This window comes from Sus scrofa, chromosome 10 (assembly GCF_000003025.6).
Source record: "Sus scrofa isolate TJ Tabasco breed Duroc chromosome 10, Sscrofa11.1, whole genome shotgun sequence".
Classification (NCBI taxonomy): domain Eukaryota; kingdom Metazoa; phylum Chordata; class Mammalia; order Artiodactyla; family Suidae; genus Sus; species Sus scrofa.
Window position 1 is genome coordinate 54,189,966 of NC_010452.4, and position 487,587 is coordinate 54,677,552.

General features: G+C 38.9%; 1 protein-coding gene and 1 pseudogene across 3 annotated transcripts; both read right to left on the reverse strand.

Moving 5' to 3' along the window:
* On the reverse strand, positions 12,105 to 14,113 carry LOC110255604 (annotated as a pseudogene).
* Positions 70,335 to 487,268, reverse strand: PLXDC2 (plexin domain containing 2). 3 transcript variants are annotated; one of them, XM_021064961.1, is made up of 15 exons: positions 487,125 to 487,268; positions 485,563 to 486,342; positions 314,117 to 314,328; positions 277,830 to 277,976; positions 259,381 to 259,450; positions 200,780 to 200,902; positions 194,675 to 194,793; positions 180,473 to 180,572; positions 169,693 to 169,788; positions 169,422 to 169,503; positions 141,712 to 141,772; positions 133,740 to 133,890; positions 131,988 to 132,026; positions 108,517 to 108,677; positions 70,335 to 80,478 (listed from the first exon to the last, which is right to left on the reverse strand). In XM_021064961.1, the coding sequence occupies exons 2-15, from the start codon at positions 485,672 to 485,674 to the stop codon at positions 80,362 to 80,364; spliced, it is 1,590 nt and encodes a 529-aa protein (XP_020920620.1). In that variant the 5' UTR covers positions 485,675 to 486,342; positions 487,125 to 487,268; the 3' UTR covers positions 70,335 to 80,361. The 3 variants fall into 3 exon arrangements, with proteins under 3 accessions (XP_020920620.1, XP_020920621.1, XP_020920622.1); XM_021064962.1 differs by lacking the exon at positions 487,125 to 487,268 and adding an exon at positions 486,662 to 486,792; XM_021064963.1 differs by lacking the exon at positions 487,125 to 487,268 and adding an exon at positions 486,630 to 486,644.

Genomic DNA, 487,587 nt, shown 5'->3' on the forward strand with positions numbered 1-487,587 from the left:
CTGTGGTGTAGGTCACAGACGCGGCTCAGATCGGCATTGCTGTGGCTCTGGCGTAGGCCGGCAGCTGCAGCTCCGATTGGACCCCTATCCTGGGAACCTCCATATTGCTGCAGGTGCAGCTCCAGAAAAGAACAAAAAGACAAAAAAAAAAAAAAAAAAAAAAGGAATATGAAAAGACAACCAATAGAAAAAAGGAAAATATTTGCAAATCATATATCTGATAAGGAACTTGCATTTTGAAAATATAAAGTTATACAACTCAATAATCAATAATTAAAAGGACAAATAACCCCATTTTAAAAAAGCAAAGTGTCTGAACAGAGATTGCTCCAAAAAGATAGAAATGGCTAACAGACATGTGAAGAGATATTTGATCTCATTAGTCATTAAGAAAATGCAAATCAAAACTAGGGTAAGCTACTACTACACACTGACGAGTATGGCTATAATCAAAAAGACAGAAAATAGCAAGTGTTGGTAAGGACGTAGAGCAATTCAAACGCTCAGACATGGCAGGTAAGGGTGTAAAATGGTGCAGGATCTTAAGAAAGCCAGCTTGGCCATTCTTCAAAATGTTAAACATGAAGTTACCACATGACCCAGCAATCCCACTTTTAGGAGTGAACCTGAGCCACAGCAGTGACTCGAGCTCCTGCAGTAACAACACTGGGTCCTTTACCCACTGAGCCACAGGGGAACTCCCAGGAAAACACCTTTTTTAATGCAGTGGTAGATAACTGATGCATTATCTCCATAATGGTTTTAATCTTTTTCTTTTTTCGCCTCTCTTTTTTTTTTTTACACTAATTTATCTTAACCTCTAGCCTTTAAAGCGTAAAAAAAAAAATCCTCTACCTATTTCTTCATGCATCCACCTTATAATTAGTCATAAGTGAAAGTGAGTTAATGAGATGGGTGCTGATAACACAATGTTGTATTTCACAGTCTTTGTTCTCATAAGTTTCACATTTTGAAAAGGCCTTCCTCCTACTCCTGGGATTTATGTTTTTTCAAAAGTTCATCAGTGCACCTGTGAATATACCATTTATTCTGCTTAAAATGACTTTCTCAGATACTCCTATACTTTCTTACTACTGACTCCTTCTTACCACTGACTTCATAACAGCTCAACTGTTACCTCCTCAAAGGACTTCCTTATCTGCCCTTATCACAGAGCTTCCATCCCAAATGCACTCTTCCAGCAAACGGCATTTAATCCTCAGTGGAAATGCTGCAGAATGTCTGTGATCTATAGATTCGAGAACATGGCAACATTTTATTTGGTCTATGTCATGGTAGAAAGAAAGCTTCTCAGAAACATGAAGCCCAAGAAAAATGGTTGACATCACACACTCTAGTTTGCTGCCATTCCTGTCTTTTGAAGCACAAATTATTTGTGTTCTGTCCCAAAGATGGAGGGCAAATCCGATACTACAATTTACTTAAGAGTCAGTTCACACCCTGCACGGTTTCACTCAGAAAGAATATTCACCTTAACACACAGAAAGGGCATCATCATAAATAATAATCAAGTAATATCAAGCCTTTAAAAAGTGAGTAGTTAATTGCCAAAGCGAATACCACTCTAAATCACAGCAACAAGTGCTCAAGGAACCCTCCAAAAGCAAAACAGTAACTACAGAAATTGGCTTCCTCTATTTATTCACAGGGGGTGTATTTGACTGCTTAAATATTGCCAATATCTGTACATAGCGATTTACTCCTGAGTCTTCAGATCATTATCTGCAATTCTGTATCATTTACCTTGTTCATGTCCCAAAACACCACATTGTGGGAAAATAACTTTTCTTCAGATTTCACAAAGATGTCAGGAATCATTTCAACACAAAATTGTGGTTCTGTTATTTTATTTTTTGTAGCATATAACACATTAAATATTAATCTATGATGATGATTCCCTGAGAACATTTAATTAAATTAGGTTGGCCCATCTCCTGGATTCTTAATTACTATAATATCAACCAGAGTTGAATAGGAATACTGCATATGCCAAAACAGACAAATGAGTTTTTGGAATACTGAGCATAACCGTGTAATCCTGAGGTCCTGATGGGGTTTGGCTGTGAAAGCAATGTGAGATTGAATCCGCCTGAACTGTTTATCTTGAGTTTGCTGTTTCTGTTTCTACATTTAAAAATCATAGTTCCAGGAGTTCCCATTGTGGCTCAGCAGGTTAAGAACCTGATTAGTATCTATGAGGACGTGGGTTCGATCCCTGGCCTCATGCAGTGGGTTAAGTTTCCAGCATTGCTGCAAGCAGCAGCATAGTTCACAAATGAGGCTCAGTTCCGACGTTGCTGTGGCTGTGGCTTAGGCTGGCAGCTGCAGCTCCCATTCAACCCCAGTCCTGGGAACTTCCATATGCTGCAAGTGCAGTCCTAAAACAGTAACAACAACAACAACAAACCACAAACACACAGAAAAACAAAAACAAACAAAAAATAAAAATCATAGTTCCATTGAAAAACATTTAAATTCTACTGAGTCTTCACTTTTTAGTTTCTTGTTTTAGAATTTCTTCTAAAGGGTAGGCTTTTACTTTTTTTTTTTTTTTTCCATTTTGGGGGTATTTTTACGTGGCTTTGTTTCAGGAATTGCTTTGCTCTTTCCTTTAAAAATTAATGTACTTTATATTTTTAGAGTAGTTTTAGGTTTGCAAAAAAAAATGAGTAGAGACTAAAGAGTTCCCATATATCCTATTGCTCCTGCCGGATGGTCTTCCATCTAAGAGGCTGTACCACTTTGCATTTTCACCAGCAACGAATACAAGTTCCTGTTGTGTAACCTTCTTATGGTATCTGGCACTAACGATGTTTTGGGTTTTGACCATTCTAATAGCTGTGTGGTGGTATCCCACTGCTGTTTTAATTCACAGTTCCCTTAAGGCGTAGGATGCTGAGTATCTTTTCATATGCTTCTTTGCCATCTGCCTGTTTTCTTCGGTAAGTTTCTATCAGGAACTTTCAAGAGTTCGTGGCATATTTTGGATACAAGACCTTTGCTGGATATGTGTTTTGCAAATATTTTCTCCAACTCTATGTCTTGTCTTCCCATTCTCTTCACATTATTTTTCAGAGGGCAGGACTGTTTAATTCTAATGCAGTCCTACTTATCAATTTTTGGGTTTGATGTTGCATCTAAAAGGTCATCATTAACCCCAAGATCGCCTAGATTCTCTCATCTGTTTTCTTCCAGGAATTTTGTAGCTTCACATTTTACATTTATGTCTGTGATCCATTTTGAGTTAATTTTTGTGAAAGGCATAAGGTCTGCATCTAGATTCTTTTTTGGGGAGGGGGGGATGTGGCGCTCCAATTGTTCCAGCCCCATTTGTTGAAAAGAATATTCTTTCTCCATCGAGTTGCCTTTGTTCCTTTGTGAAAGCTCAGTTGACTATATTTGTGCAAGTCTATTTCTGGGCTGTCTATTTATTTTATTGATCTATTTGTCTATTCCTTTGTCGATACTGTACTGTCTTGGTTACACTAGCTTTATAGGAAGCCTTGAAAGTGGCTAGTGTCAGTACTCCGATTTTGTTCTTCTTAAGTATTGTGCTGGCTAAAATGTCTTTTACCTTCCATATATACTGTAAAATCAGTTTGTTGCTAATCCACAAAATAGCTTGCTGGAATTTTCAGTGGGTACTCTCTTTTAATTTTCTAGTCCTTGTGATTCAAATTACTTCTTCTTTTCACGCCTATCATCATGATAAGAAATCCACTTTTTTCTCTCTTCCCTGCATTGCTCCATCGAAACAGGAAATTAGCATACACCCCCCTTTTCTAAGATATTTACAGCTTGTTTCATTGTTTCAGAAATGAGTTTTGAAGGCTCCTTCCTACCTTGTTCAGGTAGATGGTGCATTCTTTCCTGGCTTCACTTTTTATTCTCTATCAATGATTCACTTATGCCAAATAGCTAAGAAATCTGTAAACCTGACAGGACTCAAAAGTAGCTGCTTATCAACATGAGAAAATATTGACGACTTTACCATGTTTTTTACCATTTTTGTGGGAAACGCTCACACACAGATTTCTTTTCACCTATCTTGTGCCTGTGTCCGTGTACAGGACATGACCATAGGTTTCCATGAACACAGCTAAATGTCAAGGTCTTTGGGTCCCGCCAGGTGTAGCTGACACTGCAGGACATCTTTTCCGAAGAGTGACCTGCCTCCCTGCCTGATCAGAAGCAGGTAGAGCTGTCATCAGTAAAATATTCACCAGGAAAGTATTTTAAATTGGAAATTCAGGGTTTATGTGCAGCCTGATGTCAAGAGCATATTCATGGCAGAGCATGAAGCAGCATGCATAAATCTTATCTGCTGTGTGCGATGGCAAAATCAAACATGACCTTTAAAAATAAAACTCTTGTTAAGTCAGTATCTGTACAGGCTCTGTGTGTGTGTGTGTGTGTGTGTGTATTTGTGTGGGGGTTCACCGGTGTGCAGACACACCTGGGCAGTCTTAGTTCTGCTGCCAGCTTCCAAGAGCAGAGACCGAATTTTTCCTGTTTGCCATCTATGAATGAATAAATAAATGAATGAATGGATAGATGAATGAATGAATGAATGAACAGCTCATGTATGAATGAACAGTGGCACAAAGAAAAGAGTTCTCTTCCTTTTCTATTTTAATACTCATCATTAGGTGCTTGTTGGGAAAATACTGGTTTTCCCCATTATTCTGATAGTCTCTTGAGGGCAAGGGCTGTGTGGTCCCAATCTCTACGCCTCCAGCTCCTAGGACAGGGCCTGGCACACAGCACTTAATAAATCCTTTTGAAATTAAGAAATAAATAAATGGGAGGTGGCCTCAATGGGAAATGTATTTATCCGGGACTACTTAAAACAGCTAGAATTGAAACTTTAAAGGAGAACTGCAATAAAGACACATTCCTAATGCGTCCCATGCACACATCTGTGGCTGCCTGTTTTGCTTCATCCACCCTCAGTGTTGACGAAATGTTGTGAAAGTTATGCATTAAATTGTATATTTTATGATACCAAAATGAGAGAAGTAGAGGCAGGAAGATATTTGGCATAGAGAAGAGGCCAGTGAAGGAGATAATATGAGATAGGCAAGCGAGTGGAACCAAGAGGAAGATGCCTTTAATTAAGTTAAGACCGGAATTTTGAAATCATACCACTGTGAAGTCATTTAGGGTGTTTTCTGTAAAATAAACGTGATCCTGGAAAAGCGCCAAAGAATAGGAAACCCTTCAGAGGAGTCAGAAGTCATTGCCCTGTCGGCCCCAGAAACTCCACATCAGGTGAGGATGCATGGTCCTGAGAAGGCAAACAGCCGTAGCTGATAACGCCTCTCGGTTGAAAAGATCTTAAAAAATTCTTTCAAGGAGTTCCCTTTGTGGCTCGGTGGATTAAGAACCTTATTAATACCCATGAGGATGCAGGTTTGATCCCTGACTCTCACTCAGTGGGTTAAGGACCTGGTGTTGCTGTGGCTGCAGCATAGGTTGCAGATCCAGCTCTGATTATCCCAGCCCGGGAACCTCCATATGCACCGGGTGCGGCCCTAAAAAAGAAAAAAAAAAAAAAAATTCTTTCAAGATGGCTATTTAATGCAGTGTCGCCTGAAAATATTTCCAGCATCTTGTTGAATTTCAGAGCAGAGCTTTGAAAATGCCTTTTAACGTTAGCAAGACCATTAAACAACTCCTCTTCTTCCCAATAGCCGTAACATGAAGAGTAATCCTAAATTTCCACTCAATAGAATCTTGGCACAACAAAGGAAATCCTCTCCCATCAGCCAAGGCCAAAACAACCAGAAATGAGTTCTGCGAATGTTTGGAGACGTTTATCTTAAAACGTAAAGCACAACTTTGCCAATAACCTGTTATCCAACTACATTTCAATGTTTACAATGGAAGAGACCCTTTTAAAGATATATTGTGTTAAGGGTGCTTCCTGTGTACTCTCATTGCCAAATCTAATTAGAATGAGTATGTCCTGGAGATATGCGCCCTCAGACGTGTGTGTGCCTGTAATGAGTTGGTACCCTCTTTGGGATTATCTCCATCCTGTCATCATCCTTAATCCTTTCTTTCTATTATTATCCAAATTTTAACTTTTTTTCATGTCATTCCTCTACCTATTATACTATTGGCAGAATTTTGTTCAGAGAACAGATTCTCTAGCCAGAATTATTTTAACTTTAAAACTCTTTTTTTTTTTTTTTTTTTTTTTTTTTTGTCTTCTGAGGACCACACCTGCTACATATGGAGGTTCCCAGGCTGGAGGTCTAATGCGAGCTATGGCTGTGGGCCTACACCACAACCACAGCAACGCCAGATCCAAGCCACGTCTGCAACCTACACCACAGCTTACAGCAACGCAGGATCCTTAATCCACTGATCGAGGCCAGGGATTGAACTGCAACCTCATGGTTCCTAGTCGGATTTGTTTCCACTGTGCCACAACAGGAACTCTGAACTTTAAAAAAAATTATGTGACTACTTTTATTTTTTAAAAAATTTTTTATTAAAGTATAGTTTATTTACAATGTTGTGCCAATTTCTGCTGTATAGCAAAGTGACTCAGTAACACACACATATAAATATATATATAGATATAAATATATGTGTGTATATATATAAATGTAAATATATATACATTCTTTTTTATATTCTTTTTCATCATGGACTATCCCAGGATATTTTAACTTTAAAATCTAGTTTTTAAGTAGTTGTAGAGAATGTTGGTATATATTGTCCATTACTCTAAAATTTCTATAGTACTTAATATTATTTGTCATCATCTCTCAATTGAATCCATTTGTTTACATGGATCAGTATAACAGAACAAATGCATAATGTTTTTGGCTTCCAAAGCAATAAACCCATTCAAAATTTAAAAAACCCAATTATACAAATAAACGTTTTTCTTTTTCTTTGCTTTTCAGGGCCGCACCTGTGGCATATGGAAGTTCCCAGGCTAGGGGTCGAATCAGAGCTACCGCTGCTGACCTACACCACAGACGCTGCAACGCAGGATCCGAGCCTCGTCTGCAACCTACACCACAGCTCACGTCAACGCCGGATCCTTAACCCACTGAGAGAGGCCAGGGATTGAATTCACATCCTCATGGATACTAGTCGGGTTCCTTATCACTGAGCCATGATGGGGACTCCAATATTTTATTCTTATAGAAGACTTTATCCTAAATAAAATCAGATATATTTGTTTCCAGTTTTGAATAGATCCTGTGAAATCAGTAATAACATGCATTTAACTGCTTCTCTTCTTTTTGCTTTGTCTGTTTATCAATTTCTTTCTGTAGTCTGTACCCTAAATATAGAGTTTTAGAATTTTAATATAAAAAGTCATATCTGCAGAATTTGGGGATTTGAGTATGAGAGAAGGTAGGAGGTTTCAATACTTAAGCCACTTGAGCCTCTGCAGGTTATTTCTGATTGATGTTCACCTCCCATCCTTCCTTATCTATTTCCTCTGTTTTCTACTTCAAATTTATTTGATTAGAATTTCAACTAATCCATGTCTTTTCTTGAGAAATCTATAATTTACTTTAGATTGTAAAGCTTGTTGAAGCTTGTGGCTTGTTGAATTTATTAAATTATTTATATATTCAACCTATTTGGCTAATGCATTCTCTTATGTATTCAGTTCTCAAGAGTTAGCCTGCATCCTTCTATAGCCTGTGGCAATGTCCCGAACTAGCTAGCCAGCATTTCACATTTTCTAGCTAGAAACTTAGCAGTGAACAACTGGAATACTTGAGATCAATTTTTGCAACAGTATATATTTCATTTCAAAGTCCAATCACCTCAACACTCCACAGAAAAAGTAATGAAATCCTTCAGCTGTAGAAACCCAAGGCAAATCTCTTGACCTTTCAAAAGTATCACTGTCATTCCATTTGACACTAAGTGTTTGAAAGTAGAAAACAACTTTCATTCTTTATATGCAAAGTTTATTGGGGGAAAAAGGTGATTTTTGTTAACTTGAAGGCATTTCTCTGTATTTGGGTGACCTTATTTGGTTTACACATGGTCTTTTGAAAGTGTGGTCTGATTTTGTAAATTCAAGATAGGAACTCCATGCTGCATAATCCAGGCAGACTTAGAAGCAGTTCCTGAGTGAAAAGATGGCACTTTTCAGAACACAATGATGCAGAATTTCAGTGGCTCTCTCAGAGTATCTGCAGAATACACCCAAGTGTTACAATTGATGGGTTAAATAATAATTGCTTAACTGCTCTCCTAAGCGTAATCTTCAGACCACCAGGAGCAGCCTGTTTTGGGAGCTTGTCAAAAATGCAGGTTCTCAAGGCCCACACAAGATTTACTGAATTACAGCTTAATTTTGAGAAGCAGTAGCTTCATCAACTACCTGGTTTGAAAGGCGAAACTTCAGGAAAATCAAACAGTGGATTTTGTGTAGGATTAAAAACATGACATTAAAACAATTTAATGAAAGCCACCATTTGTTGCTGAAGTCAAACCAGTTTATGGAGTTAAATCATTTGTGAGAGAAAATAGGAAAGTTTAGTTTTATGTAACGGTGGTCTTAGAAGCAAGTGTAATTTAAGGCACATGTTGGTCTGTGCATTGCTAGGCCATGCAAAGGAGAAAGGAAAGAATCTGACAAGTAGTGCAGAGATGCTCAATTCAGACAACTGGTCCACCTTCAAGAACTTTGGTGATTTGATTTGAACAAATTTTCATTATTTTTGTCCTACTGATACAGCTTAAACTTGGTCCTTTGCTCCCTTACAGAATTCTCCAGATGACACAGGGTTTATAAATCAATTACCACACTGTACATCTGTGGAACCGGGGGTGGAGTGAAATGGAGCTCTTTTCTCCTGTTGTAGATTTCCTGACACTCAGGGCTTTTGGACTGTGAGCAGACGGTGTTCCCACACGATCCGGGTGTTAAGCTGTTGAATAATGGATTTTGTGGTGGTGCTTTATGATACAGCACTTCAACTGAAGCATAGTTAGCATTTTTCACCAATGCATTATTTCAAAAAAAAGAAAAAAAGTAGTTGAAAGTTGTGCCTAGAGGAGAGAGACATTGATTTTACTTTTAAATTTTCTTACTGGAGGGAAGAATGAGTTCTGATCCTAGTTCCATAATTGAAAGCACCTAGTGCCTCTGCTCCTGAGCAGATAAAGGACAATAGTTTCTGAATTGAATTAAGTCAACCATTATTTTATCACTAAATTACTGGAATCGCCTGTTTACCCTTCTAGCTCCAGCTGGAACATTTTAGGATTAGAGGTGACTTCCTGATAAAGGAAAGAGTTATCTTTATTTTACTGACCTAATTTGTTTATTGTCCTGATAAAATCCTGGCTTATTTCCCCTGTTTTAGTTGCAGTTATTGGAACTTTAATGAAAGCAGGTGAATTCTGATCCAAATTATGTATGAACTAATTAATATCTATTTTACCACATTCACCTATTTTTACTGAGACTTTTCCTCAACTTGGATTTTACTTTAATTTTGGGGGGAAAAAAAAAAGGATCTTACAAATGGCAAGATCTATAGCCCAGCTCATTTCATAGACAAGCCAAGTTGTGAAAAATTATATACATATGATGATTTTAACCATAACACTTTAATAATAAAGATGCATTTTAAGATTCATCAATAGTTTTCCAGAAAGAAAATATTACTTTCTTTTCCAGCAACTTTGGAAGTGATGGTGTCACATGTATGTATTTGCAGAATCTGCATGGTTTCAGAATCTTCTTCCCATTGTTTCTCTGTCTAAAATGTGTCGATCTCCTTTTTGTCTGGGGGCTCACTGTCTACTGCCAGGCATGGCGCCAGGCTCTCAGAAAGAAAGTTCCTACCCTTCTAGAATATGGATTCTGCTTAATTTCTCTGTAGAGCATCTCAACTCTAGAGCTTTCCTTAAACATAAGAGCCCAAGAATGAAGGGTGGATGGGGCTCATTTACCTCCGACTCAGCAGAGATGTGTTTCTGGAAGACAGCTGGATTGGACTACGTAGTCATCTGCTATAAAAGTAAGGAAAATCCTACCATCTACTTACTGTCCTCTTACTTTAGAACATGTTCATTTTTGAGTGGACATGAATCATTTTTTTTTTCCTCTTCGTGTTTAGACTCTGTAATACTCGCTCACCTTGCACTGTGAAGAGTCAGTTATATCCCTGACGTTAACCTTAAACCTTCTTCCCTAAAGATTGAAGTGCTTTCCTTCCTGTGGTCACATCCCAGCATTTGATGAACTAGCTGACGTTCTTCCCAGCTTTGTCTTTTGCCATTTTTAACATTAAAAATAGCCTCACTCAGTCTTTACCTTTCCAAACGCAATTCTAAATTTTTCATGTGTCTTTCTTGACACCCCTCACCACAATTCTGATCATTTTACTTGTCTTCTCTGCATCTTTTCCAGGTCAGTTATATTGAACACATTGCAAATAGATAAAATTTGTGTTTGTGAGCAGAAAAAATAGAGCTGGGCATGTAACAAGCCCCATGGTTAATATAGACCTGTGTTTATTTTGTAGAGTAAACTTTTAAAGTTTGGCATTGGTATTCTGATGTGTTCAAATTCCCTTTTCATTTAATGATGTTTTCATATTATTTTATACTATTTCTACAATTAGGTAACTCAGACTTTACCACCTGGTAATAAGTTGGAGGCTGTTGACAGTGAAAATAACATGTGTTAAAAGCTAAACAGCTGTTTCTCATCATTCTGTTAATTTTGATGTGTTTTTTCCCTGAGTTTTCTTGTGAAATTTTTTTAAACATAATTTAACCAAAGTATTTTAATGGTTCATATCTTGCATAAATGTGAATCTAGGGGTTGCTTTAAAAAAAATTTCTGATGCTTTTAGTAGTAAGATTTGTATTATAAAGTTGATGTTTTCAATGAAATGGACCTTTTGAAACTGTAGGAATATATATATCCTATAATTCGATAATTTTAAACACCTAATCCAGGACCAGGTATGACTGTTCCAAGACTGTGATTCGGGTAGGAGATGTTTCCTGGCTTGCTGCCTGTTATTGTCTAATACCATATTTTGAGGTCACGTGTGTTCAATATAATAATTTTGGTCTGGGGAAAACATATTTAGTCACTTATCCTGGGTCATATTTTATGGAACGTAATTGATATGTTAAAATCCATTTTTAGAATGGATTTGTATTATATTATTGTTATTCAATGCTCCGTTGGAATATATTAGTCATTTTTTGCTGTTATTGTTGAGTCACCAAGCATGAATTCATCTGTGGCTTTCCTTCCCAGAAGAATTTATTGGCATATGCAAACTTGGCGATTTCCTCATATACGGTCTCCACCACCGCATGGAAAATATGCTTAAAATAGACCTGATCTGATTTGCTCAAGAATTCCATTGTTGACATTTTTTTCTTAGACCAGTGTGACCCTTTATGCCATACACATCTTGTTTGATTCTTCATACTTCCTTTCCTGTTGGGTTGTGAATTGGGGGGGACTATGCCTTCCTTTGTATTGTCCATAGTTCCTAACTGAGCACATAAGAAATATCCATCCAATTAAACTTCAATTTTCTATAATGGTAAAACAGTTTCCTCCTATTTCCAATTCTCGGGAGTGATTTCCTTAAACATAACCGGCTTGCTGCAAACCGTTTTCCAAGACATTCTGAAAGTTTAAACAAGCCATATTCTCCGTGTCTGTTTTTCCACATAAATATGTATCACCTCCAAGAAGTCTATTTGATTAGTCAGGCATGATTTATGTTTAAGAGAACCACATTACTGTTTTTTTTCCAAATAGATTATGTTAGGAAAAATATTTTGCCATTTATTTTATATATATATGCAATTCATTCCAACCAGTCTTCAGTGATGCTGGGCTCTGGGAGGCCCACCTGGGATGCCTGTCTTTAGAACATCTACAGTGGCAAATTATTCCAAATGTGTGTGTTGCTGATTCCCAAGTACATTCCCGTTGAAATGTCATTCGGTTGACAGTTTTTTTTTTTTCCTGAGTAGTTGGGAGAATTTATTTCTCACCACAACTCCCCTCTGCCTTCCTGAGGCATCCCATGGCCACAGGCATTAGGAGGGGCTCAATCTTCCATCTTCTCGGCCCCCACATCTGGACCGTTGGTCTGCAGCTTGTTGACCTGGGACTTAGCAAGAATCATCATTCCTTGGCCTCCTCCAGCTCATGCTGGACCCTCCAGCACCTGGACAGCTGTGTGTTGGCCGGCTCCTCAGCCTCCTCCACCTGCTTCTTGTAGGCCTTCACTTGTCCACCAAGTCCTGGAGCCTGAGGATGTTTTGGCAGTCTTCCTCAGCTTGGAAGGTCATTTCCTTGACCTTGACCTTGTCTTCGTACCTGTGAGCACCCTTCAAAGCCCCAACTCCCCTCTTCTGCACAGTTTCAAGCTCACTTTCCAACTCCTGCACCCTGCTCTCCAGCTTCTGGATGTGCTTCTTCCCACCCTTCAAGGCCAGATAATGGAAAGGTGGCCAAAAGGTGGAAAGAACCCAAGTGACCATCACCAGATGAATGGATAAGCAAATGCCATATATACAGGCAAGGAAATATTATTTAGCCGTAAAAAGGAATGCAGTTCTGTCACATGCTACAGTATGTATGAACCAGAAAAACACTATGATAGGTGAAATAAACCATACAGAAAAGGGCAAATATTGTGTAATTCCTTTTATAGGAATTATCTAGAATGGGTAAATTCATAAATAGAAAGTAGATTAGAGGTTACCAAGGGCTCATGAGAGGGGGCAGTGGGGAGGTTTTGCTTGTTGGTTATAAAATTTCTGTTCAGGGTGATGAAAATCTTTTGCAAAGATCATGATAATGTTTGCACAACATTGTGAATGTAATTGATAATGGCAGTGAACTGTACATTTATGAAGAGACAAAATAGCAAATTATATATACATCTTACCACAATTTAACTAAATGAATAATTTAATATAGTAAACCATGCTTGTACACTTTAAATAGGTGAATTATATTGTATATGAGTTATATCTCAATCAAGCTATTTTTTCAAGTTAATGTTTGGAGGGAGGAAGCATGTAACCCTTTAGTGCCCTTGTTATCTTTTTCTTATAATATGGAAAAAATTATAAAATGACAAGAAAAGTGTGTACCCTCACTATGAAATGCATGGAATCTGAGCTCATTCTGGGAAATGTGTAGAAATCAATACAGATGGCATTCTGTAATGCCCAATCATCATTTATGCATCTAAAAACTTTCAAAATAAGGCTTCCATTGGAAAGATTTGTTAAATACATTCTTTTCACTCTCAATCTTGGCAGAGTTGGTCATATTTCCAGAATGCCTTGAGGTGCCTGCAATGGATGATTTCTTTCTTTTTTTTCCCTTTCATCTAGGAACTTTGCAAACTGCAAGAATTGCTTTGCAGTCTGGAGGGCCCCTGAGTCCATGAGCTGCTTGACTTTGCCAAGATTGCCAGCCTGCCAAATTCTCAGCTGCCAAAAGACTAGCCAGGGCTTCCTCATATAATGAAAATACAAAAAAGGCCATGTGCTTGGCAGACTTGCCCAATTCCCTCTGCTTCGTAGAAAAAAATCTCTGAAAAAGTCCAAGAGAGAGCTACCATCTGGTCACACTCTTGGCTTTGTCAATATGGCACCCAACACTCATCGCCAAGTGTCAGAAGGGCTTCCCATGTTGGTGGGAGGCAGGCTGCAGAGAATATGCTGAAATCAGTTGGGAGCCTATTGAGGTAGGCCTTGGCAGACCGGTTTCGACCTGCAGTCTCATCATTGCTTCTGGCATATTCACAGAAGGGTCAACTTTTCAGCAATAAAAATTGGAGCAATTTAATAGCTGGCCCTGTAGTTGCTGATATCTGCTAATTTCTTGAAGAATCCACAACCCATCCAAGCAAAAATCCACCCAATAACTCCAACACTGTGCATCCCAGATGACTCGAAGGCAATACCATTGGAAAAAGCTGCAGAACTGTTTTCATAGTCCTGACACTTTGCAGTTACTTTGGCCCACTTTCTGCATGCTTAGATCTTCAATTCTAAAAACCAAAGCCTCAGAGTTCCCACTGTGGCTCAGTGAGTTACAAACCAGACTGATATCCATGAGCTTGTGGGTTTGATCCCTGGCCTTGATCAGTGGGCTAAGGATCCAATGTTGCCATGAACTGTGGTGTAGGTCACAGACGAGGCTCGGATCTCACATTGCTGTGGCTGTGGTGTGGGCTGGCAGCTGCAGCTCTGATTCAACCCTAGCCTGGGAACTTCAAATATATGCCGCAGGAGTGGCCCTAAAAAGGCAAAGAATAAAATAAAAACCAAAGCCAATTTTTCTTTTGTGCAGAATAATTCATACTGCAAAAATTCACTCCTTATAAAAAACCTTTATTTTATGGTAAATAGTCACATGAAACTTGTGTGTTTACTATGTCATTATGCTGGCCTTAGTGATCTGCTTGGTTTAAACATTAATCATGTTTATCATTGGATTTTTGCCTTTCACATCTGAAGTTGGTGGTATTTAGTAAGGTCAAAGTATTAAGCTATACTCCTATTTCTGATTTTTTTGAGGATTAGAAGTCACTGATGGGGTATGCACATTTTGAGCTGGAAAGATCAGTATCACTTTTGGGGTGTCCTCGAGAGAACTATTTTTATTATTGTCTTTTAGATTTATAAGGCAAGCTGGTACATTCATATTTTTCTTCTGCAATTAAAGACTCTGGTTCTCCAGGCCAGCAACATCTCTATATGCCCTTGTCTTCCAGGCAAACGGAGCTTCAGGATCACATCATACGCAAGCTCTTTCCCTGAGCAAGGTTCTAATGTTGTGCCTTCAAACTCAACATTTTCAAACTTCCTCACTTCCTCCCCTCCACCCTCCTCATTCCTACTATTCCTCACACCCCCTCAAGCCTGGCCATCCTCTAAGACATTCCTCTCCCCTTGTGCATCTCTTCAGACAGCAGGTCCTATGGATTTTGCCCGTCTCTTCCTTCCCACTGAAGGTGTTCAGAACGTGCAGCCCCAAAACACTGCCCCAAACCCTCTGCTGATTCTTTCCAGCAGAAGGCACTTGAGAAACGTCAGGTGCAGGATGAGTTCTCTGCCATCTTCCTTTCTACATAAAAGCAAATCGTTAAGCTCTTCCGTGAGAAGCATGCCCTCCCTGCACCAGGAAGAGTACGTTCTCATCACTAGAGACCTGAGGTCGCCACCGGCATGGGTACACACCAACCAGCCTGACGGTGCTGATCTTCCATTGGTTGCCCCCACGTAGTCTCTGGTCACTGTCCCACATGTCACCGCCCCAGCCCACACCTCTTTGTCTTGTCCCTTTACATAGTTCTTATTTCTCTGTTCAAAACGTACAAAAGCCCTTGGTCCTACCTGCTTCTTCAGATTTTCATTTTCTTTATGAAGACTTGTGAGCACAGGTAAAAATACAGTTGACTCTTGAACACCCCAGGGGTTGGTGCGCCTCCCCTCCGCGCAGCTGAAAATCCTCTGACAACCTGCAGTCCTCCCTGCCCTCCAAATCTGCAGTTCCACATCTGCAGAGCCAGCTAACACAGAACCTAGAGTGCTGTAGTATCTACCATTGAAAAAACAAGTCCGGGCGTTCCCGTCGTGGCGCAACGGAAACGAACCCAGCTAGGAACCATGAGGTGGTGGGTTCGATCCCTGATCTCGCTCAGTGGGTTAAGGATCCAGCGTTGCCTTGAGCTGTGATGTAGGTCACAGACGCAGCTTGGATCTGGTGTTCCTGTGGCTCTGGCATAGGCCGGCAGCAATAACTCCGATTGGACCCCTAGCCTGGGAACCTCCGCATGCCGAGGGTGCGGCCCTAAAAAGACAAAAGACAAAAAAAAAAAAAAAAAATCCGCATGTAGGTGGACCTCTGCAGTTCAGACCTGCGTGACTTAAGAGTGAACCGTTTCAATTAAAAACAGTATGCTTTCTCCCATTCGTCTTGTCTTAGGCCAGTTTAATTCTTGTGCCCAGCTGCAGAACCTAAAGGGGCAGAAGGAAGTTTTTCCTCCCTAAACACTGTTCCTGTTACTCTTCTTACACCTTGTGGTTGGTTAAAAAAAAAAAAAAAAAAAAAAAAAAAGGAGGGGGGGGAGTTCCCGTCGTGGTGCAGTGGTTAACGAATCCGACTAGGAACCATGAGGTTGCGGGTTCGGTCCCTGCCCTTGCTCAGTGGGTTAACGATCCGGCGTTGCCGTGAGCTGTGGTGTAGGTTGCAGACACGGCTCAGATCCCGCGATGCTGTGGCTCTGGCGTAGGCAGGTGGCTACAGCTCCGTTTAGACCCCTAGCCTGGGAACCTCCATGTGCCGTGGGAGCGGCCCAAGAAATGGCAAAAAGACAAAAAAAAAAAAAAGAAAGAAAAATAGACTGCTTCTCTTCACATTTTTTACTTCTATGTGTTGTCATGTTAAAAGTTCCCAAACGTTTTGAGTTTGGTAGGACTACATCTGGTTAAAAAAAAAGTTGTAAAAAAGAAACCAAAGAATGCGATATTCCATATCCTATGGAATAAAGTGAAAACATGAAGACGTGGCCCTATAATCCATGATGCGTGAGCCTTTTCACCATGGCCAGGCGGTCCCTCTTCACGGAACCAGGTGGCTTCTTCTCTCTGGTTCCTAGGTTGTCCAAGCCACAGTCCTTGCTCCCCCAAATCCTTGTAAACGTCCTTGGAAATCTAGCTTTTTAAAAAATGCATGACACACTTGACTGTACTTTATTTGATCTTAATATTGTTTGTATTTATATTGCTATGTCCTGCAAGCCAGCTAGACAGTGAACTCCCTGAGAAGGCTTCTAGAGCTCGGCATACCCAGTGGCTACCCCGCTGCCCTGCATTTATTCACAGTTACCCAAATTTGTATCAAATCTGGGATGAGCTGGCTATTATGCTAGGCCTGAGTGTGTGGCTGGTGAATGAAACATTCTCTACCCTCCGGGAAGTTATAGTTTATTAAAAAAGAAAGGAAGGGGTAATTAAATCTGCAGGATGTGGATTAAAAGAAAGCGATAGTGCTATGCATGTGTACATTACCAGGTGACCAGACATAGGCAGGATAGTCCTTTCTGTGGGAAAGTGACATTTAAGCTGAGCCCTGAAGGGTAAGCAGTCAAGGCTTAAGAATGGATAATACCCCTCTAAAAATGAAACTGCAGAACCAACTTTAAAGAACAGACAAAAGATCACTGGGGGATTTAGAGATGCAACCAATTCAATTTTGGCAACTTCAACTTACATAAAGGACAATTAGTAAAAGAAATGGCATTTTATTTTATTTCCAACTTATCTAAAATCTTCTCAAGAACAAGAGACAAATGGTGGGAGACCCCATGGCTAAGCTTCCAGTCTTGTCCTTGGAACCAGGCTGGCTGGTGATGCAGGTAACTAACCAACTGATGGTTAAAAGGTAAGACAGGGGATTCTTGGAATCATCTGATTTAAAAACCAGTTCTCTTCAGTTTAGCCGTTTCCTTTTCTAACGTAAAAATTATATTCATACAAAGTGGTTGTTAATATTAATGAATTCATCAACACGAAAGCTCTTGGAGAAACCAAGGTCTCCAGGGATAAATGTTACTTTCATTCATCGCCTTTCTTTGTGTAATACAATAGAAGAAGCTTTCTTTTTACAGGGAATATTAAAGAGCAATGGTTAAGCATGTCCTTGGGTACCACCAGCATATACAAATACATACCTACTGATATTGTATGAAGGGCTCATAAAGGCTCGTAAATATGAGGAAGAAAATGCACTTGCAAAATCTGTCCCTACACCTCCGGGATGCCCATCAGTGTTGGTGGCAACATTGTTTTCTTGGTGCTTAGCAAAAATGCACAGAGGAATGAGGGGTGCGCTTATGTGCAGACACTAACGGAAAAGGTAATGATATGTTTTCTCCAGTAACCAGTTTGACTCTTACAACACTTCTGCCATTAAACAACTTGGCTCAAGAAAGATACAAACTGAGTGGCTGCTGGCAGGTCACTGAGCATCCGCTATAGACACACACAGACACACACACACACAGAGGTGCAGCTAATTAAAAATAGAAGATTGTAAATAGATGTATATGGATAGACCTGCAAAGTAAGCCTTCCTCAGACTCAATGAAAAACATCTCAGAGACTGTTGTCATTGTCTTCTATTTTCTGAGCTGGTTATAAGGCAATGCTTAGAAAGAACTGAAAAATGGAAGAACCTCGTTTTCAAATGAGATGGTATACAGAACTCTCACATAAAGACAGATAAAATGAAAAGTGAGGGCGTTCCCATCGTGGCTCAGTGGAAAGGAATCTGACCAGCATCCATGAGGATGCAGGTTTGATCCCTGGCCCCACACTGTGGGTTAAGGATCCAGCGTTGCTGTGAGCTGTGGTATAGGTTGCAGGCACAGTTCAGATCTGGTGCGGCTGTGGGTAGGCCAGCAGCTACAGCTCTGATTTGACCCCTAGCCTGGGAACCTCCATATGTCAAGGGTGTGGCCCTAAAAAGTCAAAAAGAAAGAAAGGAAGGAAGGAAAGAAAGGAAGAAAGAAAGGAAGAAAGAAAGAAAAGAAAGGTGATCTGAAAGTGGTGATAAAAGCCAGTAGCTCTGCTTGGCCAGTATCTGTGATGATGCCTTGACTCCTAGAATCCCCTTCCAGCAAACAAGAAATTCCCCAGGATGGCAAAGCCAGGTCGGTCTACATCTTCCTGGAAGTCAGGGTATGTTGTAAAGCCTGGGTTGCATGTCCACGGTCTGTGGGGGATAAAAACTAAGGAAGTACAAAAGAAAGCATTGTCACAGAGAGGCAAAGTTGGAGTAGCGGTCCCACGACACCTGTGCATACAGAGCGGTCAAAACAGACCGCAGAATTGCTTTTGGTAAAAGGTGGACAGTGCAAGGTGGGACCAGGTATATAACTTCAACTCAAACCAGCGAGCAAGGTGTTTGACTCTGGAGCAAAATTGAATTATAATTTACTGAGATTCACGAGTACATTTGTATGTCCATGTTTTCTTGTTCAACTTCTGAAATAACTTCATTTTGTATATGTTTTGTTGTTGTTCACATCATAATATTCCCAGACATAGGATGGGTATTCAGAATTCAGTAGGAAGACATAGAAATGTATCAGAATTCAAATTAAATTTTGTAGCAATATTTATCCAATGACTATGAAAAACTCAACATGGAAAAAGAAAAGATAAAACTTTCATGTGTTAGGAATTTATTTTTAATGAGAAGCATTTTCTGTCTATTCAAATGAACTCGTATGAATCAGCTGGTCATAAATTATGAATGTCGATATTTGAAACATGAGAGTGTAAACTAGATCACTAGATGCTGTCCTTTCATTCTGCAAAACAAAGCATCATCACAGCAGCATAGTTCGGTGTGGGGGGAAAAATCACTAACAATCACTTTTGTCTCTGGCATTCTAATCAGTCTGGAAATAGGGATCCGAGTGGACACTATTTTATTCATTAATTTTTTTCTGTCTGCTATAGATGGCTCAGATGCTTATGACTCCCTCCATGGAAATTAGAATTTTAGGTCACAAAATGAGTGTGGTTCTCTTCATTTATTGTTTTGGTATTTTTCACAGGCCTGGGTTAGCTCTGGGCTTGGTATAACCATGTCTGTTATACTTTATCACCCAAACCTATTTGTTATTCAGCCTTGTGACATGTAGCTCTTTCATCCATTGCCCAAAAGTGTGTCATAGCTTGAGGATAGTGGAGGAGCAATTTATTGGCTATGGGGATGTCGTATGCACCCTCCATCCTTCCATTCCCCCCCCCCCATTGCCCCCAACAAAAGACTGATGTGGTACATACATGGTTACAGGCATTTTTATACCTCAAACCCCAAGCCTCCAGGGAGTCCTTACAGAACCATCCTGGTAACATTTGAAACATTCACACAGGGCTTCGCTGCTCTCTGCAGGATTTTCTGAGATCAGGGGTTGTCTCCAGAGTAAACCTACATGGTGTGGATCTGAATCTAACCCTTGGAGACTGAGCTGGTACCAAGATCAGACAAGCCACAGCCTGAAGCTGAGCTGCCCAGCCAAGCTCACCCTGCATCAACAGAACCACAGCCAGCCTGCAGATTTCTGAGCATGGGAACAACAGCAGGTTGCTCTAAGCCACTGGGCTCTTGGAGTGGTTGTTTTCCAGTCTTATTGTGGCAATACCTGGTCATCGTAGAACTTTAACCCATTTGACTCCAAGTCTTCCTTCAAAGAAGGTCTGAAAGAGAGAGTGTTCAATCGAAAAGTACTTGGGTTCAAACATGCAGAAAAAGAGGTTGCAGTTACATCACTGAAGAGGGCATCAACCATCCTAATGGTGGTACTTAAAGCCGAAAGGAACTCATCACACAATCTAACAAGACTTTGCTGCTCATAAAATGCAGGCTCAGGATGTTCATTGAAAAGCCATAGGTGAAGTAACTAATGAAATACATCCTTAGGAGAGGATGCAAATCTAACCCCCGATGGTGGCCAGAGTTTGTATATTTTGTCTCTTTAGAGGGAGAGGTTAATCCCACATCCTGGCAGGATTGTTAACATCCTGTCTGTGTTCTGCCTGGGTTACTATTCTTCTTGTTCAGTTGGTAGAAAATGTATGGCTTTTGGAGTTCCCATTGTGGTGCAGTGGAGATGAATCCGACTAGTAACCCTAAGGTTGTGGGTTCAATCCCTGGCCTTGCTCAGTGGGTTAAGGATCTGGCATTGCTGTGGCTGTGGTGTAGGCTGGTGGCTACAGCTCCGATTCGACCCCAAGCCTGGGAATCTCCATATGCTGTGGGTGTGGCCCTAAAAAGGAAAAAAAAAAAAAGAAGAAGGAAAAAAAGAAAATGTATAGCTTTCACTGCCATCTGAAGACATTTTACTAGTGAAATGAGAAATTGCCGACAGAGTGTTATAGATTAAAAGGGGAAAAAATAGGCAGAAATCTTAGGTTCATGCCCCATTTCTGCTGTTTCTGGGTTTGGGGGCTTGAGTGAGACACTCTCGTCTCTCTGCTTTTTGTGCGTTCACGTCTAGAAGAGAAATGAGATCTTCTGCACCCACATCGCAGAGCTGCTGTGAGAACCCATGTGCTGATGCTATGAAGCTGCTAAGAGCTCTACACATATTACTATGCAAGACCGATGTCAGGAGGCAACATAATATAACACTGAAGTCACACAAACCTGGGTCTCGACTCCAACGCTGCCATCTCCTAGATGTATGAACTTGAGAAGGTTATTTACTACCCTGAGCTTCAGGTTTTCCTGGAAAAGTGGGGTGGCGGCACCTGCTGCAGCGTAGTGAGGACAAAAAGAGATAAGGAATGTGAGACATGGAATAGAATGCATGGCCCAGAGAGAGGCTCCAAACTCTGGCAGATGGATGAAGGACTACACATGGATTCTTTAGCGATTGTTGGCACCGTGGTAACTGATACAGGCATGGAACCTCCACAGTCACACCATCCTTGGCTCCAGGGAGAAAGTCCAGAAGTCTGCCCATCTTTTTGGCCTTTGGCGGCAGCGTTGCCGAAGATCTGTGTTCTCCTTCGCCTCACTTTCTGCTATTGATGTGGATGCTGCTTGCAGTTGAATGTATCTTCTCTCACACCTCCTCCACGGCTCACTCTACACCATAACATCAGGATTAAACTGAGTCCAGGAAGTTCACCCTTGCCTGTCCCCTGACCACTGTCCCAGATCTAACCCTGTATAACTCATTACCCTGCAATTTGGTATCTCTATGAGCCAGGACATAGCGATGGTTGATTCACATTAAAGAAAACAAATCTCTAACTCTGGGTCAAGTTTTCAGCTTGTAAGATAAAGAAAAAAAATCATATTATTGATTGGTATATGAAAATTGAGAAAGCTCGTACTCCACACATATTGGAGATAAGGGAGATAAAGGTTTCTCTGTTCTCTATCAATAAATAAACATTTCCAGGAGGAATAGAGAATTAAAAATTCACGTGTAAATTCTAGCTGCTTGTTAAGCTAAGGGGTTCACTTTATGAAGACTTTGGCATCCAGTTACAAGGGAGGTAACATTTCAGTAGAATTAAAAAAAAAAAATTGTCTTATCTCAAACACCATTCCACATTCCCATCACAGATTTTTTTTTTTTTTTTTTTTCTTTTTAGGGCTGAACCCAGGCTAGGGGTTGAATTGGAGCTGCAGATCCACAGCAATGCAGGATATGAGCCATGTCTGTGATCTATACCATAGCTCATGGCAATGCCAGATCCTTAACCTACTGAGCCAGGCCAGGGATCAAACCTGCTTCCTCCTGGATCCTAGTTGGGCTCCTTGCCACCGAGCCACAATGGGAACTCACACATTGTAGAAAATTTAGAAAAAGGAAGAGAAATTGGAAGAATCAAAAGACACATAGTCCTCCACCAACAAATGGGACCTCTTTTTATTTTGCTATATTTTGTTCCAATCATTTTTGCTGTGGACAGTTTTAACTAGATCATTTCTAAGTGAAATATTTTTTATGCTCTTCTGATCAAAGGCTGGATTTCAGTAAAGACATGCCAGTGTCACTAAGTTAGGTCTCTTTCAGACTCACAGTGGTTATTTAGCATCTTTGACTTCGGGCATTTCCAAGTTCCCCAAATCTGGGCTGTTCTATCAAGGGGTTGGATTGCTTAAAGCATGATGCCAACAAACATTTGCTGTCTTAATAATGTGTATCTAAACCTCAGCTATTTAGCTGCAAAATTAAGAGGCAAGTGGCAGCAAATTGAATTGTGCAGTGTTAGTCTCAGTCCTGCTAAAAAGAGAATAATAAATTTCAGTTGACAACAGCAGAGGTACCTTATTTGGATTTGTTTTTCTGGGTATCTTCCACTTGGGATTTACAAAATCTACAAAGCTCTGAAAAAGCTGCAATTTCCTGTCTATTAAGCCCCAAATGGAAAAATAACAAATACAATGAAAAACAGCAACCTAGTTGACAGACGAATATATATTAATCCCATCACCATGGTTGAGAGATGGAAAATTATTATTGAATAAGACTCTTTCACCAGACCAAATATTTCCTAATGCTCCCAAATACATATCTGGCACTGCTTCAGGTTTACACATCTGCTTCTGTCTTTGAACTCTGATATTAATCTGAAGGTGGCATGCAGCTGCATGGTTCTAAGATAATTAGTTCTTTCCATTATATATTACGACTGATAGGGCAGACCTCAAAAACATTCAGAACTTGGATTTGCATAAACTCAGAGCAGTTAAAAGACTTTTCCAAAATTCACATCAATCTTCTGGGGAAAAAAAAAAACAAAAACTTGTACAGTTTCCCAGGGCCTTCTGGAATATTTTACATTTCACCTCTCTCTGAATTTTTCTTTTCTTTTCTTTTTTTTTTTTTTTTTTTTTTTGAGCCATTTTCTCTGCCTTTTTATACTTAATTGCTGTCAGGACTTTACGATCCTTCTTGGAATATTTCAGAGACAGCCAACCTGAAGGAGGTGGTATCTACCCTGAGAGGTACAGTAGCCAAGCTTTGGGTTAGCTTTTTATATAAAACATGGAGGATTTTATGTTGGCTGCATTTTCTCCAGAGCGTCAGGAATCTGGAAACATCCAAATAAAAGTGGTTTTATGGTTACCTCCCCACAAAAGAGTTACCCCACATCCCCAAGAATGCTGATGAAACCGTGCATGTGATGTATTGTAATTTCCTTCCACAGCCGGAAATCATCCATAGACAGGGTTCCAAGGCCTCTTAAAGAGCAAAGATCTTAGGAGTTCCCATTATGGCTCAGTGGTTAACGAATCCAACTAGGAACTATGAGATGGCAGGTTCGATCCCTGGCCTTGCTCAGTGGGTTGAGGATCCGGCGTTGCCATGAGCTGTGGTGTACGTTGCAGATGCGGCTCAGATCCCATTGCTGTGGCTCTGGCGTAGGCCGGCGGCTACAGCTCTGATTCAACCCCTAGCCTGAGAGCCTCCATATGCCACAGGAGCTGCCCAAGAAATGGTAAAAAAAGACAAAAAAAAAAAAAAAAAAGGCAAAAATCTTAGATGGTCTTGTTTTATGTCTGATGATTTGTGTTCATTGAAAGAGAGGAGGCCAGGAAGGAGGTGGGTGAAGTCTTGGCATCTCAAGTGGACAGGAGCTGGACCGAGGTAGTAAGACATCCTAGGGTGGAAGAATATTTTAAGCAAATTGCAGTGTTCACTTCCAATAAATGCAAGCCAGCTTGTACTTGTCCTGAAACACCACGCAGGTGGCCATGGCTTACAAAACTCACTTTCATGAACAGTGTTTGAAAAGGAAATTTCTACTTGTCAACAGCATTCTCACTTGATTTATGCTTAGTGAAAAGATATATCATATCTTGGTTCTTCATTTTCCCAGAAGACTGTCCTTCTTTAAAACAAGTGGGTGAAATGGCAAAACATCAGATTCTTGTGTACAGGGACAGTTTGCCGGCACGCTGTTGGTTTTGTGCTGCTTTTTCTCTTCCCTGCATATTGTTTCTATTACGAATATATTCTGTTCAGCCTCTAAGAGTCGTGGCTGTCACATTTTTGGGCTTTTAAGATTTTTTTTTTCCCCTAAAAATTCACATTACTTAAATATTTCCTTACTTGTATAAAAACAAAGTTCAGAGTCTGGCCAAAACCCTGCTGGTAATTTTGACCCAGTAGGAAAGTATGTTGTTATTTGTTTTAGAATGTGGTCCATTCACAGTCAGTTGAGCTGGCAGGAAGCCCGAGGAGGAAAAACATGCATGTCCTGTGAGCACTTTTTCTTTCTTTCTTCCCTGACTTCCATAAACACCGCAGGGGCCTGAGTTTCGTCCCGTCCTTCTGACCACTCTCCCTCGGTCTACACCATGAACTGCTCCACTGTCTAAACTTGGATTTCTCAGCCATTAGCCCTGAGTCTTCTCCTCTTCTTGCTCTACACTGTCTTTGGGGGAACAGTGTTCATTTTCATAGTTTCCAGATTTACCCGCCAAACTCAAAGCTCTCTTCGGGGGTCTAGAGTCATATCCAAGTGTCTATTTGAATTTTTTTTAATTGAAGTATAGTTGATTTACAATATTGTGTTAGCTTCAGGTGTACAGCAAAGTGATCCAGGTCTATATTGTATATAGGTATATATCTGTATTTTCCGATGTTATTTTCCATTACAGATTATTACAAGATAGTGAAGGCAGCAAATCTTTGGTTTTTAGCTATTTTATATAAAGTGGTATTCATCTGTTAATCCCACACTCCCAATCTAACCCTTCCTCATCCCCCTTCCCCTTTGGTAGGCATAAGGGCAGTCTGTTTCAGTTTTGGAAATAAGTTCATTTGTACTATTTTTAGATTCTATGTATAAGTGATATCATATGATATTTGTCTTTGGCCTGCCTTCGCTTATTATAATCTCTAGGTCCGTCCATGTCACTGCCTCTATTTGAAATATTAACTGACCTCTCGCAATTTCAGCATGCAGAACTGAACTTTCGTCTTCAAACCTGCTCCTCCTTCATGCTTCCTCATCTGTGGTAGGTTAAAAATGCCTCCAATTGATTTGACACTAATCCCATCTTTGTAAACTCCCCTTCAATCTGGGGAACCTTGATCAGAGAGATGTTGTACAGTTTCTGGATCCAGACTTTAAGAGCCTGGAAGCTCCCACATTCAATCTCTCGGCGCATTTGTTGTGTATCTGGAACAGAAGTTGTTACCTAGAGGTAGGATGCAGCCATAACCAAACACCAAAACATGTCGCATGAGCACTGGACCAGGTAGCAGGTGGAAGCCATCGTGCCTCAGGAGACAACTGGGAAGATTTAAAGGACAGTGAGGAAAATGCTGGAGAGAATATGACCAGTGTTACACAGTGGTGAAAAATACAGAACAGCCATCATAGGTAGAATGTGGAAAACAGAACATGTACCTAATGAACTTGTGGATCTAGATAAGGAAATTACAGCTATAGCGTCCAAAGACCCATGCAGTTCCTTTATCAACATATGATAACATATGCAAAGAAGGAAATGAGCTTTAAAAAGGAACAGTTAAATTTTAACCTGAGTTTAGTAGAACCATAAAGAAGCCAGGACTTTGGGTGGGGGCGGGGGGTTCAAAAATAAACTGTTCTCACCCCCATTCTTACCCAGGAAAATATTCTCAAAGTAAATAGCATTCAAGCAAAGACCAAATTTAGGGCTCTACCAGGAAAACGTGGTCTCTGGGACAAGTCCCAAGAGTTTTGGCTTTAAGATCCTTTGTTAAGACTTCAGAAAGATTTAAGGCTGTACCTAGAAGAAGCTTTTTGACAGAAGACAGAAACTGGCTCCCTCAGAAATCAAGGTTAGAGGTTTCTGACCCCTGTTTATCCTTAACTCATCATTTCTAACCACATGTTCCCATCAAATTTCCTCATATTGTAAAGATTTCTCAGCCAGTCTCCCTGGCTCCAGTCTTTGCATGTTTGGATCCATCGCATGTGAATCCACGAGATAATATGTCTAAAGCACTGGAGTTCCTGCTGTGGTCCAAAGGGGTTAAGAATCCGACTGCAATGGCTTGGGTCGCTGCAGGAGTGAAGGTTGGATCCCCACCCCAGTGCAGTGGGTTAATATCTGGTGCTGCCACAGCTGCAGCTCAGATTTAATCCCTGTCCCTGGAACCTCCGTATGCCATGGGTATGGCCATAAAATTTAAAAAATATATGTATTTCTGAAGGACTACCTTGATTATTACTGCACACAATTTCTGAGTGTCCATTATGGCTGGTCTTTAAACTTGACACTGAAAGGACAATAAGAACAGGACAAACAGGGAGTTCCCGTTGTGGCGCAGTGGTTAACGAATCTGACTAGGAACCATGAGGTTGCGGGTTCAGTCCCTGCCCTTACTCAGTGGGTTAATGATCCGGCGTTGCCGTGAGCTGTGGTGTAGGCTGGCAGCGACAGCTCCGATTCGACCTCTAGCCTGGGAACCTCCCTATGCCTTGGGAGCGGCCCAAGAAATAGCAAAAAGACAAAACAACAACAACAAAAAAAACAGGACAAACATCCTGCATTTAGGGAGCTCCCTGTGTAGACTGGGTCAAAGAAAAGTGCCAACAATCATTACAATAAAATATACCATAAATAGAGGTAATAATAGATACTATGCAATGTTTGAATCGATGCCTAGGGGCTTCAACGTCTTTGATGCAATACACCTGTGCAGTAAATATTATTATCAGACTAAAATAAATATTGTTTTAATGGTAAATATATTATTATACCAATGAGGAAACTAAATCTCAAAGGGTTGTGGTAACACGGCAAGTACACGGCAGAACTGCTTGTGAACCCACTTGAATGATAAAGCAGATAACCAGCTGTGATGCTTTCCACCTTCGTACTTGTACTCTGTTCCTCTGTCCTCATCGAGACTGCTGGACTCGAAGTCTAAGGATGAGAGGCAGGATTTCAAGCTCCGCCTTCAGGCTCACATGCCCCCAGGAGATTGTTTCCATCGCTGAGACTGGAATTATGGAGCATTTCCCAGACATTACTTAGCGTAAGTGTTACAGGCACCATTTTCCTCCCTCAGAGCCCCCGCATCCGGGGTCCACACATTAAGTAGAAGAGGAAAGCTTTCAGGCTAATGCACTGGAGTTTGAGTCTCTGTCTTTATAAACCTGGAATCCAAGCCACTCATCCATTTAATTAATTATGGAGTTGCCAAGAGAGTAAATCATAAAAGTTCTCATCGCAGGGGGAAAAAAGTAATGGTAACTATGTGAGGTTATGGATGTTAACAAAATTTATCAGTGGCCATCGTTTGCAACATATGCATATATCAAATCATTATGTTGTATGGGTAAAACTAATACAATGTTACAGTCAATTATATTACAATAAAATCAGAAACACAAAGTGCAAGAGACTGCCACCACTGTGGAAAATCATGACACACAGAATGTAAGGCAGAGGGACCACAAAGATTATGAAGTTTACATTTAATAAAGAAAATGTGGCAAAAAGAAGTTGAATGACTTATCCAAGGCAAAACGGTTAAATAATTGATGGAACCAAGGTTTGAGCTTGTATCTGGCAAATCGGGTACTAGTTGAAATTAAACTAAAGGGTTTTTTGTTTGTTTTGTTTTGTTTTTTTTTAAAGGGAATTTCCTTGTGGCATAGAGAGTTAAGAATCTGGCATTAAGGAGTTCCCATCGTGGTGCAGCAGAAACAAATCTGACTAGGAACCATGAGGTTGCGGGTTCAATCCCTGGCCTCACTCAGTGGGTTAAGGATCCGGCATTGCCATGAGCTGTGGTGTAGATCTCAGATGTGGCTCGAATCTAGTATTGCTGTGGCTGTAGCGTAGGCTGGCAGTAACAGCTCCAATTAGACCCTTAGCCTGGGAACCTCCATGTGCCATGGGTATAGCCCTAAAAAGACAAAAGACAGAAAAAAAAAAAAAGAACCTGGCATTGTCACAGCTGTAGTGCCGTCCGCTACTCTGGCATGGGTTCAGTTCTGGCCCAGGAACTTCCACATGCTACAGGCATAGCCAAAAAAAAAAAGAAAAGAAAAGAAAGAAAAAAAAGCATTTTGAAATGTGCTATCATTTATGAGAAAATAATAATATATTTTTCAATGGTGAGCTACATTTAAATGAAAATTATAAAAATAATAATGGCAATGATAAATGCAAATCTGGAATAATAGTCACCTCTAGGAAAGGAAGTTGGAGAATGGGATAGAGAGGGCTTTAAAATACTGCTTAATATTTTATTGCTTAAAATAATCTGATATGGGTGATAAAATTATCAAGAATGTATAAATGTGCAAGAGACTTCTTTAAATTAGCCTCTGTATTACTTGCCTATATATCTGAAGTATTTTAATTATTTTTAAAGTTATTAAAGACATTAACTGTGATCTTATTTTGTTGCTATGAATTGCAAAGATCCAGGAGACTGAGTTACAACTGGGAAATACAATTGGGAAATAATAAGAAAATTAGCTAGGTTGTCTGATTTTCTTTTTGAATTAGTGACAAACCTTAGTGCAAACAATGTAGCTTTTATATTTGAACTTTTCTCTGATCAAAGTCAGGTAATCATTTATAAATGCTTTAGGCAAAAAAAATTTGAATTAAGCAAATTAAAACTATTAAACTAATCTGGATTATTGAGTGACAAGGTGGATAATTATTCTTTATTAATCCTGCCAGTATCCTGCCCCATCCAATCCTACCTAAGATGCAGAAGTTACTTTTCTTTGGAAAATTGAACAATTTCTCTCTCTCTCTCTTTTTTTTTTTTTTCTTTTTAGGGCAGCACCTGTGGCCTATGGAACTTCCCAGGCTACGGATGGAATCAGAGCTACAGCCGTTGGCCTGTACCACAGCCACAGCAACTCAGGATCCCAGCAGCATCTGCAACCTACATCACAGCTCATGGCCACGCTGGATCCTTAACCCACTGATCCTGGGATGGAACCCACGTCCTCATGGATCCTAGTTGTGTTCGTTAACTGCTGAGCCACAAAGGGAACTCCTCAACAATTTCTTTTGATGTGATTTTTTTTAATATATATAATACAGTAGGTGAGGGTACCATGACTTTATTTTTAAAAGTGCATAAGCACGAAAATGAAAAAAATTAATAGTTGTGTGCCTTTCCACAAAACTCCCACCTCTCAGATAGAGCCCAAGAGATTTAAATAATTTTCTCCTCTTTGAAGTGAGAAAAGCTGGTCAACATTTTCTATAAAATAATAGCGATTTTTTAAATTACATAAATAACAATTAACAGTTCTCCCCATAGTTTCTCCTTTACCTTCCAAGTTAACGTGTTTGATCTTTTAATTATCCCTGTGACTTGAACACACAGCAAATATATTACGTTATCACATTAGCGACAAACTTTAGTCAGCATTTTTTTCAAACAATATTCAACAATAAACCTGAGGTATCTATGTCTTACATTTTGCGTCTTACAAAAATATCTGTGCAGTAAATATCATGCTTCTTCCAGTTGATTCGATAGCCTTCCTACCATCTCTTGTTTGCTCTATGACACCCAAATAAATTACCCTTACCTCTTTTTAGAATTATATATTATTTTTATTATCAAATATCTCCAGTGTCACAATGTTGTATGATCACATCAGAAAGCTCCTCTAACAAAAACTCTCTAAGGGTGTTATTATTCCAATTGTCAGATGAGCAAATTGGGGTTTGGAAGTGTTAAACTTCAGCTTCCAGCCCTGATGGCTCCCCAGATTACTTGGAGACCTTTCAAATGACACCACTTCCTAGGATAGAGATTCACAAGTGGAAGCATTTTTTTAGGCAGTGCCCTGGGAACCATCCCCATAAGGAGAAGGGGAAGCAGGATGGGACAGCAGGAGAGCATGAACTGTGACGATGCCACTGCAGAAGGGGCCACCACTGACAACCCCACCCCCTACCCCAAAGTCCTCAGATTGGAAGACTTTTCAAAGTCATCCCCAATGGAGGCAAGGAGCAGGGCCTTCATCCTGGCACAAGAGCTGATCCCTAGAAGCAGGTTGCTCCAGGGAAGGTGGCCTCCTTCTGATGTAAGCAATTCCTGGAGAGGGACTCAGCTCTGGGCTGCTGGCAGGGGAGCCACACTCACAGCCGATGGGGCAGCGAGCGCCTAGGTGCACACCGCACACAAGTGTTTCCGTGGCATCCCGCACATACGTATTTCTTTTAATTCCAATCCACAGATAGATGATGGCAAAATAACTGAGCCTCCGCATCATGACTTGCCTCTTTGACATTACTGTTAGCCAGGGACCCAGAGCACCATGCCTGCCTGTGTGCTCAGAGGGAAAGGGACCAAGGTGAAATACTGACCCCATAGCAGAATGACCTTGCTTTTCCATCGTATGTGACAGGTTACTGCAAGCTCTTTCATTATTTAAGACTCAGAACAACCCTCTGGGCTGGGGTCAGGGGGTGGAGGGGTGGTCCAGTTTTACTGGCCAGCACATCAAGACTTTGGTCTGTTAAGTGTCCAAGTCACACACCCACAAGGTTCTTGGGTTAACTCCACAGCCAATTCTCAGTTCATTTGGCCCCGGTTGACTCGTGTGTTTCAACCTCGCATCCATAATGCTGGGGTGTTAATAAAAGCTCAACGTCCCTTCATCTCTCATTTCTGACAACCCTTTTAAACTTTCCTACAAAGTAGAAGCCTAGCCCTTCCAATGACTTTAAATGTTGAAGAAAACACAAAAACCGTACATCACTGCATAAATGTCTGCTTTATAAGTCACCCTTCATAACAGAGTCTATTAAATTTTGCATTTTAGCAGAGATAAACCTATTAGTCCTGACAACCACTACATCTTGCTTATCCACATGTTGTACTGGAAACAGATGAAATGTCATAGAATGAACATATCTAAGGAAACTTTTTGTGCTTCGTGTCTCAAGATACAATGTAACAGACCAGTTTAAAGCACTATGCTATGTCAATGGAGAAAAAAAAATTATAGCAAAAAACACAAAAACCTCTGGCTACTTTTATGTTCTTCTAACCATCCACATTTTCCCTAAAATCTGAAGCATCTGCATTGAGGTAGCGCTCGGAAGGGTTGTGGAGAACCACAGGCAGACACAAAGTTGAAGAGGTTGTGTGGATAGATGTGGTACATGTCAGGACTTTCTGTAAAGATGAACAATGACTGTATCAAGTTCTTTATAGCACTGCGGGGATTTCTTTACCTCAGTAGCAGGAACACTAGTCCAACAATAATTTTACAGGGAAAACACGCAAACCCAGCTGTTTTCTGAGTTAGGGTGCAGGGTATGGCGATCCTACCACAGTATTTTTGACTCTGAGAAGATGTTTTAACTCCAGCAGCTCTGTGTTTTACAACGAGAAGTCCTCTCTTTGGAAATTGGCTGTATTCAGATATTAAATGTCTCACCTCCTATTGGAAGAGGCCACTTGTTTCTGTGGGAAAGGCCATGATGGGGTGAGGCGCGCGTGGGAAGAGGGGCGCTTCTGGAAGAAGGACACAGGATCTTTGACAAGAAATGTCGTCTGGAAAGTTTCCAGCTGCCAACATCTGCAGCCTGGCCTTCACCCGGAGGCTGAAAAGAGAGGTTCCAGACTTTCCTGGAGCTGGGAGCCAAAGGTCTGGAAGAGGGGTAGAGCCGAGAGCTCATGGAAGCATTCCAGAACCTCTTTGGAGGATGGCAGAAACTGTAGACCCAGATCCCTCACTCTAAGAGCTCAGTGAACTTGGCCTCAGTTGATTATCTGCTTCTCTGTAAAAATTAGAAAGAAAAATTAAAAAAAAAAATTTTTTTAGGCCACACCCACAGCAGGTGGATCTTCCCAGGCCAGGGATCCAACCTGTGTCACAGCAGTGATCCGAGCCACAGCAGTGACAGCATGGGATCCTTTAAGAGCTAGGTCACCAGGGAACTCCTAGAGAGAAAAACCTTAAAATCAGAGCCTGGGGGGAGGAACTGAGTGTGTGTGGAGGCTGGGTTCTGCGCCTCAGTATGCTGCAGGGTGTGGCTGGAAAACATGGGGTGACAGAGAGACGCTGGGTCTGGAAGAAAGCGTGGTTCTCTGCAGAAGCCTGGGAGGAAGTGGGGCCAAGTGCTTGGGGATGACTCAGAGCAGAAAGGAAGAGGGAGCATCACCCTGGGTCTGAACACCCAAGGGCTCCCGGCACCAAGCAGCAGAACCTCCTACGTGCAGATCAATAACACCCAAACCTCCACCTGCATCTTGTCTGCCCCTCCTCCCGTCTGACTTCCCGGTTCAGTCCCCCGTGTCTGCTGGACCTCTTCCCATTCAGAGCTCACCAGGCAGGCTCTCCTGCTGTGTGTAGTCCTCACAGCGGCACCACCATTGCCCCTTCTCTTCCTACATTCAGATCTGCATGGGTCTCTTTATTTCTTTTCACTTGGATTATGAAACAGCCCATAATAAACACTTGTCCTAGTACTTTTTGGCTGCACTTTTTTTTGTAATTTCCCTCCTCATCAAACTTTGAGTGATTGTTGTCAACCTAACAATATGCACCTGCTTGGACTGGCGACCTCAAGTGTTTGCCAGCCGGGCGTTTGCCTCCATAGACTGTGCCAGCTGGGGGAGATGGTACTTACTTCTTCCTTCAAGGACAGCCTGTCTCATCTCCCTCTGTGCCTTTTCTTGCATGACGTCCTCTTTTCTGGAAAGTCATTCCATCTCTGCCTGTCCAAAGGAAATCTCTCTCCAAGGCATCTCAACTATTTCATGAGCTAGGGCATCTTCCGAGCCACTCTCAGCTTTAAACTTCCGTGGAACTTTAAAAAAAAATCAAACTGACAGTTTATTAATAGTCATAGCAGAACGCCTGCCTTCCAGTTACAACTAGTTGTGGAGCCACTGTCGAAGGCCATTACTTTCCCAAGACGCTAGTGCTGAGGAAGCTGGATTGAAAATTGTAATGCTGTTTGTGCAGATAGGTGTGTGTGTCTGTGTGCTGATGGCTATTTGTCTCGGGCTGGAGGGAAGCCTAATTAAATTTTGTTCCCCTGCAAAAAAGAATTTCTCTTGTGACCAGATGTCTTTTTCTCCCAGCTGATGTCTCTCTGCTCTAAACAAAAGATCGAATCCATGGACTGGAAGGGGCAAACTTTTTATCACAATGGTCACTTCATCCTTCTCTATTTCACACCAACTTTGTATTTCTTCCCCCGGTTTAACAGAAGTACCTAGATGTACCAATGAAAGGGAACCGTTTAAAAAGGTCCTGGTCTGAGGCTGTGGAGTGAGGCATGTGCATTAATGATGTAAGGACCCCAGCTCAGCTGTTTAAAACAAACCAGTAAAGAAAGCTCAGATATGATATTAAGAAATTCAGTTGTTTCTCTTTGCCATTCAAATTGGCTGCATTACCTTAATAAAAACCTCATAAAACCTTAATAAAGTGTTCCCAAACCAGATATTTTTCTTGAGGTACTGAGAACCAGTGGTTTTTCATAAGTTATAAAGAGTAGGGATTCTGCTTGCTGGAAGATACCCTTCTAAAGGTGTTGGTACATGGGGCCTGGCATCTTAATGAGATCATTGGCTAGGCCTGCTCCAAAAATAGTTGTAATCAGCAGTGCATCTGCATGAAGAAACATGCTGTGCAAGATTTTCTAAGAGCAGTCTTTATCCTGGCATTCGAAACGTTCATGCATTTTTCTTTTGGTGATTTATTGAGTACTCCTATCACTGGGCACATTTTTTTCCCCCAGAAAAGTAGCTGGCAGTATTTGATGAAAGAATTACCATTGGGACCTTCAGTCTTTAACGTCTGCAATAGAATAACAGTCATATTCCCACCAGCAGCACCTGAAGACAGCTGCCACAACCCTGTCGTCACCATGTTGACCCGAATGTGATAGAAACGTTTGCAAATTCTGGTGTTTGAATAATCTGAGGCACTGTTAGGAAATGCCTAGTCCTAGGCCACATTCCCCGAGGATTAATGCTGCTGACCCATGGGGGACCATTCTTCAGCATACCAGGTTGTTCTAAAGAAAGTGGTCTGCAGATTCTGTTAGAACAAAGAGCTCTAAAGAGCTATGTGAAGCTGTGCTATCAATTATAATTTCTTAAATACAAAAATAACCAATTGTTTCATAACCTAATGGCACACAACATGTATCTTTCATGTTCATTGGTATTTCTCATGCTACTTCTCAACCAGAAGGTGATTTTTTTTTTTTCTGGAACATATAATTGCGAATAATGCACAAAACCCGTTTCCATTAAAACCGCAATTTGGGGCTATTTTTGTGTTTGGATCACTGGAAGGGCCAACTTTAAGAGCTGAAATAGTCCATGTGTCAAGTTTTGTTTAGGAAGAGATGTTGGCATATGCGCAAAGGAAAAGTTAAATACTCTGGTTGACAAACAATGGCAAAAAAATGGCCTTCGAATATGAAAAACATGTAATTTTGTGTTGTAGAATCATTGACTTAAAATTAGCTGCGGCTTCTCCCTAATATTTCTTTTTTTTTTTTTTTTTTTTTTTTTTTTTTCGTCTTTTCTAGGGCCTCACCTGCGGCATATGGAGGTTTCAAGGCTAGAGGTCGAATCGTAGCTGTAGCCACTGGCCTACACCACAGCCACAGCAACGCCAGATCCTCAACCCACTGAGCAAGGCCCAGGATCAAACCTGTGTCCTCATGGATACTAGTCAGGTTCGTTAACTACTGAGCCATGATGGAACTCCTCTCCCTAATATTTCTTTGTAGAATTGGGTGCTTCCTTGGAGGATAATTAAATTTCTCTTCTTTGCCTTTCTTTTGATTATGTTTACAGACTTATTAAAAATATATTATTTTCAATAGTTAATTTGTGATTTTAAACATTCGGCTCTATAGTTTTTCTCCTTTTGTATTTTCTTCTTAGCTGCTTCGTCCTCTCTTTGAGTAGCCCACTTTGTGTTTAGTTTTTTAAAAACTACAAAATATCCTTTGTGAAAAGATCTGATGGTAGTATTAATTACGATATTGAAAATTGAAAATAATAGAAATGTCCAAATAGAAGAGAAAGTTTTAATAGTCATCTGAAGAAATACTATGAAAAACTTAGGAGACATGTAAAGATTACTTAGTGTTATAGACAAAAAGATTACATTATGTTATTAAATGGAAAAGCAAGAAACAAATTATCTCTTTTTATTTTGAAATATATCAAACACGTAGAAAATAGCATATAGTATATAACATATTGAACAATGCTATTAAGTCTAAACATAATGGTCTAATTTTGTAAGGTTTTTTAAAACTCAAAAATGACATTTTAAATATGGAGGCCCTGGTATCAGCTTCTTGAATCTATGTTCTTCCTTCAATCTTCAGAGTTAAATATTAGTTTATTATGTTTAATAAGTGCTTATTGGTACCCCTTAACATTTCATCCTTGGTTTCATAATTACGATACTTATTTTTATATATGTAATCATTGCTTAGTATTTTGGTGCATTCTTGTAAACTTTACGTAAGTTTAATAAACGTGTATGTTCTATAACTTGCTCCCCCCAATGTATTGTTTCTGTTTTTAAATATATTTACTTATTTATACAACCTGATATATTTTGAATTTGCTAGTGCCAAACTTACAGATTTGATTTATTCAAAATAACAGATGTGATTAATCAGGTGTTATGAATTAGGCTGCTATAAACTTTTGCATGCTAGTCTTTTGTGGATGCATGTATAGTCCTAGAAATATGACTGGTTGTCTGACAAGGGTATGTAAAAGTTATAAAAAGCTGTGAACCTTTTGTCAAAGTGGCTGCACCGTTTTGCATTCCCACCAGCAAGATGTGGAGTAGCAATTGCTCATCACACAAACACTTGAATATATGTATATGTATATTTTAAGAAGTGTAGTGATATATCCTTGTGGTTTTAATAGGCATTTCCCTGTAACTAATGAAGTTAAGCATGCTTTATTACGCACTTATTTTCTATTTGTATCTTTTTCATTTATATGTCTGTTGAACTTTACCTAATTTTTAATTGGGTTGTCTTATTATTAAATTATAAAGAGTTCCTGAAATATTCTGGATACAAGTCCAGATGTGTGTTTTGCAAAGGCTTTAGACTTTTTCAACTTTTAATGAATGCTGAATTTTATTAAGTACTTTTATCTTTTAGAACCATCATATAATTTTCTTATTTAATCTGTTCCTACAGCTGATTGTATAAAAATATTTCCTAATAATTGAGTTGTCTTTAAATTTCTGGAATATTAATTGGTTATGCTATTTTTAATATTTTCTTATATCTATTCACCATTCTGTTCTATCAAATTTTCGCAACCGTATTCCTAGATTATTTAATCTATGATTTTTTTTTGTCCTTGTGCATTCCTTATATCAATGGCAGATATGAGATGGTTAATTTGTCTTCATATTAATTTTCTGAAATAGACTATATAACAGTAGCTACATCTCACACCGTGGAACATAACTAGGTCACAAGTCATTTCCTATTATTATTATTATTATTATTATTATTTAGCCTTGCAGATATATCTCCAAGCGTGTAAATTCCTCATTTTCTAGTCTGGACTGGGTGCACTTTTAGCTTTCTTCACAGTTTTTCTTTTTTTTTTTTTAACATTGTCATAGGAATTCTTTTCCTTCTTTTTATACATTTCTCTCCCTTTCTCCTTTCTCACCTCTCTCTCTCTTTCCTTTTCTTCCTCCCTTTGTTGGAACATATCGTCCCCAAACCTGAACAGGGATCCATAGGGAATCCACGTTTTGAGAACTGCCTTGTCTGAAAAGGTCTAGTCAACACTTGATCTATTATTTGACTGGGAAGGAATTCTGGGTTGTAAATCATTCCATATTCATTTTGAAGGTAAAGTTCCATTTTCTTCTATCTTTGGGGGTAGCTGTTGAGAAATTTGACTCCATTCTGAGCCCTTGAGTAAGTGACCCATGTCCCAACCCTCTCTCCCCTCCTTGTAGCTGGCCAATCCCTGAAATGTCCTCATGCTGATTTTAATACATCTCTCAATTTGTTATAGACAAAATGTGGTATCTCATTATTCACTGAAGTCTTGGGGAACCTTTAGCGGAAAGGCCAGGAGTCACCTTCTGGATGCTTTTCTACATGCCGAGGAGAGAAAGCCTTCCAACACTGACGTTCTCACAAGCAGAGAAAGCCTCTCGACACTCGACACTCGTTACATGAGACCCATTTGTCAAAGAGATTGAATTCCACTCACATTTCCTCCATTTATCAAATGAGACAACTCTTCTCACTTAGATTTCGCTCTCCACTCCCGTTTACTTTATGCCGTCGAGGAAAGCAGACGGTCTGGGGCTGAGGCCGGGAAAAGATAGCATTTAGCACAGATTTCTCCTGGAACACACCAAAATCAAACATGTCAGCCAAATAATGGCATGGAAAATTAGAAACTATTGCTGGTAAAAGTGACATAACACTGAGGGCATATACATGGCTATAACTCTAAGGGAACTGGGACATATGCTCTAAAGGAATAATCTCATAAATGAATACATTTTCTTAAAGTAAATTAAAAATTACATTGACGTGAACTATGTCATAGCATGATTTGTTTTGGCAATCCATCTTAATAGGATAAAGATGTCCAAACAGGGAGCTCCCATTGTGGCTCAGTGGAAAGGAATCTGACTAGGATCCATGAGACGCAGGTTTGATCCCTGGCCTCACTCAGCGGGTTAGGGATCCAGCGTTGCCGTGAGCTGTGGTGTAGGTCACCTATGTGGCTTGGATCCCACGTTGCTGTGGCTGTGGGGTAGGCCAGCAGCTATAGCTCTGATTCTACCCCTAGCCTGGGAACCTCCATATGCTTCAGGTGCAGCCCTAAAAAAAAAAAAAAAAAAAAAAAAAAAAAAAGGAGAGAGATGTCCAAACATGAAAAAAAAAAAAAAAAAAAAAGGTCTATAAAGATTTGAAGCAGAGAGGGTTACAGATCACAATGCTCCAATAAGCCAGAGTTGCAACGACAGAATTCCCTCCCTGGAAATACCTATGCTTGTGCCCCACCCACAACTCAGGTGCCCCCACCTGGGGCTGTGTGCTTGTTCTGCAAGGCAGGCCGGTTGGGCTTCAGGTTTCCTTGCTCCCCAGGTTCTGGCTGGTTGTGTCTAATAAGAAGCACGGGTGGCAGAGCAGACCAGGAGGAAAGAGGGGCTGCTTTCCTTATTCCTCACTGTGACAGTGCCCTTGCTGCTGGCTCCCGGCCCGGATGTGGGGGCTGTTCCTCTACAAGCAGCTCCTCTTACACAGCTGCCCGCCACCTGCCCAGGCTTCCAGAAACAGCCTTCCTTCCCCTCAGTCCGATGGCCAGTGGGTGTTAATGGCTTCCTGCCCCGTTAGAGCTCTATGGGGCACCCCCCACGATGCTGTTCACTTATCCAGGCCCCTTATTAAGTTCTATTCCCAGAAAGCCTTTGGAGTACCCACCTTCTCCTCCTGGGCCTCCAATGACACAGCCCACTCCCTCACCTCCTCCATCACCCAGTTCTGGGAGGTACCATTTACTTCAGCCCTAAAGAACTTGCACAGATTCCCCGAAGCCTCAGGGCTTGTCTTCTCATCCGTCTTTATATCCGTCTTATATTTATTGCTGCAAACTTCCTTCCAAGTTCCCTTCCCTGGAGACCTTTGCCTGAATCTGGAATGAGACTTAAATGTCTAGAGTCCATGCCTTTTTTCGCCCTGTTACTACCGTTGGTTGTTCAGAAAATTATAAATGTACTTTCTACCTTTTTTCCCCCTACCCCTAGCTTGGACGGAAAACATCTTCTGGCAGATTTCAGGTCTTGGTCTCCTTTGACCCTCCAGCATTTAGAGTCTGTTGGCTTAGATACGTGAATGAGGAGCATGGAGGCACGAGAGCCAAATGAAGGATGACTGCAGTAGGCTGAACATGGGGGGAAAAGATCTTAGTGAAAAAAATCAAGAGGAAAAAGAGGGAGTTCCCTGGTGGCCTCGTGTTATGGGTCTGTCATTGTCACTGCGGTTAAGGTCACTCACTGCAGTGTTTTGGGTCACAGCTGTGGCTCGGGTTCAGTCCCTGGCCTGGGAACGTCCATATGCCATGGATGCAATCAAAATGAAGGAGAGAAAGAGGACAATAACCATAAGAGCTTAACATGAATAATTTTGTGAATTTGGGTGCAGCTGTTGCCAGAAGCTAGGATGTGCAGAGAGGAAAAATGGCTTAAGGGGACATTAAAGGCATCTTCTAGGAATGCAGGGACAGACGTAGCCTGAAGCCTGGGAGAAAGAATGAGCTTGGATACAAATAGGGGTATTTTTTTTTTTTTCTTTCAGGGGCTGAAGCCAACAGACTGGCTGAGATTTCAGAGGCAAATGGTCTGGCGTGAGCTATGTGAGAGCAAGGGATGTGGGGAAAAAAAATCAACAAGGCAGGACCAGTGAAGGAAAGAGAGACAAGCAGAGACAAAATACCATGTCTCAGCGCTCCTGAGAGATGGATGGAGGGAGCCCCAGGAAGACGAGTTTATGGACGAAAATGTTGCCTATCAAGTAAAAGTATCGAGTAAGGGGAGAAAAAAGTCACTGGGATTAGGAACCGACTGCGGGTCCTGGAGGCAGAAGTCAGGTGGGGGGGGGGGAGGAAAGATTCGGGGAGGATATGGCAGAGAAATTTCAACTGGCAGGATTTCTGAGGGGGTGAGAACGTGAGGAGGAAATAGGTTGAAAAGAGGATGAGAAAACTGCCTAGATTTCTTTGAAATGACTTCCCAAAGTAGACAAGGAATATCATTTTCAAAATCTCCACTTGTTGATCTGTGATGGCCTACTAACCAAAGAAAGCAATACTAACGGGAAGAGAAAACAGCCCCACTTCCTTGATTCAAAAAAGAGAAAAGGGGAGTTCCCATCGTGGCACAGTGGAAATAAATCAGACTAGGAACCATGAGGTTGCAGGTTCGATCCCTGGCCTCTCTCAGTGGGTTCAGGATCCGGTGTTGCCTTGAGCTGTGGTGTAGGTCACAGATGTGGCTCGGATCCCCGAGTTGCTGTGGCTCTGGCGTAGGCCGGCAGCTACAGCTCCAGGTTGACCCCTAGCCTGGGAACCTCCATATGCCACAAGTTCAGCCCTAAAAAGACAAAAAGATTAAAAAAAAGAAAGAAAGAAAGAAAGAAAGAAAAGGAAGTGCTTATTTCTTCCTAAGAAAGTTTTTTGCCAAGTGAAAATCACTAGGATAATTCAAAAAGATATACGGACCCCTATGTTGATTGCAGCACTATTCGCAATAGCTGTGACATGGAAACATCCTAAATGTCCATCAACGGATGAATGGGTTAAGACGATATGGTACACACATATGATGGAAATACCACTTGGCCATAAAAAAGGACAAAATAATGTCATTTGCAGCAAATGGATGCAACTAGAGATTCTCATACTAAGTGAAGCCAGAAAAAGACAAACACCATAGGATATCCCTTATATGTGGAATCTAAAATAGGATAAAAGTGAACCTATCTATGAAACAGAAACAGACTCACAGACATAGAAAACAGACTTGTGGTTGCCAAGAGGGAGGGGATTGGTGGAGGGATGGAATGCCATGTTGAGTTTAGTAGAGGCAAACCACACATTTTGAAAGGATAAGCAATGAGGTCCTACAGTATAGCCCAGGGAACAGCTCCAATCTCCTGGGCTAGACCATGATGGAACATATTATGAGAAAAAGAATGACGTGTGTATATATATATATAAATGATGATATATATATATATATATGACTGGGTCATTATGCTGTACAGCAGAAATTGGCACAACACTGTAAATCAACTATACTTTAATAGAAAAATAAAGAAAGAGAAAAAAAAAAGCCACTAGGATTTTCATTGCCCTAGTTGTAATGAAAGATTACTCCAAAGCTTCCTTTATAGGACTGAGTAATCACCTCTTAATTCCCTGCAGGAAAAGCCGGAAAAGGTGATCACAGACACGGCTGTCCTTCCCCAGAAAACAGAAAGTTTCGAGCGAGCAAGCCGATGAGACCCAGGATGAAATAAACCCTGAGACGAGCCGCACGTGACAGCCACAGCCCCAAAGGCAGAAGATGCAGCACGACTGTTATTTCCCTTAAAGGAAGGAAAGAAAATGGGATTCGAAAATTAAAAAAAAGAAGCAGCTGGGGGCTAATAGTCACTGCTGAAATTGAAGCATTTGGCACCTTGCAAAAGGTGTGTAGAGAGAACAAACCCAGCGGGGGAGTGTAAGAAAAGATCTTGAAGGGGTGTAGGCGTGTGAATTTTTTTCTTTTTTTTTCTCATCTTGGTGTTTAAAGACCGATTCTTCGTTGGAAGCACAGAATCATTTGTCTTCTTGCTGTGAAAATAACAATGCCTAGTGCACCTCAGCTCTGTGATCCAATGGACACAAACCCTAGAAATTCAATTATTGGAGTCCCTGATTTGGTGCTAGAGATGAAATGAAGAGCACAGCTTGCATTGTTAATGGAGTGAGCAAACTCCTAAATCTTGGTAGATGTCACATGACATTTCTAAGCCCAGAGACACTAGTTTCAAAGCACCATATGTTGCTTTTAGATGCAGATAAATAAATGAGGGCTACTTTCTTTCCTTTAAGAACTTAGGAGAGGTGGGAGACCTTGAAGTGGTGGAGTCTCCTTAGAAGTTTACTTTTTTTTTTTTTTTTTTTTTTTTTGTCTTTTTGCTATTTCTTTGGGCCGCTTCCGCGGCATATGGAGGTTCCCAGGCTAGGGGTTGAATCGGAGCAGGAGCCACCGGCCTACGCCAGAGCCACAGCAACGCGGGATCCGAGCCGCATCTGCAACCTACACCACAGCTCACGGCAATGCCAGATCGTTAACCCACTGAGCAAGCGCAGGGACCGAACCTGCAAACTCATGGTTCCTAGTCGGATTCGTTAACCACTGCGCCACGACGGGAACTCCGTCTCCTTAGAAGTTTAAAAACTGGAAGCTGGATCCTTGCTCCGTAGCAAGACTGGCCCTCAGGGTAGAGTGACCTGGAATTGTGTGAAAAAATATCTTCCAACATAGCTTTGATTTTTTTGATTTTTTGAAAGCGTTTCCATCTGGCCTTCTGTACTCTAATTTTCTGACTCTAAATATTTGAATTTTGCATGTGTTCTCTCTTAAACAGCAGAGCCTCAACTCACGAAACAGAATTTTTTTTTTTTTTTTTTTTTGCTGGGGGATCCTACACTGTATTTCTTTTCAGAGCCCGGAGCTCCCAGACGCCATCTCCCCTTGAACAGCAAAGGCATGCTCCTTGCTGCTAGGAAGTTTATGATTGTTTAAGCAGGGTTCACTAAAATGATGATATAAGCTCCCTGATTAAATAACTTCCCCCAGGACTTTCAGAAATGAAGGAAACGAATGATTTACCCAGTGTAAAATACACGTGTAATGCCATGTCTTGCTGCATAATAAAAGCACTTCATGGAGTTCCCGTTGTGGCGCAGTGGTTAACAAATCGACTAGGAACCATGAAGTTGCGGGTTCGGTCCCTGCCCTTGCTCAGTGGGCTAACGATTTGGCGTTGCCGTGAGCTGTGGTGTAGATTGCAGATGCGGCTGGGATCCTGCATTGCTGTGGCTCTGGCGTAGGCCGGTGGCTACAGCTCCGATTCGACCCCTAGCCTGGGAACCTCCATATGCCGCGGAAGCGGCCCAAAGAAATAGCAAAAAGACATAAAAAAAAAAAAAAAAAAAAAGCACTTCAACAGAAGCCTCTAAGAGATCCCTTTCCACCAAGGCAGTGCCCTAGATCAAGTGTGGATTTGCTGGTGGTGAGGGCAGCGGGGGGCATAGAAGGGACCTGAAGATCAATATGTCCAGCTTCTCCCTTGAACTACGCATCTCTGAGGCTGTGAGGGAGGAGCTCAGCTTTCCCATGTGTCTCTCAGGTCTGCAGATCATGCTCCTTTGTTCATTTCAAGAAAAGGTAATTTCAACTCTGCACTGGTCCTATTGATACCTACCAACGGTGGTGGAGATTATTGTTTTTGTGGCTACTCTTCACTTCTACCTCCATTTTCCTTTGGGGAACCATCCTACCATCCCTCTCAGTCCATGTGGTTGGGGAATTATTGATAATCAGCCTAAGCTACAGAGATGTGCAAATGCCTCATGCCTGGCTAAATGGAATATGTCCTCTCAGCCAGTGATTAGTTCAGGGTGGGCTAATGTCCCAGTCAGAACCAATGTGATGGACTCTTTGGATAATTGCAGGATATGTTGAGAGAAAGATGTCTTTCTCTGTTTATGTGCCTTGAAATTTTGGGAATGCAAGCTTAGGGTTGCTGGCAGCCACTTTGTCATCATGAGGGGGTATTCACTGTGTGTGGCATCAATACATGGGACTCCAGTAGCATGATAAATGCTCATGAAAAACAAACAATTTTCAGAATAAAGTACAAATGCTAGTATGCTAACAGAGATCTGCTAATCTTGTTTTTTTTTTTTTTTTTTTTTGGTCTTTTTTCCTTTGAGGGCCACACCCACAGCATATGGAGGCTCTCAGGCTAGGGGTTAATCGGAGCTGCAGCTGCCAGCCTACACCACAGCCACAGCAACCTGGGATCCAAACTGCTTCTGCGACCTACACCACAGCTCACAGCAACACTGGATCCTTAACCCACTGAGGGAGGCCAGGGATTGAACCTGCAATCTCATAGTTCTAGTTGGATTCATTTCTGCTGCACCACGATGGGAACTCCATGCTAATCTTATTCTTAAGTTTTCATTTCTTTGCCTCTGCTGCCACTGTTGAGAGCTTATTCTCCTTTTCCATGCCTTATGGCTTCTGCTTACCCATGGCTTTTAATTACTGCTTTCTCTGTGTGTGTGTCTTGACTTCTGTACTCTTTGGTCCTGTCTCTCATATTCAACAAAATCAAGAAGGTCTGATTAGGTTATTCACCAACCGGTACAGAAGCTGTACATATATCAAATATATATATGGATGTATGTATGTATACATAAATATAAATACATATTTATCCATGTAATTTGGGAAGGAAAACCTTCTGCCCTTTAGGTTCTGTAACTGGGCCTGAAAATTAAACTAAGACAAATTAGCAAGAGAAAAGCATGTAAGTTTTATCGAATATTCTTACACAGGAGTCTTCATAAGGAAAACAAAGATCCCAAGAAGTGATTTAGGACCTAAAGCTTACACATCATCTTAGAAAAACAAACAAACAATAAATTGTGGAGATGGCCCTAGAAAAAGGGGCTTGGTAAATTGTGGGATAGTGATCAGGGAATATTGGGGGGGAAACGGATGGAAATCAGGGTTGTTTTCATTGGTTTGTACAGACGCATTTAGGGGTAAACCATGATCTCCAGCGATAAGAACATTCTTCTCTTCTTGGTGCAGGAAAGGCAGGAAATCTTCTGACTTGCCTTTAGATAGAAAGGCGGAGGCCGAGAGCCTTTCCTGCATCTGTAGTTTCTCAAGTGCCTTCTGCTCAAAATAATCAATATGCCAAGGTGGCAGTGTTGCAGGATGACAGGTTTTGAACCCCTTCAATACTTGAAAAATAATATGTAGGTAGAGTATATACTTTAAAATTATTATCAACCACCTGCTCTATGCTAGGCATTGTTTCATGCATGTTAACCCATATTCACTCCTTTTATTCTCACAAAACCCCACCAGGTAAGAACTACTATTATGTTCATGTTATGGATGAGGAAACCTTAAAATTTAAATAACTGGCCTGAGGTCACATAGCTAGTAAGCAGAAGAGCAGTATTCCAAGCATTAACTTTTCCTGATTTAACCTTTTCTCTATAACAACCCCGCTTACTCAGCATGTCACATCATAGGCGTCAGCTTCCTTCCTGCCCCATCTGTGAACAGGGCTTCTTTCTGTGTCAGGGGCCAGGGACTGGTCCCTCTGCCCAGTGTGTATAGTGGCCAGTTGCTAGGGAAGGGCTTCTGCCCTCTTTGGGCTCTTCCTCAGCCATCATGAGAAAAATGTCACTTAAGCAGTTGTTTTCTCTTTCAATAGGATACTTGGTTAAAACAGAACTTCCTCTTACAGGATTGGGGGCACGTTGCAAGCTGCTTCCCTTCCCCTCTCCCCACCCCCACCCCCCACCGTGGCCAGACCACCAGTCCTCTCTCCCTTCTCATCACATTTCTTTTCCTCATAACATTTAGCATAATGCTTACGGCTCCTCCTCCTCCTCCTTCTTATTACTGGCCTGTGTGATTATCCCTCTAAAATGTATCTCCTCTGTTTCCACGAGGATGGGACATATCATCTGTCCATCCATGCTGAATCATCAGCAGGTTCCGGCCATGGTTAGCCATCCATAAATAAGGTTTTTCTATGAATACATGAGCCAAGATGGATGAATGAATTCCTTATCTGGGTTTCTCCTTGAGAGAAAGGAAAGTCAAAAATAGAAGTGAAAGGGGAAATCCTCAAGAATGAAAGCAGTGATTTAGGAAGACAAAGAAAGCAACCCTTTAGAGTTCAGTGTCAGCTATGGCAGCCAGACCATGCTGGACCTGATCTTTGGTTAACATGTAGATGCTCTATGAATAACGTGACTCTATGGCTCTGTTTGCTCGTGACAGTCCTGCTTTGCCCCTTGACCTGGCATCCCCTCTGGCTTAGCACTTGTCTGGGTTAATGCGATTACATCTAAAAGACGGTCATTGGTGACTTGTCTCCCTTTCCCTGACTCCTTCTGGGCATGAGGTTAATGACACCTCCCCTTCAAGGAAGATACACCAGGGCTTTCTGATCACACTATGTGTGTCAGACACAGGCCCCGACCCCCAGGTTCTCCATATTGGACGGTCGTGGAAGAAGCACTCCATGTTACTGCCTCTTTTGATGGGAAAAAAAGAAAAAAAGAAAAACGATTGCTTGCTCTCTTAAAAAATAAAATAAAATAAAATTGGTGCACTAGCCAAATGTGCCACAGACCTACCATTGGTTTTAACATGTACAAAGTAGTAGTTGAAATTGGGGGGTTGGAGGGAAATAAGGGAAAATTTAGGTTAGATGAGTGTGAAAAATCTGTGAGAAATCATGCCTCCTTTCATCTTTAAAAGTATACATTGTATGGATAACTTACCTAGAAACCTCATTCATCTCTATTTTTAATTTCATTTTCCCCTTACATTTTTTTGGTGAATATTTGTGTTTCTGAAAACTCTGCTTATATATGGACTCTTAAGCATCCAAGGAGTTCCCGTTATGGCTCAGTGGAAACAAATTTGACTAGCATCCATGAGGATACAGGCTCAATCCGTGGCCTTGCTCACTGGGTTAAGGATCTGACCTTGTCGTGAGCAGTGGGGTAGGTTGCAGACGTGGCTCAGATCCTGAATTACTCTGTCAGTGGTGTAGGCCAGCGGCTACAGCTCTGATTCGACCCCTAGGGAACCTCTATATGTCAGCCCTAAAAAGACAAAAAAATAAAAAATAATTAAATGGACTCTTAAGTATCTAGGATAAGATTCCAGGGCTATAGATAGATACTGAGCTTCAACAGGCCTGGGTGGAGCCAGACTCTGCATTTTCAGTGGGTTTGCTCCAGATTTCTTGCCCTAGGGATCTACAGAACCGCCTTGGAGAAAAGCATGTGTGTCCACAGAGGGGCAGCACTTTCCAAGGGGTAGGTGTGGTGGTAGTGAGACTCCTGGGCCTGAGTTCAGATCCAGGCACCCTGAAGGAGAGGAAAGAGGTCAGCGTAGGAAGGAGGGAGCCAGGACCAGTCTTTCCAACTCCTGCTAATTCCTGTCTTGGTTCTGGAGGATCTTTGAGCAGGATAATGCTTCCATGAGCTGATATGTGGCATATACATGACTTTACTTATATCAACTCCTTGCCCAACAGCAAGCACACTTTGTGACTTTTCTTCCTGAAGCTCAGGTCACGATGATGAGACCCTGATCTGGTGAGATACCACCCATGTTCCTGACCTGGACAGTTGTGCTTTCCTCAAGCTGCTGTGGATTTGCTAAACACGGAAGAGTAGAAGTGTGTTGTGGGAGTTCCCACCGTGGCTCAGTGGGTTGAAGACCTGAAGTTGTCTCTGGGAGGACATGGGTTGGATCCATGGCCTTGCTCAGTGGGTTACGTATCCAGGGTTGTCACAAGCTGTGGTATAGTTTGCACATACAGGTCAGATCCTGTGCCTGTGGTGTAGATCTGTAGCTGCAGCTCTGATTCGACCCCTAGCCTGGGAACTTCCATATGCTGCAGGTGCAGCCATAAAATGAGGAAAAAAAGAAGAAGCATTTTGTGTGTGCGTGTGTGATGTGTGTGTGTGCAGTCACATATGCAATGGCAGCTGAAGAGAATGATATGGCCCCAAACCCCCAGCGATGATACTGACAAAGATTCTTCGCTTGACTAAACTTAAATCAAGCTCCCTAACCTTTTCCTAGGGCCATCTGTGCGCATTTTTGTAAAATCTAGTTTTAGCAAGAACCATACTAATTCAATTTAGTAAGCGTTTTCCATCCATCTTTTCTTATCACCTGTCAATATCAGATTGATTTCCTTATCCTCCACCATCCCCCAGGCCTGTGTTCAGCAACGGTCCTCTTAGCTGGGTTTATCCAGAATAGTCCTTCCTCCTGATGTTTCCTCTTAGTAATTCTCCATCTGCTGACCTCACTCTGCTCCTTGTCTGTAAATCCCTCCTTACCCCTGGTGTCTTCAGAATGGAGCTTTGTTCTGTACTGAGGTCTCTCTTCCCCTATTGCAATAGTCCTGAATAAAATCTACTTTCACGGCTCTAACCTCTGCCCAGCTCTGGTTTCTCTTTAACGATACTGATGTTTACACAGAGATAATATGGACAAGATGGATATGTTTAGTCTCAGTGGGTTGGAAATAAAAAACTTGGTTGTGTATATAAATACATAAAATTCAGTATAGATTTTCTTTTAGAAGGTACAATTTTCTCTGTGATCGGAGAACATCCTGTTTTTTAAAAAAGTCAATCCATCTGCTGAACTTGCCATGCCTAGGAGAAACTGTTCCCAGCTGGGTTCATTCTCACTAGTTTCAAGCCATTGTATGTACTGAATTGGTTTTCAACAATAACACCTACAAAAATCTACTTTGCTTCTTTCCAAAACGTCTAGCTTAGAGTCTTCCTCGAATGTTATGGTGCCCAGGTGGTACAAAAGTAAAGCAAGACACTTGGTCCCTGGATGGTGTCACTCAGTCTCTCCACCATCTCAGGTGTGTGCCATCAGCATGGCTGGCCACCCAGAAACAAGACAGGCACACACAGCTAGTGTTTGAGAATTCTGCAACATATTTCTGCATTAAAAAAAAAAAAAACAAACAGAAAGCAAACCAACCAGTAGTATTTGTTAAATGTCAGCATTGAATAAGAAAAACAAAGGCATATTTCAGGGAAACTCAAATTTCTGGCAATGGAAGTAAGTAAGATGTGGCAGAAAGAGCCCTTTACTGGAAAGAATATTGAGGTTGGAGTTTATCTCCTCCATTGACTGGGTCTGTGTCAAATATTTCAGGGGAAAAGATGAAGAATAAAATGATGTATTCTGATTAATTGTTTAATATTTCAGAGTTTTGTCTATAATGGAGAATGACCATAGCTACTGTATATTGTTGCTCCAGAGGGACAAGTTAAACCCCAAAAGGGACCGTTTTGGGGTCCCTGAGTCACTCCCAGATGGCAGAAGATGCTGTGAGGGGAGAAGAAATTTGCATGTTGAAGATGCTTAAGAATATCTTGGGTGTGGGTCTTGGGGTCTGAATTCTCGGGTTTGTATTTCCGGCTTCCCCAGTTTCTAGCTGGATGACCTTAAGCAAAGAATACAGAAACTTTGACTGGCTAAACCTCAGCATCTGCAAAATGGGGGTGTACCATGATATTTACTTCTCAAGATTGTTGAGATTTAAAAATAGTTTCTGAACATCAACACAAATGCCTGGTGTACACTGGTCTTCAGCATGTGCTGCTTTCCCCTCAGTAAACTCAAGAGGAGAGTTATCAGCCTTACATGAAATCCATTAACTAGGAACTCTTTTCAGTTGGCATATTCTGGAATTTTCTTTTGGTTTCAGAGGCTTTTAGAATTATGATCAAAATTTGGGGTTAATGGATGCAAACTATTGCCTTTGGAATGGATCAGCAATGAGATCCTGCTGTATAGCCCTGGAAACTATAACTAGTCACTCATGATGCAGCATGATAATGAGAGAAAAAAGAATGTATATGTGTATGTGTGACAGTACCGTAGAAAATTGACAGAACACTGTAAACCAGCTATAATGGAAAAAAATAAAAATCATTATACATTAAAAGAAAAGAAATGCACACTGGTGACCCCTTTTTAGATCTCTACTTTTCAATCTTTAGTTAAGAAATTACAGAGTTCCCACTGTGGCCCAACGAGATTGGCAGCATCTCAGGAGAGCTGCAACACAGGTTCGATCCTCAGAGGGGCACAGTGGGTCAAGAATCTGGCATTGCTGCAGCTGCAGTGTAGGTCACAACTCAGCTTGGGTCTGAGCCCTGGCCCAGCAACTGCATACGTCTTGGGGTGGCCAAAAAAAAAACAACAAAAAAAACGAAAGAGATGTTTCAGTTCTGTCTTAGCAGGTTAAGAATCCAACCTAGTATCTGTGAAGATGCAGGTTCGATCCCTGGCCTCACTCATCGGGCTAAGGACCTGGCATTGCTGCAAGCTGCAACATAGGTTGCAGACATGGCTCGGATCCCACATTGCTGTGGCTGTAGCGTAGGCTGGCAGCTGCAGCTCTGATTCTACCCTTAACCCCGGGAACTCCATGTGCCACAGGTGTAGCTGAAATTGGATTCAGTGAACTTCCCTTTACAGCGTATTTTCTTAAAAAAAGTTTTTCAGTGTGATTTTCCCAGAGAAACTTATTATGAGTGGGATTAAAAAAAAAAAAAAAAAAAAGGAGTGGGATGGAGTTAGGTGGGGCAGGGGTTTCCATAGCCAAATTTGGGAAGCAATTTTTTTTCTGAAAAATCTTTCAGAGGTCTTAGTTATTTCATAACTGCTTATTTAGTTCTTATTATGTGCACTTTTATAAGTGCTTTGTAAATATTAACATATTAATCATATTAGGTAGATGATATCTTCATTTCACTATAAGAAAACAAAAACCTTGGATTTCCCACTGTGGCTTGGTGGGTTAAGAACCAACATAGTGTCCATGAGGACGTGGGTTCAATTTCCTGGCCTTGCTCGGTGGGTTAAAGAATCCACTGTCGCTGTGGCTCTGGCATAGGCCCCAGCTGCAGCTCCAATTCAATCCCTAGCCTGGGAACTTCCATATGCTGCAGATGCTGCCCTAAAAAGAAAAGAAAGAAAACAGAAAAGTTAAGTACATAGCCCAACGTCTCACAGCTAAGAAAGGAAGAGCTGGCCCCTAGCCTCTGCTTTGAACCCCTTGCGCAAAGCTAGTAGACCATTTCAAGCTCCAAGAGGGAGCCTGCCCCTCAGACTCTGTAATTCTTTGTACTTATTTGACTGCAGAACCCACTTTTTTGTAGAACAGATGGGAACGGAGCTATGGGACGTGTTTTCTCCATAATTCACGAATTCACTGACCTCAATGGAGAAGGAAATTTGCATTTATTGAACAGCTGCTCTACGCCGGGGACTGTGTTGGGGTTTTCCTCCCAACAGTGATAGGCAGTTGTACACAAGCACAGCTTTAACCTGCAAATGATGGACCGTCTCTGGATTTGATTAATAAAGCCGACACGATGCACTCCAGCTAGGAAGCTCACCCTAGCTGCCGGATTTTCTTTCTTACCAGACATGCCTATTTATGCTCTCGGCCAGAATGAAATAAACTAGGTGTTGGGATCACAAACAACAATCTCAAATTAGATCACAAATCATTTCCCATAAAGCCAAGCCCCCTGTGAGAGCTGCAGGTGTTTGAATGAATATATAGCGCGGGTACCAGGCTTCTCCAGAGATCATCCAAAGGCAAGCTCAGCCCCACTCAATCACCTCAGGTCTCTTTCCACTAAAACCCTCCCACTACTTGACAAAACAATGCTGATTGTTCTCGAAGCTCCCTCTGTCTTTGTACAGAGGCCTTTTTATCTGTTAGATGGGAAAGATTATATCCGAAGCCTGAGACAGGATAAGATCAAACTTCAGAAATAAACATACGCCCTCCGCTAAATGTTTCAGAAAGTTAAAGGAAAAGACACATACAGTTTAAATTTAATGAAATGTTCTTTTGTAGCAGCCGTGGCAGCTATAAAATATGACGGCATCTCTGCACTACAGAGTTTGCTTGATTTAAGATAACCTAGGCTGCACATAGAGGCAGAAAAATGGAATAATGATCAGGGCCTCCAGCTTTTGTGATTCCTCCAAACCTTGATGACAAAAAGCCAACATTCTTCTCTAAGCAAGTAAGTTATCTTTATAACTAATTTGTATTTTGCATCTTCAGTTTCATTCAAATGTGGTTGTAAATGTCAGTGCAGAAATAGATTTCCGAATATTCCTGAATACGTGTGCTAAATATACATTTTCCTGGGCATCCTTTATTTATCTCTTTCAAACTAAAAATAATTCAGAGAGATTTTTGCTTGTTTTATATTTTTATTTTAAGTGAAAATTGCAACGTATTTATTTATTTATTTATTTTGCTTTTTAGGGCCACACCTGTATGTTCCCAGGCTAGCAGTCCAATTGGAGCTACAGCTGCAGGCCTGCGCCACAGACACAGCAATGCTGGATCCAAGCCACATCTGCAACCTACACCACAGCTCACGGCAATGCTGGATCCTTAACCCACTGAGCGAGGCCAGGGATCAAACCCACAACCTCACGGTTCCCAGTTGGATTTGTTTCCACTGTGCCATGGCAGGAGCTCCAATTGTTTTATTTTTATATCAAATGAAATAAGATGTGTCTTAAACATGATGGGATAGAACTTTAGTTTTTCTTCTACAATAGTTGGTGTTTTCACATTAATTTTAAGCTATTCCTAAGAGAATGGCTTTTTTTTTTTGGTCTTTTTGCCTTTTCTAGGGCCACACCCATGGCATATGGAGGTTCCCAGGCTAGGGGTCTGACGGGAGCTGTAGCTGCCAGACTACACCACAGCCACAGCAACGCAGGATCTGAGCTGCATCTGTGCCTACACCACAGCTCACGGCAATGCCGGATCCTTAACCCACTGAGAAAGGCCAGGGAGCGAACCCACAACCTCATGGTTCCTAGTTGGATTCGTTAACCACTGAGCCACAATGGGAACTCCTAAGAGAATGGTTAAAATAAAATTAAAAAAAAAAAAACAAATAAATCAACAACAGCAACAAGAAGCCTTAAAGATAAAAACAAAAAACCAAAAAACCCCAGAAAGCTAAAGTGTCCTAGAATATTCATTTTCTTGGAAAAATTTTCCCTTTAAGACCTACTTTGGAATGCTAATATGTCAAGAATGCATAGAGGCAAATTTTCCACAAAGCTCTGCAACTCAGGGAAAATGTTTTTATAAGAAAAAATGTTATACAGAATCACAAGGCTTTGGTATTTGATACTAAACTTGGTATTTACACTTATTTAGTTAACAGAGGCTTATTCCTCCCTTTGGAAACTCATGGCCATGCACCAGATAATTGTTTTCAGGCTGCACCTTAGCTAGTGAGAGGTGAACATCTGACCAAGCTGATAATGTATGTTTTATGAATTGATCTGTTTTTCCTTCTTTTGTCATGCTTTTTTTCCTTTCTTCTCATTCACCAAGCCTTCTGCTCTGTTCTTATTACCTCATGTCACAGGTGCAGCAGAGCAGAAAGCTAAAGAAGTAAAATACTTCCCCCTCCACCTTTTTTTCTTGCAGAAGCAGTAGGGGCATTTAGAGGATTTCGCAGAGATAAAGAGAACAGAAATCTAGAGTGTAGATAGTCAAAGATCTTGGCCAGAAACACTAAGAAATCTTTCCACCAATCTAGAAAGAGATGCTCTGGGCTGGGAGGTGGCTAAGAGTGGGAGAGTGGGCACTTTCTAGAGGCAGGAATGATACCCGAATCTGGGTTCTTGTTCTCACGGGCAGTCGAAGAATGAACTCTGCGAACACACAGGCAGCAAGCAAGCAAAGTCTTCATTAAAGAAAATCAAATGGGTCCCAGGGCTGCTGGGAAGGGGGAGAAGAGCCCCCCTTCTCTATTGTCCTATAGGGATTTTTATCTCCTAAAGCTGGGGAGGGTACCAACACGTGGGGTCCAGAAAGATGCGGTTTTCTCCCACTGGCCTTGCTCAGTTACCTCTATCATTCCTTGTCCTATAGGGTCTTAGGGGTGGAAATGTCCCCTAAGCCTCAGAGTTTCTTTGCCCTTTTCTTCCCATAAACTGAGTCACAGGGGGTTAGGCATTAACGTCCATCTGGGCATAGGTACACTCCCTGTAGTAAACAAGGCTTGTGGGGATGTTACTCCCTGGAGCCCTTAAGCCACAATGTTCATCAATGGCCATGTCGAAGAAGGCAAAGCCCTTGCTCCTACCCTGACCACCTGCGTTCATATTCTGCCTCAGGAAGACAGGGTAAACAGCTGCCTGTTACACCCAAGACAAAGCCAACCATCCCCAAGCACATACATCAGCCTGAGGGCCACTGGCAAAACCAATCAAGACTTAAGAGTGTCCAGGAAAAGGGGCCTCCATGAGGGACACTGGAAGTGCTCAGGGCCATGAGAACAGCTCCCTCCCAGACCCCAGCCTTCCTTTGAGCAGTTGTACCCCGGCCTTGCTGCCAAAACTCTGCTCTGTCCACCAGCGCTGAATAAAAATGCAGAGACAGAGTTTTGGGTGAAGGAGAAAAAAAATTAGCTTTATTGCTTTGTCAGGCAAAGGAGGCCGAAGGCCCTAAAGACTGTGCCCTCCTTTGGGAGAGAATAGGAGGTGGTTTTCTAGTTTGGGGGTGGACCACAGGACCTCAAACAAAAATCAGGGTAGATGCAAGCGTGTATTCTTCAATACAATGGTGTTTAGTGGCCCCAGGGAGGCTCTAGCGGCCCTCCTCTCTGGCTGTCATTTGTTGGGGGTTTTAGTCCTGCAGAAGAGCAAGATATTGTTATGTGCATTCCTTGAGGAGGAACCAGGACCCTGCCCCAAGGCTGCTCCTCCCCGGATATCTGCATCCCCTCCCTTCCCTGATTAGCAACTGTTTAAACCTGCCCTTTGGAACTCAGGGAAGGTCCAGGAGGCTGAAACCCATTCCCTAAAATGAGAAATGGGGGACAGAGAAAGGCTTGTGTTCAGTATCGCCAAAGGGACCTGCTCAGTCTCAGCTTCTGCCCAGGGGCCATCCAGTGTCTGTCCTGGCCGGGCCAGTGAGGACATCTCCTCAGCAGACAGCAGCCTGCCCAGCGAAAGCCAAGCAGTACATCCATTCATTCATTCATCCATTTGAATTAATTCAACAGGCATTTATGGAATCCTGCCTATTGCTGGGCACTCTTGTAGGCCCTGGACAGAGAGAGAAAGAGTCTTTCCCCTCATGGGTCTTCTATTCTCTTGGGGAGATGAATGGGGTGAGCCACTTAATAACACAAAATGGGGCAGGTAGCTAAAAGGGCTGGGAAGAAAACTAGGGGCTGGGGATTAGAGAGAGAAGGGAGAAGGTTCTAAATATTCTAAATAAGGAGTTTGGGAAGGCAGTTGTGAGGGCGTGGCCTCGGAGCAGAGACCGGCCTGCAGAGTCCTGCAGGGCGGGACCGTTGAGGAAGAAAGCCCGGAGCAGGGAAAGGGAGTTTGTTCCTTAGCTCCCCCCGAAGATGGGACCGCAATGCTGCCCTGTAAAGACTTGAGCCTGGGCTTGGGGGCTGGTGAGGGAGCAGTGAGGAGGCCAGGGCACTGTGGGGCCTGGGAGGCTGCAGCTGCATTGGGAGAAGCCACAGGTTGGAGAGCAAAGAGATGACAAGTAACAGGCCAGTGACACTGTGACTCTTCAGGACAAGCATCTCACAGGCAATGTTTCTGATACACGTAAGGACCAGGTCGGAGGCGTGAAGCAGGCCTTGAGTCCTCCGGAGGTGGGGTTGAGCACACAGGGCCCGGTGAGGTCTGAAGGCGCTCAGTGTCTGTGTCCTTCACAGCAAGATAGTTTATCAACTACTTGGTACAATTTTGGGGGAAGGCTGTGTGCTAAAGGGTCAATTTTTTCTCCTCCTTCTAATATCTTTAAGTCTCTAAATTGCGAAACCCCAAAGTGAAGATGTAAGGACTTCCGGTCTGATTCTTTGCCTTTGAATAAATCTTTCAGGCCTTTGGAAGAGACTGAAGACCCAATTTCCTTTACTCACTTCTCGTTCCTTGAGTCCCATAGTGGAATTAATAAGCCCATTCTTTTTCAAGGCCATGGAGCATTGGTTAATTTCAGACACAGAAGATGTGGTATCAGATGGGCTTAGCCAATGTTTGAGAAGCAGTGGTAGAATTCGGGGAGCATTCGGGGCGTCCTTCCTGCCTGAGCTCAAGTTTAAAAAGAATAAAATATTTCCATTCGCAGCAACACGGATGGACCTAGAGATTATCCTATTACATGAAATAAGTCAGCTAGAGGAAGACAAATATTTTATGATATCATTTACGTGCGGCATCTAAAAAATAATGCAATAATACAAATGAATCTATATACAAAACAAAAACAGACTCATACACATGGGAAAGAAAATTTTTGCTTAACCATTTTATGTAGTTTGTATAACTAATGAGCAGTTAATCTCATAATCCTAATTTAACTTTCCCCTCCTCCCTTTCCCATTTGTTAACCATAGATTTGTTCCCGTGTTTAGATTACAGGCTTCTAGTTATAATCTCACAGGGCAGGAGGGGTGAGGGAGCTCTGTGGGGTCTTTTCTACAAAAGCATGACTCCCATTCATGAAGGTCCACCCTCATGCCCTCATGCCCTCCCAGTGGTCCACTGCCCAAAACCATCACTGTGGGGATTAGGACTTCAATATATAAATTGCAGGATGTAGGGGGAGGGGAGCATAAACATTCATTCCATAACACTGCTCTAAGTACTGTGGATCTATTTTGGGTTTAATCCTTACATCAATATTGTGAAATAGGCAGCGTTATTGTCATCCGCCCTCATTTTCTAAATGAGGACATGGAGGCAGAAGCATTTGCCCCAAGCCACACAGCCAGCGCCTCCAACCCAGGCTGTCTGTGCTCCTGACCGCTAAGTTACTGCTGTCCTGTGCTACCTGCTTCTATACTGATGCCAGAGACCCTCAAATCAAATGGGACTTTGAAGATATGTTCCCATCCACCTACTGTCTTGAGTAGTTTCCTGATGGTGAGGCTTAAGAAGTTCAATCATCTTTAATCCTCTCATCTCACCCAGTTCTTTTAGCCTTGCTCTGTATATAGATACAGTCCAGCCCCCACTGACAGCTTGCTCTTTTCTGCCTGCTCTGCAGCTTTCACGATTCTGCTTTGTTTTATAGTCTGTTGTTCTCTGCTTGGGATACTTTTCCCTTTTCTTTAGCTCCCCAGGGCATGGTCAATGCCCTCTTCTCTGTGAGGTTATCCCTCCCTATCTCTTACAGTTCTTGTTACACACTCTTTATTTATCGCCCTTATTATGGTTGTATTTTACATCTGTCTGATCTGCTTGCTTTCTCCTCTGTACAGTGAGTTATCTGGAATAGGAGCTATGGCTAAGATTTTGATCTGTTCTTCCCAAGTGTCTCCTCCAACCGTCCCCAGAGTCAGCAGAGCACCTGGCATGTAGTAGCCATAACCATCAACTGCATGATTGAATAGGTTAGGATGGAAAGGAACCAGTGTTTATCACAAGGGGAGCTCAAAAAAAGCCATGAAGCTCTTAAAGAATCTGTTTGAAAAGTGGGGGTTACTGAGCAAAAGGAGAAAAGATTGTGTTAGGAAATTAACCCCTGTCTTCTTCAAAATAAATTTTCCAAAAGTGTTTAACTCCTTCACCCTTTTATATCACCATTAATCAACTCTGCTACTGAAGGAGGAGGAGAGGATCTGGCCGGGATGGAGTGGAGAGCCAGAGTCATCCTCACCTTTATAAGTGAGTTGTTAGAACTATGAAATTGTAAGAAAATGATTTTTATGTAAAGGAGGAAACTGGAGCTTACTTGTTTGTTTTGTTGTCATTCTTAGAATTTTTCTTTGGAAAAACTCATGAACTCAAAGTTTATATTGGCTTCCATAGCAGATGGCTGAGGATTCTTATATGGGGATAGGAATGTGTGAAAGAGGCCATCAGATTTCATTTTATGTGTGTGAGGGTGTGTGTGTATGTGCATGTGTATATGGTGTGAGGTCACTTCCAAAAAAGCACTAATACAATAAAAAAATATGGTTATATCAATTAACTGTTTGAGCCTTGGCTTTCTCATGATATCTACTTGTTAGGTTTTGGGTTTTTGTTTTTGTTGTTGTTGTTTTTTGCTTCGTAGGGCCATACTTGCAGCATATGGAAGTTCCCAGGCTAGGGGTTGAATCGGAGCTGTAGCTGCCAGCCTACCCACAGCCACAGCATGCCAGATCTAAGCCATGTCTGTGACCTACACCACAATCCATGGCAACCCGCCGGATCCTTGACCCACTGGGTGAGGCTAAGGATCAAACCCACATCTTCATGGATACTAGTTGGATTCATTTCTGCAGTACCACAATGGGAACTCCAGAATTTTTAAAATGTATTTAAATTATTAGCACAATTGGAGTTCCCCTTGTGGTTCAGCAGGTTAAGAACCCCATTAGTATCCATGAGGATGTGGGTTTGATCCCTGGCCTCACCCAGTGGATTAAGGACCTGGCATTGCCACAACCTACAGCGTAGGTTGAAGATGTGGCTCAGATCTGGCATTGTTGTGGCTGTGGTATAGGCCTCAGCTGAAGCTTTGGATGGACCCCTAGTCTGGGAACTTCCATATGCCTCAGGTGCAGCCCTAAAAAAACAAACAAACAAAATGATTAGCACAATGCTTTACATTAGTAGGTACCTAGTAAGTGGTAATTCTTAGTTTTATTATTACTGCAAGAAAGGACATTGTATTATTTTCCTCCACTAATGCAGAATCATGAGGGTTCTCACATGTCATTAAATATACTTTTCATTCATCATTTTCCTGAGCTACAATATCCACTTTATTTGGGGCTCACAAATTTTTGAATAATTTTCCTTGTTCTAATGTCATTTACCTCCTCCTTAGCTGTCTGCTAATATAAATAACCCTGCCAAGAATATCTGTGAATATAAAACTTTGTCTAAGTTTCTGCTTATTTCTTCAGGGTGGATTCCTAGGAGAGGAAATGCTGAGTTTAAGTACGCAGACTTTGTAAAGAAATTGCTTGTATATAATGTGAAATTGCTTTCCCGAAAGTTCAACCCAGTTATTTTTCCAATTAGGGTGTAAAATGGTACAACCATTTCATGGATCTCTTGACAACATGAAGTATCTGTTTTTAAACTACTTCCTAATCCAGTGGTCAAAATAGCATCATATTTTCATATTAACATGTGTATGTGATTGCTGATGATTTTGAATATCAGCATCCATGAAACTCTGTCTTCCTGGGGCTCCCCAGATGCCATTCCACTGCTTTTCCTTCTGCTGTCCTATTTCCTCCCACTTTTCTTTGCTCTTTTATTATCCCCAACTTCTTCATGTTGGAATGTCCCAAGCGTCATCCAGTTTTTCTTTATCTCCATTCACTTCTTGGATGATCTCACTGGTCCCATGGTCTTAAATACCATATTTATGTCAAACGCTCTCAAATTTATATTTTCAGTCCAGACGTGTCTCTTGAGCTTCAGACCCATAAATCCATTTTTCTGTTCAACATCTTCACTTCGAGGTCCTATAAAAATAAAATAAGAAGATATTTTCAAACACAGGGTGAGCTACACTGAGCTCCAACTGTTTCCTTTCCAAACTTGTTCATCTTGCTGTTTTACTCCGCATCTTCGTCAACGGCAATTCCATTCCTTCAGACTCAGGCTCCAACCTTGGACTTCTCGCGGGCCCCTCTTGCTCTCACACCCCACATCTGCCCCATTCGCAAGCCCGATGGACTCCCTTTGAATATATCCATGATCTGACCCATTCTCGATATCTTCACTGCTTCACTGTACTGTAGTTTTTTTCCTTTTTAATGCTCTAATGACCCAGTATCGAGGCCCTGGCTGATGGCTAGTCTATTCTTTTCTAAGCAGCTGGTTAATCCACACCCCAACCATTTTCCTTACTGGGTTCTTGCACTGAACCCCTATCTACTGGTTCTAATCACCCCAGAGTCAGGTACCCAACAACCAACAACAGCCGTTATGCCCCAACCTCCCTCCCCCAGTTCTTCAAATTAGCCAGTCCTCAAGGACTCCCATGGAAATACCGCCAACTCCACCTTGCATGTCATCCTTAGGCTGTCCCCTCCAGCTCCAGCTTGCTGTCACCTTGTCCCTAGACACAGCGTCTGGTAGCCTTTTCCTTCGGAGCTGTAAGCAACAGAGCTCAGCCATTCATCACAACATCCCTGTGTTATGGCTTCCATCACAAAATAAATCTTATGGAACATCCACACGAACTCAAGCCATGTGACCTCTCACCTGGAAGACTGTGCCTGCCTCCTGACTGCTCCTTCTGTTTCTACCCCATCCCCACAAGAAGCCAAAGTCATCATCCTTCGCGGCTGGAACTCAGTATTGTCACTAGACTGCTCAGGACCCTCCCCTGGTTTCCACCTCACTTGAGATGACACTTGGCCTTGCTTTCTCTCTGATCTCCTTCTGTGGTCTCTCCCAGCCATCACTCCTACCAGCCACGCTGACACCCTCTCTGTTCTTTTTTTTTTTTTTGCTTTTTAGGGCCACATCCCAGGCATATGGAGGTTCCTAGGCTAGGGATCAAATCGGAGCTACAGCTACCGGCCTACTCCACGGCCACAGCAACACCAGATCTGAGCCGAGTCTGTGACCTACACCGCAGCTCCCGACAATGCCAGATCCTTAACCCACTGAGTGAGGCCAGGGTTTGAACCTGCAACCTCATGGTTCCTCCTCGGATTCGTTTCCACTGCGCCACGACGGAAACTCCATGCCTCTCTCTTCTCAACCACACCTGGGTTGCTTCCTCTGCTTGGCCTTTTGATCCTCTTCCCTGTGACTCTCAGGTGGTTATTCCAGTTTGCCTTTCCCGGTCTCACCCGCTTAAAATGAGGAGTCTGCTTCAGAAAAGCTCCTGACGTCCCTCCTCTGTCTCATTTGTCTGCGTAGCATCTCTTTTATAATGTGTTTCAATAGCTGTTATTTAGATAACTGTTTTATTGTCTTTCTTGCCCCATTAGAATATAAAGCCCTGGAGTTCCTGTCGCGGCTCTTGCACTGAACCCCCATCTACTGGTCCTGATCACCCCAGAGCCAGGTACCCAACAACTAACAACAGCCGCTATGCCTCAACCCCCTCCTCCAGTTCTTCAAATTAGCCAGTCCTCAAGGACCTCCTGTCCTGGCTCAGCAGAAATAAATCTCACTAGTATCCATGAGGACGCAGGTTCGATCCCTGGCCTCACTCACTGGGTAAAGGATCTGGCGTTACCATGAACTGTGGTGTAGGTTGCAGACACGGCTTGGATCTGGCTTTGCTGTGGCTGTGGCGCAGGCCAGCGGCTATGGCTTTAATTCAAATCATAGCCTGGAAACTTCCATATGCCTAGGGTGAGGGCCTAAAAAATAAAATAAAATAAAATAAAATAAAATAAAATAAAATAAAATAAAATAAAAAAGAACATAAAAACCCAAAGGCCAGGGCTTTCTGTGGCTTTATGCACTCTTTTGTTTGAAAGGCAGTCTAGAATGGTGGCCAAGAAAGAGCACCCAGCCCTCAGCTCTGCACCTGGTCTTGGCCTCTTACTTACTAAGCTACTGTGGACCAGCTGCTCAGCCACAAATTTCTTCCACTTACTCTTCTGGGATGAGGTGTCTGTGGAAACATCCTGGGTGCTTTAAGAAACAACAGAGATGTGTTTCTTACTCAGTTCTGGAGGCTGGGAAGTTCAAGATGAAGCCTCCTGCGGATTTAGTGTCCAGCAAAAACCCCGTCCTGACTCTCAGACGGTCATCTTCTCAATGTGACCTCACATGGTGGAAGGGGTGAGCGAGCTCTCTTTTTGTCTTTTTTTTTTTTTTTTTTTTGTCTTTTTAGGGCTCTACCTATGGCATATGGAAATTCCCAGGCAGGGGGTCGAATCAGAGCAACGCAGGATCTGAGCTACATCAGAGACCACACCACCACAATGCCGGGTGAGGCCTGGCATCAAACCTGCGTCCTCATGGATACTAGTTGGGTTCATTACTGCTGAGCCACCACAGGAACCCCTCTGGGGTCTCTTTCATAGGACACTAACTCCCCTTGTGGGAGAGGGCTCCACTCTCCCACCTAGTCCCTTTCAGATGCCTCTACCTCCTAATACCATTGCAGTGGAGATTAGGTTTCAACTTGGGAATTTTTTGGGCGGGGGCGTGGCGCAAAATTCAGTCTGTGGCCAGTGGAGATTGTAAGAGCAGCTGCTAACAGGATTATAAGAGAATGCAATAATTTAATAGCTGTCAAGTGCTCAGATCAGTGCCTGGGATAAGAAAAACCGTCTGTCAGTATTTGCGAAATAAAGAAATCAGTAAATTTCCAGCACACAAAACAGTTCTTGGCTCTGGGAAGATGATCAGCAAACATTCGTTGAGTGGATCTTCCACATAAAATACCCAGCCAGTGAGGATCCGGTTCTTGAACTGCAGGATCTGCTGATGAAGGTCTGCTGGCTGTCCCCAGTGAGCCTAGCGTCACATCACCGAGACCAGGGGTTTGGGTTCCTTCCTGAGCTGCGGTGGTCTCTGCGGATGAACTCTTAATGCTGTGAGAGGGGGACACACCTCACAGAGTAAAATTCTCTGGCTCCCAGAGCTGTGGGGCACAATGAGAAATACCTATTTGGGAGTTCCTGTGGCGGCTCAGCGGTAGTGAACCTGAATAGTATCCGTGAGGACACGGGTTCGATTCCTAGCCTCGCTCAGTGGGTTAAGGATCGGGCATTGCCATGAGCTGTGGTGTAGGTCAAAGAGGTGGCTCGGATCTGGCGTTGCTGTGGCTGTGGCGTAAGCTGGCAGCTTCGGCTCCAATTTGACTCCTAGCCTGGGAACCTCCATATGCCATGGATGCAGCCCTAAAAAGACAAAAAAAAAAAAAAAAAAAAAAAAAAAGAAGAAAAGAAAAGAAAAGAAAAAAATGCATATTGGGCCTTGGTCTCCAGTTCTGACACAGAGCTCCCAAACCCTTGGAGTTTTCTGAGTGATGTGAGAAACAGGAGTGTCTTTTTGTCCCAGGGAGGAGACTCTTGGTAGGTCCCGGATGGCGTCAGGATGAAGGCTGGTCACCAGTAAGGTCGTGTGAGGCTTAGAGGGCTGGTACTTTCAGTCCCACCCCAGGAATCTCCAGTGGGAAGGAAGGGGCTGGAGATTGAGTCAATCCCCAAAGGCCAATGACTTTATCAATCACGCCTATAGAATGACACCACCATAAATCACCATAAATGCCCTAAATAAATGCCCTAAATACTGGGGTTTCGGAGAGCTCCTGGGTTAGTGAACACATCAAGGTGCTAGAGGAGATGCCTCCTAGGAGGACGGGGAAGATTCATGCCCCTCACTCACCTCACCCCCTGCATCTCTTGCACTGGCTGTTTCTGACTTGCATCCTTTATAATACTTTTTTTTTTTTTTTTTTTTCGCTTTTTAGGACTGCTCCTTCAACATATGAAAGTTCTCAAGCTAGGGGTCAAATTTGGAGCTGTAGGTGCTGGCCTACAACCCAGCCACAGCAACGTGGGATTCGAACCACGTCTGCAACCTACACCACAGCTCACGGCAATGCCAGGTCCTTGACCCACTGAGCGAGGCCAGGGATCGAACCCGAGTCCTCATGGATACTAGTTAGGTTGGCTTCCGCTGTGCCACAATGGGAACTCCACTTATAATAAATTGATAAGGGTAATGAAACCATTTTGCCCCGAGTTTTATGAACAGCTTAGAAAGTTATGAAACCTGAGGAGGGAGTTGTAGGAACCCCCAGTTTACTGGATGATCAGAAGCATGGGTGGTCTAGGACTTTTGACTGGTATCTGATGTGGGAGCCAGTCCTGCAGGACTGAACCCTTAACCTATGGAGTCTGCAGTTGCTCCAGGATTAGAATTGAGTTGAATTGTAGGACACCCTGTTGGGGTCCAGAGAGCTGGGAACTGGTTGATATGAGAAAACAACCACACACAGTTGGTGTCAGAAGTATACTGTGCATAGAAACCATTCAGGACCTGGAATCAGTGACATAAGGCATCCATACAAAACATGTCTGCACAAACGTAAAACATTTTACTTCTTATCAATTATATTTAAAGTGACTTTGAGATATTTTGGAAATATTTTCCTCATTTTGCAAGCAGAGACATTTGATGCAGACATATATAAAAATAGCTTTTAAAATAGCACTCAGGGGCCTTACTTGATTTTTCTCTAAAACCACAAATACACCAATGAATAAAGTGGAAAAAAAAAAAAAAAAAGAGCAGGGATCCCTTGAGATTCTATAACCAAATGTTAGTAACATATAGCATTATTGTCATAATTTTTTATGTAATTAATTTATTTACTTTTTTTTTCTTTTTTTTTAGGGCCACACCTGTGGCATATGGAAATTCCCAGGCTAGGGGTCCAATCAGAACTGCAGCTGCTGGCCTACACCACAGCTGCAGCAACACCAGATCCAAGCAGACAGAAGCTCATGGCAATGCCTGCTCCTTAACTCACTGAGCGAGGCCAGGGATTGAACCTGCAGCCTCATGGATCCTAGTCAGGTTCATGTCTGCTGAGCCACAACTGGAACTCCCCCTATTTACAATTTTTTTCAGTTTAATTTTTTACTTTTCATCACTTAGGTTTAAAGCTCCCTCCTTTTCACTCTGACAAATCTCTCAGAATGCGGAGAGGATGAGCCTCACGTTGGTGGCAGAGAGAAAATGAGACTTGCAGAGAGAATGAAATAAGCTTTCCTCCAGTGCAGTTTCCAGCTTGAGCTGTTTATTTCCCAAATTGCTCTTGCTGTTTGCCCCTCCACGTCTTTGCCTTAAATTTATCTTCTTAAGGACTAAGACAACATTTTTGTATCCAAATCAACACATCTTTCATAGGCAACAGGATAGCATAACCGACGTTTATTGGGTGTTATGAATGAAACACAAAGCTAAATATTTTAGCTCATTTATTTGTTGCAATCATGCTAGGAAGAGGTACTATCTGAGTGTCCTTTTATAGATGAAGAAATCGGGCTTTGGGTGATGTCACAGGGTTGGTCCCATCACAGCTACCTGCATAGGTATCAGATGGCCGATAGCTCGTATTATTGGCAGAAAGAGACAAGTGGGCTCAGGAAACGGACTAGAAAACTTGGATGCCCATCTCTGAGCCCTAGATGTGGGGGTTCCCGGTCTGACATTTCTCAGAGGGGCAGAAAGCGATCGCCACTGGACCTTCCTTCCTGTTTTAGCAGGAAATGCTGTTTTTCAGTGCCTCCGAGCCATGGCTGCCAGGTCAGTTATCAGTTGTTGTTTTCTGTCAAGGAAATCAAACGGACTGCAGCCATCTGTCTGGAAGTCAATGAACTCCCACCTCAGCGCTCAATAAAGCCTCGTATCAGGAAGTGAAGTAAAACAATAGAAAATCCACACTGATGGATCCCCTCTGCCCGGCGCAGGCACTCCCCTTCTGCCACCGTTTTATTGTGTTCTGTGTGCCTGGGGAGTCTGCTGTGATATCGACACCCTCGTTTGCGCTTTTCCAACCCCGTGCTCCTTCCTTGTTTGCTGTCCTCCTGTTTAACCCGCTGAGATCTGGTCTTGTTCAAATACATACATTTCCTCGATATTAGGACATCTAATGAAATTCAGAACCACATCTTTTTACAAAAGGGATGCTTCATTTTCTGCAAGTCACCTCTCTCTTTCCTGCCCTTGTTTTTGCATGTTCAGGACCTCATTTCAAGGCATCCTGATGCGGATTTAAACATTCTAGAAAGAAATACGATGCAAGGTTCTATGGCATTTAGGATAATGTATGCAGCCCATCTTCTAGGCTTACAGCCAAACGGCAGCAGGAGAAATTCGCTTCACACTCTATCAAGGCTCACGCCACAATGAGTCCTTTTGGAAGGAAATCTAAATTGCAGTTGTACAAAGAAATCTGGAGAGAGAAATTGCCGAGTGTTATTCTGCAACCCCCAAATGTTTGTAATGTCCACTGGAAAAAATGTCAGGAGACAATCTGGGAGAAGTTCAAAGACTCTGAGTAAAGTTTGTTGCAGCCATTAAGAGGGATGTGCATTAAAAGGAGGTCAATTAACATTTATCAAGAGGCACTGGCATTTGCGAAGAGCCTTTACTCTGGTAGGCCAAGTGCAGTCCAGTGTGTCTTTAAAAAGACAGCAACTCACAGAAAATAATCAGCCCACTGCTAGGTGGAGGCTGGGGTTCCCCCGTAGCCTAGAGTTGCAGACGCAATGGGACTCTTTTTGGTTTTCTCTCTTTGACGCATTTTTGAAATATCCAAAATAATAACTGCCCTATGTTTAGATTTGGAGAAGAAGGCATGTGATGACATTTCTTAACATGCCCACTGCCTGGACCAGGGAAGCCACCATCCGCTGGGGCAGTAGTGTGCTATCTTTCCTCTACTTCCGCTCTCCCCTTTGCTCTGCCAAGATTCACGCTCTACCCCAGAAGAGCGGGGTGCACGTGTGAAAACTGGCCGTCTGCAGATGGGAAGCATAAAGAACATCACAAACTGTTGGTTTCTGTGTTTCTACAAGCACCTTACATCACCAAGGCACAAGCCTCACCTCCTCATCATGACAATGCCCTTGACCTGCAAAGCTGTGATCTGGGTCGGGTTCATGGAACCAGCTGGCCTCATGACTGGCCTCTTCCTAGTTTCCCTGAGGCCTAACTCAGGGGTTTCTCTACCTCCTGGAAGAGCTCTGAAATACTTCGGTCAACTCGCACATCATCTAGAGACAGTTTGCACGGAGATCCTCTCGAGGAAAATGAACGCCTCAAATCTCTGAGGCTTTGTCTTCAGTCCCTGTCAACCTTGACATTCCTCACCTCCCTCCTGGACCTGAGATCTCATTCTGCCCTTTCCTGGGGTGGAACTGTACCCACAGTGCTGGCTTCATCATGCCTCATGTCCCCATCTGACTGTGAAACCATTTGATCTTTCCCATTCCTCTCTTTAACTCAGATGTGCTGAACTTCATAACTATCCATACTGAACATTTACTGATTCCTGAATTCTGAGGACAAGCTGGCGGGTTAAGTGTTCACATTAAACAACAGCAAAAGACCCACTGGATCACTTACTTCAGGGACAACCCCTTTATTCTAACTGTAAATAATTTAATTAATAATTAAGTATATACGATCAGAAAGAGAGTAATGATATGTGCTATTTTCCCGTTTGTTTTTTTTTTCTCTTGATGGCCACACCCACAGCACATGGAAGTTCCCAGGCCAGCGATCACACCCAAGCACAGCTGTGACAATGCCAGCTCCTTAACCTGCTGAGCCACCAGGCAACTCCTGTCCTCGGATTTTTAGAAGATAAAAAAGAGAGCTCTTTTTGTTCAAGAAGGTTAAGAGATGAATAAACTTGGGCAGGTCTACCTGATTTCATATGAAAATCTGTCAAAGGAAAGGGAGAGGAATGAATGATTTGCTGGAAGACGTGTTTGCAGTGGTTGGGGGGGATTTCTCACACACTGAGGGGCTTGGTGTTACCATCCCAGAACCACACCGCAGCCCCTCCCTCAAATGGAAACCAAATGCCCTTATTTGGGTATTAGGCTCAATTACAAAAGAAGGAGGATGCAAAGAGACAAATAAGAACTGTTAGAGCCCAAGAGGGTGGAGGATCTGACCTCCAGTAGACCTTGAGACTCACTACACGTTCACTGTAATACATTAGCATGCTAAATGACACACCCACCTGTGCCCTGCTGGTTGATGGTTGCCATGACAATAAGCAGAAGAGCCCATTCTCTTGGCAAGTCTCATTTTCTCTCTCCTAAGTCAGTCTTTTTTTTTTTTTTTTTCCTTTTCTAGGGCCGCTCCTGTGGCATATGGAGGTTCCCAGGCTAGGGGTCCAATCAGAGCTGTAGCTGCCAGCCTATGCCAGAACCACAGCCATACAGGATCGAGCTGCGTCTGCAACCTACACCACAGCTCACAGCAATGCTGGATCCTTAACCCACTGAGCAAGGCCAGGGATCGAACCCATAACCTCATGGTTCCTAGTCAGATTCGTTAACCCCTGAGCCATGATGGAAACTCTCTAAGTCAGTCTTATCCTCTCCCCATTCTGAGAGATTTGTCACTCCTGAAATGGAGTATTGTCTCAGTTCTTGGTCCAAAACATCCCTGTTCTTAGATATGCCATGAGCATCCATCCCTCCCTCTCTTTACTCACTTCCTTCCCTTTTACCTTGACCCTCCTATATATACAGTGTCTCAGCCCAAGTCAGGGTAAGATGCTGATTTGCAAACTAAGTGTCCTTTCTCTGTTCTTTGGCCATTGAGTAACGCTTGTGCTGTTCCAGTCTCAGCTTCAGTTTTGTTATCGGTTACATGAATCCAAGTGCAAAAAGGGCCACCTTGGTGGAGAAAAAGGGGTCTCAGCCTGGGCTAGGACCCTGGCGCAGATCCAGATGACCAAGTCATTAACATAGGGTTTTGTTAGCGGAGGGTTGACTACATGGAGGCCACGATCAGAGAACTAGGAAGGACCAGTCATCATGGATCCACAGCCAGACATGCGTCGTTGTCTTCAGAATGGTCTCCAGCTTCCCCTGAAACTCACCCATTACTTTGCCTACTGGGTCCTCCTTCTAAGGCGAGTGCTTTATATGGCCCTTCTGATTCAAAACATTGAAGAGCAGCAACCGTGTAGCAGACATACTCTGAGTCCCGTGGATGCTACAAGGATTTCCCCTCCAGCCTGCTCTCCAGCCATCCTCTGCCCTGGTCAGGCCAGTCCACCTGCTCATAGCCACCCTAACCCTGGGCGGCCCTGTGTTGTCCTCTGCTGGAGCTTACTCACCTGCCAAGTTCAGATATCACTTGCTCTACGAAAGCTCCCCTGACCCCTTCCATACAGAATTGATCCCCTCTCCTCTGGAATTCCGCTGTAATGTGTAAATTATTTCTATCCCGGGACCTAACATCCTTGATCTGCCGTATTTGTTTAAATGTTTGTCTCCCCTCCGATACGCTAGACTCATTGAAAACAAGGACTTTATCTTTTTTGTTTTTGTAGCCCTGGAGTCAGGCACACTGCTTAGACATTTAATAAATGTCAGTTAAAATAAGCTGAGGGGAAAAAGATTCCTAACTGCATGTCAGAAGCTCTGGTTCTGAAAATAGGGGTTTGGAATAGAGGACCTGTGAGAAGAGCTGTATTTATAGGCGAGAGAACTACAGCTAATTTAAAAGTTTTATGATTGCCATTAGCATTTTTTCTCCCACATTTCCACTGCATTATTAAAGAAATGGCACACATTAACCGATTTTTAAAAGCACTGGCTTTAAATGGTTTTTGTACTGTTAGGGAAAGTTGCATGATTTGCGTTAATAACTTCTCCCTTTTGGCATCGTAAAACAATTTACATCATTTAAAATGGCATTTCTGAATTTACTCCATGATATCAGAGTTTAATCAACACCGTCCAAAAGATCCATATAGAGGTAGGGTTTAAAAAATCATTATTGAGTTGCACGGAGCAATTGCTCAACCAGTGCCACTGACTGGAATTCCTGGCAGCTTCTGGCACTTGCTTCTGGCCCTGAGTTCAGGTCTGCATGCACTTGGTGTTGTTAAAAAGGCAGCCCAAGAGTGATGGATCAGGAAATAGGGAAGGAGTATTTGGAATTGAAAGCATCTCCCTTCAGACAGTCTACTTAAATTACCCGAGAGAGAGGCCCAATCTCTTCTAATTTGGAAGAAGGGGATGCACCAAAAGAGAACCTGCAGCAAGTGCTCTGGAAAGTCGTGGGAGTTCGTGAACCGAGACTCGTCATAGAGTCAAGAGCTGAAGTGAAGCCCTTTGAATTATTCTAGTCCTGGGGTTTACACTGGCAGCTATAATCCCATCTGTCTGATGGCAGAGGATTCAACTTTTGGGTCCTGACCAAGTCTCCACTTAGTTACTGGGACGTTCTGGTCCCCTGGTTTTCTACAGTTCACTCCAGTGGGTGCCCATGCCATGCTGGGGCATGCTTAGAAACAAAAGGATTTTGGAGTTCCCGGCATGGTTGTGGGTTTGATCCCTGTCCTCGAACCTTCAGTGGGTTAAGGATCTGGTGTTGCTGTGAGCTGGAGTGTAGGTCAGATCTGGTGTTGCTGTGGCTGTGGCCCAGGCTGGCAGCTGTAGCTCCAATTCGACCCCTAACCTGGGAAACTCCACATGCCACTGGTGTGGCCCTCAAGAGCAAAAACAAACGAACAAACAAAAGGATTTTGTATCCTACCATTAGCCTGCTGCTCCGGACAGGCTGCACACAGATTTTCTTCCACCATAGGTAACATGTTTTGAAAACAAGTGGTGGAAAGGAAATAAAAACATGTTGAAAGACAAGGGTAAACGTATTTAAGAAATTAAAACAAAAGGATCATTTATTGTTTTTAATATGTAGTCAAATATGACAGCAGTGTTACACAAATTGCTCCCTTCGCCCCCTTCGAGAAATCCCAAATGTGTTGACTCCAATCGAAAGTGAGAAAAACATGATTTAATTCTGAAAATAGCAATTGACAGAGAGAACACACATAGCATTTGGTCACCACCAGCTTCCAGACCCTAAAAGATGAATCGTGTCACTGTGGCAGTCGATACACTGGCTTTCTTACAAAATCATCACTAGGAAAAAAACAAAAAGCAGAACACACGCTTTCCCACATACTCTAAGCAGAACCCGAAGAAATGCAGAAAAACTTGGTTGAAGAAGCTGTGTGAGGACATCTCTAATGAATTATTGCAATCCTAAGGTTCCCCAGGTAAACGATAGATGGCAAATTGATGGACTATAAGGAAATACATTCAAACTTAGGTAATTAATCTTACAGTGAAAATCAAAGAGAAGCCTGTGGAAGTCATGCAGCATCTGCATGACTGAATTTAAACAGAGGCGTCCCATAAAGGACTTTGCTATCAGACACCATTAGTGCAAAGTCAGATACAATCATTTTTACATTTGCAGGTTCAGGTATGTCAAGCATGAGGTCATCAGGAAGTAGGTGGACATTATCTTACCGTGAAAAAAATAAAATAAATGCGGTCTCCAGTGTTTCATGGACATGACCAAGGAAATAGAAATGAGACCGGAGGACTGGGGTCAATTCAACGTGCGCAGTTTTCCAGGTATTAAACCAAGTTTTGGAAAACCTCCGCCAAATTAACTTTCACCTGACAGACACGTCCTCGATGTGAAGTCCAAGGCTGTGGAAAACAGAAGCGAACTGGCAGCGGGCCGGGCTCACCCAGTCTTTCCTTTGGTTGGTTGCTGACCGGGTTTAGAGGGTCAGATTCCCCCCCGCCCCCGGTGTCCTCTTTCAGCAGCTCCACAGTGAGCTTTGTGATGCTGACAAAGGGTGCAGTTATACCCACTTGGAAATTCATTGACAAATATTCTGTGCACTGGTGCAACTGGCATAACACACAGACAGCCCCTGGGTGCCCGGCTTCTCCTCCTTTCACCCTTCAGCGTTTCAAATGACTATGAGCAGAATTACCAGAAACAGTAGTACATTCCTGGCACTGGAAGTTCCCATGATCCCAGCTGGCATGCAGAAAAAGGCTGTCTCTTTTTTCCCCCCCGGAAAATAATGTACTTCCCAGCCACCGTCCAAATGCCTCAAATGAGGCAAATGAGAGATTTGTTTTGACCAACCAATGAAAGGACTTTCCCCTTCTCAGCTAGGGACCTGAGATTTTGTTGTAATAAACACAAAATATGTATGTCTAGAGAAACTTAATTCGTTTCCCTAAAATGATTTTAACAGTTTTTGGTGGCTGACTTTGCCTGATGGTATTTTCAGAGTAGCCTAGTGGAAGACACCTAATTTGAGGTTTTATTTCCCTACTAAAAATATGACCCTCGGAATATATTTTTGTTCGATTACTTTTTAAAATGTTTGCTCAGACAGGACCACGATGTCTAGACAATAATATGGAGTCTAGGTCCCAAGGTGGTCAAACTTCACAGAGAGCCAGCTCAGGGTGAGCAGATGAAAGTACTTTCTCTTAGCCTTTCCTCAGGAAAATGATTTTTATTTTTATTGTACTTTATTGCCTGTGTGGGGCTGTCTCATGGTCTCTGGCATAAGGGAACCAAAGAACACAGTCATGCTTTGCAGGTCAGAGGGTGATAAATGAAAAGTCTCTCTTTGGTCCTTACGTGCCCAGAAGTAGCCCAATTCCCTGCAGCAAAAGCCTTAATGAGTTCAGGATTGGTGCCCTAGAAGAGGTTCAGGGGGGAGATGGCTGGGTTTTAGATTAAATGGGAACATCCTTCACTGCCTGTATGTCATATGCTTCTTAGCATAACTGGCAGGATCTGTGCCCCAGTGTCTCCAAGTCTGGATGACTTAAATTTGAGCTGATCTTCATTGAATATTTATTTGCACAGTGCTCTGAAGAAGCTGAAAATCCTGCTTGATGGCATATTTTGATCTTTATTTTTTCCCATGAATCATCCTCACCCACCCATCCCTATACTTCTTCCCACATAGCAAATGGTCTAAAATTAGTTTCATGCTATGAATCTCGTTGATAGGCACAAAAGGTTTATAGCTGCGTGATTAACAAGTGATATATTGGTCATGAAAACACATATTTCTGCAATGCTAGGGAAGAGAGAACCTGTTTTTTTTTTTTTTTTTTTTAAATCAACACTCCAGTGGTAATGAGAGAAATCACTGAGGTTTTTCAACTGGAATCAAAATGAATATATCACCATCTGCCAAGTCAAATTTTTTTTACTTTATTAAGAGACACATTTTTTTCTTAGTAATTCTCAAATGATAATAAATCCTATAGAAATTAGAAAAAGATGAGCACCAGCATATGATTTGCATAAATTTTTTTCCAGCGTTTTATTCTGGATTTAAAGTAACTGTGATTCTTTCAGTATGGACAGTGATCTGGAAATTAACAAGAAGTTACATTGAAAAGCCAGTGATGCTCTCTTCCATAAATTTGTTTGGAGAACTGATTCAGGAAAGTTGACGATTTTACTTGAACAATTATCATCTTGCTCCTCTGCGATAACTGTTGTGAGAGCAGTGGGCACTTTTAAAAGGTATGCCGGGCAATAATTAGGCAGATGTGTTGCAATTTAAGTTGAAATTAGAAGATCAACCTAATAAAAACCTTTCATATCACTATATTGTCTATGACAGTAGTAGAGAAGGAATATATATATACACACACTAAGGGACCTCCTGGGTTGGAGTTTTCTGATTTCCAAGATAGTCCTTAGAGAGGCCACTCTGGATATGCTTGTCAATATATTCTATCGCCTTAGACTTTGTAATCAAAGCTTTCAATTGTGTGTCCATATTAGCAACTTGTATTAAATAATTAAGAATGTTTCCAAAGTCTGCGTTGGTCTTTCAGCAAAGGCATGGAGGGAGACCTGATATTCTAGTTGGGGTTTGTTGTTATTTCTAGGCGTATTCATAACAGATTGTCTTTTATAACTTCTCCAACTTTTCCAATTGGTGCAGAATAGACACAAGTACAAAACATAGGGTTATTTATAGGGAATCACTGACCCTACAGGAAAACCAACATAAGGCACATCAAATCAGCAGAAACTTTGGCTTGGCAGTTTTAGATATTTCAACTCAGACATTTCCAACTTTCAACTACTTGGCACAGTTAAATTTCTTTTTTTTTCCCAAAGAGGGACAATTAAAAAAAAAAAAATCAGTATCAGAAATAGAAAGCTAAAAAAAAAAAAAAAAAAAAAAAAGGAAATAGAAAGCTCATCCAGATATCCTTAAAACTAGATGTATCAAACTTCAACTTCCATGCACATTTTGAAAGCAAAGATGGTGGAGCAAGATTTGTAGACTTGTGAAATAATCAAAACTCCTCAAGATCTCTGAGATGTTCCCCACCGAAGCAAAAATCACTGCAGCAGCTACTTCAGGGGCGAAAGGTAAACACCAAACAGCCTTACCTCTCGCCAGGGGAAGGTCAGGTCTCAGTTCCAGAGACAACTAGTCTTCTGACCTTCTCTCAATACATTTGTAAGACTGAGAAGTGGAGAAATAAATGAGGATAATGTTGGATTGTGGCTGAACTCGTGATTTTTAAAATCTCTTCTAATTCAAAGAGTTTATGATGTCAAGTCTTACTATAAATAAAAAGGCCTATGATAAAGATGAAGTGATAAGAGAAACGTTTCTTTTTTTCTCCTGATATATTTTTTTTCCACTAAATAATTCAGTATTTTCCCCAGTTTCACCCCAGGGGACATTTGGGAATGTCTGGAGACATCTTCAGTTGTCACAGCTGGGGTGCGTGTATGTGAGCTACTGTCACGTAGTCAATGGAAGCCCTGGAAGCAGCCCAACGCCCTATAATGCAAGGGGCCACTCCCAGCAGCCCATCCCCAGCTGAGAATTATGGAGCCCAAGTGTCAACAGTGCCGAGGCTCATAAATGACAAACAGCTATACACATGTAAAGTGCAAATGCTTCTTTGATCCACTGGTGCTTCCGGAAGACCTTGAGATAATGATGTTGATAATTCCTAAAGCCACAACAGAAATAGTAGGAGATGGTGAACTATTACATCTGGCCAGGAAGAACTCAAGTGACCCAGAGAGTCTTCTTGGGTCTGGGACAACTTTGGATGAGTAATTTTGCTTCTCATAAATGAAATTAACAGCTCATTTGAAACAGAGCAAGCAGCAGAGATGTGCAATGATGTATCATATTTCAGAAACATCCTTCAGGCAAATACTTGATAGTTCTCTATCTAAGTAGAATAGAAACTGGAAGTGGAAACTGGATGGAGTCATATCGATCCCAACAATTTGCAAAGCTGTGTTTGAGGATTTCACCATATTACAATGATCAGCAGACATGCCTCATCTCTCACTGTCTGTATTTCACAAGATTGAGCACAGGAACTTGGTTCCAGTAGGTGCTCAATAAATATTTAAGTGAATTGGGATGAATGAACAAATAAAGAAATGAATCAAAGTGCTCTGTAAAATATAAAGTGCTTTACAAACACAAGGAGACAGGAGTATATAAGAGGTGATTCCACGACCTCATAGTATTTGCTCAAAAAAACTTACGTTCAAATAGTTTAAAAGCAAAGGAGAATTGTGATAATTTGATAAGAAAGCCTGCTATGACCTCTTATGAAGATTATTAGTTTTTCAGGTACATTTGGAAAGAAATGAAACAAAGGCAGAACAATTGTTAAGTGGCACAAGAGAAACAGCAGAGCTAACGTAAATGGCCACAGGAAGGGGAGAGGAAAAGGAGCATGCCAAACCAAATAAGCACCCTGGAATAGCCAGAACTTGAAATTCCTGGTAGTTATAAAAATGACACTTTTTTTTTTTTTTTGGCCTTTTAGGGCTGTACCCATGGCACATGGAAGTTCCCAGGCTGGGGTTGAATCAGAGCTATAGCTGCCAGCCTATGCCACAGCCACAGTAAAGTGGGATCAAGAGCCATCTCTGCAACCTACACTGCAGCTCACAGCTATGCGCGATCCTTAACCCACTGAGCAAGGCCAGGGATCAAACTCGCATCCTCATGGATCCTAGTTGGGTTTGTTAACCGCTGAGCCACGAAGGGAACACCGAAATAACACCACATGATATGTCTTAAGACAGCCATGTGATAGAGGAAGATTGGTCCAATATTCTCTATTATAGGACAGAGCAGAGTCAGTACAACAAATCGAGTTTGATTTAGATGGACTCTGCCTTCTAAGCTGCTTGGTTAGCCTTAAATGCTGGGGAAGGGGTGTAGGCAAAGAGAATCGGAACAGAAAGGACCAGCCAGGAGTTTCAAGTTCAAAACACAGTTCTAATTCTGGGAAAACTACTATACCTCTCTGGGCCTCAATTTTCTGATCTACAAATGAAGAGTCAGATCACATGACCTCCCAGATTCTGGCGTCTTGATGTTGGTACCATAAGCTGGGGGTGGGTTGGGAAAGTGAAAGCAAGAGCAACCTTTGGGAATTCATAAAATATCTGAAAAATGTCTGAAGACATACAAAGCAAAAACTACATTTCAAAGGAGGAGGACACCATAACCACAGAATCTACTTTCCAGTTAGTTATTTAAATATTAATTTCTTATCATGGGAGTGTCTTGAATCAAGGCATGGGTTCTAGCAAAACTGTTTTTTATTATTTTAGGCAATAGACACTAAGGGCAGTACCAAATTGATATGCCCTTAAAATTAAGACATAAGATTTTTAAAAAAAGGCCTCAACTAAATAAATTATACTAATCTGAAAATATGTATGATCTGAATATTAGCAAAATTTAATTTCTTTCATATAGTCTGCATGTGCAAGTTTCTACATTTAAAATGAAGTTCCACAGATTTTGATGTTTTAAGGTGACAGCCCCTTACATTTGCATTCCAGGGATAAAATAAATCTTTGAAATTATTTGTTTGACGTACTTTCTTCCAAAGAGAAGTCTGCTGGTCAGCTCCTGGGCCTTCTCTTTGTTGTGAAGAGCACACGGGGAAATCAGTGGAAACCAGAGAGGCTCAGAGACGCTACACGACGGAGAGACGGAGAACTGAGCCAGATGAAGAATGCACACATGGGGCTTTGTCGTGGGAGAGGAAAGATAATTGGGACAGATGGCACGCCGAGGAAACAGGAAGAGAAAACGTTAATATGGGAGAAAAGGAATTTAAGCAATTTTGCTGTATGGTTTGAGTGTATCCTCCTTTGGCATGTTCTCAAGAACTGCATTGATCTGTCTTGGAAGGCTTTTAGGATGGAGGGGCTTTTTTTTCCCCCCTCAGAATGCACATTTGTGCTGGTACCAGGCCAATAGAGGTGCTTTATGTGGGTTATGTTGACATAAGGTTTTAAAAGTTTGTCCATCTATACATTTGGTCAGTCTGCATGATAATGACCTTCAAGGAATACAGGACAAAAACATTTTTCTTTTCCAAACTTGCCAATTGAGACTCACGGCAGTTATAGTGATTGTCCCACATGATAACACAGTGGAGACTTAAAGCTGAGTCAGCTGGTATTCTTTTCATTACTCCACACTGCCTCTCTGAGATCAAAAACATTGAGGCCCAAGAAATACCAAATCTATTTTTTCTCTTCTTCCATTTCTTCAAGGAGAGGGTATTTTAAAAGGAAGGACCTCTACAGCCGTGTGTAACAGAACTTTCTGCCATGACCGGGATTTTCGGTATTGTCTATTACGGTAGTAGCCACAAGCCACTTGTGACTTTTGAGTGCTTGAAATATGGCCAGTGCAACGGAAGAACTGAATTTCTATTTTATTTAACATTAATTAAATACTAAATAGCTACAGTGGACCAGTGGATAGTGTGTGGGACAGCAAAGCTCTCGAAACTTCTAAGAGAGCTGAGCAACTGCCCTGGGTGTCTCAAACTAAAATAACAATTGGGGGTAAATTATAATTTACTATTTATCTTAGTTTTCTATTTGTTAGTATATCTTGAAGTCCAAACCTTTTGTAAACAAACCAACATTGTTGGCTGCAGACCTTTTTCTTGACTTTTAATACTTGTACCTATTCACTGAATATTTTTACAAATAATTAAGATGACATAACTAACTTCCTCTCTAGCACCATTTAGCTGATTTCTCCAGAAGTGTGTATGTGCTCCTTTGCTAGTCTTAATCTGTAAAATGTTTGTTATTCTCTCTTACTGTGTTCATAGTATATTGTGATGGACAGATGCACATTTTCTAATATATACTACGTGTAAAGTCCACATCATCAGGGGCCATTCTGAATTTCCAGAAACTCTGTGTAAGTTGACCCTTCCTCCTCAGTAAATGGGCACCAAGAACAAGCCAGAAGTATAAAGCAGAGTGAGAGTTTCGTGAAAAACAACAACAACAACAACAACAACAACAAAAACAGGTTCAGTCAGCCTCTCTCCCTACCACTGAAAGAGTGACAAACAACAGAGGTTACCAACTCTAACACCTGGACTGGTTAGGATGTTTTCCCACACTTCAGCAGCCTTTTACTTCCGAAAAGTTTTCCTTATAACTTGCTGTTCCAATTCACCAAGCAATTCAGAGAGTTTAAGGTTATCTTACAGAATTGTCAATTTTTTGAATCAAAAACGGAAGAGAAGCTTTGAAAGAAATAAAGATAACATCACTACTTCACAGAACTGCAGAAGGAGTTGGATATATGTGCGTGTATATATATATGTATATATATATATATATGCAGAATTTATATAACTATCAATCACCCGCTATTGGAAGCCCACTCCTAACACAAAAGCAAGTGAAAGAAGAAGCATCATCTTATCCTACAAGGAATCGTCTGTGTGTTCCTTATGTCTTTGTAGAATACCCGTTGCACCAGTTACGTTGGCAAGTCATTTGGTTATTGCTAACTGACCAAACCTACTCCACAAGAAATAAGTTGGGTTATTTCATATAAACGGAACGTGGCTTTAGCAGAGAGATTGTCATCACGTCCTTTAATCACCTTGCTTGTCAATTTTTTTCTTTTTTTTTTTTTTTTTTTTTTTTGCAGTTACTAAGCAGGTTAGGAAAAAATTATCACCCTCATCAGGTACTTAGAAATGTAAAGTAAAATACACTTGATGGAAAATGGCACAAGTTTACACTAGATGATTGTGACGATAAAATATGACACTGTCAGTGGACTGATGTCATTCATTCTAGACACTGTGTACAGATACTAAGCTGTTAGTAAAGTGCTGCTTTCGAGACATCTCTGCTTCTTGATACCTGAATCTGCAAATGTTGTACACGGTGCCTGCGAGAACCAACAGCTTCTTGGCACAGGATGTCAGTTTCATGGGTCGAGATGTTGATGAAATTGTACACACAGTACCTGAATTTAAACTTTAGGAGCTCAGTAGATACATTAACCACATTCCTCCTCCGGGGAAGTCTTTCCTGTCTTCACTCATGGGGAAGTTTCAAAGTCTGGATTGTGATTACAGGGCAAATGACAGATCCCATCTAAGGAGCCTTTTGCATCTGCTTGATTTCACCAGGGAGGGAAGGGGTTGATATGAATGGGAGAGCGGCTCAAATAGGCAGGAAAGTGATTGGCACTGCAACTAATTGAACCTCTTTCGCTAAGGGACATAAAAATATTCTAATATTAAGGATTATTTTACAACTCTGTGGAAGTATGCAGAACTGCATCTCGCATTTGTTTTGTCTTGAGGACAAAATGCACTCTGAGATCACAAGAGCCTGCCTTGTGTTAGTCATAAACAAAAATATATTTATATATATATTTATGTAACTACTATGTGCTTTAAAGAAAATTACTGTATGATTCAGCAGGGTTCTTTCATTCTTTTTAACGGCAGGAATATGCTGACTTGACCGGCTTCTTAGAGAGGAATCGACAATGAAATGGGCCTTTCATACTGAAACAGAAAAAAGCAAAAAAAAAAAAAAAAAAAAAAGACAAACCAAAAACCCAACAACAACAAACCCATATGTTTAGAATCGCTTAACGATTTTGCCTCAAAACCGATTAAGGAACTCTTTGTATTGTTTCCTTTTGTTTCCTTCAGCCAAGAGCAACTGCGGCTTCATAGGACTTCACAGTTGGGAAGCGGAAGCAATGCTCCATGAAACAAATCAGATGTTTTATTTGGAGGCAGGAGAACCCAAAGCCTCTCTCCTTCCTACCACTTAGCTACAAGTCTGGCCAATCGTCACAGCTCATCTCTATCTAGGGTGTTTGGTAACAAGGAAGAGAGAGGCAGAGAAAAGATTTCACCCTGTAAAGTAATGAACTTGTTGGAATAGGTGGATCTAGACCAGAAAGACAAAATCCTTTAGCCACAGGTCTGGTGAAAAGACAGAAAGTCTGCTATTTTGTGTTTGTTTTGGCTCCTGCATCGGCTACTCTTCTTGGCCATCTTGAAAGAGTCGGCATTGCTCTTTGGAGTAAATGGGTTCAGGCTTTGGAACATAGTTATCAGAGAAGAATATGTGAACCAAAGGTGTAGATCTCTTGTGAACTAAAGCTTTATTATTATTTTTTTTCTCGATCCCTTTGCAACCCTGCACCTTAAGCCAACAGCACTGTAATAGTTCTGAAAAGTCCACAGGAGATGTTCTGAGTGAACTAGAGAGGTCATTCCACTAGGGAATTCTATGTTCAGTGGTAAATAGTATCCTGCATAAGATTTAGGTTTTGTTTTGTTTTGTTTTTTTACCCTTCCTGGGTTGGACTTGTCCAGAAATCTCATCTCCTTCCAGCTACAGCAGCTTAGGGCTCCTGTGTGTGTGTGTGTGTGTGTGGTGTGTGTGTGTGTGTGTGTCTTAAAGGTATAGGCAAATTTTTTAGTCTTAACACCTGTAAGCCAGCACTGGTGCTGTTCTGTTCTAGAAGTTTTAGCACTGCTCGGATACAATAAAACCTTCTTTCTCTCCAACTGGTTCAACTTCAGCATAGGCAGGATGGCCAGAACCTCTTCGAAACTTCATCGCAGGCCATCTGCTTGGGCGTCTCTGAAATAGAAAATGCCAAAATAGTGAATACCAGGGTGATGGTTGCATCATTAGAAAAATGTACCTGCCAAATATTTTAGATTAACTTCTGCATTAAATTATCTCATTACTGCCACAGTTGGAATTACACAAGCTCAAAGCACTCCACTTGCATCTCCATAATGGTATTATCGGCACCTCCCAGCTGACAGTCCGTTGTTGGCCTTTCCTGCCCCCACAGGACTGAGAGCTTCTCAAAGGCCTGGTTTATGCCTTATGCATATTTATGTTTAAAAGACTCTATAAATGTCCGAATAGGACTAGACAAAAATGAACAGTCATAAAAGACACATCTTCTTAATATATAGCCACTGACACTTCCTCTTCTCTAGAAGTTAATAATAATGTCACTTCATTTCATTTATTAATTGACTCAAAAATGTAAGGCCATACAATTTTGTACAGTTCTTAGAAGTGTGCTTTAAATTTGGTGTTAGACTTCCTAGCAAAAAGAGCCAAACAAACAGACAAAACTAGAAGAAAGATTGATCACATTAACATCTTGAGAATGCATGTATCAAGCTAAGACTTTCCCTAGGTGACTTTTTGTGCTTGAAAATTAAAATAACAGATGTCATGCCCTGAAAACTTGGGGTGTGGACAATCTCAAGCCTATGTAAGTAGCTGCACACATAGACACCAGTCCTAAAATACAGGGTATTTGTGTTGAAAAAAGGAGCATATTTCCCCCCAGCACCATGTCCATCAAACAGACCTTCTGTGATTTATAAATAGAAGCACCTAAATGAATTATTAAGTTACAACAGCAGGAGACTAAAATGCATTTCACGGCCACAGTGACACTAGAAACTATCATTCTATTTATCAGAGAGCCTGCAATTTGAGAGTAAATAAAACAATAAATATTAAAAGAAGTTTATTTCCATCTCAAGAATTTTAATGTGAAAAATGTTAGGTATCGGTATAGATATACTGACACGTGGGCTTTCTAGATTTTCCAATTACATTCCACTGTCAATGATTAATGGCTGTAAGAGAGTTTTCACATCAGGTAGGAATGAGTATTAGCTCTACCTTCTGGAAAAATACCGATCACGGTAATTGCATGCTGCCTACTAGTAATATCATGTACTGTCTATATAATATTATGTGGTCAGAATGCTTTATATTTATTAGCTGATTAAGTACCATGATGTAAGTGAAAATGAATTATCTTTAGTGCCCAAAAGAAGATAAAACTGAGAGGGCTAAATAGCAAAACACTGTGTCTTGGTTGGAACTAAAAATTATCAATGGAAATGAGTGTTTCTAGGAAGATGGTCACTGCACTGTAATTAATTTACCGTCACTCCTGTTTGTGGGAAATCGCCAAGATGCTCATTTGCTATAACCCTACTCTGGTTTGTTACTTCACGACTGGGCTTCTCAGGGCACAGTTGCCTTCATCTTTCTCTAAGTTAAGCAGCAACACTAAATCTGTTCCAAAGCACCACCTTCCAAGGCCCACATGACCTCTGGGTCTAGCAGGCAAGCACAGCCCTGTGAACCAGCATTAATTTATAACCCAGCACAGAAAGACAATGTGTTACAGGTGACCATTAAAAAGGAGGGCAGATTATCATCAAGAGACAGCAGGTGCTAGGGAGGATGTGATGAAATAGATACTGTAGGTGGGGAGGTGGATAAGTCCAGCTACTATGGGAAAAAAATCTGGAAATTCCTCAAAAAAATTAAAAATAGATGCACCACATGATTCATCAATTCCACCTCTGGGTATATTCCAAAGGAAATGAAAACAGGAGTTTGACAAGATAGATGCACTCCCATGTTTAGTGCAGCAGTATTCACAATAGCCAAGATATGGGGACAACCCAATGACCATCAATGGATGGAGGGACCAAAAAGATGTGCATATGTACACAATGGAGCATTATTCTGCCATGAGAAAGGAGGACATATTGCCATTTGTGACCACATGGGTGGACCTTGAGCACATCATGATAAACAAGATAAGTCAGAGAAAGACAAGTACTACATGATATCACTTATGCGTGGAATCTAAAAAAAGCCAAACTGAAACAAAAAACCCAAACAGTAAAACAGTGGTTACCAGGGGATGGGGACTGGGGAAATAAGATTGATGGTATTTAAGGCTATACACTCATATGAGTATTAAATAATACTGTCCTATAACTATGTAATGTGATAAATATCATTACAACAGCAACCATATTACAATATATCACTGTATCAAAGTAATATGTCATGTCTTATATTTACATATCAAATTTATCCAATAAAAAATAAGAAGGAGCACTATATATGGGAATGCTGATGAGGATGCTTGTGAAAGTTTTATTTTATTAAGCTCTTAACCACATTTCAGGCAGTTAGTAGGTGATTGACACACATGATCTAATTTAATATGCACAATTCAATCACTTACCTTTTGTACAAAACTGCTAAGCTAGTAAATGGTAGGTTCAAGATTTAAAATGAGGTGTATCTGCTTCCAAAGTTAATTCTCCCCAATCCTGAAATTAGTCTTTAAAATTCAGTGATTTGCGTATAACCCATCTGAAATATGTGAACATGGTTCTATTTTCATTTCAATCTTAAACCACAACATTAGCAACAACTTTTAGTCTGTTAGTAAGTCAGAATTACTAATAATTCTGTCTTAGAAGAAAATACTGCAGGATTATTGATAATGTTTATCATGTTCCTTGTGAACTCATCACAGAGGTCCTCAAAATAGCAAGTACAAAAATGTTGGCCAGCGATGCTTCCTCTGTCAACACAGTGCAAACTTGTTTTCTGAAATAACTGCATATCCTTAAAGAAAACATCTTTTGACTTACCACTATTCATTGTAGAAAAAAAAAAGAATATTCCAACAAGATTTAAAACCACTAGAGATCCCACACCCACACATAACGTGGTTCAACTATCAGTGTCCATCACGTTCGTGCATTTCGAAGACATGCAATTACTGCCAATACTGTTTTATTAACTCCTTTACACATTTAATTTACAATTAAATGCACCCTGAAAAAAAACATTATGACCTATCCCTCTCTAAAATTAGGATAAGTGTCTGTAGAGCCTATAACTCAATATAATTTATACAGTCAATTTGATTTTGAGTTTTTTTTCTCCAGATTTTTTAAGATTGTGGTGCAGAGGGTTAAGGATCTGGCACTGAAGCAGATGTGGTGTAGGTCACAGCTATGGCTTAGATATGCTCCTGGCCAGAGAACTTCCATATGTTGTGGGTGCAGCCAAAAAAGAAAAAAATAAATAATGTTACAGTGTATACCTTTGCTGCTCACCTAATGCGACTAGCTCTGATTCGTTCTTTTCATAAACTCTCAAAAGTGGAATTATTGGGCCAGAGAGAATGCACCCATTATTTACTCAAAGCACCTGAAATGTCTAACATGGTGCCACGCTGAAGAACATATGACCAAAAAAAAAGTGTGACACATGGTTTCTACATGGGAGATAAAAACTATTTCAGAGGAAAGGGATGCATGTTTCAAATAAGCATTCTAAAGATGAACAGAAAAGGACAGATGTAAACCAATGGCAAAATTATTCAAGATTCCTATTTTATTCGTGCAAAACTGAAAAATTTATATTTACTCCTACAGTTCTTGACTAGATGAAAGGAAAGGGCATTTCCCATAATAATACGGTAAAATTTACAATGAAACTTAACAAATGTCATGCAACTGGGGTTTTAAATACTGGGTCTGATTTTACGTTCTTTTACAATGCCTTTATATCTTAATTTTAGCTCTAAAAATGCCAAATAGAGAGTAATAACTTTACCAAAACTCTGCTTCCTTTCTAGAATGCGTTCACCTATCACAAATCAATTATATGATCTTAAATAAATCACTTGATTTCTCAGGGCCTTTGTCTCCTTATCTGTGCAATGATATCTGAGGATATGTTTTCTAAAATGGTAGTAGCATCCTTATACCTGCTTGCCTGAGATAACTGATTTTGAATATTGGAGAGGGAAAAAACAAAGATTTCAAAACTCCTCTATATTGTGGGGTTCTCCTGGTCACTGTCCACCCCCGCCTTCCTCCATTAACTTTTGGGATCCCTAAATTTAAAGGAAATCTATATAAATTAGTCCTAATTGAAGTCACTTCCCTAGGTCAATCCGCAGTTATTCAGAAATTTCCTTACAAATGAAAGCAAAGGGGGAGTACCCGTTGGGGCTCAGTGGGGTTACGAACCCAACTAGCATCCATGAGGATGCTGGGTTGATCCCTGGCCTCGCTCAGTGGGTTAAGGATCCCGCATAGCTGTGAGCTGTGGTGCAGGCCAGCAGCTGGCAGCTCCCATTCGACCCCCAGCCTGGGACCTTCCATTTGACTTCCAGAGACTGACTGAATATTTAATTCTCTTAAAACAGTCTTGAATATTGGTGCTACAATATGAGGCCTCTATGCAGTGGGCAGAGGGGGGTCTAGAAACCTGGGTATCACGTCTGCCTCTTCCATAAAATAGGATGGGTCACAGCCTAGCATTTAATACTTCCTTCTCCAGCTTTAGACATGTCCAAATCTCTGTTCTTTTGAGAATGGCTCATTCAAAGTGTTACAGAAACTGATGGGGGCCACAGGGTCACTTGCTAACAGAGCAGGATGTACGCTGAAAATTGAAAAATTCAAACCAGACTATAATGCTAATTCATTACAGAGATTCAGGATGCCGTGCCTTAAAACATGGCTGGGTATGATGTGTGGGTGATTTCTAATTTCATTTCGGAGAATTATTTATGCAATGAAGCAGAAGTAAATGTTCGCACTGATATGTCAGCACCGGGGTGGGCCTTGCAAGCAGGTATGCTCCCTAATTACTCCTTCAGAACTATTAATTGAACAGTCATCCAGAGCTGTCTCAATGGTCTGTGGCAAGATAATTAGCTGCAATATCCGCAAACAAACCTGCAGGGGACCCCCCATTAGCGGTGTACACAAACTGCAGCTGGAGACCTGTCTTCCAGCTCGGAGAGCAAAGCAGACACGGCTTTTTTATGTGCTGGGCGAACCCTTGAAAGGAAGTTACACGAGGCACGAGTGTGAAAGACACGGGGCTAATTTTGAAATTCAAGGCCAAGCTAGAAGAGACCTGTGGTGCTTGATGGCGCTTGACAAGCACTTGTTCCGAAATTTCTAGTGTTTTGTGCTGCTTTCTTCAGCAAACAATGGCATGTGGGGAGAGGCTGGGTCCTGAGGTGTGGGTGGCATCAAGTCTTAGGCCCAGCACAAGACTTGGGCACCTTCATGTGTTTTGTTTCTCAGTTTCCCCTTTTGGAAAATGAAATGAACCGGATTACTTTTTTTTTTTTTTTTTAAACCTTCTCTTTTCTTTTTTAACAACAACAGCAACAAAAAATTATTATTAAGCCACAGACCCTTTGTTCCAGGGGATTTTTACCTGGAAGCCAAACAGGATCACTCAGTCTTTTCACACGATGGAGGAACCCCTGCTCACTCACTCCCTGAGTCTTCCAGAGCATGTTTTTGGAAACCTACAGAACCAAATCTGCATTTCCCACCCTGGATACAAATCACACGGGGTCTTGTTAAAATGCAGATTCTGATTCAGCAGCTTTGGGGAGAGGCCTGGGACTCTGCATTGCGAACGAGGTCCCAGGTGCTGCTGAGGCTGCTGGTCCACACGACGCACTTTGAGTAGCAGGGGGAATGATTCTCTCCTGTCTCCTTGATCAGGAGATTTCTTTAAAAGTGGGGGGAAGAAAAAATATTGAACTCTGACTTTCCCTGACTCTCCAGCAGACCTTTGTGGAAAGTGAACTGGGTCAACCTTTCTGTGTTTAGTTTGATCTTATTTGACTGTCCAAGGGAAGGGGAGTATTTTCTTTGTCATGCTTCAAAATACAAATTATTCTCTAATCTCCTTCTTTTTTGTTGACTAGTACTTCAGCACAAGTTACATTCAGTTATAAATCTGGGTTGCCAGATTTAGCAAACAAATCTATAGGACACTGGTTAAGTTTGAATTGCAGACAAACAACGAGTAATTTTTTAAAACTATACTTCCTGGGACATAGTGACACTCAAAAAAATTCCTCATTGCGTATTTGAAATTCAGATTTATCTAAGTGTCCTATATTTTATTTGGCAACCCTATCCATAGGAAAACACTCTAATGGCTCTGGGCCCTGGCCAGCCAAACTTGCAATCTAATTAAAATGAATGACTCCTGTTTGTGGCTGCATTTCTTTACCTCGTGAATTGTAGGTCACTTTTTTTCTTAAAAAGAATAACTTAAACGGATGTGTCTATCTTCTGATACGGCCAAGAATTCTAAGCAACAACCCTTGTGTGAGGCAAAGCCTGGGTGTTTTTTTTTTGTTTTTGTTTTTTTTTTTTTTTTTTTTTTAGGGCTGCACCTATGGCACATGGAATTTCCCAGGCTAGGGGTAGAATCAGAACTACAGCTGCCAGCCTACACCACAGCCACAGCCACACCAGATCCGAGCTGCATCTGCGACCTACACCACAGCTCAGGCCAATGCCAGATCCTTAACCCAGTGAGCGAGGCCAGGGATTGAACCCGTATCCAATGGATACTAGTAGGATTCATTTCCGCTGCACCATGACTGGAACTCCCAGCCTGGGTATTTTTTGCATGTTCTCTATTCATCCTTTTGGTTATTTTTCCTCATGTGGAAGTTGCTTTATTGTCCTGCAGTTGCCTCTTTTCCAGCCTAAAATTACTACTTGCCAATGGTCTGATGCCTTCATTCTAGAACCGTGCTTTGGATAATCTTGAAGAATTAGTTAATAGTTATTACATGTCCAAGGTGAAAACTGCCCTAGAGCGTATGGAGAACTGTTGTATACTGGAAATAACAAAATTATTTTTGTTATCTACATGATTTTCTGAAAGCTAAAGTATTCTTAAAATAAAAATTAAGTGATTGTCTACTGCCTGCTAAATTAAGTACAAACTCTTTAACATGGAAGAAAGATCTTTTAACCACACATTTTGAATACTTCATGTCTATATATATATTTTTTTTCATAGCCCATTGGATTTAGGACACGATGAAAAATAACATCACCTGGGAGATTAAAAAAAAAAAAAGTGGAGTTCCCATCGTGGTGCAGTGGTTAACGAATCCGACTAGGAACCATGAGGTTGCGGGTTCGGTCCCTGCCCTTGCTCAGTGGGTTAACGATCCGGCGTTGCCGTGAGCTGTGGTGTAGGTTGCAGACGCGGCTCGGATCCCGCGTTGCTGTGGCTCTGGCGTAGGCCGGTGGCTACAGCTCCGATTCAACCCCTAACCTGGGAACCTCCATATGCCTCGGGAGCGGCCCAAGAAATAGCAAAAAAAAAAAAAAAAAAAAAAAAAAAAATATATATATATATTGACATCAAGGCCCACTTTGGCCCATGGATTGAGAATCTCTTGCTGGGGCCCCAGGCAGGTGTATTTTTTAAAAAGTTCTTCAGGTCAGTCAGATGCACTCAGAAGGTTGAGAATCAACTTCCATGTCTATATCCCAGTATTCCCTAATCTGAGCTTTTGCCTCTGGTTTTCCCCTAACCTGTATGCCACTTTCTTTACCATTTTTACTTATACAAGCACTGTCCATTTCACAGAATTTCCAGTAAAGCTTTCTGGATTCCCACCTACAGATTACTCTTCATTCTCTTGTGTGGTCTCAGACATGTCCTGATATTAATCCACATCTCTTTTCACATTTTAGCACACTTGTGGTTATTTCTGTGGTTGCATACATATACTATATATACATGTCCTTGGGGTCAAAGTCATATCTACGCAGCTCTGAAACAGCCACAGCAGTGCTGTGCTAAAGATATTTAGCACTGAAGTAGATCCTTTTGGTAACAACCGCCTCCTCTACAAGACAACGTGATTTTTCAGTAACAATCAGAAAAGGAAATGAGTAATAATAATGGCCAGAAAAGAAGCAGACTGGGAGAAAAAAAAAAAAAAAACTTCCTGTTTTGAACTTCATAGATATAATCATGCCAGCCACAATAATTACAAATAAAAAACAAAACAATACTACTGTACAAAAAGGGAAAATAGGAGCTCCCTGGTAGTTTAGTGGCTTAAGGATCTAGTATTGTTACAGCTGTGACTTAGATCATTGTGTGGCTTGGGTTCAATTCCTGGCCAGGAAACTTTCTCATACCGTGGCAAAAAATAAATAAATAAATAGAATGATAATGCATTTTTGAAAAAGAGGAAAAAGACACACGAAGGGGACTATTGCCAAATGAGTGAACACCAGAGAATGATTTGCACTTTGCAATAACAGAATGGAAGTAACTCAAGTTCTTTTTCTGTCTTTACAAACATAATGCTTTTGTTCTTTATTCTGAGTCTACTGTTTTAACACAGATGTATGCAGTATGCCCTAGGCTGGAGACCCATTGATCCTGAACTTGTACAAAGGACTCCAGAATCTTGAGGAGTAAGAGTTCATTTATTCATAAGAGTTCATCTATTCTCTATATGAATGCACATAGCTGAGTCTGCCATCAGGGGCCAAGTGTGTAACTGGGAGTTCTCTGAATTAACTTTCATGCAGAAGACAATATTGACTAAAAGAAAGGTAAGAAAACTACTCTGTCAGTAAAATAGTAACTGAATCAACTCTTGAGACCTTAGATCAGCAAAAGTGTTTAACACAATTTAGAATTTCAGGCACATAATGATAATAAAAAGCTCATCTCTGGAGTTCCCGTCGTGGTGCAGTGGTTAACGAATCGACTAGGAACCATGAGGTTGCAGGTTTGATCCCTGGCCTTGCTCAGTGGGTTAAGGATCCGGCGTTGCCGTGAGCTGTGGTGTAGGTTGCAGACGTGGCTCGGATCCTGTGTTGTTGTGGCTCTGGCGTAGGCCGGCAGCTACAGCTCCAGTTTGACCCCTAGCCTGGGAACCTCCATATGCCACAGGAGCCGCCCAAGAAATGGCAAAAAGACCAAAAAAACAAAAACAAAAACAAACAAACATCTCTTTAGTCAGTTCTACTGTGATTATACCCTTCTCTGTAGACAGTGCACCCCCTTATGACCTGCACCTGGGTCAGATTGCTCCCCAAGCCCTGCCCTTGGTTCTGCATTGATCTACCAAGTCCAGCAAAGCGCCATCACAAGGAGACTCACGGGTGTTCCTATTGACTTGAGCAGATCTTCCACAGTTTGTGCCAGTGAGAGACCCAGCATCCAGATTCTTTTTCCCTCTTTTGACTTCAGCCCATTATGGGCTATTTTGTTGCCCCAAACAAGAATGACTGGCCGCAGTGACTACTAGCATATCCCCATGGGTATACCTGCATTCAGTCAGCCAGTAAAATTGCTACTGGAGCCCCTATACGTAAAACACGACACTACACTCTAGGCATTTAAGCACACTATGGGAAAAGAAGGTATTTGCACACAAAAGCTTGAACACACTTGAAGCTAAAAACCCACTGAGAAGAGATTTGATTACTCGGTATAAAGTCAAGCATGTGCTGAAAATATTTGACAGTAAAGTTTATGAGCTTTGAGGAATGAGGCTTTCATTTGGATTTGAGTCATTAGAAATGGCCTTTCTTTTTTTTTTTTTTTTTTTTTTTTTAAGGATTTTTATTTTTTTCCGGAATGAAATTCTCAGTGCAGCCTCAAGGCTAATTGCTAGACTCATCCCAGGTCTTCAGAAAACCTCAGCCACTGGTTTTGTTTTCCCCTTCTCTACTTTATCCCCTCCAGCAAATTTAATAACTAACATTTTCTTTCTCAGGGTTCCTCTTGCATCATTTTGAAAATACGCACTTCCATCTTTTCTACACTGCTCGTTCTATCTGGAGACAGCCCTCCTCATGACCTGGCCATATGATGGCATGACACTACCTCTGATCCCTTTAGATTAAATTCTCCCACCCTTATCTTAAATCCTCATCTACATCTGTCTATTGCGGACCCTAAGCAGTCACAACAACGGCAGAAAAAAGTCGCATATTGGGGTTAACTCAGCCCAAAGAATCACACTCTTTCAATTGTGAAGTCAGTGATGAGTTCACTCTTTTCTTCTTAAATCTTTACGATACACCCCAACTCCATCCAATCCCCATCCAGTGCTGTCCTCTCTCCACCTCGCATTTCATCGCCCATTTTTACCAAGGAGCTTAGGCTATGACCCCGCGAATCCTTTTCTCCTTCTATTCAGTAATGCCTTTGTATCTACGCATCCTTCTTATCTGAAATAAAAAGATAGTTTTCCTCTGTTATATAGTTAATTTCATTCCTACTCAATCTTGTCTCTGCCATGGTACTCCATTCTTCTCTCCTTTGCAAGAACCTTAAAAAAACTCTCTTTTCATTATTTCTTTATCTTTTTTTTTTTTTTTTTCAGGGCTGTACCCATGGTATATGGAATTTCTCAGGCTAGGGGTCAAATCAAACCTACAGCACAGCTCATGGCAACACCAGGTCCTTAACCCACTGAGCAAGGCCAGGAATTGAACCCGCATCCTCATGGATACTAGTTGGGTTCGCTAGCGCTGAGCCACCATGGGAACTCCTGTTTCTTTATCTATGCCTTACACCCAACATCAGAAAAACAAAAACCACCTCTACTTAATGTCTGCCTGAATCCACAGCCTTCACATTATACAACTGCTTTTATCCCCTTAAAGCTCATGTCTGCTCCTTCCCTTGAAACTGCATCCTCACAGGTTACAAATAATCTCTTTGTCAAGTTAGTACATGTTTCTGTTCTAATTCTTTGGTGTCTTTAGACAGTGTAACTGTTGCCTACTCTTTGTTCTTATCCTCTCCCTTTTGCTGACTGTCTATGATGGTAAATTCTCTTACATCTTGTTTTATAGCTTAGTTTAGTTTTCCCCTCTTACACGCATCTGCTTTCTTGATTTATAAATGTTAAATGTTAACACGTCCTAAAAGAGCCATGAGCTCGCTGAGCTCTCTTCCCTGTAGCATTCTTTATTCTCTTGGGGTTCAATGCCCACTATTGCAACTTCCAGCTTTTCTCACCTAATTGCTCTACCTTAATTCATTCCTTCTCTTCAGTTGCTTTTTTGAAGAGGTCCAATTGTGATATGACCAATTCAAACCAAAAATGCTTAAAATCTACCCCCCTTATTTTCCCTCCCTTCTTTCCTTCCTTTCTCTCATTCTCTTTTCTGCACGATGGCCTGTGGAAGTTTCCAGACCAGTGACTGAACCTGCACCACAACAGTGACCTGAGCCGCTGCAATGACAATGCCGTATCCTTGACCCACTGTGCCACAAGAACCCCCCCCCCTTTATTTTCTTTCCTAAACTAACTTTGTCTTTTGATGTTTCTAATTCTGTGGCTAGAAAATTTAATTTCCCAGTTTCTCAGATTTTGTCCTTTGGAGTTATCTTGGCTTCTTTCTTCTTCATCCCACACATTCAATGCACAAAGAATCAGGACACTGTCCCCATCTTTACCACTAATTAGCTATAGGAATTTGGGAAGCTTAATTTCTTGGACTCTCAGTTACTTTCTCTGTAAAACAGGATAGAACAATGCCTACCTTTATGAGCATCACTGCAGAGCAGTGAGATTCAAAGATAATTCATTGAAAGCATTTTCAGACACAAAGCTTTAAGGAAATGAAAACTGCTAAATTCTATTTTCTTCCTTCATGTGGCTCTTGAAGTCGTCCCATTCTATTCCATCTATTAACACACCAATTCAGCGCCCACTTCTCACTTCACATGTGAACTACCGATACAGCCTTCTAGCTCTCCTGAGGGTCCTTCTCTCTTTGCCACCTGTCTCCAGCCCCCTTCCCCAAGGCCATTTTCAACTTGTACTTCTTTGTTACATACCCGATTCTCACTGCCTACAGAACAAAGTGCAGATGTTGTAGTTAGTTTTCAAAGCCTATCACATGTAACCTCCATCTACATTAAAGCTATTCCCAGTACTTGTCTGTAGATATTACTATACAGTTGAATAAATCAATCCAGCCTGCCCTTTCTTGACTTCATGCTTTTGCGAAATCATAACATGCCCCTTTTCCACGTGAAATGTCATCTCCCCTTCCTCTTCGGGTAGGCACAGCATGGCACTCTTTTGAGACTCTGCTCAAATACTATCTCTTTAATGAAATCCCCCCTGATTAATCTACCTCCCTCTCCTAAGAATTTTGCAGTACTTGACTGCACTACTGAGCACTGAACATAGCTTTGATGTTCTTGTAGCATTATTAAATTCCTATGTGGCTCTTTGGCCTTTAAAGCTTTTATGTTCTATACTTCCACCTATATCATAAGCTGGCAAATATGATTATACACAGGGTGACTATATGACATTGTCCAATTTAGGACATTTTGAGAGTGAATGAGAGAACTATTAACAACTATGCCAGACAACAGACATAAACTGGGATGTATGTTTCCCCTAATTATACCCCTGTGATATTAAAAGTATCTACCAGATTGCATTTCACAAATAGAAGCTTTGGTTTTGATTGATTTTCCATGATACAGATTGAGAAGATTCTGGTCTTCTTTAGCATTAGCTCACAATATCACATTGATAATGCATTTGGTAGTATCTTTTATTATTTGAACCACACTGCCACAAGTGGCTGTTTTCTACAAAAATAGAGTAATAATTTGCTATTAGACAGGCAATTTACTCTGAGGAAAAGCAATTTGCAGTGAGTGTGAAATCAGTCCAGTTCACTGGTGCCCAGTGACTTGGTTAAAAGACGAGATTATGCTGCTCTGGTCATAAATGCTCTAATAAAAGTCGAATGTGAGTTAGTGCTGCTTTGTACAACAATAGGACTGGCTGTGGTCCCCAAGAAGTTATTCTCATAAAGGAGCTTGTATCTGGAGCATCACTGTACTCTGTAAGTGAGGTCAAAGAAAAGTGGCAAGTTAAACTCTAATTAGCCATGACCTTAGGAATAGTAAGTGGCAAACCATTTCCTGTCCTAAAGGAATTGTGTGCTTTAATCGACATTTAATCACAAGATTAGGAAACAACTCAATTGAATGGTTTATGCCATCAAATCCAAGGGTGGACTCTATTCATGGGACAATTTAGTGTAATGCTTATCAACCAAATCAGGATAAAAACAGATCTGTGATATTCGATTGGTATTTCATGACATGTTTAATTTGCTCATGAAAAAATTTAAAAGGCAGATAGAAAACTTTTTACCTATTTAAGGTACTGTATTGAAAAACAGATATCCGTAATGGTATACATTTTTTAAATTTGAGAAACTTTATTTATTTTGGAATTTTGGATGAAATCACTTCAGTAATTGAAATGAAAAAATTAAAATCCTACCCATAAAATACTGAATCACTATGTTATACCACCGAAATTAATATAATACTCCAAATCAACTATGCTGCAATCTAAAAAGTCAAAAAACAATTATGATCCTGAGAAGGGGAACAATACAGCAGGAAAGTAAATATTAAGGAGTAGCTGCTGTTCAAGATCAATTGCAGAGGTATTACAGATGCATTTATAACTGTTGTCATGCAATGTTATAACCAACTAATATCAGTCTTTAATCATTCCTGACTTAGAGCCTCCAGGAATGTTTATTAGACTTTCAAAGAGTCATGTCATTTTCATAAAAGCTTAGTTGAAAGTGAAGGACATTCATCCTTTGATAAAGAAGTAATGACAACCATTCTAATGACATTATGTGAGCCAGTTAACTGTCCTGGAAGGAACTTCAATATTCCCAATGTTTTAAAAATGAAAAAAATAATAAAAAAGCAAGCTGTCTGAGACAGACCAATTAGAATCTATAAAAATGGCTCTTTTATTGCACAATCAATGGTATTATATTCAAGGATTGAGAACATGGTTTATGAATTATTTAGATCACTCTAAATCACTGTTTCCTTTCCTCGGATCATTTGGATAACTCACCAACATTTGCTTGAGAAAGGAGGGTAGGTATGAGAAATAAATGAATGCCTCTCATAAATATAAGAGAGCAGGCATGGAACATATAAGTATTTCCAATAAATTTTGGTATTTGCATAATTTTTGGCTAAAACTCATGACCGTCTTTTAAAAAATAGTGCTTTTAACATTGGGAGTCAGCAAATTTGGTTTTAATTCCTCATTTGGTTACACAGGAATTGATAAAAAGTCACAAAGTTAGTAAGTTGAATGCTAGTTCTGTGCTCTTGGCACTGCATTCTTTCTACGGCATTTAACTGGCCACTGGTTCTAACAGCTCAGGCAAATCACTTCCTGCCTCTTGTCATCCACGTTCTCATGTATAAAATGAGCAAAAGGACAAACATCGGTTTTCTATTTACTACTTCCACCTATATCATAAGCTGGCAAATATGATTACACACAGGGTGACTATATGAATGTCCAATTAGACATTTTGAGAGTGAATGAAGAACTATTAACAACTATGCCAGACAACAGACATAAACTGGGATGTATGTTTCCCCTAATTATACCCCTGTGATATTAAAAGTATCTACCAGATTGCATTACACCTGATCAATATGTGCCACTAATTTTTAAAAGGACAATATTTTTTTAATCAATGTTAATTCTATGTAATTAAAAACATGGTGACTGACAAGTAAAATATTCCAATAAGATTTGCATTAAAAATGTCTGAAAGCATCAGTGTTGCTATTTAAAGAGTCAGTATTATATTTTCAAGCGTACAAATGTTTATTCTGGAAAATAAAGTTTAATTTCTCTTTATGCGAGACACGTAATACAAAATATGAACCACTGCATTTGATTTTTCCTTAAATTTCCTGCTGCCTTCAACTTTCTGTCATTTCATGATTCTGTTTATTGAAGTTCCACTTGGATTATTTTAGATGAGACTATTTATTCAGTAAATATTTACTAAGCATTGTGCTTGTCCTGGGGATAAAAACCATGAACGAGACAGATGTACTGTCCCCTGGGGCTATTCTATTGTTATTAAAGTTCACCAAGAAATAAAATAAAATAATACTCACAATGAAAAAACCTGGTTTTATTTTAAAGTCAGTCCCTTAAAAGAATAGATCAATTAGTTTCATCTATTAACCAGAGTTAATAGAAAACAATTTTAAATCTCATAATTTCTGGTTACTTATCTGCTCCACTAAAATACCATAAATCATTTAATTTAAAAAATGAATACATACTAAGTTTTCCAATTATACTAAATATATTCTGCTAAATAGATTTTGTAGCTGAAAAATAAAAATTTAAATCCCCAAACACAATTGTTTAGTTTTTTAAAATACATTTTACTTTCCTTTTTCTGTACTCCTGTAGTTTTTTTAATAGACAATAACTTTCTTGTACCATTTTCTGTCATTATAGATTTTTCCCCAATAATTTCATTTCTTTTGCATTTTGATTTGTCACTATCAATATATTTACCACCTCAGTTTTCCTTTGAGTTGACTTTGCTCAACATCCTCAGTAGTTTTTAGTCCATCTGGTTCCTTTTTTATCTACCTCTCTTTCTACACAAATTCTAATGCAGTTACACTATTTGTCAAAACATACCCAGTCCAATGATTTTCTCCAACTTTTCATTATTCTAATGAATTTATTATGAATCTGTTATTTTCCTTTCTGATCTTTTATTTCTCTTGTCATTAGAACTGTTTTTCTGCTACTCTTTTTTTTCCTCTCATTTTCAAAATGATTTTTTTCTTTTATTTCTAGTTCTTGAGGATGTTCACTAAATTTTTTAGTTTATCTAATGCCAATCTGGTTTTTCTTTAATGTTGTGCATAATTTTCTTCATGCTTTTTAGCTAGCTTTGAAATAGAACTTTAGAGTTTTCATAGATTTTTTTTCTCTTTATTCTCTTGAAATCATAATGTGTCGCAATATTATTCTGCTCTTTACTCTCTTTAAAACATTGTATCTTTGCAGGAATTTCACCTCCAAATTTTTCTTTTGATCATTTTGTTCACATTTAGTTTCTCTGAACTTTCAGAAAGAGTACTGGCTGAAGTTAATGTCAATAGTTTCAGAGTTCCCTCCTCTTTTGTTCTTTGATTATATTAAAAACATATGTTGGCTTGTTTTCTGATATTTCCCGAACTGTTTTGCTGCCTAACTTTAATATGAACTCTCACCCACCCCCTCTCCTTAAAAAAAAAAAAAAATCTCTGTTGTCTCCTTGCTACCCAATTCTGAATCCTGTCTCTGGCTTTTCTCCTAGTGTGGATGTGGTCATGGAAGATGGCCTTGGCAGGTCAGTACTGGGGATTCCGTGGGCCAAACCACTCCAGCCCCTTAGAAACTTACACAGGTCCCCAACACTCAACTCACCAGCAACTGGGGTTGGCACAGGATCTTCCCACTTTTTGCTAATGCATTTTCCAGTCAATGCCTACTGGCTATTTTGTAACTTTTCTGTTTTCAGGCAGGATAGATACCCTGTTGTACCTTTGCTTTCTCTCACACAGATGGGACAACGTTCAGGTCGTGTATAAATTAGTTTATTATCTGATGTGTTTGAGGATTCATATTTGTATATTTAAAAAAATTTAAAGTATAGTTGACTTACAATGGTGTGTCAATTTCTGCTGTATGGCAAGGTGACCCGGTTATACACTTACGTACATTCTTTTTCTCATATTATCTTCCATCATGTTCTACCACAAGTATTTGGATATAGTTCCCTGTGCTGTACAGCAGGATCCCTCACTTATTTGTATTTTGAAAATAAGCTGTCAGGTAGTTTTAATGTAAAGATTATCCACAGGGTTTTGATTTTGATATCCAGTTGTTCTGTTTTTATCTGGCTATTTAGGAAGATAAAAAAAATTTATGCTGCTCGCATCATTAGCAACTTCCTAGAACTACCAATACTTCCCAATACTACCTAGAAACTTCCATTAGTAATAAGAATAGTATTTAGTATTGGTTAATGTCTTAGATTTCATGTTTATATTGCTTCAGGTCAAGCAAGGCTATGATTATCTTTAGTTAAAAGTATGCAAAAAAAAGAAGGAATTTATAGGAAAGTAACAACTGATATAAAGTGCCTTAAACAAGTCCTTCCCAATAAAGGGTTACTTGAAACAGAAGAAAGTAACATAAAGCCAGAGATGAAAAGTGCGATTTTTCATTTTCTTCTATAGTCCTTTAGGCAAATGAATTTCTAAAGTTTTTCTGAAGTGAAGTTGACAATTAAATATGTATGATTTCTTTAAATAGGTAGGAGAAGCAAAGCATACTTGGCACTTTCAACTTAGAAATAAACTTTTATGTGTGTATGTTTTTTCTATCTCCATCTATTTCTTTCTTCGAAGATGTAGACTATTCTGAGAGCTTTTGGTATAACATGTAAGCTCCAGCCACTTAAAAATCACTTACTTAGTTTAGTTGTTTTGTATTTTTCTCAGAAAAAAATTATACCATGTGCCATTGGTGGGAAAAGGAATCTATAATTGAATAAATTCATTATTACTGCAATGCAGTAGTTATTACAAAAATTAAAGTTTCTATTCTCTGTCTCCACAAATAGACATATTTGAATATTTATTTTAAGGAAAAACAGTTACCAAAGTCACAAGGAAGAAATACTCAACAGTTGGTACTATAAGCAGAGCAATCTTCTTTTAAAGTGGTACCAGAAAGAAAAGACCGGAATACCTGAAACATATATTATGGGCTTTAAATGATGTAATTCACGTTTATGTAAATATGTATATATAAATATAGTAAATATAAAATTTATTTCATAGCCTTATGGACTATTAAAAATAGTAAGTTAAGAAATGGTCATTAAGAAGGAATTAGAGCAGAAAGTTAAGTGAAATAATAAATGTTTTATTTGATATTTTAAATAATTCTTCCTGGTGAAGGGAAGAAAATATTTCATTACATTAAAAAACTATTTTAGTTTTAGAAATTTAAATTAAAACATGTTACTCAGAAGAGTAAATTAAAGATGAAACCTATAAAAGAAATTTTATTTTGGTAACTGCATATATAAGGGAATCAGCATAAAATTAAACTGATGTCTTAAAAACATTCAGGAACATCCATGAATAAAATTCCAGCATCTGGAGTTCCCATTGTGGCTCAGTGGTTAACAAACCGGACTAGTAACCTTAAAGACGCAAGTTCAATTCCTGGCCTTGCTCAGTGGGTAAAGGATCTGGCTTTGCCGTGAGCTGCAGTGTAGGTTGCAGAAGCTGCCTGGATTCCACGTTGCTGTGGCTGTGGTGTAGGCCAGCAGCTGCAGCTCCGATTCAACCCCCTAGCCTGGGAACCTCCGTATGCTGTGGGTATGGCCCTCAAAAGACCAAAAAAAAAAAAAAAAAAAAAAAAAATCAGCATCTTGGAATAGTAAGTGAAGAAAGAAAATCACAGTTGTACAAAGTGGCTTTACAGAAAACACAAATCACTGTCACCTTTTCCCCCCGATGTATTTCTGGAAAGTTACCACTTAATAAAACAGTTTCTTTAATGCAATGTCAAATCATTTCAGTGAGGTTTTGCCTAATCTTCCCTTCTTTGTAGGGATTTATTCAAAGTGAAAACCATCTTTTTCTCCTCTAAGAAATAAAAGCAAATATTTTCTTTCAATGAATTGTTTTTTCCTTGAGTTTTCTTTAAGACTGAGATAAGATTAAGGAATATCTTATAGGCAAAACTCAGTTATGAAAAAACATGTTTCATGGGTCTATGGCATGATTTCTCTATTTATTACATAGGTTAGTCAGTGGATGGTGTCTTCCCAACTCCCAAGTACTATTCACCCAACAGCTGCAAAGCCAGAGGCCAGACTTTGAGCAAACACTTGCTTCTTCTCCCCAGCAGCAGCCTTTGAATCCCTGCCTGGCTCCCTTCCTGGCAGCATTGTTGATTTGCCAGGAAAAGTTGAGGGCCACAGCTGCCTGGCCTTCTTTAATCATATTCTCCCCGGGTCCTTGTTATTCACAAATATTTCCTGGGGTGAGGAATCCCTTACGTGACAAACGGCTCAAAATCCATGGTCATGCTGCCTCTGCAGTCACGCAGCCCATAGTCAAGATGACACATCATCCGACACCAGCTTTCTCATGGTCCATGTGAATTGTTTCACCATCCTGGGTTTTTAATTCTACTCTGGACTTGCCTCCAACAAAGGTGTAGAAAGAACACTTCCCACTGAGGTTCCAGGAGTAGAGGGCTCTGCTGGTTTGGATTATCTGGATTTTAGAGTATCTAGGACCTGGGCAACTGGGGTGCCAGGGATGCTTGAAGTTACAGAAGAGAGAAGAATCACCTTCTGGAATGTTACTTTTGCTGGAGGATGGCAGCAGAATCATTTTTTACATCAAACCACCATGTCTGCTTTAGAAAGTATAATGCAATATTCCCACAAGTCTTTAAGACAAAACATAAAACCCCAAGGAAATGTATGTAAGACAGATACTTGGGAATGCATGCACTTTATTCTGGAAAAGTTACAGAATCTTTCTGTTGCATGCATGCTGAGGTTTCTTTTTGTTTTGAATTCTATGAGTTTGATGATAAAAATACTGAGTTAATACATGCAAATTATCCTGCTGTATAGCACTGGGAACTATATCTAGTCACTTATGATGCAGCATGATAATGTGAGAAAAAAGAATATATACATGTATGTGTGACTGGGTCACCTTGCTGTACAGTAGAAAATTGACAGAACACTGTAAATCAGCTATAATGGAAAAAATAAAAATCATTATTAAAAAAATACTGGGTGCTCCCACTAAAGGCAGATATTCTGGTCCTCTGGAAATAATAAGAACTTTAAGGCATAATATGAATAATGACTGTGAAAACCATTCTGTAACTTATAATTCAAATTAGCAGGCACAATTTAAGAATGGTGAGACTGCTTTGTCCTTCAGGAAAAATAACTGTTTTAGAGAAGAGTCTTATTACTTGTGCATGTATGTATACATGTACGTATTCATGCGTGTATTACGAAGATATATCCATAGCTGTATTAAAAACCTTAAGTGATAAAATGATTATTACCAAATTTCAAGTTTGGGCACAAGTATCAACACAAATATTATACCCTTAGTTATTTGGCTAATAATATCTTACTGCTCAAAAAAAGTGAACATTTTCTATAAGCATTTTATGAAGACTGCCTCTTTTGTAAAACTATACATTCGGCTTGAAATCCATATCTGTCTTAAAATATCCACTCACTAGAACGGAAGTTGCATGAGAGTCAGGACTGTCTCTTGTTGTCTATTTCTGTATCTTGCATAACTGGCGCATAATAGGGGCTCAACAAATTTGAGTAGATGAATGAGTGACTGGTCGACGTTATCAGATAGCTTTGTCAGCCATCTCTCTTCTCAAGCTTCTAACCTCTCTGCTATGCTGAAAATCCTTCATTTACTACTTTAAAAAGGCATGGAGTGAATTGGATTTTCTAATCCTTTCTTCTCTGCAAGATTTTCTGTATAAACCAGCATTTGTTCAGGAGAAATATTGGAGTGGGAGCCACCAATGTAATTTTATTTTATTTTATTTACTTTTTTATGGCCATACCCACAAGATATGGAAGTTCCCGGGCCAGGGATTGAATATGAGCCAAAGTTGTGACCACCACAGCTGCAGCAATGCCAGACCCTTAACTCTCTGCTCAGGGCTGGGGATCGAATCTGAGCCTCAGCAGCGACCTGAGCTGCTGCAGAGATGATGCGGGATCCTTAACCTGCTGTGCCACAGTAGGAATTTCCACCAATGTAATTTTCAAAGTGTCTAGTAGCCACATTAAAAATTAAAAATAAGTGAAATTAATTTTAATAATATATTTTGTTTAACCCATGATACCCAAAATATTTTCTTTTCACCATGTACTTAGTATAAAATTATTAAGGAGTTATTTTACATTCTATTTTTGCACTCAAACTTCAAAAACTGGTGTGTATTTTACGAGCACCTTATTCTAGCCTCGCCACACTCCAAGGGCTCAGTAGCAGCACAGGAATGGTGGCTGCCACAGGGCAGCACGGCTCTGTCCCCTGCCTTCCCCCAGTCTGCAGAGTAAGCATTACGACCAACTTACAGAAAAACTCCATTGCCACTGCACTGTCTTAGTGCCCTCCTGAAACATGAGGGACTGTGTGCCTACACATCGCTGCCTTCTTCTCTACCACCTTTATTTTATTTTTTAGTCTTTCTAGGGCTGCACCTGCTGCATATGGAGGTTCCCAGGCTAGGGGTCTAATAGGAGCTGTAGCTGCCAGCCTACGCCACAACAGCCACAGTAATGCCAGATCCAAGCTGCATCTGTGACCTACACCACAGCTCATGGCAATCCCGGATCCTTAACCCACTGAGCAAGGCCAGGGGTCAAACCTGCATCCTCAGGGATATGGTCATATTCGCTTCCCCTGAGCCACGATGGGAACTCCCTTCTCTACCATCTTTAAATGAACCCTTTGTACTGATTTCTTTCTCCCTGAGTGGGACGTTCTCAGTGCCTTACAGCATCAGCAGCAGGACAGGGTAGTCTAAGTTTTCCTTTCCCGTTATTAAAAAAAAAACAAACAAACAAACAAAAAAACTTATGGAATCTATTTGTCAAGGAATTGATCATCTTCATCATCACAGTCTTATCCATTTCTCTTCATTTAATTAATACAGAACAGTCAAATCTGCCTGTAATTGTCTAAATAGCAGCCTCTGTTTAAAATACTAAAACTTAAGGGCAGGGTTCACCATGAATTCTTTCATTAAGATTGGTAGTCAAAATTATTTTGTTTATGGTCCACAGAGAATCCTTTCATGGGAATTTTTTTTACATGGTTATCACTTTATACTATTACTTTCTTGATCTTTAATTAGATTACATTTTATGTATCTTATTTAAAACTTTTAAATCATGATATGTGATATATTCAACAGTGCAAATATTTATGTCTACAAGCTATATTCATGCAATAAAAATTTTATTGTAAATCACAGAACCAGGAGTTCCTGTCATGGCTCAGTGGTTAACAAATCCGACTAGGAACCATGAGGTTGCAGGTTCGATCCCTGGCCTCGCTCAGTGGGTTAAGGATCCGACGTTGCTTGAGCTGTGGTGTAGGTCACAGATGTGGCTCGGATCCCCGCGTTGCTGTGGCTCTAGCGTAGGCCGGCAGCTCCAGCTCCAGTTTGACCCCTAGCCTGGGAACCTCCATATGCCGCGGGAGCAGCCCTGGAAAAGGCAAAAAAAAAAAAAAAAAAAAAAAAAATCACAGAACCTATGCCTAGAAATGTTCAGCAAATGTTACATTTAATACAGAACCTAAGGCATCTTTAATTCTTCCAAAGAGAGAGTAGTTTTATCAAAATCTATTAAAAATGAAGGAACATGAGGTTATTTGAATATTTGTTCCCTGTTATTTTCTTTCAAGATAACGAACCTGATTTTTAAAAAGATTTTTAAGCATGTTATTCATTCATGTATAATATAATGGGTTTTGGTTAAAATCAAGTATCTTTCTGAAAATTCCTGAGAAAGGCCAGACAGGGAAACACAAAATGAAAGCCACCTGGTAAAAAGTCAAAAGAAAATGCTCAGTTTTAAGATCTTAAGAGGATGATGGAGGAATGTAGAAGATAAATTTGTGAAAAATGGACTATTCTTCCAGATGAATAAAGACTGAATGACTCAGGAGAATTGAACTCTTGGCCCCATCCTCTGCATTAAGGCACGCAGTATAAACACGTAATTGAATTGTTGTTTAATTACACAATAGATGGAGTGATGATTTGCTTTATCATCAAGGCCTCCTGATTCTCATCTACTTTTCTCTTGATTTTAATCATTGTATTGCCTTTGGTCACATTCACTTAGCATTCCATATAGCAATGAATTTCTGTATTTTAACTCCCATAGTATCCCATTCTCTTTCTAAAAACAAAAAGTTTAACAGCAAATAATGTATGAGGAAGAGCGTTTGCATCCACATAGTGTATAATAACTGGTGTATATTTTCTGCAAGAACAAAACACACAGATAATAGCTACTGTCATTATCTTTACTATAAAAAGATAATAGAAACAATAGCTACATAGATTGGTGTATACCCTTGGGCAGTATTTGCTAAGTGCCTTTAAACTGTTTATTCCTTTCACTTGATTCTACTTTGGGGAATCTGGTCTAAGGACACAGTGTATGCCCTTAGATATATATCTTCCTATACGTCTATGCATAGCGCATGCAACAAGTCTCTTTATGCCCAGAGGCAGCATGGCCTAGAGGTTAAGTGTATGAGCTCTGGAGATCCTGGGATTAAATCCTGACTAAATGCATGATATTGAGCAAGTAACTTAAATTCTTTCTTTCTTTCTTTTTTCTTTGCTTTTTTAGGGCTGCGCCCACAACATATGGAAGTTCCTGGGCCACAGGATCGAATCCAGAGCTGCAACTGCCGGCCTATGCCACAGCCACAGCAATGCAAGATCCCAGCCATGGCTGCAACCTACACCACAGCTCACAACAACGCTGGATCTTTAACCCACAGAGTGAGGCCAGAGAGCGAACCCGAATCCCCATGGATCCTAGTTGGGTTTGTTACCGCTGAGCCAAGACGGGAACTCTGAGTTACTTAAATTCTGTGCCTCATCTTTCTCATCTATGATATGGAGATAATTTTAGTACCTCATCGAGCCTTCGTGCTGATTAAATAAGTAATAAGTGTAAATCACTTCCACTAGTGAACTTACTAAATATTCACTGTTACCATTATTATGTTCATAATAGGGCCAAATATAATACAAAAAAAAATAATAATGGTAAGACCCCAGTGCTCCACAACACAAGACTGGCTGCACGAGCTGCGGTCTACCCACGTGAAGGCAAAGGCGTGCATTTCACCATGGCACACACTGTGTCCAGCACGGAAACCAACTCCTCCAAGTGGTTTAATGCAGTCTGATTTTGTGAAATACACAAGAAGCACACCGGAAACTGGGATGTGTCATGGTCAAGGGCATGTCATAAGCAGGAGAACGGCATCCCAAAGCAGTCCACGTCCTAACTGCAAAAACCTGTCAATGCCACCATCTAGCAAAACGGCCTTAGATACGATTAACTTAAGGATGTTGACATGGGGAGATGATCCTGGATCACAGCGTCTTGCGGAAGAAGGCAGGGGTCAGAGTTAGTAGCAGAAGATGTGATGACAGAAGCAGTTATTGGGATGAGGAGAAGAAGGGGCTGGGAGCCAAGAAAAGCATGCAGCCTCTAGCTGTTGAAAATGGCAGGGAAATGATTCTTCCCCGAAGCCTCCAGAATGAACCCGTTTTGCTGCACCATAAGCTGAGCTTAGGGAGACTAAGTTTGGATTTCTGACCTCCGGAACTGTAAGATACGAAGTGTGTGGGGATTTGAGCTACTAGATTTGTGGTCATTTGTTACAGCAGTGACAGAGACCAAACACATTGTCACACTGGGTGAAATAAAGTTCTTTTTTACTTTGAGGCAATGTTAGCGGTGTTGGCCCTCAGAGCTTTCTGAAAACCACCTGAGGGCATGAGAGACAATCAGTACAAAGCTACTGGATGAATCCCGAATGGAAGGGTAGACGGCCATCAGAATGTTTACAAAGAGTTCGTAATAAAAGAGGAAATATTATTTGAAAAATGAAGCACGTCAATTTGCGTTTCACTGCAATCACAATTATATCAAATGGGCAAATGTGAAGTTATGCATATAAGAATTCTAGAAGAAAATAAATTGAAATATTTATAGCGGTTATTTCTGCATATCGGGACTATACCTTTTGCTTTTACATTTCAACAAATTTCCTGAAATAAATAGGGACTGCTTTCATAATGGGAAAAACAGATTAAGTCCATTTAAAAAGTAGATAGCAGTATAATAAGGAATGTGCAAAGCGACTTGCATGATATGGGTAAACTCAAATATTTTTGTACCAAAACCCTAATTTAATTAGTAATTCAAACCTTCAAATTCATAGGTCTGGCATGTCAGGAACTGTGCAGTCATCAGGGATCTGCATTTTGATTTCCCAAACATGAATCCGCTTTAGTAATAGTAAAGTTATGATTATTATCTTCAAAAATCATCTGCGGACCAGCCACTGTGAGCTGCATGAGGACAGCGGGGTGTCAAAGAGGTAGTGATTTAGGCAGGATTGCTGGCAGTTGACACAATGGCAAGAAAAAACGCAAAGAGGAGAGAAGCTGGGAATGGTTCTGCTTCAGCTGAGGGTGGGAAGATGACAGTTCTTCCTAGGACTTTGGCTCTTTGACCTTGGAGAAGTCATTCCACCACTCTGAACCTCAGTCTCTTCCTTTGTGTTATGAGGGTACAGGACTTAATTCTCTCTAAGATTAATGCCCCTCCGATACCTTCACTGTTCTAGATTCTCAGTGTGTAGTCATACAAGGATTGCTGTGAACTGAGGTGAACCACGTGTCTTGTCCTGAGCAATGTACACAAGTACCGTCCCCATCAGATATTTCACAGTATCTTCTTTTTCATGGCAGAAGGTAAACTGCACAGTATATTAAAAGTGCACCCATGTGGTGCAGCAGCCTGATGCGTGGTTAGCCACTGAAGCTTCACTTCTTGCCCCTTGTCAGCTCCTGGAGCAATGCACTTACGACCGCACGGAAGTTTTCTACTGTCTTCCATGAGAACCAAGTACATTAACTTACTAACAGCTTTCCAACTAAATTGCAATGCCTGATAATCTCTCAATTATTCTAACTTTATTTTTATTTTATTTTACTTTTTTCTGGTCTTTTTAGGGCCACACCTGCAGCATATGGAGGTTCCCAGGCTAGGGGTCGAATTGCAGCTGCAGCTGCCGGCCTACACCACAGTCACAGCAACATGGGATCCAAGCCGCTTCTGCAACCTACACCACAGCTCACGGCAACGCTGGATCCTTAACCTGCTGAGCAAGGCCAGGGATGGATGCTAGTCGGGTTCGTTAACCACTGAGCCACAACGGGAACTCCATCAAGTATTCTGACTTTAAATGAGAATGCCGTTTTTGGAAGATGTCATATGTGAAACTTCAGTGGAAGTTATTTTCCCAATATTTTTTAATTGTCAAAATATTGATGGAATACCTCTTACTTGAAAGAAATTTACATTGTTTAATCCAAATCTCAAGGAACTTATAAATCTGTAGGGTAGAATAAATCACGTACATATTTAACTCTAATGTCAAACAGAAAAAAAGTAAATGCCAGAGAAAGATAGATGTATTACTGTGGACAGAATTTCTTTTTTTTTTTTTTTTTTTTTTTTTTTTTTTTGTGCTTTTTAGGGCCACGTCTGTGTCATATGGAAGTTCCCAGGGTGGGGGTCGAATCAGAGTAACAGCCACTGGCCTATGCTACAGCCACAGCAATTCGGGACCCAAGCAGCGTCTGTGACCTACACCACAGCTCACAGCAATGCTGGATCCTTAATCCACTGAGTGAGGCCAGGGACTGAACCCGCATCCTCATGGCTCCTAGTCGGGTTCAATAACCACTGAGCCATAGAGGGAACTCCCTGAATAGGATTTCAGAGAAAAGAGAGATTATGTCCAGTTGTCTAGGCAGAGAGATGGTTCTGGGAAGCTTATGGGGTACCAGGTATTGAAGGCTATTTGGACCCTGAATTCAAGAATTGAGGTGGAAGGAAAGGACTTTCTTGGTGGAAGGAATAGAATGACCAATGTCTTGGTGGCATGGAGAATTTAGGGTGCATATTGAGAAGAGCAAGGAGTGAATTTCACGGGATGGGGGAACTATGGGATAAAAATGGAAATGATAAAAGAAAGAGATAGCCATGACCTTGAAGGAAACATGAGGAGACTGCCACTATTTACTCCACTGATAGTTTAGAATCGTACAGAAATTCTGACCAATTATTTAACTGATTTGCATTCACTGCCTCTATAATAGAGGTCAGAGGTAATTTTGTAGTTTAAGGGTCTTTAGAACAAAATTCTAAGCAACTTTCTGTACAGTACTCAATGAACTGGAAAAGATCTAAACTTGACAAATTTGAAGCTCTGAGGGAGATTTCCTTTGCTGCTCTGGTATTTACACTGTATTGAAAGAGCAATGGCTCCATTAAGACATTGGAATGAAAAGCTATGAATAAAGGGGGTTCAGGAAGCCCAGTTGTTGCGGGGAAAGAAGGTGACTTGGTCACAACTTTTCCCATGGCTCCCAGGCTTCTCAGTCTCAGCCCTTCTGGACATCGGGTCTCGGCTCTGGCCCTTCGTGTACAGCCCCTGGTCTTCCCACCTGACTGCCCTTGGGCACTGGTACTCACTCTGCACTATGCACGTGAAAACACAACAATGATTCGGCACGGGGCTCTCCTTGTGTTTGAATGAGTGTGTGTGTGTGTGTGTGTGTGTGTGTGTGTGTGCACGTGCATGCGCACGCATGAGTGTGTGCATTTATATGTAGGTATACACACATCACATAAGATGGTGATGGCACATACCATCCTTATGGCTGCAATGTTGTAGTGAAATCTGTATTTTTTCCTAAATAGTTTGTAGTTTAAGAGCAGGCCCGGCCCACCATATTGTATTATAAATCCAGCCGATACTCAATTAGTATCTATTCATTAGCTGATTTAAGCGAAGTCCCTCAGTCTCCAGCATAGGGTGCATTTCCTTTCAGGATCAGAACAACAGCTGGTTAACACACTTGGTATAGTAAGACAAAAAATATGGTTTCTATTTCCTTTTAGATCCGTAAAAGGCCAGATGGCTTATTCCTTTAAAAGCTCCTGAGATAAGGCAATGGAACTCATCACATGAAAGTAATCGATCAATGTGTGTGTGTGTGTGTGTGTGTGTGTGTGTGTGTGCGCGCGCGCGCGCACGCGCGCATGCGCATGCATGTGTGAGATCAGCCAGCTCTCAACTGCAAAATGAAGGAGGCATGTGCTGAATATTACATGCAGGTGGTGTCAGCAAACGGGACGAGTTCCTCAGCTATCACGGTCTTCATGTGCTGTACCGGGCACTCACCTCAATAAAGAAGATGCTCGCCGCTGACGTTGGATGGTGATACATATAGACCGTCACGAGAATGGCTGCAGCTATAATGAGGACCAGGATGAGAATTCCAACGATGAGGCCAGCGTGAAGGGACCCCCCTTTCTTCTCGGCGGCACTGTCATCTGTAGAGGCTGGAAGAACAGCATGGCTGTCAGGACGTTGGTGTGTGTGCCCGCAGGTCTGTGTTTTCATTGGCAGGGATATTTCTATTCTTAATAAAGTACCACTGAATTTTTTTCTTTACTCTCTGTACAACTTCTCTTTCTTATAACACCAATTTTATTTTTTTATTTTTTAAAGATTTTTATTTTTTCCAGTACAGTTGATTTACCGTGTTCTGTCAATTTCCACTGCAAAGTGGCCCAGTCACACACACACACACACATATATATATTCTTTTTCTCACATTATCCTCCATCATGTTCCATCACAAGTGACTAGATAGAGTTCCCTGGGCTATGCAGCAGGATCTCATTGCTTATCCACTCCAAATGCAATAGTTTGCATCTATTATAACACCAATTTTTGAAGCTAGATGCTCTTTATTAGGGCAGATGAGAAATCCATACTATTAATGATTAAAAACACATTTATAATTACATTTTAATTTATAGTTCAATAGTCTCTAGTCTATTAAAGAAAGCAAAATGAATAGCTTTTATTCTAAAAGGACTGTGTAAAACCTAAAACTTGAATTAATTATATGATAAATTTAACTTTGACTTTTCTCATTAAACCACTGGCACTGTTACCTATGGAAAAATTGATTGCTTTTTGAACTCTCCTTCACTGTCTTTTGGAAATTTTAAATTGAAGGGTGTTAGACATCTTTTGGGGGGCTACACTGGTATTTTCAGAAAGTCTGTGCATGAGTTCAAAGGATAATTTTCAAAATCTGTTTTAAACTGAAATGCTCTCTAAAAATGTAGCAGATGGATGCTAAATGACCCTCAAATAGTTCTATCACTATCTAAAGGGAATGCATGGGATATGAAAATACTCCACTATGCCACAGACCGGTACCATTTCCTCTAACTTTCAATGAGATGCTCTCCACTGGAATATCCATTTCCAGAGAGTTAGGAAAAAGGAGAAATTAAATTTCTCAAGTAATAATTATTCAACCCCAAGTCCATCAACCAAATAAAACTAATCTCTAAAGTCTTCTCTTGTTCTAAAACTCTGTAATTTTTGATGGCTACACAGGCATATAGAGGAGATCTTAAATTATGTGCAGCAGGTAACTGTATCTTAGTACATAAAACGACTGGTATTGTCGAATCATTAGAAAATCTTTCAGACTCATAGAAATTCTAGAGCAGTGATTCCTAATCCACTCATCATCAGTTTACATCTTTGTTATTTTTAACCTTTGTTTCTACATTTTAAATATTGCTTTGGTCTATTAAACCTCATTTAATAAAGCCCTGACATTTCTTTTATTATAATTTTTGCTAATGAAGAAAACAGACACGACTGCCTATCAGAATGTGTGGTAAATACAAAATAACAGAATCACAAATAAAGCAAAGAAACGTTCTCTCTCAATTCTTACTATCCACCCTTTAAATTTTTACTGCTATTTTTTGTTTATTCTTTGCTTGAGACCTGTAACTGGCATTCAGTCATCTTTCTCCAACTCTAATAAAGCTCAGATTCCTAAAACGTTCCTGTATAGAGCAGAAATTCATTAAAGAATGTAAAATTTACAGAATGATTCATTATGTAAAAATTCATTTATAGAGAGGGTTCTGGGAAGATGGAAGAGTAGGAAGTGTCAGGAATCCATCTCCCCACATAGACAACAATTGCCCTGGAAGAGTCTATCTGACAGCCCTTTTGGAACCCGGGACTCCAGTTGAAGGCTTGCAACTTCCAGGAGGAAGGCTTGCACTGTAAGCTCATGGTTAATTTCAGCACCAACTACTTAGTAGCTACCCATCTTGCACCTTCAGCCATGTGGCAGGCAGCTTTACCACCTGTTCTCAAAGCAGCCTGAAGGAGCCAGGTAGGCGAAGTACCCTGTTCTCCAAACCTCAGGGGCCTGTGTTTGTCACTGATTGGTGCTTCTCATCACAGATGTGCAAAAATGCAGCCACTGATTTTGTACCTTCTGCCATTGCTGCCCCTCTTTCTCCCTCAAGCTAAAGTAACTTCCAAGTCATTTAAACAGCCAGTATCCTTCTTAATCTACCTCCCTTTATTTTTCTCTTTTTCCACTTTTGGCAGCCAGATATTAAAGACTAGGACATTCAAAATCTAATGCACATATGGGGAAGTGTAGCAAGAGGCTATGTCTGGAGAAGCTCAGAAGAGACTTAAAAAGGCCCCGTGATTACTCCTCATTACAAAGACAGCCTACAATAACTAAGAAAAGCAAAAACAATAAACAAAAATGATAACAAAAGGCAGCAAACCTGGGGGAGGGGAGAATCTGATTTCCAGAGTTACCACTTTTATGAAATTCAAATGTCCAGTTTTGAAGAAAAATTCACAAAGCACATTATGAAATAGGAAAGTAAGGCTCATTCAAAAGGAAAAAAATAAACAGAAACTGTCTCTGTAAAAGACTTGATGGTTGATCTATTAGACAAACATTTTAAAGCAACTGTCTTAAAGATGCTCAAAGGACTAAAGGAAGATTAGAAAAAGTCAAGAAGACAAGGTATGAACAAAATGAAAATATCAATAAAGAAACAGAAAATCTGGAAAGAAACCAAAAAGAAATTCTGAAGTTTAAAAGTATAAAGACTGAAATGAAAATGTCACTGGAGGGATCCAAAGGCAGATTTGAGAAGGCAGAAAAAAGAGAACAAATGAACTTAAACACAGGACAATGTGAATGATCAAGTCTGAAGAACAGAAACAGGAGGAATTGAAGAAAAGTGAACAGAGCCTAAAAGGCCCATGAGACACCTTTAAGGGGACCAGCATATGCATCATGGAATTATTAGAAGAAGAGGGATAAAGGGACAGGATATTTAAAGAAATAATGGCTGAAAACTTCCCAGCTTGAAGGGACATAAACTTCCCAAATTGGATAAACACCCAAGAAGCTCAAGGAACTTCGAGTAAGATGAAATGAAGGAGATAGATATGGAGACAAATTATAATCCAACTTTCAAAAGACAAAGACAAAGAGAGAATCTTGAGAGCAGCAGGAATGAAGCAATTCATCACATACATGGGTCCTTGATAAAAACATGAGAAGACTGCGCAACGGAAACTTTGGAAAACAGGAAGCAGTGGGCTGAAACATTCTATTAGGCCAGCATCACCATATTCTAAAGACAGACAAAGACACTACAAGAAAAGAAAATTATAGACCAACATTCATTACGAACATTGATTTCAAAAATCCTCAATAAAATACTAGCAAACTGAAATAAGCAGCCTATTAAAAACATTTTGGGGAAAAAAAAAGTATTATGTAACATGACCAAGTGGGATTTATTTCTGGAATGTAAGGATGTTATACAATCCATAAACCATATTAACAGAAAGATGCAGAAAAACGTGATCATCTCAATTGATACAGAAAAATAATTCAACAAGATTCAATACACTTTCACCTAGGAAAAGAAGACTACCTTAACAAGTTAAAGATCATATATGAAAAACTTACAGATATCATACTTGTGGAAGCTAAAAGATTTTCTTCTAAAATCAGGAATAAGACAAGGATGCCCATTGTTGCTACTTCTATTCAACATAGTATCAGCAATTCTAGCCAAAGCAGTTAGGCTCACACACACACACACACACACACACACACACACACACACACAAAGTAAAAAGCATCCAAATTAGAAAAGAAGAAGTAAATTTATCTCTGTTTGCAGATGATATGATATATATAGATATGGATATATATTTATATATCTATATATATGTAAAAAATCCCCAAATATTCTCAAGAAAAACTGTTGGAGCCGTTAAATGAATTCATCGATACTTCAGCAAGGTACAAAGTCATCACACAAAAATCAGTTGCATTTCTATATTTTAACACTGAACAATCTAAAAAGGAAATTATAGAAACAACTCCATTTACAATAGCATCAAAAGAATAAAACAGGAATTAACCAAGGAGGTGAAAGATTTGTTCATAAAACAATGCTGAAAGAAATGAGGAGTTCCCATCATGGCACAGCAGAAACGAATCCGACTGGGAACCATGAGGTTGCGGGTTCCATCCCTGGCCTTGATCAGTGGGTTGGGGATCTGGCGTTGCCATGAGCTATGATGTAGGTCACAGACGTAGCTCAGATCTGGTGTTGCTGTGGCTCTGGCGTAGGCCGGCAGCTACAGCTCTGATTAGACCCCTAGCCTGGGAACTTCCATATGTTGCAGGTGCAGCCCTAAAAAGCAAAAAACAAACAAACAAAAAAAATGAAAGAAGACATAAATAAATGAAAATATATAGTTTAAGATGGCAATACTAACCCAAAGCTATCAAGAGATTCAATATGAAAATTCCAATAATGTTTTTTGCATAAAAAGAAATCCTCATCTCAAAATTCATATGGAATCTCAAGTGACTGGAATAGCCAAGACAATTTTGAAAGAGAAGAACAAAGCTGAAGAACTCACATTTCCTAGATAGGAAAGGGAAGGAAAAGTCACCTGTGAGTTAGCCTTGGGCTGTCACTTCCCAAGTAGGTCAGAGACCCAGACCCTGTTGAAGAGACATCAGGCAGGGGGCAGCCCTTCTCAGGAAGGAAGAAGTGAGCCAGCAACATGTTTCATTGACTAAGTGTTCTTGTCAGTAAACTATTTTGACTTGCAGACACATTGCCCATCTTTAGAAGAAAATAATTATAGCTGGATTTATACCTTGAAATCTTACTCGCTCCTTTTGTTTAGGCATTTTACTTCCACAAGCACTGCCTATTTATATGTCTAATAATGGTTACTGATAATATCTCCCTTCACGTATTCCCCTTTGCAGTGCTAGTGAGGATGTTAAGATGACATTTCACATCGAACAAAATCTGTACAGAATCTAGCTTGTTACTAGCCAAGAAGCATTTTATAACATTTTTGGATAATGGCAATTATAATAAAATAAACACTCTTAATGGATTTTCAAAATATTACTAGCCAGTAGGCAAAATAAATATTTAGGAACCTACAAATGTGCATATGACATTATGATGTGTCATAATTGGAGGAAAGTATTTAAAGAGAAATGTAGCAAATGCAACTCCAAAATATTGCAGGGGTATCCTGGTGTCTCAAGCCAGAGCTCTTTCTAAATGCTTCAGAATAATCATCTAATGCATGTGGCAAAAGTGCACACATATTTCTGGAGAATATATTCTTCTGTTCCATTATTTAATCAAGTTTTTCTGCACCTCTGTTCTAGCTGCTTTCTCTATTAACAGATATTATGATGACACATTAGGGGCTGTTGAATCTGGAGGTGAACTCATCACCCCATGGATGTGCTTTGATTTTAAATTCTTTCACTATTTGGTTTCTGGTTTAATATCACTACTCAATTGAGTGGTATAAGGTTTGCATGCATACTTATGGGGACCTCCAAACAGGATGCAGAGAGAACCCTCTGTGTTAAAAATGACGAGCACCTCAAAAGCAAATTTGAAATTTAAAATGTTTACGCAAGTGCTAATAATTTCCATAATTGAAATTTAGTGCATTCACCTGAAGGGCAGACTGCTCAAATAAATTGATTTCATTGCTTCAAAAAAGACAATAAACAAAGATATCAACTTTGGCAATACTCATGCCTGGGGCTTGGCTGATCATTCTTAGAAACGGGCTGATAGAAGAAGGTCAAAAAAGACTTTTAACATGTTACAGATACAAACTTCTGAAGCTTATCAGAGTCTATAGGAGTTGGGGGAATATTCAAAAGGGTCAAGAGGAATCTATCTGAAAACCAAACTCTTATTTTATCCTTAGAAATATCTTATGCCCTTTCATTTATGTTCAAAAGTGAACAAAAGCCTAACAACTAGCCTTCTCTCTCACACACAGTGTCACGTAGATGACAATTCAAATCTTTCGCTTTTTCCCCTTTGTATTGTGTATTCAAATAAGATGAATTCACAATAAAGGACAATAAGACACCATCAGATGGAGCCTCAAAGCCAAAAAGGAAGTATATACACATATTTGAAAAGCTACCAAATCAAGGCCTTTTTTCTACTCTGTTGAAGACATTTGAAAACATAAATGAAGCACAGGAAATCAATAGTATCAAAGATAATACACTCTCATCTGATCCACTGAGTGACCTAGGAGTTCCTCTGAGTTCCTAGCTTTTCAGGACTTTATAAAATGCAGATCAATATTTAGACACAGAGAGGACTGTGAGAATTGTCAAATCTGTCAAAGCATTTTGCTATTATTGGATAAGTTTTAGCTACCATGATAGCAAAGAAAACAGATTTTTAAAAGGTATTAAGCACACATTGAAACTACTTCAGACCTCATGTAAATGTGTTTAATTTTCTGCACTCCGAGAAAAGTTTATGACTTATTGATAGGAGGTAAGAGGAAAGAAAGAAGAAAGTTGAAGAAAGAACATAGGAAGAAAGAAGGAAAATTTTTGACATTTTGATTCTTCAAAATGTAGCATTTAATTTTAAACCACTGCATCTCCTTGCTCTATGACTTACTTTTTTTTTTTCTTCAGTATTTCACACACGTAGCATTGATATTCTGTACTTAGAAGTAGAATTCTTTAATAAGTTAGAGCTTTTAATACATTGCCAAAATGATCTGGACCCACTTTTAAATCTTGCCAATAATTAAAGTCCAGCAGTAAAGTAAAACTAAAATAAAAATACTCCCTGTCTGAAATTTTATTCACTCTGAAGTGTAAGTTCTAAAACTAACTCTTCTCTTGGCTTTACAAAGAAACACTAAGCTCATAAATCCCACAATGTATTAATGTCTTTTGAGGGACTCAGAGGCTTTGGTCAACGTCTTGCACAAATTTGTTCAAAATTCATAAATCTTGTATAGATGATGCCAAGTGTTCTTTGTTTTAACTCTTCAGAATGAAGTTACCCTATGAAATGTTTAAAATGTTCGTATTCTACTTTTGGATTGAAGACAAACAACTTTCCCTATGGAATATTATCAAACCCATTTTTGAGCTAAAGAACGTAAGAGAAGAAAATCGAGTACAAATAAAAAAGTTTAACTACATTTTCTTTCCTTTGGAAGTCTCCTTTGCAACTGATCTCGTTATGTAGCTCATGTATTTTTCCTCATAGCTCTTTTAACTTTCTACAGCCGCGATCATGACATTGACCTCATTCAGAGTTTCTCTTGGAGTTTTATAGATTTTCTTATTTTTCGCAATTCTCTTGGTTCTTTTTCATTTTCCTAATCTTGGTGTCCCGTTGTGGATGCAATCTGCCCACTGATTCAGGTATTAGGGTTCCTCGAGACTATTAGACACGCTATATCTAATCCGTAATATGTACCACTGTGACAACACATTCATAGTTCACATTATGACGTCTCCATAGGAGGGATTGGGATAAGTACTGTGAAAAGATATTAAAATGGGTGCACAAAACACAGCTAAGTGCATTATGTGTGGTGAGAACGAGCTCTGGCAGGGCAGCCGGGCCAGCTTTTCTGCAAGCCTGTGCTACTACAGGGCAGCTGTGACATTTCATTCAGGGAAACATATAAAACATTCTGGCTTAAAGGGCTTAGGGTATGACAATCCCTCTTTAACATTAATCCATTCCATTTTATCTTAGAAAAAATAAAGCTAAATCAAATTTCCATGAAATCATATTAAAAGAAATGCTTGATTCCATCAAAATGAGGGATTTTGGGTAGCTGTCACCACCCAGCCGGCTTCTAGCCTCATTATGTGATTGGTGCTTTTGTGCATGTGTATGTGTGAGCATCTAAAAGAGGGGATTTGCAGTATTTATAGCTACTGTAACACTAAAAAAGAAACCCTTGGAATAATCCATTATAGTTTTTTCATTTCTTATTTGCATTGCTACTTTTTGTAATCATCTATCTATGCCTCTAATATTTTCAGCAATCAAGATCTCCGTAAGAGCTAATTTTTGAAGTTTCCCTAGCATCAACCTTTTATACCGAGTTGTTTGTTTTTTCATTTAAAAATATATTTTTAAATTATTTTTTAAAAAATAAAATGACGACTTCTAAAAATCATGCACAGAAATCTTAGTACTTAAATTACCTATCAAAAGAGTAAACATTTGTTAAATATATATACAAAAACATATTCACAGTGACTATGGAATACCAAAAATGAGGTTGACAAGGTGCTTCCAAGATCTAGGGGTACAGAACAGAGTGATTCTTCATGCCATTTAACCCCGTCCACTCCAGAATGAAGCCACTTCTATTAAAACAGGCCACTTTCCCATCCCACAGGTACAGGCATAAGAAACAAAACCAAACCAAACCAGGCCACTTATACATAAACGTATGAATATCACAATGAATGTTTGCTTCCCTATTAAATCCATCACTTTTCTGAACACAGAGACAGAAACTTTTAACCCTGATTTCATCAGACGTGTGCCCAAACCTCTTAAGGAATATGAGTCCTCACTATCTCCATTCCTTTTAATCATGGCTCTGCTACCAACATGAAGCCTTCTTGAAATTATTCATGGACATGGGAATCTATTCTCTCACTGAAGTTTAAGTGCCTGCTGGATGAAAGCAAGGATGCCTCAGTGAACAGTTTTTCCAGGGGAAAAGTCAAGATCGATCTCCATGCACCTGCACTGTATACCCATCCATAGAAAAAGAAGCCATCAAGGTCATTATGAGTTTAACTGTGTTCCCCTAGACCCCAGTGGGAGCTGGGGCATGGACATACTATATAGAACCTGCAGCCACTATCTCAAAAACGAAAGCCCAGCCCTTGTGGTTCAGTAGGTTAAGTAAAATCAACCTATCCATGATTATCTATAGGCAGCTTCTTTTGAAAACTGCTGAATAGTAAACCAATCTCAAGTTCTTTGGCACTTGAATGTATGCTTAAAATTAATGAGAACCTTTGTGCTTCCAAAGAAAGCATGGATTAATCTAGTTTCTGGAGACATCAGTTTGGCACTCGTGGGCACCTCAGGACTGAACCATAGCCCTCGATTTTCTTAACAACCATACAATCCTTTTGTTATCTGTTATGGTTTTGACATATGGACTCTCTCGGGAGGGTAAATGGGCAGGATTATATGTCTGTTCTATATGTCTCAAAAGGACAGCATCAGAAAGTGGAAAAACCCTTGGGTAAAGCCTCAAATTTTATTTGAATTTGTGTTACCAGAACTCATAAAATGTGCACATACATCAAGGGTAGAAAGAAAAAATTCAAAACATCGAGGACCAGTTTTGTAAGGTATTTATGGGTCACTGCTTAGCATCAATAGTCAAAACATGGCTCAGATAATGTCACTAAGAAGGACAGAGTCAGCTAGCCTGACTCTAGCGAGCTTACAAAGAAGGATACCATAAAATCTTGTATCACAGCTGTCTGCCCCTTAGGGCCTGGAATATCTAGCTTCGTGGACTATAAAGTCCCACACACTGAATGTGGGGTAGAATATGGTTAGTCCAGAGGCGAGCACTGGTCTCCGCCTAACCTTGCCCATCCAATCAGTTTTGTAAAACAGCCCCACACTATGGGTACGCGGTCCTCCTATGAGTGTTACAGTTGCAAGGGCTCTGTCTCAGAGTCGTGGGGGATGGGATCAGATGGCCTGGCAAGCTCATTCTGACTACGAACTGGCAATCGGTGCTGCTTGTATTTGCTGAGGTCTTAGATGGCTTTAATAGAGGGAGAATGGCAGGCAAATGGCTACAAAGTCAGTGTCCCTACTTTCATGCAACACGTACTTAAGTGAGAGAAGGGATCCCATTTCCAAGAATATTTTCAAGAAGACTCACACTGATCTGCTAGTACAGCCGCGATTAAGAGGAGCGCAGGTACCAAGGCTCCATCTTACCTCAGTGGCTTGGACACACATTTGTCTTTCTACTCAGAAGGTACAGGATGAAGAGGCTTCTTCCTCCATGGTCACTGCAAGGTCTGGAGCATCCCTCCCAGGCTACAGGGCAGGGCGGCAGTGGGAGTACAGCACACACACTGACAGCAGAGCACCTGGTGGTACAGCCCAGCCAGGTCCCTTACAAGCCGTTTCACCTTAAACAGATTATTTAAATACCTGTGCTTCTGACACTTCATGCATAAAATGAGACTGTAATAGTACTTTTTTCATAGCATGGTAAGGATTCAATGAGACAAACATGCAAAGCCCTTAGAAGAGTGTCTGGTATATAGTAACAGCCGAGTAAGTTCTAGATGATTTTATCATTATTGGCAACTACATGGGAAGAGTCTAAAAATAACGTAAAGCAAAACATGAACCAAATAATCAGAAACATTAAATTTTATGTCTACTAATTAGAGAAGCTCATTTGCTAAGGATAAGCTTTTTTGCACTCTTTCGTTGAGAATTTTAAGAAGCTTGGAAGAACATTCTCATGAGAATTTTTTTTAAAAAAACTAGTTTATGAGAAGCACATCAAAATTTCTTCTTTTTTTTTTCACTAAGGTAAAACTTGCATCCTTGAAATGCACAGATCCAAAGTGTACAATTCAATACATTTTGATAATTTCATATACCAAAGTAATCCTCAGCCAAGTCGAGATACAGAATATTTCCATGCCCCAAGAAAAATTCCATTTTCCCCTTTCCAGTCAATCCTTACAGCCCCCACTCTGCCCTGCCCTGAGCAACCACTGTGCTAATTTCTCTTACTGTAGTTTCATCTACCTTGAATTTCAGACAAATCAAATAGTATTGCATGTTCTCTTTCATGCCTGGCTTCGTTTGCCTAAAACGATGCTTTAAAGTTGATTCTACATCATTGCATATGTCAGTAGTTTGTTCTTTTTTTCTGCTGAATAGTAGTCCATTGTATGAAGTAGTCAATTTATTTATTCTACTGCTGAATATCTGGGTTGTGTTTAGTTATTGGCAGTTAAGATTACAGCTGCTATGAATATTCTTGATGCGTTTTCTTCTTTTTAGGGCCACACCTGCCACATAGAAGTTCCCAGGCTAGAGGTCAAAACCAAATCGGAGCTACAGCTGCTGGCCTATGCCACAGTCACAGCAACACCAGATCCTTAACTCACTATGTGAGGCCAGGGATCCAATCCGCAGCCTCATGGGTTCTAGTTGGGTTCTTAACCCACTGAGTCTCAATGGGAACTCTGCTGTGAATATTCTTGTACAATACTTTTGCAGATATGTTTTCTCTTGGATAAATACATAAACATAGAATATCTGGCTCAAAGAAAGATCTATGTTTAACTTTATAAGAAACTGCCAGTTATCCAAAGTGGCTGTACTATATATACCAAACTCTGATCAGCAAGATAGGCAAGTTCCAAGGCACCATATCCTCATCAGTGTTGGTGTCAAAACATTATCATGGGTGTGAAATGGTATCACATTGAGGCTTTCTCTTTTTATTACTAATTTGCAGGAATTCTTGATACAAGCCCTTTGTAGCATATGCATATTATAAATATTTTCTCCTGTATGTGATCTGCCTTTTGATTTTCTTTCCTTTTTCTTTTTCTTTTTTTTTTTTTTTCTTTTTTTTTGTCTTTTGTCTTTTTAGGACCACACCCATGGCATATGGAGGTTCCCAGGCTAGGGGTTGAATCAGAGGTGTGGCTGCTGGCCTATGCCACAGTCACAGCAACGCCAGATCCGAGGCACGTCTGCGACCTACACCACAGCCCAGGGCAACGCCTGATCCTTAACTCACTGAGTGAGGCCAGGGATCGAACCTGCGTCCTCATGGATGCTCTTCAGATTCGTTTCCACTGAGACATCATGAGAACTCCTGCTTTTTCATCTTCTTAACAGAGCCTTTGAAGATGAGCAAAATTTTTCAATTTTGATGAAGTCTAATTTATCAAATTTTTGATCAGTTTTCTTTAGGGGCTTTTAAATTTAACTTTTCAAAGAAACGACTTTTGATTTTATTTATATTCTTTATTGTTTGTCTATCTGCTATTTCATTTTTTTTTCTGCCATTTCCTTCTTTCTACTTATTTTTGGCTTAATTTGCTCAAATTCTTAAATTGGAGGCTTAGATCATTAATTTTAAATGTTCTTTCTTTTTCATATAAGTATTTATAACTATACATTTTCTTCTTAGAACCCTACAAATTTTGGTACGTTGTATCCTTTATCTTTCAATTGAAATACTTTCTAATTTTCCTTATGATTTCTTCTTTGAGCTCCACAGTATTTAGAAGTGGTTTTACTTTACACAAATTTGGGGATTTTTTTGGATACATATTGCTAGTGATCCTCATTTAATTCTTTTCTAGTCAGAGAACACAGTCACTAAGACTTCAATCTTTTGAAGTTTAAGACATTGTTACGGTTCAATATATGGTCTATCTTCTTTACTGATTATTTTTTTTGGACATGGCATGCAGCAGCCTGATGTGGGATCTCAGTTCCCAGACCAGGGAACATGAACCCAGGCCGTAGTGGTGAAAGTGCTAGACCACAGGGGAACTCCCTTGGTGACCACTTCTTCTATACGTGGAAACAAATCTACGTACTACAGTTGGAAACTGTGTTCTATAAATCAACCAGATCAAGATGGTTGATAGTGTATTTTTATTTCTTTATTTTTGCTTTTTTGGACTGCACCTGTGGCATATGGAAGTTCCCAGGCTAGGCGTCCAGTCGGAGCTGCAGCTGCCAGCCTACACCACAGCCACGGCAAAGAGGGATCTGAGCCGCAACTGCAACTACATCACACGACCATCACGGCCACCGAGGATCCGTAACCCACTAATCAAGGCCAGGAATTTAACCCTAAGCCTCATGGATACTAGTCAGGTTTGTAAACCTCTGAGCCACAGCAGGAACTCCCAGATAGTGCAGTTTAAATCTATAAATCTCCCCAAAACTTTTCTATTTGTTTGCCTAATTTAAAAAAATTACAATGTCTTCCTGATGAAAAACACTTTCATCTTTTTTATACTTTCCTATTTACCTCTGTTGCTATTCCTTGTCTTTAAGTCTACTTAGTTTGATATTTAGTAGCCACTCCAGTTATATTATATATATATAATATAGAACTAAAAAATATATGTTTTTCTGTTATTGAAGGATATATACTTTTTCTATTATTTTACCTTAAATCATTTTACATATTTTGCAAACAATATATAGTTGGATCTTGTTTTTTTTTTTTTTTTTTTTTTTTTTTTGTCTTGTCTATTTAGGGCCGCACCCATGGCATATGGAGGTCCCAGGCTAGGGGTCTAGTTGGAGCTACAACTGCCGGCCTACACCACAGCCACAGCAATGCTGGATCCTTAACCCACTGAGCACGGCCAGGGATCAAACCCAAAACCTCATGGTTACTAGTTGGGTTCGTTTCTGCTGCAGCACAACAGGAACACCAGGATCTTATTTTTAAAAAGTCAGTCTGATTATCTATATTTTCAATTGGGATGTTTATTCTCTTTACATTTAATATAACTATTGGTAGGGTTGGATCGGGTCTGCCATTTTGCTATTTGTTTTCTTTGTGTCTATCCATTATGTGGTCCATTTTTCCCTCTTTCTTGCCTTCTTTAGGTTAAACAGATATTTCTTAGAATTCCATTTAAATTTAGCTCTACATTTAAAATTTTTTTCTTTAGTATTTGCTGAGCATAATGTTGACACATGTTAAAATCACTATGGTTGAAATTTTATCCAATAAGTTGTTAATTTATTACTGTATCTGAAATAATAACATTTGGTCACAGTAGCCTACAGTACTGTTATGAATCAGTATTAACTCATTAACGCCTGTCCTTGCCACCCAAGATACATTTTAAATCTTGCATGGTATTATTTGAGCACTACAGAACAAAAACTAAGGCAAAAATTAGTCCTAATGGAACAGCAAGCCACTGAAAAACTAGCTGCAGAAAAATATTAAACTAAATGTACCGTCTAATGCATTTTAAAAAACTGTCTTTAAAGCTTAATGCCTTTTAAAAAGTAGCACATCTTATCTCTCCAACAAATTTTCCGTTTTTTGTTGCTATCGCTTGCTTACACTAGATCAGCATATTATATGAGCAATAAGCCATGATTTAGGACACAGGAAAACATTTAGTGATGTCATAAAACTTCAAGGATTGTCATCAAGATCAGCAGGCTCCAAATACACTTCGGCATGCCCTTACTCATTAGCAGTGGGCTCCTTTTTCTGTTCCCTTTGGCAATGTTTGTCTTTTAACCCCTAGACATTCTTCTCTGACCTCTCCTACTCAGTCTCGCCATGTTACTTTGTTTCCCACTTTAGTGAGAAGACAGCAAGCGCAGATGAACCTGCTCAACTTCTCCCTCTCACTCAGCTCCTCACCTCCCTGTGGACCGACCCACCCAAGCTTGCAGACCTATCACTTCATTCTCAGTCATCTCAACTCCTTTTCTCCATGTCTTCTTTCTCCGCAAAACCTCTACCAAGTAAATATGCTCCTAAAAGAAAACAACACTGTCAACAGCAGAAATCTATGCTTACTTTCTCATCAAGATTCTTGAAATAATAGCATGTCCTGTTTGACTTCAATTTCCTTAATGCCTATGGACTTCTCAGATTCTATGTGGGGATTGGCCAACTGTGGACTGTAGAACTGTCAGGTCAAGGTCAGCAAATGTCCACATGCTACCTAACCGAATGGGCATTTTTCTGTTATTTGTTTTTTTAACTTGTCTGTGGCATTGACATTGGTCCCTACTTCCTCTGGGACTTTTCTTCTTCTACCTTTGTGTCTGTGATACCACATTCTTGTGATTTTCTTGCCTTTGACTCTGTTTTTAGTTTTCGTCATAAAATCTCAAACGCTGTGTTCCTTCATTAGTCCTCTGCTCGCTTTATTTTTACATTATTCTTTTGGAATCTCGTTCACTCTGATAACTTCCACTATCATTTCAATTTCGAGGATGCCTAAATTTATATCATTTCCTGCATTTCTCAAGTGAATTTCAGATTTGCATAGAAAAATACCACATGGAGAGTTGGCTGTCCCACAGACACCTCAAAGTCAGTATGCTCAAAGTAAATTCATTGCCTCCACCCAAAACCTGTTCCTCTTCCTATATCCCTTCTTTACAGCACCCTAGATCACTAAACCCACGCCCAGATCACTAAACCCTCGTCCTGGGAACCACCTTAATCAGCTTCCTATCACATAAATCACACATCCAACCAGATAGTCATTGTGTAGCTTCTACTCATCAAATACTTATCTCCTGTTCATTCTGTCTTCTTTATTCCTATGATCAACAACTACCTGAGTTTAGCCTCTCACTATTTTTTCTATGGATTACTAGTATAGTCTCCCAACTAGTTTTCCTGGCCTCAATCTCACTCCTTTCCCATCTGTTACTCAGAATCCTTCGAGAACAACCTACTAAACATAGAAAGCTTTTCAGGACACTCCCCTGCCTAAATGATGTCAACGGTTCCCAGGGTCTTCAGGATAAAGTTCAAACTCCCTTGTCTAACATCAAACGCTATGAGCCCTAAAGCCCCTGCTTATCTTTCAACCTCATCCTCCTCCACTACCTGTGTGTATCTTTACCTAACCAAATGAACTGTGGCAACTCTTTCGAGTTAGCCAAACACATTTTGATGTTTCATGCTACCGACACCCTGTCTTTGCTAATCCCACCGCTGAAATGTCATCCTCCTGTCCCCTGTCTACACAAAGCTTAACCACACTTCTAAACTTAGATCAAGCATCATCTTTTCTGGGAAGCTTTCCCATAAATCCAGTTTTATTTAGGTGCCTTTTCTCTGCCCTCATTGTTTTTTCCTGAATCTATCGTTGCACTTTTCACACTATACTAAATTATTGATTCCCTCCTCTATCTCATCCCACCTGTCTACCTGCTTCCTCGGAGTTAGCATAGACCTTGTTTATCTGCATATTCCCATTTCCTACCCATGGGCATGACAGAGAGTAGTTAGGAAATGTTTCTTGAATACATGAAATCAAACTAAATCATGATCAAAATTAACCTAATCTTCTGGTGACATACACTTTATTTCTGTAGCATGAGGCAATTAATCATGATCCCTAGACAGTTCATTTTTTAAGAAAACCATAATAGTAATTTTACGCAGGTTTAGTACTCCACAAAGGGTTAAAATAAATACGGGGTCACACAAAAACCACTCCTAGGGCCCCTCATAAATCTCAGGTCCCAAAATCTAATGGTATATGGAAAAGTCTTTCTTCCAACATGAGGTTCCCAAGCCCAGGTTTTTGACAAGAGAGTCAATAGAGAATTATGTAAGAGATGAGCACAGAAAGAAAAGTAGCAATCAGTCAGTGAGAAGATATAGTGAGACGTTTTGCTGATGGCAAATGGAAAGTGTATTTAGAGCTACTTCTTGGAAGCCATGTGTGTTTCCAGAGAGGTTCTTCTATATCATTTGTTCTATGTTCTATCTGCAGTATAAACTCTACAAATCCTGTCTACAAATCAACATAAAGGAGAAAATGTATATTCCAATTGATTTTCCTTTTGCTTTCCTATGCTGGATAATAGGGTTTTTTTTTTTGTTTTTTGTTTGTTTGTTTTAATCTTTTGAGGGCCACGCCCATGACATATGGAGGTTTCCAGGCTAAGGTTTGAATTGGAGCTGTAGCGGCCAGCCTACACCACAGCCACAGCAACATATGATCCGAGCTGCGTCTGCGACATACACCACAGCTCACCGCAACGCTGGATCCTTAACCCACTGAGCGAGGCTAGGGATAGAACCTGTGTTCTCACGGATGCTGGTCAGATGCGTTTCTGCTGAGCCACGATGGAAACTCCATGGATAACAGTTTTTTTAAACAATCGGGTCGAACAATGAAATTGCAATTTTTGGGCGTTCCTGTTGTGGCGAAGCGGAAGTGAATCCGACTAGTAACCATGAGGTTGAGGGTTTAATTCCTGGCCTCGCTCAGTGGGTTAAGGATCCGGCGTTGCTGTGAGCTGTGGTGTAGGTCACAGATATGGCCTGGATCCTGTGCTGGTGTGGTTGTGGTGTAGGCCAGGGTTACAACTCTGACTTGACCCCTAGACTGGGAACTTTCATATGCTGCAGGTCCAGCCCTAAAAAGCAAAAAAAAAAAAAAAAAGCAAAAAAAAAGCAAAAAAAAAAAAAGCAAAAAAAAGGTAAAGAAATTGCAAATTTTTAGGTCAAAAATTGTAAAAAAGAAAAAAAATCAGCATTTCATGTGGTTCAACAAATACAGAAAGTGTAACTTTGACTAAAACAAATAAATTTGTAACAGCTAAAATGGACTCATTTTCACATATTACACGAAAAATGAGTTATAACAAATGCAATGCTTTTGGGTCTCTTGCCTGAGCTGAGCAAGACACATTCTCAACGTGTAGACGGGGTAATTTCTTGTTGCCACAATTAAAGGGTTGCGTTGGAAGAGTCAGGAGGCATCGGTGAGGAACAATGGGTGGATTCACTGATTTTCAATCAGAAATGCCATTCTTATTTTGGGGACTTTGGCAGAAAAAAAGTCAAGAATTCACTCAGCTCTTGATACCAGTGTGGTCTGTGAGCTGGTGGTGTCTGGATTATCTGAGAGCTTGTGAGAAGTGCACTGCCGAGATCTGGGCTCCACCTTGGAACCGCTACAGCAGAAAGTGCATTTGAACGAGACTCTCTCTTCCCCCTAAGAGTCAGATGCTTCTGAATATTTATGAAGCATTGCCTCAGACCACCCGTTTTCAATTGAACTTTACATGAGAATCACCTGGGGGCTTAAAAAGTATTGACACCTGGGTCCCAGCTCTCTGGGTTCAGATTTAATTGTTATGGAGAACAGTCTGAGCACTAGGGTTTTATAAGCGAAAATAATAAACTTAGAGGAGAACAGCCAGTGGATTTCTGGGTACAGAAGTTGAAAACCACTGCTCTGGACAAAATTTTAGGAGAGAAATTCTTAATCCTAGGGAACATTCAAAATAATAACATTCAAAATAAAATTTTCACTGTTAAGGCACATACAGACTTGGATTAGAATTAGTGCTATCATGAAAAGGAGCCAAACAAAGCAAAAGATAAAGCCAAATGCCAAGACACCTTAACAGTTTTAGAAACAGAAAGTGATAGGTATTCAATAGCCTGTCAAAAGGCAATAACAGTTTCCCTTTGCTTACAAGACTCTGATCTACCTGAAAGAAGTAGATGAAAAAAATAGCAAGGGAAAGTAGAGAAAAAAGTGAAGATATGCTACTTTGATGATTTATGTATTAAAGTCAAAAAATAATTTGATTGAATGATAAATGAAACACTAGACACTTGATCTGTCAATACAGACGAGGTTATAAAAATATAACTTTGGAAGGAGTCTAGTGAAAAAGTCAGAATAATGTTCTAACATTTTATCTTTGGATGAAAAGTCTTATATGTTGAGAAACAGGAAACTAAACTCAACAGAATCGGAGTATATTTTTTATTTAAAAAAAAATTTTTGGCCACATCTGTGGCATGTGGAGGTTCCTGGCCTGGGAATGGAACCTGTGCCACAGCATTAACAGTGCCAGATCCTTACTAACCCACAGAGCTACCAGCGAAGTCCCAGAATCAGAATTTAGACCAACTATTCCACAGTTCATCCAAAGTGTTTCTGTATTAGCTCTTTGAAATCAATCACTTTGCAGATTTGTACCCCAGAATTAACTTTATCATGCTCTGTAAACTGTTTAATGCAGCTATTTCAGCATCCTTTTGATGAAGACTCCACCTTTCAACTCAAGAATGCAGCCTCTCAGAATCCACATTTAGCATATTTCCCAGCAGTAAGAAGGAATGACACAGTACCACCTGCTTAACAGATCAATGCTGTCTGAAGTGCTCATACTTTAAATATCATTAGCAATTACAAACTTACATGCAAATATATATATGTGAAAGAAAGTTAACTATCAAAAGGAAGAACCTTTAGAGGAGCCAAGAGAGGATGCAGTTTGGGGTACTCTGATAAATCTCAGTCAACACCTTTTAAATAATAACATCAATCACAGGATTTTAGCGCTTGAAATAATTTCAACATCTGCAGTGCAGCAGAATGGCACAACTCAGTTTGCTAATTGAGCTGAATCTGGTTGAAGATTTCACTTCTCAATTACAAGACTTTGCCATTGATTTAACTGGCAAACCCTTTTCAGCCCTGGCTATAATTTTATCCAGTTTGGCATCTTGAAGACATTTATGTTTCTATTTAAGTGCTGGGTGTCATTTGGAAGCAGCCTCATTAAATGCCAAGGGAAACATTTAATGGTCGTACCTTTTAAAGTACATAGCTAGATAATTCCTTAAAAATGTTAACTCTCCTAATAAGCTTTTGCCAGAATTTGAAAACTCAAGGAAGGTGTGGTTTTAAATGCTTGTAATCAGAATCCACAGAAATACATATATTTAAAGAATACATTCTAGAAACCCCTTAATGGTGAATTAAACCTGAATTTTTAGAGAAACCAAGAAGAAAAAAGAACTTAGATTTTGAACATAAACACAGAGTAGCCCTAAAGTTTACAGAACTTATGCCAGTGCTTCCGACACAACTCAATTACACGGGAGAGTCCATGCATTGTGATTTTCAAAGAAAGGATAAAATGGAGATGAATACATAATTACACAGGGAAAGGAAATTTCATTTCCAAATACTTATAAGTACAGTGGGTTGTTATGGAAAAGGAAGAAGAATGTATCAGATGTGAGTAAAGTGGCACCTCCCATGTGAAGTCTCTGAGAGGCCTGTCCTACACCAGGGAGCAGCTACGCTGTGAGGCTGCCGAGACCCTGAATCTGCATCAACACAGCACAGAGTCACATCCCGGCTCTGCCACGTACTAGTCAGGTAACCTTACCTTTCTATACTTTCATTTCCTCGGCTATAAAATGGAAATAATGCTAGGACCAACTCACAGCTCACAGTTTATGTACATATATATTAAACACACTTTATACACAGACACACAGCAGTAAGAATGGTGCTTGGAACAGGAAACAGTAGGTGTTTTTTCCTTTCTTTTTTCTTTTCTCCTCCCCTTTGCCCTCCCCTTCGTCCTCCTACTCCTCTGCCTCTCCTGGCTTTCATATAAATAAAGAACAGATATGCTAATTATTAGACTTACGTATTGCTCGAAGCTTAATATTATAAACATGTGACTAGGGATAGTTCAGTTGGAGATAAAATGCTATCCTTATGTTGGTTCTTCTGAGATTCTGTATTCAGCCACAAAACAACTGAATCAAAGCAGTATCTTATGAAGGGCACCTGTGCTCATTAGGAATCATTCTTTATTTAGATTTTTTTTTCAGCTGCTTTTCTCCAAATTATTTTGAGCTTAGAATTTCCACTCAACCCTGAAGACTACAAAAAGTCTCCAGTCTAACAACTAGCCTGAAACTTGCCAAGGCTCTACCTAGACCTCATTTAAATGGAGCAGGAAATGCAGTGCACAGCTGAAGATTTATGGAGAGTGACTTGGCAGACTGGAGCTCGGTTTGGTTCCTGTGAATGAGAAACCCTGTTGTGTGCCTTTGGTGTCCAGATGCTCAGAAGTATTTTATGTTTTCATATCAGGGATGAAGGAGAATCTCCTGGAAAGTGAATGTATAATCATGTCAGCTGTGGATTCCACGAAGAAAATCAACTACTTTAACCCATAGAAATGTCCCAGGAAGACTCAGAGATGAGGTAAATCCAGTATCTAAAGATGATGGAGGTAAAGTCAGAGTCACTGGTATCTAGATACGTACTGACTACTTTGAAAAATGGCACCTTTTTTTTTTTTTTTCTAGAGAAATACAGACCTCTAAATTAAAACGCTTTTAAGAATTAAAGCAAGAAAGAAAATGTGCTGAATTTCTCTGCAATAATACACAGCGAGTTATAAAAATGTATGCACTTGCATTTAAAAAAATTCTCAGTAAATGTGAGAAAACATTTAAATTAGTATCCTTTTTCATTGTTACCTCAACCTTGCAAAAATGTTAAGCTGGAGGGGGAGGGGGAGAGAGATTCAGAATCCTCTTTGCAACATGTTTAATTAACTCATGAAGTTGGATTGAAATTGGCCATCCTTCCTGCATCTCCATAGTCCATAAAATAAAAAGCCATGACAGCATGTGATCTTAATAAAGTTGCTGTAAAAAGTAATGTGTTCCTTCCTGAAGGAACATTTACCTTAATCCTGGTCAGGCTGGTCTGCTCTAACTGACTTTTAGGAAAAGTGCTTTGCAAACAAGCATAGCCATGAAAAGAGTTCCGGTGTATAGACATATTTCAGTCTCATTGTGATATTTTGGAATTCTGATGGATGCCTGCTGCATATCAATGATTTAAATATCTGAGAATCCAACAGTCAACTTTTCTAGTATGAAAAAAAGGAAAAAAAGTCCTCCATTTCAATCTTGGAATTTACTTAACGTGATTTCTGAGTGCCGTAAGATAGTTCTAATGCACTGCATTAAGTTGTTATGATTCCTTACTGCATTAAACAAAACTAAAGATTTTCCTTGGGATAACTGGTAATATTCTAGAAAACTATTTCCCAAAGGGTATTCCACAAAACATTAAGTCCATGAGATGCTATTTGTAAAAAAAAAAAAAAAAAAAAAAAAAAAAAGTTCTTATGACCAAATAGTGGAGAAATGCCAGACACTAAATCTTTATTCCCACCTTGAAGTTTCTTTAGAATAAATGTGCTCTGAAAGCCGGGAGTTTGTCTAAGCCTTGTTCACTGCCGTAGCCCCAAGCAGGTAACAATGCTTTTTAATTAGCGGGCACTTGGGAAGAGTAAATGAATGAATGAACAAAGGATCAGTAATAGCTCTAAATAGTTCTCCAGCAAAGAAGTTTATTTCAATTTCTTTTACCCAGAGCATCTCATACCATTAGATCACTGGAAACTTTTGCTTTTTCAGTTAACCCATAGAATATTTTTGTGACATTAAGGAAAAAAGAAAAGGCAGCACAGAGAATAATAAAACAAACACACATGTAAGCAGTACTCATGTTAAGAGTTAAATGTAATAAATACACAGAAGTCTCTGGGGACCCTTCCTCCATCTCATTCATCTCATGCTACACACCCTCCCTCAAAAGGAGGTACCCCAACATTAGGACTTATGTTCCCGTGAAACTTACTGACATCCTGCTCTGAGAAATTTTGAACTGGGGAGTTGCTAAGGTCCCTTCAAGCACTAAGATTTATTTAGCTTATATATTTGTGGCAAATGTCATCTGTGAAGCTACCCACTTACTGCATTAATACAATCATGAGTAAGAAATGAATGAAAGAGAGCACTGTGATACAGAAGCAAGACAGTGGACAACTGATGCAATAATGATACATATGCAGAGGCAAAGCAGCTTCTCTTTTCAATGAACTGATATGACTCTAAATCTAATCTCATCTAAGAAAGCATAGAGTACTTGTTAGTTGACCTAGACCGAGTAATTTAGGAACTATTCTCTACAATTATAGAGAAAAACATCCTTAATAATGTATATATTGGATTCTGCCTTACTCAGAATATCATCTGGAGTTGCAAGAGTAAAACTGGGTCTAGATCAACGTCGTGTACCCACATTGGCATAAAAGATGCTGCTGAGAAGAGGAAACCCCCTTCCTGAGCTGAATGGACACTTGCTAGTAACACATCTCTTTCATCAAGATCTAGCATCCTGCAATAGACCCGCATACATGCGCTAATATAATTTAATTGGAAAATAATTATTTTTAAATATTTAGTCAGTATCTTTCACAGCCTTGTTTCGGTAAAATCTTTTTTCCTCAAATTTTCAAGTCCCATCACAGATATGTAATTGTCTTAGAAAACTTTAAGTATGCTATTTAACTAAATTTTTTTTTGTATGTTTAATTTTTGTTCCTTGCTTTGCATAAAAAGGCCTAGTACAGTATATTTCCATATTGCTGTGTTGCTTAAGTTTATTTTTAAAGGATGTTAAATAGTCAATGTAGTGGAAAAAACTATTGAACCCAGTATTTATGCTGTGCAGTCACATATGCAACTAATAAACCAAGGACAAGAGCAACAAGGAATAGCAAGATATGTGGATAAGTTTTCACTTTATAATTGGTCATTGCCTATAGTTTTATAGGAAAATACGAAGATGGGAATTTCATTCCACTACTGCAACAGTTTTACTTTTCAAGCCAACTGCTGAATTCTTCCCATGTTGAATACCAACAAGGATTGAAAATATAACCTCACTCTGTATTTAGAAGCCCACAACTCCTTCCTTATATTTAAATGAATGAAATAGTTTCTAAAAATACTTATAAAAGAAAAATATCAGTTCCTACCTCCATTATCTTTTAGATGTAGAGCTATCTTGGTATCATCTGGAAGAGAAAGTCAAAGTTATTATAACAAAAAATTTTAAGGTGCATAAATCTTATGATCAGTAATTGCCTACTAATGCCTTAACTATAACAGGAATAGATTTTGATATTTTTTCGAGTTAATTTCTAGTATAATGAGAGCAAATCTTAGCTTATCTAATGTAGTACTAAATTTTCTTACTGAGATGCAAGATTCAGACTTTAGTATTGTATGATTTTCTTAAGAGCTGTGAGACAAGTATAGTTATAACTTTAATTTAAAGTACATTTACTTTTAATTTTCTAAAATGACATTGTAATTAGACTCTAGTCTTTATTCATTTAAAAAATGATAATTAAGAAAATTCCAAGTTAATTAGAATAGCAAAGATTTGTCAATATTTACAAATTTAACTTCAGAAGTTAAATGCTTATTCATTGCTAACACATATGACCAAAATCATATACAAAAAGATCTTGTCCTGTGTGAACAAAATGTAGAACATGCTTTTTTATGTCAGCAGTTGTATTTCATTCTAAAGGGAGGGACTCAAATCACAGAAATATTTTCTCAGGCTATATAACAAGCCAAAATCATATGGATTAAAATATAATACTGGCTTGAAAAGCAATAAAATATATTTAGCAGCTGTCTTCCACCTTAATTTATCACTTTATTCCAGCTAACTTTAATATCCAATTAAATTTCAATTAAAAGAAAAAGATTCACGTTTAATTTAATTTCTTATTCAAATGAAAGCAAGATTTATGAAAATAAATAAGACCATCTCCTCCTCCCCAAAGCTTACCCTTGGCTAACTAGTCTCACATTTCTCCCTAGTGGGACTGTTTAGAAGAGATGGTTAACAAATTTTGGTTAATATACCTTCCCCAATGAGTTATTCTCATGCATTAATATTCTCTAGGATTTTTGTATTCCCTGGCAAAGGAAATGTTTTTCAAGTACAATTTCTGCGCCATACACAGCACCTCTGTATAGGTTATAGACCAACACATTTTACTGACAGTATTCAGGCAATTAGTATACAATTTGAATGGCATATACATAGAATTACCTACTATTTAGAACCCCAAATCAATGGACAGTTTATAGGCATTTTGCCTTTCTATCTTGTGACTAAAATATTGACTATAATTATTCAAGTTAAGCAGTATGAAAGGAAATCTTTATTTCTTTTCTAGGGAGGACTAGTAGCCAGGATCACTATTAAAAACTAAATCTTAATAAACGGCATCCATGCATTTTAAAAACGTCCATATTTTTATTCCATAATAATGTTGTCTTTTTACTTTTAGACATCCCTAAGAAATCCACTTTGGGGAGTTCCTGTTGTGGCTCAGTGGGTTAGGATCCCGACTAGTATCCATGAGGATGCGGGTTCAATCCCTGGCCTTGCTCAGGGGGTTAAGGATCCAGTGTTGAATGAGCTGTGGTGGAGGTCAAAGACATGGCTTGGATCCCCCGCTGCTGCGGCTGTGGTGTAGGCTGGAAGCTGCAGCTCTGATTTGATGATTTGATCCCTAGCCTGGGAACTTCCATATGCTGCAGGTGCGGCCCCCAAAAGCAAAAAAAATATAATAAAAACATTTTAGAAAATAATAGAAATCCAGTTTGCCAGTGAATAATTTTCCCCTCAGAGAGCTTTTCCTGGACATGTCTTCACAGTGACCTTTCCCTCCTTCAGTAAGAAAACAAAATTATCTCCAGGGCACCTTCTGTGGGCAGGCTGGTGGGTGGCTGGGAAGTCGCTGCTCTTCTGGCGGTTGTCAAGACCCTAAATTGTGTGGTTGTTGCTCCTGTGGTTGTGGTGGATTGAGTAGAACTTTCTACTGGCTCTGTGGTGTCGCACATCTTCTCTTTTGACTAATAAGAGAAACAAAGGGGAAAACAACGTAAGAGTGACCATAACCACATTTTTAAATTACATCAAAGATGCTGGGCTGAAAAGTACAAAAACCTCTCAAATCAAGATGAGGGATACACGATGTTTGTACAGGACTATATTTACGGATCTTACTAACTTACAAGGTATATAAAATAGACAAGCGGAAAAAACGGATGTTAACAAAGCATTTCCAGCTTTAGATATTTGGGTTCCATCATGACTGCTGTTACATTTTCATATGACTATTTATTGTGACCCAAATTTTATGTCAATGTATTTATAAAAGACATGGTGGGAAACGTTCGTACTAGAAGGAAACCACGTGCATAAAAATAAGGTTGAGGGAGTTCCCGTAGCAGCTCAGTGGTAACAAAACCGACTAGTTATCCATGAGGACGAGGGTTCAATCCCTGGCCTCGCTCAGTGAGTTAAGGATCCGGCGTGGCCGTGAGCTGTGGTGTAGGACGCAGACCTGGCTCGGATCCCGTGGGGCTGTGGCTTGTGGCTGTGGTGTAGGCCGGTGGCTGTAGCTCTGATTTGACCCCCCAGCCTGGGAACTTCCATATGCTACAAGTGCGGCCCTAAGAAGCAAAATAAATAAATAAATAAATAAATAAATAAAATAAGGTTGAAAATATGCTCAGGTGTATGAAGAAAGAAGGAATACCCTCACGTCAAATTGGTAATGCTAGATTTTAAAAATGTGGTAACTGTTCCATACAACTTTATTGTTTCAAAAATAATCCACCATCGGTTGGATGGATATTTAAACTTAAAATTTTGTTCTCCTTTATGAAATATTCAAAACCACCCAAGCGAAAGAGTGAACAGCACTCACGGAATCACTTAGTCTATTTTCTCCCTGGCAGAGCTACACGAGGAAAAATTACACATCATATTTTTCATTTACAACTCACAAAAATAAATAATATGACCTTTACTGCTAACGATCTCCAACATAAAAACTTTTATGGTTTAGAAGTTGGCATTCTCCCTACTTGTTTGTGTTTCAAAGAACTCCATCCTCTGGCAGCCTTGAGTAGTAGACAACTATTCTGTACATGCGTGGTACTTAGACTGCATTTGAAAATTATTATTTTTTTTTCTTTTTGGGGCTGCACCTGCGGCATATGGAAGTTCCCAGGCTAGGGGTTGAATCAGAGCTGTAGCTACCCGCCTACACCACAGCCGCAGCAACGTGGGATCTGAGCCCTGTCTGTGCTCTATACCACAGCTCATGGCAACACCGAATCCTTAACCCACTGAGTGAGGCCAGGGATCGAACCCGCACATCCTCATGGAGCCTAGTCGGATTCATTTCCATTGCTCCACAATGGCAACTCCCCTGAAAATTATTATTGTAAGTACTTTTCTTAAACTTTTCTTGTCGTGAGTGAAGTACAATGCACCTTGCTGCTGCTTCGGAAAGAGGACCAAGATGGCTTTCTTCTCACTAATGAGATATGATTCAGCTTATTCTCTTCTTTGACATCCTAGCGACCATTCAACTCCTCAGACTTTAGTTCCTGCGTCTGCTCAGCCTCAATGATCTTAGAGTCTCCTGGACTCCACTTTAGTTATCAACCCCACCCTCCGGACCTTCTCTGGAATTGTTTAAGTTCTGAAATCAGAAATTCAGTTATCCTATTTTCAGTTCAGCATGTAGCTGGTCCTGCACATTCTTCTTACCTTGTGACTTCAGAGAAAGCCCAAGCACAATGATTTTCTTCCTTTAATCTCTTTCTTCCCCCTACTGCTTTAACCTCTCTTTGCAATGCCCTTAAGCATGTTGCCCCCCCTTTTTTTCTTTTCCCACAATACCTTCTTAGAAAATCTGCAATATTGATCATAGTTTTTTTTTTTTTTTTTTTTTTTAAATCTGTCTTTTCCATGCCTGCTCCAAAGTCTGCACAGGTGGAGAAGAGCCACACAGCCCATCCTGCATCCTCAGCAGGGCCTTCGGCGCTGCTTGCAGTGCCGCCCTGATTTGCTAATCTCCTCTCGCATTATCCTCAGCATCAATTTCAAACCCTTTCTACCTAGAACTGCCTTCCCATAATGCCGCTCCCAGTGTTACCGTGGGCTCACTTTTTATTTATTTGATAAGAGTCATCAGCAAGAATTCTCACCATCTCTACTCTGGCCCAGCTCAGCCTACCTTCTCAGGTATTGTGTGAAAATGCTCATTTGACCCCTGCCTTTCTCTTCAATATTTAATCTCTAATTACCTCCTGTGAGCACTTAAACATACTCAAGCATGTCCAATCTTATTTTAAAAACTCCGTCTTCCCTCCTCTCCACGTACATCCTGACGTTATCCTGCTTTTCCTTCTGCTCACAATAAAGAATTCCAGAGAGACTGATGAGCCTCGGGCTTCTCAGATTCCCGCAGTCTTGTTCTCAGCCAACCCAGCTTACCTGGGTTTTCTCATCCCAGTGTTTCTAGATATCTCCTTATTTACTAAATCTTCCAAGTATACTCTTGATATTAGCACTTGGCACAGTCTGTCCACTTTCTCATCTCAGATTTTGTGACACACACTCATCAGTTTTCTGATACCTGTCTAACAACTTCTCCATTTCTTTCTGTCCCTTAAGTGATGGTGGCTCTTATGGTTCTTTCCTGACCCACTGTTGCTCTCCATGCACTCTCACCAGCAGTGTCCTCCATACCCGTGACTTCAATTGACGTCTTTATGTTAATTATGCACAAATCTCTAACTCCAGCCCACATTCTTCTCTTGGATTTTAGGCCAAATAGTCATCTATTGACTCACATGCATGTAGATGTCACAGACATCTCAAGCTCAGTAAGTCTAAGATGGAACTTGTCACATATGATTCTCTTCCTGTGTTTCTATTCTCAAAGAACAGAATTATTTTATTTATTTATTTATTTTTTGTCTTTTTGCCTTTTCTAGGGCTGCACCCGAGGCATATGGAGGTTCCCAGGCTAGGGGTCTAATCCGAGCAGTAGACGCTGGCCTCCGCCAGAGCCACAGCAACAAGGGATCCGAGCCACGTCTGCAACCTACACCACAGCTCATGGCAATGCCGGTCCTTAACCCACTGAGCAAGGCCAGGGATCGAACCCGCAACCTGATGGTTCCTAGTCGGATTCGTTAACCACTGCGTCACGACAGGAACTCCTCAAAGAACAGAATCACCCTAGTGTTTCAGCTAAGTCTTGGATTTGCTTTTCTTATGGCAGTGAAGGCAGACTAAAGACCCCAAATTGTCCTCCTGCCACAATACAAGTAGATTCCGGATTAAACATAAATCTTAAAGGATTGCTAGGATTTTTAGGAAGTAAAGAAATCCTCCAAAGGAACCTTTCTTTTGCCTCCCCCACAAAACAAAACAAAGCAAAAGCTACGTGCTGTAAAGAAAGTCAGAGCAATATATATCAGGCAAAGTGAAAAAGACAAACAAACAGGGTTTGCTCTGACAGTAAAAATATCAAAAATTAATTATATTCTGAGAAGATTGAGAGCAGCAGTAGATGGGGGAGATAAATCCAAACCTCTTCTCTCCATACTAAGGCAGGAAAGCATGGTAGCCTCTAAAACCCTCAGGTTCCCATCATCAAAACTTCTTTGGTAAGAAGCATCACCTACTTACATCCTAGGGATTCCCATGCAATAAAGATCAAACAAATCTATACTTGTAATTAAAGGAAACAAATATAAATATAAAAAAGAGAGTAGTTTGACAATGAGCCAGCAAAAATAAAGAGCAACGTAATTAGACTTCCAAAAACTTTGCCATAGTTGGGTCACCCAATCCGAAATTTATAAAAATTATATATGAAATAGTTAAGAAACGAAAAGTAAACTTTTAAACTATCTAGCAACAAAGGCTACAAAAATGACTTGGCAGATTTCATGAAATGTTAGATTTAAATTTTAGAAATGAAAAATGTATTTGTTGAAATTACTACCTCAATGGATAGGTTGCATAGCAGATTAAAGGAGAAGAGAGGTGTAATAAACTGGCAAATAGATGTGAAAAAATTCCCCAGGATGCAGCATAGAGAAATAGAAGATAAATGATGTAAAAGAGAGGTTAAAAGATACAAGGTAGTGATGAGAAGATTAAGCCTATCTCCAAAGAGCTCAGGAGGTGAAAATAACGAGAATGGAGACAGTCTGATGGAATAGTACATTTATCTTGTGTCTGGAATTTTCACCATGGTCTTCTTTGCTGTAAATATCTTTGCTGCATGCATTTTTGCTGAAAATATTTTTGCCACATAGTTGGCTGTAAGGCAATTTTGCTGTAAAAGATAAACGAACTGGCTGACAGTTGGCTTGATATATGCAATACAAAAATCATGACAGATAATTTTCCCCAAGAGTTGCTTTCTTCTTTTGAAACACACTATGTTGGAGGAGAAAGAGGCCAAGGGCCTTGAAGGCACAGAAGTGAGTCCACATTTTCCACAGAACTTTGTAATGTCTATCAGTGGACCTGTGACAATAAGCTAAGAACAAACAGCAGTGCAGAGGCTTTCACCACACAGTACAAAGCTCCTTTACAAACATGCATCCTAGTATTTGGAAATTGATACCTCTCCCAAAGAAGGAAGAATTTATAGTGAAAATAACATTGGGATGTTGAATGAGGAGCCAAAAGCAAAAAAAAAAAAAAAAAAAAACGTGTAATGCTATGAACAAGACTTGGAAGGCAAGTGCTTTGTTAGGTACAGCCGAGAATAAAGTTGGTTATTTGCACAGTCTTGTCAAGAATCGGCACACATGTTTAATGTATTCAAATATTTTCTATTTTGCAATAAAGTCTTTTTAAATTTTGTTATTTATTTCTCATGTTTTATGATGTCCCTTTTAACATTATCTATCTATCTATCTATCTATCTATCTATCTATCTATCTATCTATCTATCTTATTGTCTTTTTTAGGGCTGTAACCACGACATATGGAGGTTCCCAGGCTAGGGGTCAAATTGGAGCTGCAGCTGCAGCCTATGCCACAGCCACAGCAACGTGGGATTTGAACCACGTCTGCGACCTACACCACTGCTCACGGGCAACACTAGATCCTGAACCCACTGAATGAGGCCAGGGATAGAACCTGCGTCCTCCTGGATGCCAGTCAGATTTCTTTTCGCTGAGCCACGATGGGAACTCCCCTCTTTTATTTTTTGTTGTTTTATCTTTTATGGCAAAACTGCCTATGGCTAGTTACACAGCAAAAATTTTTGCAGTAAAATACTGTGGCAAAGATGTTTTTGGTAAAGAAGCTTGTGGTGAAAATACCTAGAACCCATTTATCAAACTTGACATCCAATCAATTAGAAAATATACATTCTTCTGGAGCACATGTAGATCATTCATACAAATTATTCTATTAAAAGTTCCAACCAATTTTAAAGAATTAGTATCGTATAGAATGTACTCTGACAATTCAATTAGGTTAGACGTCAATTACAAAAAGATAAAATTTTAAATTTCCATAATTTGGAAATGTGATATTGTTCACAAGTCAATATAATTTCAATAAAAACATTCACAAGACTGATCGGCAGAGAGATCTATCTTGCAAGTTGAGTCTAAAATTTCTATGAAGAACAAAAGCCCCAGTGTAGTCAAAGTGCTTGTGAAGACGAAAAAGGAAGGAGGTTTGTTCTATAAAGAGTAATATTTCTTGTAAAACTACAGTAATTGAGACAGTCATGCATGGAATACTAGTCTTCCAAAGTCATGTGCATCCTATCAACCTCTTAATCCCAACCCTTTGGAGAGCTTTCTCTTGCCTTTAAGATAAAGCCCTGTTTACCTCCGCAGTCTCGACCGACCCATCTCCTTCTCTTCAGCCACACTTCAGAAGTCACTTTAAATATCACCTCCTCAAGCAAACGTTCCCTTATCTTACTTAAAGTGACCATGCACTTAGAGTTGCCCTCTTTGCCCATGTCATCCCCTAAGCGCCGTCCTTTGTTCAGCATCTGTCTAACCTTGCCACACACACGTCTTCCACTTTTGTATTAGCAGTGCTCAGAACAGTACATAGTAAGGGTCATATTAGGATTTGCACATACGGAATAATTTCATCTCACAAGAACGAAAATTTAACCCAGCGTTTAGGCACAGAAAATGTACTGTATGTGGTGTCCTTGTTTACTTACCTGTAACAGAAGGATAGAATGGTTCACCAGAAAGCTAGGAAAGTTGACGACTGACTTACAGAGTAAAAACGGAACACTGAATATTATAGAATGCACTAGATTCTGAGCTCTTTGGGAATAGAGGATAATTGTTTTTTAAACTTTGTAATTTTATCTTATTTATTTAAAAAATTTTTAATGATCTTTATTTTTTCTATTGTAATTGGTTTACAGTGTTCTGTTAATTTTCGACTGTACAGCAAAGTGACCCAGTCACATATATATGTATATGCATTCTTTTTCTCACATTATCTTCCATCATGCTCCATCACAAATGACTAGATACAGTTCCCTGTGCTATACAGCAGGACCTCATTGCTTATCCACTCCAAATGCAATAGTTTGCATCTATTAACCCCAGAAATCTATTAACCCAAAACATGGCAAATCCCCCATAAGTATATTTAGGAGGACTGAGAATATAATGGATTCTTCGCTATAGCCTGTGTTTCATGGTGGGCCCACACTGAAGCAAGACAATTAAGATTTCTGAATTATACTCTTGATATTTACATGAATATAGGTATTCAGTTACAACATTTTAATTGAGGTAACTGTGATTACATGAAAGAAACATCAACCTGAAAATACAACTCCATCAATATATTTTCTCTTTGAACTCAGTTGTTAGGTAAGTGAAATGAAATGAAATAAATGAAGTAGTATATATCGCTACAATCCCCCAAACAATTGCCAACAAGTTGATTAAAGCTGCATTGGCAATTCTGTATGTACTTAAAGTTCAAAGATATCCTGAAAGCTGTATTTTTTAAGATATTTATGAGATAGCATAATAAAAACTTAATTTAACAAAAAGGTTTTGGTAACTAGGATTGTCTAATAGTTTTTAAACTAGCTCTTTGACATGGTATACTTTACTGATTGAGAAAACGTGTGGAATTTTTAATGGTTTTTATTCAAAACTCATACACTAAAACTTAACAAGGAGAGAAGGAACAAATATTTTTCTTTGTGAACTTTACAGGATATTTTTATGTGACCCTGAAATGACAAATGCAAATCATTCAAGAACGTTTAAACAGGATAAAATTCCTTCTGCAATTTTGTTTACTTGCCTGAGTCACTTCTTTGCATCACTGTTTCCATCACGTGTGCCTGGGACTTAGTGTTTCCTTGTTAGACCATGACTGCCTTCTTCTAATGACAATTTGCTGCAATTAATCCCCTCCCCCCACTGGTTTCTTAAAATTTGAGTGAAAAAGATGAACAATGGCTTCCTAAATCTCAGAAAAGCAGCAAATGTTTACGAGAACCGCCTTTTGCTAACAGAGATTGAAATCCTGGTTCTACTATTCCCGGGTCACACCCCTACCTCCAAACACTCTCACTCCACCCTCGCCCCACTCTCACTCCTCAGCCTTCCCTCTTCTCCTCTTGGCACTATGGAGGCAACAACAGCCCTGACCTCATAGGATGGGTATGAGAATACATGGAGATAATACGTGCAGAGTTAAACCCAACATCTGGGACATATGAAGGGCTCCATGGTTGCTAGCTCTTTTTATTCGATTAGATACCATTTTCCATGAGGTGCAGCAACTCTCTGTGACAGCTTGGTCTCAGGAATCTGGTCATACTAAAGCGTTATGTATACCTCTTCAGGGCATCCACTGTCCACCCAGTCCTGACGATGGCGATCAAATCCACTGGAACACCTTCAGGGAAGGCCACGATGCAGATCGGAAAAGCAGGCGTAGGGCGCAGAGTGGGGTGGGGGGTAAAAATCGAAAGAAAAAGATTGGTAAGTAGTTGATTCTCAAATTTGCACAACATAACCTTTCCTCTACAGAACTGCCAGCTGGAGCGGGGGAGAAGCGTTTACAGGGTTCTGTGTAAGCATTCACTCCTTTGGCAATCGTGCTGTCCCAGTTGCGCAGGACAACAGGTGAGCCCACTGACGCTCCCAGCACTGTGTGCAATGCCCCGCTCCCCAGGCCAACGTGAGCCCAGCAGCTACTCTATGACGTCAGTTTTTCTTTTCCTCATATATATATATGTTTTCCATCATCATTACAAATGGATACACATTTTTTGCAGGCATTTTTCAAGATTTCAGATCTTTTTGTTTTACTTAATTTTAATAATTGAAGACCCAGGAGTTCCCATTGTGGCACAGTGGAAACGAATCTGAATAGTAACCATGAGGTTGCAGGTTCGATCCCTGGCCTTGCTCAGTGGGTTAAGCATCCAGTGTTGCCGTGAGCTGTGGTGTAGGTTGCAGACATGGCTTGGATCTGATGTTGCTGTGGCTGTGGCTGTGACTGGTGGCTACAGCCCCGATTCAACCCCTAGCCTGGGAACCTCCATATGCCACGAGTGTGGCCCTAAAAAGCAAAAAATAAAAATAAAAAAAAAATAAAAGAAAATTATGACCCACAATCACACAAACTCTTTCTCTCTAGTGCAGTAAAAGGTTAATAACTCATCAGGTTTGGGGTGTTCAAATCCACACATTCCAAAGAAAGAACTGGCCCTTGTCCTGCTCCTGGGAGATCACCTCTAAGCCCTCGGAATATCCAGCCTGATAAGAGTGTCTCTGTATCTCTTGGTCTTGGACTATGCATGACGGTTCATGCTTACAACATGATTGATGGGAATGTCTGTTTTTATTCACCTGGAGCCCTGGGCCGTGCTGTATCAGCTTGACCCCTGGGGGGCTGGAGCTCAGAGAGAAAGTTAGTCATGGAGAATTTCATTCCTACATAACTGGCCCTCAGTAAACACCCTGAACACCTAACGCTTGGATCAGCTTCCTTGGTTGGCAATACTTGGCGTGTGTCTTCACACATGGCTGTTGGGGGAATTAAGTGTTGATTCCACAGAGGGAGGAGGACTGGAAGCTTGTGCCTGAGCATTCATGGACTCTGCCCTACCTTCCATCCACCTTTGCTGATTTTAATCTGTATCCTCTGGCTGTATAAATGGCAACCTTGACCACAGGAGCCTTTCTGAGGCTGTGAATCCTTGAGGTGAATCAGTGAAGTTGAGTGTGTTCCGTGGACCCCTACCGGCACGAGGATGAGGTCATGTGGGAAAGGTCAGATTCGGCAGGCCCTGGGTTATTAAGACTTTGCTCCCTCCTCCTCTCTCTTTGGACTGGACTCACATCCCGCCTTCCCTGTCTGGCCGGCAACAGTCCATTCACTTCTCATGATCCAGAGGCCATTCTGACGAAGCGTCATCATTGCTGTGATCACATCTTACTCCACTGTTTAATTTTTCTCCTTCATGTAAAATTTCGAGGCCTTCCGTCTAATTTACCAAACTTGATTGTGAGCATTTTAAAGCTGAGGCCAGTGTCATATCTAATCATACCTAGTATATCTCACACACGACTTCTTTTTCATATTAGAAATTTTATAATTTTTGCCAGTCTATGAAAATGGAGGATTTGCTTTGTCCCTGAATTTTAACATATAAATATATATTTACACATAATAAATACACATATATATTAATAAATATTAATCTAAATAGATATTTGGATATTTTTCAAAATAAATAGGCTGTTCAACTTTCATCTTATATTTTCTTACAGTCTCTTCAACTTTTGTTTTATGTTGTCTTATAGCGATACTTCAGAACATTTTTTTTCCCCGTTGTTTTTGTAATGAGTCCACATGATGATTTTTTTTCTAAGAATCCTTGCCAGAGATTAGGTACCATGGCATGAATGAGCACCATTTAATTTGAGTGGGAATGTGAAAACAGCTCAACTGTCAACAAAAAAGACCATATCTATCATCTTGCCCGGACAGGATCCATCAGAGCTGGGCTGTTTTATACCTACCATCTGTGTTGAACAAGCTTAAGTGTGGAATAAACCCCAGTGTGTGCTCTGGCACCTGAGTTTGAGCATCCCTGGTTGGTCAAGGCCATCTCTGGTTACCCAAAGAGATTCTGACATTTGGAGTCTAATTCCAGATGAGTTAGATGGTTGTTCCCTCCTCTTTTTCTTTCTTTTTTCTTTTTTTCCTTTCAAACTTGGTTAAATATTGACAAGTATACTGACATTCTCTTTTGCAAGATGAGGATATGTCATTTTTCTACAAAGAATATATTTTGGGAGCCATCTGACAAGTAATTAAATGCAACAGATAATTTTTTTATTTTTTATATATATTTTAGCTTTTTATGGCCGCACCTGCGGCACATGGAAGGTCTCAGGCTAGGGGTTGAATCAGAGCTACAGCTGCGGGCCTATGCCACAGGCACAGCAATGAAGGATCCTTAACCCACGAAGCAAGGCCAGGGATTGAACCCACATCCTCATGTATACTAGTCAGGTTCATTACTGCTATGCCACCACGAGAACTCCCACAACAGGTTATTTTTTAAATGCAGTTTGTCCTTATTCCATTCCAGATGTATTCAAAGCCAGTGGGAAATAATAATTTTAGCTCAAATTGTAACAAGATCTTAAATTTCTAAGTCAATTTTATCTTAAGCAATTAGTCCCTTACTTTGTTACATTAATCCCATGGAAAAGTACAGAAACACTGCAGTTTGCTTGAGTTATTAAATAATCTCCCAGTTATACTGTGTGAAATTAGGTTCTACTGAAAATATGTAATTCAATTAAGTAATCCATTCATTTATTTATTCACGATTGATTCCCTATTAATTTATTTGCAGTTTACTAACTGCTAGGGTGGGAAGGATCGAGAATGGCAAAATACAAATAACGCTGGGTTTGGAAAATTCGTACATTTTGGTACCTTACAATGCCTTAAAAAATTAACACAACAGGATCCTCCCTTTTCAGCATTTTGCTTCATACCCGAGTAATTTAAATAGCATCAAAACCAAACAAAACGAAAGGGTGTATTGTGTAAATCATTAAGAAAAGCCATCTTTCTATTATTTCTGAATTCTAAATAAATCAAAATCACTTTTGAGAAAACCGTCCCCTCTCCACTGAGCAGCTGTGCTATTTTTTTTTTCTGAAACATCGCGACATAAACCATTATGCCCTAGTGTGGTTTCCAGTGTTCTTTAGGGGCTCTCCTGCACTGGACTCACCTGGTATTCCTGCTGACATGCAAAGTCCTGGATCTAACGGAATAAGATTCTCCCATAACTTGGGTTTTCAGCAATTTTCAGTGTAAACAGGTGCCCCAGGTGCGTCTCTCCCTGTGAAGGTGACTTCCTGTGTGATGCGTTGATCTGGCAGCCTCTTCCCACTTGGCCAGCCCATCTCAAGTGCCTTATTACCCCTCCCTGAATGTGTTGTACCTCTCATGTCTCGGCCTTTGAACACGCCAGGGGACGCCTGCCTGGAATACCTTCCTCGTCTCTAATTAGCAGTCCCAATTCAACACAAGCCTTCTCTCCTCCGAGAAGCATCTCTTTTCCTCTCACCCAGAAAAGTTTCACCCCTTTTTCAGGGTCTCTCAATGCCAAGTACGAGTGTCTGTTCCTACACTAAAACCGGTTGCTTTCAAGGTTCTTGGACTCACAAGACTTTGGGAGGTATATGGTTCAAAGGAAGGTTCTGGAGTAAAACTGCCTGAGTCAGAATTATGGTGTCGGCAAGTTATTTCTCCTATCTAAGCTGGTTTCCTCATCTTTAAAATGAGGTAAGAGAGGTTATGTAAGGATTAAAAGTAGACTATCTGGTACATGGTCAACGTTTAGTAAATATCAGCTGTCTGACTACCTAAGTAATGTCTGTGTAGTATGCACGTAGCAAGATCGACAACTGTTGAAAGTGAGTAAGTGGGATTTTCACTTGGTAGATAGGACTTAGACAATATTAAGTAATTGATACTAGTACCATGTTAATGTGAAATGTGGTTTATACTTAAAGTTCCCTTATTATCTTATTTGGGAATTAGTATTAGAGAATCTTATGAGAGAAATATCTAAATTGCTTTTAAACTTAGACCAAATCTTTATTCAATATTTATGGATAGAAATCAACTGGTTTTGTAAATATTCCTTTAAAAATTGATTTCAACAGTCTGAGCTTCTAACTACAATAGGTTTCCAATGTTTTTATTTTCAAGTTATTCCCTTCTTCACATTATTACCTAATTCCAAAACAAATTGTTAGGGAGCTATACTTCAAGTTAATCGCACTATTTTCCACTCAGTTTCAATGGGATGTTGATTTCAAAGCCCTCAGGAACCAGGTTAAGTGAACCCCATTAAATAAAGCAGCCTCGAAAGCAAACAATATTCTCCTAGCTTGCAGCATTTATCCAGTCATGAGACTAAAGTGTAGATCTCATCGCATCTCTAAGTTTTGTGGAAAAAGTTTCAGAAAACACGGCTTATTCCGCAAAGGAAAAATATATTCAGATGAAGAAAATACATACATAGGATTAAAAATGAAGTCCATGCTTTCTACACAGTTGAACCTGGGTCATTTCACCAGTAAGATAAAACATCTACAAAAGAGAATTTAGGAAAAAAACTTCACAGAGTCATGAGACCCAGCTGGGATATCAGGAGTTAGCATATATTTTTTGGTAAAGAACAGGATAGTAAACATTTTAGGTTTCGCAGGCTCCATAGTTTCTGTCCTAACTATTTACCTCTGAGGTTGTAGCTCAAAGCAGCCACAGACAAATGCATAAAGAAATGGGTGTGGCTGTGTTTTAATAAAGCTTAATTTTCAAAGCCAGAAAGTGGGTTCGATTGGCCCACTTGCTGTAGTTTCCTGACCAGTTATCTAAAAATCAAGTTCTGTAAAATTCTGAAGACTTTAGAATACCTCATCAAAGACTGTGATGATTTAAATGGTATTTGCAGCCTTAGGTGTATTTATTGGTGTGCTATCTTAATGGAAAAATCAATTGTACATTTAGTAAGGTTTCTTGCCACAGTCTGCAAAAGTGTGAAAAATGATCCTCCAGCATCAAAGAAATGGAAAGATGCTTTAAAAACATGAGTATCTTAGATGAGAAACAAGTATAATGATAAACAGCTGTGATTATAACTATGGAGCTGTAAGATGCGGGAACATTTGTTTTGAAATACTGAAAAAATTTCATTGGAGAGGTAGGTCATAAAATTTAAAATGTTGATTATAATAACCATTATTGTTGATTAAAAATTATTAAAAAATCACATTTCATTTTCCATATGGGGCATACTTGTTCCTAGTTGGCCTCAGGCATGGGATGGATGATTTCACTTCTAAAAACATTTCTCCTAAAATCAAGAAACTGGAGCTTAAAGTTTTTCAGAATTTTTATGCCTGAACCATTCATTACATAGAGCTCTGGGAATGACAGATGAATTAAATAAAGTACAGAGTAACCTATTACACAGACAATACTGTAAGATAAATTATGAAAATTTACATCATTATAATATCCGCAAGCATATGGAGGACGTTTTCTTTTAATAAAAGCTGTTGATGCCAGGTGTAGCTCAGAATCACAAACCAATGCCAATAACAACAGTTATCTGCAGAATGCAGGGACCTTGCTCTGGAGATGAGTTTCAGATGGAAAACTGGGATCAATTCACCTGATAGCTGACATCCAGAACCTTGTCATTTGCACATGTGGCACTTTGCAGAGTTGCAGTTTTATAAAATAAAGCCTTAACTTTTCTTTAGAGTTCTAGAATCAAGAGCAGCCTTACATACATTTAAAAGCGTAACATCATCAGGACCCTTTATCCTTCCAAATCTTATATCCAATTTAAAATTCACATCTTATTTTTCCTCCCAAATTACTTCCCAAGAAGTAAATATATATATATATGTTACTTCCTAGTTTTTATTTCCCCTGTTTTTCAAGGAAAAAATATTTTCAAAAAGGAAAATAACTTTTGTAATTGGCTTTTCGTGCTGGAGTTCTTTCTTCCTCTGAGTGTCCCCTCGGGATGACAAGTCTGTTTTCAGACTGGAATAGGTAAAGTAGGAAAGGATTTATGCTGGAAATGAAGCTGCATTATTTAGGCTTAGCTGGAAATAAGCTAATCTTTTCATAAATCATTCTGATTAAAAGCTACTGCTGAGGTTGGCAAAATATCCTCACTTATGCACTGTCAAGGCTCTAAGGGAATGAAGAGCATATAAAAGTAGACATGAATATGCCATGAACTAGCAATGCAGAAAAACAATCAGTTCCACATTGGACAATTCACTAAAACCATTTTAGGGCAAAATATTTAGTAACAGCTCAGCATGTTTTAATCAGGGAGATGCCAACTCTACCCAGATTACTAGATATTCGAGGATTTATAATTTTATCACTACATTTAAAAAATCCTTAAAATACTACCTAGAAGCAGCACCCATATGGAAATAACTAAAAGCTATTTGATTCAAAAGGCTTGGACTGACTCAAAGCAATACTAATTTCACAGTAAAATTTAATTCTTATCTTTGCTCCTCACCTAACTTTTCAGTGCCGCTGGTGAATGTTGAAATATGCAGGCCCAGGGAATTTTAAATGATTGACTTAAATATTCCTTCATTACAGAGCATCATATAATCTCTGTATTCACAAATGTAAGCCCTATGTATGGACACCGTGCTTGTTAAAATTTTTAAGCCAGCAGTGGCTTAAACAGTTAAATCTGAATTCCTCAGTGACCTCTAGCTTCATGCTGATTCACCAGATGTGAATGTTTTCGCAACATGAAGTAATCTCATGCAACTTCAGAAATCTTCAACTCTATTCACAACTAGGTTACTCCAATGTAGTCTTTCAAACTTTTTGAAATAAATCATATCAAGAAATAGAGTAAACATCACATGTTTAGACATTTACATGTCTGAGTATGTGTGCATGGTTGTGTGTTTTATGTGTGTGTGTGTTGCTAAAACTATATATTTATTATGATGCTTCTTTTTCTTTTCTTTTTTTGAAACATCCAAATAAAGCACAAAGATTCTTTGTATGCCATTCTATTCCATTAACAAAAGTGCTGGTTGCAACCCACTGGGTAACTGATAGCACAACCTTCCTGAATTGCAACCCTCAGTTTGAATAACACTATCCTAATAGTTTAAAATTTTAATCATACTTATGCTTTAAATAGCATTGTCTGATTTATAAAGTAGTAATTTTAATAGAAAAGTGCATTAAAGTATAAAAACAGAAATTAAAGTAGGTAATATCCTAATGTATTATTAGCTTATTTCTCAATTTGTCTAATGTATTATTACATATATTTATGTATTAATCAATTGGAATCATAACATATGATAACTTGCTTTTTTACAGTTAATATGACAAGTCTGGGCATTTTTCCATGTCCATAAATATCCTTTGAGAATTAATTTTTAATGATAGCTCATCTATTGTATGGCTTTATAAAATTTTTATTGAATGATATATAGGAAAGTTGTTAAAAGAGTAAATTCTATGAGTTCTCATCACAAGAGTTCCCATTGTGGCTCAGTGGTAATGAATCTGACTAGTATTCATGAGGATGCAGGCTCTGTCCCTGGCCCTGCTCAGTTGGTTAAGGATCTGGTTGCTGTGAGCTGTGGTGTAGGTTGCAGAGGCGGCTCAGCTATAGTGTTATTGTGGCTGTGGTGTAGGTTGGCAGCAGTAGCTCTAATTGGACCCCTAGCCTGAGAACTTCCATATGCCATGGGTGCAGCCCTAAAAAGCAATAAATAAATAAATAAATAAAAATTAAAAATTCCATTTTTCTTTCCTTTTTTGGTATCTATATGAGAAAATGGATGTTAGCTTAACCTATTATAGTAAACATTTCATATTATATGTAAGTCAAATTATCATGCTTTTAAGTCTTAAAATTCTACAGCAATGTATGCAATACTTTGTTAATAAAAAGGAAAAATATTTAACTTATATATGAGCATACATATGCCATTTTAACCCTTACAAAAATACATACCACCATCCTTCTTGCAGCTTGATGGATTAAAACTGATATATCATGTTTTTTTTTTTTTTTTTTTTTTTGTCTTTTGTCTTTTTGTTGTTGTTGCTATTTCTTGGCCGCTCCCGCGGCACATGGAGGTTCCAGGCTAGGGTTGAATCGGAGCTGTAGCCACGCCTACGCCAGAGCCACAGCAACGCGGATCCGAGCCGCGTCTGCAACCTACACCACAGCTCACGGCAACGCCGGATTGTTAACCCACTGAGCAAGGGCAGGGACCGAACCCGCAACCTCATGGTTCCCAGTCGGATTCGTTAACCACTGCGCCACGACGGGAACTCCCTGATATATCATGTTTTAACTAGCATTTCTCTATTACAGGTGAGGTTAAAGTTTTAAATCATGTTTATCAACTATTCATATGTCTACATCTTTTGAGTGTATACTCATTTTCCCCCACTTTATTAAATTAGGATATTCTTTTTAAAGAGCGTATCTATAAATTAGGAGCATTAAATCTGTTAAATATATCATCTGTGTGTAATTTGCTATTCAAATCTAAATATGATTTTCTTTTTGCCATTTATAATTTTACATTGTGTAGTTTTTCAACCTTTCCTTCAAGATTTCTTTCTTTGCTTTTTTTGCTCAGAGAGGCCTCCACTACCTTGGCATTAAGTAAAATTGCCATAGTTTCTCCTAGTTATAGCTCGTTATTTCATTCTTTACTTCCAATATTCTAAATTAATTCTGGTTCTTGGTGAAGTTACATCCAAGTCTAAAGAGATAAACTTTATTCAAATTGATGGATAAGAGTTCCAGTATCATTTGCTGATAAACAGATCATTATCCTTTGTTTGGAATTGCATGTTTTATCCCATAATAAACTCACCTGCTAAGGCATATTTCTGAAATTGTATAATCTTCCATTGATTGCTTCATTCCTTCTTGTACAATTCCTATAATGACCTCATTATTATGGTTTTATCTAATGATTTATCAAAACCTAGTACTTCAAGTCTACCCTCATTGATCTTATTTTAAAATTTTTCTTGAATTGTCTCACTCTTTTTATTCTTTTCTGTGATTTTTGTAATTACATTCTGATGTTCCAAATGGTATCATTACTGACAGAATTGATGTGGAAATAACTGACATTTTAATATATTCTATCTTTCTATCCATTAAAATGTTTATCCAGGTGTTTGTTTAATTGCCTCATTGAACTGCCATTATTTCCCTGATATGGAACCTGTACATTATTAAGTTTTTTAGTAATGATTTTAGCTATTTTTGCTATTGGTTTTTCTTTTCTTTTCTTTTTTTTTTTTTTTTTTGTCTTTTTGCCATTTCTTGGGCTGCTCCCAAGGCATATGGAGGTTCCCAGGCTAGGGGAGGAATCGGAGCTGTAGCCTCCGGCCTATGCCAGAGCCACAGCAACGTGGGATCCGAGCAGCGTCTACAACCTACACCACCAACCTACACCACATCATGGCAATGCAGGATCCTTAACCCACTGAGCAAGGCCAGGGATCGAACCCGCAACCTCATGGTTCCTAGGCAGATTCGTTAACCACTGAGCCATGATGGGAAGTCCAATCATTGCATTTTCTAAATGGTTATTTCTGATACAGAAAGCTATTGATTTCTGTGTATTCCGTATCTGGTTCTTTTATTTGCAAATAATAGCTTTGCTTCTCCTTTCCAGTAATCATATCTCTTATTTGTTTCTTTTCTCTGTGCACTAACCAGAATGATAGAATTTTAGTGCATAATAGTGCTAATTACATCCTGGCCTTCTTCCCTATTTTAATGGGAATGTCTCTGGACATTAATGTTTGGTATATTTTATCCATTGTTTGAAATAATATTTATTATACTGTTAATATGTATCTATTTCAGTCTGCTAACATTTTTACTTTAGGAAAGAATGTTGGATTTTATTAAATATATTCCCATCTATCAAGATGACTAAATGATCTTCAATACCAGTGCTATAAATGGCATTAATAGAGTTCTTTAAATTAAACCATGTTTGTAATCATAGAGTAAATTTATTATTTGTCCATATTTCAAATATTTTAACTTTGTTTATATATATATATATTTTTTTTTATTTTTATTTATTTATATTTTTGCTTTTCTAGGGCGCTCCTGAGGCATATGGAGGTTCCCAGGCTAGGGGTCGTCTGATAGGAGCTGTAGTCGCCGGCCTACACCAGAGCCACAGCAACGTGGGATCTGAGCTGCATCTGCGACCTACACCACAGCTCATGGCAACGCCAGATCCTTACCCCACTGAGCAAGGCCAGGGATCGAACCGGCAACCTCATGGTTCCTAGTCGGATTCGTTAACCACTGCCCCACGACGGGAACTCCATACTTTGTTAACTATTTGATTCTTAACTACTGGGTGTTTTAAAATTCTATACTCATAAATATCACAACATCTCTGCAAATAATCTACAGGTAACATCAAACGTAATGATGAAAAATTAATAGTTTTTCTCCTAAAATGAGAAAGAAAGAAAAAATGGTTACTCTCACTACTCCTAATCAATACTTCTGTACAGTTTGAAGAGATAAAGAGAAGTTAGAACCCAGGAAAGTGAAGCTTTGGCAAAATAGCAAATCATTAACTGCTTCCTGCTAGTGTCTTCCTTGTATGAATGCAAAGTAAAACAAGAAGTCAACTCATAGCTTGATTAAGTGGCAAAAAAGAGGCAGCTATAGAAGACTATAGAAAAATTACTGAACTGCTGAGACTCTTATTAGAGATACAAAGTAATATTTGTTAGAATATTGGGAAGTTGGAAAGCTAATGATTTCAGTACTACAATGGCAATGTCAGCTAAAACCCAAAGGATATCTTAGGGCTAAATGTTCAGAGTGAAGTGGGTGAACTTTTTGAGTAGGGTGGAAATCGTAGGCTACCAAGAATACAAAAATTGCAGGCATTCTTTGTAAAATACTGGGATTAGTGTATATCACCAAGTGAAACCAGACATCTATGTTCATTGAGCCATCTGTCAATTTGGTCAGCTTAAAAAATGATCTGCTCTGGGATTTCCAGAGGAGAGTAGTGCTGAGGCTCAGATAAGACGGAAACTCAAATAACAACAAAAATGTAAACTTTTCCCTTGCTTTCTACAAATTCCTTTTCAAATCATTTCTAATTTCTAACATACTTAGTTTGCTTGCCTTCTGTTTTATTGAAGTCCTTTTCACCATTCCAACCAACTCAGATCTTCTGTGTGAGACGTAACCCAAGCTGCGCTCCCAAGTTCAATCTCCAGTCAAGATTAGAGCACCCAGCTTGAGAACAGAACATTTACTATCTGATAAAAGTTATACAATTAGAGGTGAATACAAAGCCTTCGGTTTACGAAAGGCTATTAGCATTTAAAGTCAAACTTGTTATCCCAACTTTCTTCACTGACTGAGCTTAAATATCGCTTTGGCAATGTGGCCAGAATCTGGCTGAAAACACATTTTAACAATTCGGCTCCTTATTTATGAAAGACTTGCAACCTCTCAGTAACACCAAGACTCTTCAACAAAGTTAAATGGTAATGTGAGGCTGAGTATAGTAACTGAAGGCAGACGATTACAATTAGACGGTACATATTGTTTCTTCCAATCGTATATACATGAAGGAGATAGTTTTTATTTTAGAAAAGGAAGATTACATTTAATTGGTAATTATTTCTAAGGGCAAAATTTATCACTTTTGCAGCTTTTAGAATGTATGTATAAAGTGAGTATTCCATTTAAAAACACAATGCTCTTTTTTCCTAAAATGTGCAAATTGCACAACTTTTGGAGTCCTGGGTCTGGGCAGCATTCTAGCACATCCTGAAGAATTTGGGAGCAAAGCACTTGGGTCACAGTCAACTCCTTTTCTGAATCCAGGCACTAAGAGCAATGGAGGCTCTAGACTTGAATTAATAATTAATTTGATGAAGAATTGTCAACAGTGCCACTGGGGCACTGCCAGAAAAGCAAACAAACCAAAAACAACATTGTCTTATTTACTATAAGTATCACGTGGAGAAGAAAAGACGGAAGTGGAGGTTACTGATGTCATTCGGGCACGAAGTAGCTGACATGTGTTCAATAACTAGCAGTTACATCATTCTCACCCCATTCTAGCAGTATTCCTTACAATTATCCCATTTGACTAGGGCAAAAACTTGCTTAGTGGCAAGAGCATGAGCTTTAGAATGGCATACCTAAAACTGGGCTCAAGTCTTGACCCTGCCATTGATGGATTGTGATTCATCTTCAAGTTATTATCAGAGATTACTGGGTGAGACCTATGCTGAGTTATTATTGGTCATTCAGTTTCTGTAAAAATGGAGATTGTAAAATCTACCTTCACTGGGTCTGCTTAGGCTTAAATAAGATAGTATAGATGAAGTGCCCTTCTGGTGTTTGACATAGCAAGTGCTCAGTGAATGTTCTTTTATGCTTTCTTACTGTCCACAATACCTGCTGCAGCTTGAAAAGTGCTTACTGGAAAAAAAAAAAAAAAAAAAAAAAGGCATTGTGACCTGATCTATAACTGAAAATCCGTAAAATATCATCCAAGTCCTGGCCCAGCTTCTTCAACCACAAAAGTTAGGGTTATAAAACAAAGAGGAGATATATTTTCTTTTTGATGAATGAATTCTTCCAGAATGTAAAAGCTCCTTGCCCAGCACTCACCTTTGCTATCTTGGTAGAACAGAAGTCAGAGTTGAGTCCTCAATGAAAGAAAGAAGGGGGGAAAAAAATAAAAAAGATTCCTCTCTGTGGCTGTGAGCCATTGAAGCCAACACCCAGTTATAAATAAAGCTCCTGGACATTTCAGGATTCCAATTTTTGACACCCTTTCTTAAAATTTCTTGACTTCATACCAAATGTTATACTCAAATGGCACTTTCAAATGCACCGAAGTAGGCAGAAAGAGCAGTGACTTTTACTTTGCTGTTGGCTTGGGAAAAAGAACATAAAGTCTTGCGGTTTAGGTGTGCCATGCCTCTGTAAAATGCCATCCTTTCGCTGGTAAATTTTTATTCCGTGATGCTCAGCTTAACAGCTCCTGATCTTGCAGAGCTGTCTGTCTTCCTCAGCAACATTGACGATGCATAAGCCAACCCACCTCTGTTCTGCCAAGATAGCAGAGTTGGAGTTGGGGAAGGAACCAGAAATCCCTTCTATGAGACCATTATCTCATCAAAGAAAGCTCTACTAATTTTTTTTTTTTTTTTTTACCATAAAAAGTTTCAGAATTTTCTTGGCATGCTAAGATTTACAGAGAAACTGATAAAGACGGCGGTACTTCTAGTTTCCCAGAGAACCACAGCATGAACTTTTCTTTACGGCCGTTTACCATTTAGGAGAGGAACTATAAGGAAAGCTTGACATTCATCATCACCGCTCCAGAAAGAGTAACCAATAAACTGTCCCAGACAAATCCATCCCACCTCTCTCCCATTGCTTAAAAGATAAAAGGGTTTCTAATCACAGTGCATGTGGGTCCTTGTAAACAATCTGCGGAAGGAGTGGGTGAATTAGGAAGATGAGTATTTTTAACTAGGAAAACCTGCATTAATCTTGGATTTTCAAGCTCTGTCCAGAGTTCAGGGTTTAGTTTTGCAGAGGGCTTCATTGACTGCTATGGTGGAGGAAGAGGAGGAGCTGGGAGGGTGGGGCTATGAACCCCTCACCAGATCTAATTTTATCTGATTTGTATTTGAAGTTTCACATTTCACAAACGTTTCTCCCAGTTAAGTAGAAGTTTGAAAACCATTTTGCTAAATCATCTGTATACCTTATTCCATTAATTAATCTAGGCTCGTTATCATTATATTTTACAATGTAATTAAATCTTTCAGACAAGTACTATGAGCTCGTTTAAAATGTGACAATATATCATGGACAGGGCACTCCAAGAAGAGAAGCAGCTTTTTCTCTCTGTATGTCCCTAAAAGATGTAGTTTGAGGTATTATAATGCCATATAATAGTAACTGAGTAGCCTTTTTTTTTTTTTTTTTTTTTTTTCTTTTTTCTGCTTTCCGGGGCTGTACCCGTGGCACATGGAAGTTCCCAGGCTAGGGGGTCGAGTCAGAGCTACAGCTGCTGGGCTACACCATAGCCACAGTAATGCCAGAATCGAGCTGCATCTGAAACCTACACCATAGCTTGCAGCCATGCTAGATCCCTGACCCACTGAGCGAGGCCTGGGATCGAACCCATGTCCTCATGGAAACTGGTTGGGTTCATTTCCATTGCGCCACAATGGGCACTGCCTGAGTGTGTCTTAAGACTAGCAGAACACAGTCTTTTAAAAAATATCTGTTGAATGAATTTCGATAGTGCACTTCTATATCCTTTAAGAGATATTATATTTGTGGGTTAACTGAGAATATCTCTTAAACACGTGTGGTAGTTCATATTTGTTCACATTAATCATTCAAACTTGAAAACAGTCAGTGATCTATTTCATCAATGCATTTTGATCAAGGAACATTATATTTATTCATGTATATTTTAAGTCATAGCAAACTCTTCTCTATCTTCTAAAGTTTTAAGAGTGCCTATTCCAAGGAAAAGGAAATTGATTTTGATGGAAACACTTCCAAGATTTCCAGAATTTGCTATAATGTTATAAGATGATTCCCTCATTATTTTCAAACTTTATGTTTAAGAATGTTGAAACCTATCTACCAATTTACATCTGAGTTCAATTTGCCTTGAAGTCTAGATTGCAATATCAATGCTTAAAGCATAATATGTATAATTTAGAGTGGTTTTTAGTATACATAAAGCTTTGTTTTTACATTTTTATTATTCTGTCTTCATTACAAATCTATGAGCTCACCTGGAAGAGTCTGTTTTTAAGACTGTACCAGATTCAGGTCCTTGTTAGATGACTAACAATGCATTAGTAAATTCTTTCCATTTTAAGGAATGACTCTGATCATAAAAGAATGTTCTGCTTCCTTATTTCCTTGCTTTACTCCACATCAGATTTGTCAGGCATATAAAACACCAAATTACTAAATGCTAATTCTATTAGAGGTTTCTGCAGCTCGTGTGTACAAATGTTCTATGTCTTATTAAAGGCAGCAAAAAGAAGGATTTTAAGAACTTGGGTGTGAAGCAATTTTCTGCTTCATGAAATACAGTTAGTGTCACCTTATGTTAACAGAAGCATTCTTGGATATATAGTTTTTTTCTTTCAGATTTGCTTTTAATGAAACTGATTTAGTATTCCAGAGCACCCTTTAACCCAGATAGAAAAAATATTTATAGCAAAAGCTATATAAGTATGTATAGAATAGCTATCTAGACCTGAATCTTCATGATAATAGCTCAGAAGACCCATCAATTCTACAGTTGCAAAATCATTTTTTACTAATCAGTTTTAAACACTATTTTATTAAAGTGACCTGCTCCCTCATTGCCGTCTGCTGTTTCCTTAGGTGACAATCATTAGAATCACTTCATTTATCCCAGGGTCACTGTCTACTTCACTACATCCCTCCAAACCAGAGAGTCAACATTTTCTTCCAAAATAATTTATTGTGAGTAATTATTTTCCTTTTCTTCTTATTAATCAACATGTTTGTGATAAGTCTTCCATCTATCTGGCAAACACTTCCTGGGAAGAGCCCGATAATGACTACTTCAGGCTTATGGGTCTTGGGGTCTCTGTCGCAGAAATTCCTTTCTGGAGAACAAGTGAGCTAATCTACAAGTGCAGTTACAACTTAGGCCATACCTAGGATTTCCAGAATGATGTTAGGTAAGGTGACCACATCATTTAAAGGGTGAACCACTACACTTTGAGAGAGAAAGCAACAGGCCTATCGGAGCAATAGGCCTCAAGCCTGCCCGTCCTGAGAAAAGTGGGCGTATGGCAGTTAGGGGAGGAATCTGATTCTCATCCTTCCCATTTTTCGTTACAAATTCTGTGCTCAACTTTGGTAAGTCTTTTCAGTCCAGTTTTCTAGTATATTTATCTCCTACCATGTTTCCTTTATTTTAGACAATCTGGGTTTATGCCTGCATATAAAAATTTAAGTCTCTGAAGTATTTTATGCCCCTTCCTCGGAAATGTAGCATCAAGAATTATTCTCTTTTTTCAGATTGAGTGCCTGCGTCCATTTTGACTCCATCTTCTGATATGTACGTAGAAACTTGACACACACACGAAAGCGATACAGGACTAACTCTCCCATTTGAAATAAACTCTTCATATTCCATTTTTTGCTGCATGCAATCTTAATAACTGATTACTGACAACTTTTTTCCCCTGAGAATTCTGTGTGCTATTTTTTTTCTTTACTTTCTCCAATTCACAGATGTATTTTTTTAATGTGGACTCTTGCCAATAATCATAATCAGTAATAATAATCAATATTCAATTATAATATTCAATAATAATCAATAAAAATAATAATCTTGCCAATTATGCACTTGGCACAAATATACCCTCAATTATTATTAAAGGAAAATTTCTATGTATATTTTACAACAAACCATTCAGATAAGTATTGAATGGAGCTTCATATAAATAGGCTAATAAAACCCCTTTGAGTAGGGAAGGGAAGGGCTTCTTCCGCTCTCCTGATGGATACCTGCTTTGGATTGGTTGTCCAGCATGTGACCTTTCTTAGCAAGGCCACATATGCTAAATGAAGGCATAAAACCCTAATGTAGAAATTTCACCCCTACTGTTTATCTTTCCCTCCATCTCTCCAATCACTCACCCTTCAAAAATTTTTAAGTCCTGGCTCCACCTGTTACTAGTTTCATGACTTTGGCTAAGCTTCTCAACCTTCCGAATTCTCATTTACTTAATCTATGAAACGGGGATTTTAACACTTACTTCTTAATGTGATTGCAAGGATTGAATGAGATAACAGAATCAGAAGTCCTTGGTGGGAAGTAAAGGCTTTCCTGTGATGCCTGGCACATGGTAAGTAGAGAATAAAAGGTAGGTACTATAATTATGTTAAGCATCTCCAAAGGTAAGACATTCTTATTCTTAAATAAAGCCCTTTGTCCTTTCTTACAAAGCTCCTGCAATTTAGCAGCAACAGCTGAGGAAATCTGGGCAAGGAGAAAATGAACTGGTGTGCTAGCAGAGTGCAGAGGAGAGGGAGATTAATTCTGATCAGGGCAGAGGTCAATACAGAGGTCTTCCCTGGCAGTCGAAAGACATTGCTTTAGGAATACAAAGTCTATGTGTTTTTAGGAGAACCTATCATTAGAAATTGTTGCAGACAAGGTCATGATGCACGTAGAGAATATTCCCCCCCACACACACCCCCGCTATGAATTGTCACTGAAGGGAAAATTTTAGAGCTGAGGTCAAAGAGCAAGTGGCTCTCTAGGAAGGAGAGAAAAAATGAGTATCACTAATCCAGAATCAGCCCATCCATTTTATAATATTTCAGCAAAGGACAATTTGAATGCTAATCTTTGTTCAACCAATAAATCATTCTCATCCTGAAATATCTTCGTTTCCCCTAATAATGTACCAGCTCGGCCAGACTGCCCTACAATCAGGTAGAAAGATAGATCTGTAGAATAACACTATTTAGATGTTCTTAGAGCTAAAGAAAGAACAGGATTTTTACACGCTTTGCCGAATTACTGGATTTCCTGAACTTTTCCATGAATGACAGAATTCCTACCATAAAATTTCCCTTAGTTCTAAGACAATATCAGTTGTTTCATTACATGACTGTTAATCCAGGGTTCACCTACTTACTACCTGATAGTCCTGTCAATTGGTTTTTAACAGAAGCCTACAGTGAACTTTGGTTTTTGCTTTTAAATTTTTATTTCCTTGTCCTTTAAGGATCATATTTTTTCCCCATAATAATTTAGCACCTACTGTTTTTAAATTTAGAATTCAATTTCATTTGAGGACAATTAACTTTTAATTATTTCCTGGGGAACTCATTATTGCATTAGTACAAGCCAGCTAAGGGAATGGAATACGTAATTTAGCACTAAAATACTCCATTTTTAGACACTCCGTATAAGTTTGTTGGATTGCATTTGTTGAATTTTAGTTTTCTAAATTATAACCAAATAAAAAGCAACCACCACAGTTGGTTAACACATAAGCAAAACTTTAAAATCACTTGGATAATCTTGAAAAAGCAGCTATAAACAGATGTGATGCTAAATAATTCTACAGATTTTATCTCTAGTTTGCCAAATGGCACTCAGATAGAATGCAAACACAGCCTTTACTGACTGGAAAATCAAAGCTGACTTTAAAGTTGCCTTGATATTTCAGGTGGGACTTGGTTACCAGGAGACTTGGCTCAAGCACCTGTTGCTATAGAGTTTGGAAAAAAAGAAAGCTGGTTTCCTTTCTGTACTCACGGCCATCCAGAGAGGTTGGCAGATGGCCAGCGGTAAAAAGAAGATAGAGATCAAGGTGCAAAATAGATGATAGAGAGGTAAACAGATATAGATATAGATAGATAAACAGAGTATAGTTCAATACCATTTTTTTTTCAAAAAAAAAAAAATTGGAAAGAATCGCATGCATTTTATTTCCCAAAGTTTAAATCTAATGCCATCTCTCCATGGGAAAGACGTGGAGTCCATACATTCAGCATTAATACTTTTCTGCTCCTGAAAGTCTAAAGAACTTCAGTATTTTCTGAAAGAGTATCCACATTTTCCTAATAGACCTTAAGATATATTTCCTTGCTTTGACAAATATAGATTTGTTTGTTTATTGATTGATTCAGTGTACATAATAGGTACATATGGTGAAAAATCAAACTCTACAAGAGGAAATCTCATGAAATGATATTCTCTCTTTATGCCAATTTACAATTCATGGCAGTTTCCCCAAAGGTGAACCCTGTTACTATTACCTTCTGTATCTTTTCAAAATTACTCTCTATATCAGAACATACTTCAGGATGCTTTTGTTTAATGGATAAAATAACATCACACCTCATTACACTATTATAATTAATTCACATAAAAAAAATCACACATTTGTTAAAGCTGGGTTTGGGATGCTCCAGAGGAAGGAAAAGTAGACTTTAATTCTGTATTAGGAAAAGACAATTTTTCAAATGCCACATTTCAGGACAGAGCCAACTAGGATTCTTTACTTAAATTTGAAAGGATTGTAATGGGCCTTGCTCTAAAATAAATTCAAAATTCAATTCACCACTTAAAAGCACTGCACATCAAAAATAATTATCTTGGCTGTATGGTATTTCTAGAAGCACTTTACTTCCACTAGAACAGTGAATTTCTACTTTGGTGGCAGTGATTTGATAAAAATTCAGAAATCAAAGATATTCCAGCAATTTAACTAGCTAACAATGTTCCAAAATAATCTGATTTATTTACTATATATGCTCTATTTAACCAAAAATTTCTTGATTTCTTTTATTGTGAACTATTTCATTAATTCCTGATAGATTTTTTTGTGTTTGTTTGTTTTGTTTTGCTTTTTTTTTTTTCCCAAACGTTGGCATGTAGACGTTCTGAGGCTGGGGATCAAACCTACTCCATAGCAGTGACCTGAGCCACTGCAGTGACAAGGCCAGATCCTTAACCTGCTGCACCACAAGGGAACACCTCCTGATAGATTTTAACAGCACTATCTTCAGAACTTTTTTTCTGTAGTATTTCCGTATTCCAAATTAGCAGTAAGTGTTCCCACACGATTCTGTCATAAGTGCTGCAGGCCTACAGGACCCTTAGCCCATACGTGCAAGACCAGCACGGTGCCTGTCTTGGATTATCCCGGGATCCAGTGAAGAGGTTTGTTAAAAAGTTAAATCCCTGGGCTCCACTCTGGACCTACTGACTATGAATCCCTTGGAGGGTTTCAGAGATATCTGCATTTTAATAAGCTCCTGGGGCAATTCTTAATTGTACTAATATTTGACAACTACTGAACTTTTGGCAACTCAGATTTAAAGAACATAAGAAGCAAATATAGCTTGATGACATATGGATTTCACATTTTAGCATATTCACAGTCCAAGAGCTTTTACTGACCTGTCCAAGATTAGTCAGTTAATTGTTGGCTGTGCCATGAGGCGTTTAGACATCCAGTCAAATCCACCTCAGACAACAAAGCATGGCCTCCTCACTAGTTTCAAGTTTGGGGAATTGTGATTCCTTTTGAATAACTCAGGAATGCTTCTTCAGGTCTGGGCTCCCCCTGAACCTTGGCTGGCTAGCACTCCCTGACACAGAAAGCCAATAAACTTAATAAGAATACACTAAAGAGAAAGAATCTCATTTAGTCTAGACTTGAGCTAGTGTGGTTACTAGTTTCAGATCTATGGGCAATTGATCCATTGTTGCTGAGTGTATATAATTAAATGGCTTCCCCAATGCCTTCAATCAGAAATGACAGCAATTGTCTTCCTATCATCACTAGGCAGAGTGACAATAAAGCATTCCAATTAATTTTTCTTCATTAAATAATTTTGTTGGATATGATAATTCAGCAAGGACATACTTTCTATCAAAAACAAGTGTAGATTTTGTTCAAGTTATGAATAGCTTCATATTTTGTACTTAAACCTGACATTCAATTTATATACTGAAAACTAACACTTTTGGCAATAAAAATTTTACTAATCAGTAATTTTGATAAGCAGATGGAGGTGATTTCAACTTGAAAGAAAGTCAGCCTATTGGAACATAGATCAATAAAAGTTTATTTAAAATTCTTAAAGCTTGGTGAGTTCTAAATCTCTATCTGAAATTAGGTGCATTTCTAAGCAGAACTTTATTTTACTCCCATCCACTGAAATAAGCTCAAGGTTATTTCAGTGGACCAGGACTCCTAGCTTTCCCAAATGGCCTCTATCTTATTATTAGGTCTGGACTTCACACCTTATCATCAAAGCTAATGGGTTACCTTATGTGAAAGACTCATATAAGTGTATAATTTACAAGCATCTTCAAATATGAATGCATCAGACTGTAATGTCAAAAGTATTACAGGCTGTGGCTCTGTCCAGGATATAAAGGGTGCATTTAAACGAATGCGATTATATTCACTGTATCTAATAACTTGTCTTAATTTTACAAATTTCAGACTTGACCACATATTCCAAGAGTATATGGCTCGTCACCCAGCAATTGTAGGTTCCTGATCCTCACCTTTCAATCTTAACATCTTGGACTAAATTAAGCCTTATAGTTAAATCAGACCAACTTCACATGGCTTTATATGGTCCTCTAAAGATGAGGTGGGTCTCATTACAGGGCTTGGCAGTGAGGCTAGATGAGGAGGTAAAAACCATACCCAGTCAAACTATGGTTGGAATTCCCTTAGTACAGCTCTTTCGGGAGCCTGACGTTCTGTCCTTTAATAAAACCAGTTCTTCCTCCAATGTCAGAATGGACTGTGGGGTAGGGGGTTTTGGTGGTGAAGTTGTTGGCTTGCATTTGGGGCCACATGCTATGAAAAAAACCACACTGTTTCTTTAAATACTAGGGTCGTAGTCCGTGCTGAAAGTGTGCCCACATTAAGGGTTCAAAACACAAGACCAAAGGAGAAAGACAGTCAAGTTGCCCTGATGCTGATATTTGGAAGCCTAAGATGACCAATGGAGAAATGTGGGCTCGGCTGCACTATTTAACTTTGTTTGCTCCACCTCTCCTTTTCCCCCCCAAACTTAGGCGGTTTCATTTCTGTGAGCTAAACGAGAATATGGTAATATAAGTACATTCCCTTTGCAAAAATTAGCTGTGACTTTATATCCTTAATTAATTTAGGGTGATAATACATTTCATAGTGTTCATGAGTCAGTATTTCTGACTTTATGCATTTTCAAAACTTCTGAAATATATCACATGTGATGCTTTCTTTCTATTTCTTTGGTTACTGCAAAGAAATCCAGTCCATTCAGTGGAAAATAACAGGCAGTGCCAGAGGATGCCCAGGGAATGCAGTAGAAATAACAGGTAAAAAATGGGGAGCAGTTGTTCAGAAACATCTCTCTCATCTCATATTTTTTCTCAAGTAAATATACTATAGTACCACTCTGCAGAGACATATCTTTATCTTTAGTAGAGGTCTGCCCATTCTATGTATTCTTTTGATGAAGAATCGTGCCGTGTATTTATTCCAAAACTTTTACCAGTACCCGTCTTAACACTTCGATTGGAAGGAAGTAAACATACGGTGGAAAATTCTTTTAGAGTGAGGCACCAAGAGACTAACTTCCCAGTGTTCCACACGGTAAAGGAGAAATGACATTTCAAGCTAGAGATCAGCTCAATTCTTTCTATAGGTGTTTGGTTGACACTGACAAAGGCAGTGCATAGTAAGCGTCAAAGGGAGCAATTAGAATTCTCAAGGAAGTGGACATTTCGGGTCTCAGTTATCACGTAGCTCAGCCCAGCCTGTATGTGCTGTAATCCTATGTGAGGTCAGCATGGACATAGTGAACAGTACCACTCATTCTCCTGGCTGTCACTGCTCACTCTCATTTCCCTACCGACAAATACCATGCTCAGGCTCTAAGGTATCTTTTCCGAGGTATTCTCTGTCTACACAAACATACATGTATACAAATATTTTAAAATAATTTTATGTAATGGAAAATAGCATCAGACTTCATTATACCATGCAATAGGCTGGTCCCTGGGATCTGTTCTATTTTCTTTCTTTTTTCTTTTCTTTTTTTGTCTCTTTAGGGCTGCCCCAGCGGCATGTGGAGGTTTCCAGGCTAGGGGTTGAATCAGAGCTACAGCTGCCAGCCCACACCACAGCCACAGCAACGTGGGATCTGAGCTGTGTCTACAACCTGCACCACAGTTCAGGGCAACGGTGGATCCTTAACCAACTGAGTGAGGCCAGGGATCAAACCTGTGTCCTCATGGATGCTAGTGAGATTCGTTTCGGCTGAGCCACGACGGGAACTCCTTCTCTTCTGTTTGCAGTTTACAGTCTCTCCACATCTGATCTCATTTAGTTCACTGAATTTAAACACTATATGGTAATAACCCTCCAATCTGGACTTCTGGCAATAAACTTTTTCTGGAACCTCCAGCTTAAATATCTCCACCTACTCAGCATTTCCACTTGGAAATCTGATAGGATCTCAAACTGAACTTGTCCCCACACAAATCATTTCTTTGCACCCTAGTTTCTAGTTCTTATGTCATCTTAGCTCTCAAAAAGCAAGTGGCAGTAGCCACCAAATTGCTCCAAAAAAAATTTAGGAGGTATTATTCCCTTTTCCTTCACTTCTAATCCATTACTAAGTAATCTGTCTCCCTTGGAAATGCTCTTCCTTTCACTTGGGTATAGCTGGCTCTCGTCACTCAGATCTAAGTTGGTCACTTTTCCCAAGAAACCCTTCCTGGCCACTCAGTCCAGAGCAACTACTGGCTCTTCGAAACCCAGCAGATCAATCATCATTCACTGACTTCTTTGTTTAATTAGCAATTCATTTACTTTCCAGCTTAATGCACTAAACTCTAAGCTCTGGGAGAACTTTGGCTCTGATTGATGCCTGGTTATTGTTCTAATGACCTCAGTGCTTAGACAAGTGCTTGCTGTTCAGATAGATGGAGAAAGCATTCAAATTTTTTTAAGTAATGGAATGAGTGAATGAACATTTTAAGAGCCGAAATACATTTCCAGTTAAAAGAATAAACTCTTGGAGAGTGATAGCTGATGAAACCAAGGTCTCTTCAAAATGACAAGGTTGCTTAACGTGAAATCAACAAGAAAACTCCTGTTATTCGTATTGATTTTGCTCTATTTCCCTTTTCACTGTTCTGTTTACTTCTTTTGCCATGGCACTCACCACTACTAACTTTAATAACTGAAAATCTGCTTGCTTACGACCTATGTCCCATATTAAATATGCAAGACCTATGAAGGAAATGATTTTTTCACTTTCTTTCGCCAGTGAATTCACAGTCTAGGATAGTAATTTGAACAAAGAGACACTTAAAAATTTCTGTTGAATGAGTGAACAGAGAAAAGGTGTAGGTGAAAGTGGTTGATTCAAGTTCTCTCTGTTTTCAGTGAAGAAACATAAGCACATTTACCTAGAAGCGGTGGCTACCTGTTCTAAGAAAACATTTTTGATCATGGATTCATTACATGTTCCTATAGCTCAAATTCCTTTAGACCTTGAATAAGCCACTACAAACATTCTGCCATGGTTTTAGCTCCCTGAAAAAGGGGAATTAAAGGAAATAAACAAGCCAATTAAAATTATCTTATCTTTCTAGAGGAAGCCCAACTTGAGAATTCAATCATTGCCACCAACTGATTATCATTCGGGGATAAGAAGCACAAAGGAGAAGGTGAGAAGGATGGAAGAAAACAATCTGAGAGGCAATTTTTGTGCTTCTTAGGATGGGATGTCTTTTGTTTTATTGGATTTGTTAATAAAAGCTGTAAAGTCTTGGGAAATGCTTCTGGGCAGCAAAAGCAAAGTTTTGACGCTCATAAGTCTAAGGAGAAATTCATAAAATGCAGTGGGGAAATTAAGTTGAACAAAAGTGTAATGGGCCATAGTTAAACCAATTATTTAAGCAGGTTTTGTTATGTATATAATTGGGTTGCTGAAGAAATAAAAATAGGAGTTCCCATCGTGGCACAGTGGTTAACGAATCCGACTAGGAACCACAAGGTCGCGGGTTTGATCCCTGCCCTTGCTCAGTGGGTTAACAATCCGGTGTTGCCGTGAACTATGGGGTAGGTTGCAGACACGGCTCGGATCCCGCGTTGCTGTGGCTCTGGCGTAGGCCGGTGGCTACGGCTTCAATTCGACCCCTAGCCTGGGAACCTCCATATGCCGCGGGAGCGGCCCAAGAAATAGCAAAAAGAAAAAAAAAAAAAAAAAAAAAAAAGAAATAAAAATAACCCAAGATTTTCAACCTGTGTTTGGTATGCAATAAAATACCAAATGGTAACATGAGGAAAACGCATAGTTTTTACAAAAAGAGTGTTTTTGATAAATTCCTTCCTCATTCATATGCATCACCATCATTCTTTTTTCTGTTAATCTTTAAAAAAAAAATTATGCTTCTAGTAATGTACTCAAGTTTTAGGCTTTGCTTGATTTTCTTCTGCATTCTCTTTACGCCAATTTCAAAACCACTTAACGTTCTTGCAGTCCATTGTAGAATATTTATTTTTCAGTCGTATGCCTACCACTTTTCAGGAAGCCGTGAAGATGAATGCTTAGTGCACCTGCAGCCTGCCGGCTCTGTGGTGCGAAGCAGAATAGTGAGGCAACAAAACAGCAGGCCGGAGCTACACAGCTCAAGTTTCAATTCCAAACTTATCACTTCAGAGCTCTGAGATCCTGCAAAAATAATTCAGCCGCAGTTTTGTAGTGGAAGAAAGCCGCCGTTTCTTCCACTGCAAAAATGTTGTATGAGTTAAATAGATTGGAAAATTCCTTAGAACACTGGCAGAGAAATCTCTCAATAAAGTGGGAGTATTAATAGTGTAGAGCAGTTTGCAACTTGCAGTTGTGTTTTAATTGTCAAAATGGCTTGTTTGGGACTTAAAACATATGTCTTCACCAAAAAAATATTTAAAAAAAATAATGAAATGGTTAGTGGAAGGTGGCTTTCTAGAGTATTTTCCCAAACCTTCATTTATAAGAACATTATTTCAGTGGAGCCATGTCCTAAGAGTACCCTTGCCGGGGTGGCCAACTCGTCTTGGCTTTCCCTCAACTTTCCTGGTTTCAGCCCTGAAAGTTCCCTCATCCCGGGAAACCTTTCATTCCCACACACATCTGATCAGGATTCCTTCATTTGGAACCTAACCATCACTCATTCACTCATTCATTTTTCTGCAGTATCAGGCCCATGCTTAGGCTGTGGAGGTGTAGGACAATTCACCTTTAATAAACCCAGAGCCTAGCAGAAGAGGCAGACAAGTGACAAATGTATAGAAGCCCTGACCTAAATGCTCACAGTGGAGGTGGTGCAGGATGCTGGGAACCACAAGGGTTGGGTACCTCACACAGACTCATGGTTTAGGGAGAGTTTTCAGAGATGATGACAAAACTGGCATTAGGTATGCATCCCCAACCAGGACCTTCTACTTAATTATTTTGGGCAATTTTTTGTGTCTAAGCTCAATATTACTTAAATATACATATTGAAATGCCATCTCTTTAGATTCACTTTGGTCATTATCAAAGCAGATTTTGACTAAGTTCTGATATGCATTCAATTTGTATGACACATCAATAATATGTGAATATAAATGATCACAAACCCTTGAACTCATAGCAGTTCTTCCCACTCTGGAGATACTGCCACGTTAAAATCTACTTTTAGGAATGCTAATCGCCTACTTGCTTTTTCATTTTTTGGAATTTGTTGCACAAAGGAAATTATTGGAACAGCATGTTAAATTTAAAACAAAATAGCAGTTATAGTAAATATTGCTCTATCTCCAGTACTGGAGCGGTTGTCCCAAAGTTAGCAGATTTCATGCTTCCCAAAGCTTGTTATCAAGGGATTGGCATTCTCTTCTCCATACTTCAATAGCTTCAAAAGTATCCCTGAATATGCCTCTATCATTACAGCAAATGCTGCACCAAGATGATAAGACACAGGCTTCGTATAATACACAGAAAGCCCTAGTGCAACATGCTCCAACCTGAAGCTTCGGTTCTTCTGGAGGAAGAAGCAGATTTATCATGGACTCTGAAAACAGAAGAGACCTATTCCCAGACACTCTCTAAGCACCATGGAGGCAGGGACCCGGTCTACATTGCTCACCGCTGCTTTCCCAGCGCCAGAGACGCAACTGATGCACAGCGTGGTTGAGTAAATAAAACACATGGAAACATCTTCACTGTATTTCCAACAAATGGTCATTCAGTCTCTGACAAGCCCTACGAACTAAAAAATCCTCTTTGCCGTTCATGTAAATCAGTAAACCTCTTTGACACCAGCAAGGGATGCCGCTTAAGTTTCAAAGTCAGTTATTGACAACACAGGCCGAAACCACAGGTTCTATTTACGTGGAGGCCAGTTGGTGTCACTGTATTCCTCAGCCGCGGACCAGACCTCTAACCTGGGATGGTGACCTAGGAGACATTTATAGGAATTTGCTAAGAATGTACATGTGACCCTTGTTATTATGAAGCCATGTCATAACATGATTTCTAAAGAATATGGACCAAGAGCATCAATTTATAGATTCACCAATCACAAGCATCATCTATCTTAAGCCTCATAGCACTTGTAAATGGATGTCAGATAATTATCTTATGGGCTACAAAGGTTCTTGGTCATTTTGAGCAATCAAAGGAAAAAATACTACACTTCCTACTTCTGAGCATTATTGTCATTTTGGTATTTTTTACACATATACTTTTGTTCCTGTATGCTTAGTTGACACAAAATTCAGTTGATTTAAAATTCAGTAGAAGAGTAGAAGCAATAAGCCTTTGCAAAATTTTTACATTTTTTGCATTATTCTCTTTTACCTTTGAAGTTTGCTACACCAGCTGCAGTTGAAGCCAATCTGAGAGGATACACAGGGGCCACAACCATTAAACTGGAGACAGGCTAGGAAACAGGAGAGAATGGAGGGGTCAAGACTAATTGGCATCATGGAGAGAGGGGAAAAAAAAAGATTACCAAAAAAATGAAAATCACCCCCACACATCCCCTCACAGACATAGGATCAAGAGATCCATGCATAGACAGATGAGATCACCAAACTTGCATATCACTGTTTACACCTAGCTAACTTACTAGGCAATGGGGTCATCTCCACAGCTGAAATATTGGTGATTTTTGACATTTGTAGTTCTACTCGGTGGTATTCATAAATTGTTCTTCTTCGAACATCTGTAAAAACAATAACAGGAAAAATAATCAACTTTCAACATCTATACACTTATGAAAAATTACATTTTAATAACAAATGTAGATTATATGGCTTTAATGTGATGGGGTTTTAAAATAAAGATTTAAAATAATCAATACCTGAAAAAGATCGATTATAAAAACCTGAACCTCATATGCCCATGTACCCAGAAATCTTTTCAGCCAAGGAAGTTGAAAATGCTGATTAGAGGCTCAGGTTTCTCACTTCCTTAGCAGGGCTCAAACCCATTGCCACTCAGAGTATACTTAAGACATTTTCTTGGTAGAGTCACAGACTTTGAAAGATTTTGACGTATGAAATTAAGAAGGTAAGATGATCCCATTTCTTCGAAGCTGTGACTAAAGTGAGTTATTTAGGAATGGGTAGCAAAAATTTTTCGGTCTAAATAAAGCTGATTTAGCTAGAATAAGAGTCCAATTGTTTTAAAGGTTTGGAATAAGTTCCTTTACTAAATTTAAAGATAGAACTTAAATCACTAAAGTCAATATTTCTATTTATTAAATATATAGTATCATAACCAAAGAAGGTTAATAATTAGCATTTATATGGCATGCAGGAATGTATAATGATTTATCAACAAATCCAGCACTGTCCTTGAGAAATATGTTAGACTTTGACAGGAGCTTTAATAAATAAAAATCAGATAAATATAAGCAAATGTATTTAATAATAAAAAAGATTATTGATGAAATATATTTAAAATCTCCTTTTAACAAAACACCTGATCCTTATACTAATGAGCATGCCTGAGTTTGGTAAATGGAAATGAAAAACTAATGTTACCGGTTTACTTAGCTTTTGGAATGCTTATAAGGATAGGAATGCATTTCCTGAACACTATCATATCTGTCAGGAATTATTTCAGAAGCTATAAATTATTTTTAAAATATCATAGTATCCAGTCTTGGGAAGTCATATGTCATAGTGGTTAATGATGCATTTGAACAGTCTGGTTCAAATCCCAGAGTTGCTACTTGGTATCTGCGTGACCTTGGGCTCTTTTGTTAGTCTTTCTGTGCTTCACTTTCCTCATCTATAAAACAGAGATAACAGTACATATATCACAGGTTGTTTTGAGAAGTAAAGTGAGATAGTACTTGAAAATTACTTAGAGCAATCCCGTTCACATTGTAAGTGTTCAATACCTGTCAGAAATAATTTTTGTCTAATTTCACTATGGCAACTGTAGATCATGCATGGCTATATGCTGCATGTAACAGTTTCATTTCCATAGATCTACACTCAGTGAAATCACAGCAAAGCCCTGAAATCAGGCTTATAGGAATTTGTCTCTGGTCTTATATTAGGGAAGGGTTAAATTTTGATTAAAGTCAATAGATCCAACAATGATCTCTTCTAGGACGTAAAGATGGGAGTGTGGTGCCCAGAAGCCAGTGAGTGGTCTCTTAGTAACAGCATTCAGGAAACGTAGATGCCTACACATCCAGAGGGAAAGTCAAACATTTACTCACAACCTATGCATATTTCTATTTCTCTCCACTAATATTCTTTCACCCATTTCTGGTTATTCGCCATTTCTGAAATTCTACTCCAGAAGATGAAGGGAGAGGGAGGGGCCCAAAATAAACTCTTTGAGGGCTCGGAATGCTTCTAGAGCTGTTCACTGAATATATCTTCAGGTTTTTCAGTTCAGGAAACACTGCTTAAAGACATTAATCCAACTCTAAAGATGCACGTATAATTTTCAAAGTGTAATCTTTTATTTAGCATCAGAGAAGATGCTATTTTCCTGGTATTTGGAAAGCTTTCTTGAGGTACTGAATCATGTCTTATATTTCATTAACATTTAAGGCATGTGAAAAGATCACTCAGCTTCCGCCTTTGTCTAAACAGGGCACATTCCTAGAGACTGCTTTCCTATGTATTTTGCTCAACGATTAAGTTTCAGAGATAAATAAATAACACGGACTTGCCATGAGATCCCTATGATGAGGGTTTTTGAGTCTCCCTCATAACTATAGTTCAAACAGCATCTGTCATATTAGTGGGTGCTTGAAATATTAGTTTTCTTTTAATTTCATATTATATTTTGAAAAGCTCAAACTATAGACACGACTGTGGGACCTCCGGGAGTTAATTATTGATCATGCAAATGGGGTAGAGGGAAGGAGTGCCCATTTTTGCTATGCTAGTTCTGTGACCTGCTCAGACACCTCTAACTATTGGGAGGAGATGAATTTAACAAAATCAGAATTACTGAGTTTTGTTTGATGAACTGCCAATTAATGACAGCTTCCAAATGGTCATTTCTGTTGTATTTCAGACATATCCTTGTCAAAAACAAGTAATTAGGAATGTATTTACTGGTAGTTCCTGCCAATACTAGAAGCTTTCATTTGGTTCCAGAAGTGTATTTAGCTTATGTCTTCTTTAGAAAGTCAGCCAAAATAATGATGAATCAAACATTCAGTCTTAGTTGTGGTGATACAGTTTCATCTGTTTTATTATTTATATCTTTACAACACCAAGATCAACTATAACACCCATATGGGGCTTTAAAAAAAATTTTTTTTTAATGAAATGAATCTCTGAGCATACTAACGCACAGAGACTAAAATCCAGTAATCAGAAAGTGAAGGTGATATGATTCAAAAGCGTAACTACTGAATTGCATTTTTTTTTTAGACATTTTGAGCAATATCAGCAGGAGGGACAGAGTGATCATATGGACACATCAGGGATCCTCTCCAATCAGTATCTGGCTGAAATGAAAACAGTTTAGTGAGTAGCCTGTGGCATGATTGGCCATGATCTAGTTTATCTGTCTGTCTTGAAAACTAACATTCACACAGAGAATGTGTGAGTAATTTCCAAAACTGTCTGATTATTATGTTTGTAGAAATATTTTAATATTTTGTCTGATTTGTCAAGTAAATGATTAGCCAGCATTTCCTTCTTCGGGTATTGGCGATGCTTAATGAATGGCCCCCCATGATTATTTCTTATCTTTTTCTTTTTTTTTTTTTTTTGGTCTTTTTGTCTTTTTAGGGCTGTACCTGCGGCATATGGAGGTTCCAGGCTAGGGGTCTAATCAGAGCTACAGCTACCGGCCTACACCACAGCCATAGCAATGCCAGATCTGAGTTGCGTTTGCAACCTACACCACAGCTCAGGGCAATGCTGGATCCTTAACCCACCAAGAAAGGTCAGAGATCAAACCCGAAACCTCATGGTTCCTAGTCAGATTTGTTTCCACTTCGCCACGACGGGAACTCCTATTTCTTATTTTCCATCCTAGTTTCAATTGAGTCCAGCGCATAGCAGTGTTTACTGAGGGTTCTGGGGGTCCAATCAGAGATGCAGCTGCTGGCCTACACCACAGCCCAGGGATACTAAGCTCCATCTGTGACTTACACCACAGCTCATGGCAACACCAGATCCTTTAAGCCACTGAGCCAAGCCAGGGATCAAACTCACATTCTCATAAATACTAGTTGGATTCTTAACCTGTGGAGCTACAACAGGCACTCCCTGCTGAGTGTTCTTTAATGTAAAGAGAATGCAGTGCACAGCTACGAGATCATTCCCAGCAAAAAGTCTCAGGAAAAAAAAGACTCTTGAGAGAAAAAAGTGCATTATTATAGAAGTTATAAGCGTCTCACACAAAAATGCAATGCATTAACAGAATTAGCTAGTTGGCATTGTGAAATAAAGCAAAGAGAAGATGCATTTACCTTGAACATTTTAAAATCCCATCTATAGTTCTAATTCTATAGTGTAATGACGTAATTCAGCAGTGGATAAGGCAGCAGAAAATCAAGGTGACCATGAAGTGCTAATCTGAACCCCTCAGATTTTCCTCTCATTATTATTTTTTGTTTATAGAAATTCTAAAAAAACCCTCAAATATGTCAAAAATTAATCAGTGATTTCTAATACCCAGAAAGTTCTTAAATGTTTGCTGCTTTTGAAAAAATCAAGGTCAGTCAAATAGGGTACTTTAGAAATGTACATAGCATAGCAATGAAATATCACCTTGCATAATAGTTTCTATCCTGGAAAAGTTCTATGGGGAAAATGCCATGATTTCAATTTCTTCTTTCTTGTTGAGCCTCAAGTGACCTCGTGTGTTCTTGACAATAGAAGCACATAATGAAGTTATGCCATAAAGAGAAGCAATTTTATCTTCTGTAAAATGAATATTTTAAAATGTTTTTCATTTTGAGGAGAGATGAGGTACAATGACAAAATTTATTGAAGGATTTGTGGATCGATTCATCCTTTTGAATGAAGAGACCCTAATAACTGAAAATAATAGCTGAGGTTCAGCTGTTCTGAAAGAGCTTTAATTGAGATGTATAAAATATTAAGAAAAAAATAACATCAACTTTCTCCAAGACTATCTGTTTCTTCCGTAGTTTGTCAATGTGTTCTTTTATTTTAGTTGCTAAGTAATTATAATGGAAGTGCCCTGCCACCAAGTACACAATTATAAACTGTTTTTTGTTTTGTTTTTCCCTTTTTATGTCTGTACCTGTGGCATTGGAAGTTTCCAGGCGAGGGGTTAAATCAGAGCTACGGCTGCAGGCCTACGCCACAGCCACAGCAACGTGGGATCTGAGTCACGTCTTTAGCCTATTCCAGCAACGCCAGATCTTTAACTCACTGGGCAAGGCCAGGGACCCAAGCTGCAACCTCACAGACACTATGTTGGGTTCTTAACCGGCTGAGCCACAATGGGAATGTCATGATTTTTTTTTTTTTTAATGGGAATCAATAAGTGGAATGCTTATATTTGTAAATGTATCATTTAATCATATCTGAAATCCCAAGGCCTTTCAAAAGGCAGATACGAAGTAAAAAGTAGATTTATGTTAATATTATACTTGAAATTTCATGCTTTAAACGTGTGCATATGATTTATTGTCACCCTGTTCAATATAGTAACCATTAGTCATACCTCTCTTAAAATTAAAATTAATTAATTGAATCCAATTAAAAACTCAATTCCCCAGTCTCACTAGCCACATTTCAAGTACATAGCAGTGTCACGTAGCTAGTAAGTCCATACTGGACAATTCAGATTTAGAGCATTGCATTAGCACAAAAAGTTCTATTGGACACTACTCATCTATGCTATTATTTTTTTTAAGAATTAAAGTATAAGGCATTTTGCATAATAAAAACATATCTCTGTTTCTGTTTGTTAATTTTTTTTTAAAGTCTGTGAACATAATTTTGATTGAGTTCTTTGAAAAATTACTGCTTGGCCTGCAGGCTCATAAAGAGACTATCTGTGTGCAGGAAACCATACATATGCACTATTCCTCAAAGAGATCCTCAAAGAAGTTCTGAACTTCTAGGTATTTTTAAAATATATTTGCTCTCCCAATTAGTTCTTGTTTTTATTTTATTTTATTTATTTTTTTGCTTTTTAGAGCTTCACCCATGGCATATGGAAGTTCCCAGGCTAGGGGTCGAATTGGAGTCATAGCTGCCCCCAGGCTCAGCCACAGCCACAGCAACCCCAGATCCGAGCGGAGTCTGCGACCTACACCACAGTTCACAGTAATGTCAGATCCTTAACCCACTGATCGAGGCCAGGGATCGAACCTGCATCTTCATGGATCCTCGTCGGGTTCATTACCTCTGAGCCACGACCACGGAAACTCCCTCAGTTTTATTTTTGAAGCTGCTAATGTTCCTTATTGAACGGTGACTAATAATAACCAACAAAGCAGAGGTGCATTGTAGAACATTGCCAATATATATATATATTTTTGGCTGTGCCCATGGCATATGGAAGTTCCTGGGACCCGTGGTAGTAGAAGTTCTTGGGTCAGGGATCAAACCGGAGCCACAGCAGCAACCCAATCCACAGCAGTGACATTGTCAGATCTTTAACCCACTGCATAACAAGGGAACTCTTTTTTTTTTTTTTAAATGTCAATTAATTTAAAACAGCAAAATGCTGACAAGAAAGGGACTAGGTGTTAAGAAAGAACAATATAATGTACTGCTGGTGGGAAGAATAAAGTGGGATTCAGAAATTGTTGTTATCATAACTTGTAGTAGAACCATTTCAAGTTAGGTCAGCCACTTTCCGGATTAGTTTCTAGTAATCGGATGCCACATGTGTGTGTTAAAGTCACTTTCACATTACTGAAATGACATAGCCTTATGTTTCCAAATAAATGAGCCATAGAGGCATGAGCAGATTTTCTGGGTTTCTTGCTCATTAAGCCCAGAGGAGGAGAAAAGGGTGAGGCATGAAGGGGAAGGTCAGCACCCTGGAGATAAAGACCGAAATTCAAAATGTTAAATTGGAGGAGACAGAAAGGGAACTAGGAAGCACTGTACATGGACTCCATGACACTGCTGCACACTGTGTGCAAGAACCTGGAGGAATGGAGGCTAAGACCGAGAAAGAATTACCTCGTAGAGCTACTTAACAAGACATTATGGAAATTACACATGACCTATATGACGATGTAAGAACTTTCTGGTAATGAAAAGAATATTAGCGCAACAATGAAATATCATGTTCTGCTTATTGAATTTGAGAAATTTAAAAATGATAACAGTGTCTGAGAGCATCTGGGGAAATGGGATATCTAATTTAATGCTGGTAGGGGAGTAAATTGGTACAACCTTTACGGAAAACAATTTGTCAGAGCACATAAAACCCATTAGCATTCAATGGCTACATGTTCATTTTTTATGAATTAGGTATGTGTAAAAATTTAAAAACAAGGATTTTCATCACTGTTTCACTGACTATAGGAAAGGTTAGCCACCTGACACACCAGTGCCAAAGCAGATTACGTAAATTATGAAACAAAGGAATTTGTTGCAGCTCTAAATGACCACATTTAGATAGGTATTTAGCAGTGTGGAAAAATGTGTTGTACATATTATAAAAAAAACAGGTGGCAACATATTTATAGGATAATGCCAATTTTCTTAACTGTGTGTGTGTGTTTCCGTGTATACATTAGAAACAAAAGGCTGGATGCAGATATATGGAAACCCTGATTGTTATCTTTCTGCAGTAGATTTGCAGGCAATTTAATTTTCTTCTTTGTGTTTTCTATTATTTCACAAATTTCTCTGAATTAACATGGACTATACTTAAAACCCCAAGAATGTTTTTACACTTGTATTTCTGTAATGAACAAACAAGGTCATTGTAGGCAGACCTGTTTTGCACATCTGTGGCTGTGAAGATTGAATTGGCTGACCTAGGTTTTTATTCTTGTCTGTTTCTAAAGCTTTACAAAATGTTTTATGATAAACAGAAGGTGATGCAGAGATATACATATACATGGACAGACAGACACAACGACATGTTAAGAAACAAATGACGTCATAGTCAGAGATAATGAGTTTCAGAGAGAGGGCGTCAAGGCGTCCTTTAGTGAAAATCCCCTGTGGCCTCCCTTCCATGGGCACTTGGCCTGGGTGTGGACACTTTGGTCAGCATCATTGTCTTTTTAAAGTAACAATGTGGACGTTGATTAATAAACTATACATATATACTATATACACATATATACTATATATACATATATACTATATATACTATATCTATATGCACAATGCAGTGGTACTTTGTGCTCAGTATCTTAGGAACTAAAGTGGTCATTTTTCATATAAAGTTATAGAAATTAAATAAAATGTTCAAGGTCTCATGACCAGTATTCACATTACAGTATCCCTTATATTTTCTGGACTTTTAACCAGTTTTTATCTTTTATTTTACTTTTTGTATATAAGGGTTAATTTCACTATAGACATTGTTTACCTTTTTGAAGGAGCAAAGGAATTCCTCTTGTAGCCTCCCTTGTAGCCACAGAACTATTTACTGATTTATTAACAATGCCTGGATTTCTTTTGATATTTTAAACTATCAGATCACCTAATCTTTTTTTGAAAGGTAAAGGCTATTTCAATAAACTATGCCTGGAAGTTAAATGGAAATCATTTACTATTTGGAAGACTCTAAAAACTGAAAAGCAATTTTTTTGTTGTTGTTGATATTATGATAAAAAGGAGGGGAGAAATCTTTATAAAGAACAAAGTCCAAAGTTCTTTCACCAAATCTGATAAGAATGGTATAGTAATTGAGGTCCCACTGGGAAAAGTTATTCTCAAGGTTGTAGCTCACTTTCCCACGTTGCCACGGCTGCATTAGGCAAGGACCTAGGTTCTATAACCCATATAACCAAAATGATTAAAAGAACAGAAAACTGATCTTATGAGAACAAGGTCCTATGTAATAATGCACCTTGGAATACAGAAGAAATGAAGCCACCCATTTACTTAGGTTAATGATCAGTTTTTCCTTAAATTCACTCAGGAGAAGGAAAAGAGGTAACAGAGGTGAAAGATTTAAATTCCCTATGTGGATGACTCCTAATAATGAAAGTTGTTCTAAATAAGGGAACAGAATCTTGAAAAGGACTTAAACATTTGTCTAAATTCTGATTGTACAAACAAGTAACATGTTGATCTCCGGGAATCATCTTATTTTTTCAGGAAAAAATACTTGTATAACTCGTATTACGATAATCTTGGGTTAGCCTAATCTCCGGAGTAAAGAAGTATGCTTTATTTTTCCCCAGCTGAGAATGTAAGGCAACCATGCAACTACAGCTTTCTTCTTATACAGAAGCTCATGTAACAGATACTGTAACACTTTATAAATGTGGGAACAGATTTTGGAGGAGATTAAGATGGTTCTGTTCCCTAAAAGAATTGGAAGTAGAACACATCAGTTCCAATGTTCTTGCTGAAATAAGGCCCTGTCTAATGGCAGGAATGAGTGGATTATAAACTCAGGACTTCCATTCCTTCTAGACAAATTTTCTCAAGATGACAGTGATGTTAACAGGAACTATAGATGTCACTCCAGCACGTGGCCTGCTTGAGAGAAGCTGCTCCCTGAACACAAAAGCTTGAGTACTTTCTTCAGAAGAATGCCAAGTCCCAAACTTTAGACATAATCTGTTCTCAAGAGTTATGTTAATTTGTTGATTTATTCAATGAAATTTATATGTGAGAAGGACATTTTCCCCTCCCAAACATAATGGTTATCCTTTTACAATGTAACAAAGGATGTAAAACTGTATTTTGCGACTCTGAAGACAGTGCAATTTTATCATGTCTAAATTCTGATACAGTACTTGACTGTTAAAATACATTTGTAAAAAAAAAATTCTTTTGTACTTTGGTAGGCCTTTTTCTCTAAATAATAACACATCAGGACATGAATATGGACCTGCAAATAAAATTCTTTCTGGGATGAAAGAAGCCACAAACAAACGAAAAGGAGCAATTCCTTTTACTTGTGTAATAATTGACTCAGGTCATGCTTGACTGAACTCCTCTGAAAGGAAAAATGTGAGAACTTTCTTCCTGCAACAGGAGTCAGCTCAGTCTCTCCTAGGACTCACCTCTTATCTAAGAGCGCTGTCAGGATGTCTTTATGTTGCCTACACATTTAAATATATTCCGGCTTTGCTCACAGTACAGGTTTGCTTCTGGAAAATCTGCCTGATTTAACAGGTGGCTGGAATATTACCTACTGCAGATTCTCAGCTAACAAGAAGAAAGAGCCATGGAAGAGTCACAGCCTCCATCAAGAAGAACTGCCACATATGAATGCCACTCTAAACTGTAATTGCAAGAGAGCCCCGATAATGTTTCCAGCCAATCCACTGCTCTGAAAAGTCTAATTTCCACTCCATTTACTTTTTATATTTGAGAGATGACATAATTAAACAGAATTAGTTCAAGTCAAGCCCAAACAGCATATGCATGTGATAAATTAGGTCTACCACTATAATGAAATAAAAGAGGAACAAGAACTTGGAACAAAGGGGAAAGAAATGATTCAATTTGGGGATGCGTTTTATTATAACCTCTTGCTTTAGATAAACACCTCTAGGACTTTGGTTCCAACATACCCAAGCATCCCTCAGGGCTGTTCTTGAGACGAAGGAGGACTTAAAAAACAGAAGCTTTCAAAAGATGGCTATTTAAATATTCAGAACTACAACAAATAGCAATTACAATTTGGATTTCTAATACGATGGACAGCTGCCCAAAGTAACACATATGTTTTTTGTTTTACAAATATAAACTGGAAGAGATAGGCAAAAATCACTTAAACAAAGAAAATGAAATATATTCTTTAGTAGGTATAGTGCCATCAAGATTTTTTAAACCTCAATTTATAGCCTTAAAAAAATTTTTCCTTTATATTCTCAAATGGTTTTAAACAAACATGTTTAACATAAAATGGCACAAAGCTACTCTTTTGCTGATACATTTTTAAAAACTGAATAAACAAAATAAAAAAAAAAATCTGTCACTCTTTTATGTTGCTCTTCCTCGTAATAAGAGAAGTATAGCTATCTGAGCACCCAGGCTAACTATCCCAAAGAATCCCAGCTCTCTTGGCTTGGCTATTTAATTTCACTTCACCTAAATTATTAGTTCAACGGTTAACAGAGGGATAGCAAATTCCAGTACGACTTATACATCAAACAAGATAATTAACAAGTAGCAATTAGCAAAGTGATTCTATTGTTCAAAGTGTCACATGGGCCCTAGATCAATCTCCTTTAAATTTACCCCCACAGCAGGCTCAGGCTCTGCCATTACCCTTCTTCTACATACTGGGAATTTGCTGGATCCTGTGGACGACGACAAAGGCATCTGACAGTCCCACTTTCACCGGGTGATTGGTTGAACTTATCTGTGTGACCAAGACAGGGATCTGGAAAAGAAAACGTAGATTGCTATGAGTTAGATTTGAATTTCCCTCAAGGGGAGGGATGGGAAATGTGATCATCTTGTTTATTGAATAAAATTAGATGATGGAGACGAAGGAAGAGAGTAGGGGCCATTACGAGAGGAAAGGCAGATGATACCTAAAATAGCATCTGTTTAGGGCTATTCGATGGGTTAAAGTGACAAAAGAGTTCCTGGTCCTAGAGATGGCTACTTGATGATGAAAGAAACAGATTCTCAGGGACTCTAACTGATGCTGAATGCTTAAAAGTTCTCATACTGCATAGGCACGCCATGTGTGCACTCAGGGTTGGCTGTCATTTCGGAAATAGAGATTCTTTCTGTACCATTTGTTTTCCTTAAAGACTCTATTACATATTCATTTTCATAATTAACAAAATCCTTGTTTACAAGGAGCCTTATAGATATAAAACCTAGAGAAAGATGAGTACTCCTAAATATATATTTAACAATATAATTGTTGATTAATATATAGCAAAATTTGGCAATTGTTTGTTAACGGATGTTGAACTTCACTAACATAGTGAATACATGTATCAATTATTATGGGTCAGCTCAAGGTCACATTTCCTAAATTTAAACTTCAGCGGAACCAAAATCTGAATATTACAGACATTTATAATGTGTACAATTAAAAAAATTAGCACACATTGAGAATATATTAAACATGATACAATGGATATAAATGACACAAACTCTTGGAGCCACTGTTTCCTAGATTTAGGAAAGAATCACCAGAGATACGACTTCTTTACCACCAGTTTTAAATTAGTAAGAATGGGAATGAAACCATCTTCAATAGATTAAGGAACAAGGAAAAAAAAAAAGGATAAATGCATCAACAAATCTTTAAGTGCAATAAACAGATTGTGGGCCATCTGTGAGTAATTCATTAAAGAACATATTAGATCAGACATGGTTGTATAAGCCATAATAAACAGCACTGCAATAAAAAGAAGGAAAATAAACAGGGAGAAAAGATGTAATAAGGGCCGTATGCTTATTTTTGACCTTTTCATCATGAAATTGAAAAAAAGGCTATTTTGTTGAAACTGACCAACTAAGGAAATTTTAATGTTTCTGAAATTTGTGGAATTATCTTGAAACAAGTAAATGTAAAATGACATTTTTTCCCCTTATGTACTAACCAGTCCTCTCTTGAACAATGTTGTGATATTGCCAGTTTTCTATTAGTATGCCTAGCTCTTAACCATCATTAAAAAGTATTTTGTTATCTGAACATCAGAAGCAAACAAAATCAAACCAAGAGTTCTGTCCCTAAAAGTTCATTTCTTAAATGAAACTCTGATATAATTTATTTAGTAATTACTAAGCCATACTCAGTATCAATATATGTAATCCCTTTTCTTAGTACACATTATATGATTATCCAGTTTTATATTTCATGTTAAAAAGTGCTACTGTAAATATAATTTATATTTAAGACAGACATACAGTTAAAGAAGTTGAAGCAAAGGAATAGAAAGTCATAGAAAAAAATTTCCAATTCAAGTTATATTTTGTATATCCTAATAAGACAAGGTCACAATCCTTAAACAGCATTACTAATAGATGCCTGCTCAGGAGTAAACACGAAAGCTGTGCCGTTGCATTTGTTACTTGCTTTCATTCTTACACCTTTGGCTGCAGTTTTCTTCTGCCAGTTATGAAATATTTTACCAGGTAACTCTGTGGTAATTAATTGTACTTCTTTTCTGATACTCAAGCGGAACTTGAGTTTACATTGCTATCAAGTGGAAAAATCCTATTACATCGTTTTGAATATTACATTTTCATATGAAAGCTTGTTTTCTAGGTCACATGTCTTGGACCTGCAGACATGCTAGCACAGTAGCTTCCCTTCTCTTTAGATTATCTTATTCCATCTCTTCCATCTCTTTTATCTCTTTCTTACCAAGATATCTTTCATTTTTCTCTTCTTTTCTCCATCTTTTTCCTTCTTCTCACTCCCTCCCTTTATAATTTTGTCTCTAAGTCAAACTCTCTCCTTGTGTGCCTTTTATCTTGGTGAATAGATTGCACTAATGGCTTCCGTCCATGGCCTCTTTTTGTCTGGACTCTGCCTTCTCACTTGGTGGTCCTCTCCCACTCTGACTCTAGGTTGGGAATATGGCAAAAGAAGACAACAGCACAGCTGAAGCAGAAGAGAGCCTTGAAAAAGTGCTTGCACATTTCCACCTCCCTTCTGGGACTCCTGCCGCTGCTGTGAGAGTGCAGCCTGCTGAGGATCTGCTGAAGGTCTATGAGAGACACCTGGAGGACAGTGATATTGGTAGCAGAGGTCATCCTTGGACAACCAGCCGACCCACCAGCTAAGAGCCGAGACATGAGTGAGCAGAGTCCAGCCCAGATCAGTAGAGTCACCACGCTGATCCATAAGCATCTTGTGAGAAGTAAGAAAGGGAGTTGTTTTAGGCCACTACATTTTGGGGTGATTTGTTGCACAGCTATACTAACCAAGCCATTCTCCACTAAAGCTCTAATGGCCAATCCAAATATCTCTGGATGCTTCCATATAAAATGAAGTAGGATTTGTCCCCCTAGGTTTCTGGGCATCAGGTAAATATCTATATCTAGGTCCCATTAAACTTGAAAGATTGGAAAGTGCCAGTAGAAAGGATTCATTTTCTGCATCTTTTCTTCACTCTTTTATATCTTTTTGTTTTCTGGTTTGTTCTTTTTCCTCTGGACTCCCCAGATGAACACCAATGTGTATAAGTTAACTTGATCCAGATTCATTTAGCTTAAAGTAAATCTATCCCAAAACAAAATGGGTAACCAAATAATACAGAGTTTTTTTTTTTGTCACCAAAAATAATCCTGCCATAAATTGGCCAACCCCTCTGGGAAGATAGTAGATGACACGTAAGGACTCTTTCAAGCCTCATAGTCAGTGATTTAGTTCTATTGAATGATCTGGGTTTTCCAAGCTTCAACAAGTAAGTTGTTAACAGCAATCCAAACAAAAAGGAAAAGGGTGAAATATTCTACCTTACCTATATAGAGAGAGCAGAGGTAGGTAGAAATTTCGACTGACTTATTCACGGGCCTGTAGCTTCTGAGGACTGTGTCTGACAAATCACAACTACCATAAATATCTCTATTACATGTCCTAACAAAATGTGGGAATAAAAAGTAGAAAACAAATTTGAGAGAATAATGTATATTATTCTCATTATTTTCCCCAAAGACATATATACTCTTCATGCTATTTGAGAAGATGCAACAGAAAGAATTCACTCTCTCATTTATCAGATATTAATTAAACATTTTCTCTGTATTACTGTAGGCACTGGAATTATAGGAGAAAACAAAAAAACACTCTGCTCTCATAGAGCTTACATTCTAGAGGGTACAGACTGACAGCAAGACAAAGGAACATAAAGAATATAGCAAGCTAGGAGGTGATAACTGCCAAGGAGGAAATGAGACCATGGGAAAGAGACAGAAGGGGCTGGGGGGGCTCTTTAAGAGAAGGAGTCACCGAAAGTTTCTGTGAAAAGGTGACTTTTCTGTAGTAAGACAGCCTGCCACATGGACAGTTGGGGAACAGCTCTGAGTAGAGGGACCAATCACGTGCAGAGGTCTTAAGTGAACTCTTTTGCTGTCTTTTAGGAAGTAAAAGGTCATCACTGGAGCAGAAGGAGTCAGTAAGAGTGTCAGAGGAGATGGGACTGTGGTGGCAACAAGTTCCAAGGAACCTGTATTTCCCTGCAAGCCACGGCAATGACGTTGGGTTGTGTTCCCTGTCGTACAGGGAAGGTTCAAAGGGTTTTGAACAGAGGAAGGACATTCCCTTACATCTGGAAAAGGTCACGCAGGCTGATGTATAAGCAGGACTGTAGGGGGAAGGGGAGACAGAGAAACTTGTTAGAAGGATATCACACTTGTCCAGATAAGAGATGAGTGGCTTGGAGTACACATGATGGGTGATTAGTGCAGAGCTGGAGTGACGGGAAGACGAATTCTGGATGAATTGTGAAGGTATTGCTGCCGCAACATGCCATTGGTTCAAGGAGAATGAGAAAAAGAAGAGTCAGTGGTGTCACCAAGGCTTTTGGTCTTCGTAGCAGGAAAAATGGAGTTGAGCTTTCCCTTGGGGCCAGTGTGTAGCCCACCTTCGTGGTCCATTCCCATTGCTAGTTCCAAGAGTGGTGTCCTTGGCTGGTGCAGAGATGAACCTGCCCAGCTCTGAAGGGCAGATGGAACCATCCAGAGATGAGGAGATGAGAACAGAAAGAATGGAAAAGGAAGCAGCAATACTACTGGCCTCAAATGCTTTTGTTTCAAATTTTATAGAGTTTGTGAAGAAGAGCATAGAATTTCTAAAACTCTGGTATTTTATCCTGATTACCTATTAACATGAAAATGTGTAATAAGCTCTTGATTCCCTATGTTTTCCCAGAAGCCATTCAAGACTTTTATGAAATGATTACATATCAGATTTGGAAAAAAAAAAAAAACCCAAAACAAAACACTTTTGTCAATTGAATCAAATGCTTCATATGGTAAAGGACTAATGAGGCCAAGTCCAGGCTTCCTCTTAGGTTCTTTTCAGGCATGTGGGTGCCTTTCTCCACCTGACGCTGTTCTATTTTTTTCACTCTGCCATCTCGGACTGTTATCTTTTTACTTCAAAACCTCAAAGGTGTGGGGTGTTCAGTGTCAGGCTGGTTTGTCCACTTAGTCACTGCGGCCGAGTGGTCAGGCTATGTGAGCTCTCTGGTCAGACCAGACTGCAGGGTCTCGTCTCAGTTCATAGTGAGAGGCCGTCAAGCTGAATCAGGAGGGCTGCTAAAATCATGCCAAATGGACTGCTTTTGACCAACATCAACGAAGCAACTGCGCGCATGTGTATGTATACAAATAAACTCTCTAGAATTAGAGCCCACAGTGTGCAAAAGTAGCACGAGAAAGGGTCTCTCATAGCATCGAGATCCCCTAGGTCACAGAGGACTCAGCACCAGAACTGAAGCACGCAAGTCAAAAGCTGTGGCTGTGAACCCTGCCCAAGTACAGAAACTCTGAAAACTCTGCTTTTTAAATTACAGTTGATTTACAATGTTGTGCCAATTTCTGTTGTACAGCAAAGGGACCCAGTCTGGAAGCCATTCTTTCTCCTTTCTACAAACATGTTCCCCCTCAAAATATCTCCTCCTACGTTAGTTCCTGGGGATGCCAGGAAGCCAATCTGAAATAATACAAACTCTAAACTATACAAACTTAAAAAAAAAAAAAAAGCTTCATTATTTTCAAGTGCCTATCATACTTGCCTGTTCATGATTAAAGCAAAGCTAAATTTTCACTCGGCCTCTGTCTGATGTGTAATGAATCACACATTTTTGAGAATGAGTTTGACAATTACATTCCTTCCACAAGATAGATGGAGAATGGGAGCATTAATGCCGGTTAAAATATGCTTCCGTTTCAGCTTACACAAGCATTTAGAAATTTTCTTAGGTGTTTTAATTTTCCTTCCATTTCATGAGACACAGACACGTTTGTTAAGTATACATTTTTTTCTATAAATGACATAGTGAAGCAAATGAAGTATAGAGCCTGAAAAGAGTTGCAATGAGTAGGCAAAATTAAGGCAGGAAATGATATTAGGAATAGGCGCAGATAAGGCAGAGCACGCGGGCCTTTAAAGGGAGACTCAAAGATGAAAGTTGTTCTCTTCGACTCACTCTCCAACACACGGGGGCCCATTACGATACCTTACATGTGAACTTCTAATGTCTGTTTCTAAAACAGAGAGATAATAGCATGCTGCTTGAGTCGGAAGGAATAGAATTTTATTTTTCTCTCTGTTTTTCCCTGCAAACTTTGCCAAAACATTCATTTGTTTCCATTATGGGCCCAGCTATCTGTCTAATAGGCAGCACAGCATCTCAGCAAGGGTTTGATTGCATCGTATGTGTTCCGAAGTATGAATCACATGCCTGTCAGAACGCGACTGGAGACGAATTACTCTAAACTCATTTTTGTTCACTCGCTAATCAGTAAGGTGATGTCTCATCGCTTAATATATACCTTTAAAAGCCCAAGCTTATGATTTTCACCATTCTTACCTTCACTCAAACAAACCCTAACTTCCTACTTCATCTCCCTCAAATGTCTGACCCCGCTTCTCCTTAACAGTAGGGTATCCAATTTTAAAAAGTCATACCCTCTTTTATTATTATCATCAAAATAATACTCCTGAGCATTAGTGCTTAGTTGCCTGAAAACTCCCTTTGAATAGAAAGGCTTTCAGTTAAATTCGACAACATAAACATCCATTTGGTTTCCTGACTATCGTTAACATTTTGCACAATTATCGTAATCCCTTTCTAGCTTTCAGTTTCTGAACTCCTCGTATGCTGGCTATTGAGCAATGCACTTGATAGCCTGAAGGCAAAGCTGAGCTGTAAATTAAAGATATATTCTTAACATCTCTCCTGCCCCCATCTTCGCAATCACACACCACAGGACATCTGGAAGGAGACAGCAGCATACGTTGATCAGTGAAAACAGCCCCCATATTAAAAGAGAGGTTTCAAACGTAATCTCTACCTAGGTTAGTGCTGGTCTAGGGTAGGAAAGGAGAAATTGGTGAGGAAGAAATTGGAGCAAGAGCATCGTAAGTTTTCTAGCCAATTACCTCCACGTGGAAATATGAATAAGTATTCCAAGGCTTCTGATTTCTCAAGTAAGGATACAAATCTATATTTTAATGTAAAGCCTTGGAATCTTTAAATGTTGGCCATATATTGTTTAATAAGCATGCTCACGTCCCCCCACCCCACCCCATGCACAGACACATCACTGTGACCTCTGACTTAAAGACTGTCTGCCACTGAATGGACAACTAGAGATGAAGCATCACAGAGAAAAAAGACAGTGAGGCAGGTGTCCCTGAAGAAGCCTGTATAACTTGGCTCAAGATATCAAAACCAGGAGTTCCTGTGATGGCTCAGTGGTTAGCGAATCCGACTAGCATCCACGAGGATGCGGGTTTGATCCCTGGCCTTGCTTACTGGGTTAAAGATCCAGTCTTGCCATGAGCTGGGATGTAGGCTGCAGATGCAGCTCTGATCCCATGTGGCTGTGACTGTGGCATAGGCCAGTGGCTACAGCTCCGATTCAGCCCCTCGCCTGGGAACCTCTATATGCCACAGGTGCAGCCCTAAAAAGAAAAAGACCAATATATAGATATACATCTATATATATATAGATATATATCTCAAAACCATAATGGGGATTTTATCTGGAATGAGAGCTACATAGGAAACTTGCCTCCATGTGGCTGGGAATCAAGCACCGAGAGAAAAGAAATGGGATGAGGAAGTTGCAGCTTGGGTTTGGGGAGACACATGGAATGCACGAGGCATTTCGCCTCAGGGACAAATTAGCTCTTTGGTCCCAGAGTCCTCAGAGCAGGGAGACTGGATAGGGCCTGATATGGAAAAGAGCCCCGTGTACAACAAACCTCTCAAGGTCACCTCTGAGATTAAAGGGAAGTGGGATTTGGAAGGAGAACATGTACCCAAGAAGATCAAATGCACTGACCAAAGACAATACACCCGCTAGGGGCAGGGCCAGCACGAGAACAAGCTTCTGCTTCCACAATTACATCTCCTCGGTTTTCGAGCCTTGTTTCCTTGCTACTTTATTTATCTTCATCTACAACATCATAAAGGGAGAACGGTTCAATGTGTCATTTTCTTACACTCCAGAAAGTAAAGGGCAGTTAAAACACTGGGGACTTTAATAGCGAGCGAACTAAAAAGAACTGCACGTGCAAAAGAATTAAATTCTAAATAAAGTCATGCAGACACAATTTTATTCTTGATGTACTTAAAATACAGGGAAGGGGTATAAGATCCTCTGTGTCTGCATTTTTCTCAGAATTATTTCTTGAGAGTTTAAAATCAGTGTTTTATATCATCTGGGTTTTCTCAATCTTGCATTATAAATTCATTAAATAAATTTTATTTAAATTATATGTATATAGTTTCCTGGATACATATATATTATATTAACACGTGTTGAACATTCTCACATAGACAGCAATAGCCATAAAGGTAAATGACTTCATATCTAAGTGGTAATTGTTTCACTCCTCATTTCTTTTGGGCGTTCTCTTACTCCCTTGAATTAGTTTTTTTTCCATAAATTGTACAAGCTCAGCAAGTGCTCATCTTGCAATATTTTCAGGATGATTACTATGACTGAAGGGTCATTACAGTTTAAATAAGAGAAATAGTCTTCAAAGAAATTTTTAAAAATGCATTAAGGGCATCAGTTAAACCTACAACCTACAGGCAATGGTGATTTATTAACTATGCATTCTTCCACAGAAACAGTAAATGTTACACAAAGGAATGTTAGGATTAAATATTTAAGTGGTAGAAGAGATTAAAAAGAAATTTTACTTAATAAACTATAAAGTTCCTCTATACAGACCTCCTCTAAAAGTTGCTGCGGAAAGAGACAGTAGAGTATTCAACCAAGAAAATGGATAAAATAGGCTCTCTCAGGTGGGCTATGAATTCTCTATGATTTCCCCAGTGGCCAAGTGGCAGGATTATGTGACTTTTTAAAAAATTGTATTGTCTGCAACCAATGACCACTCTGTACCTCCCATGAGCCAGTGAACAAACATAATCAAATTTACAGTAGACTTAAAATGAATCGCCTCCTTCCCGAGTTTGTATCTAAAGTAACAATAAATTCATAATATAACAGAAGAAGAGAGATGAAACGAGTCCGAGGAAATGAAACTTCTGAAATATGATGGTATACTAGGATAGGCAGCATCAAAGACTACAGGAAACCTGATTTCAAATCTCTAATGTTTTTGGAATAATATCTTTTTTTTTTGTGAACAAATAGTGTCCTTGTTTCATTATCAAGAGTACAAAAATTTCAGGTCTCTATCTATTGCAATCAAGCAAACACTCGTCACTGTTCAATAATAACTTCAAATAATGTAAAGTGTCTGGGTTCTAGGATGACAGCTAACTATTTCTATGAGCAGAAGAGGCAATGGGAATTTGATTTTTCCAAATTCCACTTACCTACGAAAGGATGCACGCTGTGTAACTATTTTTACTTACGTACAACTTTTCATTTTTTAAAATGAATAAAATAAGATATATAGCACAAATGAACATCTCCACAGAAAAGAAAATCATGGACTTGGAAAACAGACTTGTGGCTGCCTGATGGGAGAGGGAGGGAGTGGGAGGGATCGGGAGCTTGGGCTTATCAGACACAACTTAGAATAGATTTACAAGGAGATCCTGCTGAGTAGCATTGAGAACTTTGTCTAGATACTCATGTTGCAACAGAACAAAGGGTGGGGGAAAAAAATGTAATGTACACATGTAAGGGTAACTTGATCCCCTTGCTGTATAGTGGGAAAATAAAATAAAATTAAAAAATAAATAAATAAAAAAAATAAAATAAGATGAACTCTGTGGAAAGGCAAACCATTCTTACCTGTGCTCTCAAGTGGTTAAGTTATATCACAACGATGATGATGACTAACCAGGAAATAATGTCAAGGATATCAAAGTGAATAATGCAGCACAGTTATTTATTCAAAGGGAAGTTGGTAGGGAGGCAGGATGGTACAATGGTTAGGCCTATGGGCTCTGGAGTCCTATTCCTTGGATGAAATCTTTGTTTCACAATTTTGGCAAAGTTACTTAACTTCTCTGGGTATTTCAGGTTTCTTCTCTGTAAATGATAAAAGTGACTTCCTGTTGGTTTTTGTGACAATTATATGAGATAAATTTTAAGCCCTTAGGTCACTGCCTAGCATATATGAAGAGCTCAATAAATGCTAAATTTTACAAATGTGGAGGTGAAAGGGACTTCTGGTTATGACAGATAAACTTGTGTAAGACTGTTTCCACCACGGAGGCCAAGAAGGAAGAGTAAATAACACATGGAAAGCATCTGTTTTCTAGCATCAGGTGGCTCTCAAAGAGGAAGGACTTGAATAGCCAAGATTCCAAAGAAAGGAAACCACAGAGGAGAACCCAACACCACGTTCCCTTCACAGCATCTGGCAATTTACAAGCAAGATTTAGAGACTGAAAATCTGAACAGAACTTCAGGCAGTCTCATGGGGTTGAGGAAAACAGAAATTCAAGGCCACTAAGACAAAAGGTCCATAGTAAATATCTAAGCCTTAAATGGAGATTCTTGAAGGACGACACTCGAAGAGTAAGGGCTAACCAGAAATATAATGGTTTTACAGGGCTGACCTCAACTTTGAATGAGCAGAGCCCTGCCCAGGATTAAAGTAATCTGTTTCACCCTAACTGTCTAACGAAAAAGTAAACCCATTCTAGAAGAAGAAAACATCATCCTAAACTTCAAAGTCTTGCTTTACTATTTTTTACACAATGACCAACATTTGATCAAAAATTGTGTAGCATGCAAGGAGACAGGACCAACGAATGAAAGTCTAGAGAAAGAGAGACAAATGAAAAAGCAGATGATAGAACTAGACCGATAGGATATCAGATATTAGAGTTGGCCGTGAACTTAAAAAGAACTGTAATTACTATATTTAAGAAAATAGAAGACAAGATGGTTAATTTCACCAGGTAATTACATCTATGCAAAAGAAACAAATGGATACCCTGAAATTGAAAAATGAATTAAAGTGAATGGTTGGTAATTTGAGGGGAAAATTTTTTCTTTAGGGCCACACCTGTGGCATATGGAAGTTCCCTGGCTAGGGGTTGAATCAGAGCTACATGTGCTGGCTTACGCCACAGCAATGTGGGATCTGAGCTGCATTGGTGACCTATACCACAACTCACAACAACGAAGGATCCTTAACCCACTAAGCGAGGCCAGGAATCAAACTCACATCCTCATGGATACTAGTCGGGCTCGCTACCACTGAGCCACCACAGACACTTCCATTGAGAGGAAATTAAAAAAAATTTTTTAAATATGTTTTATGTGCTTTGGTTTCATCCCCAGTAAACTATGTCTTTAGAGTTAACTGAAATAAACAGCTATGTAAAAATAAGGGCTTATAATTTAAAACAGAATTTTTAATATTTGGTTAATAATACCTTGGAAGAGGTAACTTAATTATTTAAAGGAATCTGTGCTCCCATTATTTCTCTCCCTAATCTTATTAGAACACTGAGACTTTGGTGAAGGATCATTAAATGCTTTGAGAAAATCTGGACTTACTCTTATTTTAAACAGCAGTGGTACTTCCCTATCCCAACCTCAATACAAGATTGTTATGAGAAGTACAAATCTATTTTCTAATTTATTGATCATCATTCATCTAGTCTGAACTGTGAAAAATTACACTCCTGATGAGATGACTACACAAGGAATACAACAGAACTGATAGTCATTTGAGTGGTTCGTATGGGCAGTTGGTACATATAGAGTTGCTAAGAGAAACATAATCAGCTACGGGAATAAATCATTTGAGGGTCATAAAAATAAAATGTGTGTCAAAAAATTTATTCAATTAATTTTACTTCTCAATTTAAGCAAGTCTTTTAAGGGTAGTTTCTGAGTAAATAAGAACTTTTCTGCTCACATAAAATATAAAATAAAACGGCATTAGCCTGTTAGAACCAATTTGTTACACTAAGAATTACACTTGTCCAATCTATAATTTTGGTTCTGTGTATTTAATCTGAAAAGGAACACTCTGAAAAATTATACTCATATTCTTATGTTCTCACAATTTCACTACTCTATAACTTAACAGGAATGCTTCTCTTGACTTTATGTCATTGTAATTGAATAATATATTGGGAGTCAGGTAAAAAAGATTATTAAACACTAAACATTAACAAATGTTTATTGGAAAAAAATGAATGAGAAATAGATTTGTGACTTGTTTTACATAATTTCCTTCAGGAAGAAAAAAATGTTGGAATATCTTGAGATTCCTAAATTAAGATTTTGAATCCTACATTTGTTTTTAACCAGCTCTGTAACCTTAAGCATGTCATTTAACCTTTCTGACACAGCCTGCTTAGCTATAAAAGAAAGATAACTGTGTATGCCCTAACTCTACAGTTAAGTCACCCACACATATTAAGCATTTCGTATGTGCCAGTACCATTGTGAAAGGTGAAGAATATCAAGGATATAGAATATTGTTCAAAAACTGAAAACTACAATGTATGTGATAGCACTTTGTCGAGGATAATACATTATGCAAACAACTATTTATGCTACTGAGATTATAAACGTTTTCTTCTAGAAAGGTCAGGAGTGTCTAGCTTTCACTTCAAATTAAAGGGGATCCTTATTGTGGCAGTTTTACAAATAGAAATTTGTCTTAGCAAAATAAAATACATGACAGTTATCACGGGAAAACAAAAAGACAGAATGGGAAATAAGTAACTGTTTTCTGACCAGGACAGAGGAAGGATGGTAAAGCAAATGATAAAGTAAAGACTTCTCTAGAGCTCTGAGTTCAGAAGGACTGACAGCCTGGGAACATCAAGACAGTGTTAAAATTGCCTATCAGCTTAGTATCCCCACGACAAAACAGGAAAACCGTAATGGCCAAGTTTTCTTTGATTAAATAAGAGAAAAGGACATGAAAAAATCCTAAGCTCACTAGAAAGAGAGAATAAACGGCTGCTCTGTGATGTGAGACACCCATTGAGAACAGTGTAAATAAAGATGACGATTTTGATAATAAAGAATAAAGACCAAATTAAGAACACAAACCTGTGTTTTAACAAAGTCTACAGTTAGTGAGATTTCAGATGCTAGACTTACTGATTCTGCGTCTTTCCAGAAATTTTACCACCGTTGGTTAGCATGTCGAAAATAACATTCCGTAACATCACGGCAGTCCTAGCAATACACTAGATTACAGTGAAGACTAGAGATGAATGAATCCTTTTGAGCAATATCCACTCAGCTTTCAGGGAGGAGAAGTTGGATAAAAATAGGATGGGCTATGATATCAAAACTCAGCTCTTGATAGGCAAGCACCAGGCAGGTAGAACAGATATTACATTCTATGTATATTTTCGCCCCAAGCAAATGATGAATTCTACACAGAAATCTTCAAAGGAGTGGAAAAATTTAACATGGTTATGAAATTTCCAAAAGTTGGCCTATTTAATTGAAATATAACCATCCCTTGCTTTATAGAAAAGATAGATTTCAGAAGACTTGACCACCGTAAATCCTTTTAAAATTGTCAGCATCCTTTTTATAGCTGGGGATTCATTTTCCAAGGGGGAAAAATAATCCTTTAATTGAAAATAAGATATTAAGTCTGTATTATTACAAATACCCATTAACACATGGGTTAATAATGCCCATTATCAATTCAGACTGTCAGAATTTCTCTCAAGCCTCTGCCTAAAACATCACATTTGATGTTCCTGGAACTTTATTCTTATATTCTTTGTTTTCTTCCCCTAAAGTTTACACTATACAATAGGCCTTAATTATATTGTCAATAGAGTTTTAAATCAAACATGCTATTTCCCTAATTTAAATTCTATAAGTTTAAGTCTACAATGTAGTAAATTTCCATTCCTTTATTTGCCAATTTGATAAGATAGAACAAACATTTAGATCTCTAATTAATTTTTAAGTACGGGGTCATTGAGCTATGCAAGTTTTCATGTCTACTAATATTTTTGAATTAGAACCAAAAAGTGTCACATAAGATGACAAGGCAAAAACAAATAAGGTAAATAATCAAATGTAGATGAAATCATTCCCAAATTGGAAATATTGTTTCTTAGAGATATTTCAGTATACTGCCATCAGAGTATAAATATTTAATAATTTTATGAAATTCATGGGTCAAACATCAAGGATATCAAAATGCCAAACAAAACAGAACCCAAAGAATTAACAATCAGTGCCATCCAGTAGATTTTAAAAATTATATTTTAAAAATAAAGGGAAAGAAATCAAGAGGTGGAAAAATGATTTGAGGTTCACGACTGTCAAGATGTCCTTTTCTTGACACTTGGAGGAAAAGAGAGATAGGTCAAGGGGGAAGTAAACCATCAGCACATTACATACTTCTTTATATCCGAAGATGATGCGGCCATCCATGAGGAGGGTTGCTTGGAAGGTGAAGCTTCCCAGATTGTAATTATCCTGGAGATGTACATGGTCCCACTGGACAACAAGTGCTGTGCCTATAAACCCATTAGAACAGAAGAAATGCAATGAGAAAAATATGTCAATCAATTCTGGTGAGAATAATCACAAAAGCATGGATCTAACCTTCAACTCTAGTAACTGTGCAACTTGAATTTCATATAGTTAATTGGAATTCTGTTACTGAAATAGCATGTGGGATATTTTTAAAGAATTGAGTATTCTCCAAATATTTGATAAAATTTAGCCTCACACTGAGGTTAATATTGAGCCCAGTATGGGGAAATTTTGCCTTAGGAACTCCATTAATGTTAATGGGTACTGACTGCTTAAATTTCCATGAGCCACTTTCAAAATGCAACCCAAGTGGATTGAATGAACTTCAAATAAATTTGACAAATGCTGTGAGAGAAAGGAACACATCCAGGGAAGCTAGAATCGCTTATAACAGATTTGAAACTCTCTTCCATATTTAGAATAATATTCTTCCATGGTGAAAAATTTACACTAATGGGAATTTTCTTCTTTGATTCACAACGCCTACTTTTCTGTCTTTGTTGTATTGCTTCTAGGAGGTTGCAAGGTAGCTTAAAGGGCCTCAGGCTAAGATTTCCGAAGCCCCCCTGAAGTATACTGGGGTGAATCTTCAGTGCTATATGTCATATTCTGATGAGTCAATCTGCCAGTATTTACTAAAAAGCTATTAACATGAAATATAAACTGAAACACATTTTAATAGCTATCAGTGAGAATTCATATGTTGTTTTAACTGATATTGTTTATTCTTTTTTTAAAAAAGAAAAACAAATTAGTAGCTAAGATTTTTGCTTAGCTCTAATTGGGTTGTCTGATCTTTTAAAAAATCATGTTGCAAAAAAAAAAAAAAATCATGTATAGAAATAAAACTCACAGAACTAAAAGAGCAAAACTTATCTCCCATGTCAGCAAGTATTTGATTAAAAAAAAAATCAATATTTCATAACAGGGAGCTTTGGGGTTAGTAAAGATGGGGAGGTTCTGGGAGGATAGGGTGCCCAGATAGGGCATGAAGCTCCACGCCCCTTCCCACATCACATGCCCAATATTACATGAAGACTGTCATTCCATGATCTTTTGACTAAGATGGCAACATAGGAAGCTCCCGACTTTCCCTCCTCCCATGGATACACTGAATGTATAGCTACACGTGGAGCAACTTCATTGGAAAGAAATCCAGAATTAGCTGAGTGACTGCTGTACACTAGGCCACTGAGAAAATGCCCACACTGAAACTACACACATCTAGATGCTTACTGTGATCCTCTTTGGAGCCCCAGTGAGCAAGTGGGTACTTCCCCTGCCTTTTCCCTTTGGCTCAGTCTAATGATAAAACCTAGTTACCAGCATCTTTATGAAAGGAGCTTGCACACATGTCTGGCACCTAGCTATTGTAAAACTGTCACTATTTACAGATGCCTGTATTATACATACAAAATCTGAAAGAGGCTTCCAAAAAACTGTTAGAACTAATGAATGAATTTGGTAAAGCTGCAGGATACAAAATCAATATACAGAAGTGTGTTGGGTTTGTATGAGTTAATAACAGACTACCAGATAAGGAAAGAAAGAAAAGAATTTCATTTACAATTGCATCAAAAAATACCAAGGAATAAACTTAGCCAAGAGGATGAAAGTCCTTTACACTGAAAGCTATAAGACAATGATGAAAGAAAACGAAGAAGGCGCAAATACATGGAAATCTATTCCATGTTCCTGGACTGGAAGAATTAATATTGTCAAAATGTCCATGCTACTCAAAGCAATATATAGATTCAATATAATCCTTATCAAAATTCCAATAGCATTTTTTTTACAGAAATGAAAAAAAATTCTAAAATTTGTATGGAACCACAAAAGGCCTCAGTCAGGCAATCCTGAGAAAGAACAACAAAGCAGGAGGCATTACATTTTCTGATTTATAAGTATACTTCTAAGCTATAGTCATAAAAACAGTATGGTTTTAACATAAAAAGAGACACATAGATCAATGGAACAGAATACAGAGCCCAGAAATAAATCCATACTTAAATGGTCAATTCATTGTCAATAAAGAAACCAAGAATATACAATGGGGAAAGAATTGTTTTTCAACAAGCTGTATGACTGTGCTAGGAAAACTGGATAGCCACATGTAAAATAATGAAACTAAACTCCTTTCTCACACCATAAAAAAAATCAATTCAAAATGGGTTACAGACTTGAATGTTGTACCTGAAATGTAAAAATCCTAGGAGAAAACATAGAGGGTAAACTCCTTGACATAGGTCTTGGTAATTCTTTGCGCAAAAGAGAGATCTACCTAAATTGAGTAATTAAACATTTTTAATGCAAATTCTGATGACTATATTCTCAATACATAGTTAATAGTAGGCTTTTGAAAATAATAGCAAGTATGCGTATTGTTTTATATTACATAGTAGCATGGCTCCCTCAACATTTGTTAATTTAAATGGTTTTACTAGCAAGATTAGTTGAGTGCAAATGTTATCATTAAATTTAAAAATTACCTATATATCTCTATCTTGTTTTATAAAATAATCAATATTTAAAGTTTCACTTTTTATTAAAAGTTTTTGAAATCTAAAACTTTATGATCTGCAAGTTAGTGAGAGTGACTTCCAGAGATTAAAATCCTACATTTCTCCAAGGAGCCACTTATATATTGGTCTCCAGGTACTACCTATTATAGGAAGCTTTTGGAAAACGGACCAAAAAAAGACACTTTCTTTGGCCAGCTATGATGTAGAATAATATACTGCCAAGACAAAATCTTGGGTTGAAGAATGGAATTTACTAAAGAACTAGGTTAGTGTGGTGCATCTTCTGGCTTCTGACAATCCCACACTGTTTCTCTGATGGCAGGCACAAAATCTAATGGCACAGTTACTCCTGGCAGAGCTGAAGTTGTTCTTTCAGTGCGTATAACAGACCATACGAGTTGCTGCATAATCCTATGTGCTTAAAGGAACTGCGCAGTTTGAATTTAGCATCTCTAGGTTGATCAAGCTGTCTGATCAATAACAGATAACAATTTTTTATCTTCAAAATAAAAACAGGCAAGTAGACAGAACTAGGGCTATTTAAGGTCACTGTGACCAATTTTGTGTGTCCAAAATTTCTGATTCTATGCTTGATCAGGCTTGTAATAATTACGCTTTATATTTTGCTTGTTATAATTATGCTTTATATTTTGCTGTTTATGAGGCATCAGATTATTTTTCAACCAAAGTTTTAGCTTTACAACACTTCAGTTTTTTGTGCATTAATGTTCTGTGACTCATTTGCATTTCAGTAATTATCTAGGCTGGCTATAATATTTGGAAGCATAATCTGATTTTTAAAATCTAGTGCTTTAATATTTATGGAAATATTATCTTAGAAGAAATGTTCTAAACTGCTTCTGTCTCCTCTAGAGAAGTTTTGCTTTCCTACAGTGTTGTTTCTCATCCTTAAGTGTTCCTTCAATGATCCTAACCAATCAAAGTTGGAAATATTTCAGTAAGTTGCCATGGTATTAAAGGACTGTGTGAAGATCCCTACAACAATGAAAAGTGCTTCCATCATTTAATAAAGCACATGCAATGACTCAGTTTTTATTATATTATAAGAACTCAATATTCCTATTGGATATTACGCAGAAGATATTTCAATAAAGTAAAATACAATAATTCTTGAGCATTCATATTTTCACAATTCTCAGAATTAAAAATATCATCTTACATATTTAATTTTTTCATTTATTCATTCACTGAATAATTATTAAGGACCTACTGTATATTGAGGTCTTGTGCCAGGTATTGAAGAGAAAGCGAGTTCTTATAAATAGTCACAGTTCTTGTTTTTTAAATAATTTAGAATCCAGTTGAAGTGGCACACATTAATATTTAAAAATCATTCAAAGAAAAGTAAAATTTAAATATAGAGCAACCTAGGCACATGGTGTGTCAGGGAGTATATGGGGAAAGAGACTGACTTAATATGCTTTACGATTTTGATGCCAGCAGTATAAAAACTTGGTCATGAGAAGTTTGTGCCCGTGAGTAAATGTCCCCAACATCACCTAGTAAGTGACAAAGCTTGGAAAATACTCAACTTTCATCAAATCCTTTCTTATTTACTTTGGGTAGATTCCTAAGGTGATTCTATCTGGTGGGTCATGGGATCAGCCTCAGACAGGTTGTGCACCATAGCGATGTCTGAAGTACACTTACCATCTACCGGCATATCTTTGGGCCTCAGTTCCTCGATTTTTTTAAACGTGGGAGGATAGAGTAAAAGATTCTTCAAATAATAAAAGGAAGTAATTATCACGGCAAACACTTAGCGTTACCTAATCTTTGGTGTTATTCAAATCGTCTGAAATGGATTTCTCAAAGTGCCTACCTAAGTGCATTGTTCCTTCCTCCTTGCTATTTTGACCTGGAAAGTAGCTTTATCACACTGGTCAGAAGATCTCCTTCACCAAAATGCTGTCATTTTCCCAAAGCTGTGGTCACCAGTAAGTCTATGCTACCCTGTAGTGAATTTTGTCCTTGATCATTAAGGCAAGACAAGAGGAGAAAACTCTGTTCAGGCCACATGCTTCTATTACTATAAAAGTCAAAATCGTCATTTGGGCAAATAAGTGCTATTTTTTTTTTTTTTTGTAGTAAGAGTACAGAAATTTCTATCTTTAACTTTCCAAAACAAACTCTTCTTTTCCTATAACTTCATTCTCTACCAAAGTTACAGCCTTCAATAAGATATAGACAGGAAAATTTATGTGTGTCTTTAGGACCTTATACTTCACATTTAGATTTGAATGGCATTTAGTGACACATTCTAGGTTTTTTTTTTTTTTTTGGCTATTTTATGTGCAGGGATAGATTTTGCTCAGTATCTTTTTTTTTTTTTTTTTTTTTTTGTCCTTTAGGGCCACACCTGTGGCATATGGAGGTTCCCAGACTAGGGGTTGAATCAGAGCTGTAGAAGCTGGCCTATGCAATGGTACCACAGCCACAGCCACGTGGGATCCAAGCTGCATCTGCAACCTACACCACAACTCACAGCAATGCTGGATCCTTAACCTAGTGAGTGTGGCCAGGGATTGAACCTGTGTCCTCATGGATATAAGTCAGATTCATTTCCGCTGAGCCACGACAGGAACTTGTCAGTATACTTGACAAACCTTATCAGCTCTATTCATATTGCAAAGTAAAGAAAGCTTTTTTCTTAAGTGAATTTTAATGCTCACTACCCTGTATTTTTAAAGCTGTGTTTTTCTAATGGTACATATAGTTCATAAGTTTTGGAAATTTAACATCAATACACTATATTTTGCCACTTGCCTCTAGCTGAAGATCAGAACTAACAAATTATCCTTGTTTATTAGTTTTTTTAAGTAGGAAAGACTTATTGCAAAGAACATCAAATAAGTGTATATGCTTTTTCTTTTTTTTTTTATTGTTTTAGGGCTGCACCCACAGCATATGGAGGTTCCCAGGCTAGGGGTCAAATCGGAGCTGTAGCTGCTGGCCTACACCACAGCCACAGCAACTCCAGGTCCGAGCCATGTCTGTGACCTACACCACAGCTCATGGCAATGCCAGATCCTTACCCACTTAGCAAGGCCAGGGACCCGAAACTGCATCCTCATGGATGCTAGTCTGATTCATTTCCACTGAGCCGCAATGGGAACTCCTATATGCTTTGTTTGAGGCATCGTTTATAGAAACTTATTTATTATAGTGCCTAATACACGTTAATAAACATTTGTTGAATGAACTAATGAATGAATGAATAAATGAGTGACATCCGACCATATGCTTTGTTCCACATATTAACAGTTTGAACAGCTGCAGTATAACATCTGTCATCTCAGGGCATTTGTATCAAGTAGTTTACAAATCCAGTCAACCCCCAAAACCCAAGGTTACAAAAATATTAACATGACTCTGATAATCCATGTTTATAAGTTCAGTACAAAATAGGCTAACCAATACATACCATTATCAAAATACCTGACGGTTGAATTTCGGGATACACTGGGATCAAAATTTGCCATTAAAGGTGCTATGTACTGTGTGGCTGTTAGCATTCGATGCACAACTTCTCCAGTGTATATGAAACCTAAATTAGAAAAATAGAAACTATGTTAAGATAAAGCCCAGGTAAAAATTTAATTTAAATACTCCCACACAACTTCCAGCACATTTTGAAATTAAAATGTCACAATAGGTAAAAAACAGAAATACAGTGAATGTCAATGTCTGATCAGCAATAGCTGAGTCTGGATTAAGTGACTAATTCTCTTGTGATTTTTGGTAGCACCTTGTACATCGGTAAATCAGAAATCTATAATATGAACAATTTTAATTGTGAGAAGGTGACAATTATCTGGAAGAGATTATTAGGCTGAAAGGTTAATATAGTACCATAAGTAATTCAAACATTAAAATTTCCTTTAGTAACCCCTTGGTATTGTAATACTAGCCAAATAGCCGGTTTGCAAATGAATGCATTTTTATGATGTTCAATTACATTTTCTTAATCTCAGTTTAGGACATTTTGGAAATCACACATACAGGTGTTTAATATTACGATGCATAAAATGTTCTGAACCAGTTTTTCAAAGTTGAAAGGAGGCTAAACAGGCATGGACTAACTTGCACGTTTCTCAGATTGCTCAAGTGGCACTCTATCAAGGAGGCGAAGTCTATGTGTTTGAAGGTTAGATGGTGAAACATTGCTAATGCACAAATGCCTCTCTACTTAGAGAGTCATCAAGGCCAGCCTATTCTAGCTGTTGGATAATGAGAGGGAATTTATTATAGAGAACTTCGTCTTGAATTAACTTTCAATAGCTCCCATGTTACAACCCTACCCACTTTCAATTATTCACACTAGGTTTATTTACTTTGTGGATTATCCATGACAAATTGTTAATCCTATACTGGCTTCTTGCCTCCAAGGTCTTTAGCTGCCTGACAGGAGACTCAGCTCAAAGAATACTAATTTTTAATATTAATCTAAGAAATATACAATTAAGAACATATATAAAAATGCATACACACATTAGTACCAAAAAAAAAAATCCAAAGCAAGTTATTTGTGATGATGCCATTGTAACATTTAGGCAATTATAAGTTAACTACATATCTGGGGTTATTATAGTTCATTTATGTATTTTCATAAGAATTAATAAAGTAAAATAAGCAGGATTTTAAAAAAAACTGTGTAGAATTTAAACCTCTAAAAGTGTAAAACTTTTGTCATCTCACTTCATAGTGTGAATAAAGCTTTCACTGGTGTATCATTACCTTTATTGTTCCCAATTCTTCATTGTAATTTCTAGGTAAGTTATTGGAGAATTAAATCTGTAGTTACTTTGAAATCAACTCTTGTCTTTCTAGCAATTGCGTCTTTCCTTTGACTTCCTTTCCATTTGTCATCAAAGGCATAATTGAATCATAACTATTCACCTTTAAAAAATATTTTTAAACAGGTAAAATCTTTAGCATGTGTTTTTTTTTTTTTCTTAATCATTTTAATGGGGAAATTTTTCAACATTTTTTTTTTATTTTTTATTTTCCCACTGTACAGCAAGGGGGTCAGGTTATCCTTACATGTATACATTACAATTACATTTTTTCCCCCACCCTTTCTTCTGTTGCAATATGAGTATCTAGACAAAGTTCTCAATTTTAGCATGTGTTTTAATCATTAATTACTCTTTGTTTCTCTTTTGCCAAAAAAAAAATCTTTCAAAATTAATTCTCTATGTTTTGAGCAGAACTTTGTACATTCGCAATTTCACGCAGCTCAAGTGTACTAAAAGATACTATAATAGGGTGAAACAATCACTGCTTTTATTTGATTTCCCTGTAGATTTTCAGAGCCATGCTTTTAATATTCAAAGTCCAACATCACAGCCTTGAAATTATGAAGACGAAGAGTGACTATTTTTCAGGGTCTATACAATTTTTTTTTCCTATTTTCACTAGCATGCCTTTATAATTTCACCAGTAAAATGGATACTGATTGATTTAAAGAACAAAGAGGGCAGTAATTCAAGGCAGTAAGATAATTTTAAATCAAAGACAAAATTCATTCATCAAAACAACTCTGAAAGAAATTGCAGCAATTCTTAGGTAAAGAGTTGAAAATGCAGAGCCAAATCAGATATTTAAATCCTACTACTATTTTTTAAATAAATAAGATACATATATTTGTCCCTGAATTCATATATAGATTTGGCAAAACGTTGTTCTCCATATATAACCCAGTTTTCGGATCATTAGAATCATTATCTGCTGCTTCCGCTCATCAGGAAAATGTTTTCCAGGATGACAATTTCCCAAATTTCAAAGGGGAAGTTTCAAATTCTTCCCAAAGTACAAAGTAGAAATATGGAAGAATTCATGAATGTGTAAAAGCTATCATTACAATTCTTGATTCTCTTGTTATTGTAACATTAAAATGAATTATAAGTACTATTTCTATGAATATTACAGTTGCTGCAACTACAACTAACAAGAAAGAGTTACTATAATTACTAGCATGTCGCTACTACTATTAATCTGCTACCACTGCCACCATGAATAATGTGAAAAGCAATCCAAGGATGCAAAAACTCCACTATTGCACAAAATGAGTTTAATTTTTCTAATTCAGAGAATACTTGCATGTTTTCCTTAGCCATTTTGAAACCTAATTCCTTAATTATCTTAGGTTAGTTCTTAGTTACTGGGAAATAAAATGCTTGACTACAGCTAAGGGCTCTACTGAGTTCTTTTTACAGTCCTAGCTTTTAAAAAAAATCATTTCAGCAGTGATTAATAACTGAGGGGAAAGGAACCTTTCAGGCCTGCTGTGAGCAGGGAGGAGACGGTAGTCAGGTGTTGAATAAAAACCAGCTATGCAAAGTAAAGAGTCCTTTAATGGAACAAATCTTTTCCAAATCTTCAAAGGCACTCAGAGGCACCAATACCGCTTTTAGACATTTGTCTCTTTTCTTTCGCTGTCTTGGGCATGTCCTTTGGTACAGAAAAAAATATTTTATTTTTCTGGTCTTTCACATTTTAAAGGAATTTAGACACATATACTTGCTTCCCCCGCCCCAACCTTGGCTGTAGCCATTTGAAAAGCTAATCACAAATGATCTCTTTTATTCACTATATGCTTCTAGTTTAGATAGTATTCAACTACTTGATCATAAGATTTGTAGAAAAGTGGTTATTATTTGGATACTTTGGAAACCAGAAAAGATACCTTCATTTAAAATATATGAATAGGAGAAGCAAATGTGCTTTATTTTTTTATTTTTGTCTTTTGTCTTATTAGGGCCACACCCACAGCAGGTTCCCAGGCTAGGGGTCAAATCAGAGCTGTAGCCGCCAGCCTACCCCAGAGCCACAGCAACACCAGATCTGAGCCACATCTGTGACCTACACCACAGCTCACGGCAACGTCGGATCCTTAACCCACGGAGCAAGGCCGGGGATCGAACCTGCAACCTCACGGTTCCTAGCTGGATTCTTTTCCGCTGTGCCACTTTGGGAACGCTTGGCTTTGCTTTTTGAATTTCAAGTAAGAGCTACACATAGCACTTCTCTTTTGCCTTCACGAGTAAACCTAAAGTCAAGTGCTGAGTTCAGCTATAATTGACAGCGTTGCTCTTGCACCTGGAGGATCTTCTTGGGCTGATTCTGTAGATGGTCTCTAGTCACCTGAATAATCTAGTTTTAGATCCGTAAACCTCATCAAGTCATTTGAGGATTTTAGTATTGTAAGTCCTGTCACGAACAGCCCTTAGTCATTATATATTTTTTAACATGATTATATATTTATTCATCGCAAATATTATTGTGAATGACGGTGAAATGAGGCAACATCTATATAGGCTTTGACCAATTACATTATGTGCATGTATTCTCTCTACTGTATCCTTTTAACTTTGAAAGGAATGATAGTCTTATTTCCATTTATTAAATGAAGCATGTAATGAGGCAGGGTAATTTGTTTAAAGGCGTATGGCTAGAATTGGTCTTCCAATTCCAAATTTTATGACTTCTTCCCAGTATACTTCAGAATTCCTTATGTGTCCAGAACTATACATCCTCCCTCACTGGGTTTCATACCTAAGCAAGGAGTTTGAAGAAGAAAAGACTTGTTCTTGTTCTTGAACTTTCTAAGGTAGAGTTCCTTCACCTCTGCCTTAGTCACTGCTACTTTTACTGTATTGCTTCATTCTCTGTTCTTTTAGTAGTAAAATGCTATAAATAGATATAAATTAGAATCCTTGCAATCCACCAAAGGAGTCTCAAGTTCACAGGTGAAGGACATCTGATCAGAGAATTTATTTAATGGTGGTATCAGATTATTTCCTAGCTGTGTGATACAAGTTCCTTGACCTCTCTGTGCCTCAGTTTCCAAATCTGTTAAGTGGAGGAATAATCATATTATCATTGGGTTGTTATGATGGTTGAATAAGTTCCTACAGAAAAAGAACTCAGAGACAGTGTTTAGAATTTTTTAAAATACAGAAAACAACCAATTGTATTGTAATTTTCACCCCCTGAACACTCTTCTGGCTAATGTGTCATAGTTGTTTACACCTGCACTTTGATGTTTATGTAACTTCCAAATTGTGCTTCTGACCCAAATGGTATGATATGTGTTTCGTTGCATTATTCCAGTTTGGTTTAAGGCACAATATGGAACAAGGTAACCGGTAATTAAAAAAAAAAAAAAAGACTTAATGTCCAAAGTTCTCCATCTGATATATGTTTCCTTACATTCTGATGGAACAAGTGCCTTCTAAAAATATCAACCTACTATTGGTTGCAAAGGGTTATTTCATTTAATTGGAAGTGTCGTAGTAATGAAGGAAGTATGAAGAGGCTATAATTGCCTGTGAAACATTCTGTGAAACTTTAATGTGTAAAGGGCTACATAAAATATTCTACTTCATCATCTCTCAGGTGATATTTTTGACCCCAAAGGAAAGGCTGGAGCTGATGGGTATGCCTGTAGGGCACTGAACATTTATAGTTAAATGCTGCCTTTAGAGTTCAAAGGACAATGGTGTATGCCACTGTTGCCACCTTTATAATGTGTCCTATGACCTCTACACATTAGCCAAATAGACTTGGAATGTATGGTCTTTCATCCATGAAGATTTAGGGAACAGATTCTTCATACTGATCCTTCTAATGAAGGACTTTACATATGATCTGTTCCATCTCTACTGACGAAGAACAGAGTTCTTTAATTGGGTGTTGTTTGAGGTAATTGTTTTATTAATTGCACTGTGCTTGTGGTTTTCTTGACGCAAACAAAGGGAATTTGAGCATAATTCCACTTACATTTTGCACAAATGCCATTTTATGAACCATAATACATTATTAGATGCTATAAACTACCCCCTTTGAGACAAATATTTGTTTGTAATTCAGACAGCCTTTTAAATGAAACCACTGTGGCAGCAGTGCTAATTAGAAAATTAAGAGTTGTGATAAGTTATCTGATAACTAACTGTCTGCCAGCTACAACTGTACAATGATGGGTTTCATGGAACAGGCTTCCTCTGGATAAAAATTGTTGCTAGTAGACCACATAGTTCACTGTGAGGATTCTGGTTTGCATGTGCAACCTAGATGCTTAAAGAAAAAAACAAACAAACAAAGACAAAAAAAAAGAAAAAAGAAGAAAACAGAAGCCTTTCTGAAGTTCATGTGAACTTACTAATCATGGGCTCCTAGGAGGCAACCTATGTTACTGTCATCACCAAATATCTTTCCTTTATAATTCCAACCAGCTGTAAAGATAAAATATGTCAATCATGTTTTACATAATGAAAACATATAAATATATATGTTAAAACATTTCACATCTCATAAACTCCTTTATCCTATTTGCTTAAGGCCACAGTGGAGATTATACAGCAACAAAACTATCCTCCAGGGAAAAAAAGCAACCGCTGGCTGCAAATTAAGTTCATGAAATTACTGACATAAAAATGTGTGTCGATGATATAAAGTGCCTCTCTCCAACCCCAGAAGGAAAGAACAGGAGCCAGAATTGTATAGGTGAGGAAAGGAAAAGAGACAAAAATCAATAACTTCTTTCATTTTCATTTTGACCTATTAACAAAATTGTTGCCTGCAGGTCTTGCTTCTCCACCTTTTCTCAAATAAATCATGCCACTTGTTTTCAACTTATGTTAGTCCTTAGTTGTCACTGTCAGCAGCACTCCTCCCCTCCCTTTTAATTTTTTTTTTTTTTTTTGCTTTTTTAGATCCACACCCATGGCATATGGAAGTTCCCAGGCTAGGGGCTGAATAGGAGCTACAGCTGCAGGCCTACACCACAGCCACAGCAACACACTGGAGCCATGTCTGCAATCTATGCCACAGCTCATGGCAACGCCAGATCTTTAACCTACTGAGCGATGCCAGGGATTAAACCTGAGTCCTCATGGATGCTAGTTGGGTTTGTTACTGCTGAGCCAGGACTGGGACTCCTCTCCTCCCTTTTAAAGGCTCCTGATCATCCGGGATTTCCAGAGACACCTCCTTTCACGGTACAGACAGTGAGTGGCACATCCAGGAGTTGGGTAGTGTGTGAACTACCTGCCTTTTATGGAGGCGTTGGAGTGCCCCTTTTAACTTGAAAATCAAGTTTATCTTCTCTGTTCAGATGGATCCAGGTAATATTTCAAATGCCTTACTCTTACCTGAGGGGTCAGGTGGGAGGAAGGTTGCTTTTAATTACTTCTGCTCGTAGGCTGGGGATTCAGGGATCCTGTTGTCAAATGCTGAGCTCACTTGCAGCAGCCAAATATCAGCTGGCAGTTAGTTCCCAGCATCCGAATCCGCTGGGTTTTGAGATATGCTGTCCTGCGTTTGCAAAGCCTTTACATCAAATGCCATCTAGTACTATGGACCTTGCTCCTTGAGGGCATCATCGCTAGAAGACAACAACTTGATTTCCTGCCTAATTTCCTGGAGTGTCTGTCCATTTACTGAGACCTAAATAATTCCGCTAAGAAACCACCTCGGACAACTCCAAGTTATCAGCTGGGATTCCATCCAGGCTCTGTCCTGCTCTAGAAAGGGGAGCTCATGCTTTTGCTCTGACTTTCATTCTCTCTCCAGGGCCTCCCACCTACCATGAGGACCAATGAAAACTGTCCCTTTTATATGGACTTAAAACAATCACTGAAATCCGTTTTTCTAAATGTCTACAAACAGCCCTAGAAGGAAGACAGCCAAGTGTAAAGAGAGGCCACCTTTGGGTAGTCTCTCCATCATCAGACCTTCTTGTACGTATTGAATACTCTGAAATACTGCATGTCTTACTCCGAAAGTCAGGTCATGTGAAAGTAAAAATATGGCAGGAGAAAACCTCATTTCGAGTCTTGCCTGGAATTTCAGTCTATCTAGCCTCTAATTTCTGAAACTAATTTTATTCTATATTTTGAAATGACAACTACCCTTTTCCACCTCCATTTCTCCAGAAATGTTTTTGTTTTCCATCGTTGTTTGCACATCCCTAGGAGAGAAATAATCTCTTCCCCAAGTTTTACCAGAATCCATCCAAGGCAAGTCATGAGATGTCTTGAAGGTACTGACAATCTTTTCATTGTCCTTCCCTTTTCAGTGCAAGAGAAATACCGTTCACCCAGACAGGAAAGAAGCTACATAGGAGTAGGTAGGCTTTGCTTCTCAAAGATGGCTGTTGGCATTGCCCCACCAGTCCCGAAAAAGGCCTGTTCCTTCCTTTTTTTCTCCAGCTTATCTAAAATTTCCCAATTATTGCCTCAGATGATTTGGGTTTTAATGCCTTAGCATTTAACTTATACACCCAGTCTAGTGTCATATATATGGTTTCAGATGACTAGAGAGATCATATGTAAGCAGTTTGCATGTAAGTATAGTGTGTGTATACATACATATACTATATACATAAATACATGTTATATATATACATTCCTGCATACATATATATGTGTGTATGCATAAATATACTATATATAAATACATGTTTTTTATATATATACATTCGTGCATGCATATATGTATGCATATATACTATATATCTAAATACATGATATATATACACACACACACACATATATATATACACACATTCCTGCACACACACACACATATATATGCATTTCTTGCCATAAAAGGCAAAGTGTAGTGGAAAGGCTCAGACTTGAGTTCTTCCTGTTCTACAAGCTATACCATCCAATCTCATGCTATCACTTACTCTCATTGGGTTGCAGTTTCTTCTGTAAAATTCGGCTAAAATTTACTGACTTTTAAACAACATTGTTGTGCCATTAATTGGTGAAAAAGGACTCTACAAATGTAGCTGCAGTCCCACCACATAGAGCAACTGCACTGCTTTTACAATCAGAGCTCTGAAGAGGCTCCCTCTGCAGCCGCATGGATTCCTCTCCTCTTCTGCTCTTGATCTTTGTAGTCCTGTGGTCAGGCTCAAACTTCTGTGATATTTCCAGCCTCCCTGAGATATGTGCCCTTTTTACAATCTCAGAGTTGTGATCTTAACTCTATTTTCTCATATGTTCCAGTAGTTTGATCCCTTAAAGAGATGAGTGCTCAGTGAGAGGGACAAAATAGCCATGACAAAAGAGCAGTCACCCAATTGTATCTTCACATTACATTTTGTGCTCTGTCCTTTCCGTGTATCCTACAATTGCAACACTGAAACAGTAGATGTGGAAAGAAAAACTCTAGTTGGGTAAAGAAAGGAATTTATACCATATTTGGCTTTGTTTTTATATACATATATGTGTATGTTGTGTGTTTATACACCCATATATACATACATGTATATATACACATATATGTTATATATACATGTCTTGTGTGTGTACATATATAGAGAGAGAGAAAAGGAAAGGGAGAGAGCATCTTAGAGTACATACATTTTGTAAATCAATACAAAACACACATCAAGTAACTTAAAATCTGAAGCGCAATAATATCCAATCAGCTTACTTCCTCTGAAAGCATTTTAAGCAGGATTTTACCCATTTCGCTGATCCTATTGCACGGGAACATCGGTATTATGGTTAATACCATCTGGACTGAGCTTTTAAAAAGTGCATTTATTTTCGCAGACATGATGTATCATTACATAAAATTTATCAACTCTGTTTTAGAAAACACTGTCATTACTGAGAGCAGTGAGAGATTAAAAGGCCCGAGACCATTCCACATCCACGCCTAATAACTTTCAATCTTTCCCCTCACGCGAAAGGAAAAAATTAACCACCCCAAAATAGTCAAGTTGGCTTGTTAAGGGTCATCTCTCCCTAGTGTCAACTCGGGAGAGTTTATCGGAATGTATGTTCTTCCACCTGCGTCCCTGCACGGAACTACCCGTGTTCACTGGGGATATGGTCACCACGGCAGAAGAGCAGACTTTGGCTGGAATTACCGTTTATCTCACAAATTAGAACCCAATTCACATGTTAGAGATTCTGCTTCCTACAATCCTACTGTGAACTAATTAGGCTGGATGTATTTATTTTGATCAAAATACCGATAAAGCACTTTTCCTTGACCTTGGGAATCGCTGGAAAGACTTTCGATTCTAAAACTCTTAAGTATATAGTAAAGCACTCAAACACTTTCCAATGTGGATATTTTCTGGTCTTCAACCAATTTCTATTTGTTTATATGTGACCGTGTATTTGATTTCTTCCTACTCCACACACACCTTAGACAGACATATGTACATGTCTCTCAAGCCATCAATCCCTAAATACCTGGAAACGTTACTTTTCTTGCTGCTTCACTACAGACATTAGTTTTCCGTTTCCTTCTCAACCCTTTTGCTTCAATGACACCTTAACATCTGATTGTCTAACCAAAGTAAAGCGGTAGGAAACGTTATTTGCAAAAGCGGCTCATTTACTTCTCCTCTTACTGGGTCTTTGGCTAGAACAATACTTACTACTGGAAACTGGCAGAGACCTGGGTATGCTGGAAACAAAAGCCTAGCAACAGAACCACAACGCTGGGACCACCCAGAGAGAATGAACAATGGGACACCAGCTCTTAGGTTAACTGGTGCGACCAGTAGAAAAAGATGTTCCCTGGGTGGTGGCAACATTTATCGCCTCCCAGGAAAAATGAGAGTCCTTTTTTTTTTTTTTTCAACATCTTTATATTTACCTCTGATAAAAAGACTGAGGGAGCAAAGCTATCATCTTCTTAGGTTGAAAAGGGGCACTTTTCAAAGGGGGCCATGGGAAGGCATGGAAGCTATACTGTAATTGATAACCTGGTTCTCTAATGTGTAGCTTTTGTGGAAGAGCAGCAAAAGCCCTATCTCAAATGTACTTTTGTGTAACTGATTCAGACTGCACAGAACTGAAGGATGAATTTTCTTTTATTCCCCTTTTATGTCTGCTAAGGCAGAGAATGAAAAGTTTTGCCGTGCTGGGAAGAATTCTTTCCCTGGACATTCATCGTCAAGTCCTGTTCAGTGCGTGAATGGAGCAGGTGAGGTGGCTGCAGGTGAATTTGGCCTCGATGACAGAACCCAGCCATAATAGGGCACCTTACATATGTGCCCAAAGCTCAACAAAAGCAGAGCAAGCCTATATAAAATCAGAAACCAGCGCTAAAGTAGTACCCCTTTAAATTTATTAAAATAAAAAATGAATGCTGTTTTAACCTTTCTACAAATTTGGGATACAGGAGGTACGGGGAGAAATAGGCAAAATTTATTAGAGTTCATTGTTCAGGTTTCAACACTGCCATTGTCAAAAACCTCACTCAGGTCCCATAATGACCACCAGCTCTCTCTTTTCGTATTTAAACCTTCTCTCGGGAAAAATGCAATGAGTTCTTATGTACAACGGTGTGAACGGCATATAGCCTTTGATGTGTTGTCCTCTCTCAGGAGTACTTACATGTTACTTGAGGAAACAAACGACAGAGCTTCTTCTCTGCTGTTGTTACCAACAAGGGGCTGAGATTCCCCCCAGGGAGTGTCTACCCACTGCTGCCCTTGGGTAGAGGGTCAGCACAGGTCACCCCTCCCCACCCCCGTACCATCCTGCAAAAGGTGGAGGCTGAAATCAAGTGAACAGGGGTCACCATCACTCCTCAGGTGGCCAGGACCATCCTCTGTAGGCTCTGCGATGCTGGAGGCTTTTAAAGACTTGATACGATAACACAATCTCACTGCAGGTGTTGGAGTGACACGCTGGCCCCTCTAGTGTATGGTTGCTACCCAATGACTTCTCAAAAAGTACACAAAGCCCCAGTTCCATTAGATAGAGCCATCCTAGAGACCTTTATATTTGAGGAGAAAGGGGTTAACAACTGCATTGCGGATTTGTTTTATCTCATTGTTAGGTCAGCTTTTAGGATAGGTGAGTCAATTTATTTATCTTTGTACACATGCTGCTTGGCTTGGCAGAGTCCCTGGCATATAAGTAATAAATTGAAGAATAAATTCAAGAACGAGAATTGTTGAGTTTCCAAATGCCACAACCTGACATATAAAGCCCCCCAGGATTTGGCCTCTGCCTGGTTCATCAATGTTATCTCCCACCTCTCCTCCCAGGCACCCTGTGCTTCCCCTACTCAGAGCTCTCTGCAGGGGCCCTTAGCTCCTGCATTTTCACAGGCTGCTTTTATTCTGCCTGAAATGCACTTTCCTCCTTCTGTGCCCTGAAAACCCCTAATCATTTTTCAAGCTTCAATTTTAAACATCTCCTCTTGGGTGAAGGCTTCGTTTATCCTCTCCAACCTCAGAAGACCTGATTATACCTTTTGCTATGCCATCCCCATATGCACCCGACTTCTATTACAGGTCTCATCACACTGAGGTACAGTTGTCTATTTTCATATCCCTCCCCTGGCCTCTTGCCTCCCTCATCAGCTGTTACAGACTCTAGAGGACAGGGACCATAGCTTGTTCATGTTTCTGTCTCAACATAGTGTCTGACGCTCATTCATGCCCGCATCCAATTTGCCCGCAGCTATGAAGTACTGGCCATGCTTGGGGGACTGCAGCAGGCAGTGAGGCCAGAGGACTGTATGTGTAGGTGTGATGAGGTTGGAGGGTTCCAGCCAGAGGTCAGGTTCTGGAAGGTCAAGGTGTGGGGCCTGTTTTTCAAAGGCTGTGGGAACACACTGGAGAGCTGAAGCAGAGACCTAACGTGAGCAGATCTGTTTTACTAGAAAAGCATCCGGTAGACACTGCGCTCAGGAGAATATTTCTTTCCAGGGAAAGAGTGAAGAACACATGGAAAATTCAACTCTGTCTCTTTGACCGTCTTCAATCTTTGTGTATGGCTGAAATATGTCCAAGAAATTTTAATGTTCATTCAGGCGCAGTATAGACAATGAGTAAGGAGGAATCAAATTTGAAATCGGGTGAACAGTTCACTGTCTATTTCAGTAACCTACAGAAATAAGCGATGGGCTTAAACTAGGAGAGGGGTGGAGGGTAGACCTATCAGAGAGTTTTCCGGAAACAGAATCAGTGTCCATATGGTTTATTAGATATGTGGTGAGAGAGCTGAGGAAGGAGTCAATTGGAAGATAGTGGTGCCACTTACCAGCATGAGGACACTGGCAGAGAAAAAGTTAAATCTAGGTTAAAGGGTGGTTTCAGGATAAAAGTGTGAAAGCAATATAATCCAGTTTCTGTCACTCATGTGTAATCTTAGGTATAGCGGCCAAAGGGTCTGTGATGGTGTTTCATCACTGGAGTTTCCCTGTAGAGTCAGTTGTCTTTGAATTAAGCCCTTGTGCACTGAAGCAGAAACTTTGGGGATTTGGGATAATCAGTTCCTTTGAGGAAAAGCACATTTCAAGGCCTACAAATGGGAAGGATTATCTGCTAATTTAACCATGAAACTGGATTTATATCTCTGCCCAGATAAGGTGAGGATGCATGATACACATAGATAAACCACTCTTCAGGGAACTGAAACAAAATCACTCTGAAGGGTCACTTACTGCATTTGACTTGACATTGTCCTTGTTCTAAAGAAAAACTTAGTTAGAACCTGGTATATGACAAAGGCACGTATTTTCCTGCTGACAATTATTTGTCTGCAACATTAGTATTTCACAGGTACTGGATAAAGTGACAGCTAGTATGTTTCATGATAAAGATTTTCTTTCCAACTTTCATGTGGACCTCTCTTCTGAATAAGCTAAGGCAGCATAAAGGTACTGACATTCTGTTAAATAAATACAAAGCAATAAAATCAGTGTACCTAAAAGCTATAATACATAACTGTATAAATGTTATAAATATACTCTAACAGAAGTCTTGTTCTGAGGGTTCCCAACCTAACACAGACGAACTAATATAAGAGACTAGAAGAGTTACGTGGTCATTTAAGATTCTTGCTGGACATTCTTCCACTGAATCAGAGGGTAATGGGGAAGAAAACCCATGAAGATGAAATACAAGGGAGGGTTTCTGTTTCAGGGAAAAAAAACTAATAAAGACGATTGAGTGAGGAGAAAGAGCTGCTTAAAATCCAAAGTCAGGATAGGAGTGGGGTGAATATTGAAAGGGAATTAGAACTTTTTTATTTTCACAAGTGAATGATGTACGTTTCTATCACTATGCTGTTCAGCAACTAAAAGGCTCAGGGAGAAACTGTCAAATAACATTCGAGGGGAAATCAGAATGTTTCCAAGGAGTGCTAGAAAACATCTGAAGGTGTGCATCCGGATCTTTGAACTGTCTGGGTAGCAGAGGTTTCTCAGACTACGTGCCTGCTGGGAAAATTACTTTGTTATGAGAAAGGATAACCATGAGACTGACACTCCAGGATCTCATGCAAAATTTTACAAAAAAATATTTGGTCATTCATTCCTTTTTTAAAAACTTGTGGTAAGAACACTTAACATGAGATCTATCCTCTTCAATGTTTAAGGGCAGGATCCAGGATCTCTAGAATGTATCCATCTTACGTAACTGAAACTTTATACCCACGAACAACTCCTTATTTCCTCCTCCCCCACAGCCTCTGGCGACCACCATCCTGTTCGTGGCTTCTAGGAGTTTGACTTATAAGATGTATTTTAGATAATATCCTAGAAGTGGAATCACGCAGTGTTTGTCCTTCTGTGACTGATTCATTTCACCTAGCATAAAGCTGTCAAAGTTCACCTATGTGGCTGCAAATGGCAGATTTCCCTCTTTTGTGGGGCTGATAGTCTATCATTTGTATATATTTTCTTTTTCTTTTTTTTTTTTTTTTGGCTTTTTGCTATTTCTTTGGGCCGCTCCTGCGGCATATGGAGGTTCCCAGGTTAGGGGTCTAATCGGAGCTGTAGCCGCCGGCCTACGCCAGAGCCACAGCAACGCAGGATCCGAGCCGCGTCTGCAACCTACACCACAGTTACACCACAGTTCACAGCAACGCCGGATTGTTAACCCACTGAGCAAGGGCAGGGACCGAACCCGCCACCTCATGGTTCCTAGTCGGATTCGTTAACCACTGCGCCATGACGGGAATGCCCTGTATACATTTTCTTTATCCACTCAGCTGTCGGTGGACATTTAGCTTGTTTCTAGGCCTTGGGCATTGTGAATAACATTACAGTGAACAGAGCAGTGCAAATTTCTCTTCAAGATTTTAATTTCAATTCTTTTGGATAAATACCCAGAAATGAAACTGCTGGATCATATGGTAGTTCTGTTTTGATTTTTTGAACCTCTATATTGCTCTCCATAGCAGCTGCACCATTTTACATTCACCAATAGTGTACAAGGGTCCCAGTTTCATAAGTTCTTGCCAACGCTTGTTATCTGTGAAGTGCTATCTCACTGAGGTTTTGACATGCATTTTCTTTTTTGGTGTAATGATTTTTATTTTTTCCATTATAGCTGGTTTATAGTGTTCTGTGAATTTTCTACTGCACAGCAAGGTGACCCAGTTGCACATACATGTATACATTCTTTTTTCTCACTTTATCATGCTTGATCATAAGTGGCTAGATATAGTTCCCACTGCTATACAGCAGGATCACGTTGCTTATCCATCCCAAAGCAATAGTTTGCATCTATTAACCCCAAATTCCCAATCCATCCCAGTCCCTCCTCCTCCCCTTTGGCAACCACAAATCTGTTCTCCATGTCCATGATTTTCTTTTCTGTGGAAAAGTTCATTTGTGCCGTATATTAGGGAACCCTTCTGCACTGTTGGTGGGAATGTAAATTGGCACAACCATTATGGAAAACAGGAAGTGTTGTACCTTCATCTTTTTTTAAAAAAACCCAGATTATTTTGATGACTCAGAATCCTTTGTGATTTCATATGAATTTTAAGATTTTGTTCTATCTCTGTAAAAAATTAAATTATTATTTTGGTAGATTGAACTGAAGTTATAAATTGCTTTGAGGAGTATGGACATCTTAAAAATACTGTCTTCCAATCCATTAATACTGGTATCTTCCCATTTATTTGTCTCTTCTTCAATTTCTTTCATCAGTTTTGTAGTTTTCAGTGTGCAAGTCTTTCATCTCTTTGATTAAATCTATTGCTAAGTATTTTTTTTTCTGTTGATGCTACTGTCAATGGGATTTTCCCCTGATTTTGCCAGATAGTTGTTGTTAGTGGATAGAAACAAGATTTTCACATAATGACTTTATATTGTATAGTATTAGTCAATTTATTTATTAGTTCTAACAGATTTTTGGGGTTTTTCTGGTGTGTGACATTTTTAAGGTTTTCAAAATGTAAAATCATAAAATCTGCAAACAGATATAATTTTACTTCTTCCCTTCCAACTTGGATACTTTTCATTATTTATTTTTCTTGCTTACCAGCTCTGGCTAGGAAATTTGGTGTATCACATTAATTGATTTTCATATATTGAATCATCTTAAGTTCTATTTGATCTGATATAAGCAGAGCTAATCCTGTTCTCTTGATTGCCATTTGCATGGAATATGTTTTTCCACCACTTCACTATGAGTCTATATGTGTCCTTAAATCCAAGTGACTGGCAGATAAGTTGCATCTTGGTTTTATTTTTATCCATTCAGCTACTCTAAATCTTTTGATTGTGAGGTTAATCCATTTATATTTAAAGTAATTATTAATAAAAGACTTACTATTGTCTTTTTGTCAATTTCTTTCTGTTTTGTACATCTTTTGTGCATCTTTTCTTCTCTTGCTATTTTACTTTGTATTTCACTGATAATTTTGTAATGATAATGCTTTGTTTCCTTCCTTGTTCTCTCTCTCTTTGTATAGGGGTGTGTGTGTGTGTGTGTGTGTTCTATATTTTGTGATTACAATGGGGCTTACATAAAACATCTTACTTTCTTGTTGTTGTTGTTTTGTTGTTGTTGTTTTGTTTTTGCTTTTTAGGGCCACACCTGCAGCATAGGGAAGCTCCCAAGCTAGGGGTCAAATCCGAGCTACAGCTGCCAGCCTATACCACAGCCATGGCACGCAGGATCTAAGCTGCCTCTGCAACCTACACAACAGCTCATGGCAATGCCAAATCCCTGAAACAATGAGAGAGGCCAGGGAACGAACCCATGTTCTCGTGGATACTAGTCCAGTTCGTTACCACTGAGCCACAATAGGAACTGCATCTTACAGTTTTAACTTTAAGCTGAAAACACCCATATTTAGTCATTCTTAACTAATTTAAAAATGCAGTAAACATGTCTTTCCTGCAATGAATACAGCATAATTCTTTATAATGTTTATTGACAAAACAAACATTTCACTTTGACATTTTTGGTTTAGCTTTTGAACTAAACAAAACCAAATGTTAGCTTATAAATATGTATATTTACTTGGAGAACAACTACAGTCCAAGTGAAGTGTATTTTCTCTGAATCTCAAGAAAGTTGTTTTCAAAAATCTAACTCTCATTTAAAAGATTTACATAACCTTCAAATTATAAAACATCATAACATTAATTGCTGGTGTGTGGATTTTAAAAAATTCATTTTTAAATAATAGAGTAATGAATTAATTCAATAATGGCATGAAGAATTTCTCATCAAGGTTAAAATAAGCAAGGTTATGTCAAAAGTAAAGAAAATGAGAAGGAATTCGTTAGGCATTTTATTACTTATTTCATTGTGAGTAACAGGTTTACAAGTCTGTCACCCACAGGAAACTGCACGTCCTTCTAGAGCAGGGAATGTATTTGTTATAACCCCCTTTACCTGTTCTGTGTAGCACATAATAGGTTCTCTATAAGTATTGGCTGATTTCTATTTTGAAACTAAGCAGAAGGGAGAATAATAGAAATATATTTTAGTTTAGTTTATAGAATTAGACTCTGTGCTGAGGGAGTAATGGTAGAAAAGGAGCTTAGCAAGGAGTCAGAGGTGATTTGAATAATCCAATTATTCCAGATGTGACTGACCTAACTGTTGGCAGTGAGAATGGAAAGGAAGGGGTGGGTCAAACAGGGTCTAGGGGAAGGGGAGAGGAATAGAAATGATCAACAAGGAACAACAAGACAGTTAATTTTAAAATGTAGATCCTGCAAAACTGGAAGAAAAATGGAAAGACTGATGAAATAGGGAGCAAGGTTTAGGAGGGGTGATGATGATTATCCAAACCTGAAGTTCTCAGGGACAGCTACCTGGAGGAACAGTGTGGAGGTGGGACAGGAAGCTGCACATAACAGTGATTGGTATGCAAAGGCAGGAAAGAGGACAGGGATGCTGAAGCCAGCCTTCAAGATGAATGAGAGTGAGCATGGAAGGAGCCAGAGGCCAGAGAAAGAGGGAATAAGCTAGGAAAGAGTATCACAGAAATCCGAAGAGGTGATGATTTTAAAAGAGGGGATGTCTACAGTATAAATGCTACCATTGAGATAAATAAATAGAAAAAAAAAAGATATCTGATAGGGAATTCCTTGTTATTGCTTATGACAGAAGTCACAAGAAAGTGAACCGATTTATGGTGAAAGTGATGCTTAAAAAGCTCTAAGTGGCATGGCCTGTCGTTTGATGCCCTCTTTGACCCAGCACTAATTTATCTATTGTTTTCTCCCCAGGTTGGGCAAGGTTGGCCCCTCTCTCCTTTATAGTTTTTTCAGTTCATTTCTGTATGTTCTAATATCTATCTCCTAGGAAAGCCCTTTTCCCCTACTAACCACCTCTGTCAAAATCACACCTTCTTTTCCAACTTTCTTTCTGAGTCATTTCCATCCCTGCCAGGCAGATGCCTTGCATTCCTTTGAACGTTCCTGTCATCTTTCAACTTTCCCATGACATGTGGAATATTTCTGGTGCTTGTACATATTTTTGGGTGTGTCTCATTTCTTTGCTAGTCACATGAAGCTCTCTTTTTAAAATGTCCCTTGCTGTACAATGGGTCCCTGTTAATTTTCTATTTTATATACAATAGTGTGTATATGTTATTCTCACCTTCCTACTTTATCCTTCCTCCCCAAAGTTTCTTCTATGGTAACCATAAATTTGATGTCAAAATCTGTGAGTTTGTTTCTGTTTTACAAATAAGTTTTTTGTGTCATTTTTCTTAGATTCCACATATGATAAAATATGATAGTTGTCTTTGTCTGACTTCTTTCATTTAGTGTGATGATCTCTTAAGTCCATCCATCTTGCAGCAAATGTCACTTCATTATTTTTTTATGGCTGAGTTTCCATTCTATATAGGTACCACATCTTTATCATTCCTCTATGATGATATTTAGGTTTCTTCCTTTAGGTTGTCTGGGCTATTGTAAAGAGTTCTCCAATGAACATTAGGGTGCATGCTTCTTTTCAAACTCTGTTTTTCTCTGACTATATGCCCAGGAGTGGGATTGCTAGGCCATATTTAGTTTTTTAAGGAGCCTCTGTTTTCCATAGTGGTCACATCAATTCACATTCCCACCAACAGTTTAGGAGGGTCCTCTTTTCTCCACACCCACTCTAGCATTTATGGTTTGTAGACTTTTGGATAATGGCCATTCTGACTAGTGTAAGGTCACTGTAGTTTTGATTTGCATTTCTCTAATAATTAGTGATGTTGAACATCATTTCATGTGCTTTTTGGCTACCTTCTATCTTCTTTGGAGAAATATCTATTTAGATCTTCTCCCATTTTTTGATTGTGTTGGTTTTTTTTTTTTTGATATAAAGCTGCACATGATGTTTGTATATTTTGGAGATTAATCACTTGTTTGTTGCTTCATTTGCAAAGATCTTTCTCTCATTCTGTGGGTTGTCTTTACATTTTTTTTTTTTTTTTGGTTTGTTTCCTATGCTGTGCAAAAGCTTTTAAGTTCAATTAGGTACTATTTGTTTATTTTTGTTTTTATTTTCATTACTCTAGGAAGAGGATCAAAAATCCCATTTACGATTGCATCAAAAATAATAAAATATATAGTAAAAAACCTACCTAAACAGACAAAGATCTATACTCTGAAAACTGTAAGACACTGATGAAAGAAATCAAAGATGACACAAACAGATGGAATGATATACAATGCTCTGGGGTTGGAAGAATCAACATTGTCAAAATGACCATACTATCCAAGGCCATCTACAGATTCAATGCAATCCCTATAAAATTACTAATGGCATTCTTTACAAAACTAGACCATTTAAAAAAAAAAATTTGTATGGAAACACTAAAGAGCCCACATAGCCAAAGCCATCTTGAAAAGAAAAAGAGAGCTTGAGGAATCGAGCTCCCTGACTTCAGATTATACTACAAAGCTATAGTAATTAAAACAGTATGATACTGGCTCAAAAATACAAATATAGATCCATGGAACAGGATAGAAAGCCCAGAAATAAATCCAGACCCCTGTGGTCAACTAATCTATGACAAAGAAGGCAAGAATATACAATAGAAGACAGTCTCTTCACTAAATGATGGTGAGAAACCAGACAGCTACATGTAGAAGAATGAAATTAGAACATTCTCTAACACCATACACAAAAATAAACTCAAAATGGGCTAAAGTCCTAAATGTAGGGCTAGATACTATAAAACCCTAGAGGAAAACATAGGGAGAACACTCTTTGACATAAATTACAGCAATATTAATCTCTCTTCAAAGACAGAAAAAATCAGACTCAGCCTTTACTACATCTCTATGAATGTTTGGAAAAGAATACTGTACCTTCTACATTTTGTTTATTCCTATATTTATCCATCTGAGGGCTGACACAGGCCAGATGTTGTTTTGGGAGCTGAATATAGCACTGGAAAGATGGAGAGAGTCTTGCCCTCCGAGAAATTATTTTCTGTGTTTTGGGTTTACAATGACTAGTTAAACGTCTTTCTAATTCTAAAGATTTATTACTCTAAGGATAATTTTCTAATTATGGTGGTTTTTAAAAATACATTTAAATAGTTTCCACTGAAATGATCTTATAATTCTTTCTACCTGAAAGAAGATATCAGAGAGACCATTTCAAACAGAAAATTACTGATTACAATCATCATTAAAAAGAGAAAACTTTAGACAAGAAGATATTTCCTCAGACAAAATAATCAAACTGATCTAATTCTTTAGAGCTAAGCTTACAAACACTGGAGCAGATTGTCCTAGAAAAAGAAAGACTCTGCTATAATGAGTTTTTAATGTTTTCAGTGCATCACTAGAAACATAGTATAATATATCAGTCTAAGAAAGAATCTGCTTTTCTCCTCAAGGAGTAACAATATCTAATATGCTTAAGTTGCCAATTCATATGGAGACATTTAAAACTACTACACGACAATTGTTCCCAGTGGAGGCATTAACAAGGTATCTTATAAAAATCATGCATTATGAAAAATGATGACCTATTACATCATTGAGACAATGCTCCAAACTCAATGGCTCTTACTAAATACATCCTGGAAACAGAGGGATGAAAACATATCATAATATAAAGGTTAATTGGTATATGCAGAAATTTGGGAAAATATAGTCTATCTCACAAAGTAAAAAAATCTAAGTATATAACTTCCCTGAGTTATGGATTAGCATTTCAAATCATAATGTATTGGATTCCTTCTCATTTTTTTAAACTAGGCAATGTATTATCCCAAGATTACAAAAGGTTCAAGTTTTTCTTTTTCTCCTTCAGGAAAACAATCAAGACTTTTTTTTTTTTTTAAATCTTTGTCTTTTCTAGGGCTGCACCCGCAGCATATGGTGGTTCTCAGGCTACCGGTCGAATCAGAGCTGTAGCCGCTGGCCTACACCAGAGCCACAGCAACGCAGGATCCAAGCCACGTCTGAGACCTACACCACAGCTCACAGCAACGCCAGATCCTTAATCCACTGAGCGAGGCCAGGGATTGAACCCACAACCTCATGGTTCCTAGTCGGATTTGTTAACCACTGAGCCATGACGGGAACTCCAAGATATTTGTTGACCTCAGTTCTGATCTGATTTTTTTCATCCTTTATCTTATCCATAAACAAAAGAAATCTTCAGTCCACATACTTTCTGTTGATTGCATTACAAAAGCTTTAAAAATCCTGTTTTTATTTACATTTTCAAATGCATTTGTGATCTAAAACTTTGCACCCATCACAAACTTGTTATCTATTGAATAGTTCTGAAAAAAATGAAATGTATTATGGAGATTTACAGTGCAACATAGGGCCTTATAGTTAAAAATACTTTCCTGTATACTTCATATTTTGTTAGGAGGGTAGATTTCTTACCACAAAAGACAAATCAATATTAAAAAAATCAATCAATCAATCAAACAGGCAGAAAGAAACTTTGGGAGGTTATGAATTTCTTTATAGATTTGATTGTGGTGACAGTTTTACAAGTAAATATTTATCTCCAAACTCATCAGGATATACGCATTAAATGTCTACAGCCTTTTGTATGTTGTAGTACCTCAATGAGGTGATTTTAAAATAATGATATAAAATAAAATATTTTATATGGGGCAAATCATATACTTGAAAGGTTCAAAAGGGAAAAAAAATTAGAAGACTGGGGATGAGTGGGAATTTGGAAAGCTATCAAATGACAATAACCTCTATTACAGAAAGGTGATGGTGAGATTTCCTTTGACCTAAACATTGATAACAGCCTCTATCTATCCTTTCCAAATACTGATGAACTGGCAGGAGTCCTTTTTTGCCTCTATGTGATTTTACCTGACCTACAGAATTTCTTTTTAATTGCCATTAACATCTTTCTTCCCTCCCTCACATGATATTCATTCAATGTCTACTGTGCACAGAGCATGGGAGAAACTTAGAACTTCTATGACAGCTATTCTCTGTGTCTTGATTTTCCTCCTAATGCAGTAAGAGTTCAGCTTAAGACAATATTTTCTAAAAGTTGTAGGATGCCTTCGAGCTTTTAACATACATTTCCAAGAGGGAAATTTGGTGTGTGGTAATCTCTACACTTTATTTGAGCAGGGATACAATGCTTTTTTTTTTTTTTTTGAATCACTATCACTAAGCCCTGCATACACAACTTGAGAAACATCTGAGTAAAGTGAAACGGGCACAGCAGGAGGATCTGGAACAGTCACTGCTAACGTTGCCCTGATGACCTGCTGTATTGACTGACTTCAAATTCAGTGCTACTGGTAACAAGACAGTCTGTCCACTTTGAGGAAGACCAAACAGAGCATCTTGTTCAACAATCAGCTTTTGTCCTAAATTTCCTGAATTATGCCATCCCCTTGCTTATGACACAAGACTCTGAATTAAATTCCTTGTGCAAATAGATGAAGCAAATGGAAGATGAAGCTTTTCTTCGGGGAACTTCTAAAGATGTACTGAAGATTTATTTCACCTATTTCAAAGTCGGGGTAGGATATGTAGGCAGAGAATAGGAATTCAGGAAGTCTGATAGGGAGAACTGTGTAGTAGTTAACTTGAATCTGGAACCATTTATAAAACCTAGTACAAAGATTAATCTAAAAGAATTATTAAAGATAACTTCCTTGGGAGTAATCTTCTAGATTAATTTGTTGAATTTTCCTTCTTTTTTTCATATTCTCTTGTGAAATTGTTTTTTTCTTTTAGGTAAATATATACACCTTTACTCCTAAGAGGAACATGTCTTAAAATAATTTTCATTCTGAGGATATGAATCTAAACAACAAAAGCCATAATACTGTAAACTGGATAAATCCTTTTCTGCATCAGCGTCCGTTTGTCAGGAAGGCTTCTGAAAGTCACCTTTGCATAATAACTCTCCCAGAGCAGTTTTGGAACCTTGACTATGACAGTGAAGTAAGGCCACTGCAAATCACTATTCTTAGGACAATGTCTCATACAGGTAGATTTAACCTTATAATTCATTAAAACAAGAAACAAAACAGAAATTTACTTGTCACTTGTTAGAAGCTTATATCTGTCTTTGTGTTTGTCCAAGCTATTTCCCATTCAATTTTCCATCAATCCATACAACTTCTCTTCAGAAATCTCAAAATTAATCTTTTCCAGAAGATCATAATTCATTATTCAACCTTTGAAAAGTATTTATGGGAAGCACTAGGTATATAATGGTATGATCTGAATGGCATGATATAAAGCTTCATGTGATGTTTGTATATTTTGGAGATTAATCACTTGTCCACTGCTTCATTTGCAAAGTTTTTCTCTCATTCTATAGGTTGTCTTTACATTTTTTTATGGTTTCCTTTGCTGTGCAAAAGCTTTTAAGTTTAATTAAGTACCATTTGTTTATTTTTGTTTTTAACTTCATTTCTCTAGGAAGTGGACCAAAAATCCCATTTACCATTGCATCAAAAAGAATAAAACATATAGGAATAAACATACCTAGAGAGACAAAGGACTTATACTCTGAAAATTATAAGACACTGATGAAAGGAGTTCCCATTGTGGTGCAGTGGAAACGAATCCGACTAGTAACCACGAGGTTGCGGGTTTGACCCCTGGCCTCGCTCAGTGGGTTAAGGATCCAGTATTCCCATGAGCTGTGGTGTAGATCACAGATGTGGCTCTGATCCTGCATTGCTGTGGCTGTGGCGAAGGCCAGCAGCTTCAGCTCCAGTTCCACCCTTAGCCTGGGAACTTCCAGAGGCCATGTACAGATTCAGTGCAATCCCTATCAAATTACAAAAGGCATTCTTCACAAAACTAGCATGGTAAATCTTTCTATTGGAAAAAACAAAACAAAACATATTTAGGAGTTCCCATCATGGCTCAAAGGAAACAAATCTGACTAGGAACCAGGAGGTTGTGGGTTTGATCCCTAGCCTCACTCAGTGGGTTAAGGATCCGACATTGCCCTCAGCTAGCGTTGCTTGGAGCTCTGTCTTGGGTGTCAGAGAAGCCATGAGGCGAGTCTCTGGATTTCAGACACTGTCGCTCCCTCCCAGCTCTCCTGCTGCCCCATGACTTGAGGGATGCACCCCCTGCACTTACCCAGCTCCTCACGTCTGGCTTTTTTATTTTTTCTGCACCCATGTTATGTGGAAGTTCCCGGGCCAGGGATCAAAGCCGTGCCAGGGCAGTGACCTGAGCCACTGCAGTGACAACGCCAGATCCCTAATCCACTGAGCTACCAGGAACTCCTCCATGTCTAGTTCTCGGTGGCAAACCCACAGACTTTTTCTGCTGGACTGAGCTTGCCCCAGCAGGTGAGGGTGTAGCTGAGATGATTCAAGGCAGGCTACCTTTCGTGGCATCTTTTCAGCAACGTGCACTATTGTCCCAGCCCTTCTGCCTCAGCCCTTTTGCTCGCACTGCAAGCTCCCTTCCAGCCTCCCTGCTCAGCTTCTCCAGGTGGAGTCTATGGGGTGGAAGGAAAATCATCACATGACTCTTTACTGTCACTGCCTTCCTCTGAAGACCCTTCTCTCTTAACGAAGTATCGTCTTTTTTCATACAAGCTCTTCTGTAGTTTGATCTTCTTCGGAGATGGGTCTGCATTCTCTCTTCGGACTCCAAAACAACGTATCACCATTATTTTCTGCACTGGGAACTGACTTCTGATGCAGGAGAACGAATGCTATGGCTTTCCTATCACCCACGTATTACTAGAACAGTCAGCGGGCTGTGGGGCAGGGGGAGGGATGGAGGTGAGCACGTGGGGGCAGAGCTCTCTCACCTCCTCCTTGTTCACCCTCTTCACGGTCACCGCCTCCACGAAACAGACACTTTGGGGAGGGGCGGGTGGGGCGCAGAAGGGATGTGTCTGATTCAGGACAGTTTAGGGATTACACAGCCTGCAGCGAGAATGCAGGCTCTACCACAGTGGGCAAGAGAAAACCCACATGTCAACAAAGAAAACTGATATTTTAAGACACGTGCATAGTGATGCATTCAAACCAAGAAAGGCCTTATGGGACGTAGTTGCTGGTGGTAAAGCTTTGGCCATTTCCTTAGAAAAATAATGTATTCAGACAGAAAGCAGTTAAAATAACATATACGTATATATACATACATATATATATATAACACACATATATAATGTATATATAGCATGTAATTGTATATGTATATATATAAAACATATAACTATATAACTATAACTATATATATATATAAAACAATACCATCACACTTTGGAGATTAAGTGGAATTTTAACAAGGAGCTGGAGTTGGTCCAGGAAAAATTCCTATAGGAAATAGGAGCCAAGGCAAGATATAGGGATAGGAAGGCTGCTGGGGTTTTTAAAAGTTATTTTTAATAGCTTTATAAAGCATCAAAACTACCTTCATGTAAAAACTTTGAAAATGAAAATTATGAAAAGTGAAATAAAAATTAAATTTGATTTTACCAGCCAGAGATAACTACTGTCATTAACATCTTCAATTTTCAATTCTCTCCCCCTAGGCAATCTTGCCGTATTTCCCCAGAGAATCCATTCTCTCCATGTAAACACAACTACTGCACACTTTGTCCTCCCCTCAAATCTCCCACTTGCTCTGAGACCTCACTCTCAGCTCATGATTTTCTTGCTTATCTCCCTGTGGACACAGAAGCCACAGGAAGAACTGCCTCCCCTCCACGGCTGGCTCCTCTCACGGGGTACCCTTCCCCATAGCCCCTCTACCCTGCAGGACTCTCTTCTTCAACTGTAGCTTCTAAGAGATACATCTTCCTAGTTTTCCTCAACACACACACACACACACACACACACACACCCTTGTCCTTTCACTTCACTCACAAAAATGCTTTCTTTGGCTCCACTTCTCTTCTAGCTATGATCCTATTTTTCAGCATTCCAGCCCCAAGCTATATTAAAGGTTTGTTAAAAATGGGAGTTTCCGCTGTGGCACAATGGAACAGCAGCACCTCTGCGGTGCCAGGACACAGGTTTGATCCCCAGCCTGGCATAGTGGGTTAAAGGATCCAGTGTTGGCTTAGCTGCCGTGTAGGTCGCAATTGCAACTCAGATCTGATCCCTGGCCCTGGAATTCCATACGCTGTCTCCCCTGAATCCACAACTACAGGGTGCTGTTTCCAGGACTCCTTCAAAGCTGTTCTTATGAAGGGAAGCACTGACCCCACACTGCCCATCCAACACTCAGCAAGGCCACATTAACACCTCCAAAAGTCCTGTCTTTCATTTAAGGCATTAAAAAATACAACCTATGTGCATTGTTACAAAGACAAGTATAATCCAGGCTGGATTCATTATTATACTTTCATTGTTACTATATTCATTTTCCCTTCTGATTTTCAAAGAAATGAACACGAAAACATTTTCGTGGGTCCCTACAAGTGTGGGGGGGCCAGAGGCACGGTGCCGCCTGCATGCGGGGATAACCTAACAGGACTCCCCAGCCCTCCCCTTACTCACAGGCTCTGCGGCATTCCACCTGGTGGATTATCCTCTTCTCAAAACCTATCTTCAAAGACACTACGTTCTCAGTCTCTTTCAAAGCATTCTCCCTCCTTCCCACCTCATCAATAGTGCTGTGCTCCAGGGTGCGGCTAGGACCCTTCTCTGTCTACCTACACGCAATCCCTAGGTACCCTCTGTGTGTCCTGTGGCTTTAGAAACTGTTTACTCCTCAACTTCCAACTCCAATCCCCACCTCTCTGAATTCTGGACTCGGAAGTCTTATAAGTTGTTTTGATACCTCCATCTGCATGTTTTAGAGGAATCTCAAACTTAGCAGGCTGGAAATGCATTTCCCTCCTCAATTCCGTTCTTCCCGTATTCCATACCACAATAAATAACACGGCCATTCATTCAGTTGTGCAAGCCAGATCCTTGAGGTCACCCTAGACTTTTTTTTTCTCATATCCCTTACCCAAATCACTAACATTATCAGTAATGCCTTCAATATATATCCAGGAAACTTTCATCGATGGTAATGAAAAGGACAGATGTACAACCCATTCAGTAAGCATAAAAGAGTGATTTGACTTGTGGGTTAAAGGAGAATAGGAATAAATGATGACTATGTCTTGGGATAAGGGCTGTGCTGCAAAGTTAGGGAAGTGTGCTCAGTCGCTCTCAGTGATGTGACGATACTTGTCCAAATGGACTGCATTTTAGGAAATACTGAGTAATCCAAATCAAAATAACAAACAGATGTAGGATGATGTTTAGGTGTAATAACAATAGAGAATGTAGATTGCAGATGGGGGTATATGGAAGATGAAGAACTTTTGAAATTCAAAAAAAAAAGATGGGAAGCTGTCGCCTCTCAGGGCATGGTACACATACAAAATGGCAGAAGGGACTGTCCCTAAAATGAGACTGATAACAATCTCTTAGAAAGGCTGGTTAAAAAACAACCCCAAGAGATATGGCAATTTAATGGAATCCAAGCAGAGATGATATTTCATCAGGAACCAATAATCAGCAGCACCTAATGACACAAAAAGGCTGAGGAGAAGGAAGGTCTGTCCTCTGTCCTTAGACTTGCTATGGTGTTGGCACTACTTGAGCAGGTCAATTTTGCAGTGATAAACCTAGCAAGCAGATTAAGAGCATGAAGACTTTCTCAGTGAAGGCAACAGTCACAGACTTTTTTTTTTTTTTTTTTTGAAAAAAAAAAAGCCTAGTGACTAAAGGAGGGAACTGACTACAACGAAAATCTTCATGATTTACAAGGTATCAAGTATATGAAATATGAAGAGACCGGGAAAGAGAGGATGGATGCTGAGAGTGATTCCTCAGGAGTCTAAAGCCAAAGAGTAACATGACCGATGGTGGCTGGCAGGACTGCGTTTTATTTAGGCGTATAATTCAAGTTTCCTTTCTTGACTCAGAATTAACACAGATCGCCACTGACCTGAAATGAGTCATTACATTCGCTCTGCTGTGCAAGAGCCTGGATGAGAGGGTGGACATCCCCCTCCCTTAGTTCTTCGAACGTATCCTCTTATTTCCATACACCATTTTTAGAAGTCACTTTGTCCCCGATGCAATTAACTACTTTATCTGTATCACCTTTTTCCTGGTGACTTATGTTCATCCCTCCAAGAAGAAAACATTTTGAAATAGATGATTTGCAGCCACTGGCCAATGAAAGCCTTGACATCGTAATGACAGCAAGTACAAACTGAATTACTAGACCAGCACGTGAGGACAACACACAACGATATGGTAATCACATGCAACTGCCAACATAACTCACAATCTGTGGTTCGGACTCTTTTCTTGGACTTTGGGTGTTATCATTTGGGCTGCTAATACGCAACATGCAATTTTTAATCTCAATTTTGATGAGAGCCCAGCAAAACCTGTGTTTGGGTGCTGAATATTTTAGGATCGTAAATCAAAATGTAAAATGCACCAAATTATTGGCAACATCATGAACTGACCAAAAGACGTCTGTCTCTCGCTTTCCTTTCAGGCACTTGTGTTGCTAAGTGGGTCTCACTCACTCTGTGGGCTAAGGACATTTCACCTTAAATCACATACCAGGGGGAGAAGAGGAGAGCCACAGGAATGAAAGGTTCTGAGCAACTGAGTTACAGTCAACTCTCAATTACATCAAACACCTTCCGAATTACATAAAATGTCTGTGCTTGGGTGGTAACTTCACCATGTTTACTGTGCCTCCACCCTTCACCTTGGAGGAAGAAATCTCTTATATTTCTGTTCTGTTGCTATGGAAACCTACTATTTCCTTACCCGCGCACACCTCCACCCACATCTACATGGAATTACAAATGCAAACACAAGGGGAATTACAAATTTATGAAAAAAACATCATCACAAATTCCTATATGCAGACTGAGCATTTGGTAACTTGGTCTCAGTGAGAAGAGAACAGTATCAGGTTTTCTCTACACGAATCACTGCTTTAACCAGAAACCCTTCAACGCTTCCCCCACCACTCCTTATGGTTTTCCACAAGGGGAATACGTCCATGGAGAGTCAGCATTTGCTAGAATGAGATTCTCTTACTCATGGTTCCTTTACTGTGTACTTATTTCTAGTGACAAGGGAGAAACAAAATTTGTTTGTTTTCTTGGAGCTACTGGCTCTATTTCCTCCTACATATTCTGTGACTTAGAATCAGTTGTTAGACTCATATTTTCAATTAATCCATTTTTTGAATATGACTTGGAGAAATGTTTTGTTTTTCTTTTGCATCGATAGGACATACTGATTTGATCATTTTAAGGCTCATTATATCATTATATATGCCCTGTAACCTTTTATATAAAAGACATTTTACATAAAAGCTATTTTGAGAATGTATTACTAGAAGAAAAGAGTAAAACAAATGACAAGATTCCTATCAAACATAATTAAGAGAATCTCTTTAGCAACATAAGCACTCTCTCAGTCAAGCCTAACTAGATTCTATCCTCCCAGAACTTTCAGTCAGATTTCTCAAGGGGGAGATGGAGTATTGCGAACACAAAGATAAAATTTTCTTGTGGCTCAGAGGCCCTCACTCAAACAACTTAGCTATTCATGTTCATTTTACATTTTATCGCTAAACCAAGAAACACTAAACAATACTGTCAATGGTGAAAAAAATAAAACCCTTGGGACATTCTTTTAAGGGTCTAGGGAAATAGATTGGAAAGGAAAGCATTAAAAATATCCAATTCTTTTTTTTAAATAATATTTCAGTAAAGATTATTCAAGTATGGCTTATCAAAATGATGGATTTTGCAAATTAGTATTCGATGACATGAGAAAATGGTCATAACATAATTAGACAAAAACCAAATTCTAAAATAATATGTTCTGCAAGACCCCTTGGGTAAGGTTGGAAGAATATACTACAAAGTGTTAACAGTGATAATTCTTGGAGGTGGATATTAGTAGTGATTTCTTTCTATTTTTTGTACTCTGTAGTATTTTCTAAATGTTTTAGGATGTGTAAGTTAGGAATGCTTTTGACGACAGTAACTGAAAATCTGACTAACAGTGGCTTAAACAAATACTGGTTTATTCTATTTATTTCTTTATTTATAATTTTTTTACGTATCAAGAAGTCTGGGATGGGAGTTCCCGTTGTAGCCCAGTGGTTAACCAACTTGAATGGCATCCATGAGGACGCAGGTTCAATCCCTGGCCTCACTCAGTGGGTTAAGGATCCATCATTGCCATGAGCTGTGGTGCAGGTCGTAGACGCAGCTTGGATCCGGCGTTGTTGTGGCTGTGGTGTAGGCTGGTGGCTATAGCTCCGATTAGCCCCCTAGCCTGGGAACCTCCACATGGCATGGGTGTGGCCCTAAAAAGAGAAAAATACCAAAAAAAGAAAAAGAAAAAAGAAATCTGGGATGGAAGTTGTTGGCGTTGTTTCAGCTGCTTAATAATGACCTTCTTTCAATTCCCCATCTTTAGCCTTGCCACCATTTTTCCCTTTAAAGGTTTTTGCCTCATGATCACAAATTGCTACCTTAGCAACAGGGAATCAGGACTGATTTCAAGGTGGAAAATGGGGCCCGAGAGGTGTTAGTCACGACTTTTCCATTTAGCGTCTTTACTGAAGCCCCTTTCTGAAAACTAACACCCAGGCTAATTTTTTCTTACCAGAAAAAATTCCTTTTTTCTTACCAGAAAAAAATCTCGGAAGTTCCCGTTGTGGCTCAGTGGTTAATGAATCCAACTAGGAACCATGAGGTTGCGGGTTCGATCCCTGGCCTCGCTCAGTGGGTTAAGGATCCGGCGTTGCCCTGAGCTGTGCTGTAGGTTGCAGCCTCGGATTGGATCCCGTGTTGCTGTGGCTCTGGCACAGGCTGACGGCTACAGCTCTGATTGGACCCCTTAGCCTGGGAACCTCCATATGCCGTGGGAGCAGCCCTGCAAAAAGACAAAAAAAAAAAAAAAAAAAAAAATCTCGTTTGGCAGAACTAGGTTATAGGGGCACCCACAGCTGCACGGCAGGTGGAGACAGACTGCCATAATTGGTTTAGATTCATCATAAGTCAATGGCAATATCTTAAGAGAATATCTCTTATGAACACCTTGAATGCAATCAGGATTCCATTAGCAGGGAAGAAAGTAGGAATGGTATTTAACAGCATCTTAGGCTGAAAAGCGCCCCCCTCCCCAAAATATCCAAGTCCTAACCTCTGGAACATGTGAATATTACCTTCCTTGGCCAAAAAAGGTCTTTGTAGAGCCTTAGGTGTTAAGAGTCATCCCGGATGATCTGGGTGGGCCCTACTGCAATTACACGAATCCTTAAAACAAGGAGGCACCAGGAGATCACACACACACACACACACACAGGAAAGTGATCTGAGATGGAGCAGACAGAGACTAGAAGATAGTGGCCTTGAAGACTGCAGTAATGTGGTCACAAACAAGGGGTCTGGACTGGAAGAGGCTAGTGGCACCTGCCCCTCTAGAGCCTACGGAGGGACGGGGACCCTGAGTGAGCCTAAGGATAGTCACTTCTGACTTCTGGCCTCCAGAGCCGTGAGAGAATAGATTGCTATTGTTTTAAGCCACCCAGTTTGGGGAAGTTTGTTACAGCAGTCAAAAGGAACGAATGCAGATAAAAAAACTGACATTTATGCCTGCCACATAGACTATATCTGTCTATTTATACAGATATCTATAGATCTGTAGATATCTGTCTATTTAACCCTCTCTATATACAGAGAGAGTCCAAGAAATGTTACTTTCAAAGTGATGTATTTATTATTTTAAAAATAATTTGTAAAACAAAGAATTAACTCTTCCCCTATTTCCATTTTGAGGAAATAATATATTTTCATCAAGGTGCTGCTTCCGAATTTAAACTAATCTTTATGCAAAATCCATAGGCATCCATAACCCATCTCCTTTCATTTCTGCAGAAATTGCGCAGGCATTTTCAAAAGTGGATTTGGCTATAAAAAGTAAATTAATGAGACTCTGCTAGCTTTAGATTTTCATTTTATTTTCTATTCAATTATAACCTTTACTTTGGAAAAATAAATTTATGAATAAAAACAAATAGATTCATGCTAAATCCAAAAGCTAGATTGGGACACGTTTTTGCTTTTTCTTTTCTTCTTTTTAGGGCCACACTCATGGCATATGGAAGTTCCCAGGCTAGAGGTCGAATCAGAACTACAGCTGCTGGCCTATGCCACAGCCATAGCAGCCACATGTGGGACCTACACTGCAACCACAGCAATGCTGGATCCTTAACCTACAGCGTGAGGCCAGGGATTAAACCCATGTCCTCATGGATACCAGTTGCATTTGTTTCTGCTGCACCACAACGGGAACTCCAGGACAAGTGTTTAAGGAAGAAATTAAGGAAATTCGAAAAGAGCACTGCTCTCAATTTTCCTACAGAAACAAGGTTAAAATAGTAACAGTGTCTTTAATCTGCCATGGAAAATAAGTGAGGGATGACAGGATATTGGTATTCACTTCAAAGCCAGTTATTAAATTTCTCCCTTTTTCCCTCCAGAACTCAACACGACACAGGCTATTTTCAGAGTATGATCTCTCTTTCATCAAAGTCAGCACTGGCTGCGAGGACCACCTGCTCCACGTTATTACCTTAAATACACTCTCAGAGTCTCCTGATTCAGACGACCTATTTCTTGGTGAAATAAGACAGCCCTTAACTTTGGCTGTGTGAAATATGCTCTCAGCTCTAAATGACTTATTCACGGGAGACAAGTGCTCCTGGATCAATTCAAAGCACTGATCTCTCTCAATGGGTCCCTCAGAACTATATTCCCAAAGCACAACCAGAAAGCAGTCTGCAGATTACCAGACAGAAATGACTAAGTAGGTCTGAAAATCAGCCAAACGGAAAACCTGCAAAAGTGCTCTTCTTAACAATCTTATTCAGATAAATCTAAGAAGGGAATTAATTTTGCTTTTATTCGTCCATGAGATAAATATTGAGATCCTGCCTTTAGGAGAGAGCAGGCTCTTTGTCCAATGCTTGTAATGATTTTCTATTGTTCATCAATGAACACTTTTTTCCTGTCTCTCTTTCCCAACACAAATACCTATAGATTTGCATGAACTTTCAAGTTTCAAGATTAAAAATATACACTGTCAGTTAATCAAGCAAATGAAACAATTACTTAGCCTCCTACACCAGTCATGCCTGGAACACAGGCTTGGGGTCCTCGTGGCATGAAGCGTTCTCCTGCTTGACCATCAGGATCGCTCTTTTCATCCTGAAACTATCTCATCCCTTAAATTCTAGGTACTAATCCTCCTCCTTCTCCTCCTTCGGATCCTAACTGTTAGTTTTCTTCCTTTGCTCTCTTCTTCTGCGAGCGATTTAAATACTGGTGACTCTCTGCCCATTCCTTTCTTTTATCTCTCCCTCTCCCTTCTGGTCCATCCCTCCTTGCTCCCCTCTTTCCTTCCCTCCTCTGGCCTGTCCTCCCTCTCCTTCTCATCTCTTCTCCTGGATCTTTCCCCCTCCTTCTCCTCTCTTCTCTTCATCTTCCCTTCCCCTCTCTTCTTTCTTTCTTGTTTTGGTCTGTCTTTCATCTCAATTTTCCCCTATAACATTACTTCCTTCCACGGTGAGATTGTTATCTATAAGGTAGTAAGTCCACAAGTGGCTTTTCTAGCCCTGATCAAAAGAAGCTGGGGAAAAAAAAATAAAAATGTGCACGAAGGGGTTTGTTCCGCACAAGTAAGATCACAATTAGGATAAGAAGGATTTCTGAAATGTCACACAGTGCCCTCCTTTTAATCCAGCTAAGACTTAAACCAGCATTGGCCAAGTTTTCCAGAGAACATGGTTTTTTCCAGATAACCATTGAAAACAGAGTCCACTGGTCAAATTAACTTGGGAAAAAACTACACATTATATCTTCCGTGTGAATGCTAATGAATATCACTGTCATAAAGACAAAAATCTCAGGAGAAATAAATTGAGTTGTATTTAACATAATATTATACAAACTTATTTGACTATCCAATCAAATGGAACAGTAACAACACCCTTTTTAGACAGGAATGAAAAGGAAAGGAAAAGTTCAAGATCATACTGACGCTTAAAATAAACCTTGTGCCATTTGAAGTTAGTTGCACATAAAACCACATTACACTTCTGCAACTTCCAATGGAATCAATGCCACTGTATTTTGATGAGGGCAGAAAAAAAAAAATCTAGTTGTACGGCTGCCTAAGCCCTTTATCACTTCCAGTTAGAGAATTTCTTGCATCAATCACTTTGAAGGCACAAATCCTGACAGAAGTGCAATAGAGACTCTGGTCTAAGACTGAACAGTAAATTAAATGCATGTGAGTTTTTGTCTTACCTCAACCTCTGTGTGACCTCAGGTGGACTGCTTATCGCCTGTGCCTTAGGATATGCCAGAGTTCAAGAAATAATTCTTAAAACTTATGTATATAGTAACTGGAATAATCTGATGCTGAGAATGATCCCAGATATTTTAAGCCATATTAAAATTGTTTCCATGAAAGATACATGCATATCAATGTTCACAGTAGCCCTATTAACAATAACCAAACGTGGAAGCAAATGAAGTGTCCATCAATAGACGAGTGAAAAAAGATGTGGTACATATACAGTGGAATATTACTCAGCCATAAAAAGAATGAAACAATGCCATTTATAGTAACATGGATGGACCTAGAGAAGTGAAGTAAGTCAGGCTGATAAAGATAAATATTTGATATCACTTATATGTACAATCTAACAAATAATTCAAATGAACTTATTTGCAAAATAGAAACAGACATAGAAAACAAACTTATGGTGACCACCTGGAAGAGAAGGAAGGGATAAATTAGGGGTTTAGGATTAACAGGTAACACACCACTATATGTAAAATAAACAAGGATTCATTGTACAGTGCGGAAAATGATATTCAATATCTTGGAACTACTTATAATGAAAAAGAATCTTAAAAACAATACATATGTTGAATCACTCTGTTGTGCACCTTAAACTAGCACAATATTGTAAATCAACTCTAGTTCATTAAAAAAAAAGTGGTTTCATGAATACACAGGATATCATGTTCCTTTCCTTTAGCTAGAAATTCAAATGGTTAACTAATTAATAGATAAAGCTCTTGATTTGCAGAAGATGCAATAGACAGAAAAATATTTTGTCAAGTATTTGCTTTGTTCCTAGGTTTTCTCCATGCTTTCTCCAGGTATAACAGAATATAAATCTCGGTTAAAGCCATTTAGGCTGTTTGCAGTTAAACAAGGAGCAGCAGGGAGAATAAGCCACTATTTATGAAATGGCTTCGTCTGAATTTAAAAGCAAAGTCTTTTTATGTGTTAGTTTTTAGCTATTTTTCCCCTTATGTGCCTTAAAGATTTGGTTTCATAATGACTAATTTATGAGATCAATTATTTTTAATGAATGCTGGTACATTTCCCCAACAGAACAATAATAGACATTCCTGAACTTGGGAGAGCGTATGTGGGTGGCAAAGACCACGGCTATTATGACCACGAGCATCAGTGAGGGAACCAAAGCTCATGTGCAGTTTAGCAAAGGTCATGAATCCTCAATTGAAATCAAGTTTGCCTATGCAGTTTTTGTAGAAAAGAGACTTATTCTCAAAAAAATCAGTATAGAATCATATTTTATAATTTATTGATACTCATGCATTCACTTCCATTATAGTTTAATGCAAAGCATGGGGGGAGGAGAAAACCAGAATACATACTATGGTGATTTGCTGTAATGCATGAAGTTGTTCTACAAAGGGCAGTGGAATCCAGTGAATTGCCCGTTTTGTCCCTAGATTTATGTGTTTCAGTAATGTAGTTACCATCTCAGATGTGTATGTTCTAAGAAATTATCACGTGGATATTGTATTAGCTTCCTAAAGCTGCAACGGACTCAGCGGCTTAAAACAACAGAGGTTTCTTTTTTCATAGCTCCAGAGGCAGAAGTCCAAAGTCAGTACCTCTGGGATGAATCAAAGTGCCTGCTGCAGGGCTGTCCGGGGCTCTCTGAAGGCTCTTGGGGAGAGTCTGTTCCCTGCCTCCTCCAGCTTCCGGTCATGCCAACAGTTCTTGACTCCTGGCCACATCACTGCAAGCTCTGCCTCTGGGGTTACACTGCAGCCTCTGTCTGTGACATCCCCCCCCCATACACTTGTGATTGCATTTAGGGACCACCGTGAATATCCAGGATTATTTAACCTAATCACATTTGCAAAGACATTTTTCCCTAATAAGGTAATATTTGCCAGTCCCGAGGAATTAGAAACTGATATTTGGAGAGTCATCAGTCAGCCTACTACAGATACTAAATATATTCTTTTAAAAAGCTGAGACAGTCCCCTCTCATCAACAATCAACATCTGTGAGATTGTATCCCAAACTGATTTTAACATTTTTAAAATTTTCTAATGCTTTTTTAGTCATTGCATTTAACTGATATTTAGTGACTACTTACTAGGTTCAAGTACTGTTAATACTATAGAATACGTGTTTGTTTGTTTGTTTTTTAATCATAGGATCACTTCAAATCTTAATTTTAAAGCTAAAGGGCTGTCCCTCAACTACATATACGGCGTTCCATAGTATATTACAGAACTCCAATTTGAAAGGACATCTGTTTGCAGAAAAGCATTTATGTTATCCACGTGTTAAATCCTCTAGGATATAATAGATGTTAAAAGGAAGTTTTACTTAGTCAATGTCTGTCTAATGTTGCTGTGGCTGTGGTGTAGGCCAGCAGCTACAGTTCAGATTCGACCCCTAGCCTGGGAACCTCCACATGCCACCGGTGAGGCCCTAAAATGACAAAAGACAAAATATATATATATATCTGTCTAAGATTATGGTTGGAGCTATAGCATTCATTCATGAATTTATCTAGCAAATATCTATTAACGGCCTTTATTATGAGAGTATGACAAGTACTGGCCTGGGTACTGGCTGCTGACAACCGTACCCTGGAGAGGCTTGGAGCAAGCAGAGGAGACAAAAGCATGGGGATTTCAGTACAAAGAACTGATGTCCTACAGCAGGAGGCAAGGGCAGGTTCTGGAGGGCCGAGTGGAGGAACACCTAAATCAGTCTTGGGGCCAGGCATGGCTTCTGTGAAGAAGGGCCTCAACTGAGACTTGAAGGCCTGGCAGGGGTAATGCAGGTGAGATCTGGGAAGGAGGAGCGTGTAAAAACATCTGGACAAGGGGCTGAGGTTACTGGATCCTGAAGGTATTAAAGTATGGCTGGAGCTCAGTGCAGAAGGACTATTTGGATAAGATAAAACATTGGAAACACGAACAGCCCACATGCCACAGAATTCCTGCTGAAACAGAAAGAACACGCCCCACCTGCAAAAGAGCATTTTGGTGTAGGGAGAAGAGTTTGGAAGGGTAAAATGAGAAGAATAACAATAACCTGGGCGAGCACGTGAGTTATCCAGGAGGAGGGTAATGGTGAAGACCTGAAGACACAAACTATATAGAGAAGTTGGTGCATCGGGGAAAATGTAGCAAGGACAAAGGCTCAAGAGTTGGTAACACCACAAGGCTTGGTGAGAAGAGTGAGGTCAAGAATGACAGCAAGACTTCAGGGGTGGACAAGGCAGTGGTGGGTTCCATACTGGAAGGTACGGAACACAGGGGGAAGTCCCTGCTGGTGGGACTAGGGAGTGGGAGGTTGAGTTCAGCATTGCCTTCGAGATAGCGCCTCGACCCAGAGATACCCCGAATGCTGGTGATATCCACATCAGAATCCTCAGAAAGTTCTGGGCAGGATATACCTGCACAGTGATATTTTAAATCACGGGGGAGCTGGCAATGAACAAGTTCACAAGGCTATCTTTGCCCTGTCTGCAAGCCAGGGAGCAAAATGATTTATTACCTATTGTCTTGGGATACTGTGTCTGGGGTTTTATTCACCAGACCCTTGATTGGATATTTCAGGAAAAACATTCAATATTAGAAATCGTGCAAATGGATTCGACACTCATGAAACTACTAATACTGTTTAAAAAGTATGCTTTTTAAGCTACTATTAATGTGATAAACTTTTAGGATATATTTTGTGAGGGAATAATTTTCTGGGGCTTTCCATAAAATAGATAAATAATGAGGGCTTACAACAAAGTCACTTTGTTTTAATGTGCAACTGTAAATAGTGTTTATGGAATATGCACATATATTATGCACAAGAAACATCTATAACTTCAGAATTTCAGAACTTTCTCTGAAATGTTTTTACTTTGCTAACGAATGATTCTATTTGAGGCCAGTTACTGTAGCTTAACTACTACATTTATATAACACAAAATAAGGGAGGCGGAACCAGTGAGCAGAATGTATATAGATTGCAAAGCAAAGTTAAATAAACGCATGCTACTGTCTCCAGGGCACGGAAGCAGAACGACACAACCCAGTTCTCTTCATATTTTCCCTTCCATCTAATTCACTCCTCTGCTCCTCACCAGGGCTACCTCCCACTCAGATTTTATAGCTCTGTTGTCATTTCAGATTTTGCTAATAAACCTAAGAGCAATATCAGTTTTGCCTTTTCCTAAATTTTCTGCAGAAAATAGTTCCTGTTACTGGATTTTGGGAATTCACACTTGAGATTTAAAAACCAACCCAGATCCCAGAATATATCCTACATTCCCTTCTTCACTGTTTAATTTTTCTGCTGTTAAAAAAAAAAAAAGGCATAGGATTGGGATATGAGCCACCATTCACATCTGTGGGCACTGTGCACCCAGCACTTAGGTCAGCTGGCTTACCCAGCGGTAAGGCTCAGCTTCATTTGTGGTGAGCCAACTTTCCTGACGCTCAACTGTGCCAAAGGCAACGCCACTACACAAACTCCATGGTTTTCCTGAGTGTGCAGGTCAGGGGAACTGTGAGATTTCCCCTCTTCATTACTTGACTACAAAAAGCATAAAAGTCTTGAAGACACACACACACACACACCACACACCACACATAATGGATATAGAATCCAATGCCATTTTCCTTTTTACCTAGTCAAGATGGAGCCCGTGTGGGGGTCTGTCCCTGAATGCATCAGAGTGCTGTTTATCCTGTGTTTTATCAGTTCATTGTGATTCTCTTGTGGGCTCACTTTCACTTTCAATTAATGTGCAAGAGTTCTGTCAATGAACTATCAATCACTTCACTTAAGCCCCTTTTTAGTTTTCTGTCTTGGCCCAATTTAGGTCCTAGAGGTTTTCAACCACATCATGGGAATGATGACCAGGAACCCGCTTTCCATCCATCCTTCAATGGAAGCAAAGACACCACCACTGTAAGCTCCTCCACAGAACCTTCAGCAATCACCCCTTACTGGTTATTAAATGAAGCTCAACCTTCTCCTAATACCAAGGGCTTTTCCATCATGTCTGTAACCTTGACCTTATCTCTTAGTAAATATATCTGTGTCTCATGCACAAGTCACTAGACCACTCACCCTCCAATGTGCTGTCAACAGTTTGCCTGTACATCTTCTACTTCCTCTGCCTGCCATTCCCTTCCCCAGCTCTCAGCCTACCAAAATCCTACTCTTGCTTTAAGATTCAAGTCAAATGCTACTTCCTCCATAAATACATTCATAACACATGACATAGAAATTGATTTGCTTTTATCTGGGCTAAAGTCTTTGGTACTATCTCTACAATGTACGACATATATAGGAATGTGTGTGTGTGTGTGTGTGTGTGTGCGTGAACATTCGTATGTGTGTGCATAAATTTAACAGAGGATCTTTGAATTTAGCTAATTGAACATATCCTATTTTGACTATTTGTGAGTGGTTCTGAATGACAATGATATGAATTATTTATGGTTTTACATAAGCACCGATTGAATTACCCACTGTGGGGAGGACATACTGGAATGAGTCTTCCAAAGAGCTGCAGGCCCAGTGGTTCTGTTCTCTAAAGAAGGTGAAATACAATTTGGAGGGAAAATTATATGCCGTAGTAATATTCCTAAATTGTGGAGCAGATATATCTCTCAGTGAATATAAAAAGTTTCAAATCTTTATTCAGTCATTGGCATTTGCCAAGGACTGCCCTATGCACTTTATATGTATTGTAATATTTAATTCTCACAGCAATTTATATGGTAGGGCTATTGAAATGCCCAATTTACAGATATGGAAAGAAGGCAAAAATATTAACTGCAGGGGCAGGGTTTGAACCAAGGCCATATTATTCTGTAGCTTGCATCTTTAGCCAACACATTCTGTCATCTACCAGGTGGTAAATATGAAAGGTCTACTGCAGGTACAGTATTGCACACCTATACAGGTAAATTGTATCTCTCCCTCTCTTGGGTACTGAGATCATGCCTTTTGGTTTGTTTCATCAATACTGCCCAGCATCATCATTTGTAAGCAGCACACTCTAAAACTAACAACAGGTTCACTAAAATGTCAACCCTCAGCAATGCTTCCTTCTAACACAGAAAAGTATCTCATTCACTCATAATTCTGCTTTCTTCTTAAATGCAAGGCCATAAATTCTCATTCGCCTTAGGGTTTTTCACTAAAAATTAATTTAATACATACTGGAAACATTTAGCCCCATCATTGCAGCTATGTAAAGTAAGCATTGGCACAAAAAGTGCAGCACTAGGACAAATCCTTAATCTACACTCAGGGACCCCTTGTCAGAAACAGAGTTAAAGTGGATTCAAAATACCTCCAGGCTGCCTAGGTCCCTAGTGCTATAAAGTATTCAAACTTTTGCTCTTTGACCCATTGCTATTTAGATAATTTTGATTTTATGAAAAAAGGAAAAAAAATAATGCTTTATAAAGCCTGTACTGTGGGGATTTATATATTCATTCCTTTCATTCCACACGGGCTAAAATGCATTTCATTAGCATTTGAGTTCAAGTATGGGGAGGGTGTGTGACCAAATGTCATAACCAACATATCCTTGATTAAAACACTGGGAAGGGTCAAGGACATGTCCGAAGTAGTAGGGAAATCATTAATAAAAAGATGCTAATGAAAGAACCACAGGATACAGAAACTAGAGCCTGCCAACAGAAATGCTGCTTCCAGATAAAGGCTTACTTATTTTTTTCTTTTTAAACAAAATGCCAATATATTGCTCCTAGTTTTAAATTATCAAGTTCATTAGGGTAAGAAATTCCTTTTTCATTGCTACCAAGTGGCTCTTCATCAGGATAGTGTGTCTGAATGCCAAAATGTCAAGGTCTAAATACTCAAGTTCCAACTATTGGAGGAAGAAAAATCACCTAAGGTTAGACGGTCCCAGTGGTTGTAAGACTGCTCAGGATTTTCCATAGACAGCTCGACAAATACCTCGCTGGACAACATCGATATTTATTGGCTTGAAGCTACTCTGTGTGTAAGGCAAATGGAATGAAGGTAATGGATTGTGCTTTTCTAGATGAAAATGGACAACTTGGCAAACTTAAAAAAATATTCAGCAAGCCAAACATTTTCATACGAATTTTCAGTGTTAATTATCTTAGAATAGTCTCTGAGTTGCAGGTAGAGTCTTCTTATCATAAAGCTGAACGGCCCACCTGAAGGCCTCCTCTTTGAGCCAAAACATGGGGGTTGGGAGTGGAATCCTTGAACCTAATATGAGGTTCCCAGATCCAGTGCTGGGGTCCATGCTCGCCTGGGCTGAGAGAAGGCAAGTTTGACTCTCCCAGGAAAAACTGGGCCATGTGCATTCCTGCTAACAACCCAGAATAGATGGATATGTCATAAAATCAAGCCCTTCATCATGGTATGTTTTTGACATCTTTGTTTTGAATTCTTTCTTTCCAAAACTGGGGATTTAAGCTCCTTCTTCGTGATGAATTTATTCTTTATCCATGAGAATTTGGAAGAATTTTTTTTTTAAATACATCCTTTGCCTTCTATTTAGGATACAAAAGGCTTTTGTATAAAAGACTTTAATCTTAGGAAAGACATTGCTTTTAATATAAGCCAAGCCGAAGTGGCACAGCATTTGTTCAGACTGGTGTTTACATCACTTCTCTGAAGTTAAGTGCTCTGTTGTACCCGCAGGCTCGATTTTTTTCAAGGAGCTACTACAAATGTTGTTCTCTTTGAGAATGGACTATTTGATGGAGGCGGTTGTGACAGATTCCCGTCTCACTGAATCACCGAAGGGAAAAAATAAAATTCTGCTCTTCTGTCCCTCCTACCCACACAGCATATACTGTTAACTTGAAGAGGTTGCCTAACATTTTGCATTTGGACCAAGCCAAGAGGAGACTGTCAACCTTTGCTTTGCACTGCAGAAATGCTGATATGAATCCGCAGAATGCTTTTACATCCTAAGGAAAACAGCATAACAAAGAACAAGGCAGGAGGGGATAAACCATATTATTGCTTAAAACGTAGATCTGGGGGGAAAATGAATAAAAGGCATCAGGCACAAAGTGTCTTTAAAAACTGCCCGACAACAGAAAAGTGAAAATAACAAGTACATGTCCCCTGTGAAAAACTCTGGAAGACAAACACAAGGCAGAGGTGACATTGAGACTTGTAAGAACAATCTCGTGTTCTATCGCCTAAATCTTGACCTGCCGAGCAAACTATTACAAGAAAGTAATTAGATCCGCTATCTAGGGATGAGTAGTGACTTTTTTTTTTTCCTTTTACGGTTTATAAGCAGCTGCAGTTGAATTTATGCCTGAAAACTCTAATTGCTTTCTTGATGGTATAAGCAGAAAGATTTTTATAAGTTCGTTTTTACTGCAGTCTCCACTGACCAGATGTTATACGAAAGTGCTGTGTTTCTTAAAATGCGTTTTGGCCCTTTAAGGTTAAGAAGCACAATAAACACAAGGATCACCTGGGGAATTGTTGGGAATCAGATTCCTGGGTCCTGCTTCCAGAAAGTCCAATTGAGAAGAGGGTGGTGACGTCTAGAGGTGGTTTGTAATGGAGACTTTATTCCCCTATACCCTCATCAGCTTTCCCCTATGTTCCCAAATAAAATAGTAGTAATTCATTAACATACACATCTTATATGCACTTTGAATATAAAACATTAGAAACAGTTTCTATTAAAATGAAACAGAACCTATGCAAAAAGAGTGCATGGCATGCCAAAAATAGTCTCAACTTAAAGACTATTTTTCGAAGTTGCCTTCATATTCTAACCAGGTTCCTGACCCCTTGCCCCTCAAACACAGAAATTCTAGAGCAGCAGCCGTGAGCAGATCTGGTGTGAGACCCAGATATTCACATTTTCAAGAAGCTCTCCAGGTCATTCTGAGGCAGCATCTGCTATGCATTCTAACATTTTAATCAGTTCCATGGCAGCCACCTGCTAAGCAGGAAGTGTTGAAAAACTCAGTTGCAGTTTAGTCTATGAAAAAGAGACTTTTAAAAACTGAATTGAATTGCAGCTCCACCCCTGCCTCCCTGCCTCCAGTAGGTGAGAGCCTAGTACTAACAGGTGAAGCGCTGTAGGATCAGTCATTGTGCAAACAACTCTTAGCCTCTAGAGGAAAAAGAAATGCATGCTTTTGTCCTTGACCTGAGCAGTGTTACCATCTATATGGGCATTAATGAGGCAAGTAAGTTCTATACTTTATACGTATCTAGAACAGACAGGTTATTTTATTAAACAAGGAGTACAGTGAAATAAAGAAGCCACTTGAACAATACTAAAAAGATACAGGTTTCTCAACAGAGATATTTTTACAGACACAGAGCTGACATAATTCCTTACCTCAAGCACTGCCTTCATGAGCCCCTTCAGTGGCTGGTCCTGAAAATCTTCCTTCTCCACATTCTCGACCAAACACCCGACGGAGGCATTTGTGGACTGTCCCTTCAGCCCATTTGTTCCTTCTGTCCAACAGCACATCCACTGAAGGCTGTCCATGGCTGTCTGTTGTCTCAGATACCTGGGTCCTTCTGGAGGAAGCTTGTGGGCTGGAAATCTCTTCTTCTGGCTACCCTCGTCCCTGGCTCCTACACCTTCACTAAGGAGTGGCCGGCTATCCACCTTCCACGGGGCGGCTTGGTTCTCCCCAGGGATTCTCTTCTTTGGCTTCAGGAAAGCATTTCTGCCCCGCTCCTTCTATCCCTGTGCCGAAGCCAGCCCCGAAACCCAGCCAGGCTTCTGCTCCTCCGAGACTGGCTCTGCTCCTCATAGCTTGGCTAAGGGACGTGTTACTCAGAATCAGGACAATGCCAAGAACTTAAGTATCACCTTGGTCCAGAAAATCTGTACTTCTCTTGCGTTTGACTCCTGCCCAGTTTAGAGCCCAAGGTCATTAAGCCTTCGGATGTCTGTATTAGTCAGCAGAGGCTGCTGTAACAGGATACCAGAGATGGGGTGGTTTAAACAACAGAAACATTTTTTTCTCACAGGTCTTGAGGCCCGAAAGTCCAAGATCAAGGTCCCAGCCGGGTCTAGTTTGGTGTCAAGGACTCTCTTCCTGGCTTGTGAGATGTGGCCACCTTCTAAGGCCTCACAGGCGTGCACAGACAGAGGAGAGATAGCAATCCTATTGAACCAGGGCCCCTCCCCGTGACCCCACTTCACTTTAATCACTTCCTTAGCTGCCTGGGTTTAGGGCTTCAACACCCGAACTTGGGGAGGGACACAGACATTCAGCTCGCAGCAGTATCCTAACTCTCCAGCGCCACTGCAAGAGGATCCACACCCCTCTGGCCTCATCCATTTTCCAATGTGCCCCCCTTCCTCATTGGTCCACACTCGAAATCCCACTACTTGCTGCAAATCTGCAAGATTTATGGCAACACATACACACCGCTTACATCTCCTTAGGAAATACTGAGGAATCTGTTTTCGGTTTCTAACTACTATATTGCAGTAGTTGCTAATAACACAAGAATTGCGTTGATTAATTAGATGGGGATCTCTACCCTCCTGACGACCTTGACATTTAAACCAGGCACCATCCAAATCCTTTTTCCCTCCTTCTTTCAATACCACACTCAGCAATCTGATGTTAATTCAGGTTTATCCTCAGAGACTTCAAATATATTGATAAACTTGTCAACAACCAATTTAAATAAACATTCAATAAAAGTGGCAATTTCATTAACAAATTTTACTTCCTTGAAACTCTAAAACATAACAAATTTTGAAAACAATTATGAAAAAAGCTTTACGGAGTTCCTGTGGTGGCGTGTGGAAGTGGAAATGAATCTGACTAGGAACCATGAGGTTGCGGGTTCGATCCCTGGCCTTGCTCAGTGGGTTAAGGATCCGGCGTTGCCGTGAGCTGTGGTGTAGGTCGCAGGTGCGGCTCAGATCTGGTGTTGCTGTGGCTGTGGCGTAGGCCGGCAGCTGTAGCTCTGATTAGACCCCTAGCCTGGGAACCTCCATATGCCATGGGCGGGGCCCTAAAAAGACAAAAGACAAAAAATGAAAAAAGAAAAAGAAAAAAAGCTTTACACCTTATATTCTTACAAAATGAAAATAAATTTAGGCACTGCAGGAATTTATTCTCTATCAGTTCTTACCAATAAGAATGTTAAATATTAATGACGTTTGAATGTATAATACATAAACAAAGTAATAATTTGAAATGCACAGAGGATTGTGTAATTTATGTCTTCTATTTCTTATCTCCAGCAATTCACTATTTCTCCTCTTTAAGGGCAACCACTTTTAATAATTCGTTGTATATCTTTCCAGAGATTTTTCTACGCACTTGAAAGCATATATATGTTTCTTTCAAATTATTTCAGAGATAGTTTATGCATGTTTAAATACCTCTGTCTGTAATCATACACACGCACACATATATGTATGTAACATTGTTCTGCACGTTGCTTTTTTCACTAGAGATGCACAGAGCTATTCATTCTGTTTAAAGGCTACATGGTAGTCCATTCCGTGAGTGCAGAATTTATTTCACTTGTCCACAACTTGAACATCTTTATCGACAGATATGCAGGTTGCTTTCACCCAGCAATGGATAGCCTTATACATTAATTCACACCTGTGAGAGTGCACCTACAGGATATATTTTCAAAAGTAGAAATGACAGTTATACATTCTATATTTTAATAGATTATAGTTAACAAACTTTTTTTTCTCCATAGTCTAAACAAGCAGCTGCTTTATAAAACCTGCCTTTTAAAAATCTTTACAAATCATGAGTGGCGATAATGTCTCACTGTAGTTTTAATTCGTATTTCTTTTATTAGGAATGTGATAACACATGGTTTCATGTATTTATCAGCCACCTATGTTTCCTTTTTCTAAAATATTTTTTTAAAATAGGTTTAGATTTGGAGAGAAGTTGCAAAGACAGTGCAGAGTCTTTTCACATACCACACACTTGGTTTCTCATACTGTTAACATTTTACATTATTATGGTATCTTTTCAAAATTAATGAATATGAATTAATGGTTTGATACATAATTATTTCTTGAATTATTATGCAAACCTATTCAGATTTCCCTAATGTTTACTTAATGTCCTTTTTATATTCCAAGATCCCATCTAAGATATCGCATCACATTTAGTTACCATGACTTCTTAGGCTCCTCTTGGCTGTGTTTCCCAGACTTCCCTTGTTTTTGATGACCTTGACAATTTTAAGGAGCACTGGTTGGGTATTTTGTAGTAAAGTGTGGTTTTCTCTGATTTCTTTCAAGAATTTAGTTTGCCTTTTTTTTTTTTTTTTTCAGTTTTAAACTGTTGGGGTGTTTTTTTTTTTTTGCTGTCGTTTTTTTTTCTTTCCTGGTTTGGTGTCTGTCATTAATTTTGGAAAGTTCTTCAGTATTATTATTTCAAATATTTCTTCTGCTCTGTTCTTTTCTCTCTGCTGCTTTTCCAATTTTATGTATATCTTTTATTCCTGGATGTTCTATTTTTGTTTCTATCCTTTTTCCTTTTAGTATTTCTTTTTTTTTTTTTGAGAAGGAATATTTTTTATTGCAATATGAATAGTCTGTCAAGTCTTTTTCATCCTGTTGCAGCATTTGAAAAGATGATGTTATCAACAATGAGGACAGAAATTAGAGCACCTAGTGAGATACTGTGATAACTAACTAAATCATCTAGAAATGTGGTTTTAGCAACCTTTTGGTCAAATGAGAGATAATATTTCAAAATCAATTAAGGAAATATAGTTTGTAAGTTTCTAAATAATTTGCATGAGAGGCAGCTTAGAAGAGTTATCAAAAGAAAGCATCATAAGGAAGTAATTCCAAAAAAGAAATAATCATGAACAAAAAACCAGTGTTATATTGATATATGACATACACATAGGGAACTTTGATCACACACTGTTCCATTATGCCTATGAACAATAATTCCCAAATTCTGTCCAATACAGACAGAACACAATTATGCAGAATATTTTATTATTTCTTTTGCTCCCTGCTTTCATTATTTATTTTTTTCCAGCTCTGCCTCTTTATTTTTTTATTACTCATTTATTACATTTATAGTTGTACAGTGATCATCAAAACCAAATTTTATAGCATTTCCATCCAAAACCCTCAGTGCATCGCCTTACCCCCCAAGCTGGTCTCAATTGGAAACCATAAGTTTTTCTTTTTGTGTGTGTCTTCCTAGAATCTCTATCACCCTGGCTTTGTTTATTTATTTATTTATTTATTTATTTATTTTTATTGTTATTTCCCCAATACAATTTTTTTTTCTACTGGACAGCATGGTGACCCAGTTAGACTTACATGTATATTCTTTTTTCTCCCATTATCATGCTCCATCGTAAGTGACTAGACAGAGTTCCCAGTGCTACACAGCAGGATCTAATTGCTAATCCATTCCAAAAGAAATAGTTTGCATCCATTAATCCCAAGCTCCCAATCCATCCCACTCCCTCCCCTTCCTCCTAGGCAACTGCAAGTCCATGATTTTCTTTTCTGTGGAAAGGTTCATTTGTGCCTTATATTAGATTCCAGATATAAGTGATATCGTATGGTATTTGTTTTTCTCTTTCTGACTTACCTCACTCAGGATGAGAGTCTCTAGTTACATCCATGTTGCTGCGAATGGCATTATTTTGTTCTTTTTTATGGCTGAGTAGTATTCCACTGGACATTTGGGTTGTTTCCATGTCTTGGCTATTGTGAATAGTGCTGCAATGAACATGCGAGTGCATATGTCTTTTTTAAGGAAAGTTTTGTCCGGATATATGCCCAAGAGTGGGATTCTGGGTCATATAGTAGTTCTATGTATAGTTTTCTAAGGTACCTCCGTACTGTAGTCCATGGTGGTTGTACCAGCTTACATTCCCACCAACAGTGCAGGAGGGTTCCCTTTTCTCCACACCCCTGCTAGCATTTGTTATTTGTGGACTTATTAATGATGGCCATTCTGATTGGTGTGAGGTGGTATCTCGTGGTAGTTTTGATTTGCATTTCTCTAATAATCAGGGATGTCGAGCATCTTTTCATGTGCTTGTTGGCCATCTGTATGTCTTCCTTGGAGAAATGTCTATTCGGGTCTTTTGTCCACTTTTTCCATTGGGTTGTTGGTTTTCTTGCTGTTGGGTTGTATAAGTTGTTTGTATATTCTAGAGATTAAGCCCTTGTCAGTTGCATCATTTGACACTATTTTCTCCCATTCTGTAAGTTGTCTTTTTGTTTTCTTTTTGGTTTCCTTTGCTGTGCAAAAGCTTTTCAGTTTGATGAGGTCCCATTGGTTTATTTTTGCTCCTATTTCTGTTGCTTTGGGAATGGAAACCATAAGTTTTTCAAAGGCTGTGAGTCAGTATCTGTTCTGCAAAGAAATTCATTGTGTCCTTTTTTTAAATTCCACATGTAAATGATAGATAGAATTTGATGTTGGTGTCTCATTGTCTGACTGACTTCACTTAGCATGCTAATTTCTAGGTCCATCCATGTTGCAGCAAATGCCATTATTTGTTTCCTTTTAATGGCTTAGTAATATTCCATTGTGTATTTGTAGCACATCTTCTTTATCCACTCTGCTGTTGGTGGGCATTTAGGTTGTTTCCATGTCTTGGCTATTGTATATAGGGCTGCAATGAACACTGGAGTACATGTGTATTTTTGAGTCTTGGTTTTCTCTGGATAGATGCCCAGAAGTGGGATTGCTGGATCAAATGGTAATTCTATTTTTAGTTTTCTGAGGAATCTCCATACTGCTTTCCACAGTGGTTGCACCAATTTGCATTCCCACCAACAGTGTAATACGGTTTCCCTTTTCCTTTTAGTATTTCAATTTTAGAAGTTTCTCAGTCTTTAGGCGATCAGTGTCTTTGGGCTGTGACCTTCGCAAGTATTTGTCTAGTGGAATAGTTTTTTTCCCCCACGGCCACTTACTGAGAACAGTAAACTCTGCTTACAAGAAGGCACTGGTGTAAAGTTTGGGGAAATAATTGTGTTTTAAGGCATTTTAAAGGAAACTGATTAGTTATCTAAAGAGAGTACTATTTAAAAAAAAGAATACCTGGGGGAAAATTATTCAGAGCTGAATACTTAATTTCATATATAGTATGGTAAATATTTTGCTATATATTTACCACAATTTTTTAAAAATTAAAATAATTTCATTTTTATCACTTACAGTATTTTTGGGAGTAAAATCTAATTGTTCCAAATTCTTTACTTTTTCTATTTTCTTGGAGTAATCTAAAAGTGCTATTGATTCTCTCTACAAGCTATTAATTAAAAGAAGTTTGTTTTTTAAAAGAGCTATGTAAATTGATAATAAACCAATTAAAAGGGCTTTTTTTTTTCATTTTCTTTGTCTTCAGCAGAAACCCCTCATTTGAATAATAATTACAGCAGATTAAATGAAAATCTCTTTGTAGCCTCAGGCTAGCCAAATCAACAAGGTAATCTAAATCTACCATAATGCTATCAGAAATAACCAACAAAATATGTAGACTTGTTAATTTTTAATAATATGTCCCAAATCCAGAGCTCTATCAGTTGTAGTCAGAAGACAAACTTGAGCTGTTTGTATATTATACCTACTAGTTTTCTGTGAAGTATTAAACAAAAGAGAGAGAAAGATCCTGACAATGAAGATTAGCCTGAAGTAACAGGAGCACATAAAGAAATCTGTCTCCTAGAGTTCCCATCTTGGCTCAGTGGTTAACAAACATGACTAGCATTCATAAGCACATGGGTTCCATCCTTGGCCTCGCTCAATGGGTTAAGGATCCAACATTGCCATGAGCTGTGGTGTAGGTCACAGATGTGGCTCAAATACTGCATTGCTGTGGCTGTGGTGTAGGCTGGGAACCTCCATATGCTATGGGTGTGGCCCTAAAAAGACAAAAGAAAAAAAAATCTGTCTCCTAATTCAAATGCAAAACATCACATATAAGTCTAACTAAACATATTTACATTTACATTTAAAGTTGGGACTTCAATACATTTTCAAGTTGTATTATTAGCAACTAATTGAATCTCAGGTCTATGAAAGGCAACCAAGATGCCACCAGGGCAATGTTCATTGTCATCTCCATCATTTTACCCATAACTAACTTTATGCTTTGAGGACTTGTCCTTAAAGTTCTTGTTCTACAAAGGGTAGAATAAGAAGCATAAAGGTATGTATGGCCTGCTGATTATAATAATGCCTGTTATCCAGTTATGACTCATAATATCACGATTAAGGAAACATTTCAAGATTCTTCTGGCATGTGTTACAAAATTGCTAAATATAGATAGAGTTACAGTGCTCGGAAGCCCTTAAAAGAGATTCTGCAGTGCACTCAGAGGTTACAGATAAACCCATGCTGATAAAGAGGATGCCGAACCATCTACACACTCCTATACTCCCCCAGTCATGAATGGATGAGCCAACCTTTAAAAGGAGATGATAATGAAGAGTTAAGGCTCTAAACACCCTCTGAGCTAAGAATCGTGTCATCAAAGAAAACAACAGATAAAGCACAGCTTTACAGAGAATGTATTTTGCAAAGGAATAAGTTTTTAAAAAGCATATAAAATAGTAATCATAATATAATAACCTATTTACATAGCATTTTCTATGAAACAGGTTATCAATAACATATGAATTAATTAACTTGACAAAAATCCTTATGAACTAGGAACGTTCATTTTACAGACTGGGAAACTGAGGCAGGGGAGTTAAGTAATTTACTGAGGATCATAACAGCTATTGACTGGTTTGACTTATGAAGCCCCCACATTCTGCTTCAAGAGTCTATTTATCTTAATCTACATATCAGACTGCTCCTCCAAGAAAATGAATTTCAGTTGCTGCTTTCAGAAGGAATAGAACTCCTTTGAACTTATTCCTGAAATGGCCAGAATCCAAAGTCAATCCTGCCTCACTTTGTATGTTTCTCCCTTTTCCTGCATTGGACAATATTAGAGTAGTTGCTATACTTTGTTACTTTATTAATTAGAGTCACCTAGACTCCTTCCATTTTCATCTAGGTGATGCATTTGAGCATGTATGCAATATTGTTATTTATGTGAGTTACTGATGCAGTGATTAGGAAAGGAAGCAAGCAAAATACCTGCCAATGTTTCAAACAAAGCCTGGATCCATGAGAGGACACATGGTGCCTTCCAGAGACAAACATTCCCAAGTGAACATCCACCTAATGGTAGGTGGACTCCGTGTGGCTATCATGACAGTGGAAGAGGCTGAGCCTGGAGAATCTGCTTTTCACACCATTTCCCATTCCCACCGATCAGCCTTCCCCCGTTCCTGTCACAGACCTGACTTATCTACCAGGGATCCTCTCTTGTGAAATGATCCTCCTTCTTTCTACCCATATTTCTCCTCTGGAATTTTTCATACTGAATCCTGGGTGACCCCTCTCTGGGTTCCTGCTGCTCTCACCTCCAACTACGTTTCATCCCCAATCCCCAGGAGCCAGTGCTGATGAAATATGACTTATTGATACACAGGAGGAAAAAAAAGGGCTTGTGCACATATAATTCATAAAGCCACAGAGAAAAGAAATGGAATAATATTGGACATGAAACAGTTTAGGGAAGAGTAAATTACTAAGAAGGAGAGCTAAGATGAACTTTCTGGTGGGACAGCACAGAAAATCATTCAGATACAGCAGAACAGACATCACACAACTTATCTTTCTGTCCAAGAATCTTTGAGACTTGAGTTTGTTACTTTAAATTAGTGAACCAAATTGGAACAGATTTACTTTTGTCCAATATCTATCACCTCAGTATTTCCCTTCATGCATCAGATCTTCTGACACCGGTAACAATATAAGGATAATAATAATAATAATAAAAGAGCAAAATAACTTCATTCGCTTTTTCAATAGATTCAGAAAGTTAATGGATGGAATAAGTTCTGCTATATGAGGTTATATACTTGAAAGATGATGGAGTTAGTATTTATAAATCAATCATCATGAGTAATAACTAACTCTCTTCTGCTCTTAAAAAGCCTTTTAAAACTGTTATGAATCAAATACCTCTAAAAAGCATGAAATATTCTTTGGGACGACAATTAAAATGTTACTATTTGAAAGCAAAAATTTAAGAGAAAGCTGGAAGATTTGATAACATGCTTCCTGAAAACTCAATCAAAATAATATGTACTATTTTAAAACCTCTCTTACAGGGGATTTAAAGGGGGAAAAAACAGATGATTATTAACAAGATATAAGAAATTAGTTTTAATTTGAATTTAATGTACCATAGCTCAAATAGTAACAGTTCCCGCCCTTGGGAAGATTACTAGTGGATTAGGAGGCATAGGAAGAAGGAGATAGTTATTACTTAGTCTTCCAGACACCACCGCCCCCAGCTCCATCCCAAAACTCTTGGATGCTCAAGTCCCTTATATAAAATGATGTAGTATTTGCATATAACTTATGCACAACCTCCCACAGACTTTAAACTATCACTAGATTGTATAATACCTAATACAATGTAAATTATATGCAAATAGTTGTAAATACAATGTAAATGCTATGTAAATAGTTGCTAGCTCACAGCAAATTCAAGTTTTGCTTCCTGGAACTTTCCAAAACTTTTTTGGAATATTTTTGATTCTCAGTTGATTGAATCTCTGAGTATGGAACCCAGAGACATGGAGAACCAAATATGTGTACTTTACTTTTGTTGTATGATTTTCTTAGTGCCCTGTATCAATTTTTCAAATATTAAAAACTGATTACATAATCAACATTTTATATTTTATTAGCTAAAATTGATGCCTTAAACTTATACAGTGCTGTATGTCAATAACACTAATTAAACTGGAAAAAGGAAAGAGATGTATGTGAGGTAGGCTTTTCACTAAAATTGTTCTCATATACTAAAAAAAATCTAAATGATTTTACTCTTAAATCTCCAACTAGAAATTACGGTAGAAAGGAAAGGAAGGCAAAGGCTTCATAGAATCAAGGTAAGTAATACATGTTCATCATTAGCCTTTTGATTCGTGTCATCTTTGACTCTTTTTTTTTTCTTTTTTTTTCTTTTTAGGGCTGCACCCACAGCATAGAGAGGTTCCCAGACTAGGTGTCTAAGTGGATCTGCAGCCACAGGCTTATGCCACAGCCACAGCAATGCAGATTCTGAGCCACGTCTGCAACCTACACCACAGCTCACCGCAAGGTTGGATCCTTAACCCACTGAGCAAGGCCGGGGATTGAACCCGCAACCTCATGGATACCAGATGGATCTGTTTCCACTGCGCCACAACAGGAAATCCTCATCTTTGATTCCTAATCTCATGTACAGCTTGTGTGTGATGCCACACACTATTTTAATTTTGAAACAGCATCTGTTGCATATTTAAAAATTTGGGGACCAGAATTATCTGGATAATGTCAACTTTTTATCTTCATTTATCACCCCCTCCCACTTCCCACTTTTCTCTCATCTTAGTTACATGTAGTGCCCATGATGGACTCATGAAAAAAACATTACTAAGTGATAGACACAAGAATTAAAAAATCAAATCCTCAAGAGTAAATCTACTTTCTTGAAGCTTTTAAAAGATCACCTTAACAACCAAAAAATTTTAAAAAGAACCAATTAAAATATTCGTATGGAAGGGAAATAAAAGGCAATGTGATATGCAAACAACAAAACTTGTGGTACATTTAATGGAAGTATTTGTATAAAAAGCGCAGAGGACTAGTTTTCCAATGTCTGAAATATTTGTATTCTGACATATTTTTTTTTAATAGAAAGATAAATGAGTGCTTTCAGATTCTGCTGCCAGTGAACCAGAAAATAAGATGGTATTTCCAGTTCATCGTGTATATTATATGTATGCATGATTGAAGCTTTTGAAAATTAAAATGCTTAATAAGCAAGGATTCACTTTTGTAGTTTAGAAATAAATGACTGGATATTGGGTTTATATTTACATTTTAATTAAAAATTTAATTTTACTCACAATGAAAATATACACATGCAAAGATGGATCACGATAAATTATATATATATATATATCTGTATTTTTAAACTTCTTTCTGCTTTGAAGTTGTACTGCTCCTCGCAATAACATAAGACATTATCTTTAAGGTCATTTTAGTTAAACTATGTGGAGAGAGAGATTTTAAGGAGGCATGGGAAATGGGGCAGCATTAAGTAGGAAGGAAGGGGATTGTGATTTAAAATATACACTTTAACATTTCACTTTCTTTTTCTTAAATTCAGTATGGAAACAGGTTCAAAAGGAATCTGTAGATACATTCAAAGAGAACTGACAGTCAATAGAATATCTCTGCTCATTTCAGTTTCATAGAATCTGATGTGTCCCAAATTAAAAGTTGCAATCCCTAGTCTAATTGTCATGACCTGCAGTCAACTTTATTTAACCTATCTTGTGGTTTCTATTTTTCTTTCAAGTCTTTCATGGTTAGTAACTTTTTTTAAGGTTTCTAAGATGACGAGCATTTGCTAAGTAGGTATCTGCTTATAATAGCCAGTTAATCAGAAGAGACCCACTGATGGAATTCCCCTTGTGGCTCAGTGGTAATAAACCCAACTAGTATCTATGAAGACATGGGTTCAATGCCCGGTCACACTCAGTGGGTTAAGAATCTGGCATTGCTGTGAGCTGCAAGCTGTGGTGCAGGTTCCAGATGTGGCTCAGATCTGGCGTTGCGATGGCTGTGCATAGGCCGGCAGCTACAGCTCCAATTCGACTCCTAGCCTGGGAATTTCTTATGCTGCCGTGAGGGAGTGGCACTATAAAAGAAGAAGAAGAGATCCACTGAAAATCTGTGATTCTAAGCTGTTCTTAGGTTTGTTCACCTGTGTCCTAATGGATCCTTCCAGCTGAAAACTTTTGAAACCACAGTGATGAGACAAAACAAATAATGTGTCCTTCCCTGGCTTCAGGCACTGAAACCCATGTGGAAGTACAGAAAAACCTGCTGCTTTCTTTGCCATTCACCCCCCTCATCTTCCCCATCCTCCACTGGCAGATTCAGCCAGACATATTCTTTGCTCACAGAAACCCAATGCTTGCTGGATGTCATTTAAATGTCTACAGTTTAAAGTGTTTTATATCACTTTTTGCATCTCCCCTTCACTAGACTCTTACTCTAGGTCTCCATTTCAAGATAAACAGATTTACTTGACAGCCTTCCAAATATGTTCAACACGGGCTCAGCACTGTCACTTAGCTCAGCATCCCTTTGTCTGGGATGTCCTTTCCCCTTCCTTCTTCACCTCTTTTCAACCTGCCTCTTTGCCTACTAAAATTTCACCTTCCTTCAAGGCTATTGTCAAATGACAGCTCTTTCACAAACCTGTTCTTGACTTGTCCAACAAGAACAATCTCCTCTTGGAGCCACTTTCTGCTCCCTTGGCACTCACAGTCAACCTTGTCTTATTGCTTAGTCATATACTCCTTCTTCTTAGCTTCTAAGCTCCTGGAGGAAGCACAGTTTATTCTTCTCTGCACAAACCAAAGTATCATGTACCGTGTCTTTCACATAGTAGATGTTCAACCAATACTGACTAAGTGAGCAATGGAAATGTAGACAAGCAATTTATTTAGCTGAAAACTTCTGCAGAAAACTGATTTCATTTTGGATAACTTAGACCAGGTCAAAGTCTAAATTATCTCGGCTGCACCTCTCTAAACAGGGTTTGGATTTACACATGAAAGTGCCATACTAGTATTTCTTCAGCAAAAATAAAAAGCTTTCTTTACATTAGCGTTTTCTTCAAAGAAAATAGAGATCATTCAAGACACCATATTTTTCACTTATTTTGAGGATCTTTTCAAAGAAAAAAATGGTACTTTGAAGCAGTAAACATGATACAGCCATCTGTTTGGGTTTTTTCCTACCAACTCAGCTAAGGGAAATCTTAACTTCTTATAGGCTGAATCACTGACATGACTTTTAAGATAAAATGATTTGAGAACTGAAAATGCAAAGCTACCCATATTTTCACCACTGCGTGTACAGATTTTGAACAAATGTGATTAATAGTTCACTTTTAAAAATCCAGTAGAACACTGGTAACCTAAGGGTCAGAAAACATGCCTCATGTTCATAAAATAACCATGTTTATGTCATATTTTAAAGATGTGAGAGGACTTAAGGTCGTTTATGGCTTATAGGGGCAATCGCTTAATTTACTTTTCTCCTTTTCCTTCAACACATTAATTAAATGTCTATTAGATGCCTGGCACTATACTAGCACAGAAATACATGGTGAGCTTCATAAAGACATGATCCTTGTGTGACTTTTCCTTATATATACTCCTATTTTTACACAAAATTTAATAGCCTCTGACTGAAACCACTGGTTTTCCCTAAAGCCATCTCTTATGCTTAGACTTTGTAATTTTTGCTAATATATCATTTTTCTCCCTTGGTTTAAAGCCACAGAACCACCAAAGCCCTCAATATTTGTCACGTAATATTCTTCCAATTATACGTACTAACTTTGGTCTTTTTATATTTTAAGGCATTACACAAATGTCTTGATTCAGCTTCCTAAAGTTTATAACTTATGCAATAAAGGGCTAGTGACTCAAATTGACTCTTGAGGCAGTATAGAAACTTGTCCCAACCTACTTTTCACATCTTAATATGTTTTGTGAACCTATACCCAGCTTCAATCAAACTTAATTATTTACTGTCCCAAACATCCTCCACTACTTTCCTTTTTCACACAGTATTTATTCAGGATAGCCTACCCTATGCCCTACTGTTCCTTTCCTATACATCACAGAAATTATAACTTCCTTGAAGACATGTTTTAAATAGTAATTTCTCTATAAAGTTTTAAGGATTCTCACAGATGTTTGAGCTTTATCATCTCTGGAAACCCGTATTTCATCATTTGCATTTCTAAGGAACTCCATATTTCTGCTTCACCTTGTCTAATAGTCCACTAGGCGACACGACCCTAAGGCAGAACTAGCTTCATTAACTAGTGCTCAGAGATGGTACTCAAAACTTTTACGTGCTTATTGGTATTTCTGATTACAAATCTTCGGAATCCTACATATCGTCTAAATCTGAAATATGGTGAGTGACCAACGTGGTTTCCATACCATCCAGAAGACCAAAAATAAAACCCCATGAAGGAAAGGGACTCTGCTCTATGGTGCTTTAGGCATGCGCCATTCACAGACTCTTCGTCATATCTATGGATTTCATTGAACTTGACTCTTTATTTACTCTTCCATTTTTATGTTTTCCTCTCATTCTTCTATTTTCTCTACCACTCTATGTGAGGCAAAGAAGGATATTCTCTGGCATTTTGCTTCTTTCTGCTAGTAGCACTCAAGGATTAAATTTTTCTGACTCCTGGAATATACTATAAAAAATGATAACTGCCTTTTTAGGCTATTGTTAATCTCTAAAGTAACCTCCATTTGTGGGGAAAAATGAAATGAAGAGAATTCAAACTGAATTTCAGTGTTTATTTTTAAAACTGTCATGATTCCAGTAAACATAGGTGGCATTAAAAGGGGGGAAAAAACCCCAAAACAAAGCAACTAAAGCTAATATAATGCCATTTTGAATGTGAATGTGTGTGTGTGTATGTGTATAAATTAAAAGAAAATAAAAATACTCCCATAGTTTCCTTAAGCACCTTTTCTTTCTTCATTCCCCATCATGCATTCTTCCACATTATCAAGCATGGATTAAAACTTGGAAAGAAAGCAAAGATGAATCTAAGCTGAAAAACATCATAAATACACTTTTTTTTTCCTGAAGAAAATACTTCCCAAAAGCTATACTCTTTCTTAGGTTTAATTTATACCCATGATTTTGTGATGGAAGACAATGGTTTTTCCAATAAATGCCGCTTTTGAAATATGAAGTAAATTAAAAACAATGACTATAGTGAAACTATAGATTCTTTAAGGTGAATGGGTAGAAAACCACTTACCCCCAGTTGCCACAGTGATTTCACGTAGGAAATGGCCATAAAATGGAAAATCGAAGGACAGATTCACTCTCTGCAAGGAACAACAACCAGGAAAGAAAATCAATAATATGCACAATAATAAATGTAAAAGGAAAGCCTTTCGCTAAAAAAAAAAAAAAAAAAAAAAAAAAAATGATGCTTCTACTTTGCACCACTATTATTGTAGTTGATTTTTAGAACCTGGATGCTGGATGGAAACAAGACTTTTTCCCTCATAATTAAATATTTGAAGTTTGTGAAAAGAATAGGCTTGAGCTGTTATGGTCTGTTGATCTGTTCTTCCTTACAAAGGGAGTCGAGAAGTTTCAACTCTGAGTCAAGCTATTCTCTCTAACATCACCATTGCCTTTCCATTGTCCACTACAAAGTAGGTCAGCGTCATGATGAACAATTTATTTTAGGGTTCTTTTAGTTTGCGTAATCATCTCCACAAGAGTAGAGCATGTTATCTGTCAAGTTTCACTGAATAAAAAATAAAATAAAAATTTTATTTTATGCAATTACATATTCAACTTACCTTCTATACACCTCAAAACAAAAGGCAGTTTCATGGGACAAGATATTTTGTACCTACAGAACAAGACATTTTGTACCTGCGGATATTTTTATTTTTAGATGTGATGAACTCCCTAGATTCACTATACAGATGACCACTGAACAGCGTAGGTTTGGACTGTGTTGGTCAATTCCAATTACAAGGCATTTTTCCCCAATAAATATAGTATCCATGCTTTCATTCTAGAGATCTTCAAATTGTCAAAGTGTGGAGAAAGTTTGTGTTTGATTAGAGATCACAATATATGGAATCAAAAAAACTAGGGTTTGAGTCCTGATTCTGTGCAAACTGTTTCAGCATCCAGCCCCTGGACAAGTCATTTGTCAATTCCTTTGTTTTTGAGGCAGAGATAGCAGTGTGTGAACTTTCAACTGGTTGGGGGTTGGCACCCCTAACACCCAGCACTGCTCAAGGGTCAACTGTTTTATGTTCACTTTTAAAAGCACAGAGTCAAAGAATAAAAAAATGCTGGTTACTAGAAAGCTGCTTTTACTTTGCATAGAGGACGATTGGAGAGTTCATAAATTTTGCCCCTCTTTTTTTTCTAAAAAAGGGTCTGAAGTTTTGGATATCTATATCTATAGTTATAAAATATTTTATTGTTATACATTATACGTGTGTGTGTGTGTGTGTGTGTGTATATAAAGGTAAAAACAAAACATAAAGAAAACCAAAGGAAAAGAAACACCATTTTTTGTGTGTTCAACCTGATATGAACCAGATATATTATTATAAGACAAGAAAAGAAACAAGAAAAATAGTGAGCTGTAATAAAGACGATCAACTGAAATAAAAGGATCCATAGGGAAATTACTTGGCTGACTTAGAGCCCAATAGCATGAACAGACCACATAGAATAAAAGGCTGTTATGTTAAAATCCAACAATTTCTATATTATATCTCTCCCAACAACATACAAATTTTAAAAAATAGAGAAGCATAGCGAGATTGAATTGAGCTCTTTCCAGGGTGTATAAATGATTGCTTTTTTATATCCATCAGAGATTTCTAATGACTTATTCGGCACGATATTAATCATTCAAAATTTATAATGACTTTCAATTCGTTTTTTTCCTTCCTTTCTTCAGAAAGGGCTTACCACCATTTTAATTTTATGCTAACTAATGGGAAAAACAAAATCTATTTCCACTGCACTAACTAAAACGAATGGTTACTGATAACCCTAAAATAAAAACTTCAGTGGCCAAATCACACATTTCAAAGACGACATCAGATACGATATAAAACTCTCTGTAGTGTATTGTTCTCCATCATTTCAATTTACTTCCACGTTCCTGAGAACATTAGTAACGTTTACAGCCCATTGGCATTCTCACTTTCTGAACAGGAGTTTGGTTTAAACATCCATCACTACCAAACTCTATCAATTACTACCAAAGATGAACCAGAGGAATATAATATGAGTTTCTCAGGTAGAACAAATATATAAATATTTCTTAGGATAAAATTGAGATAAACACATACATAAGTTAAAGATTTTTTTTTTGAGAAGTAAACAATTCTCAAGGAAAACATACTCATATATTATCCTGAAGCACAACAGCAACGATTGGAATCTTTCCCTATTTACGTGACCAGCTTAGCTTCGTCATTATCATGACCTGCTTCACGCTGATAAGAAATATCAACGGCAATTTAGAAATGTGTTACCTTCTCAATAGGTATGAAATCTACCCATTTCTCTTCACATATTACTGGTACCCTTCACCAAGTACAGGTCACTTTTTCCCAATAACTTGCTCACAAGTGTCTTGGCTCCATTTCCCTCAGAATTCATTCCCCATACTATTGAGCATATCATTCCCAGTCTTCCAATCATTCAATCTAGAATCCCATCGCTCCTGGAATCATGCTAAAATAGTGAAAATGAGTTCTAAGACTTACTGTTAATTGGTCCCCGGCTACCTCATGATTCCCCCTTTGCATTCTCTGTTCCAACGAACCTTCTAGAAATATTTTTAGTTCCTTGAAATAGTCACTCTTAACCCTGGGCTCTGGGACTTTGGCATGATGTCTCTTATGACTATAATGGTCTCTCAACCTTGGTTGGTCATGGCTTTCGTATTTCTTTAAACCTTGCCTTAGTGGGTTTGGGACCCCCATAGGACTTGGAGCAGGGAGTTTGTGTGGAAGATGACCCTTGAAAGCATCTGCTAAAGGAGGTGGGTAAAGCGAGACAAGGAAAAGAGAAAAACCAGTAACAGGCACATTATTGGATGAATTACCACTATAGTCAGGTCTCATCTAGGAGACCCTCTGAGAAACAGTAGGAGAAATATGCCTCAGAATCATCTCACTGGAGGTCCAGAGGCTAGGACATTTATCCGTCAACTCCCATCGCCTACTGATCAAAGGCTGCCCCTGTGGGCAGTTGACTTGCTTCTTCCTCAGGGTTACACATGCTTGCACCCTCAGGCAGAAAAAAGAGTCACAGCACTTAAGTTGGGAAGTTGGCAGTGTGTTAGAAACTGCCTCCTCAGAGCTCCCTTGGTGGCCTAGCAGTTAAAGATTCAGCAGTTATCTTGCCTTGGGTTCGAGCCCTGGCCCAGAAATTTCCACATACTCCGAGCATTCAGGCAGGGAGATGGGATACGGGGCAAAGCATCAACAGGGACCATAGATGTCACAGCCTCAGAGAATGACAGTGACTTCTTAGCTCAATTTATACTTCCTACTGTATCTCACCTAACATTCTCCTTATATACATGCAACAGAAAATAATCACATGGGGTTCAGATTATAACTGGTTCAAAGGGAAACTAACTCACATCAGAGTGGTTAAGAGTGGCCTAAGTGGCAAACAAAAATTTGAGCTCAGGTAATACATACACACACAGACATGCACACACACGCAAATCACTAAAACATAAACAAAAACAAGCACTAGAATTTCAGGAAGTGCTTTGATGCTATACATTCATCAACTGTAATGCTATATATTCAATATAATATTGAATAAGGTCATGGCTTTCAAGTCTTCAAACCTTGCCGTGGTTTGGTACCCTTAACCTGACATAGGACTTGGAGTTTGTTTGGAAGATGATCCTTGAAAGCTATATATTCAATACGATCACCCCTGGGTAATTGGATCATTATTTTGTCAGTATGGGGTATATATAAAACAGGCATTGGGGGGAGCTAAAAGAAAGTTTTGTTTGTTCAGTCATTCATTCAGGGAGTCAAAAATCATTTATTCAAAAACGTATATGTACCAGGCACTAAATCAAGGGGCTGAGCATCAAACGAGTAAGTCCCACTCCCGTTCCTGCCTTCAAGGAGTTCAGAGGTGGTGCAGGAGAGCATCGCAGAAGGATAAACAATTAGGACCAGGCAGGGTCAGAGTAAGGACCCAGAGAGGACACTTAACCTAGAGGAGAGGGCACCGAAGCTCTTTAAAAGGAACAACCAGAAGCTATTCAGATGAGACCTGAAGGCATGGGAGTGGAAAGGATGGTAAAAATATATGTAGAGGTACAACTGGAAGGATTATGATTAATTGGATGAAGAAAGTTGGGAAGGAAGGATACGGTCTAGAATATGGGCCAGGGTTTCACCTGGTGACTGGTGGACCATTATCCACCAGCTGAGATGATGACTACAGGAAGAAGAGCTATTTTGGTTAGGTGTGAGAAGACTTTGTGTGTCACTAATTTATTATCCCTCCTTTAATGACATGATAAAAAATCAAAACAAACAGAAACTATATATGTAATAAAGGACCCTTCTGCAACCAGAAAGGCGAACAGAACCCTGAACATTGTCACAAAAAAGCCCTTTAGATCAAAAAAAACAGAATATTGAAATTTAGTTGATTTATTTGGAGTACATGACAAATGGTGAACCATATCCTATTTGAATCTCATCTCATAAGAAATATCTAACGTAAAAGGGAAAGAGGTTTAGGATAATTGTCATGTGAAGACACAATAAATTAATTAACCGTCTGGGAAAAACACAAAATAAAAATTCAGGAGGGAAACTGTAACAAGCATGTGTGACATAAATAAAATTAACTGAAATTGCTAATTCCTTATATTCTGCAGAAAGTTAACTATTTGAAAGGAGCGGTACCAAAATTTCGAGAAAAGCATAGGTAGTATCATATGGAGGAAAATTAATTTATGGAACATTTTTGAAAAGTTTGCAAAAGTATATAGGTTCTGGTGGTCCATGCACATTTGTGGCAGGTACAGCCATACAGAACTGTGACTTCAAAACCCCGTGAAGCCATCTCACGACATGGCCCATGAAATCACTGTTGGGAACAGACTGTCAGAGGAAATTAGGGCATACCCACATATTTCTAAGTGCATGTGCACCTCTTTATTGCCTTTCTTTTTTTTTTTTCTTCTTCTGTCTTTTTTGTCCTTTTCTAGGGCCATACTCGTGGCATATGGAGGTTCCCAAGCTAGGGGTCCAACCGGAGCTGCAACCACCAGCCTACGCCAGAGCCACAGCAATGTGGGATCCGAGCCACATCTGCAACCTACACCACAGCTCACGGCCATGCCGGATCCTTAATCCACAGAGCAAGGCCAGGGATCTAACTCGCAAACCTCATGGTTCCTACTCGAATTTGTTAACCGCTGAGCCATGACGGGAACTCCTTTGTTGCCTTTCTTATGTACTTTTCTTATGCCTATTGCTATCTGGTTTCTGACTAATTATTATGATCTCTGCTAAGTCTTTTTTAATAACACAGGAATTATAATTCTGTGTAAACATAATTCCAGTTTAACTTGTTTGCCTATTTCTCAGTGGTATTACAAAGATAAATTAATTAGTCAATGCCTGAAAGACCTTTAAGACAGAAACCTCCTAATAAGATTAAGAATCTGGAGTGGGCACATTTATAATCCTAAAAGCAATTTAAAATGTCATCAATAAAAACTACCTTTGGTTTTAAGACAGTTTCTTATTTACAGTAATTAAGATACACTTTTCTGATTCCCTTAGGCTTTGTCATCCTTATAAGGTATACGCTTGATGAGAGCTGCTCATGGAAAAAAATTCATAGTAACTAATCTTTTTGTAATTGCTGATCTCAGGAGTTCATGACAGCAAAGGGTCCAGAGACTATAGGCAGTATCCATTTATTTAAAAATGAATTCATCAATTAATTATCAATTTATGTACATATATTTTAATATTTTATTTTTAATTCATTCAAATAATTTCATGTTTGTTTCCTGAAGCTGTCAAATAGGTGGGATGATGACGATGATTAGCAAAGGGAGATGTGAGTTATTTTATTCAAAAACAGTATAAAAACATAGGCCAAATAGGAGTTCCTGTTGTGGCCCGTGGTAAACGAATCCGACTAGGAACCATGAGGTTGTGGGTTCGATCCCTGGCCGTGCTCAGTGGGTTAAGGATCCAGCGTTGCCATGAGCTGTGGTGTAGTTTGCAGATTCGGTTCGGATCCCACGTTGCTGTGGCTGTGGTGGAGGCTGGCAACTATAGCTCCAATTAGACCCCTAGCCTGGGAACTCCATATGCTGCAGGAGCAGCCCTAGGAAAGACAAAAAAAATAAAAAATAAAAACATAGGCCAAATAAATTGGAGTCATATAATTTTCAGTTTATTTATGCCAAATATTAACTTTGAGAGGAATTACAAATTTTAAGAAAAAAATTTTGGTTTTATTTACATGGATATTTCTAGTGATACTTACTGGCTCTCATTTGATATACCTGAATAAATTATCATATTTCCAGTAATATGTATACCTCTAATAAATAAAAATTATTGAAATACCATTCTTATTTTTTATAGATAACTATGAATAAATGTAATTCCATAATAGGGATGTGACATATTCTTCCATGATGCACAAAACAATTTGACTTTCTTGAACCTGACAAAGGTCCACATAAAATTCATTCACCTATAGATGCTCAGAATAGACTATTACAGTCTTATTCTTTGTTAACCATAAGATGCATATTTTACAATCTTCTTTTAGTGGAACTAGATAGAGCTTTATTTTAAATTTTCAATGGTCCTTTCCTAATTTTTGAATGAAGTAGCATGGTTTTGGAGTCAGACAGACTTGAAATTACATCCTAGCTTTGGTACTAAGTATTGTATAATTTTATAAATCATTTAACCTCTTTAAGGCATAGTTTGCTCATCTGTAATCAAGAAATTTCTTTAAAGGGTTATTTTAAGGATCAAATGATCAACTGACACCTGGACCTTCAAAGCACCAAGTCAATGGTTAATATCATATTACGTACCTGAGTGTCTAGCATAACAATAGTTCCTTAAAACTAGTTTCCTAAACATAGTTCCCTACTTGATTCTAATAAATCGATGGAAATGATTTGATATATGTCGCTTCTAAAGCCTATGTAGGCAAATTGCCTTTCAAATGAAATCATATCACAATTAGGCATTAGGTTCCTCAGCAATGCTGGACATCCTCATTTTTGTTATATTGAAATGCTCATAACTAGTGTATTTATGGGTGATAGAAGAATGGAATTAGCATTTAATATATCAGACCTTATGCTAAGTATTTTGCCTGCATTTAGCAAGTATGAACACTAAAATTAGAAGGTGAAAGTATGACAATAGGATGTTTGTATGCAAAAAGTATCTCTCAAAAAGATACTTGATAATTACAAAAGGAAAAATAGTAAGTTTACAGTGAAGAGACAAAATCTGCAGAAATCACCTTATGCAGGTGACTGAAGTTAGTATCACCAGGGAATTCTTTTGTAGCTCAGTGGGTTAAGGAGTTGGTATTGTGGCTGCAGCAGCTTGGGGTCACTGCTGTGCCTCAGGTTTGACCCCTAGCCTGGGAACTTCTACATTCTGGGGTTACCACCCCCCCAAAAAAGTTAACATCACCAGAAAGGAGGCATAGTGACATCACATTCCTCCTGATGAGATGCATGACGAAAGACAAAGTACCATTCCCATGGTGTTCTTGCCCAAAATAGAGACCCGTGATTAATCATGAAGTAGCAAAAGACAAACCCCAAATCAGGATCGCTGTACAAAATAACTGGAGAACACTCTTCAAAATGTTAAGTTCCTTAAAGATAAAGGCGGAGAACCTGTTGTAGATTGAAGGAGACTAGGAGATTTGACAAATAAATGCAGTGTGGATCCTGGATTAGATTCTTGATTAAAAAAAAAAGGATGATTTGGGGACAATTAGCAAAATGGAATAAGGCCTACAACTAGTTAAGAGTATCACACCAACGTTAACTTCTTGGTATTGATTATTGTACCATAAGTATGTAAGGTGTTAATATTTGGGGAAGCTTGATGAAAGCTATATGGAAACTCAATAATTTTTAAGTCTGAAATTATTTCAAAAGAAAACGTTGCAAAAAAGGACAAGTAATAAATTCAAGCCATCAGAAGCAGTAGAGCCAGATTTCAATACCAAAATGGCCTGACTCCAAAACTCTTGAGTCTTGGGGACTATATCATTCTATCTTCCTTCTTTTATACCAGGTGATTCTTTTCCTACCTCTTATCCATCCAAACTTCCATAACTGTGTCTTCTAGCTGGCACTCTTAGCATTGTCCGTGATTCATTTTTTGTTCTCAGTAGACATCGTTAAGTTTTCTTTAAAATATAATAATAATGAAAATAGCCAGAAAGCTTCCAGATGCCGGAGGCAAAAGCCACACAGGGAAAGAAAATCTGAGGAAGGAACAGAGCAGCCTCCCAACAGTGTCACGTGGGTGCAGCGCGGTGAGGGCAGAGCACAACATGGTGGGGTCTTCCGCCAGGTGATGGGCACGGCCTCAACGACTCTTCTGCGCATGTTTGAGGATCTGATGCTTCCATTTCTTATCCTCCAAGGATTGATCCAGGGGCCTGTTTCTAAATTTACAGATTTTTATTTATTTGTTTATTTATTTATCCGAATCGCATGGTAATGGCCATTCACTGGTTTATTCACCTATTTAACAAATATATTCACTTATAAAAGTAACATAAACTGAAAGAGTAGCATGGTATAAAGGAGTACGTACACATGTACATATGTACAGACCTAGATGGAAAAATGTAAAGCAGTGTTTCCAAAATAAGCAACTACTTAAGAAAGAAAACGGACCACAGATAGGTGTTTACATGTGGGCAACAGCATATAAGCTGCTTCTTCTTCTTCTTCTTTTTATTTATTTATTTTTTCAGGCTGTACCTTTAGTATAGAGAAGTAAGTTCCCAGGCTAGGGGGTGAATCGGAGCTGCAGCTTCTAGCCTACACCACAGCCAGATCCAAGCCACATCTGTGTGTATGCCGCAGCTTGTGGCAGCCCTGGATCCTTAACCCACTGAGTGAGGCCAGGGATCAAACCCACATCCTCATAGAGAAAACTTTGGGTCCTTATCCTGCTGAGCCACAAGGGGAACTCCTGTACGCTCTTTGGATATACCTAAAGTGAGATCCTGCTTCTAGGCGTAAATGAGCTGAGTATATTCCAGAATATAAAGTAGTTGCATTGGGCAGGATAATTTGAAACACTTCTGCCACATAGGATTTTTTATAAAATGGCATTTTAACCAACTCTCACACTCAGGAAAGGGTGAACAGGACATGGGTCGTTAATCCAGTGACTGAAAACACTGGAAACCTAATTAAAAGATCAAAATGTTCATGGAAAGGGGCTAATCAATATGCAAATATGCAGACAAGGGAGTGGCTCCTTTTGGAAATAAAGTCCATCAATTGAATTGATTTTCGGAGCTAGAAATTCTAACTGCTTCAGCACTTTTTTCACAATAGAACTGAGAACTTAATTAACTCTGAATATTGAATGACACTCTGCATGGGACTACACATAAATTAAAACACAAAATGTAACCATTTTGCAGTTACCTGGTGCTTGCTCATAGGAACTTGAGATTAATTGAACTATCATCATATATTTTGACCTCTTACAGTACATGGTGCTCAGCAACACTTGGCTTATGGTAGCTTGCCTACATAGTGTGTCTTGAGAATTATTCAAATTCGTTATGTGACTATTTACCACTCAGGCAGGGTGCAGAGCATAAGACTGTTCAAGGGCAGAAGAGAGTAAAACAGGATTTCATAAAGAAGACCTTGCAGGGTGGGGGAGGGAGAACCAGAAGTCACTTGCAGATTTTTCATGCTCTAGAAGCCAAGTTGTGAATTCTGCCAGGCTTCTCAAACCTGAGTGTGCAGAGCAATCACTTAGGGCTCTTGGTAAAACACAGATTCTGATTCGATAGGTGCTGGGGGAAGGGGCTAAAATTCTGCATTTCTAACAGGCTCCCAGGGCTACCGAGACGGCCCCAGGAACCCCACATGGAGCATCAAGGCTTTATGTCACAGAAATAGCCTATGAAATTCTAAAACAGTGCTGTTAGAAGATACTGGCGAGCATGAAATGGATGAAAAGGATAAACAGACTTGATTCTGGATACCATCATCTCACTTCACCTGGTAGCACCCATATGACCTGAAACGTCCTATTTTAAGACGTAAAGAAGTACTTCCCAGCCAAGCACCTTTAAACCAGTGATTTGCAAAACCTCTCTGCAGCCCCAGTACACATGAGGGCAATGACATTCTGGTTAGTTCCCTGACCAGTGATCCCTAAACAGGGCAGGGCAGGAAAACGATTCCTATGAATTTATCCTTTACAATTTGAAAAGGCCCTCCCCTGCCTCAGTGGACTATAACCTTCTTTCTTGCCAATGGAAAATGACTGTTTTAAAGTTAAAGTGTTTGCACAAAGATTAGTATCCATCCTAACAGACATCTGTAACACTGTGCCAGCAGCCCACGTCTCAAGCACTGTACAAATGTTAAATCATTTCATTCTAACGACAACCTCAGAAGGTAGGTATTGTTATCATTCCCCTTGTATAGCGCAGGAAAGTGATTAATAGAGTAAATGAGAGACTTTGAGTCACGCGGCTTGTGGTTGGCAAAAGCTGGCGCTAACATCCAGGCAGCCTGTATCTAAGTCCACATGTTTAAACAGTATATCAAGCTGCCCCTCAACTGACATTGAAACAGCAGGTAAAAAACACTGACCAGCTTAAATTGGCTTTGCTTCCTTAAAACAGGTTGTTGATGAATCCAACCTGGAGTTGTTTTACAGAGACTGCACTGCACATGTGCAAGACAGGAACCTGTGTCTCCAGGCTGACTCTAGAACCAAAAATCTTTGGTTTAAGGACCTCAAAGGATAGAAATGTTGCTACTGAAGCCCTTTACAAAGTGAGAGGTCCTCGGTGAGGAAAATCCAGTTTCAGTGCAAAGGAGTTTGATGCTAGCCAAGCCAATCGGGTTCCAATTTGAAATTCCCCTAGCCCCTCAAATTGTGCCCCAGCCTTGGATCTGAGAGAAAAATCTGAGCCCTGCCTCATCTCCTCGCAATAAAGCTCTTTCCTTGCTCAAACACCCATCACAGCACTGGCTTCTATGTACATCTGGGCAGGTAGCACTTGCTTGGTAAAAATGTGTTAAAATTTGGAATTCGCTACAGGCAAAGCTCATCAGAAAAGTGACTAAATAATTCAAAACTTGACTGCAGGGTGAAACGAAAATTTAGGCCAAGTCCAATTTTAACACTTCATCCTCCTCTGCTAACAGCTCTTAGAACAAAACAAAAACAAACTTTTTATTCAGAAGTAATTTCAAATTAAAGTTACAAGAATCATACAAAGAGCCCTCTACATGATTTATGCAGATTCACCAGTATTTAACATTTTGCTATGGTTGCCAACTTCTGGATTTTTCCAAAGCTAAGTAAATCGATGCCTCTCGAAGCAGCTTTCAGGAGCTGTTCCCTTAAGACCCGTGCCTCTGAAGTTTGCCCTGCAGGTGCCTAAACTCAGCCCATTTATCAGGAGTGAAACCCACTTGGCATTTCTTCTCAGATAAGTGGCTGCATGACAAGAAGTTCCTGGCAATTTATCGTTAATTAAGAGTGGCTAACGGTGTTCTCCTTCTGGTCTCACTGACACTGGAACAGAGCATCCGCAGTGAAGAAAGGAAGAGCTACCCACTTGCTGGGGCTGGAATTCCAGGCACAGCAGAAGTTCTGATGGGAAGCCAGTTAATAAACAAGCCATGTGAGATCTTGACTATTTTGCCTAATCAGCCACCACATAAGTCATAGGCAATAATTTAGCAAGAAGAAACAGACAAAAATAAAGATATTAAAAATAGGTCTGTTATAAGTGATATCATATGGTATTTGTCTTTGTCTTTCTGGCTCATTTCACTCAGTATGAGATTCTCTAGTTCCATCCATGTTGTTGCAAATGGCATTATGTCATCCTTTTTTATGGCTGAGTAGTATTCCATTGTGTATATATACCACATCTTCCGAATCCAATCATCTGCCGATGGACATTTGGGTTGTTTCCATGTCCTGGCTATTGTGAATAGTGCTGTAATGAACATGAGTTCCCGTCGTGGCGCAGTGGTTAACGAATCTGACTAGGAACCATAAGGTTGCAGGTTCGACCCCTGCCCTTACTCAGTGGGTTAATGATCTGGCGTTGCCATGAGCTGTGGTGTAGGTTGCAGACGTGGCTCGGATCCCGCGTTGCTGTGGCTCTGGCGTAGGCCGGTGGCTCCTGCTCCGATTCAACCCCTAGTCTGGGAACCTCCATATGCCGCAGAAATAGCAAAAAAAAGACAAAAAAAAAAATTAAAAATTTTGAAATGATACTAACATATTAACTTGTCCAGGAAATCTCGATCCCACATGTCTTGTCTTTTATCTTTTACAATTTGTTTTCGCAAGAATTATGCCTACTTGCTTTTAGTTGTATTCACTCTTAAGGAACATTATATTCCATCTACATTTTGCTAAATTTTCTGTCCTACAAAACATTTTCCTTGCAAGAGAGTCCTGTGAAAGCTTTATCATTTAATACCCTCAGGATGAGAATATATTTTGCACTCATGTTATCTAAAATTAACCCTTGTTAAGTCTTCATGGGGTCCTAGAAAGATCTCAGAACAGATGATCGAAAATAGGTTGGAAAAGAAAATCTAGGATGAAAGACAGGAGTAAATGGATTTATTTATTTCACCTGAGATGTGGCTGCATGGCTGTGGGGTCCCTTTTTAGCAACCCTTACCATGATAAAAGATTAATGTGAAAACTTCCAAGAGGGTTACACAGAAACCTCAAGTATTTGCCTCACTTGTGACTTTAAAAGCTGACTAGATATTTCTCTATCTAGAATTACTTTACATTCATTATTGGTAACAGAGAATGTACAATTACCTCCTATGACTCTAACTTCATATAAAGAATGGAGAACTACTAAAGACACACTATGGAAAAATGAGATTAAATTGAACTGAAATAGGATGAACTCAAGTATGATTTTTTAAAATGAATAAAAATGAAAAAGTCTTGCTTTGAAAACTAAGGTTTACAATATGTGTAAAAATTGAACACTGTACTTCATAAGGCCACTATCTTCGAGAATTCTGAAATAATAGCTGGGGGATTTTTAACCTGTATTGTCAATGCCATCGGTGAGGAGGGACGAGATCTTTCTACGTCTGCTGGTAGAAAGTTCATGGCGTGGGATGGAACAAAGATGGCCTTTCTTTTCCATCAAAGGCCCTCACATAATACTTTCCTCAGGACAGAGAGAATTGTTCTCAAAATTGATAAAGGACTTCAGTATGATAATAGTGGCAAAAATGAATTAACTAAACCAAAATGAAGCTAGAGAGACTCATACAGACCCAACTCATCCCAGCCTGTTATTAAACAAGAAGAAAATCCTGCGAATGAAGACAAACAAGGCCAGGTTTCTGAACTGTGTATGTCTTACTTGACATGAAGCAACTCAAAAGACAGAATGCAGCAAGTTTATTCGAAGGTCAAAAAGAAAAATAAATAAAGCAACTTATTGTGAGACACTGTGAGCAGGACTCAGGCGAAAATGCGTGGTCTAGATGATAGCCTAATAGAGATGGAAAATTAAATTGCCTTCTGAGTTAATCATTTAGAAAAATAAGCACTTATCAACAGATTTTCTGGTGAACAGAAAAAAATGAAATTGTGCAAAATGAGAAAACATTCACTAAAGTCACCACGGGCATCCAAATATAGTTTTCCCAGTATCAATATTATGCAAATGTAAGACCAATGGAAATGTTAGGTCAAATGATGTTGTTTTCTTGGGGAAAAAGAAAATACCTCCAGAAAAACTAATTTTTGGTTTCTGTATATATTCAAGTAGTCTGAGGATGCCTATAGAGCAGTCCAATTTTTAAAATTTAAAACAATCCACCATCAAAAGAAAATCATGGACTTGGAGAATAGACTTGTGGTTGCCAAGGGGGAGGGAGTGGGATGGATGGGGAGCTTGGGGTTAAATGATGTAGACTCTTGCCTTTGGAATAGATTAGCAATGAGATCCTGCTGTGTAGCACTGGGAACAATGTCTAATCACTTATGATGGAGCATGATAATGGGAGAAAAAAGAATGTATACATGTATGTGTAACTGGGTCACCATGCTGTACAGTAGAAAAAAGATATAATGCATTGGGGAAATTAAAAAAAAAATAAGAGTTTCATCAAAAACCTTATCTGTTCTACGACAGAGAGTTAGGGGAACACACCTCCATTTCATTTTGCTAGTATTTCTTATATAAAGAATCAATCTTCTTACCAACATATGGAAAGATAGTCTTGCTTTTTTTAAAGCTAGGGTGTGTTTGGCAAAAACACAGTGGCAATTCTGTGGCAAAAACTTAGAGAGATTCTATAGATATAAATATATAGACATACATCTCTCTATCTATAGAGAGACTCTTAGCGATTACTTGGGAATTACCTTATTTGGGGGTGACCATTTTTTTGTTGTAAAGAATTGGGACTCTCAAATAACAGTGCCTTACTATCTCACCGTTACTTGTGTTTTCAGCGTCCTTTAACATCTATTGCGTTTTTACGTTTTTTATGCTTGAAACTGCACCGCAGGGGAGTCAAAGCAGGCATTTTCCTCTTTGTTCCAGGTTATAAAATTGAGGTGCAGAGAGGCCAGAATCTGAGCAAATGAGTTTTGGAGCCAAGGTCTCATAACCTCTATGACCCAGACTCCTTCCCCTGGGACAGTGGTACTCCTCTGAAGTTGTGAATCAGAATTTTATAAACTATGGATTCAAAAGTCAAAATAATTCCACTTTGTCTGGTTGTTCAAACTGTATGCCCAGCAATAAATTAAATTATATGGATCTAAAAGTATAGAAGAAAATCTCGGAATTGTGGAATTTGAAGGTTCTCATAGAGGGAAAGAAAGAAGTATGGACTGGTTCCTACTCAGAAACTGCTGGATCTGTAACCTGATTAACTGTGGACTTTGAATAAGGAAGGAAAAAACCAGATAAGTACCAGTGTTTGAATGTAAAGTGACTGGTTGGTTCCTTGTCCTATGATGGCGACTTAAATTTTTCACTTTCCTTTATCTATGAAGACATGCTTTACCCTTTAATGTGTCCAGCTGCAAAACTAGGTTTCAATATCAGTTTTTACTGCAAATATGATTTAAGAAATGTTATTTAAACCAAAAGAACAATGGGGAGATTTAAATTAAAAAAGGACTACAGTGAGATCTGAAAGGACAGATCGAATTACCATACAGTGTAATCAAATTACCATATACATACATATATACATATATAACATAAACACTAATCCTTTCAGTTTAGAGTGTAAAAAGGAAAGAGAAATCAGTGTTTCCCACGTGAAAAATGTGAAGTAGGGGACCTGTAAGTTTGACTCTGCTCTGAAAGTGTGATGTTATTATGGATACGAGAAAAGGGAAAACTTACTCTATTTCCACATTCCTCCTTTTCTAGAATATTAATTTAAGATTCCAAATACTGTTCGGAGAACATTTATAACTGATGGCGATGAAGGGGAAAACATTTCTTTAAAAAATTATGTAGGGATAACCTGACCCCCTTGCTGTACAGTGGGAAAATTTAAAAAATTATAAAAAAAAAAATTATGTTTGCATGTCAGACACTCCTTCCTTTCCTCTGACCCATCCTGAGGAAGCTGGGAACCAGGAGGAAAGCTATATCCTCAGGAAATCCAGTTTTCTGCTCTTTCACATCAGTTCCTGTTTGTCCAGGGCTGGATTAGTTCACAACTGCCCTTGAGTTATCCCCTCAGCTGGGTCTTTCTATTCTCTCCCTTTTTTTTTTTTTTTTTTTTTTGGTTTAATTTGTTGACGAGAAAGGAGGCCCCTGGGTATGCAAATTATATCATGTGTGATAAGATTTTAAAAACTCCCCTCTTCAAAGGGCTTCAACTTAAATCCTGTTTCCAGGCAAAGTACCAGAAAGGATTATGATGATTATGGTATCATGGAATCTAATCAATAAACTGGATCATTGTTTCTCATTTGCCATTTTTCCTGTGGTTAAGCCTCTCAATAATATCACAGGGGAGAGTAGCTGTGGCTGGGTGCCTGTGTGGAGAAGGGCAGGGGTGGGATGGGGGGAAGAGGGTATATGAGGGCATTACTGAGCCCCTGGTCATAACACTATCTTAACACCACAATTCTGTCATCATCTCCAAAACCTGGTTCGACTCCAAGGATGCCATAATAGAAAGGGAGCCCAGAGAACAAGGCAGGATTGGAAAGATGAAGTGGCCAATTGAAGAAGTATTAAAACATGGGTCACTCTGTTCTACTTTTTTTTTTTTTAAGGAGGACAACACCTTTAGTTTCATTTTAATCAAATCACAACTGTCTTTTCCAAATGTTGCAAAGTGCATCTATAATTTTCTATTATAAACCCACTTTTCAAAAGGTTTCCTTCGACATTACAGCAAGTCCCCCTTTTTTAAACAGAGGAATATTCCCAAATCCTTCCTTAAGTGAAAATAAGAGCCCCATTCCAGTAAATGGCAGTACATGAAATTACAGTAGAGCAGACACTTGAAAGGATCGCCAAGAAGGCAATTTAGAAATCTTCAAACTAATATTTAACAGGCAGACTTCTGAAAGAATGTAGAAAAATCTTATAAAATATTCTAGGAAGTATATTTCTAAGTTCTAAGGTATAAAACTTACTTGAATGCGTACAAGTCACAAATTTTTCCAATTAAAAAATGAACCAAGTAATATTATGAATTCTATTATTATAAATGAAGTTGTGTACCTGGTTGTGAGTGTGTGTGTGTGTGTGTGTGTGTGTGTGTGTGTGTGTGCATAAACTTCTTTCTCTGCCTACAGACATCACCTACAGCAGCTGACACCAGACCTGGGCCACTTTATGGTACCTCCATGTGGATACGACGATGTTCAAACTCTTACAAAGTATATTTACACTTTTACGCACTGTAACATAGTGGGAAGACTGTCAAATATGATAAATTCCTGATAAACACGATCCTGATCTAGTCTTCCTCATCCTCTCTTCTTTTGAAGATCTGTTCTAAACCAGACAGTGCATCATTTCTGAATCGGTCACTTTCCATGAGACTGCTTGAATATGGATGGAAAGGAAAAAGGATGATGGAATTCGGCAAAGGGAAGTGACTACTTCATTTGCTTCTCAGCCTCAATGAATCATCACGGTGAATTAGAATTAATTTCCATTTTAACTGTGAGAAGTCAATCTCCTTACATAGGGAGGGAATCCGGATATACACAGTGAAGGCTGTTGGTCAAATTTTTTGATATTTTACATGCATCAAGTCACTGCCTCTTTAAAGCAGATCAGCCATTATGCTAGTAGTATTATCTTTGTATCGGTCATGGCAATAGCACTTGAAAGATTAAAATAATTTTGTTTTCTCTTTGAGTCATGCTAAACTGAATAAGACATGGCTTCGTGGATAGTACGATCACCACTATAATCAATGGCAACAAAACTAAATAACTTTTAAAATGTTAAATCAGGCATCACCTTTGACAAACTGATTATCAAAGAACATTCTGAGAACCAAATGTGATGACTTTTACACATGCATTTTGAATGGGGAATTGACTGCCTAGGTTAACACCTGAGTCACACCACTTACTAGAAGGAGACTCTTAGATAGGTTATTTGATTTTTCCAGGATTCAGTTCTCTTATCTGCAATACCTAGAGGGTAATAATACTTAAATCATAGAATTATTGTGAAGATTGAAAAGGCTAATCCATGCAAGCATTCAACCTGATGCATAAGAACAGGCTATCAGTGACTATGTAAGCTAAGGGAAGCCTATATTAATTCTCCTGTCACCTCAGTATATAGACGCAGAGGCTGTGTCTCAGAATAGCTACATTATTTATTGAATGAACCACCACTGGTAAATGATTCAAGCCTAGGCTTAAAATATTTTGGGAGGCTTCTAGATTTAATTATTTTCTTTTATATAAAACTTCTTCACTTAAATTCATAATTTAGTCTACATGTGTTATTTGAATCAGAAATGTTTCTGGTTAAATCTTTTTCAGACGATGAGTAATAAACTCATGTAAAATGGAAGATAGTAAATTAATGTGATTTTGTAAAATGTTCTCTAAATGCATGGATTATAAGAAGACTGAAAATCATCCAAGCTAAGTCTCAACTCTGAATTGACTATGCACTCATCATACTTACTGGAAAAAATAATCATTAATTAAATTAATAAATTAATGGATTAATTAATGGCGGTGTCTCAAAAGAATTTTTTCTCATTTTCTATAACACTGTAATGCAATTATTAGTCTAAGCTGCAACTGCAGAACTAAATATACTTGATACAACTTGCTGTATTATGATTACAACAACATTCATATGCTAATTAAAGCAAACATTTGCTCACCGCAGAAAAAAAGAATCTCAAAATGTCAAAGCACTTACTGCAGCTTGCCGATGAGTATTGGACAATATTCCATGAATCTTCACTTTGTCCTTTTCCATTTGGTCTATGTTCACCCACAGATCCCGACTGGCAGAATCGGATGGACCATATATCCGAGATATATAGTAGTTATGATCTGTGTCCTCCTGGAAAATGGAGAATAATACACATCAAGAATAATACACATCAATACAGGCAGTACAGATGGATTTTGAGGGTATTGTGCTAAGTGAAGTAAGTCAGACAGAGAAAGATAAATAGCATGTGATATCACTTACATGTGGATTATAAAAAAAGCCAAACTCATGGAAACAGAGATTCGAACGGTGGTTACCAGGGGTTTGAAGTCGGTGCAGTGGAAGATGTTGATCAAAGGGTGCAAACTTCCAGTTGTAAGAGGGTTAAGTTCTGGAATCTAATGCACAGCATGTAGCAATACTGTAGTATATACTTGAGAGATGCTAAGAGAATAGATCTTAAATGTTCTCGCCGTGAGAATGAAAGGGTATCATGTGACATCAGGGAGATGTTAGCTCATGCTATGATGGTTAGCTTTTGCAATATATAAGTGTATCAAATCAACATGTTGTAGACCTTAAGATTACACAATGTTATATGTCAACTATATCTCAATAAAGGTAGAAAAAAAAAGAAAATCATTTATTTCAGTGACTACTCAGTACTAACTAAATTTGCCTAAAGCATTCTAATTTCTACTTAGAATGTAAAAAAGTATATTTAACTTAGGACTATGGCTTCTTGAAACCTCTCCATTTTATTTTGCTCTTTCTGTAAAGTTGTTTAAAAAAAAAAATTCTTTACCCTAAAAACGAGAGTGTGTCAGAATTGTGGCAAGCAAAGATAGAGGCACTCATATGTGGTTGTTGCTATAAGCTTGTGCTGATATTTACTACTATTTAAAATAGCACCTCTCAGATGAATCTACTTCCAGCATTTCTTTTCAGGAGAATTTACAATGCAACATTTAATGGATTTTTCCTTCACATGAGTTACATTTGTGTAATACCTTTTTTGGTCCTAAGATCAAAAAATATTTTCCTTCCTTCTGACCCCTCATTTTAAAGGGAACACTTAAATCATTATATACTAAACTTATCTAATTTACAGTTATGTACAGAGTTCCATTAAAAAGAAGAAAAAAAGCCTTCCAAAAAAAAAATGAGATGTTCCTAAAATTCATAAAAAAGAAACAAAAATGGAGTTCCCGTGGTGGCGCAGTGGTTAACGAATCCGACTAGGAACCATGAGGTTGCGGGTTCCATCCCTGGCCTTGCTCAGTGGGTTAACGATCCGGCGTTGCCGTGAGCTGTGGTGTAGGTCACAGACACGGCTCGGATCCCGCATTGCTGTGGCTGTGGCCGGAGGCTACAGCTCCAATTGGACCCCTAGCCTGGGAACCTCCATATGCCACTGGAGCAGCCCAAGAAATAGCAAAAAAAGAAAAAAGAAAAAAAAAAAAAAAAAGAAACAAAAATGATCCTGTTGAAATTGAAGTGTTAGTACTCTTCAAAATAGCCAAATAAATTAAGTATCCTCTAAGGAAAGTGAATTAGATTTTAAAAATATAAAACTAATAGGCCTCCTTAGAATAAACTCTCGTATAAATGAAACAGAGGCAAATGAATAGTCTGTGTACGATAGTCTTCCCTAAAACAGTAATGTTAGGGCTCTCTAACTGCTGCTCAAACAGAAATGTCACTTTTGAAACTAGCATTTTCTGAAAACCTCAACTATAATTACTATTGAGTGACAACAAAGTCAAACTTCTCCTCCTTAAACTGGGATTGTATTAGGCTCTGCTTTCATTTAATGAGCCTAGAAATTGAGATAATACATTCTTTTCCTATAATTTGAGTTGTTGAATTTCTATTTTTATTTGAATTCTCATTATTGATATCAACATAGTGTCTGCCACAAAACCTTTATATTTCACGTCTCTCACTCAATAAAGAGATTTAAATGTTTTAAAAGGCGATTTCACTGAGGAACACCCAGAAAAAGTTTGTTTTACCATGAAATGTAATTGTGCTTATCGATTTGAGGAGTCATTCAAAAGAACATAGTTAAAAACATTTACATATATATAAGGTTAATGTTTAGTGAACAGAGGTTCTAGGATGTGAATGTTAAAGTTTAGGATGGAATTTTGTCTAATGCTTTTATTATCTAAGCGCTAATTAAATAAACATAATTATTCTTGAAATCCAGTCCAAATGATAATCCCATGTATCTTTCCTCAAGCCATCAAGAGATATTTCTATATCTAGCTAGCTAGCTAGCTTGCTACGACTATCTAACAGAAAGGGATATTCTAAACAATATTCTAAATAGAACTTGCCTCATCACTAAAAGAAAAAATATGATCCCACATGTAAATTTTGAGAAATGTGATTAAATTGTTAACAGTAAATTTCTTAAAAAATAAAGACCCTAGGAAAACCTCCAATGGAATTCTAGGTATCACAAATAAATTATGTGTATTCCCCAAGATGAAGGGTAAGAAAGGTCTGCAGAGAAAGAAGAAAAAAGGAGATACAAAGAAAGAAGTAGGAATAAGATTCTGTGAAACTCAAGAGAGCTTCTATCCTCATGGTTCTCCAGCTCTCCCTTCCAGAACAAGATGATACTGATTGCCTGGGTTCTACGAGGGTAACAGGCATTGTGGTTGTGTCTTCAGCTTCTTCCCATTGTCTGGTGCTTCACCACTGGAAGCTTTCAGCAGTGAGTACCCCTCTTTGAACTGGGCACAAGCCATTCTGCAAGTGTCATTCCGCTGGCAACCATGGTATTGGCATGACAAGCATATCACCTAAGAAGGATCTATTAGTGTGACATCCAGGAGATCAGGTAGAAAGGAGATAATTTCCCTGATTCTTATTGTCACCATTTTGCTACCAAGAGGAAACTCTGTTTGAAGATAAAACAAACATAGATATGGACAGAATCATAAATAATGCAAAGAAAAGGCTGGATCCCTGACCAAGTATATCTAAGTGTGCCAACTTTTGGGCTTGTTCAACCACATAAACGAACCATTAAATCTCTTCTATTTTCAAAACACCCTGAGCAAAAGTTATTATCAACCAAAAGAATGCTAACTGACAAACAAGTTTCCCTAACTTGCATGAAAAGAGACATAACTTAAGCAACACTGAAAAAGATAAACCTTATAAATTTATAAGATTTATAGACCTGGATAAAAAGACATCTCCAGTTTGAAACTGGTATTCTAGCTAATCACACAGAAGTAATGACAACTTGTATCTAACCTCTATCAAGTCTGAATAACAAACAATGATTCATTCACTTTTTCAATGAATGGTAAAATATTCAATACGCTTAAATTAAAAATATATTGGAGTTCCTGTCGTGGCTCAGTGGTTAATGAATCCGACTAGGAACCATGAGGTCTCAGGTTTGACCCGTGGCCTTGCTCAGTGGGTTAAGGATCCCGCGTTGCCTTGAACTGTGGTGTAGGTTGCAGACACGGCTCCAGCGTTGCTGTGGCTCTGGCGTAGGCTGGTGGCTACAGCTCCTACTCGACCCCCCTAGCCTGGGAACCTCCATATGCCATGGGGGGGGGGCTAGAAAAGGCAAAAAGACAAAAAAGAAAAAACTAATAAAATTAAAAATCTATTTTTTTCTCCCTATTGTTGGTATTTTTATAATGGCAACACTGAGGTAAGAGATATAATCTTTAGGTAAATTATGTAATAGATTCTACATTGCAATTATACAGTTTCCGAATAGACATTTTCTTTAAAATTACAAATTTTCAGTATAAAATTCAGTATTTGTTGCAATTAATATATCAAAAATGACTTTGATATTTATCTTAACCCCTAAATCTTTGTAATTAATCAAGACACAGTCTTGAGGCTAACATAAAGAATGAGTATCATTATGCTAAACAATGGATTATCTTCAAAAATATACACTTTTGTAAATAATTAGTGATACGGCTATATGAACAAATATACACCTTCATATTCACTTAAATCAGAGCTTCTCAGAACAACACCACATCTTTGAAAATGCTGAAAGCTAAAACGTTTTGACTTCTTGCTGTTTGACTTCTATAGCCCAAGCTTGCCAAGTTGTCATGGCAACTTTTATTCAAAGAGGAAGACAATTTATTGTTTACCTAGGAATTTAGAGACAGAAGTTGTTAAATTCCTGGAGAGGTATTTGGCTCAGTTATTCAGGAAAGCCATAAAGTGGATATCTCCAAAATATGACATTTTAGCACTACTAAATTATTCAAACCACATCATGTACTTTATAAGAGTAATGGTACTTAAAGCTTTGTCAAAAGCCACTTCAGGCACAAAGATTTTCCTATTCTGTTCAAAAAGCAAACTATTTCTAACATCATAGAAAATAAAACAAAACACTACTGTGATATGCCTACTTGCCAATTCATTTAGGAAACCAACTGTTACTGAAAGGAGATGACACAGTAGGTAGCTATAAATCCTATAAATCCATGCTTCTCAAACATGTCTAGAAATGTGCAGTTATAAAAAGAGGACATACACAAAAAAATACAGAGAAAAAGTCATCATAGCTGTAGCCTAACCATTCTGCAACAGTTTACACAATTCCTAACCTAAATGTTGTCTTCTTATCATAGGGGTTTTGTTGATTTCATGTTGGATAATTTTTATGGATGTCTCACATTGCCTTATGCAGTAATAGTACCTGAACTCTAAATTCATTTCATTAAGCATTTTTTTTTTAAATCAAGAATATATTGTATGAAAATCACTGTGGTGGTCATTTGAGATATATGTATGTATGAAGTTAATCAAAGTGCTTAGGTAAAGTTATTTGGTTATCTTTCAAAGGTAGTTTTATAATAAACAAAGAAATATCACAATTTGAATGGTTCTTGACAGGTGTTAATATATACCAAATATGTTACAGTCTTACGTAAGTGATTTCACAAAGGCCGTACAGTACAGTTAAGGTAAAGTTATTTTAAAATATTACTTTGAGTACGTGAAACTCCTCAGACAAAGAGTAAAATAATAGTGATCTAAAAAAAATCACATTGATAAAGAAACCGAAAGGACGTGATCAAATAACAAAAGGAGAAAAAGAGTGAGCTGGCAATATGCAGGAAGATAACAGAGATAAAATCATAAGTAATAACAAGAGCAGAATAAATGTGACTAGTTTATCCTGCTAATGACCAATCAGGACACAGAAAACAGTCTTGATAAATGTACACAAGAGGAAATGGAAAAGAATAATTAAGTATACATTTAAAATAGATTATCAAGTTATTTTAAAAACATATACATGTATTTATATTTAAAAAATAATTTGATATCTATTTTTTATATGTATTAAATATATATACACATACAGTTGGCTTGGACAAGTTTTTTTAAAGTGTATTAGAAGAACATTTTTTATGAGATAAAGATGAATCTTTTACACCATGTCTCAAGTAAATTTGCAATAAAAATTTCAAATTTTCATATTCATATTAAGAAATTTTCTGGTATGATTGCTCATAGATTTAAAAAAAAGAATCAATAGAGTTATAGGCATCTAGCAAGACAAATCAAGTCATTTATAAAGGGTAAAAACCCTTGTGGATAGTCTGAAACTTCTCCATAATATCTAGTAGAAACCATGGTTGTACAAGCTAAGAGAAGGAAATTGTGATTCAAGGAATTTTTGCCCAAACTGTAATTTAAGTATAAAGGCAACAAATATATTTCTAATACATATAAATACAGGGGAATTGTACCATAAACAAGACTTTCTTAAAAATGGAACACCTAATTATACAATCAAATCAACTGAGGGATGAATCAAACATGGTCACAGGAACAGAGAAGTTGTCATGTTGATTAGTTCCAGATGAGAAGATCTGGAGAGTATTTTTCCCCTTAATTTACTACTTGAATTTTTAAAATCAACATCATATATAACCACTTTCTTTTGTTTTTCTTCACATAAAGCATTAACAAATCTGTGAAGAAGCTTAAAAACTACTAATCGTTGATTCTTTGGAATCAAACCACCAAACCACCATATATCAAGAGGCAAAAGTCCATACAGATAATATAGAATATCTGTAATATAGAATATCTATAATATAGAATATCTGTAATATAGAATATCTTAATACGAATATGAAAATATGAAAAGTGCTTAAGGAAGACTCCTTTAACACACTATAAATTAGATAGTCTAGATACTCATACTCAAGGCAGACTTTCCAGGTCAGTAACTTAAAACTGCTCTGCGAAATAGCTGATATATACATTTCCATTAAACTTTTCTTTAAAATACTGGTTTCAATAACCTAACTGAGGTAGAGTGAAATTTTTCACTATTTAAGGTGTGAAATCAGAGTTGATAGAGACATGAAAATATTCACTTCTAAAGTTTGAGCTAGAGATTGCTTAGAGTTTGAATCTTTAGAAAATGATTTTTTGTTTTAAGCATTTTCTAGAAGCATTGCTGAATCATCTCTCTTTGTTCACTCATTTGTGCAGAAATAGTTTGTTTCATGTCTATAAGATACAATGTATTTTTAGTGAGAAACATTCTGATAGAATAAATGGGAGGTGAGCTGAAGAAGTCTTGGACAGCACTGCTGCATCGTGACAACGTCTACACTTTTTCCTTTTTGTAATTATCCCAGTATTCCCTGCAGGTTTATTTCTGGGAATATTTTTAAGGCTCTCAAAAAGAGGCCGTAGGCTGAGATGCAGGTACATTCTGGCAAAGTTGTGGGTAGAGGATGGAAGGCAGGGAAGAACTAGAGGGGTGGGAAATGAAAGCGTGGACAGAAACATTAAACTTGCAGGCAGGTGATCTGCACTCTTGTTCTCACAGACTTGGTCACTGATAAGTTCTGTCACTTGAGTGAAGTCAATTATGCCTTCAGTTCATTTCAGTGGACTGAAAGTGTCAACTTCCCTGCACATACAATTCCCCTCTTGTCAGAGGTAAAATCACACAGCGGCAGGCAGGAGCTGCCCAGCGGAATGTGGGGTGGTTCCCAGCTGATCTGGGAGCATCAGAGACATCATGAGACAAGGAGGAGACCACACGGAAAGAGAGAGGAGATAAAAATCCCACCTGGGCCCCTATGTTTCCCAAATACATTAGAAGAAGGTGACCTACGGGGACATGGTATAGAAAGATAGGTCATATGAGTGTCTCTATTAATAAAAAGCCAGTGATGGTATTTAGCTTTCTTTCACTGGGTTGCCAAAGAATGAAAAAAAATATATATAATGATGTATACAGTTAAGATTGATTATCAAATTATAATTTCTTTCACTGGGTTGCCAAAGAATGAAATTAGACCAATGGATTTAAACACATTTGAATAGCTTATGAACAGAATATAAAGGATTATGAAATCAACCCCACACAATTTCAGCATGATACAGGAACAATTACATATTATCTTCAAATAGCCTTCAGTATACATTAGCAAGTGCTGCTGAAATGCCCTCTTCAGACACTCAGAACAATTACATGGAATACAATTCAATTTACTGTTACAGTGTAAGAAGAATTAAAATCAATTCCTCTGTCTCCTGATGATTATATCGGATTATTGTACCAGTTCTCATTATACATATCTTTTATATATTTTCAGTTGCTCACAGATGCCTTTGCTAGTTCTCTAAGCATTTTTACCTCCTTCATCTATTTATAGGAAGGTCTATCCCTCTAGCAATATCTTGTCCATGATTCTTTGTAAGCATTATTTATATTATCAATTCCTCACAAGAGTGTAGTACGTTAAGTGGCCTCCAAGAATGTTAGATTAGTTGGGATGTGTGTGTGTGTGTGTGTGTGTGTGTGTGTGTGTAAATTCATTGTGAGGTCAGATTATTATGTGACATATAAAATATGAGATTCCAGTAATATCTCCTAGTAATAAAATCTCTTAGATGAGATAGTTTCTCATGCTATGCAGAGAAAGGGATACTGTATGGCCAAGTAAACATAACACACTTATTTATGATCTTTCAAAATAAAAACAAAATCAAAGCTCTAAAATTCAATTAAGTGATTGCCTATATCTCCAGGCATTTTTAGAATATGTTGGTATGTGTTTGTGTTGACTCATTTGCTAAATGAAACAAACAGCATTTTCCACCTGGATATAACACACTTATTTGCTCCTAGTAGAAACTTTTAACCTTTGCAAGAATGGACCTGGGGGAGTATTCCCAGTCTTTGAGTGTTGCGAAGCGACAGGCCATAGAGAGAATCTGGGGCAGTTTTGAGTGAATTAACTTCTCAATTCATCTTTTATATACAAGCAACTGATCCCCAATCAAAAAGTGGCCACTAAAGAGGCTCACTGCCAACTTACAAAGGATCTCTGAAGGCTCCAAAAACCTAGGGAAAAAATATATGTGTGAAAAACGTTTTAAAATATCTATGCAATTTCTATTAAAACGCACAAAAACAGCATTACAATAACATAGCTCAAAGGATATTTGCTTTGAAGTATAGCTTCAGCCTCTAAATAGCCACTGAAGTCTGGACTTTACTCTTAGGCTATACAAGAAATTAAATTAGGTGTCTCTTAAAATGCCTTTCAACTAAAATTCTGAGATCCTAAAGCCACAAGGCAAATTGGAAGAAACGGCTAGGAGTGAGTCAGAAGACTGCTTTATTTGATACTCATCAGAAGAAATACAAGTGTGGAGTTTGAAGAATCAGCAGAGGTAGCTAGTTACAGTACCATTTCAACAGATACTTAATCATCTTTGCTGATAAGGGGTAGACTGGCCCCAAGATTAGAGGCAAATTAACAGACTTGCTGTGAGGAGTGCAAGCATCCTGGGGCCATGATGCACTGTCTATGCAAACTGAAAAAATCACAGGTCTTAAACTGTGTGCATTATTTTTCAAATGCACAATATACTGTGATGTCTAAAATGTGTGATCATTTTACAGCGTCACTGAACTTCCCTGTAATTCTTGGCATGGTGTATTTTTCCAATCAACTTGAAAGAAACAGCAGTGGTGTGAGGGACCTCAAAATGTTCTGATAATCAAAAAAGACCATCATAATTTAAAAGTTTGTATGTTTTTTATTCTAGATGTAGCTTTCATGATGAGGCAGGAACTTGGGTACTATAAACACACTCTCTTAATCTGCTCAGGCTGCCATAACAAAAGATCACAGATTGAGTGGCTTCAACAATAAAGCCACTTAAGAGTCTGGGAAGCCCAAGATCAAGGTTCTGGCTGATTTGGTTTCTGTGAAAGCTCTCTTCCTGGCTTGTAGATGGCTGCCCTCTCACTATGTCCTCAAAGGGCTGAGACAAAGTTATTTAAAGTGTCTCCTCCTCCTCTTATAAGGACACCAATTCCCTTGGATTAGGGGCCCACTCTTATAACCTCATTTAATCTTAATTACCTCCTTAAGGCCCTATTCCAAATTTAGCCATGTGGGGGGTTAGGGCTTCAACATATGAATTTAGGGGGGACAGAATTCAGTCCACAGCACATACACAAATTTCCTTCATTAAGTCCGGATTTGTAAAAAAATCCCTAGATTTATTATCTTTGAAAATACATGTCATCCTCTAGTGTTAATCAAAATTACCCTTCAAGCTTTCTAATATAGGAGGGCTTTTCAAAAATCCATACAGTTCTCTATCTTGGCCTATTTCTTAGAAAAAAAAATGAGAAATGACTACTATTTATAATTTCACAAGAACTATGGAAAACTTACTCTGGAGCAACTTCTACAAAGTATAACTCACTTGAGAATTTTCACATAACCAACACGTGTGGAAAAGTTGGATAGTTTCCTATCAACAACTAGTCGATCTCATTTCTAGGGTAACTGGTACAGTCTCCAAACTATACAGTCTGGTATTTCAAGTGACAGGTAGTAAGATAATTATTCAGATTTTTTTCCATATTATTACTTCTTTCATGTCAAAGAATAAAATTTTTCTTCAGTCTTTTTTGCTTTCTTTTTATTGCACCTGTGGCAATATGGAGGTTCTTGGGCCAGAGATGAAATTGGAGCTGCAGCTGCAGGCCTAGACCACAGGCACAGCCACACTAGATCCAAGCAATATCTGCGACCTATGCCACAGATGGTGGCAACACGAATTCTTAACCCAATGAGTAAGGCCAGGGATTGAACCCGCATCCTCACAGAGACACTATGTTGGGTTCTTAACCCACGGAGTCACAATGGGAACTCCTTTTGGTCTTTTTCTCACTTTTTCTAACTTCCCATATCTTTAAAGTTTTAGCCTCCTAGATAGTCAGGCAGCGATTATTAACCAATAGATCAGTTGTGAGTGGAATTTTGCCAAAGGAGACTGGATATCACTTGCCATACTTAGAAACAGAATCTAATTAGATTCTATAATTTAGAATAAAAATAGTTATATCACAATGTTGGAGTTAAGTCCACTTGAGAGAACATGTGAAGATATGTTGGAAATTATAAAATGCTATCACATATACTTTTGTTTTGTTGACATGAATATCCCAGATAACAACTGTAGAAACTTCAGTCTATATTTTTATGCTACGAAGCCTTATTGAAGCATGAATTCTCCTCAAACATCAGAAATCATCTTGCAGTCCATAGTTAACAGAGTGAGCAATGTTCTATAGCCACTAATATTGGAGAACAATTTTCATAAATACCGCTATTCTGAACAAACAAAACCCTGCTTTTCATTGAACTTTATGTAACTGCCTTGTCTCTAAGCATACCACTTTTATTATCAAAATATGCCTCTAAAAGAACAAGGATAAGAAAGCACAGCAATCAAGGAAACTGATTTCATCATTAATAGTATATGACACGTTATGCTACTAAAGAGAATCACCAGATATTTAACCAAATCGAGTTTTGTGAGAACACTGCTGTTGGTTACAGCAAATCTAGTATTCAATTCTATTAGTTATTGAACTACAGCGACTGAAAATTACCTGTAAGTGAAATTTTAATTATGCCATTTCAATTTTGGAATTACATTTAAAAACCTAATATTATGACCAATGAAGAGGACATGTTATTTGGGATAATTATTTTCCAACTTCAGAAATGGTGAAACAAATTACAGATAATTCTTGACAATGTCTTTATTTTTTTAAACCCTCACTGTCAAAATGTTCACATCTTTCACAATAATTTTTTAATGATTGATAATATGTCATATTATTTTAGTTTTTCTCACTTCCAAAGTTTATAGCACTGGTTTTGAGGGAAAATTAATATGTGGAAAAAAAAAAAAGAACGCACAGCTTTAAAACAAATAGATTTCTTGAGAAAAAAATGCCAAATATAAAATATATGTATATTTAACTTGTGAATAAACATACTTTCCAAAATTGTTAAAACCAATAAAACATGAACTGAGCTATGATATTTGGTAAACTAGAAATAGATATACTTTCATACTTGGAAAGACAAAATGATGGGAAAAGTCACTTTCTATTTCAGCTGCCCCTTATGAAAAGGTACTCTGAGCAAGCTTCAAATTTCTAATACTGAATTAGAGTTCTATATTCTCTTCATATCGAATTCACTTCTTTGATCTTTCCATCTATAATTGGACTTTTGGTAGTTGGTCTTTGTTTTGGATCTTTCACTTTAAAATTAAGTAAATAGTTAATCACCTATTTATGAGAAGTGTAGCTAACTCTCATGAGTGCAAATGACACGCAAGTTCTCTCCTTGGCACGTGGTATATATTATGCCTGTAATTCTTACAATTCAATGAATTGTATGGAAATTAAAGCCCAGGAAAACCAGTTAGGGTGCCTGAGATCACATAAATTCAGGGGTATGAAAACTGTTCTGTATCACTCCAAAGTCCATATGCTTTAAGTTCCACAATACCTTTTAGAGATTAAATTATTTCGAGACCTCAGAAAAAGTAACTTGCATCAAATTGTTTCCATGAAGCTAGTGATCAAGCTTCCGTAACAGCTGCTTATGGGTCTCCCTGCTTCTTGTCTGGGTTCCCTTCAGTTTATTCTCTACAAAGTGGAGTAATCCTTTTAAAAGTAATCCTTTTAAAGCACATATCTGATGGTATCACTCTCCTGCGCTAATGAGATTTTCTTCACACTTAGAATAAAACCCAAAGTTCTTACAGACACTGGGCTTGACACAGCCATCCCTCCACTCCATGGTCCCCATCACACACTGTTCCAACCCTGCCAGCTCTCCTCTTGTCCTGAGGATGCCAGTGTGCCCCAGATACCATTCTCTGCACCTGCTCTTTCATGCACCTGGATGATCCTCCCCTATTCTGTCACACTTTCTTAGTCTGCTTTAATTTCCTTTGTAAATTTTATCATTGGACTTTTAAAAAATGTGTCATCCTCTGTTTAAAATACCTCTTCCTCTCTTTTTAATGAGAGAGGATTAATACTGCTGTATTCTAGGTATTAGACACTGGTACGTGACAGATACGCAAATATATATATAGATTTTTAGACCTTTATATTTTTCAAGGCTAGTTACTTTGGCTTTATTTCCTCCTAGAAAAGACGTTACAGTGGTGGATTCTTCTTAATAGCAAAGAAGAAATAAATCATATACAAATTTACTTATAAATGATTTTATAAATAAATCCAATTTATAAATGATTTTATTCACTATTGTTTATTTCTCTTGAAACTCCCATGCGCTATTATAAAACCTCCCAGGCCTCCTCTCAGTAGTTATTGCTGGGTAACAAAACCCCCCCAAACTTGGTGGCTTAAAACAACCAGTGATTTGTTGGGGATTGGGTTGAGGTGGGGTTCGGCTAGGCATTGCTTCTGTTCTACATGGTGTCAGCTGGGCCTACTGCTGCTTTGTGGTCCGTTCTCGTTGGCTGAGGGCTGGCTGGTCCCACACGCACATAGGCACACATTTAAGTTCTCTAGCACATGTGCTGTCTCATTCCCAAGGGGACCAGACTGGGCTTAATCACAGGGCGATAGAATCCGAGGCAGTAAGAGCAGAAGCTGGAAGCCTCTGGAGACAGTGCTTAGAAGTTGTTCAAATCACTTCTGTCCCATTCATCTGATCAGAAGAAGTTAGAAAGCATGCCCTGGGTTCAAGTGGTGGGAAGAGAGATCCTACCTCTTTGTAGGATAAACTGTAGGCATCTGGGGCCATTCTTAACCCATCACACCACGCAAATTTTCTGTGCCTAATTGGTTGAACTGTTTTACCAAATAAACATAAACAGTTACTTCCCACCCCCGGGAGACACTGTATGAGTTCCACTTTATCGAGGGATCATTTTGACAATACCCAAGGGTAGCTTCAATTAAAAAAAAGAAACCTCTGTAAAGTTGCTTTCATTTGGCTTAGAGGTAATTTTAACAATGCAAATCTTTCTCCTGCTTTCTAAATAAGAATTTAAAAGCCCATTGCAAATGATAAATTCTTCCAGGATCACATTTTAGAAGAAGGTAAATCTTTTTGCCAACTCACTTAACTTTAGCTGATGTGCAGGTCAGACAAGGGCAGAGCAAAGGTAGAGAGACTGTAATAGTTTCAAGAATCATTAAAAATAAAGAAGCAAAAAGAAAAGCACAATCATTGAATAGTTTTGTTTTAAAATTAACAGTGCTAGATTCAAATATTTTCATAACATGGCTTTGCTGACTTTGCAGAAAGATTCCCTCTCAGTTCTATAAAGCTGGTATTTATATCTTGCAATAAAATTATAAGAGAGCTAGGAGAGATTTTATTTCAGTGCAGTTTGAGAAGCACGCTTTCCTTTTTTTGCTTCTGTCTTACAAAATCATACGGGGGAAAATCAGTGTTATGAGCTTCTTACTTTCCTAAGAACTAGCTGGAAAGACTGCAAGAGAAATACATGGAGGTCAAATATTCAGGAGAATATAGTCTAATGCAGGAAGATGCTATAAAATGGCCTATTTATTCACAACCATTGCTTTTGGTTGTCACTCATTCAAGCTAACAAGTATTTATGATCCACTGATGAGGCGTGTGGGAGGCCTTGAGCTTGTTGCTGTGAAGGGCAAAAGATGTTGATGATATAGTCCTTGCTCTCCCGAAACCTGCAACAGAGGGAGATAATGCAGGTACTCAGATCTTTCTATTTCAAACCAGCACCGGATGAGGGCTATACTAATGGCAGAGTCAGTTCTATAAGCCTTCTCAGAAGGAGAAAATCTCATTCAGTGTTAGTGATAAAAATAGGGTTCATAGAAGTGTTCATGATATTTAATCTGGGCCTTGAAAAATGAATTGAGAGGGCAATTCTCATCAAAGAGACTGGTCTGAGCCCAAGGGAATGTGCAGAAAAAACTAATAAGATGATAGGAATTACCAGAGTTCCCCTCATGGCGTAGTGTAAACGAATATGACTAGGAACCATGAGGCTTCGGGTTTGATCTCTGGCCTCGCTCAGTGGGTTAAGGATCCGCGTTGCGGTGAGCTGTGGTGTAGGTCGCAGATGTGGCGTTGCTGTGGCTGTGGGGTAGGCCGGTGGCGACAGCTCCGATTAGATCCCTAGCCTGGGAACCTCCATATGCCACGGGTATGGCCCTAAAAAGACAAAGACAAAAAAAAAAAAAAAAAAAAAAAAGAAAGAAAAAAAAAAGGAATTACCTAGAACAACAGACACATATCGGGAGAGTAATGTAACATAAGTACAGTTAGATATGTAGAATCTTGATTGTACAAAACTTTGAACATCAATCTAGAAAGTCTGAACTTGATTCTGTGTAAAATGAGACCCTTGCAAGTAATGGATTAAGTGTAGATTTAGAAGGAACAACCTAAAAAATAGGATGGACTGGAGTTCCTGCTGTGGTACAGTGGGTTAGAAATCTGACTGCAGTGGCCTCAGGTCACTGCAGAGGCACAGGTTTGATCCCTGACCTAGCACAGTGGCTCAAAGGATCTAGCATTGCTGCAGTTGCAGCATGGGTTGCAGCTGTGGTTCAGGTTCAATCCCTGGCCTGGAATTTCCATATGCCATGGGTGGGGCCATTAAAAATAATAATAATAAATAAAAATTAAAAACAGGATGGACTAAAGAAGGGGAGAGATGAGAATCACACATTGGTATGGAAGCTATGGAAAGGATAGAGAATAAAATAAACATTAAATAATTAATTGATTTAATTATTTTTTTTTTAAAAGAACAAAGGACTCAAGAATAAAATCCTCACAGCTCTCATCAGGTTACTAAAATGAACAAAAGAAAAGAGGCTGTTGTGAGAAAGACTAAAGAATCTGAAGTCTTGCCAGTCTTTATGAGAACACTCAAAAATGACCCTGCAGCATTTAGTCAGGATAACTGGGGCAGCCTGGAGAGTTCAGGGTAAAGATGCCAGTTACCAGTTTAAGGCAGAACTTGGCATATCTACATGTCATTTATAAATGCTAACCAACAAATATAGGAAAATACATATCATTGGTTTCCAGATACAATGCATACCAATGATCACAGAACAAGGCTTTAGTTGTAATCAGATGCTAACTGAGAAAGCTGTCTGTATTCAAATAAAATTCACTTTTCTCACTGAGTACTTGAACAAGTGCCCAAGGGGAGACAATGCCATGAGCTAATGAATGCCCTTGAATTGCAGCAGTGGTTCCCAAACTAATCTGCACGCTGGAATCACCTGGTGAGCTTTTATAAATTCCAAAGCCCAGAGCATTCTCCAGACCAGTTAAATCAGCATCTGGGCTGGATGCAGTGTGATCTCAACATGCAAACACGCCTGGGAAACATGAACAAAGGCAAATATCACTTAGCTGTAATTTCCAACACGTTCTGTATCTACACGATCAAACCCAAATCAAGACTTTAGAAATATATTAAAAAATCCAACTTCACTTCAGAGAGTTTTCAACATTTAAGAATTTCACTTTTTAAAATGGTGAGCTGAGTACTTTCCAAAACACACACAGCAAGGTTTACATTCCAAAGAACTGTAGGAATAATAAGTAGGCCTTCATCTGTTTTTGAAATGATGATCCTTAAAGTTCTGGTGTTGAAATCGATCTCAATAAAGAAGGCTGAGTCCAGATTTCTCTTCCTTAATGGATATCAGATCTGGAGAATACTGGGTTTCTCGGATCCAGAGTTTTCTGAATGTTTCATAGGTTGCATCTGTACATGTCCCAAATAGTATGAATTTGGAATCCTCATATCATGGTTTTGGATGCATTAATTTGACATACAATTTTATGTGTTTTTCTCCCCAGATGTACTAGCTTTGAAACAAGTATCAGAATGAAGCAACTTCAAAAATGCAATGGAGGCGCTGCATTGCTTTGAGATAGCAACACAATTTTAAAGATCATTAGTCAGTCGGCAAGCATAATCATCAGACTTTGCATAAACACTCAGTGCAAAGAATTAAACACTGGTAAATTGAATGTGACTGTACCAAACACAATACTAATTATAAGTAGCACTCAGGAGAAAGAGGTTAGATTTGGCTTTGGAAAGCTGAACTCCATGCATTTTTGATCATTATACTTGATCAACACAAAAAACACAAATGGAACCATTTTCCTGAAATGACACTTCAGTTATTTTTTTTCTTTCCTTTGAAAAGATGAGTCATGTGACCAAATGACCAGTTCACTCTTGTCTTTGGCATTTGATAGCCTTGGGTGGACACTTAGGGAGGAGAAGCAGCCGTCTTCTGTTCCTAGGTGTTCATTATTTCAGATATCAACCAGCTGCCTTTTTAGGTTAAATATCTTTTCCTTTGATGTTAGGACATTGAAAACATTTATTCAGGAGACTTTTGTTTTTAAAAAGTATACAGTAAACAAAAAAGACACAGGTCCTGAATTTATGTTGTTTATAATCTAGTGGGAGCCACAGGCATTAAGTGATTTGATTAATGACAAACCCTAGAGCCACTTGATTTACTTTTATATCTCAAATGAAGAGTTCAAAAGAAGACAAGACAGGACCTCCTGAATGAATGTTCTTACATTAGATTTCTATATATATCAAATACTTGCATGAGTAGAGAATTTCCCCTTGCTCATGGATTTCCTCTGGGCTTAGATATCTAAGTAGTTCTCCTCACTAATCTACACTGTGTATAAAAGTTGCTTAGAAATAATCACCCGTTAATATTTTGAATTCAGTTAATTTGTAGATAAAATTCAGAATACTGCTTAATGGTTAAAATATTAAAAACAAACCTGGGTTAAAAATAAATGAAGAGAGCTTATGTCAACATTATTTTGGGGCTTTACTCTGGAAGGAACATGATTATTCCAGAGACGAAGGATGGAGACAATGGGGAAAGGGATTGGGAAAAAAGTCTTACGTTCATGCAAAAAGCAAAGAAGGCAATAAAGAGTCCAATGAATCAGACAAGTGGGGACAGGTGCGAAGGAACAGGACATCGGTGTTCGGTTACAACCAGCATAACATCCAAAGCTCAATCCAGGTCTTTTCATTAGGCTATGCTGACTTGATTTATAAGTAATCAGTCCAATGTGCAGGGCATGGATCCCCAAATCTCCATATTTGGTCCCCTGATGTAGTGGAGACTTTATATAACTCAGGATGGCCTTGAGGTTTTTACTGCAAAAAATGTCAACAAGGGTTTGCAAAACAAGTAGAGGAATAACAGGCATAATTTTTAAAGCCAAGGAGGAAAAACCAAGAGATTGCCTTGAAAATGGAAAGTCATCATGTCCCCCAGAATCTTTTATTAAACACTAAAATCATTCAAGGCCTAATCTTTTAAATTAAAGAGTTTTGGAAAGTGGCGACCTAAGTATAACTTGTTTGCATACTCATCAAAGCATTTATGATGCAGAGAAATATGTTAGATCCACAGTAAAGGATTTATAACACAGTGGTTTTGAAAGGAAAAAAATGTTAAAAAACGGATAACTTGATGAGTTTAAAAGATACATTTAGTCACCTATCATTTACTCTAATATCATGTTCTATTTCTTTTTAATGCTAAAAAGCATTTCTGAAAAAAATAGGGTTGTAGATAATGCATATTTTAAAATGCTATTACTTTGCAAATGAAAACATTGCTTTTTTTTTTTTCTTTCCATTTTGGTTTTATGATACCCAAGTTCCAGAGGCCACTGCTATAGTGCTTTTTCCTTCCTCTTCAGAGGTAGATTAGAACATCTTTAAAGAATCAAAAACATGGGTCCATAAAACCACTGACCTAAAGCCTAGAGAACTGCTCATACTTTGACAAAGTGTAAGTTATTCACAAGGAGCTCTCGGAAAAGTTGCAAGGTTTCCACCTTCCACCTTCAAAGTCAGACTCTCCTTGTGCACCCCACCCCCACCTCCAGCCCTGCAAGTGATAACAATAATGAATCCAGCAAATGAGTATTTGCATGTACTTTGCATTTCTTCTTGGTACAGGACTCTGATGAAATCCTAAGGTCACTGGGGTTGCTTATGAGGGGCTAATAGGCTGTTGTGCAGGCACAGAGAGCCACAGCGAACTCCTCAGAGGAGGTGTGTGGGGGTGGCAGAGTTTATTTACATGTTACTGATCTTCTAATTCTGTTTCCAGAAAGCACCCTCTGAGGGTTCTCTGGGGATCAAGCTGCTCCTAGTACCAATAATGCCCAGGAAGTGAATTGGGTCCCAAAGAAAGCAAACTCCCTTGCAGGGCTTTCATAGCCCTCTGGGCTTGGACTTGAGCCTGAAGCTGCAGGTTCTTCCTGTGCCAGTCTCTCCCCACCCTCCTTGTCCTACCCACATTTCCTGGAATATAACTACCTCATCCCTGTCACCGCCTTCTCAAAATGCTCCTTTCCCTATCTGGAATGTTCCTTGCCCATGGCTCCATCATTTATGTCTCAACACGGATTTCACCTCATTGGAGATGTCTTATCCAACTCTCTTAGCCCCTGGTACCCCCAGCTAATAACTCTTATCTTTGCACCTGCTCTAGATTTATTTATTTCTTTACCTCACTTCTATCCACCTCACTTAATTATAAGCTCCAAGAAAGTATGATTCATATCTGTTTTATTTACCAAAAAAAAAAAAGAGCAACTAGCACTGATTAAATACTTACTGAATGAGATGAGTAAAGGGATAAATTGATGAATGAAACTGGAGAACTTTATTGTTTTACCTTGTAAAAAACGCGTTCTAAATTCCTAAATGTCAGTTTCTAGATAAATTTATGAAGTCTGAAAAAGTTTCTACTATTTTCCCAATAGCAAGTTGAGAGACAGTTGCTGGTTGGCTGCATAATATTTTCATGACAAATTCTCGCCGAGTGCAATTGTGAGTTCAGCATTTTAATAACAAATGAAATAAACAGAATGTGGCTAGAGTAGTAAGATTTAAATGGTTGAGGTCTTGTAGGTCAAGTCATGTGAGAAATGAATGGGGAAGAGTCCACTGGTTGACGAAGAGGAACTGGACTTACTTTTGCCCAGGGGTCAGAAGGACAATCTATCTGTGAATGTTCTGGGAATGAAATATTTGGCTAAGGATGAGAAAAAAACGTTAATAAATTATGTCAAAAGCAATGTTTTCTTTCCAAAAAAGAGAAAATGCCCGCTGGAAGGCTTTTAGCAAAGGCTGTCTGGAATGTTATGGATATGTTTCATGCATTTGGGTAAGAAATTCATTTGATAATATCTCAGATTATTTTAACCATCTTTAAACACATTTAATCTATATTTAATTCAGCTATATTTAAAAATACTTCCCAAAGTAACTGGTGACTAAATATACAACTTGCTATTCGGATAGGAAATAACCCAGGATCAATCTAAATGTCCCCCAAAAGATCTAGATAATGTTTTTGTTTTCTTCACCATCTTTCCCTTCTATATTCTGTCTCTGACCATTCACTTGGGTCTGACGGCCTAGTACGCCATTGACCTTATATGGGGGTCATTACGAATCGTGTTATCTGGGGTGCAAGAAGAAAGGTCACGTTTCTCTCCAGGCATTAACGATTACTGAAGGATGGATGCACTTGGAGTAATTCTGTCCACTCACACAAAATGTGAGGAATGTAGCTATATGGTGCCATTTTCAAAACACTATAGCCAAAACTTTCAGATCATTAAGGAAATATTGTTTACAAATAATAGATCATGAGCATGAAGATAAAAAAGAGGTTAAGGAATTTGTCCAGCACCACCAACAGGGAGTCCATATAAACAGAGAAAGAGAAAGTGTCACTTTGGTAAGTTCAAGTGGCTGCTTTTCTTGAAGAGATAAACTATCATGAGATCCCTGGGAAATGTGCCATGAGGAAACGGGTGGAAAGAAGATACAGAAAGAGACTTCAATGCAGCCAGTTACATGAATGAAGAAGACTAGGATTCCCATTAATAGAAGAATAGCTAAGTATGGGCTGGAAGGCTAGGTGTTCAGGGTTTGGAAACTTCATAGGGACCCTTTTCAGAAAATGTCATGTAGCACTTGTCCCTCCACACCTCCCAGATGTCTTAATCCACTTGGTTAAGACTGAGTGGTGTAAACAACAGAAATTTGTTTTCTCACCGTTCTAGAGGATGGAAGTCTGAGATCAGGATGCCAGCACAGGCAGATACTGGCTAGAACCCTCCTTCCGGCTTGCAAACATCCTCACACAGCCTTTCCTCGTGTGTACATGGAGAGCTCCCTCTGTCCTCCTCTTCTAAGGCCACCCATCAAATCAGATTAGGACCCCACTCTTACGAACTCACTTATCCTTCATTACTCCTAAAAGTCCTATCTCCAAATATAGCCAGACTGGGGATCAGGGCTTCAAGGTATGAATTGGGGCAGAGGGAGATATAATTCAGTCCATAGCACCAGGTATCAGTTACCAGGGATCAGGAGAAAGAGCTGTGGCAGGATGGTACACGGGAAAGAGTTTGGCTGGCATCAGGAGCGAGAAACAGGGGGTGCAGGTCCTCTTCCTGGCTCTGCCAGTAATCTAAACTGAACCCAGTGACTTCACCCTGCTTTCAAAGCAAGCATTTTGTGTAAAGTACCACTTATATCTCTTGAAACTGCCATAGAATTGAAAAGAAATGCAAAGTCCTAGACTGCCCCCCCAAGAGTCAATGATTTGGTTGAACTTTATTCTCATTTTCCTCCAAATTTATGTGCAAATTAGAAATGCTGTGGCTATTTCCCACCCACACAATACTATTGAATACAAGCTGATTATATAATCATATATAATTATAAATAACATTTCTTATTTATTTATTTTTTAGCAAGCTGCTTATAGACATAGACCAGACCTTACTTCTGTCTTATGAAAAGCTGAATTTTTTGCCAGTGTTTTATATCACTTTGACTTTCTAAATTTGTCTCACTAGTAAGTCTAAAATATTTCAGTCTTCCAAGAAAAACAAATGAAAATGATTACTTGAAGAAACGTCATTGTTTAAATTATAATATTTATATGTAATTTATACAATATAGAAAGGTTTTTTTCCTTATGTCTAAGTACTTCAGACAACTTGGAGTATTGAATTGGTCATACCAAGCAGTAGATTGCTCATGACTCCAATTTTACACACTGTAATATGTGTGTGTGTGTGTGTATATATATATATGTGCAATATATAAATAATTTTTGAACTTCCTTCACAATAACCAGTGAAAATGAGCTCTCTAAAACCATCTTCCATTTCTTTCTTCCGTATCATTTTCAATAATGTGTTCAAAATGGCAGTTCCCGTTGTGGCTCAATGGTTAACGAACCCGACTAGGAACCATGAGGTTGTGGGTTTGGTCCCTGGCTTCGCTCAGTGGGTTAAGGATCTGGCGTTGCCGTGAGCTGTGGTGTAGGTTGCAGACGCGGCTCTGATCCCGCATTGCTGTGGCTCTGGTGTAGGCTGGCAGCTACAGCTCCGATTAGACCCCTAACCTGGGAAACTCCATATGCTGCAGGTGCAGCCCTAGAAAAGACAAAAAGACAAAATAATAATAATAATAATAGTAATAATAATGTGTTCAAAATGGAAGCAATAGGAAGTGGTCCATCATGACTATATTTACATAAAGTAAGCGCAGAAAAGTAGGACAGAGAGGCCTGGAATATATCTCCAAGAACCAGATGGTATTTGATTAACCTGAGCTCCACACACAGTATGTAGCCTCTGGGGTACCTGCAATAAGGTGCTTTCCAGGACATGGACATGAGATGGCCCCTGGCAGATGAGCCAGTAAATTCACATTCATTAAGAATGTAGTTAGTGGAGTCCCTGTTGTGGCTTAGCAGTAGCGAACCCAACTAGTATCCATGAAGATGTGGGCTCAATCCCTCACCCTGCTCAGTGGGTTAAAGCACCTGGCATTGCTGTGAGCTGGGTGTAGGTCGAAGATGCAGCTTTGATTCAACCACATGCCACAGGTGCGACCATAAAAAGGCAAATAAGCAAATAAATAAAAGGAATGTAATCAGTTATTTGTTTGGTATAGACTAGCAATAGCAACTGGTGGCCCATTGGATAGATGAGCCTATGGACATATTTTATTTTGTCATCAGTATGTCGTTCTACATGTGATTAAGAAAAAGAAAATGAATAACCAACATTTAAGTGTTTGGCTATCTCCTGGAAAACTAGATCTGGCATCCTGTGCCCACCTTCCCATGTGGCCCCAATATGCGGCTGCTGGGTAGCAGATGCCGCATCAGGCTGCGCCCTCTCATTCCCATCATCCTCCCATATCCAGGAAGAAATTTCCCTGTACTAAATCCTATGACATGCAATGATGTCTTTTTGTTTGTTTGTTTTTTAAACCTATTTGGACTATTGCCACCAAGACTCCAAGGGCGCAGATTGGCCAACCAAATGTAAATCCAATGACTGTCTTTAAACATGGGCCAGAAGAGTTTCAGATCACTCAGAACCCAACCAGGGAAACTGCACTGAAATGTCAGGACAACAAATTTGGAATGTGCTCGTAATTTAGGAAAGGGAAACTTCATGTAGTGTATATGGAATTCTGTTTGGAGGAAGCTTATGTGAAGTGAAAGGGAACAATCAATCCAAGGCAGTGGTTAGCACAGCCATTCTTTAAAAATGGAATTCGATTACTTCATGTTAGAAGTAGGCAGATATATAATCCATCAAGCAAATGGGAAGAGAAATTCCAGATTGATCGCATCGCAGGGGAACTTGGAAACAGGTCTCTCCTGATTCCATGTGGGAGGCTAATGCATGGCTTATTCTATTAAAGGAAGCCTGGGCCATGGATGATTCGCCAAGGACGGAGTGGGTACACAACCAGGGAAGAGCGAAGTGTTTTGATGAGCTCTGTCACCCTTTTTCTGCTAGATGCCCAGTGGCCCCTGCCAATCTAGGGGAACTATACTGCCTGCCATCACCTGAGAAAACCCAAGTAGCACCCAGGATAGTGGCTTAAGCTTCACAGAAGTGGCTTCATGTTTTCTATCATCACTGGTGGGGACAGAAATCAGTAAGGTGCTTTTCTGTCCTCTGTCTGTCTCTTTGCCTCTCTCTGGCTCCAGGCATGTGTGCTTTTGCAGAATTTCAATGTGTGGTTGCCTGAGAGGGGAAGCACAAAGAAAGGCAGCAAAGTGGACAAAAACAGCCACAGTAGAAGCAACATGATTGAAGTAAGAGCAGAAGCTGCAGCAGCTCACTAAAGCCAAGAGGATGCTTTTTTTTTGCAGGTGCGCCATTGCCTTTGTCAAGTGTGGTGGCTTCTCCTGGCCTTGCTCCAGATACTACAAGGAGTGAGCTCATATCAGCACTGGGGCCACCTCTTACTACAATTTTGTATGTGGAAAGCTTCAAATATAACTCTTCAAAACTACAGTTTAGAGGGGGTAGGGGGAGCAATTTTTTGCAGGTGGCATGAGTTTCAATCAGGACAAGTAGATGGGAGACTTCAGGGGAAACAGACATGGTTTCCAGATGGGCACTGACGATGTATCACTCTTCCTGTCCCCAAGGGAAAGGGCTTCCACACCAAGGCCATGGGACAAACACCCTCTGTACAGCCACTTTAATTTCCCTCATTCTTCGTCTCTTCTTTGCAGAAGAAAATGCTACGCAGGTCATCTGAGTGTGAAAACAAACTGACTGCTGTACAAAGAATCTCGGTGGGCAAGCTATAATCACTTAACCCACTTCATGACTCATTCCAATGTGGAAATGGCCAACAAAAATATCAGGCTTTTGCTGGTAATCTAGTTCTAGTCCTTGTCACATTCTGTTTTACTTACAGTCCAAGCCACAAGTGCATCTTGGTTTTCTCGGTCAAAAAAGGAAGGCAAATCTCCCAACTCTTTCTGGCTTTCGTGCCTAGCCCTCGGTTAAATACTATTCTCCTGAAGTCCAATAAAATTTAGTTCAAGTTAATGAATGCTTTATGCACATTAACAAAGGATCCAGCATTGTTTCATCCCTCACAGAGGCTGCAATCGGTGTTAGATTCTCAAGTTGGGGTCTTTCGAAATAGTCTGGTCATTTCTTGCCTCTATGGTTTGAAGGGATACCCACTGAGTTTCACTTGCCAAACCCTCCTTTAAACAGAGAGGCCCTTTCACTTACTCTAGAAGAGGATCTTTCTTTAAATTTCTCGCGTGGTCATGGGAATGGAGAGAAGGGATAATGACATCAGACTACACAGGTTGTTGGTAGTGATGTCAGCCTCTAGAAATACGTGGTTGAGAGGGAAGGGCGAATTTGCCCCTAAGGAAGAAGAGGAGCCACAGTGACTGAAACAGACCCAGGCCAACAAGGGGTCTGTGCGCATGTGCGGAAGCCAGACCTGGAGAACGTCATTTGAGCGGCCCCCTAGTCTTGAGGCCCCGATCTCCTCTCTTTTTCCGTTTTCATAATTTCTGATTCTCATTATTTAAAAAGTCCATTATGCTTTGATTCCCTTCCATTGTCTCATCCTTATCTTCCAGAGCCATAATCAAAACAGCATATTTAAAGCTTAAGGCATTCTCTGAAGCAAAAGGGAGTCTTGGCCAGTCCTTCAGGGAGCTGTTTAATTTTTACTGTCCTAATGAAAAAAATAGACTGGTTGTTGCTCAGGGAAATAAGACACCTAATTCAAGAGTCTAAGTGTAAGGTAGAAGGGACTATCCAGCCTGCATTTATTTTCCCTTTCAAAGGTTATTTTATTTACAGTGATTAGGAATAATGGACATATATGTGTGTGTGCACAGACCCAAACACAGAAATATACACACAAACATATACAGATAGAACTCACAAACATACATTTACAAATCACCAAAATTTCTATTTAAAGGCTTTGAAAAATATCTGTGGTAGATAGCAACCTTGCCTACACATAAGGATTTTTAAAACCACTACCTACAATGCCAAGTCCTTTGGTTTTTAATTTTGCAACTGCACCCACAGGAAGACAATGATACATTGGTGTGGAGGCTGTTGGGCAGACAGAAGATCACTGGTGGAAAGCACTGCTAGAACAAAAAGGAACAAAGTGAGAAAATTAATGTTTGTCCCAGATTCTGCTTCTGCACATTCAACTCGCTCTTTGCTTTGTTTCAGGGGCTGTTTCAAAGTTGGAAGTCATTTTCTCCTACCAGATTCTTTATTACCAACACTTGAAAAGTCAATAGAAAATCAGGAAGAACAGTCTCACAGTCATTTACCACTTACTCTAATTTGCATTCACAACTGATCACCAGCTGAAAAAAAAAAAAGTTCCTTTTGAAGATGTTTAAACATTTTTCTTAAGGAGATAAAAATGTAGAGGTTTTTTTTTCTTTTGTCCTTTTATGCAAATGACTTAAATGCTGAAAACACCACTATTCTCTTTTTAATAACAAAGTAAGAAATATGCCTTTACGAAGCAAAATTAAAAAAAAATCCTTGAAGTGGCAGTTATGATTGTTCAGCAACTAAAATGCCTGAATAAAGCATGTCAAATACATTTTAAATCTGCTCAGGCCATAGCAAACCTATTTGATGAGGCAAAATAACGTTTTAACCATCACGGCAAACGTGATTTTGATTTCTATACGTGATTTTGATTTCTATTTAAGTTCTTTGTGGAACAATAAGTGCACTACAGCGCCTTTCTTTCTAAAATCTTCTGCCTAAATAGAGTCACTTTGGATGGGCTGTTGGCAGGAGGAAAGAAGGGGGCTTTTGAATGTACTATTTCATTTCCTTTGGTTTGTCGTAGAAAATACTACTTTCCGAGTTTTTAAAGAAACAGTGAAAATACAAAGATTTATCTAATTTTGTTTTAATCTTTAGAAGATTCCAGTTCCATGGAGAGAAATTAGAGAAACATTTCTAATGACTACTTATTATTTTGGCCTGGCACATTTCTCTACTTATCTGTAAGGGTGTCTTCTCACTCTTTGAAGTGCACCCATCCCATTTGAGTATGACACCCTTCTATTCTCGTAAAGATTAATCCCACTCACTTGTAAAAATAACAGAGATATGTGATTACTCAATGGCCAGAGAAAAATGGCAAGTCATTCTTTATTCAATTGATATTTAAGAAAGAGAAAATGATGGTCTACATTTGATTTTAAAGATAACAGATCATTCTATAACATTACTTACAATGAACAAATTAACTGTTTTGAGTTCCTTGGAAAGGTCTGTTCGTGTTCCTTGTAAAAGTTTTCAGAAAATGAAGTTTTAAATCATCTTTTGTTCCATACTAGATGGAGCAAGTAAAGAGTTGCATTCAAATAGGAACAGTGGGCAAAGGCACTATAACCTAAGAAAATTGGAAAATATAACCTAAAGTTATAACCTAAAGATTTCTTAGAAAAAAAAATCTGATACTCACAAATAATTACATTCATCTATGAAAATTATAAAAATTTCCAGACTATAATTCATGAAACGCTAAAAGGTTAATCAGCACTTTCTTTAAGTAGAAAATTCTATCACAAGATGACATATATTTAGTTTTGGAAGTACCTAAAACACTTCTTTAATAAAAGATGCTGTAACTAAGTGAAATGTTTAATTTAAATGCTTAGAAATTTGCTTTGTAAGTTTTTCTTCTGAATTCCTCTGACCACAAGTGGGATGAGCCTTGTGAATGCAAAATAATAGATAGATGACTCAGAGATAAAAGGTGAATGTTAGTGTTTTCCATTGCTTTGCTTTTTAAGCTAGAGATTGTGTAAATATAAGAAGTTTACCAAAAGAGCTAGAATTTACTTGTAAAAGAGAAATAGTTTCGCAGTATTTAATCCATTCATTCAATTCGGTGCCATGGATTCCAAACTATTATTTCAGTTTAATAGCTCAGGCTTGAAATACCATACAGAAAATAGCTCAAAACAACTGTTCCCAAGGGCGGCAAAGTTCAATTCTTCTCTTGTTTCTGGACAGATCCAGACATCGATGCATTGCTGGGGCACTAACAGAAAGGTTTTCTTTCAGGAATACACAAAAAAGAAAATTAAGGCTGTCTCTTTTCATTCCAAATGTTAACCGTCCTTTCTTAAAAGGACCTTCGGATATTTGATGACTTCCTTAATAGAGTGCAGAGTGGTACATTAGCAAATTGCTTTATGACAAATGCAAAAGCAAAGAATATGAATATGCATGTGCATGCTTTGTCATAAAGAGATCTTACCTACCTTAAAATTGCTTTGGAAATATAAGATGAGGTAAAATCCCCTGAACACTTAGCAAAGTACATTGCACTTCATTGCTTGAGAATAAAAATACACTTTTTCATAGTGTAAGTTTAAATCATCAAAAACTTTTAAATACCTCTTACATCTGTAATAGTCCACTTACATGTAGACCTAATAATGTTTCCATCTAAGTAGTTGGCAAAGATGCATGAGATACCTTTGACAAAGGTCCACAGAAACTTCTGGGTGCCATATAAAATTATAGATCATCATTGTTTATCAGAGGCCTAGTCTTTATTTTTCCAAAGCACTGGAGCTAAATTGTAGAGTGCACATTAATCTGTTAGAGAAAATAAATGGTAAAGACTTGGTGTGATTTAGTGTACTCATTTGGTAACATTTTCTCAAAGTTAAGTAAGTTCACATGATAGGGGCTGGCAGATTCATTATGCTACAAATCTTCATGGGAATAGGTAGTGGCCCCATTACTCCCCCAGATAGAGTAATAAAAATCATGTTATTGGCATGCCTTCACTAACACAGACCTATTTATTCTTTAAGCTACAATTGCTTTGTTATTCTGTTTCTGATTCTGAAAAAATCACACAAAAGATGCGTCCTTAAGGCATAATCCACTAATAGAGAACAGGGTCATTAGAGAATGGGACTGACCAGTGAATGCCCCTAAAAGCTTGTCTCCTGTTGCCCGCACAGTAGGTAGCTGAGAAGATAAGCTTTGCATCCAGTGAGGCAAAGGACTGAGCCTCAACTCAACATTCCATGGAATCTGGTCACCCCGACCCGAGGTGCTAGCACTTCTAAACTGCGGGGGGCTCAGCCTGGATGGCCTGTTGCTTGATTCTTGGGTGTGCATTTCCCCTGTGCGGTGTTCCTTCTGACTTGTCCAATAAAGAGCAAAGCAAATGGGACACATCCCTGCCTGGAGCACTGTCCTGCTCTGGGACACCTCTCCATGGGCTGCCAGGAAAACGGAGGACTTGAGCACCTGCTGGCTTTTTTGCACCCGAGTTCCAGCCTATCCTTAGTGGTCACTCGCTCCTTCACCGGGAGTCCTTTCCTCAACAAAGACTGGACACACTCTAGACTATCAAAACAATTAGCCTGGTGCTCCAGCATTATTTTAAAAAATCAATTAGATGAAGATCTAGACCTAGGACATTGAGTGGTACTCTAATTTCAATACTAAAAATAATAATTTTCATTAAAGTGTATTTTTAAATGTCCTGTTGGAAGTTAGCCTGGGGAGAGAATAAAAATAAGACTGCAAGATAACAGAAGTTCACCTGGCTAACAGTTACCTGGTGTTCGCTGTATTAGAAGTTCCCTGTCACTGCCCTAATTAATGCAAAAAAAGGCAGAGGATGTGACGCAGTCCTCATGAATGGCTAGGAAATTAAGGTCGGCAAAACGCAGTGCAAGATTCTTAAATTAATCTCAGGGTCCTGAAGAAGGGAGGTTAAATATGATATTTCCCTTCACATATGTTGAATGCAAGACTATCATTCACTCTGAGTTATAATTCTTGTTCTAAAAATAAATTATATGACTAACACACTTAATAATTTTACAACCTGTATATATCGTTTCAAAGACTATGTCCCTGCTCTTCCTGTGAGTAAACTTAATTAACTGATAGCGAAGCATCATCGAGATAATTCAGTTATTCTTTATGGAACTCTTTGAAGGACAGTAATGGATCTTTTTCCATTTTTGTTTCAATAAAGAGCTGACATGTCAAGCTAAGAATAATCTATAATTGAGCAAGATATATGATACTCTATTTTAACCCTCATTATCTTTTTAAAGGGTGAGCAATAATAATAGATAAGTTCTGCCTGATTTACTATTTTCAGTGCATTTTCTTCTTTGAAAACTAAAAGTCATCAATATTCTAACAGAATATGAATGGGATTAAATCATAAGTTTAAAACTATGTGTGTTTGTCAATTTCCAAAAGAAAAGAAATTGAAATAGATTTTGTTGCACTTCACATATAACCTTTGATGATAATACAGATTTGCATAAATGAGGCCAATTCCCAACCCATGTGAGATGAGTGCTGTCAAGGTTGTAGCAGGCCACCCTCCTGGGTAAGGAAGTGATGAGGATTTGCAATTGTCCCTCTGAATCAAGCAAAGACTAGAAGTTTGGTAAAACTTCAGTCATTGTGATTGAGTTATTGATTAGAAATCTAAATTCCTGAAATCCATATGCTCATCAATAGCATTCCTCTAAATATGATCCCATTTTCCTTCACAATTATGTCACATTCTCATCTCAATTTAATTTCTATTTCCATCCCTTAGATCTGGGTTTTTGAATCTACTTCCCACTCAGCCCATTATAGCAGTATCTTAGGGGCACCCATGCAATCTTGCCTTTTCTTATTTAAAATATTTCAGTAGCTTCCAATATCTTCCTGATAAACCCCAAAGACCTTAGCATTGTGTTATGAACTGAACATCTGTGTCTCCTCCAAATTCATAGATTGATACTTAATCCCCAATGGGATGACATTAAGAGGTAGGCATTTAGGAGGTGAGTATGTCATCAGGGTGGAGCCCTCATTAATGGGAGATTCCTGAGAGAGTTTTGCAGCCCCCTCAGGCATGGGAAGACACAGGAGAAAGTCAGCACCCCCCCCCCCACCAATGAGCCAGGAAGAAGGGATTCATCAGACACCAAACCTTTCAGCTCCTTGATGTTGGACTTTCCATCCTGCAGAACTGTGAGAACTAAATGTCTGTAGTATTTTTGTTATGGCAGCCTGAAGAGACAAGTCACATATTATAAAAGGGAGTTTAAAATCTTGCTCCTGCTTATCACTGCAAAACTCTCTGGCGAGAAATACCTTGATATCTAGCAACCTTCCACCTCTCTTCAGGACGTGGAGGCCACCTTGTACCTACATTAAATCGGCCTCTCTACAGAAGAAGGGTCGTCCTCTGGGTGTTGATTAACTTAGGCTGTATTTCTGCTCCTTTTTAATCACATGCTCTCACAATGCTTTCTTTCTCATCTTTTGTGGAAGCCAGTCTGACAGCTACATGCATTTAGGAAATTTCAATTCATTCTTGAGTCAAGTAAGTGTGCTTCTCCAGGATTAATCTTTGTATTCCCTTTGCACAGCTTTCTAGTTCTACAACCACAGATGGATGCCTCTGTGAGTTTAAGATCCCCTAAGATGGAAATGCTTCATTGAAAAAGAATCTGTACCAGCTTTCCACATTCATAATAAATATAGTAACAGACCTGTTCAGTATCAAATGGTACTTTTCTTTCTTTTGGAAAATGTCATAAATCTGCATTATCATCATTCTCCTCATATATAAGTCCTGTCTTTCGTAAGTTCACTGAGCAGAACAGTGGCCTGAGGAGAGACTCTGCACAGCAGTATTCTGCACATTTCCATTATTTCTGTGAAATGGGATGATGTGTCTTATTAGCATCCTCTATTATATTCAGTACTGTTATTATCAGAGCTCTGAAACGGAGAAAAGCATATCTGGGACCTATAAGCGGTAGGATTTTCATGACCTAAGAATATTCTGACGTATTCTCTAGACTGCAGACATGCCATGGAGATTATGCCCACATGGGATCTTATGAAATTTGCCTTTGCTTTGTAAAATAACACCCAAGTAACCACAGTCCCTTGGAAATTAAGGATTTGCCAGCGATTTCTTTCCTGTCAAACAGATTACCTAGTTATGAACTGTAATAAAATATTAGAATACACACACTATCCTTGCTGCAGCAATTAGCAACTGCCAGCTTTTTAAAGAAGTAAGTTACAGAATTTGTGAAACATGATGCAGATACAACTGGCAGTGCACCACAGCAGGTGATCACAAAGGGTTTGTCCATGTGCATTTAGGAGAAAAACAGCTGATCTCTAGTTTTTAGCTACATCTATTGCCTATGTACTCATGCCTCCACTGCACTTTCTTCAGATGTGAGCTTTATTTATTTATTTATTCATTTTATTTTAGGGTCACACCTTCGATATACGGAAGTTCCCAGGCTAGGGGTGGAATCGGAGCTACAGTTGCGGGCCTGAACCACAGCCACGGCAATGCCAGATCTGGCCCATGTCTGTGACCAACGCTGGATCCTTAACCCTCTGAGCGAGGACCAGGGCTGGAAGCTGCCTATTCATGGATACTAGTCAGGTCTATAACCCGCTGAGCCACAACGAGAACTCCCCTCAGCTGTGAACTCTAATGTGAACATCGGTGATGCAATTGCTGGATAGGCCTGCAAGGTTTAATTTTGTACAAGAATGAGAAGACCATGAGGTATGTTGGTGGCAGGCACCACAAGTTAATCTAAGATTTTTCAGAACATTTATATCCTCAAAACAACCAGCTAAATCTGCTCTGTGCTCTGACTCCTTGCAACTCGAAGTATGGCCTATGGTTTAGACACATCCACGTCACTGGAGAGGCACTGGTCTAGCTCCCAGTGTCTGAGTCAGTTTAGATCATGAAACTACACTTATAAGACACATAAACCTTAGTTTTGAATCTTCTCTTCATCAAGTCATCCAGGTACGTTTGAATCAAAGCACGAAGGAAAAAAAAAATCACACTTGACAATCCTTCTCAGAAATATTGTGCCAAGAGAGGATATATGAAGTTTCAAATACTGCATAAGAATAAGTAGTTGGGAAAAAAAAAAAAAAAAAAAAAAAAAAAGATCCCATGTTTGGTTCAGTGTGTTAGAAAGAATTTTCTGATTCTGATTTCTGTAAAGTTACCAACAGCATTACCCAGGACTAAGCTGATGAAACTAGGTGTCGTGAAGATTGGTATTTTTCACCAGACACTGCTCAGGCCCTCTCCCTCCCCTAAGGCATCCCGATGCTATGGGAGCTCTAGGCCAGAAAACAGACAGGCCGCCAACAGTGAGGTGAAGATCCATGTGCTGCTCTTCCATGTGGGTGTCCCTGGGGTCATGGGATTCACTGAAGGCTGCTCAAATAAGGCTGAATCTTGCATGGATTCCATTGTACCTGAAAGTCCCCGAAGCCCTTATATTCTCAGAGTCATACAAAAAGTACCCACACTAGAACGGCTTTTAGTACCTACAAATCAGAAGAAAGTCCCCTTCTTCCGACTTGGTCAAGTCATTCTATGTGCACATGAACAGAAGAGAAATAAGAAGAAAGGTCTCATGTAAACCAACATGCAGATGAACGTTCGCATGTGCCAGCAGGTGAGTGCCTCCCGGGCTGTCAGGAAATACAAACGGTTTCAAAACATCTTTATATCTTCATGAAAAGAATATGAAGAAAAAAAAATGACAAGAGAACTTCATTTGAAAGTGTTCTTTAACTGGGATGTGAAGTTTTACAATCCCTCTATTATCCGTTCTTGTGCGGAGCCAGAAAAAATATTGTCGCCAAGTTAAGAGAATAACAGCCTTTGTTGATCTCAGAAGGAATCTGTGCCAAAATTGTAAATATACTGTTGTCTTTTGTTTTCTTTGTCTTCGTTTCGTGAAAGTGGGATAGAAAGTCCAGACAATGGCAGAGGCTGAGGAGACCGTGCATGGGAACCATTCCGGGCGGTTTAGGTCTCACTGGGACACAGATGATTTTAACAGCCGCTACTACAGTCAGGGCTCTCAGGCAAAACAATTCCGATTCCTGACATCAACTCTGGAAGCTTCTAAGAGGAAAAAGCACACATATTCTCTCATGCCCATTGCTTGTACTAAGCAACATAAAAGGATTATTCCTAAAAGATAAGAAGGATCTTGTCCCAAGGCCCAGCAGAGAGCAGTCACTCTATAACCATTCACTTCCTGTCTTTCCTGTTCCCATTTAACTCAATCAGGCAAAAATTATTTTCCCCCATAGAGATGCAGCAATGTTCAAAAACATGATTTTTAAGGGCCAGGAAAAACAAACCTTGCTGAGAAGTTTCAGATGTAGGCTTTTGCTTCCAGAACAAGTGGTGGTGCGAAGGAGTTGACTTAGGGGACTTGAGATCCCCAATTATCTCCATCAAACCTCAGAACCCCATAAAAATAAACTCAAGAGCTATCCTCCTGTTATGAAATCTAGCTACAAGGCAAGTCCCCTTCCAGCCAGACTGAAACCCTGAATTTACTCCATATTCAGGTGCTGCAGCTGAAAATCATTACATAATCCAACGGCCTTTTTTTTTTTTTTTTTTTTTTCTTTCTTTCTTATATTAGAAGAAGCAGAGTTGAGTAGTAAGGCTAAATCTTGACAGCTGGTCAGGCCTGGGTTTGAACAGCAACTCTTTACTCATTAATGAGAGACCTTAGGAAAAATACTAAACCTAGAGCTGAAGGTACACTCATGTAAGTCACTAATATTAGCCAGTGAACCTGGGCATGCAAACCTCTCCAGGCTGATGTGAGCACCAGGCAAGATGATACCCATGCAGCACCTGGCAGTTCTCAGCACCACATGTGAGTACCCCTACCATCTTTCCTGCTTTGTATTGATTCAAAATACCTGGCATAATGTGGTCTCCCTCTGTTAAGGTGGAAAAAGAGAAAAATTGGCTGAATAATAAAATCATGTCTATAATAACAATAGGATTGTATTTTGAGGAGTGTTAATACATTGCGAGGCAAAAGGATTTTCTGTTTTACAAATGATTCAAAAAATTCAGCATCCTGCAGGGAGAAGACAAAATTCCAGGAGTCTGGATTCTCCCCTTTTAATCTCAATAGGTTACTAGGTTCTGGGCAGAGAGTAAACACTCTGCTTCTGTTGAGCTCTCCTTTCTTTAAACTGCACCCTGGCTAAAGAGCAGCTTCTGGAAGAATTATGTTGCCTACACTGAGTTGCTATAACAACATTGCTGCCAAAATAGCAGGCACTCTGCAGGAGTCAGAATAGCCTCTTCTAGATAGCTATGACTTCTGCTCCTAGCACATCCTCTGTTGCCTGGTTAAGGGGCTTGGCCGGGACCACCAGAGTCACATACTAGCTAAGGAGATGGAGGAGCGTTGTTAAAATTGTTGAGCTTCTCACATACACAGCATTCCCATGGCCTGTGCTTCAGATCTGAGATTCCTCTCACCACCAGGGAACCAAATGATGCCGTGATACTACCTGTAGAACCATGTTGTTATCTATTTCGTGAAGTTGACTTCTTTTCCTAAATAATGAGTATTTCAAGGCAGTAAAAATAATGTTGCCTCGTTCTTTCATAATATAAGCCTATTATTACCTGGGAGATGTAGGAACTGAAAGTTGGGGTTGAAAGAAGACCCAAACAGACAATGTCTAGACCATGGATGACATCAGAACTCTGACCCCAGTCTCCAGAGCAACCCGTCCAGGGAGCCAAAACACAGTCTGGAACAATCAGTCCAGAAGGTGCAGAACTTGATTCCTCACTGACAGCTTCTCTATTTTTTGTCTCCCTGCCCCACTCCAGACTAACCAACAGGAAGTCAAATATGTTCCCAAAATCAACCGCATGAGATGTTCTTCTTCTGACTTGCCACGTCCAGCTTCTTCATGTCAACAACCAGAATTGGAGCATACCTGGAGCCTTCTCTTGTTTCAACTGAAAAATTTTCCAACGCCCCTGACTGTTTTTAAGTCTCTGCCACTGGCCAAGTGACGGAAGCTAAAAGAGACTGAATAAACAGCTTCTGTTCTCATTTGACTGTTTTTTGCTTAATTCCATAAGACTCACCTGTTTGTTTTTGTTATATCTAGTGTACTAACAAGATCCTATTTCACGATTTGCAGTGCTAAAAATGATAGAAAATGAAGCAATGCAATACCACCCTCGAGGTCTCCAGGCAACACCCAGATCTGCCTAAAATGTGCCTACAGCAAACTTCCATGCTCACCAAACCCATCTCCAACCATCCTTCTCCTTCCACTTCGTGGCTCCAACCGTAAGAAAAATTACAGACAATCCTAGAGTGACCAGCCATTCCAGCTTGCCCAGAACTGCCCCATTTTTAGCACTGAAAGTTCTGCATCCCGGGAAACCCCTCGATTCCAGGTAAACTGGGACAGTTGGTCAGCATCTGAGACGTCTCACCATGTCACGCCCTCCTAAGACTCGTCCCCTGCACATGTAATTTGTTCTGCCAGGAATCTTCTCTTTTTCCATCGAGAGATTATCAAGCTGGTGAACTCCCCTCGATGGGCCAAGCCTGTGCCTAAACGCCCACTCCTAGGCGTCTGTGACAGCAGCCCAGCCCCCAAGCCTCCCAAGCAGGTCAGCCCTCCCTCCTCCACGTCACCCTTAGCCTGAACCCATTTTTGTACATGTCTCATGGCAAAGGCGTGATCCAGTCATGGCGTTTAGACTTCCTGACCCTCTTACACAATGAACTCCTGGCAGGCCGCAGCTGTATTGTGCTCACCTTCGTGTCCCCTCGCTGTCATCACCACACTAAGCCCACATTTGTCTGTTTCCTGAGTAAATGAATTTGTGGGTGATTAAATAGCTCAGCTACTATTTATTTATTTAACATAGTTATAATTATTTATTATCAAATTGCTGAATATTAACAGATTGTTTATTAATGAATTAAATTGATCCCTACAAAAAAGTCCAAAAGCTCCAGATTGAGCGGAAGGGATAGCTTCTATGTACATATACGTAGAAGTTGGGTGCCTTAGGAGAAATATACATATGAATCCATCAGGCAGTTACCCAGCCTATTTACCTACCTCAATCTGGGTGGTGTTGTCCTGCCCATCGTCCAGCAGCAGGTCAGTGAAGCCTCTGGGCTCTGGAGAGTCTTGGCCCACGCTGGCTCGGTTTGAGTCTACTGTCTTGAGAGGATCCAAGTTCCTTTTCCATCGATGGCTGTATGCATGTGAGTCCACTTCCACCTCCTCTTCTGTTTGTGGGGAGGCCTGAGCAATTTGATAGTGCCAATCTGTTTGAAAAAAAAAAAAATCAAATAATGAGCTACCACTTGGTATGCATCATTCGTACACTTTTTAATAGAGCAGAAAAGGATTCTGCTCATCATGAAAAGAGGAAACTAACTCATCAAATCTGTTTAATTATAATATTTTGAGTTGGTATGAATATCTCTGAGTAGAATGCAATTTTAGGACACACTATAAGTTGTGACAATGGTTAATGTGCAGATCCAGCAGAGTCCCTGAAACAGATGTGCAGCCCTAGAGCGATGCATTTTTATTCTCTTCCTTCCCCGCCCTCCACGCACACACTTCATGAACATTCTCTAGTCGTTCTGAGAAAACGAGCTAAAAATCCAAACAAAGGAATGAAACTGAGTGATTCCCAGCACATTTGAATATACAAATCAGAAGTTACTGACTTGTGAGTTTATCCTCTTTTACATGCGTTATGCTGGGCAGCAGAAAGACCACAAAGTATTTGAATGGGTTAAATAATACACGGAACGATTTTCGATTTTCGTGTAAATGTGCTAACCTGTCTTGTAGCTCACAAGTCAGACTTGGTTCATTGCCGAACTTATTTAATAAGCAACGCCCTTGGGAGGCATCGCAGAGGCTCTTGTTCATTTGTGCTGTTCTCACCTTGGAATCTTGTCAGGGAGGTAAAGGATGGCAGTGATAGGCACTTAGAGAAATGGATGGGAAGGCAAGGAGATCAAATCACAAAGGTGTCTTAAAGCCATCTGCAGGGACTGGCCTTGCTGACCCAGCTCCTCCTGCTACTACGGGAGGGAAAATTAGATTTAATCATTACTCCCAGGCTTTCATTTCAGCAGGTCAGCAGGGGACTTGTGCAGTTCCACAAGTATGGGAAATTCAGTGTCTGACCAAGAATGGTCCTCTTCGGGCAACTATTACCAAAAGATATGAATTGACAGGCTTTATAACCGGTAGGATATGGGTTCCAAAAGGGCTACGAGAGCAGTGATTTAATTATCACTGTGATATTCCCCTCAATACAAGAACCTTCCAAGAAACCAAAGTGTATTTAATGCAGCTTACAAGACCATTAAATTAGTTGTTTATAACTTTAACAACCAAGTTAAGACTACCACTACTAGTCATATTAAAATGGTCTAAAATATCTCCCTTTGAACTCAGAAAAGTACTAGTCATTCTTCTAGAGGGGATATTCTTTGATTTCACTATGAATTTAAAAGATCTGTCATTGCTTAATGCTTTAGTGGATATAGCCTGCAGAGAAATAGTACCACAGTGCTGGCAATCTAGACCTTTCAATGGCCTTATAGAATATTAAATCTTAAAAGAACCATGGAGATGGAAATGGCCAAAAATTCCACAGAGGAACCCAAGAGCCAGGAAATATAGCACTGTGCTCAATTCAGAGGATTGCTGCAAGTCTGGAAAAAAACTCATGGACATGGAGGGTTGATCATGGTCCCTTTCCATCTTCCACACAGTAAATGTTCAATAAGTATTGTCATCATCCCTACAAGAAACATTTCTACGACATTGTCCCCGATGGCCATTGAATAGTGCTCAATAAGTTTGTTGACTGACTTACTAACTGATTGAATGAATAAATTTTCAATAGTCTCTTCAGAGCAAGAATGATAAGACCAGGCAGAATTAAGGAATGGAAGAAACATCCTACAAGGATGCAGGCGACCTGGGATGGAATTCTTTCTGTTAGGTTTGCTAGACGTGGGGTATAGCATAATTTATAAAACTCTCTGTGCTTTAGTTACCCTATATTTTAAATGGGAATGAAAATATCTTACCTGCAAAAGCAGACAGCTTTTCCTGAGTATGTGTCAGGCACTTAGACTTATGATTCTAGACAAAGCTACATGAAGCAATTTTATTTGCTTTATTTAGATATCCTGCCTCATTACCAAAAATATATGAGGCAGCTTACAACAAAAGTAAGCAATAAAGTTTTATAATAACTAGATAAGCTTCCCAGCACAGCACTTAGGTTAACTTGAGAGGTGTGTATTCACCTTGCACTAGGGGTGGTGGCTATCCGAATATAAATACTCACATAGGAACAAGTGAAAATCTATACAGGAGCCTTATTCGAATATCAGTCTAAATAAGAAAGATAGCAAAGATAGTGAAGTCAATGTATTTAACAGTCCTAGATATAAATTTTTATTTTATCTCTTTTTTGTCTTCGGGCCACATCCGAAGCATAGCATATGGAAGATCCCCAGAGAGGGGTCAAATCAGAGTGGCAGCTGCCAGTCTACTACACCACAGCCACAGCAATGCCAGATCCCAGCCTTTCCTGTAATCTACACCACAACTCATGGCAACATCTGATCCTTAACCCACTGAGTGAGGCCAGGCATCGAACCCACATCTTCATGGATACTAGTGAGGCATATTGGGAACTCCTATAATTTTTTTTTTTAATCACAGAAAGTCTCTAACCAGAGGTTTGTCAGTTCTTTATAATGTAAATCAGAAAAAAATGGACATAAATCTTCAAAGTAGTCTTTATAAAAATCTTCAAAGAGAATTTCAAAGCCTCTCTTGGTTTCTTTAAAATAGATGTTATCATTGAATAATAATTGCCTGATACTAATTTTACCATTATTCTTTTAGATTTTTATAACACGAGACAAAATCTAATACTTTTCATGATGCCCGTTAGGCCAGTAGCATCACTTTAGCCTCTGTAGTCCCTGCACAGGGCACCGAGTACAGGAAATAACTAACACTGGAGGAGTTTTCTGCACAGAAAGTCTATTTCGTAACTTCCATTCCCTATCTCATTCTCCCTGCCTTCTTGCCCTAGGGAACAAATAAAAGGAGGCTCCAAATTTAGGGAGGATAAAGTCCATATTCCCCACTGTGAAATTAATTAAACAAGCAAGCCATTAGACTGAGGTGGCTCGTTTTTTACTAGTGGTTTATGATATTTTTCATGCTCGCTCTATTGCCACATTAACAGCTATCACAGCATTGAGTGGTTTGCCTCCATCCTGGGCATGCTTGCTCTTTCTTACTACCCTAAATTTTGTAAACCCTTCACCCCATCACTTGCTGGCTCTAGCTGTAAAAAGTACACAGAATCTAAGGAAGGACCTGAGGGTTTTCTAATGAGAAAATTTGTGAGCTTTAGGGCCTGGCCCTTATGAATTTTCTTTGGCTTGCTCTTTTATACCTAATTCTTTTTCTCTGGTTAGATTATGAATAAGCAAGACTACCCAATCCAATCTTGCATAAAGGAAACATTCTTATTCGCTCATAACTCAATAGTACTTGGTTCATCGAGACTGAAGTCTGAAATTGGCTTAGATTTGGATGCCATTTCAGAATGCTTTTTAGAGAAGATAAAACAAGTCAGAAAATGGATGTTTTCCAGAAATAAAGACTGAGGGAAATTGGCAAAACCACAGCCTGGTTATCTACATTGTAAATTATTCATATGTACGTCATGGATTTCAAACTCATAAAAATATTTTAAACTACTCTCTAAATCACCACCCAAACGAATCATTCAGAAGTAAGATGAAGTGATATATGTGATATAATTTTCCCTTCCCAGCTGTAGTGAAAACAAAGCAACAGGAGGGATCTTTGAATAATCTGGTTAAACAGATTGTTTTCTTTCTGTCCACTGTATGTTAATTAAATCACTGATGGAAACTCTTCAAAGATAATTTTCACCAACACATTTTGCTATAGTTGTTAATCACATAACTCATGGAAACATTAAATATATCTAAGGACTCCCATTTGGATGTGTAAGGAGAGAACATTTAAAGACATATTTCTGTATGTTTAATATATACATTGACCTTAACCTCCTTGGGATATTTTGTTAGATAAAAACAGCAGGTGAAAATATTACTGAGAAAGGGAGTTCCCGTCGTGGCACAGGGAAACCAATCCGACTAAGAACCATGAGGTTGTGGGTTCAATCTCTGGCCTCGCTCAGTGGGTTAAGGATCTGGCATTGCCGTGAGCTACGGTGTAGGTTGCAGATGAGGCTCAGATCTGACGTTGCTGTGGCTGTGGCATAGGCCGGCGGCTACAGCTCCAATTTGACCCCTAGCCTGGGAACCTCCATATGCTGCAGGTGCGGCCCTCAAAAAAAAAAAAGTATTACTGCAGAAGATACTTCATTACATTTCAAAGAGACCATGATTACAAAACCCAATAATGTCTAGTTAATCTGAGGCTAAAATAAGAAACCCATGTACATCCTCATATTTTTCTTTGTAAACCTTGCAAGTCTCTTCTATGCTTTCACCTGCTATATAGGAAAACTATTTAAAATAAAACACAAAAGGTAAGCAAGCTGTTCTGGGCTGGATATGTTTATGTTTGTGTCTTAGCCTAATGATTTTATTTAAACACCTCCCATTTAACTAGTACTTTAATCATCTTTAACCTCATTCCTTTAGTCTTGCCTACAAATCATGTATACAAGCTGAACAACCAAGAAGTAACTCCATATACAGACATGCAGCTTTCATAATAAGCATCCATCAAGACTGCACTTTTTGACATGCACTTTGGTCTGCACTTCACAAGTGAACCAAATCACCCTTGGGGACCCGCTGCAGAAACATGAAGATTTTTCACTGCAAGTAGACTTACTGGCTGGATTCATCTGAGAAGAGAGGACATGATTTGGCTAAGGTAGACCCTCATTCGATTTTGCATCTCAATTTGTAATGTGAGTGAAAAGGAAATTCCATACAAATGGTGATATCCTTGGTTCTGTGCAATAATGAGCTGGCTAAGGAGAGGACTCTGAGGTTTTGACAGATAGCATTACAGAGTAGGACAGCTGCAGAAGGGAATGCATACGGAATGCTTTGTCGAGAGAGAGTAAAGGGCTTGAGTGGGACCTTATATCATTTCCTCATTACGCTTTCTACGTGACTCTGTGTGTCCCCCGGTTGAGGACCACTGCTCCGTGCTCTAGTCCCACCACAGGTCCTTAGATCACGTCCTCATTATCTCTTGCCTCCTACCTTGTCTAACATTCTTCAAACTCTTCCTTCTCCAGTCTTTTCTCCATCTGCTATCAGAGATATCTTTCAAATTCATTCACTTCTCTCTTCTGATTAAAACCTCTAATGATGGCTCCTTACCACCTAACAAAACTATAACATACCTCACTGGTCTTCTTCTAACCACTCTCCCCTGTCTCTGGCTCCCCTGCCATCACACTCTCTGCTCCCACACAGAATTTCTCAATGATTTCTTTACCTGCAATGCATACTTTTGCACGAGGGAGAGCAATGCCTCACCTTAGACTTCAGGAAACCTCGCAACGCCTATAAGATCCAGCTCAAATGCTGTCTTGGTACATGCAGCTTCCCTGACTCCTCCAGGCAGAGCTACTTGAGTTTTCTTCTTAATCCAGTAACACTTGTTACCTGACTCTTTGAATGCTCTTCTGCCTATCCCCATTCCCGTGTGAGATTACGCAGAAAAGAGGTACTTAGGACAGCAGACCTGGGCCTGAAAATGTTGTTTGCAAGGCTGGTCCTTGGCTGGCTCCTGGGAACTGAAATATGGGGAGGGGTCCCGCCCTTCCCTAACAGATAAGGGTGGCTCACTGTGGCGAAACTGCTAGGCAAACGATATTGTTAATGCTCAATACCTGCCTTCCCTCTGGGACTCTGGTATTTTGGTACATGCTAGACAGAAGGTGGTTATGTGAATAGTTCCCTGTAAAAACCTTGGGCACTGAGTTTCTAATGAACTTCCCTGGTTAACAATATTTCACATGCGTTGACACAACTTGTTGCTGGTGGAAGTAAATGCTTGCTCTGTGCTCCCACTGGAGAGGGCTCTTGGAAACCTGCTCAGCTTTCCAGACATTGCCCCAAACGCCTTTTCTCTTTGAGGATTTTGCTTGTATCCTTTAGCTGCACTGCATCAGTCCTTTGATTCCTTCTCGCACCTCCCCAAACCTTGGAGACGCCTGACACAGAGATGTCTCAGAATAGGACCTCTATCCGATTTATATATTTTTTGTCCCATCAGTACAAACATGAACATTGACATATAATAAATACTCAAAGTTTTTTTGAAGAGTAAATGAATGGATGAGTACATGATTGGCCAGGTTGCTGCTCATCTGAGGGGCTTCACGGATTGTGTATGTGATCTGTCATTCAACGTCTTAAGATTTTAACCATGTCTCTGAGCAGTCAGATAAAAGGGTGGAAGAAAGAGAAAACTATGGGAAAACAAATCTACAACAGTTTCTCTATGTCAGATAGGAGCTTGACTGGACAGTAGTTCACTGGCCAGTTGGATGCTGTTCAGATGGATGATGTTCAGCCACACTTGAGCTTGCGGTTCACCTTCTCAGTTCTTCTAAGTTGATGAACTCAGAGAGAAACAGAACACTGTCTTTGAAGAATGTAGGCATGGCCCAGTGAGACTGAAAAGCTATGCAGTAGTTGAAACAAGGGCATTTTAAATTTAAAGTGGAAAGTAGGTGGAAGACTCCTCTAGAAGTGTGCTGCATGACTCTAGTCTCTGATGCAGCAGAGCGTGAAAACCATACAGGTCTACGGCCAAGATATAAGGCCCCTGCTTACACCTGACTCTTCGCCCTTCCCCATCTCTGACTTCTGAGTCATTGCAGGGTTCTTAGTCGCTGTAGGGTATTTTTCTAGCTAAGAACATTTAGGCAGTTTGAAAAAAAAAAAAAAACAAAACAACACACAGGAAACAAAAGGAAATGGAAAATGGGAAAATGTAACCAAATACTCAATCCAAAATAGGGACAGAACAAATTTACACGTTAAAAATTTAGTGGTTTTCTAATCTTACAACTAAATAATATAAAAGAAGGTGTTTTAATTTCACAGGTAAAAATGGTAAATTATCCTATGCAAAACATGCTCAGTCTTATGAGCAAACGTTGATAATATTTAAGACAATTTTAAGGTACCACTGTGTATTTACTAAAGCATTGAAAATAAAAAGAAGAAAACTATGTTATAAAGCAGAAGTGTTCTATGCATTGCTTCTAATAATGGGTTAATAATAATATTAATAATAACTCCTACTAATAATATTAGTAATAATAACTAACCTTCATTTGGGGTTGGTTAAATGCAGGCACTGTTGTAAACACTTGCAAACATGAATGTATTTGGCATGTACTAATATTACTCCATTTTACATATGAGGAAATTGATCCATACGAGAGGATAAGTGATAGACTAGGAAAGTAGCCAGAACTCTTTCCACAGGCTTGCTCTTAACTATTATTGAATAGTTTCAGAGAGTCAAATTAGCAATCTGTCACAAAACCTAATGATATGACACAAAGAAACAATCTAAAAGAAAAATATATAAATAAATTAGACAAACATGCTGTTTAAAATGGCAAACATATACAAACAATGTACAATGTGAAGACAAATAAGGAAAATATCAAGTTGACTCTGCCAATGGAAGGAAATGAAACAATGTCAATATAAAAACAGAGCAGAGGAGTTCCCGCCCTGGCTCAACAAAAATGAATCTGTCCATGAGGACACAGGTTTGATCCCTGGCCTCACTCAGTGGATTAAGGATCTGGCATTGCCATGAGCTGTGGTGTAGGTCGCAGACATGGCTGGGTTGGATCCTGTGTTGCTGTGTTTGTGGTGTAAGCTGACACTGCAGCTCCGATTCGACCCCTATCCTGGGAACCTCCATATGCTACGGGTGGGGCCCTAAAAAGACACACACACACACACACACACACACACGAGTAAAAAAATAAATAGCAGAAAATAATAGCACATTAATATTGATTTTCTAAAATTTTTATTATATCTTGGAAAGTATGATGTACTTTGTGTGTGTGTGTTTTAGGGCTGCACCTGTGGCACATGGGAGTTCCCAGGCTAGGGGTCAAATCGGAAGTGCAGCTGCCAGCCTGCCCCACAGACACAGCAAGGTGGGATCCGAGCCTCCTCTGAGACCTACACCACGGCTCATGGCAACACCGGATCCCTGACCCACTGAGTGAATCCGGGGATTGAACCTGCATCCTGATGGACACTAGTTGGATTTGTTTCCACTGCGTCACGACAGGAACTCCTATGAAGTACTTTAAAATAAATATCTTTGTTGATCATTTCCTATTAATTGTCTAGTAGAAATTTTAAAGAAATACTGAATTCCTTCAAGTAGACTCCAGCACTTGTTTTACCATGATGATAACCTCATTTTATAATAAAAAGGATAATTGTCAGAGAACTCAGGCCATCCAGTGATTTTTTTTTTCAGATAAATCTGTCACATTTGGAGAATAAACTTATTTCCACATTAGCCATAATGTACAAATGGTAAACATAGCATTTAATTAAATCTGAGAATCTATGGTTCCTAGAATTTTCTGCAGAGAACAGAGCATCATAAACAGAGAAAGCACATGGAATTTGTAGGTATGTGACCTCACGCTACGTGTAAAATAAGAGGGAGCAGCTTTACAGCTTTTGTAGTCACTCCCAGCTATAAAAGTACATCTACTGGCTGGCTAAATATCTTCTTAACATATTTTAGGCTATTGGAGATTATATATTAAATATTCCACTTTCGCTTTCAGGTTTACTATTTAATTTGTGAAAATCCATATATTGGGAGACTTGAGAGTCTCCATAGCATAATAAAAAAAGGTAAAACTATTTGGTAAAATACCTTAATACCTCTCTTTACCATTAGCAATCCTCATTACCCCTGTTTCTTATATTCGGAACGGCCGATTTTAAAATAAGGGCACTGAACTAAAATCTAAGTCCCGATGCATGAATAGAGTGACTCTGTCAGCCCAGGGACATGGAAAATTCTGTAAACAAGGACCAGTCATGGCCAATAGCCTCTAAGGAAAATTTAGTCTTCTGAGCCAGAACAGGCCAGATGGAATCAGCTGTTCTAATGGTGTCCCACGTCAAAGATGATGTCCAAATGCATAGGGCCCGAATCACTGAGGGCCCTCTATTAAATTATGGTTGCCAGATGTCCGATACACTCAATCTCACTGCATATTGTCACCAGACCATATTCAGTTTGTGGGGTCAGGTCCACAATGGCCCCCTGTTGAGCCTAGGCTGGCTTAGCAAATGACCACAGATGATAGACAATGCATGTATTTCTATCAGATGATGTTTTGTAACTTTTATTTGATGTAAATCATATAAATCATACCATTATTAGAATAGCCCACATTTCCATAGGTTAACTGTCCTCCAGCGATTTGTGTGGGCTTGAAACAAGCAGCCTGTAATTTCCTCACCACAACATTATTTCTACTGCTTAATTGTTTTAAAAGTTATGGTCCTAAGGTTATAGCTGTATAACCTCAGGCAATTCAGTCAACCACCCTGGGCCTGTTTCTTTATCAAAATATGCCTTTCGTAACTGGAAGACATACCACATTCTTAGCATCTGAGATTTGGTTGTGAAATTGAATCTGAACAAATTAACAGATTAAGTGCACCCTTCTAACTCTCCATCCCCTCCAACTCCAATAATGAGCACTATCCTTCACATAAGCCAACTACTAAGAGAGAAACACCTGGTTTGACAAGGTCTCTAGATCTGAGCTCAGCACTGTGGCCTAATCTTTTCCCATTATAATTAAATAGACTGTATTAGTTGTTAAATGTTGAATATCATTCCTGGATAAAGGTGAAAAATACAACCATAAAATTTATATTTTGGGGCTTCCGGCTGTGTGCCAGAGTGATAATGCAGGGTAAGCAAAATGCAGGCTTAAGATGCTCAACTTTGAGATTGAGTCATTACACAAAACACGCAAACACAATAGAAAGCCATCAACGAATGTTAAGCAGAAAATTAAAGTGGTCCTATTTCAGTTTTATATAAATTTTAAAGGGCAGTAGGAAACACATCAATAGCACACAAGACTAATACTATGTATATCTGCTCAGTTGACCTATAAAATGGCAATTGTGTATAGTTTATCTTAAGACATACAAATATATCATACCTAATGCATTTTTAAAAGATTAGTCCTCAATTTTAAAAATCGGCAAGTGCCATAAATAGATAATTCATAGCAAAGAAAATATCCATACTAATAAATATAATATTTAAAATTATAAGTCATAAAATAAAATAAATTACAATTCTTTCATATAATACATTCACAATTGTATTTGTCAGTATTCAATAAGTTAACTTTTTGAAACAAGTATTGTACTGTCTAATATTGGTAGAGAGATTCTAATTTTAATCAAAATTTCACATGTGCACATTTTCAATCTGCAGTAAAAGTCTTCTAGGATTCGATACTGTGGAAATATTCTTAGATATGCAAAAAGACTTATGAATAAGTATAAAAATTGTATATGGTATGATTTGAATTAAGTAAAAGGAAAAATATATACATGTACGCAAAAGAAAAAAGAGGAAGAAATATATTACTGTACTTCTCGTGGTTTCCTCTGTGTTACGGAAGTTGGAAGCAGCTAGTTTTATTCTATTTGTTCTTTTGACATATCTTTATTTTATACATTTTCTACAATGTGTTACTTCTATAGCAATCGGAAAAAAAACCCTAAGTCTTTACTCTTTCAAAGGCAAGTTCAAATATTCTAACTTGATGAAGCCTTTCATCATCATGAACAGATAATTTTCCTAGGCAGAGTAATTTCAATGTAATCTCATACAACTTTAGCTAAACCCATTGCTTTGTTCTTCTTATTATAAGGTAATTATTGATGAAATGCCATTCCTTCACAAACTACCACGAAATTATCTACAGGAGGTGTTGTGTCTTTATTCATCTTTGTGTTCCTTTTTGTTATTGTAATACGTATTCACTCAAACTTCCCTGGCCTCTGTCATGATATAGCTGGGGTGGTAACCTGATGCTTTCCATCTTGGCAGTTGGTGTTTAAGACAATCTGATTTCTGTGCTTACAATTCTTAGCCTTGTATACCTAGATATGTTGCATTATTTCTTGAGAAAATTAGAAGCAGCCCTGCCAATTTCTGCCTAATTTCTATACTTTTTTTCACCTTTTCTATATGAGTTTCATTACATAAAAGATCAGTATTACAACATTCTTAACTTCAAAGTCCTTTAAAATGTTCAGAGAGATTAATACAGCAAGACAAAGTGATTTTCTCTCTTCCAAGTTATTCTACTTCTCACATTTGATTCATATATTTAATGCAATATAACTTCACATGACCTGAGAACCACAAAGCAATGGGCACAAGTACTCAGCTTTGATATCTTCAAATAACTTTACAAAAAATTCTATGAGAAAAAAAAAAACCACTGGAAAGATTTATGCTTTTGAATATCAAAGGCATTGTGAAGCACGGATTCATAAACACTGTATTAGTTACAGCAGAAAGCATATAATTCCTTAAAAATGACACTTTCTTATTTATATTTAAGTAAGAAGTACTTTATATACAAAGATGTATTCACCTCATTAAGTACTTCTTAGTTATTCACTAGCTGATATCTTGCATGATTCAACTACTTGCCTAGTTCATCTTAAGACTAACCCAAGATAGTATTAGGGGTGACTGTTTTCCTTTTTTTTTAATAGTTAGTTCCCCAATACAATTTTCTTTTTCTACTGTACAGCATGGTGACCCAGTTACACATACATGTATACATTCTATTTTCTCACATTATCATGCTCCATAAGTGACTAGACATCGTTCCCAGTGCTATACAGCAGGGAGCTAATCCATTGCTAATCCATTCCAGAGGCAATAGGTTGTATCTATTAACCCCAAGCTCCCCAACTACCCCACTCCCTCCCCATCCCCCTTGGCAACCACAAGTCTATTCTCCAAGTCTATGATTTTCTTTCTGTGGAAAGGTTCATTTGTGCCTTATATTAGATTCCATATATAAGTGATATCATATGGTATTTGTTTTTCTCTTTCTGACTTACATCACTCAGGATGAGAGTCTCTAGTTCCACCCATGTTGCTGCGAATGGCATTATTTTGTTCTTTTTTATGGCTGAGGAATATTCCATTGTGTATATGTACCACATCTTCCTAATCTAATCTTCTGTCAATGGACATTTGGGTTGTTTCCATGCCTTGGCTATTGTGAATAGAGCTGCAATGAACATGTGGGTGTGTGTTCTTTTTTTAAGGAAAGTTTTGTCCGGATATATGTCCAAGAGTGGGATTCTGGGTCATATGGCAGTTCCATGTATAGATTTCTAAGGTATCTACATACTGATCTCCATAGTGGTTGTACCAGCTTACATTCCCATCAACAGTGCAGGAGGGTTCCCTTTTCTCCACACCCCTGCTAGCATTTGTTATTTGTGGACTTATTAATGATGGCCATTCTGACTGGTGTGAGGGGGTATCTCGTGGTAGTTTTAATTTGCATTTCTCTAATAATCAGGGATGTTGAGCATTTTTTCATGTGTTTGTTGGCCATCTGTACGTCTTCCTTGGAAAAATGTCTATTCAGGTCTTTCACCCATTTTTCAATTGGGTTGTTCGCTTTTTTGCTGTTGGGTTGTATAAGTTGTTTGTATATTCTAGAGATTAAGCCCTTGTCAGTTGCATCATTTGACACTATTTTCTCCCATTCTGTAAGTTGTCTTTTTGTTTTCTTTTTGGTTTCTTTTGCTGTGCAAAAGCTTCAGTTTGATGAGGTCCCATTGGTTTATTTTTGCTCCTATTTCTGTTGCTTTGGGAGGCTGACCTGGGAAAACATTTGTAAGGTTGATGTCAGAGAATGTTTTGCCTATGTTCTCTTCCAGGAGTTTGATGGTGTCTTGTCTTATATTTAAGTCTTTCAGCCATTTTGAGTTTAGTTTCATGCATGGTATGAGGGTGTGTTCTGGTTTCATTGATTTACATGCAGCTGTCCAGGTTTCCCAGCACCAATTGCTGAAAAGACAGTCTTTTTTCCATTTTATATTCTTGCCTTCTTTGTCAAAGATTAATTGAGTATAGGTGTTTGAGTTTATTTCTGGGCTCTCTATTCTGTTCCATTGGTCTATATGTCTGTTTTGGTACCAGTACCACACTGGTGGTTTTGTAATATTGCCTGAAGTCTGGGAGAATTATGCCTCCTGCTTGGTTTTTGTTCTTCAGAATTGCTTTGGCAATTCTGGGTCTTTTTTGGTTCCATATAAATTTTTGGACTGTTTGTTCTAGTTCTGTGAAAAATGTCATGGGTAATTTGATAGGGATTGCACTGAATCTGTAGATTACTTTGGGTAGAACCAAGAGCTGGTTCTTTGAAAAGGTAAACAAAATTGACAAACCTCTCGCTAGACGCAACAAGAAGAGGAGAGAAAAAACCCAAATAAACAAAATAAGAAATGAAAAAGGAGAAGTCACAATGGATACTACAGCAAAAAACCATGAGAGAATACTATGAACAACTATATGGCAACAAAATTTGACAACCTGGAAGAAATGTACAACTTTCTAGAGACTTACAGCCTGCCAAAACTGAATCAAGAAGAAATAGATCAAATGAACAGACCGATCACTAGAAATGAAATTGAATATGTCATAAAAACACTCCCTACAAATAAAAGTCCAGAACCAGATGGCTTCACAGGTGAATTCTACCAAACATACAAAGAGGAACTTATACCCATCCTCCTTAGACTTTTTCAAAAGGTTGAAGAAGAAGGAACACTCCCAAAGACATTCTATGACACCACCATCACCCTAATTCCCAAATCAGACAAAGATAACACCAAAAAAGAAAACTATAGGCCAATATCTTTGATGAACATAGACACAAAAATTCTCAACAAATTAGCCATCCGAATCCAACAACATATAAAAAAGATCACACACCACAACCAGGCGGGATTCATCCCAGGTGCACAAGGATGGTTCAACATATGCCGATCAACCAACATCATACGCCACATTAACAAAAGAAAAGTTAAAAACCACATGATCATCTCAATAGAGGCAGAAAAAGCATTTGAAGAGGAGAGGTAAAACTGTCACTGTATGCAGATGACATGATACTATATATAGAAAACCTTAAGGACTCAACCTAAAAACTACTTGAACTGATCAACAAATTCAGCAAATTAGCAGGATACAAGATTAAAATTCAGAAATCAGTCACATTTCTGTGTACTAACAATGAAATATTAGAAAAGGAATACACAAATACAATATCTTTTAAAAATGCACCCCAAAAAATCAAATACCTGGGAATACACCTAAGGAGGTAAAGGACTTATATACCAAGAACTATAAAACATTAATCAAGGAAATTAAATAAGATGTAAAGAAATGGAAAGATATTCCATGCTCTAGGGTTGGAAAAATTGATATTGTAAAAAGGGGTGACTGTATTGACATGTAAAAAAAAAATTCTTTATGTAAACCAATGATTTTAAGTTAAAAAAACAAAACGTGTTCCAAACAGCCTCTTTCATAAGAATGGGAAACTTCAAGTCAAAAACTTGGAAAACAATGGGAAATAGGAAGTGGAATATGAGTGTAAATTTAGTCAAGAAATATCGGTGTTTTACAAGCTGTGTCATGCTTTTAATACTATATTTTGCTCCACAGAATTTAATAAGATTTTCTCCACTTTTTTTTTTTTTGGAAGAGAAATACTTAAATTTGACTATCAGCTACCATTCAAAGAGCAGTTTTAAAATAAAGTCCCTAAGAATTTCTAAAATGTTATGAATATCTGAATTCTGTCATTACTTTCTTAAATAGCATTGCCTAATTAAACGACATGATTGCATACATTTATGCTGATTACGAAATTTAAATAACATTGTAAATAAAACCACAATCAACAAAATTACATTAAAAAAGAAATTAAGAAAGTAAAAACTGTACTAACGTTAGATTTCAATTTCTTTGATATATTCCTGAAATGTACAAACTATCAGGGAAGGATTAAACCACTAAAATGAGATGGAAATCCAAAGTAACCTTCCAATGTATAGATTAGGTGAATTCTGAAACTTTTAGAATCCAACTGCTTTATTCTTCCTTTATCCTTGAATTACCTTTTGTGTAAATATTTTTGACTCATACAAACAAATTCCTCTGCTTTATCTACGTATTACAATATACATTAATTATAAACCCTCCTTCTATGGTTGTGCATATTTTAGTACATGGCCAGGAAAATTATCTGAATTTCATAAAACAATTAAAATCTTAGAACTGTCATTATTGGGCAACTACAGCTTGCCAGGTTATTGCCACAAATTGTATTTTATATATTCACTAATGCTCAGGATGATACTAAGAAAGGAATTATTTCCGTTATTTTACAGATAAGCAATATCTGAAGAACATAGATTTAAGAAGCTTCTGTTCAAAAAGTCTGTAAATGAGTAACTCCATTCTTTTCCTTATAGTAAGAATCTCTCCATTTTATAAAAAATAATCATTAACATAAAAGGGTGAATAGCCTGATGGGCTTTAAAAGTATTAAATTTCTTTTATTTTTATTTTTATTTTATTTGGTCTTTTTAGGGCTGCACTTGCGGCATATGGAGGTTCCCAAGCTAGGGGTCTAATCAGAGCTGTAGCTGCCCGCCTACACCACAGCCACAGCAACGCGGGATCCTTAACCAGGGAGGCCTCAGTGGGTTAAGGATCCTGAATCCTCACGGATGTTAGTCAGGTTCGTTTCTGCTGAGCCAAGACAGGAATTCCAAAAGTATTAAATTTAAATACAGTTGACTCTTGAACAATGCGAAGATCAAAAATCCAAGTATAACTTGGATTCCTCCTTCTCTACAGTTCCTCTATATCCATGATTCCCCATCTGCAGATTCAACTCACCTCAGATAGAGTAATACTGCAGTATTTACTGTTGAAAAAAATCCACATGTAAGTGGACCCACACAGTCCAAACTTGTGTTGTTCCAAGACCAACTGTGTTATCTTTCTTCTAATATGAAAAATTTGAAAATTAAATTGCTAAAAAGATAATACAAAAAAAAATTTTTTTTTTGTCTTTTTAGGGTCACACCCATGGCATATGGAGGTTCCCAGGCTAGGGGTCAAATTGGAGCTGCCAGCCTACACCACAGCCACAGCAATGCCAGATCCGAGCTGCATCTGTGACCTACACCACAGCTGCCAGCCTACACCACAGCCACAGCAATGCCAGATCCGAGCTGCATCTGTGACCTACACCACAGCTGCCAGCCTACACCACAGCCACAGCAATGCCAGATCCGAGCTGCATCTGTGACCTACACCACAGCTCACCACAGTGTGGGATCCTTAACTTATTGAACGGGGCCAGGGATCAAACCTGCATCCTCATGGATGCTTGTCGGACTTGTTTCTGCTGAGCCATGATGGGAACTCTGGAGAAAAATTTTAAACATCCATCATTCTGCCCCAGGTACAGGGGGCAAAGTTATCATTTTAGTGAATGTCCTATCTAGATTTTTCTTTGAATGTCTCCACATCTGCATACAAAAAAGTAGGTATGTGTGTATGGTTGTGTGTGTGTGTGCGTGTGTGTGTGTGTGTGTGTGGGCACCTATATTTATACTTGTTTATTTCAGCATTACACAGTAAATATCTTTCCAAGTTATTGACTGCACATTGTATTTAATAAATAAATAGTATCTATCAGAAGTTATCTAATTAATCTTCAATGTTTGAACTTTTAAGTTATAAGAGGCTAAGTTTTTGCGAGCAGACTCAATTCTTTTGAGGATCAATTTCTGAACAAGGAATCTGCATCAGCTTTTTACAAAATCACCAGCAGGACATGGAGATGGGTATCCCATATTTTCATCAATCACTTAATAGGGTCTTTCAAAAGTTTTTGTTACCTATTTGTTAGATGAAAAATGGAACTTCACTAGTTTAATTTACATTTTTGATTCATAATGATCAGTATATTTATGCTATTCCCATTTCATATTTTTCATTATCTTATTCAAATCCCTTTTGTGAGATAACTGATTTTTTTAATTTAAAGAATTGTTTAGTAAAAAATCAATTTATAAACAATTTTCAAATTGTTTATTCTACAAATCTGTCACAAGTTTATTGAAATGGACACGATTTTCCCTAATACTTGAGAATATTACATTGTTCAGCTGCCTTTGCACAGTGCTAATGGAAGGAAAGATTCAAGGATTATGTTTGCAAATAAAACTCAGCAAACATGGTTTTCTACATCTTTATTTTAAATATATACTACTATTGGGGAACACGTTTCATAAAAATCGAGAGAATGCTTCTGCCCCTTCAGAAGATGCCTGTTAAAATATCTTATTGTTTCTCCCACTACTGTGAAAAAACAGCTACCTCTATCTGACTGTGACACTTATAACAGCCTATTGGGTCTTCCCAAGAAACAGTTTTACAAGCAAAACTAAGTACAGTTGATTCTGAACAGCACAGATTTGAACTGTGCAGGTCCACTTTTACATGCTAAATCCTTACTACAGCACCATAGGAGCCAGCATGGTTAGTTGAATCCCAGATACAGAATCGCAGATACCAAGAGCCTTTGTAAAGTTACATGGGGATCTACTGAAGAGGGGCTCGGGGAGGGATGTCCCTAACCCTTTGAGTTATCCATCCAAGAGTCAACTGTTTAACAGGCGAAGTCCTTATTGAAGGGCAAATCAAATATTTTCTTTGCTCATATCCTCACTTATATTAGCCTATGGGATAAAATTATTGCATACTATCTTTTGTATAGTATGATTCAAGACATACTTTACAAATATTTGCTTTTTGAAAAAACAATCTAAGTTCTCTTAAGCATCTTCTAGGTATTTTTTGTGTGTTTGTTTAATCATTTGTACTCAGAGTAAACCATAATAAACGGGTTTTATATTGCCAGGCATGTAAATGTGGCATTAATAAGCTAAAACTAATTTAAATTTGCCAGTACAAACATTTTAGACCTTACTTATCAAAAGAGCTAAAAATATTGGCTCAGAAAATAACACTGAAAACAATATGATATTTGACTTTAGCATTGATCAGTGAGAATAATATGTTTTATCCTTGCCAAATTATACAGTTGGAAATAATGTCATATGCTATATATTTCCTTTTTCATATTTCTATGGTATGAGTTAAAGTATTCTAGTCCTAAAATCCACTATGAGGTAAATATTCATCTTTGATAGTTCAGGTGTAACTCTAAATATTACCAGAAATCAATTCTCTTATATTGTAGTTAATAGTAGTATGACGATTTTTGATTTTGAGGAGAAAGTTTAACATGATTTCTACAATTTACAAATGGTTAAGAAAAAAATGCTTGAATGACTGCACAAATGATAAAGCAAATTGGACATACTGTTAAAATTTTGAATCTGGCTAAAAGACATTCAAGAGTTATCTATATCTTGCATTCTTTCTTAAATTCCAATTTATTTCCAAATAAAAAAGCAACCCCCACTCAAACAGATACTTGTACATCAATGTTCATAGCAGTACTACTCACATTAGCCAAAAGGCAGAAATAACCCAAGTGTCTATCAATAGAGAGTGAATAAACAAAATATAGTGTATATGCACACACACATATATATACACATATGTGTGTGCGTATGTGTGTGCGTGTGTGGGGGGAATATTATTAAGCCATGAAAAAGAATGTAAATTTGATATATATTACAACATGGATGAATTCTGAAGTAAGCCGGATACAAAAAGACAAATATTGTATAGTTCCACTTATATGAGGTACCTAAGGTAGTCAAAATAAGAGTCACAGAAAGTAGAGTAGAGGTTACCAGATACTAGAAGGAGAGTGATGAGTACAGTTCTGGTGGTAGATACTCAGATGGCTGCAAAATATGGTGACTGTAATTATTGCCACTGAATGGCATAATTAAAAACTATGGTAAATTCTATGTTATGTATATTTTACCACATTAAATAAAAATGACCCTTCAAAGTAGGCCCATTGCTTAGACTTGCTCCTTTTCTGTATTCCTACTATATATTATTATATTTGTATTTTAGAAGGCTATATCTTATATATCTATATATTTTTTTAACTACACAGAATAGAGTCTGGTACATAATAAGCATTTATTTAATATTTAATGAATGAACGAACAGAATTTATGAAAAAAGAGCAGGAAGTCATTGGTTAATTTGGGGAGGGTCCAAATTCTTATAAGTTTTTGGAATGCCCTTGTCTTTCCTGTAAGCTACACATATCAGGTATTTTCCAGGTCTATATTTCCTGAGGTATCAGTTAGACTTTTGAAAATGCTGAATCTTTAAAATTCCAACAAATCAAGAGTGGTGTCATACATCAGATATAACCCCAAGAAAGTGGCAAATCGGGTTGCAAACCAAGGACAAAAGCACTAAACTTACTCATCACTTAAAAAGGCCACAAAGGAAAAAAGTTCAGTTATTTGGTGAAAAGGGTCCAAATTTTAAACAAGATAGAGTACGGGAAAAGAAATAGGATATCAAATGGCTGTTATGATGCTTTTATAATTTCCCTATTTTGTTAACAAAAAATTTAAATAAATAAAAACAAAAAACAAATAGCATCAAAACTCAGAAAGTCAATCTAGAGTAAAGAAGGATGGCAAGTGTATGCTAATATTTGCATTCCCATCCATTTAAATCCAAATATCTATTCCTGACACCCTGGGCATCAAAAGGAAGAAACTAAAGTACTAAGGGGTGTAAATTAAGGTATTAAGTGGGTGTAAACATATGTTATGGGGGAAGTGGGACACATATTGCCTTGACGAGCCAGACAAGCCTTTTGACAGTCTAGGAAAAGGATAAAAGAAAGCAGAGATTTTTAATTCTAGGTATTTATAAGAATGATGGCAAAGATTCATAAAAATAATTTGGGGAGTTGGCTAGAGTACAGAGAATTCCTTTAGGGTAAAGCAGCTACTCTGACTTATGGTTATTCTATGAAGGTGTGAGCAGCTGTGGTTTGTGCATCTGGGTCCACCTTTCTATGAGCTGCAGACAAACGGGATGACCCTTGGTTGTCTTTTACTCCATACGGAAACCTGGGTAATGGTTTTAGCCAATTCATAGTTTAATCCATTTAACTTAAGAACGGCAGTACTTGTAAAAAGAACATTGGGAAAGAGAGATATCAATAAATTATATATATGTATATGTTCACCCCAAACAAATTCATGCAAAAATGGGGGGTGGAATTCCCCCTGTGGCTCAGTGGGTTAAGAATCTGACTGCAGCAGCTCACCCCTAGCCTGGTGCAGTGGGTTAAAGGATTCAGTACTGCCATAGCTGTGGCTCAGATTCCATCTCTGGTCCAGGAATTTCCATATGCTATGGGTGCAGCCAGTAAAAAAGAAAAATTGGTGATAACTGTACCGGAGCACTTCTAATTTTCATACACAGAAATCACGTTATGGATTGAACTCCCACGCAAATGTAACCCTCCTGCATCTCTTATGGAATAAATTAACACAAATTAACATGCTTTTATTCTACACAGATAATTTTCCTTCACATTTCCCCAAAGGAAAACACAAAATGCTCTGAGGCAAACTTTCAAGTATATTGCTTATAAAGAATGGCATGTGAATAAAGAGAAGAAAACTCATCAGCTTGTTCTCGCTTTAACTTTACATAATGTCTCACATCTCACAACACACTGCTCTAGAGTGAAGTGTTTTAACCTGCCTTTTGTTATGAATGATTTGGCTGGGTAACAGGCAGTTTGGGATCATTTTTTTAAAGCCATCAATATCCTTCAATGCTACTTAGAATGCCAAGAGAAGGCTTTTTTTCCCTTTCTTCCTTATCCATCAAATACTTCATGAAGTTTAATTAAAATTAAGTCAAAAATAGTCTGTGTGTTTGTATAAACCTTAGATGTGTTAACCTGTTATTGGATTTTCAAAAATATCTGGTTAGAAAACTGATTTAATTTTCTATTTATATGTAAATTTCTGTTTCTAAGCTTAGATTTGGGTCTGCTCTGAGCATGCTAATCCTAACTCGACCATATTTAAACTCATGGTGGGTACAATCAGAAAGACCCCACACCAACCGTGATACATTTGCCAGCATCGGACATTTGAAACATTCCAAAGCACTCTACAAAATGCTTATCTTGGTTCCCTTGAAGAAAAGACATGCTTTCTTCTCAACTCCTTAGATTCATTCATTCATTTATTTATCTGTAAATCAGATGATGTTACTTGCCAGCTTCAAACTATCCAGAGGCTTCCCAGTAGTGCATAGAGGTGGCTTATTTTTCACAAACAGAGACCGTGTCCTAAGCCCACATTCCTACCAGAAGTCTAACCAAAGATCATTTTGATGTACTTATTGCCCTAATAACTTAGGAACACAAACAGTAAGGAAGTTGTGTTTCTGGACAGGTGATAAACTTCTATGCTTCTAGTAGATGCTCAATAAATCTCCATGACAAGAATGAGTAAACAATATAATCTCAGAAAAAATAAAAGGCAGAAGAACCGTTTCCTTTTAAAAGAGTAAATATGAAAGGAAAACCCACTCAAACTCGTTTCCCAAACTTTAGAATGCATCGGAATCACAGTGTTCCTTAAAGATTCCTCAAGCCCACTCCCTTTACAAAGCCCCCAGGAGATTCTGAGGCAGGTGGATCAGAGGGCTATACTTGGAGAAACACTGCTGAAGTAAAACACTGCAGAATTATATGGCATCTGTGTTTCTGGAGTTAGAGGTCATATGTTTATATTTTGGGGCACCATCTACAGTTACAGACTACGGAGGAATATAAAGGAAAACATAAAATAGTCTGCAGATGTTGACTCTGATTTTAATGTACACAGGAAAGACGTGTTCTAATATTTGGAACCTTATTTTAACTCTTTATCTGCCTACGCAATATCGACCGTGCTTTCTAAACTATTATCCACTTTATTTTTCAAATAGCTTGAGTTATACAAGGCGCTATCATGGACCTGCAGAAAACTGTTTCTTCCTCTTTTTTGATTGTGTATTTTTTTTTATTAAAGTACAGTTGATTTACAATGTTGTGCCAATTTTTGCTGTACAGCAATGTGACCCAGTCATACCTATAGATGTAGATGTAGATATAGATATAGATATACTGTTTTTCTTATACTATCTTCCATCATGTTCTATCCCAAGAGATTGGGTATAGTTCCCTGTGCTCTAGAGCAGGACCTCATTGCTTATCCATTCTAAATGTAATAGTTTGCATCTACCAACCCCAAACTCCCCAAAGAAAACTGTTTCTTTCCTCTCTTTTTGTTTTTCATAAGATAAATAGTGTGTCTTCTTTCCTAGTTTGGCTAGATTAATTTAGAAAAAGAGATGGGATTCAGTGATTACCCACTGATGGCTACTGAATCTACTAGTGATACCTGTAACAAGTGATTCACTCAGTGAAGTCAAGATTTAGAATTTTCTCATTACCGATTAAGTGGGGGCTACCTAAAGAGATGCTGCTTAGAAGAGGATTTGTATCCGTTAAATGTGACATGAATAATTTTAGATTTAAGAAATATACTAAAGCATATGCAAGTGGAATAAAAAAAACATGGGCTGATAGGAACTTTTATAATAACATGTGAATCTTACCAGATTCACTGTTCACAGAGATAAATTGACTTTGCAGATCTGCTGTGTTTTGCTCAATATTATTGATGATAATAATATTCTATAATGACTCAGTGTCCTCTCAGAAATACAAATGCCATCCATGTAAAATGAAGATGACATAGTTTATTACCTTATAATCCTTTGTTTTGCATCCAGCATCACTAACAAAGAAGCTGATTTCTTTTAATGCAAAACCTGCCCACTAGATGCTGAATGGGCATCTTAAAAAACAGACACCAAAAACCAAGATGTCCTTCAGTAGGTGAATGGATAAATTAATAGTGATACACCCAGACAATAGAATATTATTCAGCACTAAAAAGAAATGAGCTATCAAGCCCTGAAAAGACATGAAGAAATTTTAAGCGAATATTACAAAGTAAAAGAAGCCACTATGAAAAGGCTTCACACTGTGATTCCAACTATTTGACATTCTGGAAAAGGCAAAACTATGGAGACAGTAAAAAGATCAGTGGTTGCCCGGGGTTAGGGGACGAGGAGAGATAAATAGTCAGAGCACAGGGGATTTTTAGGAAAATGAAACTACTTCGATGGAAATTATAATGAGGGATATACCTCATTATACATTTTCCCAAAGCCACAGAATATGAGTGAATCCAAATGTACACTGTGTACTGTGGATGATAACAATGTGTCCATGAAATTTCATCAGTGGTAACAAACATGCCACTCTGGTGAGGGCTGTTGATAGTAGGGTGGGTTGTACACGTATGGGGCACAAAATAAATGGGAAATTTTTGTACCTTCTGTTCAGTTTTTCTGTAACCTAAAAATGCTCTAAAAATTAAAGTCTATTTTAAAAAATCTCTTGCTGCTGCCCGGAGAAGATTTAGCCAGCGACCATGACTTCCATTTTTTAAATGATGTAAGTGTACTACTAACCTGTATGAAAACATACAGATTAATTTTGCTCTCCCAACAAGAAATCAAAGAAATAAAATCAGATAAGCATTATTTTTGCTGGTATTACTGGACTGTGTGACAAGGAGCTGTCTGAAATAAGCTGGTGAGCCTATGATAACCAAGAAGAAAGATGATGATGAAGGTAATGCTTGAATCAAGATAGAATGAAAGGATGAGTCTGATTACACGCAGCCAGTCAATCACAAACGACCCTCCAGGAATTCCAGGATTAAAACTAGTCACATAAATTGTTGTTATTTCTTCCTCAGGAAAAAGATTTTCAAATACTACCTTAGATGACTTTCTGATTTTAAGAAGAATTTACAAAAAAAAAAAAAAATTGTCTTAGAAAAATGTATTCATTTACTCTGTTGGGAGCAAAGCCTTCTTATTTGTATCAAAAAGTCAAGTTGCAACATAATCTGCAGAGGCAGAAGTCTGGAAGAGGATGTATTCTGGGCTAATGATAATGTCACCTGTGACTTCTGTTTTACTCTTTGTCAAAGGTCTGCAGAGGCTTTCTCATGCATTATCCCACCTAGCCCACCCAGCTCTAAGAGAAGGAGGGGCAGGAGTTTGTGGATGGCCAATTATTACAGCAGGGCTTTACAAAGATGAAGGCTTGGATTTCACCTCCAGAAAGGCCTGCAGAGAGACTTTTGCTCTCATCCTCAGTGGGTCCTGAGGATCGATGGCATGCTAATTTGAAACAATCCATTACTTTATTGATTATCTAAGGTCAAACTTTGGTGTTCAGATGGCAGGTACTGTATATAATGAGTGAGCTGTAAAGAGGCAAAAAGATCCATGCAGAATTAGCCATCACAAGAAATAAAATGACACCTACCAGTTTACCTTTCAGTTATTCTATGAACTCCACATCAATCCCTTAGGCTGTGCAAAGATACTTCCAGGTTCAGAGCAAGCTTATTAAAAAAGGAGAGAGCCCCAGCCCTCTCCTTTTGCTAGAACTCTTCACTACATCATATGTAGAATAATTCCACTTATTAAACAATCTCCAACTGAATGAGACTCAGATTTCAATTGCACCGCAAATTATATAAACTTCCACAAGGAAAACGCACGTATGGCACACTAACGAATCAGATCTCATGTATCTCCTCCCTCTGGGCCTTAGTTTCTTCATCTGTAAAAAACTCGTACACCAGTTGTGAAACAGAGATTGGAAAAAGCAAACACTAAATTTTTCAAAATGCACTCCCTCTTAAGTACACTAAAAAGGCTGGAAATTAAACGTGAAACCCCAAACATATAGCACTATTGATTTCATGAAAGGTCAATCATATGTCTCAGTAATGGGGTCAAACACAGCTGAGATTCAATGATGGCACTGTTTTCTTTCTCATACTTCATAGAGCCTTCCTTGCTACCACAATCATGTGGTGCCCACCCTCCCTATTCAAGTCAAGAAAATAAGGGGGGGAGTTCCCGTTCTGGCGCAGTGGTTAACGAATCCGACTAGGAACCATGAGGTTGCAGGTTCGATCCCTGGCCTTGCTCAGTGGGTTAACGATCCAGCGTTGCCGTGAGCTGTGGTGTAGATTGCAGACCCGGCTCGGATCCTGCGTTGCTGTGGCTCTGGCGTAGGCTGGCAGCTACAGCTCTGATTAGACCCCTAGCCTGGGAACCTCCATATGCCGTGGAAGACCCAAGAAATGGCAAAAAAGACAAAAAAAAAAAAAAAAAAAGAAAGAAAAAGAAAAGAAAATAAGGGGGAAGGCAAAATGGGTAAAGGAGATCAATTGCAATGTGACAGATGGCAACGAAATTTTTGGTGGAGCACATTGCAGTGTATACAGAAGTAGAAATATAATTTTTTAACACCTGAAACATAATGCAATAAGCCGATGTTACATCAGTAAAAAATCAAGGAAAGAATTTATTTTAGATTTTTGTATTTTCTTTGAAAGCTTGAGAATGCAAGCCTTAATAAATTAATCAAGACCAACTCAAAATGATAAATACAATAAATTTTATAAAACTAAATGTTATAGACTGAATGCCTATGTCTATCTAAACCATGTTGAAGCCTGAGCCCCGAGTGTGGCAGACTGGGCCTCTGGGGAAGAAATTACAGTTAAATGAGGTTATAAGAGCGGGCCCTGATCTGAAAGGATGAGTGTCATTATAAGGAGAGACACCAGAGGAAAGGCCATCTGAGGACATAGTGCGAGGTGGTTATTTACAAGCCAAGAAGCCAGCTCTCACCAGAAACTGAATTTGCCAGCAACTTCGATTTCTAGCCTCAAGCACTGTGAGGGGAAAAAAAAGTTCTGTTGTTTAAACTACTCAGAGCGTAGTCTTTTGTCATAGCAGCCTGAGCAGAGTGAGACACTAGACTTATCAACAAACGTATCCTTACAAATGTGTGTTTGGCATTTAAACAGTTTTGGGGAGGGACATATAAGAGTGTAATAAGGCTCTTTCCCAAACACAACTTTATAGAATAAATCAGTATACTAGAATCTCTGACTAGATACCTCCACTACAAAGGTCCATTCATTTAAGCATAAAATAGAAAACACAATCACGTCGATATTAAAAGAGGCAAAGACATGCCATCAAGCTGACATTCATTCTCATCTCTCCTACATCTTGCACATTCACAGTTTAGCAAGATATAATTGAAATTAGAAGCCTGAGGCACTACAAAAATCATCAAAGAGAATTGTAATAACCCATCACTTACTTTGATATTACTTCAAATACACCCAGCGTATATGACATTTGCCAACAAAAGGAGCCATTCTTTTTAGAGATTTTTCATGCTAATGATTCCATTGGAAATTCAAGCAACTACCAAGCTCATATATTATTTGGACTGTCTAGGCTTCACCATTCGTCCACTGTCCATGTGTCAGAGGCAAGTTTAAGAAGTGGTTTAGAGGCAGATCGCATTGTATACGTGCGGGAACGTAACTAGTCCCTGATTGTAAGGTCAACTGAATCAGTGTGCCTTCAGATACTCTCAAGGAGGGAAGAACATAAAACCTCATAGCAATTCAGGTGATAATGTGAAGAATCTGCTTCAAAGGTATTGATAAGAAAAGGATAGTTTACCCAAGTTGGCTTAGATTATTTTGACAGTATTTATTGAGTATATGCAAACACTGACCTAGGCTCAGGAGATACAAACTTGGACTTGTACAGAGGTATCCTGAAACGGGTTTTACCACCCACCTTCCTGTTTCAGGGGGAACATTTCTTAAAGCACCTCCTTCTACACTAACGAACAAACAGCCAAGGACATCCAAACATAGGACTATCTCTAATATAAACGGGTGAGACCATGGGGTCCTGTCATGGCGCAGCGGAAACGAATCCGACTAGGAACCATGAGGTTTCACTTTGGATCCCTGGCCTTGCTCAGTGGGTTAAGGATCCAGCATTGTCGTGAGCTCTGGTGTAGGCCAGCAGCTACAGCTCTGATTAGACCCCTAGCCTGGGAACCTCCATATGCCGCAGATGCAGCCCTCAAAAGACAAAAAGACTAAATAAATAAATAAATAAATAAGAGTGAGACCAAACAGATAAAGACACTTTGAAGGGAAGAGATATTCTGCAATGAGATAAACACTAGCATACCTATCCTCAGAAAGATCAGAGACTATGGAGTTCCCGTGGTGGCGCAGTGGTTAACGAATCCGACTAGGAACCATGAGGTTTCAGGTTCGATCCCTGGCCTTGCTCAGTGGGTTAAGGATCCGGCGTTGCCGTTAGCTGTGGTGTAGGTTGCAGACGCAGCTCGGATCCCGTTGGTGCTAGGCTTGAATGGTAAAAAGCTCAGAAAAATCCAGTGAAGAATAGGACTTCAGAGATCGTTGCTGTAGCTCTGGCGTAGGCTGGTGGCTACAGCTCTGGTTTGACCCCTAGCCTGGGAACCTCCATATGCCGTGGGAGCGGCCCTAGAAAAAAAAAAAAAAAAAAAAAAAAAGATCAGAGACTATATTTCATTCACAAAATAACAGCATGATTTTATTTTTTTAAAAAAGGGAAAAGAACCCTTTAAAATCAAACTTTTATATTAGGAATAAAAGGAGGCATAAAAGAGAAACTTGAGAGAAAAAAATGAGCAAAAAAGTTTTTTTTTTTTTGCCTTTTCGAGGGCTGCTTCTGTGGCATATGGAGGTTCCCAGGCTAGGCGTCTAATTGGAGCTGTAGCTGCCGGCCTACGCCACAGCCACAGCAACATGGGATCCAAGCCGTGTCTGTGACCTACATCACAGCTCTTGGCAATGCAGGATCCTTAATCCATTGAGTGAGGCCAGGGATCGAACCCACAACCTCATGGTTCCTAGTCGGATTCCTTAACTACTGCACCACGATGGGCACTCCAAAAAAATTTTTTTTAAATATGGAAAAATAAGAAAAAGCAAAATGGACAAAGGAGAGAGAGAGAATAATATTCTTCAAGGTCTAACCCTAACACAAATCTCAATAATAAGAACTCTAGAAAGGAAAAAAAAAAAAGAGAGAGAGAAAATGGAGAAGAGAAAAAACATTAAATAGCCAAAGAAATTTCCTAACATTGATGAGTTGCTGAACTGATAGAACCCACTGGTTTTCTAATAATAAAACTGAATATACACATACCTGGACAAATCATGGTGAAATTTTTGAACACTATGGGTATAACAACGAAAATATGTTGGGTTGAGAGAGCTGGGAGAGAGAGAAAGCAGATCACAGACTAAAGAGGAAAAATGACTTAAGACTTCTCAACAATATCACAGAGACTAGAAGACAAACAAATAAAACTTCAAAATTGTAAAAGAAAATGTATTCCAACTTAAAAGTTCTACATGCAGCCAATTTTGCATGAAAGTAGAACACAAGACACACAAAATCTCAAAAATCTATTTCTCAAGCATTCTTTTTCACAAAACTACTGGAAGGTGTATTGTATTTTTCCTTAAAAAGGAAAAATGAGGATTTCCCGTCGTGGCACAGTGGTTAACAAATTCACCAGGAACCATGAGGTTGCAGGTTTGATCCCTGGCCTCGATCAATGGGTTAAGGATCCGGCATTTCCATGAGCTGTGGTGTAGGTTGCAGATGCAGCTCGGATCCCACATTGCTGTGGCTGTGGCGTAGACCGGCAGCTACAGCTCCGATTAGACCCATAGCCTGGGAACTTCCATATGCCGTGGGTGCGGCCCTAGAAAAGACAAAAAAAGAAAAAAAGGGGAAAAAAAAGGAAAAATGACAAAGAACTTATGAAACTAGAAATCCAGCTCAAAAGAGAGACAAAGGGAGTCCTCATATATGACATATCTTAGCTCCAAAAGTGCTTTCATAATAATGTCAACACTGGGAAGTTGGAAAGGTGGTGTGTGACATGGGCTAGGATTAATACAAAGAAATAAAATCGCATCTCCCATTGTATTTTATGAGCCAGTGAAATTGAAAAACCAAAGCTAGCATGATAAGCATATCATTTAGATATGTGCCAATAAATATCAAGAGGAACCGTTAAAAAGAAGTGAAAACAGCTGCCTCTGTAAAGTGGGAAATGACAGGGCTGAGGATGTGGGCTGAGGATGTGGGCTGAGGATGGGCATGCAATGCTTCAAAATATGTCGTGTCCACACTACGTTTTATGAAAATGGGGAGATTAACAATGAATTAATATAACATACTCAATTAATCAGAACCTGAGAAACTCCGAATTCTGACCTTTATCCTGGTCTCTTAAGAATCAGGACCTTTAAGAATCAGAACCAGAGCATTTCATTGTTTCATTATTTAAACTGGCTTACTTGTGTTAGCATACATCATTGCAGTCATAAAAGTTTAGGTAATTGTTCACTCCTTCATTTCCCAAAAATCTATTGAGTGACAACTAGTTCTCCGGGGTGTACTAAGCAAACCAGACTCAGTCTCTGGGTCTACAGAGTTTACAAGTTGCTAAGAGAATATGTATCTGATATTTGCTGCTAACATTTATATGATATTTGCTGCTGATTTAGACCATAAGATTTGGAAATTAAGTCACCCAACTGTATACTCATCTGATTTTTGTTTCATTCCTTGGGAAAGTTTCTCTGCCCACATACAATCTAACTCTTGACTTCATTTACTGACACAGTAAGCTCTAAGAAATGTATTTTTCCTTTCTTTCTCAGCTCCAAGAAGGGTCCAGCCACCATCAGCATGTGAAGTATGGCCTTTAAGCGACTTCTTGTTTCCATGTTAATGTTGCTTCGTCGCCAACATTTCAGCCCACAGACTGGCTGACAGCCCCGCCTGAGCCGCAGAAACCACCGGCTGGTTGGGGAACTAACAATTTACATCTCGTGGTGCAATGAAGATTCAGTAATAAGTAGATTTTGTCAGGGATTGTGGAACTACATGAGAAAATTGGCCACTTACCTACTTCCCGATGACAATGTGACATAAGAAATTCTACTTAAAGGAACAGTCCCATAATCTTAGACAATCGAACCATTCTCTGACTTTTCAAAAATAACTTCAAAAGGCAAACTATTGATGGATTCTATCGGTCTTGCTTTCCTCCCATTTAGGCTCTCAAAAATTAAAATATTTTTAAAATATTAAATATAAATATAAAATATGATACATACAATTCCTGCATCTTTCTACATGTTAATCACAGTAACTATAATGATTATTTTAGTGTCACTCATAAAACTCCCTTGAGAAAAAAAACGTTCTAAGTTTAGTTGTTTATTCTTTCTCTAAAGGAAGACATCGTCAGTCTGTTTTTGGAAGTTTTTTAGACTCTTTCATTCATCCTCTTACTGACTATTCTGCATGTCTGATGGAGGCAGAATGGCGCTCTCCCAGGGAGCTCAGTCCCCATAATGATAGGTGTTCAGCCAAAGAGTGCTTATTAATGGTTGTTTTTGGGGCTTTCTGGCTGATGGGCCACCATTCCCTAACCACTTCCTCTCAGACTGGTAATTCATCATCAGAGAGAAAATTCCATTATTATATCTTTATTCTGTACCAGCAAAACTCATGCTTCTCTCGAGGTAAAGCTGAAACCTATGCTTTTGACTACATAGGATCCACCAGAGCTACTTTGTCATGGATTTCTATTTACTAGCTTTAGGCTCTAAGTAGAAGTTAGACATTTCTAATTAAAAACTGGGAGGCAAAATATCCTTCAGCGATATTTTTTTTACTGAATCCCTTTACGATAATGAGAACATTAAGGTAATTATTGCATTTGCATTAGAATAACAATGGCCTGAGTTCCTGTTGGAAAGAGTCCAGTATATTCTCAAATCCTAGAGGATGTTAGACAATTGAAATATTTGCATCAATTGCAAATTACAAAATTTTCGCAAAAATGTAGAAAGTAACTGAAGTCATAGCTTATTAAGAATTAAGTAGCCAAAATTCGAAATGAAGGACTTTTAAGATTGATCGAAAATTATATCTATGAGTGGATGCAAGTGCCCTTAGGGGAAAGCCAGCCTCACTTCTGCCGTAGGGAGTTAGAGATCAAGGTTGGACATTTAATCCTCTCTTCCCTTCACGACTGTGAAAACAGAGGGTGGGGGACCTGTGTGTATTGCCATCTGCCACAAAGATTCCCTTCGTAGAGATGAAATGCTCTGAGGTTCTTGGTAGAAGGGTGTTATTTCAACGCATTGTACCACATTGTACACGTAGAGGGAAGGACCAAAGGAGAGACCATGTTTGTGCTAGGCTTTGTGTGTGTGTGTGGTATTGACGTCAAGATGCTTGCAATTCCTCCTATAGCGCCTGTGAATCTGGTTACAAATCACTGGGTAATTAAATACCCTCTTCGAGAAAAAAAAATACTAATAAAAATAAAATAAACTAAAATAAAATTATACCTATGAATTTATAGAGTTGCCTCCATCACAGAGAAGTCAATGAAATCTTATGGGCTTTTTTTTTTTTTTTTTCCCTTTAGCAAAGATACTAATTTCTCTAACATTTTCACTATTTTTCTTAATTCTGATTATTCCTTTCAGGTAGATAAAGTCTAGGGATGTTTTAAATGTATTTGTTTCACTTGTGCAAAAAGAGTACCTAGAAGGCCTTAATTAACTCAAATTCCTCCAAATGATCAATTAAACATCACTTCCGTTTTATTTTCACCTTTTTTTTATTTCATGCCTGTTCTATTTCTTCTGCATCCTACTAGCTTAGCTGTGCCCCTGTATACATTCTTCCTCATTCCAGCCTCCTTTGCTCGCTGTTGCCAGATACACCCCGATAGAGTCAGATGACCTGTTTATAAACCTCTACTGTCTCTTATTTGTCCACAAGATAAAGGCTGGACCTATTACTCTGATACTCAGAAGGTCACTGCCAATGATGTCCCAACTCACTCTTCAAACCTTCTCACTAAAATGAACGGCTCCTCTGCTCCCAACTAATCCTTGGACATTCCTGTCTCTACCCTAGCTCATGCCACTCCCTCTTCTTAGCATGTCTCCCCCCACTGTTTTTTCAGGTCACGGATTATTCCACCCTGCTTGATTCCACATTCTAAGAATTTCACCTTCTAAGACCTTTCTCTGCCTTGTCATGGCAATTAACATATGCTGACTTACATCACAGGTAATCCCATCTTTTCTCTCTCTGAAGCCAGCATTAGACACTGCTGCCTTAAAATGCTTAATAAATGTTTGCTGAGTGATGAATAAATGAGAAAACACACACCAAGCGGAAGTCTAGGACAACACACAGTTTCCTAAAAAACCATTACATGTAGGAAAGTCAAAATGTGTTTCTCCTGCTCAGGTGCTGTTTATCTCCCTTCATCCTAGAAATTTTTTTTTTTTTTTGTCTTTTTGTTTGTCTTTTTAGGGCCACACCTGCAGCATATGAATGTTCCCAGGCTAGAGGTTGAATTGGAGCTGTAGCTGCTGGCCTATGCCACAGCCATAGCAACACAGGGTGCAAAGGGGTCTGTGACCTACATCACAGTTCACGGCAACACTGGATCCTTAACCCACTGAGCGAGGCCAGGGATCGAACCTGCGTCCTCCTGGATGCTAATCAGATTCATTTCTGCAGAAACACGACGGGAACTCCCATCCTAGAATTTTGCGTACAGTGGTCTTCACCCTTGCATTCAGCCCCTTTGCAGGAGGCCAAGTCACTGGGCTACGCAATTTGCCTCTCTTGCCTCAGAATGGAACCCCCTCTTCTCAGGATTTTTTTTCCTCCTTATCTCTGATTCTTAGCATAGCAAGCTTAACTGCCAAAGTTTAAATGTTCATCAGTTTATAGTACCTTTTCACATATTTATGATAACAGGGAACTATGATTGTGTGATGGGCCCAAATACACAGGTAACTATAAAACTTGGTTTGAGCCAATGATTTTCACCTCTTAAAATAATTTATTCATCATGTGATGATTAGCATATTAAAATATTGATTTATTCACTTCTATCACTCTCTGACAGCTACTTGAAAAATAGAAATAATTAAAAGGTGAGCAGCAGAATGCAAAAAGAAACAATGAATCTGCATAATTTAGCAACCTCAAAATCTACAAAATAATCGCAAATTGGCTACCCTATAAATTAACCACGTATATTTTTAAATCATGTGTAAATGCAAGAATATTACCAAGGCACAGAGAAAGAAGCAGTGTAGTGTCTTCCGGAAGACACTGGGAACAGCTGCATAATTTAATCCCAACATATCCCAGGGGGTTTATGCTTTTTAGGTCCAAGCCAACTTCTGACAAATTCATCTGTGATGTTGGGATGAGGTTCAGGACAAGATTCCCAGGGAAGAATATGTTTAGATTTTTGGGGGCTTTTGCAGGACTACTCAGGGGCACCAGTGGGATACCAGGCTTGTCCTCTATCACTGTTTCACTGCCCTCATTCTTGGAGATGCCTGCATGTTGCATCTATTCCCCAGAAATCCCTTCCTGAATCGTGGTGGGATCCCTGATGGCTGCAAAGCCATACCAGAGGATTTGAGAATCTCGCCGTCAAAAGGATCTGAAATATATCTTTATGTTTAATGTAACCATTGGAAAAAGTGCAATAAATGTCTTCTAAGTAAAAAGAATAAGCCCAGGTGATGGCTTCACAGGATGCAGAGGCGGTTACTACATGCGCTTCACAGTCAGCAACTGCTGTGAAAACCGAAGGATTATGTGAGGTAATCCAACAGAGCTTTCATTGTAAACAGAAGGCTTAAGTTCACATTACAGTTATACACAACACAAAGGCATTCACTGTCTGTTGCTTGATTCTATTTTTCTCATATGAACTGTCTTGGCAATGTCACTGCAGTCTGCCAAGCAGCTCATTGTTCCTAAATTTTAACAGGAATCAGGCTTCTGATTAGTTAGAGAGTGAATGCATAAAAGGTATGAGGATTGTCACAAGCAGAAAGTTGTTCCCAAGCAATAAATCAGCCATTCATTATTCTGAATAAACCAAAACAATGCAAAGTGAGGCCTTGAGGAAAGTCCATCATGCAAAATGCTTTCTTCGCTTTAGATACTAGATCAATGCCTACTAAGAAACCACGCAACCTGTGAAGATCACATTCTCCTGGGGTAGGGGAGAGGTTGGGGACACAGGCCAATGCACAAGCATAGGAGTAAGATTTCAAGTCTACCAACTTCACTGGCTATTTCTTGACTTAGGCTGAGAATTTAGCCACTTAATTTTTTTATTTTTAATTTTATTTTTGTTTTTTTTTTTTTGTCTTTTTGCCTTTTCTAGGGCCACTCCTGCGGCATATGGAGGTTCCCAGGCTAGGGGTCCAATTGGAGCTGTAGCCTCCGGCCACAGCCACAGCAATGGGGATCCGAGCCGTGTCTGTGACCTACACCACAGCTCACGGTGACGCCGGATCCTTAACCCACTGATCGAGGCCAGGGATGGAACCCACAACCTCATGGTTCCTCGTCGGATTCATTAACCACAGAGCCACAACCAGACCTCCCCTAGCCACTTTATGAAGGAGACTTCCCCTTTCAGTTCTCCAGATTGCTATGGAGAAAACAGAAAATATGGAGGGAAATAGACTTCTGTCTGTTATTTGCAGGGTATTGTCCTTTGAGATCACATGGTACTGATTTTTCAAAAAAAATTTTTTTAAATCATTAGGGTGTTTTTCCTCACATATATTTGTATCTTGTTTTATGGCGTCTCAGTTGTTATGAGCACAGTATCTTCCCAGTTCAATAAAGCAAATGCTTTTCTGAATTAACCAGTGCATGGTCCGAAGAAAAATTATTTTACCATCTTAGCTGAAATACTGGCCAATGGCATAAAGGAATCTACAGAAATGTTCCCATGACATGCTGAGGACCTCAAACAATTCATTTTTCTCCAAACGGAATAGCCTGGCCTTTCCACTAAATTCTCACTCTCCACCACATTTTCTAAGAAGCTTTGAAGTGTAAGACCCAAGGCTTGGAAAGTACTCATTTTGGACAATGTTAGCAATTTAAGTCTTTAGCTCTCCCTCTTCCATCAATTCTCCTACGAATAAACTTTAATTCATTTCCATACCCACCGAGGAGGGCAAGAGGACAGTGGAATGTAAGGTCAGAAAGGCTGGTAACATACTTTGCAAATGAGCATTTTCAGTTCAAACCTCGGCTGGGTTTTTGTGGGATTTAATTTCCACTGAACAGAAACCAAGTACAGATGTATTGGATTTCTCCTTAAGGGTTGGTTATGCATGAATGGAAGAACCAGAGAAAATGCAACAGAGAAACCCTGGAGCAGAGTAGACAGATCAGTGCGTCTTGCCTTCCATCACGTGTTTCCGATCCCTTTGCATTACAGACGTCAAATATCTGGGATGTTGCAACTTAGGCTAACAAAGTAGAAGTGAACCAAACTTGTCAGAGGTGATCGGCTACATGTATATGGTATAGAACAATTCTAATTAAATAAAGCTGTGAGGTCCTTCAGCTATTAAAAATGTCATCGGCAATTAAGCTAATTTGTGTCTGACCAGGGATTTTTACAGGAACTGATTACTTACAGATGCCCAATGCCCCAGGGAACTTTTGCCACCTGTTTCTAATTTTTGGACTGACAGCCTCATCCTGACAAAGCTGACTGGTCGAACGCTGGGTTGTGCCATCTGTTTGCAATGATGGTGATGCTTAATCAATAATTTTTACAGGATCCCATCTACCTGACCTAAAGGACATTTTATTTCAGCTTTCCCCCAATTCTGCCACTATTGCTAATGTAGGAAAATAAAAGGTCCTAAGTGAACTGCATCGTTCAAATGCTACAACCTGACATACTGGCCCAAATCCCAAACCACGGAAACCTAGAAGCAGAGGAGATGTGAGGTCATCATGCTTAATCTCTCATGTGATGCGGGACTTCCTTACCTTAAACCTGAAAGATGGACTTCGCCTTCCACTTGAACATGCTTACTCTTCCCTCAAGCCGTCCGTTTCTACTTTGAAGAGCCAGCAATCATAGAGTTCCCATCGTGGCTTAGCAGAAATGAATCTGACCATGAGTTGCGGGTTCGATCTCTGGCCCCCCTCAATGGGTTAAGGATCTGGGGTTGCCATGAACTGTGGTGTAGATCGCAGACACAGCTCGGATCCGGCGCTGCTGTGGTTGTGGTGTAGGCCAGTGGCTACAGCTCCGATTCAACCCCGAGCTTGGGAACCTCCATGTGTCACAGGTGCAGCCCTAAAAAGACAAAATGAAATAAATAAAATAAAAAAATAAAGTGCTGGCAATCTTACGAAACCCTTCCTTACACTGAGTAGAGACCTGTCTACCTGTAACTTTAACTGGCTGATTGCTCTTCTGCCCACTGGAATGACGTAAATGAAGCCTAAACCACCATCTCTATGACAGCCTTTCAAATATTTGAAATAGCTGTCTTTCTCCTGAAGTCTTTTCTTTTCTAGCCTAAATATTCCAAGCTCTTTCACCTAATTCACATAATACTTGTGCTCTTCACAATTTTCGTGTTATAAATCAAATCCATTCCATCAACGCCAGTGTAAAATCTTTCTCTGAAAATGTATACAATACCAAATAACAGTCTTAGGTGGGATACAGTCTGATTTTTCTGGAAACTAACCTGTTGATATAACCCACTAGTACCTTCCCTTCTGATGCATCAGGCTCCATTTTCTGACCTGGAGTTGCATGAAGTTCTTTTTCCACTTCAAAACAAGAAAGCAAGCAAGGTCTTCCTTCTCTTGCAGTTGCACCATCAAAACTGTGCCACCTAAGTACTCAAAATTAGTTCAGGATTCTAAGCACAAGCTAGCAAGGTGTTATCTGGAATTATTTTCAGTGCACTCAAATGTCACTCATTTGTGCCTGAATCTTGAACTAATTTGAAGCAGTTATGTATGATTTTAACCTATTTTATTCCTTCACATGTTTTTAAAAATTATTATTATAGTCGTTTCATCTTAATATGCTTATTCTACCTTTCCTAGTTTGAGTATAATATTTCTTAACAGTAAGGAATGAAGCAGGAAATTAAGTGGTTTTCCTAAGTCGAAGCCCAAATAATGAGATAATACAGTGTTCTGAGACAATTTCGTTCATTTACTTCTTTGTCTTTTTAAACTGTCATGTTTTTCTAAGTTCATCTGGACATATATCAGGTCAAATCCTTTCTTTTCACTTGCCTTTGATACTATTGCCATCTTTCCATCTTCTGGGACATATCTTTTGAAAGGCTAGCCCAGGTTTGGCATCTTGATGAACTGACCATATTGGTTCCCTATGTTGCTAAGTTTTTGCTCCATAAGCCCATTTGTGATTTTGTTATGTTCACAAGTCTTAGAAAGAAGCAGTTAATAAAAAAAATGTGATGGACTAAAACAGACGTGTAAAAAAGTTTTTGTTTTTTAAAGAGAAGGAATGTGGCGGTGTCATGATGGTTCTATTTTACACAAGGTTGGCTATTCCACATGCACATAAAATTTGCAGCATCAAACAGGACTCTCCATGAGGTTGCCATCTGCCAGCCCTGATGAAGACAGGCTGGATTTATGTTCAGACAGGCCAGAGCTCCGGAATGTAGCTGTGGATACAGCGACCCCCGCACCAGCTGCCACAGTCCCGAGGCTGGGGAGTCAGGGCCATTTCCCCCTAATATTTACCCCATCTCCACATTCCAGGCCAACCTATGTCGGAAAAAATGTTCATAGCGATTGCTCTCTTGTCTGGGAGATTATTCTCACTAATAATAGGCCTCAGGCCCAGTGATTGGACGTGAGTGCTCATGTCTTGCTTTTTGCTCAGTCACGTTAAAAAAGACAAGGGTAGTACTGGAAACTATGTCTAGTCACTGATGATGGAGCTTGATAATGTGAGAAAAAAAAAAAAAACAACACGTATGTGTAACTGGGTCACCATGCTGTACAGTAGAAAATTGACAGAACACTGTAAACCAGCTACAGTAAAAAAATAAAAATCACTATATTAAAAAAAGAGAAAAAAAGAAGATGGAAACGGTAAGTGAAACTGTATCTGCTCAAATACAAATCTCATACTGAATATTCCCCAGTAAGGAGCTACAGCCTTCAGTAACTTCCTAATAAAATAATGAAAGCAAAAAAAAAAAAAAAAAAAGACAAGGGAAAAGGGAAGCAGAAGGAAGGGGTCAGTTGACTAGGAATAGAATTCAAAACTGATTCATGAGACAGGAGAAGATAGTAAATAAAACAAGCTCATATTTCCCCTATTTCTCCTATTTGCGTGTAAATGTAACACAAAAACATCAAGCAGACCAAGGTGGGTATTTACTCCTCTCCCCCTACACAAAAAGATAAAAAATGCATATGCTGAATACTTACTAATATTTCACTTCCAGATTCACAGTGGCACCGTTTTAAAATGTAACCTGACTTATATTATCATTTTCAATATGAATATCAATACCATATACCTATACAGCTCTATCTACTGTATATATAAATACATACATACATACATATATACATATGTATACACACACACACACACACACACACACAGAGGGCCATACTATTAGCACTGGTTCAAGGTCTGTGTTGTGTTTCAGTTCCTGCAGTTCTATGGTTATCTATTTCTCTGGCTCGTAATCACGATGGCCACAAACATGATTATAACAGCCCATCCTACTTTCCCCTGATTCAGCAAAGGCGCTGAAGGTTTACCTGTACTGCTTAACTGATATCTAAAAGAAGCATCTTCTAGAATTGAGAATGGGATCCTATCAGTAAGAAGGGCACTGTAAATCCATTTGAGGACTCCTGGGATATAATAAAATAGGAACGTCATTCTAAAACTAGGGCACGCAGGCCCAGGGTGAATAATAACTGTTCTGGGGCGTGCTGAAAAATCGGAAGTTAATCATCCTCATGTGTGGGGTTCATACCTTTAGATGCTGTCATGTGATTATGTAACGAAAAAGAAAAAAACATTGCTTTGCAGAGAAATCTACTGTGCTCTTGAGGATCTGTGGCATCCAAGAACATGTGGCCTCACTGACTCTGCTTCCCCTAAACCAGGGGATTTGCTGGTACCACAAACACAGCTTTATTATTCCAGAGGCAGGCGTGATGTTCCATTGGCCACGTGACACACAGATACATGGGAAGTGCTGCTCCTAAGGAATCCCAGCTGATCCTACAGAGGAATTAAGGTGATGAAAATGTTAATTCAATACGCCTGACTACGTGAGCCCAGAGGTGCCTATTTACATTTTCAATGAAAGCGAAAAACCAAGGTTGCCATTAGTCCATACCAATTTTACAGAATTGTCTGAGAGACTCTATTATCATGGCAGAACGCCTTCTCAAAAGAGCTTAGAGTCTATCTCAAAACTCTGCTGCTCAGTCGGGTCATTTTAATGTAGAGCAGCAGGGAAATTTTTAAGAATTACAGAATCTAATGGATCATCTAGTTTAATAGCACCCTGAAGCAAAAGCATGCTCGTTGTTTGGGGATAAATGTAAATGATTTGATGTTGTTCTGAAGAGCACTGCTGTAGAAAAGTGGTCACATCTCCAAGTATTTCATTATACAGTATTCAAAATCTCATATATTAAATATTGTCTTTGAGCTGGAGATTTGCGTGCAAGAGGTTTGCTGGCGCATGCTCTGCTTGTTAAGAGAAGCAGCATTAAGCAGGGGGAAAAATCCAATTGTAATGCAGTTGCAACAGAGGCTGATCCCAGCTCTGGACCCAACTGGCCCTTCAAAGTCGCCCTCTATGGAGGTACAGAACCCATGACAAGTGCCTGTTGTTAACCAAGTGTCATGCTAAAGTTTGGCAATAATGTACGGTTTGGGAAAAAAAAAAAAAACAAAAACTCAAGGATGTCAGATTCTAGTGGGACAGAGACATACAGGTAAATAATGACACAATGCGGGGTGACAGGTGCTGTAATAACGCTGAGGCATCATAGCGGGGGAAGTGCCTAGCATACCACCCACAGCTCAGAGGCACTACTACAAAGATATTGTTAGGATGCTGTACATTTATTTATTTCCCCTTTAGTGATGAGTTTTAACTGCTTTTCATGTATTGCTCCTTTTGAGTTTCTGAGCTATTTCTACAGTGATGAGAGACAGAAAGCCTTTTTATACATTATGTGGAAGAGGGAAGCTAGTAGTTTGGAAAAAGTCCCACTTGGAAACTTTTTGCTCACACGAAGGACTCATATTGCTACCGGTCCTCTTCCTTCCTATTGCTATGCTCATTCACCTGAAAACAATCAATACAGCTGAGTTCCCTGGTGGCTCAGCAGGTTAAGGACCTGGTGTTGTCACTGCTGTGGCTCTTGTTATGCCGTGACCTAGGTTTGATTCCCAGGAAATTCCCCATGCAGTGGGTGTGGCAAGCAAAACAAAACAAATAAACAAAACCATAAGCTTCTCATGGTGGGCCAAAGCCAGCATTCAGGAATCAACTGTGCACATCTCTTGCCAGCTCCATTTTCAGTGATGTCTGGTTGGTAGCTTAAAAATCGGTCATGTTGGGAGTATCTACACCAAGGAAATTGGCAGATGCTACACACCGGGCCTGTCTTCTTTCCTCAAAGAGTTGGTTGTTAAATATTTACTGGCACACTGTTATTACTAATGATATTATTTCGGCAGTAAAGTTTTCCTAGTTGCCATATTCTCAAAAATGAATTAACAAATTTTGCACTTAGAGGAATCTACTTATACAGATCTGCAGAAGGCGAAAAATGACTGCTTCCTTCCCAAAGAACCAGAGATCAAACTTGTTTTCTGACTGCAGACATGTCCAAAAGTCTAAAGAAAGAAGCTTGGCTCTAATCAGTGATAATCAAAAGGGCTCTTCAGAGATTTCCCGTCATGTCCCCTGAAATCTGTATCCTTGAGTCGAGTACATGGAAAGTCAGATGAAAACGACAGTAATGAAAAGTGATCATGCCCTTGCAGGGTGCAACGGAGTGTGTCCTTCTGATTTCAGGGGAAAAGAGGATGCTGTGGAATACCTTCCTTCTGAAGTTTATTTCTGAAATACTGTCAGCCTGCTGTGTAAGGTGAGTTACTAACACAGAGCACGCAAGAACCAGGACAAAGAAGTCTCCCAAAGAACGTGCAGGGAGGGCTCCGAGCCATAATCCATATACAGTCAGCAGAGAGAAATTACAAACAATTCGCAGGTAATGATGGCTCCGGACACGTCAGAGCACACGACAAGAAAAAATCAAAATGGATCCCTTAAAATATGAATTTCATATAATCCAATACTTGTTGATAGTTCATCAGGAACAATTAGATAAATGAGATGCTATGTTTCTCAATACCTCAGTCCATAGTTCTTAACCTATAGCTTGTGCTACTTTCATTCACCAAAAAATATTTTTGAATGTGTTGTCAAAAACTCTACAATTTGGGAGTTCTTGCTGTGGTTCAGTGGGTTCAGAATCTGACTGCAGCAGCTCCAGTTGCTGCACAGGTGTGAGTTTGATCCCCAGCCCCGCGAAGTGTGTTAAAGAACTACCATATGACCCAGCAATCCCACTCTTGGGCATATATCTGGACAAAACTTTCCTTAAAAAAGACATGCACCCGCATGTTCATTGCAGCACTATTCACAATAGCCAAGACATGGAAACAACCCAAATGTCCATCGACAGAGGATTGGATTAGGAAGATGTGGTACATATACACAATGGAATACTCCTCAGCCATAAAAAAGAACAAAATAATGCCATTTGCAGCAACATGGGTGGAACTAGAGACTCTCATCCTGAGTGATGTAAGTTAGAAAGAGAAAAACAAATACCATATGATATCACTTATATCTGGAATCTAATATACAACACAAATGAACCTTTCCACAGAAAAGAAACTCATGGACTTGGAGAATAGACTTGTGGTTGCCGAGGGGGAGGGAGAGGGAGTGGAGTGGTGTTGGAGCTTGGGGTTAGTAGAAACAAACTATTGCCTTTGGAATGGATTAACAATGAGATCCTGCTGTGTAGCACTGGGAACTGTCTAGTCACTTATGATGGAGCATGATAATATGAGAAAATAGAATGTGTACATGTATGTGTAACTGGGTCACCATGCTATACAGTAGGAAAAAATGTATTGGGAAATAACTATTTAAAAGTTTTAAAAAATAAGAAATAAATAATCTGCCTAGGATTCAATCCCTAGCCTGGGAACTCTCATGTGCCGCAGATGCATCCGTTTAAAAATAATCAAAAATCCTGATCCATTAGGTGCATTCTTTGAAAGGAAGACATATAATTAAAAAAAAGAATTTAAGAGTGTATTATTTTAATTTCACAGTGGCATTGGCAACACAACAACATAACACGCTTTTTGAAGTTTACTGGAACCATGACTGTTCTGGTATAGAGTTCATACACTGGCTTAGGTGAATGCTTGTTTCACACCCACCATCCTTTGCATTTAAGTTGTGTCTGACCTTTATTTAAAGCAGTGCTTCTTGAAGTGTGAACCCCAACGAGCAGCATCACCTGGACACCAGTTAGATATGCAAATTCTTGGGCCTCATCCTGGACCTACTGCATCAAATAATTGCCCACATCGTAGAGCTGAAATGTGCTAAGAGAGCAGAACTTCAATATTCTCACACATAAAGTAAACCTGAGAGGGGATGGAGGTATCTGTTAACTCAATGGAGGGAATCCTTTCACTACGTATGTGTATATCAAGTACCATAATGTACACTTCAAAGAGCTTATAATTTCATCTGTCAATTATAACTCAATAAAGCTAGAAAAATGTTTTTTAAAAAAGAAATGAAAATAGGGTGCAGTGATCTGTGGTTTAAAAAGCCCTGCAGGTGATTCTGATCCTGATAAAGTTCGAGAACCTGTTTAGAAGTAGAAGATAAATCAGGGTAAATTCTAATTCACCCAAGGATGGACTGATGGACATCACGTGGGAGGGCACAGATGCTGTCTATCCTGTTTACTCCTATAGCATCATTATCTTCCCCAGTGTCTGCCCACAAGCAGGGTCAGTAAATACTTCGGCAGGAACAGCCTTTCTTTGCTGTCTTTATCATTTCAAGAAACAATGCTAACTGAGCACATCAAAAATCCTCAGGCTTTGTTGCCTTGTGTGAAATTCAGTTTGGGGTCCTGCCTCAAAATTCGTTTTGATCACATTTTGTCATGTCACTGTTGTAGATAAAATCTTGTTTCAAACAAATGATCCAGAGTCTATTCTTCATTGTCAGCTCTCCAGGGAAAAACGGTCAGGCACACAAACACCCAAGTGCTCTAAATCTAATATGATTTAACATGCTCATCCCTTTATTTCGTGAAACAAGTCTTTCCAATACAAAAATGTTTGCTAAATATTTCAGTGTCGTGGCAGGGGCAATAGCTCTGATCTATTTCTTTCCATATTTCAACATACAAATAACTATCTAGGCACCGAAAGTCACCTCATTTCCACTCGAAAAAGGCCTTGTTCAGTATCAATTGCTTTGATAAAAGGTATAGGAGAGGTGACAATTGGAGAAAGTTCTCTCTTCAAGCACACAGCAATCGCCACAATAGAAAATGGACCCTTTAAGGTCATAGGAAATTGCTTCTCAGCAAGTGTGTGATACAAAAGACAAAGCATCATCATCTTGAAGGGCTTTCTGGCATGATAAAGGCATCAATGCAAAGCAATCCAGCTTTGATTCAGAAATCAAGGCAGACCCTGATGAGGCCAATCAAATTGACTCCTCTCATGCATCACTGAAATGCTTCTCAGCGCAAACATTCCTCCTTGAGTTCTGTTTAATGTGCCACCCAGCATCAATCAATGCCATTTGACTCATTTAGATGACACCCGCATTAACAGTGCTTTGGGCTTTGATAGCTTCTGTAACCTGATGGAAGTTAACCTGGCTCATCTCATGACACGATCATGACATGATCATTCACTGCTTATGTCATAAGACAAGGATTCCTGCTGAACTTTCTTTTGTGCTTCTAGTCTTAGTGCAATTATTCAATTATTATGACTTCCAGTATGTGAAATTTTGCTAAGATTTCTTCCCTTGCAAGGTTTCTTTAACATTGCGTATGGATCAGAAATGTAACAGAATGCTAAGAACAAAGGATTTTCTAGATATACATATTCAAATGTGCCTAGAGTTCCCTAACAGTCCATTTGTAGCCTAATGTTGAATATCAATGCCTCTCTATCCTATTTGGTTAGATTGCTATGATCTTGATTGATGCACTCAATGAAAATCCATGGCTTATCTTTAGATCTTGAAAATAATGAGTTTGCACATGTGCATTCCTGCTATCGGGTTATATCCACCTCCACAACTCCAACAAAGTAATCATTCTTCTTGAGGTTCTTCATCAGTGTGCAAGGAAATGTAGAGGTTCTATCATAAACCCAGCAGAATATTGTTGTAAAAACCACAGGGAACAACATCCACCTAACAACAGCTAAGTGACTTCAAACTCAATGCCATGCTCTACAGTCGTAACCAGCAGCTTCCAGAACTGCCTGGTAATACAGATGTACAATTTTAGACGAGATATCATAGCTCAAGGCTAGTAACTCGCAGCTGCTCTGCTTTCTAAGGCACTAAAATAACTGGCATACTTAAGCCTTCATGGATTTTATATTCTTCCATCTCTAGGAAGAGCTACATACATTGATGATTTGTACTCCAACAGATTATGCAAAATGGCAATTGAAGAGGAAAACATTCATGGCCTCAGCAAACTGACCTTGTGTGGCTGTGACAGTTTATTATAAATACTTTATTATCATGTGGTGGGGAAAATATAGGTACTCTGACACCACAATTCCTTGGTTGGAAAAAATTCTCAACAAGCATTTTATGGTATGAGTACAAGTTCATAGGACCTGGATATCATTCAAGTGCAAAGTATCAGGAGAAAAATGTCTACCTTTATGGGGAAGAGAAGAATAGAAGAGATGAGAGGAGAGACTAGGAAGGAAAGGGAAAGAGGAGCTAGGAAGAACATGAGGCTCCACTCTCGTAAATAATGTAACTTCGGAGTGCCGACAAGACATCACAAAACAGAGATAATCCTGTTCCATTTTGCCAGTTTTGGGTGCTGCTGTAGAAATCTTTCCTCCAAATTCCTTTCGCAAAACAAGTAGTACGAAAATCATAATGTTTCGTGTAAGTGAGCTTTGTGAAGACAAAAAAGATGGCACTGGAGCTCCCACTGTGGCTCAATGATAACAAACCCAACTAGTATCCATGAGGATGTGGGTTCAATACCTGGCCCTGCTCAGTGGGTTATGGATCCATCATTGCCATGAGCTGTGGTGTAGGTCACAGATGCAGCTCAGATCACATGTTGCTGTGGCTGTGGTGTCGACGAGCAGCTGCAGCTCTGACTCAACCCCTAGCCTGGGAACTTCCATATGCCATGGGTATGGTCCTAAAAAGCTTAAAAAAAAAAAAAAGAAAGAAAGAAAAAAAAGATGGTGCTGATTTTCACATCTATGCCACATAGCACAGTACAGAGAAAATATGAGGATGTAGCATCTAAAAGCTAGAGACAGAGAAAATCTCCCAGAAATTTGCAGAAACCCTAGCAATAGATCTGTATTTCTAGAGGTCACAGAATTGGAAGTGAAGCTGTTGAACAAACTTCCCAGATCTTCAAGACATGCAGGTCCCTAAGGTTCTATTTGGTTTCCTGAATATTTTACATGCGACAGAAATCTGGGTCCCCTAAGGAGAGATGTAGGAAGAGATACATAGATTCCAGGTTTAGAATGACTGACTTAATAAAGACCTCTGTGGTTCACCCCTCAGTGTGGTATATTTAGATATGAATATTTCTAAATTTAATTTAAGTACCTCGGGTACAGACTTTTACAAGTGTCGTAAATTAAGACATCATCTTTCAACTCCCAGTACCATATAGTCAATGAAAACCTGGACAAGTTCCTTGCTAGGAAAGGAATCACAGCTATAAGGGAACTCACAGCTAATGCTAGTTGTTTTCCTCTTGGTGGTGAATCACTTTTTAGTAGCTCTTATCAAAAGATAAAGTTGGATGAGACTCCCATTCAGTTATTTTTAGTAACCATATCTTTGATTTCATTGTCCTTTTTCTATTCACGACATGTTTCTCAGAAACATCAAGATTATCATGCCAGGTCCCCTAATTACCCCCTTTTTAAAAACCTTCGATAATTGTCTAAGATGGAAAGAGCTCATTGGATGGAGAGTTGAATGGTTTTTATGAAAGAGATGGTAATCCTTAAATCATGTGACATTTCAGTTCTTCATTTGTAAATAAGCTTTCAGTGGGATGACAGCAAAGGTCCACATTTAGGTTCATTTCTTCCCTCTGGTCAGATATCAGAAAGAAGAGTAACTACTTTGCTTTCTATTTGCACTTCAATCAGAAGCCATTCTGTAACAGGCCACAGAAACGGGTTCAATGGTCTGCCCAGAACTCAGAATTTCCTCTGTTGACCACAAGATGATATGTCTTGACCATCTGGCAAACTGCTCCATTTGCTTCCCTGGGAACAGGTCTAGGCCAGTTTGGGAGCTTAATTGGAAAAACACCACCACCACCACCAACTTCCATGATGCTTATGTGGTCTATAATCAAACACACTTTTAAAGATGATCTATCCTCTCCTTGTACCTCCTTAAACAAAAACAAAAACTCTCTCCCTTCCCCCAATTGATACTAAACAATGACAACAACAACAAAGGTGGCTGTGGAATGGACTTCAAGGATTGGGCTCCGTCACAGGCTTGGATGAGATCTGCTAAACTCCAAATGCCCTGACCAATTATATTTCATCTGCACTTCCAATTAATTTTAGAAAGAAAGAACTGGTTACAGAGATACTTGGCTTTTTCAGATACTTCACGGAACAGCCGAAGAAGATGTTGGTTTTCCAGTTCTAGCTTATGTCGCAGGACAGTAGACCTAATAGTGTATAATGTATAACTTTAGGTCTGTAGGTTTCATCCACTAGTGAATCAAACACACAGCAAGTGATCAAGAACTTTATCTTGATTCAGAGAGAGAGGTCAAACATTCACCCCCCACAACAATATAAGTATAAACAAAGCCATGAAATTAGTCATTTGTGTCTGTCTCAGACAGTAATTGTATAATAGGAACCTTACTGCTATGAAATCAAGCTTGATTACACTCTGAGTTGATAAAGAAATCAATGATTACCTTATCTAGTCTTCTCTGTGTGAAATAACAGCAATGTACACAGAAACAATACTTTTCTTTTAAGAACATATGGTAACCCAGGAAGATAGATCTAATGAAAAACAAGTTAGGTCTCTGATTAAGAGCTGAGCTTACAAGAATATGCTGATCAAAGTCAGACAAGCTCAAAGAAATAGTCTCAGTACTTGATCACCAGGAAATCAGAATCAGAAAAAAAGTATGCATATTTTCTAGCCTTCCTGGTATCACCTAATATACCAACCAGGTACCAAGACTGCATATAACTTGAACTCGAAAAAGGAATCCTGACTGTCTCAGTAACTTTCATTGAAAAAATTAGATTTATATTGCTAGGGAATATAAAAACAAAATTATAAATTGCTACAATTTTTCTGAAGGCAGTTTGGCCAAATGTATTAATACCTGTATACCCTTGTCCAGCAAGGCCATATGCAGCATTTTTACTAAAGAAAATAAAATAAAAGCAGAAATCACAAAGATGAGTGCACAAAAAACTTCACTCTGGTGTCATTTAAATAAAAAAAAAACTGGGAGATACTATACATGTCATCATTAAGGGCCTGGTTACATACATTATGATGCATTGATTTTATTCAACACTGTGCTAATGGTAATTCCATGTGTTAACAGGAGAAGAAGGGAGTGCCTGATGGGGCAGAGTGGGTTAATGATCTAGCTTATCTCTGTGGCATTGCTGGTTTGATTCACTGCCCTGGTGCAGTGGGTTAAGGATCCAGCGTTGCCATTGCCATGGCTGGGGTATAAGCCATACATGTGGCTCAGATTCAATCCCTGGCCCAGGAACTTCCATATGCTGAAAAATAAATTAAAAAAAAAAAAAAGGAAAGAAGAAATTTCCAGCATATTATTGAACCAGAAACTTAGATAATTGATGCAATTTTTTTGTGAAGCTATATAAACATAATCTAAATGTATGTAAGAATGAAAAGCTGTCTGGAACTTTGTGTGTGAAAATATTAAAAGTGGCCATCTCTGGGTATGAAATACACAAGTCATTTTATTTGCACGTGTCAAACTTTCTATATTTCACATTCTTACAATGAGTGTTTACCATGTCTATAGTTAACAACAACAACCAAAAAACTATAAAAAGATCACTCTGCCTTTTAAAATGCAACACACATCAGTAGCATACTCTTATCTCCTTTAAAATTAATTTCCACACCATCCTAGATTGAAGACTAGAATTAGAGACAGAACTAAATTGGTGTGAGTTTGCTTTCCAACTCTTTAAGCCCCACTTTTCCAATAAGCATATATATCTTTGTCATGATTTGTAAAATTTTCAAATTGTTCAGTTTCATAAATTGAGTTGCCTTATAAGAAGAAAGAGACATTTATGCTGACATTTTACAAATTATACAAGTATCCAAAGAATAGGTATCTAAACTTACTCTTCAATTAAAGAGAGGTTTCCAGTAGCACCTCCTAACTGCTAATATTTCTTAAGTTTTCACTATCTGCACTATTAAATTGGGGTAATTACGTAACTACGAAAAAAATATGAATTGTAATGAAATCGTATGTCACTCTAGATACCCTCAAAATGTGCTTCGTGAGACAACAGTACCTTGCCATTGTTGTGAAGTGTCACCGCTTGTGGCATACACACACTTTCAGAACTGCTTTCATTAGATATCCTATTATAACCCTTTCACCATATTCATAATTGTAAAGCCCCCTGGATTTTGAGTATTTTTCCAATGTACACTTTCTGCTAGTATTTACTGTAAGTTACATTATTAAAATATTCTCAGAATAAAATTCTTGGTTTGAAAGACAATTCTGGAAACCTACACACTCCATTTATCCTCCGAACAAGTGTGATAGAGAGAAGGGAGAATATAACCTTTTGTCCTTTCGCAGAAATGGGATTTGGCCTCATTAGAGAGGGGACATTTCCACAGCAGAAAAGAGTTCATTACTGATGAGAGAAGAGAGAAGAGTCAAAAAGAAAACAGCTGAAGGATACTTAAAATTAAAGAATATATTCACACTAAGAAAGCTTAGTGGCATATAATACAGGGAACAAGCTGGAGCCATCAGAATATATTTTTGTTTTGACTGGTTTTGTTTTTGAGACTCTATGGAGGACATATCAAGTCCTTTAAGATAGAAGGGACCTAAGAACTGCCAATTGGCTAATTTAACTTAATCACCTGAAAACAGAGTTTAGCAAACTATCAATCAATTTTATGCACAAACAGAAGAGTGAATCCTCTTAAGAACAGCCAGAACATCTTCCGTCTGCATCTGAGGCAATGCACTCCAGTAAATTTCCCGATTTCCTTTATCAGAATCCAGTTTCCCCATTGCATTCAGTCCACTATCTCAGACATTACAGAGTTAAGGTACTTCTCTGCCCTCGGACTAAACCAATCAAAAAATTTAGGGGCGCTCCTGTCAGCAGAAACAAATCTTACTAGCATCCATGAGGACAAAGGTTCGATCCCTGGCTTTGCTCAGTGGGTTAAAGATCCAGTGTTGCTGTGAGCTGTGGTGTAGGTCACAGACGTAGGCTGGCAGCTATAGCTCCGATTCGACCCCTAGCCTGGGAACCTCCATATGCCAGGGTACGGCCCTCAAAAAGACAAAAAAAAATTTTTTTTAGGTAATTCTAGTATGTAGGACATGCATATAAAGGAATTTTAATTGACAGAGAATGTACAAGACAAGGGGCACACATAAGTATGAAGCAGATACAATCTGTGCTGTCATTGATCTTTCATTCCATCCATACATTCTCATCTGCCTATTTACTTATTACCTATAAATTTAGGTAAAAAGCCTGCTAACGATTATCACTCAGCAACTAGTAAATTCTCAAGTCAACAGGTTTATCTGACACTGTCTTCACTGAGCAATGCTGACATTGAGTTTCCAGAACAGAAATAGATATAGAAATAAAATAGAAACCATATATGCAACTTTTCTTTTTCTAAAAGATACATTTTAAGGCAAAAGAGATGGGACAAATTATTTTTAATAATATATCTTATTAGCCCTAGAATATCCAAAATGTCATCATCATTTTAACATGCAATCAATCTAAAAACGATTAATGAGATAATCGGCAGTCTTTTTGGAAATATTTCCTCAAGTGCTTAGAGCCCCCCTGAGGGCAGTGGTTGTCATTCATTCACTTATCTTTTTGGTCAGCAAATGCTCACTTTCAGGTTAAAGGGATGTTTAATTTTTGTTGGTGCTGTGGGGAATACAGAAACAACTAAGACATTTATAGTTTCACTGATTTTATAGCCAGTAAAGATGACATGACCAATGATGATTCTAATAGAAAATTGTAACAATATGAAAACATTTAAATGAATGCTACCACAGGTCAAAGGAAGGAGAGATTATTTCCAATATAACAAGAGAAAACAAACGGAAACAATTTCTTAGAACAGCAAGGGAACTGATTTTCATTAAGCTCATGTTTTTATTCTTCAAGGCAGTCCTCAGACCAGTCTGATAGACCTAAAATTCCATGTTTTTTCCTCTCCCCAACCCTGGATACCAGCAGTGGGAGCAACAAAGTGGGTACTGTAAGATGGGTAGGATCTATGAATTTCCTGGGGATGGAGTTAGGAATGCTTTTCTTTTGGGGAAGGTACAGCTGACTCTGGTATGGTTAGGGGCACCTACCCTCCACAAAGAGCAAAATCCTCATATAATTTACAGTGGGCCTTCCTAATGCATGGTTCCTGCATATCATGGTTCTGCATCCATGGATTCAACCAACAATTTATCATGTAGTACTGCAGTATTTACTACTGAAAAAAATCTGTTTTTTGTTTTTTTTTTCTTAATCCGCTCAAACAACTCTGTGTCTTTTGATTGGAGCATTCAGTCCATTGACATTTAAGGTGATAACTGATAGATGATTATTTATTGCCATTTTAATACCTCCTGTCCCAGTTGATTCTATGATTCTCCATTCTTCCTTTTTTGGTTGTATGGTCTCCAATTATTTTCTGCTTGAGTGTTTTTCTTTTCATTTTTTGAGAATGCTATGTTTGGTTTTGATTTGTGGTTGCCCTGTTTTTTAAGTATGCCAACCCCTTCCTACAATTGTGTGTTTTAGCCTGATAGTCCTGTAAGTTCAAACAGTTCATTACTATACTAAAATTAAGAGAAACAAAAAAAAAAAAAAAGAAAAAGAGAAAAAAAGGAAGAAAAAAATTTTTTTAAAAAAAGAATCTATTTCCTTACTTCCCTTGCCCACATTTTATGATGTTGATGACTTTTTTCTTTTTAATTTCATTTTGTTTTAAACATGTTCATGATTAAATCTGTATGCTGGCTTATTTGAGTGACTGCTCTCTGATTGTGGTTTCCTCAGTCCTAGTTCTTCCTCTTTTTTTTTTTTTTTTCCTTTCTTTCCTTCCTTTCTTTTTGGTTTAGAGAAGCCCTTTCAATATTTCTTTTAGCCTGGATTTTGTATTGCTGTATTCTTTTAGCTTTTGTTTGTTGGAAAAAATTTTTATTTCTCCTTCGATTTTAAATGATATTCTTGCTGGATAGAGTATTCTAGGTTGCATATTTTTTCCTTTTAGCACTTTAACTATCGCTTGCCATTCCCTCCTGGCCTGTAGAGTTTCTGTAGAGAAATCAGCTGATATAACTTTATGGGGGTTCCCCTATATGTAACATTTTGCTTTTCTCTTGATGCCTTTAGGATCCTCTCTTTATCATTAACTTTTGCCTTTTTTATTATAATGTGTCTTGGTGTGAGTCTATTTGGGTTCAACTTGTTTGGGGCCCTCTGTGTTTCCTGTATCTTGAACTCAGTATCCTTTAGATTTGGGAAGTTTCCAGTGATAATTTCTTCAAATATATTTTCCATCCCCTTATCTGTTTCTGCTCCTTCTGGAATTCCTATTATGCTTAGATTGGCCCACTTTATATTATCCCATAGGTCTCTTATATTGCTTTCATGTTTTTTCATTTGGTTTTCTGTCTGATGACCTGATTGAGTGATTTCCATTATTCTATCTTCCATATCACTAATTCGTTCCTCTGCATTTTTCATTCTGGTTTGGTTTTGCCCTTAGCTCATTTTGTATCTCTGCAAATGAATTTTCTAGTTTTTCTTGGCTCCTCTTTATATTTTCAAGTTCCTTTCTGAGGGTGTCTGCATCACCGTTCATATCGTCTCTTAATTCCTTCAGTATTTTCACTATTTCCCTTTTGAACTCAAAGTCTCTCAGACTGCAGAGGTCTGTTTTCATTGTTGACTGCTTTAGGTGAATTCTCCTGTTGGTTTAACGGGGGTGGTTTCTCAGCTTCTTCATCTTGCTTGTTATTTTCTTTTTCTTGGTGGAGTTGTACTCCCCATGGCCAGGCAGGGTTCGGGAGCTTGAGGTTATCGGATGCAACTTGGAATGGATTTACAATGAGATCCTGCTGAGTAGCATTGAGAACTATGTCTAGATACTTATATCGCAACAGAACAAAGGGTGGAAAAAATAATGTATACATGTAAATGTAGATTGGTACCCATGCTGTACAGCAGAAAAATAAATAAATAAAAATAAATAAATAAATAAACTGCTGTTAAACTAAAACAAAACAAAACAAAACAAAATCTGGGTATGAGTGGACCCAAGCATTTCAAATCCATGTTGTTCAACAGTCAACTGTAGTTCAGCTTGATAGGAAATCAAGGAAAGACAGAATGAGAAGCAATGATAGAAGATTAGTATAGAGAAGACCCACTTAACGGCCTCATCTGGGTTTGTTAGTTAGAGGTTTTGAGCAATGACATAAATCACACATCTGCTTGTGAGATGGATGGGAGAGCAGGAGAGCCTCTTAAGGCATCCCTTAAGTGACCTAGCCTTTAAGCAGATCAAAAAGCATCCTGAGAATTTTCTGTATGCTTAGTTAATACAGGATTTTCTGTCTATTTTTTATATAAACAGTTTGGAACTTCATGTCTCCTTGTTCACTCTGAGAACCATCTGTATTAAATAGCATGATAAGTTAGAGACATCAATAAATAAATCACCTGAGGATACTCAGGTAACAGTTTTCTAGTCATTCTAAATAATTTGAATTAAATATAAAATAAATTTGAGTAAATAAAATTATAGTGTGAAGATTGAATTACATCACACATGATCTTTTTGCTCTCACTAATGAAGTCCTATATAGATCCGACAGAATACATACAGTCCAGGAAAAATAAAACATCAGATGTAAATAATTATTCCATTCTACAAAAGGCAAATCATGTGAAACATGTGAATAGATGTAGTATGTTAGATGCTTGCTCCTGGGTTTCCTTCACATACCATTTACAATTACTTTCCTTGTCTCCTGCTAAAGATTGGCTTAGAGGAAATTTTCATTCAAACCATTAGTAAGGATAATAAAAGACAAATACATACCAAATTTTGTCCTCAGAAAATAGTGTTAATGGGCTGAGAGAGAAAATGAGTATATGCAAGGCTTGGTCTACCCTTTATTAACTGCCTTCAAAGAAATTGCTTTCAAAGATAAGCCCATATATTTTGCTTCACGGAGTCAATTGCGTTTTTGTTTTGTTTTGTTTTACATTACTACTCTCATAATCTCTGCCTGTTCCAATGCCTAGCCTGTCCATTTTTCATCAGATTCAGCTAGATGTATATCACTTGCTATACATTACTGAACTTCTAACGACTCAAGTCAAGCTTTTAACATGATTTCAACACACACGTCCATCACCCCCTCCCACATGTCCCAAAGTTATCAGCTGTCCCTTTCTTTTCTGAACTCCTTGAAATTAAAAGGCCATCACCAAGGCTTGGAAAAACATCATTGCATCAATGAGACAGAACATTCGCTGTCATATTTAAAAGAAAAGAAATAGGCAGCTTTCTTTGCATTCTATATCAAGGATGATGTGTAATAAAAATTTTTAAATCACTCCTAGAGATCATTTAGAACATGAGGATTATAAACCCCCTTTAAGAACAATGATTTTAGTGTTCAAGAACGATACAAGATTGACGGCTCTGAAAGTAAAATCTGCAATATCATTCCCCTTCCAAACCAAATCCAGAAGACTCCATTTTGAAGCTAACACTTTTAGACCTGCTCTAAGTCTGAACTTCTTCCAAATTATAAACAAGATCAGTGTTTTTGATAGACCTGTTCTTCTGTTTTATTGCTCCAACTAAAAAGTAGGGCTTCTCCTTTATTTCTCCTGCTGCCTCCCTTTCTCCACCCACCCTTCATCCTTAGCTATTCAGGGTGCATGCACTCTCATGCTCACACGTGCACACTCACAAGCACACACATCAAAAGTTTCGACAAGTCCTGTTGGTCCTAGCCGCAACACACAATCTCCAGTGCCTCCATCCCTCTCTTCCCCTCTCCACAGCCCTTGTCCAAATCGCCACCACCCGGGCTGGAGCTCCCACAGCAATCTCAGTGGTCACTCTGTCCCCGCTGCTATTTCACTGAAATTCATTTTCTACACAGCAGTCTAAATCTTTAAAACCGTAAACCTGATCCTGTTATCATCTCACTTCCTTGACATTTTTCAGTGGCTTCCCACTGGCCTCCAAGCTCCTGAATAAGCTGAACGCTGGCTCTGATATGAACCAAAACCACTCTCATCCTCCTTCTATAAGCTCCAGTGATATTTCTGTTCAGGGTATGGGAGACTCTTCCAGGCTTAGGCCTGTCTGGGCAGCTGCTTCAGGTCTGGGATCTTCTTCTCCTGGCTCCAGCTGGACCTTCCACATTGTCAGGTTTGGACTCTAATGTTCTTCCCTGGAGGAACCGTCCCTGACCACCTCAGCTAGCGGAGCTCTCCCCCGTGACAGCTCTGACACCTAACCCTTGTCGATTTCCTCCCGAGCATTTCAACAATTTGATTAAATCCAGTTTCCTTCTCTGCTTATTGACCTCTAGCTCCCACTAGAATACAAGCCTCATGAAGCAGAAACTTTGACTGTCTATTCCACTGCTGGATATTAAATGCCTCGTATTATGTGCCAAAAATATAGTAGGTGCTCAATAAATATATGTTGAATGAGTTAAATGCATAAATAAATAAATTGCACTTGACATATCAGTTCCTTATGCGTAATTCCTATTAAAATAACCTACTCTTACCCAAAGACTCAAGGAAATCTACACCGCAAAGTTAACTAGTAGTATAAACAAGGTCTAAACATGATGACTACAACACCGGGAATTCTCAATTCTAAAAAATGTATAGAAACTACAGAATTCTGAGTTACACATGTAAAACCAAGAATAATGAGCTAAGATTTAAAATAAAACAAAAAAACATGTCCTTTGGCCCACGACCATTAGGGCAGATAGGAGCCTGCTTAACATGTGCCCCTATGTCTCAGCTTGGTTCTCCTGAAAAACTTAAAGAAAGGGATCGCTAGCCAATTTCTCTACAAAATTTACTCACAGATCAATACATGCGCTAGATTGCTGCTTTTCTGATACTCACACAAGCAGATCCTTTCAGCCCCAAAGCAGTCATAACAGAATGCCTCATATTCAGCATGTCCCTGTTTAGTCTTTGAATCAAACATGGAGGCAATGCTCTGATTAAGTCTGCAATCGTCGGAGGTTTTGACTGCTAGATGGAATTTCCTGCATTTCAACTTCTCTATTAGTTTCATATAGCTGAGGACTGTTTCATTTTAGCTGAACAACTTTGGGGTTGGTTTTAAGATTCTGTGGGAGAAGCCACACTCTATTTATTCAATTAAAGTTGAATGAATTTAGATGGTGGACTATCATTACTTACGTGAGGCCCATAAAAAAATCATTGTCATTTCCTGGGAACTTAGCATCCAGTCAGCTGGTGGAAAGGCTGACTTAATAAATAACTCTCTTTATGTCTAAACGACAGCTGCTGTTAAGTTCCCGAGCAGACCAAGAAGGATCTTCTGGACACTCACATTTTGAGACATGTCCATTTGTAACTCTGAAATTCTTCTCTTTGAATCAGAATCTGATATTAAAAAGAACGTCAGACAAACTAGTCTTCAATGCCCAGCAGAGATGTGACTACGAGGCAGAGGTTACTTGAGGTTGTCAGAGCGAGCTACAGTACGAGTTTTGCTAATGATACAAAAGAAATATGATTTTTTTAAATATCAAAATATATATTATAGACTAGAACTTAAAATCACACTATTTTAAAATAAGAAATGAATCTTCAAAGAAAAGTCTAGCATATGCGTCAGAGCTTATATTCAGATTTCTGAGTGTATTAGTTCAGCTTCCTTCATTATATTCAATTTCCTCTTCCATTAGGGGAATTTCAATGGAGAAAAAAAACCCAGTAAATTTTCTGGAGTACTTCTAATACTGACTCCAAGGTCCTCTGAATTAGATAAACCAGTAAGAATTTGTGTTTCTTTTCAATTTCAGTTTAACAATAAAAGAGAGTGGAAGGAACATAAATTACTGCTCATCTTTCATATTGACTAAAATTAGCCAAATTTGATAATTTCTGAATTTTGCATAAAACAAATATTAAATAAAAAATCATGGCCTCTGAAGCATTTGTTTGCGGGGTAAAGATTCACGCATCAGCAAGCTTGGTAGACTAATACTGTAGATCCGATCTACAAGAAGTTATCATTATAAGTTTAATGTGTTTCTGAGAAATCATGAGAGAGCTTATTTTAAAAGGACAGTAATTTGCAGGTGAAGACTCCTATTTTGCTATAAAGATTGAAAGTCTGGTTAAAGAATCATTCGTTCAGCAAATATTTATGGAGCATTTCATATAAACTGAGTAACTAATACTTTGCTCTGAAGAGCGTTTTCAAAGGAACGAGTTACAGAATTATGAGTTTTGCTGTTAATGAATCCAGGTGACAATGAACATGAATTTGTCTATAAGCCCATGGGCTGATGCAGGTCAAGGCTGTTTGGCTCAAAACTACCAAACCAAGGTTCAAGTCCATATATTCAGTATATTTCAGGACACATTCATATATATTCAGCATCGAGGCAACCATTTTATAGTCTGGATATGGTAAACTCTTTTACAAACCACTGGCGTGTGGTATTCCCATAAAGATTTTACTGTGTTGTGTGCCACTGCAACTAAGCCTTAGTGCTTTTGATTATTTTCTAAAGTATTTGTTCATTAACTTTAGAAGTGACTCCGTTCAGTTTTCCAGATTCATAATGAAAATGTCAGAATGGTGTTACACTCAATTTTCTGGTGTGGGGGTATCTGAAGACGTGAAGACCAGATACACAAAACTGAGTCCCATAAGTTCAAATCAGGGTTGTGTACAGGGACGCCAGGACGGCAGAGCTGTCTGAGTATAAGAGGTGAAGTTCAAGATATCACTAATATCCAGACAACAGGCTTTAGAAATCTGGGCTTTGCCTTCTACGCAATTTTTCATTTCCACTCTGGTTTTCATTCCTTTTTCTTATCTTTAAGCTTAAATTCAAAAATTAGAGCCGTAAGCATCCTCACTGGTCTCTCAGCTTTAACCTTTGTCTCTCATTAATTTGTTCTCAATACCCCGGGAAGGATCTGTGAAAAAAACAAAACAAAACCAAAAACCCCAGTCATTTGTGTCCCTCCTCTGCTCAAAATCCTCCGAAGGCTCCAAGTTCACCAGGTAAAGTCCTCACTGTAAAATCTCGCTCTAGGACCCAGAAAACCCAAGCTGCCTCCCCTCGGCACCCTGCCACCAGCTCCGGTCCACTCCACTCCAGCCTTAGTTCCTGGCTTCTTACGTCTGCTTCTTGTAGTTCCTTGGACAGGCTGGGCTCACGGCGCTCTCTGGAGCTTGTATGTTTGCCATTTCCTCTCTCTGGAACGCATTGCCCCCGTCATTGGTGTTTTTTTTCTCAGGTCTTTACAAGTCCCTTTCCCTAGTCATTGTTCTGGTTTCCACCCTCTACTCCAACTACAAATCTCACTTCTCACCTTTTCTTGTTTCCCCTCCTCTCAGGACGCATCACTCCCTAACATTTATCTTCTATGTATCTTTTCTGTCTTATTTATTATCTGTTTCTTACTAGTCTAGTTTATTATCTTACAAGGTAAAGTGGGTGATTTCTGCGTTTTGATCACTGCTCTTCCCCGCCGCCTAGCATACAGGAGACATTCATCAAATACACCTTAGAAAGGAAGGAGGGAACAAATGAAGGGAAGGAGGGTGGGAGAGAAAATGCCACTTTAAAGACAGTTTCTCCCTCAAAGTTGGGCTCTGATACGCTGTCTGCCTATTGAGTATGGTTAAAATTATCAATACACCTTTACAACTCAGTTAATTAGGTTATAGCCAATAGGACACACACACACACACACACACACACACACACACACACACACACACACACACCACGCTAACTACTCTTTCATTTAACGAGTGTTATATAACTGCAGAAAGTAAAATTTATCTGTTATGAAGTTTCCACTTATTTAGTCCAATATGCATGTAGACCCACGGACAGAAAGCTCTCCATTATCAAATTATAGTTTTCTATTAGACAGTCACAGAGAAAATCAGTATATAGTGAGAAATGAATATTCTTTTGACATCATAAGCACCTCTCCTATTATTTTATCCCCTTAATAGTACTCTGAAATGTCAATCACATTTACCACATTTCAACTGAGGGTAAAAGTGCATCTCTGATTTACCCCCTACTGTTCTTATTAATTGTTTTAGTTTTTCTCTGCGTCTAACCTCATGTATTCCCAGAAGACACCCAGATACCTATGCTCTTCCAAGCACTGCAAAAAAATGATCATAACAGAAGAGCTGTTAATTCTTCATTTCTGCATATCAGAATTTTTTCCCACTTGACTAATAAAGGTCAAATTTTTAACTCGCCTTTAAACACATAAAGAATTAGTATTTTGTCGATGGACATTTGGGTTGTTTCCATGTCCTGGCTGTTGTGAATAGTGCTGCAATGAACATGCGGGTGCATGTGTCTCTTTTAAGTAGAGTTTTGTCCGGATAGATGCCCAAGAGTGGGATTGCGGGGTCATATGGAAGTTCTATGATTGAAATGAGCCAGAAAGACAAAGACAAATACCATATGATATCACTTATAACTGGAATCTAATACCAGCACAAATGAACATCTCCTCAGAAAAGAAACTCATGGACTTGGAGAAGAGACTTGTGGCTGCCTGATGGGAGGGGGAGGGAGTGGGAGGAATCGGGAGCTTGGGCTTATCAGACACAACTTAGAATAGATTTACAAGGAGATCCTGCTGAGTAGCATTGAGAACTTTCTCTAGATACTCATGTTGCAACAGAAGAAAGGCTGGGGGAAAAAATGTAATTGTAATGTATACATGTAAGGATAACCTGACCCCCTTGCTGTACAGTGGGAAAATAAAAAAAATTATAAAAATAAATAAATAAATAAATAAAATCCAAAAAAAAAAAAAAAAGAATTAGTATTTTGATGTGTAGAGTGCTTGCTTATTTAATGGGATCTTTTTTCTTGCTTACAGGTGTTTTGTGGCAATGGGATATTTTTTCAATGTAAGCATATATCTTTACGCTAATCGCTGCTGCATTTAAGCATTTTTCTGTTGTTCTGTACAAATTATTTCAGGTCTTAGAGAATATTCTCAGCATGCTAAGGATTTCTCTGCCTTTGCCATCTTTCTCTCAGAGACAAGACAGACAACAGAGAATTCACTTCTCCTCTCTGCCAGGATGAAAGTATTTTAATGGAAGAGCCATTATACAGGATCTATTTCACAAAGTGGTTGAGCACATAAGCACTGCCATATGCTACTGGCATAGTTTTGCTGGTCAAGATCTATTAAAGCAGAAAATTGCTGTACTTTGTAAAATAGTAGACCAAACAAAGCTCCCTGTGCCACTGGGCTTTCTTGTTATTCTTCGCTGAACACCTTTTCTGTCTCCCTTGTACAGCCCCAGCCATCTGAAGAAATTCTCAAAGTAGGAAACGTATTATCTTGTCCTTTTAGACTTATTAAGTCCAATCGACCCATCCTAAGAAAGTGAGTTATTTCAGGGACTTGTTTACTTGGAAGAGCAGGTAGTAATCAAGGTGATTTGTGTTTCCTTATGGAGGAGATAGGCTTTTGCTGTGCATTGTTCATTCGCCACAATTTGACAGAATGCAGCTTTTGTACCATTAAAATGGCTGGCTATTAACTCTCACCACTTTCCTCTAAAAAGCTGTGGGCTATCTTCAACTTTCTGGTGCCTATTATTGCAGAACTAACTTCAAGGTAAATTTGGTAACGATTGGAAGGATTTTAGATTATAATTACAAGATACACATCTATAACGTCCTCATAAACCTGCGGTCAGTCTGATAGGCTTTTCAGTAGGTGCAAATTTTCCTTTTTTCCCCCCAGTAAAAATTGCTTTAGAGGGATTTTCTTCTAGCCTGGTAATAATAAACAATCTCTAGAGAAATAGAGAAATGATGATACAGTTCCACTGAGAAGCTGTCACATCTCATTGGTTTATGTATTTTAAAGACACAGAAATAAGGTCCAGAATAAGAATTTGTTTTTCCTCCGACTTCCTTTTTTTTTTTTACTTTATTTATTTATTTATTTACTCAATGAATTTATTACATTTATAGTTGAACAATGATCATCACAATCCAATTTTATAGTGTTTCCATCCCACACACCCCACGCTGTCTCCTTTGGAAACCATAAGTTTTTCAACGTCTGTGAGTCAGTATCTGTTCTGCAAAGAAGTTCATTGTGTCCTTTTTTTCAGATTTTACATGTCAGTGATAGCATTTGATGTTGGTGTCTCATTGTATGGCTGATTTCACTTAGCATGATAATTTCTAGGTCCATCCATGTTGCTAAAAATGCTGTTATTTCGTTCCTTTTAATGGCTGAGTAATATTCCATTGTGTATATGTACCACATCTTCTTGATCCACTCCTCTCTGACTTCTGACATGAAAGCTGTTAGAGTATGTATTAATTTACATAGATATGCCACATATTATATATTTGAAATATGCATTTCTTTACTTGTTAATGTCTGTGTCTGGTAATTTTTCATGAAAAAATGTTCATATCCTTGGATTCATAGTGAATACATATTAATATTGCTCTTCAGATACATGTACGCTTATAGTCTTGTTTGCCCTTGTAAGCATCTCTGCAGACCTACCAACTGTACTCATTCTTGAGAAGCCTGTCTTTCTGTCAGTGTCCAAACATTGCCAACAACAGAATCTGATGAAACTATTTAAACAGTCTTGCTGTGTTTGTAGCAGAGCAAAGTCATGCAGCCGTGGTGGTGATTAGGCATTATCCCCATTCTGTAAACCTTCAATTTGTTTGGAAGTGGATGCCATGTTGGCAACACTCAGCAGCCATCAGCCTTGCCAAGGCCATGCTGGCCTGGATTCAGTGCTCTTGGCCTTGGTCTTTTATTCTCCCCTATGCAGTTCTGATGGAACTGGGGGGTAGCTTTTAGCCTGGTGGTACTAGTGAAATCCTTGGCTGTGAGCAGCTTGGTATGAGACCTGAATTGGCTTCAGGTTCATCTGAACTATGAATGACTCCACAGTCTTTCCCTGTCATCTCACCTGTGCTTAATAAATACACTCAGCTCTTAGAGTAAATTCAATTGCCTCTTGATTTCAGTTAGTTAACTGAGTCTTGTGGAGTGAGAAAAGCCCGTCTCTAACCCTGACTACTACTTCTAGGTGATGTGACAAAGCCTACAATTCACTCCAATCAGATATAAAAGATTTATATTATGCTGTACCCTGTTGAGCTGAAAAGGGTTTCCAGAGGACTGGAAATGTATTTTCATACCAGCTTTCAAATCCTGTTGTAATTGTGGATGAGACCGCATACGATAACAATCATCTGGGGTTAGTAGATGCAAACTATTGCACTGGAGTGAATAAGCAATAAGATCCTGCTATATAGCACAGGGAACTCTATCTGGTCACTTATGATGGAACAGGATGGAGGATAATGTGAGAAAAAGAATGTATATATATGTGTGTGACTGGGTTAGTTTGCTGTACAGTAGAAATTAACACACTGTAAACCGATTATAATGGAGAAAATAAAAATCATTAAAAAAAAAAACAACCCCACACATTGGACCTTATACCATGTACCACTCAAATTCACTCACCCACTGATTAAGGATGACAATGACTCAGAATGTTTTCAATGTTGAAAAGATTGTCAGCATCATCATGAATTGGTCGTGGCATATTGGAGAATATTCTCAAGGCAGCTCAGCTGAATCCCCTGCCTCCAATCATCTTGTCCTTTAATTAATTCTACACACCCCCGCCTGAGTGAGTTAACTTCTAAAACGTAGCTCTAAATCATATGGAGGCGGGGGCAGGGGAACATCTTACTGCTTATCAAAAACAAACAAACAAACAAAAAAAAAACCCCTAGATTCGTTAGTATTCAGTGATCTCTATAGCTTCCTTTCCAGCTTCAGCTGCCACTGTCCCTTTGCTCTAACTGATGTCGTATCGTGTTTGTGGTAGGCAGAATAATGCCTCTCCCAAGATACCCACACCTTGTTTCCCAGAACCTGTGACGATGTTATGTCCCAGGGCTGAGGAGCAGTAAGGGAGTTTGCCAGTCAGCAGCCTCGAGATGGGAAGATTATCCTGGATTAATAGGATATGCCCCCTATAATGTCCAGGTCCTCGTAAGTGAGGGAGGCTGGAGAGTGAGAGTCAAGAGGTATTTGAAGATGAGAGATCGCTGGTTTGGAAGATGAGGAAGAGGGGCAGGAGCCAAGGAATGAAAGTGAGGGGACCTCCAGAAGCTGGAAAGGGCAAAGAAACAAATTACCCTAGAGCCTCCAGAAGGAATGCTGCCCTCGGAAAATCATGATTTTTTAGCCCAGTGGGCCATTTTGAATTTCTAACCCCCCACAACTATATGATAATAGATTTGTGTTGTTTCACCTGCAAGTTTATGGTAATTTGTCACCACAGCAAAAAGATGCTAAGACAGTGTTGAATATGGCAGTAGTTATGAACACAGACTCTGAACCCAGACTGTAGGCTTGAATCCTGACCCTGACACTAGCTCTGTGTCCCTGGGCAAGTTTCTTGAATTTTTTTTTGCAACTTTGCTTCCTTCCCCCACTCACTGAAGCTTCAGATAACTAGGTATCCGCCTTCTCCAAAAACATCGCATGCTTTACCGCTACCATACCTTGCTAATGCTAAGCCCATAATTCTTGGAAATAATGCCCCTATCTTATTGAATCCTGTGCTAATGTTCTCTCTTCCCTAAAATTTTTCGGTGATTCCTGTCAGGGTAATTTATGTCTCTCTCTCTCTCTCTTTTTTTCTTGGTGTAACTCCAGTGTTTTGCTTTTTATCAAGGTACAATTTTTGCTGTGGTTAAGTGTTGTATTAACTTTATTATCACTCTTAATATTAAAACACCTTAAACCATGAATAGATTTTGCTCACAATTTGAATCCCCAACCCCTAAGGATTTAGAAAAGTACCCTGCTTATTAAAGATGTCCCTATATCTTTGTGGAACCGGTGAACTTAACTATTGACATGAGTCATAAAATAAAGGGTCCAATAGGATATTTTATGTTGGAGGCCATTTTAATAACTAAATGAGATCATGTCCCCCAGTGGGCACTTTAAAATGTTTAAAGGATGAAATGGTTAAATAAGCTTATTCAAGTACTTCCTGTGAAATGAATTTTAAAGTTCGCTGCTGACAATTGGTAATACATTTTGTCATAAAATTAGCACCCAAAGGTACCCTTTGCAGGGTTCAGATACTCAATATTATTATCCGGGCCTGGAGTGCAGGTAGACATGGATAGAGATACGTTCTCTTTCCTGTTGCCCCAGCGCCCTACTGATGGCCTGTCTCAAGTTCTAACGAAGGGAAAATGGAGAAAATAAACAAGGGTCTTAAGACAAGCAAGTAGTGGATGACATTGCAGAATGATTTTCTCTGCCTCAGGAGTAATAGAATGCAGTGCCCTTAATTAAGAATGATTTTGGATTTCGTGTTTCTACTATGGTTTTTTTTTTTTTTGTTGTTTGGTCAATGCTCGATCTGTTTGTGTCTGCTAGCTGCATACATCGATGATAGAATCATAGCAAAAAAAAAAAAAAAAAAAAAAAAAAAAAAAAAGAATGATTTTGATATTCTGTTCTACTTCAAACATTGTAACCAGCTGTTCTAGCTCCATTTCTCCATTTATGGCTGGAAGTTTTCTCTGTAAATTATGCTTGATAGTTTCGATGGAGAATTGTGGCTGAGATCAGAAAAATTCTGTCATTGTGTGGTAGTTAAATTAACGCTCTGAGTTCTGGAGAAAGAGCTTAGTGTGGATTCCAGCTTTGTCACTTGGGGCTAATGTGGCTTTGAGCCATGCTTCACCTTCCAAGCTTCCTTCTTCTTATGTAAAGCTGATAATAATAAATCTACCTTAAAAAATGATAGTTATTACTAGTTCCGAAACTCTGCTTTGTATATCTTTTATAGTTTTAAAGAATAAGGCTTTGCATTATTATTTAATAAATAAATTATAACACATGCATTGTAAGCTTGTGTAATATACAGAATACATGATCCTTTATTCATTCTAGAAGAGTCTGAAGTTGTGCAGGCACATATGCAAGCAGCCAAGCAGGGTGAGATCTGGATTATTCAGTGGCTAAATATCTAACTGTGGTGGGACTGCATTCTCGGGTGGCTTCCTCCTTTTTCTGAAAGTTCTCAAGCTTTGATTGTTGATTGATTGTCAACAGTTGTGTTATCAAGTACATAGGGACAGAAATTCAGCCAAACTCAAAACCATTATGGCATCTGTTAGTAATAGCATGAAAAAAAGGAGGTTTTTTTTTTTTTTGAAGGTGGATAAATTATAATTAATGGCTAAAATATTGATTTTGAACAAACTGGAGATGCCATTATTCCGAATAAGCATTTCAATGTTTTTAAAAATAAGCACTGGTTACCTTGACTTTCCCCCACAAACATTTAAATTACTATTTAGTCAACTGAAGATGAAACTATCTAATAGACTTTGAACTGGAGCTGAAAACAAAAATTAGACTTTTCTTTGCAGTATTTTTGGAGAGCCCAATTAGGTTTAATGAAAAATACTTTTGAGTCGTATAAAATAGTATATAAACTCTTAACAGAATTTGGCTAGCATAAGGGCCATTTATGAAACTATTTAAGGCAAACTCCATAAGACAGGCCTCAGAAGTATTAGGGAAAGCAACTACAAAATACCAGACAAGCAAAGATCTTGCTTTTGAAGGCACAGCAGAAGGTGTTGTAAAATGCTACTCAGCACAACACATGATATTCAACAGCTTTTGCCATCTGGACAATCTTTTCTTCTCAACAGCGTTTCTTTTCAATAGCATTTCCAATATTGCAGTTTAAGTCCATTTATTCTTTCTCTGGCCTTTGGAAAAGATAGAGAAGAGCTGCAAAATTACTACCATCTTTACAAAATAGCAACTGTGGCTAGTTGTTAAATCTTCCCCTTAGTTGAAGACAAATAACACCAAGGCCTTCTGCTTTTTGTGCCCAACTCTTCATCCCTGTGGAAACGCTAGCCTAAAACCAAAGTTCATAATTTTCTAAATTTCACAGGCTGGAAGCAAACACAGTCCAAGAAAGGCTTGATTGAAGAATAAGGGTACCTCATCTCATGAAAAATAATTACACATGCTTGGTTGAAATGACATAAGAAGACCTGTATGGAACACAATACATGGCACATAATGGGAATTCAATACATGTGAGTAGAATCCGAAAGTATGAAGTGGAGGGGTGACAGGGACAAGATAAAGGATCTCAGGAGGATGAACCTGGGTTACCATGTGCATTTCCACGAGTGAAATATGAACCCTTGCAATTTTCATAGTCACAAAAAGAATTCTTGTTTCTCCTGTAAAGATGTATAAAAAGATAAGCATGAGTGGACATTTCATTTCAAGTAAGACTCCCATTTGAGCTGGCTTTAGAGATGATATTAAAAAAATAAAGACATTTCTAATAAAGATTTGGGAGGGTGCTATGATGTAACCCAACAGCTCTTACATGGTTCTCTGGAATGACTAGAACCCAGAGCTAGAAAGCCTAGAATCCAGAACCCAGCCTAGAACCAGAACCCAGCCAGAACCTAGAACCCAGCGCTAGGAAGTCAGGCTCTGCCCAGAACTTTCTTGCTGTTCACAGAGCAGCTTGCCACCAATTGGCACCAAGATTCACAGAGACAGTCCAATAATATAATATTAACTTTCTGTCACAATTCCAAGTTCAGGGGTGTGGCTCTGACTGGCTACATGTGGTCTGTACAGTAGTGAGAGCAGACCCAACCCCTACAAACTGGCCCGTCGGTGTCCAGTGCCTCAATGTGGGGGCAAGACTCTGGTGTTGACAGCACAGCACACAGGCAGCACCCGGATGGGGATATATTATCTCCACAAAGAGAGAAAGCAGAGCGGGCATGTGCAGTGCTGCCTTTATAAATCCAATTACTTAGAAACGTATTTTCCAGGAAGTGTCTTTGAGAGCTCTCCTATCCAGGGATCAGGAGCATTTACTCTTGAAACAAAGTAGAACAGGGGCATGAGGCATTCTCTTAGGAATCTAGAGCCCTCTTCTCCCACTGCATAGCTTTTGTCAGTTTGATCACATCCTATTTGGTTTCTGTTTTATTAGTTTATTTAACTGTAAAATTAGAGAACGGAGCTTTTCTTGCTCTGATATTCCTTAGGTCTAGAAATAAATATTCTAGCACTCTCTCTCACAGTGTGATATCAGATCCTGAATGCACAGGATAATTCTTGTTAAATCTCAAAAGGCCCAAAGTGTCTCAAATTCTTTTATTAAGCTTTAAGGGTAATGGGTGGTTGAGATGTATTTTTTATTTATTATTCTAGGAGGTGGTAGTGATTTACTTTTCCCATATTTCAGACAAAGAACTAAGGTACTTCATAAATCTCTTGTTGTCTTTTTTAGGGCCACACTCACAGCATATGAAGGTTCCCAGGCGAGGGGTCGAATTGGAGCTACAGTTGCTGGCCTATGCCACAGCCATAGCAATGCCAAATCCAAGCCATGTCTGCGAACTACATCACAACTCATGGCAACACTGGATCCCCGACCCACTGAGTGAGGCCAGGGATCGAACTCGCATCCTCACAGATACTAATTGGATTTGTTTCTGCTGAGTCACAACAGGAACTCCCCCAAAACTCTCCACTCTTAAAGAAGGCAATTACTGGGAAGAGGAACGGGATGAAGGAGAAGACCTAAGCAATACAAGTGCTTCTTCCTTCCTCCACACCTGCTTAAATATTCCCAAGATCTTAAAGTCAATCCAAGATCTTCAGGCTGGAGAAAACGCAAAAGCTGTTAAAATGGAATTATTTCTAGAAAACTCTTTTAGAACAAGCTGAACATCCAAAAAATTGAGATTTGTTTTACACAGTTAAAAAAACTTTTAGAGTACTCAAGGGAAGTCTACAATGAGGGAATTACCTTATCTTAAAAAATTCAAGTAAGGAAAAAAAAAAAACTTATTCCATGACTCCCCAGTCAATTGAGGGCAAAGTCAGATTTATTTTAAAGGGATAAATCATACAAGTGATTTCTTTAATTCTATCATATTCAATATTAATGTGCATTTAAAACTCATGACTTCCTAGCAACTTTTTTTTTTAAACTACAATATGTATTTCCAAATTCTAAGCATCTTAGAACAAATCATCTTATAATGTTCGAATTCCTGGTTTATTTCTTTATTTTTGGCTGCACTCATGGCATGTGGAAGTTCCCGGGCCTGGGATTGAACCCACACCACAGCTGTGACCAGAGCCGCTGCAGTGATAATGCTGGATTCCTAACCCATTGTGCCCCAAGGGAACTCTGTTGTTTTATTTTAAATGAAGTAAATCCTCCCAGAATGTCATATTAGTATGTCATTAAACCATGTTATTCTCCTACCTTCCATTTCCTTCTGTTTTTGAGATTCTTTTTTATATATCGGTATTAAATCACCTAAATTCCTTTCAATACTGGAAAATTACTAAAATTTGAATTTATTAAAAGTGGCCACCTTGAATGTATATATATACATATTATATATAATGATAACCACACCAATATAATTCTCTCCCTGCTTTGACACCACAAGTCCAAATGAGCATCTTTCTGATTGTAGGAGTGACAGTCAGAAAAACAAAATTCCCTTCTCAGAGCTCAGAAACATCCACATTTTCTGCCATTTATGCCACATGTGTTACAGCTTTCCTAACAGAATGGGAAAACCTATAAATATTACATCTTTTTCAGCTACTGTATTGTTTCTTCCCACCCACACATCACCCTGTAACATTTTTCTAAAGAAAAAAAAATGGAGATGAGAAAAATTTCAGCCCCTTTAAAACCTAACTTTTGTGGACTTTCACAATTAAAAACTTTCACATGCAAGTAGGAAGTGGAAGTTTAACAGTGTCGCTACATAAATCCTGGAGTCACAATACATTTCTTTGTCATCTTGCAGAAACCATGTCCCATATGCTAATTTGGCAAAATTTACCTATCACTGAAAAACGATGACCCTGGGTTGACCTTACTTTTACAGATAATAACTCCCTGGGATTCCTTCTTTTAAAATAATATTTTCTCTAAATGGTTTCTGGACATAATCTAACCTCTCACCCCAACCTACATCCCAGGTCATTGCCAATGTTGCTTGGTACGGTTAAAGTCCTACTGCATCTCAGCTGAGAAGTGGCTGTTTCATCTTATTAATTTATAAAGTTGCCAATACAGATACCCCAGAGGAGACACTCGAATGTGTTAACCGGTTAATTTATGTTATTCAACAAATGTGTACCTTTTTATCATGTATTTATCTTTAGTTCATTTCAACCTTCTCAGCCCTAGAGCAGGAAATCTTGAAATTATTTTGATTCCATCCTTCAATTCTTTCATTAGAGAGAAAGAGAGAGATAGACAGACAGACAAGACACATACATACATACATACATAAAAACCATTCTTGCAGTAGCACAGTGGGTTAAGGATCTAGCAGCGCTGCTGTAGCTGTGGCATAGGTTGCCGCTGCAGCTTGGATTCGATCCCTGGCCTGGGAACTTTCATATGCCGTGGGTGCAGAAAAAAAAAAAAAAATTCTTGTTCCCACTGCCCTAGGCAGAAACATGATTGCTTTCTGGAAGTACACCATTATTACAATACCTACAATACCGGACTATTGCAACAGACTTCTCACATGTCTGGATTTTGTTTCTTCCTACTCCAATTTATTCTGCAAACAACTGCCAATTTAATCTTCTCATTACTCAACTCTGTTACAATACTTCCCTGATAATCAAGCTTCATTTACTTCTGGTTGCCTACCCAACAGAGGCTCATCTCTGAAGTTCTATTTCAAGGCCATCCACAACTCGGTCTCACTCTCTTGCCAACTTTATCGTCCTATCGTACCAGGTAACTAAAATTCTTGCTTGTGAGGGAGCAGACTCCTGCCCTAGGGACTATTTAATGCTTTTGCCTGAGTTAAAACTTCAAGCTTCCCCACTGTGCTGCTGGCATATGGCAGCATAAGATAAGGAATATTTTCTATACATAATGTATTGCAATGTTGTCAGCATAGGTATGGGATTTGCAAACGGGAGGGCTAGTAATGACACCATGCAAATGGAGATTTGGAGTTTTCATAACCACTACGAAGTCAAACACAAAAGGCACCCTGGGCTGAAGGAAACACATTAGCCACCACGTTCGCTGTGCAAAAAGCCACAATGACCACTGGGGATCAACAAAGGTGCAGAGGACCAGGGCCAACACCACACCGCATAAACGAGTTAAGTGCTCTCCCAAAGGTGTCTTGGAGATGGGACAGTTACCAAGGATGAGTCGCTGCCTCTTTCCCAGATGACAATTTGACCAGGAGCCCTTCCTCATCCAGAGAGACATTGTTTAGAGGAGCCTTCCCAGGGATGGCAGGTCCTCTAAGGGGATGTGGCAGTAAACCCACATTACTACCTCTGTAGGTTTCCCTGTTTTTCTGACTACATTCCAGAAGTCTGTTGGCATCCCTGCAGAGTTATGGAGGGATGATATGAAGAAGAAAATTACAGTCCCTGTCCTTATGTAATTTAGAACTTGGTAAGAGAGACAGATATACAAACAGCTGATTTGTGTTATAACGAATGTTAAGCTCAAACCCCTGTGGGGACATAAATGAGGGAACAATTAATTCTGCTGTGGGGGAGGTAGCAGGAGGGGTTAGAAAAGAATGGAGAATGAGGAGGTGTCAGGAAACTGGCCTTGCAGATCAGGTGGAATTGACCTGGGGAGATGCACCAGCATGACCAGAGGCCCTGGTGTGTTCTGAGTATAGGAAGGAGTGGGCAGAAAGTTGGGAGATGATCATGACGATGTGAGACTGGACAATACGCATGACTTGCTGAAAGGGATGATGTTTGATTTGAAAGCATTGGGAACCATTAACGTGCCCCAAACAGATACACGCAGGCTTTGGAAAACACAAACTTGACGACAGTTGTGCAGGAAGGACTAAAGGTGCAGAGGACCAGAGCCATTAGGTCAATTCTAGGTGGTACACCTGAAGAGCTGAGTCAAGTGTAAGTCTCCAAGTAAATGGAAAGCAGGGAGGAAATGCTGGAGACATTCCCAATGTCAGTAAGATCATCAAAGATCCAAAATTAGAAGATTAAAAAAAAATCCTAAGATGAACTCTCAATATATGCTAATAGTTGGAAATATTCTAGAACATGATCCTTGTGTTGGAATGGAACACCTAACAGCCACCCTGCTGAGCAAGTTATATATACATTATCTCTGGATGTTTCCACATCCCTATTACAGATGAAGAAACAGAGGCTAGGAGGCATCAAGTGAATTGCCACTGATACCCACTTCTGTCACACGTCAAAGGAAATGGAGGGGGGGGCGGTGCCTGGTCTGTAGCATTTGCCAATTTCCATGGTGTAATCACACCACTGACGTCAGTGATGGCTAAGTTGGGAAGAGATGTGCACAGCTGGTCCTCAGGAGCCACATGAGTTGGCCCCAGTGCACTCCAGGGCTGATCTCACAAACACACTGGCAGGGCTTATGTAAAAGCAGAGGTTGGCAAACCAGAGCCACGAGCCAAATCTCACCCATACCTGTTTTTGTAAATAAAGCTTTATTGGAACAAATGTTTTTGTATTGCCTGTGGCTTCCTTTCACATTGCAATGGCACAGCTACATAGCTGCAATGGAGACCTGAAGACTCCCAAAGCCTAAAATAGGCATTGTCTGGCCCATTACAGAAAATATTTGCCAACCCCTGAGATAACTGTAAAATAGGCAAAACCAATTTAAGCTTTTGGAAGTCAGAGTAGAGGAGACCTCAGGAGAGGTGAGACGGGGGAGAGGGATCAGAAAAGAGCACACAGGACTTCCCGAGTATGAGGAAGGTTCTATTTCTTCACCAGGGTGCTCGTTGCACAGGGAGAAGATATCATGTGTACAATTAGAATATGTGAATTTTTCTATATGCACATTATATTTCGACACATTTTTTTTAAGAACAAGACATTCTGGGAGCAAATTTGAAAATTCTGTTCATCCGTGATTTAAACTTTTGCTTTTTTATATCAGAATAAACGAAGACATATTTGTCTGTTGGATTTACAACAAATGCTGATGAATCCTAATTATACCAATAATAGCAGTAACAGGATCTATCTATCTATTGGCTGTTATTCTTGCCAAAACTTTCCTTGTGAAGGTTTATATTAACCTTTTCCCATCTCTACTGCCCTGGCAGAGTTTTTGCAGTTATATCTCTCCTGTTCTAAAAAGTGCTTTCAGAAGCCTGATCCCTTTGAGTGGCATTTACATTGCAAGGCTGTTTATGGCTGTTTATGAGCTCCGCTCACATCCTTGGGGAATGACTCTTCCCTGCTGCAATTATCATGAACAGGACTCAAAAAAGCAGGAGGCGGTCAATCATATCAACCACAACATTCTGCTAGGTGATCGGGCTGGGGACAAAGAGATGTCTGGCCGCTGCCAGTCGTCTGTGGCAACAGCCCAGATGCATACCCCGAGCCAGAGGAGGAGGCCATTGCCAAGCCTGGGCTCCCAGGTGTGATTCTCGAACACGTGCACCATCTCTGACCAACCCTTAGAGCCTACATTTCTCTCTGAAATGAAGTGAGAGATGCAGTAGCTCGTGCTGCCTTGGGCTCTTCGATCTGCCAGGTGCCAGCTTTGCAACCTTTCAGCTTGCAGTGGACCTCCCTGCAGCTGTCAGGCCCAAGGGAGGCTCTGGCTCAAGCAGCTGGCCAGCCTGTTACCTGATGGTGACACAGGAGCACAGGGTGCTGTGAAGCCTGTGCAAGGCCATTCGTATTGTCAAAGGGCCTAGGTGCCCACTGTCGGCTTGTACCAACAGTGAAATCCAAGGCCAGTCCAGACCACAAAAAAGTATGCGTTGAAGATGAGAAGAAGTGAAAAGCCCTCACAATGATTTTTGAGCATAATCATAAATTTTAAGATTTTCGACTAAATTTTCAACGGGAGCCTATTTGCTCTTCCTGGGGCATCAGTCAGGCCAGCACTGATGTGGAAGTACTACTGGCTGTAAGGGTTAACGCACCAACCCAGATGTATGAGAGGTGTTTTCCTGGATTTTATTTTATTTTTTAGGAAACAATTGAAAGATCAGTTTCATTTCAGTGAGTGAATCATAAACATAGTAGAATATCATTAGGTCTGGATGAAAATTCCCAAATTATAGATGGTTAGGGGGCTAGTGTGCCAACTCTGGGAGCCCCTGAAAAAAACAACCCAGAAAGCAAACAAGTTACACACTGCTCTGGATAGAAAACAGTGCTAATTCAGTACAATGTACTTTTCTTTTGTTATCAACCCTACCAACAAAGAAAGAGAAGAAGAAATGGTGCCGATAACCTGTCTTTTGCCACCAAAATATCTAAGTAAATTATAACTGAACTTGAGCAGCGGACTGAAGCAGAGGCAGGTATATATATATACATACTCTGACTAAGGAATATCTTTGCTTTCCATAGGATAAACAACGACATTATCATAATAGCAAAGCTCATAGCTGAGCACTTACTATCAATCATATGCACAGCAACCGCATGTTGAAGGTACCAAGAAGAAGAAGAAGAACTTGGCCTTGACATAGGTTAAATCACTTGGCTAAGATCCCACAAATATCAAGTGGCACAGTCCGAAGTCCAATCCAGACCAAGCTAACTACAGTCATGTTCATCACCACTCTTGTTTGGTTTACACTCGTTTTCATCCTCTAATCTGTTGTCAAAATATTATCTAGCCTCTCTCAGGCAAAGGAACGTTATAGATGTGGCAGCAAGGGTGACCTAGATAAAAGGACAGAGACGAAATGTAACTGAACATGCCCAAACCTCTCCAAATCACTTTTGACTTGACCCAGTCATGGGCTTGGATTCTGCATATCTCAAATGCGATGGATTACCTAAGCAGAGCACCACGAGTTCAGAAGATGATTTGGTTTGGAAAGGACGGTACCCCAACATGCTTAGAAGTTATGCATTTTTTTATTCCCATACCATTCTGATTTGGGGGCTTTGCATCTAAAACCCTCCAATATGAGATATGAGAATAACATATTAAAAGATTACAATTTACTTAAAAGTCATTTCGTGTGGAAAGCTATCTTTTGTGCTCCTTCAATTGACTGCACATGTGGCTGGTGTCTCGCTGTGCGGAAGAAAACCTAATCCTGAAGCAGAAAATCAACAGTCCAGGGAAATCAGAAAATACCATATCGTGTGCCAAACAAATAAAAATAAATGAAAGGAGCTGAAAAGTCTTTGAAAGTGCATGTTTATTTTAATATCTGCTGGAGAGACTTGGAGCCTCTCTGATACCTCCAGTGGGCTGAGTGCATTGTGGTAGAGAAATGAAGGCCAGAAGGTAAGACAAGATCATGATCAGGAAACACGCATATTATATGAAGAGAAAAGAAAGTGGATTGGGAAGGAGGGCAAGAGGAGAAGAAATGAGTGCAAAAAGGAGATCCTTTGGAAAAACCTAGAAAATAAGTAAATCAGGAGTAAGAATAACACCAGCAACTGAGCTGGTATCTGCTACCTGGTCAAATTTGTAATTAAAATTGCAGAAACGATGCGGCCATGACACAATGAAGCAGGCAGAGGTGCTGACCAGAGACCCACTGGGACGGACAGGCTATTTGAACAGCATGGGAGCCACAGAATCAAAAATCTGTTTGCATAGACATGCAAGTCCTCCAGGCAGGAAGTTTTCATTAGATTTCATTGTTTAATTTAAATACACACAGGTACCCAAACTTCCCAAATTAGAAGGTATTTCCTGTTTTGAAACCAAACACATGAGGTAAATGTCCCAAATTTGTCATCCTTGAAGAGCCAGTAATTTTATTTATGCGACCGTATGGGCCTTCATCAAGGTTCATCCACAAAAATAGCGAACTTGCAGGAAAGCCTGAAAGGACCTTGTATGGCAGGAAAAGAGAGTCAGAGGTTTTGTAGACAATCTGCCTTCTTCCGCCAAACTGCCTGACCCTCCTGCCAGCCAAGTGGTAACAAAATTGGCAAGGGAGCTGGTAAAGCTTGTGTGGACCTCTGTGGAGAGTAACAGCCCGAAAATGCAGCTTTACCCCACTTGAAATTTATCAAATATATACAAGCCCCAACCTAGGAGATGCTGATAGCTGCTGACATCATCAAGAGATCCTTCTCCTTTCAAAAAGGATTTGCTGTCGGGGTCCTTTAATAAGCCAGCCCATCGGAACGAACATTTCAAATCCATGTTTAAATGATTTATGCGTGCTTTTTAAATAATAAATTAACTGTGAATTGTCAAATAATGTGCACCTGTAAAACAGCTGTTTGGCTGAAGCTTAAGGACAGTCATTAAAACCAGCCTGGCTCACAGCCTGGTGCCCTAGGCAAGGCAGGGGCTGCGCGCAACATTCAGAGATGAGAGCGGAAGGGAAGAAAGCAGAGGTGGATGCAGGAAAGGGGAGGAATGGGGCCAGAAGGCGCATCCGAGGGCTTCTGAAGAGCTGGGGTTCAGCTCACAGGGGTAGCGGCATCACGGCAACCTCTTTTCTTGCACTGTATTTACACTCTTAGGCAATATGAACAAGGTTAACTGAATAACCAGACAAGCCTTCCTTCCCACGAGTTTTTGACGCTTGCAGAAGACAATACTTGCTGCCGTGTTACCCATCTTTCAACACCTGGACCACCTGTCCTGTCCAAAATCTCTCGGTGTTTGCTCGTTCAGCCATCTTCCCAAATACAGCAGACACGTTTTATAAAATCAGGGTACACCTCGGCTTACCATGGAACAGCTTTTTCTTTTTTTCCAGTCTTGCTATGTATTTAGAAGTCCAGTGCGCCTGAAATTTTAAAAATCTGAGCACAAATACCAGCCTCATTGCATTTCATTGATAAGAGTCAACATATCCTCTAAGTCAGCAAACATTCCTCTTGACAACCACGAATTATGCTAAGATCACAGAGCTAAAGACCTTATTAGTGGTTTGCAGAGAGCTCAAGTGGAAAAAAACATCCCCAGCTGGTTTTTAAAAAAGAAAGTTTCTTTCATTCTTTAAACTAGTAAATGTTTGCTCCCAAAGTTCCATTTCCATCCTCATTTTAAGAACTGATTTCAGTCAGCTTCTTCATGAAATAATCTCCCAAAATGGAACTGTAGACTTTGGGCCTAGAAAGAGTATAATACCTCATAGGGAATGTGGGAACTTAAAATGTAACCCCCCCAAAAAAAAGAAAAAAAAAAGTGCTGGGAAATGAAATCCTAAGAGGAGAAAAGGGGAAGAGATGAGAATGTGGTCTCTCAAGAGCATGAACTCATGTCCAAAGGATGCAGTCCCCCGGATGCTGGAGGGATTTTCCTCTGGATTCTCTAAGCAGCAAGAAAATTCAGTGCTATAGCGATTTCAGAATAACAGTTGCTCAAACAGTTCTAACTATAAAGTGATTTTCAGTAAGTAAATATGAATAGCCCAGAGAATGAAATGAGTCTGGAGAACACTCACATAAAATTGCAATGGAAACTATTCTCTCTTCTCTTTTCTAAGGAAATGTAACCAACTGGCAGATTTTGGTATTAGTGGCTATAGTTCAGAGTGCCTGGGTAAAAAAAGATGTCTTTTTTTCCCCCCTGACCATAGCTTTGTGCTAGCCGTTGCTTACACTCTGATTCTGCCCAAGAGAGGAAAAGCTGACTTCAAGTCTTTATTTGTGTACAAAGAGCTTCAAAGACAGAAGGAAATACGTTTAGGGGAACGTTGGAACATGATTTTTTAAAGATTACTGTTAAAAAATTTGTCAGTCATTGGTTAAAGGGTAAAAACAAATTTCCACAAAGAAATATAGATTCCCTTGATGGTCTATTTAACCTTTCATGTTGCTGAAAGAGCATATAATTCCATGTACACAAGGCATTTCTAAGACCACTTCGGGCTTGGGCTAACAACTCTCCAGGATAGAGAAATCTGAGCATTGGGTATCCATCAAGGGCTCTTCCCCCGTTTGAATGTTCGGGGAGGAAACTGATACTCTCTAGAGAACTGATCTATTATTAAAGGATAAAAAGCTTTTCTCTCCTTCCAACCACCAAAATGGCTCACTCAAGCTGGAAGAGAGGGCAAAGCTCCTCTCCGCCGTAAAACCTGCCAAGCCCAGACTGCTCTTCAATCTCCCAGTCACAGCAAGTGCAGCCGAACCAAGTGCCACCTAAGGGTGACCTGGAGCTCTGGCACACGTCACCCCAGGAGGGCCTCCCAGGTGTCCCCATACTGGGATGTGAGTGCTCTTTATTTTCTTCTGCTTACTTAGCTGTTTTTCCAAATTTTGTAGTAAACGTGGATTTTTTTTTTTTTTTTACATAATAAAAAAAGCTATTTCTGTAAAAGCCTTAATTATATTAAGGTGCTCCTTCATCCCCGGATGCCTAAGGTTAACATCTTATAAAATAGTGCACAATGCCCATCAAAAGCTTATCCCTAGTTCCTCCCTCAGACACCAAGGAACTTTGATTTAATACCATCGAACTTATTATTCCAGGAACATATTACACCTCTTCATGATTCCCTGCAGTTGTAAATTTGTCTCTTTACCTGAATCGCCCTTTATCCCGCCTTCATCAGAAAAGTATCATCTCATCATCTGAAAGCCAAGTCAAATATCAGCTTCCTCTGGGAAGCCTTCAGAGCCCTTCCAGGTGGGATGAGCCCTACCTGTCCACTATGTGTCCAAGACTTGTGGTTCATAACCTATCATGTTTCACTGCACTTATCGCCTTGTGTGCTGGCTTCTCAAGGTGAGGTTTCCCCTTTCTTTAATCTTTTTTTCTTCTCAGAATGCTAGCAGAGCACCTGGAATGTGTTGAACACTCAAAATAAATTGAATGAATGCATACATCTTGTCCGGCTCGTCCCGTTTTTATGGTGAGTTGGAAAGCAGTTGAATAGGGGCAGAGAGAGGAAAGAGCAATGTACTTGAGACTCAAGCAGTAGAAATGAGGATGAGGAAAGAGATGGAAAGAGTTGGGACAACCATCATTATCCAAACTGCTGAACTCTCTAGACCAGAAGACACTGTACACGTCTCGGGTCTATCTTAGTAGATGATGCAGTCATCAAAAGGCCAAGGCCTCCAGAGACAAGGCCAAACGTCGCTGGTGTCCCCAGATATTCAGATAATCATCCCATCTCACTGAAATGCCACATCTCCTGTCTGTATCTCTGAACAGCACCCCCCACGACGTGCTTCCTCGCTTCACGTGAAGGTCTTCACGGGCCACGTGTCTGAAAGGCAGCATTGGGAGTAGGGAAGGATATACTGCAAGCAAAACGGACATTCAAGGTTCCACTCACATTTCTAATGTCTCCCCCACACACTGACAACAACCATAAGGAAACATGGAAAGAAAGTCTGCATTTCTCCATCCCCCTCAGCTTAGATTCTTCAGAAAGTGATTCAATCACCCTTTTCCTGTAATTGCCTCTGACATTTCCCAGCCTTGGGGAGCTCAGGGCAGCGGTCCTGTAGATTTCTGACCCGGATGCTTCTCTTAAGCAAACAATCCCCCTTCTACTCCTTTACATGATTTTCAGACAATATAACACAAAAGACAATAAAAACCTACATGTGAAAGGTTTATTACTCTTTTCAAAGTGTTATATCCATTAATTCGTCTTTCATTTGAGGCCACTTACTCAGTTCCGTACTGCAGTACCCATTAAACCAAGGTAGAATGGGGACACTGTCCATTCAAATAGGGACATGATCTTACCTGGATCTTTGGCTAAACATAAATAGAAAGCATTATTTTTCTTGCTTGCATGGGACTGGTATAAAGTCCGAGATTCACCATCTATGGAGACTGTTGTGTGAGCAACTGGCAATTTTGCTTCTCTAAATTCACTTGTGGTACGAACGTGCCAGGTAGAATTGTATGTTGCGTCGCCTCTTTTATGCTCCAAGACTTCTCTATTTATTCCTATTTGTCCTGTATTGAAAGCCAAGGAAAAAATACCAACTCTATCCCCCCGATACTGTGGTTGACTCATTCTGCTTACTGCGCCCATGTGGATACACCAAGTGTCCATACGTGGGAACTCTCACATTTCGACAGACAGGGATAACGAGCGTGCTGCTTCGCTGATAAACTCTGGTGCAAACAGTCTCTGAAAAACTCCACAAGCTGCGTGCTTTCTCATCTCACTGTGTGGCAAACAGCAGGCAACTCCAACTCAGCGAATGTTATTCCTCACCTAAATACCATCCTGTAGAGGCTGATGAAAGCTTATTTGGAACGGGTAGGTCCTAAACAGAAAAGCCGACTCATCAGTCTGCAACTTCAACTCCTGCCTCACTGCCGTCGCTCACTCCAAGAGGGGAAAAGTTTGTGCCAAGGGCAAGTTAGTTAAGCAGAATATAATTTTGCTTAATGATCCATCATTAAATACCAGATATTGTCCTTATTTTCAAGGATGCTGACGTGGATGTCATTTGCTTCAAAATCACAAAACAGACCAATGCTTCTATGCTTCTATGTGTCCCTCTGTCACTGAATACATTGAAATGAGTAATTCCCCCCAAGAAACTCCCTGACTGCTCTGTAAGCCTGTTGTTACATCTATCAGACAGTCCAACACGAGGTCCACTCAAAACGGAATCGCTGAGGGCTACAATGTATACCCCCCGTGGGCAGAGGCAACTCTGCCCTCCACGCCTTCTGCTTCCTCAGGATCCCAGCTGAGCTGCAGTGAGTTTGACGGACTTTCCTGTGGGACCCGGGTGACCTTCTCTGGGGCTTTGATGTTAAATACAGCTCACCGGTGTCACGGCTGGAAGTTAAGTGAGTTAACTGCGCTGTCTGGAGCAGGTGCACAAATTTATATTCTCTACAGTCGCAGTTTGCAGACCTTTATCTTCGCCCTGATTTTGAATCTATTTTCTGTCAACCGCCCAAAGAGCAGGTAGAGGTAATAGATAAGAAATACGACTTCATTGGCACATGGAACCAGCCACTGTGGTATCTCTATAGACGGTAATAAAATGGGCACGCGGAGCCCACCTGCCAGCTGGGAAGTGTCGTCCCTTTTATCAGGGCTAATTCTTCACCCGAATTGCAAGGGAACTCACAGGCACCAATGTTTATGCTCTAAGTGTAGGCACTGCAACGTCAAGAAGTTGAAGGTCTTTACCAAAATCTATTCTTTGCTAGAAAAAAAGTAATGCGGACACAATGTTTGGTCAGCTTTTCAGACCTCTGAATGATGGACACAGACCGCCTGAGGGTTAGATACAGGTCTGAGGATTAAAAGCCTTTTTTCAAACAAAAGAAAAGTTTTATTTGGAACCATATTAATTACTTAGCTACTCTGAGAAGTCATTTCCCACTTTTGCTTCAGCGTTTTCCCCTATAAATGGATAAGGACATTATGGGCTAATAGTATAGAACCTGCTAAAGAATCAGGGGCCTCCCCTTATCAAGAATGTCACCATAATGGCTAGCCTGTATATAAAATTTGAGGGAAATGGATGAGATTATGTATTGATAACTAAAAACATAGGGAATCAATGGAAGATTATCAATTTTATTTTATGTAAAGATAGAGCAGTGTTCACATCTCAATTGTTGCTAGAAAAAAAAGTCAATCAACCTTTTCAAGAGGAAGCAAAGATAAGATTGTTCAGTCCTCCCCCCTCCGTCATCATCTATTGACTGTCATGAATGTCTTAAAAGTTACCCTTACTTGTGTAACACTTGAGTAAAATGTTTCTTCTGCCTATATCAAATACAAATTATTCAGTTTAATAAGTATGTATGACAATACCAGGCCCTCAGAAGAAGATGATACAACAGGAAGATTATATAAATCCTTGGATTGACTTTTTTTACTCTTTCATAATCTGGTCTCTTCCACTGTGTTGAATATAAGCGTATTTATATTTTGCTAAAATGATCTGGATAGTCACTATTCTAATTAGGCAAGACCTTACTGACAGTGTATCTGAGAGAAACTTCAACTGTCATGTGATATTTGGGATGGATGGCCAGTGAAATAAATCTTTTCACAAATACATGAAACCTCATTTTTTCTAGATAAAGCTAGAACCCAATAACATACTTTCTGTTAATACTGGCAAGTGCAACTTCCTGCCCTAAAGAAATGGAGCACTGAACAGTTTATAAAATGACTCAAAATATTTCTCAAATATAAGCATCCTTGGCCAAATAGCATTTGGATGAGTTAAGAATAAACAACAATAAACAAAAGCTAGTGTGTACACATAGTGATCAGATTTCCTTGGAAAGCCAAAAGTCTCAAAATTAAGAGGTTAAAACAGCTTTGTAGTTAAGAGTCTCAAAGGGTTTAAACAGCTCAGTCATTTTCTCAACCCCTAAAAATGTTTGGTACCACGTCTGTTAATAAGGAAACAGTTCGATGAGTCAGTGTCTGAGCTTTCACTGCCTTGAAGCCACTCCAGAATGGGAATTTCTGGCACTTTGGACCAATTTTCTGAGCTTTGAAAACATGTTGTAGTTTTAGAATCACTGGGCTGTATTTTGCCATTCAAATCACTAAGCTAAGTCTAAGATATGGTCTCTGAAGTGTCAACGGTTTATTCCTTCTTCTTGAGTAAGGCTCATTCCACCCAAATAAGCCATAAAGGAGAAGCAGCAGGACCAATTCAAAGTAAGTACCCTTCAGTCAACCTGAATAATGACCAGCAGAAGGAAGCCTTTACACCAGCAACAGATCTTTCCTACTGAATCCCAGGACCAGGGCTTTAAAAAAAAAAAAAAAAGCAAAACAACAACAACAAAAAACATCACAGAAACAGTTAGCATTGGCTTGTACCCAGTCACTCTCCACTCCAGCACATGCATGGACTCTCACCCTCAAGGAACAGCCCCATAAAGGATAAGTTATGATAAGCTTTTAACCACACTGACAGATGGTCCCTCAACTCACAGTGAGTAAGCAGAGGCGCCAGCCAAGCTCCAGGGCCACTGCTGGCCAGGAGGGTGCCTTCATATACATTAGAATCAGGTGTCCCCTGTGTTGGGCACTTAGGCACAGTGCCCAACTGGCCCGGGGCACTGAGCTTGGTGTACAGAATACAGGCTGAGTCTTCAGTCTTTCACCTCCCTTGGTCAGCGCCTCTGTGAGAGCACAGACCTCACAACAGGTATACAGCAGTCCTGTCTGGCCCCACTGCCCTCATTAAGCTAAAAAAGAGAGGAAAATAATAAGCATATCTGAGACTTCAGTGGGGGAAAAAATGAAGCTAAAATTAACATGTCGTGCTTTGTTTTTGTCTAGTTACATAAGATACATGGCTTAAGTTGGTTAACCATCTCAGAATCATGTCTTCTTGGAATCCTCTTCAAATTTCTGGGCCAGTGTCATGACCATCCAGAGGGAGGAAGGTTATAAAACTGAAAAGTTCTGTCCTTTTTTTCAAATCATACAAATGAAAGTTAATTGAGCAAAATGCTCACTTAAGCAGAATAAAAACGAATAGAATATCCAGTCATTTTGAGCTCTTTAAGTGTCCCAGTGATGGGTACCAGAAAAAGCCTCAGAGGTCCGGAGACAAAACATGTCTATGGACTTCACAAGTACCATTAAGTGTAGGTCGCTATGTGTAAGGAAACTAGGATACAGGCAAAGCAATGAACAACTATGGGTGTTGAGCCTCAGCGCTGGGGATCAGCAAGGGGTGGAGAGACCAGGAGATATTCATTCTATTTGTTGTGGACTGAATGTTTATATACCTCCCAGATTCATATGTCGGAACCATAATCCCAATGTGATGGTGTTTGGAAATGAGGCCTCCGGGAGGTAATATAGTCATGAGAGTGAAGCCTTTATGAACAGGAATGGTGCTCCTGTAAGAAGCCAGATGAGTTCTCCAGTGGCTCACTGGATTAAGGATCCGGCACTGTCACTGCTGTGGCTCTGGTCACTGCTGTGGCATGGTTTTGATCTCTGGCCTGGAAACTTCTGCATGCCACGGGTGTGGCCAAAAAAAGAAGAAGCCAGACAGCTACGTAGTTCTTTTCCCATCATGTGGGGACACAACGAGAAGACAGTTGTCTATGAACCCGTGAGTGGACCCTCATCACGCACCTGCACTGTGACCTTGGATTCCCAGCTTCCAGAATTGTGAGAATTATATATTTGCTGTTTAAGCCAATAATTTGCAGTACTTTTGTTATAGCAGCTCAGATGGACTCCGACAGCCTCTAAAACTGGTAGCAACCATCAGCCCCAGTCACATATTGTTATGCAGAAACTTCACTGTTCTAAAATTATTCAGGTGTGTGTTTGGGGTGGATAAAAGTGGCAACTGACTCTCTTTTAATCCACTGATCTTAAATCACCTTTCTGGAACTATGCAATACAATGTATCTCTGACTTTGACAACACAGCCTTCCAAACACTATAAGGCAGGTTGGGTTGTCTTTGCCTAATCTTTCTTCTGCAGACTAAACATAGCTTGCTTTGTAAAATCATGGCCCTCACCACCCTAGCTGCCCCTGTGCAGTTTGTTAATGTCACTTTTAAAATATGGTGTCTAGAATGGAGTACCAGATGGAGTTTGCACAATAAACAAAGTGCAAGTTGAAGTAAGAAAGGCAGAAAAGAAAGGTAAAATAAACCAGGTCTTGGGAGTCAAAATCACCACTATCAGCTGCAGATATATTTCAAAGGAAAATGTGTAAAATCAACCATCTCTATGGGAAACAACCGGGGCCACAACAGACGTTGCTTCCTTACTTTGAATTTATTTTGCTTCTTGTTTTTTAATTGGGTAGATTAAGTATCAGCTCAATTTGTTAACTGCTTTCCTTAAAACAATTAGCTATTAATTATAGTCACTGTTATTAGCTGTCCCCAATTCTTCCAAGCTGCAGATGTTTTTACAGCAGGCTCCCAATGAGATTGGCAGTTTGGAATATTCTTGCCAGCAAACTACATTCCTTTCAGCAAGCGCCTACATGCAAGATATTGTCCTCTTTGAAACAGGGTTTTGGTGCAAAGGAAAATGAGCACCACACTATAAATGCACATGCCGTGGCAATTAAAGCTGAAGTGTCTATAATATGAATTTTTATTTTCACTTTTTTAGGTAAGAATCCTACACATTGCATTGGTTGAAAAGCCATTTCCAAGCAACACACTATTAGGAATAATCAGAAGCCATTTTCAGAGCATGAGACCCTCTATAGACATTTCGCCATAATTTATAGCCACAGTGGAATACCGTCAACACCCCATATTTACAAATGTGCTAAGTTTACGTTCATATGATTGACACTGTACTTCACACAGTGTGTATAATACATCAAATGTGTCCACATTGTTTCCTGTGAGAAATACTCCATGGACTCTCAGAAACAGTGATGGATATTTGTACTTGAGTTAATATGTCCTACAGCTCCATGTGTACCCCATGCATGATACACTAACTTCTTAATGATTTTTTAGAAATACTTAGCAGTCTGCTACCTGCCACTGAAAAGGAACTCACCCTTACATGTGCCTTTAAGAAAGCTGTATTTGCTATCTGAGGTAAGAAAAATTTACAATGTTCAATTCACTTTGTACTTATCCTCCAGGAGTGTCAAAACCAGTGTACAGAAAAGCAATACCTTTCTTTAATAGGCTCTTTCCCACAATTTTCAACCCTCCCAATCCCTGCTCAAGCCAAGGCAATCCTCTGTTTTCTGTTGGTTTAAAACATGTATTAGTTCAAATTTCTATTTAATTAAAAAAGAGGTGCATCAATTTGCTCAACTTGTGTTTAATGTACTTGATGTTGGAAAATATCAATATGTCCCACCTCTGTTTCTCAGCATTTTCAGACTTGCTTTTACAGAGTTTCTTACTACAGAGACAGCGGGGAGGCAGAGCTCTGCCCACCCATGTGCTTCTCATTACCTAGGCTTCCTGGAAGCCCTACCTCCCCTGCAAGGGCTTTTTTCAACTCCTACAATCCAGGTTAATTACACTCTATTCTAAGAGACAAGGGTGAGACTTCCTGGCTCTGCCATGAACCAGCTGTATGTCTTAAACCAGAGCTCTCTTGATCTCTCACAGCCTGATACCCTCTCTTATAAAATGAAGGACTAGCAGAAAGTGGCATTGCCTAGTGCAGCAAACTCAACCCAGGGTTTGACCTGTTCAGCATTGCTGGCAAGACGAGATGATCCGTGTAGCTACAATATACAATTAACCAATGGCTGAAATGGAGTGTGAGAACTCAGTTCATACATTGAAATCAAAAGGGCTTGTCTCCAGTGATGGGGCTTCTGCAAAGAAAGGGGGAATATATTTCACTCGTTCATTCAAGCCCAAGGAGAAATATGGTGTGCCCAGCTCTGCATCATTTACCAGGAGAGTCTGTGCTGTGAACTCTGCCAGTCAGGTTCACTGCCTTAATCTGAGCAGAAAACTATGTGTGTTTTCTTTGTTACCCAGTTCTCCAGTTTATGCGCTATTCAGAGGAAGTTAGAGCAAAATATAGGCATTTATTTTATTGTAATGCGTTCAGATGGGTAGGTTTTAAATACCCATTAAAAAGTTTACTCAGCTGTTGACATAGAGAATTAACGGTCTCCAAGAGACCCGAATTGTCGGAATCCCTTTCTTACCGATGTGAGAAAACACAAACGGCCTAACCTTAAAAGGACAGTTATTGAAATTCAGATTGAACATGTGCGTTTAACAACTAGGAACTACATCCACGTCTCATTGCTCAAAGGATTGGGGCTTAGCTGAGTGGGACATTGTAAAGAGCTGCAAAGCCATCTGGGAGGATTTATGGTCTAACGCCAAAGGAAAGTCATAGGATTTGATGAGTATGAATCATGATCTAAGTTTCTGTAATATTTTTGGTGGGCAACCTCAGGGTGCATCTAAAGTATCACGTAAATACACTTTAGTTTATAAGAAAGCCTGGCAGAGTTTGAACTGCAGCCCACCAAGGACATAAAATATCCTTAATTGTGTTACAGTGGTGTGTGAACCCCTGTTCCATACGCTGCTCTGTGGCCACGTTGCGAGCAGGGCTCAGGCCCTGTGACTGTGCTCCCGCTCCAATGGCACGCCTGGAACCAAAGCCCTGTGCTCCTCTGAGGCACGCAAAGCAGGCGTCCGAACTAGGTTTATCCCTGACTGGTCAAACTCCACAATTTTTTAAGAAGAGTTGAAATATTTTAAATACCAGCCTTCTAATTTAAATGATGAAAATCAGTCCATAGTCACTCCTGCATGTGGGCCTCTTTTGAAGAAGAAAGGTTTTCAGACTCTTTTGGCAAAACATGTATTATTGCTAAATATTCCTGTTTTCCAAGGACTAAAAGGCTATATTTAACCAGGGTTGCTAGAAAATTTTCCTGTGTTCTGCTCATGAGCTTCACCACTACAGAATCAGGAATATGCTCAAAACAAATGATCTTCTGAAGTGTAAAAAAAAAATCATAATATGACTGTAACTCCTATTTTTAGGCATCAAATGTACGCCAGCTACTTCATGTATTAAACTCAAATCCACTAGTCTTTGAAGGGAAGCTTGAGTTTATTGCAGCTCTACTGCTATGTAACTGTGAGACTTGTCTCTGCACCTCAATGTCCAAGTCTGCTAAACAGAACGAAGAGTAACAGTCACTTCACAGAGGACTGCAAGGTGTAAAATAGTAAAGAGCTTCTCAGCCTAGGGCCTGTACGTAATTGTTAGCTGTTAGTGTTGTGAGATTTACCTGAGTGTTTTCCCAACTTCAATTTCTCATCCATCCATATGTATTTTGTAAAGACAACAAAGGAAATATTTCCTCCACATTACTCCCCCCTCCGCATTTTATCTGCTTTGATACAGCTCACTACACTCTTACACACAGAGCATTTACAAGTCAGATGCACTCTGTATACTCTTCAGAGTGAGAGAGGTAAACACTTAAGGACCAGATGTGGCTGCCGGCCCCTAGCCTCGAGACAGAGGAAAGGGAAAAGTGAACTCTTTTTTCTGATGCATGTTTTTTGGTTTTAGCATGCTGTACTTACATGAGCACAGGAGGGGCTTCTAGTTCTGGAAGCATGGAGCAGCACACCTCCCCCCCACCACACCTTAAACCCTGGGTGAAATAAATAAAACCAGAAGCAGAAAACTCTGAAATGCTGCGACAAGAAGGCAGACTTTCTAGGAAACTTGTTATGCAAAGAACAATTCATTGACCTGTCTTAACTGTTGAAAGTTCTTTCAATAGAGAGGGAATGACAACAGGAGAAATCTTGAAATATCAGAACAGAGATCAACAAAACATAAATATATGGGTAAATAAAATATACTACTCATCTTCTCTTGAGTTTTTAAGATTATGCTAGATGTTTGAAAACAAAATTATAGTATTTTCCTTGTGGTTCTCAATATACATAAAAAAGATAAGTAAAACACCTAACACATTATCAATAATTTCATTAATTGTAAGTGTTCTAAATATGCCAATTAAAGGGCAGAGATTGGCAGAGTGGGTTTAAAAAATGCCTGCACTATATGGTGTCCACAATAAATTCTAAAATAATGATATAGGTAGAATAAAAGTAAAGATGTACTATGAAAATATCAATCAGGAAAAAGGAATAATAGCTCATAAAGTAGAATTCAGATCAAAGAAAGTTACTGGAGATGAAAAGGAATATTATATAATGATAACAGTATCCATACACCAAGAAGAATAGAAGAGTGTATAGTTTCAACCACAAGGATGTGGGGATAGATCCTGACTATTGCATTTAATACTGCTGACTTTGGGCTGACTTTTCTGTAAGTTTCTCTAATCTTCAGTGTTCCCATCTCAAAAAATATGGGTATAATAATGCCTAGGTCTTGGTTGATCAAAGATATAAATGAGGTCATCACACAAAAGTTTTGAGCTCTTGTTTGTATTTGTTTTCCTCTCCACTACCCTATAAATGCTCCGGTCTGAAAGCTGAAAATGCATCCAAGAAATCCTCAAATTAACTTTGACTTTTCACATGTGACATATTTCTTTCTCATGAACAGTCATGAGCTTTATTTGCCAAACACAATGTTTTGCTGTAAAGTGGTAAGGAAAAAAAAATATGCTGGTAAATTAATAAAGATCTTGGAAATACAGATGCCAATTAATTTTAAAAACCATTACACAATGACAGGTGAATCAATGGAAGATCTGCTGACACAAACATAATGATTATTTATGGTAACAGAGTGGAATCCAGATCCTTACATATTTTCACCTGCCTCTTCTTTCCAGACTTAAAATAGGAAGGAAAAGTAGGGAATGAGAGAAATTCCCTCATGCAATTATTATTGTATATTCCCCAAAACAAGAAACTGCAGAAAGAAAGAACAAAAAATGACTACTCAACTAATCTCATTTGATGTTTTCTATCTCTCTTTTTCTTCCTTCCTTCCTTCCTTCTTCCTTCCTTCCTCCCTTCCTTCCTTCCTTTCTAGTTTCGTGTATACTCTGCACCTTCCTATTTGGTAGGCAATGGAGGCTATTTTCCTTTCAAGCATAGTCCTCCTCAATATGTGTATGTGTGAATATATGTATATGTTTTAACTCCTCTAATTCATGTGATTTGGATAGAATTAAAATAAAAAGTTTTAGTATAAAGTAACTTTCCTATTTTCAGATGTAATAGTTTAGGCTAAAATTTGCTATTCCAAAAGACATTAGAAAAAAATTTTTAAAAGGGATAAAAAGAAAAAAAATGTATCACTCCTCCCCCCCTGCAAAGGTATACTACCACTTGTTATTGATGGGTAACAGCAGAGCATCCCAAATAGCGGGTACCATTATTTTCGTTCATAATAATTGATTAAAAGAATAGAGTGAAGCAAAGGGATTTACAAATTGATACTAATTAAATTTTAACTTAATTTTAGGAAATGACTTAGCTATCAAATGACTTACTAAATGAGTAATGGAAAATAACTGAGTTGAAACTTAAAATTTCAAAAAACCTATGAAGTTATAATTTATAATAGTTATAATTTATTAATAGACAAAACTGACATCATAGGGTTGTTTGTTTGGTTTTTTCCCCCGCCGTACAGCATGGGGATCAAGTTATTCTTACATGTATACATTCCCCCCCCCACGGCTGTTTTTTTATTTTAAGTGGGAATTCAATTCATCATGTGTTGTTGCATTCAAAAACATTCAGATACCCTGAAACCTTGGGAATCTCAGATGCCAGAGCTTATTAAAGGCCAAGTTCTCTCAGGTGTAAGCTTAAGAAAACAGTCTTTAAAGCTGCATTTTAGATAATTAAACTGCCTTAGGAAACAGTTCTATGTTAAAAGAGCTCCAGTTCCTGGTTTTCTCTATGATACAGTTAAAAGAGCTAGCAATTTTTAAAATGTAACTAGAGCACTAGATGTTTATCAGAAAGAACACTCACTGTCTAGCTAGATATAGAGCTAACTAGTTCATAAATTTATTTTCTGACATGTAACTGGTGTTGTGTCTCTATTTTCATGTTCTTATTAGATTTTATATACCACCCATCTCCACCCATCTCTAAAAGAATTTGTGGTAGTTTCAAAATTAATCATAATGTTACATATGATTGTTTTAAAAATAAATAGAATATAGACCTTTAAGAGGAACAAGGAAAATAGGTGTTAGCAATATGTTTTATCAAGATGTTACTAGCATCATTGCTCCTGTTGGCCATGGCCACTGATTTTGACTCTGGAAAAATGTTACCCTATCAAAGTCAACTGTATCATAAGGTGATTGAGGCAGTAATTAGCACTTTGCTCACATACATCAGAGATGTTTGATCAGCAGCTTTTATATTCACCTCCCAAAGTCCCATTCTCTTCATGGTATATCAAAATTCCAGCTGTGATAAGGTGAGACAACTTACTAGCATGTTCAAAAGAGAAAATTCAGATTGATTTAAGCCCATCTGATTAACTTGACTTCAAGATGAGTTTTTAAAAGTCTGCATTTAGGGGCAAAGAATAAACTGAGTTTTTGTTTGTTTTCAAGTCTCAACTGGTTTATGGAAGGACAGGCAAAACTAAGACAAAGCATTCTGCATCCCAGCTCTACTGCCTCTGTACACTCAGGCCGAAATGCTTGCAGAATGCCAAACAAGCGAAATGCTTCAGGGCCATCCATCCAAAGGCTTGAGATGCTGTGACTGAAAGTAACATGTGGAATCAGTTTGAGAAAAATAAACTAAGTCAGGGGAAAATGACATGAGTAATAAACTAAGATAGAGTGGAGACTATTAAAAAATGGAAATAGCTTCAGGGAAATATTTTGAGATGAGGCAGACAGAAATTTCAAAGCTGGAGAAATAAAATTTGCTTACATAGAACATACACTCTGAAATATTATGTGTTTATTACTTACTATCTGTATTGGCATCAAATTGCTTTAACTATTGATCTGTAACTCCAAATGTATTGTAATATAGTTCATGGATGAAATACTTTTGTTCTTTAATGAAGTGAAAATAGAAAAAGGACCATATTTCTTGGCCTGGTGGGAAAAGCTCTTGACTAGAGGCAAAAGGACAAGATTCTACCTGGCTTAACCACACAGACTGTCCTGGCTCAACCACACAGACTGTCCTGGCTCCAATAGGGACGTCATTTAGCTTCTCTGTGTCTCTGATTTCCCAACTATAAGGCGAAATGAGATGATTTCAAGGATTTCCCCATGCTCTGTCTATGAATCCATAAGTCTAACACTTCCCAATGCTTTGTGTATTTACCAAAGGTTTTACTGAGGCTGAATTATAGTTTTTACTGGTCACAAGGAAATTGACTCAAATATAGGATAAACTATTTGGGAAATTTTGTAGGGCAAAACAATAACCTTAGAGAATTTGAATGAGGCAGCTAAAAAAGTCTTATATTAAATTATGTCAGAGCATAGTTCCCTAGTGGCTCAGTGGGCGAAGGATCCCGTGTTGTCACTGCTATGGCTCAGGTTCGATTCCTGGCCTGGGAACTTTTGTATGCTGTGGGCACGAGCAAAACAAAATATGCCAGAGTAAATTTTAAACTGTTTAGAGTTAAAAAGAGGCATCAGGTTTCTGAAGTTAAGTAAGAATGGTATTGAAAATATATATCTTAAAAGTCATAGAACTGAAATAGATGCAGAAAGGTAATATTGAAATCTTTATTCTATTTAGCAGACATGATTTCTATTTTTGCTATCAAAAGACTCACTGGTTCCTTTCATGGTTTGGGTTTCGTTTTTAAGCATGCACACTGGGTAATCTGTACCTACACTCTCAAATATTACTGTCTTAAGTCGATGAAGATTGACACCAGGCCATACCTGCAGCTGGTCTCCCGGTGAGGGGGCCACACTCCAGAAGAGGACTAAAAGTTTTTTGAGGTGAGGAGTGGAGAAGGATGTACTTGGTCTTTAGAGGACAAGAAGTGAGTGCGTGATGTCTTTGCCTTTGATTGTCACTCCTCAAGCCCCGTGCACCTCTCCCAAGAAAAACTCCACTTTTCAAAATAAAAACAAGCACCAATTTGAAAAGTGATTGCTCTCAAAGCCTGGGGCGATATGAGTGCTCTGCCAGGAAGACCTGGTCCTTTATTATTTAGCAGAAGGCGCTGGATAATCTCACATCGGTTCCCTGTGACTCCTCTTCCGCATCTGTTGAGTGATAACAATAGTAGTAACTACTTCACTGCGCTGCGTTCAAGATGAAATGAAACAACCCATTTAAAGGCTTCAGAAAAATGCAGGACACATATACCATCTGTCAGATAAAAGCTGTTTTTGTTGTCACCATGATGGGTGCCACCGTCATCATTTTCATCACTCCCTGGACAATGTATGATTAACTCCAAAGGTGACAGAAGATTACAAGTGCAAATCCATTGAAATTGCAGGCAAAGAGGCAACATAAATGGACAGTTTACTATTTCTTTTTTTTTTTTTTGTCTTTTGTCTTTTGTTGTTGTTGCTATTTCTTGGGCCACTCCCACGGCATATGGAGGTTCCCAGGCTAGGGGTCGAATCGGAGCTGTAGCCACCAGCCTAAGCCAGAGCCACAGCAATGCGGGATCTGAGCTGCGTCTGCAACCTACACCACAGCTCACGGCAACGCCAGATCGTTAACCCACCAAGCAAGGGCAGGGACCAAACCCGCAACCTCATGGTTCCCAGTCGGATTCGTTAACCACTGCGCCACGACGGGAACTCCCTAGTTTACTATTTTTTTCATGCTCTTATCCCTGGGGTTCTCTGCTGTCAAAGACGTTGCCACTCCACAATGGTGACTGCAAAGATGGTGACATTATTCTGTACCGCTCAGGCCCCGTGAGTGTGTGTGGCTGGTTAACACGGATGCAAACACTGATGTTCTGTTCTTCACTAAATATGTCCTTAAAAGGCAGAATTAGAATTCCAGGCTCGAGAAGGAAGGATAAATTAGGAATATGGGATTAACGGACATGTACCATTATATATAAAATAGGTAACCAACAAGGATTTACTATAAAGCACAGGGAACTATGTTCAATGTCTTGCAATAATCTATAATGGAAAAGAATTTTTAAGATATAGATATATACATAAATATGTACAACCAAATCACTTTTCTGAACAACTGAAAGTGACACAATTTTTGTAAATCAACTATACTTCAATTTTTTTTTTAAAAAAAGAGAGAATTCTAGGGTCCTGACTACAAATGGCACCATAATATCATATCTTAACGAATCCTCTAGAAGTATATAGAATATAGACATAATAGCACTTAGAGCATCGGTGTTTTAGGAACTCAGAATAGCACCTGGCATACAGTCAGTCTAATAGAAGGATCTGTCATCACCATCTTTTCATAATGACTTTTATCTGTCTATTCCGTCTAACTGCTACAGAGCAAGCTTCCCAAAACAGGGATCATGATTTTTTTTCTCAATACTTCTAATATATTGAATACTGCTTGACCTCATTACTATTTATTAATAAACGAGTAACTTGGAGTTCTCATGATGGCGCAATGGAAGTGAATCTAACTAGGAACCATGAGGTTGTGGGTTCGATCCCTGGCCTTGCTCAGTGGGTTAAGGATCCGGTGTTGCCATGAACTGTGGTGTAGGTCGTGGATGTGGCTCGGATCTGGCATTGCTGTGGCTGTGGCACAGGTTGGCAGCTACAGCTCTGATTAGACCCCTAGGCTGGGAACCTCCATATGACACCAGTGCGGCGCTAAAAAGACAAAAAACAAACAAACAAACAAAACCAATAAATGAGTAACTGAATACATAAATGAATGAAAGAATGAATAAATAATCAAGCAATTGAGAGCAAGAAAATCAGAGCAAATAAATTTGTTGGTCACATTCTACTCTGCCCTGGCCATCTGGTCCTTCTTCTAATCTCTTGCCAAGCTGTTGTCAACTTTGATTTGTGACTTTGGAACAATATATGTCAGCTTCTACAAGCTTTATTAATCTCTTTCTTCTTGCTAACTTGAATTTGGATTCTATAATGCTGAGGTGGTAAGACTCTGAGAGTCAGTCTATTTTTTTCTATGAACCAGAAGTAAAGACTAGTTTAGTGTAGATGAAAAAATGAATCTACACAAAGAAATGAGATTAGCTTCAGGATCCCGTGTGTGCGTGCACATGCACACATGCGCTTGCATGTAAAATTCTGCCACACAATAGTTAGCAACATTTCTGAGATTTTGTTGGGGGTTCTCAGTTTTGCTGAGGCTAATCACTTTATGCATAGGTCCAGTCTAGAGCTTCAGTTCTAATCCGCAGGATCTGGGTTATCATGCGGTAACTCACACTATGCAAATTCTTCAGGTTGACATACAAACCAGAATGCCAACAGTTATATCACACACACCTTAGGAAACATTCGTAAGGATGCCTTTGCTAGTGTATTCTTTCCTTGAAGGGAACTTTATATGGCAGTAAAATTAAAAAGTGGCTTAATGCTCACAACTGAGACAAATTACATGATCTTAATGTACTAATGTTCAGCAAAGAAGGGTAAGACTATCTTCCCCACTGCAGGAGTACAGGTTTCAGGGTCCTCTCTCTTAAACACTCCCTTTCCCAGCAATATGGGAAAAACTACGGTCAATCATCCTGAGATAGTCTTAAAGACTTTTGTGAGGAATACATGAGAAAATATATATTAGCTATATTGCTAGGTAATTAGAATGCTCTGTATCAGCACCTTCCGTATTGGGCTAAGTGTCCCCATAAATACTTGCCATCTTGATTCTAAACCTCCATATTTATCATGCACTGTAACTGATCTTTTTACCCATCAGAACCTCACTATGATGCAGTTCTTAGGAGTGTTAATGCCTCCTAAGCACCAAGCAAAGGACATTTCCAAATGGTGTGAGAAGAGCTTCTGTAATCAGGGCCCCTAATATCCACCCTCGTCCATCCCTTTTAGAGATATGTCTTCAACAATGTTTTTGCTGTTTATGTTTAATAATATTTATCATATTGTAGAACATACTTAAGATGTTCAGAGCAATCAGGTAACTCTAAAATCATAATGATAAATCAATACAGAGAAATAACACAATATACTGAGGATTATAGTCACAAAACGTCTTAAAACATGTATTTAATTTATATACATATTGTTATTTCAAAAATGAAAATAAACTGATCAGTAAAATATTTTCAAGCATAAAACACACTATGTTGGGAAAGCTTTTGTGGGGGAATTATAGTAGAAATATGGTTTTAAGGGTAAAAAGAACTATATAAATTCTGACTTTTAAGATATTACTCTTAAAATAAATTAATGGTGAATTACAGATTGTTATGGGTTTTTTTTTTCCACACTGGATTCCTTTTAAAGAGTTATGTCACACTTTTACAGCCAGAAATTACTTCTTCAGCAATGGTAGGAAATGAAATTTATGATGAACTATTTTTAAAGTGACAGAAGATATAAGCAGGTTTCCAGATTCTTTTAAGGAATATACAAGAAAAAAACCAAAAAGCATTGGGGTAAACCAATCACCTATTCTCCACTGGACTATTTTCCATTAAAAATGTCAGTGTCTCTGTCTAATCCATGCTTCAGGAAAGCTAATATAGTTAGGTGTGCTAGCTATGATCTAGCAGTTGTTTCAACATTCCACGACTTCACTAATTTCATTTGGACGTCATTTCCTAGGTTTGGTTATTTTGCTGTCATTTTTTTGCTTTTGCAGATCACAAATCTCATCCATTTTCAGGTTGCCTTTTCACAATTTTATTCTTATAATACCATATCTCTGCACATCTCCAGTGTACCATGGACCTGGGGAAATGGTGAGGACATCATAAATGCGGATGGAAATGTCCTGAAGAAAACAATGGACATGAGCAAAGATGGCCTCTGAGTAATAGGACACAGACAGATAAAAGTTCAACTTTTTTTTTTTAAGTACTCATTGGAACTAGAAACATCTAGATCCCTGAAGGCAATGATAATATAGAGTTAGCATTACCATTTAGGATGAGAACTTGAGGCTCCCAGCTCCCATGAAAACAAAATTCTAGCTCTTGAAAATCAAAGAAAAAATTAATAAACACATTTCCATGGGGGGGGGGGACCACTGGAGTGGGTTGAAGCAAAGGAGAGACATGATCTGGCTTAGGCTTTAAGAAGATCAGTCTGGCTGCTGTGCTAAGAATGAACCACAGTGGGGGGAATGTGGCAGCAGGAGGGGTGAGCTAAGTGGCTATTACAACCATTCAGGCATGAGATGATGGTGGCTTGGGCCCCGTTGTGCTATTGAAGATTGTGGGAATTGATCAGATTCTGGGTCTGTTTTGAAGGTAGAGCCAATATGATTTTCTGAAGATTAGATGAAATGTGAAAAGTCAGAGCCAGATAAAAACAGGCTACTATTAACCTATTTGCACCTTTGTGTGAATGAGAAAAAGATATTCCCTCTTAGACATTACAGCCCTGGAGATCATAGTTTGATGGCAAATGCATGAATTGAATTTTAATCCCTCACACGAGCTTCTTAGCCAAGTGCATTTGGCTGTGTACAAACCTCACAGTCATGTATGGTAGCCTGTCTGTCACCTATTAGAGAATTAATATATTTTCTTTTCTTTTTCCCTGTGTCCCCTCCTCCCCTCCTTAAGTAAGCATGCGTTCAACCCATGAATAATTGAAGTTAGTCAACTACAAGGAGAAGGCCATGTCACCACTAGAAAAAGTTTACTGTAGCATGTAAATATATATTCATACATATATATGTGAAGGAATATATATGTACATATATATATGAAGGAAAAGAGAACAGAATATTAAAGAGATATCTGCATTCCCATGTTCATTGAAGCATTATTCACCGTAGCCAAGATATGGAAACAATCTATGTGTCCACCAATAAATGAATGGATATATATGTGCATGTATATATATATTTTATAGAATACAATGGAATATTATACAGCCATAAGCAAAAGGAAATCCTGTGGAACAACATGAATGGACTTTGAAGGCAATACACTAAATGAAATAAGTCAGACAGAGAAAGACAAATACTGTGTATTATGTACATGTGGAATCTAAAAAAGCCAAACTTAGAAACAGAGTAGAATGATGATTACCAGGAGCTGAGGGTAAGCAAAATGGGGAGAGGTTGGTCCAAGGTTATAGACTTCCAGCTACAAGAGGAATAAGTTCCATAAAACTAATGTACACCACAGTGACTATGGTTAATAAGTCTGTATTACATAGTGGAAAGTTACAAAGAAAGTAACTCTTAAATATTCTCACCACACACACAAAGAAGAAGTGGCAATGATGATTAATAGAGGTGTGCACTAACACTATGATGTAATCACCCTGCAATACATATGTGTATCAAATCAACACAGTGTACTACCGTAACACTGACATGTTATATGTCGGCTACATCTCAACAAAGCCAAAGAAAGAAAAAAAAGACTGGTTAATATTCCTGACACTAGGATGTTCCTATTCCACATGACACCAGATGGAATGGAGATCGAGAAGGTCTAATTTCCCAAGAGTTGGTTTATAAATTTCAAAGATGTTACTTCAAATCTAGGATTCTCACTTAATTTTTAAAATCTTCTTCCTAAGGGCATATGTCTTTGGCTTTCACTGAAGCACTCTAAAATAGCAGCCCTGAGGTACCCGTTATTTCCAAAACTATAGGGAAGTTACAGACGATTTTACCTGAAGACACGGCATGCAACTTTTTTTTCCTTATCTAAGTGTTTGTTTCTTTCAAAGAAATGACATGTGTTTTTCTAAGGGACAACTGTTAATCATGTTAATGCTTGTTTCCCTTTTGACTTTAATCATCAGGAAGGTCAAAACCAACATCTCAACTAAATGATTTGTTGAGAAACATGCAGCTTATGTATTACCATTCCAAAGTACCGCTTCCTACCACATACGCCTTAGCAAATATGTTCTCCATACTTTCTCTCCCTCTCACTTGCATCTATTTGTGCCTCAACCTCAGTGCTTTTCAAGCCCTTCATTAAATGTTACAGACATTTAAGTTAAGTAGGCAAATGAAATCACATTTGCTATGTGCCTCTGGAAACAATCAGTGGGGCAGAGAAAAACAGTTTCATTGTGGCCAAATTGAAATCCCCAGGAAGTGTGATATATTTCCTCTTTTTATGTCTAGATCTTTTTTTTCATCATAATGTATTTAGAATACAATCGTGCTCTAGCTATCTAAAAGAATACGACAAAAAGTTGAAAAATCAGAAATTCCTGATCCAAGAAATATAAAGATTTGAAATTAAAATCAGAACAAGTGAGCCAGAATTTTAATAAAATACTGTAATTTTATGAAGCTATTTTATATCATGAATAGAGGTTTTAGATACTTCAAAACACTATGTTCTTACACAGAACTAATTCAGGATCCTATCATCTTCTCACCTTTGGCAACTATGTGATATTTAATTTTGGCAGATGTTTAAAATTTGACTTCTTTCCCCAATAGTAAGAGTTTAGTGATACTTTCAAACTATATACATTTATCTATCTACATCAAATGGCAAAGTACTGCTCCTTTATCTACTTTGATGGTGGTGGCCTGGACCTTCAAAGTTCTTTTTGAAGCGATCTGATATGGTTTATGAGTATTTATTCTCACATAATAGGTGCAATCAAAAAAATCCTATAATAATTTTGTAGAAACAAAGTTTTAATTAGGCACCAGTTGGTACTTTAAAGGCCAGAATGTTTAACTACCAGAACATCACCAGCTCAGGCAGCAGATGGATGGCAAGAAGGATGTCTGATCTATATCAACCATCTGGTTGGAAAGGAAATGGGACATCATGCTTCCTTATTCTTATCCCTTAAGTAGTTAATGTATTAGTGAAGTGTGCAAATCCTGCACAAGCGTAATGCAAAAAATATGGGAAACAGCTTTAAGCACAAACTCCAGAGAAACAACTGGTCTGAGAAGTCTCAGAGGAGACTGAAGATAATTCTCTGGGATGAAAAAAAAAAGGCAAATGTGAGAGGGAGAGACAGCAGAAAGAGAGAGCAAGAGAAAAATCCAAGTTCACATCCTCCTTGCACAGTCTAAGTGAATTCTGCATGTTATGAATGGGTCATCTTTTGAGTTTTCTCTGTCTGTTTCTCTTTTGTCGCATCAGACAAAATGCTAAGAAAACAGTGTAAAACTCCTGCAGGTGAGAACTTTGTATACAGAACCTAGGATACAGAATCTGGCTATACTACAGGTATGAAGTACATACTTATTTATCTCAATCATTCATGCTTTAATTTAATATATGTAATGAATACCTGCTGTGTGCAAGGAACTAAGTCAAGCAATAAAAAGCTTGGGGTTTGATAATTGCAATAATCTGATGGTGGAACAGTCCTCAGCCTAGATGGATAAGAAAATTCCTCATTCTCTGTTGTTCTAGGTGAGAATCAGGAACATAGTGCCAAAGGAAAAAATGGATCTAGGTTTGCAAGCTATCTATACTAATCCCTAAATGAAAGCCTGTTTCTCTTGCTGCTGTTAAAGTTGTTGTTGCTATTAATTTTCTGCTGGTTGGGCATGCTACACTAATCTAAAGTTAGCTTTGGTTGTTGTTAATTAAAATTAATTTTTGTTGTTGCTAGTTATTTTCCACTGGTTGTGCTTGCAAGATTGTAAATTAAGATTAAGACCTGTTTCAATAGTTCTAGACATAATGTAGCAGTAAAATTCTTAAGTGATCAAGAGAAGAGACTACATATGCATAACCAGTACAAAAGGTGATAATTATTATATCTAAAGTCTTCGATGTCAGGTTCCAACTGTCTTCCCTATTCTTGGTATTTATTGAAGGAATGATTCGTGGATAAGCTTTAAGTCACCTGACATATGGAAATAATGTTGCTTATTTTTATTTATGAAAAATGAATCACAAATAGAACTTCAGGGTATAATAGTCCAGCTAAAATTTTTTCATGAGTTGATGTTATGGGGGAAGGATATTCTTCAGTTAATTGACTATAGAAGAAGAAATGCATGATGGTCAATCGCATAATTTCTGATTTTGCAAAAATAAAGCTCTCAGCTAGTTCTTCTACCTGAAAATCCTATTATTGCATTATTTATTATTTAACTATGAATTATCTATTGCACATCCACTACTATAATCAGTACATATATACCTACTGCATATATATATATATATTATTATTATATATGAAAATTTATCACATATAATCATTTGTGCTCCAATTAGGGAGACCTAACATCTATTCCTAACTCTGCTACTAACTAGCTGTGTGACTTGGACCAATTATTTAATTTCTCAAGGTGCTAGTGCTTAATCTGTGAAACAAATAGGCTAGATGGCCTGAAAAAAAAAATCCCACTAGGCATGTTCTAAAAAAAAAAAAAAAAGTCAAACATTTTAAAAATAAAATAAAAAGCATAGATTATATTTTCTGTTCCCTAAATCCTTTCCACATTTTGTCTTGATACTACTAAGGAAGAGAGTCATGGAAGAGATGTGCCAAGAAGAAACAGTATTCTTATATCATTATGGAATATAGAGGCTCTCGAATCAAGACAAGTCTTGTACTTATCCACAGAAGGAGACCTCACATTGTCCTCCTAAGACAACCATAATTCCCTGGGCTCATAACGTCTTCCAGTCGTTAAGAAAAGTAACCCAGTTAAGAGGATCAACAAGGAGATATGAACAAATGAATATCTCCCCCCCCACTTTTCCCTCTAAGCAACTAATGAATTGCAGAAACTGGAAAATGGTTAATTCAAATGAATCTCTGATTTATTTCACACTATGTTAGAGAAAAGTTGGGGTGAACACATTAACTCCTTAGAGTTGTGATAGAAAATGGAAAGCACCAGTCCCTTGGCTTCCCAAGGATTCCCGGGATTTTAAAGTGCAGGGACATCTTGGAGATTTCTTTTCTCATTAAGATCTACCTTTATCTTCCTCCACAAGAGTCCTCACAGTCCTGGCTTCCTGCTGCACCTCCATCCTGTCGAGCTGTGCCCAGGCTAGTTTCTCCTTCTAAAGCTTAGGCTTGGACTCCCTGTGGGATCTCAGGACCAGGGCGCTTCTTTGACTTTATCCCACTTTCAGGAATGGAACCCCTTAGGGAACAACTAATGGACACTGCAGTGGGTTCACTCTGGAGTGAGTTGACACAAGTCATTTACTAAAACCTTTCGTCAATACTCAGGTTTCTTCTTCAAAGTTCACTTATGAGGCTTCAAGAAAGGAAACATTCCTGAGAAGGGCTATGGAGCTAGGCGATCAGACCCCGGTTGCCACCCGTAAGGTCAAAAAAGACCTTGGAGGACTGTTTCATAAACTACAAAATCTCACTTGCTTGGGTTTTGTCTCTAAGATTATTTTCAACGGTTTACTTCTAAAGCACTGCCCTTACTTCAGAAGGAGTGCTTCTTTGCAAAGGAAGTTATTATTAGGTTGGATGTAGACACATCTTTTGGCATAAAACTTCCACTGGGTTTAAAACAAGCCTTAGAATCTTCAGATAGAGTTTATGGCCATTCTTGAATAAAGGAATACTCTCAATTTATTCATAATATATGACTTTCTAAAGGCATTTAGGACTTTGAGGATGAACATTATAAAAATGCATGTATAAGTAGTCTTTATGTAAAAATAAAGTAGCCCATAGATCACTTTATTATAAGCCCTCAACTATTTCAACTGATAAAATAATATAAGATACTTCTTTCCCCTCCAAATGTTATTAAATGCTTCCTGCAACAAACATGACAAATGTCAGACACTTCTGATGTATAGCTGGCCTTGGATGTATGCGGCGGGATTTAAGATTCAGTATGACAATTTTTTTTTGTGTGTGTCTTTTATCTTTTTAGGGCAGCACCTGTGGCACATGGAGGTTCCCAGGCTAGGAGTCCAATCAGAGCTGCTGCTGCCAGCCTATGCCAGAACCACAGAAATGCCAGATCCAAGCCGTGTTTGTGACCTATACCACAGCTCACAGCAATACTGGATCCTTGACCCACTGAGCAAGGCCAGGGATCGAACCGGCAACTTCATGGTTCCTAGTCAGATTTGTTTCCGCTGTGCCACGATGGGAACTCCCCTTATGGCAATGTTTTTAAATGGATACATATGCAATGCAATTTTCATTGCAAACACGCCAAACTCCTAGCAAATGATGTACTTGTCATAGCCATCACCATTGCAGGTTCTGCATCAAATCAATTCCCACGCCTAGGAGTCCCGCATAAACTGCATAAACTGATTAGTAAAATATGATTATGTATGTCAGCTCCATTGAAATAGAATTATTACTCTTCATTGATGAAAGTGGAGCCGAGCCCTGAGGACATAAGTTAAAATAAACCTAGATCTCTAATTATCTATAGAATTGACCTGCCTTGGAGGAACCTCCGTATCCTGTGATGACAGCGGTGAATCACTACAGTGGCACAGGGCACTGCAACTCAGGCAAGAGTCAGGAAGAAAGTCTCCTCCTGCTGTCTGGCTTGGACCTTAGTTTGTTTTGCCCACCAAGAATTTTATTTAGAGATAAACAAATCCATATTGAGACTTGCTGCTGTGTCAGCACACCAGAGAACATCAAAACGTATTGCTGTGTGACGTGACCATCAAACGTGGAGGCAGTTTGGGGGAGACAGCAGGAAGGAATTTCAAAGTGTAAGAGGCCAATATTTAGTTATAGAGGCTATCTTTTCCTTAAATAAAATTCCTACCAAAGGACTAAGCTTTTATAGCCAAAGATGAAGAAATGGGAATAGCCTAGCCTTATGAAATCTTGGCAATCAATATTTCTGTAAACGTCTGACTATGTACACAGCATCCAGCAATTTTGACTGCAGTCACAGTTGTAAGTTTATGTCTGAAATTCTTATGAGTAGAATTATTTCAGCAAGCACCTTTGGTATTACAATGTCACAAGCGAGGGTTCTTTTTGTCTACACTGGATGGCAAGTGTACACAGTGGGAGTAGGAGCAAGCCTCGGGAACCAGATTGCCTGGGTTTGAATCCTAGCTCAACTTCTTACTGCTTGAGACCTTGAACAGGTATAACTTATGTAACTTAAGAATACCCCAGAGCTATATCGGTATCTTAGGAACAATAAAAAGAGATGCCTCTTTAAGGGGTTGTGAGGATTAACTAAGAATCTTGGGCAGTGGCTGGTACATAAAAGAAATATTTAAGTATTAGCTATTATTATTATTTAATAAATATTTATCAAGTACCTACTAAGTCCCAGGTGCATATGGCTCATATAGTAAATACTAACGTAGCCTGAAACTTTTTGTACAGTGTTAACATTCTGTATTTCTAAAACTCCTTGTTTTTCTCTAAAACAAAGAAGTATCTCTTTGCATGAGTTCTTTTTTTTTCCCCACAAACAAGCACATTCATTAAAAGAAAACAATCTAACATGAGAATGAAGCTGTGTTACCTTTTGTTTCAGTAAGGATATCTTAACTTAGGAAAATGAAAATCAATTTTTTTAAATCAAAGAAACCATTTCCCACATAATACTATTTGGTGTTTCCTCTGTTCAGACTTTCAAGGTAAAACCAATTCTTTGGTTTATTGGGGACTTGAGTTTTTATTTCAAAAATAAGTTATAACAGCTAAATGGAATTAGTCTAGAAGCAAAAGAGAGATTTCTTTAACCACACTTAGCTTTAAAATCACCCCAGGGGTGACCAACCTCCCAAAGGCAGTAGATCTAAAATTAGGTCTAATATCTATGTAGAGAAGATGCAGGGAGCTTTTAAGCAGGCAGAGGTGGGGATCCTGTGGCTTTTATTTGACAAAACCTGCAGTAGGCACTTGAGGAGGAGTGAGCAAAGCTCAGAAAATATTATTTCCCACCTTAGACTCTGGGGCTATGCCATTCAAAAGCCCAGAAGGCAGCTGAACAGATGTGAGTGGCAATTACCAGAGGCTGGGGAAGGGGAATGGGGGGGAAAAGAGGAAGAGAGGAGGGAAGTGCAGGAAGAAGGAGGTAAAAAACCAGGTGGTAAGTAAGAATACAGGTCAGGACAAGGAAAGCTGAAAGCTGAGAAAGAACACACTTTAACCCACACAGAGGGACACAAAAACTACTATGATATTGCATTTTTGTATTACCCAAAAGGAAGAGAAATACCAACTACCCAACATTTCTTTAAAGGGTCATAGGGTATACTGTGTTATAGTCTCGGTGCTTTAGCTGTGTAGTTATATTTTCTTCTCTCTCTCTCCTTTTTTTTTTTTTTTTTTTTTTTTTTTTTTGTCTTTTGAGTACCACACCTGCTGCATATGGAGGTTCCCAAACTAGGGGTCTAATCAGAGCTGTAGCCGCCAGCCTACACCACAGCCACAGCAGTGCAGGATCCAAGCCACGTCTTCGACCTACACCACAGCTCACGGTAACGCCGGATTCTTAACCCATGGAGCAAGGCCAGGGATTGAACCTGCAACCTCATGGTTCCTAGTTGGATTCGTTTCCACTGTGCCACAATGGGAACTCCTGTGTAGTTATATTTTCTGGTGGTTCAGAGACAGAGAGACATCAGAGAGGGAAACAACGAAGATGTAGAGAATGGCAGAGGCAGGAGAACATGCAGCAGAATAGTGAGAAAGAAACAGGGACCAAGGCTGAGCCGAGAGTTGCCAAAGAAACAGTGGGAGAGTCAAAGAAAGGAATCCCAAACTAAAGCAGCAAGGAGGGGGGACCTGAATTACCCAGAACAGAATATTTCCAGAGGTGATATGTTTTTTAGACTCCTAACAGTTCTCCATCCTGCCTATAAAGTTTAAAGGAATTAGATGAAGCCCAGAGCTACCTCAAAATTTGGAGTCATAGATTCCCTGCCCTTCACTCTCAGTAAGCTGTCAAATTTGTCACAGAGTGAGCATTAAAAATTGTCGGAGGAATGAATGAATTCACCAATGAATGAATGAAGTGTGGAGCTGGAATGGTTATTGGCTCTGTTCGAATTCCAGCTCTGCCACCTGTTTGGCCGGGCTGGGGACTGCACCTGAGCCTTTGCAGAGACAACGCTGGATCCTTAACCTGCTGTGCCACAGCGGGAACCTAAGTTTCAATTGCTTCATCTATAAAATCAGGTGAATATAAATACCTATACTCCATAGTCTTTGAGAGAATTCAACGAGAAAATTCAGATAAAGACAGGCCAGTGCCTACACATGGCACTCCTTTTAATTATATGGGTTACCTGCTGACACAGTTAAGGAGCCCGTCTCAGAGCAGAAGGTATAAGATCTGTCTTGGTCTATGAGTGTCTGGCTTGTAGATGTCTAAAACTAAGGCTGAAATTGCAAACTGCAAGATTTTAGTGCTATTAATACATGAAATTTTTTTTATTAAAGTAGATAGTTGGTGCTCCAGCAAGATATTGGGAAGGCCACAGATAAAGGATAAAAAAACCACCCAGAAAAGTAACTCAGTTCACTTTGTAACTCTGGCATAGTTGTGGTCACTTAAATGCCCTTTTCAAGAGTATGTGAGTCATTAAATGAGGATACATTTTGAGGGCACTGGGACACCATTTAATTGCAAGCTATAGCAAGTTATTAAATGAGGCCCTCGTGGTTTGAAAACAATTAATGCATCATTTAATGAACCAAACACCAGTACATTTGGAGGAGCCCAAGTGGCTAGAATGAGTTAATGCATGACCCTCATTGCACAATTAATAACAAGAGTGTCATGGGCATTAAGAGAAATAAAACAACTGGCAATGAAAAGAATCCATAGAGATCATCCCCAAATAAATGTAAAGAACATACCAAAAAAAGGGAGGTGTACCACTTCCAAAAGTTTTCAAATAGTTCTTCCGCATTTTATAAATAAATCCTAATATAGAAGAAAAATGAACACAGCCCTGAACCATCTTTCTACAAGGGCAATGAATCAAAATGTGGTCTCTATTATTTAAACTACAAGTGTTTCACAGAGGTAGATGGTATTTTTCCACTAACTTCAACAAAATGTAAGATCAAACCATGGGCTAAACTCAAAAAAGAAAGATTTCTATCAAATTACTCCAAAGGGTTTAATTAACATTCACGAGAGCTGAAATTCCTTTGGAGACCGCCTCCAAAGAAAGCCTGCTGACACCATCAAAACTATGACTCTTGTTCTATATGCTCAGGTGATACAGACCTTGCCTGATTTGCACGTGTCAGGTGTCCCTTTTTAACGGCTTTTTTTAGTGACTGAGATTTTCACTGATTTTACCATTCTTTCCTATCTATCCCGGGAATGGCCAGACCTACCCCGCACCCACACCCCTGTGACACATTTCTCAGATGCCTGTTGCTTGGCGTCTGGATCTGTGCAGGACCGGTCAGTTCCAACCCTATCTGCATCTGTGCTCCATCTACCTGAGGTGATGTGCCTTTCAGCTGTGCTCAACTCCTATGCTGGGGCCCATCTGCCTGTGACCTACTGCCTGCTCTTCTCCTAGTCTCCGCAGGCTGCCTCTCCCTCCCTCAGATACCAATCTGGTGATAGGTCTAAACCTCAGTGCACTGCACTCTGCTGTAGGTAATTCACGGTGGTTCATATTTTTAATCATTATTTTGAAGGCTACCCAAGCATTTGGTGGAGATCAATAGCAAACAAACAAACAAACAAAAAAAAAGAAAGAAAAAGAAAAAAAAAAAAGGGGGGGACTTGGCCTGAAAAATAACATCTTTAATTTAGGCCAATCCTAGATATATGTGAATGATTTCCCAATAATTTTAATACTCCCAGAATACTCAGGGAGTAAAATTCATATCACCTTCATTCAGATTAAAAAAAAACTCACTAAACAATACTTTTTCTCTTGGCAAAGCTGCTATCTCAGTCGGATGGTTTATTTTTGAAATCTCAAGCAAAATAAAAGTCTGAAAACGGAGCTCTCCCAATGGTGAATGCTTTAACGACAGCAGATCCACTCGTGCTTCCCCACAGGTGGACACCAAAGCATCGTGCCCCGGCAGAAGCAGAGTGATATGTACTCTTCTCCCCGAGACTGCGCCTCAAAGTGCAATTAAACAATGACACGTGACAGGATGTGGGCTGTGCAGAAGTAATTCAAAATCTTGTTTTCTTCCCTTTTTTGGCTGGCTCAGCACTAATGTCATCTTTAAATAACTTACATCCTGCTGATGTTGTCTATGTAATTGTAAAAAGCTGTCCATCCTATTTCAGGCAATACTCTATTTTATTTTGACGTTTGTGTCAAATAACCTGAAGAAGTCTTAACATTTTTACATCAAAGACAGGAGCAATACCGTCTTTGATACCACTGCTATTTTTTGAGTGGTCTGTATTACTTCATTCCCTATTGACTAGCAAGGAACACATTCTGTTTCATATGTATAGTACATACCTGTAAGCACATATGTACATTCACACACACACGCACACACACACTTTTTATATAGATAGCCTCCTCACTCTTGAGCCAAACAAATGCCCAGATAAATCCAAGTTTCAATCACTAGCTTCTCTGATGAGAAGAGTATCAATGAATGCCAATGATCCAGAATGTAATGACTGCCTGATCTGTAACTACCAAAGGGACATAACTAAGAGATTTAAAAGTATGCATGGAATATCCATACTAGTTCTTTTCAAAGTAGTGTGTTCTAGGGACCTATAGGTATTCTTGAACTCTTTCAGGGGGCTGGGAGGTCAAAATTATTTTGGTAATAATGCTGAGACATGGAATTGACGCTTGAACAACGGGAAGGTTAGGAGCACTGAGCCCCACTCAGGTCCAAATCCTCTCAGAACTCTTGATTCCTCAAAATGTAACTAGGAGTCGTCCGCTATTGACAGGAAGCCTTACCACTTCCATAAATAATCGACTAACACATATTTTCTATGTTATATGTATATCTGCCTATTTTATGCTTTCACAACATAACTTTTTCTTAATTTTTATCAATATTTCCAGGTTCCCTGGTTCATATATGAGTTTTTTCAAGCTGTCAAAAATCCCCCCAGTTTTTTCCAATATATTTCTTTTTAAAAATCTGCATGTTAAGTGGACCTGTGCAGTTCGAATCTGTGTGGTTCAAGGGTCAAATGTATTCGTCTTTTCACCCCCATTCTATCATGAGTCCACAGTGGAATTTTCTAGGGGATATATGATGTGTAATAGTGTTAAGAGACTGAGTTCTGAAGCGATGGACAAATCTAGCCATCTTCTGTTAAGCTGAACTGAAGAAATTTACAAAAATGGGAAATATATTGCCACTCTTCCTACTGAGTTTTTTGTTTTCGGAATATAGTATTATTTCCATACAAAAAAAATGGTATTTATGTACACAGGGAGTGGGTTTATTATTTTAAAATGAATTATTAGGTAAACATTTAAATCCACTTTTAATTTCCAACAAAGTAAATATCGAGAGCCGTAACTCACAATAACAAATTACAGGGTCCTCGATAATTTTTGAAAGTTTCAAGGGATCCTGAGATAGATGCTCCTATGTTTGAGCATCAGTGATCTAAACAGAAATGAGCTTCTGCAGCACTGCCAGGTCTGAGAAGGGAGAAGCTGGATGACGGAGACACACATAGAATTTAAAGCCTGTTGGTTGAACTGAATTTTAATTTCATTATCCTTTCTTAATCCCTGTGATTGTGTTCAAGTCTGAAATTAAAAAAAAAAAAAAAAGAAAAAAAATTGCAGGAAAGGGAAACTAAAATATTGATCCCAAGGAGCACTATTTAAAATACTGCTATGTTCTAAACCAAAAAAAAGGGGGGGGTAAATGAGTTCTCACATTCTTTTCTTCCACCTCATAGCAAATAACCAGCCTGTAGAGGTAAAGCATTCATACTCATGTAGGACAAAGAGTAAGTTACAAGAAGTCAATCAGGCGAACATGATAATTTTTGGTTTTGAGTTTCATGCTATGGATTTTAAATCTGAACAAAATACATCTATATACTGAAAAAAGAAGGCCAAGTTTTTTATATCTATCACGACCAACCAGGCTTTCTCATAACTGTGAAACACCTTCCTGTCTTTTCACCATTCTTTATAAGCCAAGCATTTTTAACTTTCTACTTTTTTTTTTCCTTAATAAATTTTCATTTCCTTAAAGTGTAAAATGAACCAAGAAACCAGGACTCAAACACAGGCAACCAATATAAAATGAGGCTCTCATCTTATTTGTTCTTACTGTTGTGCTTCTTTTAACACTGGTCCAGGGGGAGTCTCAGCTGGCCTTGGCACAGTGTTGACTAATATTGAACTTACTTTAAGCAAATGTCTTAACATATGCTACTGTTTATCCACATCTCATCCACTTGATCATCACTGTTTCTTTGAATCCAAGTGCAGAATTTAATATTGGGATTTATAAGACTTTCACACTATTGCATGTGATTCACTGATTTAACTCTACCACTACTTCACAATATCTATCTACAGAAGCAGGCCGGCAACACTGATAAAGAACTGCCTTACTCTGGAGTCAATCTGAACTAGGTTTTAGGGAGTTCTCTTCGTGGTGCAATGGGAAACGAATCTGACTAGAATCCATGAGGATGAGGGTTCGATCCCTGGCCTCGTTCAGTGGGTTAAGGATCTAGTGTTGCCGTGAGCTGTGGTGTAGGTCACAGCAGGAGCTCAGATCCCACGCTGCTGTGGCTGTGGTGTAGGTGGGCAGCTGTAGCTCCAATTCGACCTCTAGCCCTGTAACTTCCATATGCTGCGGGTGTGGCCTTAAAAAGCAAAGCAAACAAACAAGCAAACAAACAAACAAGCAAGCAAACAAACTAGGTTTTAGTCCTGGATGTGCTGGTCGACCACAAGATTTCTCCAAAGCCTGACTAACCTCCTCCTCCATCTTTCTATATTAGCCTAAACATTTTGTTAATCTCCTGATATTGACCTTCTGGGCTTCTCATTCTCTTTAAACGATGCAAATTCTCTGAGCCCTTAGTCTTCATGTGGTATTCAGGTTAACATTCCTACTGTAGAATAAAGAATTGATGTTTACTCTGTGAAGTTGCAGCAAAATTCAATGTAAATGAAATTTTTAAGATCTTGTGATAAAAAACAAGCAACTTCGAATTTATGTCATCCCAAATTTTATTATAAACATTCAAATTGCTTCAATACCAGCCAAGGTTCCATAATAAGAAATCCAGTAACAAAAAAAAGTCTGCTGGTCACTTAACCAGGCACTTAGAAAAGACTTGATATCAACTTTAGTTGAAATATGTGGAATTTTAACACATGAACTTGAGATGGAACCAGCAGTCAAAACCTGCACAAAACAGACATCTACCAGTATAAATAAGAAAACTGCATGAAGAAGCAACTAGAACATTAGGTTAAGCTAGGTATTCTTTCAATCTAATAAGAAGGACAACATTTAGAATTTGTAGAATATAAATATTTAAATATGGGCTCTGTATACTAATACAATACATAAAATACACGAACAGTAATGACACAATAACTTAAAATTGCTATATTAAAACACCATCTATAGCATGACACTAGAGAAATTATCTACTCTTATTGGCAATTTCAACAGCAGAGAAATTTATAAACAATTTTATTTAGCCCTGTAATTAACTACTAAAGTTCTCTAACCTTTCTCATTTATCAATAATGGAATGGATCTTTAAGTTTCTGTTGTCACATCTGCCTTTTTCAAGCAACTGGGAGCATCTTTGTAAAGACTCTGTATATGACATGTTAAAACAAGTCGTGGGAAAGTAGAAAATCTGTGTTAAAAACTCTGTTATCTGCCACCATATAGTTGATATCCATCAGTACATATAACAGCTATTCCATAAAATTGTAAAGTTGCCTCACAGTTACTAATTCAATCAAACTATTTTTGTAATTAGTCTCAGCCATAGTAGTAAAAAGATTCACAATATAAAGCAGACATTGGGGGAGAATGAGCCCATTCTTAAAAGAAATTTACATCTTAACACATAAAGTTCAGAGTTAGGAGAACTGGGATGTTCTAAGATCCCAGTTCTAAGATATTAGGAAAAAAGCTCAACTCATTTGAAGGCTTAAGCAGGTCCAGAGTTGATTTAAGAACAACTTTATTTTTATTTTTTTGGCTTTTTAGGGCCACAGGTGTGGCATATGGAAGTTCTCAGACTAGGGTCCAATGGGAGCTACGGCTGCTGGCCTAAACCACAGCTATAGCAACCCAGGATCCAAGTGGTATCTGTGACTTACACCACAGCCCACAGCAACGCTAGATCCTTAACCCACTGAGCGAGTCCAGGGATCGAACCTGCATCTAAGGATACTAGTTGGGTTGGTTTCTGCTAAACCACAACAGGAACTCCCAAGAACAACTTCAATTTAAATTACTCTTGTGTAAACATAATATTCTGGATCTCATGAGATTGTTATAGAAATTAAATAATTGATAGGAAAGAGTTTTGAAAACTCCTAAAAACTACAAGTATATGAGGTTATTTTAAAAATTATTTTGCTGGAGTTCCCATCGTGGTGCAGGGGAAATGAATCTGACTAGGAACCATGAGGTTGTGGGTTGAATCCCTGGCCGTGCTCAGTGGGTTAAGGATCCGGCATTGCCATGAGCTGTGGTATAGGTTGCAGACGTGGCTCAGATCTGGTGTTGCTGTGGCTGTGGTGTAGGCTGGCAGCTGTAGCTCCAGTTAGACCCCTAGCCTGGGAAACTCCATATGCTGTGGGTGGGGCCCTAAAAAGACAAAAATAAATAAATAAATAAATAAATAAATAAATAAATAAAATTATTTTGCTGATTTTTAGTATTTTAGTGTTGTAAACAGTTCTTAAAGAAGCAGAAATTGAGAAAAAGAAAAAGAGAGAGAGAAAGAACATTCCAGGGGTAACAACAGCATGAAAGAAGGTAGAAGCATTAAAGTACTAGTATGAGTTGATTGGGGCACAAGGTCTAGTCAGAGATGAGAGTCACAGTAGAAGGAGCTGAAAATTTTGGAGAATTCCAAAATCCCCCTGCTCTGCCTGACACACTGCATGCAACATTACCAATATAAATAATGGGTTTTAAGAATAAATATAATCAACAATACTTTTCCCATTGATTTCGAATAGAAAAGAATTTTTAAAAATCATTATTCAAGTCGGCCATGTAATAGATGTTACAGAATACCAAAAACATAAAAACAAAAAATTGTTAACATACTTTCAAAACAGTGCTCACCCAAACTTTAAAGAGCTGATTATCACATTGCGTTTTTAATGTTTTGAAACCACGCCTACACATTTTATCCTTAAATAAAGTCTAAAAGTCTTATCTCACATTGTGGTTTCTTAAGCAGAGTGATTCTGCTTTTCCAGTATAATTTCAGTCCACATGAATCAATGCAACTGAATATTTGTTTCAGACTCTCCATAAGAAGGTTTTTTTTTTTTGTTTGTTTGGTTGGTTTTTTGTTTGTTTTTTGTTTGTTTGTTTGTTTTTGCACAACAACAGAAGAAAGAAAAATCCCCTAGCTTAAGGGTTTCCAAATATTCTTATGGTCAAGTGTACTAAATTGACTTACTGGCGCTGAAAATCAGAGGCAGGTCAGCCACGATCTTGCACTACTTACTTGTCCCCTGTAATACCTACAGCAAGTTCCAAATTGGTGTCCTATTTTCACTTTCTCAGAGAACACAGCTAAGTTAGGGCTTCTAAATGCCCTTTTACTGCATGTTTCTAATCTTATGCCTTCAGTGGAGTCTCACTGTGTGATGTAAGTATAACCTCCTCAGCTGGAAATGTGAGGCCTTCTACAAAATGACCATGGAGTGGCTCATCTCCTCAGAGTCCCTCACCCCACCCCTATGTCTACACTACAGTCCACAATTCTGAACTAATTGTTATTTGCCAAATACACCTCCCAATTTCCCAGAACAATACCTTTGATAATGTTCTCCCTTCCCACAAAACAGGCACTGGATGCTTCTTGTCTTTAACAGCATTAACACCTTTTCTTTTCTTTTTTTTTTTTTAATACTTCTACTGATTCCATGGGATATCCTTCCAGGGTGACCCTTCTCTTGGCATCTCAACCATGAAAATACTATAATTTCTCTGACCAGATGTGCTGGCTTCAACCTCTGCATTTCTAGCGTACACTTCAGCTTCTAAAGTGTTGGCTTACTTATTCTGTGTACAGTTCTATCTGTTCTATCCTTTATCCTTTTATCTTTTATCCTCTCCTTCACCTGCATCCACAGACCCATGTGATGGCAATGTATCTTTCGGAAGATGTTTGGCAAAAGTAATTCAGTAAACCCATAATTTGTTTATATTCTCTTTAAGCCCCCCCCCCCAAAAAAATGTTTTGCTCACAATTGAGTGAGTGGCCTTTGGTGCTTGTAAATAACATGGTGTCTAAACTACTTTCATGGCAGCCGTGAGTTTTTTCAGTACCCAAGAGACTTACCCTATACAATACTAAAAGAGTTGAATGGACAAAGAAAGTTTCAAACAGTAACATGTCTTACAGATAAATCACTAGACATCTATATTTGTTAAAATGCAAGCACCTGGCAGAATATCTAGTGCATAACGGGCATATAAAATTTAATAAATAAATAGAATCATTTGATATATATATTTACACATAGAGATACAAAATTCATGGATTGCTGAATTCACACAAAATGGCATCTAGAGAGTCTAGATGGATAACAAATTGCCTATTGATCAGCAAACCTTGGCTGGATGCATCATATAAGTCCAGCACTATGATACTCACACAATATTTTGTAGGTTATCACTGCTAATGAGAGTCTAAAAATTTCAAGCGTAATCAAGCTATGCTTTGCATTTTATTCTTAACGGGGTTCTGCAAAGTTGTAATTCTCAGAGTTCTAATTAGCTGTCCTCTTATTGCTTTAATCCCTTAAATGAAGGAATCTTACGTTTTTTCATTACAGGTGCCCAAGAAGTCTGAATCCCCAGATTCTGCAATGATTCACTGGCTAATACTATTGGCAGAGATAAGAATAGCTCACTGACTTTAAAGACCAGTCAGCATGCCTGAGGCAGTGGCATCAATAAAAACTAAGAAAGTTTAAAATTAGACAATACAATAAAAAGGAAACATCCTCTACCTTTGTTGGGGAGAAGCCCTCTGTTCAAGCTTCCCCATGCTATTTACCATGCAAGTACAAGTTTCCTATTAATTCTGAAACAAAGTCAAAATGCTTATTGAGAGCCATTTCAAAATAGCATGACACCCAGAAAAAGCCAGAGTTCATTTTATACATCCTCTCTAATGTGTGAACGATGACAGGGTAATTTGAAACTGAAAAATACCAGCAGAAAAATAAAGACACAAAATAATTTGCCTGGGCAATAAAAACAAATTGAGCTGTGAAAACTATGCAGTACAATTAATAAATCAGAAAGACTTTCAACCACTTTAGCTTCAATTAACTGTTGGGGGTAAGGAGAGCTCACTGACGGATTAAGTCATCCAAATGTCAATGAACACGTTACATAGTCTAAAAAAATTGCCTAGAATTGAGTACTATAGTTAACTATAGGTTTTCTTTGGGAATTCTATCATTCCCAGAAAAGTTATTCTACTTAAATGTGACTCAGACCGCTATTTACTGATGTGATATGGAATTCTCAAAATTTTTTAAATGTTTATGCCCTTTTAAAAAAAAAATGCCTTTTAAATCTAAGATGTGGGAAAGAGCACTTGTAAAGTTAAATAGTCTAAATGTATATTTTAAAGAAATTCTTTAAGATGTAAATAATTCAAAACCAGTTATGCAGTGGGGAAATAATATAATTCTAGCCTTTCATTTTGATAAGAAATAGGACCATGAATAATAAAATTTCAAAAATCTGATGAAAAGTATACGTGCTGCTCATGTGATTTTCCCCAGTATTTATATTTACATATCATATAGATAATACTTTGTAAAAAGTACAAAACATATAACTTATTAAGCAGTAATTCTAACTTATTTTTAAGTCTTTGACAAAGTCTTTCTTGCTCAACCCCACTCTAAATATCTTTGCTACTCATTTTCTCCAAGGCATCCTCCCAAAAAGGCAAGGTTGATTTAGGTAGTAGTATCTTGTTAAAGTAGTTATCTTGTTAAACCTGAGGCTGCTTTAAGCTCCTCCCATCCCGAGGCATTTGCTGGCATTATGTTCAGTAGGATACATTCTTACACTCATGTTAATGCCTGCTGAAGACCGAGGAAGAGGAAGGAAAACACAGCAACGCTTTACAGAATATACTTTGATCACTGCAATAGAAATCGGCAGCAGACAATATGAAGTCACTCAGTCATCACCTGGCTCCTTTCCACTTTATCGCTCCACTAGGGCCTGATCCTTAAATTCCTAATTGAAGCTGGGTTATGTGATCTCCATGCCAGCCCTCATGGAGAGGAAGCAGTATGCTAGGCAACAATGCAGGTACTGCAAACATCATTTCTATGACTGGCAAAAACCTAATCACATGCTCATACCTGGAGGCGTAGGTGAGTGAGAAAAAAATCCATCACTAACTAGGACGACAGGTGTCCAACTAAAAACTGTATTACTCTGGAAGGACTAGAGAATAACTTTCCTGGGCAATGACCTATACAGGTGGAGTTGAATGCAATGTAAAAGAAATAATGGTAACCCAGGAAAGTTTGGTGTAGTCTCAGTTCTGATACTATTATATGCATGCGGGGAGAAGTCACTTATCTCTCTTTCTCTCCTTCTGCCTGATTTTAGTCATGTACAGATTTTTAATCAGAACACTGCTAATGTCATTCTATCTCCATAGATTTCAATCTTTTTATATTCCGTGGGACTCAAACAACTTTTGAGGTCATCTTCACAACATGTTTGATCGAATTTGCATGTTAAATAAAATTACTTGTTTTTTAGGTTTCTTTTAATTTGGGCAACCTATGGCTAATATTAATTTAATTATCAAAAGATGAAATACACGTTTTATGTGATTTTGTAAGTGCCTGAAATGTAATCACTGATGAAAAATCAGAATTTCACTCCTGTAACCTAGCCAGAAGATAATATTTAACCTGACAACAGTGAACAGTTGTTAGAGGCAGAAATACTTCTATCTGCCAAGAGATAATGTCATAATCAAGAATCCGAGAAACACTTTAGAATTAAAATGGAAAAAAGAACCTGATATATGTGGCTGCTATAACTAGACACACTCAGGAGTGATTCTGTCATAACTATTCAGATCCTGTGATGCTTTTCAAGAACTGTTTTTAAAAATCTTTTCCTTTTAAAGAGGACACGAGACCTACAACACAATATTGGTTGAGAAACCAGACATCACAGTTGTGTACACGTTTTATCACAGTCGAGCTGGGGAAAATACCTAGTTTCTATGAAGATTTTCAAATCTTGATGCACAAGTTTTTCTTAGTGGTTTCAAAATAATCTTCTAAAGTTAGCAAAACTCTTTTTGCCACAAATGGAAAAGATCTCTTACTCTGGAATCCTAAACCCCTCCCTCCTAACCTATGTATTTTTTTATTACTCAATGAATTTATTACATTTATAGTTGCACAATGATCATCACAATCCAATTTTATAGGATTGTTTGTGAGTTTTTGTTTGTTTCCTTTCTGGTTCCTTTCCCACTCTTCCAGAAGCATAGTGCAAATAAGACTTGAAAATAAGAAAGGGGGAAGGATCAGTTACAGACTAGTGTTTGGACTCATAATCCCTACCCCTGATTACCGTCTAACTTTGTGGAGTTCATCAGAAGAAAAAGCTCCAAGCAAATGCTTAGATTTTTGTTGTCATTGTCAAAGGCAAAAGGTTACCAAACATTTCAGGAGTAAATCTGCAGAGTACTTCTGCATATAGCAAGAAAATCAACATGCTGAGCTTTTGTCTCTTAATTAAAATGCCCCATATTTTACATGACATGGACCAGGAGAGAGATGACAAAATCTCTCACGTCTCTGATTCTCAAATTCAAATTTTGTTTTAGCTTGAAGGAAATCATACAGTTTAAGGAAATTTTGTTGTTGATTTCTTAGAAAAGTTGAATCACTTACATTAACTTGTATTTCCATCTCCACTATAAAACACAAGTTCACAGCAAGAACTCTAAATCCTATTTGCACTCAGCTAAGCATTCTGGGAAGAGACTGAACGCTGTTTAGCTTGTGAACACACACAAACACACACACCACACAGTACTTTTATTTATACTGCTCTTCTTATTCATTTCTTTGACAAATTTTGGACATCTTACTACCCCACGACTATTGATTACCAATGTTGTTAGCTGACTTAAACTTAACTTGGTGTTTAAATTTATTGCTTAGAGGTTCCCTGGTGGCCTAGCGGTTGAGACTCAGCATTGTCACTGCTGTGGCATGAGTTCAATCCCTGGCCTTGGAACTTTCACATGCTGTGGCCATGACCAAAAAATAAATAAATTTATTGCTTAAAATATTTCTAAAAACTAAATCATCCCTTTTTAGTCTCTCAGATTGTTCTTTCTTAAACACACACACACATTATTCTTTTATCTCCATGATGTTAAGTAAGAACTTCCGGTTATTTATTTTTCATGACACGATTAATGAATGAAACCAAACAAGATCCACTGACTACATTCAGCATTTCTTTCCTATTATTTCCCACCACGGCTACATCCTCTAAAGTTAACTAAAGAACAAACATGGCACACAGCTCTGCCCTGTACACCGCTTCCCATGTCAAATCCCACAGAAGCACAGGCTGTGCATGTGATATGAAGCACCTGGGAACTGCTCTGGCTTTCTGATGTCATTTTTGGACCTTCGGTCTGAAATGTGTCACTGGAATAATATGATTGGCTCAAAGGGTAGCCCTGTTAGAAGGTGTCGGAGAAGTCATTTCAACCATTCATTCCCTCCCCAACATTTCTGACAGTTACTCTCCCAGATCGCACGAAGTTTAAATTCCTTAGCCTGGCTCACGAACCTCCAAACACTGTGCCAATGAACATTCCCAGCCTCGCCTCTCACAAACCCCCTAACTTCAATCACCATAGAGGCGGCCTTCCCCAGTTCCCCAGACAAGCACTGTGTTTCTCTAGCCTTGCATTCCCTTTACCTGGAACATGCCCCCACCCCCCTCCAGCTCAGCCACATCATAGGCATCTTTCGATGCCCATTTCAAGTGGTATTTCTTTCAAGGAGGCTTTGTCTAGTCTTGCCCCATATCCCCAAAAGCAAACTCCCCTCTTTGCACCTGGCTTGCTGAACCCCTAAATAATGCACACCTGTTCTCCAGCACCTGGCACACAGCGCCATGTGGGTTTTTTTTTTTTAATAATGATTTTTATTTTTTCCATTATAGCGGCTTTACATGTTTTGTCCATTTTCTACTGTACAGCAAGGTGACCCAGTTATATATACATGTATACATTCTTTTTTCTCACATTATCATGCTCCATCATAAGTGACTAGACAGCTGAATGTAAATCCATGAAACTGGAACACACCCTCGCACCATGCACAAAAATAAACTCAAAATGGCTTAAAGACTTAAATCTAAGACAAGGCACCATTAAACTCCTAGAAGAGGATATAGGCAAAACATTCTCTGTTATCAACCTTACAAATGTTTTCTCAGGTCAGTCTCCCAAAGCAACATAAATAAAAGCAAAAATAAACCAATGGGACCTCATCAAAATGACAAGCTTTTGCACAGCAAGAAAACCATATTTTTTAAATTTTTTTATTTTTTTATTTTTTTTGTCTTTTTAGGGCCACACCTGCATCATATGGAGGTTAGCAGTCTCGGGGTTGAATCGGAGCTGGAGCTGCTGGCCTACACCACAGCCATAGCACTGCCAGATCTAAGCCACATCTGCGACCTACACCACAGCTCACAGCAACGCCAGATCCCTAACCCACTGAGCAAGGCCACGGATAGAACCCGGATCCTCATGGATGCTAGTCAGATTGTTTCTGCTGAGCCATGATGGAACTCCCACCCTGTATTTTGAGTTTTCGGTGTCTTACGTATCTGTCTTGGATGTACAGTTCTCTGAGGGCAATTTCTACTTGTTACAAAGCCTTTTATATCAAACAGGTTGAAGAGTCAATAACTGAGGCTGTGAAAACAAGTAGGGCAGGAAAGAGAGCGTTAGCAATGTAACCCTTTTGAGTCCCTATATTTCTGAAAAAGTGAGTTGCTTTCTTGGTACTGACCAGTAAGAGGAGATTCAGTGGCTTCAAAAAATTTTGTACTGTATTTGCCTAAGATAAATTATTTCTAAACAGAAGAAAAGATTTTATCTTAAACGCTCCCCATGGTTTTCACTTCGCTTCATGCCATTTTTCTGCCACTGTCCCTGAAAATGCCACTCATCTTCAGACCCACGGACAGGGCCACTCTTTTTACTGGTTTCACTGGAAGCAGAGATAATCATCAACAAGCATAATCCATGTGCTCAACTCTGCGAACCAGCCATTTACTGGATTATGCTCCTTTCTAAGCTAGTAGGAAAAGTTTTACACATTTGTCCCACCACGTGTTCTCCTCTTTCTTTGCCTTTTTCTTGGCTACCCACAGGCAGGTCTGAAATTTGAAGAATGTGGATACCTGGTTCCATGATTTAAAAGAAAAAAAAAAAAAAGCAACCCAACAGATCCTTTATTGCCTTTATTGTGTATCCTCATGAGAACTGCAAGTTGGTTCCAAGAACTAACTCTCAAACCTTTTCCAACGTAGATCATTTAAAGCAGTGCAAAACACCATATGCCCCCCCCACCCCTCATCCCATTTTGCAGTGGACATAGATCTTTGTGATACCAAAGAAATGAAATGGCATTTCTTATAATGTTTAATGATAGAGTGATTTTATACATTGTCGAGTTTTGTTTGTTTGTTTGTTTGCTATTTCTTGGGCCGCTCCTGCGGCATATGGAGGTTCCCAGGCTAGGGGTCGAATCGGAGCTGTAGCCACCGGCCTACGCCAGGGCCACAGCAACGCGGGATCCGAGCCGCGTCTGCAACCTACACCACAGCTCACGGCAACGCCGGATCGTTAACCCACTGAGCAAGGGCAGGGACCAAACCCGCAACCTCATGGTTCCTAGTTGGATTTGCTAACCACTGCGCCACGACGGGAACTCCTGTTTGTTTTTTTGATAAATGTTTTGGGTCCACACCAGGACTACTGCAAGTGTACGGATCAGTGAAAAACAATGGATTAAAGAAGTGATTCTCTACTAGTGGGAAGCAGTGTTGGATCCACATTACCTCCAAGTCTAGAAAGATCTTCTACAAAAGAGAAAACAAAACAAGCATACAACTCTGCAAGGTGTGCAATACACTAAGTAAGCACAGAATCAGCAGCTCTCCACAGAGCAAAGCTTTATTGTTCCAGACACTTCTCTGGGCTCACTCCACCCTCCTCACTGCAGCAAAGAACTCTGGGAACTCCAGCACGGAGCTACGGTGCACTCTGGCACACGTGATAAAAATACTGCAGGAACACCCTTGTTTTGAACCAGTAACAACCCTATTGCTCTATTAGGAGGTTTTCTGTCAAAACAACTCTTGGGTGTCGTGTAAACAGCCAACATGTTCTGTGGGGAGTTTGTGCAATCATTTGAATCAGCATAAAGATTAGACATGTGGACAGAGGGAGGTAACAGAGCAGTCCCAGCCTCCTTCCCGCATGCTGGTGACCTTCAGGCAGACCCAGTGAAAGTGCAAAAGTATTTCCCAGCCTGCAACAAAATGAAGTTCCTGACATTTGGGTTGACTTAGCCCAGAGAAAATCTATGTCCCGTGACTCCAGAGCCTCAGAACTGGAGCACGTCCTGGGGGAAGACCATGGACGTTTCCCAAGCTCCCAGCTCACTGCTCCCAGCTTCTTCCTAACGCCCTGCCCAGCAGCCCCCCTCACTCCACCCTATTTCCCAACTGCCCCTCTCCCTGCCCCTGGCCCCTCTCCCTCCCCCTGCTACCTCTGGAGCATTCCAGTGCCCCAGACCACATTTGTCTAGGTGTGGCTGAGACATTCTTCTACTCAGTTGAGCTAAGCCAATGTCGAAATGTTTCAGAGAACTTTACTAGGCATTTAAGGGCACATCTACAAAACACAGACACAAGTACAGGATGTTCTTGTGACAAAGAACTGAAGACTTGACACCATCTCTGTGCTCGGCTGATTCTCTTTATGAAGCCAAACATTCACTGTGCCAATTTTCATTCCTACCAGGTTTAGACGTTCCTCTGGCCTATTCTCTCCTCTAAGAGGACTGTCACCACTATCCGGGTTAGTGATCCATTTGTGACCTCCCCACACCTGCTGTCAGTGTTTTCTTGACATCTGGGTGCTTGGCATTATAGGACTGAACTTCAGGGAAGGCGTTGGCTTGGCCATATTATGCAATTTCTCCCCAACTTCATCTGAGTTCCCTTCACAGATGACTTCATTCACTTTCTGGACTATCTTATGGCTAATGGTCCAGGAAATTCCTGCGTTTCTGAAGAAAAATAACTCACCCATTGTTATAAATGAACAGTTCAGCTTAATTATCCCTGAGAAGGTTTTCATCTGTTCAACAAATATTTATTACATGCCTAATATGTGCCAAGCATGCATCTAAGCCCTGCCGATGCAGGTGTGAAGAAAACAGACAGAAATGCCTGCCCACAATAAAGAAGGTGACATAACAAACAATACATAAGTTAGTTATGTGCTATGTGTTATGCTGGAAGACAAGGGCCATGGGGAAACTGGAGAAGGGAAAGGATATTGGGAGTGTAGCATTTATAATTAAGTAGGGAATGTTCAGACAGTCCCCAATGATAAGATTATACCTGAACACAAACTTTTAGTTCAAAGAATCAAAGAAAGGATACATTGTGATAAACAAAATGTGTCACTGTGGTACAAACGGACACTGTCGCAATGCTGTGAATCTATCTTCTGCTTTTTGATTACCTTTCTATTTGTCCTGTAATAGAGCGTTTCAGGCTATGATGCATCTCCTTGTCAAAATAATGAGGTTAAAAGAATGACCATGTCTTCATGAATCCCTCTGCATATTTGTGAACTATTTTCTTGATAAGGTCCTAATTCTTTGGGAAAAATTATGGTGCTGTTACTATCTGTTTCTTTGCTGTCCTTTCTCTCTTTAGGATGCTCAGTCCTATGATGTTCGAGTTTCCAGGAGCATCTCGCCTTGCCTCCCTCTTATTTGAAATCCCTCATTGTGAAAAAGCATAGAATCAGATCCTAATGGTGATTCACATCCCAGCTCTGCGCTCGGGCAACTCAAACTAAGTCTCCGTGTTCACCTACACAAAGGAGACAAGAACAGCCCCTACCTCATAGGGCTACTGTGTTGAGATAACACGTAAGAAGCAGTGAACGCAGAACCCAGAGCACAGGGAGCAGCCAACGTGTCTACAGGACAGATTCTCCCTCCTCATCTGAGCCTAACGCCACGCCAGTTCGGCCACCAAACACGGTTTTAATAACAGGAGGAGAAGCTGAAATACAAGTAGGAGTAGCAGCACAGCAGCTAGTGTTAAGTTTGTGCTTATTAAGGCCAGGAAGCATTCTACAGACTTCAGTTCCTTTATCACCTTCAACCATGTTTTGAGAGAAATTTTACTGAAATGCTCTAGTAGTTTCAGCATTTTCCTTATGAAGTGCATTTTCACTCCTTCCTATCTTCTCTTAATTTTGGTCCTATTCCATGGCACCTCATTAATTTAAATAATTTTGTAATAGTTATTTGGATAAGACTCCCCTCCTTCCCCCCCAGGTTTATTCCTTTGCCTCATTTGTGCAGAAACTTGTCAAGCAGTCATTATTCCCTTTAATGAGCCTCCTGGCTTTTCTCTCATCATTCCTCTGGTGGTCATGTCTCACCAGAAATTACCTTTATTTTAAACTCATGTGTATTTCATTTATCTTTGATCTCTTGGTGTTTCAAGAGATGCCCAAAACCACTAGGCATGCTTTTATAAAACAACACCTAATGGCATGCTCACATCTTACTAAATATTTTGATGACCACTGCATTATTTCATATTCCTCCACCATGAATTTTAAAATATATGTTTGCTTGTTTTCTAAACAATAGCATAGATGTGTCTCTAGCATAATTAGGATGTTCACAAATATAATGCATTCCTATTACATTAAACCCAGTAAAAATTAAACAATATAGATAATTAAATACTACTATATAATAAAAGTAATAAAATAGTAATTAATTAAATATTTTAAAGTTAACATTAAAAAGTGATATCATAACTAACTATATTGATTACTCTCATTTAATCCTCCAAGCATCATTAATATTTTACACAAGTAAGAAGAATGTAGGTTTAGATAAATTAACTTGTTCACAGTTTCTAAAGGTAGAAAGGGTTATAGCCAAATCTTGAGCCCCAAGTTCTCCAACTAACATGCCTCTGTGAATTTATCCGAATCTATTTGTAATAATCTACAGGATAAGGTGCTAGCATATAATTAAAAATTACCAAGGGGTATAAGCAAATGTTGACAGGAAAATAAACTGGAAGAAACAAAAATATCTTACATGTTTTAACACAAGATTTGCAGTTTCTCATTAAAACTTTTGAATTAACCATAAATATGCTTCATCCTGGTGTTCTTATACAATTGCTATGCTTTGCCAAAATATTTCAGGGAGTTCCTGCTGTGGTGCAGTGGGTTAAGAACCTGACTGCAGCAGCTCAGATCACTTCAGAGGCGGGGGTTCTATCCCCAGCCAGATGCAATGGGTTAAAGGATCCCAGAGTCACCGCAGCTATAGCATAGCTTGCAGCTGTGGCTTGGATTCAATCCCTGGTCTGGGAACTTTCATATGCTGTGGGTGCAGCCATTTAAAAAATAATAATAATAATATAATATAATAAATAAAATGAACTAATATTTGAAGAAGAATAAAGTGTCAAGGTAAAAAAAAATTAGGCTGATAAGTAAAAACACTACAAACATTATTTTTAGGATAATGAAGTTGCTCCGGTAAGTAAATGGGGTGCTTTTTCTTAATTCAATAGTGGGTTTTTTTGTTTTTGTTTTTGTTTTTTGTTTGTTTGTTGTACCAGCTATTAACTGGGCAATTACTTAAGTAGGAATAAATAGTGATGTTTGTATATTGTCTTTTAATAGCACAGCTTTGAATTTTGAAGGAAATTTTATCATCAGAAAATGGATAGACTACATTAAATTCAGATCCTGCACAGACACCAGTTTTTACTTTCGAGACTGTATCAAGTTTGGGAAAGATGTGAGGACATCCTCAGTACCAGGCATCTCCTTTATTTTTATGCTCATGAGGACAATCTGAATAAGATTTTTCCAATCTCCATATAAAAACACCAAGTATATTTGAACAGATTCTAAAACTCTAAACAACAGTTTTAATTTCTCAATGTAACACATTTACAGGTAAGTTTAAACCCCGTTGAGGGAGTTCCCATGGTGGGCACAGCTGAAAGGAATCCGACTAGTTCAATCCCTGGCCTCGCTCAGTGGGTCGGGATCCTGCGTTGCTGTGAGCTGTGGTGAAGACCACAGATGAGGCTCGGATCCCCAGATCCCACGTTGCTGTGGCTGCGGTGTAGGCCGGCAGCTGTAGCTCTGATTTGACCTCTAGCCTGTGAACGACCATATGCTGCAGGTGTGGCCCCAAAAAGCAAAACTAACTAACTAACTAAATAAACCAGTTGAGATCTTATATTAGTTTTAATGTTGATGTTTACAAGATTTCATAAGAATTTAGTTTACTAATATTGGCAACAATCAAACAAAGTCCATATGGTCACTCCTTTGGGGCTTCAAAGATACATTAGGTACTAACTATATGTTTTCCCTGGATTTCCTTCGATGGAATTTTATTTCCACCCTGGTCATCATTCCCACATTTTAGAACACCCAGAAACTGCATAGGTGATTATCTTTCTGCCCAGTGTATCTAGGAAATTTCACCTCCTTTCCTCTTATTTTAATCACCTAAAAGCCAAGGAAACTACAAAGCTCAGCAAGATGATTTTCACAATGAGGACATTCCAATAATTGTTTTTTCCCCACTGGCAATGAAGTGTAAACAAGGAAGGTGTGATTCGTGGAGCTGGCAGGAGTGTGCAAGCATCTTTGGAATGGCTGACATGACAGTAACCAGCAGCCTGGGAACAGACACCGTTTACCTGCTGGGAAACAGAGGGAGGGGGGCTTCAGGGCATCCATGTGTAGGGTTCAGCATGTGTCCGGCAGCTGGAAGTTCGATCTGCGAACTTCCTGAGATGTGTTAAGCAACTGTGAAAACCCGCCCTATGCTTACTACTGCTAAATGGTTTGTCGTTTCTGAGTGTTCTCTTTTTTTAAAAGTTTCAATTCTTTATAGAGCTTCCTAGAAGACCAAGGCTGAAACAGAAAGTAATAACCTTCAATAAGAATTTCCAAGGGGATTTCCAAGGACTTGGAGGTCTTTTAGAGATTTTTTTTTTCCCTCCCTGCTGTATTTTGGAATGATAAAGGGCAGAAAAGTGGGAAAGGAAATGATAATGATGCAAGAAAGCCTTAACCATACAAAACCAAAGAGGATATCTTTTGGTCCATTCATTCCAATAACGAGAAGGCAGGACCTTCAGAGCATATAAAAGCTTTTTTTCTAATTTGCAAAGTGAAGCACAGCTCCATTTCACCTCTGGGAAAATACATTTCATAAGACTAAAAAAGAGGTAAGTTTTTCCATCAGCCTTCTGAATTCGTAGGCGCAAAAGAAAGCCAAAGAATTTAACCCAGAGTGTAAACAAGTTCCCTATGGTGCACAAGTACCCAGGAGAGTATCTTTCCATTGTGCAGCTTGAACTCTGACCACAGGTAAAGAGCCCCTGAGATTGTCAGAGCTGACCCAACTTTCAGAGGAACCACGGCCCTCCTAACTAGACCTACCCCCTCTTTTTTTAATCCACATTGCATCTACATGGAACACAACATTGAGAGAGTCATAAAAACTATAATCTTGCTGGTAAAACTAAAGAAAAATGAGTGCTACCTCTCTATGCCCTCTTCAACAATCTCCTCCAGCCACACTGAACCCTGGCCTTTCTTCCCAAGCATCATCCTATCTCCTCAGGGCACTGATGAAACTCACCCTCACTGCCAGGAGTGTCTCTCCTGCTGGCTTCCCCTTCATTTACCCTTCTTAAAGCAGGCGAGAGATCACCTCCTCCAGGAAGTCCCTCTTGACTCACCCTTTAAGCCTACACTAGGTGTCTCCCCTATGTCAACTCCTTCCTGAGTTCTTTGCCTACTCTCCTGAAGAATATGTTTACTTAGTTATCTAGTCTACTTGTCTGTACTCTCCTTGGAAAGCTCTGTATCCCAGTCATGATTGCATCTTCATTGCTTAGCACGATGCTTATAATAATTGTTCGATGAATAATCACTGTAAGTATAATTAAATGAATTAGTTCATTCTCATCCAAGGTCTGTTTTCCCCATTTTTCCAAAAATCAACATCTCATCAGCACTTTCAATGAAAATGTTTAGCACTGGCGGAAAGACATTATTTTGTAAAAAGCACTCCTTCAAATTGTTCTCTTTTTTGATGTTCAAATTGTTTAGGTTCAGAAAGAATATGGGGCTTAAGAAAAAAACAGCATTTGACATACACGTCATAAGGATGTTAAGGCAAAAGTATAACTTGCCTTTTGCAGAAAACCATTGGTCTGGCCGACCAAATGTACTTATACCATTTCCTCTCTAGTGCAAGCAAAGCATATGAGCACATCCAACTCTGAGCACAAGCTACCCTGCCCGTCAACATGATGTTAAGCACAAAGCCATATGACAGAATTTATAATTATTATGAAGTTAATATATCAAATCAATCAAATGCATAAAATATCCATAAACAATAAAACGTTACAATAAATTTTTTAGCAACTAAAATTTATGTGGGGATATTTACTTCAAATGCTCTTAAAGAAGATACATTTAAATCAGTAGACAAAATCTAATTGAAGTCAGGATACTAATAGAGGTTTACAAGTGCTATTTTCAAATATCACCTAAGATTGTCTGCTGATTTTAGCTAAGATAGGTGCCTATTTTAGTCCTGGAAACAAAAATATGATTAATTAGCATGAAAGCTTTTTTCTCACATTCAAATGAAAATATCTTCCCAGATTTAGCACAAATGGCATTTTATTTCACTTCATTTATTTCAGTCCCTCTCTTAAGAAAATAATGTGCTGTATTATTTGTGTGTGGAAAATTAGTTTGAATTGGTCAAAGCTCCAACATATATTTTATGAATTATCATATTTAAATCAAATATTTAGCAGGCCCAATATTATTCTCCTCCGAGTTCCCATCATGGCTCAGTGGTTAACAAATCCAGCTAGGAACCATGAGGTTGCAGGTTCGATCCCTGGCCTCGCTCAGTGGGTTAAGGCTCTGGCATTGCTGTGAGCTGTGGTGTAGCCTGCAGAAGCAAGTGGGAAGCGGCTTGGATCCCACATTGCTGTGGCTATGGTGCTGTTCAGCAGCTACAGCTCCGATTGGACCCCTAGCCTGGGAACCTCCATGTGTTGCAGGTGTGGCCCTAGGAAAGACAAAAAAAAAAAAAAGAAAAGAAAAATACCTTTGGTCTATACCTTTTGAATAAAAGGTTTTTGCTTTCTCTCATAGCCAACATATGGCCATTCATCTCAAACCAAATAAAAAATGCTTATTTTTAATGTAAAACCTATAGAAATCCTTGGACTCTGCTCTCTTGAAAATATCAAAACAGCATCCTTTGCAGAGAGACATAACAACATGTAAAAAAAAAAAAAAGATATTGAATTAAACCAAGGGATCTATTTCTTGCTCCCTTCAGGTACTGAATCATTAACTCAATCATTCTTTGAAGAAAAATATAAAAACAAAAATGTCATTCTTGAAGTTAGAGATCTGAACAAAACAGCATACAAGGAAGTGCTGCAGGCCCTGCTAGCCTTCCCCCTGGGCAGTTCTGGGTGGAGCAGGGATGTACATCTGTATCCTAGGATGTCCTACCTGATAAGATGCTCCTCACAACGTTAAATATGATTTCTAAGCAGCCCTGCTGTCAGTTCATAAGGGGCAAATGTAAAACGCTACACGCAGTGAACCAGCCCTGCAAACGCTTCTATAATGCAATGTCAGCTGGCAGCCGTTTCAGAACAATTCCCAGAACTAAAATACTGTTTTGAACTGGGATCTGCACAGATATCTTTGTCCACACAACTTCTGCACAAACATCGACCCAAGATCCAAGACTCATCTAAACAAAACTGTAGGAGACAATGGACCCCAAGCATAATAGCACAAGCTTCACATTCTTAGCATCTCACACGCCACTAAAAATTGAAATATGACATGAAGACACAAATACGGGCAAGGCGGGTTCATTGCAGATCCTAAATATCATCTCCTCTTCTCTAAAAGCACAAGTGGAAGAAGAAAAAAAAAATGGCTCCCATTTGTTACTTCATTCATGTCCCTTAAAAAGAAAACTAGTGGAGAGTGCATGTAAAACAGGAACCACTCCGGCAGGATTATAGGAAGCCCTTGACCACCCACTTCTGCTATTTCTCAAAGCAGATTTAAATTGGGGGGGGGGGGCACCAGACAGCTCACATCCCTCACTTCTAGATTCTGAAGGAAGAAGAGATCGGGGCCCCTGGGACCAAGGGCAATTAAAAGAAAGTGGGTGCAAACCTACAGTAAGTCTAGGAAGCTTAGCCAACTCTTGGCAGGGTGTAAATAGATCCGACACCATTTGCTTCCATTTTCCTTGACTGGGAAGTTCGGAGTTAAAAAAGAGAAGAAAAATGAGTCACCGTAGGATAGGTGTTGTGTAGTGTAGGTATTACACATGCCTTTAATGGCAACATATAAAGCAAGTAAACGTTCTCATTCATGACTAATGAGCCGATTCAAATTCTTAAAGAAGACACAAAGAAAAAGAATCCTCTTTGTTCCCATGATTCTATTTCTATCTTTATTGCAGCTCTTCAGTTAACTATTGAATTTCCAGTGCCTGGAAAACAGTAAGTGTTTAATAAAGAATATGACTCACCTAATATTGGCTGTATAAAATCTTTCTTTCTGCTCGAATGGGGTTACTTATGTAATCTCATATGTTACACAAAAACTCTTCATCTGTGTTGGACACTATATAAATACTATATAATCATATATAAATACATAAATCTAAATATCTATTTCCACATATGACATATTTTTACATAGGATTACTATTTTAAAATACTAAATACCATGTGACTAAGCAAAAAGTATTCCATAAGCTTTGAAGTGAAGACAAATAATTAAAGTTATTTAATCAAAGCTAGTTGAATTGTAACACTGTGAATTAAATGTTCTTAAGCCAGACAACGCTATGCATTAATTATTATAGTCATTATTCATATCTTGACTATAAGTTCTATAAAGGAAAACACATCTGGAACATCTTTAATATCCCCTCCCATATTTAGGTTTGAGTATCTTTATTATTTATTTATTTATTTATTTACTTTTTGTCTTTTTGCCTTTTTCTAGGGCCGCTTCCTGCGGCATATGGAGGTTCCCAGGCTAGGGGTCGAATCTGAGCTGTAGCCTCCGGCCACAGCCACAGCAATGCCAGATCTGAGCTGCATCTGCGCCCTACACCACAGCTCATGGCAACGCTGGATCCTTAACCCACTGAGCAAGGCCAGGGATCGAACCCGCATGCTCCCAGTTCCTAGTCGGATTCGTTAACCACTGCGCCACGACGGGAACTCCTAGGTTTGAGTATCTTTAAATATCATCATTTAATATACTGCTGGTCCCCAACTTATAATATTTCAACTTATGACTTTTTGACTTTATGATGGTGCAAAATTGATATGCATTTAGGAGAAACTGTACTTTGAATTTTGAAGTTGGTGATCTTTTCCTCGTGCATGGATACACTGCATGACACTCTCTCGTTATGCTGGTCAGGGCACGAGCTGCAGCTCCCAGGCAGCCACATGATCACAACGGTGGGTCACCGATACACTTACAACTGTGCTGGACCTAAACAACCCTTCTCTTCTTCTCTTTCAGGGCAGCATTCCATAAATTACACGCGATTTAACATTTTACTATAAAATAGGCTTTGTTTTAGATGATTTTGCCAAACTGTACCCTAATGTAAGGGTTCTGAGCATATTTAAGGCAGGCTAGGCTAAGCTATAATGCTCAGTGGGTTAGATGTATCAAGCACATTCTCAGCATAATGGTATTTTCAACTTACACGGGTTTATAGGGATGTAACCCCATTGTAAGTCAAGGAAGATCTGTCTGTTCTATATTTAGAGTTGAAGAAAACCAGCTAGCTTTTCCCTAGGCGTTTTAAATGAACTTGATTTACTAAACCAATCTGAGCAATCCGCAAATTAATCCATCTCTATCTGAAAGCCCAGACTCCACATAGCTTCCTGGTAAGTAAGGAAGAGTCTCTGGCACCAAGTTCACAGTCCAGGGGCGATATTAGCATGAAGCCAATTATCTTAGAATTTCGAAGAGCTGTAAAAGAGGTGCTCTAACTCTAACTGAGGGGGTGCTGGGAGTCAGCATTGCTGTGAGAAAGGTTGAAAGATTGGACATTTGAACTGAGGCTTGAAAGATGAGTAAGAAATTGCAAAGCTGAAAAGAGGGGCAAAGGGCACCACAGACTAAAGGAACAAGGAATGCCTATGAGAGAGGAGAGTGCATTAAGCAAATGCAGGTAATTCCTGGCAAGTTGAGAACAGAGTGGCAGGACATAAGGCTGAAAAGGTTGCTTGAATGCTGTGCTAATTAAGGGGCTCCAGACAATCTCACAGTGACCAGGGAGACATTCAAATTTTACGCAAGGAGGTGGCCAAGTGGCACTTTTGAGAAGACCATTCAGGCAAGAAGAGGAAGGAAGCAAGACGACACTGACTGGAAGAAGCAGAGCCAGTAAGGAGTTCGCTGCAAAAAGCAAGTAGTCCAGGAAAGAAAGGTCCCACACTTCTTCCTGGCCCCCGAGTTGAAAGGTGAGTAAGAAATTGCAAAGCTAAAAAGAAGGGCAAAGGGCACCACAGACTAAAGGAACTACTAAAACAGTCCAGGAAGGAAAGGTCCAGGTGACTTGGGGGCCAGGACGAATCGGAGAAATGTAAGAAATCTTGAGAAATTAAAAGTATCAGACTGACAATCATGTGGATGCAGGAGGGACGTGAAGGAGATTGGGTAAATCTGACTCTCAGATGTAGGCTGGCCATGGCGTGTGTCCATAACCATGCCTTTACCCAAGGCCAGAAATAATGCGGGAAGTGGGCTTGGTTCCAAGCACATTTATTACTCAGTTAAACCATAAAGACCGTCACTGGTTTATTTTCTGAATGTAGGCAATTCTCAAACAACTTCCAAAAAGAGTCGGAACACCACATACCCCTTTAATCGCATGTTTAGGCCTCACTCATTCACTTTTTTCATTCATTCCACAACATTTATTTAAGTGTCTTTTCTGTGTCAGACACTTTGTTAGACACCGTGCCAGGTGTTCTTATGGCCAGAGAATCTTGGTGGCTCAGCAAGCACACGGCCCCGGTGACCAGACTTGGCCTGTTCTTAACTTGTTCTTAATCTCCTCTTACTGGTCAGTACCAAGAAAGCAACTCACTTTTTCAGAAATATAGGTACTCAAAAGAGTTACGTTGCTAACGCTCTCTTTCTAAATGTCGCTGGATGTCCTTCACCAGTAAATAAGCATAAGTGGTCAGATCACTGACTGCAAACTGCACTGCACATCCCAAGCTCTCTGCAGAGGCCAGACCACCTGGGGGAGAGGGGGAGAGAGGGAGAGAAGGAAGAAGGCTGAGGAGGTAGGGTGGTTACCTACACTTGTGTGACACATTTCACCTCCGAGCAAGATTTCCTTTCAGAGAAAGGTTTCTGCATCAAAGTTAAAAATCCATTGAGTTGGAATACTTCTAAGATGCCTCAAAATTCTAGAATGTTATCCTTTGCATTTCCCATAGAAAGGCTTTGATGAATGGTGACAGGCCCTTGGATCACCCCGCTACAACTTGTTTGACCCATATAATATGTCTGAAATATCATATTAATAGTATGAACTGAAATATGAGTCTTGCAAATAAGAAAAAAAAGTAGCAAGAAAAGGAAGAGAAAGATGTGAAGCATTTTATGCCACTTCCTGGGTTCCCTTGCAGTTTCTCCTGTGTCCTTCAGACTTCTATTTATCCATCTCTCTTCCCTCCTAGTAGCTTCTAGCTTCATCCTGATAACTTCTGTCCCCTCGTCCCCCAGTGGATCACTCTACAAGCCAAAGTATACTCAATCCCCCAAACTACTCACTTCCCTTCTTTCCAAATGTTTCCCTGTACGCTCCACCCTCAATTAAAACTCACAGTTCTTCAGTGCAGCTAATTCAAATTAGATGTTGAGAAGAGGACCATGTAAATTAAGTCATTCCCATTAACCTGAGAGTCTCTGAATTTATCAGATATTGTAGTTTTACAAGGTCATGGTTGCCTAATTCAAAGAAATGCCTGATTTGATGGAACAGAACTGCAGTCCTGAAGTTAAAATAAGAGTGGTTTCGAGAATTCATTCTTTCATTTATTCAAGAAGTATTTATTGAGAGTCTATTTTGTGCTTGGCCCTGCAACAAGTATAGTGAATTTCACTTTGAAAAAGGAGGTACATGGCCCACCCTGAGGAGCCTGCAGTCCGTGGGAGACAGCAGATGAACGGCATGGCAGAGGCTGCTGGCGGATGAAGTGCCACAGGAGGAGTGAGTGGCAAAGGAAGATAACATGAGGGGACCAGAGCCATCACTAGGGAGCTCTGCGCTTGAAGAATTGCCCTCAGAAATCAGCAGCACCAAATGGTTCTTGCTACTATTCCTATCTCCCATCCTTCTCCACTTCTGCATCTGTTCCTCGAAGAGGCCAGCTGACTGATTGACTGCCTTGACTGCATGTTGCTCAAAGGCAAACAGAAGGAGGGGAAGTAGTATTTTATACTTTCAAGGCCATGTTTAAGTAAGTCAAAGAACAGGCAAGCCCAATGAAGAAACGCCCCTCAACAGCTGACACCTCCCCAACAAATACATTTAAAATACCTAAGCTCAGAATTCGGGAGGAGAAATGGGCAATTTTTAAGGTATTCTAATAATGAGCCATTGGCCGTGGGTTCACCGATTCAGCATACAATGGATACATGCCATTCCTGTACAACTATTCCTATGGGTCTTATTTGACCCCCATAATAATACTTTTACCTTAAGCTTGCCCAGCACCTGAAGGGAATGGAGAAGAGGCATATATTTAAAGTATGACATTTCTGATGTCTTTGTTGATTCTCTGTGTAAAACCTGAGTTGTTATGCAACATGCCACCAGCCATGGATAAAAACTTCCCAAATTAGAAAAATAACGGTCTGAAAGGAATCTTTGAGACAACTGCCACATGAGTAGATTATTCCTATCAACTCTACAGAAGAGATTTGCCCCCCTGTACCACTTCCAGATACCTTCTAAACTATTGAGAAGAAGGCTTCCGTAAAGGAATGATTCTTAGCCAAAAAAAGAGGACACAAAAATCCATGATGAATTCCTATCTTAAGTTCTAATTAGGAGTATGAATTTTCTGATTCCCTTAAATTGATTGTGTGCAGTCTGTATTTTTAATATTAATAAAGGCTTGAAAAGTGGGTAGGTTATGGTTCTAAAGTTGGGAGAGATATTTCATTCTAGCCAATCTTTGCTTTCTCCTGTCACTGAAATACAAGAATTGTATATTTTTAATTACACTGTGGGAAACTGAAAAACAAATAAAATGATTCCTTATTCTGGTAAGAGTCTGCCTGGCTCTATAACTTGCTAGTTGTAGGACTTGGGACAAGTAACTTAACATTTGAATTCTTTAGTTTCCTCAATTATAAGTTAGGTAATTTACAGCTTCTTGTGGGAGTTTAATGAAATAATCCATGTAAAGTACATGCTTTAATGTGTGGCATGTAGTAAATGCTTAATAAATTAGGACAATTATTGTTCGTCTGTTTTAAAAAAATGTTAGCCATAGCAGAAATTCAGTTTGCACAGTCTTGGTTATTTTGTACATGTCTATTTTTTTCTGATGATTTTCAATGAGGAAATGATTTCCACATTATTATTTTATTTTCATCACGACAGTGTAATATATCTTGAAGGATATAATTCAACAACATAGGTAAGAATAAGAGTGAGATAGGAGAAAACTAAAAACTTTCAAACAGTCAGAATTTCAGTAGACACACAGTATTTATTTCCCCTTTTCATGTGTGCCTGGAAAGAATTCATTCTGGGTGTGAGGAAAACAGACAAAGAGAGTAAAATCCAGAGAAGAGCTGTCAGGGCAGGAGAGAGGAAGATGTAAAGAGAAGAAATGAGAGTTAAAGTTGCACAAAGCTCTAGTTCCTGCTGAGTTTCCAGTGATTGACCAATGGTTCTCGAACTCCATGTGAATGTTTGGGACGAAATTTTCAATGCCCAGTTCTGGTTCCAAGTTCATCACATGTCATCAAATTGGCAGACAAGGAGGTTTGTCAATTCTCACTTCACAACAAGGATATGTTGACACAGGGGTGAGTCTGAGTCTGAGTGTGTGTGTTTGTGTGTGTGTGTAAAGCCTCAATTATTATCTTTAATAAAAACCATATTATTTTTAATATAATTTTCTCGTGCTAAAGTCTAAGGAGCCAAAAGTAAGATTCTGGTTTAAAAAATTGAAAAAAAAAGATCCATTTCTACCTAAAGAAAAAAAAATCAACTAAGACATGTAACGCCCGTGAAAAATAGTTTAAAAAAAAAAGACTGTGCTACTAGCAGCAAATATAATAAACTGACAAAATATCTTCAAATAATAAAATCTGATATGTCCAATTTTTAAATAGCATGTAAAATATTAATGGTAGCTGACATTTTTGAGTACATGGTTTGTTATAGGCAATAAACCAAGCCAATTCTATTAACTCATTTAATTCTGTGGGTTTTATAAAAGAGGGAACTGTGACTTAGAAAGTTCAAGTAAATTTCCTCAAGTTACCCTGCTGTGTGAAGCAGAGCCAGGACTCAAATCCAGGTCTGTTAGAGTCCATAAATATAAACATCTAAGGAGAATTAGGAAAGAATATCCATTTCAAGAACTTCAAAGGCCAACAGTTGATAATAATTTGAAATGATACCAGACTTTTCATGGGCCTGATGAATCTGTTATATTAATTAACTCAGACAAAAAGAGGGAAAAATGGTAGTTAAGTTTTGATTACTTCTGTATTTGTATATTCCTCTCATAAGCATTGCCATTTCTCCTACTACAGAAGGAAAATGATATTTCAACAATATTTACTACATGAACCAGGCATAATTCTAAGCTTAGTGGATACATCCATAAAGAAAAGGAAGATCCCTGCCCTTATGGACTTTACATTTTCATTTCATTATAGTTTAATCTGTTTAAATAACAAAAATGATTCAAAAAACTGTGGGAGCGTTCTTCAAATTGTGGTATATAAAAGTATTTTAAATACATGTTAGATTGATTCTAACTAATGTCCCCACAAGCCCTCAATTTATGCATCTCGTGGATCATATCAGATTTATGTGTGTGCTTCTAAAACAGTACACCTTTTTCCCAGTGGAAAATTACTGTAAGTGGTGCTTAGGCTCACAGATGTATGCTTTGCCATAAACTATCAGAACTACAGAGGCTTAATGATTCTAGTCCAAATTCTTGGTCTTAGTCATAAAAATGCACAACAGAGGAGAAAGAAATAAAGACCAAAGTGTGACCACCCTCCCTGTGCAGAGGGCTCCTTGTACATTTCTAACCAGGTGAAATCTGTCCCAATCACTCTCTGGCAGCTGCCCCCAGAGCTCCTGGGCCCCTTTTGCCCTGGGCATGACTGTAGCCAAAGGCACTGGAGCTTTTAGAAAGTCCAACAAAGCTAGAATTGCCAAGGGACAGAAAGTGAGATTTTTTTTTTTACCTCAATTGTTTTACAAATATTAAATTAACCCTATTGGGGGCGGGGGGGATGACAACTAGGTCCATTGTCTATATCAATGTTTCTCTACCAAGACATTTTGGGGCAATAATTATTGGAAAGGTGGTGGTCCTGGTACCCCAGGATGTTTAACAGCATCCCCGGCCTCCACCCACGAGATGCCAGTAGCACCCTCTCAAGTTGTGACAATCCTAAATGCCTCTAGATGTTGCCATAGGCCCCCGGGGAGGCAAAAATCACCCTGAGTTGACAACCACTTATTTATACTAGAAATAACATACCTAAGCTTTTTGGTCACTATATTTTAGGCTAGTGTGATTGTTGCAGAAAGACAAATGGGTACTTTCTTTTAAGATGCTATCATTTTAGTCAACTATGTAGAGCCTGCATTGAACACAGTTTACGCCATGTCCCAGATCTGCTCAGCCTGCGTGCCTCCCAAGCCTCAGCCACTTGCCTTGATTCATATCGGAGCTTCCCCCAGGATTCTTGCCAGACTGCTGGTGTAAAGCACCAGTTGTGGCTGGAGTGGCCTTGTCTTCTACCATCTCAAATGGACTTCCTCCCTGAGGTCTAGGGCCAGGCTTCCTTGTGGATCCCATGGCACCCCCCCATGGCAGGAGGAAGAACATCCCCAGTGCACAGGTCTAACTCTGCCAACCTGTGAGGAGGCGTTGGCTCTTGCAGAGGCTCCCAGGAAGGGCCAAGGGCCCAGGAGTCAAGGCCCCTTTTATGCAAGGTTTAACCAAAGAGAAACAAAAGATGGGAGAAGCCAGGAAACAAACTGATCCAGATCAAAACCTGTTCCAAGACATAGTTCATACAACCTCTCGGGCACAACTTGTGGGATGAAAGTATCCAGCTACGTTTTCTTGTGAAACTGGGGCCCTTTCGATGATGCTTTTTATTGGCCTGTCTGCTTTCATGCTTCACTTTCCTTCGCCCCCACACTTCTTTCCAGTGACTGCACATTCCTCAAAAATGCAGTGACAAAACATGGCCTCAAGCTCCGTGCTCTACAAACCCTGCACTGAGACAGAAACTGAAAAGAAGAAGGGCAGCAGAAGGAGGAGGCAAAGTTGTCACAGCGAAGCAGCAAAATCTAATGGCACAATGCCCGCATTCTGTGCAGTTCTTTAATTAATAATTAAATATATCATTAATTATATAGTTTATATGAATATATAAATATATAACATAAATATATAATATATAATAAGTAACATATAGGTATAAACAATATTGCTTCTAATGAATATGGCAAATAACCTAAGAACAAAAGTTCTAGGAGTTCAAATCACAAAAGGCTCTGCATTGGATACTTTGTCCAGTCCTTTAGATTTTTAAACCTGTAGCTTTTATTTTCTGTATTTTCTGTATCTGTAGCCTTTAGGGAGCACTTGAGAGCACACATGACAGAGTAGTTAAATAAACGGCTTTCTTGACTTGTGTCCAAGATTCAAATTACTCTGATTAGCTCACATCTGTAAAATTAATAAAAAGTATTTTCACTCTCAGCCTGGTCATGATTACACTGCTTAGTTTATTGTGCCAGCCTAAGAATATGATTAATTAGAAACCATCACGAGTATATGAGATTAAAAAAAAATTCTTAATAGTCAGATTCTTTCGCATAATAATTGACTCACAGCAATTCACTCACTTCAGAAGGGCCTTCTGATATGCACAATACTGTAAACTAAATAAAATGATAAATTCCCTTACGAAATCTTTTATGATTTTCATCATCTGTAGGGTGCAAATATTGTCCATTTTACTCAATGTGCGTTTTGAGGTCTGAACTCTCCATCTCTTGCATGATACCATTTCTATAATCCATAAACTTTAGATGGACTATGAAATGTAACAGTATCACCATGGCCAAAAAACTTTTGTTTCTAGAATCCCTTTGTATTTCTTACTTTTCAATGTTTTACCCTCTTTTTCACTGGCTCTGGACTAGTCCTTCTCAAAGTTTAATAAGCAAAAGAACCACGTGGGACTCAAAGTTTAATGAACAAAAGAGCCACCATGCAGACTCTGGTTCAGTAGGTCTGGGGAGATTTCACATTTCTAAAAATCTCTCAACTGAAATTGATGCTCTCACACTTTGAGTAACGAGACTTCAGATTGACTTTTTATGGCCAAATTCAATGTGTCCTTTTGTGCCTAAACTTAAATATCAGGAACTAGAGACTCTCATACTAAGTGAAGTAAGTCAGAAAGAGAAAAACAAATAAGATAATGATATCACTTATATCTGGAATCTAATATATGGTGCAAATGAAGCTTTCCACAGAAAAGAAAATCACGGACTTAGAGAACAGACTTGTGGTTGTCAAGGGGGATGGGAGGGAATGGGATGGACTGGGAATTTGCAGTTAATAGATGCAAACGATTGCCTTTGGGATGGAGAAGCAGTGAGATCCTGCTGTGTAGCCATGGGAACTATATCTAGTCACTTATGATGGAGCATGATAATGTGAGAAAAAAGAATGTATATATGTATGTGTGACTGGGTCACCTTGCTGTACAGCAGAAAATAGGCAGAACACTGTAAACCAGCTATGATGGAAAAGGTAAAAATCATTTAAAAAAATAAATAAAAATTAAAATTTAAATAAATAAATACATATCAGGCTCTGTGTCCCTACAATCACTCCCAGTGTGCTGCTCCCATAGTCACCGTGCATCTGACTAACTTGCCTTCTTTAGGAACATGGCGGAAAAAAAGCTGAAGGAAAACATGGGCTATTCCAGCTTTGTCACTTGGTTATGGGCTCTGGCAAAGACTGCTTCTCCCAGTCACGAGCATAACTGAGGAGAGGGACAACTGGAGCCCCAAGACATGCTAGAGGGGTGGGTGGCAGGAAGTGGGACCTTTCTGTCAACAAGCACAAATTGTAAGCGTGACCACTCCTAAAAAAGAAAAAAAAAAAAATCCAAGAATTAGGAACAGTTTAATCCAAGTCAATTGAGCAACTATGTGTTGAGCTGTTATTATGAGAAAGGCTCTAGGCTGTGATGTTACATTATTCTTCATGGATGATGACAAGGAAGCAAGAGAAAACCAGTCCTTTCTTTGGAATATGACCATCCCTAGCAAGAATAATTGCTCTCCACTGATGCACCAAGATACAGCACTGTTATTTACATAACCCTTATTTGTAACCCTTATCAAGGTCATAAAATATTTTATTTACATGTCTATCTTCATCCATTTATTGTGAAATCCTTTATTTTCAAAAACTTGCAAAAGCAAGAAATAAGTCTTACTATTCTTGGGATCTTCTGGGGTGACATATCTGAATAGTCCAAATATTGTAAACACTCTTCAATGTTTGTTAAACCAAAGTGAACCAAATGGAGGGTCTGCTCTTCCAGAACAAGATACCCCTCTTCTAGTTTCAAGAGCAAAGCACTGTGAGCTTCAGGGTAGATCCCATTTTTCATTTAGCTCTAAGGTCCAAGCTTGTCATTCAGTTGAGAATTCTAAGTAACCCATATTTGCTTTCTTATCAGCTACTCAAAAATGCATTAAAATTCATGTCTTTCCTGAAGTGCAGTATACAGGATATTTTATTTAAAATGCATATTTTGGTGGCCCCTTATAAAGAATTTAACAGATAGTAATTCAGATGCAGATTATTTGCTTTAGAATCTCTCAGTATGGGGTGTGTAACTTGTGGTCTTGTAGGAACTGATTAGATGAGTCTTTCATGATTAAACATCCATGAGATATTAGTCTTTTAAGCAAATTTGCTTTGTATTTCACCGTTTAATTATAACACTCCATAAAAGAGCAGAGGTTCAAAAGTTTTAGGACACAGCATCTATAAACAACTCAGCTGACTTCTCACCGAAAATTTTACGGACTTATTGAAGGAAAAATTAGTGTTATGTACTCAAAATTACTGTGAGGGAAAATACATATTCAGTTTTTCCTTATTCAAAGAGCATGTGTGTGCGTCTGAGAAATCTGTCAGCGAGGCAGGTGCAGTTTTCTTCTAGGGAAGATAAGGGATATTTTTAATTTAACCATCCAGAGCGAGGAAACTGACAAGTAAAGCAGTTATCATCCATGAAGTTAGGCAGTGATGTTAGCAGCAAGCATTAATACTCCTTCTCATTCTGTTCAGAGGCTGCAAAGAAGTAACTGATGAAAGTTGCTGAAGTGGGGTGGCAATTGCTGAAACTACCTTAGGTCTGTCACAGTACTCTAACATGATTCGGGGGGGGGGGAGTTAATATAACTTAGAGAACTACATCTGCCCCCCAAAGACTGCTCTCCTTGGGCTGTCCCAGTGCCCAGAGTGCGGGGCAAAGCAGACCTCCCTTTAAGAACAAAATCTGTGGAGGTCCTGTTGTGGCACAGTGGTAATGAACCTGACTCGTATCCATGACGATTCCTGACTCGTATCCATACGGATGCAGGTTTGATTCCTGACCTCGCTCAGTGGGTTAAGGATCCAGCGTTGCTATGAGCTGTGGTGTAGGCCAGCAGCTGCAGCTCCCATTCGACCCCTAGACTGGGAACCTCCATATGCCTCAAGCGTGGCCCTGAAAAGCAAAAATGAAAAAGAAAAAACAAAATCTGGAAAAGGACTTCTTCCTTATTTTCTCCTACCATGAGGTGCATATTTCACTTCAGTTTTGCTTTGCAATAACCTATCCTGCCCACTGGAATAGAACACATATAACGTAATACATTATGTCAGACTTCATTTTGTAGAATTTAGTTTTCATTAAAAACCTTTATGATTTTGTGTAGGTGTGTGAGAGAGAGAGTACTTGTTTATATACAAGCAAACTAATTTATAATATATATCAATAAATTTACTACTACATGGGAGAGAAAATGCTTTTGGATTATTTGTTTTTTTTTTTTTTCCTTTAAGGTAAATGTTTCTTTTGTAATAAAAGGGCATTTTTTTTCTTTTAAAATACTGTATATCTGTATGTGGGTTGAAAAATTTACAAATTTCACAAATCATTATATTTAATCAAATTACATGGACATCTGAGGATCATAAAGGAGGGAGAAACTGCATAAACATATGTAATGAGATATTAGTAAGAATTCCTTCTTCTTATGATAAAAATCTTCACTCCCACTTAAAGTTGAAAATGTTTGTACCATTACTTAAGACCACAGCAATGGAGTGTAACTGTCTTTTCTGAAAGCTTCTTTGCCTGGAACGGAAAGTGAGTTCATTAAAAAATCTGCCATCCTCTCCTTCAAAACCCTTTGAGGCACACAGAATTATTTCAATAAATTCAAGTGCAGCCAAAAAAGAACAGCCTGTGGGTGCAACAGTGAAAGGAAGGACTACAACAATCCTAGTGGGTACTGCCTGGAAATATCTGAAATTCCTCTTACTCTGCAGAGAAGATGTTCAGAAATTCAAGTTAAAAACAACAGTTGTCTCTACTTTAGGTGCTTATACTAAGCACTTTTAATTCATTTTAGTTACTTCCCTCCAGTGTTTCAGGAGGGCTCCTCCTTAACCCAACCTAAAACTGTATTCAAGGACTAGGAAGAGATTTTATAAACATCCTTGTTATTCAACAAGCCTGGCTGGAAGCCTACCAAGTACAGAACCATGCTGGGTAACAGAGAGAAGTCACCAATAAAAGTTGTAGTTTTTCTCTTGGAAGAATTTGCAATTCAACCCAGGGGATTCAATAAAGGAGGTATGCAAACAGGACAACCCTACCAATCTGCTAGAACAGAAGACAACAAAAACTGAGAGCAAATGCCTAAAGAAATGATCCATTTTCACAGGGAAAATATAGGAGTGCTTCCAGGAGTTAAGTACATCTTGAGTCTGAATTTAACAGCAGCCACAGAACCGGATTGAGGGAGAAGAAAAGCAGTATCTTCCAGGTGAAACAGTATGCATAGAGGAAGTCTTTGAGAAGAGACCAATTTCCAACATAAACAAGGATCCATCTGGGTCTGCAGCAATTTTATTCTAACCCAACTATCCAATTGCTTTGCAGTCAATAAATAGTTCTGTTGGTTAGATGCACAGACTTGGGAGTTTTAGACAGTCTGGATCCCAGCCCCTGCTATTCACTAATTGTGTAACCTTGGGAAAGTGTCTCTCTATAAGTAGCCGTTACTTCATCATTAAATGAGGCTAATTATAGGCTCTATGTTACAGGGTTGTTCTGAGAACATGATAATACATGTAGAGTACTTGACCGAGTCTATAATACAATTTTAAGCACAATGTAGAATAGCTATGGTGGCGCTGGGATGAAATGAATTGAGTTTAGGACTATTGAGAAATGAGACTGGGGTTCATAAAGGAAAGATCGGTTTAGGCAGTGGTTCTCAAAGTTCAGTGTCTTATCAGAATGCCCTGGAGGGCTTGTTAAATCATAGCTTGCTGGGCTCACCCAGAGCTTCTGATCCAGTAGACCTCAGGTGAGTTGAGACTCTGCTCCGTTAGTAAGTTCCCAGGTGAGGCTGAGGCGCCTTACTTTGAGAACCACGAAATTAAGATGTGTATACCAGGCAGGCATTTTCCACCTGAGAACATGACTTATATCAGTGATTCTCCAAATACGCTTCGCAGGCCTGCATCAACACCAAAGTGGTACTTTTGAATTTCTGGGATGTGTGCTCTGTACATTCATAATGGCTACTCAGAACACTTTTTGCCAAGTACGAAAATCTGCTATTTGAATAATACGAATTTTTCTGCCCTCGGGCCAAAGAGAAAGCATGCACATTCAAATATTTGGTGCGAGAAGGCATAAAACATGTTATTATTTTCAGTAAGGACTTGAACTAGAATGGAACAAAATGACCAATTAATTCTTTCTGTGGGGAGGCTTGCCACACTTCTTCTGTCCACCTGATACCAAGTCAATGATGTGCCTGAGGGTGTTGCCTCAGAAACCTCCCTCTTCCCTCTTCCCTCTTCCCACATTGAGCATCTTGACCTTGGTTCCCTGAAGACTAATTGATTTCAGACCCTCTGAAAAAATCTGGGGAAATGAAGCTGGCCATGCGGGGCTTCTTATGGACCCAAGAAAAAACTTCAGTTATATTTTTGTAGACAAACTGTTCACTGCAAGGTCTATTCCTATAAAGAGAACTATTACATATGAAGAAAAGATGAACAGAGCCTTTCATGTCACTTAACTCTGTCCTTTCAAGAGCTAAAAGACTCAAAAAGAAGCTGATTCATAACCCACAGTAAGACAACTTTCTTTTTGCCCTCTCTCTAGATGAAATCACTTCGCAAAGCCCCCATTTCCCCTTTCTTCTCTCGTCTGCTAAGGGAAAAATATTGAGTTACAAGGAAATAAAGATAATTAATGCTTTTTTTTTTTTTCATTTCCTCCTCCTCCTCCTCTAAAAATAGCTTTCCTGCCACTACCCAGATCCAAATTACTCACCTTCGGCACAAGCATCGGGTTTATATTTACTCGTTAGGGTGGTTGCCATGACTACCCTGGAGGTACACAGCAAGAAGTGAGAGGTCTGACTCATAAAATCTAGTGCAGCTTAGTAAACGTTTGGTGTGGTCAGGATATTTGGAAATAAGAGATTTGACTTGAAGGAGTTAAATAACTGGCCTCCGTAGGTGGAGCCCTATTGATTTGGTCACCCCCAAAGTGGCATCACTTACTGAGGAGACCTGTTTACTGCAGGGCTTGGCTCTTTGATGGACATGCAGGAGGAGTTCCCACAGGTTCCCACAAACACCTGTTATCCTCTTGGCAAGGGCTTAAAATTACACTTTACCTCCTGCTTACAATAAATGGGCCCTACTCTACCCAGCTCGGCTTACCATTTCATCTGACAAGAAGTCACCATAATTGCCTCCCCAAAGGTGTAGCAAAAAATAAATCCTACACATTTATTACGATTTGTCAGACACCCACGAGAGCCTTGTGTTACGGCACACCTGGTGAGAAACTCACAACTAGTGCAAGGGCCTTCTTAGACAGACAGGGACCTGAAAAAGAAAGATGTTAAGTGACTTCCGCGTTGACAGAGGAAGCCTCACCAAGGGAAGCGTGTCTGGGACAACTCATCTCGCTAAGAAAGAACCTGCATTATGTCCCAGGAAGTGCCTATCACATGTAAGAGATGAACGAAAAAACCAAACGGAGGCAATCCTGGCACAATTAGATCCTGAGAATATTGAAAGAAAACAAAACTGGGCTTATATTCCTAGTTCCAATGTCCAGAACTCAGAATTTCAGGGATAAGTGACTTGTATATGAGCTTAAAACAGCATAGAAAATCCTGCATTTCTATAAGCTTTGGAAAGCAAGAGCCTCTTCTATTTGTGAGTGTTGGTAGTTAGTGGTTGGTCATTTGACTGAATTAGTCAACGCCAGTCATGTGCAGACTTCAGCGAGTACCCATGAAAATATAGTTTAATTCAGCTTTTTTGTTAGTACCTTTGACTGGAATTCTCTATCCACAGGGGTAGAAAACATTGGTTCACGAACAAATTTACAAAACAAGCTATGAGATTAATCCCGTTTCACACTGAAAATCAGATTTATTCCTAAACAACTCCTGCCTTGGCTCCTCACAATCCTGCAGTAAAAGACTCTGGAAGACAGAAACTGAGGCCATAGATGTAGGGACCTCCCTCTCCTACACATGCAAATTCGTTGTCTTTCTGCCTAACTGTTCTTTAATTGCTTCCCCCCCCAGGTTTCTCACTTCTTTTGTTTCCTAAATTATCTTTCTCTCCTAGAAAATATCTTAATCAGAAGTCCTCAGTGATATCCATGGATGGCGTTCTTATGGAGACATTCTGGGTATAACAGTAGTTGACTCTTTGAAATCCAGAAGAAACTTTGCAGATATAGAACTTAAGAATAAAGTATTGAATAATTATCAATTTAATGTGAAACATGAGAAAAGCCATGGTTCAAATGCACATGCTGTCCTGTAAAGTGTGGCAAAGCCACCTGTATTCACTGCACGAACATTTTAAACAATAACCGTAGGTTAATTGTGCTAATACGATTTTAAACGACATTGGCCGTGAGCTGTGGTGTAGGTTGCAGACAAGGCTTGGATCCCCTGTTGCAGTGGCCAGCAGCTGCAGCTCCGATTCCCTGTAGCCTGGGAACCTCCATATGCTGCAGGTGCAGCCCTAAAAAGACAAAAGACAAATAAATGAAAATAAAACAATATTAGTAGGAAATCAACACGGCAGAAATAATATGTAACTGCATAGACATTAGGAGATGATTTTTATGGAAAAAAGTGAGATAAGTAAAAGCATTACTAAGGAGTATATTAAATACAGAATAAAAACTTTTTTCAAAGTCAAGCTATTTGGGGATATTCCGCTAATAACTGCTCAATATACTTACACCTCAGCTCTGCACGGCTTTTTAAAAATTACTTCTATCAGATTTATTTACATTATATCAGATAATATAAACATGATGGGAAAGCGAAAAGACTTCACACCCCCAAAAAGAAAGGGCACTATTTATGGTACACAGTAATAAGACTGCACAACTTTCCTCAACCCACTCATGTGGAAAAGCTTATTCACAAGTTTTGACCTACGGCCTTCTTTTAAATTTGTGGTGTAGCTTGTTGTAAATTTGTGGTCTAAGCTACCTTAACATTCACCTTGCCCAACCTAGAGAAGAGCTTCTAACAAACTGGACGTTTCAGGTAATCTCTAAGCTCCAGATTTCAGTCCATCTGAATTGAAGCCAGCAGGCATGTTATTTATTAAAGATGTTCATTAAGCTGTGACATAAACAAATAGAAAAATAAGACAGCCAAATGGTCAAGGTTCACGTAGGTGGAAAAGGAGAGAGATCAAGAGGGAGCAAGACTATTGGGGTTGTAATCGTCAGGGAACTTTTATGAAGGAGAAGGGGTGAGATATAAGTAAGTCAGCTGAACCCTGAAAGATAATTCCAGCATTTAAATCTGTTTGTATACGCCTGTGAATATTTTAGAGGCTTCAAATTAAGCATCATAAGATGCCCTTAAATAACACCTCCTTTTGGTAAGAAGACGTAAATTCCACTTAGAGAGTAACAAGTTTTCAAAATAACTTTGGAGTCCTACCCCAAATGTGAAATTTCGAAGCAAATGTAAATCATCTGAAGATATCTGTAAATATTGTCATTTATCCTCCCTGCAAATTTTCAACGTCCTATCCCATGTGGTCTCCAGGGTGGGCATGGCAGACCATCCAGTGGGGGTCTTCTTCCTTTTAATTTCTATTTTGTTTCTCTATTATAATGTATACACTACTATAACAGCACAGGCAAATACTGGATATAAATAAGCCTGTGGAAGACAAATCACTAGCATTTTTTTGAGCGTTTACTATGTGCCAAGCACTTTGCTAATCACTTTACATGAATTAATTCATTTAATCCTCAGCGTCAGCCTATGAGGTGGGATTGTTATTATTCCCATTTTATAAATGAGAAAAAATAAGGCACAGAGGTCTAACTACCTGAGTCTACGGTTAGTAAGTGGTGGAGTCAAAAAAGATGGGATAAAGATGAGGATATATAAGGATTTTTTTAAAAAACAGAAAGAAATACACCATTCTAATATTGGTCATTTCAGACCTTGACTGATAGGCAAGATTCTTCCTCTGTATACTGCTTTGTATTTCCTAAAATATCTACAATAGAAAGCGATTTTATAATTTGCAAGAAATAAGGAAAAGCACAAAACATTAAGATTAAAACACTGTAATTTAGCAAGAAAAGATGAAAAATCAAAAAGAAATAACAACGAGCAATAAGGTAGAAATTTATGTAAGCTGGAAAATAAAGAATGAGCATGACATATTCTATCATAATACACACAATTCCAACTGTGATCATGGTTAAATAAACACAAATAAACCTTAAAAAAAAAAAACCCTCTACCTGTGAAAGTATTCTTTGCAAAGTAATTAAATTATTTTGAAAACATCTGATATATAGAGAGGGTTAAATAGCTGATATTGTTACATGGTACTTTGATTCAAAAATGTTTCAATGCACATTCTCTTTCAAATTGGGAGGGAGAAGGGAAAGAAATCAGTGCCTGAGGAAAATTATTTGCTTCATAAGGATTCCGGGCAAGTTTCTAGAGTTAAATTGGTGGCAGTAATCATGTTGTTATTAGTGAAATTGCTTTCTGACATCTGTTTCCCTGTCATAATCAGTTCTTTGATAACAGCAATGACATGGATGGTATATATCTCATCAGGAATGCTCAGTGCTTCACCCAAATAAAAATGAAATTGTAGGCGTTCCCTTCGTGGTTCAGCAGTAACAAACCTGACGAGTATCCATGAGGGTGCAGTTCGATCCCTGGCCCCGCTCAGTGGGTTCAAGATCTGGCGTGGGTTCAAGATCCGGCGTTGCCCTGAACTGTGGTGTAGGTCACAGAGGCGGCTTGGATCCTGCAATCCTGTCACTGGGGTGCAGGATGGCAGCTGTAACTGAGATGTGACCCCCTAGCCTGGGAACTTCCATATGCCATGGGTATGCCCCACCCCCAAAAAGAAAAAATAAATAAATCGTATACCAATTACAGGCACTCCTCACCCAACTCTCCTCAAGCATGTATTACACATATGATAGACAGTTTAGTTATGAGAGTAGGCCAGCTCTTTCTCTCCTCTCAAAGTAATTTATTTTCAATAATTTTATGATCCCATGGAAGTGGCAGGGTCCTTTATGAAAGAGCAAGGAGTAAAATGTATATATTGTGGGGTTTTTTTTATTTTTAAATTATAGTTGATTCACAATGTTCTGTCAATTGCTGCTGTACAGCAAAGTGACCCAGTTATACATATATATATATATATACATTCTTTTTCTCATATTATCTTCCATCACATTGCATTACCAGTGACTGGATTTAGTTCCCTGTGCTATAAAGCAGGACCTCAATGCTTATCCACTCCAAATGCAATAGGCTGCACCTACTAATCCCAAACTCCCAGTCCATCCCACACCCTCTCCCTCCCTCTTGGCAACCACAAGTCTGCTCTCTATGTCCATGAGTTAAATGTACATACTGTTGCTCAAGGCATAATGAAGTCGAATTTGTTAATAAATTGCATTTCTATTTACACCTTTGTTATCAAAGCTAACTACTCAGGGAACTCTGTTCTGGAACTGTGAACTTGCTAAGTTAGTGCTAATTTTATCTTAATAATTATCTAATGGAAAGAATATTCTAGGTCTGATCCTGCTTCTACAACAAGGGTTGGGACCTCTGAAAGTCCAATCAACTTCCTGGGTTTGTTTTCAGTTATTCCTCTATATCAGGAATCATTTTGAAAAAACTCTACCACCTGACCTACTCAAAATTTATGAAACCTTAGACTTTTTTTTTTTTTTTTGGTCTTTTGTGTTATTAGGGCCACATCCACAGCTAGGGGTCTAACCGGAGCTACAGCTGCCGGCCCATACCACAGTCACAGCAATGCCAGATCCGAGTGGCATCTGCGACCTACACCACAACTCAGGCAACACCAGATCCTTAACCCACTAAGCGAGGCCAGGGATTGAACCTGCAACTCCATGGTTCCTAGTCGGATTTGTTAACCACTGAGCCACGATGGGAACTCCTGAAATTTTAGACTTTTTGAGGATGTAAATGGCTATTTTTAAGCAAATGGAAGCAGGTAAATAATGGTTCAAACTTTGTTATCATAAAATGCTAGTACACATTTTTCTGTCACCTTAACTTGTGACAGAAAAAGCAAATGGATATACGTCTAAAGTCTCTATTTAGAAGAGTACACTAATCTACATGAATATATATATAATATTTACCACTAGTTAGAACTTTATATGCCCCAAATTGGGTTCGAAGGATGTTCCATGTTTTATATTTTAATCCTCACAAAGATTTTGAGGTGGGTATTATCACTGCAGTTTTTACAGATGAGAAAACCAAGGAAGTGAGGGTGAAGCCACATAACCAAGATCCCGGAATTAGAAATTCGTGGGACTGGGAATCAAATCCAGACCAGATCTTTCAGGCCCCTGTAACCTGAGTTTAGACCTTTCTACTTTGTTTCTAAGATGACGGTGACAGAGCAGTAATCTTAAGTACTGGGGATGAGAAGCTCTGGCTTAAGTTTAGGCTATCGAGAGTCATAAGAATTCGCTAGACCCCCACAATCCAGTTCGCCTTTGTCACCACTTTTATGATCAACCAACAAACGTAAAAATTAGCGGGAGAATATATTAACGTATCCTAGGGTCCCAATTATAAAATGACTGGGAATATAATCCCAAAGAAGTATAATTCCAATGGAGCTATTTGAACAAGCTGTGATTGCACCCGTCTTCACACTTGAACTCCAAAACAGAACAATGATAACGAAACTGTCACCAGTGTTAAATACAACATCTATAAAGCCAAAGTACGTAGTTCATGGTTTAAAAAAAAAGGCTCCTCAAGTACGGGAAGGCTTTTATATTTTCTAGGGGCATCTGCTTTTTGCTCTCCATTCTAGATATGAAGAATTACTGAAGGAAACGACTAAATTTACAGTGTAAAAAATGCACATGAAAAATAAATACTTTTTTTTGTTGTCTTTTTAGGGCCATACCCGTGGCATATGGAGTTTCCAGGCTAGGGGTCCAATCGGAGCTGTAGCCACTGGCCTGCACCACAGCCACAGCAATGCCAGATCCCAGCTCTATTTGCAACCTACACCACAGCTCACGGCAGTGCCGGATCCTTAACGATCGGGCGTTGCCGTGAGCTGTGGTGAAGGTTGCAGACGCAGCTCGGATCCCACGTTGCTGTGGCTCTGGCGTAGGCCGGTGGCTACAGCTCCAATTGGACCCCTAGCATGGGAACCTCCATATGCTGCGGGAGTGGCCCAAAGAAATAGCAAAAAGACAAAAAAAAAAAAACAAACAAACAAACAAAAAAAAAACACACAAACGAACCAACCCAAGCAATCAGTACCCTTACAAAATAATAATCTTAACTGGTGTCATAAGTAAACCTTGTTATTGAAAAAGGCTCTCTTGGAACAAAAAATACCTATGCTCCTCAGTAAAAGGTTGTAAAGTAAATGGCATAAGCTATTGGTTTTATAATATAATGTAGTATAAATTAGATAAAGTTCACCTGCTATATTAAATCAAGAAAGTTATAATTTCTTGACTATTATCAAGAACACAAATTTATACATATATTTGGAATAGGTTAGAGGAAAAGCTCAGTAATAATTGCCATAATATTGCCATAGCAGAAAGAAGACCAATTTTGAGCTCTGAAATCACAGCTTTATTCCCCGTCTCACTATCTGTCACCTTAGACAAGTCTGTGCATCTCCTGGACCTTCGATTCCCTTATTGGGGAGATCCATGTTCACAGCAGCATTATTCGCAATAGCTGCAACATGGATGGAGCCCAAATGTCCACCAGTGGATGGATGGATGAGCCGAATGTGAAATGGATGTATCACGGAATAGTGTTCAGTCTTTATTAAAAAGGAAGGGAGGAGTTCCCGTCGTGGCGCAGTGGTTAACGAATCCGACTAAGAACCATGAGGTTGCGGGTTCGGTCCCTGCCCTTGCTCAGTGGGTTGACGATCTGGCGTTGCCGTGAGCTGTGGTGTAGGTTGCAGACGCGGCTCGGATCCAGCGTTGCTGTGGCTTGGCGTAGGCCGGTGGCTACAGCTCTGATTCAACCCCTAGCCTGGGAACCTCCATATGCCGCGGGAGCGGCCCAAGAAATAGCAACAACAACAACAAAAGACAAAAAGACAAAAGGCCAAAAAAAAAAAAAACAAAAAAAAGGAAGGGGATTCTGACACTCTACAACATGAATAAGCCCTGAGGACATCATGCCAAGGGAAATAAAAGTCACAAAGGACAGATACAGATACTGTATGAATCCACTTATATGAGGTACTAGGACAGTCAAAATCATAGACATGAAAAGTAGAATGGTCGTTGTTGGGAGATGGGAAATGGGGAGTTACTGAATAATGAGTAAAGTTTTATTTTAACAAGATGAAAAGAGTTATGGAGATGGATGGTGGTGATGGTTGCACATTATAATTGCATTTAATACCACTGAACTGTGCACTTCAAAATGGTTAAGATGATAAATTTTATATACCTTTTACCACATCTTTAAAATTTGGGGAAAAATATTGACTTGGTGCGAAGATTAAATGAGATATTATACAGTAAAATTCTTTGTAGAGTTAAAGCGCCATATAAGTATGCAATGGCCTGCCCTTTAGTTTGCCTCCCCACTCCCTCTTCTTCTTCTTGAAGTGGAGCTGCCCCTGATCCCAGTCTAACTCCATCTGGCATTGAAAGAAAAGAGCTCATTCCTGAAATGAATCGTGGTTGAGACATGCAGTGTGCCAAGCCCTGAGCTAAGGATCCAGCAATGAACAGTGAACTGGGTCCCTGCCATCTAAAGGCAACAGAGGCAATACGATGTGGAAAAGATAAAAAAACAACTGTTTTAGTGTGAAGGGGGGGGTGATTTCAGAGAGTGGCCCCTATCTACTGAGTGCATCACAGGCCATTGTGAAAAGATGCCAAGTGAACTGAAACCGGAATAACAAGAAGGAAACAGGAGGGCCCGCGTGGGAAGCATATCCTGCGTGAGAGGAAGTGAAAAACAAACACTGTAGTTTATGATGGGATCAGATAGATAGGCGGAGCCTGCTCACACAGAGCCTTGCAGGCCATGGGGAAAAGATTGGATGCTCCATTTAATTTGATGGAAAGTCACTGGAAGACTTTAAACAAGGGAGCACCACGATTTCATTCATACCGTACAAAGGGAAGGTTTCATGGAACCTGGCCTCCTGGCCACAGTGTTGTGGTCCCAAGGTGGACAAGGAAATCCTTTGACAGGACTTTTAAACTCTGAGCTGGGAGTATGTCAGGCTGAACGCTTCCAGAGTGGCTGACGCCTGAAGATGGCACTCACTGTGTGTCCTGCCACGTGGACCAGCCAAACAGAAGCCTGACTGGAAATGCGCAGACAGGTCCAAGAATGACAGATGGAGAGAGAGAATCTCTGACTGGAAGCCCTGTCCCCAGGGCCGTACCACATTGCTCTTCTTGGGCTCTGCGAGGCTGCTCCCCAAATTCCCTGCTTTGACTAAGCCAGTTCAAGTTAGATTTCTCTTATTTGCTGATAAGAGTCCTCACTTTCTTAAATTAGATGCTATTAGTATGGCTTTTACTATTGCAGTTGTGGGTTATATCCAAAGCTAGTGGTCTTTAAAAAAAGAAGCTAGAGGTCTGCATACATTATTCCTTTAGACTTCCAATACCCTTTGGTGCATTATTGGAAAAAAAAAACAAACTAAGAAACACTTCTCAAAATTGGTTCAAAACCTCCATTAGGGAGACCAACAAGCTGATTTGTCTTAGGGACTTAAATATACTTGATGACAAATTTCAAATGCTGTATTTATTACTATATATTAGAAAACACTACAAAGTTAATATTTAAAATATTAAAAATGTGTGCTATTGTAATTATGTTATATATTAACAAAGCATTATATCATCTATTCTGAACACACAAGCGAGTGTTTCGAGCCTGCAAGTTTTATTAAGAAAACATGTCATAGGTTCACCGAATTACAACTTTTTTTTCCCTTCTTTTTTTTACCAAAATGCAAGTGATAAAAGACTAACTTGTTTTATGCTAGTGACTTTTTACTAATATCTTGTCAGGTTAAATATCAAGAGCCTTATGTGAACAAGAAGTAAACTAAACTAAAAAAAAAAAAAATTGCAAAAAAGTAAAAGGAGACACCTATGTTTCTGATTTACAGTAAAGCATATGACAAAGCCATTTACATAGACAAAAATGATAAATGACTTAACAAGTTCAGTTATAAGCTGATAGATGGATGCACATTTATAATCACATTAGCATTTCTGCATGTTTATGAAACAAAACTCATTAATTTTGCATTCTGTTGTTTTGGCCTTTGCAATGCATTACAAAATTAAAATAGGACAGATAATTTAAGAAAGCACAAAGTTACTGCCTTATGGTCTGTTCATAAATATCATTAAATTATCTGAACCTGACAAGTCACTTTTTCATCTTTTACTTCCTTCTCTACTCATTCACTTCCTCGGCTCCCCTCCCCCACCTCTAAACACACATTCACACAAAATACACACACACACACACACACAGAGCGAAGTCACAGAGCAACGTTCCAATTATTAAGAGAAACAAACTTATAATCTACCCTGAAAGATAATCTACAGCTAAGAAGGTTTTATTGGCTTTAACTTTTGTTCCTGTTTTTAATTTCAGACTTGCGTAAGGCTCATAATTTCTTTATTTTTCACTTTAAGCTGGTCAGGAATGTCTTGCTGGGTAGCATGTTACAGAAGATAACAATCAGTTCTTTTAAAGTCTTCTAACAGTTTGATAAAACAACTAACTCACCTTGAAGGCAATATTGGGAGAAAATAAATACCTCTTTTATAAGAGCTTACCATTTCTTAGTGAGGAGAGCTCCAAAGATTTGATGAAAAAAATGGTTTGATCTTACTTCCTTGAATGCTTAAAAAAAAATTAGAAAACTCATAGTTCACATTATTTACTGAATAACTACTATGTGCCAGGTACTGTTTTAATCACTATAAAAATTCATCTTGAAAACATCTACAAAACTTCATTCCAGCAAGGACAAACAAAGCTCTCTCCTCAGTTTCTTATTTTAATTCCTGGTCTCCCTATAGGTAAAAGAATAATGATGTTATTACTATTACTCCCTTCTCTTTCAGAGTGTGATGTTGAAATGCATGAAAACTACACAAATTATTTTATTTTATTTATTTTATTTTTTTGTCTTTGTTGTTGTTGTTGTTGTTGCTATTTCTTGGGCCACTCCCGCGGCATATGGAGGTTCCCAGGCTAGGGGTTGAATCGGAGCTGTAGCCGCCGGCCTACGCCAGAGCCACAGCAACTCGGGATCCAAGCCGCGTCTGCAACCTACACCACAGCTCACGGCAACGCCGGATCATTAACCCACTGAGCAAGGGCAGGGACCGAACCCGCAACCTCATGGTTCCTAGTCGGATTCGTTAACCACTGCGCCACGACGGGAACTCCTACACAAATTATTTTAAATGCCCTTTGCTCTAATGCAGTTTATTTCTTTATCATATGACAAACATTTTGTAACCCAGGCTAAACTAATAAAATAAATGAAATGTTCTTTTTTTTTTTTCCTGCTGCTGCTTCTTAAGATGATATTCTCTTTCCAAAAAAACTTTATTTCAGAGATTTCATAGATCTAATGACTTCAGGTCATATAAATGTGATATCATTCAAGTCTTAGTGAAATGTGTATTGGATGGCATAGCAAAACTCTTAAAATTTTCTTATGAGAGTCAAGCTGCATTTTGGGAGAGCTGTTATCATATTCCCAGAGGCAACACCTGTAACATAGTTTATTGTATTTATAGCACAGTTATATTCTCAATCTGCCTGGCTCTCTACTGACTGCTTCCCCATACAGATAAGCAGGTTCAAATCTCCTGTTCTAGCAAAACCCTCTCTTGCCTCTATGTTCCTCCTTGGCTGCTTCCTCTCCATCAGTTCTTTCCCAGAATTTTTTTTTTTTTTCCCAAAGATTGTAGTTTCACTTTCTCCTCTTACCTTCATCACTTATCCTATGTAGTCTGGCCAAATCCAGCCCCCAGTCATCCACCCAAGCCACTCTTACTTAATTCCCAGATGCCTCTCCTTCCTGATTCTAATGAGCTGCTTTGCCTCCAATGGACTGGCCTCTCTCTCCAGCTAACTCCTCCTCGTTCTCCCTCCTGGGTGCCTTCCCCTAAACCCTTCCCAAACCACTTTTCTAGGACACTGACCTTGATCCTCTGCTCTTCTCTGTCTTTTCATGCTTTGTGGCTGGTTTCCACCATCACTTACACATTGAAGATTCAGTATCTCGATCTCATCCAAGAATACCTCCTGGTAGAGTTGGTATTCCTGCTGGAAGCCCCACAAGCATTTCAGTACTCTACGGTCTAAGGCAGCACTCATCCTCCTCCATTCCCCAAAGCACCTGGGGAACCTGGGACTTATGTTGGACTTCTTCCATGATTGGAAGCCTTCATCGCCTTTCATCCTTATTAATTCCGGAGTTTCTAAATCTGATCTGTCTCCAGATCTGCCCCTTCCTATCTGCTCTCCATGTCAACATTAGAGAGACCCTTAGAGGCCCATCTGCGTTTGTCACTCAGCTGGCAAAAATCTGTCATTGGCCACCTGTCACCTTCAGGAAAGAGTTCAACATCCTTCTACGGCAGAGGAGACCTCTCTTAGTCCTTCAACTGTCTCTCCACTGGCAACGGCAGCTACCGAAGAGCATGCTGTTTCCTGCCTCCAGACTCTTCTCTCTGGAATGTATTTCTATATTCTCCACCTTCCTAAGTCTCTGCTCATTTCAAAGCAGGACTGAAACAACTCCTCCAGGAAGCTTTTCCTGACCCTTTAATCTAAATCCCATGGTCCATTTTTTCCAATCCATAGCACATGCACCCTCCAGCCTCCCTCTTTCTCTCACCCACATTTTCTTAGAATTATCTCTTTGCCTTCCTATTTTTAATGGTGCTCTATAACCCCTACCTGGCAAGGACTATATTTTGTATCTCTTTCCAGCACAATGCTTGTTTATTAATGAATAAATAATTCTTCTGGGAACTAAACTTCACCACAAACACCACCTTAAGGGCATATTAGTTTCAGCGTAATTCGTAATGTATTAAGCCAGTTTCTTCCAATTTATAGGCTAATCCAATTGGATAGTTTGGCTATCTTGAAAAAATATGTTCATTTTTATTATTATACAAGCAAACGATGTAACAGCAGACATGTATTAAAATGGTACCCTAGGCACTAAACCCTATACACACACTAGAGACACTGCACATTAGTTGGGTCCTCAAAGCCCACCTACCTCTCTCTGCCCCCCTTTGGCATTCCTGTTCCTCTGCCTCTGTAACCCCTGCACCTTCTCTCTCTATCTCAGACACACACACACACACACACACACACACACACACACACACGCATTCATATTCCCACACACTTAGTTTCTTGTTAATATTCTTGGTCTACCAGGAGCCTGTTTGTCCCGATCTGTTTGAACCTGGACACTCTTATCTCTTGACCACACCTGCTCTACATGAATTTCAAACAGAAAGGCCATGGGTGACCATTGCCGCTCCTTGTAATACTGACACTTCCCAAGACTCATTGCCTAAAAACCAAACATGACTCTCTAAAGCTGACAATCACTGGCACATTCATGTAGGAGATGTGTGTGTAAGGAAAAGGAGTTGTCCCATTGCTCTCAAATAACACCATGAGTGTGTCCACCTCTTCTGCTCATGTTTGCAGGGGTGGCCTTGACACCTGTGTAGTTCTGGGGAGAAATGCTCAATAGGAACTCTACAGGGAACTCTGGATATTTAAGGACTTGAATTCATTTCTTCTTTTGACATTTCTTATATCTTCCATTCACCAACGAAACCTTAGAACAGCTGTCTTGCTTTTTCACATCTATTGCTTACCTTTTCAGATAAATCCTCTAGGACACACAACCATGTTGGCTCTCTTTATAAATAGAAAATCATATTCCAAAAAAAAATTGACTTGTCACCCAAGGGAGCTGTGTACCCTTATATGGTAGTTTATTTATTCCTGGAAGCAAGTATATTAATAAGGTCAAAGAATTATTTTCCTGCTTCAAAGTAGATGACACAGCAGAATTTTATTTCGTGTCCTCAGCCCAGGTCGAAAAAAGAAAACTGTTTCTGGGAGCTTCATCTCATTTTGTGAAACATGAGTTTGCTAAAAATAAATTCTTTGAGTGTTCTTTTAATGTATGTTTTATTGAAATAATGTTTCTTCAAATCCAAAGTCTGCCCTAGGGTACGGCTGAGTGAGCGGGGAGGACTCTGGAAAAGAGCAGTGCTTTGTATTCATGGACCTAGTCATGCAAGTCAAAGCCTGTTGGAGCTGCCTCCGTGGGTCATTTGATGTCCACGTGACTCTCAAAAGCACTCACTGGCCTTAATTCCTCCTAAACCAAATAGTACAACTGCATGTGATTATCACTCCATCAAAAATGGAGTTTTAACTCTGGCAGTTTGAAACATGGATAACTCAGTAATGAATATTATAAGTGAAAAACTCCTTAGTCTGCTCAACATTCTGTGGAGAACTCTTTGGCTCTGCCCTACTATTTTTGCCCTTGTTTACAATCTTCTCGCACAACATACTGCAGGCACATCTCCTTATATTTCTATGGCAACCACACCAAACTTTCAAAGAACAGAAAATGTTCATTGCAGATAAGTAACTCCATTCCCATATTACAGACGAAGAAACAGAGGCTCCAGGAGTTCATGTTTTTGCACAAGGTCACTCAACTGGTAAATTGTGAGCCAAGGTTTGGGCCCAAGCCAAGGCTGTCCGGCATCAGAAACTGCGTTTAACAGCCATAAGGTAATCAAATGCTGTGTCTCCCAAAGAGCCTTCCCCCACCCCGACCCTGCCAGCCCAACACACACACTGGCTCTGCTGCTTCTGTAAGCACTGATTTGTCCCTATCTTACATTTGTGTTTGTTGTAGCTCTTCCACTAGACTCATGGTATGTGTTTCCGTGTGGCTCACATTCCTTAAGTATAGAAACTATTTCTTATTTTTATCTAAAACAGTGTATTATGAAATTAAATTGACTGAACAAAAAAACATCTTCCAACTAAAATTATTTCATTAGAGGAACAGCTGAACTAATATGAAAATTAGGAGAACAGAACTTTATAAAAGGATTTCAATCATATCATGAAAATGTCATATATTTTAAGCATGCATCACACTTAAATGTGTAACATATGGCAGGCCCCAACTTATAAGAAATGTGAGATAGAATGGCTAGGTTTCCAATTAACCTACACGAGCCTATTTTAGTTCTAATAAAGAAATTGATTTATTCCTCCATGCATTTTTTAAAAATATTGACTACTTATTGAATAAATGAATAGATGGAGGAATAAGTCAAGGCATTGTAAAATTAGACGTAAAACAGACCTTTGTGGGCTTTTATTCAATAAGTCAGTCAACTAAGTTTATTTATTTTTATTTTTTGTCTTTTTAGGGCTTAACCCACAGCATAATGGGGTCAAATTGGAGCTATAGCTACACGCCACAGCCACAGCGACACCAGATCCAAGCCACGTCTGCGACCTATACCACAGCTCACAGCAATGCCAGATCCTTAACCCACTGAGCAAGGTCAGGGATCAAACCTGTGTCCTCATGGATGCTAGTTAGATTTGTTTCTGCTGAGCCATGACAGGAACTCCATGTCAACCAAGTTTAAATTGAGAAGCTACTATGTGCTGGATGCTATGTCTGAAATGTAATTTCACTATTTTTGTTTTCTTTTTATATTTTTAATAGTCTGGAAAATCCCAATAAAGACATATTAAGAAAATAAAATGAATAAGCACTGGCTATGGAGCAACTATTTTCTGCTTAATTTTTTTGTTTTTGTTTTTGTTTTTTTTGTCTCCTAATTCTGGGTACAGATTAATAGCCTGACAATATCTATGATGTCTCATCCACTGAAGAGTTAAGGCTTTCTCCTTTCAACTGCCTGGAATGTTTATCTACATCCAAAAGAAAAATAAAATCAGAGGAACTGCAGGGAAAATGAAAGGAAGACACCAAATTAAACATGAAGAAAGATGAGAAGAACAAGACTCAACCAAAAAAATTAATTTGTAAAATGAGAAGGGGACAAAAAATTACTTAAGAAAACCAGCAGGGAAAAAATCTGTTGCAGTCACAACTTTTGAATCATCTGATAAATCTCCTCTGATACCTGAGCACTGAATTATTTTAACGGTTACTGGGATGGCAATACCAAATGTACTTATACAAACATTTCATTTACCAGACATTTATTGAGTACCTTCTATATTCTAAACACCATGAAAAGTGCTAAGAAAACAAAAAAGTAAAACAAATATTGTTCTTACCCTCACAGAGTGTACAATTTAGTGAGAGCAGTCTGCAATCAAATAATTGTTCAAATAAAAATAGAGTTGAAAATTTTGATACATTTATCAAGTACTTACCAAGACTCTCTTAGTGGCAAATAATATATCTCAACTCAAAACTGAAATTTTCTGGTTTATGCTATCAGGAAGTCTAAGACTGCCTATACATGGTTTCAGATGCATCTTTCCAATGCAGCAACACCTAGAATATTTTTTTAAAAGATCCTCTCTTTTCTAGAATGCGTAAATAACATATAGGGAAGGGTTAATTGCCTGAGGTTCAAGATGAAGGGTTTTTATGAGTTCCCACCTTTGGGACACAGCTGAACTGTCTGAGGAAGTAGGACATATGATAAAAGGCCCAGGTGAACAACACAGGGTCAGAGAGGGCATTCCTAAATGACGGTGAGGTGCTGTTTCCAAAAGGCTGCACATTTCCAAATAATGAGAAGGCACTCTTACCAGAAAAAGAGGGTAAGAGATACTTGGCAGATAAAACTATCAAGTGTTCACTCCATAAAATTTGCATGGAATATAGGAGGAACTTTGGAGAATGTTTCTAGAAAAGCAATAAATAGAAAAACAAGGGTGAGAAAAATGTGTTTGGAGAACTCCGTAAATGCAAGTTGTTGAGAACATGAAAGATGCTAAATGAAATCAATGGAAACTTCAGCAAGTTAGTCACGTTCAAGACCTTCTGGGTACAAATTAATGACTTAACAAAGAATATGATGTGTATAATATTAAGAAATCTTTTAGAATCTTTTTTTGAAAAAAATGTTTAAAAGGCTGCCCAGTAATTTGTAAATAGAAGTCTTATAAGTATCTAGTCTCAGCTTGCATCTTTAGCTTGGAAATACTTGGAAGGCTATTGATGCAAATTTCATGGTTCAATCTCTAATTCCTATTTCATTCATTGTTTATCCATATATATTTTCAAACAATGGAATTCTCTCCATAGAAACAAATGAACCACCTTCAACATTTTAACAGATAATTTAATATTCTGGATTATAAATTGCTAAAATATCCCTTTCTCTGTGCTTCCTGGCTTTAAGTGACTTAATCATTCCTAAACCATCATTTGTAAATGAATTCTCAGTTTCCCAAATGCACATTACAAATTCCTTTACCCTGAAGTCACTCAATCTCTGGTTTGTTTTATACATTTCAATCATGGATATTTAAATCCAATACATCATGTTCAATTATGATTTAGAAATTCTTCCCAAAGAAAGATGTAGAAACAAAATGCAAACAAAACTCTTAGCCTGAGTGATAAATCTGAACAAATATAGTACCACCATACAAGGAGAACACTTAACAAGATTCCTTTATTCTACAAATTTTCAGAGGGCTTCATACTTGGAGCTAGTGATGTAGAGGTGATTAGTCACATGGGGCCTCGCTTTGGTGGCTCACAGTCAAGTGCAGGCATGACTTCTCACTCTTGAGGTGAAGTGATATGATCAGGATGCCCAGAGTGCACTTGCGGAGGCACTCGTCTACAGACTTGGAGCTGGCAGAGAAACACTGAGAAATGGTTCAGGCATGCTGAAACTCAAGATGAAGCTGAGACCTGCAGGACACGTAGCCAAGAAGAGAACGAAAGGGTGCTCCAAGAAGAGGGAAGGCCATGTGCAGCTTCATGAGGACAGAGTGTGTGGGAAACTTGGGAGAGTGGAGGGAGGAAGTGATGGATTTGAACCTAGAGGTAAAAGGATCAGGTTATTGAGGGGTTTGGCCTCTGGTGGCCAAGACTTAGGCACATAGGAAGGCATTTTCAACAGAGAGGTAATGCAGTCAGATTTACACTCCAGAAAGCTCTTTCAGGCTGTGGAATAAAGGCTGGAGTCCAGCAGGATGTTGTTGGAGGGAAGGTGGAAAGCTACTGAAATGAACTAGGCCAGAAAGGATGGTGCCTGCTGGAGCCAGGATAAAGGAACTGCGGATAGGGAGGGAAAGGCAGTCTCAAGTCAAACATCACTGCTTGCTTTTAGGGTAATCAGCTTCTCATTGGTTGTGCCTATTTTACAAACCGCTCTTCTAAAAACAGCTTGACAAAACTGAGATTGCACAAATCTGGCTTCCTGCATAAAGCTGTTTTGCAATGTCCAGACAATGAGACTATCATCTGCAGGATGACTTTGAATCATGCTTGTTTTTAAAAAATCTGAAATGAACAACAGATGTTAAAAAGATAATGAAGGCTAAATAACAAAGAAATAAAACAGCCTGCCCGGCTTGTCCATTCACTCCTGATTAAAAAATATCCAGATCAGTATGCATGAGCTCAGAGCAATGGCCAGTCATAAACTGTGCTGAGATGGAGGTGAAATTAGGTTTTGCAAATCAAGCAAGTTATAAACCTCTAATTTATAAAAGCCTACAGTTTAAATAAAATCATAAAACTATTACCTCTAACTGGTAACAAGCTGTAAAGTATACTCTCTTTCGATGTAAATCTGCCATGGAATTGATTATTAGTTAGCTAAACAGCAATCATTAAGGAGAATCCTAAATCTACACGATGTTACAATTCTCATCAGAGAGGATTCTTAAGAAGCAGCAAACTTGAAGTCTTGCTTGGAACTGCTATGCTGGTCCAGAAGATAAGTTACTCAAATGACACTGTAAAAATGTCATTTTCATGTATTCTTTGCCTGGTGACCACCTCTCATACATAGTAGTTCCTAAGAAGTTAGGAATTCACTTTTTTTTTTTCCTTAATTGAGTTGTTCATTTTAATTAACCTATGGTTTCTCCTTGTTATTTCCTAAGAAACAATTAGATGTATAGTTAGTCTCATGGTGTGATCAAGAAAACAGCCCTAGCCCTCAATCTAAGGACATTGGTTCAACTAAAAAAGGTCACTCGCCTAATAACGGCTATTAACAATCTGCTACAAAGCGCAGTGGTACTTGTTCTGGCTTTTAGCTGTTGTGGAAAAAAACCTAACATTGTCTCCAAGGTGTTTCGAAATGGAAATCTTTACCAAATGACCCTGAGATGTAATGTGACTTCAATCAAAAGTTCAACAGTTTCTAGTGAAACCTGAAAAGTTTATTGTAAGATAGATATGGAAAAGCTAAGAGCCTTCTAGAAGAGCAAAGACACTTCTGGAGATCAAGAACAGGGGGACAGCTTTGTCCATCAGACACAGATGAAAGTAATTACGACAATGTAATAGCCGCAGAGGGATAATTATCAAGGCCCCACTTGCCTTTATCTTTGAAGTTTTTATCTTGGAAGATCTACTTGGGCTTATCCCAGATTTTATCTCTTAGAGCAGAACATTCACACGGCCGATAACCCATGGAGTCTACCTCTAAAACAGAAGTCCCACATATGAACACAGAGAGATGTGTGCAAGGATATACACAGCATGAGTGTTCCAAACACCACAGCTGGGCGAGGGAAGTTAAGAGGTGCAAACTTCCAGTTACCAAATAAATGAGTCAGTGTGGGGAATATAGTCAATAATTATGTAACAGGGCGGGGAATTGAGTCAATAATAGCATAACGTCTTTGCAGGGTGACAAAGGTGATTAAAAGGTACAAACTTCCAGAATAAGATAAATAAGTACTAAGGATGTAATATATGACATGGTACATATACGGCTGTATGTTATATATGAAAATTCTTAAGAAAGTAAGTCTTGCATTATTTTATTTATTTTTTTGGTCTTTTTGTCTTTCAGGGCTGCTCCTGTGGCATATGGAGGTTCCCAGGCTAGAGGTCCAATCAGAACTGTAGCTGCCAGCCTACACCACAGCAACTCAGGATCTGAGCCACATCTGCGACCTCCACCACAGTTCAGTTCACGGCAACACCGGATCCTTAACTCACTGAGCAAGGCCAGGGATTGAACCCGTGTCCTCATGGCTGCTAGTCGGGTTTGCTAACTGCTGACCCACAAAGGGAACTCCAAGTCTTGCATTCTTTTCACAGGGAAAAAAAGTTTTTGCCTTTCATTTTGTATCTGTATGAGATGATGGATGTTCACTAAACTTTTTGTGGTAAACATTTCATGTTGTAAGTCAGTCAGATCATTATGCTGTACAGCTTATATTTACACTGTGCTATATGTCAGTTATATCTCAATAAAACTAGAAGAAAAATAACATGCTACTACTCCATTAAAAAAAGTACTTGTTTTTTTGTTCATGGAAGATTGGATAAACCAGTTGTGGAAAAATAACTGGAAGACCGGATAAATCAATTTTGGGATAAATTGACTGTGGGAAAATTAGGACCAAGGCAATTACACGTAATATATGTGTACAAAACAACCAGTAACAATGTATACTCGGTCAAAATTATTTCATAACATATTTATGAATATTTTGCAAGTTTTGCCATATTGACAAATGTTACTACAATATCTGGTTGAGAAAATATTTTATACATACTTCATGTCAAACTAAAAGCTTTCATAAAATCTATTTAATTTGAGTAAAAGAAAGAAGCATTTAGAAAACTATGTGGAATTCAAATTGTAAAAATTTAAAATTCAAATTACAAATCAAAACATAAAAATATACATGATGATAGATATACAACACCTTAGGGTGTTAAGTCAGCATATGAAAATAAAACATACAACAACATATTTTTAATATAGCAAGAAGGCTTTCAAACTAAAATGTGAAGTGGCATTTTTTTTTAATCTTATAAGCCAAATTTATTTTTATAAGAAATTCAGAGTTTTCAAATGGGTGTTAAAATATTCAATAAACTTTCCTTGTGTGAAAAAAACTCAAATGACCCTCTCTACGCCCACTCCAAACAAACAAGAATCCAAGAACAAAAATGCAGAGTGATAGGTCTTTCAGTTCAATTTCGCTTCTTAGAATACAGAAAACTGTATATAATTAAAGTTAAAATTCCAAAAAATAAATTCAAAATATGTACATTTTAAATATGTAAATTAGCAGTTAGTGATAAAAATATAACATCTCCCAAGGTGACCTTCAAGCCAACAGTCCAGCCTGAACTGTCTACTAAAAGGGCTAAATGACCAAAAAAAAAAAAAAAAAAAAAAATTAGATGTATATTACCAGGAAGTATATAAATACTAAAAAGTTGGAATTCCCATCCTGGTGCAGTGGAAACAAAGCCAAGAACCATGAGGTTGCAGGTTTGATCCCTGGCCTTGCTCGGTGGGTTAAGGATCCTGCATTGCTGTGGCTGTGGTGTAGGCTGGCTGCTGTAGCTCTGGTTCAACCCCTAGCCTGGGAACCTCCGTATGTCCTTAAAAAAAAAAAAAAAAAAACTAAAAAGTCAAAATAGTTATATCAAATATACTTCAATAATAAATACATTAAATAGCTAATATCAGATGATATAATTCTTGAAAAAATTATGTGTATGTAGCACTGTAGTTACTTTTAGATATAAAACTATAGGAAAAATCATTAAGATTTTCTTGATCCTTCAAGAGAGGATTCATTTAAATAACCGGAAGCCATGTGCACTGAAAATATAAGTTAATCTATCAACAATTCATATACCCTTTTTAATGAATATTTTGCAATGCAGATTACATTGATCTTTATAGATCCTTTTTACTGTATTGAAGGAAATGGATAACACAAGGAGAAAGGGAAGCCACAAACAACAGAAGTCAGATACAACCTTGGGCTTGCTCCCAGCTATGCCTGCAGTAAGGTCAATGGACTCTTTTAACCAAACAAATAAACAACATTATACCCATTTTCCACTGGGTCTGTGAAACACAGTCTAAGTCTGCATCTTAGAGAGAATTATGCAAATAGGTATGTACTACATGTATAGTAGATTCAACATGAGCTATACCCTAAATGCACCTGCAGGACTACTTTACATCTTGAAAATCATTATTATTTATGAATTTCACATTCTACAATGATAAGCTCTGTCTATCAAACTTCCCTTTTAGGGTTTAGGTAAATAAATATTTTATTGGATGTTCAGATTACAGTGTCTTAGGAAAAAAAAAAAACTGGGAGCTACTGCTACAAACAGATACATATAAACATAGAAGGATATTACTACTATCTAAAAAACAGCATTGCAGGTTGAATGTTCCATATTCCAACTGGACCAAAGAATACATTACCCTAATCTAAATAAACCAGGGTGCATTTGCCAAGCAGCAAGCTTAGAAAGAATTTATTGGTTTTATGTGGACTTCTCCTATCACTGAACACTCCAAGGAATATGCAGAAAATTGACTTTTAAATATTCTGATTCTTATGCAGTTTATCCACAGGGCAAATTCTCATTAGTCTCTCTAGTCTCATTGCCTCAAACAGCAAAGCATGTTACTGAGAGGATAAGGCCTTGAGCAACATGTATTCTAGAGAAAATTTCCAATTAATGAGTGAAAATAATAGGTGGGAGGAAAAAGAGGAAGTAAGTCCTAAGATTCCTGAAAAGTAAAATAGAAGTCGTCCTGCATCCTTGCCTTTACGACCCCCTCTTGACAAAATCACAGGCCACTCTCTGCTATAATGCCTGAAGCAGAAACGCTGAGGACAGCTGATTTTAATTTGGAAGGGACAGGCAAGTCACTAGTGCTTAGATGTGTTTGGATGGCCTCTGGAGGAAGGGATTAAAAGTTTGTATTTCAAGGAAGGTCACAGTTTCTGACCCCACGTTCAGATCTACAATCTTTAACAGCCTATCCTAATTCCAAACAGGCTGCCAACAAGACTTCTAATTCTCTTTCAATACTCAGATCTGTATCATCACTCCATAGCTCACCACTTTTTTTTTTTTAATCAAAGAAGATAAAAGAAAAACCAAGCACAGATAGGAAACAGGTATAGGTTTAAAGTCTGGTTACAATACAATGTAGAATATGTTCTATTCTGTTCTTTGCTCAGACTATTCTGTTAATTTGGCCAGGCAAGACATGACACAATAAATAGCGGGAGAAACTGTCTTAGTAAAAGCATCATTACTTAGTCTGTCATTCTGCAGCAACTTCCTCATTTGAACAGAATCATTGTCTGGGGAAGAATGAGGGAAGACATCCTGTGTGAGCCTCGGGGACGAAGAAAGACTTCTCAGAGTGGAATCCTGTACAGAGATCATTAATGCTCTGAGAAATATGTGCTCAGAATAAAGGCAAAGGACTGGAATTAGTCAGATGAAAAGAAAGCAGAAAGCAACTTTGTAGTATACAACCTGGTGTATTATGGTGATTTCTTTTTATTGACTTATTTCCCATCACTAAAACAAATACAGGACAAGATTTGCAGGGAGAAAAGCTAGACAAAGATAAATGAGAGTAGGAAGGACACGAGGAAGACCCAAGGAAACAAACCAGGGCACACAATGGAAGCCAGAGGTTTCTAAGCTTTTTGGAGGCAGGCCCACAAACGGTGTTCTGAGTTTTCGAGAAACCCCGTTTGAAAAAAGGAATGTTTCTGGCCACGATTCCCAATGTCCAGAAGATACAAGCAAGTCAGAGAAGAGAAACCACTATATCTGTTATTAAGACACAAGAGTTTCTCTCTCTTTCTCTCTCACCTAAGGCACATGCAGAGGACACCACCCCACCACCTGCCCTCAGGACAGCCACTGTGACACATTTCAGGAGACTAGGTTTTTAAAGCCACTTTCGGTGTAGGTTAATGGCATGAGACCTACGCACAGTTCAGTTCAAAAGTAATTTCATAAATAACTAAATTTACTTAACAGTGCTCAGTTCCACTGAACATGGAGCACCAGTACTACATATATATAATGTACACATAACATATATATACATACTATATACACATGCTGTACTTTATGGTATTAGAGCAAGCAAATGAGTGAAAACACAGTCAGAAACCAGTAGAGTAGAATGACAGAATAAACTTCCTGAAAGTTCTATTAACCGAAGATTTAAGGTAAATATCATCAACCAGACCATGATGACAGACCTCTGGATTCTATTCTCTCATTTTAAACTACTGTTCTGTGAAGCCTGTCTGTAGAGTCATTTCCATCTTACTGAAGGAAAAAGTCATAAATAGAGCAAAAAGTATAAAAATCTCCCAAGGTGACATTCAAGTCAACAATCCAGCCTGAACTGTTAATTCCAGTCTGTTCAGTCCGTTCGACAACTTTTTATTGCATGACTGTGTGGTAGAAGCCACAGGGGATTCAGAAGTGAATGACAGCAGAGCCTGAACTAAGAATGTGGGATATGATCTAAGAGAATATATGAAAAAAATAAAATAAAATGAAAAAGATGCAGACATGAGAAAGGGAAGAAAGAAAAATAAACAAAAAACCCCCTAAAACTCCCATAATATCAAGCAGAGTCAGAGAAGCGCCCTCTAAAAGGTCTAGAGAGCTCTCTGCGGGTTCTAAAACACATCCTTTTGTAAGTTGCATCCCTGGAGATAAGCCTGTAAGAAAAAGCAGATGGGTTAGGGAAGGAAGAGCAGGAGGAATGGCATGGAGGTGGTGACACATGGTACCCCCGGAACCTCAAGGAGCTTCGTCTGGCTAGAGTGTTAAGGTTAGAGGGTCAAAAACACTCAGGGGAGGGGGAGGGGGGAAAGTGGTGGAGGCCACGCAGCAATGGTCTTCCATGTGGGGAAACAGCTTGAGACTTTAGACCCCATGACCCCAGCTGATCAATCCATTCAACCTCACAAACATACTGGATCTGCACTAGGAGATAACTCTTAGGGGAAAAAAAAAAAAAAACTGAGGAAAAAACTACTGGAAAATAATCCATAATATCTACATTTCTGCATGAAAGTATCTGATTCTTGCAGAGAAGAAACCTGTGCGGAGAAAATTAGTATCTCTATTCCCAAGTTTTATTCAAGCAGATTCTCCTTGATAAGAACCTGTTTCTCAAGATCGAACGTAAGAAATGCACAAATTGTCCAAATTATAATAATTCTAAATCTGTCCACAGACATCAGTGAACTTCAAACCTTATTTCTGACAGGAATGTTCTAGATCAATCACATTTATGTCTCAGTCCAAACTTTCCCAACCTCACGCTTCAACTTCTATCCTCTAAAGGAAAAAGACTCTCAGATTTCATACTTACAGTCAAGAGTAAATATTTGTATGCAATCAAGTCAATAAAAAACTTATGCAGTTGAGTCATCAATAAAAAAAATCTATGATTTGTCCAATAATCTGATTCATGTCTACTTTATAGACAATATTCACTTAGATTAACCCTCTGTTGGAGTTTCCATTGTGGTGCAGCGGAAACAAGTCTGACTAGTATTCATGAGGTTGCAAGTTTGATCCCTGGCCTTGCTCAGTGGGTTGAAGGTAGGAGTTGCCGTGACCTATGGTGTAGGTCGCAGACGTGGCTCAGATCCCATGTTTCTATGGCTATGGTGTAGGCCAGCAGCTGCAGCTACAATTCACCCCCTAGCCTGGGAACTTCCACATGCCATGAGTACAGCCCTAAAAAGACAGAAAAGAAAAAAAAATTAAAATTAAATAAATGAGCCCTCTGTTATAACCTTTTTTTTTGGTGCTCCAGGTTTGTCTGCAAATAGAAAATTTATACTATTGACAGTGGGTCTCAATAGATATTCTCATAGTAAACCCCACAAATTAGTAATATTTCAAACTAAAGTTTTTTTTTTTAATTCCAATGAAAGCAGAAAATAGGAAAATATTCAACTAGAGAAAAGACTAAAATAAACTACTTGTCTCTAGAACACAGCAATATTAGAAAGTTTTAAAAGTGAAAATACCTTGGAGTCTAAACTATTTTTGCTCTCTATAGTGGGAATGAACTACTTTGTTGCCTTAAATAACATTTAAGAGCAATAGTCGGGCTAAAATATAACTACATATTTTTAGGCCTTTTTTGCTGATTTAAATTTTTAGAATTCTTTAAGATATTAGTGCATCTTTTTCCTTTGACATTATTATGAAACTCTTTTTTTCAATCAGTTTAGGATATAAGGATGAATCATACCAACAGAGAGATGATTTGAGATTTACAGGATTTAACATTATTCTGAGCTTATTTTTCTCCAAATATTGGTTGAGATATTACTATTTAGAATGGGCAAAAACTTTTCATATACACACAGAATACATTCAATTCTAAAAATAAGTCCATTACATAATAATGAACTTTTAATCATAAAAGAGATATTTTAAAACTATATTCTTGGGAATTCCACAATAATTTGTTAATAATCACTGATGATGATGCAAAAGAGAGTATTTGGATTTTTCCACTGTACTTATTATACCACAAGAATGTATTCAAAATCTAAGTCATGTAGGAAATGCTAAATAAAGGTTAAATGAATAAGTATTTAGTTAATTTCAATGAAAGCGGGAACTATGATAAAGCCTCATCATTTCAAATTGCCACTCATTTATAAATGGGAAGTTGAACTATCAAAAAATATTTGCACATAGAAAAACAAAATATTGAGGATCATTAATCCGAGATTTGGGAAAGAATCAGAAAGAAATTAGCAGTCTCTCTGCCCTCTGGTGGCAACAAAGGCAAGTGCAGCATTTCTAAAGTAATGCATAAATAAAATGTCCCTGTTATGAAATCAGATTTTTTCCCATGCCAAAATGTCTGTAATAAAAATCCTGATTGCTACATGCCAAATTCCAGGACTGTTGGATTTTTAAAAAATTTTCCATATTGAACTTTTAGTTAGACTATTTTACAAAGGAGACAATATTCTTCTTCCATTTCATTGCTACAGTCTGTATATTACAGCAGGCTAACCATTTATTTCCAAGATTACTTCATAAAACTAATGCATACTGATGTCCAAGAAAGAAGCTACTTCAGTTTGTAATAAATCTCAAAAAAATTGCCTAGAAATTGAAAACTCTTCCTTTTTCAGTCAATCCTATAACTACATGGGCTTCTAGAACAGTTTTCTACCAGAAATACTGGTTTATAATACCTGTGGATTTATGTTGAATAATTAATGTATTTAATATTCCCCAAAGTACAGGCTTTCAACCATCGGAATGGTATGGATTCTATCCTCAATTTGAGAACTTAGAAGAGTAAATTTATTTTATATATTTTTTAGTAACATACTAATGAAAAAAGTTCAGAATAAAACATTTGCTGACTTTTTTCTTCACTGTAGATGTACTGTTTATCTCCAGTGCCAAATAAGTTTTCAAATAAATAACTTGGGATGCATTTTGTTACACACACCTCTCTACCTCCTTTGGGATGAAGTAAATTGCTTTCTTTAAGCATTTATGTCGTGAATATGCCCACGAAAACTGCTACTTCACTTTTTTAAATAAATGTGCTGCTCCCTAGATGAACAGAAGTCTTATTTTTTCAAAACTAATGAAATGTATCAGACAAGCAAATAGTAGGTATGATCTGTAGATAAATAATACCCATTCAAAAACAACCTACGTCCATTTATGCGGAACAATTACAATGACAAAGACAAATCAACATCCAGGAAATCTGTGTTTTATTCACAGCTTTAAAAGTGTTGTCACCATGTTCCCCCGACCCCCAACAAACGCACCCCTCCAATCACAAATTGGGGCGCAGAGTCGGAACCCGTGCTTTGTAAGAACTTACACCAGGGATAGACACAGCGTTGTGGCTGCCTTGGCTTGGTAAAAATTCCTTCAAGGACTTCCTTCAGGATTCACCTCACCTGGAACCCCCAGGTGCTCTCCCTAGCCTCCCAGCTGCGACTGTCAGCTCTGACATTTGGGGATGGCTGTACCTTCCGAGGCATCACTCACCACGTCCCCTCCTCTGAATTACAAAACAAAACCTTGATTATTCTAATCAGTAAGTTTGTATTTCCTTTTTCTTCTCCCTCCAAGGGTTCGTGCTCATTCACTTCCTCTCGAAGTCTGAGGGGCAGAAATGGGGTGCAGGCACCCGAGCACAGGAAGGCAGCAGAGCCAGGGCTCAGCAGCGCTGCGCGGGGAGGAGCCAGTGGGCCCCGGGCCCAGGGCGGCGTGGCGGGCTGCGCGCTCGACCCCTGGGGTCGCGGCTCCGGGCTGGACGCGCACCTGGCTGGAGCAGCAACTCGAGCAGGAGGTGCTGCCACCGGGAATAGGCGGAGGCCAGGGCCACAGGGAAGAACCCCCTGCACGTTCAGGCAGTCTTCGAAGACGACCGGCAGAGGACAATGGGGCCAGGGGCTGGTCTCCAGAGACGCGCCCACCCCACCTCTCTCCCTCCTCGGCGCTCCGCCGCACCCACCCCGCCCCACTTTCAGCGGCTGCCCTGCAAGGAGGGAGCAGAGGTGGGGATTGCCCGGGGAGGAAGGTGCGGCCACTGGGAATTTTCTCCAGCAGAGGGGAGCCCTGCAATCACCGGTTGCCACACCAAAGCCCCCACCCACTGCCCCCATCACGCACTCGCTCCGTTTATCCTGGCAGCAGGGAAGGGGGAGGAGCCGGAGAGGACACAGCCCAGGATGCCAGCTCCTAGGCGAGGTACCCAGGGAAGGTTTGCTCTTCCACAGTCCTCTCTGGACGCGTTGGGGGAGTCACTACCACCCCCTGCAGCTCAGGTGAAGCAAGCCCGAAATCCTTAGGAAAACCCCCAGACCCTATCACCCAACTCATTCAGCCAACCTTCTTTTCCCCAGATGATGACGAGCCCAAGTTTACTCGAAATGCAATTGCAATAACTTTGCCAAGGGCATATAGATGAAGTGAGGGTAGGCTGAGAATGGGTGCCAGAGAGGTCTCCAGCTGGGCAGAAAAGCAACAAGCGAAAGTGCATCTTACCGTGGACTTGGTTTCCAGGCGTCCCTGCAGCGAACTGAAACCGGTCCATTAAAAAGTGGCAAAGTAACACAACTCCTGCAGCTGCCAGGTCGGCTCGCGGGAACCTCGCCATGCCGCCGCCGCGACCTCCCTCCCCCTCCCCGCCAGTCCTTCCCGGGCGCCCGGGGCTCCGGGGCTCCGGTTGGGAATGAGGACCGCGGGGCCGAACGCTGCGGACCGGTCCCGGCAGGACGCAGAGGCCTTTGTAAAATTCGCTCAGACTTCACGCCCGGGAGCCAAGAAGAGAAAAAAGGAAGTGCGAGGCGAGCGCAGTCTTCTCCGGACCTCCAGGTCTCTCTTCACAACTTGCCACAACACTCACAGCCCTCACTCCAGACACAGACTAGCAACTGCGGAGGCGAAAGGCCACTTGCAGCCGGAGCTGGCAAACTCTCCGCTCCGCACGGGCAGCGCCACCCCGGTGCCCGCTGACGGTGACTTCCGAGCCGCGGCGATGCGCTCCACTGGGTTCAAAACAGATCTAATTCCACAGTCAGCTAGGGTGCCTCCTCCAAATCCGAGAGGGCTTTCGGAACTTTCCCCAGTCTTGGGATGGCCCCGCGGAAGATTCGGGTTTGCGGGAAGGGGGTTACTGTGGGCTGGCGAAACCCCTCCGACAAGTTTTTCTTCTTTTCTTCGCCCGATGCAGGGCGTGCGTCCTCGCTCGCAGCCGGAGGGATGGGCAGCCCCTGGGAAGGCTCGAGCTGCAGCAGTCTGAGGTCCGGAGGCAGGAAAAATGTACTGGAGGGGAGAAAAGGGGGTGAGGGTGAAGAAGAAAGAAATGAGGAGGAAAAAGTCAGGCTGAAACCTATTGGGAGAGGGTTCCTCCCGGCTAAGGAGGAGGTGGTCCCAAGCACCGCAGAGCCCGGGAGTTTGGTGGCGGAGGAGGCGCCGCCGCCGCCGCGCTCCCCCGCGCTCCTGCTCCACACTTTGGGGAGGGAAGGCAGCTCGCAATTTGCCAGATCCGCCGCGGCACCCTCCTCCCTCCTCCCTCCTCCCTCCCCCTCGCTCCTCCAGGCGTCTCCCACCTTCCTTCCCGAAACCGGCAGCTCGCACCGACCTGTCCAATGGCTGCACTTTCCTCGGGGCTGGCAAAGGAGTCGCCGAGAGATTAAACCGGGGGAGCGAAGCAGGGGGGAGTGAGAGGGCAACTCCAGCTCGCCGTGCCCGGGGCAGCCGGCGGCCTGGAGCGCCAGCAGAGAAGGCGAAAAGGCGAACACGGAGGGCGGGGAGCGCCGGACTGCACCTCTGCGCCGCCCGGGCGCCATCCCTGCACCGGGCTCGCACCCCCTGCAGCCCGGCCAGCGGCGCCCGCAAGCCCCTGGCCCTGGGCCGCCCGCACGCCCGCCTGCGGGGAATCGCGGCCCAGCAGCGGACCCTGCAGCGGACCCAGCGGGCGCCCGGCGCCAGTGGGGGCTTCCTGGGCGCTAAAGGGTTAATTCCAGTACGCCATTCCCGGGAGGATGTGTGTGGCGGGGGTTGGGGTGTGAAGAAAGCAAACCCGAGCCAATTCGGATACCGACCCTGCGCAGCCCCTTCGGACCCCAGACCCGCGGGCGGGTGGAAGGACGAAGGGAGCGCGGTAGCCTGGTCCAGCCGCGGCCGCTGCGAAGTGTCAGCGGGAGCGAAAGCGAGAGTTTAAAGGAACAGAAGGCCCCCTGAATTTCCACCGGGGGCTTTAACAGGCTTTTGCTGGCTGGTTTGTTTTTGTTTTTTCAGCTCGCGGAAGTGCTTCAGCGTTAACCCTTTCCAGCCCTCTAGACACTTTACATCTTATTTTACATAGTTGACCTTATTTTTCAGGGGGTAAATGCAGAGAACGGAATGAAAGCATATTGGTTAAAAAGTACAGATTTCTAGCACCAGACTAGGATGGAATTTCACCTCCCTCACTAAATAGCTGTACGACTTTGAGCAATTTCCTTAACTTCTTAGCGCCTCGCTTCCCCAACCATCAAATGGGGAGAACTGTAGTTATGCCTTTAT

Excerpts from the sequence above, each read along its gene's own strand:
- PLXDC2 (XM_021064961.1), bottom strand. The coding sequence starts at position 485,674 with ATGGCGAGGTTCCCGCGAGCCGACCTGGCAGCTGCAGGAGTTGTGTTA. Across the intron at positions 259,451-277,829 it reads ATACTCATCGGCAAGCTGCA|AGAGTGAATCTGTCCTTCGA; the intron begins GTAAGTGCTTTG and ends TGTTCCTTGCAG. Across the intron at positions 180,573-194,674 it reads TCATCTTCGGATATAAAGAA|ATCCCTGTCTTGGTCACACA; the intron begins GTATGTAATGTG and ends TTTCTTTTCCAG.